Genomic DNA, 576,716 nt, shown 5'->3' with positions numbered 1-576,716 from the left:
CTTTGACAGGCTAAAGCTCCGTAATAGGGACTATCCCTGGAGTGTACAAGGTCAAATAATCATTTTGTTAGATGGCAGCAGGGTCTTTTTAATGTAATTAATATTTCATAGTGGTTTTTATGTATTTACCCTGTCCCATAGTTCGTGGAGTACAACGTTGTATTATATACAGTAGGGTATCTAATTTTTGAGGTTCATACCGTGAGGGGATGAAACCTAAGTTTTTTAACCAGATGACCTGTAACAGCCAGATTGTTGATTTGGGCCTCCTAATAAATGTTCTAGTTGGGCTAAATTGTTGCTAAGTATTTTTTAGGCATTTTTTTAAAGCATTTATTTGGAAGGTTTTTAGACCCTGTTCCCATTAAAAGTAATTGGGTAGAGATTCATTCATGCATAATTTTGTTCTTCAGGGAGCATGAGAGAACCTAACCTTTTGCCTTGATTGTTCTATGTACTGAGAATATCTGAAGGGTATATTTAAAAAAGCATAAACTATTTCTATCCTAGTCACATGCTAGTAAGTGTTGTATAATTATACCCATAGGGAACATGTATCCAAAATTTAAGAGTTTTATTATAGCCAGTGATGCCATTCATATTCCTGATTTAGTCCCTTTGTAACTGTCTCCATACCTATGATTAGAGAGCTCTCTTCTCTACGTAAGAGTAAGTCCAGATCTCCCCCCCGTTTTGGTATTTTAAGTTTTTTTATACCCACAAACGTAAAGGTCAAACAGTTACAATGATGCTGTCGAAAGTGTTCAACTAGAGATTGTCTAGTATCTGTTCCATGGATATTTCGGTAATGTTCTTGTATCCGTACTTTCAACGGTCTCTTCGAACTTCCAATGTAGTGTTGTCCACATGGGCATGTTATCAAATAAATCACATGAGTGCTTTCGGAGTTAATTAGATCTTTGATCTTGTAAGTGTGACCATTGATTAGGACCTCCTTTGTTCTCGATTTACCAAGTTTGCAGATTGAACAGTTCGTGCAAGTATAGAAACCAGATGTTTGCGGTGGAAAGGGTCTAGATTTTGGTTTATTGTCCAAGAAAGAAGGGCAGAGAATATCTCTTAGATTTTTGCTGCCTGAAAATCCCAGTTGGGGTTTATCTTGTAATGCATTAGACAAAGTGGGATTGTCCTTCAAAAGGTGCCAATGTTTTTGCAAAGTTTTGGGGATATATTGTTGTCCACTGTTATATTCAGTGTTGAAACGAATTGTTTGATTGCTTTCTCTCATTTGGTTATTATGTAGTAAGCTTTGTCTATCTGATGCTTTGTATTTGGTTAAAGCTTTGGTCAGTGGTTGTTCCTTGTAGCCTCTCTGTTTTAAACGTTGCGTTATGTTGTTTGAGTGTGTTTCATACTCTTCCATTGAGCTGCAATTCATGCCTGCTCGTCTATACTCTCCTCCTGGAATGTTTGTGATGGTATGGGCAGGATGACTGCTAGTGGCATGCAGGATAGAATTTGCAGAACTAAGTTTCCTATGGATTTTGGTGTGTAACTGATTGTCTGCAATGTAGATTGATAGATCCAAAAATTCTATTTCAGTTTTTGAGATGTTGTAGGTAATTTCAATTCCCCACTGGTTTGGTGACATAGACTTGATAAATGATCTGAGTTTGTTCTCTGTTCCTTGCCAGATCATTAAAATATTGTCTATGTAACGACCCCACATTATTATGTTGTCTGTGACATCTTCCAATCTTTCTTGCCAGAGCCAGTGTTGTTCCACTGCTCCCATCAGGAGGCAGGCATACGGGGGTGCACATTTTGCCCCCATAGCAGTCCCACAGAGTTGTAAATAGTATTTGCCATTAAAAAGAAAGTAATTATTGAATAGACAAAATTCCAAGAAATCAAGAACCATTTTGTTGCGTGCCGTTAGATGGACTGAACGGGTTTGCAAGTATTTTCTGGTAGCAGCTATACCGTCTGTGTGTTTTATTGAGGTGTATAGGCTGGTGATATCAATTGCAATTAGGAAAAAGTCTTCCTGCCATGTTATGTTCTCGAATTTTTGTAATACATGCTTAGTGTCCCTAATGTAGGATGGAAGGGATTTCATTAAGGGTTGCAGTTCTGCATCAATGAATGCTCCCAAGTTTGAACACACTGAGTCAATACCGGCAATGATGGGTCTGCCCTTATGTATTCTGCCTGGCTTGTGCACCTTGGGTAAGAGATACATTGTAGGTACAATAGGATTTTTTGTGTACAGAAGGTTTTTTTCTTCAATGCTTAGTAGGCCCTTTTCCTGCCATAGGTCTAGTAACACAGATAGCTTTTCTTGAATCTGTCGGGTGGGATTGCTATCTAAAATTTGATAGCATGTGCTGTCTTCCAATTGTCGTTGTGCTTCCAAGAGGTAGTCCGAGATGTTTAGGATGACAACGTTGCCCCCCTTGTCAGCTTCCTTGATTATCACATTCTCATTTTGTCGAAGTTCAGTCAATGCTAGTCTCTCTTTGGCAGTGGTGTTTTTTGGAATGTATTTCTGTTTAGTTTTATACTTGTCAAATTCTTTATTTAGATCTTCAGTTACTTTGTTGAAGAACATGTCAATCGAGTTGCCAGATGGTAGTGACAGTGTAAATCTTGATTTTTTCTTCAATGGGTTGGGTTTAGAGTGGAAAATATCAATGCCTAGTTCTTCTGCAGTTGTTGTTAATGATTCCAAGTCATCTGGTACCTCATCAGATGACAAATGTAATAGGAGATTACTGTTTTCCAAGTCTTGTGCAGACAAATCACTGATTTGGTTGTTGCAGTTTGTAGTGGTAGGCCTTCTTGGATTTTCAGAGAAAAAAGAGTGTAATTTGAGTTTCCTCGTGAATTTGAAAAGGTCGATTTTAGTTTTAACCAGATCCCATTGAGCAGTTGGACAGAAAGAAAGTCCTTTGTTTAGAATTTGGTTGTGCGTTTCAGTCAACGTGATTGTGGATAAATTGAGTACCAAATTATTGATTATGTTTTCATCAGATGTAGTTCCTTTTTCCTTGCTCTGGTTTGAACACCTGGCGTACTTGGTTTTGGCGTTCCCAGGTTTAGTGGTCGTGGTCGATTGTCTTGTATATTTCCTAGACGGTGTCGCTGAACTTCCTCCCGAAAATTTACCTGTGGTCGCAGGCTGGTGGATATAGTTAGATTCTCTACTGAACCAGCCTCTGATGATGAAGGAGTTTGATTGAGATCGCTAGCACTATTGCTTGTTGTTGAAGTGTTGATATTATCATATTTTTGTTTGTGATCTCACCCCAATTCGATTCCTCAATTCTTTTTGATAAAGTATCAACTTCTTTTTTGTTACTTTCATATTCTTCCTGGGCTATGTCGATTAATTGTCGAAGCATGTTGTTAGATGCTGTGCGAAGATTTTCCTCCCATAGTTGTAGTTTTTCTGGAGCCGTAGTTTCTATAGGGGGAAAGATCAAGATACGTAATCCACGAGGAATTAGATTATGTTCCAGATATTTTTTGAGAGATGCTACTTCCCACCATTTGGAAGTCTCCTTTTTTGCAACTTTTTCCAAGGCTTGAAAGGTACTTCTTGCCGACATTAGATTGGTGGTACTTGGTGTTCGACTTATTGTTGCACCTGTGGGGTCAAATGCTTCTTCCAGTCTGTTGTTACGTCTATCCCGTCTCGTGTTGTATGATGACATTGTGTATTTAGTTTTTTCGTACACTAATGGTACACTTCTTTGGTCCTGATTATATGATTAGCAAGGAATTTGTTGTTTTAGGCATTGGGAATGCATGTATTAAAGTGATCAACAAAACAGAAAGGTCCATAGATTCCCAAGTTTAAACAACGCTTATATAAGCTCCTTTTTAGGTGGTTGGAGATACACTTGAAGCTCTGGACCTCTTGAGCTTCATAAAAGAAGACAGGTTTAAGAAAAAAAGAGTGTGTACTCCAAAAGAGATCAACAAGTACTTATTTGGATTAATATCCGTTCTTTAAGGTTGTCATACAAGACCAGAACTCCTTTAGAATACAGTGCAACATCTTTATTGTTTGATGAGAAACATGGACAGCCGACACGTGTTTCGCCCCCTATTGGCGATTTGCGCCGGGGCTTCCTCAAGGCTGTGAAGAAAGACGGATAAATTATATTCGAGTGTATTGAGATGGCAGTTGACCCCAAACAAGAGAGAGAAGAGAAGGTAGCCACCTAGAGTGAGAGGTTGTTTAAATATTATGTAATATCTCAGCATTAAGGCACTCTTGTGTATTATATTCTACAGGGAACGTGAGGCTGAGATGTATCATGCCTCAGAGGCTTAGTCACAGGTTCTCTTGTGCTCAGAGGTAGTACAGGTGAAGGTAAGTGCAAGGAATTTAATAATAAGACGTGATATTAAAACTAGATAAAACCGTGCGCGTTCCCAATGTCTAAGGTTAACCGAGCATTAGGTGTACTCTAGTGATAGAGAAAGAGAAACAATAGTCCCCAAACAAACTAATAAGTTGGAAACAAGACAAAAATTGTGTATAAAGAGAACCAAGACAAAATCTAACTGTCATACCTATTTTCACATGTACAGCATATATTATTTCACGCCTGGTTCCAAATTAACAAGTTCCAAAATATCAGAGTTTAAATACTCAGGGATCAGAGTTCTTCTGTAAGGTAAAGAGGGGGCAAATATATATATATATCCACAGATTGTTTGTAGTCTAATGTTAAGCCTAAAAACTATTCAAACAGTACATGCTGTTCATCACATTCAGCATTTTTAAGGACCAAACATTTGATATGTGAAGTATGTGTAATATAAATTAGACAAATACTCATGTATAAAGATTCTGCAAAAGTCCTGATCTAGCACATCAAGAAACACATTGGTATAGACACATTAAAGCAAAATATAACATTCAATACTTCAAAGACCAAACAAATAATAACCTGTGGATTGGAGGGAACTGAAATAAGCCCCAAAGTCTGGATCCCCGTTTTTTAGGATATACATTTACTACAACGCTGCTTATATGAAGTGAAGAAGTTTTCAATTTGTACTAAGCATTTGAAGCCATGTAGGTAATGAGCCCAAGGTTTATAAATAGTTTTGTTTTTTATGGCTGTCTGTGTTCGATATCACGTGGACCTGGTTCTGATACATGTCTAGTATCATGTGCCTACCTGTTCCGTTATGACCACAATTGGGGGCTCTTAAAATAACCATGTGGTTACTGGCAAGGTATGCCAAAGCTAGATTTCGGCTAGTTGGAGGGAACGCAAGAGACCTTGCAAGGTCGCATGTAATGGCAAACATTAATATCGGGTTGCGTGTCTGGTTTTAATATCACGTCTTATTATTAAATTCCTTGCACTTACCTTCACCTGTACTACCTCTGAGCACAAGAGAACCTGTGACTAAGCCTCTGAGGCATGATACATCTCAGCCTCACGTTCCCTGTAGAATATAATACACAAGAGTGCCTTAATGCTGAGATATTACATAATATTTAAACAACCTCTCACTCTAGGTGGCTACCTTCTCTTCTCTCTCTTGTTTGGGGTCAACTGCCATCTCAATACACTCGAATATAATTTATCCGTCTTTCTTCACAGCCTTGAGGAAGCCCCGGCGCAAATCGCCAATAGGGGGCGAAACACGTGTCGGCTGTCCATGTTTCTCATCAAACAATAAAGATGTCGCACTGCATTCTAAAGGAGTTCTGGTCTTGTATGACAACCTTAAAGAACGGATATTAATCCAAATAAGTACTTGTTGATCTCTTTTGGAGTACACACTCTTCTTTTCTTAAACCTGTCTTTTTTTATGAAGCTCAAGAGGTCCAGAGCTTCGAGTGTGTCTCCAACCACCTAAAAAAGGAGTTTATATAAGCGTTGTTTAAACCTGGGAATCTATGGACCTTTCTGTTTTGTTGATCACTTTAATACATGCATTCCCAATGCCCAAAACAACAAATTCCTTGCTAATCATATAATCAGGACCAAAGAAGTGTACCATTAGTGTACGAAAAAACTAAATACACAATGTCATCATACAACACGAGACGGGATAGACGTAACAACAGACTGGAAGAAGCATTTGACCCCACAGGTGCAACAATAAGTCGAACACCAAGAACCACCAATCTAATGTCGGCAAGAAGTACCTTTCAAGCCTTGGAAAAAGTTGCAAAAAAGGAGACTTCCAAATGGTGGGAAGTAGCATCCCTCAAAAAATATCTGGAACATAATCTAATTTCTCGTGGATTACGTATCTTGATCTTTCCCCCTATAGAAACTACGGCTCCAGAAAAACTACAACTATGGGAGGAAAATCTTCGCACAGCATCTAACAACATGCTTCGACAATTAATCGACATAGCCCAGGAAGAATATGAAAGTAACAAAAAAGAAGTTGATACTTTATCAAAAAGAATTGAGGAATCGAATTGGGGTGAGATCACAACTAAAAACTATGAGATCCTAAATAAATTTCTGGACGAATTTGAGGAGGACATAATTCAAAGAAAGAATCGCAAATTCAGACGGGACCTCCATGACTATCAACAAGGAAGGGTGTATACATTTGCACAAAAATATGATAATATCAACACCTCAACACCAAGCAATAGTGCTAGCGATCTCAATCAAACTCCTTCATCATCAGAGGCTGGTTCAGTAGAGAATCTAACTAAATCCACCAGCCTGCGACCACAGGTAAATTTTCGGGAGGAAGTTCAGCGACACCGTCTAGGAAATATACAAGACAATCGACCACGACCACCAAACCTGGGAACACCAAAACCAAGTACGCCAGGTGTTCAAACCAGAGCAAGGATAAAGGAACTACATCTGATGAAAACATAATCAATAATTTGGTACTCAATTTATCCACAATCACGTTGACTGAAACGCACAACCAAATTCTAAACAAAGGACTTTCTTTCTGTCCAACTGCTCAATGGGATCTGGTTAAAACTAAAATAGACCTTTTCAAATTCACGAGGAAACTCAAATTACACTCTTTTTTCTCTGAAAATCCAAGAAGGCCTACCACTACAAACTGCAACAACCAAATCAGTGATTTGTCTGCACAAGACTTGGAAAACAGTAATCTCCTATTACATTTGTCATCTGATGAGGTACCGGATGACTTGGAATCATTAACAACAACTGCAGAAGAACTAGGCATTGATATTTTCCACTCTAAACCCAACCCATTGAAGAAAAAATCAAGATTTACACCGTCACTACCATCTGGCAACTCGATTGACATGTTCTTCAACAAAGTAACTGAAGATCTAAATAAAGAATTTGACAAGTATAAAACTAAACAGAAATACATTCCAAAAAACACCACTGCCAAAGAGAGACTAGCATTGACTGAACTTCGTCAAAATGAGAATGTGATAATCAAGGAAGCTGACAAGGGGGGCAACGTTGTCATCCTAAACATCTCGGACTACCTCTTGGAAGCACAACGACAATTGGAAGACAGCACATGCTATCAAATTTTAGATAGCAATCCCACCCGACAGATTCAAGAAAAGCTATCTGTGTTACTAGACCTATGGCAGGAAAAGGGCCTACTAAGCATTGAAGAAAAAAACCTTCTGTACACAAAAAATCCTATTGTACCTACAATGTATCTCTTACCCAAGGTGCACAAGCCAGGCAGAATACCTAAGGGCAGACCCATCATTGCCGGTATTGACTCAGTGTGTTCAAACTTGGGAGCATTAATTGATGCAGAACTGCAACCCTTAATGAAATCCCTTCCCTCCTACATTAGGGACACTAAGGATGTATTACAAAAACTTGAGAACATAACATGGCAGGAAGACTTTTTCCTAATTGCAATTAATATCACCCGCCTATACACCTCAATAAAACACACAGACGGTATAGCTGCTACCAGAAAATACTTGCAAACCCGTTCAGTCCATCTAACGGCACGCAACAAAATGGTTCTTGATTTCTTGGAATTTTCTCTATTCAGTAATTACTTTCTTTTCAATGGCAAATACTATTTACAACTCCGTGGGACTGCTATGGGGGAAAAATGTGCACCCCCGTATGCCTGCCTCCTGATGGGAGCAGTGGAACAACACTGGCTCTGGCAAGAAAGATTGGAAGATGTCACAGACAACATAATAATGTGGGGTTGTTACATAGACGATATTTTAATGATCTGGCAAGGAACAGAGAACAAACTCAGATCATTTATCAAGTCTATGTCACCAAACCAGTGGGGAATTGAAATTACCTACAACATCTCAAAAACTGAAATAGAATTTTTGGATCTATCAATCTACATTGCAGACAATCAGTTACACACCAAAATCCATAGTAAACTTAGTTCTGCAAATTCTATCCTGCATGCCACTAGCAGTCATCCTGCCCATACCATCACAAACATTCCAGGAGGAGAGTATAGACGAGCACGCATGAATTGCAGCTCAATGGAAGAGTATTAAACACACTCAAACAACATAACGCAACGTTTAAAACAGAGAGGCTACAAGGAACAACCACTGACCAAAGCTTTAACCAAATACAAAGCATCAGATAGACAAAGCTTACTACATAATAACTAAATGAGAGAAAGCAAACAAACAATTCGTTTCAACACTGAATATAACAGTGGACAACAATATATCCGCAAAACTTTGCAAAAACATTGGCACCTTTTGAAGGACAATCCCACTTTGTCTAATGCATTACAAGATAAACCCCAACTGGGATTTTCACGCAGCAAAAATCTAAGAGATATTCTCTGCCCTTCTTTCTTGGACAATAAACCAAAATCTAGATCCTTTCCACTGCAAACATCTGGTTTCTATACTTGCACGAACTGTTCAATCTGCAAACTTGGTAAATCGAGAACAAAGGAGGTCCTAATCATTGGTCACACTTACAAGATCAAAGATCTAATTAACTGCGAAAGCACTCATGTGATTTATGTGATAACATGCCCATGTGGACAACACTACATTGGAAGTTCGAACAGACCGTTGAAAGTACGGATAGAACATTACCGAAATATCCATGGAACAGATACTAGACAATCTCTAGTTGAACACTTTCGACAGCATCATTGTAACTGTTTGACCTTTACGTTTGTGGGTATAAAAAAACTTAAAATACCAAAACGGGTGGGAGATCTGGACTTACTCTTACGTAGAGAAGAGAGCTCTCTAATCATAGGTATGGAGACAGTTACAAAGGGACTAAATCAGGAATATGAATGGCATCACTGGCTATAATAAAACTCTTAAATTTTGGATACATGTTCCCTATGGGTATAATTATACAACACTTACTAGCATGTGGCAAGGATAGAAATAGTTTATGCTTTTTTAAATATACCCTTCAGATATTCTCAGTACATAGAACAATCAAGGCAAAAGGTTAGGTTCTCTCATGCTCTCTGAAGAACAAAATTATGCATGAATGAATCTCTACCCAATTACTTTTAATGGGAACAGTGTCTAAAAACCTTCCAAATAAATGCTTTAAAAAATGCCTAAAGAATACTTAGCAACAATTTAGCCCAACTAGAACATTTATTAGGAGGCCCAAATCAACAATCTGGCTTTTACAGGTCATCTGGTTAAAAAACTTAGGTTTCATCCCCTCACGGTATGAACCTCAAAAATTAGATAACCTACTGTATATAATACAACGTTGTAATCCACGAACTATGGGACAGGGTAAATACATAAAAACCACTATGAAATATTAATTACATGAAAAAGACCCTGCTGCCATCTAAAAAAATGATTATTTGACCTTGTACACTCCAGGGATAGTCCCTATTACGGAGCTTTAGCCTATCAAAGCCTAAATGATAACACCATTTACAAATGGCGGCACTTTTGCACCTCCGCGCCAGGGTTAATATACTGTCCAAGTTTTAAACTTCACTTGAAACTTATAAAAAAAACCCTCGTAAATAAACATTCTAACAAAATTAGCGCATTTCTTCTAACAGGGCTTTCTTTTCACCTACAAACGTAGCGAACTTCTTATCTGAACCATGACCTCCCGGGTTCATTTCCGGTCACTTGAGTACAACCGCCGGGTGGTTCTCACACTACGGGAATTCCGGGATTTAACCCATAGATCAATCTACAGTCCTAGAGCAACGAGCAGGGGTTACATCAGACCCAACAGCTCAAAAGTAAGTAATGCTGTAACTACGATAATCACTTATTTTCGTATCAATTTATACTCGCGGCTTGTTTGCATTATCTAACATGCCCACGGGACTGTGTCTCTTTTCGAGTTAAGAAATGCTGACACAACATTGCTTAAGATAATGCGGGCTCCCTGCGATCTTTTTTAACTTTTCTTAGCATCGACTTTTACTAAAAGACGGGCGCGCCTGTATAAAGACACGCGACCCGATATTAATGTTTGCCATTACATGCGACCTTGCAAGGTCTCTTGCGTTCCCTCCAACTAGCCGAAATCTAGCTTTGGCATACCTTGCCAGTAACCACATGGTTATTTTAAGAGCCCCCAATTGTGGTCATAACGGGACAGGTAGGCACATGATACTAGACATGTATCAGTACCAGGTCCACGTGATATCGAACACAGACAGCCATAAATAACAAAGCTATTTATAAACCTTGGGCTCATTACCTACATGGCTTCAAATGCTTAGTACAAATTGAAAACTTCCTCACTTCATATAAGCAGCGTTGTAGTAAATGTATATCCTAAAAAACGGGGATCCAGACTTTGGGGCTTATTTCAGTTCCCTCCAATCCACAGGTTATTATTTGTTTGGTCTTTGAAGTATTGAATGTTATATTTTGCTTTAATGTGTCTATACCAATGTGTTTCTTGATGTGCTAGATCAGGACTTTTGCAGAATCTTTATACATGAGTATTTGTCTAATTTATATTACACATACTTCACATATCAAATGTTTGGTCCTTAACACCTTAGCTGTGTGTAAACATTTCTCCCCAGTGCTGCGCTGTCCATTAGAACTAGTGCTGAATGGAAGTTCAATGGTCGTGCGCAGCACTGGGGAGGTAGCGCTGCTGACGACCATTGGCCGTCAGCAGCACTTAAGGGGTTAAAAATGCTGAATGTGATGAACAGCATGTACTGTTTGAATAGTTTCTAGGCTTAACATTAGACTACAAACAATCTGTGGATATATATATATATTTGCCCCCTCTTTACCTTACACAAGAACTCTGCTCCCTGAGTAATTAAACTCTGATATTTTGGAACTTGTTAATTTGGAACCAGGCGTGAAATAATATATGCTGTACATGTGAAAATAGGTATGACAGTTAGATTTTGTCTTGATTCTCTTTATACACAATTTTTGTCTTGTTTCCACCTTATTAGTTTGTTTGGGGACTATTGTTTCTCTTTCTGTATCACTAGAGTACACCTAATGCTCGGTTAACCTTAGACATTGGGAACGCGCACGGTTTTATCTGGTTTTAATATCACGTCTTATTATTAAATTCCTTGCACTTACCTTCACCTGTACTACCTCTGAGCACAAGAGAACCTGTGACTAAGCCTCTGAGGCATGATACATCTCAGCCTCACGTTCCCTGTAGAATATAATACACAAGAGTGCCTTAATGATGAGATATTACATAATATTTAAACAACCTCTCACTCTAGGTGGCTACCTTCTCTTCTCTCTCTTGTTTGGGGTCAACTGCCATCTCAATACACTCGAATATAATTTATCCGTCTTTCTTCACAGCCTTGAGGAAGCCCCAGCGCAAATCGCCAATAGGGGCGAAACACGTGTCGGCTGTCCATGTTTCTCATCAAACAATAAAGATGTCGCACTGCATTCTAAAGGAGTTCTGGTCTTGTATGACAACCTTAAAGAACGGATATTAATCCAAATAAGTACTTGTTGATCTCTTTTGGAGTACACACTCTTCTTTTCTTAACCCCTTCTGTGCTGATGACGAGCCTAGGCTCGTCATGCAGCACGGTGCTCGTGTGCTGGTGACGAGCCTAGGCTCGTCATGAGCCGTGGAACGCCCACACGCGGGGCTAATTTCCCCGCTGTGCTGAGCGTTCCATTGCGCGGGCGTGGTCATGACGAGCCCAGGCTCGTCACCAGCACACGAGCACCGTGCTGCATGACGAGCCTGGGCTCGTCATGAGCACAGCGGCGCCGTGCGCGGCCCCCCCCCCGCGCTGTGGGGAAATTAGCCCCGCAGCGAAGGGGTTAAACAGAAAAAATAGGTAGCCATCCACACTTTGAGGCCTGTTTGGGGTAAGGTGGCCGGCACTACTACTCTCACCATGCCCCCTGTTGCACACCTGAGCAGGATAGAGGCCTACCCCACCCAGGAGCATGTGTCAGCCATTGCACTGTTCACACTCACCTGACAGGTAGGTAGCCATCCACACTGTGAGGCCTGTTTGGGGAGGGGGGGCTGCACTACTACTCCTACCATGCCCTCTGTCCCACACCTGAGCAGGATAGAGGCCTCCCCCACCCAGGAGCATGTGTCAGCCATTGCACTGTTCACCCTCACCTGACAGGTAGGTAGCCATCCACACTGTGAGGCCTGTTTGGGGAGGGGGGCCTGCACTACTACTCCTACCATGCCCTCTGTCCCACACCTGAGCAGGATAGAGGCCTCCCCCACCCAGGAGCATGTGTCAGCCATTGCACTGTTCACCCTCACCTGACAGGTAGGTAGCCATCCACACTGTGAGGCCTGTTTGGGGAGGGGGGCCTGCACTACTACTCCTACCATGCCCCCTGCCCCACACCGGAGCAGGATAGAGGCCTCCCCCACCCATGAGCATATGTCAGCCATTGCACTGTTCACCCTCACAGAACAAATAGGTAGCCATCCACACTGTGAGGCCTGTTTGGGGTAAGGTGGCCTGCACTACTACTCTCACCATGCCTCTGTTGCACACCTGAGTAGGATAGAGGCCTCCCCCACCCAGGAGCATGTGTCAGCCATTGCACTGTTCACACTCACCTAACAGGTAGGTAGCCATCTTGCTTGGGAGGTATGATTGGGGGTGGGAGGGTTGTACCACGACTCCCTCCATGCCCTCTGTCCCACACCTGAGCAGGATAGAGGCCTCCCCCACCCAGGAGCATGTGTCAGCCATTGCACTGTTCACCCTCACCTAACAGGTAGGTAGCCATCCACATTGTGAGGCCTGTTTGGGGGGGGGGGGGGGTGGACTGCACTACTACTCTCACCATGCCCCCTGTCCCATACCTGAGCAGGATAGAGGCCTCCCCCACCCAGGAGCATGTGTCAGCCATTGCACTTTTCACCCTCACTTAACAGGTAGGTAGCCATCTTGATTGGGAGATATGTTTGTGGGTGGGAGGGTTGTACCACGACTCCCACCATGCCCCCTGTCCCACACCTGAGCAGGATAGGGCCCCCCCCCACCCAGGAGCATGTGTCAGCCATTGCACTTTTCATCCTCACCTAACAGGTAGGTAGCCATCCACACTGTGAGGCCTGTTTGGGGGATGGTGGCCTGCACTACTACTCCCACCATTCCCCCTGTCCCACACCCGAGCAGGATAGATGCCTCCCCCACCCAGGAGCATGTGTCAGCCATTGCACTGTTCATCCTAACCTAACAGGTAGGTAGGCACCTTGCTTGGGAGGTATGTTTTAGGGGTGGGAGGGTTGTACCACAACTCCTACCATGCCCCCTGTTCCACACCTGAGCAGGATAGAGGCCTCCCCCACCCAGGAGCATGTGTCAGTCATTGCACTGTTCACCCTCACCTGACAGGTAGGTAGCCATCCACACTGTGAGGCCTGTTTGGGGAGGGGGGCCTGCACTACTACTCCTACCATGCCCTCTGTCCCACACCTGAGCAGGATAGAGGCCTCCCCCACCCAGGAGCATGTGTCATCCATTGCATTGTTCACCCTCACCTAACAGGTAGGTAGCCATCCACACTGCGAGGGCTGTTTGGGGGAGGGTGGACTGCACTACTACTCTCACCATGCCCCCTGTCCCACACCTGAGCAGGATAGAGGCCTCCCCCACCCAGGAGCATGTGTCAGCCATTGCACTTTTCACCCTCACCTAACAGGTAGGTAGCCATCTTGATTGGGAGATATGTTTGGGGGTGGGAGGGTTGTACCACGACTCCCACCATGCCCCCTGTCCCACACCTGAGCAGGATAGAGGCCTCCCCCACCCAGGAGCATGTGTCAGCAATTGCACTGTTCATCCTCACCTAACAGGTAGGTAGCAATCCACACTGTGAGGCCTGTTTTGGGGAGGGTGGCCTACACCACTACTCCCATCATTCCCCCTGTCCCACACCTGAGCAGGATAGAGGCCTCCCCCACCCAGGAGCATGTGTCAGCCATTGCACTGTTCATCCTAACCTAACAGGTCGGTAGGCACCTTGCTTGGGAGGTACGTTTGGGGGTGGGAGGGTTGTACCACAACTCCTACCATGCCCCCTGTTCCACACCTGAGCAGGATAGATGCCTCCCCCACCCAGGAGCATGTGTCAGCCATTGCACGGTTCACCCTCACCTAACAAGTAGGTAGCCATCCACACTGTGAGGCCTGTTTGGGGAGGGTGGCCTGCACTACTACTCCCAGCATGCCCCCTGTCCCACACCCCAGCATCATGGAGCACTCCCTACCAGCCAGGAGCACCTGGAAGCCATTGCACTGTTTACCAAACAAACTTACAGGTAGGTAGCCATCTTCACTGGTCTGGCTCTTTGTGCGTGTGAGACCTGCATCACTACAAACTGCACCAATTGCATGCAATGCTTCGATACCTGACATGTATGAGTAATTGGTGTTCCTCTGCACCATGTAATAACACCCACTATTGCTCTTAACAATAATAGTGAAGTTATCTCAATTGTGTAGTGTACAGACAGGGGATGATATGCAGCTAACAGAATACTTGCACAGTGCCCAACACTTACCAATCCCCATCTAATCCACAGGTGATGAAGAACTCGCTGCAACAACGACCAGCAGAGCCAGTCTCCACCCGCGGTACATGGACTCTCGGATGTTGACTCCCAGGATAGTGTGGACGATGAGCTCCAGGCTTGCCCATCTGGTGTGCCAAGGACCAACAGGTCCCAGGACCCCATCCCAGAGTGCACTTGTGAGGTATCCCCCAGTTTGGGATGGAATGAGATTACAATAGGTCCTGAGTCTGAGTCTGTGTCTTGCGTCTGTACTGATAGATGTTGGTACATAACACTGTGTAACTGATCATTTACCCTTCTTTTCTCCCATACCTTCAGCTCAAGGTACACCAGCGTAAGGCCGTGTGGAGGGCCATTGCAGCAAGGGTGCGAGCCCTAGGGGTATCCAACCGACGACGCACCCACTGCCACAAGAGGTGGGACGACATCAGCCGGCTGGCAAAGAACGTGGCTGAGATGACGTTGGAGCTGCAACCGTGCACTGGGCGTGTGGTACGGCGCAACTTAACACCACTGATGGCCCGCATTTTGGCAGCAACTAATCCTGAGCTGGATGCACGTCTGAAGGAGCATCACCCGCAAGGCAGGGCTGAGTAGTTGGGGAGGGTGACTTTGCTGGGAGTGGATGCATGTGTACAGGGCCTGTGGCAGTGGTGGCCCACGTGAAGTTTGTGTGGTGGTGCTGTGCTATGTCATGTGAGTGGCTGCTGGGATGTGTGCTAGTGGCAGGCATTGGGACAAACTGGCCTTACAAAGCTGATCATCCCTGCTGTGCTTTCTCATAGCCAGATGTTTTAGTATCCACATGGTCTTTCAGCATTGGGATAGTGTGGGGAATCAATTAGGGGTTGAACAGCAGGGTCCACTATCTGAGTGCAAATTGTTGTATGCCTTCTTTGCAAGCACCATGAACGGTGAGGCCCACACATCTGACAACAAGGTGACCCAGAGTAACACATGGTGCTTGGTATGGCCTACTTGACATTGTGGACTGTCATGTCCTAATAGGTGTGTGTGTTGTCCCCTCCTCTTCCCTGATGGTCTGTCAGTGGCAATGAGTGTTGGGACATGATAGGTGTGGGCAGGGCAAGTTGTGTGTCTGTTACACTTCATCCACTGGCATGGTGTTATGCTGTGTGGCTTCAACATGGCTCAGTCATGGCAGATATTCAAGGTTACAGGCACTGTTGTGGTCTATGTAGTGTGTTGCTGCAATGTGATTGCAGGGTGTGACGGTCAGCATGTTGATTTGGGCATCCCCTGTACTGCATGGATTGCTTTGTCCAGATGATGACACTAACACAACCCTGCATCTGCCTCTCTTGAAGAATCGCCAGTGGACACGGAAAAACGGGAGCCGAAAACCAGTGGTGGCAAGAGTAGCACCACAGCTGCACCGGAGGCCAGTGACACCCGAGCCCAAGCTCATCTGAAGGGGACCGTAGTATGCAGGAGGAATCCGTGGCTGAGACACAGAGTACTACATCATCTGATGCCAGCGGTGATGCATCCATGTTGGCAGGAACTGGGGATGGGGAGTCTGCAACATCATCTACCACACAGCGGCCAGTGCCCAGCCTCCCATCCACTTCATCTGGTGCTGTTCGTGTCAGTGTGAGGGGACGAGTTACATTCACACCTGGCACCGCTGAGCCTGCACCTGTCCCCCCTGCTGCCCTCAGTGCTGAGTCTGTTGACCTCCGCGCCAGCTTTGTGTGGGCCAGCCCGCCGTGCTCAATGCCTTCAGTGACCATGATAAGAAATTAGGCCAGGTGGTTGCCTACATGGAGGGCATACACTCTGACGTGGGTGGGCTACACCGAACAGTCCAAGCTTTGTCATTCGCTGTGACGTCTGCCCTTCAACAATCACATGCTCCCATTCCTGCTCAGGTGCCTTTGTCCACCCCTCAGTCAGTGGCCACATCAGATGACAGTGACCAAGGTTTGCATGCGTCACAGACACGATACAGCACAAGGAGCACACAGCAGACATAACCCAAGCGGTCCCGCCCACAGACACCATCCCCACAGAAGAGCAGAGCCACCCCATAATGAAAGGAAAAGAGCCCGTCAGGGAAGAGCAAGGTCGAAAAAGCAATGAGGCTGACATCAGGCTCACATGCCTCAGAGGCATCACCAACAAAGGACTCTCCAGGCCCTAAAACGTCACGCAGAGCTAAGTGTGCAGTGTCTGTGACCACTGAGGAGGTGTTGTATAGCAAGGGTACACCTAAGAAGGGCACAGGGCCACATCCCCCAACCAATTCCAAGCCCAGTGAAGAAGGTGGAGGAAGGCACTGTAGGGGCCACCCCTGGCAAAGAGGCAAAGGAGGGCATTGTAGGTGGGACACGTGGCAAACAGGCAAAGGAGGGCACTGTAGGGTCCACCCCTGGCAAAGAGGCAAAAGAGGGCACTGTAGGTGGGACACCTGGCAAACAGGGAAAGGTGGTCCAGAGGTGTAGCCAAAGCGTTCCACAGGATCCAGCACATCACCAGAGGTAGTGCCAGTGTCTGCACCTGATGCGGGACTGTTTGTGTGTGTGCCTGTTCTGTAATCACCATTTCCCATTAACCCCAAGACAGGGAAGCCATATCGTATTCCCAACCTCTCCCACCCACACTGTGTTACAGGTCTGCATGACTCCACCTGGACGTGCCACTATGCCACCTGGTTCAAACAGCCCTCCAGCTTCACAGACAATAGATAGCCCTACATCACCTGTGCCTCTGTATCCCCAATAAAGTGTTCCTGCTGTCCTCGACACACAGCCTGCCTGACAGCCAAATGTGAGTGGCAGTCCCCATCATACACCTGTCTCGCATACAGGTGTGCTAGTCCTGCCCATTGGTTGCCACCTGGATGTGTTGCTGGTCATGGAAGGGTACAGTCAAACACACTCACTGTGCAGCTTCTCACGTCCTGATTCCTCATTTCTCCCTGGCCACTGATATTGACATTCACCGCTGTGGTGTACTTTCACCTGCGCCATGGACACTGGCCCTGTTGCTCTGCTGTGTTGTACTCTCACCTGTGCCATGGACACTGGCCTTTTTGCTTTGCTGTGTTGGACTCTCCCCTGTGCAGCCTCTCATGTACTTGCTGTGCCACCTGCCATGGACACTGGCCCTGTTGCTCTGCTGTGTTGTACTCTCACCTGTGAAATGGACACTGGCCCTGTTGCTCTGCTGTCTTGTACTCTCACCTGTGCCATGGACACTGGCCCTGTTGCTCTGCTGTGCTGTACTCTCCCCTGTGCAGCCTCTCATGTACTTGCTGTGCGACCTGCCATGGACACTGGCCCTGTTGCTCTGCTGTGTTGTACTCTCACCTGTGCCATGGACACTGGCTCTGTTGCTCTGCTGTGTTGTACTCTCACCTGTGCCATGGACACTGGCCCTGTTGCTCTGCTGTGTTGTACTCTCCCCTGTACCATGGACACTGGCCCTGTTGCTCTGCTGTGTTGGAGTCTCACCTGTGCCATGGACACTGGCCCTGTTGCTCTGCTGTGTTTGAGTCTCACCTATGCCATGGACACTGGCCCTGTTGCTCTGCTGTGTTGGACTCTCCCCTGTGCAGCCTCTCATGTACTTGCTGTGCCACCTGCCATGGACACTGGTCCTGTTGCTCTGCTGTGTTGTACTCTCACCTGTGCCATGGACACTGGCCCTGTTGCTCTGCTGTGTTGTACTCTCCAATACCACAGCTGGGTACGACCAGGAATGCAGGTGACTCTTGTCTGACAGAAGAAACTATCAGATCCTAACGAGTGACTCCTCTGAACCCCGACGTATCACGATAGGGGCCATGGTAGAGGAGGCCTTAGTACATGATTGGCTCACTAGAAAAGAGGCAGAATTCCTTACTCAGAAGGACCCTAGAACTCCCTACTTCTATAGCATACCAAAAGTACACAAAGAATCTTGCAAACCCATCTGGCAGACCAATTGTCTCGGGTATTATGTCAATCCTCGAACCGTTGTCAAAGTTTGCCGACGCTTTTCTGCGTCCACTAGTCCAGGCCACAGATACGTATCTGAAGGATACCAAAGCTGTCCTCCAGTTACTGAGGGACCACCCCATTTGATCCAGACTCTCAAATGCTACTTAGTTTAGATGTGGAGAGTCTTTATACCGGCTTGCCCCACAACGAGACTCTCCTCATCATAGAGGAAGTACTCCATTCGAAAACATGGAGATACCAAACTCCGCGAGGGGTCGTCATAGAATGCATTTCCACCGCATTGACCAAGAACTTTTTTGAATACGAGGGCACTCTCTAGCTCCAATGCCACGGGACCAGCATGGGCAGCACTTTCGCGCCAAGTCTGGCTGGACTGTATGTCCATCATCTAGAGTCCACCAGGATCCTCCATCCAGACAACCCCTTCATGGATAGTATAAAAACATGGAAAGGATATATAGATGATGGAATGGGGATAGTCAGACAGTTGTGGATTTTCTGACATGGCTGAATAATCAGAATGCGTACCTGAAGTTCACCCATTCTATGTCCAACGAATCATTGATCTTCCTGGACCTCAACATCTATCATGACTCAGGGTTCCTAAAAACAGAGTCACACTTTAAGCCAACGGCAAGGAATTGTCTGTTACGTTTTGACAGTTTCCACCCTCGCCACCTCAGAGAAAACCTACCACATGGGCAGTTCCTGCGCCTGCGCCGCAATTGCAGCGACATAGGCAAATACAAGGTACAAGCCCAAGATCTCAAGATAAAATTACAACAGAGACAATATCCCGACAAAGTAATAAACGCAGCAATGAAGAGGGCACAAAACAACAATCATGAGGCCCTCCTGGAAAACAAGGTACCCAAAGACAACATTCGAGAGAGGCCAGTGTGTGTTACCACGTATAGCACACACTCAAACCAGGTGTCAAAGATGATAAATAAACATTGGAGAATACTGACAAGCGGGGCTCCCGATCTAGAGAAACCACTTTTTGCCCACAGACGAGGAAAGAATCTCAAAGACATCCTGGTGCATACTAGACCGAAAACAACACCATGCCAACAGCCAAGGTTGCAGGGGATACAAGGGCACCATCCCTGTGGCAACTGCAACAACTGCCACCTCACGAAAAAGAGCCGGGACCTTACTTTCAGGAATGGCAGTAAGTGGGAACAACGCAATGTTATGAATTGCAACAGTAAAAACATAGTATACCTGTTGGACAGGCCCCAGAAACGGGCTCGCTCCCTCCCCGCATGACAGAGCTAGGGCACCGACCCTCCAGAAGCTACCCACAGAAGCCACCCGTGACCCGTCCCACACGGGACGCCTGCCCCCGAACATCTCTGTATCCCTGGCCCGGGCCACCACCAGCACCATTGCCCGGGCCCAGCCGCCATCTTGGACACGGCACCACGAGGCCGCGTGGCCTCAGCTCGACCCTAACCCTGGGCCTGGCCAGGCCCCGACATCCCGGCACCACCATCCACCCAGGAGGTGAACGGACCACTTGGCAGGTCAATGGGAGAGAGGAATGTCAATGGCTCTCCCCCGCCAGGTGCCGATCGCCCCCAGCCTCCCCGGGCACTGGCTCCACCCCCCTGCTGGGTGTCTGGACTCCCTCATCCCGGACCTCCCGACCTCCAAGTGCGAGGGTCCGGACATCAAAGGGCACCAGACCTATAACTGGGGCAGCTCCAGAGCAGGAAGGCAGTTGTATCCTGGAGTCGAGAGACACCTAGAAGAACTCATCCTTGACGGACTGCTGGCGCTGCCGCAGCCCTGCCTTGTGAACTGTCGTCCTGCCTGCTGGCGCTGCCGCGGCCTTCTGCAACCTTCATCCTCGTCGGGACCTGCTGGCGCTGCCGCGGCCCGTTACCATCTACGATCTCCTCGGGACCTGCTGGCGCTGCCGCGGCCCGTTGCAACCACCATCTTCGTCGGGACCTGCTGGCGCTGCCGCGGCCCGTTACCATCTACGATCTCCTCGGGACCTGCTGGCGCTGCCGCGGCCCGTTGCAACCACCATCTTCGTCGGGACCTGCTGGCGCTGCCGCGGCCCGACTTCCTAGAACGCCGAGCTCGAGGATTGTGAGCTAACCATCATTTCATCCACTACCAGTTCGGTAACAAGACTGTCCCGCTACCCCCTTTTCCTTCCAAGAGACTAGAATAGAGGGGACCCCTGTGTCCAGACCTCCTTGTACCATACTACCGTACTTCAAGATTGCTTATAAAGAACGTTGAACCTTATCTGTGTGTGGTGTCCATCTGTGGGGGGGGGAAGTTACTTGTCTGTACGATCGCTGGAGACGGCTCTCCCCGGAGACCTCTCCCCCTGTCCTCGGCCGACCCTCCAGGTCCCGTCTAACATTGGTGGTCAGCGGCGCGATCCGAACCAACGCGTACCGTACAGAGAGTAACTCACCCCACGACTAAACCACAATGTCAACCAAAGAGAGCGGATCCACAGAGAAATTCCAGATGGAGAAATTAGAAGAGTACAGCCATCGAGAGCTAAAACAATTTTGCATAGAACTAGGTATTGCTACCACTGGTCTGAGCACGAAAGACGACTTCAAACACGCCCTAGAATCTTGGGCAGAAACCGATGCCGTCAGACCCCGGGACCAAGACGTCGAAGCGCCAGAGACAAACACCACTTTTCCCGAAGAAAGGAGAGCGGGTCTCTCCCGGGAGGAGATCCAAGAACGAGAAAAAAACAGACTCCACGAATTAGAGTTGGCACGGCTCAAGTTGGACGGAGAGCTGAAACTAGCGGAACAAAAACTGAACTTAGAACACTTACGGCTCCGAGAAGAGCGGGAAGAAAAGCAAAGACAAAGAGAACTCGAAGAGAAAAGACTGGCATACGAACACGAGCGCAAGCTAGCTGAAATCGAACTGCGGAAACAAAACAAAGAACTAGGGGTGCCCGAGCAATCGCGCTCCCCGGGGGCTACCGAACCAAAAGTCCACATCCCTAAAGATGTCGTCCGAGAATACTATAGGAACGACGACATACAACAGTGGTTCAAGGCCTATGAGATCGCCATGACCTCCCACCGGATCGATCGAAGTGACTGGGGAGCCGGCCTGTGGGGGAGGTTCGTCAATGAAGGCCGCGATGCCCTGCTACAGCTCCCGGACCATCAGATGACGTCCTATGATCACATGAAGGCCGCCCTCCTCACTCGTTATGGGCTCACGCCCGAGATGTACCGCCAGAGGTTCCGCGACTGCACCCGGATCCCGGGTACAACTTGGGTGGAATATGTGAACTATTTCAGCCGAGCCTTCGAGGGATGGATCAAGGGTAGCCGCGTAACCACCTACGAGCAACTCTTCAACCTCATTGTATGGGAGCACCTCTCCAACAACTGCTTCGTCGAGCTCAGGCAGCACCTCCTCGACAGCAAATTGACTGACCCTCGGCAGCTCGCCGCTGAGGCTGACCGTTGGGAGAGCACCCGAGTGGCCCGGAGTGGGCCAAACGAGCAGAACCGAAACAACCAAGGTCACCATCGTCCCCGAGGAGGAGGAGGCCAGGGCCGGGGCAGAGATGCCGTCCCGGCAGCTCCCGCCAACAACACCCCACCCCCGGCGGGGCGGGGGAACACTCCGATGCGACCAGGGTTCCGAGCCAATGTCACTTGCCATCGGTGCCAGCGGGTCGGCCACTATGCCAGCGACCCGAACTGCCCAAAGAACCAGACTCCCGGGCCCCGCCAGGTCGCAGCCGCCGCCCTAGGAGCAGAACAAACTTCCGAAGAACCTGAAGAATACGAGCAAGAGCAGCCCGAGTGGGAACCTACCGCCATGGTCTTGGCTTGCCTAGGGGGAAGAGACATGATCCCGCGGATCCCCCTACCCGCGAACACCAGAAAATACAGCCAGTGGGTGAGCATAAATGGACGCAAGGCCGAAGCCCTGCGTGACACAGGGGCCAGCGTGACGGCCGTCCGCTGTCACCTGGTGACCCCAGAACAAATCCTGCCAAACGTCCTTTGCCCCGTCCGATCGGCCGACAACTCTGAGAGCCTGTGTCGGATGGCCTGTGTCCCCTTCGAATGGGGAGGAGTGTCCGGCATGCTAAAAGTGACTGTCCGCGACGATGCCCCTGTGGACTGCCTCCTGGGAAACGACCTCGAGAGTTCCCCGTGGGCGGCCGTTGAGAGAAGAGAACACCTGGGGATGTTGGGCCTCCCGGACTGGGCGTGCGTAACAACCCGGTCCATGGCCGCCCGTGCCATCCCCAGACCCGAAGAACCCGAATGGCCAGCACCTCCTCCCCCGATCACTCCAGAGGGAGACACCATCCATACTGACCCCCCAGAACAAGCCCAGGAGGGGCCCGCTCAGCCCCAGGACCTTCCAGACCTGGCTCAGTGGCGTCAAGAGGGGGGCCCACCCAAGAACAATTCCGGCAGGAGCAAAAGACCTGTCCCTCCCTCGAGGGACTCCGACAGCAAGCCCTCGCCCAGAGCGCGGGAGACACCGCAGGGGCGCACTGGATCTACTGGGACAATGACTTACTGTACAGCGAGCAGAGAATCGCAGAATTGGGGGCCAGTCGGGTGCTGGTGGTGCCCCTCCGCTTCAGAGGCTTCCTTTTGAACTTGGCACATGATGTCCCCCTGGCTGGGCACCTGGGGCAAGACAAAACCTACAACCGTCTGGTGACCCACTTTTACTGGCCAAAGATGCGAAATGACGTTTCCAACCACTGCCGGGCCTGCCCCACCTGCCAGGCCAGCGGAAAGAGCGGCCGAAAACTCAAGGCCCCCCTGCAACCATTCCCCGTCGTCACCACCCCGTTCGAACGGGTGGGAATAGACATTGTGGGGCCCCTGGACCCCTGAACAGCACAAGGACACCGATTCATCCTGGTCCTGGTGGACCACGCCACCCGCTATCCCGAGGCCATTCCCCTTCGAACAGTGACAGCACCAGTGGTAGGCCGAGCCTTGATGGGGATCTTCTCGCGAGTGGGCTTCCCCCGGGAGGTCGTCAGTGACCGGGGCACGAACTTTATTTCAAAATATATGAAATCCCTCTGGCAGCAGTGCGGAGTCACTTACCGATTCACAACCCCCTATCACCCGCAAGGAAACGGACTGGTCGAGCGGTTCAACCGCACCCTCAAGGGGATGATTATGGGGCTAGAGGAACCCCTACGCCGCCAGTGTGACGTGCTACTCCCGTGCCTCCTCTTCGCCTACCGAGAAGTCCCCCAGAAGTCCCTCGGTTTCAGCCCCTTCGAGCTCCTGTACGGGCACCCTGTCCGAGGGCCTCTCAGCCTAGTTAAAGAAGAATGGGAAATGGCCCCCCTGAAAACCCCTCCAGACGTCTATAAGTACCTCCTGACCCTCCGCAACCAGACCAGGCGATTCAGGGAGATCGCTAAAGCCAATCTTGAGGCCAGTCAGGAGGACATGAAGAAATGGTACGATCAACATGCCTCCTCCATTGAGTTCGAACCAGGTCAGCAGGTGTGGGTGATGTCCCTCACCGAACCTTGTGCTTTGCAAGATAAATGGACAGGACCCTTCAAGGTGGTCGAGCGCAAGGGCCCTGTCACCTATCTCATCGACATGGATTCCCCCCGAAACCCCCTCCGGGTCCTCCACGCCAACAGACTCAATCCGCACTTCGTGCGCTCGGAGCTCAGCCTACTGATGGCTACAGACAGTGGGGCGGAAGAAGACTCCGAGCCCCTCCCTGACCTACTGAGGACCCGGGAAAGAGATGGTTCCGTGGACGGGGTCAGACTCTCCGATGCCCTAACCCCGGAACAGCAGCAGGACTGTCGGACCCTCCTGCTGCAATTTGCAAACTTGTTTTCCCTCACCCCTGGGGTCACCCCCTGGTGCCTTCACGACGTGGACACCGGGGACAGTCCTCCTATCCGACACCGGGCGTACCGAGTCCCAGACCGGGTGCGTGCCTGCATCCAAGAAGAAGTCGCCAAAATGCTCACACTCGGAGTCATCGAGCCCTCAGACAGCCCCTGGGCCAGCCCAGTCGTACTGGTACCCAAAGCGGCTGCCCCGGGCACCACCCCCGAGCTCCGGTTCTGCGTCGACTATCGGGGTCTGAACGCTGTCACCCGAACCAACGCCCATCCTATCCCCCGAGCAGATGAACTGGTCGACCGCATGGGGGCTGCCCGCTACCTGAGCATCTTCGACCTGACAGCGGGCTACTGGCAGATCGGCCTCACCCCCAGGGCCCAAGAACGATCCGCTTTCTCCACCCCGGATGGGCACTACCAGTTCACAGTGATGCCCTTCGGTATGAAAAACGCTCCAGCCACTTTTCAACAACTTGTGAACCAGGTATTGGCGGGCCTCGAGGACTTCAGCGCCGCCTACCTGGACGATATCGCAGTCTACAGCCGCCACTGGTCAGACCGCCTCTGCCACCTCCGAGAGGTCCTGCAGGCCCTTCAACGAGCCGGTCTCACAATCAAGGCCAGCAAGTGCCAAACCGGCCAAGGGTCCGTGACCTACCTCGGACACCAAGTGGGGAGCGGACTAGTGGCCCCTCTCCAACTCAAGATCGCTGCCATCCAGTCCTGGCAGCCCCCCGTCACCCAAACCGAGGTACGAGCCTTCTTGGGGCTCACCGGATACTACCAGCGGTTTGTGAAGGACTATGGCAACATCGTGGGGCCCCTCACGGAACTCACATCCAAGAAGCATCCCAAAACGGTCAATTGGACCCCAGACTGTCAAGCGGCCTTCGAGAAACTGAAGGCCGCCATGTGCACCGCCCCGGTGCTCCAGGCCCCCGACTACAGCCGTGAGTTCATCGTCCAGACTGATGCCTCAGACCATGGCATTGGGGCCGTCCTCTCACAACTAAACCCCGAGGGAATCGACCAACCAGTGGCCTTCATCAGCCGCCGCCTGCTGGCCAGAGAACAGCGCTGGAGTACTATCGAGCGGGAGGCCTTCGCAGTAGTGTGGGCCCTCAAGAAGCTCCGACCCTACCTCTTCGGTACCCACTTTCGGGTACAAACAGATCATCGCCCCCTGCAATGGTTAATGCAGATGCGGGGGGAGAATCCCAAGCTGTTGCGATGGTCCATCTCCCTGCAGGGGATGGACTTCACTGTGGAGCATCGCCCTGGCCAAGACCACGCCAATGCGGATGGCCTGTCGCGCTTTTTCCGCCTCGACGAGGAGAGTCCCCAAGAGGATGGGTGACTCTCCCCGCCTTCAGCTGGGGGGGACGCATGTTGGACAGGCCCCAGAAACGGGCTCGCTCCCTCCCCGCATGACAGAGCTAGGGCACCGACCCTCCAGAAGCTACCCACCGAAGCCACCCGTGACCTGTCCCACAAGGGACGCCTGCCCCCGAACATCTCTGTATCCCTGGCCCGGGCCACCGCCAGCACCATTGCCCGGGCCCAGCCGCCATCTTGGACACGACACCATGAGGCCACGTGGCCTCAGCTCGACCCTAACCCTGGGCCTGGCCAGGCCCCGACATCCCGTCACCACCATCCACCCAGGAGGTGAACGGACCACTTGGCAGGTCAATGGGAGAGAGGAATGTCAATGGCTCTCCCCCGCCAGGTGCCGATCGCCCCCAGCCTCCCCGGGCACTGGCTCCACCCCCCTGCTGGGTGTCTGGACTCCCTCATCCCGGACCTCCCGACCTCCAAGTGCGAGGGTCCGGACATCAAAGGGCACCAGACCTATAACTGGGGCAGCTCCAGAGCAGGAAGGCAGTTGTATCCTGGAGTCGAGAGACACCTAGAAGAACTCATCCTTGACGGACTGCTGGCGCTGCCGCAGCCCTGCCTTGTGAACTGTCGTCCTGCCTGCTGGCGCTGCCGCGGCCTTCTACAACCTTCATCCTCGTCGGGACCTGCTGGCGCTGCCGCGGCCCGTTACCATCTACGATCTCCTCGGGACCTGCTGGCGCTGCCGCGGCCCGTTGCAACCACCATCTTCGTCGGGACCTGCTGGCGCTGCCGCGGCCCGTTACCATCTACGATCTCCTCGGGACCTGCTGGCGCTGCCGCAGCCCGTTGCAACCACCATCTTCGTCGGGACCTGCTGGCGCTGCCGCGGCCCGACCTCCTAGAACGCCGAGCTCGAGGATTGTGAGCTAACCATCATTTCATCCACTACCAGTTCGGTAACAAGACTGTCCCGCTACCCCCTTTTCCTTCCAAGAGACTAGAATAGAGGGGACCCCTGTGTCCAGACCTCCTTGTACCATACTACCGTACTTGAAGATTGCTTATAAAGAACGTTGAACCTTATCTTTGTGTGGTGTCCATCTGTGGTGGGGGAAGTTACTTGTCTGTACGATCGCTGGAGACGGCTCTCCCCGGAGACCTCTCCCCCTGTCCTCGGCCGACCCTCCAGGTCCCGTCTAACAATACCTAATTACCATGCAGTTTGGAATATGTGGGCATGACCACGAGGACTGTAAAAGTGAGAATTAACGAACACAAGAGCAATGTCAGGTGTAAAAAAACCACGACAAAGATGGCAGCCCATTACCTACAGGAGCAACACTGCGTCAATGACCTACAATGGACCATTATCGAGCAGTTACCATCAGAAGCAGGCCTCTTTGAAAAGGAGCAGAGATGGGTGTTCCGTTTAGGGACACACACAATAGGCCTCAATGATGCCATACCATGGGGCCAATTACGCTAAAAATAAAACTGCAAAATGCCCTAAGGAAGGCAATCAGAATCCATATCACAGTCTTAACATGCCCGTAGACATCAATTATGTACTAACCTATCTTAATGTTCAAGAGGGCATCAGGGAATTCTATTCGGCCATAATTTTATTCAGCCATAATCATTGTCAGATCCACAGTTAAAAAAGGACCACAGTAATCCTTCATTTTGTAAACCATCAAATCGATATCAATGTTCTAAACATTTTTCACACTGAGGGTGCCACATCAGTTTGCAGGATCCGTCCCAGTCTGATCGTGAACATCCCTACCGCATCTAGGAATGGACAGCTCTGACTGCTTAAAAAATACCCTAGCCAGTATTTTTCCCATGCCGCGCGTGCGCGGAATAACATTCCAGTCCGGCACATGCACTTTGTCACTTTCGCGGGGCATCGGTACTACGCATGCGCAGAACTGATAGAATGAGCACTTGCGCATTACTGGTAAACGAAGACATAAAGGTATCGAGCAGCCCTTGTTTGGGCATATATCCGCCTTCAATTTACCAGTCAATTGCCAAATTAGAATACATTGTGAAAGTATATAGGGGCACACCTCTCTCCACAGCGGCATTATCAGCGGGGCCGCGTTGAGGGGAAGAGGATAGATCGCATCCTGAATAACCGTGAGTTAACTAAAACCCTGAAAGAGGAGGGCAACAGAAGGACTCTGTAAGTAGGAGAACTCAAACAGACTTTTTTCACATTTTCAGATCGCTACAATTGGGCCAGATGGAAACCCCCCAATACACGTAATTGGCTCATGGAGCATTATAATCAATATCAAAAAGTAAGACAATCGCTTTCCTGTTTTTTTCCCTCCCCACATCACAGGAATGCAAAAAACGAATACGTGTGTTTGAAAAAAAGTGGGAAAAGGGGTTTTGAGCACAATTGCACCTATCCTGTATATTGCCTAGTTCTTTTTATGGTGCCACGGATCGGAGATTCTTTTCCCTAGACCTCCTAGAACAAAAGATTTGTTCTAACAAACAATTTTTGCAACAAATGATCCAGCACACAAATCAATGTATAGAAAATCTGTACAATAGTAGTCACTATGCATAAGTCAAAGAATGAAAAAAGTTCAGTAGCAGAATCTTTAGATGTTTTTTTGAAAGTTCAGTCTTTATTTGATTCTTCACACATGTAGCCAACGCGTTTCGTCCTCCACGAACTTCTACAGTGAAGTAGTGTTGCTCACTGGTTAGAGGCGGCAGACCCGAGAGGAGAGGACGGCCCGGGACCAGGGTTCGATTCCCGGCGCGGCAGGTTTCTGGACCAGGGTCAGCGGACTCGATAATTCTCTCGCCTCGGTGCCCACTCTGATCAGCGATCACACTCGGCAACTCTGGGCATTAGCTTGCCTCATCTTCACTAACGGCCCCACCAGACCGCCGGGGATGCCTGGTCTCACCCTGGAGATACCCATTAAGGGACCATCTCTCAGGGAAGCCAGGAAGGGTTTCGCAGCGGTCGAAGCGCCTTGGGACCCTACGGGTAAGTAGTGCGCTATATAAAATGCCAATACAAAATGCCAATTCATTCAGGGCAAATAGAATGAACTCTTCTTGATACTGAATAGATATATATTCTTCCATTCAGTCAAAAGGCAATGTTATTAACACCTATTCGTTTATTAGGTGAAAAAAAGACACTTCAATTTCATTAGGTAAGATGACTCGGGTCAGATAGCCCAGTGTGGCAGGAATTTGCAGGAGTAGATCAAGCCGGCTCCATCGCGTGGCGTCTTCTCCTGTGATGTCACTTGATTGCCTATACACTAACAACCTCTCACTGCACCCCTTTTAATGATACCAGCCGGGGGCTTAATAAAAGTTTATTTTTTCACCCCACGAGCCAGGTATTTTTTAACCATCACTTAATCCACCACTCACGTACATTCATTACCCCACACACATCCACACATAGTCCAATATTAGTGCGCCCACGTAGTCGTCGGTCGCAGCATGCCACATCCCGGAGAGGGGTGCGAAGACCCCGATGATGAAGCATGACACCAAGAGGCCTATTGGTGTGTGAGGGGTATTTTAACAACTCTGAGTGCTTCCCACGACAGTAGGGATCACCACCACCATCCACCACCACCATCCAAGTGGATTCCACTTTGTTTATGGTACTCTCCCCTGTGCCATGGACACTGGCCCTGTTGCTCTGCTGTGTTGTACTCTCCCCTGTGCCATGCCCACTGGCCTTCCTGCTTGTAGTTTACCTGTGCAGATTATCTTGCATATGGTCAGCATTTTGTGCCTTGCTCTTGTCCACTGTTGTTCTACTGTCACATCTGTGCAATATGTGAATAAAGACAGTTACTCCTGTTGTGTGTTTTTTCAGTGTCCTTGTTGATTAAAGTTCTTTTGGTGTGTGCATTTGGTTGCCTGTGCCCCTTGCTCTATGTGTCACTTAAACATTGCAAAGCTCTTTGCCTGCATCACATTTCTGAACAGGGGTGACAGGGTCATCAGTCCATTCAAACACTGATACTTGTGTTATCTGTGTTTGTTCTTTTACCTGTCATGCAGTTCTCTTTTTAGTGGTTTGCTATTGTTGGCTACGTTTTTGCCATGTCAGGCTGGGGTACACTGCCAGCACAGGGTGTGATGCTGTGCCCAGGTTTGCATGCAGGCTGGGCAATGTCATGATGTATGTGTGTTAGTCCTGTATATGTGCCCAGCTGTGTATGTGTGTGTTCATTTTGTGTTGGCCCTTAGGCCTGGTCCCCTGGCCTACATGAGATGTGTGCTCTTGGGTGGTGAAGAGGTGTGCAGTGTGAAGGGTGCGACTATGTAGTGGATGTGGGTGGGTGTGTGCCCCTGTATTGTGAAAGCCACACATGTGTCACCCAGGAGTTGTGTGCCTGTAATTTGGATTGATCTACACCATGTAAATGATTATATGCACTTGTGTGAGTTATCTGTTGTGCACTGTGCAGTGTGTTGGTGTGTCCATGCAGTTCTGTGTGACTCCTCCTTGTTGTTTTGGTCACTTATGAGTGTGCAAAGTGTGTAACTTCCACATCAGTGTTGTGTTTGTTTGATCATCAATGTGTCTTGAGTGTGTTCGGTTAGACTGTGTGTCCCTGCTGCTCCTCACTGGCATTGTGTTTGTGTTTGTCATGCATTGCAGGCACATGATACCTTTTCTTCTCCTGTATGGCATTTTGTGTCTGGTGTGATGCCTTCCCCTATGTGTGCCACTTGTGCCTAGCCATTGTGGGTCACTCCCTCTAGTTGTGTATGGTACACCCCTTACATGTCGACTACGGAAATGTAAGTCGGTTGACTTTGATGTCAGCTGTCCCCTTTGTTTACATGTATATGTGCCTCCCCATCACTTCATTTGTGAGACTGCGCCTTGGGGTGCAGTTCTTGGGTCAAGAGTGATGTTGCACTCTGGACATTGCCCCAATGGTTTATGTGTGATGTTCTTGAGCTATTTATCAGTGAGGATTGCTCATGTGCACTTGGACTGTGTGGGCTGCCAGTGCTCTGGTGTAGGTGGTTCTGCTCTTGTATCCCAGAGTGGTGCATCCTGTTGTTGTTGTGTTGGATGTCTGTGTGCTGGCTGTGGTATTGTTTCACTTCCTCGGTGTGCTGTTGTTTTTGTGCTGTGCTGATTTGTGGTGTGTGTGTTGAGGTTGTGTCAGTCATGTCTGTGTGTAGCTGTTGTCCTTGGTGTGCACACACTGCTTGTTGTGCATACAGTGCTGTATGTATGTGGGCTTGACATTGCCTGATGTGCATCCCCTGATGTCCAGTGGTGTTTGATGATTGTGCTTTCATGGGTATCTGTGGTTGATTGGATATGGCAGTGTAGGTCTGTGAAGGTGCACTTCTTGTGTGATTTGTGGTATGTTGAGTGTGTGTTTTCTTCTTGAGTGATGATGTTGTGCACTCATATTGTGTTTGTGCTCCCATTGCCTTTCCACAGTTTGGCTGACAGGGTATGTCTGTTTCTGTTGGGGTTCTGAGTGTGTTCCTGTAGTGTTTTGTGTTGTTTTGGGCAGGCATCTGTTCAGGCATCCCTGTGTGTGTGTTCTGTTTAAGGCTACACCCAGGGTGTGTGTTTGTTTGTGTGTATATGTGCTGGGAAGTATTGGCAGCCTTCAGTGTGTAAGGCACTGGTGTTGTGTGTTCCTTGTCAGACACTCCTGCAGAGGCTGTCTCTCTAGTTGTGTGTTGTGTGGTGCAGGGTGTGTATTGTGCTGGCTTGTTGCTGTGCTTGTTGCTTGTTGGTGTGCATGGGGGTGCACAGGATGGGCACCTGGCCTGTGACTTGATGGGGTGTGTTGATGTGTGTTTGGGGGTGGTGTGTCCCTGTGGTCTTTGTGCCCTGCCCATGCCTTGTAGTGGCCCTGCCTTCTGCCTTCTACATTGGGCGCATGTGTTGATGGTATTGGTGACGTGAACGGGACTTTGCTGCTAGTTCGCGGTAGGTGTGTGTCCCGAATGCAGAGGGGTGACTTGTTGGCAGGTGGGTAATGTGTGGGTGCCCGTGTGGATGTGTTGTGACCTCCAGCAGGGTCTCTGTGGTGGAATTGGACCCTGTGTCAGTCTGTGTGTTGTGTGTTGTATTTGTGTATTTGCGTACCTGCGGGGGCATCTGCGGCGGCCCATTTGATGGTAGTGCTGTAGCAGGTACATGACCGGATGCATATGTATACCTGGGTCCATGGCATTCATGACCGGGTGGAGAGGACCGGGTCTCTGCTATGGCACTCCGCTGTCAAGTTTCGTTCGTGTCTGGTTGGGTGGTGCCTCCATTGGCTCCCACCGCCGAAGTGGCTGGAGTACTTTGATGGCGGTGTGCGTTGCTCCGCGGCCGTCGGGAAATGACCTATGTTTTGCTATACTAATATGGTGGACGTGAGTACCGCAGCTCGCAGGTGGAAAAGGGCTTCTTTCCACCCCGCCAACACCGCGGTGGTGCCACCGCCCGACATCCTAATGTACCCCTATGTTCTTGACCTCCCCCTTCATACCTGGAACTCCCTCTGGTCAAAATTTCATACCTCCTTTCGTGCACCACACAGTCCTTAAACTACTTTTATAATAGATTATTTTTTACTCCTAGCGACCTCTATAGATTTGAATTATTGGATTCCCCCAAATGCTGGTCATGTCCCAATGAAAATGGGGATTTTTTAACATGATTTTCCATTGTCCTTTTGTTAAATCTTGTTGGTCTCGTATCTGGTTGAAATTAAAAAATATTTTATCTTCTAATGTCCCCTTCCATATTACACATGTTTTTCTGGGCAGCTTTTCTTCTGTCTTGGAAACTCACAGTAGTGCTGGTAACTTCATTAACTCATTTTTAGCCATCTCACTTCAGATCATTACCACTAACTGGAAGGACACTTCAAAAATGTCATACCATGCCTGGTGGAATTGATTGTGTCGCCATCACAGATTAGACCGAGCCTATGCTGCCTCTACTGCTCTGTTGATTAAAAAAGACTTGTTATGGTTGCCACTAATTTCCTTTCTTTCCAGATTGCAGAATTGATTCCGCTTGGCGTATACCAAAATGTTTTTACCATGTACTTCATCTTTTTGTAAACTGATTCTGTTTGCATTACTTATAGGACTCTTCTTTTCTTTCTTCTTCTCTCTCCTCCTCCTTTCTTCTCTTCTCTTTCTTTCTTCTTTTCTCTGTCCCCCTTGTTCCCTTTTCCTTTTCTTTTTCTTTCTTTCTTCTTCTTTTTCCCTTTTCTTCTTTTCCTTAAAATCTTTTAAAAATGCATTTACTCTTTGTACAGTTTTTATTTCTTGAGAATACAGTTGTGATATTGTTTTTCATATCATGCTTTGCTCTTACCCTTATCCTCTGGCTACATGACTTTGTACCTAAATAAAGCATTCTAAACTTTAAAAAAACAGCAATGTGCAATTTGCCTTGTTACCCAGTAGTTCTGAAAACAGACAGAATGCATTTCGCACTTATTCTATTACTGCAGGAACAAACCTTCATCAAATGATGCGCATTTCCTACAGTGAATAAATCACAACCACCAATCCGGTCATTAACTCGCACTCCCTGCCAGGCTGCTGTCACTGGGGGCCTGACAAGGGGGATAGGCAGGTTTTTGTCAGTAATCCTCAGACAACAATTTAGTCCTGGAATAATTGAGCTAACATTTCTGGAGAGTGACAGAGGTTTATGTTTGCTTGCTTTGTCTCAAATGCCCTTCTTTGTGAGAGATTATTCTCGGTGGTGCATGTCTGAAAAGGCATCATTCTCTCTTCTCGCAGATATCACATGGCAACAGCCCTCACCAGAGATTAGAAAGAAACACAGCTGTTTTTTAATGTTTTAATTTACACGCGTTTTATTTCCAGGACATATTCACAGTGCATCATCATCATTGAGCACTTAGTATTTAAAAGTATTGAATTGCATAATATTTAGAGGATCTACTAGTTATATTTAAAGAGAGACTAACTTCCATGTTACACAGATTGTACACAAGTGCAAACAAAAAACAGTAAATGCGCTTTTGTTTGTTGTCCTACTCTAGACCCATTTACATAAAGATGTTTGCCCCAGACCAGAAGCAATGAATCAAATATATTTCATGGGTTCCTTGGTGTACTTACGTTATATGTGAACTACATATGAGTGTAATACATTTGTGTCAAAGTCAATAGGGTTGTTCCTTTTTGTAACCGAAGTTCTGCCACTGCAGTAACCTGGCTGACCTTTGCAGCCAGTGCACGGGTTAAGTTTTTAGGTGTTGCCTGTCGTTGTGCTCCTAAGGGCTTTTCTCTATGTTTATAGCTGAAAAAGGAAGGTTTTATTCCATATGGCCGAGATACCCGCCACCCCCTCTCAACACAATCCCCAAAAGGAGGGAAACTGGAAACAGTTCTTGAAGTTTTTGGAAGTGGGATGGAGTGACCATCCCGGCCGTATTTATTAAAACAAAATTAAAACATTAAACGTTTCAAGTTATGTACAATTTCATTACCACATTGCGATGTTTGGCTAACCTTAACAGATTCTCTAATACAGAGGTTCTCCTAGCCGAACTAGCATCCTACAACACATTTTCTTGACATATTGAAATTGTACATCCTAACGTTTAAGGGCCAACGGCAAGGTCATAACCGGTGTCAAGATCCCTAACCAGACTTACCCCTCCCACTTGGGAGGGGCGACAGCACGGAGGCGTACCTCAAGTGCAACTACTACCAATTTCCCTTGACTTGACGGGGGCACCTAAAAACTCGACGCCAGTTAAAGGTCGTTCGAATACTCGTGTGAGGTATCTAGAAGGTATCGTAGACCTTATCCCAACCCCACACAACTTACCGCATCTGCCGTCGCAGATGTCACTGGCCCCGGGAAATTCCCCAGGAGGGGGCTGTAACCCCTCCTACAAAGGAAGGGGCCTTGACCGCCTTTCCTTTACTTCCGGCGACCCATCCTTAGAAGGGACCGCCTCCCCATTGAGGGGCCAATGGCCACCTCTCCCGAGCGCTCCCATCCGTGTTGGGTGACGCCCACTCATAGGGATCTACTAATTAGTGCTCACCGATCATGACCTTACCGCCTACCAAAATAAATACGACAGTGCTAACTAAACCTAAGAATACATTGGCCACTATGACCGAAAGAGCATGCTTAAAAAATCAACACTATATCTGAATCATTTCAATGGCAAAACGTACTCAAAACAGACCATTCTTTATTATACTCAACATCAACATGACACTACAACCTGCAAACGAAAGAGAAGCAGAGTTAATCAACTTTATTACAAACAACTGGCTGTCTTCAGGGGCTGGTGGGTGGGTCAAAATTGGCTCTTCGTTCTGTCCCGAGCTCACGTGCAGCGAGGAGGTGCAGCTTCAGAGCACAAGAACAAGAGGATGTCTTCTGGTCTTGCGTCCCTTTTTATCCGTCTTCAGGGCGGGCGTACACCCGCCCCTGCCTGCCCCGAGGGCGTGGCTGGCTGCGTCAGTGTCTAGGCCGGCCCACTCTAGGGCGGGAAAGGGCGCGCCCCAGCTACGCCGCTTCGGGCATACCAGCCGAGACGCGCCTCCCGCCCAAAATGGCTTCCCGGGGGGATCGAGGCACTCTGCCATACGTTCGGGGGGGACCGAGTGGTCGCCCCTTTCCATATGGCCGAGATACCCGCCACCCCCTCTCAACACAATCCCCAAAAGGAGGGAAACTGGAAACAGTTCTTGAAGTTTTTGGAAGTGGGATGGAGTGACCATCCCGGCCGTATTTATTAAAACAAAATTAAAACATTAAACGTTTCAAGTTATGTACAATTTCATTACCACATTGCGATGTTTGGCTAACCTTAACAGATTCTCTAATACAGAGGTTCTCCTAGCCGAACTAGCATCCTACAACACATTTTCTTGACATATTGAAATTGTACATCCTAACGTTTAAGGGCCAACGGCAAGGTCATAACCGGTGTCAAGATCCCTAACCAGACTTACCCCTCCCACTTGGGAGGGGCGACAGCACGGAGGCGTACCTCAAGTGCAACTACTACCAATTTCCCTTGACTTGACGGGGGCACCTAAAAACTCGACGCCAGTTAAAGGTCGTTCGAATACTCGTGTGAGGTATCTAGAAGGTATCGTAGACCTTATCCCAACCCCACACAACTTACCGCATCTGCCGTCGCAGATGTCACTGGCCCCGGGAAATTCCCCAGGAGGGGGCTGTAACCCCTCCTACAAAGGAAGGGGCCTTGACCGCCTTTCCTTTACTTCCGGCGACCCATCCTTAGAAGGGACCGCCTCCCCATTGAGGGGCCAATGGCCACCTCTCCCGAGTGCTCCCATCCGTGTTGGGTGACGCCCACTCATAGGGATCTACTAATTAGTGCTCACCGATCATGACCTTACCGCCACAGGCCGGATAGTTGACCGGCTATCCGGACCCCCCACAAAACTCCTACCTAAAGGTCATGTTTCAACATTTTTAACCATGGTAAGAAGTCTCCTATGAGTAACTCATTTCCCACCCGAGACAAATGCACACCATCCCCTAAATACATACTGTCATCATTAATACAACCATGCGAGATAGAATGCAATGTCTTGGAACGGAACAACCTACTCACTTTGTTATTAAGTTTTCTAACAGAATGGTTCAAAGCAGGAATCGATATAGCCCCCCGCCACACTTTTCGTGGGATCATATGAGACCACGCAATTATGCACCCCGGAACTTTCCTCGCCAACCAACTTACAGTGGAAAGCATTGCCTCTAGGAGAAGTCGTCTACCGGTGGTGACCAAATCATTACCCCCCAAATGTACTATGACTATAGACGGCGGTGACCTCGACCGCCCTAACAAACCCTCAAAAAATGCTTGAAACTGGTCAATACAGAGGCCGCCCCTTCCGTAGAAGGACACCCTGTACCCGTATTCCCAGGCTACGTGAATCATGTCACCTGCTTTGAATACGTCTGCGGCACGCCTCACGTATGAGTGGCCCACGACCCACACCTCCTTTTTCACAGCCGGTGATGTCTGACCGCTGGCCCGGTGTTGGGTCGACTGCATAGTCCGCCCTGCCTCGTAGGCTTGCGCAACTGAAAACCAAACAAAAACAAGAGGCGTGAGTACATCGTTACAGCTTTACAACATGTGCAACCGCACATACCTCTTATAACAATTGGAGGACCAACGCCCCACTCGTTTTACTTGTTCAACATTAAGACCCCTGGCTGTAGCTTCAGTGGCAGCCCCTATCCGAAAGGAATGGGTCCCGAACTCGCCCGGGTCCAAGCCCGCTGCGGTAATTGACATCGCAAGCACCCGCTGAAACTGAAACTTCGTCAGTGGGGTGGCGTCCGCGTGTCTCAACAATGTCCCCCCCCATGGTGCCACCCTTCGTGCTAGGTAATCTTCTAAACACTTTACCGGACACATGGAGGACCCAGGAATCCTGCGAATGATTATGCAGTCACCCATCCCATCTTGATCGGTCTTGGACCTGACAAAGGAGACAGTCATCGTCTCGCCCCTGATCTGAACGTGTTCCTGGCACAAACCCCCCACCACATCCTGTTTGTTCCTCGCTACTAATTCACTTATCCTCATCGCCCCGTGAAATGCAAGCGTAAAAGCAGCTCGGAACAACAACGTCTCAAACTGAGACGAGCATGTGGCAGGGTGTGCGGCCAGCAACTGGGACAACCTATCCAGACCTATCGGGCGCCTCTCATCTACTCTGCGACCCTCAAGGCGTTGCCACCCACGCAGCGCCCTTTGTACCACGAAAGATGCTGTCGGGTCCTGGATATTGTGTGCCCTGGCAGCAAAGGAAATGGCAGCACGATGCCTCTGGGCCGTAGCCACTGACTTCCCAGCCCTACGCAAGAACATCAGAAAATGTACTACCCATTCCTCATAGCCCCAAAGCCCCTCTCTCTCAGTCCCCAAAAAGGCTAAATAAGCCCTGAACGCCCCTTCATATGCCTTCCTCGTCCTTGGTGCTAGACTCTCTCCCACGAGGTGACGAAGTTCGGGGCACCGAGAGACCAGAGAGCTTCGGGAAAGGGTGCCGGCTCTGGGTCCGCTGAGGGAAGGAAACCCGAGAAAGCCTGCATTTGAAAACGAGACAGTGCATCAGCCGCCTGATTCAACACCCCTGGGACATGTTTTGCTCTGAATATTACGTTCAGACACATACACAGTAAGACAATTTCTTTGAGCAGCCTTAAAATCATTTTACAACGTGCTGCCTGACTATTGATGCATTCTACAACGGTCATATTGTCAGACCAAAATATGACAGAATGATCTTTGAACCCTTCGGGCCAGGTTCTGAGGGCCACCAAAATGGGAAACAGTTCAAGGAAAGCAATATTACTTGTCAGCCCCTCTTCATGCCACCATGTCGGCCATCTTTGTGCCGACCATTTTGTGCCGAAGATGGCGCCAAAGCCCATGCTTCCCGCTGAATCTGTCCATAGACCAAGCTCATCAGAGGACACGGCTGGTTTATTCCAGACGACTCGACCATTGAAGTCCGCCAAAAATGCTAACCAGATACGCATGTCCTGGCGGACCTCAGCCGATAGTCTCGTGCGATGATGACCCTCCTTTAGGCCAACCATCGCTTGAGCAATTGAACGGGAAAAGGGGCGGGCCATTGGGATCACCCTTAGGGCAAAATTCAACTTCCCCACCAGTTGCTGCAATTGATGCAGCGTAACTTTAGATGCATTTATACATACTTGCAGGGCTGCCCTGAATTTCGATACTTTAGCAGCTGGTAAACGAAAACAACCCTCACTAGAGTCCAACTCAATCCCCAGAAACTCGAGGCAAGTCGTGGGACCCACAGTTTTACCTGGTGCCAATGGCACGCCAAATTGACCCATTAACACACAAAAGTCAGCCAAGGCCCGGCCGCATTCGTCATCCCCGGCGGCCCCAAGGAACAAAAAGTCATCAAGGTAATGCATTACGTTCCGGAAACCCGTTTTCTTCGTGAAGACCCATTGCAGAAAATTACTGAAATTCTCGAAATATGCACAAGATATAGAGCACCCCATCGGCATACACTTATCCATGTAATACGAACCTTGAAACATGAATCCCAGAAGACGCTGGTCGTCTGGGTGTACCGGGAGCAATCGGAACGCTGACTCGATATCTGATTTCGCCATCAGCGTCCCGGGCCCCAGGCGATTCAAAATGGCTACGGCCTCATCGAATGATGCGTACCGCACCGAACATACCTCTGGATCAATTGCATCGTTTACAGAAAGACCATGAGGAGCAGATAAATTATGAATCAATCGAAACTCACCTGGGTCCTTCTTGGGGACCACCCCTAAAGGAGAACAGACAAAATTCTGTACCGGGGGTACACTAAACGGCCGGCGACCCGACCTCGGGCAACCTCTTTCCGGATCTTATCCTGCACTACGGTCGTATGCTGCAAGACGGAAAGTTGATTTTTGCACGTCCCGACACCCTGAAAGTCCCCTACCGGGATGCGGAAACCATATGAAAAACCGTTCCGCAGCACCCCAGCAGAAGTACGATCCGGGTATTCACTGAGCCAGGGAATCATCGCCAAGGTATCAATCGGGGTTGGTAAAGGCGCCCCTCGGACTACTTTAGACCTGTTTGGCGCCTCCTCTACCCCCATTCTCACCCGTTCTGGCTCTGCACGAGGACTCAGGATGGGGCAACCCGCACCCACTACATTCATGCTTGAACTTGCACGATCCCTGGGGCCTAGTACATTTACCTTTGTTAAAATTGAAACAGAAACCCCTTTTCCCTGTACTGCCGGGAGGTCTCGAGTAATCGTCGGTACCCGCCCCTGACCGAAAGGGCGTCCCTGCATATTGGCGGGAGGACTCGCCAACATTGCCCCCCACCAACGGTATTTTCAACATTCCTGATTCTTTCATCTTATCCCATGTTAACGAATCATAACAGTCCCAGGTTAAACTTTTGTTATGCTCCATCGCCTTCCTGAAAAGGTTATCATAACAGAACCACTGGTTACCTTGGTGCGATGTCGAGTACCCCATGATTCGTGACTGATAAACTGGAAACTCGGGAAGCAATTCAGGCCTACGTTCCCCCAAAATCGACGTAAAAATTCCCCATGCATTGCCCCAGTTGCCAATATTCTCATTCACTTTAAAGGCGGCCATTTTTGCGCGCCAAACACTCGGATGCATTAGATCCTTTTGACCCTTAACAGTTTCCACCTCATAATGATCGACAAGCAGGGAGAAAATATTCACATATTCCCCCGCCCAAATCTTTTCCTTTATTGCCAAAGGAACATGCTGCCCCAATTTTTCTCTACGGGAGGGTGCTGACTCGTCCCTTGCGATCGGCAATGGCCGCTTACCTGCACCGGACGCTGCTTCCGCCACTCGTGGCTTGTCTATCACGGCAGCCGGCGTGGGCACCTTGGCTGCACCTCGTTTCTCACGCAACTGTTTCATCAGCGCTTGTGCCTCGGCAGCCGTGGCGCCCTCGCTACTGTCGCCCAACCACGCTGCTAGCTGTGCCGCCAACTCGGGAGGCATATCCTCGGTGGATGTCGGGGTGACCACAACGGGAATCGGATTCCCCTCCCCCGGTACCGGGGCTGGCGCCTCGAGCGGGGCACTGGGAACCGGAACGTCCCCCCCGGCTGGTCCCCTTTTTGGCCTCTTGGGCTTCCCTCCAGGAACTGCTCCAGCCGATGGACGCCCCGATCCCTCCTCCCCGTCTCGCTCCCCCAACCGCTTCTTTATTTCGGACATCTCCTTCACGAGGACCCGAACCATTTGGTCAGTCGTCATTCTCTTCGCGCCTTTCTTAGGCATCTCTCGACAAAGTATCTGGAAGACAAAAAGAAAGATCAAAAACGCTCAAAATTGGCTCTTCGTTCTGTCCCGAGCTCACGTGCAGCGAGGAGGTGCAGCTTCAGAGCACAAGAACAAGAGGATGTCTTCTGGTCTTGCGTCCCTTTTTATCCGTCTTCAGGGCGGGCGTACACCCGCCCCTGCCTGCCCCGAGGGCGTGGCTGGCTGCGTCAGTGTCTAGGCCGGCCCACTCTAGGGCGGGAAAGGGCGCGCCCCAGCTACGCCGCTTCGGGCATACCAGCCGAGACGCGCCTCCCGCCCAAAATGGCTTCCCGGGGGGATCGAGGCACTCTGCCATACGTTCGGGGGGACCGAGTGGTCGCCCCTTTCCATTCTTCACTCTTACATTTCCCAAATACTGAATATTGAAGTAACGCAAGATTATGTTCCCCTCCCCTGCAGAATGTGATCAGCAGGCCCCAAGTCTCCAATCTCTCCCAAATATTTTCAGGTTTTGGGCTGAATAGGGGCCCCGTGAAAAGGATGGGCCTCCCCTACGCCTTAGGGGCCCCTGACTGAGGGGCTAAATTCTGAAGCCTGGGCTTCTCATAGTCATGTTTATTGTGCAGTTAATAAAAACCTGTACAAATTATACAGGTATAAAAATACTAAGAACTGTTAAAAAGGTTGTAATTAGCTTACAACAAAACAAATTAACCCCAGCCGTCTTCGCGTCGCTTGGAATCCCAAAGCTTAAATGCCTCGTGCAAGTTTGCGTAGCTCAATCCACGAGACGCAATGGAGGGGGTGGGGGGGAGGGGGGTGGGGAGTCAGCGAATATCTTGTTTATGTCAGGCCCGGATCTTTTCAGAATACTCAGGCAAGCCAGGATAAAGTGCTGTCAGGGTGGTGTGTCGTACTTAAGGGATGTTTTCACACAGTCCAATTCCAGAGAGTGAGTTGTGGGGCCGGATGACTAGTTCCATTGCTCCAGCCTTGCCCAGTGCATTCAGTTAGTGCATTATGAGTTTGTTGGTCCTAAGTGCATTCGCTTTAAGGTGCAATCAGTGCGTAAGATCCAAGAGCTAGCAGTGTTAAGCCATCAGTGGTTTTACTAGTCCCGGGCCTAACTAATCCATTGGCTCTAGGTCCAGGTACACGTTTCACCGGCTACTTGATGTACTTACTGAGCCTATTTTGGTGGCTGCTATCTTAAGAAATGTGATAGTTTGGGCTTCTCTGTACAGGCCCCGGGTCTGTGGCACAATCTTCTCTTAGCTTACATATTCAATCTAATGTATTCCAAGAACTTCAAAAACAGTGTGAAGTGCTGACTTCTTTCTCTCCCTCTAGTGGAGATGTTCTGCACCCTGGTGATGGAAGATAAGCCGCAATGTCTGACTTACGTTGTCTTCCATTCAGTGTCTCACGCAAGCTGGAAACGATGGGTAGGACTCTACTTCTAAAAGGCGCGTGACCTACAAAGAATCACCCAAACTATTTTCAAGAGTCGTGGCCTTTAAATAGGAGCAATACCAAATGCATGCAGCCTGGAATAATTTCTGGTTGTCATGATCCCCATCTTCCTGGTGGTCCTGATGTTCTAGTGGTTCTCCTCTGGAGATACGTGTCCTCCTGGTGGCAATCTTATTCCTCCTGTGGGTCTTTCTCCTTCCCTTCAGCATTTTGGTTCTGATCATTCTGGTGGTCATGTCCAGGTCCTTCCCAGTTCTAATGATCCTTGTAGCCATGTATACATCAGCCCTGGTCCTGGTCCTGCTCCAGTCAGAAAGGTACAGCCCGAACCTCCAGGGCAGACATATTTTGACACTCATCAAGCCCACAAAACCAAAAAATATAGACCTTTCAGACTGCTGTACTCTTTTAAGAAAACATGTATTTTCAGAGGGTCCATGCGTTGGACACCTACCTGCAGCTCATCACTTTCACCAAGGTAACCACATAGTCTGGGAGGCAGTGAAGTGCTGTATCAATCTCACTGCCGCACAGGCTAGGTGGTGTAATGTGTATTGTTTTGCCTAAGGTCTAGCAAGCAGATAAACCAATCGCCAATCAGATATAAAAAGGTGAAATATCCTACGCTGGAGGCAAAAATCCATGGATACAGGCCAGGGGACAATCACCATCCTTGGATAATCTCACACTGGAGAGGATTGTAGCTGTGGAAACACAGAACCCAATACATAGCTGGATTTGCTTTATGGCAACTAATCAGCTTCCAAGGTAATTTACACTTTTTATGAAAAGATTAAATAATCCACAGTCCTTGTCGATACCCACAGTCTCAAACTCTGCCACCATGCCTCATGGCACTCACAACACGAGAGAACGCAACCATCATCCCAAAGGTATATTCCACCTCTGTCTAGCATGATACACATAGAAGCCAGACAGTAACACATCACGTTATACAAGTGATGTCCATCGTGAGAGTCCAGGCGGAAGTTGAACTTCTTATGGCAATGCTACTCACAATGTAGCATAACCGCTAGCCAAACAAAATTTCACAAATTTTAAAGGCATCGGAGCAGACAATAAGTAACAGGCCACAATTTGCTATACAAGACTCTTTCAGTCCCCTGAAGTTATTTTCCTCTTTTGTAAAGGAATTATAGCGGTGATGAATTGCTCATCATGCCACAAAGGAGGAGTCCTCTAACTCAGGGTTCTCCAATGTCGGTCCCGGAGGGCCGGATCCATGCCAGATTTTTAAGATAACAACATTTATCTAAATGGGGATATGCTAAAAATCTGGAACGGATCCGGCCCTCCAGGACCAACTTTGGAGAACCCTGCTATAGCTCACTCCCTGTTTGTGGTAATGCCTGACATACATGCATTTAGGTAATGGATGCATATGTACATTGTGTAGCGTGTAGCATGTAGTCTGGAATAAACCTGCTAGGATTACAGCAGTAGGAGTAGGACAGCTAGCGACAAACATACAGAGGCTACAGAGATATTTATTAAGTTGCTTCTATGCATGAAAAACTTCAAATGTTGATAACTACAGGAGCTATTGATTAATTATTGCACAGGTTACCGATACAATGCACGTCACTCTTTCATGGCCAGTTATGAGTAATGTTCACTGCTTCGTTTGCTGTTGTCACTGTGTGAGAAATCGGGTTGTTGGTTGAGGGGGTAGGAGCCCTTCTGAAGCAACAGTCACAAGGGCAAACCACAAAAGTTACTAACTTAACCCATGCTTAACCCTCTGGTATCTTGGCACAAAAGCAGGCAGACTTAACTTAGAGGCAATGCATAAAGCATTTATGCAGTAGATAAACAGTAATAAAGTGAAAACACAACACAAGAAAAATCCCAAATCAATTTACAAAAATAGAGTAACGTGTAATCAATTATTTGACACCAAAACAACAAAATCCAATCAGTACAATAGGAGAGAGGCAATTTCAAAGATTTTAAGGTACATATGGCGCCTAATAGCGCAAAGTGCACTTCACAGTTATCTGGTCGTGCGAACCCCGGGTGGAAGTCACAAGTTCAGGCTGATCACTATGGAGCATGCACTGGATATAGAGATCAGGTTAGTCCCGCTTAAAAAGTTACCTGCGAGGGGCAGGGAGAGGGGCAGGGAGAGCACTGTGGATGGTTGTCACTGTAGCAGGACGAGCAAGACAGATGTCATGGATGGGTGTTGCTCTAGCGCACAGATCCTGTTGAGCACCACAAATGGTCATTACTGGAGATTGGCATTGCTGTCGATGCTGTAGCATGATGTGCAGATCTTGTGTTGCTGGTGGTTGCTGTAGTACAAAGAGACAGATTCACTGGAGATGGGAAGTTGCATAGAGGCCTCTGGAGCTTGTTATGTCACTGAAGCTTGGGACAGGAGGTCAGTCAGCTGACCCATAGAGTCACTTTGGCCTGGGATAAAGGGTCCAGGTCCAGTCTTCCTCCTCAACAAGCAGGGCAAGTGTGAAGAAGCAGGGCAGCAGGGTATCTTCTGTCGTATCCACTGGTCCAGGAGTGTACTCAAGAGTGGGTCTGAGGACCCCCTTTTTATATCTGGTGCCCACTTTGAAGTGAGAGAAGCTCCTGGAGTTTCCTCCCCCTGAGATGTCTGGAATTCCCTTCCCCCAGCCCTGTTCCCAGTCTATCGGTGGTTACAATATGCTAATTTGAAGTCCTTTGTGTGTGAGATGGGCCAGTGCCTTTGCAGTGGAATTGTGATAGGTGACAGCTCCACCAGTCCCCTCTTTCCTCATTAATCCAAGCTGGACCATACTGCCAACACCAAGATCCTCTATTGTCATGCTGTCTGGGCGGAACACAAAAAAGCCAATTGCAAAGTACACCTAGTCATGTGACTCAGGAACAAGCTGCTGGCACCAAATGGTTAGGCTAAGAAAATGTCAACTTTCCAAAAGTATAGCAACACAAAAAAATGATGGACAGAATGCTGAATATTGTCAAACATCCCCCCTATTCACAGATCTGGGTTAAATCCATTGTTTTTTTGTTCATCATGCCACTCCAGTTTGGACCCAGCCATATACAAATCAATGTTGACCCTGCTTCCCATGAGAACAGTCCAGCCCAAACTGCCAGTCCAGGTCCTCCCTGGACTAGAAACAAGCATCCTAGGTGCAGGGTCAAGACTGATTTGTGTATGGCTGGATCCAAGCTGGCATGGCATTGTGAGCAAATAAACAATCGATTTAGGCCCAGATTTTTGTACTGGGGTGAATGTTTGACATCGTTCAGCATTCCGTCCATCAACTTTCTAACGGTGGCATTTTAAGTATTGTGACTTAAAATCCAATATTACTATTAAAGCGGGTTTTTAAATTACAGTTCCTCATATAACAAACATGGCATTCCTACCTACTCCCAGGCAAACGTTTTCACTTATTTTTAAATGTAATAAAATAACCCATAGGTATTTGATGAGAGTGGTAGACTTTGCCATAGTGAAAAATGAATTTAAGAGCTTTTCACTACCAGGACATGCACAACTTAAATGCATATGTCCAATCTTTTAAATACAATGCACCCTGCCCTTTGGGCTGCTTAGTGGCTTACTGGGAAAAACCGAGTTAGTCCTCACTGGAGATAGCGCCAATCACTGGGGCCCCCACTATTGGCCATCAGATTTGGGTCAAGCCCCGACCCCCTCACCATCGGCAAAAACACTTGGGGTCACCGTGGACTGCGATCTTTCGCTAAAAGCACAAGTGGGTCAGGTGGTCTCTAAGTGCTTTTTCCAATTAAAAAAAATCCGGAAGGTTCGGCGTCTTTTAACCTTGGAGGCAGTTACCCAGGAAGTGATCGCCACTGTTCTGTCCCATCTGGACTACGCGAACTCCATTTATTTAGGTCTCCCCCTTTACTTGTCAAAACGTCTCCAGATGGTACAGAACTATGCCGCTAGACTGATTTTGAATCAACCTAGGTGGCACGCAGCCACTCCTTTACTCATGAAACTCCATTGGCTTCCAGTGACCCAACATTGTGCTTTTAAAACAGGATGTATGATTTTTAAATCCTTACATTGTAAAAGTCCCAAATTCATTAACCAACTTATCACAAAGTACGTACCATCTCGCAACCTCCGCTCATCCCATCTCGGCCTCCTTCAGATGCTCCGTTTCAAACTCAAGCGCTCTGGTGGTCTCAGGTTTGCAACAATGGCTCCTTGTCCGTGGAACACCTTCCCTCTCGAGATTCGGACCTGTCAGGACCTCCTCTCATTTCGGAAAGCTTTGAAGACCTGGCTTTACAGACAAGCATACCAATAACTCTCCATCCCACATCTACGATTATATTACTGTTGATCTCAGCTCCAAGAAACCAATCGGTGATGGTGCGCTTAACAAATGCCTTATTAACATAACATAACCCTAAGGGTGACATATATATATTGAAAAGAAAGGTATGGGCCTGGCCTGGCAAAAGGTTTATTTTTCCAGACCAAAATGGCAGTTTAAAACTGCACACACAGGCTGCAATGACAGGCCTGAGACATGTTTAAAGTGCTACTCGAGTGGGTGGCACAGTGAGTGCTACAGGTCTACTAGTAGCATTTAATTTACTGGCCTGGATACATGTAGTGGCACTTATGCCAATTTGACTAAAGCCAACACAAATTAATTCAGCAAAACAGGAGGAGAGAAGGCAAAACCTTTGGAGGTGACCCTGCAGAGACGTCCTACACACTGCTACTGCTGTACATGGGTCTGGCTGTAGGAGTGGCTTTACAATGTATCATGCAAGTATTCTAATTGATCACTCTAGCTTCTTTCTACTTTGTTGTCTGCTTCTATGCAGGGTTGGTGGGTGCTGCTTTAGGATTGGCATGTACCTACGTCTGCCAATTCCATTTCGCCTGGTGTTTATTCTTGTTTATAACTAATTTGTAGTGTGTATATATTGTCTGAAAAGTAATTCAATCTGTTGCCATTTTCCAAAGCAAGCAAGTGAGATGTAGCTGTGCAAACTCCCAGATGATGAGTAAAGCTTTTAGATAGATACCTTGTCACAATTGTCCATTTTTTAGGAATATGATTTATTTTCATTTATCATAACAGGACATTGGCTTTTATTAACTTGAATATTCAGATCGTTCTCTTTGACCTAATTCCTTTTGGTTTTAGCTACTTAACTCTCTAGTATGTTTACTCATATTTTACTGAGAGTTTATACAGCAATGCTATCTTTTCTCATTACATAGATTCGTAACTTTTTTTTTCTCTTCATGTAAGTTGAAATTTATCATAAAAACAGGAGTAGGTGACGATTGCCCTGCCCAGGTCCACTATGTGAGGAATGTCTGTCTCAGCAGGGACTTCAAACAATATAACTGAGAAGAGGCGGAACACAAAACGATGGGTTTCCCCACAGATTGTGAAGATGGGTTCCTGAGTCTCACATATCTCAGAGATTTTCATTGGCCTTGGTATGATTGGTGCCCTCTGAAGGGTTTCAGAGCCCCTGAAGGATTGAGATAGGGAGCTGAAGGAACCTGCCTTTTGCCCCTTGATCTGACACACAGGGAGAAAACAGCTTTTGCCTTCACACTGTTTATCCTCCAGAACTATCAGATACAGTGTTCCTCAAGGGTCTTCATTAAGTCCCACACTGTCTGTGTAGGTTCCGTCTTGCCCTGATTTGATCATGAGTTCACGTTCTGTGTCTCTGCCGATGATATCCCCCTTCTTATATTGGAAGGTATCAATGCAGACTCTATCTCTCTTTTTCTTAACTGTCACTTCTTTAAATATCAGAACAATTACTCAAGCTGAACTCCACTGTTGCAGAAGTTCTGGTCATAGCCCATATCCCACCATTTGCACCAATGGTCACTGGCAACAGATTGTAGGAAAATGATGTTTACGTTGAATAACACAATGTGGCATCCTATCCACAGAGCATTTATATAAAGGAAATACCCACAGATACTGGAGCTGGGAGTGGTATAACAAGCTGCAGGACATGAAATACCCATTTGTACTCACCCCACACCTTTTAGAAGAAACATGGGCAGGGCTTGAAGACCCTTCAATGGAGCAAGACCAATCGGCCTCAACCGTCCACCTCTGCAGCCGCTTCTAATAACCTCTCCGAGAGGGTGCTCCAGAAGCTGAGTCTGCGTGTGACACAAAGAATGTGGTGATAATATTTATGGAACAGCTCAATGCACTGTGATCCCCAGTACTATGAGGATCTTGCCTGCAACGATAAAGGAAGTCAAGAGCCCTGTCGGTCTGGGGCGTGCACACTGCCAACCTACTTCTCTATCCACGCCGCAACCATATGGGAAATGATACCCCTAGCCATGCTTGTCTAGTTTTAGGACATGATGTCCAATTGCGATGCCTTGTCAATTATGGCCATATAGGTTGTGCATCTTCTGCTTCCAATTACTATAGCTATAAAAAGATCTAACACACCTGACAGGACTTTTGATACAAACCACAAACTACTAAAGCAAACTACAGTCTGGTCATTAGGGTACACCTGTAGAACGATGGCTGCACTTGCAAAGTGACTGCACCTTATAACTACAACCACTGATGGAGAACCCAGGCAGTCAAGGAAGGTTAAACTGCTGCTAGAGGATCCTGAATTAACACCAAGTATTAATATTAACATTAGCATTGGAATTAATTAGCACCGTGCCAAGATGAGCAATTAAGAGTAGGCAATGCTATTAACAGTTCAATTTTCACTTGCACTGTGGTAGAGCTGCCGGGTGCATTTTCGGGTCATGTTTTCCTCATCGCCAACGCTGCTGTTCAGTTTTCACGCGGCAAAAAAACTACAGTTGCTCACAAGTTTTTTTCTTCACCTTATTCAAATGATTTAAAAAACAAATGTGTTCAAATTCCTTTTTGCCTCCAATTTTCAAGTTATTGTAAGTGATAATTTCAGAATAGGCTATAATGTAAGTCTCCTATTGACTGCATTTGGTTGCAAAGTATTTTTTTTTCAAAAGGAAATGATTCTGTAACAAGTAAATTAAACAGAAATAGAACGACGATGCAATGAGTAGGTTTTCCTGGAGTACAGAATGCCTTTGGTACAACAGAAGCTGTGTCTGCTTTTCACACCTTCAAAAGAAAACAAGCATTGACAAGGCCAAGTCTGGCGTTGGTAAGCTGGCATAATGATTATTTTTAAATGTGTTATTGCAAGCATTAACAGGAAAGTATAAAAAAGAAAAAAGATAAAAATGCCGCGCCTAAATCAGCTAGTTACATGCTTGCAATAAAAACAATAAATTAAAACAAAACCATTGCATACAATTTTATTCAGTCAACAAAGCTTTATTTCGATATGAAATATCTCAAAAGCATTTTTACAAATAAAAACACATTTGATAATAAATATGGTTAAAAAGGAGAATTACATTAGCAGCCATGGTTGCAATAAAATAGTAAAAATGTATTAAACTATAACAGCTTTGATAAAGGCTTAAAAATGAATAACCATTCAGATTCATCATAAAGCTTTCGATCTTATCAACCAAGCCCAACTTAAATATTTTCCACCCCGCAAGCTAAGGTTGTATTTGCATCTGCTTGGAGGATTCTGAGAGCAGTAGAATGATTCCCGATCTCAAGCTGTCGGCAAACAGGTTTTAACCCCTTCAGTCTAGGTTTGATGTAAGCTGGACATACAAAAAAAATGTGTGGAATATTTTCAACTACACCTACACAGTGTGGGCAGTCAGCAGACGTTTGATGGGGAGGCTTCCATTTACTTGTACGTTCATGGACAGGAAGAGTTCCCATTCTGAACTGGATAAAAAGGGCCCTATCTCTGGTTTTCTGAATGAAATCCAGGTAGGGCTCGAGACGAGGCACCAGCTTATGCTGGCCGAACTCGTCAGTCAGTCTGCCTAGATTGGGATCTCTATGCTCCTGGTTATCGATCCATGCCCAGAATGCTCTCTTGGTTTCTGCTTTGGACAACGAGACCCCTGACTCCCATACAGTATTTAGACCAGTGGCCAAGAGGAGCCTTTTTACATTTACTAGCCAACCAATCTTATAGGATCCCTGGAGGTTCATTACTTCTCTTAGGTCGTCGGCATATCTGGTTAACTCGGGGGTGCGCCATAGCCGACCCCAATAAAGGAGGGGGCGCAAAGTAATTAAATCCTTAATCGAGCAACGACCCAAGTCGCTCAGAAGTGGCTTAGTGGGGGTTCCCCTGGGAAGCGAGGCAAGCTCTCTGAAGAACTTATTTTCTGCTGTGACAAGCACGTCTACGCTACCGAAGCCCTACAGTTCAGCTCCAAATAATGCACAGCCCACGGCCTTTGCGGCGTAGATCTCCAAGGCAGGGGCAATAGGCCTAGAGGTTGAGGCACGGTGTTCCCTCCCTATCACCCCCACAACCCGCTTATGATTTAAGGCCATTTTTTCGATGTGTGGCTGCCATTTCAGTTTATCTGAGATTCTAATCCCCAGATAGTCAAAAACTTTGACACTCTCTAGGGGTGCCCCCTCAAGTACAAGGGTGGATTTGCCCGACCTACTAGGATTAAAATAAAGAAGCTTCGTTTTAGAGGTGTTAATTACTAAGCCTCTCAGTTTACAGAAGAGGCAGACCCAATCTAGTAGCTTCGGTAAATCCGCTGGGGTTTTTGATACCAGCAGTGTCGTCTGCGAAAAGTAAAGCGGGGACTTTGTCACCCGCCAGTACGGGAGCATCGGCATTAATTTCTGATAGAAAGGAAACAACCCCATTCACAAATAGAGTGAATAGGGTTGGAGCCAATAGGCATCCCTGGCGGACACCTCTATTCACGGGAATTGTACCTGTTTTTTGTTCATGGATGCCCCATCTGATACGGGCTTAGTTTCCATCGTGCATGCGGACCAGGAGATTTAAGATGGGCGGAGGGAGCCCCATCTCCTGCAAGACCAACCATAGGCGGTCTCGGGAACCAGGTCAAAGGCGGTCTCCAGATCGATAAATGCAAGATAAAGACCGCCCTTGCCAATGGTTACCACCTTCCAGTGTAGAAGTACCAGCCTTAAGGCCTGGTCTATTGTACTTGTGCATGCCCTAAATCCTGCCTGAAAATGAGAAATAATATTAGTCTCCTCAGCCCACGAAAGGATCCTCTCCAGGAGGACCCTGCCAACCACCTTCTGACCAGCATCAATAAGGCTTATAGGCCGATAGTTGGCAGGGTCCCCCCTGGACCCTTTCTTATAGATAGGGATTATTTCTGCCCCTTTCCAGGAGTTTGGGACTGGAGATCCTTCGAGCAGAACATTAATCAGGAATACAAAATATGCGGCCCATTGCTCGACATTAGCTCGAAATAGGTCACCCGGTATACCATCTTGTCCCAAGGCCTTAGCTGATACAATTTTGTTTATAGCCGCCACCACCTTATTTTTCCCTATGGGGTCAAAGGAGCCCAAGGGGATCGAAGTCAATACCATGAGGCTACTTAGGGACCCGCTTCTCCCCGTAATCTTGTCTCTTGCGTAGAGTCTCCTAAAATGGTCAAACCACTCCCCATCAGTAATATGGTTAGGGATTTGGTCTGGGTCATAACCATTAGATCTTCTTACCAAGGCCCAAAAAAGCTCACCATTCTTTAGTCTAGCCCAATGGGATTCCTCCCATGCCCTTTTCGCCTCTACGATGGCTCGTCTGTACTGAAGTCTTGCCAAACGTACCTTAACGGTATTGTGGGTTTTAATGGCAAGTATCATTGTGGTCTTTTTCCTCCTACAATCCTTGTTAAACCACTTCGCTGTTGGCTTACTACTCATGGAGCGCTTTTTATGGGACTGGGCCTCCAGAAAAAAGAACCCATCAGGTCAATTGTTTCAACATAAATTGCCTCCACCACTGGGGGCCCCACCACGTTCATACAGGCTACAGAAAGCCTAACAGTCTGATTTCTTAAGATCTCCCCTAAAGCTCTGGTTTTCTGTTCATTCAAAAGGAATTTTTGCCATTTGAGAAACCTTTTGCAATTAGATGGTATAATTGCCTTTGTTAACATCTTAGGTCTGGTGCTAGGATAATGCTCCGTATTTTGCCCCCATACAAAGGGATAGAGGGCTGTGATCACTTTCAATAGATGGTATAACAGACATGTCACTCACGTATTTCCATAGCCTCTCATCAACCAATATGTAATCAATTCTGCTCGGACATGAGACCCTATTGTATGTATTTGCTCCCAAGAGATCAGAGGGCGTATGCCCATTAACTGCTCTTAATCCAAGTTCCATCGTTAGGGCATTCAATTGAATGACCACCGGCGACCATTTCTTCATTGGCAAAATCGACAATAATGGTATGCCCCATCTGGCATCCTCTTCTTAAGTTCCCAGAATATCATCAGTCGCCAAAGGTTCAAATGAAAAATGTAGGTCGCCGGCGATCAAAATGAAATAATCAGAAGGGCAAGAGAGAAGCACTTCAGGCAGAATGGAAATAGTTGAGGATTTTGCCCCCCCTTGCGTACCTCTGGCGTAGATGTTAAAAAGTTCTAAGGTAATGTTGCCCGTTAAGTCCTTTATTGTTAGTCTCATCAAGTCTGGTGTTGTCAAGGATGGTGGATAGTTTTGCAAGTAAGCGCAGCATTGACCCAGACTATGAGCCCTCCTGATGGGCGTCCGCGTCCAGAGGAAATGGCCGGTGTGTGGAAGCATGAGTAACCGGGCTTATACAATGGCTCAAGACTCCATGTTTCCTGGAATACACACAAATCATAATCATCAATAAAAGTATTCCAGCCCAGAAGAGATAGCTTGTTACGTAAGCCCGCTATATTCCATGAGACAATTTTAAAATTCCCAGTAGAACCACTGCAGGAGGTCGGGCCACCTTGGGATGAATCGGGGCACCGTCCATTCTCTTTGTTACCCCCCAGAGTTACTGGAACAGAAGTTGGCAGCTCGGGACCTGGACACTGGGCTAGTCTAGGGAGACTAATAATACTGCTGCTTGGTGGGGCAATGGTGTTTATAAATACCCCTTCATGAGCCTGAAGTCAGTCAACGGACTCCAGACAGCTGAACAGATTTTGAGTAGGAGTTTGGCTCGGGACTGGTTGAGACCCAAGCCATCCCCCATTAATCAATCCCCTCCCATTCCGCTGTACTAATGTCCACCCATCAGCTATGGTTGAAAAATAATCGGGGGGATAAAAATATGACAATGGGAGGGATAGTATGGAGGCTCCTGGACTGTAGTGATTCCAGTTGCAGATGTACTCCACTGTCCTAGGATCTTTAAAATTGACAAGGACACAGTGCCCCCTGATATCCTTAGCCAATCAGCAACTTTATTCCTTAGGGCCATAAAAGATTCTTCGCCTGTCTTTTTCAGTACCTGAACCCCTGCTAAAACTACCAGGTACGGGCTTACTTCCGGGGGTAAGTCGATAGTATTGATTACCCCCCCCCCCCCCCCGGGAACCTGAGCTATAGGGTCCCCATCTCCCTCTTTCTGCTACTATTGCTGGTACCTTAGTTGGGGGAGCAGATAATGCCTGTGGAACTCTAGTCAGAGCTAACGAGATTGTCGAATCAATTGCAACGTTCCCTCCCCGGGGATCGTTTAAAGGAACAATGACCCTGGATTTAGTTACCTTTTTCAGGGAGTCAACTATTCCCAATGATGCAAGCTCAATCTTACTTAGTTGCTGTTCAATCTTGGATAATCTATCTTCTACTGGGCGATGAAGGAGTCTAAATAGATCACCCATTTTGACCAATAAAGGATCCTCCATCACCACCCTTCTCCCTAGGCTCCCTGGACTCCTACCCCCAGCCTCAGCCTGGGGTACCACTCTCATGGGTGTTGGATCTTCTGTAAGTGCGACTACAATTTGCTGGTGTGGTCGCAGTAGCCTGCTCCTTTGCGACAGTTGTTGCTCGATTATTTTTGGGCATCTTCCCTTTCTTTCCACCAATGTCATTAGCCTGCCCTTGCTTATGCTTTGGAATAGCCCCTTGGCGTCTTTCTCGTAGTTGCCTAGTATTGTGCTCCTTAACGGGACTAGCCACAATGGGTAACTTGAGGGGTGTCAACAGTAATGATTCAGAGACCGTACACAGTTGCTCACAAGTTTTTTTCTTCACCTTATTCAAATAATTTAAAAAAACAAATGTGTTCAAATTCCTTTTTGCCTTCAATTTTCAAGTTATTGTAATGATAATTTCAGAATAGGCTATAACGTAAGTCTCCCATTGACTGCATTTGGTTGCAAAGTATTTTTTTTCAAAAGGAAATGATTCTGTAACAAGTAAATCAAACAGAAATAGAACGACGATGCAATGAGTAGGTTTTCCTGGAGTACAGAATACCTTTGGGACAACAGAAGCTGTGTCTGCTTTTCACACCTTCAAAAGAAAACAAGCATTGACAAGGCCAGGTCTGGCGTTGGTAAGCTGGCATAATGATTATTTTTAAATGTGTTATTGCAAGCATTAACAGGAAAGTATAAATAAGAAAAAAGATTAAAATGCCGCGCCTAAATCAGCTAGTTACATGCTTGCAATAAAAAAAATACATTAAAACATAACCATTGCATACAATTTTAATGGAAGAGTGGTCGCACTTCATAAAACGCATGTGAACATGCAAGAGGTATATACACCCTTTTAGTTTAAATGCACATCACTGGAAAATATGATTCTTATTGGCAAAAATAAGGTTGCTATTAGTTTTGTATTCCTGAAAGCCAAACCATAGTTTAAAAAACAAGGATAACTACACAGGAGATAAAAAACGGAAAGAAGAAAGATTTAGGGCCATATGTATCAAGATACCAATTAGCGATTCTGTAATAGCGATTTTTAAGAAATCGCTATTTCAGAATCGTTAATTGGTATGTATCAAGAAAATCAAAATTTTTTTGCGATTTCTTGATATTCCTTAATTGCAAATTCGCAAATTGCGAATTTGCAATTAAGGAATACTTTCCCATTCATTTCTATGGGCCTCCTGGCCCATAGGAAGGAATGGGAAATTATTCTCAATTTGCGATTTGCAATTTGCTAATCGCAAATTGAGAATAATTTCAAGGGTGCAGGGGTGTCTAGAGGACACCCTGTTGCACCCCTGAAATATGCATGGGTGCACATGTGGCGCACACACATGCCCTAAGGGCATGTACGTGAGTCACGTGGCACTATAAAAAATGCTGAAATGTGCATTTTTCAAGGAAATCGCAACTTACCACCAACTAGAAAATGGTGGTAATTTGCGATACCTTAAGGGCATTTAGGAATTTATTTTTCGCTTCATACATTGCATTTAAGGAATCGCAAAATTTGCGATTCCTTAAATGCAATCGCAATATAAGGAATCGCAAATTTTGCGATTCCTTATTGTGCACCCAAATTCCTTCATACATACCATTTTGCGAAAATGAGTTCTCAATCTGCATTTGTGAACCCATTTGGCCTTGATACATATGGCCCTTAGAAAAGTATTTTTATTTCACACAAATATGCACTTGTGATGCAGCAAGATCACTTTAACCACAGTGCAAAATAGCCAGTGGCTGAAGTGGATTGACTCCTTTCCCCATGCTGTATATAGCAGTGGGTGGAGCAAAATGTGAATGACCGTTGAATAGACCAGTGGACGAAGAGTGAGTAAACAAAGCCCCTATACTTGCGTTTATTTTTACTTATTTTTATTTATGAGATTTTTAATACACAAGACTAACTAGACAGCGGAACCTGTCTCCTGGCATCAACTTAAATCCCCATTTGTATTTGAGTGCTTCAAGTTTACTTAAGAAGTATTATTGCATGAAAACTTTGGATAGAGATAACAGAGATTCAATTCATACTTCAATCTAAATGTTGTTTTTGATAAGCCGGAGATGGTGATGGGTGTGTGTGCGTGGTTGGTAACAGTGCAATGCTTTGTGGTGTGATTTATATTTATTTTATTTTTCTAGTTTTATATAGTTCAAACTTGACCCTGGGGTATCAGAACATTTTAGAGAGTTTGCATAAACATACAATTTACAAAGACAATACAGATAAATAGTAGACCTGCTGAATGTATGCACAAGGAAGTGAAGTGTTATTTTGGAATTCTTGACTTTATATAAAATATGTTAGTGAGAATATGTTCCATGTTGGCACAGATGGCACATACTATCATTCTTTTTGCCTTCTTATAAATAATGCAAGCTAATGTAATGGCAGATGACAACTATGTTATTCATTTATTGCATATTGTTTTGAAATGTAACTGAAATACAACACACAGAGGAAATTAGGATTAGATATCCAACTCATTGGTCCAAGGGGGCATGAGTCCTATTGATCTGATTGCTAATATAGTTCCAGCAGATTGTCAAATCCATCCTTGTTTGCCTGTTGACAGACAGTTTTTGAATTCTGTAAGATCTTTTGTCATCAATTCTTCAGAAATCGTGCATTAAGAATATTCACAGAGAGAGTGGGATTTGCATCAGATTCCTTAGCTACTGGCTTTAATGTTTCATTCATGGTCCTGTATTTGTTTTTATTGCTTGAGTGAGCTACCCATCAAGACCATTCCATTTTGATGATGGTTACATTGTAACATTTGTGTTTTTATTTGGATTTATGATGGGGTATGAATCAGTCCTTTTGTTAGACTGCAGATGCAACATGAAAATTAGGGGGCCATTGTTGATCTTTGATGCATTTACATTGCTGGCCTGACAACATTTTGATGCCAGATTTAAAGTTTTGTTGTTTATAAAATGAGAGCTGTTGGGATGCCTGAGCCTGTCAGAAGGACACAATGTTCATAACTAATTACCCTTGCACGTTCATTTGTTTAACTTTGCTGTCATGATAACATGTTGTTGAGAGTACAGTATTTTTGTTCACACATTACAGCGTTTGCACACACAGGATTTTTTAATGATGCCACATAAATATTGGCCTTCTGTGAATGGTCCTATCCCTTTGCCATTCAGCAAAGTAAAGATGACCATGAACAAAGGCTTTCTTAAAAATGCAACCTTAGTAGTTGCCTTCTGCCTGTGCTATGTTTAACAGCTATTGTCACTGTGCTATTAAACAGCCCATACAATTGTCTTAATTAATAACAATTAAATATTGATCAGTAGCAACTATCCTGCCTTAAACTATTTGTTTGGCACACATGCCTTGTACTTTTCACTGACGCTAACATTTTTAAAATGTACAAAAAACTATTCTCTACCCCAATTCCTTTCCACACATGCATTTATAGCAATGTACTGCTGTCCAATTACAACTAAAAGCCTGCACCCCTAGTTCATGCATACAAAATATATACAACTTTCAAATTGCAAAAATGCTAATATACGTGCATGCATACCAATGTGCCGTATCGTCTAATACTAGTATATATAATCATCGTATTTTATTCACTTTTTTTTTAAATAACATTTTCACCGTATAGTTTTTCATCAACAATACAAAATTTCTTCCACTGCTTGTATGCATTAGTTCAGGTGGAGGTCACATTGGATGGTACTTTGAACAAAACTGTATCTAATGTGTTACATTTTACTCTGTGTCTTTTAATTTTACCACCTAACGTAAACATCATCCACTGACTAACAGTCTCCTTTTAGCCATGGTCAGAGTAGGGGTGGGGGGGATTAGGGGAACTGTGGGCGGAGATTCACAGGGTGGAAATAACCAGAGGATTTGGTCACTGGTCAGAGTCAGAGATGTGGCTAGAAACAGCAAAACATCCCAATTCTTAGTATTTGTTTGGCATTTCAATGCCCACTTACAGCTTATAATATTATTTAATTCAAGGGATACATATGTTTGTTTAAGGTTTAACATGAGTTATTGACATTAAAATACATTCACAACATGGGATACGTTTCCCATCACACAATGTCTCAAATACGCTTAGAAGTGGAATCGTAAGCCATTTGTCTCCAAGCCATGCAGTTTCTGCCATCAACACTTCTCCTCCCTTTTTCCAACAATTTCTGAACATAAAATTCTGGTTGAAATTCTATGACAGGAGGCCACACGATTGTTATAAACCCTATAGAATACAGACAATAGCCTGATATTTTATTCCGAAGTGGTGTGAGCAAATCATTCATTACACTATAGCCCCGTTCACATTCTGCCGTGGCTGTACAAAAGTTGATCATAATGTGAACTAATGGTTTCAGGAATGCAATTTTTATTTTGTTTGTACTCTTTGAAACCAATGATGTACTGCTTAGTTTTAAATACACACAACCAGCTACAAAAGTCTTGTAATTCTCCCTCACCACATGAAATATCCACTGGATCTGACCAATAAACTGGTGGTAGGAGTTTCATTCCATGTACCAACTCTTTATATTCTTTTTTGTCTTTGCTTGTGGTTATGCTTCTACAAAGATTTGGTTCAGTAGTCATTGTCATCCTTTTTCACAGGTTATTTGCTAATCTCCTTAAGAACTGTACCCTGCTGATGCTAACACAGCCTTTGCTCTGTTGAAGTCTTACACCATAAAACTGCATTCAGCAGCATTCAATGCATTTGTAGCAAATCGCAGAGGTGAATCAACCATTGAGTCAAACACTAAAATCTGCATCTGTATTAAACGGTCAAACTCATATGGTCATATTACGCCACTGCAGCCTTGTGGATAGCTCTCCCAATTCTGTGAGAGAATCGTATAATATGCCCATATTTTTGACAAACACCAAAGAGGGTAATAAATGGTTTAAACCAGCATATTTGTTTCTACTCAATATCACTCCTCATGAAGTCTTTAGAAGATTACATGAAATGTTTACTTATTGCCCGATTACGAGTTTGATGGTGCAGCGGTGGGACCGCCCCACCACCGCACAGCCAAACCCACATGAGAACCGCCAGCCAAAGAGTTCCCATTCTGCGTGCTTTACATCCAAGCTTGCCATTGGAAAATAAGCGTCATGGAAACTGATTACATATAATTTACAATCATTCCCAAGACCAGCTGGGTGATCAATTTGATCCATACTCTCCACCGCATTTCCATGGAGGAGTAAGAGACTGTCTTTGGTGCCATGGTCATCTAACAAAACCCTTAATCTTCATCATCTACTCTTTGCGTCTTACCGGGCAGATTGCCATTTTCACTCATTTGCCTTTAAACACCCTGATTTGCGTTTGCCATTGAGCCTTCCAATCTTGAGCCTCACGACTTGTTTTTTCCGCCAGGTGTGGCCGGAGCATTTTTCTTCTGCAGCCACTGAAGCATCCACATAAGTAATTGTGGAAATACATACATCTTAAAATAAGCACTATGCGAAAACTCACAATTTATTTGAAATGCAGGCTGTGGATACAAATTGGATTTTCAACAACACAATTTAATAAAAAGCGCATGTCAGTTTTTCATACTACGGTTTACATTATATTGAATTTAACCATTTGATTGCGACACTACACTTAAGATATATACTTAATTTTTTTTATTTTTAAATGCATTTATGCAATGGGATAATGGGATGATAAAATGCTACATTGGTTGTATTAACGAGCAGGTCCCAATAGATTTGAGGGAATACAGTGGAGGGTCTCAGAACCTGGCTGTGACTCTTCACCTCTTTAAAACTTGATGTTGAATTGAAGAAAGATGAAGACTGCAATGCTTCTGGATTGGATTAGCAACAATTTAATGTGCATGCTGGAGGGGAGCTGGAGCTTTGGGCAGTGCCCCTACTTTCAGAGTTTCTGTGAAAACTGTGCTCCGTGGCCTCTGCAGTGGCACTGCTTTGTTTATGATCTATCAGTGCACCAGATTCCTCTTTTGGTTTTGCAGTACTGTGGTCTAATGATCAGGCCTGGGTGTAGTTCGCAGAGTTTTGCTACGTGCATGCCACAAAGTGACAAAAAAACCTCTGCGGAGTTCCGCAATTGGCAAAGTGCAGTGCAAACTGCCATTTGTGCTAATCTTCCTGCCGCTCAGGTTGAAATTCTACCCGAACGGCAACTCACGCTTGCCAACTTAAAGTAATTAAATAAAAAACAAAAATATTTAATTAAATTAATTTAATTAACAGTTTATTAACATACAACTAATTCATATAAAAAATAAAAATATATAATTAAATTACCAGTTTATTAACATGCAACTAATTCATAGAACAAGTAATCAATTAAATAATTAAATACATTACATATTCACTTAACTTTAACTATTAAATAAATATAATTAAAAAAATCAAGCCATTATAATTTAAATAACTGCCCTGCAAATGCAACAACCCGCTAGTCAATTATAAATTAGCAATTAAACTACCAAAAATTACAAATTAGACATTGACAGTCACAAAATATACATACTTAAATACACAATCAATGAAATAACCTGCATAATTAATCGCCACTTAAACAAGCAAATTACATAAACAATCATTTAAAATAGAAAAGCAATTATTTATCATTTAAAAACGCTCCCCGCCCTACTTCCCTACAAACCCATCAAACTGCCACAAAATTATAAATTACTAATTAAATGTACAAACTAATTACATATCAAAACTTACAAACTATTCAAAAATAATATAAACATTTATTATAATATTACGAATACCTAGAGCAGAGGGATGACCATGGTCTGCCTACGCCGATGACCCACGGTTCGTGGTGGCTCTTGCAAGCGACTCTAAGCAGGATGCTCTTAAGTTTCAGAGCGATCTTGTGGCTGAGTGGATGACCGCCAACTGTCTCCAACTAAATGCTAACAAGTCGGAGGTGTTGTTGGGGGGGAAAGACCATGGTCTCTGGAATGAGCTCTGGTGGCCCAAAAGCCTAGGCACTGGTTGTATGACCTTACAACGCATGCTTATACTACGCATGCCTTTACATTGCAAGTTTTACAACGCATGCTGTTACAACGCATAGTGTTGAGGGGTGCTGGATAGTGAATAGTTTTATTTACTATTCCAACTCCAGTCCCCGTGGATAGTAGGAAAGCTGTTGGATAGTAAATTAAATCTATTCCCTATCCTAGAGCGCCCCCCAGCGCAATGCGTTGTAACAGCATGCTTTGTAAAACCTGCGATGTAAAGGCATGCGTCGTAAAAGTTGTGTTGAAAAGGATGTTCCCCCTAGGCACTGCCCCCCTACTCCAAGCAAGCTGCAAAGAACTTAGGGGTTTGGATGGATGCATCCCTCAACTTCCATACCCAAACTAAAAGGGTCGCTGGAACCTGTTTTTGATTGCTGCGAGGACTCAAACCCATCCTGAGCTTCTTTGACGCCCCTACTAGGCAGATCATCATTCAGGTCTTGATTTTGTCTAGACTTGATTATGCAAGTTCACTGTATTTGGGTGCAAACAAGACCGAAATGCAGAGGCTACAGATGGTACAGAATGCAGCCGCAAGATCTCTCCTGGGTATGCGCAGAACCTGCTCAAAGACAAACGCCATTAGCCATCTTCACTGGCTGCCTGTGGCCAGGCGGATTGAGTTCAAGGCTCTCTGTATAGCCTTCAAAGCCCTTAAATATGCCTCCCCTCATATTTTGGCCAACCTGCTTGTACCCTATGTCCCCCCCCCGTCCCCTGATCCGTTTCATGGGACAACAACGGGTGGTGGTTCCCTGAGTTAGGAGGGTTCGCGCTGGAGATTGTTGTTTCCGGAACAGAGCGGCCACCCTTTGGAACACGATGCCTGTCCACATTCGTGGGCTTAACAATTACCTTGAATTTAGGAAAGCCATAAAAACGTTTCTCTTTCCCATTCTGTAGGCCTTCCCGGGGGCCCCTTGCTGATCCTGTGCACCTCATTGCTGTCAGCGCCGGGACGCCTCTTTGCCGGGGCAGCTGTCGCGCTTTACAAAGCCCACTAACATACCAAAACATTAAACTTATATTATAACTAATGTATATTAAATAAAATAAAACAAAACACAAGAAAACAGAGGCTTCCGTCGCGACTATCCTTGAACAATTGGAATATCAAGGTGTAATTGAAACATGTGTGTCACCGATGAATAACCCTCTTTTTACTTTACTGGGTCTTCCACTTGCATTCTCCTCTAGGTTAGCCAGAACTAATTGCTTGGGAATTATGCTAACCTAAATTCCCCAAAGCTTCAGGGGAATTGATGACATTGAAAATGGAGAATACAGGTGGGGTATCCAGCTGGAAGATATTGGCATGAAAATAGCTTTAGTTGTAGCCATGACAGCTTAAATGAGGTGCCATGCTGGAGGGTAGTAAAATTCATTTGTAATACTCCTTAGTTCATGAGAAATAGGCTGTGTATTAGCCCCCAGTGTTCCTATCATGTTGTCCTAATCTCTTTTCAGTAACCCTACATCTGGGCCCTTCTCCTGCCTCATTATCTATACCCTACTTGTTCAGCCTGTCTTCCCAATTTTTCTTTCCTTTTAGCCTCCCCTTGGCTAAACTTTAGACCGTCCTAGCCCATGTAAAATCCCTCTTCTGAGCTCAATAAATCAAAGAGGCTAGAGGTAGTGTGTTAAAACCCTGGTGACCTGGAGCCAGAGCTAGAACTGGTAACTGTGCTAGTGTAGAATTGGGATACTGTGATGCTAAACTAAACAGCAGAAAATGAGCCGGCTCAAAGCTTGAGGGTATACCTCAGTAGCCACCTTCTCCTCTCTTCAATTATGTCTGCTTTCTCGATACTTGTCAATACCTCTCCTTCATGTAGTTCAACAAGTAAGCTTGCTTTGGAGAAATGCCAGTAAGCGCTCAAAATGGCCTCAAATGTAAATCTCAGCAATGACAAGTAAGCCAGGATTGCTCCCTGGGCCTTCTTACATTGTCAACCTCCGCCTATTCCTTTGATCTCTCTCCCATGCCACTTTCAACTCGACCTCCCTTCTTTTCCTTTCTTCCATTCAAACATCCATTTTTCAATCCTTTCCTTCATCACAGCTTCCTGTCATTCATCCTCAAGTCCATCCTGCCACCATATCTTCCAGTTATGCATCCTTCAATCCTACTGTCATCAGATTCCTCCAATATATTACCAGTCCCTCCTGCCATTAAACCCTATTGCCATCCTTCCTTGAATCCCTCCTGCTATGACACTTCCAATCTATCCATCCTTCAGTCCTTCTTACCATTAAACTTTCCAATCATCTATTCAGTAAAATTGCCTTAGAAATGTTCTAATCATGAAACTGCTGGCCTCTTCCTGAATGGCATCTTTTAAACTTTGATTGGAGCAAAAAAGGAGTACCCACCACAACTAGAAGCAGCTTGAGGTCTTTAGAAAGCCATCAAATTACCTGTGTGAGATATCTATATATATATATATATATATATATATATATATATATATATATATATATATATATATATATATATATATATATATATCCCAAACAGTCCGATCCATTCCGCATGAGAGCGCTCACCAGCGTGTGCTTGACCTGAAGGCAGGATCACAGCCCCAAATCAATTATGTACAGAAAGGGCAGCACAACCGGATACTTTTTCAAAGTTAGTTTATTTCACAACACTCCACCGACGCGTTTCAGCCTCACGGCCTTTCTCACGGTCAGTGAGTCCTTTTTTGCTTTCACATTATATACTGCCCCACATTAGCCATTAAGTGGCATTGTGGGATATGTAGTTTTTAAGCAAAAAATTATTCAAACATAGAAGACAGACAAAAGGACTGGTGTGTTAACTTTGCTAGTATAGTACTTAGCGCCCTAAGTTATGTTCACTCAGGGAATGCTGTGTTTCATACCATTCAAAATAACTTGTCTTCTATGTTTGAATAATTTTTTGCTTAAAAACTACATATCCCACAATGCCACTTAATGGCTAATGTGGGGCAGTATATAATGTGAAAGCAAAAAAGGACTCACTGACCGTGAGAAAGGCCGTGAGGCTGAAACGCGTCGGTGGAGTGTTGTGAAATAAACTAACTTTGAAAAAGTATCCGGTTGTGCTGCCCTTTCTGTACATAATATATATATATATATATATATATTACGCTCGACTCTCCCAGAATCCAAAAGAAAGAGGCAGCACTCACGGATCAAGATCAAGCCAGGGTTTAATTAGAGGGAAAGGGAAAAGCACAGACGCGTTTCGGCGTGAGCCTTCGTCAGTGTGTATATATATAAAACAGTACCAAAGGTTACAGAGATGTTATAGTTAGGAAATAGAATTAAAAAAAAACTTAGACCTGCACTGAAAAATTCCACCACTTGGATTTTAGGAACTATTATACTTACCACTTGGATTGTATTTTATACGGAGGGAGCAAGACTCACTGGGGTCATTTTGGTATTCAAGTCCTGAAGTGTGCGGACTACCAATACTACAATGCATCACTGCTGACGCCCACTGGGGCGGGACCGTGCTTAATTGAATAAAGATGGCGATTAGGTACAAGACTGCTTCTTCCGTTTCTGTTGCATGCCAGTGATCAAGAGCCAATGCAGGCTCGAAACGCGTTTGGCTAAGTGCAAAGGGTTTGACGAGGGCATGCTGAGCTGCAGCTGCCGGAGGCTGTGTGCGCTAACCCTTCCACGTGTGATCTCTCCTACTGGGGCAACTCGTGTTTTCAATATATATATATATATATATATATATATATATATATATATATATATATATATATTACGCTCGACTCTCCCAGAATCCAAAAGAAAGAGGCAGCACTCGCGGATCAAGATCAAGCCAGGGTTTAATTAGAGGGAAAGGGAAAAGCACAGACGCGTTTCGGCGTGAGCCTTCGTCAGTGTGTATATATATAAAACAGTACCAAAGGTTACAGAGATGTTATAGTTAGGAAATAGAATTTAAAAAAACTTAGACCTTCACTGAAAAATTCTAGAGGTTACAGGGATGTTATAGTTCGGCTGACATTTCACCCATACAAAACCAGAGAAATTCAGCAGTTATAGTTACCTGAGCTAACTATAACTTATGCCCCCGCAATGCGCTGCTTATATGGCCTCACATATTACATCACTCATGCCATGGTCAGTGACATAACTGGTGACATCACTTATGACATCACTGATATCATCATTGATGACATTTGAGATGTTATCAGCGATGTCATTTGAGATCTCATCATCCACAGAACTACTGACACACCCACTTACACCCCATACAATATCTCATACATTCACTCCCACACAATCACTGACATACCCATTCACAGACCCATACAACCACTCAAACATCTACTCACTAATCCTTGTGCCATTCACCCATCAACTCACCCATACCGCCACTAACGCACTAACTCACATATACAGGCACTCATGCACCTACTCACTGACCAATATGCCCAATCACACATCCAGTCATTCAGACATACAGACACTTACCTATTCTACTCTCACACCCATAGTCTCTCACACAGTAAATCAGTCTTCCATTCAGCTACTCACACCCCTACCCACTTACTCATTTTGTCTCTCACGTAGCCACTCACTCATCCATACAGTTACACACACACCCACTCACTTACTCATACATATCCTAACACATGAACTTACTCACCTATAAAGCCACTGAGACAAGCACATTCTCTCCCATATACTACCTCACTCAGTCACCTACTCACCAAATCAGCACTCACACATCTGTATAAATCATCTTGGATTATTTCCACGCAATAATCAGAATATATAAATAAAATGCTCCCTCTTTCTGAAGATTTCAATGCTTCAGGTAAAGTGGGCGTATAACAGTAAGCAGTGAAGTGGGTGTCTCAGAACAGGAGGGTGAAAGCTGGCAGTACACCTGTTCACAATATGGCAGATGTATATAAATATATAGTAATATATCCATAGTAATATAATAAAGAGAGAGCCCAAACCTTTGAGGCCGGTAATCTCAGGAACCACAGCACTAATCACAACACCCAATACAGCGTTGGAAAGGGCAGTTGCAGCAGAAGGACATAGGCTATGCAGACGCCCACCATATACATTTAAAAGGTAAAAGAATCGTGCCAGCAAAGTAGTCCCTTGTGGGCGTGTCTGCGTTGTGCTGTGGGCGTGTGCTGGGGGAATGACAAATGCTGGGGTGTGGTACGTTTCGCCCTTCATGCCATGTCTCATATTGTGTGCTAATCCCACCCTGCTCCCTTTAAATACCCCTGCACCCCATAATCACAACCCACCCTTACTGCTTAAAATACCCCAACACCCTTAAACACTAACCCATCTTAACCCTATAAATATACCCTGTACCTCAAAACCCAAACCTACCCCTGAACCCTAAAAATACCCCTGTACCCCAAAACCCAAACCTAGCCCTGAACCCTAAAAATACCACTGTACCCCATAACCCAAACCTACCTCTTAACCCTAAAATACCCCTGTACCCCAAAACCCAAACCTAGCCCTGAACCCTTAAAATACCCCTGTACCCCAAAATCCAAACCTAGCCCTGAACGCTAAAAATAACCCTGTACCCCAAAACCCTAACCTACCCCTGAACCCTAAAATACCCCTTGTACACCAAAACCCAAACCTAGCCCTGAACCCTAAAAATACCCCTGTACCCTAAAACCCAAACATAGCCTTGAACCATTAAATTACCCCTGTACCCCAAAACCCACACCTATCCCTAAACCCTAAAACTACCCCTGTACCCCATAACCCAAAACTATATCTGAACCCTTAAAATACCCAAACAACCCAAACATATACCTCAGTACCCCAAAACATATACCCCTATTACCCAAATTTACCTTATCCAAACATTTAAAAAAAACATGCTTTTACCATTCATGCATTTACAACGAATTTCGTTGTAAATGTATGCGTGGTAAAAGCATATAAAATGTAATGCCATGCGTTATAATGGCATTGCGGAGTCATGGTACTTTCGTAATGAAAGTATGAGGAGGGATGGTATGCGGAGAGAAAGTTGCGGAATAATGGGTGTTTACCCTCCCCCGGTAAGTATATTGGTGCACGGCGGCCCACATCTCCAGCAACATACTCATATTTTTTCACCACCCATTTGAAAAATGCAAAGGTCTCGCTCATTGATGGCCAGCACCGACATACACTTTTAGACACACCTCCCGCCACAAGTTCTAGAATTGCGAACTTTAGAGCTGGGGAGCTACGTTTGACTCTCAGCATTAGCTCAACATCATGTGATTCCAGGCAAATCGCTTTGTCTCCCCGTGCCTACCACAAATGAATGTGTTCTTCTGTAATGTAAATTGTGTTCATGCCATGTTGTCGAATTCGCGCTATATAATATTGCAAGGAAAAATGAAGTAGGGAAACTCGAGTTCACACACTACTGAACGCGCACTCTAAAGTGCATCAGCAGTGCACTGTGAATCGGAGCGTTTCACAGGCCTGTCACAGATAAGAGATGCTATCAAAACGAAATCCTACAAAACAATATACTACTGGCCGGCAGCAATTCATACCCGGACAACGTCGGGACGGGCTGCTAGTAGTAATATATATACATAAATCAATGCTCCCTTTCTTTTGCTTAACCAAGAAATAGGCACTCACAGGGGTGGATGTAGTCATTTATTCACAACGTGCGTAGATGCACAACAGATGCATTTCGGCTGACGCCTTCATCAATGACAAAGGCATCAGCCGAAATGCGTCTATTGTGAGTCTGCATTGTGAATAAACTGTAGCGGGAATTCCGTTCTACAGAACTGTGCATAGAGACCTGGAACCTCGGTGAATTAGGATGGCCCAAAACTCACCTCAGTACTCAAAATCCCCTTACCGAGCTAGCTACAGTGTCTCATTGGTCATAACAAACTCCCAATGCTTAGACAGGCCAGAACATGAACTTAGATTACCTCTGGTATCATGGAACACATGAACACTCTTTCACTATATAATCATTGCAAACCGGAACGTGGAGTAAAGGAGGACACGTGCATATTTGAAATATTTATTTACTAATGCAGGGTTCTCAAACGCAGTATCTTGTACAATACTAGCAAACATATTATAAGCAACAAAGTTATCAGCGTAGTTATTAGTCCATAAAAGGCGAATGGTGACAGCATACTAAGATGCTGAAATGAATAGGAATTAACAACACCTAATTCACACCCTCCCTATTTACCATAGTATTTTATATCTATGAAGGTCTCATTTGGGTTTTAGCAGGGCGGGCCCATACCTCAAAATCTCAGTGGCAGAGGATCACATCATCTTCCACCAGCTCTCTGCATGCGAAGCACCATCAAGTGTGTTAAGTGTGTGTTCAGCACAACAATATAAAACCCGCCTAGAGCCAGATTTTGGCAGCAGCATGTGTGTTATGTCTATGGAAGTGCGAAAATCAGACCTCACAACAACATCGTGTCGAGTTATCCTTGGAGCCTTCAGCACTCACTGTGCAGACAGTGTACCGAGCAAAACTGATATCAGAGCAATAACATATTATTTCTCAAGTAAATCACGAAGCTCTTCTGGGTTGAAAGTTAAAACAACAATTATGTGTCATGTGCAAAATGAAGCAGAAAGGAAAAATGGCGTTTAAACATGTAATAAGCTCATGCTAACTTAACACAGTATATAGAAAAGAAGTAGCTATATGACAAAACAACGACTACATCCACCCCGTGAGTGCTTATTCCTTGGTTAAGCAAAGAAAGGGAGCATTGATTTAATTGTGCGGGTACACCCCCGCGATGACAGCACCCGTCCGCAAGTGTGCAGGCAAAGGTGGGCAGGAGCGTTGATTTATATATATATTTAAGCCTTTCCTGGAACCCTGCTGTGTCCCTCCAGTTCTTCATTGCAGGAATCATGTTGCTAATTCAAATGCGCGCTAAGCCCCGGGCACGCTGGAGGAGACCGTCTTTGAAGTGGCCAGAAGCATAAGGGCAGCTACCGCAATCTTTCAAGTTCCAAGGTATTGGAAGCATTCTGTGCGCACCGCATTCTCGAACAGCAAGGCATCCGCTGTGACTGAGCAGTCTGTGACTTCACGGAGGAGCCACAATTACTGCATCTATGGCTCCAGGGCATGCTGGAAGAGTTATCTGCTGTTGAGACGTCCTGGGGACCAGGGAAAATAATTTGTTTCAGCCCCAACATAGCCTTTTCCACTTACCTGCGACTGCATCAATCCAGTCCTCAGGAAGAGACACAGTGGCGCACGAAGGAGAAACCTACCTGACATTCTGAAAGTGATGAATGCTGGGAGTTGTGGTTCACCGATGCAGCCACAGCGTAGTTCCTCATGATCAACTTGGCCCATCTGGATTGCCACCAATGGCAAGAAGACTTGTATAATTTAAAAGTGGATTGGCAGAATGCACGTTGTAACAGGCATTTGAAAAAGACATTTCTGTCGAAACGCGTCATGCGCACATTGCCAAAATTAAAGCCTTTCCTGGAACCCCGCTGTGTCCCTCCGGTTCTTCATTGCAGGAATCGTGTTGTTTATTCAAATGCGCGCTAAGCCTCGGGCACCCTGGAGAAGACCCGTCTTTGAAGTGGCCAGTAGCATAAGAGCAACTACGGCAAACTTTCAAATTCCAAGGTATTGGAAGCATTCTGTGCCCACCGCATTCTCGAAAAGCAAGGCATCCGCTGTGACTGAGCAGTCTGTGACTTCACGGAGGAGCCACGATCACTGCATCTATGGTTCCAGGGCATGCTGGAAGAGTTATCAGTGGTTGAGACGTCCTGGGGACCCGGGAAAGGAATTTGTTTCAGCCACAACACAGCCTTTTCCACTTACCTGCATGTGCATCAATCCAGCCCTCAGGAAGAGACACAGTGCCGCAAGAAGGAGAAACCTACCTGACATTCCGAAAGTGAAGAATGCTGGGAGTTGTGGTTCGCGATGCAGCCACAGCGTAGTTCCTCATAATCAACTTGGCCCACCTGGATTGCCACCAATGGCAAGACGAAAAGACGAAGTGTATAATTTAAGTTGATTATTATGAGGAGCTATGCTGTGGCTGCATCGGCGAACAACGGCGTAGGTGTATATATATATATATATAAATATATATATAAATATATATATATATATATATATATATATATATATATATATATATACACACACACACGCAGGTATTACCTACTGGCGGTCGCCTGTAGGTAGTTATAGTAAGAACCTAGTTTCCATAGGTAAAGCGTTTCTTGAATTGCTAATAACTTTAGCGTCATTTGACAAATCTTTGCGAAATTCTCCAAAAAAAGGTCTATCCAGGTCAGCTCCTATCCTGGAATTTTGGGGGTGATTCGTCAAGCGGGGGCTGATAAAAAAGAGGGGTCCCAAAACGCGTTTTCCCCCATGTTGATTTCCATAGGGAATTTTGAGTCGGGCTACAGCCTGAACTGCTGAATGGAATTACCTCAAATTTGGCAAAAATGTAGAGCTTTGTTCAGAAAGCGATCTTCTTTTTAAATGGTGTAAATCTGTTTAGTAGTTGCTGAGAAATTAAAAAAATACAAGTTTCGATATCTAGGGACGCGGTGGAGTCGCGTCCCCTGCAGACCACGAGCTTCATTCTAATTGGCTGCCAGGACCACAAGCTTCATTCTAATTGGCTGTCAACACTCCAAACCAGGAAGTGTTGGCAGCCATCTTGTGACTCGATAGAACCGAGTCACAAGAAAACAGAAAAACTAAGGTGAAAAAAAGAAAAGGGGGCAGGGTAGAAACAACCTGACCCCCTAGGCCTGCTCAGGGGGTCCCACAAGGACCCCCAGGGCCGAAAAAGCATTTGTTTTTTAATCGGCTAAATTTGCGCTGGGGGTCGCAAATCCGTCCGAGAAAATAAAACAAAAAACAAAGCGAGGGCTCCCGCGCTTCGTTGTATTTAAGCCCCTGGGTGGGCCAGGCCCCCACGCTGTCCTGGGGACCTCCACCTCCCCAGGGCAAGATTTATGAGTTGCGGGGTGTGCAGTCCCCCGGCAGTCCCTGGGACCGCCAACTCCCGGGGCTCAGTTTAAATAAATAAAAACAAATGTGTGGGGAGGGCACAAGCCCTCCACATGCCCCGGGGACCACCACCTCCCGGGGCACTGTCTATTTAAATTTGAGGGTCGGTTACGGACCCTCAAGCCCCGACGACCCCCACCTCCCCGGGGCTTTGCACTACTAGGTAGTGGGGCCGCGTGGCCCCCATTGTGGAGCTCTTTATGGCCCTAGGGATCCCCACCCACCAGGGCCAGCTCCTGCAGTGTCCCGGGTTGCCCACCCCGGGACACTGCTGCTTGCTATGGCAGGGCGGGAGCCATGCGGCTTCCGCCCTGTCATAGCAAACATTGGTTTGGATTCCGTAAGCAAGCGCAGGTTTCCTGCTCTCGCTTAAAAACTCCAAACCTGATTGCTTTTCCACCAGGGGAGCTGCATGTCAGCAGCTCCCCGTGTGGAAAAGCAATGCCGGCTCTGCAGGAGGCGGGGAGCCAGCGGGACCGTAGGGGAATTGGGGTCCCTCCATGGTCCTGTATAAACAACAAAGGACTCCTCCTTAAAGACACACGTTTCTTTGTAGACGTGACATATTGGGGTATCCAATTTTCTCCCCTTTTATATGAACTTCATTTATTCATATATGTCACAGTGTCACATTTATAAACAAAAAACACATGTCAACTACCACTTACGAACCCCACTTTCCATGCAATGAAAAAATGTGAGGAAAGAGAGAGAGCACCTCACGGTAGAACAGCCACAAGGTGTTGCTGGTTGGCAATTCCCAGTTTACCCACTTATCATCATTGGTAGCTCTCTCTCAATCGTGAAAAGAAGAGAAAAGGAAAAAGTGAAATCAACAGATAATTTCACTGTTAGGGAGACACAAATGATAAATCCCACTCGTGCACAAGTAAACACACACACACCCCTCGTGAAAAATCAAAAGTGTAATTTTCACCACTAAAATTGAGAAGCTTGCTAGTCACTCCAACTTTTATTTTGGGCTGCAAACCTTTCAAACTAAAATTGGTTTCTATTGTACCAAACCTAATGTTGTATTGCCAACATTGTTCGTTGCTAGCTTGTGTCGCAACTACATCAGGGCCTACAGGGGTTCATCCTTTCACTCATTCCACTGTGTGTTTTATTTCAATACCTCGAGGTGGCGAAGTTACAACATACCCGCACACCTCCTGTCAGGATATCCGTGTCAGCTGATCACATATCCCTGCGAAACCCACCGTACTTCTGGGATTCGCTGCCGCGTCCCACCGGCGTTTAAGGTGCTCCTTTGTTGGTTCTTCCTGCACTTTTATTTGTCTTTCTGGACTTCTGTTGCCTCTTTCTGCATTTGTCTTGCTTCTGTCTGCGCTTTTCTTCCTCTTTCTTCACATGTCCTTTTCTAACTTTGTAGGCAAAGTTAGAAATTAGTATTTAAAAAAAACATTGAAATTCACTGAAAAAAACATAGGTTTCAGGCAAGTTATAGTCAGAAATTAGCATTTAAAAAACCATTAAAATTCACTGGAAAAACAACAGGTTTCAGGAAAGTTATAGTGAGTTGGACATTTCACCCATACAAAATCATAGAAATTCCGGCGTTATAGTTAGTTGAGCTAACTATAACTCGCGCAATGCACTGCTGATGACGTCACATATTACATCATTCATGACTTGGTCAGTGACATCACTGATGACAACTCAAATTACATCACTGATGGCATCATTGATGACATCATCCATGGGAAAATCTGATGCACCTCCTCACACCCTAATATAACTTTTGGTACACCCACTCTAATATACAGACTACCATTTTCGAAACCATAGACACACCAATATCAGTTACTACATACCCACTCACTGATTCCTAGGTCTACACACACATCCATTTAGTAACCCATAGAGTCACTCATATGTGCAGTCACTCATCAATACAGCACTATCATATGCACTCATACACCTATACAAACACTCACACACCTTCACTCATCCATATAGTTACTCAAACACCTAGTCAGTCATGCTAAGAATCAATCACACTCCCATTTACTCACCTATACAGTTATAGAGACACCACTTCACTTATTTATATGGATACTAACACATACATACTCTCTTCTACAATCACTGACACAAGCACACACTCATCCATACAGTCACTCTCACAATCACTCCCTCTCACATATAGTCATTTATATACTCCAACACTCACATATACTGCCTTTCACATATGTAGTTACTCACACATGTACCACTGAGACATCCATTCACTCACCAACACACCCGTACATAGACTCACCCACACATACAACCGTTCAGAAATGCACCCTTAGAACAAGGTTTTCTCCCTCGTAACAATTCATAAAGAGACACCTTGTTTGAGGAATGCGGTGTGGTACGATAGAAACACAACATGGATCTGACCGCATTTGGAACATGACAACTTTGAGCAATAGCCCATTGAACACAATTATTTAGGACCCTGTTCATGCGCTCCACTAAACCGTTTGTTTGAGGGTGATATAGGGCGCTCTTCAAATGATTGATCCCACTCTGGCACAAGAAAGAGTTAAACTCTTGGCTAACAAATTGAACACCATTATCGCTCACAATAGTGGAAGGGAAACCCTCCCGTAGAACAAGATCTTTTAAAAAGTCAATAACATTCTTGGAATTGGGCTCACCAACAAAACGAACCTCCGGCCATTTAGAATAATAGTCGACGGCGACAATGGCAAATCTTGAAGAGGAAGGGAGCAAATAAAAAGGGCCAACCAAATCAATCCCTATTTTCTCCCAGGGTCTGTCAGGAAGAACAATAGATTGTAAAGGAGGAGAGCGTACCTTCAAACTCTTTTCAGCACTTGAACAAATAACACACTCCTCAACAACTGTATCCATATCCTGATCCATCTGGGGACACCAGAAATGCTCCCTGACCCTCCTCTTAGTTAAAGTTTTACCAAGATGACCCTCGTGCGCACCTTTAACGATTCTGTTCCTGAGGTCACCAGGAGGGATCAATCTATCACCACGCATTAGCAACCCTCCTTCAATAGAGAGTTCATTGGAAACCTTCACAAATGTTTGCAGAGAATTACTCCAATAGGACTTTGAGGTAACTATATCCCTGGTAGCAAGAACACAAGAGCCGATTATTTTTCAAGGAATCCCATCCTCGTCTCCACGTTTTTCTGTAGTGATTTGGTCGTACACAGGATGAAGATGTGAAGTAGCTTTAATCACAAACAGGTGCTGCGCAGCAGCTCAGCTTAACAATCAGGAAAAACCAGTTACATCTTTTAAAACCACATTCTATTTTGAACATAGAGTGAGAACACATAGAGAGAATTCCAGAAAGACTAGAACATAACATTACAAACTCCTGCTTGGTCTGATCTAGTGACTGTTGTGGGCTGGGGAATTGAATGTGGTGATGCAGCCTCTGTACCATTGTATCAAGGAAAGTGTGGAAGAAGCGCAACAGTGCACTCTGAGAGACAATTCCTGCTGTGGCTATCACCCCTTGAAAACTCCCTGATGCCAGTAGGTGCAGTGAGCACAAGACCTGTACATGGGTGGGAATGGTGTGTGTCCTGCGGTGGGGTGTTCTAGTATGGGTTTGAGCTCCTCTATTAAATCCAGGATGCTGTCTGCGTCCAGCCTGTAGTTCACATGGATCTCCTCCACAGTCCGCTGGAACAGGGTGATGCGCGCTCTGAAGATCCTTTCCTGGCGTTTCCTTCTCTGTGCAGCAGCTCTGAATCACAGCCTCCTGGCTATCGCATACAGCCCAGCCATTGTGGAAAACCCCTGTGACATTGTGGGCCTGTTTAAATAGGTTGCACCTGGTTACCACCTGCTCAGAGTTGGTGGTAATTGCGATGTGCAAAATTGCAATTTTTGCAGAATCGCAATTTCCCATTTTTTTCCTGCATCTCATTTTCCTAATTCGCAATTTTCAAACACATTATTAGCGAATATCACAACTGACTGCGAGTTCACAAATGTATTTGCAGATTCCATGCCTCGCAAAATTGGTAATCGGTAAATTTGTGATTACCATTTTTGCGCACCGGAACACTTTCCTACATAGGAACACCCTGTTTTGTGATCGCAAACACCGTTTTTTGCGATTCGCAGTGTTTGCGATCACAAAACAGCTTCATACATATGGCCCCTAGTCTTGAAATGCGACATCTGCTAGCAGATGAAAGGTTCCACCATAACACGTGCAGTGCAGACACCGTTGTTAATAGCTGAGAAACCACTAGCGTGTGTTTACCTACCACTGCGGGCCCTTAAAAAGAGATGGGGCTAAAAAGTATATCATGGTAGCATGCTCCAAATTCTTATGGGTGTCACCCCAGCGCTCGGCTGACGCTCAAACTGTTGCAAAATATTTGCGAGTCATCATAGGGATATATGCAATTGGCACATTCTGACCAGGGCCCTGCGTTTACCTCTCAGGCTTACAAGGAGGCCATGCAAGGATTGGGTGTAGCATTGCAATACTCCTCTCCGTACCATCCCGAGGGTAGTTTGGTGGTGTAGAGGAAAAACCCAGACTTAAAGCAGTCATTAACAGCTAGAGTATTAGGCACGGGTGAGAGATGGGTAAAACATCCCTATGGAGTACAGTGGACTCTTAACAATAGGCCAAGAAGTTCTCTGGGGGGGGTCATTCCATATGAGGTCCTATTTGGGAATAGAATATGGGTACCTGATCTTGATTGTGAAGGAGCAGTGGCAGATGAAAAACCTTTTGACATCCATGATCGTTTGGATGTTTTACAGGATTTAAATGAATCCAGGAGACAACAAAGTAATGTTCACTTGAAGCAGACCGCCACTGGGGAAGTCAAATCAGTCACGGCAAGACATGTCTGATCCCAAAAGTCAGAGATCTGATCAGAGAGAAAATAGCGGACAAAAAACAATTTGGTCCATCCTACATAAAGCCTGTACTGGTCCTACCAGTGAAAGGAACAAGAACTGTACTTGTGCCGCCTCTTGCCGGAAAAAGGAGAAAAGATTTGTCTCAATTGACCTAATCAAACCACACTATGTGGCCGATACTGAGCAGTAGGCCACGTGGACTCCAAAGTAGCAGACACCCTCCTCTCGCTGCAATTCAAGCAGTTCAAATGGAAAGATTCATTGTGTTCGAGGAGTCACCTGTATGGAATGAAGGACTATGCAACAATGCTTTGGTACTCGTTCCCCTTGAACCAGAAGTTCAACTTCAAAGTCAAACTCAATATGAAAAACAAATTGCTATTTGACCAAATACAGATGTCTACATCAACATACCTCAACAAGAGCAAGCAACGATTTCTACAAATCCTAATGCAATGCCAACAATTGATCAAACTGCTTCTGACTACTTTATAAACTGTGATATGTTTTCTTCGGATCCAAGTGCTCCTGAAATGATGCCAGCCCAAAAATCACGCAAGCAGCTAGTTAAAGACTTTCTGGACTTTCTTAAAAAGACTTGGTATCACCATGGGTAGCACTGTGGGTAATAACAGGGATACTTTTCTTTCTATTCTGGGTAGCCTTAGTAATAGTTTTTAGCATGCCTGTTAAAGGCAAATACCTTCAACAAAGATCTGAAGCCCAAAAGGTGAATTTAATGTTGAAACCACATGATTCATCTCATCGAGAACAAAGAGACTTGTCATCAGTGAACATTACAGCAGTTCTTGTACCGGATACTATCGTTTGGGACAAGGTTGATTTTGATATATTTGGCCCGAAAGAAATTAAAAAAATTCCTTACTGATTTAAAATATTGTGAGTAATATCATTACCTCAAGTAAATTTTCCGCTGATTAGGACTTTGAAACTGTAAATAACATGTTGTTTGATTTAGAAAAATCTGCTGCATTTTCTAAAAGTGAAACATTGGAAGGCACACCAGATTTCAAAATGATGTATTGTTATCAGCATTATGGTCATCACTTTTTGCATAAATCTGCTAATCATAGAAATGTGTTCCCATACCATCAGTGGGAACATTGTCCAACACCGCCAAAAGGCAGTTACAAAACATTTGCACAAATGTTTCCATACTTTTCAGAGTTTAATATGTCTGATTCATCCTCATATTATTATACGGTTGCACCAACATCAGCACAGAAAAATGTTAACTAACACCAAACAGATTCACTCTGCATCCTTTATTGCCCAGTTGTCTGAACAAGGTTATGACTTATGGTAAGACACCTTCGACTTAAAATCAGTCTGGGGTACTAGAGAATGGCAAGTGCAGGGAATGTAAGCTTTAGTTAGAACATGTTTCTGAAAAAGACAGTGCAACAGACGTCTTGCCTTGGATTAGCCAAGTACAAATACTTGAACACACCTCCGCTACCAACACCATCACTGACAGAGGGTAACGAAACATCACAAAAAGAGGTTACATTAGATGACATCCTACAATACAATACATCAGACCCCGATTGGAAAAAATGGTTGATATGGCCCACAGACACCAATAGTTGTCAGGCAAGAATCATGGGTAAAACCGAAGGTTTCGCTATCCGCAGGCCAGATCCATGCTATGTATAGAGAGAACATCCAGGGGTTGTGGCATCCTACAGTGTTGGGAAGGTGTGCCTAGATTGGCCAAAAACCTTAACACTCACAGAGGTGAAACAACCCTTATCCTTACTTTTCACAGGATGTGGATCTTAAGGATCCACATCTGATGTGACCAGGAAGTCACATCTGATGTGGCCAGGAAGCCACATCAGAAACGTTTCATATATGCTGGCATTTATGCTGCATGCAATGAAATATGGAAACTATCTCAACAAGAGGTTGCAGAGAGATTACGGGAAATAGAATGTATAAATCTAGAAAAATCTCTAGCAGTGGGTTAACAACATTGACGTCCAGGATATATTCCTTAGGCAACATTGTATCTTCTGCGATAGACATAGTATCTTCTGCGATAGACATAGTAGAACAAGATTTGGCCATATTACAACACTGGCAATCTCAGTTATGTTCTATTATGTTACTAAGCTGGATGCTGAAATCTTTGTGTGCAGGCTATGTGCCTTCGCCTTTTATCAGCAGTAAGTCTCTGTTTTCTGAATACAATCTAACTGATAAACAGATAGAAATGTCACAAAGGGGAGCAAAATATACAATGCTGCATATCGAAAAACTGGATAGATTACCATTTACAGTTGCAGAATCACCATCCACAGAATGCTAATCCATGGCCACATAACTCTACCGGTCACTTCTTTTCAGTCTCAGTATTGCCTTGGAAAAAAGCAGGCAGGCAGATATGAAAAAATGGGTAAGGAATATATTAAGGAGCCTGTGGAATTTTAGTTTGCGAGCTAAACATCATCTGCGCCAGCTTGTCACCCACGTACAGCGTGCACGGCAGCCATTTTAGGTATCATGGTCTCCCTGTCCGTGATCAATCGCCAGCGCGCCCCTCTGATCCAGCAAGCATCCTTCGCGCACCCTGGTTCCCCCTCCCTCCCTCTCATGAGCATAACCCTTCTGCATGATCCTGTCCTTGGGAGTCACGCCTGCGCCTGACCAGCATCTCCTCTCCTCCCATGAATGCCCCTCTGTTGATAAACCTTTCCTCCGCGCTCGATTGTCCACGCGGCATGAATACCACTCCTTTGATGACCCCTTCCCCCGAGTCCGACTGTCCACACATGTCCGAGGCCATCGCCTAAGCCGGGAGATACCATTTACTGCCCCTTATTGTATGAAGTAGATCTTCTTCAAAGGACCCTCTATTGATCAAGACCTCCCCACCCCCTGGGATATGATCAGGCGCACACATCCTGAGACTCGGCAGAATACTCAGCTGCGTGATGACCCCCTCCTCTTATCAGCAGGTCGAGGACCTCTATTGTGGAAGTATATGAGGGTGGGATTGACACGAGGATTACGGGGATGTCTTTTTCCTTACTTCACAATGTTCTGATTGTAATAAAGAAAGGTCACATGCCATAAACCAGTGTATAAGAGGCCAGGCCTCCGAGAGGCTGTTAGAGCACCTCGAGACGATACCTTGTTGTCTGATCTGATGTGTTCTGCTCCGTCGGAATAAAACTTCTGTTTCCTGCCTTCTGGTCTCCGGCGCCTGCCTCATTGTTTGGTAATTTGAATGGTACAAAGGCGGTTAGCGCCGGGCAAATCTTGAAAAAGGTCATAGCCCTACCCTTTTTCCACAAGCCTTGGTAATTGCCATACAGATTTCGATGTCGGAGTGAGGATCGAGAAGTGTTTCTAAGCGGTACAAACTGTAAAAACGATTTTAGTGGATCGCTCATATGTCAGTATATAATGCTGCACGGGGCTTGTAATGGTTCTGTAGCTAACTTGTCCTGTCATCATAGGGGTGCCACAGCTGCCGTGATTACTACAGCATTCTGGCTACTTTCAAATGGAAGTTACTTGATGCTAAACAATCAAGGCTGCTGAGGAATGCTCCCGGGCATCGCATATCTGGAATCTGTGACCTCCAGGGTTACTTGTTATATGCACGTATTGTTTCCAACGACACATACAGTCAGGGAGGCGCCGTTATGGCCTTCACTGAATGCTTCTTTAATACAGTTTGATACCCTAAGCAGCTCAAGAGACGTTTGATCCCCATATCGCAAGGTCTTCAGCAGAGATACAGGCACTTATCCATAGAAACTGCCCTTTCGATTTCGTAGAAATGGTAAATCATATCTTTAACATGTTTGAGATGACTGGCATTGTCCACCTATTTAAGACCATAGGTTCCGGTCTTCTAGGCACCTTTCAGAGGGCACATGGAGTTTTACCATACTTTATACATTTCCGTATTCTGAAGCATCTTTGGAGGACTTCCGCTAATCCTGTTTCTAATAGCAGGTATCCTGATTGTCTTCTATCTGCTACGCAATGGACGTCCCAGTCACCAAGGAGATGTAAAAAGCGCTCCTAGTGCGGCAATACCGTGACCGCATGGTACAACATCTAGACATCCCTCGCCTAAGAGAACCAATCAATCAATCAGGAGTTTCTTAAAGCGCGACTGCTCACCCGTAAGGGTCTCAAGGCGCTAGGGGTGGGGGGGTACGGGGGGTGCAGGTTCCATTCCATCAAGGAGGTGGTCTGTCAAAGAGCCAGGTTTTGAGGTTTCTTGCGAAGATGGGGAGCGATGTTGTCTGTCTGAGGTGGAGCGGAAGGGCATTCCATGCTTTGGCCGCGAGGAAGGAGAAGGAGCGGCCTCCCGATCTGGTCTTTCTGGTGCGGGGGACCACGGCGTAGGAAAGCTGGGCTGATCGTAGGGTCCTTTGGGGTGCGTGGAATTTGAGTCGGCTGTTCAGGTATGCTGGTCTGGTGCCGTGGAGGGCCTTGTGTGCGTGGGTGAGCATCTTAAAGGTGATTCTCGCCTCGACGGGGAGCCAGTGGAGTGTGCGCAGGTGCTGGGAGATGTGGCAGTGTTTTGGCAGGTTGAGGACCAGTCTTGCGGCGGCGTTCTGGATGTTCTGTAGCTTGCGGATTAGGTTTTTCTTTATTCTGGCGTAGAGTGCGTTGCCTTAGTCGAGTCTGCTGGTGACCAGGGCGTGAGTGACTGTCTTTCGGTGTTCGAGGGGGATCCATTTGAAGGTCTTACGAAGGAGGCGGAGGGTATGGAAGCAGGAAGATGAGACAGAGTTGATCTGGCGGTCCATTTTGAGCTCAGAGTACAGAATGATTCCCAGGTTGCGTGCGTGGTCTGTGGGGGTTGGCGGGTTTCCAAGGGCGGTGGGCCACCAGGTGTCGCTTAAGGCATCGGGGTTGGGCCCATGATGGTGTTTAGTTGTAGGCAGCTGTTTTTCATCCATTTGGCGACGGCTTCCATGCCTTCTCGAAAGTTGCGTCTGGCGGTGTTGGGCTCGTTGGATAGGGAGAGGATAAGCTGGGTGTCGTCTGCGTATGACACGATGTTGAGTCCATAGGTTCTGACGATGGGGGCAAGTGGAGCCATGTAGACGTTGTAGAGCGTCGGGCTGAGGGAGGAGCCCTGGGGGCCTCTGCAGGTGGTAGGTGTGGGGTCCGAGAGGAAAGGGGGGAGTCTGACCCGCTGCGTCCTGCCGGAGAGGAAGGAGCAGATCCAGTCGAGGGCCTTGTCCTGGATTCCTGCTTCGTAGAGTCTGCGTATTAGGGTGCGGTGGGAGACTGTGTTGAAGGTCGAGGAGGATGAGGGCTACTGTTTCTCTAAGTTCATCTTGGTTCCTGTCATTTTGACCAGTCTGGATGGACTGCATCTTACCTGTCCACCGATGCCTGTTTTGCAGAGAAGAATGGGTGTTAGACCTTTGTTTGACACTCCCATCCTGTGCCCAACCGGACGTGAATGCTCTACTAGACCCGATAACGGCCCATGTTCTGCAATGCCCTCAGCGTATTCCAATATTGAGGGCGGCATTTCTTGAGCCACCGCAGGTAGTAACTGCACCTGTTGGTATGGACACTCCACTGACACCCAGGCTTTGGAGGGCGCACAGGCTGCTGCGACACTGGCTGCGGACAGCGTGGAACATCATTTGTGCTCAATTGATGTACTCTGCGAGGTGTTACAGGGGCCGTCTACTGCAGAAGCGAGCAACAAGAATGTTGCGTCTACCAGTCGGGACACATAAACAATTGACTCACTTGGCTCATCTTGTGCTGGAAGAAATTTGGAATTGAAAGACAAAATTGACATTCCCTTCATTTATTGGGCATTCATGGCATTCAAATGCTTATAGTGGTTCAGACTATAGCTACGGACACTTTTTTAGAGCTATGCTTTGCAAAAAAATGTAAACATTTGTAAGACTTTTAGAAATTTGTAGACGTTTTTAGACATTTTTAGCAAAAGAAATGTTTTAACACTTTGTGCGTACCAATGTCTAGTTTGAATCGTAGTAATAGGTTACATATATCGTCCAGTTGGAAGAGGAGTGGGTGTTATTATCCATATCGTTACCCTATATAGGCGCAATAACACTGCAACCTTTCACCTATATCCTTCCCTACATTGCATACATAACAGTTCATAGGGACTGACCTTTCACCTAGATATGACACTGCATTAAGAACGCACGTTTTTCCCTAGTTCGAAACTCATACATTATGTGTGAGGCTTCTTGGAAGCACAGCTGGAATGAGAGCACAATGAACATCTCCTGTTTAATATCTCTGTATAAAGTTCAGGCCCAAAGTCATCCTTTAGGCCGACACAGTAACATAGCAAGTAAGGACCCCAGGGGAGACCTTTGGGTATATATACATCCTGTCTTGCTTAGAAAGACAGAGGAGACCGTGACTTCCCGGCTGACACACTGACCAGAGATGCTGAGATTCCTGCATGCAGACACTCCAGCTCGCAGTGGTCTAACATCCCTCACGGGGTGTTCAACTCGAGACCAGGACGGGGTCCCCTATTCTCTCATTCTCAGGTAATGGGGGTGACTAGATCCTAGAGGGATTCTTGGCATAACACCTACACAGATGCTAGGTCCATTTTAGGTACATCTAGTTAGGGAGGCACTGTAGGAGTACGCATTTATTATCATGTGTTTTATGTACTTGTATATATTCATGATTACTGCAAAATGGTAGAACTGTGCCATCCCTTTACTTTCGTAGTACTGCTAATCATATATCTCTGCTACTATTTAATGGTTGTTACAACATATATATTTTACACTAGAATAACAACTGTTCAATAAATTCTTATTGAAATGCCCAGACTGTTTATTCTGTGAATCTCTGAGACAAGCTAAGTGAGCACGAGTGAATGAGCGACAGGTAGTATATTGTTTCCACCATCCTGGGGTATCAGGGTTGTCATGTTTTGAGGTTGCTAGAAACTATTCTCTCCCGATAAGAGGAGATTCTAGTGGCACTGTGAGCTAGCTAATACAAACAGGCTAACATATCCTGTGGGGTTGCTCGGAACCAGTCTGCCACCAAACACACAGTTTATGTTATCTGAACACGCAGATCCTGTATCGGGTATATAGGAACTACACAACAGGAGTTTCTATATTTATTGCATTTTCACTTTCATACATAAGTGCTTCTAAAAGAGCAAAATGATAGGAGCACACCTTCAAATTTAAAGCACAACACTAAACATGCTACACTATAAAATAACACTTTATCAATTATAAATCACTACTAAGTTAACCCCGCCCCCAGAAAGCACTTTGGGGCCCTTATGAGGAGTATGAAGTGCTTTAAAATGCTACAATAAAATACTATATAATACAGTACTTATGCCCTACTCTGTAAAAGTGAACCCTGTTGCTATATTAGAGGCAATGGTGTTGCCATTGAAATCTCCCAATTTAGTAGATGTTTTGAAACTAAGGTGCATTTCTGAGGGCAATATTGGGGAATGAAATTCAACATTAATGACTGCTTAGCATAAGGAATGACAGCGTCAGACAATAATTATGGATGAAATACCTAACTGGAAGACAATGGATGACTCCGCATACTGTTGAGATATGGATCAAATTTGCCAGGCATTAAATGATGTTACTTTTGCTTTATGTCCCAAATGAACATTGGCTTTTTTCATTCTTGAAATGATTGGTTACAGCAGTTGAGTTTGGCGCATTATTTCAGGGAACTAAGTGGCTAATACAAGTGGTATACGCAGTGATCACACTCAATATTGAGTTTACCATTTGGTAATCCCAGCAATATTTGTAATCGTATGCAGGGTGTGTACTCGTAGTAATCAATAAAGTTTTATCTGGTTGGTATTCAATTACCAGGACAACCACGTTGATTCACAGCCCAATTAAAACCGAGCATTAAGCAGTACGTAATCACGTTACGCATAGACACGTGACTCGATGATACGGGCTGTTATGGCGGCGTACTAAGAGGTGATTCATAGAGAGATCGAAAGGTACGTGTCAAAACGGGCAAACCGCGGGTCTTTTGAGAACACTATAGAGACATAGAGTAGCTGACTAAACAGCTGTATTTTATTTATTTTTCATTTAAGGTAGTGTCACCATTTTGATATAGCTACTACGTTTGGATCATACGGACGGTTGTGGCGGCGTACTATAAAGGCGTCCAATAGAGAGCTTGAAAGGTATGTGCTGAATAAGTAAAGTAAACCGCGGATTATTTAAATATCAGAGACATATGAGAAAGTTTAATAATAGCGGAAACCTTGTTTCATATTTAAGGCACCGTTACCGTTTGGATAAAAATAACGTGAGGCAGGATGTAGGAGTGAATTACGGATAAGGTATGCCTAATACAGAACCCAAAGTTATTTAGATAAGTGTTCAATGATGTGAAGTGTAAGTCACTTATGTGCCGTTTTTTATCTAGGTGAAGTGAGTTCGACCCTTATATCTCATCCAGCAAGCCATAGGGTTGTATTTAAACTGCTGACACTGGCTTATAAGTCTTGTGGCGGTTAATTGGATACGTCATTTGTTGATTAGAATTTTGGAAGACTCGAATTGAGTAGAGTGGTTCTATTGGAAGGTTGTTTTCTTCACTTTTTTAGAGTAAGTGCCTCTCATTCTTGAATGGTATCCTTTTTTCATGGTGATGATGGTTTCTTTATATATCTTGCAAATTTTCTTTCTCTGAGAACAACATGATTGATTTATTTTTAAAGAACTGCTGCTTGTTACTCTGTATTTATAAATGTATTGGATTGATGGATTGTTGTACATATTGAATTCCCATAAGCAAATAATCATTGTTTATTTATACTGTTTGTTTAAATTTCAGTGTTGCCCCTGACGGAGGGACAATGAAAAGTCCCGAAATGCATTGGGCTATCAACATCTACGTCATTTAGAGTGAAAAGAAAACCTTTATAATTAATTGCTTTCAAGACAATTTTTGTACTTGTGTTGAATATTATAAAAAGGTTTTTTGATTTATGAAAATTGTGACTTGATAAAATTGTTTCTTTATAATTTTGTAAAAATAAATTGAAACATTTGAAAACTTGTTTACACATTGTATGGTCAAACTTGAGTAAAGTAAAGTATATCAATTATAGTAGTGCGTACCTGAGTCTAGTAAGCTATCTGGCTACCTAGCCCCCACTTTCATTTACATTAGGAGTGTTTTAGGTACACTCATTCAGACACAGTATAATGATCGAAAAATAGATCCAAAAAACAGGGATTAACGTTTAAAACGTTTAAAAGCAAGGAGTGGATAGACCACCTCTTTTCATGTCCCAAATGAAGATTAGTTAGAATAAATGTGTGTCTTAGACCGTCAGACACCAATGGTAAGCAAACATATTAAGGTATTTCACCTAAATATAATTTCAAATATATTGTGCTACCATAATATTGTGGAAAAATATGGAGCTCCAAAATATTCACAAGGTATGACTATAGAGGCAAGTATAAGTTTGCTATACTTAACTCTACATGCATGTATGTATATCTATATATTCACTGAAAACTAAAGGTTACAGGGACATTTTAGTTGGGTTCAGAAGAGATACAATTCTATGGCAGGACGGAGGCTCCGATTATGCTTTTCTCTATTTCTTTACTGAAAAAGACAGCAGCCAATCAGCACACAGTAAAGAAACAAAACAACTACAATACCCATGACACCTGGGAAACCATAGAGTACACCCCACTATATAAGGTATCATAGAGGTTAGAACTTCCTCTTTCTTTGCTGCTGCCCTAACCAGTTAAGTGCACGTTTATTACTTATTCAATTTTAAATGTTGAATCAGTGTTAATGTGATTTACTTGCGCTTTGCCTGCTTTCTCGCCACGCATTCTGCTGTTTACTCTGTTCCGCTTTTTCAAGTTGTCGGTTTCGGCCGGTCCGCGTTGTGCATTGTACGGTTGTCTGTTGGGAGCGTGAGTTCACCTCGCGGTTACCGGTGCGCTCTTTGCTGCGCCGCTCTTTCAGTGGAGCGGGAGTTCTAAAGGCTGGGGGACCGCGTGCTTTGCTCGCGCATCCCTCTTCAGTGCAGGCATCTGTCAGTGCGCATGCGCGACAGTGTTTGTTGACGTTGGTTCCGTGTTCGTCACGGAGCATTCTTTTGTATAGCTGCGTTTCCTCACAGCTGCTGCCCATTGCCTGTCTCCTGTTTGCCTTCGCCCACGCCCCTTTTAAATAGATAATTGGGGTAGTAAAATTGTGCATAGGCTCTGCCTAGAGTGGGTTTCTCTGTGCAAGCCCTCCCTCCACATTTCAATTGAGTGTTTCGTCAGGTTTTCTTTACCTGCAGCATTTCTTGGTTTGCACTGGGGTTCCACTCCCCCTGAATTGGCCTTGGCTGTTGATATTTCTGTTTTCTTCCTCAAGTGGGCATTTTATAGGCAGACATTGTCGCCATGGGAGACTATTATGATGAGGAAGGTTACTACTATGATGAAGAGGAGCCCTCTGGCTCTGTGGATGATTTCATGGGTCAAGCTTAGTTTCAGGCCATTGCCCCTTTAAAACGACACTTGTCGGACTACGCTGCTCAGCAGGGCTGGTTGCCTCAGTCTGCTGGGCACACTAAGAAGTCTCCCAAGAATTCTCATCATTCTGATTTTGTGAAGCTGGCCTAAAATCTCTCTTCTGCACCTCCTTCTACGAAAGCCTCTAAGTCTGGGCGTTCCACCCCCAGTTCTTCTGATGGTGACACCTCTCCGTCGTCCTCCTCTGGTCCAGCGATTCCTCCTCCTTCTAAGAAGGCATGCAAGGAACATTTTGTTGATGCTCCTTCCAATCCCCAGTTGTTAACTTTCGACCCAACTGATATTATTCACCCTAATTCTTCTACCTGGTTGCCCTCTCCTGAGGTGGCGGAATATATTCCATGTCATATCCGCCGACCCTTTGAAAAAGATGTGCGGGCCAGTTTGCGCTCAGAATGCCCATGTCCGGATCTCGCTGATAAACTAGCTGAGACTCCTGAAGTGGACCCAACCATGGTCACTTACATGAAGAAATACGATAAGGACCCCAAAAAAGGGTTTGGACAGGTCCTAGCGGTCCTGCCAGGACAAGATGTTGGACCTCCTTGGACCCCTGACTAAAATTCTGGATTTGGGCTTTCGAGCCAAGGAGTCCGGCGCACTCATTGACCCAGATGAATTGGTGGGTTGGTCGTAGAGGGCCATTTGCATTTTAGGGAATGCCAATTGTGCTCTTTCTTGTGAGCGTCGGCGCTCAATTTTGCTTAAATTGGACCCCAAGCTCGCAGACTTGGCTCCTTCTGAGTCTGGGCCGCTGGCCCAGGGTTTGTTGTTTGGCTCACCCTTCTTGAAGGAACTCACCAAATTTGTAGCCACGTTTAGTGGCCTGGACAAGGCCCAGTCTAACCTACGTCTGGCTTTTCGCCCAGTTTTTGCAAAGGTCGGACGACGGGGACGCTCGTTCGGCCGTGGTTCCGACCAACCATCTCAGCGTGGTTTCAAGTCCCACAGGGGTGGTGGCCAAGATTACACCTCCGGCAAGTCAAACTTCTATCCCTCTCGGAAAGGACAAGGCCAGTACAAAAAAGGCGGTTACAACGGTAACCAGGGAGGACGATAGGATTCCTCAGCATCAGGTGAGCTTAATTCTCGCTTCAGAAGTGGTGTTGGGGGGCAGGTTGCAGTTTTTTCTCCCAAATTGGCAAGTGATCTCAGGCGATGCCTGGGTGTTGGAGACGGTGCAGGGTTACAAAATAGAATTTTACAGTCACCCTCACCAACATCATCTGCCTCTCCCACTTATTTTTTCCCAACAAGATCAGGAGCTCATTTCCGCGGAGGTCGCTTCTCTTCTGGCCAAAGGGGCCATCTTTCCTATGAGCCTTCATCCACAGGGGTTCGTCAGCAATGTTTTTCTGGTGGAGAAAAAGGGAGGCGGTGCACGTTTGGTCCTCAATCTAAGAGAATTTAATGGCGGAGTGGTTTACCATCATTTCAAGATGGAGGGCATCCATCTTCTGAGAGACCTTCTTCAGGAAGGGGACTGGATGGTCCGACTGGATCTGAAGGATGCTTATCTGTCGATACCGATTTACGGCCCTCATCGGCGCTTCCTTCAGTTTCAGTGGCTCGGGACTTGGTACGTGTACGCGGTCCTTCCATTCGGCCTCTCATCTGCTCCGTGGTGCTTCACGAAGCTTCTTCGTCCAGTGATGGAGTGTTTGCGGTCCCGCGGGGTTCGTCTTATAGTTTATCTCGACGATATTCTCATCCTGGCGCAATGCCCTCTTCTTTTACGAACTCATTTACATTGGTCCATAGATCTGTTACAATCTCTGGGTTTTCTTGTGAACCCTCAGAAATCCGACTTTGTTCCCTCTCAGTCGATGGACTTCCTTGGATTTCAGATAGACTCGGTCTCTTGTCAGCTCCTCTTGCCCGCTCAGAAGATCAGGTCCATCAAAAGGGACTTGAGGTTGGTCTTATCTCAACGGACTGTCTCACTGGGAACGGTGGCTCGAATAGTAGGTCTTCTGTCCTCCTCGATTCAAGCGATCTTTCCAGGCCTGTTGCATTACCGAGCGCTTCAGCGTCTCAAAATCAAACGCCTGCAGAAGGGTCTTCGGTATTCGGATCACGTTCCTCTGACGGAGGATGCCTGTGCATAGATGTTGTGGTGGTTAAACCACATGGAAGCTTGGAACGGCTGTGCGCAGTTCCGGAAGACGCCGGATGTGGTGATCGAATCTGATGCCAGCCTTTGGGGTTGGGGAGCCCGGTGCGGTCCGGTAACAACGGGGGCCATCGGTCCCAGGAGGAGTTGTTTCTCCACATCAATTGCTTGGAGCTTCTGGCGGGCTCCTTCGCAATTCGTTTTCTGTCCCCTCAACAGACGAATTGTTGCATCCTTCTCCGAATGGACATTATCTCGGCGGTGAGATATGTCAACAAACTGGGGAGTACCAGGTCCATACTTCTGGCGGAGATTGCGAAGGATTTCTGGCATCTTTGTCTGAAACGTCAGATCATTGTTATTGCAGAGTATCTGCCGGGTCGCGACAATCGAATTGCAGATTGGAACTCTCGCCATCTGAGAAATTACAGTGATTGGAGGCTTCATCCTCGGGTATTTCAGCTGTTGTCCCGGATTTCCTCCGTTTGTGATGATTCCCCGGGTTCTGGCCCGCGCAAGGCAGTTTCTCTCGGAGCTTATTCTGATCACTCCTCTTTGGAGGGATCAGGCTTGGTTTCCAGTTCTTCTGGAGATGAGCTGCTTGACGCCGCTCCTTCTTCCCCACAAATGGAACCTGTTGCTGGATCCTCTTTGCGCCCCACACCCCCTGGTTCTGTCGGATCAGCTCCGGCTGGTGGCGTGGAGGATTTCGGGGGACGCTGGAAAGTCTCAGGTCTATCTGACGTCACTGCCCGATTTATCAGTGAAGCTTGGGCCCCCAACACACACAAACGTTATGCGTCAGCTTGGAAATGATGGTGTGGTTGGTGCTCACAACGGTCGGTGGATCCCGCTTCAGCGGATCTCGCTCTGATTCTCAATTTTCTGGCTTCCATGGCCTTGTCAGGGCCAGCTTATAGAACTGTTAACAATTTTCGTTCGGCAACCTCCGCGGGTCATGTTTCCATTGATGGCAAACCAGCGGGTGAGCATCCCTTGATTTCCAATCTGCTGAGAGGCATTCGGATGGTAAAACCTCCTTGTCCTAAGTATGTTGCCTTATGGGATGTGTCGGTTGTTTTGCACTTTTTAGATTCCTGGCCATCAAATTCTTTATTGTCCCGCAAACAACTTTCAGCTAAGCTGACCATGTTATTATGTTTGATTTCCTGTAAACGGGTTTCTGATGTTCGGGCTTTAGACTTTGCAGGTCGCTCTTTTTCTCCAGAAGGCGTCACTTTTGTTATTTCTAAACGGACTAAATGTAACACGTTTTCTGTCACCTATCCTTCTTTTCCCCACAATCCTAAACTGTGTGTGGTTCTATGCATCAAGGATTACGAGGTAAGCACTGCATCTTTTCGACACAATTTACAAGGTCAATTATTGATTGCTTTGCAGAAACCTTTCAAGCCTGTCACTCCTGCTATGCTAGCACGGTGGTTGCGCTGGCTCATGCTGGAAGCTGGCATTGATGTTTCCCTCTTTGGTGCCCATTCGACAAGAGGGGCTATGGCTTCCAAAGCTTTTTCCATGGGTGTTAGTCTTCATGATATCATGAAGGCTGCTGATTGATCTTCTGAATCTGTGTTTAAGACTTTCTATTTTAAGCCTATTGTAGATGTTGCTTCAGTGGTGGTGGCTAAGCTTTGAACAAGCATAATCGGAGCCTCCGTCCTGCCATAGAATTAAAAATTTGCTAACATTCGTGGCAAGAATTTTCAATTCTATTAAGAACAGGAGGCGAGGATTATCCCACCCTTGTTTTTCTAACTGTTTATTGCATTTACTTCTATACAATTATGGTATGCCATGTTTTGTTTGTTCAATGCAATGTTCCCACCCTATTATGGTTTCTGTGTATTACTCCATTGAGGGTATGGGTATTACGTCTCTTTTTTACTCTTTTCAGGCTCAGATCTTAAATGAAATCTGGCTCAGCCTTTTCCAGTTGCTGGTCTATGGTTTGTTCCAGAGGACTTCGGATATTGCCTCTTCACCAGTTGATGTCCAGTCTTCATGACGTTCTGCAGTGATCTTTTGGTTTCGAGTTGACTTTTTACCTTATTGACTGTTATGGACAAAGAAAGAGGAAGTTATAACCTCTATGATACCTTATATAGTGGGGTGTACTCTATAGTTGCCCAGGTTTCATGGGTATTGTAGTTGTTTTGTTTCTTTACTGTGTGCTGAATGGCTGCTGTATTTTTCAGTAAAGAAATAGAGAAAAGCATAATCCTCGCCTCCTGTCCTTAATAGAATTGAAAATTCTTGGCACGAATGTTAGCAAATTTTTAACTCTCCTTGGGAAAAGCCTGGGCCAACTGTCCCTGGCAGGAATCTGGACTCCCCTGAGTTTCTAGCCTGCAGATTCCATCCATCATTGGCCAGGATATAACACATCCCCTATCGTTAATACATTGATATGTAAAAAGACATTCACAAAAATTACATATTGAATTTACAGAAACAGCACAAATACATTTTTCAAAAGTGAACAAACCTCCATGTTCAATGAAATACACAAACCAATAATATATGAACAATGTAACATAAATCAATAACAATTAGAAATCACAGTGTTCACACATGAATGTGTATATTCATGACCATAGCTTGTCAAATTATGACATGTCATAGTCTTTGCACCAGGCTGGATTCATTTTCAACCTTGTTCCTAGACCTTTATTTGACACATCTCTGCTTTCACAAGGTACAAGGATGTCCAAGATGGCGTGAAGATGGTGTTTTGTACAAGTCCTCTCTCGCTTTCTAATCTCCGAGCGCCGTCTTTCAAATGCGGGAGGATACCTCTACTTTGCAATTAATTTGCCACATTACTGGAATATTTTTGATAAGTCCACGCGAATTTCTGTAGACATCGGGCCTTGGTTTAATCGCAATGTGTGGCAGTGAAAGTCTATGAAGATATCCCCACGTAGTAACGATTTGGCTCTCTAAGGTACTGCATATATATTTTTTGCCCTCTTCAGACTGCGCATTTGAAGGGAGCTGTTGTGCCATTAATACAAAATAAATAGGAGATACCTGTTCTTAATTACAACTGCTTTTATTGTAATAAACGAGCTTGTGTGGACATCACGAGGTGCTGACATAAACTAGACCTACAACAGGAGCCTAATGGGAACCCAGGGGAACGTGGCGCGAGCCGGTGTCCCCCTGGGACGTTTCGCGCGGTGGAACAATCCACCACAGCCCGATTGGCGGAGGTAGCTTGGGGGGCAGGATTTAGGTAAGAATGTCCGGGAGGCGGGAAGGTTGGAGACGTCATTGTGAGGAGGCGGGAGGTTTGTGGCGGTTTGTTGGTCCCACCCACCCTCCCTCTTTTTTCCTTTGTTTCTATTGTTTTGTATATCTATATATAGGTATGTATAAAAAATAAAATATATATATATATACATATATATATATATGTATATGTATATATGTAGATAGATAAAAAAAAAATTTTTTTAAAAAATCACGTTGGGACAGTTGTTACAGTTAACCTTTATTAGTGCAGTTGGTTTTAGGCACTCTGTGGGGGGGTCGGGATAGTCTAGAGCGGGCTTATCCTTTCCCTCTGGGGGTGGGGGGAGGGTGGAGAAAAATGGTGAGGAAAGTGAACAAGGGGAAAAACAAGGATGGGGGTTTGTTGCACTATTTTGGGCAATGATTGGAAAATGGTTTGGAAATGTTTTGGAAGTTTACAGTATTTTATTGGAAATGTTTGGGGAAAAATGTATTTTGGTTTCTCATTCATAACAAGTACAAAAGATTGGACATCTGTTTTTGACTGTCCTAAATAACGGTGACCTTTTATGCTACAATTTATATATGGTGTGGATTGTTCTTATTGCGCGAAGGAGAAAGGTTCCAGCACCCCGTGTCTAACTTCGCCTGATTAATTCTAAACAGGTATAATACGCTCTATTTATCTATTTATTACTCTTGCACTCAATAGATGGTTGATGTCTGTTGTATAGATCCATGCTGCAGTTATAAATTAGTATAATGATACAATGGTTGGTCTTGTAGTTGGCTTGTTAAAATCATTAGCGGTGATTTGGTTCTGGATCTGGTCTTTGATTTAGATATAAATATATTGTGATCAAGTCCGGGTTCCCCGGACGAAACGCGTCATGCTGCTGCCCATTTTGCAATAAAAGCACTTCTTCACTCTTCGTTGTGGTCTGTACCTGTTTTTGTGCTGGTGTTCGTTGGAATCCCTGTGCTGCAGGACTGTGGACTTCAATATATATCTCTGTAAACTTTGCGCATTTATGTATCGATGGTCGATACAATATTCAATTTAATGCTTGTCTGCTTCTTTGTAAACCCATGTGGCCTGTTTCTTTAGGCGCTTGGGCTTTTAATCACCATTTATTTCACCGCCTACTCCTGACGCGTCATGTGACCAAGCTCCGTTCGCGGAGCGAAACGCGTCAGGGAGGGCACTTGCTCTTTCATTTTGCTAAATAAATATGCACTGCTGACACCTTATTCGGCGTGATGGCTTGATGATATTCAACTTGTGGAGTGTGGTCTGCGTCCATTTGAACTGGTACCAGGAGCGGTTGGGATTTTGCTTGTTCATCCATTCACCGGGATTGGTTTGCTTCCGGTTTCGTGGACCCGCCCATCTCTCGAGGCACGGCGTTTGCTGCAACCCAGAAACGTATCGGCGTTTGTATAATTGGACTGACCAAGTACTGCTTGCCGTGCCCCCCGCAACTCATGGATTGAGGCATTTTATCCATTTCGTGCAACCGGTGACCGAACCCGGGGAGGAGCTTCGGAGCTGGAGAGGTCGGTGGACTTCTAACGGCGTCAGGAGGCGGAATCCGGTAAGGCACCGAGTGTGCGTCCGGCCCTTTCATTATTGAGTTTAGCGGGTTTGGGCTCAACTCCAAATACTATCTTTGAACTGATTACAGCCACAACAGCAGTTTAGCGGCATACTTAAAAACCGCTTAATACACCTGCAAATATTTTTTCCAGCGACGCGTTGAGGCGTAGGGAAACGGCGGCGGAGGCTCTTTATGGAAACCTGCCTACTGCAACGTCTGAAACCACTCAGGAAAGCTGTACCATTAATACCAACAGCAGTACCAGGGAACTTTTAAAGACTTTGGAGAAATTACTCCGCAGTGAGTTATCCAAGTGGTGGGAGAAAAAATCACTAGAAAAATACATTGAGGCCAATCGTGTTCCCCGAGGCTTAAGAGTTATGATTGTTCCTACATATGAAAATTGGACCCCAAAATGCTTCAGGAATGGGCAGAGAATAATTTGCAATCATCGAGAAACATGTTACTGATTCTGATAAAATACGCCCACTCGGATAGGGAAGCATTACTGACTGAAATTGACAAGGTGAATGCTCTTCTGGAAGCGACGGGTGAAACTGAATTAATAGCGAACACCCGGAAGGAGATTGATCAAATACTTGCCAAGCTGGAACAAACCATTCAAGAGCACAAAATCCAAAAATTTGCGAGAGACAAACAAGACTATGCAACAGGGCGTATTTTTAAGTTTTCTCGTAAATATTACTCATACAAACGCAAAGCAATGTCTGTCCAGCAGAAACCAGGTGTGTCAACTGATTCAACTACTCCTTCAGTTGCTGCTGTAACTAATGATGATAATCTATCAGTAGCTTCATTCACCGGCTCTGAGGAGAGTTTACCTCCTACTGATGTAGGGGCCTCTGACCTTACAACTTTTTCAGTAGTCGCCGAATTACATTTTGTCAGATATTCTCTGCGCTCACGGAACAATCCTCCACAAGCAGGCAAAGTGGCAGCCAAAAACGTCGCCACAGGAAACGAATTGCCAAAAAGAGGTGGAGTGTGAGGCAGAACGCGCAGGAATTGGAACAAATAACGAGTATACAAGACAATACAGTAATCAACTTGACTGATATGACGCTTTCCAAAGCGGAGGAACAGCTCCTCTCCTTGGGACTTTCTTATTGTCCACCAAATAACTTCTCCTATGTTCAGGCACGTATTGATGTTTTTAAATTCATCAGGAAAATCAAATTACAAAAATACTTCCTGTTACATCCGGAAAATCCAAATACACGTGCTAATGAACTAGTGACATCAGCAGAAGAGGAGTCATTACAAGTTAGGAATTTACAAGGATTACAAACTTTGATTTCCCTAGCCAATGAAGAAAGTTCACAAACAGAACCGACAGTCAGTCAAATTGTTACTGTCAATCAATCACCAACCACGGCTTTTCGGGGCAAATCCACTTTTCTGCCTTTGATGCCTAAAGACGCTGTTGATGTCTTTAGTGACAGGGTTATTACAGAACTTAAGACACTTAATAGGTCGGTACTGGGCAAGAAAAAACAATGTGACTTCAAAAATGTGCAATATACCAAACTTGTTAAAAAATCCAGGGTAACAATCAAGGGTATGCACCTGTTACAACGCAATTTTTACAACGCACTACCACTACAACGCAGGCATTACAACGCATACCATTACAACGCATTGCCCTGGGGGGCGCTCTAGGATAAGAGGTAAGTTTAATTTACTATCCAACACCTTCCCTAGGGTCCACGGGGACTGGAGTTAGAATAGTAAATTATACTTACCACTATCCAGCACCCCAAAGCGCTATGCGTTGTAACGGTATGCGTTGTAAATACCGCGTTGTAATGGTATGCGGAGTAAAAGTATGCGTTGTAACGTCATACATCCCAATCAAGTAGTAGTGAAGAGTGCGGACAAGGGGGGGAACACGGTATTGTGGGCCAAAATTGATTATGTATCTGAGGTAGCCCGTCAATTAGGTGACCCCCTTTGCTATTCAAAGACTACCAAATTTGTGATGCTTAATAGCCACGAGAAAACCAGAAAAGACATCAATGTCTGGTATAGACGTGGCTTACTTACAAAAGAGGAAACAAAATTTCTAAACGTATCACATCCTATTACACCTTTGTTTTATCTGTTACCCAAGATTCACAAGTGCACTGTCCCCGTCCCAGGTCGCCCTATTATTTCAGCCCAAGGCAGCATGAATGAGAACATTTCAAAATATGTGGATTTTTTCTTACAGCCCCATATGATTTCTCTCCCTTCTTTTCTCAAGGATACCACTGATTTTTTGGTTAAGATTAGTCACATCACGTGGGGTCCTGATTTATGTTTCCTGGTGATGGACATTGAGGCACTTTACACCAGCATCAACCATCTACAGGGTCTGGAAGCTGTCCAGTAGTTCTTGGATTCTAGAGAGGCTACCATGAGGGACCATAATCTCATGTTACTTGATATGGTTCGTATCTGCCTTTTTAACAACTATTTCCAATTTGACAAGGATTTTTACCATCAGGAACACGGGGTGGCCATGGGTTCATGCTTCTCACCCAGCTATTCATGTCTCATTGTTGGCTGGTGGGAGGAGCATGTTCTGGGGGTCACTCACGCACGCTGGCTTCCTCACCTTGTTCATTATTGGAGATTCATTGACGATATTTTTATCGTCTGGAGGGGATCACAAGAAGTAGCAGCTGTGTTTGTCAATGAAATAAATGTAAACAATAGGAACCTTAAGTTCACTGCTAATATGACATCTAATACTGCTGAATTTTTGGACGTCCTGGTTTACATTGATAATAACACCATCCAGACAAAACTTTACAGGAAAAGCACTGCGGGTAATTCCATCTTGCATGCCCGCAGTGCCCACCCCCCACATACCATAAATAGCATACCCGTGGGTGAGTTTATCAGGATCAAATGCATTTGCAGCAGCCCAGATATCACCCAACAGTGCCTATTGGAATCTAGGGAAAGATTCCTCTGACGGGGCTATAATAGAGCTGTGTTAGATCGGGCTCTAAGTAAAGCACTAGCCCGTCCCCGTGAGGCTCTTTTGACTCCTAAAATCAAAATGATTTCTGATTCGGCTAGTCTGGGTACTGCTCGATTCATCACCAAGTACTGTTCCCAAACCTCAAAGGTAAGTGAGATCATCAGATCTGAGTGGCCTATAGTACTAACGGATGTAATTCTTGATCCATTCTTGCCTAAATCACCGGCCATCACTTTTAGGAGGGCTCCCTCTATGAAAGATTCCTTGGATCGAACCCAGCCAGAGCTCCAACCTAAAACTACTTGGCTTAACAAACCTGGCTTTTATAGGTGTACTTTGTGCCGTGCCTGCACTTTTGCAGTCAACGGCACGCATTATACATCTGCTTTCAATGAAAGAGTCATTCCGATAAAAGAACATCTCACATGTCGCAGTGATTTTGTAGTTTACCAACTAACCTGCACATGTTCCCTCTCCTATATTGGAAGCACTAAGCTGCAAGCACACCAACGAATTTTGCAACACATCCGGGCCATAGTCAATTCAGACATGAATTATCCTGTGGCCCGCCACTTTAAAGCAGTGCATGACAAAAAACTGAAAGATCTGCAGTATACTTTGTTGTGCTCTGTAGCTAATCCAGGCAGGGGTGGTGACCGTGAGAAGCTTCTACGCCAAAGAGAAGCTTTCTTTATTCTACTGCTTGATACCAGATCCCCCAATGGGTTAAATGCGTTTGATGAATTACACCACTTTTTGTAATGGATGTTGTTTTTCTTAACTTTGATTAATGAAATATGTTCCCTCTGATTATGATATATTCATCTATACACATCATTTTTACCCGTGTGATATATAATTCTCAGGATGATGATTTATTATTGCTAAATGGTATATATATGTGTATTTTTATATTGTTTTTGTAGGTTTTCACATGAGTTTCCTGTCGCCTATTATATTCCATGCATTTAACATCCTATTATATGGTCTATCTAAGCATTTGCACTTTAGCATTCAAGCATTTCTGAGATAAGGGATTTTGTATTAGGCCGATGATTTTGAATTTGTTTTAGGAACCTCAATTTGCACTAGCAATTGATACTTAATTTCCTATGGTATAGTCTCTCTGTTGTAATTATGGGAGATTGCAAAGGATTTATGTTGGGGTTTCCTAGCGTTAATGACGAGTTGGTTAAGTTTTACTTCTATCATAAAGGACTCGTTTTGCATTTGATTATTTGTACTTTTGACCACCTGGCCTTTTTCACCATATTAGAGCACTATGCTTTAATTTTGTCTCTGTATACTTTGCGCATTTATGTATCGATGGTCGATACGATATTCAATTTAATGCTTGTCTGCTTCTTTGTAAACCCATGCGGCCTGTTTCTTTAGGCGCTTGGGCTTTTAATCACCATTTATTTCACCGCCTACTCCTGACGCGTCATGTGACCAAGCTCCGTTCGCGGAGCGAAACGCGTCAGGGAGGGCACTTGCTCTTTCATTTTGCTAAATAAATATGCACTGCTGACATCTTATTCGGCGTGATGGCTTGATGATATTCAACTTGTGGAGTGTGGTCTGCGCCCATTTGAACTGCTACCAGGAGCGGTTGGGATTTTGCTTGTCCATATATATATATATATATATATATGCACATGATGTGTTTACCTAATTTTGTAATGATACAGTTGGGCGCATGTACACAAGAGTTTCTCTATATGTATATACTTTGTTTAGCATATACACTCTTTGTTTATTCATGTACATTACAAAATGGCTGCCACATCCAACCCATTTTCGATCACTGTATCACACGCTTAAACTCTATGGTTTTTGTATATAGTCCACTTTTTGTTTCTGTGATTTGCTTCAAATGAGCGTCACGGAGTTTATGCCGGCGACACTGAGGAAGGACTATTGTCCGAAACGCGTCTGTCATCTTCGTTACCCTGTGAAAAATAAAATTCCCTGTCAAACCTGGAGTGCTTTTATCCTCTTTTCCAAGACGGGAGGGAGACTTAGGAGCTTCTATATATATATATAGTTATTGGAACTGCTCAGGTGTGCCTACAGCATTAGGGGGAGGAGCAAGGAGTGCAGTTTGTATTTTACACAGGATGAGAGAAACGAGGAAAGGACACGGTTTTTGGGCGCTGAGGAAGGTCGTTGAGACCGAAATGCATTCGCCGCTGCTGGCATCACCCACAATAAAGCAATTTGTTCCTTCAGAACTCCCCTCCGGCCTCTTTCTTCTCTACTGCTAGGAAGAATTTCCGCCATATATATATATATATATATATATATATATATATATATATATATATATATATATATATATATATATATATATATATATATATATATATATATATATATATATATATATATATATATATGTATATATATATATATATATATATATGTATATATATATATATATATGTATATATATATATATATATATATTTTTTTTTTTTCACAAACAAACTGACACTGACGAAGCTAGAGTAGCGAAACGCGTCTGTCGGGGGTGAAGGGGGGTTTGCAAATAAAAATTTCTAACCGGATTTTAGTGTGCTCGCCTTTTTCTACTTGGACAAGTGGATAGTGTTGTGATATATATAAATATATATATATATATGACCCGGCTATGTTACTTGAATGGGGTGAGAGTAACCTAGCGGCTTCGATGAACCTTGTATGCATCCTAATTAAATATGCCGCTAGTGATCGTCTCAAACTTTTAGATCAAATAAAAGTATTGGAATTAGAAATCAACGCTCACCCTGATCAACAAGAAGGCAAAAAGCTTACTGACAACATGACCGAGCACCTGCGCAAACATGAAGAAAAAATAAAAGAACGCAAGGCCTCTAAATTTGCACGCGATGCAGAGGATTATAGCCAAGGCCGAATTTTCACATTTTCCAGGAAGTACAACAACGCCAAACGGCAGGCATACTCTAACAAAAATATCGGAAAATCCGAACAGCAGTGCCTTACCTGCTCCCAACCTACACACAGGCTCTGACAGTACTACAGCTTCTGAGACCGATGATAATAGTAACAACTCTACACCGTTGCAGAGTGACTACAGCAGCAATGCTCTATCCTCGTGTTCCTCCACGTCGGATTTAAACACAATAGGACTTGCCAAATTAAATCTACAGCAAGAAATGGATTTTGTGGTGGAGGAGAGGTTGCAGACTCTGCGATCATGGCAGCCAAATCCGCAAACAGACAAAAGCGGAACCAGCGCCGGAAAGCAAGGAGGCGCAAATGGAAACAACGCCGGATTGGGAAGCAGCCTGTGTTTGAAATAAAGGTTGTTACCTCACCTAACCACGGAGTGCGGCTTCATCTCTCGGCAACCTTTGGCAACAAATACTCACAGCGGCTCCAGGCCGTGGAAGCGACGCACCGCCTCTGCAATGAATGTGTCTGCGTGGGGGAGACTGTTTCCCCTTACTATCGGCGTGGGAAGGATTTTATTTGACAGGCTGCGTTTCAATCAGAGGCTCAATGGAGGGCTGCAGCATTGGTCCCTTTAAAGAACACGAGCAAATAACCCACCGGAGGGGTTAAAAGGTGCAAGAATGAACTGCAGGTCCCAGAACACATTGCGCAAGGTAATTAATTAAAAGGCACACCTGAGGCCAACTTGTAAAATTGCATTTGTGTGCGGAGGACAGTGCAGACGCACACAATGAAGCTGCTCGTGGTTGGTCTCTGAAGAAAGGGAAGGAATCCCTGAAACGCGTCAGACCAAGGGACAAAATTACAGATTGGGAAGCAGCCTGTGTTTGAAATAAAGGTTGTTACCTCACCTAACCACGGAGTGCGGCTTCATCTCTGGGCAACCTTTGGCAATATATATATATATATATATATATATATATATATATATATATATATATATATATATATATATATATATATATATATATATATATATATATATATATATATATATATATATATATATATATATATATATATATATATATATATATATATATATATATATATATATATATATATATATATATATTCACTGAAAAAACCATAGGTTAGAGACCATATATTGTTAGGAATTAGCATTTACAAAACCTTGAAAATTCACTGAAAAAACCATAGGTTATAGACCATATATAGTTAGGAATTAGCATTTACAAAACCTTGAAAATTCACTGAAAAAACCATAGGTTATAGACCATATATAGTTAGGGATTAGCATTTACAAAACCTTAATTTACTCGCACAAAACCATAGAAATTCGCATATATAGTTAGTTGCAATAACTATATATCGCGCACCCGCAATCCACTGCTAATGATGTCACATATTACATCATTCATGACATGGTCAGTGACATCACTGATGACATCACTGATGCTAATTCCTAACTATATATGGTCTCTAACCTATGGGTTTTTCAGTGAATTTCAATGGTTTTTTAATAGCAAATATCAAAAGCTGTCAAATGTCAAGTACGTGATAGGTAAAAACATTTTCGTGTTTATGCACGCTGATGTGCTTTGAACGCTGCCCCCCCCCCCACCCCTCCCCCCTCTTTTCTCTTAGGAGTACTCTCTCTTTGCAGAAAGTGAAGGGTAGTTAACGCAGGCCTTTGCCCCCGTTGTAATCCGTCGTGCCTGCTTCTCTCTCCATTTGATTGATTGTTATCCAAGCATTTACTGTTTTAGAATTGGTTCTCTTTGGTTCATTCTCTAATTACAAACAAGCACAGAGTTGCAATACTCTGTTTAGTCTTTGCAGATAGTGAAAAATCGTTTAAAAAAACAAAAGGAATCGAGCAAAATCAGTAGGCCACTAATGGGATCTCTTTCTGACCTCGCTAAAATAGAAACATTAACAACAACCCCTCATGAGAAATACGAAACTAGTGAAATGAACTGAGCTCCACACTATGATGGCTGCAAGACAGCTCGGCTCCGCCACCCACCCTACCCAAAATAACGACAAACCCTATGCAAATATTATAAATATATACAACACATCAGCAAAGTAACAGGGTAAAACATTTTATTAAATAACTATTTACATAACTATTTTATACTTTTTGTTGCCCGATCCGGCTAGCTCAATCGATCGAGCATGAGACTCATGCACTCTGATCTCCTTGGCCTCAGTCAAGCATCAATAGTAAGATTTTCATACATGAGTGTACGTTCATGGTTTTGGTCCCTGAGTTGCTTCGATGTCACTGCCTTGCACAAATGGCATAAGTCCTGGATGTTGGGTGCCATAGTTCAGAGTTCTGAGCAGCGCTTGTAACACTGTCTGAAGCTTATTTGCACCTGCTGCAGCTTCACTATTCTCAAAGTAAGTGGGGGCCGTTTGTGGACCTGACTGCATTTGAAAACAATGTGATGCGGTGCCTCCCTAAACCGCTTGACGGAGGCCCCCGAGGGGCAGTGTGATGGCGCGGACTCGGAGGGGGCGCTTGGCTCCGACCCCCTCCCCAAGTCTTGTTGCCCTGGTGTGGCCTGAGATCGCCCCGGACACAGGCGGCCGGCTCCCGGGGTCAAGCGGAACTTTTTGCCTTTTGGTGACCCTTTCATTCTGGACCTTGTCCCACAATCCGTTCGACCTGAAGACACGTCCTGCGGTGCCCTAGTCCGACCATCACATATTCCTGCACCAGGAAACGGCGTGGGATGCACTAGAAGGGAGAGGCGGGGCGAACGAGCCTCCCCCACCTCCCCAGGTGGAGGTTTTTCAGGTACACCCCAGCGCTTTACGCAACCAGCTGAGTTGCGCCCACTCTTGCGGCTACAGCGTCTCGCCCACCATCCACTTGAATTGCGCCCACTCTTGCAGTGCAGCGATAGGCGGCTGCCACAGGACTCTCAAAATGGCGGCCGGCTCTTCGGATTTAGGCCTGGCCCACTAAAATGGCCCTGGGACACCTTGGAACTCGGACGCTTGACTGCTAGGGCATGGACCCCATTCACAAAAGCGTCCCCTCAGCCTTGAAGATTCTACAAAAGTCACCGGGGCCCCCGACTCCCACAGACTTCCGGTGGTGAGCGACTGCCATGATTGCTCGCGGAATGGCCACGACGTAGCCACGGGGTGCTCTCATGCTGACGCCAGCTTCAATCCGAAACATCCAGAAACACTGTAGACTACCAATTCGATCAGTTCCGGTGGAGCCCCAACGTGACCCGGTAGAAAAGAACTTGCCCTACCCTTTTTTGAGTGATGGTTTTTGTTGCCTGTCCCTTCTGTTGTCATTTTACAGAACTTTTTGGACTACTGAAAGGGGTTGTGTTCCGACCGCTGGTTGGTGGAGACATTTTGACTATATTCTGGACCTACGTTGTCGCGTAATGCGTCATATGACGCGTCGCGTTAGAGCACCCGGAAGTGCTCCGGTGTGCGAGGCGCAGCTTCCCGGAAGCGATCCAGAGCGCGGCGCGTAAGGTAAGCATAACAGGTCATGTGACTTGTTAATAAAACTTTTCATTGGTTCATTTTACTTTTGTTATTCTAATGATGAAAGGCTTGGTCATATGACCTAAAAATAACGCTTTTCATTGCTTTCGAACATTTTTTTTCCCAAATGATGAAAGCCCCACCTTTTTTTTTCTCACTCTGACTTGTAAAGCAAAGGACCCAGATGCATTTACAGTTTATCACTAACAATGTTCCAGGCTAATATATTTTCCCGGGAAATTTACAACTGTCCTGCAAGTAAAATATTCCTTTTTCGAGAAAAAGGGCGTTTCTTCGTCCCATGAGGGAACCGTTGAGCAAAAGAGGCTCGGCCTGCTGTCTTAGTCGCTGATAGGCATGAATATCAGATTCTTATCGATCACTTTATGTTGCAGGAGTAGAAAACACAACAACCCTTGACCATTTATCTTTACTGCGTTCCTGCGTATTATACCTTTTAACAGTCATGTAATTGGACTGCTTTATTTCACTTGCCTTTTACTGATTCGAAAACAGTGGCTATTATTCAAAACTTTACCAATGTAAGTACTACTACCATGTTTTGTTTTAAAAACCTTTATTGTGAAAATGTCAGTATACAAATACGGGCCTATAACCACGTGGGCCGGCCACGGAGCAAACTGGAATCGTATATGATGAGGGGACATTTACACTGTAGAAGAACGTAACGGGCGGGCCATTAGGTTGCAAGAACTAAGGTGTCTAACAGTTGCGGAATCGATGGACGTACATTTTATAATTAAAATACGACAAGCCAGTTACAAACAAATTATCTAGATATACATTTGCGGGCAAGTACCATGGGTGACGTTAATTCGAACTTTCAATAGTACAGTAAACAATAACACATCAGAACTTAATATCAATAGGGATGTCGAAATGTTCAATCAATTCTCGTCCCCGCCCGCCATGTGCTTCAAAACTGCATACGTATCTCGTGATATCAAGGTTGGGCAACCAGTACACAACAAGGAGTTACGAGTACCATTTATACCGGCGCCATTTTGGGCGAAGCCGAGCAGGTCCAGGATATAGACAAAATGTCTCCACCAACCATCGACTATGATGATGTTCATAAGCTCTATTGATTAGACTAACACTCCTCTCTCCACATGAAATTAATTTGCCGCAAGTTAAACATGTCATTTTCATTTGTCCAAAGTTCTTCTGAAGATTTAGAACCATTTCCCTTGCCTCTGATGCTGTCACTGCCACTTCATTGGTGGATGTACTGGCAGGTCGGGGGTTATCCACCAAATCTCGAATTTGGGCAGCACTATAATTAATCGGGTGCCACCTCTCCATATGACGATGCATGGTATAATTACCATAACTATATTTTTTTTCGGTTCCTCTCGAGAGTACATCGTGGCAGATGAGGCAGGTAACGTACCGGGCATTTACCTTTTTTGCATGTGGAGGAAAGGAAAAAAATTCGAGCGTCCGAGTTCCAAGGTGTCCCAGGGCCATTTTAGTGGACCAGGCCCAAATCCAAAGAACAGGCCACCATTTTGAGAGTCCTGTTGCAGCCGCCTATCGCTGTAGCAGCAAGAGCGGGCGAAACTCAGCTAGACGGCGCCCCACTGCAGATGAAGTGCCTCCACCTGGAGAGGCGGGAGAGGCTCATTTGCGCCGCCGCCCCCCCCCCCGCAGCATTGTAGGATGGCCACACCAGTACGGCAACTTGCTGGACACCATCTCGGTGCCATCCAGATCTCGGCGCGTTGTGCTGCCTTCGGCCTACTGTAGCCGCAAGTGCGGACGCAACTCAGCTGGATAGCGAGTGAAACACCAAGGGGCGCCCCACTGCAGCCGAGGAGCCTCCATCTTGGGGGCAAGGCACCGCATCCCATTGCTTTCCAATGCAGTCAGATCCTCAAACAGCCCCCACTTACTGACGCCACCTCACAGGCCAACAGGGCACCCCACAGCGACTTTCGGCGCAGCATTGTAGGATGGACACACCAGTGCGGCAACTTGCTGGACACCACCTCGGTGCCATCCAGATCTCGGCCCGTTGTGCTGCCTTCGGCCTATTTGCACATCGGTCCGCTACTGACGCCGCCTCACGGGCCAACAGATTTTTTGGGCTTTTTATAGCCCAAAGCCGCATAACAGGTCATGTGACTTGTTTTTAAAACTTTTCATTGGTTCATTTTACTTTTGGTTTCCTAATGATGGAAGGCTTGATCATATGACCTAAAAATAACACTTTTCATTGGATTAAAACATTTTTTTTTCCCAAACGATGAAAGCCCCACCTTTCTTTTTCTCACTCGGCAAACCAAAAAGGTTCTGTTACATGACAACAGAGGGGACAGGCAACAAGAACCATCACTCAAAAAGGGGAGGGCAAGTTCTTCCCGACCGGGTCACGTTGGGGCTCCACCGGAACTCATCGAATTGATAGTCTACAGTGTTTCTGGATGTTTCAGACTGAAGCTGGCGTCAGCATGAGAGCACCACCATCTCGTAGCTCCGTCGTGGCCATTCCGCAAGCAATCATGACAGCCGCTCCCCACCGGAAGCCTGCGGGAGTCGGGGGCCCCCAAGACTTTTGTAGAATCTTCAAGGCTGGGGGGACGCTTTCGAGAATGGGGCCCAAGCCCTAGCAGACAAGCGTCCGAGTTCCAAGGTGTCCCAGGGCCATTTTAGTGGACCAGGCCCAAATCCGAAGAGCCTGCCGCCATTTTGAGAGTCCTGTGGCAGCCGCCTATCGCTGCACCGCAAGAGTGGGCGCAACTCAGCTGAATGGCGGATTTTGGCACAGTGTACCAAAAGCGGGCGGAATGGCAACTGAAACGGTAAAGGGGCGCCCCACTACAGCAGACGAGCCTCCACCTGGGGAGGCCCGTTCACGCCGCCTCCCCCCGGCCCCCTCCCCGGGGTGCCCCACGCCGTTTTTCGGAGCAGCATTGTAGGATACCAAAACCAGTGCGGCAACTAACTGGACATCACCTGGATGCCATCCACATCTCAGCGCGTTCTGCTGCCTTGGGACTATTCACACAACAGACCGTTGACGAGGCCTCCCCCCCCCCCCCGGGGCGCCCCACGCCGTTTTCCGGAGCAGCATTGTAGGATACCAAACACCAGTGCGGCACCCTGGTGACATCACCTGGGTGCCGTCCAGAACTCAGCACGTTGTGCTGCCTTGGGACTATTCGCACAAAAGACAGCTACTGACCATTGTTGCTTCTTTTTTCAAAAAATGTTTTAAATGTGTTTACTGTTTTTGTTGCGTTGTATATATTTATAAGCTATTAAAGTTTTATAATCCTACTACTTTGTTGGAGTGCTATATATATTTTTAATGTGACACATAATTGTAAAAACTTTGATGTACAAAGAGGCATCCCTGGAATATTCTGCTTCAGGCTCGGTCCCAAACACCCTCACAGTGAGAATCCCCTCCCCAATCACAATACAGGATGGTTATCAGATAGTTGGAACGCGTGTGCTGTGACGGATCTCATGAGGTGGAGGCCTTAATCTACTGTAACTCCTTTGAACAGGGGTGATTCTTTAAAGTTGGGGCCATAAACTACATCCGCACGGCTAGGTGATAGCCTAGGACCGGCCTGGACAATTAGACACAGAGGAAGAGGAGTGTCAGAGGGTGCGGTAGTGAATAGGGTGAAAGGGAGGTGTCGGGCGGGCACAGGGTGTGATTCTCAGGGAAGAACAGCGCAGATGGGGGGAGGTTTATGGCCCATGCATGAGAGAGAGAGCGGGGGTGACCAGTGCGTGGGGGAGATGCTTGCGAGGGTGGGGAGCCATGCTGAGGATCGGCGACGTACAGAGAGTGGGTCTGGTCAAGGCATCTAAAATGGCTGCCGTGCACGACAAAAGTGTGGCATTGGAAAAAAAGCAAGATGGCGCAGACAATGTTTATCAATACGGATTAATTTATAACAATTATTTTTAACAATATATTTACTCGCAGTGTCAAAATGGCGGTCAACACTTCCTGATTTCCTTCGATTCGAACGTTAACAGACGTCACGCAGCAAAAAAAAAAAAAAACGCCCACGCGCAGCCGCTGGAAGACATGTATCAACATATATGAGCCTCCTCAGCCACCCTCAGAAAACATAAAGGGTCAGGATACGTCTCCCGTACCCCCTTATACCCTGTAATTTAATTAAAACGAAATACAAAATGGCGAATTACCGTTTCGCTACCTGTTCGCGAACCGGGAAGCGCTTCTACCGTGAAAAATCTAATTTTTTTTTTCCCACGGGACCCTTTATTAACCCCAACATCATTCCTAGTGGGTCAAGAGGGGTCTACCTTGCCCCCTTTCATTAAATTCCCCCTTCGTTTTTCTCCTCCTCTTTTCTCTCGATCCTACCGAGAGACAAGATGGCGGCCGCTCCGGACTGTTTAGAATGTTGACAGCCAATGTGGAGAGCCAATCAGCTTCGCTTCGCAAAGCTCCGTTACGCGACAAGTTCGCGAACCGGAGCGCTACCCGGGACGCTGTCACAGATATATCTGTTTTTTAAAACGTGAATTTCTCAAAATCCACTGGAGCACATATATTGAGACCCAGCAACGGCACATCGGGCTAACAGTCCCTACAATTTTGCCAAGTTTCGTGCAAATCCATTCAGCCGTTCGAGCTAAAAGTGAGGCCAAATGCCCTATGGAAAACTCAATGTTAAAAATGCATCAGGGGCTGCTCAGAAACAAAATGTGCCATTTTCCTGAAAATTTCAGCCGATTCCGTCCACAAACGCCAAAGTTATTAGACATAGAATTTTCAAAAGTCCCATAGAGAAAAAAATCCTAACTATATATACCTACCGCCAGTAGGTAATATATATATGTGTGTATATATATGTGTGTGTATATATAAATTCACTGACAAAACCATAGGTTTCAGGGACGTTATAGTCAGTTGGACATTTCACTCATACACAACACGAATCCCCCCGAAACTTTCAGGGAAGGAGCGGAGCGCAGCGAGGCAAATTTAAGGAAAATTACAGGCAGATCCCTCAATCGGTGCTAAAGTTATTCCCAATAGAATGTTCGGAATTTCCTATGGTAACTAGGTTCTAACTATATATACCTACTGGCGGCTTTCAATAGCATTGTGTCCCGCTTACTCTTGATGGAGGGTGAGCATTGGATTTTGTATGTTTCCGGTTGGCTGAGACCGGTGGGGGCACGCACTCTCGGTCAGGAGCACCGCACCATTACAGCAAAACAAACTTGGACAGTACGAGGAGTACAAGGTGCGGCGCCCCCCCAGCGAAGACATTGCCCGCGGGTGATTGGTTGTCGCTATGGGGAGAGAGGAGGTGGCATTGCGCTACCCGATAGGATGAAAACGCGGGTGGTGATGGAACAACACTTTCCTGGCTGCATTGCTAGGTTGTATGGAGCAGTGCCAAGGGAAGGGAACATCCCGAGAGGTTGTTTGGAACTCCGCTATTAAGCAGGGAATCCACACTGGACTACACATCCCAAGATGCAATCCGCCAGGCACTACAAGCGCTAACACCTGCAGATGGGAGGAGGAGTCGTGAGACCGCCCTAGAGGGAGGGGTCCCCCCATTGAGGTGTAGGACTGTCCTAAAAGGAGTGGTCAGCGCTCCTAAGCCCACACGAATTGCCAGCAGCCTGTGACATCGGCACTGAAGACGGCCAATGACGGCCAGAAACGCGTCTGCCCACACAACAAGAAGCGCATCACGGACTGCAAAGGAAAGTGCTGTAGGTTTCAATAAAATTCCTACCTGATTTTGAATCCGGAGCTGTGTCCCGCTTACTCTTGATGGAGGGTGAGCATTGGATTTTGTATGTTTCCGGTTGGCTGAGACCGGTGGGGGCACGCACTCTCGGTCAGGAGCACCGCACCATTACAGCAAAACAAACTTGGACAGTACGAGGAGTACAAGGTGCGGCGCCCCCCCAGCGAAGACATTGCCCGCGGGTGATTGGTTGTCGCTATGGGGAGAGAGGAGGTGGCATTGCGCTACCCGATAGGATGAAAACGCGGGTGGTGATGGAACAACACTTTCCTGGCTGCATTGCTAGGATGTATGGAGCAGTGCCAAGGGAAGGGAACATCCCGAGAGGTTGTTTGGAACTCCGCTATTAAGCAGGGAATCCACACTGGACTACACATCCCAAGATGCAATCCGCCAGGCACTACAAGCGCTAACACCTGCAGATGGGAGGAGGAGTCGTGAGACCGCCCTAGAGGGAGGGGTCCCCCCATTGAGGTGTAGGACTGTCCTAAAAGGAGTGGTCAGCGCTCCTAAGCCCACACGAATTGCCAGCATCCTGTGACATCGGCACTGAAGACGGCCAATGACGGCCAGAAACGCGTCTGCCCACACAACAAGAAGCGCATCACGGACTGCAAAGGAAAGTGCTGTAGGTTTCAATAAAATTCCTACCTGATTTTGAATCCGGAGCTGTGTCCCGCTTACTCTTGATGGAGGGTGAGCATTGGATTTTGTATGTTTCCGGTTGGCTGAGACCGGTGGGGGCACGCACTCTCGGTCAGGAGCACCGCACCATTACAGCAAAACAAACTTGGACAGTACGAGGAGTACAAGGTGCGGCGCCCCCCCAGCGAAGACATTGCCCGCGGGTGATTGGTTGTCGCTATGGGGAGAGAGGAGGTGGCATTGCGCTACCCGATAGGATGAAAACGCGGGTGGTGATGGAACAACACTTTCCTGGCTGCATTGCTAGGATGTATGGAGCAGTGCCAAGGGAAGGGAACATCCCGAGAGGTTGTTTGGAACTCCGCTATTAAGCAGGGAATCCACACTGGACTACACATCCCAAGATGCAATCCGCCAGGCACTACAAGCGCTAACACCTGCAGATGGGAGGAGGAGTCGTGAGACCGCCCTAGAGGGAGGGGTCCCCCCATTGAGGTGTAGGACTGTCCTAAAAGGAGTGGTCAGCGCTCCTAAGCCCACACGAATTGCCAGCATCCTGTGACATCGGCACTGAAGACGGCCAATGACGGCCAGAAACGCGTCTGCCCACACAACAAGAAGCGCATCACGGACTGCAAAGGAAAGTGCTGTAGGTTTCAATAAAATTCCTACCTGATTTTGAATCCGGAGCTGTGTCCCGCTTACTCTTGATGGAGGGTGAGCATTGGATTTTGTATGTTTCCGGTTGGCTGAGACCGGTGGGGGCACGCACTCTCGGTCAGGAGCACCGCACCATTACAGCAAAACAAACTTGGACAGTACGAGGAGTACAAGGTGCGGCGCCCCCCCAGCGAAGACATTGCCCGCGGGTGATTGGTTGTCGCTATGGGGAGAGAGGAGGTGGCATTGCGCTACCCGATAGGATGAAAACGCGGGTGGTGATGGAACAACACTTTCCTGGCTGCATTGCTAGGATGTATGGAGCAGTGCCAAGGGAAGGGAACATCCCGAGAGGTTGTTTGGAACTCCGCTATTAAGCAGGGAATCCACACTGGACTACACATCCCAAGATGCAATCCGCCAGGCACTACAAGCGCTAACACCTGCAGATGGGAGGAGGAGTCGTGAGACCGCCCTAGAGGGAGGGGTCCCCCCATTGAGGTGTAGGACTGTCCTAAAAGGAGTGGTCAGCGCTCCTAAGCCCACACGAATTGACAGCAGCCTGTGACATCGGCACTGAAGACGGCCAATGACGGCCAGAAACGCGTCTGCCCACACAACAAGAAGCGCATCACGGACTGCAAAGGAAAGTGCTGTAGGTTTCAATAAAATTCCTACCTGATTTTGAATCCGGAGCTGTGTCCCGCTTACTCTTGATGGAGGGTGAGCATTGGATTTTATTTATATATATATATATATATATATATATATATATATATATATATATATATATATATATATATATATATATATATATATATATATATATATATATATATATATGTATATATATATATATATATATATAATTTTTTTACAGTCACGGAAATGATTGGAGCTGAATATCATATCGCCTCTTTTCACAAAAATGATGTAAGTAATCTGGTCTCTGATTACTATTCCTTTCTGATAACTTACCATCACCGAACAGGAGACTCATCCACTCCCTCTCTTTTAGATTCTTTTATGCATGGATATTTGCTGTGCTTGCCCTCCTTTATCTGATTGGAAGTAAGTGTAGCCTGTATTTCTAAAACGCTTATATGCATCTTGAGCCTTGGAAAGAATTGGCTGACTTCTTTTTCTTCCGTTTTGGTTGCACATTCACTGACTCGCTCTGTGCATGATTTAAATACAAAATAATTTTTGTTGTCACAAATGGGTTTGGTGAGGTAGTTTTTTCTCTCTTCCCCTTTTCTCTTTTTTGCAGTTTTAAGACAGCACACCTTCTCGAGACATATGATTTTCTTTATTTATCTCTGGCCCATTTTTAGGAATAAGGAGTTGAATAACTATACATATGTCATTTTTGTACTTTATAGATTGTGTGTTGGGATGCTCCGTTAAATTTTATATCCTGAAGATGACTGTGTATTAATAACAAAGGTCAAAACGGCGTTGACGCAATTGTTGACGCAATTAATGGAGGACACATTGTTTTGTTTGTTGAAGTTTCAGTGTTGTTCTGAAACTCCTTCTTCCATGTAACCTCTTTTTGTCTGCCACCTGTCTGGTTTTGTATGTTCATCAAATGTTATGTGTACCAGCTTACACCTCTGAGCTCCAGGATATTATATTATATATTTTTATTGAATACATTTTGTATGTTTTTCTAGATTTCTCCTTTGTGAGCCGTTTTTCTAATTTTTTTCACTCCCATGTGGCACTGTTGTATAAATTATTTTGTCTAAATTTATTGATTGTTGTTGATATTCGTCTGTGCATTTGAAATTTTTAACACACTTTGAACAATTGTTTGGATTAAATACTTTCACAAGGTACAACAGAGCACCCAGCAGCAGAGAGCATAAACATGGGCACCTCTCAGTGCTTTCTTCCCCTTTTCGCTCCCTGTGGGCTTCTGAATTCTCTGGCTCTGGGCAGAACTCCATATTTACACAACCTGACTTCCCTCAGTGAACCACAGTAAGTAGATGTAACATGGGCAAGAGAAAGAGATACCAATCTTATGGCTGAACTGCAGAATGTGGATCCACAGCGTCCCCGTTTCACCAAATAATGTGATTCTATCAGTGCTAGAAAGTAGGATGATGGTGCCTGATCCCGCATACCAGTTCCCCTCCTCTTCCGTCTCTCCCCTGGCTCCCTGTCTTACCCCTTTCCTTTGTCCCCATGTACAGCACTGCCTTCGACCCAACCCAGTCCTGATGAAGACCCCGATTAATGTGGATCGAAACGCCGTCCACCTTCCAGCGCGATCATAGGCGCGTCACACAAAGTGGTTCGCGAGCAATACTTCGAAACGAAAGTAGAAACAAACTCTTCAAGTATCCTGGAACCATATTGTGCCAATTATTCACTGTATATTTATGCACCAGTCACTATGCGCCTTCCACGCTGATCACATTGTCACCTGTGTCGCTACCTTGGTTTTCACTCACACACCTCGAGCACCAAGTGCAATTTGGGTTGTTTTCATTTGTTTTATTTGTATATTGCAGTGCTGCCACAACTGCTAATTGCCCCCTCTTTTCCTTTGCCTTGTCCTCAAATTGTTTACATAAATGATGCCCTGAGCACATGCTATAATCAAATAGAGTCTCCTTGCTTCCTTTCGGATAATGTTGTACTCATATCCTCACTAATTGCCGTTGAATAATATCAGTTGGGATACCATATGTTACTATCACATTCTCTACCCCAATCCCAACACGGTTGATGGGTTTTTGCTCCTGTTATTGATACAGGATGAATACCGGGCTTTGGTCACCGACCGTGCCAAACTATTGGGACAGGATAGGCTGGGACGGATATATGACTGGGGTGACAAGGCTGGCAAATTGCTCACATGGTTGGAAAGGAGGGAGCAGACCAGCAGGCTCGTGCCGGAAATCAAAAGTGCTGATGGGTCCCCTGTGACAGATCCCCAAGACATAGCTAGCCACTTTGCAGCTCCCTTCCAAACTGTATATAGCTCGGTGGCACCATACCCTGAAGCAGACTTTACATCTTATTAAAGACATCTCTCTCCGTCGAAGCTATCAGACTCAGACCACGCATTTGTGGATTGTGCACTGACTGCTGATGAAATAGCAACAGCAATAAGAAACGGTACACTCGAGAAAAAGCTGTGGGTCCAAACGGCATCCCAATTGAGCTTTACAAACTTCGACCAGATACATTGGCCCCCTACCTTAAATCCATGTTCGAGGACAGCCTTAAACAGGGCTCGCTGCCATATAGCCAGAGGATTGCCACTATAGTCACAATCCACAAGGAAGGGAAACCCAAAACGGAGTGCACCTCCTATTGACCTATATGGCTGCAGAATGCGGAACCCAAAATTCTAGCTAAGGAACTTGCCACTAGACTGATCAAAGTGACAGACGATGTAGTCCACCCAGATCAATCAGGGTTCATGCCTAAAAGAAACTGCTCTCAACCTGCGCAGACTACATGGGGTCTTGGGCAGAGTACCGACTATACGTCAGGATGCCGTTATAGTCTCTCTTGACGCCACAATGGCTTTCAATACACTGGAATGGCCTTACCTCTTTGCAGTACTTTCCAAACTGGGATTTGGGCCCAATTTTTGCCGCTGAGTACGACTGTTGTACAGCACGCCGATGGCTCAGGTAGTTGTGAATAACAGGAAGTCGGAGGTTTTTCTGCTCAGTCGAGGAACCCATCAGGGATGCCCCCTCTCTCCCTTACTGTTTGCCTTGGCCCTCGAGCCACTTGCAGCGTGGATCCATAAAGATGTAATGATCCGTGGCATTCGTTGGTCGGCGGACTGGGAGGACCGGATATCCTTATATGCGGATGACATTCTCCTTTATCTGACGTCTCCTAAGAGATCCCTAATAGCAGCTTTTGACATTAGATATTTTTGGAAGATACTCAGGGTTTCGAGTAAATAGGCAAAAATCATTTCTTTATGTCCCATGGAGTAGTTTTCCCCCTTTACCCTGTAATTGCCCGATTCCAGTAGTCTCAGAAGGCTTCAAATACTTGGGTATATTTATTTCTCTAGACCCATCAGTCCGATACGCCCGCAATCTACTCCCCCCAATGCAGCGGCTCAAAAGCAACATAACACACTGGAAGTCACTCCCGCTCTCACTATTTGGCAAAGCTGCATTATTTAAAATGATGTATTTGCCCCGGTTTCTGTACGTGTTGCAAAATTCGTCCGACCTCATCCCAAACTTGTATTTTAAATATCTCGAAGGGCTCCTGAGGGACCTCCTATGGGGAGGGAGACCACATATTGCTATGAAAAAGGTGAGATTTAGCTGTTATGATGGAGTATGTATGTATGTATGTATGTATGTTCTTATATAGCGCTCGATGACCCGAAGGGTATCTCGGCGCTTGCCTTGGGAACCCGTCCTAGCTTTTCCCTGTGAGATAGCCCCTACAGGGCATCCCGAAGGTGAAAGCCAGGCATCCCGCCGCGGGGGGCCATTGTGGAGATTAAGCAAGCTTAATGCCCAGAGTTGCAGAGTGAGAACCCATGATTAGAGCAGGCACCGAAGCGAGAATTATCAAGTCCGTGGACATTTGAGCTCAAGACCCTGCCGCGTCGGGAATTGAACCCTGGTCCCGGGTCTGACCTCTGCTTCAGGGTCTGCCTGCTCTACACCGTGAGCCACACTTCTCCACAGGAGGAATCGGATTGCCAGATAACAAAAAATACTATTGGGCTGTGCATCTAATAGCTATCAATCATTGCACATACGGCCATCCTGACAACCCTGGGTTCATTATGGACCGTTGGCTCTTACCCAACCGGACGTCTTCAAGGGCACTGTATTCAATGCCAAGCAAATACCCACTCACCGGCCCCACCGACCTTACTGTTAAAATATGGCACTCTGCTACAAAGTCACTCGGCTGGCATAATAAGTTGACTCTTGCCACACCTCTGTGGGGCTCTCAAAAACTTGGATATATGGGAAATACTAAAGGATTTGATAAGTGGGACCTAATAGGTATTTCCCATGTCAAGGACCTCTGGAACGCTGGGGTTGTGAAACCCTTTGATGTTCTCCAAACTCAGTATGCCCTGGTGAATATTATTGATACCTACAAATCAGGCACTCACTGCACACAGCACTTCCCACTGACTCGACTCCACCGGATGCCTCCCCACTAGAGGACAGACTGCTGGACTGCCACCTACCTGACAGGGCCATTTCCTTTACATATCGTAAGCTCATTAACAGCATCGACGGCCCCCTATTTAAACTGCAAGACAAGTGAACTGAGGACGGAATAGAATTAGATGATGAAACCTGGCAGGAAGCTGTCTCCTCTCCTAAAACGGTCGCTATCCCAGCGCGACTCAGACTGGTGCAACTAAAGATCCTTCATAGAGTTTACATAACTGATCCCTAGCTAGTGCACATGGGTGGACTGACGGACTGCTCTTGTAGGAGGGGATGTGTAGGATAAACAGGAGAAAACCCATAGACCGAGTTGGGATGGGTATATACTGTAAATAAGAACAATTCCCAACAGGTGTCAATTGGAAGACAATTTCAACAAGTGTATGCAATATGCATTACAAGGGAAAGAAATTAAGGAGTCACTGCAGTTTTTTGAAAAAAAGGCGGGTATTATTCACCACTTAAAGAGCCTGGCAGGTCTGTTGCAAAGTTATACAGTTAAACAACACTGTACACATCAAATGGGGTGACAACCCGGTGGCACTTGGTGAGGGTGATATATACATAAATATATACAGTGAATAGTGGTGATAGTGCAAGTGCTGGGGTGAAACAGCGTGGTCGGCGCGTAGTGACAATAGGTAGGTAGGACAATGGAGGCGGCCTCCATTGCCAGAAGCTGCCCTTCGCGTTAGCCGACCCGACGTCCTGATTTATTCAGACGCCGATCACCCCCGCTGCCTCAAGCCTTCCAAATCGCTATTCAGCATTGGATCTCACACACCAGCCCCTCCATCCGCATGAAATTGCCATTGGCGGACATCACTGTTCCCTCGACAACCCAGTCCGGATGATGATCCCGACTGACGGGGATCGAAACGCCGTCGACCACACAGCTTAATTTTATGGCGCCCTTCTTGTTTTGTACTCCTGGAAATTGACTCATTCTTGTTTTAAGTGATTACAACTTGATCCCTGGAGCCATTACTCTGTATATTTCACCTATTGTCACTACGCGCCGACCACGCTGTTTCACCCCAGCACTTGCACTATCACCACTATTCACTGTATATATTTATGTATATATCACCCTCACCAAGTGCCACCGGGTTGTCACCCCATTTGATGTGTACAGTGTTGTTTAACTGTATAACTTTGCAACAGACCTGCCATGCTCTTTAAGTGGTGAATAATACCCGCCTTTTTTTCAAAAAACTGCAGTGACTCCTTAATTTCTTTCCCTTGTAATGCATATTGCATACACTTGTTGAAATTGTCTTCCAATTGACACCTGTTGGGAATTGTTCTTATTTACACTTGTAGGAGGGGATGCACACAATTGGGCACATTCTTACATATACTGTGGCACTGTGAGCAAATTCAGGAATACTGGTGCAGCATCCACACGGTCATGAGTGAAGTGTTGGGGGTGGAAATTAGACCGGAAGTGCCCAGGAACCCATCGACCTCAACACTTATACTACGAAATGGGTCACGCTTGGCTGTATGGTTGCCAAGAGAAATTTAGCACAGCTCTGGGGAGCCCCACACCCGCCTAAGGTCATAGCTTGGGAGCGAGATCTTGACTGGTGTATGCTAAGAGAAAAAACTGTGTACGTGGCCTGGGGCTGCCCCCGCAAATGGTCCAAGATTTGGGCACCCTGGAATGCACACAAGGGCGATATGTGTACCCCTCCCCATGATGTCGATGACGATCCCCATCCCTGCGATTTCCAATGCATCATGCTGCTGTATGGTATGTAACCTGACTCCACTGTAACCCTCAACTAATTTTGTGAATTTGTACCTCATGTCGAGACTGTTTAAATAAAAGATTTATTTAAAAAAAATAAAGAAAGCAAGATTTATCTGCCTTTGTGAGTAATTACACAAATAGTGATATACAATGAACATACTCATTTTCTAATTTAATTATTTTATAGCGCTACTTATCCCAGTGTAGTGTGTCAGACACTCTACATCACACACATAGGGACAGTATATCATGCACATGTGTAAACAATGTACAGGAAGTCCTACATAAGGCAATGAGGGTTATAAGGTGTAGTAATCACCTAACCTATCATCCTTACATGTAGACTTTATTTGTAAAGAGTGAATGGTCAGAAAAAACACAAAGTCAGGATATAAAATGTAACATAGTGATTGTGGTGATCTGTACTAATGCGATGTTATACTTCCCAAAGGAAGCCTTCTTTGCAATCTTAGAATAACAGCAGATTGAGAAAAAATCGCTAAAAGCTCTAGACCTATGACTTAAAAGTTGCATGCAGCTCCTTGACGCCCATAAACATATCTGTGTGCTATATTAGAAGGCTTGCAACTTATGAACTTGAAGTAACAAAATGATCTCAGTGTCAAAAACAGTAACCCATTTAGCTCTATAAATGAAATAGAAATCTGTGATCTGCATGTTACAAAATGTGCAGGCATAATATCCCCTATGCTACTTTAGGAGTCAAACTGTGACTACCTCTAGATAAATCTTACCACCATTATGACACCCTCAGAACTGTTGGGCACACAATGATCTCTGCAGCAGATGTCTCAACCCTGTAAGCTATTTTAAAATGCAGCATCTTTGTATCCAATTAGCCAATCTAGAATAGATATATCGTGGAGGACTGGTTACTCCATCACAATGGTGACAGACTATGGGATTTTCATTTCGGTGGACAAGATATCCATCTCCATTGTGACAGAGTAACCTGTCCATCGAGATCTAAATCAGGCCCTTAGTTATATATTTCCTTGGTGGCATGTGGCGGCAGAAGAATTAGGCCTAGATGTATCAAGCATTTTGCGTTTAGTTAAGGCCGAAATTCTGCGAATTTCGGCCTTAACGAATCGCAAACTGACATTTTGCATCTTTTGAGATGTATGTGAAATTAGCAAAATAAGGAATCGCAAAAAATTGCGATTCCTTATTTTGCTTAAGCATTTAGGGAATCGCAAATTTGCGATTCCTTAAATGCCATGTATGAAGCTTTTTTATCTTGCGAATTCAGGTTAAGGAATCGCAAATTAACACGAACTTGAGGTTCGTGTTAATTTGCGAAATCCTTTAAAAAACCAAAATGTGGCAATTTTGAGTGTGGCATGTGACACACATACATGCCCATAGGGCATGTATGTGCGCCATATGCACACACATGTAAGTTTCAGGGGTGCAGCAGGGTGTCCATGAGACACCCCTGCACCCTTGCAATAATTCTCAAATTGCGATTAGCAAATAGCGAAATCGCAATTTGAGAATTTTTTCCAAATCATTCCTATGGGCCTCCTGGCCCATAGGAATGAATGGGAAATTATTCCTAATTTGCGAATTCGCAACGTGCGAATTCGCAAATTAGGAATCATAAGGAATCGCAAAAAAAAAAACGATTTTAAACATACATCCCATTTTGCTAATTCTTAATAGCGATTCGGTAAAAATCGCTATTAAGAATTCGCAAATGAGAACGATGATACATCTAGGCCTAAATGTACAAATCAACTGTCTGATTTTCAAGCACCGCTTTCCTCTGCTACACCTTGACCCTCAATTTATGGGTTCCTGATGTTTACCTAGCTCAGCACTGGATTCTATGCAAATTTGTATCACCTTCAAAAATGCGTTCAATGTGTGCACTGAACAAAATCTTCTTGTATGCAGATTTAATAGCCTATGCTGTTGCTTTATGTATAATAAGAATCTAGGGTACATAATGGGTGCACAAGACAACTGACTTGCCTCTTGATTTGTTCTGTGTGCATGAGACATGAATGCGTTTAAGTTCATTAAATAAATATCACTTTTAATAAATGTCTCACAGTGCACTGAGAGGTAAAATGTTTGAGACATGCTCTTTTTTCGAATTTTGAAAAGTTTTTATCATATTTCTATATGGCATTTGTTGCATTGTCCACATTACATCTAACATTTTCAAGGTCTGCGTTTGTGCGAATTGAGAGCAATAACTTTGCTCGGCTCAACTTAACTTAAAGGCTCATGCACTTCTGATTGTGCATCCACCAAACGGAGAGAGCCGCCTTTCTTTCTCTCAGAAGCCGTCCCACTTCAGTGTTCATCCCCTCTAACCATATTGCAGATCTTGCTCCCATCACAGGCACGGCGTGTCTGGCCCCCTTACCAGCATGGTTTCCTTATCTTCCTCAGAGTGCCGTCTAACAACAGACATGATGCCTTTCACATGTGCGCCATTTTAAAGACATGCATCTACACTGAAAAGCTCATTCATGGTTTTTGGAGTGGCCTGCGCTCTCCATAAAACACTCCGGGAGCTTCGAAGAAGCAGAGGGGCTTATTTACAATGCCCTTGCACCACCACTGCGCCACTTTTAATATGGGAAAAGTGCCATACCAGCGGCGCAAGGGGCTTGTACATAAGCACCCTATAGGGAACATTAATACTGTTTGAAACTCCTTTCAAACACAACATAGCAAATGTGGGTCATGGACCAAGACACAGATGTTGGTCGTAGACACCTCCGCGGTGCTGGCAGTGGCAGAAAACATCATTTTAGTTACTTCCGCTGCGGTCCTTGCGACCACCATATTACAATGGGCAAAGATAACCCTTTTTCCATCTGTCTCGTTTTTTCCGGATCCGCCAGAAATTTTGTTCTGCAATGGTGCCGGAGGGAGACAATAGGGAAAGCCTGCTGCGCTGAATGATGTTCCAACCGTCGGGCAGATCACGATGCGTGAATGCGGTGGAGAAACAGCTCTTCGGAGATGGCAGAAGCACAACTGTGGAGAAAGAAACTCGAGTCCAAGGCACCCCCACACGTTCCTGGCCATCATGATCTTGCTCTACAAGCCCTTTTTGCTGCTGTATGTGATCCACTACAGCAGGTAAGACACCAGCGAGGTCAACACCACAGGAAAGTTAAAAAATATCCCGCATACAATCCCTATTCAACAACAACACACAACTGTTGCGCTGAAATATATGTCCTGTGTACATCAGTCACCCTGGTGGAGACAGGAACATATACCATAGTCTAAGTAACCATGTCTTGCAAGAAAGTAAATTGTCACCTCAACATCGGGGCACCCATCTCCATAGAAATGATTGCATCATGCCCGGTCGTGGCAGTCATGTCAACCGCAGAGGTGAAGCCGCTGTTGCTTGCCTAGAATGTTGTAGGATACCAGCACATTGTCCCAGGCAAGCAAGATCATCATAACAAACTCCACACACATTTTTTCTATAAAAGAGGCACCACTCTGCACAACACATCTGCAGCAACGAGTCATGTGCAGGGACACTGTCCATAATGACATCTACTTGGGATCATCAGCAATTGTATAGCAACATGAGTGAGGGATGAGGCAAGAGTCCCTTCAAAAGGACTATCGTCATCATTGCAGCCAAATAAGGGTCAGTCCACACACAATGTGGAACAGAGGAGGGCAGAGAAACCAGGGTGTGTATGTGTATGTCACAGTAGTTCAACAAGGTGTTGGATGAGTCAGTGAGCCAAGGTAGAGGACATATGATTTGAGACACCACTGCCACATAATCATGGATTAGCACACTCCCCAAGCAGACATTGGTAGGCTCATCACATACAATGGCTGACTCAAACAGCAAACTCAAAGTAAGCACCAGTGTGCATTTGACTCACTTGTGTACTGTTGCACTAAATGACGCCATGAGTAAGTCCTGTACATCAACAACACTGACTCCACTGCGACTAGACAGACCACCGCCACACCAATACTCCAAATCAACAAAGGTAGCAACAACTATAAAGTATTGAATGAATGCCAAAGTGTCAGGAAGAGTCCATCTTGACAGCAGTAAGCTCTGACCTGAGACTCATGACAACCCTCCTCTTCCTCACACCTGCCTTCCACTCATGTGAATAAAAGTGAATAATTAAAGAAATAAAGAGTCGCTGTGCAGTTTAACAACCTTGGAAATGTTCAGGCTGCATTTTAAGTCCTTGATATAGCTCACACACTCTTACTCTGCCTCATACACAAACCATAAGTCAGCAGCACTGAATGATAACAAGTAAACTACTTTAAAGTGGAGGGCGCAGTGCAGGAAAAGCATGGAGAAATGACTGGTACCATATGTACATTACATTCAAGAGGTATCACATATGACACTACACTTAGGACATCAAATAATACATGGGTCGCACAGAGATTAAAATTGTATGAAAGTAAAATCTGTGCAGTGTCCCTGTGATACAGCAATGGAATGCATTGGTCCAAAATAAGACGAACTGTCATAAGCCTTACAGTGCCCAGACCCTCATCTTTATGAACTATCTCGACATGTGTAAGCCACCAACACAACACTCATGGCACATTCTCTGACTGACAAACTCAACTATGACCTTCACACATACCCTTTATCTACCCATCTTAAACCTTCACTGCTCTACACCTTGGACAAGCTCTGATAAAGGTGTAAATAAGGTCCTATGAGTTCCCTGCTACCCAATGCTACACCCTAGTGTGTATCTACAAATGTCTGAATTCCACTCAGGGATGTCTGATCCAATGCTAAACTCAAACCAATTGCCAAATGCATGTATCACAAACCACACCAAAAAAAGTCCAACAAGCATGGCCATGTTCAGCAAAAGAGTGGACAGGCAATGTGATCCTAGACCACCCTGGAATATATAACATTTCTCCTCTAGCCAACTCCATAGACAGCATCATCAAAACTAATCCAAAAATACATGAACAAATGTCAAATATAACCACAAACTATGTGCAAACAGATAAATCTGCGGAGACAGCCATAGACACTCCATCGGTTAAAAAGTGAGCATGGTGTCAATGTATTGCACAAGCATTCACATGCACAATCCTGACAAGTCACTGTTCAAATATAGGAGGTCATAGCACAATTGTGCACACAATACAAGCTAAGAAATAAGATTCTACATTGCCGCATGTGACATGCACACAATACATGCACAGTACAAATTCAACAGACATCTAAATGCATTCAAATACACAAACTCCTCACACACAATGTCATGCTAAAAAATACATTACAACACAGAACAAAGACTGTATCCCTCAACAACAGATTCATAACATATGCACATCCAAACACATCACATAGCAATCTCAGCTGGACATCAGGAGGACTCACACCTGGCAAGGACAATGCAACATCCACTGACAGCAGTGCATGCACAGTAAGCAGTTTGTGAACACCACTAAAACCAGTATCACACATATCTGATTTCATCACCATGTTATGTTATGTTATGTTATGTTATTATTATACTTCTATAGCGCACAGCCACTCCACGGAGTATCCCGGCGCTTTATCGAAGGAAACCCAAACCGAAGAAGGGAGAACATATCACTGAAAGGACAGGTAGATACAGGAAGCAACACCAAATTAAGGAAAAAGCCATGTCTTAAGGGCTTTTCGGAAGGGCAGCAGGCTAGAGGCCTGTCTCAAAGAAATTGGGAGGTCATTCCAAGCATGAGGAGCTAAGTAGCGAAAGGACCGTCCTCCTGCTCTAGCGCGCTTGATAATGGGAACACTCATTTTAGATAGGGACAAAGATCTGAGAGATCTGGAGGGGTGATACCTGAACAATCTTTTGGAAATGTATTTGGGGCCTATACTATGTAGGGCCTTAACAGTCGTGGTCAAAGTTTTAAACAGAATCCTTTTAGCAATAGGTAGCCAGTGTAGGGTTGAAAGAAGATCAGTGGCTCTGGCTTTTCTTGGAAGACCAAAGATGGCTCGGGCCACAGAATTCTGGGCGATTTGTAGACGCCTAACCAGATATTTGGGAAGTCCTAGATACAAAATATTCGCATAATCCAGCCTAGAGCCGACCAGTGCCTGGACAATGATTTTTCTGTGCTGGATGGAGACTAAAGGGAGAAATTTACGAAGCATCCGAAGGATGCCGAAACATTTCCCAGTAAGAGATGAAATATGCGGTCTGAAGGATAACTCATTGTCAATATTAACTCCCAAATTTTTGGCCTTCAAGGATGAGCTAGTGGGAGGGAACATATCCTGCGGCCACCAGGGTTTCCAATCAGGCTCAGGGGTACAACCAAAGAAGAGCAACTCCGACTTGTCGGAGTTGCACTTCAGTCCATGACGTCCAAACCACTCAAAAACCGCGCTCAAACAGCCCCTAACCTGGGCATCGTCAAACAGGCCATCCTTGTTGCTTACAAAGAGGAGCTGGGTGTCGTCAGCATAGGTGACAATCCGGGCGCCCAAAGACTCCGCCGTCACCGCCAGGGGGGCCATAAAGATGTTAAAAAGGAGGGGGCTCAGGATGGAACCTTGGGGAACCCCTACTTCTAGCGGTGACATCTCGGCGGAGTAGGGAGGCGCCCAGATTGTCTGTCGGCGGTCGGCTAAGAAGGATTTAAGCCAATTCCACACCGTTCCCCGCAGACCAAAGTCCCAGAGTCTGGAAAGGAGAAGTGCGTGGGGAACGGTGTCGAAAGCCGCCGACAGGTCAAGCATAATCAGTACAACTTTTCTTCCAACATCCAACTCCTCCCTGATGGCGTCTGTGACTTCAAGGAGCGCAGTCTCCGTGCTGAAATTTGCACGGAAGCCAGATTGAGTACTATGCAACAGACCCTTTTCCTCGATGAAATTAGAGATAGATCTGTGAACAAACCTCTCAGTCACTTTCGCCAGAGCAGGGAGTAGGGTAATGGGTCTGTAATTGGCATGGACTGAAGGGTCGAGTGCTGGTTTTTTAATGAGTGGCAGGATCATGGCGCTCTTCCAAGCCTTAGGAACTACCCCAGAAGAGAGCGACAGATTCAGGATGGGATTAACCAGGTCATATAGAACAGGTGCCATATTTGCTAGACACTTGGCAGGGCAAGGATCCTGTGGAGATCCGGATTTAAGACTTGCCAAGATGTCAAGAGAACTCTCATGATCTAATGGGGGGAAGTCACACAGGAAGGGACCATGGTCTGGCAAGGGACACCCCAGACTCACCGTATGCTGCTGAAAAGTGGACTGGAGAGATTCTTGAATAGTGGTAATTTTCTGTACAAAAAAGACAGCCAATTCCTTCAGCCAAGCTTCTGAATGAGCATGGATCGGAGTATAAGCAGATGAAGAAGTGAAATCTTTTACCACCCTGAAAATTTCCTTGCAAGAATGCTCCGCCTCATTTATTCTAAATTCCAAATAGGAGTTTTTACCTGCCCAAATTAATTTATGGTAGGTTCGGGTCAGCGCCTTAAAATTCAGCCTCTCAGAATGATCATAAGATCGCCTCCATGCTCTTTCAGCTTTCTTAAGATCTTGTCGTGCTTTTTTTAGATGAGGAGTAAACCATGGGGCAGATGTCCTCTTATCGGCAGAATTTTGTTTCTTGGTCGGAACCAAGCTCTCCAGACGATCTGTGAGCCAATTATGAAAGAGAGCAATATAATCCTCTACATTGTCAGAGGTAGGACAGGGAAAATTTGTTAAAGCATTTGATAGCATCTCTCTAGTAAGAAGATGGAGAGATTTAGAGAGATGCTTTAACGACCCAGCAGGTTTGGACCGTGATGAAGCCATAGCAGGGAAGGAGAAAGTAATGAGAAAATGGTCTGACCACAAAACTGGCATGGGAGGGTCAACACAGATGGGAAGAGTAGAAAAAATCTGATCCAACGTGTGGCCTTTATTATGAGACGGTCCTACCACATAAGGAGATAGTCCGAGCACGGAAGTAATATCCAGCAGTTTTTGAGTGTCCGGATCTAAACTATTATCCATATGAATATTTAGATCACCCAATAGAAGGCAATGATTGGACCTAAGGCATGGAGTCGATGGGGCTGCCTGCAGTTCTTCTAGAAACGGCCCCACCGAGCCTGGTGGTCTGTATACAAGAATACCTGTACAAGCCTGGGAAGATGAGAGCTGGAGAGTGAAGCCAAGGGCTTCACTGCCCTGTATATTATCTACAGGGAACATGCGGCATGCTATGTTCTTATTTACTATGATAGCCACTCCACCGCCTCTGCCAGATGGCCTATCTTTCCTAAATATATTGTAAGCGGAGGGTACAGCGTTTGCCAAATCGGGGGCAGAAGAGTCAGACAACCAAGTTTCCGTCAGGAACAAACAGGATACCTTCGAATCCTGCAACATATTCCAAATGTCTAAAGCGTGGCCAGGTAGGGATCTGGTATTAAGTAGTAAACATTGATGGTGGATGGGTGGGCTAACCTGTGTAAGGTATTTCCGACCAGGAAGGCGCCAACCACATGCGCTACACCCTTTCTTCAGAGCCCGCCCTCCTGGGAATACGTGATGGCAGCGACCACACGGAGGACGGAGAGAACGCAGCTCGGGGCTGGAATACGTGAGCATACTAAGTCGCAGTTTGCCACTAGCCCAGAAATAGGAAAAGTAGATAGCCGTCCGGCCCCGTCCGCTTCCGTGCCGCTGACTGGCGCAGACTGGCTACTCTTTGGCGCCTCTTCGAACTTTAACATCACAAATCATCACATCACACAGATCACTTCACACTCAGGATGGGTAGCAGTACCTCAGGAAACAGATACAGACTCTAGCTATCACCTAATGCTGCACAACTCAGGCTAACCCATATGCATGGAATCTGACTAGAGGACTGTGCTGGTAACTCATCTGTACTGTACATGAGCAACAATGACTGCCATCAAGTAGAATAAAATAGTACATAGCAAATTGTGAAACAGTGCTGAGGGGCACAATGGTTCTGGACACAGATCATAGTCCCACAGTATAGTGTCACTCTATGGAGTGGTGGGGAGTGTCAAACACTGGCAAGGCATGGAGTGGAACATATTTGACTGAAGTCATGTATACATTAGTATTGTACAGGTGAGGAATGCACAGAGCAAAAACACATAGAGGAGTAACTCACAATGTTTTAGCATCAAATGGTCTTCTTGGGGCTGGTATGACTTTGAATACCACACAGTGGAGTAAATAAAATGTAAATTGACATCAATGTATGTGAAAAGTCACATATAACGTTTGTTTGCCTGACCCATCAGCACAGTGAGAACACAGGTAAGCAAGAGGCATGGCTGATCCCAAAACTCACAACACAGACATTGCAGTGACACACTCTGCATAGTCACAAATTATGTGGACAACAAGTAGGTGTACCCAAGGACTGCAAGGTCACACCGACACACTGCACATTGCTCAGGAAACAACTCCTACATGTGCCAAAAACCTCCAGCAGGTGTCTGATCATGTCAACAAACAGGCACTCATCAACCAGATCATACATGTGTGAAAAGGTCATACTCAACGGTACATACACATCAATACTTCAGCTAATGACAGGACAATCACACTGTATGAGTTCTCAAGTGCACACATTGTAATGTACCCATGTGACAATTAAGCCATACCTACCCAAGATGATACACATCTACACTGGTGTGTACACATCAACATAGAACCCACAGATATGATGGACTCTGTCCTCCCCTGAAGTCATCATGTAAATAGAAATAGATGATGTTGCTGTAGAGCATCCAAATATGACATGAGTACAAAAGTAGAGCCCCAACAAAACAAAGAAGAGGACACGAATTGACCATTACAGACAAGCGTCATGGACCCATAAAGCCTTTGAGTCAATTAGCACAGCGACAAAGATCACAACATAAAAACAATGTATTACATAAACTCCATATCTGCCCCAAAAGTGCAAAACATCAAGGCCAACGGCCATTCCAAATTGTCAGTCCACACATGTGTGCATTACAACTTGCACACCAAACCTGCAACATACTCTACTGCCATTGGAATATCATCAGGATAGGGGCACCAAATGGGCAGTCCAGGCACCGCTCATGGAAGAATGGGGTGCGAAGGGGGACTTGGCTTCAACTTTGTGGAAAAGTGGAACTGGGAGGGTGATGACTGTCTGGGTCAGTCGGAGGACTGGACCTGGGAGGGAGAGACTTGGCTGAGGTTGAGGGATCAGTGGATGTGCTAGTCTGAGGGCTGGCTGGACCTGGTGGAGTAGTTGCACAGGGAGGCAGAGAAATGCTGGTGGTAGGCTCAGTGGCTGATGGTGCATGTTGAGGGCTGGGTCTCGCGGATTTTGCGGATTGCGAGTTCGCAAATTCGCAAAATTCGCGAACGCCAGATTCGCAAAATTCGCCCATGCTTAACAGCCACGTTAAGCTACATTGCATCAAACTTCCCCTGTCTAACCATCCCAGACATGTGCACAATTACCAAATGCAGATCAGCCAATGCATCAATGCAATAATCACCATCTACACCATGAGCACCTGTGTGCACTTGGTGTCACTGTTGTAGGGAATAACTTCATGTGATGCCATGCAGCAGATATTTGGCTAAATGTTTTGCAGTGATGCTGTCATCTGTATCATTTACAAAAACACAACTCCAACAGCTCGGCCTGGGATGACTCCTGGTGGCCAACCGTACTAGGAACAGCACCAACACCCACCGATCACGCACGCAACCTGGGGTTCATTTTCGACTCTACTCTCTCCATGACAAAGCAAGAAAGCAAGTCAACGCCATCTCGTCCTCCTGCTTCAACACCCTCTGCATGCTCCGCAAGAGCTACAGCTGTGTCACAAAACAGATGGTTCACTAACCTCTAAGCCGGATAAAGCAGGAGCGATGACTGAAGCTTAGTGACCTCTTTCTCGTTTCGGGCACCGCCTGTGAGTTTATATATATCACCTCCACAGAGTATGCCACAGCAGGGGAAAGGAAAAAAAGGGATACATGAAACAATAAAGTTGTTGCAACAAAATCACTCAATCGCGTGCCCTTTGGAGTTGTAATCTTCACTCCTACACTGGCCCGTGTTTCCTGCAGATAAGACACAACAACACAACACACCATACATGAGTGTTGCCCTCACCCTCCCTCATGCGTGTATATATATATATACATATATATATATATGCTATATGCCCAACTTACAAGTGAATGCTGACACACATGTTCCAAGAAAAAAGGCACAAAAGGCAAAAATTAAATAAAAGAAACAAAGAAGTCTTTGCTGTACCAAGAGTACTAGATCAAACTGAAAATAGTGGCCTAACCCTCTTGGTTAAGAAAAAATAATGGAGCCAAGGGTTAATGTACTTATCTGCAAGTAAAAGTACTGCAGAGGCATAAATCTCGAAGACAACACCTTGCGTTCTCTCCATTGGCTGCCGATTAAGCAGAGGATCCAATTTAAAGAACTGTGTGTCTTACAAAATCCTCAAGGGCTCTCCTGCCCTGATTCTTCTGAATCTTCTGTCTCCCTACACTCCGGTCCGCTCTTTAAGATCTTCTGACCTTGAACTTGCTGTAGTCCCTCACTTTAAACGCAGCCGTGCTGGCGGACGCTCATTCCGTGTACGCGCTGCGGTCTTGTGGAACTCTCTTCCCCCAGAGATACGTGCCCTCAGTGATTTGCTCTCTTTTCGTAGGGCTGTCAAGACCTTTTTGTTTTCTTAAAGCTGCTCCTTTTGCATTCTGTCTTTAAGTTGTGTTGTGTTGGTACCTTGTCGGGCGCCAGGACGCTCCTTTGCTGGAGCATCTGTGCGCATAATAAATGACCATAACATAACATAACAATCCAAATGAACACTGTCTCCTCAATGTTCTTTGATAGAATTGCATTCCTAGCTGGGTTTGCACTTGTTCTGGAATAATCCTCAAGGCAAATGACATCCGAGCCTCTCAACAGCTCACTGAATGTGGCAAGTAGGAAAAAGCAAAGAATATGCTTTGCGCCCCAGCGCGGTTATACCCGGCAGATCAAGCATCCAAAAATGAACGTCTTCGCGCTCCAGCGCGGTGAATACGGCGAGTCGAAGTCCATAAAAATCGGCTTCGCTTTCAAGAGTTTAGGCACTTCTAATTACGAGAGCGTATTCGGGAATACTCTTAAATAAACAAACAACCGGAACAGTTGTTTTGTTCTGTTCTATGATAATCCAAGGCAGCAGTTAACGCGGTAGCGCCCCAGCGCTACCACGTAAGCGTTCCGAATTTGGTGGCGAGTTCTCCTTGACAATACCACAAACCACAGCTTCCAGGACAAAGAGAACTGCTCCTCTCTGGCAATGATACCTTGAGACCAGGTGACAAGCACCAGGAAGTGGGAGAGAGATGTTTAGATTGGAAAAAGAGAGAGAGGTAGGAGAGGTCATCTATAGGGTTTCTGGGAGATGTAGTCCCACCAATACCACATGCATACCACCTATTGCCAAGTGACAAGTGACAAGGTGGATCCCACCGAAACAAGAAAAGCGGTCACCCAGGCCCTCGTCAGCAGCAGGTTGGACTACGGAAATGCTCTCTACGCAGGAGCCTCGGACAAACTCCTGAAATGACTACAATGCATACAGAACGCCTCAGCACCCTTGATCCTCAACATCCCTCGCCGCTGCCACATCACACCCCACCTGAGAGACCTTCACTGGCTTCCTGTCAACAAGAGAATCACCTTCAAGCTCCTCACCCATGCACACAAGGCACTGCACAACACTGGAACGGCATACCTCAACAGATGACTCACCTTCTATACCGCCAACCACGAGCTGCCGCTACCATCCCCCCGCATCCGAAGAGCGACCTCCGGCGGCAGATCGTTCTCCCACCTCGCGTGCAAGACCTGGAACACCCTCCCCATCCTCCTACGGCAGACCCAGGACTTACTAACCTTTAGGAAACTACTCAAGACCTAGCTATTCGAGAAGTATCAGAATGCCCTCCCCAGCACCTTGAGACCTTCACGGGTGAGTAGTGTGCTTTACAAATGCTCTGAATGATTGATTGATTGATTGATTGATTGATTGATTGAACCCATGGGACAGGTGTAATCTCTACTAAATCACTGCACCCTGAGTCCATATTCGTGCATGTTCCTAGTCACTTACACATCATCACATGAGCACACTGTTGTGGGAGCCACACAACACACACAAGGCTGACAAGTGTACTAGGCTACACACTTCACACAACGTCTTCTTCTGTGGAGGAATATCTCAGTTCAGACAACATTCACCAGATGGTAGATAAAAACATGTCAAAAATAATTGCTAAGACACCGTATTTCTCACATGAGAATCAAAACGTTGCACACATGCAGAACCTCTGCACTCGCCACTGAGGATACTTAGAAGACATTACATCACACTAGAGACATCACAGAGGTCCTGCCTTGCTCTGGACTGGGATCAAAGCAGTCACTCATGCGCAAAGTCACACTAAGCACAATACTCACCCCCAATTTGCTGCTGTTGGGTCCTCAAGCGTCCATCCAGCTCTGGCTGTGTGACTTCCAGGGTGCGGGACATCAGCGGGGTCATGGTCCTGTGCACCAACCTGCCACTTTGCGGGACCAGCCCCAGCGTCATCTCAACAACGTTTTTGCTGAGGCAGCAGATGTCATCCCAGCTTTTGTAGCAGTGTGAATGGAGTCAGTTTGAGACCCCCAGGGACCGCACCTTGCGGGCAATGTCCCTCCATATGGCCTTACGTTGATGGACCTTGAGCTGTAGACATGGGAGACAAGAAGAGAAATGTAATTAACACTGTGTTGTGTACCACTGTGTCCCAGCCAAGGAGAATGTAAACCCATAGCACATAGAAACATCAATGGACGGCAGAGGCCATAGACCATGTCACATAGTACACTTGGAGCAAGCCATCTTATTACAATGTTAACATCTTTCATGATGAACACACTACCTGCCCATCTCATGCACATGCAGAGTGCCAGTACAGAAATCAAGGTGAAACTGGGCCTCATCTGTGATGCACTATGTGAGTGAGCATGACATACAATATACTGTAAATGATGTGTAGTGGTCAGACTCACTGTGTCACACCCCTTAATGTCCTTGACCTTAAAATAGCTACACGTGTCATGGAGGTCTCAATTAGGAAATCTGATCTTACATTCTCACACTTTGTCACAAGGTGTAGGCCTGTCCTGTGTACTTCTAAGGCCTCTAATTGCTGCTTCATAAATAGGAGGGTGGACAGCATATATGTCTTTCTAAGTAATTTTATTGATGGGTCCCTGATGCATTTACTTGACTGGCCTGAGGGGTTTTCACTGAAGAAAACCGTGCTGCATTACAAAAACCACATGCATGTGCAATGAGAATGATGACACAGTGCATACACATGTGAGACTCTACACATAATGGAACCAAAAGAAAGATGACATGTCCACTGTACATGTAGCAGATGTGTGAGAGGTGAGTTGCCACCAACATAGACAGATACAGGCCTTGTACTCCTGTGCAGACTGGCCCTATCTCCATAGGGTCACTATCACAGCAGTACACACATTAATCAGTACCCTCTGTCCATTCTACATTTTGCATCTCACAAAAATAATGATATGCACACTTAGGGCCAGATGTAGGTAAATTTTATTCTCCGACCTCTTAAATACCGAGTCATACCGACTCGGTATTTCAGAGGTCGGAAAATAAAAGTACCGAGATGTAGGTAAATGCAGATGTGCAATTACCGAATCGGAAACAGTCGGTATTTTCCGATGCGGGAAATACCGACCAGTTAATGCCCATTCATTCCTATGGGCTTTGAAGCCCATAGGATTGATTGGGCATTTACCGGTCGGTATTTACCACATCGGAAAAAACCGACTGTCACAAGGGTGCAGGGGGTGTCACTTTGACACCCTCTGGCACCCCCAAAAGAGGCTCGGGTGCCATGTGGCAGGCATACCTGCCCTAAGGGCAGGTCTGCCTGTCATATGGCATAGGTGTGCATGCACACATGTGCATGCACACCAGAAACGGTATTTTACCATCAAGTAGTATTTGATGGTAAAATACCGATTTTGTACTGCTTGTGGGACTCAGAAGAGTCCCACCTACATACCAATTTACCGGAATCCGTAATGATACCGACTCGGTATTTTACATACTCGGTAAATTTACCTATCGGTAAATTTACTGAGTCTGTAAAATACAGGGACCTATATGTCAAATTGCTCTTACCGGTCGGTAACGGCCGAATTCGGCCGTTACCACCCGGTAAACGCCTACCTACATCTGGCCCTTAATGAACTATCACATTACATGGCACAGAGAATGTGTGTTCAGAGTTCGAGTTTCTCAAATCAGCAGTGTAACTGTACAACTGCTAAATCATGTTATGTCCATGTCACCATTGCATGCAGACATGGATCTGGGGGAATAAGGCTATACACCCCATTGACGTGAAGTCATTATGCTAGGCAGTGTATCACACATTTACATGACCCAATCTCAGAACATGTTTGACATTTGGCTTTCATAGAGCTGCACCAGTGTCTATGGTGCCGTCCTCCACATATACTCAAGTTTTAAACGGTGTTCGTCATGTTTGGCCCATGCTGATAGCAAAATCGGAATGCATTAAAATTGACTTGCACTCACAGGCACATCCTACTGTACAGTAACATAATGTGAACATTCCGAGCACTTACCAGTACCTCTGGAGCACCATATACCTGCCTGTACTGGCCAAAGACCTCGTCCACCAGGACCTCCAGCTCCTCTGTGGTTATGAGATGGGCCCTGAGGTTCTCATTATGAGCCATGACTGGGTCTAGAGATGATGTACAGCCCTAGCTGGTGGTGATGAAGGGCAGGCAGCAGTGTCTGAATGCAAGACACAGGTGTGGCTATCTCACAGACATTTATAGGCCCCTAGGGTTGTTCCAGTGGTACTCTGCTGATGCAATTGGTCCGCCTGCTTTGCATCTTTCAATTGTGGCCAATGCCTGTGATCGCAGTTGAACAGTACACCTACCGCGAGGTTCAAAACTGAAATGCTCTACCGCGATGGGGGGAACGTCGTTTACAACGCGGTGTTTACACCGCACGACCTTTTCCCCGCAGCTGTTACAACGCAAGTCGTTACTACGACTTGGGCTGGATGGCGCTGTGGGATAAGGAATGTTTTAATTTTATAGTCCAACACCTTCCCTACTGTTACGGGGACTGGTGTTGGAATATAAAATTAAAAAATCCCGAAATCCGCGCCCTCCAACGCAAGTCGTTGTAACGACTTGCGTTGTAAAACCTGCGATGTCAAGTACCTCGATCTAAAAGATCGCGTTGTACTGACATACATCCCCGCGATGGCGGTCCCCATTGGCTGCAATGTCAGTCACATATGCGATGTCACACCGTGGGGGCCAGGAGGTCTCTACTGCAATCCAGCATCATTCAATTGTGGCCAATGCCTGTGACCGCAGTTGCGGAGCATGCCTACCGCAAGGTTCAAAACTGAAATACACTACCGCGATGGCGGTCGCCATTGGCTGCAATGACATTTGCATATGCGGTGTCACATTGCGGGGGCCAGGAGGTCACTACCGCAATCCTGCATCATCCAATTGTGGTCAATGCCTGTGACTGCAGTTAGGGAGCATGTCAACCGCACCTGTAAACACACTGTGCATTAGCATTCTCGCTTTGCGAATTGCATCACTGATCACAATACATTTACCAAAAATTATTTCACCTCGTTGTAAAGTGAATTGAGAGTGTGACATTTAACTTAAGTATGCCCACACATGTCATGTCAGTACACGTGATTAAATGCATTGGTATGACCTTACTAACATGTCAAATTTCATCCATGTCGGCATGTATACAGATTTCATGTAAGATTGCTTATCATTTTTGTGAACATGCCAATGTGTGAAATGCAAACTGATTCCACAGTCATGATGGACTGACCAGGTGATGTGCATATATCTCTCTAGACAGTGCTGTATTTATATTGATAGTTGTCCAGCTTACACTCACTGGGCTAATTTTGTAAGGATGTTGTGCTAGAGTGACTAAAGCTTGAGGTTGTTCAGTGACAGCAGCTACATACAACTCAGCATTGATACTGTTAGTCACATGTGCTGTGTCAGCTATACACTGGGCTGGGGACACATGATGTAGCAGTGTACCATATACCATACACATAGTCTGATTTAGATTTTAAAGTAGTTAGTATGCATATCCTGGCTACATGAATGACTATAGGAGGTCAAGGTGTCTATGCATGTCACTTGTGTATTAAGCTGTTTTTACAGACCTGTAAATGTTGTGGTTGTGTTATTCATTATGTAAGATGTTATCCACATCTCCTCTCTTATTCATTTTTACATGTGTCCCCTGCCAGAATACGTAGGAGACAACCGCCTGAGAATTGGCCTTTCCCAGAGCTGGAGACAATGGAGGATACCGACATCATTAAGAAATTCCATCTAAACCGCCTTACCCTTCAAGAGCTATGTGCTCAGTTAGAGCCCCATTTGAGGCCTCACAGAACATATCTAACAGCTTTGACACCAACAGTAATTCTTTGCCACTGGTTCGTTTCAGACACAGTGGCCACCGCAGGTGGGATGTCTCAACCTATGTTCAGCATGGTGTTGCGTGATGTCCTGTCCGCGTTGTTGAGGGAATTTTATGACCATGGTCACACACCTAATGTTGTTGGAGCCATTGACTGCACACATAATGGCCTAGTTCCACCACAGGCACGTGAGCACTTCTTCAGTAACAGGAAGCATTCCCATTCAATAAATGCGCTCGTGGTATACCAAGCCTATGTGATTATCTCCCATGTATGTGCCAAATTTGCGGGTTCTGCACAATACTCCTACATTCTCGTAACAGCATCATCCCACAATTGATGGGAAATCTGCATCCGGAGCATGCGTGGCTTGATGGTGAGTGAACTGTGTCAAGTAGGGTGCTGCATGTGTGACATGCTGTTCTCCTCCACTATTTCTATTACATACTTGGTCTGTGATTCTGCATATCCAAACCGGCGTTGGTTTCTGAGCCCACTGAGGAATCCAAGAACCCTAGGGAAAGTCTGATTCAATGATGCCCATGGGAGGACATGTTGTGTAGTGGAGCGTGCTTTTGGACTTCTGAAGGCTAGATTTTGGTGTCTGGACAAAAGTGGTGGTGCACTACTCTATTCTCACCAAAAGGTGTGTCAGATCATAGTCGCATGCTGCATGCTCCACAACCTGGCCTTAAGAAAAGAGTTCTCTCTGGTTCTGGACGATGATGGATCAGCAGATGCCCCCTGCTGAAAATCAACACATGCCCAGTGAGGGTGATAGTGGAGAAGAGGAAGGTCTTGACCTGAGTCAACAGCTCATCACCAACTACTTCCCTTGAGTGTAAGTTACCATTGAGCAACTATGACAGTGTCTGTTTGCTTTGCTGTTAGTGCAGAAGCATAGATGATGTGTTTGGATGCTGGCTGTTGTTGGCACACTGCTAAGGGCTAATGTGTGTAGCACAGTGTTTTTGTTTCCACTTACCTCATGTCTATGTTAATGGTGTTGGTCAGTGTTATATGGGATGAATCTTGTATGGTGTAGACTAGTGGTGTATTGTTTATGTAATGCCATTGTATGACAACTCAATGTCATCCTGTTGTGTCTTTCTAGGTACCTCCGCCCCATCACAATCAAAGCTTGTGGTACATTGGAATCAGAGTTGACATTGCACATACTGTGATAAACATAGAACTGACACAAAAGGCATAGGTGTGTAAATTGTGTTTATTTTTATTGGATTCTGTTAAATTTAAAGTGAATGAAAAGTTAGTTGTGCATAGTGAGTGTATAAATTGTCAGTGATGGTAACAGAGACAAATAGAGCAGTCACCACAATAATGGAATCACACAGTTCAACAAACTCCTGCCATCAACATGGCAATGTGGGACTGGATATTCAACAAAGTCAATGTTCAGTGCAACACTGGCACCATCATGGCTGGCTCAGTGACTTAACTTTGGTTGGTGCTTTGCCACGTGATCCTCCTGTGCTCTTTCTCGGACGTCCACTCTTGGGTTTGGCAAGGGTGGACTCTGCTGCAGGCTCAGAGGTGTCTGAGGAGTCATTGTCTTGCAGATCACTCCTCTCTGTGGCCGTAGCTGAGGTGGTAGGAGCATCTTCAGGGTGGCCACTGGAGGTTGGGTGAGTCGTCATTTGAGCAGTATGTATGTCTCTCAGAACACCCACAAGCTGGCCCATGAGATCCACAAGTTGTCCCATTCCTGTGTCCATGGACCTCTGCAGTAGGCGGAGCTCACGCAGTTCTTCTACAACCTGGCCCATCTGTTTCTGGTTCTGTTGGTATGCACCAAGGACTCTTGCGGTGGTGGCCAGGGCTTCTGTCTCAGTGTCCTCATGAGATTGTCCCCAGGTTGCCCTCCCACCAGCCCTGCTGACACGGATCTGTGGTGTTAGGTGTCTAAGCACCAGCACACATCCTCGGCTTGGGTGGTGGTGATGATAACCACTGAGCCAGGGACAGTGTTGCAGGCAGCGGTGGTGAGGGTGGAGGTGGCTGCAGCACAGGTCATTGTAGCAGGGGTCAGAGTAGTTGTTGTCGCTGCTATGTTGATAGTGGTGGTGACAATGAGGCCCTGAGACGGAATGTCTCCTGGCAGTCCTAGGGGCCAGGTTGTTGCTCCTCATCCATGAAACATAGAGAATTAGCATCAGAGAGTTCACGTTCTGGGGGGTGGGGGAAGACTGGCTCTGCTGGCTGGTGGTGGTTTCACCAGCTGTTGCTTGTGACACTCCTGTTGAACAGAAGTTAGATTGTCAGTTAAGTACCCTCCATAACCTTGGTGACCTAGTTTTGGATGTTTTAGTAGATATGCCAAATTGTTTACATTGCAATCACTTGGTATTGGTAAAAGATTATCAGCATCATGACATGAGGTAGAGGTACACACTTTAGTTGTTATTAGTGTGACATGCAAATGTCAACCATTTGACATGTACAGATAGTGTGTTTACAAGGACAAGTAATCATCTACCAACTTGGTGCACATCCACTTTGGTTTACGCTTGGATATTGTAGAGTTTTCTGAGAATCTGTTTCAGCTATGTCAAAACGTCCCAATTTCATTAGTTAAAATTTAATTTAAAATCATGTGGTTTTGTTTGTTTGACACATTGTCCATGTGTTTGTTGTGTTCATATGAGCCTTCAAGCTTTGAAACAATGGGACTTATACATTGCATTGTGTGCTTTGCATGATTGGGCCCTGAATTTATTTAACATGGGACTTTGTAATTCAAAATGTAATTTATGTTAGATTTACATGTGGTTAGCTGTGTGCGCACTGCATGTGACATTTAGATCTGTACAGAGTTGGCTAACAAGTGAGGGATGTGGTGGTCATATGGCTCCATGCATTTTGAGAAGGATGACAGGGTGTATGAGCTGACTACCTACAGTGGAGGGAATTGGCTGCGACATGGTTCTGGGTGGGGGGAGTTTTCCATCCTTCTTAGGGGTGATGCAAGTGAGCATGAGAAGGCTACCTACCTGTAAGGCGAAGCAAAGTAATTAAATGGCTGCCACATGGTTCAGAGTGGGGGGAGTGTTCCATCCTGCTCAGGGGTGATGCAACTGAGCATGAGAAGGCTACCTACCTGTAAGGTGAAGCAGAGCAATGAAATGGTTAAAACATGGTTCAGTGTGGGGTGAGTGTTCCATGCTGCTCAGCTGTGAGACAAGGGTACCTGATGGGAGTTGTAGTGCTGGCTGCCTGTCCACACATCCCCTCCCTGTTGTGAAGGCTACCTCCCTGTGAAGTGGAGCAGAGGAAGGTAATAGGTTATACATGGCTTTTGGGTGGGGTGAGTGTTCCATCCTGATCAGCTGTGAGACAAGGGTGCGTGGTGGGAGTGGTGGTGCTGGCTACATTTAAAAATACCCCCATGGAAATATTGCTAGCTACCTTTGCAGTGAATCAGAGGAAGAAAATGGTAGATATGTGCGACATGTTTTGGGAAGAGTGTGTTGTGCATTTAGGTTTAGGAAGTGTAGCTTTATAGTTGTGCAAGACAGTACATGGCAGGGTAATAGGATACATTTGTTGGTACATACCAGTCTTCACTCCCCCAGCTATTCTTGTGAGACTCTGTGGATGCAGGATGGAAAGCACCTTCTCCTCCCATTCAGTGAATGTTAGTGGTGGAATGGCAGGGTCACCGCCAGTCCTCTGAGCCGCCTCATGGTTCCTGTTGGCAAGGTATTTCACCCTGGTCTTTAGGTTATGCCACCTCTTCTTGATGTGCGCAGGGTGTTCCCTACTGCATTGACTTTGTTGGCTATCCTTTCCCACATTTGATTTTTTCTGACTAGTGGGGTCTGTTGAACCATGCTTCCAAAGAAGTGTGGTTCTACTCTAAGTATCTCGTCCACTCATTATCTGTGAAGTTGGACATTTTTTTCTGTGACATGGTGTGTGATGTGCAAATAAGTGACACGTGCAGGTAGAAAAGGGGTGGTGGAGATTTGTGAGGTTTGTGTTGGAAGTGTTGGTGTGGGTGGTTGTGATGGTGTGATGTGTGATGCTTTGCCTCTCCTATCAGCTGTGGTGTATGGCCTTTCACTACTGGAGTTGGGCAAAGGATGATGGTCAGGGAAGGGGTGGGTTTTATTCTCATCTATGTGGGTGTGTTAAAATGAGGTATGCCTGTCAGGTGTGTCTTCCATGTTGAGCTGGGATATCATTGGTTTTCAATGCCGTGGGGGTGTATCATTGGGGTGTGTCAGATGTGTTTGAGGGCGGCAGAAAGAACAGGCACACTTGGAGGCCTTGTTGTGTAATTGCATTCGACCGCCATTCATCTTTTCGCGCAACCGCAGCAGTCGTAATGCAATGATCGTTCTGCCTGCTCAGTCATCTCATCATAATTTCATTTGCATTCATTCACTATCGGCCTTTTTGGTGCTTTCCTCAGCATTACCGTCTGCCGCGGTCAGATTTTCAGGTTTTCCAGACGTGGTGGACGGTTTATTGTGAAATCCGACCACCGCGGTTAGATTTTACCTTCATCGCATCGTAATGTCACTGCCGGTTTTGCCGCGGAACATATGGTAGTTTTTTTTCGGTAGAATGTCAGTCAGAGGGCTTTTCCATCCGCCATTGCAATGATCACCACAGTTTTATTTTTATATGATTTTGGGGTGTGGCTTTTGATCCATGCTATGCCCTGATACTCCCAAATATTGCTGCCATTCAACTATTGTGGTTAGGTGTGTGCAGCCCCTTTCATCAGTTTACAATGAGGTTACTCTACTGAATTACCAGAGATGATGTCACACATAAAACGTGTAAGTGATTTAATGCAAATGGATGCAGTCTTGTTCTGCAAAAATGACATTAGAAATTAGGACCTCTGACTCCTCCCCACTCTGGCCTTGCCATGTGCGTTCATCCCCATCCGCTTGCAGATCGTTTTTCTAAAACTAGCATGCAGGCAGTCTCCGAATGGATGATTTTAAACTCACTGAAGCTGAACAGAGAGAAAACCGAGGTCTTGATCTTTGGCAAAGATCAAGACATATGGTCCAGTGATTGGTGGCCCCCCTCTTTGGGATTATTTCCTCTGCCTGTAAAATCAGTCCGCAATTTGGGAGTGATTATTGATACATCACTGGCTATTACGCAGCAGGTTAACTGCACTGTATCCACCTGTTGGGGAGTCATTAAGATTCTCTGAAAAATAGCCCCCTATCTCTCCCCCCAAGCCCGTAAACAGACCGCGGTTGCCCTGGTGACACCACGGCTTGATTACTGTAACGCACTGTATGCGGAAATAAATAAGAGCCTCATCCTACGCCTTCAGTCCGTTCAGAAAGCGGCTGCTAAGTTCGTCCTGGGCGTTTCCTATACCTCCTCTGCCACCTCCGCCAGGAAGAGTCTGCACTGGCTCCCGATCCACTTTAGGATCACCTTCAAAATTCTATGCCTGGTTTTCAGTGCTTTATCGGGTGGAGGCTCTGAAGCCATTGGCTCCCTTCTTGTCCCTTACACCCCTAGCAGAAGCCTTCGCTCTGCCTCGAAGAATTTTCTATCTGTCCCTCGAATAAACAGAGTCAGATGGGGTGGAAGGGCTTTCTCTTTTATTGCCCCCAAACTATGGAATGACCTCCCTTCCGAGTTGAAAGCACAACCCTCTATGGCCCACTTTAAAAAAGCACTAAAAACGCGGCTCTTCATCGAAGCATATCAGTAGCATGCTCCCTGACTCTGAACTATGTTTGGTTAGGCGCCTTGACGCCCGTTGGGCAAAGTTTGCGCGTTATAAGTTGTGTTTCATTCATTCATTCATATTATGGTTGAAATAAACGAATGGAATTCACATGCAAGCTTTAATAAAAATTCAATGCTTCTGAAATATGTAAAAGATCCAATTAGCAGTCATATTTAAAATGACTAAAGCAATATTGTTTGACAAACATATTCACTAGTTTTTCTGAAGCACGTATAAATTGTTTAATTCTTGATGTTCAAATGCTCATTTTTTTAACAAATAATACATTTCGCATACCCATGTGATATGTTTCAAATTGCATAAAGAAGGCTGTACATGGATTAGAAATTGTTGTTTAATGAAGTAAAGGAAGCATAAAATGGAGCATTTAAATTTAACTTTACATTTTAACTCACTTGTTTGTTCTAATGAATGGGTTTCTGCCTAATATGTTTCAAGTTCTACATAGATCAAAGTAAATAAAATGAACAAGTTGATATTTTAGAAGGTTAGACATTTAATGTGGTAAGTGGAAAAGGAGTTTTGAAGGAGAAAATCTTCCACATAAATCTATAACTGATACATTTAGGTTAAAACTAATGTTGCTCCCTGTGAACTATGGTACTTGTGTGAGAAAAAGAGGAGTTATCCCATTCCAAGCAGAGCACCAAAAACTAATTGGATAGAGGAGAAGATGCATCATGTACTGCAACTTCATTTTCGACGGTCTAAAATAGTGTGTTCCTAGAGTAGGGTAACACCACCACTTCCACTTCCCATTTCTATTTTTCTGCGGTTGCTACTGCTTATGCATTTTTATTCTGCCTTATCCTCCATTGCCCAGAAACTCTATTAAGTTTCTCGAATGTCTCTTTATTAAGTTCTGCTTCGATCAATCATTGATTGATTAACTAATTTATGAAATCTATGCTTGATCTCTCACTGTCTCAAATTAGTACTTTTTATTGGTGCAGTCTAACGCCTTTTCTCACCTGATTCCCAGAATAGGGATTCTTTCCTTTACGGAGCGCTCTAAATGTATTTTATTCTGATTTATGATTAGCCAATTTGTGTAATATTGATTTCTGCTCATATTTTGATTATTGAGATATATAATAATAAAATGGATGACTTTGAATAAAGATGACCTTTAAAATATTGAATAACAAAACCTTTAAAACATACACCTAACTCTCATTATTTACGGAAGTAAAAATAGCAATTGTGATTTTAATTTGTATAATCTATGGCTCATGATCTTTTCTAACGCAATGACCAAGATCAATTTGCCACGGATAGCTAGAGACAAAGAAATACAGAGAGAGAGATTAGCAATCAGCCTGTGTGATGGTAAATAGAGAAACAAACTTACATTAGTGAACTGATTCCAACTCCAACACCCTTTTACAGGGAAAGAAGGAGTTTGCCTCAAGTATTCACACCAATGGAACTGTTGTTAAATTACGTGATTGGCATTGCCTCAGACGTCAACTTGAGAATGCCAGAAGATCCAGAATGTTGTTTCTGATATAAAGAGTACACATACATGGTTGTGTTGTGCAACCTAAAGGGAAAAAGCAACATATTCAGCAGCATTTTGGATTACCTAGAGTGGAGGTCTGGAGACAAAATTGTGGAAATTGAATTACTTCATTGGATTCTATTGAAGTGGGGGCGGGATGAGTTAAAAGGCAGAACGTTAAAAAAACATACTTTGTCATTTAAACATTGGGAGTCCCCTGCCTGAATTAGGAGTGCTTTCAGGTTTGGTCCTTCGAACCATGTATGGCAAGGAACATCTGCTAGGACAGCAAACAAGACTAAGAGTGGCCTGCATCTCTTCCTTTTGGGAGATATTCTGTCAACTTCAGAATCATGGAAGGAAATATCAAGAAGCTGGAACAGTTCAATCTCAAACTGCTACTTTACAAACATTATTTGTAAAGAAATCTCAACAGTGTGGACCACACAAAAAGGACAAGGAAGCACGTGGTTCACTGAACATCACAGTAGGACAATAGGAAATACATGTGATAACAAAATATTGCTTTCCTACTGATTTCCATTATTCATTCATTACAGGCACTGGCTTGTACACCTCAATTACTGGTGGTACCGGTAAAATACAAGACAGTTGGAAATCATTCAAATGCAACAAAATTCCATCAATAGACACAGGAACACCAGGATTGTAACCTCTAAGCTCAAATAATCACCAGTCAGCATTGATGGAGCAACAGTGGAGGCTGTACTGTTCTCTCTCCAGCAGTACAGAGTGGTCTCAGACTAGGGGATGGTCCATGTTATTAGAACAACTAGAGCTTAAGAGACTCCCTAACATCAGCCGCCAGAGCACCCAATGACCATTGAAAGCCCACTCTACAAGCCTCAGGCAGCATCTGATTCCCTTCCAGGTACATCAATGGACCCCACCTCCACTACCGCAGCAGGGAGCAACCGAACTAACCTTTCCAACTCCAGTAACTCAGACCTCGCAATTGCTAGCCACTAACAAAGCAAAACAGATCCTCACAGCATCAATGACCTCCTTGCTTTTCCACGGCTTTGCAAGTTTTAATACGAGTGAGGTGGTACTTCCAAAAACTATACACAATCAAATCCAGCCATAGATGCTGAAGATCTTGACTGACAACTAAACCGGTCAGAGGGTAGATAGACTAATATGAAGAGTTGTTGCGCTGGATGAGTTTGGGATGCATGAGAGCATCTCCATCAATATTACATGGCGTCAGCTCCATTTACCACATATGTGAAAGCTGACTGCTTCATGATATGTCATACATTTGAAACAATGGAAAGAACTTGATATATTACTCAATAAACAACAGCTAATTAGAGTTTAGAACATCTTGTAAGAGATTTTATTTTGAATTAGATATTATATCCCCTTTGATATGTTCAGCCTCATCTGTTTCCCTCCTTGTTCACACCACCCAGTTGTTACATGGTGTCTCAGCACGGCAGTGAATTTACATGTGGAATTAGAAAGGCACGGTGTTGACGGAGTTGCCTTCATCTGCCTAATTGGAACACATAAAACCAATGTGTTAATCACACTTTCTGTCTCTGCTGTGGATTATTTTCATTAGCAATACATATATATATATATATATATATATATATATATATATATATATATATATATATATATATATATATATATATATATATATATATATATATATATATATATATATATATATATATATATATATATTACCTACTGGCTATCGCCAGTAGGTATATATAGTTAGGATTAATTCCCTATGGGATTTTTGAAAATTCTATGTCTAATAACTTTGGCGTTTGTGGACGGAATCGGCTGAAATTTTCAGGAAAATGGCACATTTTGTTTCTGAGCAGCCCCTGAAAATTTGGTGGGGGTTCCTCAAGGGGGGGCTGAGAAAAAAGGGGGGTCCCAAAACGCGTTTTTTACATTGAGTTTTCCATAGGGCGGTTGGACTCACTTTTAGCTCGAACGGCTGAATGGATTTGCACGAAACTTGGCAAAATTGTAGGGACTGTTAGCCCGATGTGCCTTTGCTAGGTCTCAATATATGTGCTCCAGTAGTTTTTGAGAAATTAACGTTCAAATCAAGATATATATCTGTAACAGCGCTCCGGGCAGCGATCCGGTCCGCTTACTTTTCGCGTTTCGGAACTTTGCGCGCAGAAAGCTGATTGGCTCTCCGGTGTCTGTCAACATTCTAAACAGTCCGGAGCGGCCGCCATCTTATCTCTCGGTAGGATCGAGAGAGAAGAGGTGAAAAACGAAGGGGGAATTTATTGAAAGGGTGCAAGGTATACCCCTCTTGACCCCCTAGGATTGTTGTTGGGGTTATTAAAGGGTCCCGTGGGGAAAATAAAAAAAAAATTATTTTTCACGGTAGAAGCGTTTCCCGGGCCGCGAACTGGGCCGCAAACTGGTAGCGAAACGGGAATTCGCCATTTTGTGCTTCGTTTTAATTGTTTAGAGATAAAAATTATCGCCGCACATCGGCCACAATGCATGAATATCGTTGAAAAGTCAGCGATATTCATGCATTATCCAGCAAATGCTCTTAGCCGTGTTATCCACCTTCCATTGGATAACATGGCTAAAAACTGCTCTGTGCGTGAGCTTTTTTTTTTTTTTTTTTTTTTTGCTGCGTGACGTTTGTTAACGTTCGATTCGATGGAAATGAGGAAGTGTTGACCACCATTTTGTCACTGCGAGTAAATATTTTGTTATAAATGAATCCTTATTGATAAACATTGTCTGCGCCATCTTGCGTTTTGTCCAATGCCACAATTTTGTCGTGCACGGCAGCCATTTTAGATGCCTTGACCAGGGCCACTCTCTGCACGCCGCCGATTCTCAGCATGGCTCCCCACCCTCGCACGCATCTCCCCCACGCAATGGTCACCCCCGCTCTCTCTCTCATGCATGGGCTATATACTTCCCCCCATCTGCGCTGCTCTTCTCTGAGAATCACACCCTGTGCCCGCCCGACACCTCCCTTTCACCCTATTCACTACCGCACCCTCTGACACTCCTCTTCCTCTGTGTCCGATTGTCCAGGCCGGACCCAGGCTATCACCTAGCCCTGCGAATGTAGTTTATGGCCCCAGCTGTAGAGTATCCAGACATGCCAACCCTCCCGATTCAGGCGTGAGACTACTGATTTCAGTGCTAGTCTTTCGCTTCCCGATTCCTGCAAGGAAAAACCCGGGGGCATATTACCAACAACTAGCGGTAATTTTTGTCTCTAATTTGTTTAGAGACAAAAATTATCGCCGCACATCGGCGAATTTTATCGCACATAAACCTTGCTATTAGCAATGTTTATCGCAAATGCGATAAAAAACGGCCGCAATGCATGAATATCGTTGAAAAGTCAGTGATATTCATGCATTATCCAGCAAATGCTCTTAGCCATGTTATCCACTTCCCATTGAACAAGCGCATGGTCTTTTAAAGATTTGTGAAGTACTCGGGGCGGCGGTGTGTGTGTGCCCTCTTTCAGGAGCGGGCGGGAGGGCACTGCCAGCAATTTGCAGGCCAGGCAGTGTTCAACACGTGCATCACCCTTTCTCTGCCTGCTATTGCGCTCCATGCTTCGGAAAGGTAAGAAAAAGAACGTGTATTTGAGTTTGAAATGTCCGATCTTGTAGCAGTACTCTTGCAAAGCCCACACATGACAATAACCCGATTCAAGGCCCCATTCACCCGATTTTTTTAAAAAATATAGTACTCCAAGACAGTTACATTTTAAAACTTTATTAACATTTAAATATAACGAACGCAACAAAAACTGTAAATATATTTAACCATTTTTTGAAATTAAACAGAACTATAACGATAACAACAACAATAATATAACTTTAATGCCTAAATTACGCAAACATTTAGCTAATCTGCTAAAGGGGGGAGTCGCAATTTCTTTACAATAATCAATAATGAAAAATCCACATCAATAGGGTTGCCCGTTTTCTCGATGCAGCACTATAGTGCAATATACACAGCACCTGGGGTGTCAAGAGTGAACAGGTCTTTCTTTGTTCCTTAAGATGTTATCTCCGAGAATGCTGATGCATTGGTGTCTGTACACTTCTTTGTCAATTCTGTCAAGATGATAACTGCTTTATAAACAGACGATATCTTTGTTTAGTCATTAGTGTTAAGTGTGTCTGAAACTACAGTGCCCTTCTGTTTTTTTTTCTTCAGGCTCTACAGAGTTTTGTGTGTTGTTCTTTTGAGCGACAATTATTCCAGAGGTTTCAGGTTCACTTGTTTTGTCCTGCAGTGAGTTAACAGCTTTAGAGAGTTCATGTTTATTTGCTATGTCCTGCTGTTCGTCAACTGCTTCAGAGACGTCAGCCTCATTTTTTATGTTTCAGTAGATCCTGGACCTGCCCGGCCGCGCCCAAAATGTCGCCGGTGTAAATGGGACTCGTAACTGCTTGTTCTGTACTGGTTGCCCAACCTTGATATCACGAGATACATATGCAGTTTTGAAGCACATGGCGGAGGCTTGTCTGCTGTAGTGGGGCGCCCCTTTATCGTTTCAGTCGCCATTCCGCCCGCTTTTGCTACACTGTGCCTTTTCCGCCATTCAGCTGTTTAGCGCCCGCTCTTACGGCTACAGCGTCTCGCTCACCATGTAGTTGAGTTGCTCCCACTCTTGCGGTGCAGCGATAGGCGTCTGCCACAGGACTCTTAAAATGGCGGCCGGCTCTTCGGATTTGGGCCTGGTCCAGTAAAATGGCCCTGGGACACCTTGGAACTCGGACGCTTGTCTGCCAGGGCTTGGGTTCCATTCTCGAAAGCGTCCCCTCAGCCTTGAAGATTGTACAAAAGTCTTGGGGGCCCTCGACTCCTGCAGGCTTCCGGTGGGGAGCGGCTGCCATGATTGCTTGCGGAATGGCCACGACGGAGCTACGAGATGGTGGTGCTCTCATGGTGACGCCAGCTTCAGTCTGAATCATCCAGAAACAAGGTGGGGCTTTCATCGTTTGGGGAAAAAAAATGTTTTAATCCAATGAAAAGTGTTATTTTTAGATCACATGACCTAGTCTTACATAATTAGGAAAAGAAAAGTAAAATGAACCAATGAAAAGTTTTATTAACAAGTCACATGACCTGTTATGCTTACGTTACGCGCTGCGCGGCGCTCTGGATCGTTTCCGGGAAGCTGCGCCTTGCGCACCGGAGCACTTCCGGGTGCGCTAACGCGTCGCGTCATATGACGCATTACGCGACAATGCAGGTGCAGAATATAGTCAAAATGTCTCCACCAACCAGCGGTCGGAATACAACCGCTTTCAGCAGTCCAAAAAGTACGGTCAAATCTTAAGAGCGGGAGCAACTCAACTACATGGTGAGCGAGACGTTGTAGTCGCAAGAGCGAGCGGTAAACAGCTGAATGGCGGAAGAGGCACAGAGTACCAAAAGCGGGTGGAATGGCAACTAAAACGGTAAAGGGGCGCCCTACGACAGCGTGTCTTCAGGTGAAACGGATTGTGGGACAAGGTCTAGAATGAAAGATTCTTCAAAAGGGAAAAAATTCCGCCGGACCCCGGGAGCCGGCCGCCTATGCCGGGGGCGATCTCAGGCCTCACCAGGGCAACACGACTTGGGGAGGGGGCAGGAGCCAAGCGCCCCCTCTCAGTCCGCGCCATCTCACCGTCCCTCGGGGGCCTCCGTCAAGCGGTTTAGGGAGGCACCGTATCACATTGTTTTCCAATGCAGTCAGGTCCACAAATGGACCCCACTTACTTTGAATAGTGAAGCTGCAGCAGGTGCAAATAAGGTTTAAACAGTGTTACAAGAGCTGCTTAGAACTCTGAAGTATGGCATTCTACAACCAGGACTTATGCCATGTATGTAAGGCAGTGATATGGAAGCAAGTCAGGGACAAAAAGCATGAACGAACATTCACGTATGAAAATCTTATTTGGAGAAGGGGTAGAATCCAAACGCCCCCTGCCAGTTCGCGCCACTACACCGTATGTGGAAAATCTGAAGCCATCATTCTACAAACTCTCAACGCTTGTTATCAGTGCATGAGTTTCATGCTCGATCGATTGAGCTAGCCGGATCGGGCAATAAAAAGTATAAAATAGTTATGTAAATAGTTATTTAATAAAATGTTTTACTCTGTTTCTTTGCTGGTGTGTTGTGTATATTTATAATATTTGCATAGGGTTTGCCGTTATTTTGGGCGGTGTGGGTGGCGGAGTCGAGCTGTTTTGCAGCCCTCATGGTGTGGAGCTCAGTTCATTTCACTATTTTCGTATTTCTCATGAAGGGTTATTCCTAATGTTTGTATTTTACCGAGGTCAAAAAGAGATCGAATTAGTGGTCTACTGATTTTGCTCGATTACTTTTATTTTTTTACACGATTTTTCACTATCTGCAAAGACTAAACAGAGTATTGCGACTTTGTGCTTGTTTGTAAATAGAGAATGATCCAAAGAGAACCAATTGTAAAACAGTAAATGCTTGGATAATAATCAATCAAATGGAGAGACAAGCAGGTACGACGGATTACAACAGGGGTAAAGGCCTGAGTTAACTACCGTTCACTATCTGCAAAGAGAGAGTACTACTAAGACAAAAGAGGGGAGTGGGGGGGGGGGCAGCGTTCAAAGCACATCAGCGTGCATAAACACGAAAACGTTTTTACCTATCACGTTCTTGACATTTGACAGCTTTTGATATTTGCTATTAAAAAACCATTGAAATTCACAGAAAAAACCATAGGTTATACTCCATATATAGTTAGGAATTTGCATTTACAAAACCTTGAAAATTCAATGAAAAAACCATTGGTTGTAGGCCATATATAGTTAGGGATTTGCATTTAGAAAACCTTATTTTACTCGCATAAAACCATTGAAATTCCATATATAGTTATAAGCGCTAACTATATATCGCGCACCCGCAATCCACTGCTGATGATGTCACATATTACATCATTCATGACATGGTTAGTGACATCACTGATGACATCACTGATGACATCTCATTTGACATGACTGATCACATCACTGATGATATCATTCATGTGATAATACCATGAACCTCTTCAGACTCTAATATAACCTTAGATACAATCAGTGTAAACAGACAGTCACTCATCCATGGAGTTATTCACACACCTAGTCAGTTATGCCAAAAATTAATCACACCTCCATTTTCTCAACTATACAGTTATACACACCTTACTTATTCAAACATATACTAACACATATTTACTTTACTCTCTTATACAATCTCTGATACATCACTAGCTCTTATGCACAGTTATTTATAGATGTCAACTCTCACATGTACTGTGTTTTACATATGTACTTAATTTGACATGTAGCACTGAGATATCCATTCACTCACTAATACACTCATGCACAGTCAACCGCCCATACAGCTGTTTCCACATGCAGTTTTGAATCTATACATATAGTGAATCAACTACTCACACATCTATGTACAGAGTCACACACCTCCCAGCCACCCATACACACACACTCAGTTTCCCATACAAATACTTGGACAACCAATCAATAACCCATACAGTTACTCATATAGCTACTGATCAACATATGCAGCAGTTTGTAGAACAACAGATATAATGATGCACAAATTAAAACAGTTTAGTCACTAACCCATGCACTCAGTGAGACACATTTAATCACTCACTCAATCAGTCAGTCATGCACCTAGTAAATCCTTCATCCAGACACTTATACATGCACTCATTCTTCAATATGTAAAACATGTTTTAACTTTACAGAAACATACAGTCACTGGATGTTGTCATCAGTGATGTCATCAGTGATGTCATTTGAGATGTCATCAGTGATGTCATCAGTGATGTCACTAACCATGTCATGAATGATGTAATATGTGACATCATCAGCAGTGGATTGCGGGTGCGCGATATATAGTTAGCGCTTATAACTATATATGGAATTTCAATGGTTTTATGCGAGTAAAATAAGGTTTTCTAAATGCAAATCCCTAACTATATATGGCCTACAACCAATGGTTTTTTCATTGAATTTTCAAGGTTTTGTAAATGCAAATTCCTAACTATATATGGAGTATAACCTATGGTTTTTTCTGTGAATATATATATATATATATATTCACTGAAATAAACATAGGTTTCACACCAGTTATAGTTAGCTGGAAATGTTACTGACATAAAACCATTGAAATTGAAATTCCCACATTATAGTTAGTTGGACTCACTATAACTTGCGCACCTGCAATGCACTGCTGATGACGTCACATATTACATCACTCATGACATGGTCAGTGACATCACTCATGAAATCACTGATGACACCATCCAGTGAATGTGTGTCTTTCTGAAAAATAAATATGTTTTATATATGTATATGTAAAGGTCGATGGAAGAATAAATGTTTAAATAAGTGTCTAAATGGATTTTTCTTTTTTAAATGATTGGATAACTGGCTTATTAAGTGTATCTTAGTGAACACATATATTAGCGAATAATGTTTAAATATTTAAATATATGTATCAGTGTTTCACTTTGTGTATAAGTGGCTGCATGGGTTGGTGAGTAGCTACTTGTGTGTGTATATGGGTTATTAGATGTATTATTTAGTATCAGTATGAGTGTCTGTTTGGTTTGGTGGGGGTATTACTTAGCACATAGATGCATCAATGACTGACTCCCTGTTTGTATATGTTTTGAAGACAGCATATGTGCAGGCCTGTATGGGTGGATGAGTGTGTATATGCGTGTGTTAGTGAGTGAATGACTGTCTCACTAGTGTCTTTATCAGTAACTACATATGTTTTAATCTAGAATATGTGAGTATTGATGTATATAAGTGAGTATATGTGAGAGTGAGAGATTGTAAGAGTTCCTGTTTAAATAAGTATGTGTTTCTATAAGTGATTGTTTAAGAGAGTAAGTATGTGTAAGTTTCCTCAGAAGTAAGGTGGTAGTGTGTGTATAGCTGTATATGCAAATAAACGGATGTTCAATGGTTTATTTGCATGTTTGAGTATGTGTGTGAGTAACTTTTGGATGACTGTCGGTGTATAACAGGTAGGCCTGGGTGAAGCACTACGCTACGCTCGCGGAGTTTGCGAAGTTTGCGCAACTTCGCACTACGCGAGCTGCACGTAGCACAGTGCGAACACGCGTAGTGCAGCGTAGCGTAGTGCAGAGCTCATTTTTTGCTTGTTTGCGGTCCTGAACGTCTTGTTCGCGACCGCGAGCAAGCAAAATGACATCCCGGCAAGATTCTCAACGCGGGGAGGTAAGGTTTCTCATTGTGAGTGGTTGCACATGCTTGCGACCGCTCTCAATGAGAAACTACCAGTTTGCGTTGAGAAAGCTGCAGCTCGAGTAATAATCTACTCGAGCAGCAGAAAACTACAGCTCGCACTGTGCAAGATGCCGTTTTCAATGATTGCACAGTGCCGGATGCTTGTCCGCACTGTGCAATCATTGAAAACACTTCTTGCACAGTGCGAACATGCTACTACGCAGCTCGCGTCGTACTACGTGAAGTTTGCGTAGTGCGAAGTGCACTTCGTGTAGCGCTACTTCGCGAACTACCCCCACCCTTAGTAACAGGATGTATAGGTGTATCACTACATATGATGAGTGAGTATATGTATGAGTGACTATATAGAACTGTTGGTGAATGAGTGGATGTGTATATAGATGGTGGAATTACTGAATTGGTTGTTGTAACTGGTATGGGTATCTCCATTTTTTGGAAAATTTTAATTTCTATTTTTCAATATGTGTTTCATGGGTTACATTACAGTGAAAGGAGGTCTGTCACTCTGTCACAAGGATGGTGTCATCAGTGATGTCATGAGTGATGTCACTGACCATGTCATGAGTGATGTAATATGTGAAGTCATCAGCAGTGCATTGCACGCGCAAGTTATAGCGAGTCCAACTAACTATAACGTGGGAATTTCAATGGTTTTATGCGAGTAAAACTTCCTGCTAACTATAACTGGTGTGAAACCTATGTTTTTTTCAGCGAATTTAATAGGTTTTTTAAATGCTAATTCCTAACTATAACTGGTGTGAAACCTATGGTTTTTTCAGTGAATTTCATAGGTTTTTTAAATGCTAATTCCTAACTATAACTGGTGTGAAACCTATGTTTTTTTCAGTGAATTTCATAGGTTTTTTAAATGCTAATTCCTAACTATAACTGGTGTCAAACCTATGGTTTTTTCAGTGAATTTCAAAGGTTCTTTAATAGCAAATTTCTATACCTATGTAATGTAATATTTTTTAAAATGAGCCTATATTATATATTTATGTAATACTATTTTTTTACAACTACCTGAGATACATCTTTAAAGGATTTTCTCATTTATCTTCATCACCTTTCTATAAGGTAATTTGTTAATTTGTAAGGAGCACTTTAAGTTCATTTGTAAAAACGTTTTCTGACAGTTATTTACTGTCCCTCTGTTATAGTTACAGATTGAGACAGGCTTCTCTGTTATAGTTATAGATTGAGTTAGGCTTCTCTGGTATAATTATGAATTTTCCTAGGCTTCTTTACATACACTTTTTTATATTTCTACTTCCTGCCTCATACCATACACTGCCCAAAGATAACTTCACTGTTAAAAACTCACAAGTACCTGTCTGAACTTAAACCCAACAGTGCCCTATCTCTACAACAAAATGGAAGGAGAACAAAGCAAATTTAATATTTCATTCGAAACTTTGGTGCCGATTGAGGGATCTGCCTGTAATTTTCCTTAAATTTGCCTCGCTGTGCTCCGCTCCTTCCCTCAAAAGTTTCGGGGGGATTTTTCAAGCGGGGGCCGAGAAAAAAGGGGGTCCCAAAACATGTTTTCCCCATGTTGATTTCCATAGGGACATTCTGACAAGGCTACAGCTCGAATGGCTGAACGGAATTACACCAGATTTGGCAAAATGGTTGGGACTGGTATGCAGCAGTGCCTTTTGTATGTTTGGTGTAAATCCCTCCAGTAGTTCTTGGGAATATTAAATTTGACATTTTTCAAATGGCATTTTCTATGGGGCCTTTAGACACGACTACAGCCCGAACGACTGAACGGAATTACAACAAACTTGGCAAAATGGTAGGGACAGGTATGCAGTAGTGCCTTTTCTATATTTGGTGAAAATCCCTCCAGTAGTTGTTGAGAAAATTGATTTGAGCAAATTATATATCTATATGCGCTCAACATTCTATTGGGATTAACTTTGGCGCTGATTGAGGAATCTGTGTGTAATTTTCCAGAATTTTGGCCAGCTCCGCTCCGCTCCTTCCCTGAAAGTTTCGGGGGGATTCGTCAAGAGGGGGCCGAAAGGGGGGTCCCAAAACGTGTTTTCCCCATGTTAATTTCCATAGGGACCTTTAGACATGGCTACAGCCCGAACGACTGAATGAAATTACACCAAACTTGGCATAATGGTAGGGCCTGGTATGCAGATGTGCCTTTGCTATGTTTGGTGAAAATCCCTCCAGTAGTTGTTGAGAAAATTGATTTGAGCAAATTATATATCTATATGCGCTCAACATTCTATTGGGATTAACTTTGGCGCTGATTGAGGATTCTGTGTGTAATTTTCCAGAATTTTGGCCAGCTCCGCTCCGCTCCTTCCCTGAAAGTTTCGGGGGGATTCGTCAAGAGGGGGCCGAAAGGGGGGTCCCAAAACGTGTTTTCCCCATGTTAATTTCCATAGGGACCTTTAGACATGGCTACAGCCCGAACGACTGAATGAAATTACACCAAACTTGGCATAATGGTAGGGCCTGGTATGCAGATGTGCCTTTGCTATGTTTGGTGAAAATCCCTCCAGTAGTTCTTGAGAAAATTGAATTTGAAATATTTCAAATGGCATTTTCTATGGGACCTTTAGACACGGCTACAGCCCGAACGGCTGAACGGAATTACACCAAACTTGGCAAAATGGTAGGGACAGGTATGCAGTAGTGCCTGTTCTATATTTGGTGAAAATCCCTCCAGTAGTTGTTGAGAAAATTGAATTTGAGCAAATTATATATCTATATGCGCTCACCGTATGCGCACCGTACGCATACATGCGCGTGCCCTTACGTGCGCGAGCAAGTTTCTGATTGGCTGGCAGTCGACTGTCAACATTCCAAACTGTCCAAACCAGGAAGTGTTGGCCACCATCTTGTTTTGCAGGAGAACTGAGGCACAAGAGAGCCCAAAACAAGAGTGGAAAACACGAAAAGGGGGCAGGGTAGAGACCCCCAACCCTCTAGCCCTTCTCAGGGGGTCCCAAAAGGACCCCCAAGGGCAAAAAAAAAAAATATTTAAAAAAAATCGCGGGGTACGCGCACCGTACGGTACCGTGCGCATACCCCGTGATTTCAAAAAATCCTTCTGGGACCCCCTGAGAAGGGCTAGGGTGTCAGGGGGTCTCAACCCTGCCCCCTTTTCGCATTTTCCACTCTTGTTTTGTGCTCTCTTGTGCCTCACTTCTCCTGAGAAACAAGATGGCTGCTCTGGTGGTCCCAGAAGGATAATAACATATATAAACGTTATCCGCTAATAGAATTAGCATTTACAAAACCTTTGAAATTTATTGAAAAAAAATATAGGTTTCACGCCTGATATAGTTAGGAATTAGCATTTAAAAAACCTTGCAAATTCACTGAAAAAACCATAGGTTTCAAGCCGTATATAGTTGGGAATTAGCATTTAAAAAACCTTGCAAATTCACTTAAAAAACCATAGGTTTCAGGCCTTATATAGTTAGGAATTAGCATTTAAAAAACTTTGCAAATTCACTTAAAAAAACATAGGTTTCAGGCCTTATATAGTTAGGGATTAGCATTTTAAAAACCTTGCAAATTCAATTAAAAAACCATAGGTTTCAGGCCTTATATAGTTAGGAATTAGCATTTAAAAAACCATTGAAATTGCTCCTATACAGTTAGTTGTACTAACTATATTTCGCGCACCCGCAATCCACTGCTGATGATGTCACATATTACATCATTCATGACATGGTCAGTGACATCACTGATGACATCTCAAATGACATCACTGATGACATCTCATTTGACATCACTGATGACATCACTGATGACATCATCCAGTGACTGTGTGTTTCTGTAAAGTTTAAATATGTTTTACATATTGAAGAATGAGTGGATGTATAATTGTCTGGATGAAGAATTTAGTAGGTGCGTGACTGACTGTATTAGTGAGTGATTAAATGTGTCTTACTAAATGCATGGGTTAGTGATTAAACTGTCTGAATGTGTGCATCAGTATGTCTGTTGTTGTGTAAGCTACTGCATGTGTTGATCAGTAGCTATATTAGTGGCTATATGGGTTATTGATTGGTTGCCCAAGTATTTGAATGGGAGACTGAGTGTGTGTGTGGGTGGCTGGGAGGTGTGTGACTCTGTGCATAGATGTGTGAGCAGTTGATTCACTAGGTGTATGAGTTCAAGAGTGCATGTGGAAACAGCTATTTGGGCGGTTGACTGTGTGCATAGGTGTGTTGGTGAGTGAATGGATATCTCAGTGCTACATGTCCAAGTAAGTACATATGTAAAACACAGTGCATGTGAGAGTTGGCATATATAAATGACTATACATGAGAGCCAGTGAATGTGCAAGTGGCTGTATGGATCATTGTGTACTTGTATCAGTGATTGTATAAGAGAGTAAGTATGTGTTAGTATATGTTTGAATAAGTAAGGTGTTGTGTGTATTACTGTATAGTTGAGGAAATGGAAGTGTGATTGATTCTTTGCATGACTGACTAGGTGTGTGAGTAACTCCATGGATGAGTGGCAGTGTGTGAGTGTCTGTATAGGTGTATGAGTGCATATGATAGTGTTGAATTTATGAGTGACTGTATGTATGAGTGATTCTATGGCTGAATGAGTGAATGTGTGTGTAGACCTAGGAATCAGTGAGTGCGTATGTAGTAACTGGTATTGGTGTGTCAATGGTTTCAAGAATGGTAGTCTGTATTTAACACTGGGTGTATCAAAGGTTATATTAGAGTGTGAGGAGGTGCATCGTATTATTACATGAATGATATCATCAGTGATGTGATCAGTGATGTCAAATGAGCTGTCATCAGTGATGTCATTTGAGATGTCATCAGTGATGTCATCAGTGATGTCACTGACCATGTCATGAATGATGTAATATGTGACATCATCAGCAGTGGATTGTGGGTGAGCGAAATATAGTTAGTACAACTAACTATATAGGAGCAATTTCAATGGTTTTTTAAATGCTAATTCCTAACTATATAAGGCCTAAAATCTATGGTTTTTTAAGTGAATATAATGAGTCCTTCTTTCTGCGAGAGGGACTGTTTCCACAAGTAATTGCTGCGCCTGCCAGGGACGCAGAACAGAAGGCTCTGCAACACCAAATGGTCGAGGAAAAAATACTGGCACCAGACTGCTTGCAGCTGTTAGACGTCGAGGGATCGACAGTTCCTCAAGACCGCCAGTCACCACGGAACAATTTGGGGAGATTAAGGTATTTTACATGCTTGGAGCTAAGTCCGCATTGACAGCCCCTGCCCTGTCTGTTGTTCCATGAGGCTGGTTGTTGCAGTGTAAGGGGACCAAGGAAGTCGGCCGTGGCTGTTCGTCTGGATGGAATAACACACAGCCTACCTGCACCAGCGCGGACCTACCGTTCTGCCTCACTCCTCCACACCACCCACCCAGGCTGGACGGTACAGTGCCTTCTGGGAGCTGCAGTTTACTCATTGACACTGAACTACTGTGGGTGTGGCGACACCATTAGGGGGAGGAGCAGCGAGTGCTGGGAAGCATTTTTAACAGGTGGACTATTAGGTGTGCTCAGTGCTGGGCGCTGAAGAAGGCTGACTACGCCGAAATGCATTCGCCCGCTGCCACTGCCTAAAGATGAAATAAAGCGAGCTGGCTTCTCTGAAAACCCCTTCAGGCCTCTGAGTCCTTCTTTCTGCGAGAGGGACTGTTTCCACAAGTAATTGCTGCGCCTGCCAGGGACGCAGAACAGAAGGCTCTGCAACACCAAATGGTCGAGGAAAAAATACTGGCACCAGACTGCTTGCAGCTGTTAGACGTCAAGGGATCGACATTTCCTCAAGACCGCCAGTCACCACGGAACAATTTGGGGAGATTAAGGTATTTTACCTGCTTGGAGCTAAGTCCGCATTGACAGCCCCTGCCCTGTCTGTTGTTCCATGAGGCTGGTTGTTGCAGTGTAAGGGGACCAGGGAAGTCGGCCGTGGCTGTTCGTCTGGATGGAATAACACACAGCCTACCTGCACCAGCGCGGACCTGCCGTTCTGCCTCACTCCTCCACACCACCCACCCAGGCTGGACGGTACAGTGCCTTCTGGGAGCTGTAGTTTACTCATTGACACTGAACTACTGTGGGTGTGGCGACACCATTAGGGGGAGGAGCAGCGAGTGCTGGGAAGCATTTTTAACAGGTGGACTATTATGTGTGCTCAGTGCTGGGCGCTGAAGAAGGCTGACTACGCCGAAATGCATTCGCCCGCTGCCACTGCCTAAAGATGAAATAAAGCGAGCTGGCTTCTCTGAAAACCCCTTCAGGCCTCTGAGTCCTTCTTTCTGCGAGAGGGACTGTTTCCACATATATATATATATATATATATATATATATATATATATATATATATATATATATGCCAAGGTGTATTGAAGAATGAGTGGGTACATAAGTGTCTGAATGGATGATTTAGTAGGTGCGTGACTCACTGATTAAGTGAGTGATTAATCGTGCCTTACTGAATGCAGGGTTTAGTGAATGTCAATATTAGTCTGTCAGTTTGTGTGTAAGCGGCTACATGTGTTGGTGAGTAGCTATATGAGTGTGTATATGGGTTATTGATTGGTTGTCTGACAATCTGTATGGGTGCCTGAGTGTCTCTATGGGTGGGTGGGGGGGTGTGACTGCGCATAGATGTGTGAATAGGTGCTTCACTGGGTTTATGGGTTGAAGAGTGCATTTCTGAACGGTTGTATGTGTGGGTGAGTCTATGTACGGGTGTGTTGGTGAGTGAATGGATGTCTCAGTGGTACATGTGTGAGTAACTACATATGTGAAAGGCAGTATATGTGAGTGTTGGAGTATATAAATGACTATATATGAGAGTGAGTGATTGTGAGAGTGACTGTATGGATGAGTGTGTGCTTGTGTCAGTGATTGTAGAAGAGAGTATGTATGTGTTAGTATCCATATAAATAAGTGAAGTGGTGTGTCTATAACTGTATAGGTGAGTAAATGGGAGTGTGATTGATTCTTAGCATGACTGACTAGGTGTTTGAGTAACTATATGGATGAGTGACGGTGTGTGAGTGTTTGTATAGGTGTATGGGTGCATATGATAGTGCGGTTTTGATGAGTGACTGCACCTATGAGTGACTCTATGGGTGACTAAATGGATATGTGTGTAGACCTAGGAATCAGTGAGTGGGTATGTAGTAACTGATATTGTTGTGTCTATGGTTTCGAAAATGGTAGTCTGTATATTAGAGTGGGTGTACCAAAAGTTATATTAGGGAAATCAACATGGGGAAAAACGCGTTTTGGGACCCCTCTTTTTTCTCAGCCCCCGCTTGACGAATCACCCCCAAACTTTCAGGATAGGAGCTGACCTGGATAGACCTTTTTTTGGAGAATTTCGCAAAGATTTGTCAAATGACGCTAAAGTTATTAGCAATTCAAAAAACGCTTTACCTATGGAAACTAGGTGCTAACTATAACTACCTACAGGCGACCGCCAGTAGGTAATACGTGTGTGTGTGTGTGTGTGTGTGTATATGTATATATATATATATATATATACATATATATATATATATATATATATATATATATATATATATATATATATATATATATATATATATATATATATATATATACACCTACGCTGTGGTTCGCCGATGCAGCCACAGCATAGTTCCTCATAATAATCAACTTAAATTATACAATTCGTCTTGCCATTGGTGGCAATCCAGGTGGCCCAAGTTGATTATGAGGAACTACGCTGTGGCTGCATCGGCGAACCACAACTTCTTGCGCCACTGTGTCTCTTCCTGAGGGCTGGATTGATGCAGATGCAGGTAAGTGGAAAAGACTGTGTTGTGGCTGAAACAAATTCCTTTCCCGGGTCCCCAGGACGTCTCAACCGCAGATAACACTTCCAGCATGCCCTGGAGCAATAGATGAAGTGATCGTGGCTCGTCCGTGAAGTCACAGACTGCTCAGTCACAGCAGATGCCTTGCTGTTCGAGAATGCGTAGGGCACAGAATGCTTCCAATACCTTGGAACTTGAAAAATTGCCGTAGCTGCCCTTATGCTTCTGGCCACTTCAAAGACTGGTCTTCTCCAGCGCACCCGGGGCTTAGCGCGCATTTGAATAAACAACACGATTCCTGCAATGAAGAACCAGAGGGACACAGCGGGGTTCCAGGAAAGGCTTTAATTTTGGCAATGTGTGACATGATGCGTTTCAACAGAAATATCTTTTTCAAATGCCTGTTACAACGTGCATTCTGCCAATCCACTGTTAAATTATACAATTCGTCTTGCCATTGATGGCAATCCAGGTGGGCCAAGTTGATTATGAGGAACTACGCTGTGGCTGCATTGGCAAACCACAACTCCCAGCATTGATCACTTTCGGAATGTCAGGTAGGTTTCTCCTGCTTGCGCCACTGTGTCTCTTCCTGAGGGCTGGATTGATGCAGACGCAGGTAAAAGGAAAAGGCTGTGCTGTGGCTGAAACAAATTCCTTTCCCGGGTCCCCAGGACGTCTCAACCGCAAATAACTCTTCCAGCATGCCCTGGAGCCATAGATGCAGTGATCGTGGCTCCTCCGTGAAGTCGCAGACTGCTCAGTCACAGCGGATGCCTTGCTGTTCGAGAATGCGGTGGGCACAGAATGCTTCCAATACCTTGGAATTTGAAAGATTGCCGTAGCTGCCCTTATGCTTCTGGCCACTTCAAAGACGGGTCTTCTCCAGGGTGCCCAGAGCTTAGCGCGCATTTGAATAAACAACACGATTCCTGCAATGAAGAACCGGAGGGACACAGCGGGGTTCTAGGAAAGGCTTTAATTTTGGCAATGTGCGCATGACACGTTTCGACAGAAATGTCTTTTTCAAATGCCTGTTACAACGTGCATTCTGCCAATCAACTTTTAAATTATACAAGTCGTCTTGCCATTGGTGGCAATCCAGATGGGCCAAGTTGATAATGAGGAACTACGCTGTGGCTGCATCGGTGAACCACAACACCCGGCATTCATCACTTTCGGAATGTCAGGTAGGTTTCTCCTTCGTGCGCCACTGTGTTTCTTCCTGAGGGCTGGATTGATGCAGACGCAGGTAAGTGGAAAAGGCTGTGTTGGGGCTGAAACAAATTCCATTCCCTGGTCCCCAGGACGTCTCAACAGCAGATAACTCTTCCAGCATGCCCTGGAGCCATAGATGCAGTGATTGTGGCTCCTCTGTGAAGTGACAGACTGCTCAGTCACAGCGGATGCCTTGCTGTTCGAGAATGCGGTGGGCACAGAATGCTTCCAATACCTTGGAACTTGAAAGATTGCGGTAGCTGCCCTTATTCTTCTGGCCACTTCAAAGACGGGTCTCCTCCAGCGCGCCCGGGGCTTAGCGCGCATTTGAATTAGCAACACGATTCCTGCAATGAAGAACTGGAGGGACACAGCAGGTTCCAGGAAAGGCTTAAATATATATATAAATCAACGCTCCTGCCCACCTTTGCCTGTCATCGCGTGGGGGTACCCGCACAATTAAATCAATGCTCCCTTTCTTTGCTTAACCAAGGAATAAGCACTCACGGGGCGGATGTAGTCGCTGTTTTGTCATATAGCTAATTCTTTTCTATATACTGTGTTAAGTTAGCATGAGCTTATTAAATGTTTAAACGCCATTTTTCCTTTCTGCTTCATTTTGCACACGACACATAATTGTTGTTTTAGCTTTCAACCCAGAAGAGCTTTGTGATTTACTTGAGAAATAATATGTTATGGCTCTGATATCAGTTTTGCTCGGTACACTGTCTGCACAGTGAGTGCTGAAGGCTCCAAGGATAACTCAACAAGATGTTGTTGTGAGGTCTGATCTTCGCATTTCCATAGACATAACACACATGCTGCTGCCAAAATCTGGCTCTAGGCGGGTTTTATATTGTTGTGCTGAACACACACTTAACACACTTGATGGTGCTTCGCATGCAGAGAGCTGGTGGAAGATGATGTGATCCTCTGCCACTGAGATTTCGAGGTATGGGCCCGCCCTGCTAAAACCCAAATGAGACCTTCATAGATATAAAATACTATGCTAAATAGGGAGGGTGTGAAGTAGGTGTTGTTAATTCCTATTCATTTCAGCATCTTAGTATGCTGTCACCATTCGCCTTTTATGGACTAATAACTATGCTGATAACTTTGTTGCTTATAATGTGTTTGCTAGTATTGTACAAGATACTGCGTTTGAGAACCCTGCATTAGTAAATAAATATTTCAAATATGCATGTGTCCTCATTTACTCCACGTTCTGGTTTGCAATGATTATATAGCGAAAGAGTGTTCATGTGTTCCATGATACCTGAGGTAATCTAAGTTCATGTTCTGGTCTGTCTAAGCATTGGGAGTTTGTTATGACCAATGAGACACTGTAGCTAGCTCGGTAAGGGGATTTTGGGTACTGAGGTGAGTTTTGGGCCATCCTAATTCACCAAGGTTCCAGGTCTCTATGCACAGTTCTGTAGGAGAACGGAATTCCCGCTACATGGCGCCCATACGTTGTTGGCCTTATATCATGACACTCGAGTAGTATATCATTCAAACCTTAACCCCTTCACTGCCGTTTCATGAAAACGGTGGTGTCGGAAAAACCTACCTATTTTTAAAATAGGTCTTTTCAAGCTTGAATCTTAACTAAAACGGTTTCCTTGAATTACTACCCAGTTGTGCTACAAAGTTTACTTTGTTTTTTGTATTTCCTGTGCTGTCATGGCTGCTGTGGACATTCCGCAGCATAGTTGCATTGCGGTGCAAGATCATTTGCGGATGTTCAATGTGCCTTTGGAAGGCTGGGCTGTGATCATGGTGGTGAGTGCGGATGCTGCTTACCCTTACGAACTGTTTTATTCGTGGGTGACATTTCCGGAGGTGGACGCTAATTCTCGTGTGTTCCACACGTACACTCCCACGGCTGTACCTAATGAGTATACTCCGTACAGGGCACAGGAAGTTCCTATTGACGTTTGGCAGCATCGAGTTTGGTTTGGTGGCGCCCTACCCCATTCTTTAACCGCTCCGAGGTTAGGTCCGTTGTCCATTCCAGGCGCTAGTTGGCCTGTTTTGGCTGGATTTACTCCTCATCCTCTACACGGCAATTGTAACGTGGCTGAACTTAGACGACTACATGTAGTCACAATTGCCGTGATTTGAGCCTTAGTGCATTACATGGGCCGTAATCTTCCGGGTGGAGCCCCGGGGGGTGCGGCGCTTCCAGCCGGACAGGGTGGTTTGAAACTCAGTCCCGTCATGGTCAATGCTGTAATGGGCAAGAAGCCCCAGGATGAGGATGATTTTCCATTTTGGCTTGCCGAGAAATTTGACCAGCTGGAAGCTGTATTTCCTAATACGACTCCTGGTGAAAAACACCGGATTCTTACACTTAGTTTGTCGAAAGATTTGGCCCCTGAGCTCGTTGACTGTGAGACCTGGGGTAAGACTTTTGCAGCGGTCTATGCGAGGTGCTACGGCACCCCGTCTATGTCAGTGCTGTCTACGGTCCTTAAATGTGTTCAAGATGATCACGGACCGGAGTCTGCGGTTGAGTTGGGCATGCGCCTGTGTGGCACCTTTGATGTGGTTTGCGATCTCATACTTGCTAATGTCAAGGGGGATGCAGTGAACTTTCAGGTTGCTAACGCTTTGGCAGCGCTTCCCGATGTCGAGAAACCCCGACAGTTAGCGAAAATCATTGTGGCGGCTTATGAAACCGTGGGTCGCAATAGTAAGGGTCTTAAGCCTTTTTCTGTTAAGGAGAAAAAGCAGTCCCAGGGAAAAACTTCGGAAACGGAAGTTCAGCCCAAGTCCAAAAAACAAAATTGGCCTAAAAAACAGAAACAGGGAAAGCAACAGCAACAACAACAAACCCAGGCTTCTTGTCCTGCGTCTCCGTTGCCTGCGCAGTCGGTACGTGTTTATGACTTGTGCGATCGCGCGACGATTAAAACCCCTGATCGATTTCAGGCTTCTGACCAACGCTCTCCTCGTTCCTTTCAGGACTCATCGGCCCCGACAACCGGTGGTGGAGGGAGTGGCAGGGGGCGGGGTGGCCAGCAAGAATGTGACCAGCCCCGCTCGAGGAACGGTGCAGAAAAGCAGTAAGGCTCTACGCTTAAGAGACCGCAGTTTGCCAAGAAGAAAGTCGCAGCCTTAACAGCGCATCGATATGCCACAGATAGTGAGGACGCGGCTTCGGAATCTGACGTGGGCTCTGACCTTGCTGGACAGCGCGGCGGAGATTACAATAGTGAGAGAGGCCCTGCGTCCACTACTGAAGGTGACAGCGACTGATACTTATGTTGTGATTGAAACAGCTGATACAAGAGTTGCTCCCCCTGATAGACTTTTTGAAATTGTCCTGTTAATAGAGGGTGATATACAACGAACCACAAAAGGGGTATTTTGGGAAAATCTTTCGTCTACCTATGACATCTTGCTTTCGGAGACTGACTGGCCCCCACCTTTTGTTCTTGCAGCTCCGCGAGGGGAGGAGGTAATCCTCCCCAGTTTCGCGAACACAGTCTCGAAAGAGGATGCGCAGCATTTTGCAGAAGAGTGGGCTCTGGCTGTAGCGCCGGCTGTGTACCGCAATAAATGTGGTTGGGATAAATTGTCCCCATGCCACGAGGTTTCTTTACGGGCTCAGCCACAACCTCAACCTCAATATCCCATACCGCGTGAAGCTAAGGCTTCCGTCGCGGCTATCCTTGAACAATTGGAATATTAAGGTTTAATTGAAACATGTGTGTCACGGATGAATAACCCTCTTTTTACTGTAAACAAGCCAGACGGTTCATATCGTTTGGTATTGGATTACCGGCATTTAAACTCGCATTGCCGGAACTGTGCAGTACAGAATACCCACGGCTCTGCTCTAGTGAGTAGTCTTGTGCGTAAGCGGTTTAAAACCACGCTTGACATTTCCAATGGTTTTTATGCCCATCGAGTGGATGGTCTAAGTTCCCAATGGACCTCCTTTACTTGTGGCGGTGTCAATAAACAATTTCGGCTCTTTGCCTATGGGTTATAAGAATAGTCCTGGGATATTTATACTGCCGCATAGTCTCTCTTTTGGAGAGAATCGACCCGGATGATTGTTCGTATGTGGATGACATATATCTCACAGACGACGAAGTTTGGGAGCATCTGTGTCGAGTAAACGGGATAATTTGTACCTTTGCAAACTTGGGGTACAAATTTCCACTTTGCAAAATCGCACATTGCAGAGTACACAGTGTTGTTTCTGGGCTACGAGCTCAACAATGAGGGAAAGGGATTAGCTCCTCACTTCCTGGAGAAATGCGCACAACTGCGCGCTCCGACAACACTGAAAAAATTACAATCTTTACTGTGCTTCTTGAATTTCGGGAGAACATACATTGCGGAATATGCCCAGCGTATCAAGCCTTTGTATGCTTTGATACAACCATCTTTTTCCAAATCATGCTGGCTGCCTGAGCATTCGGCTATTCGGCAGTCATTGCAGGCTGATCTGCTCGCTTCTAAATTCTTACTGACTCGTGATAACCAGACCAACCTGGCGATAAGAATTATCCCTGGGACGGTAGGTTTCACGTACCTGACTTTTAATGAAGGAGACACAGTACCTATTGCTTACAAGTCACACTTGTACACTTCGGCTGAATTGCGCTTTTCCACTGTGGAGAAAGTTTTGACGGCTGTGCAGATGACAATTCTTAAGGAACGTGCCTTGTCACAGGGAAAGAGCATGTTGGTTGTTACCCCGTGTCCTGCTTTGGAGGCAGTCACGAAAGCCAGTGTACCAAATTCCAAAGCTTTGCACCCTCGGTGGATACAATGGGCTGCATCCTTGACATCCCAGGATGTCACGTTTGTTTTTGACGCCTCATTACGGTCGCAGGAGTACTTACAGTATGAATTCGTTCATCCGGCTCCTTTAGCAATGCGGCCCTTGGAGGATTTCCAGTGCATCATTTACACTGATGGTTCAGCACAGGTTGCTCATGGCTCTAAACATGCCTATGTTTCCGCATGCGCCATTGTGGTCGGTGCCATCGCGAACGATGAGTTCAAGTCCAGTGTCGTGCACACGCAGACACTAGGGGACTGCACCGCACAATTAGCAGAACTTTGTGCTCTGATGCTTGCATTGGAGTACGCTGATCCTAGTGTGACAACACTTATAGTAAGTGATTCTTACTACTGTGTCCAGTCTTACAATGAGAACGTGTTCTTTTGGATTCAGAAGGACTTTCGTGATTCCAAGGGTAGCACAATAAAACATAAAATGATCTGGGTCCGAGTGGCTGAGCTTAAAGAGCAGTTGCCACTTGTGTTTTTGATTCATACTCTCGGCCATCAGCGTGTTGGAGTTCACGCTGTCGGTAACTCGCTTGCTGATGAAGCGGCGAAATCTGCAGTATCAAAATATTTTGTTGCAGCAGTTACACGGTCCAAAAGTAAAATAGATGATGACATCTTGGCGGCAGTAGCTGCCACTGAGAAGGGAGGTAAATATCCTGCGGGGTTCCCTTCGAAGTACACATACCACTTAAGTCCCGATAAGGTTCCTTATGTGAAAATTCCTGATGTTGGGGAACGGTTGATTCCCAACTCGGATCGCTGAGCTACTTTGATTACAGCGGCGCATGAAAGTGTGGCGTCTGCGCATGCGGCCGTCTCGGCCACTGTAACTCAGTTACAACAACAGTTCTGGTGGCGGGGACTGTACAAACAGACGCGTGATTATGTCCTTCAATGTGACATTTGCCTGCAGATTAAGCCTTCAACTGCTGCGCGTCCGCCACAGACACAGTTGTACATATCTAATAACCCACTGGGTTGCGTTTATTTAGATCACTGCGGTCCTTTTTCTTCTGATACTGCGTATAAGTACATCTTAGTAGCAGTTGATTCATGCACATGCTTTTGTGGGTATGGCCCCATCGCAGCGCTGATTCACGGACTGTCATAAGAGATTTGCGTGTCTTCGTAGGGATTTTTTGCCTGTGGTACCTTCCATTTGGATCAGGGTCCTGCTTTCGCCTCTAAGGCGTATAAGGATGCTATGATTTCATTGGGGGTCCAAGCCAAGTCAAGTTTTCCTCTCCTACAGACCTGAGGGTAATAGTGTAGTGGAGCGAATGAACCGTGACAGCACAAGTTATAGGCACTGGCAGAAACTGGTTGGCTCATCTCAATGGCGTGCAGCGTGCTCTAAATAATCTCCATAGAAGGTCTCTGGGTGGGCAGACCCCGTACGAAATGCTCTTTGGTATCAAGATGTATGTCCCTGACCTCGACGGTCTAGACTGCGTGGCTCAAGCCACGGCCTTTGATGTAGATGAACATTGCAATGTTTTACAGGATCTACAAAAGACCAGAGACAGTCTTGCAAAGGAACATTTGCCCTCCACATCGGATGATGCGTTGCAGATCCCGGTAGTTGGCTGGCTACCCAAAGTTGGAGAACTGGTTCAAGAGAAGGTCGATAACAAGAAAGAATTTAGTCTTTCCTATCGAGCACCGGTTCCCGTTCTTGGAGTGAAGGGCACAAGAACAGTCATTTTACCACCACTTCCAGGTCGTAAGGAAAACAGGTTTATCTCTATTGACAATGTCAAGATACAAAGGGTGGCTGATTCTTCATAGTATGACACCGGCAGTCTCCTGTCCTTCGATTGTGAGAAATTCTGTTTTTGCCACTACCTCTAATGCTGAGCCAGGAGTGGCCCTCGAGATACCTGCTGTTTCCAATCCATTATTGAATACTTATCCCGTTAATAACATTGATGACCTAGACTATGCCTATCCTCCTGATTTGTCGATGCCTGATTTACAAACACGTTTGGCCACAGAATCCAGATTCTCCTTTGACTCTGTTTCAGTGACTTCGAAAAAACCCTCACGTTGTGCAATCTATGCCTCTTTATTTTAAAAACATTTTTTGATTCCCCCTTGGACATATATTTGGCTGGTGCTTTTTTCGGTTTACCTTTTTATGTCATTGGGTTTTGTGTTTTATTTTTTCCGTATCATTGATGGACACTATGTCGAGGAGAGAACATGCATTCGACATCTTAATGGAACTTTGGCCCCCTTTTCCTCATCACATTCAGCTCACAGACTGAAAAGAGACTTGAATTTTGTTAACATCACTGCTTGGCCGGTTCTTGATGGGATTGTGTGGGATGCAGTTAAATTTCAAATCCATTGCCCTACAGAAGTGGTTAATGTCCCTAATGTACTGAGAGTGAACATGGGGGATGTGGTGAAACAAAACATACGTTCTGATGATTGGGATGTTCAGGCTGTAGAATCATTATTCTCTGACTTAAAATATTATGCTGCCTTTGATGCTGAAGATTTATATTTAGAATCTGCTAATTATGGTGAATTATTTTGCTTCCAACATTTTGGTAACCATTATCTGCATAAAACGAGTTCTAGAAGGGGTACTGTAAATTACACACAGTGGGAACACTGCCCAGTACTATTACAAGGCAGCTCCAGTACATTTTTGAAAAAGTACACTTATTTTACCGACTTTAATCAATCAAGTCCTGAGTCCTTTTATTTTAAGATGACACAAAAGTCCATGTCCAAAGTTTGACTTACCGATACTAAATTGTTGTATTAGAAGTCCTTTCTAGACAAATTAGCTGTAGAGGGCTACGAGCTATGGAAGGAAACCATTGACCTTAAATAGGTTTGGGGTTCTAAAAGTTGGCAGGTACAAGGCACCGAGGCTTTGCACCGTGCATGTCTCATCCCAAATCATATGTTGTTTTTAAATTCTACCATTTTCCAAACAATATGCTTTGGATTGGCTACTTCAAAAAAGTTAAATACCCCTTCTATTCCTGATTTTGAAGAATGTTCCGGTTGGAATAATTTCACACAGTTTTCCACTCGAGAATTGCAAACATTAATGCACAATTCATCCTTTAATGTATCCAGTTTGGATCCGAAGGGTTGGCTGATGTGGCACAGAAGCTCTGATTCGTGCCAACGTCGCTTTTTGGGTTTAACTGAAGGTTTTACACAAGTCAGGCCTGATCCACGTTTTGATACTGACCATACTGTTACAACTTACTCAGTTGGCAAATTATGTCAGAATTGGCTACAACATTCTACATTAGCTGCTGTTAAATTACATCTATCCAAGCTGACTGATGATGTGGATTTAAATGATTTCATAAAGGGCCCGGCTAGTGGTAGATCTAAAAGATGGATTTATGCGATTTACAATGAAATCTGGACAACTTCACAGGTTGAGGCTGCTAAGCGCCTAAGGGCAATTGACCAAGCTAATTTGGAAAAGGTGCTTGCAGTTGTCGATAACAGTATTAACATGCTTTCTTCCCGCATTTATACTTTAAATAATATTGTATCTTCTGTTGTTGACATTGTACATGATGAAGTGTCTGTATTATACCATGGTCAAAATCAATTGCGTTCTATTAAGCAATTTGCATGGACCCTGCAGACGCTTAAGGCTGGTAGAGTGCCTTGGAGTTACACGAACGTGTCCTCCCTCTTTGCCCCATTTAATTTGACTGACAAACAGCGCATGCTTTCTATGCGTGATGCGTCCTTTTCCATGTTACACATTGAGAGGTTGGAGTCTTTACCGTTCTCTGTAGCTGAGGCCACTGCTGCAACGTGGCTTATCCACGGATTGATCACGTTACCTTTTGCAAGTTTACTAATTGTATGCGTTACATTGCGATAGGGAGATATGAACCATTAGGGAGCTCATTCCTCCACGAGGCATGGTCTCTTCCGTTCACTTATAGATGCCTGAAAGACGAGAAAGGAGTGTATCTTAATGGGGAAGAATGCACGGAGTCTCCTGACCATTCATTGATATGCAGGCACATCCAGTTACATGGTTCCTGTAATCAGGACCGGCCAAATTTGGCCTGTTTTTTAAAAGGAACCCCGGTTCCCGCAATAGTTCCCACATTCACATTACTGGCGAATGGTAGTTATTTACTGTTGAATAACGAAGAGTGTTGGGGTTTAATTAAAGGTGTCGCTTATGTGGTAACTGTATCAGAACGTGTCGCCTGTTGCAAAAATGTTCTGTATCCCCCTACGCATGGGAATTCCGCTGTATCCATCTGGCCACGCATCCCAACCTTGAAAGCAGAGTTCAATGGTATGAGTAGAATAAGAGGTGCAGGCGCTTTTAAATACTGATTTGCCGTTACATTTCAGCAAGCTGGTTCATCAAATCTTTAATGCCTCCTCCACCTCTGGCCTGGCTCACTTTTTAAATTAGTTAGCAGTGGTCTTGTGACTTCATTCGAGAAAATATTTGGAGTCATCCCTGGCTTTTTTCATTCTATATTTTCACGTCTGTTTGGTGGCTTCCCTGTTTTGCTGGCATTAGTTGCAGGCGTTTTGGTGATATTTTGTTTTATTATACATGGATGCCCGTCCTGCATTAGAAGCCGCAGAGCCCTTCCTACTGCTGTTTGGCAACCGGATGCTTGATTACTATGGCACTCTGCCGCTTGCAACTTTAAGCACGGTATTTGGATTATCGTTCCGATTTTCCTATTTCACATGTGTCCAGCCTGTGTTTCATTGCTTGAGCTGCGATTTCGAATGGGCCCTTGATTTGTGTCTCTGCTTGATGGTGTCTCCTGACGTCGATTTTAAACATCTGATGAGCCCCGTAGTTGATCACGAGTCGGTTTGTTCTGGCGAAAAGATTATGGCCTTGGCAGCGATGCATGGACTAATGGGTCATAGGGACATACTTGCAGCGGCGCATGAGTTCTTGGCAAAGAGCGTTCTTGAAAACCCACCGAGTTGTCCTCTGATGATGCTAGAGGATCCAGTGCTGGAGGAGCACGTATGTTCTTTTCCGCTGCATAATTGGATGGCTGAACTGTTTTCGGATGATGACAGTGATTTCATGTTGGAGGCTGTTGCTGCATATTTTGTGTATACAGTCCTATCCTGAGATGCCTTTGAGACGTTTTATTATTTGGGCATGTACACGTTTGTATTTTTGGAAGGTGCCCTTTTCTTACGATCAATTCTTTTTATACGCCCCTGGCCTATTGAATTAAACTGTAGTGGCCTTGTGTTGAAAAGTTTAGACCATTTCATTTGGCCACTGTAGGCCATCATGTATGCTTTTTAAGATTAGCTCATCTCATTATTATTGACTTTGCTTTCATGTTATGTCCCTGTTCTGGTTATCTCGCCTTGATTTTGTCCGTGCTCGGATCATTGGGGGGGGTGTCATATAGCTAATTCTTTTCTATATACTGTGTTAAGTTAGCATGAGCTTATTAAATGTTTAAACGCCATTCTTCCTTTCTGCTTCATTTTGCACACGACACATAATTGTTGTTTTAGCTTTCAACCCAGAAGAGCTTCGTGATTTACTTGAGAAATAATATATTATTGGTCTGATATCAGTTTTGCTTGGTACACTGTCTGCACAGTGAGTGCTCAAGGGTCCAAGGATAACTCAACACGATGTTGTTGTGAGGTCTGATTTTCGCACTTCCATAGACATAACACACATGCTGCTGCCAAAATCTAGCTCTAGGCGGGTATTACATTGTTGTGCTGAACACACACTTAACACACTTGATGGTGCTTCGCATGCAAAGATCTGGTGGAAGATGATGTGATCCTCTGCCACTGAGATTTTGAGGTATGGGCCCGCCCTGCTAAAACACAAATGAGACCTTCATAGATATAAAATACTATGCTAAATTGGGAGGGTGTGAATTAGGTGTTGTTAATTCCTATTCATTTCAGCATCTTAGTATGCTGTCACCATTCGCCTTTTATGGACTAATAACTACGCTGATAACTTTGTTGATTATAATATGTTTGCTAGTATTGTACAAGATACTGCGTTTGAGAACCCTGCATTAGTAAAAAAATATTTCAAATATGCACTTGTCCTCATTTACTCCACGTTCTGGTTTGCAATGATTATATAGCGAAAGAGTGTTCATGTGTTCCATGATACCTGAGGTAATCTAAGTTCATGTTCTGGTCTGTCTAAGCATTGAGAGTTTGTTATGACCAATGAGACACTGTAGCTAGCTCGGTAAGGGGATTTTTGGTAATGAGGTGAGTTTTGGGCCATCCTAATTCACCGAGGTTCCAGGTCTCTATGCACAGTTCTGTAGGAGAACGGAATTCCCGCTACAGTTTATTCACAATGCAGACTCACAATAGACGCATTTCGGCTGATGCCTTTGTCATTGATGAAGGAGTCAGCCGAAATGCATCTGTTGTGCATTTATGCACGTTGTGAATAAACGACTACATCCACCCCTGTGAGTGCCTATTTCTTGGTTAAGCAAAAGAAAGGGAGCATTGATTTAAGTATATATATTACTACTAGCAGCCCTTCCCGACTTTGTCCGGTTATGAATTGCTGCCGGACAGTAGTATATTGTTTTGTAGGATTTCGTTTTGATAGCATCTCTTATCTGTGACAGGCCTGTGAAACGCTCCGATTCACAGTGCACTGCTGATGCACTTTAGAGTGCGCGTTCAGTAGTGTGTGAACTCGAGTTTCCCTACTTTATTTTTCCTTGCAATATTATATAGCGCGAATTCGACAACATGGCATGAACACAATTTACATTACAGAAGAACACATTCATTTGTGGTAGGCACGGGGAGACAAAGCGATTTGCCTGGAATCACAGGATGTTGAGCTAATGCTGAGATTCAAACGTAGCTCCCCAAGTCTAAAGTTCGCAATTCTAGAACTTGTGGCACGAGGTGTGTCTAAAAGTGTATGTCGGTGCTGGCCATCAATGAGCGAGACCTGTGCATTTTTCGAATGGGTGGTGAAAAAATATGAGTATGTTGCTGGAGATGTGGGCCGCCGTGCATCAATGTACACCCATTATTCCGCAACTTTCTTTCCGCATACCATCACTCTGCATACTTTCATTACGAAAGTACCATGACTCCGCAATGCCATTATAACGCATGGCATTATATTTTATATGCTTTTACCACGCAAACATTTACAACAAAATTCGTTGTAAATGCATGAATGGTAAAAGCATGTTTTTTTTAATGTTTGGATAAGGTAAGTTTGGGTAATAGGGGTATATGTTTTGGGGTACTGAGGTATATGTTTTGGGTTGTTTGGGTATTTTAAGGGTTCAGATATAGTTTTGGGTTATGGGGTACAGGGGTAGTTTTAGGGTTCAGGGATAGGTATGGGTTTTGGGGTACAGGGGTATATTTAGGGTTCAGGGCTAGGTTTGGGTTTTGGGGAATAGGGGTATTTTTAGGGTTATGGGGTAGGTTTGGGTTTTTGGGTACAGGGATATTTTTAGGGTTCAGGGCTAGGTTTGGGTTTTGGGGTACAAGGGGTATTTTAGGGTTCAGGGGTAGGTTTGGGTTTTGGGGTACAGGGTTATTTTTAGCGTTCAGGGCTAGGTTTGGGTTTTGGGCTGCAGGGGTATTTTTAGGGTTCAGGGGTAGGTTTGGATTTTGGGGTACAGGGGTATTTTAAGGGTTCAGGGCTAGGTTTGGGTTTTGGGGTACAGGGGTATTTTTAGGGTTCAGGGGTAGGTTTGGGTTTTGAGGTACAGGGTATATTTATAGGGTTAAGATGGGTTAGTGTTTAAGGGTGTTGGGGTATTTTAAGCAGTACCGGTGGGTTATGATTATGGGGTGCAGGGGTATTTAAAGGGAGCAGGGTGGGATTAGCACACGATATGAGACATGGCATGAAGGGCGAAACGTACCACACGCCCCCAGCATTTGTCACTCCCCCAGCACAAGCCCACAGCACAACGCAGACACGCCCACAAGGGACTACTTTGCTGGCACGGTTCTTTTACCTTTTAAATGTATATGGTGGGCGTCTGCATAGCCTATGTCCTTCTACTGCAACTGCCCTTTCCAACGCTGTATTGGGTGTTGTGATTGGTGCTGTGGTTCCTGAGATTACCGGCCTCAAAGGTTTGGGCTCTCTCTTTCTTATATTACTATGGATATATTACTATATATTTATATACATCTGCCATATTGTGAACAGGTGCACTGCCAGCTTTCACCTTCCTGTTCAGAGACACCCACTTCACAACTTACTGTTATACGCCCACTTTACCTGCAGCATTGACATCTTCAGAAAGAGGGAGCATTTTATTTATATATTCTGATTATTGTGTGGAAATAATCCAAGATGATTTATACAGATGTGTGAGTGCTTTTCTGGTGAGTAGGTGACTGAGTGAGGTAGTATATGGGAGAGAATGTGCTTGTCTCAGTGGCTTTATAGGTGAGTAAGTTAATGTGTTAGGATGTATGAGTAAGTGAGTGGGTGTGCGTGTAACTGTATGGATGAGTGAGTGGGTACGTGAGAGACAAGATGAGTAAGTGGGTAGGGGTGTGAGTAGCTGAATGGAAGACTGATTTACTATGTGAGAGCCTATGGGTGTGAGAGTAGATAGGTAAGTGTCTGTATGTCTGAATGACTGGATGTGTGATTGGGCATATTGGTCAGTGAGTAGGTGCATGAGTGCCTGTATATGTGAGTTAGTGCGTTAGTGGCGGTATGGGTGAGTTGATGGGTGAATGGCACAAGGATTAGTGAGTAGATGTTTGAGTGGTTGTATGGGTCTGTGAATGGGTATGTCAGTGATTGTGTGGGAGTGAATGTATAAGATATTGTATGGGGTGTAAGTGGGTGTGTCAGTAGTTCTGTGGATGATGAGATCTCAAATGACATCGCTGATAACATCTCAAATGTAATCAATGATGACATCAGTGATGTCATAAGTGATGTCACCAGTTATGTCACTGACCATGGCATGAGTGATGTAATATGTGAGGCCATATAAGCAGCGCATTGCGGGGGCATAAGTTATAGTTTGCTCAGGTAACTATAACTGCTGAATTTCTCTGGTTTTGTATGAGTGAAATGTCAGCCGAACTATAACATTCCTGTAACCTCTAGAATCTTTCAGTGAAGGTCTAAGGATTTTTAAATTCTATTTCCTAACTATAACATCTCTGTAACCTTTGGTACTGTCAAAGAAAGAAAAAGAATATATATATATATATATATATATATACATATATATATATATATATATATATATATATATATATATATATATATATATATATATACATATATATATATCCACAAACAAAGGCAAAGACGCGGCACTCTTCTAGTCACGGTAGATTTATTAAGGTCTCAAGCAAAACTCCTACGCGTTTCGAACAAACGTTCTTGGTCACGGCAGTGTTCTACAAATGCCCCTTTTCTCTTTCCACATTATATACATACTCACTTCAAATTGCTCAGTGAGGGATTATGGGCCTTGTAGTTTTTACTTTGATTATGTGTTAAACAATAATTTTTAACATTATTCATATTTCATTTGAATGGGTCGTAAATGTGGGTAGCATTTCATAATGAAACTACTCAAAAATTGTATTTACTGACTGAAATAAACAATCTTATACAAAATTAATTCATAATGTCCTTTTGTGCTTATGGGTAGGCACCACTTACAGGACTATCAACAATTACTATTTCTTGTTTTTGTTGCTTTGTGTTTTACGGACTAAGTGCCGTGTGCCCCACATTTTGACCCCCTTATAAACATTTTTAGGCCATCAAATGTGATCACACAGGATTAATGTCAATGTCTTATTAAGTCATTATAGGTGTACGTGCATCTCCTCGTCTGCATTCAATCCTCTGGGCTGTTTGGTCTTAAATCTGATTATTAATTTGGACTCCAGTCGTCTCAATTTCAAAAGTCTATCAACCCCCTTTCCTGTGTGGGGATGGATGCTAGTCCCAAATACTTGATATCTTGCCATGTTTTTCCCATATGCGATTTCAAGTGTTTTGCCATGGCATATGCGGTGTCGTTGTTTTGTATAGCCCTTATGTGTTCTAAGATTCTTTTCTTTAGGGGGCATTTTGTACTCCCTATGTATTCTTTTCCACACTGGCATTTTAGCATATACACCACAAATGAAGATTCACAAGTAATTTTTGTTTTGATTATGAAGTCTTTTCCAGATGGATCTTGTAGGATTGTTGTGTTTTGTCCTATTTTACTCGCTTTGCACGTCATGCATTTGGTAAATCCATTGCTCCTTTTTTGAAGCCAATCTTTTTGTTTTTTCTGTGAAAAATGACTTTGTACCAAATGGTCTGAGAGGTTTGGCGCTCTTCGATATGAAATTAAAGGACCGGTTCCAATTTCAGTGCCTATATCTGGGTCTTTCATTAAGACATGCCAGTACTTTGAGAGAATTTTTTGGATTTTATAACTCTCTTTTTTGTGTGTTGCAATCATTCTTGGTCGTTCTTCCTTGTCTTCTGTTTGATTTTGATTTTCTGTTGCTGGCTGATCACTTTCCTGGTTCAGAGTTTCCAATCTCGTTTTTGCTTTTGCTTTATCTTCCCCTTTTGTTATATCCATATGTTTATAACCTCTTTCAAGGAAGCGATTTTTTGTCTCATTGAATTTTTTCTCCGTTTCCTGTTCGGTTGAACAATTTCTCCTCATACGGAGAAATTCACCATATGGTATGCTCTTCACCAATTTCTGGGGGTGGGAGCTGAGTCCATGGAGGATGCTATTTGTTGCAGTCTTTTTTCTGTGGGTGGTCGTTTCAATTTTGTTGTTTTGTATGAACACTTTGATATTTAGAAATTCTATTTCTTTTGGACTGATGTTGTAGGTGAATTTCAATCCCACATCATTTGTATTGAGGATATCAAAAAAGGCTTCAAATTCACTGGTGCTGCCTTTCCACAAAAGGAAAAAGTCATCTATAAACCGCACCCAAAGTGCTACTTTGGCCATATATTGGTCATTTTCTTCTCTCCAAGCTATGCTCCTCTCCCACCACCCCATCATGAGGTTCGCATAGCTTGGAGAGAAGGAAACTCCCAGGGCCGTTCCACACTTTTGTCGGTACATTTTTTGATTGAATAGAAACACGTTGTTGTGTAAACACATCCTTATCATGTCCGTTAACATTTTCGAATGCTCCCTTTCAGTTATTGGCCTCTGTCTCAAGAAGAATTCAGTAGCTTTGACTCCAAGATCATGGCTGATGGAGGTATAGAGTGACACCTCATCTTTTGTCACTAAGGAGTAGAACGGATGCCAGTCTGTGTTCATTAATGTTTTCAGAAAGTCCCCGGTGTCTTTTATGTAGGATGTTAAAGTCGGAACAAGGGGGGCAATAAAATAATCCACATAGTTTGCTACATTTTCATACAGACTGCCACAGCTGGATATTATGGGTCTCCCTGGGGGTTTGTTTAATGTCTTGTGTACTTTTGGTAAAAAGTACATTGTAGGTGTAATTGGGTTTTCCACCATTAGATATTTCTTTTCATTTTCAGTTAGTAGGCCTTTTTGTTTCCATTTTTCAAGATTATTTTCCAATTCTATTGTTAATTCCGGAATTGGATTTTTCTTTAACAGTTCGTAATTTTTTGTTTCAGTCAGTTGTCGTTGGGCCTCTTCTATGTAATGTTGTTTCTCCATTATGATGATATTTCCCCCCTTGTCTGCGGGTTTGATTTCAATTGTGGTGTTGTTTTTCAAAGTCTGTATTGCTGCTCTTTCTTTCTTTGTTAGATTTTCTTTTTTCTGAGAGTGATTGTTGGTCATTTTGTCTATGTCGCCTGTAACAAGGTCATAGAATAAGTCAATTTTGTTGCCTGGATGGAGAACAGGATAGAACCTAGATTTCGCTTTGAACAGAGTTTTTACATGTTTGTCCGTTGTTATTTCCATTTCATTTAATATTTGTGTTTCTGTTATTTGGGATCCTGTTACTTCATTTGCCAATTCATATGCAATGCGTAGATGAGGAACATCCTCAATGTTGTGTTCTTTATTTATATTTGTGTCTTCATGGCTCGGAAATGTGGTGTCTGCAATCTGATTAGTTTGATCAGTTGATGTTTCTTTTGGCGTTTTGCAGAAAAATTTCTTCAATTTTAATTTTCTCACATATTTATATATGTCTATTTTTGTATCCACTTCATCATGATGGGTTTCCGGGCAAAAGGATAAGCCCTTGTTGAGCAAACTAGTTTCGTCTTTGGAAAGGTTATATCTGGACAAATTTATTACCAGGTTTGGTGATGTTTTGATCTTCCGACCTAACTTCTCACTTGTCTGGACCTCAGATTGTATCTGTTTCTTGTGTTTTTGACTTCTTCTGGTTTTGCGTTTTGTCTTCCTGGGAAGTAAGTACCCCTTCCTCTTCCTCTTTGTCTCTGGGACCCTTGTCCGCGTCCACTTGGATTGTGTTGGGGCGTTTGTTGTTGGTGGTATAACAGTTCTAACTCCTCTAAAAAAGAAAACCTGCGTATGCCCGTTGCTCTTTGCTCCCCATCACTTATTTCTGATTCTGAGCCACTTATTTGTTCAGTTGTTCCCTTCTTCGTATCATCCCATTGTTTCTTTACAGAATCGAATTTACGTGCAAAAGTTAGTATTGTGCCGAATTTATAATCATCCTCATCTCGATGGAATTTGCGTTCTTTTCTTTTTTGGACTTCTTCATCATGTTTGTCCAGATTTTTGTTCATTTCTGCTCTCAATTTCTTTATTGTGGCGCTGTCATCTTTTAATGCGGTTATCTCTTTCTCAATATCAGTTATTTTTGTCAATAGTTCTTCCACTTCTTTCTTCGCATATTTGATTATTATTAACATCATTCTCTTAGAGCAGTCCATATTATTATTACCCCACTCCTCCAACATCTCTGGTTTGGTGTCTGGATGGTTGGGGAGAGTAAATATACGGAGACCCCTCGGTACCATATTACATTCCACGTATTTTTCGAGGGTCAGTATCTCCCATCCCCTCGATATTTCTTTTCTCATTAGTTTTTCCAGTTTAATGAACAGTTGTTTTGTCGTTATGCTACTCTGTTGCGATGTTTTGTCACCTCCTCCCTCTGCACTTGATACATTGGAATTCTCGCTGCGTTGGAACATGGTTTCTGCTTTTGCTATCCTTCGCGTTGTTCTCTCTTCCATTTTGGTAGTTTTTTGCACTTTTCTAATTGACTTTGATTTGACTTCTGTGTGATTAGTTTTTTTAGTGGTCAGTGGACAGGGAATATCCGGAACACTGGGTTCAAAAAGTCTTAGGGATTTCGGGATTTTGATTTCCCGGTTTGCGAGACCTTTCCGTGACAGATGGGTTCTGTGAGATTTATTTGCCCTCTCACTCGTATATGACTTAGTTAGCCTCTATATACTTCTAAACCCCACACGGCATCCGATTGTTATATATTTCACATTCCGCTCACATTACTCACCCCGGGAGACTCCCGACTGTGTTCGCGTCCTCTGACTGAGCACGTCGACGCTCGACCTGGGTGTTCGTGGGCTGTTGATGTTCCGGTTTGTTGCGTTTGATCCGCACAAATCCTCTTCGTATTCTCTGTGCTTCGTGCTTTTCTGGATGGCGGGTTCTCCTCTGTATGCAAATGTCTTTTACAAATGTTCCCATAGCAGAGGGAACTACTTGCGTTGGATGCCCGCGTTGGAGACCGGGAGCGTGTCTCCTAGTAATCCACAAACAAAGGCAAAGACGCGGCACTCTTCTAGTCACGGTAGATTTATTAAGGTCTCAAGCAAAACTCCTACGCGTTTCGAACAAACGTTCTTGGTCACGGCAGTGTTCTACAAATGCCCCTTTTCTCTTTCCACATTATATACATACTCACTTCAAATTGCTCAGTGAGGGATTATGGGCCTTGTAGTTTTTACTTTGATTATGTGTTAAACAATAATTTTTAACATTATTCATATTTCATTTGAATGGGTCGTAAATGTGGGTAGCATTTCATAATGAAACTACTCAAAAATTGTATTTACTGACTGAAATAAACAATCTTATACAAAATTAATTCATAATGTCCTTTTGTGCTTATGGGTAGGCACCACTTACAGGACTATCAACAATTACTATTTCTTGTTTTGGTTGCTTCGTGTTTTACGGAATAAGTGCCGTGTGCCCCACATTTTGACCCCCTTATAAACATTTTTAGGCCATCAAATTTGATCACACAGGATTAATGTCAATGTCTTATTAAGTCATGTTTATATATATATATATCCCACAGGTAATTTGATGGCTTTCTAAAGACCTCAAGCTGCTTCTAGTTGTGGTGGGTACTCCTTTTTTGCTCCAATCAAAGTTTAAAAGATGCCATTCAGGAAGAGGCCAGCAGTTTCATGATTAGAACATTTCTAAGGCAATTTTACTGAATAGATGATTGGAAAGTTTAATGGTAAGAAGGACTGAAGGATGGATAGATTGGAAGTGTCATAGCAGGAGGGATTCAAGGAAGGATGTCAATAGGGTTTAATGGCAGGAGGGACTGGTAATATATTGGAGGAATCTGATGACAGTAGTACTGAAGTATGCATAACTGGAAGATATGGAGGCAGGATGGACTTGAGGATGAATGACAGGAAGATATGATGAAGGAAAGGATTGAAAAATGGATGTTTGAATGGAAGAAAGGAAGAGAAGGGAGGTTGAGTTGAAAGTGGCATGGGAGAGAGATCAAAGGAATAGGCGGAGGTTGAAAATGTAAGAAGGCCCAGGGAGCAATCCTGGCTTACTTGTCATTGCTGAGATTTACATTTGAGGCCATTTTGAGCGCTTACTGGCATTTCTCCAAAGCAAGCTTACTTGTTGAACTACATGAAGGAGAGGTATTGACAAGCATCGAGAAAGCAGAAATAATTGAAGAGAGGAGAAGGTGGCTACTGAGGTCTACCCTCAAGCTTTGAACCGGCTCATTTTCTGCTGTTTAGTTTAGCATCACAGTATCCCAATTCTACACTAGCACAGTTACCAGTTCTAGCTCTGGCTCCAGGTCCCCAGGGGTTTAACACACTACCTCTAGCCTCTTTGATTTATTGAGCTCAGAAGAGGGATTTTACATGGGCTAGGACGGTCTAAAGTTTAGCCAAGGGGAGGCTAAAAGGAAAGAAAAATTGGGAAGACAGGCTGAACAAGTAGGGTATAGATAATGAGGCAGGAGAAGGGCCCAGATGTGAGGTTACTGAAAAGAGATTAGGACAACATGATAGGAACACTGAGGGCTAACACACAGCCTATGTCTCATAAACTAAGGAGTAATACAAATGAATTATACCACCCTCCAGCATGGCACCTCATTTAAGCTATCATGGCTACAACTAAAGCTATTTTCATGCCAATATCTTCCAGCTGCATACCCCACCTGTATTCTCCATTTTCAATGTCATCAATTCCCCTGAAGCTTTGGGGAATTTAGGTTAGCATAATTCCCAAGCAATTAGTTCTGGCTAACCTAGAGGAGATTGCGAGTGGAAGACCCTGCTGAAACATTGTGACCATTTTAGCAAGTGGTATTTAGAGCCCCTGAGGCACTTAATATTACATCTATGCCCAGAATCCCAGGTATAGCCACCAAAACCTACTATCAGAAGATGATCAATGAAATGTTGACCGGTAATTCTTTTGAGCTAACTACATTGACTAGGTACCCTGTCCAAAACAACAGGCACTTAGGGGGCCAGGATGCAATTGAGCTGCCAAAAAGTGGTAGATACTCCAGCTTTTAACCCTGTTGTTCACCCACCCCTTGTAAATGTGGACAAAGTGCAGGGTTTTGGCGGCACAGCATTAGCTAGCTCAGACGCTGGACTACTTTGAACGGCACTCTTCTGTGACAGGGCAATTGGATAACGTACTTCACATGGTGCACCCTATTTAGCACAGTTCTTTCGATACACATTTTTCCTGTTCGAGACCACCAGGAATACCTGATGATTCCAAATAGGAAAAAACTCAGATAACCCTCATGCTGAAAGAAAGTTCTGAGCATGTCAGAGGCAATAACAAACTACTGTCTTGAGAATGTTATTGTAAATCAAAAATATTTCAGGAGCTGGAGAAACATGTTTGTTGCCCTCTTTTCAAAGTTATCTTCCTTTAGTGCAACAACAACATTAAAAGCATTTAAGACTTTGGAGATGCTCTTTAACTATGATGGGCAGGAATTCTCCAGAGCACTGGAAGCTATATTCTCTGCTGTACTCTTGGACAAGTGGGCCATCTGTCACTCTCTAAATGCCTGTAAAAATCAAGGATGACCCACAATGTAATAAAGGCAAATACAAAAAAGTAAGAGAAAATGGTACACTCAAACTAAACAGCCCCAAGAGGGACAGCACAGCCCAAGAGCCAAAGGAGGAGAGAAGAGGCTGAGTAATAGAAGAACCAATAGGAGTTTCATCGGTTTCCTAAATTACTGTACACAGATCGCGAAAATGATAAAGTAAAATAATTAATCATTGTCAAATCAAGTGGAACATACGCAAAGGAAAGAAAGCCTTCAAAGTCTGGGCCCTGCCTCCTCCCCCATTGAACAGGTGCTTTATGTCAGATTGAAAGTGCCTTTTATGACTCACTGCATATGATTGCAGAAGAAGCATCAAAACCATTCCTGCTTGGGATCGGAAGCCCTGTTTCCAGATTACCCCCTAGAACTTGGTGTTCATAGGATGCTTTAATTCCTCTAAAATAACCACATCAGCTTTTTTACACCATAAACTTCTAATACTTACTACCTGATAACAGTGTCCCTCAGTGCTAAATTGATCTCTCTTCTCGACTTCAACATGACCCCCAACCCACTGCTGGGTTAATTTAGCCTTTGGGCTTACTTCTTTCAGCACATGGACCTCAGCTGACTTCCTGGACTGATTCAACATTTGCACTTATGTGTTCCAGTACATGGACTTGAACCCACTACCTGGGATGAGTCAGCCTTTGGCCTTACTTGTTCAATGCATGGGCCTCAACCTAGTGCCTGGATAGATTCAACATTTGGCCTTAATGGTTTCAATACATGGACTTCACCACACTGCCTGGATAGATTCAACATTTGGCCTTACTTGTTTTAATACATGGACCTCAGCCCTCTGCCTGGGTTGATTTGCCCTTTGGCCTTGTTTCAACACATGGACTTCAACCGACTGCCTGGGTTGAGTCAACATTTGGCTTTACTTGTTTCAACACATGAACCTCATCCGACTGCCTGGGTTCAGCCTTTCGCCGACCTTGTCTCATTAATGCAGATGGCACATAGAACATACGCAAGTTCAAGAACCTCAATTATGGCATGACAGCTAAGCTGCAGCCTTGTTTTCTAGCTATTAAATACTGGCGGACATCTATCTTAAGTTCCTTCTTCAGAAGTGAAAGGTGGGCAACCATGCAAACACACTTTTGATGGCCAAAGTTCCTCCAAAGTAAATACCAACAATAGGAAAACGTTGCAGCTGAGCTACTCCTAACGGTAAAACCCTGGAATCACAGTACCACAGCCCTCATAATAGCACTATCTACCAGGTCTCTCTGGTCACATTCAAAGCACCGTATATTAAACATCAAACACTGCAGAGAACAGGGCCAATATTCGTTCCCAAAAATATTTTTTACATACCGAACTGAAAGTGCCACATTTTAACAAAGGCGCTTTGGCAACTGCTCATTCTCAGTCAAAACCAGCAAACGTTGGAACACCCTTCAAATACAGATAGCGAAACTACAAAACCACATTGTTTTCCAGAACTCCATAAAAACATGGTCATCTTCAATCCACCCACAAGACAACACCTATCAACTACTTAAACATTGATATTCATTGGAAAGGACAGGATATCCCACCCACCAGGTGATTATTCATCTACCATTAACATAAGCATGCATACCATCTACTCTAAAATATGTATTCCAGCAGCAACATATTCAACACAACATACCCGCCACACATGTCAGCACCTCACTCAGCACACGCAACTCTTTCATTTAAAACATGCTACAATTCTACCCCTTTTCATGCAAACATACAGGTCCAACTCTAACTGGCTTGGGCAGTTGTCCACCAGCTGCAGTTGAACACTAAAGAATTGCCAGACAATGCAACATGATTATACATACAGGAGAATGAGCATAAATGTTGGGCTTCATTCATGGTTAAAACAGCTTGGTTTCTGAAAGATACTAGTCCGGGTTTGTTACGACAAAACATAATCTTGACTGTCATGTTACTAAATGTATTTCTAGTTTCCTCAAAGCTGGTAAAGATTATATCAAATGGTACCTCTTATTGATAGGATTTAACTGCAACTTTAGGACTTTGAATTTGGGGAACAGTGTGATAGATTGACCACATGTTTGGAGCTGCGAGCTCTGTTGGCTGGAATATCACTATCTTTTGGTTAAAATAGCAAATTACAAACCAATAGCATTCACTATATCAACTACCTCTATAATATCCAGGAAAGTATATATTTACTATTCTTAATTCTACATACACTTACTTTGAGGACACAGTGGTAATTGATATATCGGATGCAGAATTTTGTAAGTCAATAAATCGACCACAACATAATGGTAGAATACTCTCTGTGGGGCAGGTACTCTACTCCGTATAACGTCAGATCAGTTTTGCTCCGGACTTGTAGCCAGTTGAGCTATTTCACCAAGCACATCACATGCTATCTTAGTTCCAGGTTCAAAATAGTTCTGACGACCTTGTTTTGGGCCAACTAGAGTAGTTGAATATTCGTTCTAAGAAGAACATATAAGTAACTTTGCCAAAATCCAAATTCTTCAGAAGGTACAGCTATACAAACAGATTTTGGTCTTTTCTGAGGGTTTGGTGTCCACAATCAGATCCATGTTTGTGAAACGAAGCATTGGAGTGGACTGAAAAAGGGACGGGCATGGAGGGAGAAGGAGTTGCGTTTCATTTTTTTTTACTGCAGAAGAGGTTGATGGCATTGCACTTTTCTGTGAAGAGATGAATAGGTGGATCCGACATGGAGTAGATACAGTGCTTGAGTGCCTTTAAAAGCATTTTGCTTCTGTTGTTCTGCTTCTGATTGTGCTGGTATAGAACTTGCTTTAGTTGATGTGATGAGCTGTAGCATGGAGGGACTTCAGTATCACGATGCTATCTGGAGTTCTGCTTTCCTTCCATTGTCATACCTGAGGATGGATCATTTATTGTTAGCAAGGTGTTTAGAGTACCAGTTTACTAAAGGCTTTGGCATGCACTTTTGTGTTTTAATTGGGGTGTGGCTTTTAACATACTTTCTAATAATGTGTTGAAATTGTGTAGAATGGTATTGGTGTTAGACATGGAGTTTATTATGTCAGAGATGACTTTACCCATTAGGTTGGCTACGTAGAAGTTTTTGAATTATCTGAAGATTTGGTCTTCTCTTATGGGTTGACCTTTGTTTGTTGATAAAACGCTAAGCAAACAGATATGGATGGTGAATATATTTGGTACTACCACTGCTGAATAGGTTTGGTCCTACTACTGCTGAGCAGGAAAGGTTGCTAAGGCTATCTCATGTGTATGTTAATGGACAAACCATGGTTATCCATTGCTTGTGTGTTTCCAATCCCGAATTCCCATGGTTGAACCATGTTTCCAACAATTCATTTGACCAAAGTAAAGGGTCTCCCTTAGTGGGTCTCCTTTAGTGGGTATGGAGGACAAAAGCGCCTCTTTTATTTAGGGGTTAACATAATGACTTGCAGAAACATAAAATCAAGATTTGTAAGGAGACTGATGCACATGCAAACGATCTCCATGAAAAGCCTATCAATGTAAATTTGCACCATAATTATTCTATCTGTATGTCATGAATATCTGACTTTGATCTATTTTTAGGTGCACTGGTGAGTTTAGCCTCAATATATAGACAAGCTCCAAGATCATCACCTACAAATTGCCCCTACACCACTTCAAAACACTCATGTTGTAGTGTTCAAATACTAATTTAACATTAGCCTTTTCGGAGGGAGTGTCACACATGCGACGTTGGGATGCTGATTTCATTTTAGGTATCCCAGTTTGAGTATTCTTGCTTGTAAGCCTCAAGAAAGGCTTAGGCATGGGCGAATTTTGCGAATTCGCGATTCGCGAATTTGCGGATTTGCGAATTCGCGATCCGTAAAATTCACGAATTTGTGCGAATTTGCTGATTTTTGTTTTTTTGCGTGTTCGCTGGGTTTTTTGTGTGTTCGCGGGGTTTTTTGCGTGTTCGCGGGGATTTTTGCGTCTTCGCGAGTCGCTTGCATAGCGAAGTTACCCATGCAGTCGTTTATGGGAGAGGGAGAGAGAGGGTGATAGATAGATAGATAGATAGAAAGAGAGAGGAAGAGAGGGAAAGAGAGAGGGAGAGAGAGAACGAGAGAAAGAAAGAGAGGCCGGATCTCTGAAGGGCCAGATTCCTGAGTTGCCCCTACAGAACATACAGCTTTTTATTTTTAGCAAAATGCATATGAAAATTGTGCTGTAAAGGTCTCTTTTAGTTTAACCCCTCCTGACAACTCAAAATGTGTGTATTTGCCATCCTCTCCCTTCTTCCTGTTTTTTATATCTGTAAGTGCTTCCTGATGAGGTTTAATTCCTTGGACAGGTGCCTCGTTGCCTACTTGTAACTATTCTCTGACCCTGCTTCAAGGGTCAGAGCAAGGTCAGAGAATAGTTGCAAGTAGGCAACTAGGCGCCAGGTAGCAATTAGCAGCAGGTGTCCAAGTTGAAGTTAATTTGTTTGTAACCCTTTTGTAAAAGGTTCCAAAGAAATTAGGTTCAACTTTTGCACCTGCTGCTGTAACCCTTGCTTAGCTGAAAATTCGTCCCCGCGGATTCGCGGATTTTACTGCGATTTCCCGAGATTCACTGATCGCGAAATCGCGGAAAATCCGCAAATTCGCCCGCGAAACGGATTTTACGCCCACCCTTACTTGCAATTATTGGCAACAGATTGACAATTCACCATCATTGGTGCCAGTAGCTTTCACTGGGAAAGCATAGAAGGCCTGCCTGTAAACTGACCATTAGGCATCCGCGTGTTTTCCAATGTTTCCCGTTCTGGTCCAGTTCAGTTCAGTTCAGTTCCTCACAGCTATTTGCCAGGTTAGAGTAGTGGCTAGAGAGAGGAGTGAGCAACAGAATATATTACAGCATTTAATTAACAACTGACCAAAACACAACAAGCACTAGAAGCTTACTCTGGGCTTCACAGAGTAGGGTGCTACCCATCGGCAAAGTGCTCTTAATGTGTCATCAGGGGGAGTAAACACTATCTAAATTCACTATACAGTACATTACAAAATAAGTAAGGACTAATTAAACAAGCGGACCACACATCTGCACTTTCATCCTTTGCAATTTGTTTGTTTATAAAGCATAAACATGACCAGAACATAGTAGAGTGCTCTAAAGTACAAGATAAGATAAAGATTTAGAGATGGGTTAAAATTAGGTTACAATTTGTACAGGTAGTCCAAAATAGAGAGATTTACAGGTATGTTAGCAGGGTGACCAACAAAAGATTACATCAAAGCAAGTTATATTAAACGGTTTATCACTAATATTTAAGAATTGGCATTGATGTAGTCAAATTTCACTTAAAAATCAGATTATTCATTGCTTTAAGTATCTTTTGAAAAGTAGATATTTCACACTCTTCTTTAAAATCAGAGAGGAGGGCTTTGTGAAATCCTTGGTGGTACAGACTTCTATATCCTGGGTGCACTACCAGTGAAGGAGCGAGAGTAGATGCTCCCTTTTGCAATCTGGGCAGGTATAAGAGTAGAGAGTTTGAGTGTCTCAGTGAACGCCTGTCGCCGGTCAAGGTGATTTTCTGGATCGGGTATTTTGGGATTCCATGGGATAGCGCTTTATGTGTGATACAAGATATCTTTAAGATAAAACATGCTTCGACATGTATCCACATGAATGCCATCACAGATGGAGTGATGTGATTGTAGCATCTAGTTCAGGTTAGTAATCTTGCTGGCACGTTGAGTGCAGTCCTTAGTCGAGCTAGTTGAGATTTTGGTGTACCAGTAAACACTGCATTATCATAGTCTAGCCTAGAGATTACCAATGCTTGCAACACATTTTTTAAGTCGGGCAAAGGGATGAAAGACATAATTCTCCTAAGTAACCTGAGTTGTTACAGTGCGCCTTTGTTGGTGGAGTTAATATGGGGACCCATAAGACTCTAAGGAGGATTTTGTATAGGTGCATTAGTTTAATTGGTATGTATGAGTTGATGAAAAGCAGAATTATACTGGACTTTATTTGAGGATTCAAGCAAGTGCTGAAACAGCAATGGAAGGCTTTATCCAGTTTTGATTGAAATATGAGACTCTATTGGTTGTTCTAAGTCAAGTATGTAAGCAGACACTTCTTCCAATACTAATATTTGGTGGTGCAACGATTGCCCTAGAAAACAAGAAGAAACTATACTGGATGCTGAGCAACCTTGATTAGCATTGTGCTGACACTATAACTAGCTAATTAAGAGGGTTAGTGTGCAAGATCAGGACAGGCAGAGTCTTTTTAAAGCTTAGTGAGTCTTCATAAGACTTAGTACAACGGTAATAAACAAACCTCTGTGAGATAAAATTCCAGGTTGAGACCTATTGGGATTATTGAAAAGTATGATCATTGCAGAAATAAAAAAAGTAATTAGTTAATCAATTAGGAATTAGCATAAACAAACAATCAAAGTATAACTCTGCAAGAGGACTTACACAATGTCCACCTCTGTAGAATACCCAAGAAAACACTAAATACAATGTACAGTAAACAGACTGACATGGAGTCTGCTCTATTAGCAGTTGCCAAAACCTAAGTAAAATCAAACAGACAGGCTGACATATATTCTGTTCCCAAAGAAGGTCCAGAAACAGCAGGCTGTGCTCCAAAATAATGCAGCTTTTATAGTGTTGCAGAGTACAGAAACTACACAGATCGCATGGTAGGATATGACATAACAGGGTTGGGCTAGTAATGTTGAAAACACATAAACAAATCATTATTCTTCTATACAAGATGCTTCTAGAGACACCTACCTCCTAATGCTTCTCATTGGTTAGTTTTGTTTGCATAACTAATCAAGGAAGCACATTGTAATTGTATGTAACACACTAACAGTGTCGTGTTTGGCTAATGAATGACCAACACAGGACAACGGCATGCAACATTGGAAAGTTACACAATAAAGGAACATCCTGAGATGACACAAATATTGCATTTCATACTTGTTCAGACACTGACACTGAGGCTTGATTTTCAGTGATTTTCCGGAAGTGGAAAAACATTAACAACAGACCGCGAAGAAGGCTCACTCACATCAAATAAAGGTGCACTGTTCTGCAAATATGAATAGCTGCAAATGCAAGCTGACTGCGGCAAAGCCATGCTAACTGAAACACATTTAAATCAGGTATTATTTTCTAATATGAAAAAACGTGCCCAAAACAGTTGGAGTATAGAGAATTACGTTTTTGATTATCTTCTAAGTAATACTGTATCATCTATAGCTGCTACATGCCTGAATTACATTTTTATTTGCAAGCACTTCTTAGTGAAAATGTTAAAAAGTAAGATTTTTAATTTACTTAAAAAATGTTATTTGAATTGAGATGTGGACAGGTTTAGGGTTAGAGCACATAATACGGCCGATAAACGCATTTAAAAATAGTGTCAAAGGAAACGTTTTTAATGGTGATTGACAGTATTATGATAGCAACAAGTCCTTAAACTTTCATTTTATGCATAAGACCACATTTGGAATGGAAAGTACTGTGCATACATTGGTAATACTTATTAGATATTTGATTAGATAACTCTTATTTAATGGTAACGAGACGTGGCCTAATACTGAAAGCACAAAATAGTCAACACAATATACATGTACATGTAATGTATATGAACATATAATTTCAAATATCAATTTACAATCTCTAATTTAAAGCCGAGATGTCCTTCAACCTCGGGGAAACAAAGAAAATATCGAAGATCTTTTTACAAACAGGCCAATATTAGGACTACTGAAAATGCTTTTAAAAATGTAAACATGCTTTGTTTAACCTGACATCCTTGTTGTGGTTCTCCCTCAAACATTGTAACTACACTCTTTCTAATTTGCTGAAAAAAAAATTTTACTCTAAGACTCTGCACACTTTACCACTGTTAACACGTGCTAAAGTGCTCGCTCTCAGTCCTACAAACATGGTAAAATTTACTTATACCGAATTGGCATATTTAATTTACTTGTAAATCCCTAGTAAAGTGGTATACAGTATTCTCAGCACAGCTAAATAAAATGCTACTAATGAACCTGCAGCACAAATTGTGCTACTCACGTAAGTAGCCCTTTAAAACCTGTCTTAGGCCTGCTATTACAGCCTGTGTGTGAAGTTTGAAACTGCCATTTCAACCTGGCAAAACAAAACTTTTGCCAGACCTGAACCTTCCTATTTAATACAAATGTTACTCCTACCGTAGACTATAAACATCCCTGTGGGCACCAAAAAAATTATTTTGGGTGCTAATTAATTTGCTTGTTTTTGAGTTTCTGCATATGTATGTTAAGTGGGTTTTGTGAATTGTTTATATATTTTTTGTATTAGTTATGTTTTTTTGTAATAGACAGATTTCAAACTGATATGAAAAATGTGTAAAAGAAGATTTGATAATCACTATTATTAAAAAGAGTGTTCACATAAAATTGAGTGTGGTATTTTTTGGTGTTATAGAGTTTTAGGGGACCTAGCCTTACTGATTTATTAGGGCCCATTCCTGGTTGTTGGTACAGCTTTGTGCGGGTAGTAACCCGCAAAGGATTGTTAGGGAGCAAGTAAATAGCCCATAGAACAGCAATAGTTGTGGATATGCTCATGAGTGGGTCAGTTGTGTGGTTGACCCAAAGTTAGTGAGAGGTTGAGATATGTCCGAGCAAGACACATTGTTTCAAAAGTAGATTTCTGCTCCATTGTTGTTCACTTCGGAGACCCTGAGTTCATCAGCGAGACAACATAATGAATCGGATAAACTTCTCAGATTAAAAAAGAAACAGATCAGAACAGAGTTGCATGGCCATTTCCTGCTGTTGCATTTAAAAGCAGGATCCATACCATGGGGACTACAAATAAAAAATATTCTGGTGATCTATATCAAAGACACTGAATATAAAAAGGGATATAGCTGCTTTGATACCAAATGAAGCAGAGATTTAATGGTCTGCACCATTGAAACAGCCCAAAGACTCTCAAAAAGCAGTTAGAGGAGTTTCTTGAATTAAAACAAACTATCAAAGACAATCTAACTATTTCTGATGCTAAAGCCTGGCTAGATAAAATACAACACAATCTACAAGCAAATAAATAAAACACTATAATCAGGGAAATAGTACTAAACTTGGTAAATGTATCTCCTAGTTATAAGATCTTGGCATTGTTAGGTTGCACAGCCCATTGATGTAGGAATAGATAAGTTATAATAATTGATGTTAACCTATGAGTCGCTCTGTTTGGGCAAGTAATTTCCAGCAGAGTAAATGTTCTTGTACTGTCAGAATTGAACTGCATGTTTATAAAACAATTTTTTGGGTGCTAATTAATTTGCTTGTTTTTTTAGTTTCTGCACAAGTATGTTGGGTGGGTTTTATAAATAATTTATGTATGATTTTTTGCAATATGCTTCTGTATACAACATATTTTCAAACTGATATGAAAAATGAGTAAAAGAAGATTTGATGATCACTATTATTAAAGAGAGTACTCATATAAAATTAAGTGTGGTAAAGAATAGTCAATATTGGCAGTTTTTTGGTGTTCTAGACTTTTAGAAAGTTGCCATTTGGTGCCAGTAGCCTGTTTCCTGGGTCAAATTATTAGGTGTTGTTGGTGTCACTAACAGACTCCTTAGTAGAATGACATAATCAAAGTGTCCGGGTGTGGTTAACAAAGTTCATTACACAGTACATACATCAAAGGTTTACTCTCCGAAGAATGTAGGCATGTACAGACCTCCGTGTGTGGCATGACATTTACATGCTCCCGGGCTGGGGAGAACGATACAATTGGCGATGAGATAGGCGATCTGTAACCCGAAGAATCGAGAGTGCTCTTCCAGAGAGTTTGCTGGGGTACAGCAAACTGCTCTGGCATGCAACATATGCCTCTGTCGAAGTGAAAATCGACAGTTAGCATTTGTGGAGTCAAAGTGCCAGTGCAAGGCTTTCGGAGAAGATGAAGGCCTACAGAATAGCTCACTCATCGTTGGCCAGGAACCTGCTGGTACTGCAGGGAAAAGAGGTACTACGACACAACATGACACAGAGCCATCATACATACAAGAAACACCAAAGGCGGTGACAGCCGGGTACACAGAGGCACTAAACACAGCAATAGGTGCAAGGAAGCAACAGAAAAGGAATAGTTAGACACAGAGAAACGCTAAAGGTAGTGACAACCAGGTACAGAGAGTACTATTGTACTTACCCAAGCCAGGCTAAAGAGAGCCCCCTGACTTCAACATCGGGCGCAGCAGCCTAAGTGAACCCACAGGGGTTGTGCTTATGGAGCTGTTGGTACCTGAAGCGGAAAACTGCCAAAGTTGCCGGGTGCTCATAGCACATCTCAAAAGGTCTTCAAGAATTTGAAGGGCTCCAATCACTATTGAAAACAAGGTTAAATATAGCCTTGCGCCTTCTCAAACCCCCCACTTCCATTGAATGCTGCCAGAAAGCACAATTTTGACACCAGATGGACTGCCTGGATCAAAACATTTGATGATTTGATCAATGCGCTGGACGAAGCAGATGACAAAAAGATCATTAAATATCTAAAGAATTTAGCAGGTGAAGAAGTAAAAGAAGTAAGAATTAGTAAGGAGTAAAAGAAGTAAAATCCAATGCCGAATGTTGACTATAAAAGGTACATTTTAAATCCAATGCCCAATGTTGACTATAAAAGGTAAATTTTCAATCAGGAAAGACAGACGGCTAGTGAAACAATGGATGAGTTTGTTGAAAGTCTTGATTCACTCACACACTGCAAGTTTAACTAATTAAATGTCTCAGAGTCATCAATGGGTGCCTCTCCAACTCATTCAGACGACAAGTACTGAGAGAGATGCTCAGTCTATGGAGAGTACTCATGGCTTCCAGAGCAGAGGAACGGGATGATTGACATGCTGCTGATATGGATGCCGGAACAGCCCAGAATGAATCAGCGCTGAGTATGAAAAGTAAGAGGAGGAGAAGACACAAGGTGGAAGGCCCTAAAGTGATGTCCCAGAAAAAAAGGAAACCGTGTTTTCAATGTGGATTTTCTTTTCTACATGATAGTAAATGTCCCGCCATTGGGCAGTCATGCAAAGAGTGCCAGAAAGAGAACCATTTTAAAACGGTTTGCAGAGTGATTGAAAAACTAAGTTTATCACATCGAGAAGAGAAAATAGGCACCAGAAAGTTCCAGAAATGTTGTAACTACGCCCACAATGCCAAACTGCAATATCAGTAGAGGGAAATGGAAACTGAACGAGGTCGACTTTCGTCAAACTCCTCAGCTAGAGGTTTTTCAATATCATTGTTGAGCATCAAGATGGATGAGTGATGTTGGTCACCAAAAGACGTGCGCATGTATGTTTGGCCGCTTGAAAGGAGGAATGTAATTCAGAGAGGGATCGCCAAGTAAAATCATACAATTCATTTGGAAACTGTCTTAAAATCACAGTACAGGTGAATTGTAGCCTCATACCTTTTATCATAGACAGTGGTGCATCGATACACATCATGCCAGCAGATAAGTACAATAACCTGTCTCCAGTGCCACGTCTCACACCATCAACAACTAAGGTGTAGCAATGGATGCTTTGACATCATACAGATTCAAGAATTGTTTATAGCTCTACAGATCAGCCATGCTCTCAAAACAGCAATACCGGGCGGTGGTCCACGCTAGAAGACAGGCTAATACTCGACCGCATGACCAAGAAGGCCATATGTCTAGCGTATAAAAAATTGATTATTAACCGACCTGCTCTTTTAACACACTAATACCAGTGCTGGAAGGCAGATCTGGGTGCACTTGATTAAGATGATTAGTGAGACGCTCTGGCCTCCCCCAGGGAAATAGCCATTGTCATGAGACTCCGGCTTGTCCAACTCAAAATTCTGCACCGCGTTTATCTTGCCACAGGAGGTTTGGTCAAATGGGCAAGAGGGCCGATCCTTATTGCCTTAGACTATGCCACCAGGAGGGAACTTTCTTTCACACAGTCTGGGAGTGTCCAGTCACCCAAACATACTGGAAAGCAGTTGCAGAACAAATGGAGAGAGCTTGGGGGAAAAACTGATGGCTACTCCAAAACTATGCTTACTAAATATATGGGAGGCCACGGATCTTACCCAGACTGAGAAATTATGGGTTTCATTGGGATGGGCCCTTGCAAAGCGAAATATCGCATAAAAGTGGGGTGTGGGGTGTGGGTGAAATACCAACAATCAGAGATTGGGTTGCAGACATGGATAGAGCCATGATTGTGGAGAACAATGTTTTTAAACACAGAGGATGCCCCAAAAAATGGAATTGTAAGTGGGCTGCCTGGAATATACAAAGGGGTGAAATATGCATGTCTCCCACTGTGGAGCTACTCTGCAGTTAACTAAGAATGCATGGCCCATTAGATATTGAGGGGGATATACTGGGATGAAGAATCATTTTTTGAATAATATATTGGGAGCACTCTGTAAATATAATGTACCTGAATATATGTTATTGATGATCTACATTGCTGTGCTCTTTGTTATGTTGCCTAATAAAAACAGTTTAAAAAAAATTGTTTATAGCAACCAAGAGAAACAAGAAGATAAAAGTAAATGCACCAATCCTTGTCCTTCAAGGTACATAGTTGAGTGCACATTTACTCAGTTTGAGTACTGATGCTGACATGGGGCTGATCTCGGTAAACTCCTTTATAAATGCGTATATTGAGATAGTGTGCCAGTACCCACCATTGTATCATGGACTGGAACACTTGACACAATGAAAGTGCAACTTCATATTAATGGGGACATTCCTGTTACTCGACAACATCGTCAAATTGCATTACATCTACAGGAGACTATTGAGAAAGAGATAGAGACTCTATTAAAAAATGATGTCATTGGGCTCTCTGCTAGTCCGATGCATAGGTTTCACCCATAGAGGTAGTGCCGAAAAAGAACAGTAGAGGGGCCTTGCGCATTTGTGTTGATGTGCTCCAGGATAACAAGGCAATCGAGAGAGTATGACATCCAGGTTCACACATTGCAGACATGATTACACAGCTGAATGGTGCCAACGTTTTTTCCCGCCTTAATTTGAACAAAGGGTATCATCATCTCAAACTGGAAGAAAATTGCAGGTACATTACTACCTTTTCAAACTATGTTGGTTTGTTCAGATATAAAAGATTACATTTCGGAGTGTCATCTGAGACAGAACTCTTTCAAGATGTAATTTGCTGCATAATACAGCCTGTCATGCATGCTTTCAATTACAGTGATGATATATTGGTCTACGGGTCCACACAAAAGGAACACGACAAAGCTCCTACACAAGTATGTTTGCTTGCTGATGCAGGTCTCACGTTAAATGCAGAAAAGTGTGGGTGCCACAAAACAGAGGGGGTCATTATAATGGTGGGTAGACCGCCACGTTAGGCCATCGGCTGCAGTCCGCCCGACATCCTGGGCATCGGTCCAACCGCCGGATTACAATACCGGTGGCCAGAGCACAGAGGTCGAAGGGTAGGTCCGCCACCTCCAAGATCCGGTCATGGCAGCTGTCAGGCTCCTATCCCTACAATGGAGGTGATGCCTGTGCAGGCCCCGCTGTAGGGATTTGGATGCCCCTTTCTGACTGCCTTTTCATGGCGGTCCCACTGCCATGAAAAAGCAGGGCCCAGTCCCACATAGGCCACTATTCAGTAAGCCGGTCGGACAAACACAGTGCCCCCCCACACATTCATGCACTGTGTGCCAGGCACCACATGGTGCATGGCACACGGTGCATGGATGTGCACAAAGTGACTTTTTCTACTGCTGCTTGTGCTGCAGTCTTTTTCCTTGCAGGAAAGGGGGAATAAGCAGACGGGGAGCACACATTTTTCCCCCCCTGCATACATCCCATGGCCCTGAGGCAACAGGGGGCCCTGTAGACCCCCCTTTGTTTTCTCACCACCACAATTTTCATGGCGGCCTCACTGACATGAAAACTATGGAGGTGAGGAAACTCCAAATATGCTTGGTGGTGCTGCAGTGGCACTGCCAATCATATTGGAGCCTCTGACTGCTGCAACACTTGCAGGGATTGTGGTTCCCTGACAGTTCTAGCAGTTTCTAAGGCAGTTTGACCACCATGGTTGTAAGACAGTGATTGGACCGCTGGTGCGGTGGTCCCCGTCCACCACCGTACCTCTAGTCTGATGGACCCCCAAACTCGTAATTAATTAGACCCAGAGTCATTGCAAGTTTAGATGGTATTTTGTTCCTTTTATATTGAAGTTTGATAATGCCCAACCTTTAACAGCCGAGATTTTCTCACCCAGTTGAATGTCAAGCAACAGAAAAGCACACCTCTCTGGCCAATTGCAAATTACATTGTTGAAGGCTTCATGGGCAACCTCAAAAGGGCCATTCAGCGCACTGTGCTGGAAAAGCTTGAACTTAAATCAGTTTTTCATTCTGACTTTCATGCCTACTGCCTCATTCCACAACGGGTGAAAGCCCTACCACCCTGATCTTTGGGAGAGCCATGGGAAGTCAATTTCAGCAATAGACCACCAGCAGATCGATTGACATCAATAGGATTTTCATCACTGATTCATCTCACAAGCACACAATGAAGACCTAGGCGAATAAGCACTGATGTGTTTGGGACACTGTTTTTGAGAAGGGAGGCCTAGTCCTTGTCAAGCAGAACTGGAAATGCAAGTCTGATGATCCATTCAATGCTGAGTCTCTGAGAGTGACTAGCAAAGGACACATGGTAACTGCTCAACGTCCTGGAAAGTCCATAATGAGAGACTTCACATTTTGAGGGCCTGCCTCGGTGATCATTGGTTTAAGATGTCAGGAGTGAGACTATACCACCTGAGAGTACTGAAAGCCCAAGTGACGCATCTGTGTCTGTCTCACCAGTGCCTACTGTGGACGTCTCTCCTGTGTCTCCTCAAGCTTGCACAACGAGATCTCGAAAATTGATTTGCACACCTCTGCGACTCATTGAAGAGTTATGATGTATTTATGTATTATTTAAGATTTAATGATTGTGATTAGCGATAGCAGGACCCCAGTGGTACCCTAATGGACTATGTGGTAGAATGACCTTATCAATGGTGTGTGTCTGGTAGTGGATATTGAAGTTTGTTACACAGTTAACAATTACAAACTGAATAATAAAGATGTGTAATACAGAGCTCAGTGTGTGGCGTGATCATTTACATGATCCCAGGCTGGGGAGGATGCTATAGTTGGCAGTTGACCGTTGTATATTCCTCCCAGAAAGCCACACAATAGAGGGTCTAGCTGTTGGCAGGATGGACTATCCTGACTTGTTAAAGTGGGCAGAGCTGTCACCTGTCACATTTGCACTTCAAAGACAATGCCATAGCTCACACACAAAGGGCTTCACACTAGCATATTGTGCCTGTAGACCGACTGGGACTAGAGCAAGAGTGTTGGGAATTTCAGAAACCTCGGTAGGGGAAAGTCTCTAGACGCTTCTCCCACTTCAAAGTGGGCAACAGGTATAAAAAAGGGATCCTCAGACCCACTCTTCAGTATACTCCTGGACCTGTCGCTAATACAGGACTACCCTGCTGCCAGAACACTGCCCATCTGCTTGAGATCTGTCCTGCTGTCTGAGAAGAAAGAGTGTGCATGCACCTAGCATCGCAGGCTAAAGTGCCTCCAATGGTCAGCTGACTGGCCTGTTCAGGGCCTCCCTCCAACTGTCCAGCTGACCTGCTGCATTGGACCTGCAACTGGACCTTCCTGAGCCATGCTGGAGTGTGTTCCTGATCCCCCATCACAGGTCCTGGACCTTTGGACTGTGCAACACCTCACCTGCTCTTCGCGGTACATCGAATCCCATCTGTGACGTTCTCCATGCTCCTCGCTGCCTCCTTCACCACGGAACTCTTCAAACTGGAATTTAGTAGGCAACTTTTTTCCAGGACTAACCTGTTCCCAGTATTCGACCAGCGGTTCAGCTTGAACTTGTAACTTTCACCTGGTCTTGCACAACCAGATAATTGCGAGTTGCGCTTGGGGCTTTTATGAGCTATACTTACCTTAAATATTTGAAATTGCATATCTCCAATTCTATTGATTGGAATTTTGATGGCTCAGTCTCAAATAATGTATTAAGCTCCACTTTATTTTTCTAAATTGGTGTGGAATTTTTCTTGTGTTGTGTTTTCATTTTATTACAGTTGAAGTGCGGCAATAATACTTTACACATTGCCTCTAAGTTAAGCCTAACTGCTTTTGTGCCAAGCTACCTCAATTTTAAGTGCAGGTGAATTCAGTGACTTTTTGTGGTTCACACTGACCAGGATTGTAGCTGCAGCTTGAGAAGGGCTCTCACCCCCCTCAACTAACAACTCAATTTCTAACTTGCTTGATTCCAAAAATAGTGGTTTAGGCATTGCATTGTTTTTGAAAAGTATTTATGTTTAGTTGTTTGTGAATTATAAACTTTGTTAATCTAATTCTTTTAATCTTTATTCAGTTTAACTGTCTTTTGTAAAGGCTTTTAACAAACTACACAGTAAATAAATATTGACTATATTCTGCCTATATTGGTTTCCTTCAGAGTGTATGTGTAAAGGATGGATGGTTAGTGTGATAGGTGCCCAGGTGGCTGTGTTTTTCTGAACACCTCAAGTTTTAGTTAGAGCCATAATGTTCACATAGTACAGAACAAGCTTTGAATGAAATTAAAGGTGGTCATTATAGATGGATGTTTTTATTGAAGAATAGACATGTGCTCCACAGACTACTCTATTTACTCTTAGCTTTCCATTGTCCTCTAGCTAATAGTGTTCTTAATATGTACTAATGTGTTTTTCCAATCAGTGATGGTATTGCACACCCCACCAAGCGCTGGCAGGCTCTTGTGAGCAACTTAGCTTATTCAGGCTCCATTCAACTTCAATCCACAGGACCAACAGATACCATACATCACCCTCCTCACATACATGGAGCATTAGAAGAATATCACAACAAAACTACAATATACTAAATAGCGCCTCACTGACACAATCACAATAAAAGAAATACAACTGAAAATTATGTACATCACAGATCATAAAGTTGAGTAAACCTACTCTTTCTTGGAGTGGTGTAAGACTCTTACACAACTCTAACCCATGGCACACAGTGTTCCATCCAGTTCATATAGGAAGACTACACATATACTGCAGGATATCACACTCCCTTACATAATTCATGGTATCTTTGAACCCATGACACAAGAGAGAATCTTACAACTGGTACACATACACAACTATACACAACAGTGTTACAACCCATCAACAACCAAGAGTATCTTCCAAGTTATGACACAACAGGAGATCCTAGTGAGAGGTACCCAACCCATACATAGGAGGCCAGCATCAGACACCGCTGCAATCCTTACATTACCCTCCAGTGCATTACCCACTGTGCCTCACTGTTCATACTTAAGGTCTACACTGGGTACATTCCATCCCATGAAGGTCAGCCACTTACACACCAACAGGTCTGATCCAGCAAGCTGTAATCACCAAAAACTGTAATAACAGAATGTCACAGTTAAAGTCACAATATCCCATAAATTCATGATAAATGTTCATAGTATCTAACAAATGTATCAAAAGTGTTTTGCTAACCTAAATGCAATGGTAAGACCCCCGCCAAAGATAAACACATGTATTTAATCACTCCCACCAAGAAAAGCAAAGTCTTCAACCTATAAAAATTTAGAAAAAATAAACATCATCTTCTTTGGACCAAACCTCAAAGTCTTCAAAACACTGTGCAAATAAAATCTTTTCTTTATAAGTAAAGTGCAATGTAAAGCACACATGAACATTGCACACTAGAAAGCACACTGATGAAGGAAGCACATTGCCAAAAACAAGATAAAATTGCCACACCACAACTATTTGGAAGCAAGCCTCATGCTCACATAGGTCTGTATGCATACCCTGCAAACAGATGTAAGTACTGGTGCCAGCCGCAGCATCCCCAACTCTAACACAAAAACCGTGGACTGTGTGGGTGAGCAGCAACTCCACCTGGTGCTCATCTTACTGCAAGACTGATTGATTGATTGATTGATTGAGAAGTTTGTAGAGTGCAACGGTTACCCTAAAAAACAGTGTCCCGATGCTCAGTACATCTAACAAAGATGGAGATTAACCAGAACTTGAAGGTTGATACAAAGACTAGCACGCCGTTATTACCCAGGTAGAGAATGTCTACTGAGATTGAGGTTTACCAACATTATCATGCACCTCCTGCTTTGCCTGGTCACGCGGCTCATGTCCCCCCTGAAATAGGGGACTGCACACCATGTCATGTAAGATACCCTGGTTCACTTCAGACTCTCAGCAGATTCCAGTGTCAGCAGAGATGACAGGACAGCACAACCTTCTGTTCCCAGACTTGAGAGCAAACCATAGGTCCATATAGTTTATAGGCATCACTGCAGGTATGGACACGGGCACTTCTGCAGCATCTGTGGCTTCGCTCGTGCTGAACCTAACTAATGCACCAGCATGAACTCATCATGGCACGAGTAATGTCTCTGTATGAAGGCAACAACCCAGATACGGGAACTGTGTCCAACCAGTGAGTTGCCCCTGCAGCCACATGCAAGTCTGTGCCCTAATGCGCTGCTCCTGACTCCCATGACTCTCTTCTTGCCATGCCGTCGGCTACTGGGCTGAAGGTAATGGCTGATGATGCGCTTCCACAGCTCAGCCACCGGGGGGCAGAGTAACTACAACAGCTCATGAATCCTCAAACAATGTCAAAAGTATGAGCCAATGCGGCTGGCAGACGATAGCTAATATATTGATAAAGGAATCAGTCCGAGCCAAGTTCTGTCAGTTTACCCTGGGGGAACGATGAGTGTCTTCCTCACGGGCCTCAATGACACAGCCAACCTCTTCCAAGTCCAAACTGGTCATTTATCCTTTCATATGTGCACATGTTTTTTCTTGCAGGTGTTTTTTGTAGTCACAGCCTGCCTCGCAATTTACAACCATGCATGATGGAAACATGAACTTCAGTAGCAGAGATTTATAGCACGTTTCTTGTTAGAATGGGTTTCTTTAAACTCCTTCACACTGTAATTTACTTTATAGAGAATTAATAAGCTCTTTCAAATTACACAGTAATAATGAACAGATTTGCTGGTGTTTTATGATAGTGTTTTCGAAATATGAAAAATGTGTGAAATTGTGTGCAAATTATTTCACATAATTAGTTTTTTTATAATGCATAGAGCTGTAACTGATGAATTAATGATGTTGCAACTAAATTGAGTTACCCAAGTCATTTAGAAGGGTAGATAATGAGACAAATAGTTAGGCCACATTTTCATTTAAGATGCTGTTATTTCTGATATGTTTGAAGTTTCTGATGTTCTGTTCAACCTGCTACTGCTCATTCCCCCCTCCCATCAGTGTACCGCTGCAAACCATCTCTCCCCTTGTCTCCACGGAACATCAAGTGAATGACCTACATGTAATAGTGATGTAAAACATTATTAGCAAAGTCTGTATTGTGAATGAAGCTTCAATCAAACAGTAAATTTATAGAGCGCGCTACTCACAGCCAGGTCTTGAGTTGTTTCCTGAAGGCGAGATGGTCCCGGGTCAGCCGTAGGTGGGTGGGGAGGGAGTTCCATGTCTTCGCTGCCAGGTAGGAGAAGGATCTTCCTCCGACGGTGGATTTCCGAAAACGTGGGATGGAAGCGAGGGTGAGGCTGGCGGATCGGAGCTGGCTGGTGGGTGTGTAGAATGTGAGGCGGCTGTTGAGGTACTTCGGGCCCGCGTCGTGGAGAGCCTTGTGTGCGTGGGTGAGGAGTCTGAACGTGATCCTCTTGCTGACTGGGAGCTAGTGAAGGTCTTTCAGGTGGGTAGTGATGTGGCTGCGGCGAGGGATGTCCAGGATGAGTCATGCTGAGGCGTTCTGGATGCGCTGAAGTCTTTTCTGGATTTTGGCTGTGGTTCCAGCGTAGAGGGTGTTCCCGTAGTCCAGGTGGCTGGTGACGAGGGCCTGGGTGACCGTCTTCCTGGTTTCGGTGGGGATCCACCGGAAGATCTTTCGGAGCATGCGTAGGGTGTTGAAAAAGGATGATGAGACGGCGTTGACTTGCTTGGTCATCGTGAGGGAGGAGTCCAGGATGAAGCCCAGGTTGCGTGCGTGGTCCGTAGGTTTGGGTGCGCTGTCCAGGGCAGGGGGCCACCAGGAGTCGTCCCAGGAGGAGGGAGATGGTCCGAGGATGAGGACTTCCATCTTGTCTGAGTTCAGTTTCAGACGACTGATCTTCATCCGTTCTGTGACGTCTCTCATTCCTTCTTGGAGGTTGGCTCTGGTGGTGGCGGGGTCGTTGGTGAGAGAGAGGATCAGTTGGGTGTCGTCGGAGTAGGAGATGATGTTGAGGTTGTGTTGGCGGGCGATGGCTGCGAGGGGTCTCACGTAGATTTTGAAGAGGGTCGGGCTGAGAGAGGATCCTTGCGGGATGCCGCAGATTACTTCAGTGGCTGCGGATCGGAACGGGGGGAGGCGGACTCGCTGGGTTCTTCTGGCGAGGAACAAGATGATCCACTCCATTGCCGCTCCTTGGATTCCGGTGTTGCTGAGGCGTTGTATCAGGGTGCTGTGGCATACCGTCTCGAAGGCTGCTGAGAGGTCAAGTAGGATGATGGCAGCCGTTTCCCCATTGTCGAGCAGGGACCTGATGTCGTCAGTGGCTGCGATGAGGGCGGTCTCGATGCTGTGGTTTGCTCGGAACTGGACTGTGAGGGGTCGAGGGATCCGTTGGTCTCGAGGAAGGTGGAGAGTTGTCTGTTGACGGTCTTCTCGATGACTTTGGCTGGAAAGGGGAGGAGCGAGATGGGGCGGAAGTTCCTCAGGTCTGTGGGGTCCGCGGTGGGTTTCTTGAGGAGGGCGCTCAGCTCGGCAGGTTTCCAGATCTCCGGGAAGGTGGTGGATGTGAAGGAGCTGTTGATGATGTTCCGGAGCTGGGGTGCGATGATGGAGTCGGCTTTGTTGAAGATGTGGTGTGGGCAGGGGTCGGTTGGGGAGCCGGAGTGGATGGTATTCATCATGTGGGTGGTGTCTTCGGTGCTGACAGGGGTCCAGGTGCAGAGGGTGGTGGTGGGGGGCGCTGGTTCAGTGGTTGGGTGCATGGTGGGTGTGCCGAAGCTGTTGTGTATGTAGGCGATCTTGCTGTGAAAGAACGAGTCGCAGAGGTCTTGCGAGGGTGTGATGTCGTTGTTGCAGGCGCTGGGGTTGGAGAGCTCTTTGATGATGCTGAAGAGTTCCTTGCTGTTGTGGGTGTTGTTGTCCAGTCGTTCTCTGAATGTTGTCTTCTTGGTGGTGCGGATCAGCTGGTGGTGTTTGCGGGTGGCGTTCTTGAGGGCTGTCATGTTCTCTGCTGTCTGGTCGTGGCGCCAGGCTTTCTCGAGGGTACGGCAGGTTTTCTTTGAATTTTTGAGGTCGTTGGTAAACCATGAGGCTTTCCTGCTGCCGGGTCTGCTGGGAGGATTCTTCAGTGGTGCGAGTTTGTCGGCGCATTCGGTGAGCCACTGTGTGAAGTTGCGGGCTGCTTCGTCTGGGTCCGTCGTGTTGGTGGGCAGGTTCTGGCTGAGGGGGGTGGTGAGCTGGTCGGCGGTGATCTTGCTCCATCTTCTGCGGGGAACCTGTTGCGGGTGGTGGTGGGTCGTGGTTCTCCTGATGTTGCAGTGGACGCAGCTGTGATCTGTCCAGTGTAGTCCGGTGGAGTGGCTGAAGGAGATGTGCTTGCTGGAGAAGACTGGGTCTAGCGTGTGTCTGGTGTAGTGGGTGGGGGTGTTCACCAGTTGCTTGAGTCCGAGGTTGGCGAGGTTGTCCAGCAGGGCGGTGGTGTTGCCGTCCTTGTTGTTCTCCAGGTGGAAGTTGAGGTCCCCCGGGAGGATGTAGTCTGTGGAGGTGAGGGCGTGTGGGCTGACAAAGTCTGCGATGGCTTCGCTGAATTGTGTGCGTGGTCCCAGGGGTCTGTAGATGAGGGTGCCTCTGAGGGTGGTCTTGGGGTCTGTGTGGATCTGGAAGTGAAGGTGTTCGGCGGTGGTGAGGGTGTCGTCGGAGTTGGTCGTGATGCGGATGGTGTTTCTGTGGACGATGGCGATGCCTCCTCCGGTTTGGTTGATGCGGTCCCTCCGGGTGATCTTGTAGCCATCCGGTATGGCTATGGCGATGTCGGGGGCTGAGGAGGCGTTCATCCAGGTTTCCGTGAGGAAGGCGACGTCTGGTGAGGTTGTGTCGAGGAGGTTCCAAAGTTCGACGGCCTGCCTGTGGACGGAGCGGGTGTTGAGCAGGATGTACTTGAGGTGGTTGTTGCTGGTGCTTGGGTTGGCGGTTGCGGTGCAGGTTCAGAGGCAGGTGAATTGGCAGGCTTGGCAGGTGAAGGGTCCGTGGGTGCGTTTCGGGGTGGCGCAGTAGCAAGCGGGGTTCCGGCCGGCATTGAGTGCGTGGAGGGTGGCGGCGTCGTAGGTCCGTCGGGTGCGCTGGCATCGTCGAGGACCAGGGGTCCTGGCGCTGGGCGCGGTCCAGGTGCGAACGGGCCATGTACGAAATAGAGTCATGGATCAATATGACAAGGGTTTTATTCAGGCCAAGATAAGCCCAAAAACACAGCGTAGACGAGCGTAGCAAAATGGTCTTCTGGTTGGAACCAGAAGACCATTTTGCTACGCTCGTCTATGCAGTGTTTTTGGGCTTATCTTGGCCTGAATAAAACCCTTGTCATATTGATCCATGACTCTATTTCGTATTACCAATACTGCCTAATGAGAAAGAACAACTTTATAAATTCTATCTACAACTGGACATTAAATATGCATCACATATGAACCTGAAAATAATACGTCCTATTCAGCCCTGAAGAAGTCTGGTGGCCATCAGCGATTTTTTAATGAAAATGAAAAACTGCATAAAGGACAGAAAACTGAAGACACAGAGTCTCTTGCCTATGTATTTGTTGGGAAAACAATTGTGATACTGTCACATGTGATTTAACAAATGTTGAGATATCACTTTGCTATCTGTCCTAAATTGTGTATTTAATCCTGAAGGGTGCTGTCCATTTTTAAAGTCTAGCTGTTCAAGTTTTGTCTGCTTTTAGTTATTGAACATGCTTGGGTTATGTGAGGTTTTGCAGCTGTCATTAAAACTGCTAATACTGGAGACTTTATTTTCTATGTCCAATTGACTTAGACTCTCTATACTCTTTATGAGTCTGACATAATACGTTCTCAAATTCTGTTAACTAGAGACTAATATGTTCTATAATTTTGCATTTCTGTGTTGTGATCCAGTATGGCGTTTCAAGCATCTTTTCTCTGTGCCACATTAAAAATTTTCTGTATTAAAAATCCACTTTTTGCCTTATTTTTGGTCTAGAACCCAGTTGTTAACTCTTCCAATAGTTATTTCTGTTGAATTCTGCAAATTGTGTTATTCTGATGAGGAGTGTATTCTCTAACTCCTAGATTGATTGGAAAAGTTGGAGCCAAATTATTTAGGTAATATTTCTGGGTATCCAAATATTGGGGTTCTGAAGATTATTGGGGTTTACCACACAGAGGTTCTTTTCGCTAACTGATTACATTGCTATGATAGTATAAATATTACTACAAGTGAGTGTCTCAACTCCCAATATATACTCGAATTTTTTGATTGCTTCGAAATTGTAATTGACTAGTACTTGGAGAATAAAGAAAGAACTGCTGCAATTCTTCTATGCAGGAACAATGAATAATATCTGTTTGTTTTGTACATTCTGATAAATCACTCTCATTATCAATCTAATTCTGCCTCAAATGAATGCATACCTTGAATAACTACTCAAGGAGGGGGTAATTTGGCAGCTGTTACCAAAACAGCATCAATAGGCAAAAATGTAGCAGAGGAGAGTGACACTAGCTTGTTGAATATGTCATTGACACCTACACTGGTAAGGGCCACACAGGACCATATGATGTTGCATGCAAGCACAGAGAGTATTGTACACCAATAAAAGACACAAATATATTTTCAAAAATATCAAGTTGCAAGAATATCATGTCAAAAATATTGTGAAATCGAAACTATTGTATATATTAGCATTTACATTAATGCAGTTGTACTAAATCTTGTGTTTTGTTTTATTTTATTTAATATACATTAGTTATATTATAAGTTTAATGTTTCGGTATGTTATTGGGCTTCGTAAAGCGTGACAGCTGCCCGGCAAAGAGGCGTCCCGGCGCTGACAGCAATGAGGTGGACAGGATCAGCAAGGGGCCCCCGGGAGGCCTACAGAATGGGAAAGAGAAACTTTTTTATGGCTTTCCTAAATTCAAGGTAATTGTTAAGCCCACAAATGTGGACAGGCAGCGTGTTCCAAAGGATGGCCGCTCTGTTCCGGAAACAACAATCTCCAGCGCGAACCCTCCTAACTCAGGGAACCACCACCCGTTGTTGTCCCATGAAACGGATCTGGCGGGGGGGAACGTGGGGTACAAGCAGGTTGGCCAAAATACGAGGAGAGGCATATTTCAGGGCTTTGAAGGCTATACAGAGAGCCTTGAACTCAATCCGCCTGGCCACAGGCAGCCAGTGAAGACGGCTAATGGCGTTTGTCTTTGAGCAGGTTCTGCGCAGACCGAGGAGAGATCTTGCGGCTGCATTCTGTACCATCTGTAGCCTCTGTATTTCGGTCTTGTTTGCACCCAAATACAGTGAACTTGCATAATCAAGTCTAGACAAAATCAAGACCTGAATGTTGATCTGCCTAGTAGGGGCATCAAAGAAGCTCAGGATGGGTTTGAGTCCTCGCAGCAATCCAAAACAGGTTCCAGCGACCCTTTTAGTTTGGGTCTGGAAGTTGAGGGATGCATCCATCCAAACCCCTAAGTTCTTCGCAGCTTGCTTGGAGGAGGGGGGCAGTGCCTAGGGGGAACATCCTTTTCAATGCAACTTTTACGACGCATGCCTTTACATCGCAAGTTTTACAAAGCATGCTGTTACAACGCATTGCGCTGGGGGGCGCTCTAGGATAGGGAATAGATTTAATGTACTATCCAACACCTTTCCTACTATCCACGGGGACTGGAGTTGGAATAGTAAATAAAACTATTCACTATCCAGCACCCCTCAACACTATGCGTTGTAACAGCATGCGTTGTAAAACTTGCGATGTAAAGGCATGCGTAGTATAAGCATGCGTTGTAATGTCATACAACCAGTGCCTAGGCTTTTGGGCCACCAGAGCTCATTCCAGAGACCATGGTCTTTCCCCCCCAACAACACCTCCGACTTGTTAGCATTTAGTTGGAGACAGTTGGCGGTCATCCACTCAGCCACCGCCACAAGATCGCTCTGAAACTTATGAGCATCCTGCTTAGAGTCGCTTGCAAGAGCCACCACGATCCGTGGGTCATCGGCGTAGGGAGACCATGGTCATCCCTCTGCTCTAGGTATTCGTATTATTATAATAAATGTTTATATTATTTTTGAATAGTTTGTAAGTTTTGATATGTAATTAGTGTGCACATTTAATTAGTAATTTATAATTTTGTAGCAGTTTGATGGGTTTGTAGGGAAGTAGGGCGGGAGCGTTTTTAAATGATAAATAACTGCTTTTCTATTTTAAATAATTGTTTATGTAATTTGCATGTTTAAGTGGTGATTAATTATGCAGGTTATTTCATTGATTGTGTATTTTTAGTATGTATATTTTGTGACTGTCAATGTCTAATTTGTAATTTTTGGTAGTTTGATTGCTAATTTATAATTGAGTAACGGGTTGTTGCATTTGTAGGGGAGTTAATTAAATTATAATGGCTTGATTTTTTTTATTATATTTATTTAATAGTTAAAGTTAAGTGAATATGTAATGTATTTAATTATTTAATTGATTACTTGTTCTATGAATTAGTTGCATGTTAATAAACTGGTAATTTATTTATATATTTTTATTTTTTATATGAATTAGTTGTATGTTAATAAACTGTTTATTAAATTAATTTAATTAAATATTTTTGTTTTTTATTTAATTACTGTTTTATCTTCCCTTTATTTATATTTTATTTTAAAAATGTTGGGGCTTTTTTATGTAGGGAAGTGCATTTATTTTACATTGATTTCTTTTGTTTTATATTTATCTATTATTTTTTTTTTTACATTTCATTTAATCTTATTATTTATAATCCATGTAATCTTTATTCTAAACTTGTTTTAATATGTTTATGCTGTAAGGAATGTAAAAGTTTTTTTTTTAAATGATTAGGAATATTTACTACTATAGCTTAGATTGGAGAACGAATGTTAAATCAAATCACCTCCACAGTCCAACACTTTCCGTACTTTTGGTTACATTGGAGTTGAATAGTAAATCTAACCATCTAATGTCCAACACTTTCCCTACTGTTGCTTAGACTGGAAAGTGAATAGTAGACTAACCCTTCCAAAGTCCAAGAGTTTTCCTGCTTTTGCGTTCTTTGATATTGGAATAAGAATTCTAACGACGCCTCCAGAGATTAATACTTTCTCCACATTTGCTTAAATTGCAGTTAGAAGAATCTTAATTTTGACTTCCTTGACTTGAAGTCCAATTTTGCTAGTGTTGTTTATTTTCTAAAAAAGAACTGTAATTTGCATTTTAGTTTTATACTAATAATTGTTTTAATTAAGTGTGACATACATTTTTGCTAATATATGCTAGATAATTTTAACTTTTGATAGTCGTTAATACTTGTTATATGTTTTCTAAAAGCATAACTTCTTTTGACGATATTCTGATTTGATGTCTTGCTGTTTGCATACAAAGTATGTAAACTATGTTTTTGTGGACACCATTTTTGACCTGATATTCTGGTGTCACAATATTGTTGTTCTCTATATTCTATCATACAACCCTGCACACTATCTGTTTACAAGTGATACAACATCTCCATCCAAACCCATGTCTCCTCCCACACACCCACTCACACACATTATAACCTGAAAATGGACAGAAGAAGAGGAAGTGCTATATGCATTGACAGAGCATTGCTCAGACCACCAGGAACAGGCATTGCATAAAATGCGCATGGAGTAGGGTTCCGGTCACAGCCAGGCAAATTGCATAAATCATTTTGAAAATGTAATTTAAGAATTCTCCCTTAACGAATTAAATTATATATGACCCTCCCCAATCTAATACACCTTTTTGTCTAACATCCAAACTGTCAGATCTTTAATTGATACTAGCCACATTTCCAATGCAAACGATAAAGAATACTCTTTTGTGTTTGCTTAATACGTCCTCTTCAAAAATAGCAAACTAAAAGTGCCTGTATTTTTGCCAGCAAATCTTTATTTCTAATCTAATACATCTGAAATTGGTGCTATAGTTATATTGGATCATTCTCCTTTGGTCGCCTAATTTGGTTCAATCATTACTGCCAAACAAAACAAGTTGTTTACAAACAATAATTTCTATTCAGAGTTCATTACTTTTATGGAAACACATTTTACTTTGAATGATCCTAACAATACTTCAATATTAATTAATTTAAACACTTATAAAGCTTCTCTTAGAGCTTTTGTTATTTCCTATGTGGCAAAACACCTCTTAAAAACAGAGTTATTACATCAAATTCAATTATTAGGGAATGCCTATTAAAGCAGTAAGGCTGTACCTGTACTCCCTCCATTAGTTAAAACCAGAATAGAGCGTAGTAAACTTGCTGCTGTCAATGCTTGTAACTTATTACAGAAATGTAAACCAAACTGATATGAGATAGAATAAACAACTATTTGAAAATTAAAACATAAAGGAAAATAATTTAAGTATTATAAGCAAAGATAATAGGTCAATTGCAGTATATGACAAAGACATATTGAGGGCTTTTCTGCAATTTGTTTAAACACTAGATACTAAGGAACTCCCTCTATTGCCTCCAGAACTTAATGAATACTTTAACAATATTTCGAGATAATATTGATGTAGATTTTTAGGGATCTATTAGCATGGCGGTCGGAAAACCACCCGACCGCCATGGAAGTGTAAAACAACCGCCCGCCAGCACCGTGGAAAAACCGGCGGTCAAATTAGGATCATCCGCCAAAAAAACACAGACCACGGCAGAACCGGGCCAAGAAAAACAGCCCGTAGCGGGCGGTAATGTCAAAAATCCATCCGCGGAGGTCAGATACGCTGCGGAAGCCACCAACCCGCCGCAGACATAGTGGAGACACCGCACTGGAAATTAGGATATCCCAGATGGTCCCGCGGTACGTTCCGCTGTTTCCGACCGCCGCGGTTGCACACTGGAATGAATGGGAAAGCCAGAGGAAGAGCTGCAGCATTGCCACCACTGCGGAAGAACCGTGAAAAACATGGCAGACGAAGCAAAAACCCCACAATAAGGCCAAACAGTGCACAAAGCAAAGTAGCCATGCCCCCCCCCCCCCAAATACACAAAACACATCACAATGACACAAACACATGGGAAAACGAAAAATAAAATTCCCAGGACAACACACGCAACACACCTGACAGGAACACTCCATTTGGACACACCCACATAGCAGAGTATAAAACCAGAACCTTCACTGACCACAATCCTTTGCAATTTTCCAAAACTGAAGGCCACCAACCCTCACAGGCAAGGATAGGCAAAGCGACACACCAGCAATACCCAAACCTCACAAAGCACCACTACCACTGCCACATCTGCACCACCAACACCCCAGCACATTACACACCATACACATCACTACTACACCCACCACTCACACCCCTGCACCCACAAACACCTTGCACACCACACACCATGTCAACACAGAAAATGCCCAAATTCACAGAGATGTGAATTGACAGTCATGGTAAATGAAATAGTCAGAGTGGAACCACAACTATTTGGTTGCCTGGTTCAACAGACACCATTAGCCACAAGGACACAAATGTGGGAAAGGATAGTGCAAAGGGTCAATGCAGTAGGGACCACCCCGCAATCCAAAAAGGAGATCATGAAGCGGTGGCATGAGCTGAAGAGGGTTGTCAAAGAGAAGAGAAGCAAGAACCGGGAGCTGGCTGAGAGGACTGGCAGTGGCCCTCCCATTCCACCAAAAACATTCACACCATGGGGGGAGAAGGTGCTTGCCATACTGCATCCAGTGAGTCTCACAGGAGTAGCCGGAGGAGTGGAGGCTGGTAAGTACAAACAAATGACTACTACCACACTGATATGTACTGTCTTGCTCAATCACAAAGCCACACCACCTAGGACAAATCCCATTCACTGGCACCACACACTCACAAAAACATGTCTCACAGATCCAACATTCACCCACCCCTATTCACCCCAAATGTAAAAGGAAATCAATGCCACACAATCTCGCTTCTATGATGTAAAAATCAATATGGCTGCTAACGCGCCTAAGGAAATTTTTAAAATAGCTAAGTCTTTAATTTCTCCACCCCCGGAGCGTCCATCATCTGACGGCGCGCAAACCCGGTGCAACAATCTTGCCACTTTTTTCTCCCAGAAAATCCAGGCTATCTATTCTTCATTCACCACTGGTGATGGCAACACTGACCCTATCTCCCCCCCGGTCCCTGATTCCCCCACCCCCTGTATACTCGAAAAATTTCCACTTCTTGACCCCACCTCATTAGATAGGCTGATCCCTAAGATCATCTCGGGATCTCCTAATGACCATGCACCTCCCCAGACTCTCATTAAGGTCATAGACGTTATCCGTCCGGTCATCTTAGATGTCCTTAATGCCTCCATCGCCTCTAAAACCGTTCCGCCCTCTTGGAAGTGTGCGATGGTCAAAGCTTTGTTGAAAAAGCCTACTTTGGACCAGAACAACCTGGCCAACTTCCGACCCATCTCCTTACTTCCATGGATGAGCAAGCTACTTGAGAGGCACGTTAACAACATCTTAGTGGACTATTTCGAGTCCAATGGCCTGCTCCGTGCCTCTCAGACAGGGTTCCGCCCTCAGCACGGAACCGAAACCGCACTCCTGGCGGTAACGGAAGAAGCTAGAGCTGTGTTGGACCAGGGAGGCAAGGCTGCCATCATACTACTTGACCTCAGCGCCGCGTTCGACACGGTCAACCCCTCCACACTATTACATCGGCTGATTGGTTTGGGCGTGTCGGGCGCGGCCCTGGAATGGCTTACCTCCTTCCTGGACAATAGATTCTTCCAGGTGTTTGAGGGTGAGTCGGTCTCCCCTAAACATCCTCTCAGCTGTGGAGTACCCCAGGGCTCCTCCCTGAGCCCTACCCTTTTTAACACCTATATGGAGCCTCTAGAGAGGATAGTCCTTCCCTTTGGTGTGCGTATTGTCACCTATGCAGACGACACCCAACTGGTGGTCTCTCTTGCCCACTCCGCGGGATCATCTTCCACCTTAGATCCCTGTCTAGAGGCAGTTGCCAGATGGATGCAATCCTCATACCTCAAGCTTAATGGGGAGAAAACAGATATTATGCTGTTGGGCAATTCACCTCCATCCGCCCTAGCATCCATCTGGCCTCCATCTCTCGGTCCGCCTCCTCCCCTCAAACCCCAGATCAAGAGCCTGGGAGTCTGGCTGGACAAGGCGCTTGATTTTTCAGCCCAAGCTACAAAAACTGCCTCCACTTGCATTGGGATGATGAAAATGCTTCGTAAGGTGCTTCTCCTGCTCCCATTCCAGGCTAGGAGGATCATGGTCCAGGCCCTGATCCTCTCCCGCCTGGATTATGGGAATGCCCTCTATATGGGAGCCTCAGCAGCAGTGACCCATAGGCTTCAGGTCACACAAAACTGTGCTGCCCGCTTACTGTACAACATTCCCCGTTGGCAGTCAGCCAAGAAAGCTCTTAACCCCTTCGAGGCTGATGACGAGCTGGGCTCGTCATGGTGTAGCCTCCTCAAACACTGATGACGAGCCCAGCTCGTCATGAACAATGGGAAAAGGAAAAGGACAGCACAGGAGGAAAATAACACTAGCATCGATGGTGTTAAAGAGCTTCATTGTCCTTCCAGTAGCGGCAAGAGTGCAGTTCAAGGCCATGTGCATTGTGCACAAATCTTTTCACCGCACTGGCCCAGCAATCCTGCACCCTATAGCTACACCTTACGTACCGTCCAGAGCCTTACGCTGTAGTTCCTTGCAACTGGTAACCACCACCAAAATTAACAAAGCCCTCTGGGGTGGCCGACCCTTCTCTCATACCGTGGCCAGGCTTTGGAACTCCCTCCCCCTTTCCCTTCGGGAAATCAACAACCTCCTGTCCTTCAGAGAGGCTTTAAAAACGTACCTGTTTGCAAAGATGTGCTGATCTCCCATGAGCTCGCCACCTGTTTTCAGTCTAAAGCGCTGCGAGGCCTCCGGGTAGTTACGCGCTATATAAGTGCAATTTCCATTCCATTCCATTCCATGTAGCCACCAACATTACCATGGGGGCATATGTACAGGCAGCCAGCACTACAACTCCCACCATGCCCCCTGTCCCACACCCCAGCAGGATGTAGCACTCCCCCACCCCATCCAGAAGCATGTGTCAGCCATCACATTACCATCATCAAACTAACTACTAGGTAGCCATCTTCCCTGGGAGGGCTTTTTGGGGGTGGGAGGCCTGCACTACAACTCCCACCAGGCACCCCTGTCCCACCCCTGAGCAGGATGGAGCTCACCCCCCTCTCAGAAGCATGTGACAGCCATTGTAGTACAACAACCAAACTCACAGGTAGGTATCCATCTGTATAACCGGCTTTTTGGGGACCCCTCCCCCACTAGGAGAGTCAAAGCCAGCGGTGTAGGGGACACCTAGAATCTACGGGTCCTTCTTGCTTAAATCATACATTACCAAAGAGACCAGGGCAACCAGCCGTGGAGGGAAGTAAGTTATTTATTAGCTCGAGCTAAGGAGAGGGTCCCAGAATGGTACAAAGACAATTCTACAGAGACTGCTGCTTCAATCCGCAGCGCACACATACTTATAGTATTAGCCACGCCCATTTGCACAATACATAGTTCCACATTTTGATAAGTTCCTCATCTGACAAGTTCTTTGTCAGTTTTGTGGTGCAATCGTGGCCAGGGGACATCTGTCTCTGATTGCACAATGTACACAGCCTCGTGCTTCCTTGCTCAATTGTGTGGTCACAGGGCACAGCCTCGTGCTTCCTTGACCAGATGGTGTGGTCACAGGGCACAGGAGTTGGTCGTGACAGGCTGAGTTACCAACAATGGACAGGATGTGGCTAAGTCTCTGACACAACTGGGGCGGTGAAGCACACAGGCAGCTTCTCGGACTCGGCTCGACCACAAGGAGGAAGGAGGGTTGTGCAAGTTTCAACTGGGACGTGGTAAGCAATTCTTCACCAGGTTGCCGAGAGCATGGCAACACAAAATGGAGTCTTGTGGGTCATTTTAATTACAGTTCAACAGTCCCTCCTTTTGCCATGCAGAGGCAACTATCAGTTGTCATCCAGGTCAATGTCCATCATCTCCTGGACCTCTTTCTCGATCATCATCATGGCATTGTGATGGTGGGAATTCACTTGTTTGTGTGCCAAAGAGGTGGCACAGAGCCCACACAGAGCGGACATGCATTGAACACAGAGGCAGCAAGAGAACAACGCGGCTGCAAGGAATGCAGTGAAAATCATTATCTTCCATCCCCACTGAGATACAATGCTCCAAAACCAGCCTATTAGGGACCATGAACCCTCATCCTGATGGATGTCGGAAGCAATCTTATGGAGCTTCAGGACTGCTTGATAAACTGTCTGTGCATTATCAGGGATGCAAATGCAGCAACTTGTTTTGATCAATGTGCAGACTCCTCCACGATCCCCCAGTATTATGTCAAGCGCCATTCTGTTCTGTAAAGTCATGAAGCGGTCCGCTTGCAGTTCAGCCGTGATGTTACTGAGGGCACCGGCAGTTGCGTTGATGGTGGCCTCTACCACCCTGGTGAGATGTCGGAGATTGCGACTATTGACCTTATGGCCCCAAAAGGGGAGGAACTCTTTAGCAAAGTCACCAAATTCTTGGCCAGCTGTGTCTTCAGTGTCAACCACACCTCTCTTCTGGATGTGGTGTTTTGCATCGGCTGTGTAGGTGGGGGGAGCAACCAAGCAATGTAACAGGTGCCTGCTCAAGACTTGGGCAGCCAGGTGTAGGCCTTGTTCCCACACACAAAGTACGTATTCAGTAAGGACACCAGAGCTGGGAGAGTCGAACCATTGAGCTGAAGTGTGTAGGCACAGTCACTTTCTCCCATCCCTACCTGTTCCACTGCTCTTCTTGCAGTATTTTCCAGGATGTGGGTAGGCAGGGAGATCCCTGAGAGGTGGCAGTCTATTCTTTCCCCCACCATTGTAGATGTTTGATGGATAAAAGGACCCATGATTGTGCTCATATTCGTTCTTTTCTGCTGAATCTTTATCCATGCTTGGCCACTCCGCAGCCATGATGTGGCGGAAGGCTTGTCTGCTACTGATCTTCCCCAGGGATCTTGTGGATGTATCACCTGAATAGAATGCATCAAAGAACACAATGTACCAGCCGTAGGCCGAACCAGCTCGAGAGAAAGGAGCAGGAATCAGGGACATTCCGGTGCTTGCAGTGTGGGGCAGCAGCCCACATACCCAACAGTTTGTCGTGTTCACCACAAGCTGGTGCTGGTGTAACATTTGAATGAAAGTGTTGTTAAATAAACCTGTCCTTCTGTTCTTCTCATGGGTGGGTAATGACACATGTTGATGAGGTGATTCTGTAGAGATAGGAGGCTCAGGTGCTGCAAAGGCAGCGTGTATTACCCATCCGAGGCAGGCCAGTCCAGTGAAATAGTCATTACTACGATTAGACAGATCGAGTACCGGCCACGTATAGTCTTTATGTACTCTTGTTTCTTTATTTCTTTGCTCTTAACCCCTTCAGCGCGGCGTGAATTTTCGCGCTGTGCTGAAGGTTCTAATGAGCCTATCGTCTCATGACGGAACGGTTCCGTCATGAGCACAGCTCAACCGACGCTTATGACGGAACCGTTCCGTCATGAGCATGGAAGGGGCTAAAGCTTTCAGTGTTCATTTTGTTCATCGTCCGCTTCACTTGGTCTTCCCTAGTTGCTGCCTGTGATTGGTGGTTGCTTTACCGGTCAGTGATTTCGGCAGACCTATTGGCACGTTCCGGTCCTCTGTACCGGCTCCAGTCAAAAATGCGCCGGTGTATCACTGCCCTGCAGCGATTCGTCGGACCATGTCAAGCAGAGGGCAGAGACCTTTGTCTCTTCAGGCCTTTTTTCTAGGTCGGAGGTTGTACCGAGTGGACCTGGGCGTTGTTTGATCAGGAAACAAAGGCTCTGGCTGTTGAGTGTCCCGCAACCTCAGATGCGGAGGAACAGCAGATTGCAGGATGTCGTCATCCTCTCATTCATATGAAGCCCAGGCAATGTTGGCGTCACTGAAGGGTACAAAGCGCGGGACTTTCTCACATTCGTCGTCTCCCAGGCCTTCCTTGACCCACCGGTCGTATGGTAGTGGTAGAGGCACCTTCTTGCAGTGCACTCAGTGGACCCAGTTTTTTTTATCCTGCCACCTTCACTGCAGACCTGTTAGCCAGCAACACTTGCTGGGGCGGCTTCCACCTTGGCTCCAAGTTCTTTGTTCTCTGGAAATTTCGGATGCAGACCCAGTCACCTGGCTGGATGGTGTGACCAGGGCCCTCGGGTTTGGGTGGCAGGATATCTTGTACCTGACGATGAATGAGATGTAGGTTAGTGGTCAATTCATGTAATTAATCAATCAACAATGGGTATTCAATGTCGGAATATTTGTTTGGGCGGGGTACTCCGCAAACATTTGCTGGCCGACCAAACACTATCTCATAGGGGGATAGTCCGGTACGGGAATGTGCAGTGGCTCTAGTTGATAGGAGGGCAAGGGGCAGGGCGTCTGGCCAAGACAGTCCTGTGTCAACCTGGATCTTTGCCATTTTTTATTTCAGTGTTCCATTATGGCGCTCAACCAAACCTGCTGACTGGGGGTGATTGGCAGCATGGAATTTCTGTCTGATCCCCATCCCTACACAAACTATCTTCATTATTTCCCCTGTAAAGTGGCTTCCGTTGTCGCTCCAGATAATTCTGGGCATTTCAAATCTGGCGAAAAATTCCTTTAACAGTATTTTGGCAGTGCTGATAGCAGTGTTGTCCGTAAGGGGGTATGCCTCAATCCACTTACTAAAGGCACACACAACTACCAGGACATACTGGAGATTGTTGCATCTTTCCATCTGTATGTAATCTATTTGGAGCACCTCGAAGGGGCAAGATGGCGCAAAGTTCCCAGCAGGGGTTGGTGTACCCTTACCTGGGTTATGCATCAAACAGATCATGCAATTCTTGACTATCCTCTCAGCATATTTTGGGTTGTGCTTGTTTTGCCAGACCGGAGCTAGCAATTTGCAAATACCTTTTGCACTTATGTGAGTTGGGCGATGAGCCATAGTGACCACTGGTAAAACATAGGCATTGGGTAACAACTATCGCTGTTGTTCAGACAGATCCGTCCAACAGCCATTCTCATTCAATAGGCCTGTTTGCTCTTCCCAGTAGCCTTTTCCTCTCTAGTCGCCTCTGCCTGTATTTCCTTCACATTCTCAATAGTATCCTCGTGCATCCCTTTCTCCGGTACCCAGTTTGAGGGGCCAGCTACATACATACAGGCAGAGACATCTTTAGCTGTTATTTTCTTGAGGGTGCTACATTTGACCACAGCTATCTTTGAAGGAAAAGTCAATGCTTCTAACAGCCTGCTGACCAGATGACCATGCTGTATCTTAGTACCATGAGAAGTAAAAAATCCCCTCTCAGCCCATAGTCGCCCAAAATTATGGGCCAATCAATCAATCAATCAATCAAAGCATTTATAACGCGCACGAGGGTCCCAAGGCGCTAGGGGAAGGGGGGTCCGCTACTGCTCGAACAGCCAGGTCTTGAGCTGCTTCCTGAAGGCAAGGTGGTCCTGGGTCAGGCGGAGGTGGGTCGGGAGAGAGTTCCAGGTCTTGGCGGCCAGGTAGGAGAAGGACCTTCCTCCTGTGGTGGCTCTTCGGATGCGGGGGACGGCGGCGAGGGCGTGGCAGGTCGATCGAAGCTGGCGTGTGGGAGCGTAGAAGTTGAGGCGACTGTTGAGGTATCCTGGGCCTTGGTTGTGTAGGGCTTTGTGTGAGTGGGTGAGGAGACGGAAGGTGATTCTCTTGTTGACCGGGAGCCAGTGCAGATCTCTCAGGTGTCCGGAGATGTTGCTGCGACGGGGGATGTCCAGAATGAGTCGTGCTGAGGCGTTCTGAATCCTCTGGAGTCTCTTCTGGAGTTTGGCGGTGGTTCCGGCGTAGAGGGAGTTGCCGTAGTCCAGACGGCTGGTGACGAGGGCCTGGGTGACCATCTTCCTGGTCTCAGTGTGGATCCACCGGATGTTGAAGCACGACGAGGAGACGGCGTTGACTTGTCTGGTCATGGAGAGGGAGGAGTCCAGGATGAAGCCCTGGTTGCGTGCGTGGTCTGTTGGTTTGGGTGCGCTGCCCAGGGCGGGGGGCCACCAGGAGTCATCCCAGGCGGAGGGTGAAGATCCCTGGATGAGGACTTCCGTCTTGTCCGAGTTCAGTTTCAGGCGGCTGTTCATCATCCACTTGGCTACGTCTGTCCTCCCTTCGTGTAGGTTGGCTCTGGCGGTGGCGCGGTCGTTGGTAAGGGAGCGGATCAGCTGGGTGTCGTCGGAGTAGGAGATGATATTTAGGTTGTGTTGGCGTGCGATGGCTGCAAGGGGGCTCATGTAGACGTTGAAGAGGGTTGGGCTGAGCGAGGAGCCTTGAGGAACGCCGCAGATGACTTCGGTGGCTTCTGATCTGAACGGGGGGAGGCGGACTCTCTGTGTCCTTCCGGCGAGGAACGAGATGATCCATTCCAGTGCCTTCTCCTGGATTCCAACGTTGCTGAGGCGCCGCACTAGGGTGCGGTGGCAGACAGTGTCGAAGGCCGCGGAGAGGTCTAGGAGGATGAGGGCCGCTGTTTCTCCGTTGTCAAGCAGGGCTCGGATGTCATCGGTGGCTGCGATCAGGGCAGTCTCGGTGCTGTGGTTGGCCCGGAAGCCAGACTGCGAGAGGTCGAGGGATCTGTTTGTCTCGAGGAAGGCGGCCAGCTGCTTGTTGACGGTCTTTTTGATGACTTTTGCAGGAAACGGGAGCAGCGAGATGGGGCGGTAGTTCTTGAGGTCGGTGGGGTCGGCTGATGGCTTCTTTAGTAGAGCGGTGAGTTTGGCGTGCTTCCAGCTCTCCGGGAAGGTAGCGGTGTCGAAGGAGGTGTTGATGATGTCCCGCAGGTGGGGTGTGATGACAGAGTTGGCCTTGCTGAAGACGTGGTGAGGGCAGGGGTCGGCCGGAGATCCGGAGTGGATGGAGTTCATCGTGCGGATGGTGTCTTCAGTGCTGATCGGGGTCCAGGCGCAGAGGGTGGTGGAGGGGGGCGGTGGTTCAGTTGTGGCGTGCGTTGGTTGAGTGCTGAAGCTGTTGCGTATGTCAGTGATCTTGTTGTGGAAGTAGGAGGCGAGGGAGTTGCAGAGGTCTTGCGAAGGGGTGATGTCGTTGTTTCCTGCGTTGGGGTTGGAGAGCTCTTTAACGATGTTGAAGAGTTCCTTGCTGTTGTGTGCGTTGTTGTCCAGTCGTTCCTTGAATGCAGTTTTCTTGGTGGCGTGGATCAGTTGGTGGTGTTTTCGGGTGGCGAGCTTGAGGGCAGTCATGTTGTTCGGTGTTGGGTCACTGCGCCAGGCTTTCTCGAGTGCTCGGCAGTTCTTCTTGGAGCTCTTGAGTTCGTCGGTGAATCATGGGGCTTTCTTGCTGCCGGGTCTGCTGGGCGGGGTCTTCAGAGGGGCGAGGTCGTCTGCGCAGTTGCTGATCCACTTGGCGAGGTTGGTGGCCGCCTGGCTTGGGTTCGTTGCGCTGGTGGGAGGGTTCATGCTCAGGGAAGTCGCGAGCTGGTCGGCTGTGATCTTGTTCCAGTTTCTGCATGCAACCTGTTGCTGGTGATGGTGGATCGTGGTCCTACTGAAGCTGAAGTGGACGCAGCTGTGGTCCGTCCAGTGGAGTCCGGTGGCATGGCTGACGGAGAGGTTCTTGCTGGATGAGAAGACGGGGTCGAGTGTGTGTCCGGCGTAGTGGGTGGGGGTGGTCATCAGCTGCTTGAGACCGAGGTTGGCGAGGTTGTCCAGCAGGGTGGTGGTGTTGCGATCGTTGTTGTTCTCCAGGTGGAAGTTGAGGTCCCCGAGGAGGATGTAGTCAGTGGAGGGGAGGGGTTGCAGGCTGATGAAGTCGGCGATGTCTTCGCTGAATTGTGTGCCTGGTCCCGGGGGTCTGTAGATGAGGGTGTGCGTGGTCCCAGGGGTCTGTAGATGAGTGGGGAGATGTAGATGAGCCACGCCGAAGGCGTACTGGCTGTCAGTGTAGATGTTGACGGCCATCCCCGTACACAGTTCACAAGTTCTAATTGGTGCCACTAACTCAGCAGCCTGAGCTGATTGCTAAGGTATTCTCTCACTCTCCAATACTGTCTGTAACGTGGTGATGGCATAGGCAGCAATTGTGCTACCATCAGGAAGTTTGAAGCAAGAACCATCCACATACAGGGTACCATCAGGGTCAGTGAGGGGTGTGTCAGTCAAATCCACATGGCCTTTAGTCTCTTCCTCCGTCCGGAGAACACAATCATGTGGATCAGAACTAGTGTCACTATCAACAAAGGGTAGCAATGTGGATGGATTTAGCGTAATACAGCGTCAGATGGTGATATGACTGGCTAAGAGAGTCAATTCATATCCGGACAAAAGTGCACTAGTAAGGTGTTGAGTTTTTGTTCTATTTATTAAAGTGTCAACTGCGTGAGTAACCATAACTGTAAGTGCAGTATCAAGGACCAGGCCAGCAGATTGGTGAATGGATATGGCAGCTCCAGCTGCTGCTCTCAAGCAACTGGGTAGTGCCCGGGCTACGGGATCTAGAACTGCAGAAAAATATGCACAGGGGCGTTATCTGTCACCAAAACACTGTGTTAGCACTGACAATGCGCAACCATTATGCTTGTGTACAAAAAGAGTAAAGGGTTATTGATAACTAGGGGTGACTAGCACCGGGGCCGAACACAAGGCTGTTTTCAGTTTTTCAAATGCATGCTGGCACTCATTTGTCCAAGGGAGTGGGTGGGGAACATCTTTAAGTGGGAAGCTCAATAAAGGTTTAATGAGTAAAGAAAAATTGGGTATCCACTGGCAGCAGTAGGAGGTGATACCAATAAAAGCACATACCTCTTTCTGCATTTTTGGTGGGGGCATCTTACTGATTGTTTGTTTTCGTTCAGGGGTGTGGCGTCCCTCCTTCGACAGGAGATGACCTAAGTAGGTCACCTCATGTTGACAATATTGGAGTTTGGAGAGGGAAACTTTGTGATTGAACTGTGCCAGATGCAGGAGCAATTTCATTTTAACTTCTTTACATAACCCCTCGGTGTCTGCCGCTATAAGCAAATCATCAACGTACTGGAGTAGTGCGGTACCTTGGGATAGGGTCAGGGAATCAAGTTGGCCATTAAGAGCCTAAACTGTAAATTGAGGGGCTCTCTGTATATCCTTGTGGTGCTCTTCATGTTGTTTGGAAACTGGTAAGCGCCTGTTCCCCACTCGCGAAATGACCTCACTGTGATTTATGAACATCCCTCATATAGAAATTCCCGCCCCCCCTCTCTGACATACTTAGTTACGATCTTTTAATATGATAGGACCTCCTCCTTACTGTGCTGTCCCTAGTGATTGAAAGATGTTATGCTTATGAATGAATGGAATAAATTGTCTTTACTGGATTTCTGCCCGCCCGCCTCTATGGTCCATTAGTGTTGACCATTTGTTCTTACCCAATGAGGAAGAACCTATATGCTTTTGAGTGACTATATGATATCAGAGCCTTAACACACATATTGCTGAAGTAAACATGATGTATTTTCTGGAATTGTTTATCAAATGTATCTCTTTATAACCATATGAAATTTTTATGAATTTTATTTTATCTACAGTGTGTGAGTCCCGGCCCCCTGGTCATCACCGCCCTGATGCATTAATAGGCTCAACACCGAAACGCACGTCGGCGTGATCGTTGTGGATGGCGACAGTCTAGTCATTGTCAACTATCTTTTTTCTATCCACTTGCCTCCACAACCTGACCTTTGTCCATGCAGCCGCATGATATTCTTTCTGCAGGCCTTGATGCACCGTGATGAATGTTATAAATAGATGTATGTGACCGTGAATATCTGTATGTGGTGAGTCTGAAAGTGATTGTTAGTTTAGTGGATGTGTATGGGAGTGTGTGGGACGTGTATATATATTTTATGAACTCCTCTTGGTTCAATCAATGTTTTGTGAAAAAAACGTCTATTTTTTCCTATTATAGATGATATGTAGAGTTAAATGTAACACATGTCAATCTAAATGACCTAGATGAACTTTTCATACCAATTTAATAAATAAATCCAAAAAAAGCTAAATGAACCTTGTATGATGTGTATTTGGCTCTGATACATATTTTATGTCACCATCTATTGATATTTAAGGATCCTTTAGGGGACCACAAAATATACCCTGGCAGGGTAGTTGCTGATTCTATTGTATTGCATTTTCCCCCTCTTTACCTGCCAGCATCTTAAATCCCCTTGGGGAACCCCCTTCTATTCTGCTATTTAATAAAGTGTCAACTGCGTGAGGACCCATAACTGTAAGTGCAGTATCAAGGACCAGGCCAGCAGATTGGCGAATGGATGTGGCAGCTGCAGCTGCTGCTCTCAAGCAACTAGGTAATGCCCGGGCTACGGGATCTAGAACTGCAGAAAAATATGCACAGGGGCGTTATCTGTCACCAAAACACTGTGTTAGCACTGACAATGCGCAACCATTATGCTTGTGTACAAAAAGAGTGAAGGGTTATTGATAACTAGGGGTGCCTAGCACCGGGGCCGAACACAAGGCTGTTTTCAGTTCTTCAAATGCATGCTGGCACTCATTTGTCCAAGGGAGGGGGTGGGGGACATCTTTAAGTGTGAGGGTCAATAAAGGTTTAATGAGTAAAGAAAAATTGGGTATCCACTGGCGGCAGTAGGAGGTGATACCAATAAAAGCACGTACCTCTGTCTGCGTTTTTGGTGGGGGAATCTTACTGATTGTTTGTATTCGTTCAGGGGTGAGGCGGCATCCCTCCTTCGACAGGAGATGACCTAAGTAGGTCACCTCATGTCGGCAATGTTGGAGTTTGGAGAGGGAAACTTTGTGTTTGAACTGTGCCAGATGCAGGAGCAATTTCATTGTAGCTTCTTTACATAACGCCTCGGTGTCTGCTGCTATAAGCAAAACATCAACGTACCAGAGTAGTGCGGTACCTTGGGGTAGGGTCAGGAAATCAAGTTGGCCCTTGTGGGCCTAAACTGTAAATTGAGGTGCTCTCAGTATATTCTTGTTGTGCTCTGCAGAACCGGAAACTCCGTCCTGCCAATGAGAATTCCAAAAGGTCCCTACTCTGTTCATCAACGGGTATACTAAAGAAGGCATTTTTGTAAGTCAATGACAGAGAAGAAACATGCAGACAGGGGAACCATAGTCAGTAGAGTGGTGATATCTGGGACCATAGGAAACTGGGGTACTACTATTTTGTTTATCTCGCGCAAATCAATGACAAAACGATTAACAGGGGGCTTGGAAGAATCGGTGCGTTTTGGGACAGGCAAAATTGGGCTATTGCACACATTTCCTCTTGTCTCTTCAACCAAACCCTTGTCAACAAGTTCAGAAATGATCTGGAGTAATGCCCTTTCCCCTTCTTTGGGTATTTTGTATTGGGGAAGTCGGGGAGTGCGAGCATTTTCCTTCAGGGTAACAGAAAAGGGGGATATGGACAAAAGGCCGACATCAGTATCACCTTGGGCCCAAAGAGCAGGAGGGACATTCTGAAGTTCTTTGGGAATGGGATTTGTGAAATCTAAATCTACTGGGTGTGTGGTAGGGGGACCCATAGTGATGTAAACCCCATCAGGAGAACAGTATATGGTTGCACCAGGGTCGACCAAGAATTTTTCCGTAGAGCCCAATGTTGTAACATGGGCATACGGTCCCTTTTGGTCAACAGGAATAGGCAAGGGTCCCTTCTCTCGTCCTTGGCAATCGTTTGGGACAAGAACCCCGTCCCTTCTTCAGGCTCATAATCCTCAGTAAAATAATTGCGGTCCTCATAATTAGCGGTATCAAATCTATTCTCTTGCATAAGGGGGCGTCTGTCCTGTAACTGCGTTCTAGGTCTGCCTCGCCCTCGTCCTCTCCGGGGACGTTGTCCTGTGAAGCGGTCAGCGGGGGCAGAGTTGTTCTGGGCTATCAAGGGACACTTGTCGCGCCAATGACCCTCCTGGCGACAATAAGCGCACTGGTTGGGTCCCAGCGGTGGGGACGAGTCACAGGGGCAGGTCTCTGAGCTATTCATTGAAACTTAGGGGCACCTCTGTTTTGGGTGTGGGTCGGGTATGCTTGTTGGAGTAATACCTTTGTCTTTAAGTCTTTAGTATTTTTATCCGTTCTATCTCGCTCTTCATTCTCCCTATTCTCATAGTACTGGGTCATTGTCAAAATACCAGACGGGGTGGAGATGGGCCATGCACTTTCTGACATTTTTAGCTTAGTCCCAAGCTCTGGTAACAGATTGGACACAAATTTATCCCCAAACAGTCGCTGTCCCCCTTCTAAAGTCATGTCCTGTCCACTATAGTCGGTGAATGTGCTTTCGAATCGTTTGAAAAAGTCAGAGACACTTTCATCTTTCTTCTGCTTGCAAGCAGATAATCTGTCCCAATTGATACGGTGAGGTGTCAACATCTTTTTCATGGCAGTAAGTATCTGGGCCGTAAGGGCTAAGATCATGCTTCCTCAAATTCCTTCCACGTACGGCCAAATTCTGTCTGATCATTATGGCGTATTTTGGACCATACTTCAGTCGGTACTACCTGTCCCATTAACATATCTATATCTGCTAAAGTCATTACACAAGATTGGAGTGTCTGAGTCAATTCCTTAGATTTTTACGCGGGTCAGGCAATTGGCTTTTAAGTTGGAGGAATTCAGACCTTTTCCAAGGGACATGGACCCACATTTGTCTAAAACCTGCCGGTGTGTCAGGGTTGCCATCTATGCCAACAACGCGTTCTCTCCAAACAGGCTGTACCTCCCTCATTGGAAAACCCTTATTTAACATAACACCAGATAAGGAGTCTCTATAGGCTACCAATGTGATTAGATCGCATAATAGTGCTGGGCCCTGAATATCCCCTTTTTCAACCTTATGGCGAAGGTCAGACAGACCTGTGGGTGGACCTGATTCTACAAAATCCTCCCACATTTGGATCAGTATGTCACACATTTCACAAAAAATTTTAATCTGTTTAATGCATGTCCACTGATCCATTGTCATCCATATATCCTGAGCGGTGTACATAGTGTTATTTTCCATCCACACACAAGCTTGTTGACTCATAGCGAGTTGTTCCTGTGTACTACCTATCAGTCTGCGCAAGGTGCGTCGTGTGGGAGTGGGTGGTCTATGTGGAGTTATATAAGGGATATAATCACGGACCACTGACCATGCATTTGCTAATAGCCCTGCACTGGGGGAAGATGTCGGATGACTGTCAACAAGAAATGGGTTGGTTGCAACAGGAGTTGAAGGCATATTAGGTTGGACAGGTACGGGACCAGTGGAAGGTGCAACAAGAGGAAAAGAGCGGTGGACTTGCATTGGTACAGTGGCCTGAACAGTCGGGCGTTAGGAACAAGTGGCTGAGGAATCGGACAAACCAGGGCATGGGCAGGGGCAATGGCTGGAGCAGTAGTGGGGGTCAATTGGGTGGGATCAAGGGCCGGATACATGGAGGGAGTATAGGGTGGAGGGGTGTTCAACATGGAGGTCATGAGAGGGTCATCCTCCTTGTCCCGGGCCTTTTCAGGGACCTTCTTTTTAATGTAACATCCATCTACCTGCATTCTATTTAATCTATCCTCTATTACCATACCCTCTTCTATTTTCTGATTATCATGATTCTGGGCTTTCTGAATCACACTCATACGCATTATTTTAGCTTCGTTCTTTTTAAGTTTGATTTCTTTCTGTGTGGACTCCTTGCGCCAAACCCAAAAGGAATCAAACATCGCAGTTCTAGCTTTTCTTTGAAACAACTTTTCCTCTAAATTATCTAATACAGGAGGTTCAAAACTACCGTATATTGGCCATTGTAATTCAGCACTACCCTTTGTATATTTGTGCCAAAGTGAGGAAAACATAATCGGCCAACACCATGTTTAGCATAGACTTCATGATTAGGGGTCCCCAAAGGAGGAATCGGACAAGATTCCTCCAATGCGGAGTCCTGTGTACAATAACAAAAACACCATTTCCGAAACTTACTAAATCTAGGTATCTTAGACGTGTATCCTGGTTCCAAACATCAAAGGGTAAAATCTAATATTTACAGCATACAACTGTACTTACCCTCTGGCTTCGGCTTTTGCAAAAGTCGAACAATACCCAAAACCAAAATACAATTCACCAAAGAAGTGGGCCAATCCCACTCTTACCTGACCCTTAATCTTCGATAACATGGCAAGTGTCACAAAGGTCTCGCTCTCCAAAAACTAGGAGCCAGAACTGGGGCGTCAGTCAGGGCCGCAGTCGGGTAGCCCACTGGAGGGAGGAATCATGCAATCGGAGACCTCGGGCCAAAAAAGGCAATTTTCAGCCGATGTAGTGGCGCGCCTCCCTTGGAATTCGATCACGGACCCCTCACGACCACCAGGCTCGATGACGACCATCAAAGATGCCCCACGTGGGGCGCAAAATTGTAGAACCAGGTTTTTGGAGACCCCTTCCCCACTAGGAGAGTCAAAGCCAGCAGTGCAGGGGACACCTAGAATCTACGGGTTCTTCTTGCTTAAATCATACATTACCAATGAGACCAGGACAACCAGCCGTGGAGGGAAGCAAGTTATTTATTAGCTCGAGCTAAGGACAGGGTCCCTGAATGGTACAGAGACAATTCTACGGAGACTGCTGCTTCAATCCGCAGCGCACACATACTTATAGTACTAGCCACGCCCATTTGCACACTACATAGTTCCACATTTTGATAAGTTCCTCATCTGACAAGTTCTTTGTCAGTCTTGTGGTGCAATCGTGGCCAGGGGACATCTATCTCTGATTGCGCAATGTACACAGTCTTGTGCTTCCTTGCTCAATTGTGTGCTCACAGCCTCGTGCTTCCTTGACCAGATGGTGTGTTCACAGGGCACAGGAGTTGGTCGTGACGGGCTGAGTTACCAACAATGGACAGGATTTGGCTAAGTCTCTACCTCAACTGGGGGGGTGAGGCACACAGGCAGCTTCTCGGAATTGGCTTGACCACAAGGAGGAAGGAGGGTTGTGCAAGTTTCAACAGGGATGTGGAAAGCAGTTCTTCACCAGGTTGCCGAGAGCATGGCAACACAAAATGGAGTCTTGTGGGTCATTTTAATTACAGTTTAACACATCTTCCCTGGGCGGGCTGTTTGGGGTGGGAGGCCTGTTCCACTACTCCCACCATGCCCCCTGTCTCATACCTCAGCAGGATGGAGCACTCCCCCAAAGGAGCAGTCAGAAGCCATTGTATAACTACAAACAAGCTTACAGGTAGGTAGCCAGCCATCTTCCCCGGAAGGGCTGTTTGGGGTGGGAGGCCTGCACTACAACTCCCACCAGGTACCCCTGTCTCACCCCTGAGCAGGATGGAGCTCACCCCCACCCAAAAGCATGTGGCAGTCACTGTAGTACAACAATCAAACTCACAGGTAGGTAGCCATCTTCCCTGGGAGGGCTGTTTGGGGGTGGGAGGCCTGTTCCACTACTCCCACCATGCCCCCTGTCTCACACCTCAGCAGGATGGAGCACTCCCCCACCCAGGAGCAGTCGGAAGCCATTGTATCACTACAAAAAAACTTACAGGTAGGTAGCCATCTTCCCTGGGAGGGCTGTTTGGGGGTGGGAGGCATGCTCTACTACTCCCACCATGCCCCCTGTCCCACAGCACCATCAACTTGGAGCACATCCCCCACCTAACCCACAAACTGATGTAAGCTATTGCAGCACACCAAACAAACTAACAGGTAGTCAAGTCAAGTCAAAATATATGTTTATTGTGACCATAGTCTTTAAACAATACAGTGAACATAACGCAGAATGGAGTATGCACCATAAATTCATACACTTATTTTTAAAAACTTGTCCATTAAAAAGATCATACACACCATTATCAAAAGTACAAAAGTCAGTAAAAATTACAATTATCTTAAAACTTATTTTGTATATTAAAACCTATTCACATTCTTACCACTCCAAACAATTTCATTCCGCTAAAATCCATACAGTACTACATGTTATTCTTTGGCTCTCAATGCACTCAGGGCCACCTTTGTGAATTTCCCGAGGGCAATTGCAATATCGATGTAGGGGATTTCTGTTAAGAGGCTGGCCGCCTGCGACCTTGTTTTTACATCATATTTTATAAAAACTGGGCGCAACCAAAGTTTTCTATGTTCTAGGAGTGTCAGACAATTTAACAGGATATGCAGCAGGTCTCCCTTAGTTCCCAGATTACACCTGCAGCGACCTTCCTGATCTAACATTTTTATTTTAAGGTCTCTGTTTATTAGCCATGGGTTGATCCCAATTCGAAGCCTCAGGATCTCTTGCCTGAATCCACGATTGGGTAATCTATCAAGGTAGGGGAACCAGTTTTCATGGGACCAAGCATTTAACATATGCGCCACTGATTTTTTCTTTGTTAAATAGCCTATATCAAGCAATTTGGAAACTTCTTTCCCCCTTTGCTTCAGATCACCTTTGGTACTAGGGATTTGATATGTTCCCAGGTCCAAGTCGATCTCTAATGAATTACAGATTCCCTTCAATTTTTCCCTACTGGCCTTCGCCCATTTTAGCTCGCTTTTCTGAATTTCTTTGCGACACCAGTATGCTACTTTTTTACTTTCCGGGTCTTCTAATCTCTTCCAGAATCTGATCACAGCCATCTGGGTTAATATCACCCAGGACTTTGTGCCTATTTCTGTTCTGATGGCTTGTATCATAGCAGATTGGGGAAGTGATAGGAGCCTTTTTATGCAATTCCCCTCTATCACGTCCCAAGATCCCTTACCGCTCAAATAAAGGATCTCTGCACCATATAAAACTTGGGGGGGATCATTGCATCAAAGGCTCTAAGCATTGGTCGGTGTGACATTTCACCATAGTCCCCATTAAACCTTTTTAGGCCACATATGGAAGAGAGTGCCTTTGCTTTTTGAGTTTCCAAATGGGTATTCCAATTTAAAGTCCTATCGAACCATATACCCAAATATCGGTACTCATTAACTGTCTCCAATTTGAGATCACCTAACAGGTAGGTGACAAATCATTCTGTCTCATTACACCATTGAGCAGGATGTAAGCCTACACCACGCACACAGATGTGTCACATTACAAGCCCAAATGTCAGCACATGACAGGTAAGTAGCCAGTACGTGTACACACACATTTGTCACAAACAATATGGTGCCATATGACAACACAAGTCCTCTCATTCAACTGATATGCACACTGACACCATTACCACGCACAGTATGCACACAGGTAAGCAAAGGAAACTGTCACAGCTACCAAAGTGTGATACACCAATGCACATGTAGAAGAAAGTCTGGTCAAAATCATGCACAACACCGATTGACATGTGCATCACCATGGGGCCAGAGCAACAAGGACCATTCAACATTTAACTAAGCAGGTGTTGTTGAATGAAACAAGATATGCACTGACAGGACAAATGTATGCTGGAGAAGACAATGGCCAGTCCAATGCCAGATGTGACGTCTGCCAGGTCAGACAAATCTACAAAGAGTCCTCAATGAAAAACATGTGGTGCCAATCCCTAGATGGCAACAGGTCCCTGTAATCATAAATTATGCATGGGTCGCATGGTATGCATTAACAGCTCACACCATGGGCAAGTAATGCATGCACCACTGCATCATGTCAGGAGGCACAGTAGTGTGCATACAAACAATGTGATGATTAGTCAATTGTGTAGTGTACAAACAGTGGATGACACACAGCTAACACAAAGCATGTGGGGTACACTACAATGACCATTTCGCATCTAATCCACAGGTGACCAGGAACTCACCACAGAGGACAACACCAGCAGCCTGCACAGCCAGTCTCTCCCCCTTTACATGGACTCTCAGATGTTGACTCCCAGGATCCTCTGGACGATGAGCTCAAGGCCGGCCCATCTGGTGTGCTAGGGAGCAACAGGTCCCAGGACCCCATCCTCCCCACCATCACATCTGCTGCAACAACATCACCGCAGACCCCTGCTGTCATGGCCTGTGTGTCCACCACCACCAGTGCTACCTGCAACACCCTCCCTGTCCAAGAGGATGAACACCCCACACCACCGACTGAGGATGGCAGGGAGAGGATGCGGGTGCCCACTGTGGTGAGGCAACAGGTCCATGGCAGCAGGGTAGGTGGGAGGGCAAGGGTCCCCCACAGACACCAGGTGGCTAGGACCGAATCCCTGGACCACATCAACAGAGTCCTTGGCGCATATGAACAGGCCCAGGGACAAAGTGGTCGGTCGGACGACCTGTTACGCGAGCTCATCCTGCTGATGAGGTCCATCGATGCCCGCATTGGACAAATGGTGGACCTCATGGGCCAGCAAGTGGCATTACTGAGGGACAGGCCTGTACCACAACCAAAACCTCCACCTCTCTCTGGTGGGCCGCAGGATGACAGTTCACCATCCTCCCCTGCGGCCACAGAGAGGGGTGAGTCCTTAGATGCCACTGGCCCTGCAGCAGGGCCCACCCCTGCCAAGCAACCAAGGGGCCGTCTGAAGAAGAGCCTGGGAGTATCTGGAGGCATAACACCTGCAAAACACCAGTCACAGAGCAAGCCCTGATGGCAACCATCTTCACCAATGCAATGACCATTTGGATTGTCCTTCCTCACACTGCCTTGGGAATAGCAAATGTTTGTGGGTCACCACATCAATGTGGTGACTACTCTACTCTCTCATTTTGCATGACTGTCAACTCACTGATCCACCACCACCTCAATAGAAATATACACCCCCTCACATGTCAACATTAAAAATTAAAAAACCTTACACACATGTTGTTGTGTCAGCTTCGTCTTAATTGCAGGATGTACAGTCTTCGACATGTCCATAATGTATCAGGAGAATGTACTGTAAGTAGGCAGGATACGTTGAAGGCACCTAGGGAAACACAACAGAACAACACTAGCTGGTGTGGGTGTGGCATCACAGACATCACACAACACCTACCATCTACATGAGCCAGCATGCAGATATCACAATGGGCAACAAGTGTCAACATACACGTCCCGTATACCTTCCAAAATTACATATTGTAGAAACATTGCTACCCACTGCTGAGTCTACGTATGGCTGTTGTTACAATTCCCACATACCCCTTCACAACAACAGCAATATCATCAGACAATGGGTATGTTGTACATTGTCACCCACCTTCAAGTGAAACAGTGATGAGTGGGTGACGCATGTCACCACCTTCCTCCTCTCCACTGTCCTCATCCCTGGACTCAGGTTGGTGTGCAGGCGGGGACCTTGGGTCCTCATCATCATCCAGGAGCTGGGGAATCTCCTTGCGAATGGTTATGTTGCAGAGCATGCAGCATGCCACTACGATCTGACACACCTTCCTGGGGGAGTATGCCAGTGCACCTCTGATCTTGTCCAGGCAGAGGAAACGTGACTTCAGCAGACCAAAAGTACACTCCACCACACAACGTGTCCTCCCATGGGCCACATTGTAGCAGACTTCAGCTGGGGTCCTGGGATTCCGCAGTGGGCTCAGCAACCAGGGACGGTTGGGATATGCAGAGTCACACAAATATACATTGCAATGTTGCAGAGGTAGAGTGCAGCAGGTCACACACCCAGCATGCCGTAGACTAGCCATACTCACCCGTAATCCATGCACGCTCTGGAAGCAGATTAGCCATCAGCTGGGGCACAATGCTGTTCCGCTGGATATAGGAGTCATGGGCTGAGCCTGGGAATCTGTCACACACATGGGAGATGATCATATTACTAGGGGTACTTAAGACCTATACATTAGTATGGTATTGAGGTGCAAGCCCTGCAACCAAATCTGGGACAATCCTGTGTCCTTAGAAGACACCATCAGTGCAACTCGAAACTTGGGCATAAAATTCGACGACATGCTATCCTTTAAACAACCAACTAAAGAAGTAGCTGCCGTCTGTTTCAACATCATAAAAGGCCTACGCAAATTCTTTGATTACCTGCCTCTGTCTGCCCGCCGCACAGTAGCAATTGCTTTAACCACATCAAGAATTGACTACTGTAATAGTCTGTATGCAGGGGTGGCAAAATCTACCCTGCATAAATTACAGATGGTTCAAAATGCGGCGGCTCGGCTGGTTCTAAGATGGCCTAGAAAATCATCAGCGACAGCCGCCTTATACATGTTGCACTGGCTTCCCATCCAGAAACGTATATTATTCAAAATCCTCGTGATTACATTCAGATGTTATCACAAGCGCGGCCCAAAATATCTGTCCAACAAATTTCACAGATACCACCCAATTAGAGAACTCAGGTCAGCCACGGCCAATTTGATGACTGTCCCCAAGTTCAGACTTGCCACCAAGGGCGGAAAATCATTGGCAGTTCTAGGAGCCCAAGCCTGGAACACACTCCCTGCTCACCTTCGCTTAATCACATCAGAACAGATCTTCAAAAAATCCTTAAAACCTGGATTTATGGATTGGCCGAATCAAAGTGCAAAACCCTTGTTTAAACTGTATACAACCGCTATAGTTCAGCCATAACATCTGATAATCTATTAGCAATGAAGTTGCAGCGCCAGGATACTCCCTGGAGTGACAGTGCGCTATATAAAAACCCCTAAACATCACACATCAAACATCAAACACCCCTCACTCACCAACCTAGTTGGTGACATGCTTCATCATCGGGGTCCCACCCGGATAGCTGAATGCCATCCAGGTGTGCTGCGACACCTGATTACAGTGGAGCTGGTTATTTTGATTATATGTGATAAGGGTAGATCAAAGTGTGGTTAAAAGCTGTCACAACGCTACCCTCTCAGATACTTTATTCTGGAGTGGTTGAACAACCAATAAAAATAATTACATGTGGCACCTTTGCCTAATTAGGAAGGCTGTGGTGTCATATAGAAGTAGAATAGTGGTGATTAGGTTTAAGAAATAGGTCTACATGTTTCAACCTTCGTGTGACTATAGAGGTTTTCTTCAGGACCAGTGTGAGGTAGGCTGGGAGGTCTACTCACGCTAAGGTGTATCCTGCCCTCGCCTACTTGTGATAGTGAAAGCACAAATCGGTGATTTCTTTATAAAGTGTTTTTCTCCGTGATGATCGGAAAAAACCTGTGGAAATAAAGCAGGAAAAAAGAGGGTGCGGCGAGGGCGATGTACTAGTGTACAATGTGCATAGTGTACTCTGTGAGGCTGAATGCCCGTGGGCGCGTCTGGCGCAGCCGTGACTGACACTGGTATGTGTGCTGTCGTGAAAACAGACGTTTACTGCCATCATGGTATTCCACAACATACAAACCAGTGTAGTATCGTGAGCCAATTGAATTGGATCGCAGCTGTTCCAGTGCGTGTCAAAGCGACATAAATGGGTAAATCCCATGAACTGTGAAAAGTACAGGTGCCTATGCCCTGAACTGGGAGCGTGCCGTAATAGGAAATGAATAATGCGGCGCGAAAAAAGATCTTAAGTGCAAGTGATTTAAGTTTTGGTTTTTAAAAAACAAGCACTCGTAACACTAGCATACAAACGAGGGCAGCACAAACAGTCATACACATGGGGAAATAAAGGGATTCATTCTTACTCAAAGCACGCTGATTCAGGGCTTCATGAGATCCCCCGGCCCTGCGTTACCGTTCAGCCACCATCTAGGAGGGAAAGCGGTGAGGATATGTGAAGGTATAAATGGTTCAGTCGAACCTGGGTTCGTGGGGTCCGGTAGTTTAAGGACTTACTCGTGGCATGAGGAAGTTTGGCAGATTAGCCTAGCAGCAGGTCGGTAGGGAGCTCCGTTGGAGTGAATCACGAGCTCTACCGCGATGCTGAAGTATACTTCCGTGTTTGCCGGTGGGGGGCAGGCGGAGTCACGTGAGGCCCGGTTGCTAGGGCAACATGGGCTTGAGTCAGACACCAGGCTTACGCAGCCTCAGATGGCTGGGCTACATCAAGTGGCGTTGTGAGCCTGGGTTAGAAATGGGAAAAGGGGTTAAACGACCGCATGTGTGCTGCTCGTTATTCTGAAAAGTGCTCATCAGCGTAAAAGTGGACCTGGACAGGGTGCATATATTAGTAAGGTCCAAGGCTGATCAGATCACATAACCACGGTGTTAGTATAGGATGCCACCGTAATCACTAGCTTATTAAAACCTATTAAAAGGGGGGGTCTAGAAATGGATTAGCCATCAGGGGGTTGGAGTGGTCACGGGATTATGATAGGAGAGATCTCAGCCCATGGGCTCTACCTGGAGAGCACAGTGTTCCAGGGAATGTTATCGTTCAACCCTGTGCTCTGGGTGGACAGTCTATATATCCAACGCTGTGCTTTCTCATTTAGTCGTTGAGATAGTCTGTCACCAGGATTCAGCTGTTCTATGACCGTCCATGTCATGTCGTTGGGTGTGTGGTTTAAGGTGAGGTAGTGTTCAGTCAGTTTTGTCAAGGATTTTTTGCACCGGATCATGCTCCTATGTTCACAAATCCGCTGCTTCACCTTCCTGCTGGTCATGCCTATGTAGCGAACTTTGCAAGGACAAATGATAAGGTAAACTACGTTTGTGCTGTTACCTTTGGTGTGTGACCTGATGGTCCACGTTTTTCCTGGTTCCAAAGATAGGGTTTTAGTATTCTCCGTCAAGTGGCACACGCTGCAGTTACCACATTTGTAGTGGCCAGTGACGTTTGGGAGATCCCAGGCGTTGAGGACTGTTGATGATTTTGTTCCTATAATTCTAGGTCTTGTGTTCACAACTGCGTCCCTTATGTTCCTGGCATGTTTAAAAGAGAAAAGGGGTTTCTCCCATTTCAAACTGCCTGTGTTCAATATTTGCCAGTGTTTATTGATGGCCTTAGTCACACACATTGTTTGATGCTGGACTATAGGTAGTCACACAGGTCAGTGGAATTTCATCGTTGATCTTTGTGACATCTTCCAGTAGTGTCTCAAGTTGCTGGTTTCAGGCTCTTTTCTGACATTTGTTCAGAATTTTGGTTGGGTAGCCCCTTGTCTCTAATTTCGAGGTAAGGTCTCTTGCTTGTTCACGATAGTCATTCAAATTACTGCAGTTCCTGCGTATTCTCAAGAATTGCCCGTAAGGCAGGTTTTCCCTCAATGGGGGGGGGGTACGTTACTTATCGAATATCCAGGTTTTTAGTTGTTTTCTGAAGGAGAGGTGGTTCAGTGTAAGGCGGAGGTGGGTCGGGAGAGAATTCCAGGTTTTGGTCGCTAAGTAGGAGAAGGATCTTCCCCCCATGGTGGATCTTTGGATGCATGGAATCGTGGCGAGGGCTTGATTGGACGATCGTAGTTGGCGGGTGGGGGTGTAAAAGGTCAGGCGCGTGTTGAGGTATTCGGGTCCTAGGTCGTAAAGGGCTTTGTGTGCGTGGGTGAGGAGACAGAACGTTATTCTCTTGTTGACGGGGAGCCAGTGGAGGTCTTTCAGGTGACCGGAAATGTGAGCTTGGCGGGGGATGTCTAGGATGAGTCTGGCTGAGGGGTTCTGGATGCGTTGGAGTTTATTCTGTAGTTTGGCTGTGGTTCCGGCGTAAAGGGTGTTTCCGTAGTCCAGTCGGCTTGTGACTAGTGCATGGGTGACCGTCTTTCTTGTTTCGGTGGGGATCCAACGGAAGATTTTTTTGAGCATACGTAGGATGTTGAAGCATGATGATGAGACAGCATTGACTTGTCTGGTCATCGAGAGGGAGGAGTCCAGGATGAAGCCCAGGTTACGTGCGTGGTCCGTTGGTTTGGGTGTGTTTCCCAGGGCCGGTGGCCACCATGAGTCATCCCAAGCGGAGGGGGATGATCCTAAGATGAGGACTTCCGTTTTGTCCGAGTTCAGTTTTAAACGGCTGTTCTTCATCCACTCGGCCACTTCTTTCATCCCGTCGTGTAGGTTGGTTTTGGTGGAGTTTGGGTCTTTGGTGAGGAAGAGGATCAGCTGGGTGTCGTCTGCGTAGGAGATGATGTTGAGGTTGTCTTGGCGCGCAATGGATGCGAGGGGGCTCATGTATACGTTGAAGAGGGTGGGACTGAGGGATGATCCTTGTGGAACGCCGCAGATGACTTCAGTGGCTTCCGATTTGAAAGGGGGGAGGAGGACTCTCTGGGTTCTTCCAGCGAGGTACGAGATGATCCAGTCCAATGCTTTTCCTTGTATTCCGACGTTGCTGAGGCGTTGTATAAGGGTACTATGACAGACTCTGTCGAAGGCTGCGGAGAGGTCAAGTAGGATGAGGGCAGCTGTTTCTCCGTTGTCCAGTAGAGTTCGAATGTTATCTGTTGCTGCGATGAGGGCGGTCTCGGTGCTGTGTTTGGCTCGGAAGCCGGACTGTGATGGGTCGAGGGAGCCGTTGGATTCGAGGAAGGCGGCAAGCTGACTGTTGACGGTTTTCTCAATGACTTTGGCAGGGAAAGGGAGGAGCAAAATGGGGCGGTAGTTCTTAAGTTCAGTGGGGTCTGCTGTGTGTTTCTTCAGGAGGGCGCTGAGTTCGGCATGTTTCCAGCTTTCCGGGAAGGTAGCGGAATTGAGGGAGCAGTTGATGACATCTCGGAGATGGGGTGCAATAATGGAGTCTGCCTTGTTGAAAATGTGGTGGGGGCATGGGTCGGTTGGCGATCCTGAGAGGATAGAAATCATCAAGCGGATGGTGTCTTCAGTGGTGTTTGGGTTCCAGGCTCAAATGTAGTTAGTGGGGGGTTTTTGTTCGGAGGTAGGTGGGGTGGACTGGTCGCCAAAGCTGTTATGTATGTCAGCGATCTTGTTGTGAAAGAACGAGGCTAGAGAGTCGCAGAGGTCTTGAGAGGGAGTGATGTCGTTAGTGCCGACAGTGGGGTTGGTAAACTCTTTGACGATGTTGAATAGTTCCTTGCTGTTGTGGGCGTTGTTGTCGAGTCGATCCTTGAATGCTGATTTCTTGGTGGTTCTGATCAGTTGGTGGTGTTTGCGGGTGGCGTTCTTGAAGGTGGCCAAGTTGTCAGTGGTTGGGTTTTTTCGCCATGCTTTCTCGAGGGTGCGACAGATCTTTTCTTAAGGTCATCATTGAACCAGGGGGCTTTTTTGATACCTTGTATAATTTGATGGTTTTTCAAGGGTGCTAATTCGTCAGCGCTGTGGGTGATCCATTGTGTGAGGTTGATGGCTGCTTGGTTAGGGTCCAATGATTTGGTAGGAGGGTTTTGGTGAAGCGATGTGAAGAGCTGGTCGGTGGTAATTTTATTCCAGTTTCTGCAGGGGATTGGTTGTGGGTGGTTGTGGGTCGTGGTCTTTTTGTAGTTGAAGTGAACGCAGCTGTGGTCCGTCCAATGGAGTCCTGTGGCGTGGTTGAAAGAGATGTGCTTGCTAGAGGAGAAGATTGGGTTGAGCGTGTGCCCGGCATAGTGGGTGTGGGTGTCTACAAGTTATTTGAGTCCGAGATTGGCGAGGTTGTCCAGAAGGGTGGTGGTGTTGCTGTTGTTGTGCTTTTCCAGGTGTAAGTTGAGGTCTCTCAGTAGAATGTAGTCCTCGGGGGGGAGGGCGTGTCTTCGCTGAATTGTGTGCGGGAGCCAGGTGGTCTGTAGATGAGGGTGCCTCTGAGTGTGGTCTTGGGGTCGATGTGAATCTGGAAGTGAAGGTGTTCGGCAGCTGCGAGGGTGTCGTCAGAACTGGTCGTGATGCGGATGGTGTTCTTATGGACGATGGCGATGCCTCCACCTGTTTGGTTGATGCGGTCCTTTCGGATGATCTTGTAGCCGTCCGGGATGGCTATGGTGATGTCGGGCGCTGATGAGGCGTTCATCCAGGTTTCTGTAAGAAAGGCGACGTCCGGCGATGTGGTGTCTAGTAGGTTCCAAAGTTCAGTTGCGTGTTTGTGAGCCGAGTGGGTATTGAGCAGGATACACTTCAGGTGGTTAGTTACGGAGCTCTGTTTAGAGTTTGTGAATTTGGTGTGGGTACTGATGCTGTCGAACTTGCAGGAGTGGCAATTGAAGGGTCCATGGGTGTGTCCTGGGGCGGCTTGGTAGCAGTCTGGGAGATGGCCGGGGTTTAGTGCTGAGAGGGTGGTGGCGTCGTACGTTATGCGGGTGGAGCGGATTTTGCAGGGGCCAGGGGGTTTGGCACTGGGCGCGGTCCAGGCGCGGACGGGCGTAGACGGGCTTACCTTTGGCGGACCTTCGGCACGCATGGGGCGCGCCCGCTGCACGTGAACGCTGCGCGTATGTTGCTCTGATATAAGTGGATAGTGGGGGGGGGGCGGAGCGAGGGAGGAGCAGCTGGGAGGCGGGAGCGAGGTGGAGAGCCGGGCTGGGAGGCACAACAACAAACAACAAAATGGCAGCAAAACCAAAAGCGAAACAGGACGAGATTGGGGCACAACCTTAATAATTGCTATTAAATGGGCAGTGGCACCGGCACAATCAGGCACAAATAATGAAAGCAGGCAAAGCGAGCAATGCACTGTTGAATAATAATTGAAGAGCAGTCTAGCAGTAAAACGCTACGATATCGATATAGTCAGGTACAATTAATTGCAGTAAGCAGTGCGCAATTGAATTCAATGGCAATGAGCAGTCTGGCAGTAAGCGTTACGATACCAATTATTGAGAAGGGAGCAGCGTGAGGAGCGACCGCTTCTGAGCAAGTCAGGACGATCACAGCGCTTGAACGAGCGGGTAGAGCCTTAACTTTCAGTGGGAGGGAGGAGCAGCTGGGAGGCGGGAGCGGGGTGGAGAGCCGGGCTGGGAGGCACAACAACAAACAACAAAATGGCAGCAAAACCAAAAGCAAAACAGGACGAGATTGGGGCACAACCTTAATAATCGCTATTAAATGGGCAGTGGCACCGGCACAATCAGGCACAAATAATTAAAGCAGGCAAAGCAAGCAATGCACAGTTGAATAATAATTGAAGAGCAGTCTAGCAGTAAAGCGCTACGATATCGATATAATCAGGCACAATTAATTGCAGTAAGCAGTGCGCAATTGAATTCAATGGCAATGAGCAGTCTGTCGAACCTAAGCAGGTTGTTCTTTGCTGTAGGTTTATAATGGGTTCTCGTGTGTAGTTGTCCATTTACCTTGTTGATGACTAGGTCCAGGAAGACCATGGTTGTGGGGTCTTTTGTGTAGGTGAACCTCGAGTTTTTGTCCCGGGTATTGAGCCAATTGAAAAAGGAGATCAAGGTAGCCTCAGGTCCCTGCCAGATGACAAAGATGTCATCTATGTAATATTTCCAAAACGTTATATATGTTCCAAAGGGGTTGTTGTCGTTAAGGATGAACTGTTCCTCAAAATCATACACATATAGTCCAGCTATACTTGGGGCAAAAGTGCTGCCCATAGAAGTACCCCCTGTTTGGAGGTACAGTGCTCCTTCAAATTCAAAAAAGTTCTTTTGAAGAGCCAGTCTGGCGCACTCTAAAATGAAATTCTTAGTTGTCCTATGCGTCCATTCCTCTTTGTTGAGTACCTTTTCCAGAACTTTTAGGGTGTCGTCCTGGGGTATGCTCGTGTAGAGGCTCTCTATGTCAAAACTCACGAGCATGGTATTTTCGTTGACCTCAATCTGGTAGAGCAGTTGCAGAAGGTTCTTAGCATCCCGAAGGTACGTTGTCGTTTTTTGTACCAATGGTTTCAGGAATATATCGCAGAAGCGGGATAGTGGCTCAAGTAATGAACCTATACCCGAAACTATGGGTCTTCCCGGGGGAGGGTGTTTGTTTTTGTGCATTTTTGGGAGGGTATAGAAGTACGGTGTTTTTCCCTCATTGGTACACAGAAAGTTGGCCTCTTGTTTCGAGATGAAACCCATAGTTTCCCCATGCTCCATGAGGGATTTTATTTCCTGCTTTAGATCCTGTGTGGGGTCATTGGGTAGTTTGCGATCGTTCCGTTCATCTGCTAGTAATCGCAGACATTCATTTTGGTACATTATCTTGTCCTGTATAACCACTCCTCCACCCTTGTCAGCCGGTTTTATTATAATTGTAGTACAGTTTCTCAAGTCCTCCAAAGCTTTTCGCTCGTTTTTATTGAGGTTGGTAACCGGTTTAGGTGGTTGTAGTTTCTCAATATCATTGAACACTGCTTGTTCGAAAGCTGATAGCTTCACTGGAGTGGTGTGAGGAGGTGGTAAGAAAGTCGATTTGACTCGCAGTCCAGTCTCATTTGGATCGTCGTTTATGACGGGATTGTCCCCTTTCTTCTCAAAAAAACTTTGAGCATCAATTTCCGAAAAAAGCTTGCTAGTTCGCAATGTAATAGAAATTTCTCCAATCTGGGTGTCGGGACAAATCCCAGTCCTTTATTCAGGACTTTAGCTTCGGTGGGGGATAGTGGTCTAGTGGCCAAGTTGGTTACTAGGTCTTGCTGCTGCTCGGGCCTGGTTGTTGGTTCTTGCTCCATGTGTGGTTCCCTACTGGGTCCTCTACAGACCAATGGACCTGGTTGGGTGTTTTTTGTCATCCCCTTCCCCTTCTGCCCTTGCCTAAAAAAGGCGGCCGGTAGTTATTTGGTGGAAAAAAGGGTTGTTGGAAGGGGGGTTGCCAACCATACAATTGTGGGGGGTGGGCGAATGGGTCCTGGAATCCTTGCATCATTGAGGGGTTGTAAGGCATCCAGTTGTTTTGTGTTCTGTTTCGCCCCCTGCCTTTTCCTCGCCCTCTTTGTTTCATACTCCTAGTGCTCGAGTTGCTTGATAACGAGTCATTGCTGGAGGCATCAGAATCATTATCTGCTTTGGCAGGAGTGGTATACTCTGGATCGGAGTAGGGATACGTTTTTCAGATCTTTCTGAAATTTTTGTGCCTTTTGTTGGGTCAGATTTTCTTTATACTAGGTCATTTCTTTGTTTATCTAATCGAGTCTCTTCTTGTAGCCTGTGATGGTAGTTTTTATATGCCCCTCTGCAAGTTGTATCTCCACTTGGATTTTCTCGGAGAGGCGGACCACCGTCTTGAGGATAAGCACTATCCAGTCGTGCGTGCAATGCCACGCAATCAGTGACCAATCCTTTCTAAATGTTGCATCCTGCAAGAATATTCGGGGGGCATTAGTCACAAGTAGGCCTTTGGGTGCCATGTTGTTGTTGAGGTATTCTTTCAGGATGGTACCATGTAAAATAGTTCTTATTCTGTTCTGTTTGAGTTCTGTTAGATTCTCCCATTCTGTTGTTTGTTGTTGTTGTTGTTCTTCTTCTTTTTTGGGTGTAATTCAAAAAACTTGTTCAATTTTAACTTGCGGGTGAATCTGTATATGTCCATCCTTGTAAATGTAAATGTGTAAATGTGGGTGTACTTGTAAAGCGCACTGTGACTCCAAGGAGTATCCTGGCGCTGAAGACCGCTGGGGAACCTGTCCTGGTTTTCCCTGTGAGATGGTCCCTTTCTGGGTATCTCCAAGGTGAAACCAGGCATCCCCGGCGTCTGTGGGGGGCCGTTGTAGAGATGAGGCAAGCTTAATGCCCAGAGTTGCCGAGTGTGTTCCCTGGTTAGAGTAGGCACAGAGGCGAGAATTATCGAGTCCGTTTGACCCTGGTCCACGACCATGCCGCGTCAGGAATTGAACCCTGGTCCCGGGCCGTTCTCTGCTTACGGGTCTGCTGCCTCTAACCAGTGAGTCACACCACTCCACTCCACATCCTTTTGTCTGCATAGTTCATATTGCAAGGTGGGCAGTATGATAGCCCTAAGTTCAGGACAGCAGTTTCCCCGGTAGTTAGCTTCATTGTAGAGTCCTTAACAACGCTGTCCTGCCTCATCAACCATCAAATTCATAATTGACATGTGAGGGAGTACATGACAATCCACAACACACATACACAAACATGGCTTGTGGACTAACCAGGGGAGTCAATGGAACATTGGCATTGTGTGCACAGTGATGTGCCATTGACCATGTGGCCACTGTGCACTATTGATGTGTGCCACATGGCCATTGCCATTGTATGACACCCAAATCACGGTAGCTACCGTCTGTCCCCAGCAGTGTGTCACCAGCACTCCCCATTCACACAGGTTTGGTAGCCATTGGTTATGGAGACATGCCCAAATGGCGGTGGGCATGCTCCGTCACCCAACTCCCTGTAGCTACCGCATGGCCCCAGCGGTGTGTCACCAGCACCCCCCATTCACACAGGTGCGGTAGTCATTGGTATGGAGATATGCCCAAATGGCGGTGGGCCTGCTCCGCTACCCAAATCTCGGTGCCTCATGTGATTGTATGGCACCCAAATCATGGTAGCTACCGCCTGGCCCCAGCGGTGTGTCACCAGCACCCCCATTCACACAGGTGCGGTAGTCATTGGCATGGAGACAAGCCCAAATGGCGGTGGGCATGTTCCGCCACCCAAATTGTGGTAGCTACCGCCTGGCCCCAGTGGTGTGTTACCAGCACCCCCCATTCACACAGGTGCAGTAGTCATCGGTATGGAGACATGCCCAACTGGAGGTGGGCATGCTCCGCCACCCAAATGGCAAGGCCTCATGTGATTGCATGGCACCCAAATGGCGGTAGCTACCGCCTGGTCCCAGCGGTGTGTCACCAGCACCCCACATTCACACCGGTGCGGTAGTCATTGCCATGGAGACATGCCCAAATGGCGGTGGGCATGCTCCGCCACCCAAATCTCTGTACTTACCGCCTGGCCCCAGTGGTGTGTCACTAGCACCCCCCCATTCACACAGGTGCGGTAGTCATTGGCATGGAGACATGCCCAAATGGCGGTGGGCATGCTCCGCCACACAAATCACGGATCTACTGCCTGACCCCAGCGGTGTGTCACCTCCATGGAGCATGCCCTAGGGCCAATGGGAATGATGGTTGAGGTGGCATGATGCAATTTTGAAAATCGTGGTAGGCGTGCTCCGCCACCGCGGAGGCGGTCATTGGATGCATTTGAATGATGCACCATCGCAGTAGTGCACACTGGGCCCCAGCGGTGTGTGATCACCATGGAGCATGCCCTAGGGCCAATGGGAATGATGATTGCTGTGGCATGATGCAATTTTGAAAATCACAGTAGGCATGCTATGCCACCGCTTAGGCAGTCCTTGGATGCATTTGAATGATGCACCATCGCGGTAGCGAATGCCGGGCCCCAGCGGTGTGTCTCGATGGAGCATGCCCTAGGGCTAATGGGAACGATGACTGCTGTGGCATGATGCAATTTTGAAAATTGTGGTAGGCGTGCTATGCCGCCGTGGAGGCGGTCATTGGATGTATTTGAAAGAGGTAGATCTGGACCACTAATTGCTGCAGCTTGGCACCTTTGAAACGACCCCAGGGGGCTATATATGTGTGGGAGGGAGCCTCACATTTCCACTGCTCCCAGAGCCTGCTGCCTGGGACCCCTGACCTGCTGCTGCTGCCTCCAGGGACTGCTGCCGGAGACCCCTCATCTGCTGCTGCCTCCAGGGACTGCTGCCTGAGACCCCTGACCTACTTCTGCTGCCTCCAGGGACTGCTGCCTGAGCCCCTTCATCTGCTGCTGCCTCCAGGGACTTCTGCCTGAGACCCCTGACCTGCTGCCTCCAGGGACTGCTGCCTGAGACCCCTCATCTGTTGCTGCCTCCAGGGACTGCTGCCCAAGACCCCTGACCTGCTGCCTCCAGGGACTGCTGCCCGAGTCCCCTGACCTGCTGCTGCTGCCTCCAGGGACTACTGCCTGAGACCCCTCATCTGCTGCTGCCTCCAGGGACTGCCCACTGAGACTCCTGACCTGCTGCTGCTGCCTCTAGGGACTGCTGACTGAGACCCCTCATCTGCTGCTGCCTCCAGGGACTGCTGCCTGAAACCCCTCATCACCCAGTTCCACCACAGTTGTTCCATGTCCACAGGGATGGCAAGGACAGAGAAGATCTGTGAAAGTCAATTCACAAGCGAGGAGCTGGAGGTCCTGGTGGATGAGGTGCCCACACAGTACCCAAGGCTGTATGGTGCCCCAACTGTTGTGGTAAGTCATCAAAAGTGGAGGTGTACGGCAGGGGGGACCCACATGTAGTTGGACTGGTGAAGTATATGGCTAAGGGTGTGGGGTTGTGTCATGCACTGACAAACATGCTGTCTCCAGGGGGAAGAAGTGTGTGTTCCAATGTCACAGGTTTCCCTGCATGCAGTTGTAGGTATGAGTGAAGTGTGTTGCATTGTCAGCCATATAGTGACGCAGTTAGTTGGTCATGCAGGTGCCAGGACAGTGATTGCTTGGCTGAATGGCTGTGTGTGCCCCTGTTGTCCACCTAAGTGTGAGCCCAGATGGTCAGCACAGTGCCCGCCCACCAAGACGAGGTCACATCACTTCACTTACTGTGTGTTTTTTTCTCATGGCACTCCAGCAATGCCCCATCTCAGCCCTGTGAATTGCACACAACCGGACTTGTGTTGAGGTCTTTTTTGTTTGTGATTCCTTGTCCCTCAATGCCACACACATGACCTACTCATCGATTCAAAGGGCAGGGACATTGAGGCTTGCACAGTCTTGGACACAGTGCGTCCACCCCCAGATACAGGTTGATATGTGAGGTATGTGTTGCCCAGACATGCAAAGGACTGGAGATGTGTGCAAGCCACATAGGGGTTTCAGTGCTGCCATTCTGAATGTGTGTGAGATGTGCAGGGGCTGTGTTCCCCCTCACAACTGCATGCAATCACATCAGGTAATCCCATGCAGATGTCCCATGTGAGAAGTACCCTAGTGTAGGATGGACATATAGTAGAATTTGTAATGAGTTTGCATCTTGCTCTTATACTGGTAGATGTCGGTACATATCACTGTGTCACTGATCATTTCCCCCTCTTGTCTCCCATGCCTGCAGCTCAAGGAACACCAGCGTAAGGCCGTGTGGAGGGCCATTGCAGAAAAGGTGCGAGCACTGGGGGTCTCTAACACACGGCGCACCCACTGCCACAAGAGGTGGGACGACATCAGCCGGCTGGCAAAGAATGTGGCAGAGATGACTTTGGGGCTGCTTCCTCGCACTGGGTGGTTGGCACGGCACAGCATAACACCACTGATGGGCCGCATCTTGATGGTGACTCAGCCTGAGCTGGATGCACATCTGAAGGAGCATCAGCAGCAAGCCAGGGGTGAGTATTTGGGGAGGGTGACTTTGGCAGGGGGCGGCTGCATGTGTACAGGCCCTGTGCCAGCGCTGGCCTATGTGATGTTAGTGGAGTGATACAATGTCATGTAAGTGGCTGCTGGGATGGGTGCCAGTGTCATGCATTTGCCCAAAATGTTCTTACAAAGGTAATTCTCCATGCTGCGCATTCCCATTGCAGTCTGAGTTGTGCTCTTCAGCTCGTCATGAGCACACGAGCACCGTGCCTCATGACGAGCTGAGCTCGTCATGAGCTCCGAAGGGGCTAGACATCTGACAACAATGTGCACCAGTCTTTGGGCCCCAGAGTACAACATTGTGGTTGGCATGGGCACTCTCCTTTTTATTTTTTATTTTTAACTTGCCTAGCCCTATTTCCTCAATATGCCGTTTCTCTGACATCGCCAACTCCAAAATGAGCTTCTCTACTATATTTCTATTCTCATTCCTTAACCTGGCAGAACAGCTAATCGTTTCCCCCCTTAAGGAGGCCTTGAAGGCTTCCCACACCCCATTACGGGATGAGCTATATCTGTTGGCGTCAAAGAACTCTTTCGCCCATTCTTTAAGGTGTCTTACAAACCTATCATCATTTAACAGTTTTCGAATGTCCACCTTGTTGCTTTCCTCGAGATATTGTCCACTTGGTATAGTAGTATCAAGGGATTATGGTCAGATACTGTTCTGGGTAGCTTGGCAACTTTAACATTACATAGCTCCCCTACCGAGACAAAAAAGTAATCCAACTTAGAGTATTTCTGGCAAGGATGCGAGAAATAAGTAAAGCCTGGATCAGCGGGCTCTTTCCCCCCCCAAACATCAGCTAGCCCATGCGACTTCAGTAAGGAACCTAATGCCCGAAATACCTTGGGTTTACATCCTGTATATTTAACTCCCTGCCTCCAATCGACCGAGATATTCATATCTCCACACATAACAATGGGGGTCCCCCAATCTACCAACTCCTCCTCCAGAACATCAAATACTGTTGGATCATCCTCATTCGAGCCATAAACCACACATAATGTAATACCTACATTCAGTTCTACTAGAACCCATCTGCCAGTCCCGTAAGACTTGGTGCGTCTCACACCCCCCACATTCCATTTCCCCATGATGGCGACCCCCCTTGTCATTGACGATTGCGACAAACAACCTAATAGGGCATACCCATTCATATTCAATAAATTCCTTTTTGCCCAAGGCAGATGGGTCTCCTGTATACACAATATATCTATATTATTAAACTTAGCGAAATGGCTCGATCTCTGCCGTTTCTTCCAGTCATTTAGCCCCCCTGCATTAATAGAACAGATCTTAATGTGTGACATCGCTGGTGTTACTGCTGCATCCAATCTGCCTGCTCTTATCCATTATTCTGCTAAATACCGACTCCTTGCCCATTACCATCTCAATTCTTTTTGCTTTTCTCCCCCCTCTCCTTCCCTCCTTCCCCCCTTCCCCCCCCCCGCCCCCCTCCCCTTCCCTCCCTTCACCCCCTCTGACCTCTCCAGCCCCCCCCCACCCCCTCTTGTCAGAGGCGCTCAGACCTGCTGGTCTGTGCACGTGATGGTTCGCAGTTGAGACCGAGGAGATTTCCGATAACCTACAAAGAGAAAAACAAAACCTAACCCTTTTATGTTAGAACCCCCATTTGCTGCGCCCATGTCCCCACCACCCTACACACCACACACCACTCCTGATAACCATCCCCCTCTTTTTTTCCCCCCTTTTCCCCCCACAATCATTGTCCATCAAAAAGTCATCTTTAGTCCTCTTTAAATTATTTCCCTTTTTTTTTTAAAACCAGTTTCCTTATTCTAGTCTATCAACACGTTGGGCTTCGAACTCATCTTTAACCATTAGATCCCTGGTCACCTCTGCTCTTCAGCGTGTTGCTAAACTCTTTGTGCGTCCAAATACTCCTTGGCTTTAACCTCAGAAGAGAAGTACAAGGTTCTACCACCGTTAATTATTTTTAGCTGAGCTGGGTTGATCAGATATGCCTGGAAGGGTTTTATCATCTGCCTTAGTCTCCAGCGTCTCTCCGCGGTAACGTGGCAGAAATCCGGACGAACAAAAAAAAGTGAAGCCATTCACATCCTTTTTCGAGTCCGGTCTTGCCCTTTCTGATATTGCCTGCCTCAGATTATAGTTACCCAGAAAGATAAGAATTGCTCTGGGCTTATCCCCCTCCTTGGTTTTTTAATGGATTTTGAAAGGGGTGCGATGGGCCCTTTGGATCTTCCTTGCCCAGTGCCATCCCTTCAGCTCCGTGAAGGCATGCTCGAACAGTTTGGTCACAAAAGCTCTCATGTCCGACCGCTCTGATTCCTCCGGAATCCCCAGTAAGCGTAGATTATTCTGTCGAGACCTGTTCTCCAAAGCCTCTAGCTTCCATTGTACATCTGTCATCTGTTCACCCTGGAGATCTACTCTGCTTGAGGTGGCCGCTGTTTCCGCTTCGATCGATACCACTCTCTCCTCCAAATTTGTAACCCGATCTCCCAGATTCACACATACTTTAGTCAGTTTCCTCACCACCCCTTGCATTTTTCTCACCGCCGCCTGTGATTTGCGACTCTCTTGGCGAGCCTCTTCCCTGTGCGCGATTATCTCCTGGTGTATCACCTCCAGAAGTGACATCTGTGCCGCTTCCCCTCCCGGGCTCTCGAGTAGGGGGTTAGTTGTCGGATAATCCCATCTGCGTCCCTGTGTTTTTGCTCCTGTAGTGGACTTCACCGCTATTGTTGGGGGGTTGAAATCCTCCTGGTCCAGGTCACTATCCGTAACCGAGCCACTGGCTTCTTGCTCCAGGCTGTCGTCTTCCTCAGACCATTCCCCCCCCTCCGAGACGAGAAAAAGATCTCGCTTGGAGCTTCCTTCTTATCGCCCGCCTCCTCCTCCAACACTGGGGGGCCTGAGTCTATGTCCTGGGTCACCGGGGTATTATTATCAGCTTCCCCCAGGAGGCCAACATTCTCTTGCGAGTTCGTTAGAACACTTGACTGAACTGGGGTGTCAACTATATCTTCCCGGGCCCCTGCACAGTCTTTCGGACAACTATCCACCTCAGACACTTCAGCTGCGGCCTCATTTTTGGGATCTTTTTCCTTAGTCACTTTTATAAAGATATCGGAAATAGGGGTAGTACCTTGTTTGCCCTTGATTGCTGCTTGTTGCTGCACCGTCTTCCTCGCGGGGGACGTTTGTTTTTTATTTTTATTGCCTTCATGTTCCTTCTCCTGGGCTGTTTCCGACAACTCTGCAGCAGCTTTCATTCTTGAAGCTGCCGTAGCACTTGCACTCGCTTTGGAGGCCATAATCTCCCTTCTCCGATCTTTATCACCAAATTGCTCACCGGAATCCAGTTGAGTATTGCCCCTCTTCTTTTCCGCCTCCGCAGACTCCAGAATGCTCCGTGTCTTTTGCCGCTGGTGTGCCTGCTGAAGCTGCTGATGCTTCCTGAGCCGCACCTCCGCCCGACTCCGTGAACTCCGCAAACTCCGCTCCACTAGCAGGCCTGCTCCGAGGACGTCTCCTGACGTGAGCGACTTCAGTGCCTGCATCAATACCAGAAGGAGCCGCTTGAGCGACCGGCGGCAGGTAAGAAACACCATAGGGCAGTTACTCGGTTTGTTGACTACTCTGCCGTATTACAAATTATTTTCCGACACCTTTCTCAATCCTCGTTGGTGTGATTTGGTGTGTGTATGGCCGGCAGCGCCCTGATTCCCTGTCTCAGAGCCAGAACCGCATCTCCTCGGCCTCTCTGCTTCCCGGCCTCCTAAGCGGCCGCCATCTTGCCCCCGAGCGACCTCGCATGGGCTCTCTCCATTGTGTCTGTCATGTTGTAGTCTGTATCTATGTTGTCCCCTCCTGTTCCATCCAGGTCTGTCAGTGGCAACAAGTGGTGTGCCCCCATCATGTCCCTAGGTGTGCGCAGAGGTAGTTGTGTGTCTGATAGACTACAGTCAGAGGCAGGTTGTTGTGCTGTGTGGCCATCACATGGCTTACTCATGACAGAAAATCAGGGTTACATGCTGTTGGACAGGCCACATGAAGGGCTCGCTCCCTCCCCGCATGACAGAGCCCGGACATCAGCTTTTCAGGTGCTACCCACAGAAGCAACCCACACTCCGTCCCATACGGGACTCCTACTCCCGGACATCTCTGTATCCCGGGCCCGGGCCACCGTCAGCACCATTGCCCAGCCCGGCCGCCATCTTGGACACTGCACCACGAGGCCGCACAGCCTCAGCTCGACCCCAACCCTGGGCCTGGCCAGGCCCCGACATCCCGGCACCACCATCCACCCAGGAGGTGAACGGACCACTTGGCAGGTCAATGGGAGAGAGAAGTGTTGATGGCTCTCCCCCGCCAGGTGCCGATCGCCCCCAGCCTCCCCGGGCGCTGGCTCCACCCCCCTGCTGGGTGTCTGGACTCCCTCATCCCGGACCTCCCGACCTCCAAGTGCGAGGGTCCGGACATCAAAGGCCGCCAGACCTATAACTGGGGCAGCTCCAGAGCAGGAAGGCAGTTGTATCCTGGAGTCGAGAGACACCGTGAAGAACTCATCCTTGACGGACTGCTGGCGCTGCCGCAGCCCTGCCTTGTGAACTGTCGTCCTGCCTGCTGGCGCTGCCGCAGCCTTCTGCAACCTTCATCCTCGTCGGGACCTGCTGGCGCTGCCGCGGACCGTTGTAACTACCACCTTCGTCGGGACCTGCTGGCGCTGCCGCGGACCGTTGCTACCTACGATCATCACGGGACCTGCTGGCGCTGCCGCGGCCCGTCCTTCAAGAACGCCGAGCTCGAGGATTGTGAGCTACCCATCATCTCATCGCAACTACCGGATTGGTAATAAGACTGTCCCGCTACCCCCATTCCCATCCAAGAGACTAGAATCGAGGGGACCCCTGAGTCCAGACCTCCTAGTACCATTCTACCGTACCTCAAGATTGCTTATAAAGAACGTTAAATCTTATCCTTGTGTGGTGTCTATCTGTGGGGGGGAAGTTACTTGTCTGTACGATCGCTGGAGACGGCTCTCCCCGGAGACCTCTCCCCTTGTCCTCGGCCGACCCTCCAGGTCCCGTCTAACACATGCACAATTGGGTTCTATGTAGTGAGTTTCCGTAATGTGATTGCAGGGTGTGGTGTGCAACATGTCGATTTTGTCCTCTTTTGTACTGCATTTATTGCATTGGTTTGTTCTGTTGCTGCCACAAACCTGACACTGCATCTCTCTCTCCTGCAGATTCACCAGTGGTCACGGAGGGACAGGAGCCGGGCACCAGTGGGGGTGAGACTAGCACTACAGCTGCACAGGAGCCAAGTGACACAGATGTCACCAGCGCCTCAGAAGGGTACCGGAGTCTGCAGGAAGAATCCCAGCCTGAGACGCAACGTACCACATCATCTGAGGCCAGCGGTGATGCATCCATGTTGGCAGACACAGGAAATGGAGACTCTGCATCATCTTCAACCACATAGCGGCCAGTGCTCACCCTCCCAGCCACTTCCTCCTGTGCTGCCTATGTCCGGGTCAGTAAGAGGGGACCCTGTTGCCCTCAGTGCTGAGTCTGTGGAACTTTTGTACCAGCTGTGTGTGGACCAGACAGCTCTCCTCAATACCTTCATTGACCATGACAAAAAATTAGCCCAGGTGGTTGCTTACATGGAGGGCATACATTCCGACATGGGTGGGCTGCACCGTACTGTCCTCCACAGTGACGTCTGTCCTTCAACAGGCACATACTCCCATTCCTGCTCCTGGGCCATTGTCCACCCCCCAGGTAGTGGCCATGTCTGATGATAGTGACCACGGTTCACATATGTCACAGTCACGATACAGCACACGGAGCACACAGCAGAAACAACCCAAGCGGTCCCGCCCGCAGACACCATCCCACAGAAGAGCAAATCCACCCAAGAATGCAAAGACAAAAGTCTGACAGGCAAAACCAAGGCCCAAAGGGCAAAGAAGCAGACCTCAGGCTCACATGCCTCAGAGGCATCCCCAGCTAAGGACTCCCCTGTCCCTAAAGCATCTTGCAAAGAGAGGCATGCCGTTTCGGTGTCCACTGAGGAGGTGGTGCATGACAAGGGTACACCTAAGAAGGGCTCCAAGGCAGATTCCCCCACCACCTCGACTCCCATTCCAAGCCCAGTGAAGCAGGGGAAGGAGGGCACTGTAGGGGGTACACCAGGCAAACAGGTAAAGGAGGGTCAAAGGCGAAGCCAGGCAAAGCGTTCCGCTGGATCCAGCATGTCCCCAGAGGGAGTGCCAGTGTCTGCACCTGATGCAGCTTTGTTGGTGTGTGTCTGTTGTGTCCACACCAACTCTAATTGATCCCAAGTCAGGGAAGCCATTTCGAATCCCCAAGAAGTGGAAAAGCACACCGCCACAATCTCCCAGCCACACTGTGTCTCAGGTCTGCATGACTTCACCTCCACATGCTACTACACCACCTGGTCCAAGCGGCCCTTCGGCTTGCCAAGCCACTGATAGCACTACCTCACCTGGGGCACTCTCTCCCCAGTCAAGTGCTGCAACTGTCCCACACACAGCAAGCTCCCAGTCTGCCTGACAGCCAAGTCTGAGTGCAAGTCCCCCTCACGCACCAGCCTCTCACACAGGTGGGCCAGCACTGCCCATTGTTATCCCCCTGACTGAGTTGCTGCCCATGGAAGGGTACGATCGCCCACACTCCCTGTGCAAATTCTCATGTACTCACTCTGCACTTTGCCCTGCCCACTGGGTTTCCTGTTTTGCCCTTGCCTGTGCAGCCTCTCGTGTACTCACCCTGCACTTTGCCCTGGACACTGGCCTTGTTGCTCTTTGCTGTGTTGGACTAGTCCCTGTGCACCCTCTCATGTACTCGCTCTGAACTTTGCCCTGGACACTGGCCTTGTTGCTCTTTGCTGTGTTGGACTATTCCCTGTGCAGCCTCTCATGTACTTGCTCTGCACTTTGCCCTGGACACTGGGCTTACTGTTTTGCCCTTGCCTGTGCATATTCTCATGGATATGCTGTGCACCCTGAACTGCCCACTGGCCTTCCTGTTTTGCCCTTGCCGGTGCAGATTCTCATGGATATGCTCTGCATTTTGTGCCTTGCTCTTCTCTACTGTTGGTGCCTATCTGTGCAATATGTGAATAAAGACAATTACTCCTGTTGTCTGTTTTGTCAGTGTCCTTACTGAATAAAGTTATTTTGGTGTGTGAATATGGTTTATGTGCCCCATGCTCTGTGTGCCACTTCAACATTGCCAATGCCTTTGCTCGGCTACTCTTTTTTCACAGGGGTGACAGGGACTTCAGTTCTTTATAACACAGATACCTGTATTGTCTAGGATGTCAATTTTACCTGTAATACAGTTGTCATTTTCATGGTTTGTAAATGTTGGCTACATTCTTCATATGTCAGGTTGGGAGACACTGCCAGCACAGGTGGAGAAGTGTGGCTCACTGGTTAGAGGAGGCATACCCTGAAGCAGAGGTCAGACCCGGGACCAGGGTTCAATTCCCGACGCCGCAGGGTCTTGAGCCCAATTGTCCACGGACTCGATAATTCTCGCTTCGGTGCCCACTCTAGTCACGGGTTCACACTCTGCATCTCTGGGCATTAGCTTGCTTAATCTCCACAATGGCCCCCCGTGGCGGGATGCCTGGCTTTCACCTTGGGATGCCCAGTACGGGTTATCTCATAGGGAAAAAGCCAGAACGGGTTCCCAAGGCAAGCGCCGAGATGCCCTAGGGTAAGTCGAGTGCTATATAAGAACACACATACATACATAGTGTGATTCTGTGCACAGGTTTGCAGGGAGGCTGGCCGGGGTCATCATGTATGTGTGTGCTTCCTTCATGTGTGCCCAGCAGTGTATGTGTGTGGTCATCTTGTGATGGGCAGTCATCCTAGTCCCATGGCTTACTTTAGATGTGTGCTCTTGGGTCGTCAAGAAGTGTGCAGTGTGGAGGAGGAGCCAAGCTTGACATCGTGATGGCCCCACGGTAGCTCGGCTCCGCCGGCCTCCCTGCCCAAACTCATCTATCCTGCCGCCCATCCTGCCCAAAAACGATAACATTTTATAGATGAAGGTCTGCTGATACTTACCACCCGTCCTGGTGGCTCTGGCGTTCAGTGGGTCCGCAGCGGCGTCCTCCCAGGAAGTGCGGCCTCCGTGGGGTGGAGACCGGGGCCTTGCCTTCAGCGAGTAGCCGGCGAGACTGTGTCGGTGGCGGCCTCGGGTGGAGGATGGAGGCCGGCCGGAAGAGGCCGTTGTGCGAAAAAGCCGGAGGCAACTGAACGCGCCTGGGACTACCGTCCGGTGATCCAGAGGTGAGGTGCGGCAAGTTGTGTTTGGGGGACGCCGTGTTGGTGGCTCTCCCCCTTGTTGCCTTGCCCGGCCATTCCGAACTTCATCGCTCGGTGGCGGAGAGTGGCTCCAGCGGAGCGGTGGCGCCGGTGGGTCCCCCTCTTTTGGTGGCCCTCATTTCTGCATCGAGGTTGCGGTTTGGATGCTTGAGGGGGATCCCGCGGGGGCCCTGCTTGTGAGCCCGCCCCAGGAGTTGGTTCCGAAAAGACGGCGCTGTAATCGCAAAATGGCGGCTAATGCCGTATGCTGTGGAACGCCCCGGGATGTCGATGCTGTACCTCTGTACTGTGCTGGGGCCTGCACCGGGGAGCGTGAACCCACGATTGGCGACGTCCTACGAGCACTGAAGATTTGGCAAGTGACCTTGGCCCGGGATTCTTGTGTGTAAGACAATGTGGTGACCGCCATTGCTCCCGGGCCGTCCCTCAGAGATGCGGATGGGCCCGAGGTGGTTGCTGTTTGTTTCCCGCATTTTGGTGGGGGTAGCGATGTCTTGGTTCGCATGCGGGAAGATTTGCTGGTGATCATTGACACTGGTGTACATGACTGCCGTAAACAGCTTTTGCATTATCGTCGGCGGAGGAGATCCCATGGGTTGCTTTCATTGGCCGTTCGGCGGCTGCTCCACGGCCTTTTCTCTCCGCTTTGTTTTATGCCCGCTACTTCGACATACATCGTGGCGATAGCTAAGAAAGGACTGGGGTGAGCCCGGTTCTTAACCCGGAGGACTGCTGTTCGGTGCACGGAGTTATGGACTGCCCCAAATTGAGATAATTTGTCGAATCCTTAATATGTATGGCTACCGGAAAACATGCCAGTTTCGTTTTGGGCTGCACTAATTGTTTGTATGGGCAGGGGGTGGGGGCCGTGCGCCTTGTTACATGGTATCCTCCCCCCTGGCTTTCCTTTTTCCCATTTTTATCTGTTTTCTTTCTTTTTCCCTATACTATCTCATTCTATATTTCGGGTTCATGTTTAGGGCGACAGGCACGCTGCTGGGAGGGGTAGGCCATATCCTTCTGCAGGGGTGCAGGGTGGGGCGGGTGGATTGGGGTCTATTAGATAGTTATTTGTTTCTATGGCTCTTTTGTGTCCTTTTCTTGGGTCTCCATGACTGTGCGTGATTCCCGCGGGGTGAGTGCCTGGGGGGGGAGGATTGGGTATTCTTATATAATATGGTACTTTCGGGTTCTGCTTATCCTGACTTAGCCGCCCCGCCCCTAAGAATGTTTGCTGTCTGGATTGTTGATCGCCATTTGTCGCCGTGGGGCGGGTACAGTAAAGTGGAGTCCCCTTTTCCTTTTTTCTAGTATTTTCGTTTTCTTTTACTCTCCGGGTTGGGCTGTATAGTGATTGCAACTTTGTCCGTCTCACTGATAATTTGACTACTATGAGAGTGATGTTCTGCTTGTCTTTGAGCACATGAGGTTGCGGGTGGACACTGACCGAAGAAGAATTGCAAGGGCATCTATGGCTTGAACGCTTTGGACTATTCTGATGACAGATCTATGGATTCCCTATTATAATGTTGTTGGTTCTATTCCCCGCCATGTGCACCAGGACGCTTACTATACAACCGATCCTTTATTCTTTTAACATAAAATTAACCTTCTGTGATCCTGTGCCGGGTGGTTACACTCAGTTAGCATTATGGACTCGCAGCATTGTGTAGTATTGAGTAACCACTCCATACTTTTTATTGATATTGGTGCTTTCCAGTTTGTTCTGTGGCCGGCCTCTGGGTTGTAGGCCCGTATTTGTATGCAACCATCTACACAAATAAAGGTTTTCAAAAAATTAAAAAAAAAAAAAGTGTGCAGTGTGAAGGGGGTGACTTTGTAGGGAGTGTTGATGTGTGTGTGCCCCTGCATTGTCAACCACACACATGTCACCCAGGAGTTCTGTGCCTGTTGTTTGAATTGTTCAGCCCTGTGGATGTGGTTGTATGCACATGTGTGAGTTGTATGTTGTGCACTGTGCAGGGTGTTGGTGTGTCCATGCAGTTCTGTCTGACTCCTACTTGTTGTTTTTGTCACTTGTGAGTATGCAGGGTGTGTGACTGGCACGTCAGTGTTGTCTTTGGTTGATCATCCACGTGTCTTGATTCTGTTTGGGTAGACTGTGCAGACCTGCTGTTCCACACTGCCATTGTGGTTATGTTTACTCATGCATTGCTGGCACATGGTGCCTTTTTGCCTCCATTATGGCATGTTGTGTGTGGTGTCATGCCATCCCCTATGTGTGCTTCTAATGCCTACCCATTGTGGGTCTGGACTCCCTCTGTTTGTGTTTGGTGCATTCCTGTCATGCCCGCTACTGTAGTGCAGTACACTTCACTTAGATGTCAGCTGTCCCCTTGGTTTATATGTGTGTGTGTGCCTCCTCATAACTTCATTTGTGACATTGTGGTATGTGGTGCAGTTCTTTGGCCAGGAGCTAAGTGCCACTCAGGATATTTCCCCAATTGTTTATTTGTGATGTTCTTGTGCTGTTTGGCAGTCATGGATGCTCATCTGCTGTTCAGCTGTGTGTGCTGCCCAGTCCTCTGGTCAAATTGATTCCACCTTTGTATCCCAGATTTGTGCATCTGTTGTTGTTGTGTTGGATATATGTGTGTTGGCTGTGGTATTGCTTCACTTCCTGGGTGTGCTGTTGTGTTTGTGCTGTGCTGATTTGTGTTGTGTGGGTTGATGTTGTGTCACTCATGTCTGTGTGCGAGTGGTATGCTTGGTGTGCACACACTGCTTGTTGTGCGTACAGTGCTGTGTGTATGCTGCCTTGTCATTGCTTGGTGTGCATCCCCTGATGTCCTGCAGTGTTTGTTAGTGTGTTGTTCTGTGATGGTGCATTTCTTGTGTGTGTTGTGGTATGATGTCTGTGTATTTTTCCTGAGTGATGAGGTTTTGCACTCCTGTTGTGTCTGTGCTCCCATTGCCTTGCCACAGTTTGGCTGCACAGGGCATGTCTGTTTTTGTTGCGGTTCTGTGTGTGTTTCAGTTGTGTCATGTGTTTGTGTGTTGTTATTATGCAGACATTTGTTCTGGTATCCCTGTGTGTGTGTGTGATGTTTGTGGCTACACCCAGGGTGTGTCTTTGTTTGTGTGTGTGTAGACTGGCAAGCATTGGCAGCTTTCAGTATGTTTGGCATTGGTGTTGTGTGCTGCTGGTAAGAGGGGGGTATGTGTGTATATTCCTCCTGGTGTTTGGCAGTCATGGAATGTGTCAATGGGCCCTGTATGTTGTGCTGCTGGTGTATTCATGTGAGGTGGTTGTATGCACGTGTGGCTGTTCCCAGTTTGACTTCTGGGCTTTCCTTTCATCCTTGTGCATATATCTGGTTTGCCTTGCTGTTTCCCTGTGTTGTTGCACTGTGGTGTCTGTGGTTTGACTTCACTGACTGTACCAGACATGTGTTGTTTGATGGTCTGAGGGGGGTGCACATGCTTGTTGTGTATCTCCATGGCCTTCCATTTGTGTGCATCCCACTTTGGCTTTCCTATTTGTTGTGCTCCATTGCTGTTGCCATTTGGGGTGTGTATGTGTCTGTGTGTCAGTGTGTGGTATGTATGTGTGACTATGCAGGCTGTGTATCCATTTGTATGTTTGTTCCTTGTATGTGTTCATTTGGTGCTTGTTCTCATGTTTGTTTCCATGAGTGTGGTTGTGTTGTGGTGTGTGTGTTTCCCTGGCCCTGTGCTATTGTGCTGTGTGTTGTGTGTTCCTGTGCAGCCACTCCTGCTGTGGCTGTCTCCCTGGTTGTTTGTTGTGTGGTGCAGGGTGTGGTTTGACCTGGCTTATTGTTGTGCACGGGAGTGCACGCGATGGGCACATGTCATGTCCCCTGATGGGGTGTGCTAATGTGTGGTGGGAGACGGTGTGGGCCTGAGGTCTTTGTGCTCTGCCCATGACTTGGACTGGCCCTGCCTTCTGCATCTGCGCATGTATTCCCTTGTGTTCTCTGCTGCGGTGACGTGACCGGGACATTGCTGCAAGATCGCGGTAGATGTGTGTCCAGGTTGCAGAGGGGTGACTTGGTGGCAGTTGGGTCATGTGTGGGTGCCCTTGTGGATGTGTTCCTGTCCCCAGCAGGGTGTCTGATGTGGATTTGGACCCTGTGTCAGCCCATGTGTTGTGTGTTGTGTAGTTGCGTACCTGTGGCGGCGTCTGCGGCGGTCCATGAGTTACTGGTGATGTAGCAGGTACAGCACTGGAAAAACATGGAGAGTTGGATGCATGGCGGTCGTGATCGGGTGGAGAGGACCGGGACTCTGGTTTTGCGCTCCGCTGTCGAGCTTTTCGCTGTCTCTGATTGTGCGGTTTCTCCGCTGCGGTGCGTCTGCTTGTTTCGGGCATCCTCATTTGTGGAGCGGGGCGGACGTCATTCCGCACGGCGGTGAATCTCCATTGGCTCTCACGGTGGCGGGCGCACTTTGATGGCGGAGCACGGCGCACCGCGGTGGACGGGAAATGGGCTATGTTTGGCCATACTAATATGGCGGATGTGAGTTCCGCTGCTCGCGGGCGGAAAAATGCTTTTTTCCGCACCGCGTTGCCACCGACCGACATCCTAATGGACCCCTAAGATGTTAGAGAGCGGCCAAATTTCCAATTTTGGTCAAAAATTTTCCCCACTGTTTCGCACACCCTCCTTTCAAATATACTCCTTCCCCCTTTGGTTGACATCATGAATAGGGCGATGAAGGAGGGCATTTTTCCTCAGCAGTGGAAAAATGCTATGGTAAAACCTCTGCTCAAGAAGCCCTCTCTTGACCCAGGGGTATTAAAAAACTTTCGCCCCATCTCACTGCTCCCGGCTCCCGCGAAGATGTTAGAAGCCCATCTAAATAAACATCTTGCTGCATTCGTGGAGAGTTCGGGCTGTTTGGATCTTTCCCAGCACGGATTTAGGAGGGAACATAGCACCGAGTCTGCCCTCACCATAGTGCTTGATAACATCCGCACACGGGTAGATGGGGGACGGACCTCCCTCCTGATCCTTTTAGACCTCACGGCTGCCTTCGATACCCTATCTCCCTCGGTATTAACATCTCGACTGAAGGAGATCGGGGTCCGGGGGACGGCCCTGGGACTCCTTTCCTCTTTTCTCGATCACAGAGAGCAAAGGGTGATGCTGGGTCAGTTTCTATCTCCATCCCTGTCTGTGCAATGTGGGGTCCCTCAAGGGTCAGCGCTTAGTCCTACCCTTTTTAACATCTATGTGACCCCCCTTGCCAGACTTAATAGATCTTTTGGGATGGAGGTAGTCTCCTATGCGGATGACACCCAGATCCTCGTCTCTCTCTCCCAGTCAGTTACGTCGACTGCCGCCAACTTTAGATCTTGCATGGAGGCAGTCGGCCAATGGATGATTCATAATTCATTGAAACTGAACGGGGAGAAGACTGAGGTGATGGTGTTTGGAGGAAAGGAAGAGATCTGGTCAGCTGAGTGGTGGCCGGATTCATTGGGTGCCTGCCCTGATCCTACCTCCTCAGCCAAAAACCTGGGGGTTATGATCGATCCTACCCTTAGCATGTGCCAACAGGTCAACAGGACTGTATCGACCTGTTGGGGTATCATCCATATACTAAGGAAAATCAGGCACTATCTCTCTTTACAGGCAAGAAAGCAATTGGCCGTTGCCCTCCTGGGCTCTCGTCTGGACTATTGCAATGCGCTGTATGCTGGACTGAATAAAAGTCAGCTACAGCGCTTGCAGGTGGTCCAGAACGCAGCAGCCAGATTTGTTCTCGATCTACCCCGACGTGCCTCTGCCACCGCTGCCCGGAAGCAGCTTCATTGGCTTCCCGTTGTGGACCGTATCCTTTTTAAGTCCATGTGTATGGTCTATAAGGCTTTAGCTAAAACCAGCCCTACTGGCATTGGATCTATTTTGTCCCACTATAATCCTGGCAGGAACCTTCGTTCCTTAAACAGACTTCTTCTTTCTGTTCCTCGCGTCCGGAAGACCAGATGGGGGGGTAAGGCTTTTTCCAATCTGGCCCCTAAATGGTGGAATGCTCTCCCTCTTGAAGTAAGGTCTCTCCCCACTCTCCAAGCTTTTAGATCTGCCCTAAAGACCCACCTCTTTGTACGCGCGTACCTGTAGTGGTGCTTTGCAATTCTGACCTTTTTTGATAGGTGCCTTGACACCTTCGGGTTTAGTTGCGCGATACAAATTGCATAATAAATAAATAAATAAATACTGCTTTCTCCGCCAACATACACCAGTCCATATCGCTCTTCCAATCTCGAAGTGTGGGCAGGGGTAGCTCCCTAGTGGCGAGCTATTTTTGTTTTGCCAACATAAGAGCCAGGGTTACCCAGGTTTGGTCTGCTCATTCCAGGTTTGTATCTTCCCAAACGTTTAAGAGGCACCATTTAGGCGAAAGTGTAAGCTCTTCTCCCACCACCCGACATGCTTGACAGTGTTGCCTGCCAATAGTCCTGAATCACCTGACACGTCCATATTATATGGTAAAACGACACCCACCCCACCTCCCCATTTCCTAATACAGGTTGCGTCAGCCCTATGTCCCATTTTCACAAGTGTCGTGCAAGAGATATACGCTCTATAATATTGTTTATTTTCAAATATCTATGGCTACAAACTAACTTTCAACATGGACGAAGTTCACTCACCTAAAAAATATTGTTTACAACATAAGTATGAAAACTCACACGAAATAAAATACATATGAACTTGGTTTAAAAAAGATAATAAATACATTAAAAAGAATAATTTATCAGTTCTTACAGAAAAGATAAATCATTATAAAGGTATTTGGTCTCAGTTCTATTTATTTTTATGGGGGAGACTGAACTCAATAAAAATGATGTTACTGCCTATCATATTATTTATATTGTCTGTTGTTCCTGTTAAATTACCCACATTTGTATGTACTGCTTTAGACAGGATATTATCTACATTTTTATGGAATACAAGTATTCTTATTTAGTGCATAGTAGTATGAAGAGAAATTAATCTGTTGAGACTGCCCAGGGGTAGTGTGGTATGGTTTTCACTTATCCAATGGTATAAAGAAAGAGTTCGAGTTGCTTATAATGAAAGTAATGATATTTTGGTGGGGAATCCAAATCACAGACACGTGTGCATTGTGCCCCCTCACGATTGCATAAAGTTTGGAAACAACTCTAGTTGAAATAAGAGACCCTCACAGGAACACATGCCCCACCCTGTCTGTAAAATGCTCTAGCCTTGTTGTCACGAGACTGAAATCTCGTGAGAACCAGCTGCCATCTTGAGCGAAGCTGGCTATAAAAGCCATGCCTGCATCTGTACTCACCTGAAGGAGGAACATCGCCGATCTCAGCTCAAGCTCAGAAATCCTGCGCAACGCGAAAGTCCGGCTTCGCCTTCTCCTGTGATGGTCAAGTCCCTGCTGATCAAGCCCAACACCAGTCACCTAAGAAAAAAGAAAGACAAGGAGTCAACAAGAGAGGACTGCTCTCATCCAGTGACACATGTGCTCGTAGTGCAATAACAAAGCGATACCTTCCTATGGGTAGACTATCTAAGGGAGACTTCCTAAGTCGACTGTGCAGTCGCTAGAGGTTCAAGAGAAAAGAACAATGTTAAAGCACTTTGATTGAACAAACTTTTGAGCATCTGGCTCAACTGTGTACAAGAACAGTATTAATACAAAGATTCAGCATGAACAGATGCATTGTCATTGATGTGAACATTTGTCATTGATACGAAAATCTGTCTTCGATTTAATTGGTCAGTTGTTTATGATCATTTGGAAAAACAACCTTATTGAACTTTTTCATCTCAACATCAAGAAGTCTAATGTTCTAAAGGAATCAACCCAATTCCTGGATGGCGAACAACATTGGTAATCAAGAAGGAAATCCTGGAACATAGGGTCCTGGTTAAGGGTAGAAGGAAGGTAGTCCAACATAGCTAACAATATCCACTTGTTTATCTCTTCACGTACAAAGCATTGTGACACCACTATCCTCATAAAACATCACTTCATGGGGAAAATGTTAGGAGAAAAATATATAAATTAGGAAGGTGTGGTCTAGGATCTTTAGAGCTCATACACATATTAGTGTCTGGTTTTTATACACACAGTGGTTACGTCCTGACAAAGACAAGTTCAGACAGTGTAACACTCAGTAACAGAAGGGAAGTCCTATCAGGGCCAGATCAGCAGTTGGAAGGCCTGCTAATGAAGACATTATTCTCTATCTCTCTCTCTCTCTCTCTCATTCCCCTTTACCTGGTGAGGCTGGATTATTTTTCAAGTGGCTAGACAGCCGTACAGGGAAGTTGGGAACCAGCATCTGCGAATTCACCTCGCTCCCACAGGAATGCATGCAGTAAGCAGGTTAGTGCTCAGACCACTGACACTGATGGTGATCAGATGGAGGTGTCAGATCCTTGGACTTTAAATTATAGAATATTTGTTTTTGTACAAAACAAGGTGGTTTTTGATTACATGAGTCAGGTAGTCCTGTTCTGCACCTCCCACTTTTGTAATAACATCATGCTGTACACGGATGACTTGGTAATCTACACATCAGGCCCTGTCCAGACCATCTCTAGGTTGTAGAGTCTGGTGGCTGAGTTTGGGGCTCAATCAGGATATCTAGTGAACAACTCTAAGTCAGAAGTAATATGTTGGAATGTGGAAGGCTGGACAGGGACGGTACAGGCAGAGATTAAATATCTGAGCATTGTTTTGTCGCAATACCACTGCACAACCTGGGAAATGTGTGAAGGAGGTGGATGTATTACTCACTAGATGGAAGAATCTATCATTGACAATTTATGGGTAAATGAATCTGATCACGCTGTTGATTCTCCACAAATGTATGTATCTTTTAAACTGTATCCCTCTCACATTTCCAAGATCGGCTATTAATAAGATTCAGAGGAAAATAATTAGCTTCATACAGGCTTCAGGCGGGGCAAGGCTTGCTTGGAAGAAGTTGAGCGTAGGTTAGAGAAGGGTGGCCTCTCTCTGCCGGACCTGAATCTGTATTGTATAGTTTAAAAACTGTAGGATGCTTCTGGGCAAGCCGGATTGCTCAACCTCAGGGGTTTTACTAGCAGAAATAATCAGGTAGTCAGAATCCACTGGGTTCTTATATGAGTTCGGGCCCCCGAAATGTTTTGAAAAAGTATGACTGAAGGTCTTAAAGGCAACACAAAGTGTTTGGTTTTGAGCCAGGAAGATCTTGGGTATTGGCTACTATTCCAATTTTGCACCCATCTGGAATTCCCCGGGTACCCCAGAGTGCTTGAGGGATGGGTTGAGTCTTCCACTAAGGAGAGTTTGGATAGATACCTGAGGGGAGCTGATGGCAGTGCAGGGGGTATTACCCTCGGCAGCCTTAAGTGCCAAGACTGGGGGCTGCCGATCAAGGTTCAAATGCATGCAGTTGTCTTCCTGACTCGCAAGTGTATCTCAGGAGAGCGGGGTCTGTGAATTTGAGTCAACACTCCAGGATGTGAGGCCTCAAAGTGAGGAGGTTGCCAATTGATATTGGAAGTTTCTGGATGCCGCGGATAGGAAAATGGTGGCACCATATTCAGTATGGTAAGGTATCATTCAGGGACAGAGCTGTAACTAGGCATCACTATTAACAATAAACTCACACTTAATTCTCACATCAAGAACTCTGCAAAAAGTGGTCTCTTCACTCTCCGCCATCTCAAACAAATTAAACCTTTTATCCCAGCTGATGACTTCAAATTAATTATCCAGTCTCCTGTTCTATCCAAAATAGATTATGCTAATGCCCTTCTCTATGGCACCCCCAAAATCCTCCTGGCCCCCTTCAAATCCGTTCTCAACCTACCCGCCAGGCTAACAACAAACTGTAAACACTTCGACCATATCTCCCCTGCCCTCAAGTCCCTCAAGTGGCTCCCCATTGAAGGCAGATCCTCCTACAAAATTGCCTGCATTACTCACAAAGCCCTTTACCAGAAGACCCCATCCTACCTCTCCAACAAACTTAGAAAAGCGAGCTGTGCCCGAACACTGAGAAGCTCCAACACTCTCCTTCTCATTCCCCCCCTACTCAAAAAAGCTGCTTCCAAATCCCACTCCTTCTCAGGTAAGGCCCCAACCATTTGGAATGCCCTACCCAAAGACCTTCGATGCAACTCCTCCTACCCCAGATTAAAAAAAGACCTGAAAATTCATCTACTCACCACATTCTGGGGAAACTAAATCCCCGATCTCCTTCCTGACAACCTCTCCTCCTCCCTCCTTAGACTTCTCCCCATTCCCTCATTTCACCCCTTCCATTTTCCTTTTGTCACCTCCCTTTACCTCCCCCTACCTACTATGTCCTCTGAGTCCTCCCTGACACTCTATAAATATTCCTATCCACAATTACATTCTGGTTCCTGCAACTTGCTAGTCTATCCCTACCTACATGTGCATTCAATCATTATTGTCTTTACCTATGTTATTACCTGTATTTTGTATTGGTTCTAACATCTGTATAACTCGTATGTTGTTCAATTACTATGATTGTTTACTATTGTGTAATGCCATTGCTGATGTAAAGCGCTCTGATACCCTCGGGTGGAGCTATCTCTATATAAAACCTTCAAAATAACTAATATGGCAATCCTCCTTGAAGTTAGCATATTCAGTGGTATACCAGATAATGATAAACAAAATCACTTTTTTACCTTGAAAAAATGCCCGGCTCATGTCCATTAAAGCTAGGTGGGTCGCAAAGGTTTGTTATTCTAAAAATTGGTTTGTGGTCGCAACATATTTGGCAAGCACTGGACTAAAGCACATTTTATAGTTTGGTGGGTGGCCTATCATCTGCTAGGGTGGCAGAGATAATTACCTCAACCGGGGGGCGGAGCTTGCAAGCTGCAAGATGGCCGCTTGAGCTCTCGGCTCCGTGAAACCGTCACGATATTTGTCATTTATCCTGTGCTTGCTGCAGCTGGCAGACCCACGTTCTTGCTGTACGGGGTCAGAAAACGCCCGGCAGAAGATAGCGCACTTCCTGAGGCCACAACTCCTCCCCTACAATAGCTGGTGAGCGGCGAGGCACTGCGGCCTGTGCTCAAGCTGGAGCACCGACCTGTGGTGTGAAGAGGTGAGCGTGAGGCAGAGGTATGCCCGCGTCCGGTCTGCTGAGTTCCCCCCGCTGCCTGAGGAGCTGGGATCAGCGGTACAAAAGCGAGCGCCATTCAGAGCCTGCCTGGTGGGAGGCTACTGGAGATAAAGAGGACCCCCCTCAAACTACCTTGGGTGTGCATAGATAGCTGACTGCCATGCAGTAACCACGGAGCTAGCACGATATGCGTCACAGTTGAACCGAGCGCCACTACGCTCCGGCATTTAAGATTCCAGTGGAGGCAGTGTGGCGCACAAGGGCTCACTAACCCTCTGCTGGATTGGCACTTTCTGAGATCTGCTCGGGAGTGCCGGACTAGCGGTGCTACTTGGAGGGGTCTGGTGCTGGGCACCGGTCATTTTGTGCCTGCAGGCGGGGAGGACAGAGAAGAATTGAGGAGTCGGGCACCGGACTGCAGAATTCATACCCGCCTGGAGGAGACGTGTATGTATGAGCTGGCTGCAAGCTTGGAATTGCACTTCTGATTAACTAGGGAATATTGAGGCGCAGATCAGTGACTGGCTTGCACGATCTGGCAGCTTCTGGGCACCTCACCTGTGGAATAACTGCGACACTGCAGGCCTGGTGGAGCTCTGGTGGACCGTCTGAAGAGCTGGTTCTGGCGGGATTGGAGGCCTGAAAACTAGAACGTCCCCTAAAAGTGTTGTGCTGCGATTAAGTTGGAGCAGAGTTGTGAGCCTCTGTAGGTAACAGTAAAGGGGTGCTGCAGCGAAACTCCGGCAGCCCAGCTACCACTCTGCTGACTAGGCGGATTCAGGTGCGCGTATTGATGCCCGAGACACGGCGTACAGACCAGCGCAGAATGGGTAGAGTGGACAAAAATCAACCCAAGATCACGTTTGACCACAGAAAGTCAAAAGCATGGGACAATTCTGCCAAATAGGGGGATCCTGCGACAGACCAGCCATCTGAGGAACTAGATGGTGATAGCCGCTCTATGTTGGTTGTGATGGAGATAAACTTACATGGTAGCCTGGCAGGGTTGGGCATTAAAATTGACGTACTCTCATATCGCACGGATAGGATGTCTGAGAGATTAGACAAGCATGCAGAGTGTCTGGACATGTCGGCGCGTAGGGTTACAGAGGTGGAGGAGTCCAAGACGTTGATGGACTCTGACCACAAACAAATGGGCAAGGTCCTCCAAATACTGCAGGATAAAGCTGAAGATTTGGAAGCGTGGTCGCGCCACAACAACATACAAATCACGGAAGTCCCTGAAACGACACCAACAGGCAACATGGAGAAGTTAGTTGAGAAGCTTCTGATCACACTTCTGTGCAATGAGACGTTGTCTAATATGTTCGCGGTGGAGAGGGCACACCGCTCGTTGGGGCCTCGCCCTCGCCCTGGGGCACCTCCAAGACCCATAATTGCGAGGCTGCTGAACTATAGGGACAGAGACTCGGCGTTGGCAGTGGCTAGGACCAAGCAGTCACTACAATGGGAGGGGTCCAACATCTCCCTATAACCCGGACTTCACGGCTCGTGTCCAGGAAGCGCGCAGACAGTTTTCCCCGTTAAAGCGCCAGATGAGGGACCAGAACATAGACTATGCCATACTCTACCCTGCCAGACTGCGTGTTAACAGGAACGGCCACTTGTGGATTTTTACAGGGCCTAAGATATTGCAAAAAGCTTTGAAGGAATGGGTAAAGGAGAAACGTGCTAGTCTGGAGAGGGAAGACCTGGAAGGAGCTGTCGGAGGCAGCCTGGATGATCAAGACTGAGACTTATCTTAGCTGGGGTACCAGGCGATTGTTCACATGGTATAGTGTGCTAGGATTAGGTTGAAAGTAAGGCGGGGATCTTATTTCTGAGAAGTTCTGTTATTGCATGGTAGTTTACATATTACCGTGGCTTTCTGCTACAGCAAAAAGTTATCATGACTACTTTCTGGGGGAGGAGGCAAACTCGAAGGCACTGTTGCATTGCATATCAGATTTAATTGTGGGGGTAGCGTCTGCCACAGAGATAAGTTTGTTCTGGGCGGTGGAACGGAGTTGGTGCTGTGATTAGCTGCAACACATGCACTTACCTGGCTTGCAACATCTGCCCTCGTGTGAATCACACTGTTTGAGTTCAGTATGGGGAGGGTTGGGAACCTGAGGTTTGCATAGTTGAATTTAGATATGTGACAATGTTAATTGTTGAGGGAGGGCAGGGGGTGGCTTGTAGTTCAGCCGATGGGCGCTGACTGGCGTGGGTGGGGGGTGGGAAGGTAATGAGACTTGCACTGTGTGTAGCCACATGATACACTTGCAATTCGAAGATAGTGAGGGACGTTCTGCGGACTGGTACTGGTAGGTACTGCAGGGACTCAGGCCTTGATACAGTAAGCACGCTCACATGGAACGTGCGCGGCCTTAATGACCACAGAAAAATACACAAGGTCTTAAGTTATTTGACAAGGCAAAACATCGACATCGCACTCTGGATAGCCCTATGCTACGTATAAGGGGGCTCCATGGCAACATTCATGCAGCGGGATTTACCACCCATGCACGGGGCGTTTAACGTGGGAAAATCCCAAGGCGGCTCTGACATTCGAACCTTTAGAGACGGATGTGTCAGGCAGGTTTGTCATCACTAGGTGCAGAGGGAAGGGTTTGGATTTCCTATTGGTTAATGTTTATAGCCCAAAAGATGGCTGAGACTGTAGGACTGCGAGCAGGTGGCCAGCAGCTCTGGGGCGGAGACTTTAATTTAGTTAGAGACCCAATACTGGACAGATCAGGGGGCCCTGAAAGGTGCCCTTTGGCTGCAGCTAAAGCAATGGAAAGCGTTCTGGTACGTTTTGACTTGTGCGATGTATGGCGCCACCGTTATTCAGCCAAAGGGGGTTCACGCATTACTCCGCATATTATGATATACACACTAAAATTGATTATTGGTTTGCTGCTAGGCGACTGACTGCACACATTCCTGAATGTAAGATTCTCACTCGTACATACTCAGACCATTCCCTGCTGCTGCTGGTTATTGACGCCCCAAAACCATGTATCCCTCCTTTTACTTGGAGATTTCCGCCTTATTCATTGTTAGATGCTTTATTCAAGGAATAAATGGCCGAAGCAATCAAAACATTTTTTAACGAGAACGTGGGGTTGGTGGACAGCTTTCAAACTGTATGGGAAGCGTTTAAGGTCTCTATAAGAGAGGTCGCCATGTCCAAGCACGCAAGTGTACTTAGGTCGATTCGCACATGTCTAGCTGACTTAAAGAAGAAGCTTGTGTCCCTAGAATCGGCCCCACAGACCGGGAAGGACAAGACTGTCACACATGAGATCAAGCAAACACTGGACGAGTATCATGAAAAGCGGCTGACACTGAGGTCAAACACCTGGGCAAGTATGCCACGGCCCGAGTGTATGGTGAGGGGGAGTGACCGGGGGCAGTTCTAGCTCAACTACTCAAGCAGCATGGGGCTAAGTCGGTAGTACCTGGGCTCACAGCTACAGGCGGGGGTACACTTTGAAGGAATTTGACATAGCGGACAGATTCAGACAATATTACTCTGACCTATATGCTTCAGAAGAGCACATACTAAATTATCTTGAGCATATAAAACTGCCATGGCTGACTAACACTCATTGAGTATTTCTAATGCGCCCCATTGAAAGACAGGAAATACTTCTTGCTGTATCGAAAATGAGACCGGGAAGCGCTCCTAGGGGGGATGGGCTGACGATGACCTTCTATAAGACTTTTCAGAGCTACTACTGCCACATTTGACAGCTCTCATTGAGGAAATGTGTGCCACTGGTAAGATGCCGCCCTCTGCAAGAGAAGCAATTATAGTAGCAATCCTAAAATCGGGTAAACCACCTGAAGATTGTGCATTGTACCGCCCTCTCTTCCTGTTGAATGTAGACACAAAAATATTTGCAAAAATATTAGCGAACCGATTGATCCTGTTGGTGCCCACTTTAGTGGCGCCGGAGCAAGAGGGTTTTGTACCGGGCAGAAACCTGACTTATAATCTCAGAACAGTATTTGCGGCCTTACAACATACCAGGCCTGAGGTTCCCGCTGCCGCAGTTTTTTTAGATATGGAAAAGGCGTTTGGCTCAGTTGAATGGCCCTTTCTCAGACAAGTACTTCTTAGGATGGGTGTTGGGCCAGTTTTTATGCAGTTGATTGGGGTTTTGTATAACTCACCCACGGCCAGAATCAAAATTAGCGACTTGGTTACGGAACCATATACACATCTCCAGGGGTACGAGACAGGGTTGCCCCCTGTCACCTATTCTATATGCCCTGGTTTCTGAGCCCCTGGCCTGTACGCTTAGAGAATACCATTGCCACAGAGGTATTCTGTTCACAGGCTAAGAGCTGATAGTATCCACCTACGCGGATGACACGTTACTGTATGTCCGACATCCTGATAGCAACCTTTCCCCAGTGCAACGGGAGCTGGTACTCTTTGGATCTATGTCTGGATTGTGCATTAACTGGTCTAGGTCTATTATCTTTCTCCTAACGCCGGCTATGGTGGCCTTTGAACCTGATTACCCACTGCAATGGTCCACGGAGGTGGTGAGATATTTGTGAATTAGGCTGCACACCGACTCAGAAGTTGTGTTCCGGGAAAATTATGGGGTTGCGATTAGCAAACTAGAGGACGATATAACCAGATGGATCCAACTTCCATTATCCTTGAAGGCTAGGGTATCCATCATGAAAATGGTTATTCTACCACAATTCCTGTTCCTCTTCCTAAATATTCCCATGGTCTTGCCCCGGGTATTCTTCCAGAGACTCACGTTCCTTATGGTCCAATTGGCATGGGCGGGTAAACAGGCGTGTGTCAAATGGCTGATCCTTACACTACCGTATGCTATGGGAGGCCTTGGCGCCCCTGATTTTGAATTGTATTATAGAGCCACACAAGGAGAACAGGCATATTATTGGATTCATGGCCCCTTTGACATTCCACAGGCTGCTCCCCACACTGCTTACTGCTGCTTATCTTGTGCTAATTGTTGTGCCACAGTTGTTTTTGCCTTTCTCTCCCATGTTACACTATCGTTCAACTTGTTTTTCTTTTTCTCCGTTACCCCGCTGTGTCCGCTCCCGTCGCTTTTTCCCTCTGCTGACTCCCCTGTGGCCCCGCCCCCTCAGCGCCTATTTGCCGCCCTGCTCCCACCTCCCAGCAGCTCCTCCCTTCCTACTCCCCTTATATGGAGGCCGCGCAGCGGCCGCACAGCTTGCGCCCCAAAGTCGCGCCTAAGGCAAGCCCGTCTGCGCCTGTCTGTGCCTGAACCGCACCCAGCACCAAAATACCTGGCCCCCGCGGCCACCATGACACCCGACACCGCTACGACTCCAGCACCCCCCACGCACTCAACGCCAGACGATCACACACTTGCTGCCTGGCCACCTTGAAGCTCACCCAAGGACCCTTCTCCTGCTGGAACTGCAGCTTCACCAGCATCCGGCCCACGCACTAACCCACCTCCCAAAGAATCCAACTACCTCAGATGCATCCTCCTCAACACCCGCTCTGCACGCAAACACGCGGTTGAATTCTGGGACCTATTCAACTCCAACACCCTAAAGTCGCCTTCCTGACGGAGACCTGGTTGAACCCCTCTTCGGCACCCGATATCGCCATAGCCATCCCGGAAGGATATAAGATCACCCGCAAGAAAAAGAACCAACCGAGTGGGAGGAGAAATCGCCATCGTCCACAGGAAAACTCTCATAGTCTCAACCAACACTGACAACACCCTCAGCACCGCAGAACACCAGCACTTCCAGATTCACACCGATCCCAAGACCACCCTCAGAGGAACCCTGGTCTACAGACCCCCCGAACCCCAAGCACGGTTCATTAACTCCATCACTGACCTCGTCAGCACACACGCCCTCGCCTCCACGGACAACATCCTCCTCGGGGACCTGAACTTCCACCTCGAGAACAATAACGACACCAACTCCACCACCCTGATCGACAATGTCGCCAACCTCGGACTCAGATAACTCGTCACTACACCCACCCACTCCATCGGCCACACGCTCGAACCCATCTTCTCCGCAAGCTCCCACATCTCCTTCAACCACACCACCGAGCTCCACTGGACCGATCACCGCTGCATCCACTTCCCCATCCAGAAACCCACCATGCACCACCGCACCCAACGGATGCCCCGCCGCTGCTGGAGCACAGTCACCGAAGACCAGCTTTCCACCACCCTCGCCCAGAGCCCACCCACAGACCCGACCGACCCCGCCGCCGCCGCTCACAACCTCAGACAGTGGATCACCGACTGCGCCAACACCCTCACCCCGCTCAAGAAGCCCTCCAACACCCACACCAGCAAGAAAGCCAGCAGGTTCATCAAAGACCTCCAGTCCTCCAAGCACACCTGCCAAAAACAAAAAAAAACTGGACCCGTGAACGAACACCGGAAAGCTACACAGCCACAAGAATACCACCTCATCAGATCCGCCAAAAGGACCTCCTTCAAAGAACGCCTAGATAACAACGCATACAACAGGAAAGAGCTCTTCAACATCGTGAAGGAACTCTCCAACCCCAGCTCCATGACCACCGACATCCCACCCTCACAAGACCTGTGCGACTCACCGGGCACCTTCTTCCATCGCAAGATCAGAGACATCCACAACAGCTTCAACGCCGCGTCCACCCCGGCAACCACTGAGACCCCCGCTCTCATGACCACCACCTGCAACAACCGCCTGCTCTCCTGGACCAACATCAACGACGACGACACAATCAAGATCATGAACACTGTCCACTCCGGATCCCTGTCAGACCCCTGCCCACACCACATCTTCAACAAAGGCAGCAGCACCATTGCACCCCATCTCCCGAAAGCCATCAGCATCTCCTTCGAGACAGCGACCTTTCCGGAGAGCTGGAAGCACGCAGAGGTCAACGCCTTTCTCAAGGAACTCAAAGTGGACCCTAAGGACCTCAAGAATTTCCAACCCATCTCCCTACTCCCATTACCGACGAAGGTCATCGAGAAGGCCGTCAACAAACAACTGACCAACTTCCTCGAGGAGAACAGCATCCAGTATTTGCAGCAACCGCAGCACTGAAAAAGCGCTCATCGCCGCCACGATGACATCAGGATCCTGATAGACAACAGAGAAACCACGGCCCTCATCCTCCTGGACCTGTCAACCACCTTCGACACGGTCTGCCACCGCACACTACAAACACGCCTCTATGACACCGGAATCCAAGAGAAGGCCCTGAACTGGACCACCTCCTTCCTCTCCGTCAGAACACAGAGCGTTCGCCTCCCCCCTTCCGCTCCGAAGCCACTGAGATCATCTGAGGCATACCTCAAGGCTCATCCCTCAGCCCAACATTGTTCAACGTCTACATGGCACCGCTCGCCCACGTCGCACGATGGCACGACCTCAACATCGTTTCCTACGCCGACGACACCCAGCTGATACTCTTCCTCACCAAGGACCCCACACCGCCAAAATCAACCACCACGAAGGAATGAAGGCCATCCCCAACTGGATATGGAACAGCCGACTAAAACTGAACTCGGACAAGACAGAGGTCCACCTCCTCGGATCTACACCCTCGGCCTGGGACGACTCCTGGTGGCCGACTGATCTAGGAACACCCCCGACACCCACCGACCACACACGCAACCTAGGGGTCATCCTCCACTCTACCCTCTCCATGACGAAGCAGGTCAACGCCGTCTCCTCCTCCTGCTTCGACACCCTCCGCATGCTCAGCAGTATCTTCAAGTGGATCCCACCGAAACGAGAAGGACGGTCACCCAGGCCCTCGTCAGCAGTAGACTGGACAACGGGAATGCCCTCTACACAGAAGCCCCGGCCAAACTCCTGAAACGGCTCCAACGGTCCAGAGCGCCTCCGCACTCTTGATCCTCGACATTCCTCGCCGCAGCCACGTCACACCTCACCTGAGAGACCTGCACTGGCTCCCTGTCAACAAGAGGATAACCTTCAAGCTCCTTACCCACGCACAGGCACTCCACAACACCAGACCAGCGTACCTCAACAGCCGACTCAGCCTCTACACCCCCACCCGCCAGCTCTGCTCCACAGACCACGCACTCGCCATTGTCCCCCGCAGCCGAGGAGTGACCGCTGGCGGCAGATCGTTCTACCACCTTGCCGCAAAGACATGGAACACCCTCCCCATCCGCCTACGGCAGACCGAAGACCTTTTAACCTTCAGAAGACTTCTCAAGACCTGGCTCTTCGAACAGTAGCAGCTTCTCCCCCCTAGCGCCTTGAGACCCTCAAGGGTATGTAGTGCACTCTACAAGTGTTATGATTGATTGATTGATCTCTGCATAGAAACGGTTATGGCTGCATCTCTTGCGCTGCCGGTTTTCAGGTTCACACCCCCTGATAGACGCACAGGGATTCTAGATTCATTTAACTCTATCACTCACGCTTGGCATTCTTTATTACAACAGCAGGGCGGAGCTATTCTGTATTCTGTATTCGCCCGTTGCCCAGCTAGAATTGTGCCAGTGGTTACCGCCGTGCAAAGATAAAGGGATCATGATGGTGCTGAAAACTCTTGGGGCACAAACAATAGGGGACCTCTTCACTGATGGCGTGGCTAAGAGCTGGGGGGACATGGGATCTGGAGATGTGACACCGACACTGTTAACACAATTCCAATTTCATACGGTTCGGCATGCACTCCTTGAGGTCCTAGGAGAAGACATGTCAGAGCCCCCGGAGCTTCCGGTTTGTACCAGCCTTATTACAGCAATGTCACCCCTCAAGGTTGTATCCAGGGTTTACCAGGTTACGATGTCTGTTAGATGTCATCATTACACTAAGGCGTGTTTGGCTTGGCAGCACGACTTGCAAAGGGACATAACGGATGACATATGGACATGTTGCTGCACTAGCACAAAGCGCATATCCCTAAATGGGAGACATGGATTAATACATTTAAAATTTTTGAACAGGGTTTATTACACACCGGAGCGCCTGCATAGGTATGGACTGAGAGATGAGTCGACATGCGACAGGTGTAATGCACAGTCCGCAGATTTTTTCCATCTGACCTGGACTTGTCCGGGGATATCCAGTTTTTAAGTCCTAGTCTTTACAGACTGAGACGAGTAACAGAGCTGTCGCTGATGCCAGAGCCTCTGCTCGCATTGCTAGGCTACTCTAGACACATACCAAAGGGGGTTGGGCGACTGATTGAAATTTGTATGTTGTTGGCTTAACGGTATGTTGCGATCTGCTGGTCACGAGGACCTCCCCCCACAATAACCCAGTGGTCACGAGATATGTTATATTGTAGTACACAAACCAAAAACTACAGTGACCTACTACCACCATGTAATAGACCGTATAACTTCTGGGAGCTGTAAAAAACATATGTGGTGAGCAAAGGGGCGGATATGGCGGAAACTGGGGGTAGGGAGAAGGAGGCAGTACAGTCCACGACCCTGGTGGATGAGTAACAGGGGGACAATAAAGTTTGTACTCTATGGTGTTATGTAATGATGTAGGGGTCGATTTTTTGCAATGATTAGGAGGGTGGGGATGCAACAGGTGTGTATGTTATATGACAAGTCTAATGTTTTGCTGTTGAACGCTCTGCACAGAAATATATTTTTTTATATGAGCTAAGTGCTGTCGTGAGGGTATGGATACTGTATGAGTCTCATGTTTTTGCTTGCATGAAATTAATGAACATATAAAAAACAAAAAGATAATTACCTCAACCACCCTGGCAGAATATTGCCTTCCATCTTTAGCAATCTCAACTTGCCTGGCAGAGACAAGTTTGCATTCAAAGGAGCAGGCACCACAGGAACTCCTCTAAAAGCACTGAGGGCCATATTTATGACTCGGGCAGTGTCGGTCCTGCATTACACAATGTGGTGCAAGACCAACACAAATATTAAGTCATATTTTTGAAGCCACACAAAGCTACTTTGCATAGCTCCAAAAATATGAGTTAATGCAATGCAGCACAAATCACTGCGTTATGTTACTCTGCCTTGGGTAGGCATTCCATGGGTGTTGTGTGGATGTTCCAACCCACTCCCATGGTTTTTGCCACATTGCCAGCTTTATAAGACCTTATCAAATGCGTAAAAATACATGGAAATTGTGTGGAAACACCCATGCAATGTCCGTGAAATGCCTCCACAGGGCAGAGTAATGTAACACAGTGATTTGCCCTGCACTGTGTTGCGTTACTCCCAATTGTTGGAGCCACAGAAAGTGGCTTTGCATGGCTTCAAAAATCTGAATTAAGGTTTGTGTTACTCTTGCACCATGTTGGCCCTTACTTTCCAGCGCAAAACTTTTTTTTTGCACTAGAAAATCACTTGAAAAGAACGCAAAGAAGCGCATGGCACTTCTTTGCATCACTTAGCTCCAAGGGAGTGTTCCTTGGATGGTGCATGGGTATTCCCATACAACCACCAGTTTTTTTTATGCAAAACCCTATTTAATAAAAGAAGTAGACAGCGCCCATTTCAAACAGGCGCTATCATGGGAAAATGCTTTCATTTCTTCTAACTTTTCCCACTTTGCATGTGTGCTGCACTGTACAGCACACATGCAAAGTGAGAAAACTTTTAAAGTTAGTCTAAGCATAGTATTTTGTACTGAAAGGGAATCCTACCGGTAAAAAACCCTAGGCTCATGCAAACACCCTCGGACTATGGTGCAAAAGTGTGTGTGTGGCGCACAGCAGCAAAGTTTAGAACCGGTGCGAGGAATAGGGAATGAGAGTGCCAGTGTAAAAGTACATCGGACTGCCAGCTCTGAAAAGGGAATATGATACAGTACTTACACTCACGGTCCTACGTCATTTGGGCAATCAGTGTAAGGTTTCTGCCAGCAGAGCTAGCACGGGCACTGCTGGCAGAAACATGAAGATCCGCTCAAACCTCAATAGAGCTGGCAGACCATCAGCTTGGCGTACAGGTGACTTTACCAAATCTGGGGTGGTAAACTCTGCCTGCAAACTCTAAGTCCCAAAAACGAAATCTTAACTGGGCAAAGGCATGAAAAGTACTGATGATTGGACTTCAGCGGTTACTGAATTTGAATTGTCCCTCTCGGAGATTCCCCACCAACAAAACAGCTTCAGTGGGACCTCAGCAAAGAAGACTTTGTCGGGCACAGCCCTCAACATTGCCTCACAAGAAGATTGCAAGTTCCAGAAGATAACTTCACTGACCAGGTCTTCACCCTAGGCTCAGCCGGCCTCTGGTGTATCATTGTCAGCCTCAATATGAGCTACACACTCTGGGAGAAGACATGGCTCTCATTTAAAGAAACCAGTCTTTGAAAAAAAGTGTCAAACTTAGGAAGCCCCGTAACCTGATGCGGTTGCCAGGCTTCTTGGGTGGCAAAGCCGTTGCCTCTGCTACACAAGCCGCTCTCCGCCCAGCAAATTGGTGCTTTCCCACTGTGTCACTGGAGTTTTCTGTGATAGGAGGTTTCAGATGCCAGAAGTGTTTCTCTGCCTCTTACTTGGGCAGGGCCACTGAGAGGTTGGTGGACCTGGCATTATGGGCAACCTCTAAATAATGCTCTTAGTATACTGAAACGCGTACAATTTTCAGTAAGCTGGTACGAGAACAGTACTTTCCAGACGTCAACTGTGTGAAGTTGCTTCTGCAGCATACCCCCAAGGAGAGCCATCTTACAGATGCCCACAAAACATTTGGGACTTTCTTCCTCTTACCCTTGGCCGCCCTGTGATTAAGCACCCATATTCAACACCCATGTTTGGGTACAGAAATGCAAAGAAAAAACACAGCATGGGTACATTGTGTTACCTGGCATTCCAGATTTGCTGCACTTATCTGTTTCGATATTACCTTACTTTGTGTGAATATGGTAAAATAGCGCTAAACAATTTGCATATGATGTTACACCTACTTATCCATCATGACACCCCACGTGAAAAGTACACTTCTGCACATTCACTAATTAGCTGTTAAGCGTGAGATGTTGCTGAAATTGACGTTCAAACGTAGTTGCCAAAAATTAATTAATCACACTGTTTAAAATATCAGGCCAGGGTCTTGAATACACGTTCATGCTTCTTTGTGTTTGACAGTTACTACAGGACTTTCTTGTAACCACGGAGACCTGTCATTTCTATCAGCATTACTGATCGACACCCACCACCCACCACATACCATCCACAACCACTTGAGTTTTTAAGGCAGAAGAGGAAATTGATCAAATTCACACACAGCGGCTCCAAAACATTAGTAAGGATGAAATGTAGGACTCCTGTGTACAGCACATCACTTTCCCCTATCAAGAGTCTTTGCAAATGTAAATAATGAAAGAGTTAAAATGTGCTTATTTCAGTCACTGAAAGACAAAGAGCTATTTCTGCATGCCACTGCAAATTTGATAATTTTAAGGAATTTACATTAGACTCCATGGGAATGTGCTGATGTCATAAATTTTCAGGCACATGTCTACGTCCCCATTCATAATCCAGCTGCTGTCTGTGGGTAGACACTCAGGAGGTATGAACAGTCGTGGCCGGCATCACTCGCGGGGGAAGGGGAGAGAGGTCGCGCGGGGGTTTACTTACCTTTGCCGGTCCGGACCCGCGTTGTCTCTGTCTCTCTGCTCCTCACAGAAAGCAGGCAGCCTCCCTCCCCTAAGCCAATCACAATGCTGCAATGGCAGCGTTTTGATTGGGACCTAGGACCTGGGACCTAGGACCTGAATGCCTCAACACGCGACTGTCCTTCTACACACCCAACCGCCAACTACGATCTTCCAATCAAGCCCTCGCCGCAATCCCGCGCATCCATAGGTCCACCATGGGAGGAAGATCCTTCTCCTACTTAGCGGCCAAGACCTGGAATTCCACTCACCTCCGCCTCACACAGAACCACCTCTCCTTCAGAAAGCAGCTAAAAACCTGGCTATTCGATAAGTGATGCACCTACCCCCCCCCCCCCCATCAAGCGCCTTGAGACCCTCTGGGTGAGTAGTGCGCTATGCAAATTCTTGAACTTGAACTTGAACTTGTTGGGACGCCAACCACACAAGCGTCTATGGGGAGGCCATTTTCATCATGTAGGCTGCATGCAGTCTACATGGAGAAAATGCAGAGTGCGTATGACTGGTCTGGTCGGCCCTAGAGCAGGACCACCCACCTGCCCGTCCCCAACCAAACCCTTCTGCTGTCTCGCAGTGCGAGAAGCAGAAACATAAAATGGTATTTATAATACCATTTTATGTTTCTGCTTCTCACACTGCGAAAAAGCAGTGGGGCAACACTCCTCCGCCCACATGGAGGAGCCGCCCCTGGGTTTGAAGTTAAGGGAAATGTGCTTTAGGAAATCCAGAGGGCAGGCTCGGGGGGAGTGATGTCCCAATCTGGACATGCGCGGTCACCTGGGTCTCACTGATGTATGTGAATAAACAGAAAAAATGAAAACCAAGAAACCATAAATGTTGAAACGGAGTCACTCTGACAGGATGGTACATGGGTACGTTTATTTTCTTATACACAGGAGCAGCCACAGACATGCACTGAAGTTCTCCAAGAAAAGGAGGTAATCCAGTGGCACTTCACATTGATGACTATATTCTCGAAGCAAATCATCAACTTGTGGATGGAACATGCTATCAACTTCTGTCATAAGATCCAACACCTGAGATCCTCAAGTCGATCAGTGAAAAAATTGAGAAGTGGTATAGATCGGAGCTAATATCCCTTGCTGAAAATGCATTTCTTTACATTGCACACCCGACGATGCCCGCATTTTACCTCCTCTCGAAAATACACAAAGGCAGATACCCGCCGCCAGGTAAACCTAGCATAGCGGGCATCAATTCACCATGCTCAAGACTGGGAGAATATGTTGATAAAAAACTACAAGTGCTAATGAAAGAGATTCCATCGTTCATTCAAGATACCAAAGACATCCTTCTTAAACAACAGGATATTACACGGAAACCAGATTTTGTACTAGTGTGCATTGACATTGTGAGTCTTTATACCTTAATTAAACAATAAGATGGAATAAAGGCAGCACAACAATCACTCTGGACACAATCGGCCAACTTCTTGGAGACCAATAAAATGATCCTAGAGATGCTAGAATTTGGCTTGGATAACAACGTTTTCAGATTCAATGGCAAAATATACAAGCAAACACACGGAACTGCTGTGGGGGCCAAATTTGCTCCACCCTATGCATGCCTCTTTATGAGCTAAGTTGAAAAATTCTGGCTGTGGGACCCTCATTTTGCTGACTTCACCACTCACATAATACTGTGACGAAGGTATATTGATGATATTCTCTAACCCTGGGCGAAGCACTACACTGCGCTCGCGTAGTTTGCGAAGTTTGCGCAACTTCGCACTACGCGAGCTGCACGTAGCACAGTGCGAACACGCGTAGTGCAGCGTAGCGTAGTGCAGCGGTCATTTTTTGCTTGTTCGCCGTCCTCAACGTCATGTTTGCGACCGCGAGCAAGCAAAATGACATCCCGGCGAGATTCTCAAAGCAGGGAGGTCAGGTTTCTCATTGCGAGTGGTTGGGCATGCTTGCGACCGCTCGCAATGAGAAACTACCAGTTCGCGTTGAGAAAGCTGCCTCTCGAGTAAAAATCTACTCGAGAAGCAGAAAACTACAGCTCCCACTGTGCAAGATGCCGTTTTCAATGATTGCACAGTGCCGGATGCTTGTCCGCACTGTGCAATCATTGAAAACGCATCTTGCACAGTGCGAACATGCTACTACGCAGCTCACGTAGTGCTACGTGAAGTTCGGGTAGTGCGAAGTGCACTTCGCGTAGCTTCGCGTATCGCTACTTTGCAAACTACGCCCACCCTTAATATTCTCTGCATATGGAAGGGAGACATAACCCTGCTACGACGATTTCTTGAAACTCTGGATACAATTTCCTGGGGCATCAAAACCACCCACATTTCTATCAGAAGGAGATCAATTTCCTGGACCTGACACTATATGTCAAAGACAACACTCTGCACAGCAAACTACACAGGAAAGAAACAGCAGCCAATTCGATTCTTAGGGCTGACAGCTGCCACCCTAAACACAAAAAGGAACATCCCAAAGGGGTAATTCATGAGAACTCATAGGAATTGCTGTGAGGACCAGATATTCATGGAAAAGGAAACCATATCGAGACTGGAACAGCGAGGATATGATCACAATATACTGACTAACACCTTAACCACAGTTTCTAAAATAGAGCTGAAGAACACCCTTAAATCCAAGAAGAAACACAAGGGAAATACTGTGACCTGCTTCATCACTGACTACCATATTGGCCATCACCATATAAGACAAACACTTAAATGACACTGTCATCTTCTACAAAATACCCTAAGTCCGAATGGCTTTCTTAAAAACTATCCAGAAATGACCTTCCGAAGAGCTCCAAATTTAAAAAGAATATTGTGCAGATCTGAATTCGAAGATAATAGAAAACAAATCACTACCTTTCTGGACAGGCCACCAGGCTTTCACAAGTGCCGCAACGGCAGTGTATGCAAACTCAGTATAAGTAAAACAACGAGGGTACCTATACCACAAGAAAAACAATTCACCATCACAGAATGGTTAGATTGTAACAGCAAATTTGCTATCTATGTGATCTTCTGCCCCTGTAATAGACCATACATTGGAGGCACAATCTTGCCACTTCGGATTCGTATACAGGAACATTATAGAAAAAAACCATAAGTACATACTGGTCATCCCCTTACAGAACATTTTCATCTAACACATCCACACAAAAAAGACTTCACCTTCTTTGGTCTGAAAGTGGTACGTCCAGCCAAAAGCGGGAGAGAACGTGAACTGAAACTGAGAGGAAGTGAAAGCAAACTCATCCTTAGGGTCAATACAGTGACACTGGGACTTAACAAAGATGTTGAAATGCTTGTCTGGTTGGGAGAAGATTAAATCTTGCTCCCTTAGTGCTCTGTATTTGATGTATAGTTTTTCTATGTACAACCAGGACATAAGCTCTCTTATGCCCATTAGATAAGGAGGCTTCTGTATGGTATCGCAGTAGGTTTCTCTCCCCACTGTGCATATAGGGAGATTACGATACATAAACCTGTCTTATTGACCATCATCACTTTTCACTACTCGAACCACGACTTACCAGGGCTTTACTGTGCCAACATAACTGACACTCGACCATAACCACCGAGGATGGCCTCGGAACTCGCCCCCTCAGTGACATTTCCGTACACAGTGACTGAGAACCAACAGTCCTACACATGCATGAAAGTAGGACATCCAAGTAGGGGGCCCCTGCCTATACAATCACAAAACAATTTATACCCCGGAGACCAGTCGCCAAGTAAAAGGGGCAAAACAAGTGTTGGCTGTTACTACTCTTTTGAGAATTGACTCGTAGCCCTTGAAGCGAGTCACAAACACATAAAAATAAAAATCACTATCTTGCATACCTTGTATTGGAATTTTCTCTGTGTAAAAAGACAATTCTCGGCTTGTCCTCACTCTTTTTTGGAATACTCTCGTGGCTAGAGGGCGAGGGGTCTCCCCCTGTCAAGGACAAGCACCATCTCCATATTTTTCTCAATTAAATACGGCCAGTAAGGGATTGGGACCAATCACCCATCCTCACTTTGAAATGCAATGGAGGTCTTTATTGCATAATAACCATCTCTCATAGAACCTCCACAACCTTCCATTACTGACATTCCACCCACATCTTTCTACCTGCATCCTGGCCCTCCCAGGTTCCAAGACGCAGAGAACGACACACCTTCCCTATTTGGCAAAAACAAAAACTGACCCACATAGCCACAATATAATTCCTAAGACTTAATGAAAACATAACATATAGATATATATGTACACATACGCAATCTATAGATTTTGAGAGAAATAAACACAAATAACTAATACAGTATTCACCCAGAAATAGCACAAGAAAGTTAATATTTAATATAATCTGAAAACTTTTCTTAGAAACATTTGGTTCTTGAACTTCTTCTTAACACGTCATCAACTCCCATAGTAAAATATCTATTAATAGGCACATTTTATATTTCCCTTGGAACCATACCACCATCACGAATTGGCACATCCATAAAAACATTACTTTCTTCCACAAGAAATTGCTCAACCTCTGTGATGACCAGGGCAGAGATGCCGGACACTAAGACCCTGTGGGTCACAGGGCGGTGACCAGGTCACCGGACACCACTTCCTGTGGGTGGACAGGAAAGGGGCATTATGCTGCAGGACGAGGACGAGGGCAGATGTGTGATGGCAGACTGAGAAGCAATTGTAATAAAGAAGAATCTGTTCACATACCCCATCGTGTCCTGAGTGATTATTGATCGTCGGGGATCTGACAACTGGCGACGAAGGCGGATCCGGTCCCTGCGTGCAGAAACACAGAAGTCGCGATTTTAAAGCCAGGAGCCCACCCTGGATCGCGTTGCAGCCAAGAAGAAGAGGGAAGAGTGAAGCGCCGTCCAGCATTCAGCGGCGACGTGGGAGCCCACCCCAACCGCCGCAAAAGAAACGAGCAAGAAAGCTGGTAAGCGCTAAGCGCTAGCGCGAAGAGCGCGCGAAGTTTAAAGGAGCCCAGAGCCAGCGCGAGCTCTCGCGAGAGTCTCGGCGGCCATATTGGGGCCAGGCGCAGGAGCCAATCAAACGAAGACTCAGAGCGGCGGCCATTTTGAAGTCAGGCGGCGCCCGGATTGGCCTAGAAGTCTCGCGAGAGTCTCGGCGGCCATCTTAAAGTCAGGCGCGAGAGCCAATAAGAACGCAGGAAAGTTTGGGCGGCCATTTTGAAGGCAGGAAAAATCGAAAAACCGAAGGAGAAGTGCCGAATACAAAGAAAAGAAGGAATAAACGCAGACAAAGGCAATAACAAAGGGAACAAACACAAATAAAGTAAAAAAAAAAAAAGAAAGAAAGACTGTCTGAAATCGAAAGTAATAAAGAAAAGGAAACAATAACAAGGGGGACAAAGTATCACCCCACAAAGAAGAATAATAAAGAAGGAACATACGAGATATCAAACAAATCAATAAGTGACAAAAGAGTCAACATGCCAGACACGAAATCGCAGAGTCAGAGTGCACAATTCCGCAGACCAGTGCCTTTCGTTGTATCGGAGCCACAGGTGGGCATCCGGTGGGAAAAGTGGATCATAAAATTTGAACGATACCTGAAGGCGACTGATGTTGTACCTGAGAAGAAGCTGGATCTACTGCTAAACTTAGTGGGGGATGAGGTGGAAGACCTCCTCATAACACTCCCACAAAGTGAATTAGAAACTTATGACAAGTTGAAAAAGTGTCTAACGGCTAAGTTTGACCCGCAAAGAAATGTTGATTTCGAGAGATATTCGGTCCACATGGCATACCAGCAGCCAGAAGAGTCAATGGATGATTTCGCAACGAGGCTAAGAAAGCTGGTAGCATATTGCGAATTTGAAAAGTATGACAATGAACAGGCACTTCGTCTCAAAATGATAGAAGGCTGCAGAGACACGGAATTTCGCACAAGATTACTGAAAGAACCGATCACCTTGGAGAAAATACTTGACCTAGCGAGGGCAGAAGCAAGAGCGATAGTACAAGCGAAACAGATGGATCGAAAGGGCGAACAGATACATCGAATGACAGACACAGGCAGAAAAGGGAACTGGAAAGGAGGACACAAGGAACAGGCGCCGAAGAAACAAAGTTCCCAATGCTATAGATGCGGCCTGGAATTTCCCCACAGAGGACCATGCCCAGCATTTGGCCAAACATGCAGAAAATGTAACAGAAGCAACCACTTTGCCACCATGTGCCAAGGTGGCCAATCCAAAAGTGAACGTGGCAGGCCAGGAAAACCAAGACAATCAACAACAAAACATGTAAGACACATGGACGCGACGGAGAGGAGCTCGTCGGGGGGATCAGAAGAAGAGGAGGAAGAGATAACAAGCAAAGTAGAACGCCTATATCTCATGACCACGGATGAAGGGCATGGAGAAGAACATATCAGGCTAATAGACAGGAAGTCAATAAAGAAGACAGATTGGGTGACAATTGATGTAGGGCCACACCAAACAAAGTTTGTACTAGACAGCGGAGCTACGTGCAACATCATGTGTGCCTCTGAATATGACAAGATGAAGAAGAAGCCGCCGCTACAACCATCAAGTGTAAGAGTATTCACATGGGGCGCACAACATCCTGTAACCAACATGGGAAAGTTCACGGACACCATGACACACAACGGCAAAACTGTCGTAGAAGAAATACACGTGTTACGAGGAGACATTCCAGCACCATGCCTAATAAGCAACGTAACAGCAAAAGTAATGGGACTACTGAAAATGATGTATCACATGTCGGAAAAAGAGAGCATACTACAGGAGTTCCCGAAGCTAACAGACGGCCTAGGAAAACTTGAAGGAAAACAAATAACACTACACATAAACGAGGCTGTCAGGCCAGTTGCACAGCACCACCGAAGGGTGCCAATACATTTACAACCCCAAGTAGAGGAAGAAATAAAGGCGCTACTGGCCCAAGACATCATCGAGCCGGCAGAAGGACCAACGCCATGGGTGTCCCCAATAGTGGCTGTACCAAAGAAAGACACTACACAGATAAGGATCTGTGTGGACATGAGAATACCGAATACAGCCATCGAGAGAGAAAGGCACCCAGGGCCACATCTGGATGACATGATAAGCTGCCTGACAGGGATGAGAACATTTTCAAAACTAGACCTGTGCAAGGGATATCACCAACTGGAACTAGATGAGCAATCAAGATACATAACGACCTTCTCAACGCACCTTGGACTGTTTCGTTACAAAAGACTGAGTTTTGGAATATCCTCAGCAGCAGAAATATTCCAAGAAACGATCAGGCAGATAATAAGACCGATAACGAACAGTCTAAATTACAGCGACGACATCCTGGTCTTTGGGAAGTCGGACGGGGAACATGACACGGCACTGAGGGCAGTATGTTCATGGCTGGTAGAGGTGGGCCTGACAGTAAACGAGAAGAAATGCGAGCTGGGGAGAGAAGAACTGGTGTTCTTTGGACACATATTCTCACAAAAAGGAATGAGACCTGACAAGAGTAAAATTGACACGCTCGAAAAAGCGAGTGAACCTAAAGATGTTGCTGACGTGCGCTCGTTCCTTGGCCTTGCCAGCTACTGCGCGAGGTACATAAAGGACTTTGCAACGGTGAGCGCACCCTTGAGAGAACTGACAAAACAAGGGCAGCCATTTGAATGGACCACAGAGTGCACAAAAGCGTTTGAAGAGATAAGAGCGTCAGTGACAGCAGTCGACCACTTAGCATATTTTGACCCGAACTTATGCACAGAACTAACAGTAGACGCCAGCCCAGTAGGTTTGGGTGCAATACTAGCACAACACAAACCAGGAAAAGACTCACCTCGACAAGTAGTAGCATACGGAAGCAAAAGCTTGTCAGATGTTGAGAGAGCCTACTCTCAACCAGAGAAAGAGAGCCTGGCGGTGGTATGGGCATGTGAGCACTACCACATGTTCGTATATGGAAAACCATTCACAATAGTGACAGACCACCAAGCGCTAGTGACCATCTATGGCAACCCAAAAGCGAAAATACCGCTGAGAATAGAAAGGTGGGGAATAAGGTTGATGGACTACAACTTTAAGATAATACACAAGCCAGGCAAAGATCAAAATCCAGCAGACTATATGTCGCGACACCCGCTCCCGCACCGGAGTAATAGCACCACAATGGCAGAAGAATACCTCAACTTCATAGTGAAACAAAGCACCCCAGCGTCAATAACAAGTGAAGAACTGGAACTGGAGACAAAAAGAGATCCGACAATGAAGGCAATAGGAACAATAGTGAGGCTTCAAAGATGGAGACACATTAATAACAACACCATCACAGAAGAAGGAGTTGATAAAGAAGAACTATTGGCGTTCAAAAAGATAGGCGAAGAATTGTCGGAGACAGAAAACGGAGTTCTGATGAGAGGTTCAAGGGTTGTAATACCACTTCGCCTAAGAAAAAGAACAGTCAAAATAGCACATGAGTCACACAGAGGAATAGTAGCGACAAGGAAGATGCTGAGAGAAAGAGTGTGGTTCCCAGGACTAGACAGCATGGTAGAGGAAGAAGTGGCACAGTGCTACACCTGTCAAATAACGGGACCATCCAGCAAGCCTACACCGCTGAGGATGTCGGAATTACCATTGGCAGTATGGACTGAATTAGCGGCAGACTTCTATGGGCCACTAGAGACTGGAAGATACCTGCTGGTAGTCATTGACGAGTTTTCAAGATTCCCAGTAGTAAGGGAAGTGGCATCGACATCAGCAAATGCCACCTTACCAGTGCTGGACGACATATTTGCTGCCTGGGGCTCACCACAAACACTGAAAACAGACAATGGCCCTCCATTTTCAGGAGAAGAATTCCGCAGGTTCATGGAATACCTGGGGATCAAACACAGGAAAATAACACCACTGTGGCCCCAAGCCAACGGAATGGCAGAAAGATTCATGGGGACCATCAAAAGGGCCATCCAAAGAGCAAAAGTGACACAGATCTCCATTGGACAAGCGCTGTGTCAGGTGCTACGAGACTATAGGAACACCCCCCACAGCACCACGGGCAAATGCCCAGCAGAACTGGTGTTAGGAAGAACAAGCAAGACGAGGTTACCACAGAGAGAAGCAACAGCAGACACCAACAGACAAGAAATCGCAAAAAGAGACAGCAAAGAGAAGAAAAAAATGAAAGAATACGCTGACAAAAAGAGACATGCAGCGGAACACCAACTAAAAGAAGGGGACATAGTAATAGTGAAACAAACCCAGCACAGAAAATCAGACAGCCCTTTTTCAAAAGAGCCGTTGGTAATAACTGGAGTAAAAGGGTCAATGGTGATCGCGGCCTCAGACAATCGGATTGTAACAAGAAACAGCTCGCATTTCAAGGAGCTAAAAATGGAAAAAGAAGAAAGAGCAATAACAACGGCGGAAGTGGAGGAAAGAGAACAAGGAACAAACGGAGAAGTGACAACACACAAAGAAGAAGGTGGAGGACCAGAGCAGAGCGGAGAACAAAGACCAAGAAGAGAATGCAAAAAGACAAAGAGATTATTAGAAGAAATGTAGAGAGTCTATCTATCTCTCTCTCTCTCTCTCTCTCTCTCTCTCTCTCTCTCTTCCTCTCTCTCTCTCTCTCTCTCTCTCTCTCTTTCTCTCTCTATATCTATATCTCTCTCCCGAACCGCAGCACAGGCAGTTGCAGTGTGGGAAAGGATTTGTACATGGGGAAAAGCATTTGTTGTAACAAAGGGGGAGATGTGATGACCAGGGCAGAGATGCCGGACACTAAGACCCTGTGGGTCACAGGGCGGTGACCAGGTCACCGGACACCACTTCCTGTGGGTGGACAGGAAAGGGGCATTATGCTGCAGGACGAGGACGAGGGCAGATGTGTGATGGCAGACTGAGAAGCAATTGTAATAAAGAAGAATCTGTTCACATACCCCATCGTGTCCAGAGTGATTATTGATCGTCGGGGATCTGACAACCTCCTTCAGCCCAGCACACATGGGACTTCTGCAAACAGAAACCCTACTCACATACCACATTTTCCCTCCTTAAAATATTTACAGCTTAATCATAAACTTGCACTACCTTGACGGAATCCTACCATTTGGGAAACTCCTTCCAGCTTACTATCAATTTCCTTACCTGAACCCAGACAAATTCTAACACCAGAAGACTTCCCTCTGACCTTATTCATAACCTTCCAGCCGCGGCCACTGCAGGTAGGAGTGGTGGGGCAGTGGGGCCTGCCGGGGGGATTTCGAGAGACGAACACAAGGGAAAATTAAATAAATAACTGATTTTCCCTCGTGGCCGTCTCTCGAAATCCCCCCTGCCGGCCCCACCGCTCTTACCTGCAGCAGCTGCGGCTGTAACCTTCTTCATTTTCCCCTGATAGATTTCCACATGCACCCAGATTTTCTTAGTCAATGCACACCTCTGACTATCCTCTATAATCCTTCAACCATCACAGAGCCAGCATGGATCCCAGCTTCCTGCCACGCAGTAGTTCAAATGGCGAACACCCTGTAACAGATTTCGGCATAGTGCGATATGACAGTAATGTGGCCTGCAACGCCTTTCTCCAAGCCAAACCTCCTTTACTTGCCAACTGAATGCACTCTCTAAGCATGCAGTTAATTTCCCTTGGTCTGAACATTGGACTGAGGATAATAGTTGACAGTTCTCTCATGTCTCACACCACACCTTGACAAATAATTTTCAAAAGCCTTACTGACAAACTGGGGCCCATTGTCAGAAACCTTCTCTTCCGGTAGCCCTTCCCTGCAAAAGAAATCCTCCAAAAATTCAATGATGACTTCTGAAGTTATTTTCTCGGTCATCTTAACTTCAGGCCATTTTGAAAAACAATCAGCTAGGACGATGACAAAAGCTTCTTTCCTCGGAACTGTATAAAAAAGGACCCAAAATGTCTCCATGGCACAGGAGCAAATTCAACAGAAGATTCAGTAACACATGGTTTTACCATTTTGTAACTACTGGCACACAAATTGCATTCTCTCATGAAAATTCTCCACTATGCCATCCACACCAGGCCACCAGTAGAATTACCGAATGCATCTCTCGGAGGCAGACATTCCAATATGTCCTTCATGCCCCATCAAAAAAAACAAATCTTCGTTAATCCTAATGGTAGGACAAATTTATCACCACAAAACAAACAAAACCCATCATACATCAATTTGTTCCTTATCTTAAAAAATACTGCTGTTACCCCACACAACCTCTACTCATCTTGCCAACCTTTAATGCATGTATTCATATACCAAAATAATTTCAACATCCTTTCTTAATTGATTCTCCCAGACTTCCTTAGAAATCACTTCCACTTCATCACTTGAGTGATCCCAACCATTGATGACCTACATAGTACATTTTACTTCACATTCATCCCGTTTAATTATTAGCTGACTTTGCATTTAATAGTAACTATGAGAAAACATCAGCATGAACATTCAACCTACCCAGCACATATTCAATCTCAAAATGATAAGATTGCAATTTCGCAGCCAATCATTATTGCCTAGCTGTCAAACACCTGCCTTCTCCTGTCGAAAGAAGATAAACCAGTGGTTTGTGATTGATCAGTTCTTATCAAAAACAGGGTTCCCCACAGAAACTTCCTGAAATAGTCTACTGTCCAAGTGCATACCAATGACTCCTTTTGCTTTGGAAAGCAAGCGGAATATCCGCTGGCTAGGGAAATTAAAGCAAAAAATACGCAACATGCAAACCAGGGTTTGATCAGCAGTGGAGACTGTGGGACTGAACAAAAAAACATCAGCAACTTGCTTGGTCTATAAAAAGTCAACAAAGGGACAAAGAGTGGTTACATACATTCTCACTTATGGGTAAACGCAGTAAGGCTGACCTATGGAGATACATTAAAAACAAAATGTGCAAGGAAACCACTAGAAATAACGCAATTGACGAAACTTTGTGGAAAAAGCATGTCAAAAAGTTGCATGTAGCAGAAACATCCTGTGTCTCTTTGCCAAACACATTATGTACCCCAGATGACTCCTCAGACAAGGAACCCATGTTCAAGAATAACACTATTCAAAGAATTCTGAGTAAAACGAGAGCAACAGGAGCTCCTGGCCCAAACGGGATCCCAGCCCAAGTTTTCAAAGATTACATTGACCTGTGGTCTACAATACTCTTCTCCCTGTACCACACATGCTCAGTGACCAGTCAGGTACCAGAGAGCTGTAGGGTCTCAATTTTGCATCCAATATTCTAGAAGGGAGACAGACAGAATCCAGGCAACTATTGGCTGATCACCCCCTGCTATTTAATCTCTACATTGCGGACATGTCAGCTGCCCTAAACTATGATAATCTAATCCAGCAAAAAAAATAATGGAGATGTTAAGATCAATTGAAAGGATTTCGAACCAGGAGTACTTACATGGCCCCAACAAGCCATAAAACACTAGACTTGTTTGAGACAATGGTTAAGCAAGACTTGAGTAAGATTAAATTTGAAAAAAAGATCAAAAGAAACTTGACCAACAAGGAAATGAGCATTTTAAAGAGACTCGCCAACAATGAAGACATCATCTGCACAAAAGCATGTAAAGGAGGAGGTCATGTGATAATGGATACCGCAATGTATCAACAAAAAGTCAAAGAGCACTTAGCGGACACTAACACCTATGCTGCTTTAAATCACAATCCCACCCAAGAATATGCAAACAAACTGGCAGAAATTGTTGGGAGAGCAAAAGAAAACGGAGTAATAACGGAGAGAACCAGAAATTTTCTAACCAAAACTAATCCAAAAAGTCCAATATTCTATATGATGCCAAAAGTGCATAAGGATATGTTTAATCCACCATTACGTCCTATTGTCTCGACAAAAAACAGCATACATTTACCAACTGGTCAACTGATAGACAGATACATGCAACCCATGGTACAGAAAATGGCTACCTATATCAAAGATTCCACCGATTTTCTGATGAGATTGGATATGTTAGAGATAGCAACCAATGAACAATTGTTACTGTGTACGGCTGATGTAAAATCTTTGTATACTGCAATACCTCATGGAGCAGGAATAGAAGCTATGGAAGAAGCTATTCTATCTACGGATTATGATCAACCTATGCAAGTGTTCCTTATGGAACTCATAGTCTTCACACTTTATCATAGCTATTTCAAAATGGATGACACATGGTATCAACAATTGGTAGGTACTTCGATGGGCAACTGTGCCGCCCCAGTGTATGCAAATATATATTGGAAAGCATTCGAAGAACAACTAATATTGAGCAACCCCACATGGACAGACAATTTAAAGATGATAGTACGCTACATTGATGACATTTTTATCCTATGGAACAACACTGAAGATACTTTGCAGAAGGCATTGTTGGAATTAAATACCAAAAATGAGAGAATACAACTCACTTGGGAGATATCAAAAACCTCCATCACTTTTTTGGATGCTCGAGTCAACTTACATCAAGGGAAAATAGAAACAGAAATGCATCGAAACAGACAGACAGGAACAATACCCTCCATTTCCATAGTTTTCATCAGGAGCCATTAAGAGTACATCTACCCACATCTCAGTTGATGAGAGCTAAAAGAATTACCTCAAACGAGGACAAGGTAGAAAGTACATTGAAAATCATGGGAGAAAGATTTCGCAAAAGAGGATATCCAGACAATCTAATAAAACAATCCATAGAGAATGTGAGCCGCATACCCAGAAAAGATCTATTGAAAACACGACCTAAGGCGAAAGAAGAAAGGATGACAATTGTAACCAAATACTCTACTACGAGTTATAAATTCATAAAGATGATTCTAAATCATTGGAACATTTTACGAGCGGAACATGCCTTCGAACAACAACCTATTTTTGCCTTTACCAGGGGCAAAACTTTAGGGGAATTATTGAAACAAAAAAGGCCAAAAGAGACTTGTTTTCGAGGAACAAGACCTTGCCTACAATGTGGGCACTGTAATAACATCATGAGGGAGAATACAGTGACGCATCCGATGAAAGGACACACCGTTAAGTTGCATGTAAACGCCACCTGTGATACAGCAAATACGATATATATGTGAAAATGTCCCTGTGGGAAAGTGTATGTGGGGAAGACCACACGTAAGATAAAAATAAGACTGAATGAGCACAAGTCAAACTTTAGGACCGGAAATGTCAAATCGACAGTGGCCACACATTTCAAAGAAGAGAAGCATAACGTGTCGCAACTGCAATTTTTGATTTTGGAAACAATAAATAAAATAGAAGGACGTGATAACAATCGTTTTCTCCTCCAAAGTGAAAACAATTGGATATATCTTTTGAACTCCCACAAGCTATTCGGGCTCAATGATAGTACCAAATTTACTTGTTACCTTCAAATACACATGATTTCTTGAATGGTTCAAACATTTCTGTTGTCACACGATAAAAGCACTCTGTTGCTTAGCCTTGCCTACGCGTATGGATGTCCGGACATTTACCCAGTTTTACCCAGTGGTTTATTATGCATGTCCTCATTAACGCTATGATTTGATTTCTTCAAAAGCTCATATTGTTTTTTTATTGACTCATTCTAAAAGCTATCGCAATTATCCTTATTGTTTTTCAATGACTTGAGACGCAGAAATGTTATTGTTGACAAAGCGAAGTGTCAGATTGAACAGCATATATAGTAGCCTCCTCATTGGCCAGTTTTCCGATCATGTGACCGGAGTACAAGCCAATCAGAACTTATCATCCTATTTGAGGCCACACTGTTGTTATGAAATGTAACGCTATTGGTCAGATGCCCTGCTAATGCCGGCAACATTCAGAATGAGTAAAGGAAGATTGCTGAAGGCGTTTTTCGTCTGAGATGTAAGTTAAAAGTACTGCGATAACGTCGTCTTTTTAAACAGCATACTGATCTAAGAGTTTCATGTAAAGCAAGCCGCTCTATGTCATTTTTCTTTTCAGTTATGTCGTACTTTTCAGTTGTGCGTTATTGAAGAACTGATGAACATGAGCACATGTGGGTGCCTAGTTGGCATTATTTTTGATATTCACGTTACACAGCACCTATGCACTGGGGTAATCACGTTTGAACACGATTTTTGATCACAATGTTTGTTTAGTAAGATGTATGTAAATGGCAATTTGACCATTATTGATTGACACTAGCATTTTTATACCTTGTTTCAGATGATTGTCCCTGATGAAGGTCAACAATGACCGAAATGCATTGGACTAATGGATTGAAAGTGATTATAATCTTATAGAACGCAATTTATGAATGAAACATGAACTTTTGAAAAGCTTATGAATGAAATAAATTCGTAAAAAGTTAAACATGGTTTTTGGATTGAAATTTGGAGGAACTCTGGGATAGCCTGAAGGATTCACAAGCTGTGCAACAGGGGATGCTCTCACGGTTTGGTGGGAAGCACTACATTGTAAAGATCACTATACTGCAATATGCTGGAGACATCATCCTGCTGGACCATTCTAAAAAGACGATTCAGAAAGCCCTAAATGTCCTCAATAAGTACAACGAGGCAAATAAAATGATGGCAAATGAGTCCAAAACAAAAGTCATAACCTTGGGGAGGACGACCAAGAAATCAAACTACTGCTGGACTATGGCCCACTAAATATCACTGGGGCAAAATCATACAATTGCTTGGGTGTGTGGCTTTCCACAAACGGTGGCACTAAAACCCACTTGAGTTACCTCAAAGCAAAGGCTGCACTAATCACTACTAGACTTTGCCAGCTTCACACTGTAATAGAAAGTTCATCTTCAGTCCCAATAAGAAGGGTGCTCAGGGCCACCCTACTACCTGTGATCACTTGCGGCCATGAAGCTTTCCCGGGGCAACTTACTGAAATCATGGAACAGCTCCATCCAAAAGCAGACTAGAGAGTCTGAGGGCTGGTCCAATTTATAAGAGGTTGTCTGATTAGACTTGAATTCGGGTTGGAGACTAGTGTCAAACAAGGCCACATATGAGCGTCTTTTTAAAATACTTATATAGATGTATTACGGCCATGCCTAACACCTTGAATTTTCCAGAATATATTTAAAATGAAGAGTAGCTCTTGGTCACTTATCTAAATGAGCAAGCTGATACTCTCCAAATAGACCTGTCCTCACTGAACACACTCCGGCTTTTGTACACAGCATTTCAAACTATTCTGAAAAAGCAGATAAAATCACTGTCAAAGTTAAGTGACATGGACAAACTAAAGAACACACCAATATTAGAAGCACTGGCAACTTTGTACGCTAATAATTACCCACCCTGTTTGATGCTGCATCAATACCTTCAGTGCTCAATTGGGAAAACATGTCTTAAATAAATATTGGCTGCAAGGTTGATGAACCTTCCAATTAAAGACATCAACCCAAACTAGCCCTCCCTTTCCAAGATTGTGAAGTGCAGGCTGTATGGCTATAAAGGAGAATCTTTTAACCACTTATTATGCTGCTGCCTGGTGCTGCTCCCTGCCAGGCGTACTCTGTTAAAACCACTCTTCCTAAGCCACAGCATAGGAACCTGCAATGCGGCTAGGAATGTTGTTTTTACTTCAATGGAGTCAATTGAATTTACTAAATTGGGTAAATACATTAGAGTGGTACATGACCTCCTGAAAGACCTCAACAAGACTACCCAAACTGGAAAAGATAAAACCCATCTGCAGAAAGCTTGGAGTGGCATGCAGGTTATGGTGTTTACCGTGTGTAAGACTACTCAGTTTATCTGAACTCTGTTTAGCACTTTGCAATACAATAAACAGCATTTGAACTATTGTTTTCCTTGCATTTCAACAACCTCCACACATGACATCATTGATGTCATGCCCAATCTCGCTGTTAAGGACTTTTTTCAAGACATTTTGCACATTACAGCTATTTCCTCTATCAAATCAAACCAAATCAAATCAAATATTTCTTTATTCGGTTTTTGTCTTGGTAAAAACCATAAAAGCATTTTCATAAAATAATTTACATTTTGCATTTTACATTGATACAATATAGTGCCTCCTAAAGCAATTCATAAAAACATGTTTGATAAAAAGAGCAAACAAGTTAACTATTAAGTGCTCTGTCATTTATATAGTATTAAAAAACAGCATCATGATATGTACATACTAGCTTGTGGAGGGACAACTTCATCTTATTGAATACATAATTAGGATTGTCGATTCACAAAGTTATGAGACGGTTTTTCTATTTTCAATAGATATCGAAAGATGTATTTCAAAAACTTGACAATACACCTCGATGTCCACTCTTCACCCAGATACTGTAAGGCTAACTAGGCCGGGCGGCATCTTCTGATGCCCATAAGTTTTAATAGCAGGATTATCCAAATCTTTCTATACTCCCTGTAATATTTACAGAAAAAGAAAGTATGGATGGTTGCCTGGATTGAGGTCGCATCACACGAGCATCGAGGTAAAACTAAGTCCCAGTTATTTCTTGATGGAAATGCAACCAGACGATGTAACATATTTAACCTAAACCTAATTAAGAGGAATCTTTCAAAGGTGGTAAAATCATAGGTTAAACATGGCTGTATAATAAAGGTAGTTTGAACGGCCATGCAATGTTGGACAGATGGTTTAGAGGCTTCGTTGGCAGTCCGTAATTCTTCAAGATGAGTAAGGGACAACACTTGTAATGCCTTCCTGGTTAAAGACCGAATTGAGGTTGAAACCAGGTAGTATTTTTCCAATCCTAGGTCATTTAAAAAAGATTTTATGTAAGATAACCAGCCAATTTTGCATGAGAGGTCCAAACCCATACAGTCTAAAATGATTTTCTGTGTGAATATGTTTTTGTCTGACGACCATATACGGTGCCAGAGAAAAAGTGGTTGTATTCTAGCTAAGTCCGAAATGTGGGAATCCCCAATTCCATGTGGCACGAGAAAGTAGATGCACTCTTTGGTAGCGTTAAAGAAATCTCAGGAAGGCATTCTCTGCCACTTGTAGATTGTTTGTATTTGCGTACCCCCACACTCCAGCCTCGTAGAGCGCCACAGATTGACATTTTGATTTGTAAATCTTTAGAAGCTCCACTGGTGGCCTCTTTCCTAATTTGTTTGAGAAATTTACAAGGGCCTTGGTAGTTCTCATAAAATGGAATTTTCTGGACTCAATAGCTGTGTCCCAGTTAAGTTTATGGTCCATGATAATCCCCAAATATGGGTATTGTGTTGTAGTTGCCAGTTTCTCCTGATTTAAATATATATCCTTTGTCCTTTTTTCCTCTATCATGAAGCACTTTATTATTGATTGCTACCTCTAGGTCTTTTACTTTACTTCAATACTGCTAATATTATTTTTCTATGCTCTTTCTAAATATGGTGCTATATGTACTATGGTGATTTTTGCTGCTATGGTCTTACTACCTCACTTTTAATAACCTCGGCACCCACAGATATTTTAGTAACTACTGAGCTATCTTGTGGCTGCTGCTAATCTTAAATACTTCTTAGTGTATTAAATGTAACCTGATAAATACTGTTTTAAAAGTCTTTTATGGCATTTTAACACTCTTTTATGTGCTTGTGTTACTCAGATATTGCTTTCTTATCCATGCCTCAGGTATTGCTTTTGTTTAGAGAATTTGCACTGACGTAAAGATTTTTAATAATCATACAATACAAACATAATTGACATGGACAACTCTTTTTCTGTTAGTGAGTAGTTTCTTTTGGATTCCCTCAATACTCTGCTCAGAAAGCATACGACACCACATACTCCTCAGACTTCTCTCTCTGTAGCAGAGTGGCCCCCAATCCATAATTGCTGGCATTCACAGCAACTATACACTCCCTATCTATTTCAAATGACTTAAGAAAAGGGGCGTTGGTCAGCTCTTTTTTTAGATCCACAAAGGAATTGTACTGCTCTACCGTCCACAAAAATTATTTCTTTTTTTACAATTTGACTAGACACTCACTCTTGGCAGCATAGTTGTCGATAAATCTAGAGTAAAACTCTGTGAGACTCAAAAACGATAGCAATTGTTCCTTTATTTTTGGGACAAGGGAATCCTCTACAGCCTTAACATGATCTTGCTTAGATTTAATACAATTTTTAGAGATACAGTGACTAAGATATTCCACCTCCTCACATTCCAATCTACATTTGGATTAATTTAAAGTCAGACCGTTCTGACAGAGGCGTTGAAGAACTCTTCTTAGATTAAATACATGTTCTTCCTCATTCCTACCATACATCAAAATATCATCTTGGAATGCTATGGCCCCCTGGATACATTCCAATATTCCTCCATTAATCGCTGGAATACAGATGCTGCACTGGCCAAACCAAAAAGCATTCTGCAGAACTGAAACATTCCTTCTGGTGTAACAAATGCAGTTAAATGTCGCGACGCTTCTTGTAACTTATTCTGATGGTAAGCACTAGGTGGAGAAAACTGTTGCCCTAGTAAGTGTAGAAACTATGTAAATTTGGTGAAGGATGTCTATCAATCCATAGTTCGCTGTTTCGACTACTAAGGTCCACACATAATCAGAGATCTCCTGAATGATTCACGCCCGTAACCTCTCAGGAAACCCATGGTGATGATTCTAGGGGCTGAATCACTTCCTTGCTGCACAAATCCTGAAGAATTTCTTTATATTTCACTCTGTATGTAGAGGAAATATTATGAACCTTATGTTATGTGTGACTGGCACCACATGATCTAGCAAAATGATTTTGCGTTTTGAACCTGACAAATGTACCCAATTTATCACAAAAAACCTTGGGAAATTCGATCTTTACATCATTCACACATAGTTCATGTTTTACAATTCCCACAACATAAACAAGTGGAACAGTATTGGGATATATTTTCAAATTCAATTGTTGCTAATGAGGCCATTCCAAAATGGAATCACCTTTGGCAGCCACATACATTTTCCCTAACAAACATTAGCCCAGAAAAAAACAAGCAGATCAATCTTTTGACCACTATAGCCCCCAGAATGCACATGTTTTCACTCTACCAATTCGATTCCCATAAAGCTTTACTGATGACGCTATACCACACACAAGAATCCACCATGAACTCTACACTTTTCCTATTCATATCAATCAATCAATCAATCAATCAATCAGGGGTTGGTGAAATGCAGCTACTCACCAGCAAGGGTCTCAAGGCGCTGGGGGTGGGCAGCTCTGTTGAGTGCTGGGGTCATCTGCAGAGCCAGGTCATGAGGTCCTTCCTGAACTGGAGCAGAGTAGGTGTTTGTCGGAGGTGGAGGGGGGTCATTCCAGGCCTTGCCTACATGATAGGCAAAAGACTTTCCTCCTGTTCTGGACTTGAAGATGCGCGGGATGGTGGCCAGAGGGAGGTCAGCTGATCAGAGGTGTCTCTTGGGTGCGTGGAAGGAGGGACGTTTTTTTAGGTATGCTGGTCCAATGTTGTGGAGAGCTGTGTATGCATGAGCGAGGAGCTTAAAGGTTCTTCTTCTGCCAGTGGAGAGCTCGTAGGTATTGAGTAATGGATGCAGTGGTGGTCTGTCCAGAGGAGTTCTGTGGTGTGGATGAAGGAGATGCTGTTTCCTTCTGTCAAGAGGGGGTCAAGTGTGTGTCATGCTGTGTGCGTGGGGGTGGGGACGAGTTGCTTCAGTCCCCTGTTGGCGAGGTTCTCTACGAGGATGGTGGTGTTGGGGTAGTCGTCGTTGTCCAGGTAGAAGTTTAGGTCTCTGAGTAGAATGTAGTCTATGAAGGCTAGGGTGAGTGGTGCGATGAGGTCGGAGATGGTGTCAGTAAAAGGAGCACGGGAGCCAGGCGACCTGTAGATGAGTGTTCCGTGGAGAGTCGTTTTAGGGTTGGTCTGGATCAGGAAGTGGAGATGCTCCATGAGAGTCGTAGCATCACCAGGGCCAGTGGTTGTCTGCGGAGGGTGTTTTTGTGGACGATGGTGATGCTTCCTCCTGGGTGGATAGGGTGGTCTTTCTGCAGGATCTTGTATCTGTCGGAAATGGTGGTGGAGTTGTCGGTTGCGGGGTTGGCGTTGGTCCAGGTTTCTTTGAGGAAAGCGACGTTTGGCATGTGGGTGTTGAGGATGTCCCAGATTTGTAAGGCATGCTTGTATAGGAAGCGCATGTTGAGGAGGATGCAGTTGAGTGGTTTGAGAGCGATAGTGTTGGGTAGGCTGGGGGCTGCTGCAGGGGTCTGGAGGTGGGTGAAGGTGCAGTGGCAGTGTCGACAGGAGATAGGGCTTTGGGTGTTGCTCTGTGTCGACAGCTAGCAGTTTTGTCCGGGGTTGAGCGCGTGGAGGGTGCTGGAGTCATAGTCGAGGCGGTTCGGAGGACCAGGGTCCCTGGCACTGGTTGGTTCGCAAACAGGCATGGATGGGCTTGCCTTTGGTGCCCCGGTGCGGCCACCATCAAGTAGGGGTCAGGGGGAGGGCAGTCAGCTGGGAGGCAGGAGCGAGGAATGAGAACACTAGAGGGGGAGGGGCTGCGGGCGGCAGCGGTTGGGGAGAGTGAGAGGTGAGAGAAAGAATACAGAAAGAGAGGCAAACAGGAAAAAAAAAGGAAAAAGAGAGCAGAGAGAAAACAGGACACGGAAAAAGCAGAGAGGAAAACAGGGCACAGAAAAAGCAAAGAGAGGCAGAACAGCAGAACACCAGAACAGCAGAAGAGCAGAGTGCTCTCCCACTGGACCACCAGGGATGAGGCACAAGCAGGATCCTGCGGGTGAGGAGGACCTCGAACACCTACCTGTCATGGAGGCTCAGAGGGCAGAACTTCAACAGTGGAGCTGCGTGTGGGAAGAGCAGCCACACTAACCAGGTCAGTGGTCTTGCTCTTCTTGCAGCGTAGTGGCCGATATTAAGTAGGGGCCAGGTGGGAGGTGGTCAGCTGGGAGGCGGGAAGATCAACGCTGGAGGGGGAGGGGCCGTGGGGCAGCAACAGAGAGGTAGCGGTCAGCTGGGAGGCAGGAGAGAGAAATGAGAATGCTAGAGGGGGGAGGGGCTGTGGGCAGCAGCGGTGGGGGAGCCTGAGGGGTGAGAGAAAGAATAAAGAAAAAGAGGCAAACAGGCAAAAAAGGGAAAATAGAGCAGAGAGAAAACAGGGCATAGAAAAAGCAGTGTTTTTTAATCTTATATTGTAATGATTTTAAGGAATCACACACTACATTATTCATATTCATTAATTTATTCACAGAAAAAGCAGTGATGCAGAACAGCAGAAGAGCAAAGTGCTCTTCCACTGGACCACCAGGAATGAGGCGCAGGCAGTAGTCTGCGGGTGGAGGAGGGCCGGAGCCTTTGTGGGCAGTACTTCAACGGTGGAGCTGTGCAGAGGTAGAACAGTCACACTGACCACTACACACTTTGGAAAGCTAGTTACCTCTCCATCATGTGGAGAAGTGTGGCTCACTGGTTAGAGGAGGCAGACCTGGAAGCAGAGGTCAGCCCGGGACCAGGGTTCAATTCCCAGCTCGGCGGGGTCTTGAGTCCTAAAATGTCCATGGACTCGACAATTCTCGCTTCGGTGCCTACTCGATTCACGGGTTCACACTCTGCGACTCTGGGCAATAGCTTGCTTAATCTCCACAACGGCCCCTCGCAGTGGGATGCCTGGCTTTCACCTTGCGGATACCCTGCTGGGGTTATCTCACTGGGAAATACCAGGACGGGTTCCCTAAGCAAGCGCTTAGAAACCGCTCGGTGATTTGCGCTATATAAATTCCTGTACATTTACATCACTAACAAATAATATTATGTTGGGATTCAACTCTTCCTGATCATCCTCATTCACTAAACAGTTGACACTTGTTTCAGGTTTGCTTTTACACACTCTCCCAAAATGCCCCTTTTTCCTACAACAATTACAAGACTTGTCAACTGCAGGACAACCTTCAAAATGTCCAAGGTAAAAACTACTGCTACATCTTGTAGACACTTTCTTTTTAATGGCAACACCCTTTTTCCCTTGCCACTTTTAATAGCATTGACGTTTGAACCATGCTCAGGTTTCATCCAGTTCCCACTACCATTGCCATTGCATCCTATAATTTATTGCACAAATTTCTCCGGCTGCTTGATGCTGTTTGCGATACTGATAGTGGTATTCAGAGTCATGTCAGTTCCCAACCAAAGTTTTTCTTACACCTTCTTACTTTTCGTTCTCATTGTGACCTGATCTCTTAAAATATGCCCATACATTATGGTCTCAAACTCACATGATGGTGCTAAAGCTACATACTCTTTTTGCACTCTTGAATAAAACTTGGACCTTTCCATTATGGTGTTATTTTTTCTATATATATTGCACAAATGTTTCACAGCATAGTCAAACACATCTAAATCAACTGGATTTTCCACAGGAGGTAACATTTTAAAATTCTCTGAGACCCATTACACCTAAAGTATGCTTTAATAACTCTAGTTTTCTTTGAGGACTACAGTCCTCCCCTTCCAAAATATCTACATAAGCCAAAAACCCAGGAAATCATAGTTCCCATTCCATTGGTGGATCAGCCTTCGATTGTAAAAACTAAGGTGGTGGAGCAATGCTAGACATTTTTTAATTAAATAGAAAATGTTCACTCAAAATAGGTAGCAAGTACCCTGTTGGTGCTAGAATAGAATGGTCCATACTCACTCAGCATATAGCAATAATAATCTGATAGTTTCACAACCAATACAATGAATTAACACCTCTCCATGCTGATTATAGATTTGCTTTCATAAGAATATGTGGCTGCACAACAGTACAATGGTGAGCGTAGTAGCGTGGACACGCTCCTGTGTGGAAGAATATAATGGTGATCGTATCACGGAAAATATTATGGGGCATATTAACAACACGTAGCGATAATTATCACGAAACGTGCTTAGTGTGTTTTTTCCTATCGCCGGCTATCGCTGGATTTTATCGCCATGATACGCTGTATTAACAACGCTTTGCGCATTGGCGATATAAAATCCAGCAATAGCGGCGAAAAGCATGACTATCGCAGGAAATCAAGCGATATGACATCAGCGATAGGGAAATCCTTGCTGATAGGCCATGCTGGACTTAGCCCATCAATCCAACTCCCATGGAAGAGATGGCTAAATCAGAAATTTTACAGGACTTAAATCCTGTAATAAAGGGGGCTTAGCGCGCTTTTTCCTCTCGCATCGCGGGTCAGGGGCAGCCTTGTTAATAAGGCGATGCAGAGTTAGCGAGTGTTTTCCATTTAGTTTTGTTAAGGTACACCCACTTTGCATGTCATTAGCAATAATAATCGCTGACATACAAAGTGGAGTAAAAAGGGCTGTTAACTCAAGGAAACACGTGTTAGCGTGTCCTTGATAATTGAGCGGGAAAAAAAGTCGGCGCTTTTCGGACGAAAACGTCCGCTAAAGCGGCAAAATTGGGCTTGATAATATGCCCATATGTCGTATAAATCAATTTACTGGTGAGTGTATCACAGTAGATAAGCTCTAATATGGTGATTCATGTTGTGATGAGTGTGTGCTCTGTGCACTTCAATTTAATGGTGAGCATATCACCAGAGATATGCTCTGAAGTGGTGAGCATATCACTGTGCAACTGCTCATGAACAATACGCTGTTTTCATTAGTGGTGAGTGTCACACCAGTTTGGGCCCAAATCAAAATGGCCACTGCACGTCTCCCGCTGCTGTGTGCCTTTCTACTGGGCATCTTTTGAATGTGAAGACGACGGACCTCACAGGCAACGGTCCTAGTGCAAAGCAGCGCATGAAGGCAACATATCAAGGCAGGCACTCAAGACGCACATGCATCGAACTTCGAGCTAGTCGCTCCCAAAAAGTTCTCAAACACGGCTCCTGTGCGATCCACAGTCAGGCCGATCACACCCCAGTAAGCCAAAAGTCCCCGCAAGCAAAAGCAGAATGGCACAGCGCAGCAAAACCTGGCGATGTCCAGTTCCGCTGCTCCAGCGGTCCCCACACAAGCAGCTGGACACAGAAGACCGTCTGGCTGTTCCTGCTCCCCAGTCGTCAGCAATATGTAAAGACTGCGGGCCATATTATCAAGAAAGGGCGATACATTATTGCCGCTTTTATCGGCCGGAATAGGCTTGATAATATGCCCTTATAAATTCTCATAGAAGCCCAGGTTCTGGTGTTAACCTGGGCTTCTATGGGAATTCACAAGGGCATATTATCAAGCTCATTATCGCCGCTTTAGCGGCAGTTTCCTACCGATAAAAGCGGCGATAATGTAGCGCCCTTTCTTGATAATACGGCCCTGAGTCACTCTGACAGGATGGTTGACAGGTTAATTTATTTCCTCACAAACAGTAGCAGCCACAACTACAGCCAGCAACGTAGGTTTCTATCGCATTAAAACCGCCTCTTCTAGAACCTCCACAACTTTCTGTTACTGACATTCCACCCGCACCCTTCTACCCACATGCTGCCCCCCCCCCACCCTCCCCAGGTTCCAAGACAAAGAACACATTAATATTGGAGGAAAGCCAGTTGTCAGGAAAGGCAGCTTTCATAAAATGAAAATCAATTGAAAATTAAAGGAAACATTTTAAAAGAAAGATAATTTTAAGGAAAATTCCAAAATTACATTAAACATGGGTGGAGTTTAGGACTGGTAAGGGGTTTTGGATTTCTGAATGGCTAATGTTTAGGGCTTTACAGAGGTTTTTAGGTTTAAAGAATGGGTAGAGTTTAGGAGTGATGAGGAATTTTTAGGGTTCACGAAAGAGTGGAAGGGTGTGAGGTGTCTTTAGGACTCAGGGTTGGGTGGAGTGTTTAGGTGTTGAGGGGCTTTAATGTTATGTTATGTTATGTTATGTTATGTGGTTTTTATTTGGCGCACAGATGCTCCAGCTAAGGAGCGTCCTGGCGCCCGACAAGGCAGCTACACAACACAACTAGAAAAAACAACACACGCAAATAACTAAGGAAATAAAAACGTTTTCAAAGCGCGACGAAAAGAAAGCAAATCGCTCATAGCGCGAATTGCCGGGGGTAAGGAGTTCCACAAAGCAGCGGCCCGCACTCGGAATGAGCGTCCACCGGCCCTGCTTCGCTTAAAGCGCGGTACCACGGCCAATTCGAGGTCTGCCGATCTCAAGGGTCGTGCTGGGATGTAATTGGCCATGAGGGTCGTAAGGATCGTTGCCGGGGACCCCTTCAAGATCTTATAGGCGACGCAGAGGACCTTAAACTGAATCCGCTGAGCCACCGGAAGCCAGTGCAGCGCTCGTATGGTGCTGGAGGTAGGACAGAATCTTGGGAGGCCTACCACCGCTCTCGCTGCGGCGTTCTGGATCCTTTGCAGGCGCCCGATCTCAGCTACGTTTAGCCCGGCCAGCAGGGAACTCGCATAATCCAGCCTGGAGATGACGGTAGCTTGGATCATGAGTTGCCGAGTGGGGGCATCGAAGAACTTTAGCACAGGACGGAGCCCACGTAAGATGCCGAAGCAACATGCAGCCGTGCGTTTAGTGTGGCATGCAAACGTAAGGGAAGGGTCCAGCCAGACCCCGAGGTTCTTAAGCTCGGCGACTGGGATGGGAGCAGAACCCAACTCCTCCGGCCATCATCTCTCTCCCCACCGTTCCGGCTGTCTACCAAATACCATGACCTCGGTCTTACTAGCGTTTAGCTGGAGACAATTACACGTCATCCAGCTGGCGACCGCCCTCAGTCCTTGTTGAAACCTGGGAGCGTCGACTTCAGCATCCCCGCTGATCGTGACCGCTAGCTGGGTGTCATCGGCATATGACACCATGGTCATACCCCATTGTTTGACAACCTCAGCTAGCGGCCTTACGTAAAGATTAAACAGCGTAGGACTCAGCGAGGAGCCTTGGGGGACGCCCAGGTTCAACGGATGGAATTTGGACTGATAAGGCGGGACGGTCACGCTAAAGGCCCGGTTGGTTAAGAACGACCGGAACCACTCGAGAGCAGTGCCGGTAACACCAGCCTCCTCTAAACGCAGCAGAAGGATAGGGTGCGAGACGGTGTCAAAGGCAGCGCTTAGATCTAGTAGCACCAGCGCTGCCGTTTGTCCCGCGTCAAGCACGGAGTGAAGGTGCTCCACCATATAAAGCAGAGCCGTCTCCGTGCTATGACCTGCCCTAAACCCATTCTGCGTGGCGTCGAGTATATCAGCTCGACGGAGATGTTCAGAGAGAACAGCATTTACGTGTGCCTCCATCACCTTAGCTGGCCACGGCAAGAGTGAAATAGGCCGATAGCTCTCCGGCTTGCTCCCATCCAGGCTAGGTTTCTTCAGGATAGGACGAACCATGGCTCGCTTCCACTTCAGTGGAACTTCGCCAGATGTAAGTGACAAATTGACCAAGGAACAAAGCGGTGTCATGTACCGCCAGGTCCTTGAACACTTCGGGGCAAAGTGGATCCTCTGGGGACCCAGACTTCACTCTGCGAGCCAAAGTGCCTAGGCTATCAGAGGTTAACAAAGGTAGAGAATATAGTCCCTCAGATGGTGGTGGCTTAGAAGATGGATTAGCCGAGGGAGCGACCACAGGAAAGGCTCGATAGATGGCATTCACCTTTTCCAAGAAAAACTCTGCCAACTTTTCACAGTGCTCCACAGAGCTCTGATGTGAAGTTGTGACTTTTTTGGCAGTAAGGTCTTTCATTACCTTAAAGATAGCCTTTGCCGGGTTCGAACTATTCCTGAATTCTGTCGCATAAAAAGCGGCACGAGTTCTACATACCGCCCGATGGTACACCTTCACTGTTGACCGATACATAGCTTTCTTAGAGTTGGAATAGGCTTTGCGCCATGCCCGCTCTGCACGCCTACAAGAGACCTTCAGAGCCCGCAGTGAGTCATCGTACCAGGGGCTGGCCTTGCCAGTTCTAGTTTTACAGGTCGCCAAGGGGATAAGGGTGTCCAAGGCCCTAGAGAGTTCATGGATGAATCGAGTTTAGGGCTGGTGAGGGTTGTTAAGTCTCAGTGACGGGTAGAGGTTAGTGCTGGTGAAGATTTTATAGGCTAGGACTGGGTGGAGTTTAGGGTGCTGATGGGTTTTAGGGATTCAGAGATGGGTGAAGTTTAGAAGTAGAAAGGGGTTTTTAGTGTTCACGTATTGGTGGAGTTAAGGGGTAGTGAGGGTTTTTAGGTATCAGGAATGGGTGGAGTTTAGGGATGGGTTTTTAGGGTTCACAGAAGAGTAGAGTTTAGGGGGATGAGCAGAGTTTAGGGGTGTGAGGAGCTATTAGGGCTCAGGGATGGGTGGAGAGCAGGGATGTTGAGGGGTTTTAGGGTTCATGGTTGGGTGGAGTGGAGTCGGGCAGATAAGCGTTTTTTAAGGTTCAGTAATGGGTAGAGGTCAAGGGTGGTGAAGAGGTTTTAGGGTTCAGCATTGAGTAGAGCCCATCATAGAAAAGTCCCTGGCTTGATATACGTTATATGTAATCAGTCATGTAATAGGGATTGTATAGCCTGTGAGAGTACAGCTGCCTAAGTCCTCACATTCTTAGATCTTTGTGATCTGAGTGACAGCTCTGCTGTGTCAGGATTGTACCTGTGAGATAGCCAAGCTACCCCAGGTAGAAACTTCCACCTTCTGAGTCAGTGACTGGAGGTATCATCAGATGCCTGACAGTGACCCTGCAGATTCTGTGCAGACCGGGGACCGTTTGATATTTGACATCTGAGCCTTTAGGTTCTGTGGAACTTGAGGGAAAGTTCTTCTTTCTCCAGCAAACACTTGTGAGATCTGTGTAACTTGAGAGAAATCTCTGCTGTCTATTGCAAACCTGTGCAAGTTTTGTGATTTTGGAGATGTTGGTCCTCTATATAAAGGTTATTTCCTGTAAAATAAGTGTAAGCTTAGTAACAGCTGTTCTCACCTGTAAGATCTGGGTAACCTGAGCGATATCTCTGCCATCTATTGTAAATCCACGAAGGCTTAGTGATTTTACAGCAGTAGCTCTTCTATACACAAGTAGTTTTCTTCTCTAAGATAAGTGTACGCTGAGCGATAGCTGTTCTGTGTGACACTATCACCTGTACATTATGTGTACACTGAGGGAAGTCCCCGCTGCATGAGCCTTGAACCAGTCAGTTCTGGATCTTCTGTGGGGTAGTTCTGCTGTCTAACATCAGAGCCTGTTGATGAGCCGCTGAGGCCTTCGAAAATTGACTTACAACCATGCTTCAAGGCCTGTGCAAATAGATAGACTGCTCTGAATCCCAAGGCCTGCGCCTTTGAGATGGGTCTACTCTATGAGGCCTGACGTTCTACTGCATGTTCAAAGTGAATGATAGCTTTGCTATTTAAGGCCTGAAACTATACATTTTGTACAGCCTGGGATACCACTGCTAACTCTTACCTATAAAGCAAACACTTCTAAAGTCTCTGCAAGCTGAGACAGTTTTTTTGTCTAACGAGAGCTAGCTCTGCTGTCGTAAGCAAACATCTGTAGGCCATCTGTAACCTAAGAAGTAGTTATCGTGTATAAATCCAAATCTTACGTTTCTGTGTCACTTGAAGCTTTGATCATGTGTTCCTGCCCTGAGTTTGTAATGTTTTTGAATCCTGAGATATAGCTCTGCTGTTCTACTAGAGTCTATGAGTTTTGTATCATCCTATCCTTTCAATTATTTGATTTGGGGGTAAGGGAGTGAGGTAGGGATATCAATATCCCCTTTAAAAGTCAGTAATGCTGCTTCCTTCGATATCAGAACACCACTCCCTTTTATATCAGAATACAACTCTCTATGATATCAGAATACCGCTCCCTTCAATATCAGAATACCGCTTCCTTCAATATCAGAATATCACTCCTTCTATATCAGAATATCACTCCTTCCATATCAGAACACCATTCCCTTCGACATCAGAATACCAGTCCCTTAGATATCAGAATACCGCTCCTTCAATATCAGTATGCCACTACCTTCGATTTCAAAATACCACTCCTTCAATATCAGAATACAACTCTCTTCTACATCAATATCATACCATTCCGTCAATATCAGAATATAACGGTTCGATATCAGAATACCACTTCATTCAATATCAGAATACCACTCCTTCGATATCAGAATATCACTCCCATATATATCAGAATACCACTCCTTCGATGTGAGAAAACCACTCTCTTTGATATCAGAATACCATTCCTTAAATATCAGAATACCATTCCCTTCGATATCAGAATACCACTCCCTTAGATATCAGAATACCACTCCTTTAATATCAGAATATCACTCCCTACGATATCATAATACCACACTTTCAAATTTTCAGAATACAACTCTCTTCGATATCGATATCAGAATACCACTCATTTGATATCAGAATACCACTCCCTTAGATATAAGAATGCCTTTCCATCACTATCAGAATATAATGGTTCAATATCAGATTACCACTCTCTTCAATATCAGAATACCATTCCTTCCATATCAGAAAACCACTCCTTCGATATGAAAAAAACAATTCCTTGGATATCAGAATACCATTCCTTCGATATCAGAATACTGTTCCCTTTGATATCAGAATACCGCTCCCTTAGATAACAGAATACTACTCCTTCAATATCAGAATACCACTCCCTTCGATATCAAAATACCACTCATTCGATTTTAGAATATAACTCCCTTCGAAATCGATATCAGAATACCATTCCCTTAGATATCAGAATGCCATTCCGTCGCTATCAGAATATAACTGGTGCTGTTAGATTTATCTGGTGCCTTCGACACGATGTCACATGACATTTTGGTCAGTCGTCTGAAGAGGGTAGGGATAGGCGGAATGGCTCTTTCATGGTTAAAGAGTTTTATCACTGGCCGCTCACAGGGTGTTCGATTGGGCTCCCATATGTCTATCTCTAGGGAGCTCACCAAGGGGGTTCCACAGGGCTCATGCCTAAGCCCCACATTGTTTAATGTGTATATGGCCCCCTTGGCTGGAATTGTGAGGGAATATGGGTTCACACCTATATCCTATGCTTTTGTTCCCTTTCCAGACCATGACGCCAGCAGTTAAAAGCTCCTTTGCCACAGGAATGAGAGCCATATCCAACTGGATGACCTCCAATTACCTACAGTGCAATGTGGGCAAGACCGAGGTTATGCTTTTCGGAGACGCCCCGCTCCTTTGGTCACCTGAGTGGTGGCCTCCCAAATTAGGCTCTGCTCCCTGTCCAAAGGAGACAGTGAAAAACTTGGGGGTCAAGCTTGATCGTTCCTTGATACTCAAGGACCATGCTACCCAGGTAACAGGATCCTGTATGAGGGCCATTGGACTATTGAGGAGAGTGTTCCCATATTTAGCAGATAGTCACAGGAAAACTCTAGTGCAGGCATTGGTAATCAGCAGGTTAGATTACTGTAATGGGCTGCTTATTTCCGCTAATGAAGAACAGTTAGGCAGGCTACAAGTAGCCCAGAACACAGCCGCCAGATTAATTCTAAATGTACCAGCCAGGTCTTCATCTCGCCCCCTATTAAACAAGTTACACTGGCTGCCTGTTCATCAGAGGGTGAAATTCAAGATCTGTTGTATTATTCATAAATGCCTGTTTGGTGTTGGTCCTAAATACCTAGCCGAAATATTCAGACCTTATGAACCAGGCCGCTCCTTCCGCTCTAAGAATCAAGCTCTACTTCAGATACCTAGGATCAAAAAAGAGAGACAGGGAGGCTGAGCTTTATCGTATAAAGGCCCCACCCTCTGGAACTCCCTGCCCCTCACCCTCAGGCTAAACCCCAATCTGACTGCATTTAAGAAATGCCTAAAGACCCATCTGTTTCTAACCTGGTAATTTCCCACCATTCCGGCCTGATTGTCTTTATGCTAACCAGCTTGTGGTAAGAACACAAGCGCGGAGATAACACTTCGGGGGTCGAATTCCTGCGCTATATAAGAAACTAAATAAATAAATAAATATCAGAATACCACTCCCTTCAATATTAGAATACCAATTCGATATCAGAATATCACTCCCTTCAATATCAGAATACCATTCCTACGATATCAGAATACCACTCCTTCGATATGAGAAAACCACTCCCTTTGATTTCAGAATACCATTCCTTCAATATAAGAATACCACTCCTTCAATATCAGAATACCACTCCTTCGATATCAGAATACCACTCCCTTAGATATCAGAATGTCATTCCGTCGCTATCAGAATATAACGGTTCAATATCAGAATACCACTCCCTTCAATATTAGAATACCAATCCTTCGTTTTCAGAATAACACTCCCTTCAATATCAAAATATCATTCCTTCGATATCAGAATACCACTCCTTCGATATGAGAAAACCACTCCCTTTGATATCAGAATACCATTCCTTCAATATCAGAATACCACTCCTTCAATATCAGAATACCACTCCTTCGATATGAGAAAACCACTCCCTTTGATATCAGAATACCATTCCTTCAATATCAGAATACCACTCCTTCAATATCAGAATACCACTTCTTCGATATCAGATACCACCAGCCCCCATTTGAACTCTCTACCTTCTCCATCGTGTAGTGATATTTGTCTACATCAACATACTGAATGGTAAATTCTGGAATAATTTGTGAAACAGATTACTCCGATTTTACTACAGAACTGAAAGCAAGCAAGGTTAAATGTGCCTTACACCCGCCACTCTGCATATGGCAGAAGTGCTTGGTGTGTAAAAGTGCACCTGACATGGGAGGCACCTGACTTGAACAGGTTGAAAACCAGTGCTACCACCGCTGATGTGTCACTCCAGAAAGATGCTGATGTCATAGGTGCCCTTTGAAGAACATTGCATTCTGTATCTTTTAATTTCTATGCTCCCAGTCGAAGGATGGGTGTAAAACCATCATGCAGGGCCCTCATGGCTAAAAGGCCTGTGCTGGTTGCCCCTATTATACATGCATAAATAGGTGTTTTCACTCCTGGGTTATTTCTATTCCCTCTGCTACTTGCAGACCCACCTGTTAGATTACAAATATGAGATTGTAAATCTGAGAATTTGAAAGTAAAACAGAATTAGATGGTGAAGAACCGGGTTTTAGAACCCAGCGGCGCCAGGGATAACGCCCAATGTCTTCGGATTCCCCTGCCTCGGCAAACAGAGACACGGGACACTTCTTGATGACGTCAAAGACCAAATGTATTGGCTGCAACCAGGAACTGAGATCTACGAAGCACAACATGGGTGGTTCGCTAGGGACTGCACAAATTCATAGAGAGGAGTATCGTCTTTTATGCCAAAAATCACATTCCTGGCTAGTATCAATTACATACAAACTGACCAATGAAACTGTGACATTTCAAACATATCGCATGACGACAATCCCACTTTCCGTTGTCCAGCCCACCAGAAATGACCAAGCAAATTCCAACATTCCTGTTCGATCAGGCCGGACAAACCCATCATAAAGACCTCAACCCAAATAAGTGATTAACCGATAACGGAAGGAACAGAATTAGATGAGAAACAAGATAGAAGGGTGTGTGCATGTACCATAAACTCAGCAATGTCCTGCTCTTTGATCTCTTTCTGACCAGCTGCTTATCAAGGAACTGGCTCAGCGAGGTCAGCCTCGGGCAAGGGAGTCAGTTCGGCCAGGTCACACAAAAGTCAGCTAAGGTGTACGTGTCCCAAGGACTCGTTCGGCCATAGTCATTGGCCTATGTGAGAGCAACCACACAAAATGGCTGCCGCACACAAAATGGAACCCGAGGGTTCAAACGAAATCCCTGAATACGCAGTGTTCTCATTGATCGATTATGACGAAAACACTCGTACATACCGCACTCGTCATTTGTGGTCCGCTGATACCAAAATCGTCTATATCCGACGACCTTCATTGAACGGGTTCAGAATCTACGAACCACAGACCCTCAGAATAACAGAACCACAGACCCTCCTTTTGCCCTTACATAGGCAATAAACCCAAACCCATGTCAGTCTGAATCCAGGTCTATATTCATCAGATCATCAAGATGTTGCTGTAGCATCATCCTAGTACTTAGCAACTCTCTCTGCTCAGGTCTCCTCGCACACGAAGTAGCACTAAGGCCACATATAGCAGGAGCACACTGTACACAGAGACAGAACAGGAAAAGGATAGCTAAAACCATCCTAATGACCAGCAGAATCTTCCATCCCCACGTGGATATCAATCCCCAAAACCATCCCATCAACGACCAATCTCCCTCGTCTATATGTACAGACTCGGAGATCTTATGTAGCTTGGAAATGGCCTGGAAGATTGTCGGAGCGTTGTCTGGAATGAAAACGCAGCAGCTCAATTGAATCAGGCTACACACTCCACCTCTATCTGAAAGTATGACATCAAGAGCAACTCTATTCTGAAGTGTCATAAGTCGATCCGACTGGAGCTCAGCAGTCAGATTACTAAGGGCACTGGCAGTTTCGACTATGGTGGACTCAACCACTCTCGTCAACTGGCGAATGTTCCTGCTGTTAGCCATAGGCCCCCAGAACGGCAGAAAACCCTTAAAGAAATCTCCCAATTCTTGAACTGCAGTATCTTCCTTACTGAAGACACCTCTAGAAACTCCCGTCTTATGGTAATCTGCCGCAGCTGTAAAAGTGGGAGGCAACAGGAAAGAAACAAAACATGTGCCCGAAAAATCAGGGGGCAACCATGTGTACGCTTTATCGTAACAGATGAAGTAGGTACCCTTAGCTGCTAGGAACGCTGGGGAAGTCTGAGACGCAAATACATAAGTCTCAGTGCAGACACTCTTCCCTAACTGAGCTCCCGGATTCTTGCCATTACCCTGCAAACAATAATGACCCTGATGGGGCACTATCCAAATCGGTGGAGAACTTTTCACTCGCTGGTTAACACTCAGACTAACTCCATATCCAGTAACGTTCCAACCATTGTATGCTTGTGTCGCATCTCTCGGGATAGTCTCATATGAACTAATTCCTCTAATCATGTTGACTATACCCTTGACCAAAGCACTAGTCTTTGGACTATCTTTCACAGAAAGTTGGGGATGGACACTATGGGCCCGATTCACAGAATGAACTTAAGACTAAATCCTAAACTTACTACTATTTGGTATTCACAGAATGCACTTACTACTTTTGGGATTCAGAGAGTGAACTTACTACTTTCGGGATTCACAGAATGAACTTACTACTTTCGGTATTCACAGAATAGATTTAAGACTACTAACTTTACGTCCGCACTCGGGCCGTAAATTCCGGCCCGGAGGCGGAGTTTCCAGCTTGGGGGCGGAGCTTATGACCCGGAGGCAGAGCTTCCGGGCCGGAGGCGGAGCTTGCGGCTTGGAGGTGGAGCTTCTGGCCCAGAGGTGGAGATTTCAGCCAAGGCTAAATACCCACCTCCGAGCCGGAAGCTCCGCCTCCAAGTCGCAAGCTCTGCCTCCGGGCCGGAAGCTCCGCCTCCGGGCCGTAAGCTCCACCCCAAGCCTGAAACTCCACCTCCGGGCCGAAATTTACAGCCCGAGTGCGGACGTAAAGTTAGTAGTCTTAAATCTATTCTGTGAATACCGAAAGTAGTAAGTTCATCCTGTGAATCCCGAAAGTAGTAAGTTCACTCTGTGAATCCCAAAAGTAGTAAGTGCATTCTGTGAATACCAAATAGTAGTAAGTTTAGGATTTAGTCTTAAGTTCATTCTGTGAATCGGGCCCTCAGAGCATAAATGAACATCGTCCTGTATGCCCAAATAGAACCATTGTAGCTGAAAGGCAAAACCAGGGAAGGAATACCTTTATCGGTCGTATGGGGCATAAGGCCACAAACCCAACAGTTTGTCGTGTTCATAACTAGCTGGTGTTGGTGCAGGAGTTGAACAAAGGAATTATTAGCAAATTCCAGTCTTCTAACGATTTCATGTTCGGGCAGAGGGTGAAAAGAATGAGAAGAAATAGTAGGAGGAGAAATAGGTTGCATAGTGGCCATGAACGTCACTTGAAAAGAGAATGTCACATATCCAATTAAAAACATCATTAAGCTAAGCAACATAAATAAACACAATATTAAAAATCTTTTCCGGGTCATCAGTTTACAGATTTTACTCTTAAAGCTTATTCTTTCAACAGGTCTCTCCATCTCGAAAAACTCCAACCTCTCTAATTGCTGCTCGCGTTGGTAGGGTGTTCTATGCTAAGGAATGCTTCTGTCAGCCCAGGGCAACTCCCTTAGGCCAACCAGAACCGTCGACCTAACGTCTTCGGCTTGCACTCCAAAGACTTCGGCAACCGCGACCCTACAGCTGAACCTGGATGGCAGTTCGAAAAACAAAAATCAAAGTAGTTCCTCGGAGGAGAGTTAACCTGCAAAAATCATAAAAAGAAAACTAGATATTTTTATTTGTCCCGTGACTCTCGGTCGCAAATTATAACGCTCTTTGCCAGGCAATGTCTGTTCACGGAAAAGTAGCTCAGGTTCAACAGTGTTCAAACAGTTCAATGGAGGCACAGCTTCTTGGAGAAGATCGTCACTTTCTTGCTCAGTGTTCGTTCCAATCAAACGGGCATCGCTGAAAGGCAGAAAACAAGGCACGGTCTCAGTCTCAGAATCAGGAAGTCCTTTCTGGACCCACCGGTCATACGGCAGAGGCAAAGGAGCTCTTTTGCAATGTACGCCGTGGATCCAGTTCTTTTTACCATGCACTCGTACTGCAGAACGGGTAGATAACAACACCATGTAGGGTCCTGTCCAGCGGGGCTGCTCAGTCTTAGTTAACTGAAAATTCTTCACGAGCACCCAGGCTCCGGGTTCAATGTCGTGCCCTGGATCTTCAGAAGCCTGTGGCAATGAATCGTGAACCTGTTGATGCAAAACACGCAATTTAGCCGTCAATTCGTACAGGTAGTCAAGCAACACAGGATGCTCTATTTCACTAAATTTTGTCGGCCTCGGCACTCCCCAAATGTTTGCCGGGCGACCAAACACTACCTCGTATGGACTCAAACCCATTCGTGAATGCACAGTCATTCTAGTGGACAGAAGGGCTAGAGGCAAGGCATCTGGCCATTGTAAACCAGAGCTCGCTTGAATTTTGGCCAACTTCAATTTTAGAGTGCCATTATAGCACTCAACTAGACCAGCTGATTGGGGGTGATTTGCACCGTGGAATTTCTGCCGGATACCTAACCCATCACATACTCTCTTCATCACTTGACCCACAAATTCACTCCCATTGTCACTCCAGATCATTCTCGGCAATCCAAACCTAGGGAAGAACTCTTTAATAAGGGCTTTCGCTGTGGATAAGGCAGTATTGTCTTTCAAAGGGTAGGCTTCCACCCATCTAGAAAAAGAGCAAACAACCACTAACACATACTTTAGGTTGTTGCACCTCTCCATGTGGATGAAATCTAGCTGCAAAGCCTCAAACGGATACGTTGGAGGAGCAAAATGACCAGCTGGAGTTGGAATTCCCTTACCAGGATTGTACGTCAAACACACCATACAGTTCTTAACCAGATTCTCTGCACACTTAGGAATTCCAGCATTCTGCCAAACCGGAGCCATCAGCTTGCAAATCCCTTTCACGCTGATATGCCAATCCATGAGCCATTGTAACTACTGGAAGCACATACGCATCGGGCAACAACCATCTCTGATGCTCTGACAAATCAATCCAACAACCATTCGAATCCAATTTACCCTTGCTCTCTCTCCATTCATTCAACTCTTTCTCTGTAGCTTCAGCTTGGATGGATTTCACACTCTCAACCGTATCTTCACACATACTTCCATCTGGAACCCATCTCGCTGGACCCGCAACATACATTCGACTCATCACATTTCTCGCAGTTTCTTTCGCGACTTCATCTGCAAACGCATTACCACGACCAACGTTATCCGTAACTTTCTTATGCGCACTGCATTTCACAATCGCTACTTGCAATGGCAAAGTAAGTGATTCAAGGAGTTCATTCACCAACTGACCATGCTGGATCTTTGTCCCATGCGACGTCAGGAACCCACGCTCTCTCCACAAACGTCCAAAACTATGAGCCACACCGAATGCATACTGGCTGTCAGTATACACAGTCACTCGTTTACCTTTCGCTAACACACACGCTCTCGTTAATGCAATCAACTCTGCTGCTTGCGCTGAATTATGTGGGATACGTGCAGCTTCAACAATCGTATGCAAAGTCGTAACAGCATTTGCCGCAGTCGTATCACCATTCGGAAGCTTGAAGCACGGACCATCAACCCATAAAGTACCATCACGCTCTGGAAGAGGAGTGTCCCTAAGGTCTATCCTCCCTTTCGTTTCTTCCTCAGTCCTAAGGAAACAATCATGCTGTTCGGCATTATCTGTCTCAGCTGAAATCGGCAACAACGTGGCTGGATTCAACGTGTTGCATCTCTTAATATGCACATGACTCGCTAACAAGGTCAATTCGTAACCCGACAACCGAGCACTAGTTAAGTGCTGTGTCTTGGTACGATTCAACAAGGTATCCACTGCATGTGGAACCATCACAATCAGTGTATTGTCCATTACCAAACCAGCAGACTGCCGAATTGAAACAGCCGCTGCCGCTGTAGCTCTCAGACAACTCGGCAATGCTCTAGCTACCGGATCCAAAGTCGACGAAAAATAAGCACATGGACGCTGCTTATCGCCAAATTGTTGAGTCAAAACTGACAATGCACATCCCTCTCTCTCGTGGACATACAATGTGAAAGGCTTACTGTAGTCGGGGGTACCCAACACAGGAGCCGAACACAACGCATCACGTAATTCTGAAAAGCTCTTCTGACATTCGTCAGTCCAAGGAATAGGATTTGGAGTATCCTTAACAGTAAGAGCTATCAAAGGTTTCGCTAGCAACGAAAAATTAGGGATCCACTGTCTACAGTACTATGTAATACCTAAGAAAGCACGTTCTTCTCTCTGTGTCGTAGGCACACTCATTTTCGCAATCGCTTGAATTCTTTCTGGGGTCAGTTTCCTTCCCTCCTTCGATAAGAGGTGACCTAAATAGGTAACTTCTTGTCGACAATATTGCAACTTCGAAAGAGAAACCTTATGATGGAAATCAAACAAATGGCGTAACAACGACAAAGTAGCCTCTCTACAAATCACTTCATTGTCAGCAGCAACTAACAGATCGTCGACGTATTGAATAAGAGCAGCACCATCAGGTAAAACCAACAAATCAAGTTGTGTCTTCAAAGCTTGACTATAGATCGATGGACTCTCGCAATAGCCTTGGGGAGCGCGCTTAAAGCGGAACCTCGTCCTCCTAAAGAGAAGCCAAAGATATCTCTACTTTCCGCGGCAATCGGGATGCTGAAGAAGGCATTCTTCAAGTCAATCACCGAAAACCACGTGGCTGTAGCCGGGATCAAAGTCAGTAAAGCGGTGATATCAGGCACAACAGGAAATTGCGGAACAACTATCTTATTCACCTCGCGGAGACCGATCACAAACCTATATACAGGAGGCTGTGAAGAATCAGTCCTTTTCAGAACAGGCAAAACCGGACTATTGCACATGTTACCTCTCGTTTCCTCAATCACACCTTTCTCAATCAGATCATAGATGATCGCCAAAAGTGCTCTTTCACCATCACTAGAAATCCTGTATTGCGGAATGCGTGGCAATCTCGCATTTGCTTTCAACGTCACAACATATGGCGGAATCTCTAAAAGACCTACATCATTGGGACCAGTAGCCCAAAGAGAATCAGGGAGAGAAGACAATTTAGGTGGAAGTCGATCTTTGGACAAATACATCGGAGAGATCACTCTCTTACCCAACGTAAGATGTACTCCCGAAGGAGAACAATATAGCGTTGCATACAATCCCTTTAACAAGTCCAATCCCAACAAGTTCTCACCACAACCAGTCGTCAGAATGAGGGATGCTTTGAATTCACAAGGTCCAACAGAAATAGACAACGGACTAGAAATCGGATTCGTAACCGGGGCGCCAGAAAAACCTACTGAAACATTCTTTAAGCCAGACAAAGGTGCGCCAGGGAGTTTAGAGTGTATGATAGAACTCTTCGCAGCACCAGTATCCAACAGAAAAGGCTCTGACACACCTGATGCAATCACTTCAACATAGGGTCCACTCTGATCTACTGGAACTGAAACAACTCCCTCTCTTTGTCTATGGCTGTCCTAGCAATCATCACCATCTACATTTTCACCTTCGACATAGTAATCATCCGCATAGTACTGCCAGACGTACCATTCTGCTAATCAAAGCTATTCATAGAATTCTGTGGAGGCAAAGAATGCGCATTTTAACCACGACCTCACCCTCTAGGAGCTTGTTGAACACCTCGACCTCTTACACCAGAAGCACTATTCATGCGCTGTAACAGAACCGGACAACTACTCTTGAAATGACCCTCTTCTTTGCAATACGCACACTGATTAGGGCCTACGGGAAAACGCTGTTGAGAAGACTCGAACCTTTGCGAGTTTCTCTGATATTGCTGAGGTTGCTGATAATCACGCTGATTATTACGAGGCGGATAAGCTTGCTGTAGAAGAACTTTAGTCTTCAATTCCTTAGTCTTCCTATCCGCTTTCTCGATCTCATCTTTATTCCTATTTTCATAGTACTGGGCAGTAGCTAAAATCTGCGCTGACGTAGAAACAGCCCAAGCACTTTCAGAATCCTTCAACTTATAACAAAGTTCTGGAAGCAAATTATGAACAAATTTGTCAACAAACAACCGTTGACCACCTTCTGTACTCATATCCTGACCACTGTGGTCTACAAAGGTCTCTTCGAATCGTGTGAAAAAGTCGGACACAGTTTCGTCTTTCTTCTGCTTGCATGCAGACAACTTGTCCCAATTAACCATCACTTCAGGCATTAGAGTCTTCATATAATCAATAATCCTACCAGGGAGATCAGCAATCAAATCCTCTGGTTTAGCACCACCTACTTGTCTATTATCTGCATCTCTAAGATTATTCCATGTATCACCTAATTCTTGCGCATGATCCGTATGACGAATCTTACCCCAGATAGGCTGTGGAACAAAATTCCCAAACAACATGTCTATATCGGCCAGATTCATAATACATGAACCCGCAGTTTGAGATAACTCTTTATAAAACCCTGTCAGATTTTTACGCGGATCAGGCAAAGTCTGCTTAAGAGCTAAGACTTCAGCACGCTTCCACGGGACATGTACCCACACACGCTGAACGTGTGGCAGAATAATTGGAACAGCATTGGCATCACCAGGTCTCCAAACTGGAGGAACCTCACGCATCGGGTATTGACGCCCCTTCCTCCTAACCGACGAATCAGGCTCAAACATTTGCTGAGAAGAAGACGCACTCCTAAATGACAACAACGTCTCAACTGCTTTCTCAACCTCGAGACCCACAATGGTCCCTTTCGCAAACTCAGAACGTATACGGTACAACTCAGGCGGAGTTTGTCCTACCTCACTATCTTCCCATTGTTCACGAAGGAAAGAACACATCATATCAAAAACATATCGCTGTTTTGGTGCTTCCCATTGATGGAAAACATCCATAACACTCTCAAGATCATAGTGCGAAGGATACGTAATCCATTTACGCGCTAAGTGATTTAACACAGTCCGTTCATTAGCATCAGGCAATTGGTTATGCAATTGCTTACTCTCGACAACAGGAGACATACCCAAGGAACCCAACAGAGGAGAAAAGATACTAGCAACCGCATCAGTCATTCTCTGTCGAGCAGAAGGAGAAGTTGACAAAAGAACAGGAGACGGAGCGGAATGAGAAGAAACCGGAGGCGGAACAGTAACAGGAGGAGTATACAAGACAGGCGTAGGAGTAGCAGATGAAGGAGGTAGCAAAGTTTGCGGCCCTTGAAAAGGATGCACCAAAGGAATAGGAGCCAGTGGAAGAAGAGCTGGCTGTTGAGGAATCGCAGGTGGCAAAGCAACCGGAGGTTGTGCAAATACAACTGCTGGCGGAGGTGCCGTAGCATTCTGCGCATAAGGGGGTGGTGAACTCAATAGATGCGACATTAAAGGGTCTTTCACAATATCCTTCTTCTCTTCTTGTTGTTGAGGTGGCAAAGCTGGATAGCACTTGTCTACCGCTAGTTTACGCTGCCTAAGCATCTGTTCGCTCTCTTGTTCTTCTTCATTATCCCTAAACTGTATAGCAGCTTGCACCATTGACATACCTCGTTCGCGTTTATTTTTCTTCACTAGCTTAATTTCTTTCTGTTTGGCTTCCTTTCACCATAAGCGGAAAGAGTCAAACATCGCCGGCCGGGCTTTCTCCTGGAACAGTTTAACTTCGAGATTGTCTAAAATCTCTGTTTCAAAGCTACCATAACGGGCCACTTTAGGACAACGTCTTTCCTGGTATATTTAACCCATATTTCATTATACGCGAAGGGGGCCCACTCCATGTTTTACGTAGAGCTCATAGGTCGGAGTTCCAATCGGAGGAACCGGACACAAATCCTCCAATCAGGAATCCCGAGTACAACCAAAACCAAATATCTTTCCAAGTCTGCTAAGACCAGGCATCTTCGCTCACTAGTCTAGCTTCAAACTTCAAGGGAAATCTCAAAACGATAGTCTCGTGAATACACAAGTCCCTCGGCTTTGGGGCCTGCAGGTACCAAATCAAAGCGATCCCGAAGGATACTCAAACAAAACTAAGGACTGGGAGACTCTCCACTCGTACTTAACTGAAATGTCGATGGCGTCACCAGAAGACCCGTCTATTGTCTCGCTCTACACATCGTCTAATGGCTCCAAGATAGGGCGACAGTCAGGGCAGCAGTCCTTCGTAGCCGTCGGAAAGCGGGGAACCTCGCAGCAAAGACTTTCGGACCACAACGACATACAGGGGTCGATGAAGTGGCAGGCCTTCCTCCAGAATTTCCACACAAAGCTCCTCACGATCTTCAGGCTTGGACCGGTACCTCTGAAGTCGCCCCACGTTGGGCGCCAACTGAAGAACCGGGTTTTAGAACCCAGCGGCGCCAGGGATAACCCCCGATGTCTTCGGATTCCCCTGCCTCGGCAAACAGAGACACGGACACTTCTTGATGACGTCAAAGACCAAATTTATTGGCTGCAACCAGGAACAGAGATCTACGAAGCACAACACGGGTGGTTCGCTAGAGACTGCACAAATTCATAGAGCGAAGTATCGTCTTTTATGCCAAAAATCACATTCCTGGCTAGTATCAATTACATACAAACTGACCAATGAAACGGTGACATTCAAACATATTGCATGACGACAATCCCACTTTTCGTTGTCAAGCCCACCAGAAATGACCAAGCAAATTCCAACATTCCTGTTCGATCAGGCCGGACAAACCCATCATAAAGACCTCAACCCAAATCAGTGATTAAGCCATAAAGGAAGGAACAGAAGCAGATGAGAAGCAAGATAGAAGGGTGTGTGCATGTACCATAAACTCAGCAATGTCCTGCTCTTTGATCTCTTTCTGACCAGCTGCTTATCAAGGAACTGGCTCAGCGAGGTCAGCCTCGGGCAAGGGAGTCAGTTCGGCCAGGTCACACAAAAGTCAGCTAAGGTGTACGTGTCCCAAGGACTCGTTCGGCCATAGTCATTGGCCTATGTGAGAGCAACCACACAAAATGGCTGCCGCACACAAAATGGAACCCGAGGGTTCAAACGAAATCCCTGAATACGCAGTGTTCTCATTGATCGATTATGACGAAAACACTCGTACATACCGCACTCGTCATTTGTGGTCCGCTGATACCAAAATCGTCTATATCCGACGACCTTCATTGAACGGGTTCAGAATCTCCGAACCACAGACCCTCAGAGTTACAGAACCACAGAACCACAATGGTCTGCTTGCGCCTGCCATGTGACAAACCGAGACTCCAGTAAACTCCACCGCAGAACCACAAATAAGTTACCCAGCAGAAAAATAATGGAATGCAGAACATTTTACAAAGTCTTCAGCACAGTAGAAATGTAAACATTTGCAGCAAAGAATATTAGATGCAAAACATAAGTTTTGAGTCTTTCTATGAGAACACAAAGCAGCACTATCCAGTGCTTTAAATGGGCAGGTGCTGCCCGGTACTGAGGACTGGCAGTTCTTTAATTCAATAGGGCGAGTCTGCACTTCTCAGCACTGCTACAATATGTTTAATGGGGGAGTGCTGGCACTTCTCTAGAGCAAACAGGTACTTTAAATGGTGCGTACCTGCACTTCTCAGCACTGCTGCAATACATTTAATAGGAGAGTACCAGCACTTCCCAGGAGCAATCATGTACTCCAATAGGGAGTACCTGCACTTCTCAGCACTGCCCCCCGCCCACACCCCAAGTGCCTTGAGACCCTCACGGGTGAGTAGCGCGCTCTACAAATGCTGATTGATTGATTGATTTCTGCAATACATTTAATAGGAGAGTACCTGCACTTCTCAGCACTGCTGCAATACATTTAATAGGAGAGTCCTGGCACTTCTCAGGAGCAATCATGTACTCTAATAGTGAGTACCTGAGCCTCTATATTTCCATTTAAAGCACCGAGGTTAGTGCAAAAAGACAAACTCCAAACCAGCAGAAAAAATGAGTGAAGGGAAAGGCGCTAAATGAAACACCTGACCTCGGCCCAGAACTTCAAGCCTTGAATAAGTTTGAGGTTAGCCATACCACGAGTCACCCCAAAACTCAGATGATTCAAGATGGGGGTGATTTGGTTCACAAAGCACTAATGCTGCCTCTCCTCCGCACACAAAATAAACATGTGAGTGTATTTAAGTTCTTTCACTGATATGGCAACAGACAAATTCACCAATAATATGATTTTCTATGTAAAAAATAGGTTTCACTCACAAGCTTTATCATGTCGACATGCATGTTGTCTTTTACTGCCAGTGGACCCTACAGGTATGTAGAGCAGAGTGACCAACTCCCTGAAAACTATTTCTAGTCCTGGACTTTTATGTGACAACCTAATGCATTCTGGGAGTTGTAGTCTTGTTTTGTTTTAATTTACTTCATTAGACTGACATCACCTAAAATCAATGGTTTGTAGGTGAAATGTTCAGGACTTGACACTGTGTTCGTGGTACTTAGAGTCAGAGGGCCACTCTAATGTAAAGTGTATTTATAGCTGTAAAGTCTGGCCTTGTCAGGAAAGTGTACCTTTGATAACGATAGGTGACGTTTTTCGACTTTATCCGAGGAGTTTTTTATGAGCACCTGACTGCAGTTCTTAGAGGCTGGCGTCCTGCCAAGGAAGGGTTACACTTCTGGCCGCAGGAAGGGACGTAACTTCCATCGGTGCAGCCGGTGCAGTGGCACCGGGGCTGTGAAGCCTGGGGAGGCACTGAACTCTGTTGCAGTATTTCACAGTTCTTACCTTGCACTCGGGCCTTTAGCACACTTCTACGTCACTGGCTGCATGGCACTAGCTGCCCAGTAGGGCGGGGTTCTCCCCTCCCCTAGCGCTGCCTCTGCAGCAGTGGACAGCCCAGTTGAGTTTTTTAAAGTTGCCTCAACTTACACGTGCTTGTTTGTGCAGTGTCACATGAAATGGTGATGTCATGCTGCAGTGGTGCCTGGCAGGAAAGCAGTGCGAGGCTCATGGGGCTGGGGTGATATTGCAACAGACAAGACTCCCTGTCTGTGACATGCAACAAACCTAGACATTTTGGGGGATATGTTCAAGGAAGTGGCAGAGTGAGGCGTTGCCACTTCAGAAACGCAGGGCTGCACCATATTTACAAGGATATGGTGCAGCCCTGTGTTTCCCCCTGCATTGGCTCTATACTTAGCAATGTAGAGCCAACGCAGGCACCTTGTACCATAGAGCAAGGGTGTCTGCGTGAGGGGAAAGATTGTTTATGTGCAGGAAGGTCCCCCTTCATGTTCATAAACAATCCTTATATGCGTTTTTGACACTTCTATGTGTGCTGCTGGATGCAGCAAACATGGAAGTCACAAAATGTCATTGTTTTAATGATTGTTTATGTACAGGATGGGGGACCTTCCTGTACATAAAAAATCCAAGGCATTTTGCTTTTTCCATGTGTGCTGCACAAGGCAACACACATGGAAAAAGCAAAAACGAGGAGAAACAATGCATTTCTCCTTATTTCGCCAACTAAAGAGCAGGTTCTAACTGGTCTCTTTTCGCACTGCCTCCATTTTTTGGCCGTCCTTGTAAATAGGGGGCAGCTTCAAAATCAATGGGTGTTCCAGTGAAACACCCACCGCAACACCCACTGCCTATCCCTTTCATGCTAAGTATAGCATGAAAGGAGGCCTTATTTACAAGGCAGCGTTAAGCCACAATACGTGACTCAACGCTGGCTTGTAAATAAGACCTTGGGGCAGATTTATGTTGGGAATGCGCCACATTTGCGTCACGTAACTGCGGCGTAAACATGGCGCATCCCTACGACCCATTTACAACGTGGCACATCTAGGCAGATGCGTCACGTTGTAAAGCCCTGCGCCACTTGTGGGCGTTCCGGCGCAGGGTGGGCGTTCCGGGGCAGGTGCGCCTCGCAAAAGTGGCTGAGTGAAATCTATAAGATTTCACTCAGCCACTTTCAGGCCAATGCTGCGTCAAAACCCTGCGCCTGCTTGAAGCAGGCGTAAGGCTTGACGTAGCATTGGACAGATAGGGCACCCCCGAGCCTTGCTGGAGATACGTCGCGCTTGCGACGCAACTCCAGCAATGCGGCACCTTTACGGCACAGATGCGTCACGCATCTGTGCTGTTTTTGTCCCATGGTGCGCCGCATTGTAAATGCGGCGCACCATGGGTGGCGGAGCTGCGGCGCACAATAACTAGTGCATCCCTGGGGATGCGCCAGTTATCATAAATCTGCCCCTAAGTCCCTACAGCCACCACAACGTTGTTAAAAGTGGCTTTGTGGTGGCAATAGGGGCTTATACATATGCACCTTTGTGTTTTAAGTCGAAGGATTTTTTAAAGCCACTGTTTAAAGCAGGGCCCTTCACCTGGCAGGCCTCTTTGGTTACTCGGCTTGGAATGCTGATGTTTTCACTTCCAGCAGGCAGTGTTTGTGCAGCTGGCACACACCTGCCCTTCCCAGGACACCCACAGGGAGCAGAGCCCTGAAGCCCACCGCTGAAAGATGCACAAAACCCCGCCATTTAAAGGCCGGAGTCAGCACGGGGCCGGCCGCAGAGACTGTCCGGAGCCCCAGGGCGCCTGATTAGCCGGCCTGCTCCCAAACTGCTGACACCTTCCCTTTCGCGGAGATAGAAAGACTCATCACTTCTGTTGTCAGTCGGTGTCAGCAGGCCTGTGCCAGGCTGCATGATTGCTTCTTCTGCAGGAAGTATAAAAAGAACACTTTCTTCCATGAGAGGTGTCATCTCCCTCTGTCAATGACAGCACTTCAAGGCCCCTCCCCGCCTCTCCCCGGCGCCGCAGTCAAAGCCTGCGTGCCTGCAGCGGAGGGGCGCCGCCGCTGACGGGTGCTGCGACACCCTTCTAATTACCCAACCCTTGGGTGGAACCCCCAGAGGCGGGGAGAAGGGAATGACGGCAGCCACTCGTCAGCCGTCAGTCCCGCCACACTTCTCTTGAAGGCCTTCAGAGCAAATCTGTGCATCAGCAAGTGATAGAAGTGTGGCAGGCCACCTAAAGGAACCATCCGGTGCAGTGGAGAATATACAGTAAAAAGGCAATGCCTGCCTCGCTTGGACGAGATGAGATCATGTTTCAAACATAGCGCTAGTTGAGTTTATGAATGCGGCATCAGCGCTATGCCCTTGAAGACCACCCTCCCGGCACAGCAGCCAGTAAGGCTCACCAGACCCCAGTGCTGCTTCAACAAGGTTTACAGTGGGGCTATGTAGGGATTAAACAGTGGGGCTGCTTTGTTCTGGTTCCCTCCGTGGGGGTAGGTCAATGTGTGTGTTCTATTGTCGGCAGGTGGACTGACTGCAAATAAACTCCCCGGCTTGGCTGATCGCTGTCGAGCTTCTGTTCAGTGGCGATGAGCACGGGCAATAACTTCACCTACCTAAAGGCACGGGGGCTATTTGACAGTCTGCCAAACACGATCAATGTGGCCTGAAGAGAAACATCTGAGGGGTTGCACAGCGCGCTTCACTGTGCTTGTGAAGTCTCTTGTGTTCAATGGGTCTTACAAGGGGGCTCTGGTCAGTTCCCAAAGGCCGAATCAATGTGTTCATTCACTGTTGTGTGGAGCTTATTTTATTAACTTCCTCTGGCTGCACCATTTACAATACTTCTACTAAAGCTGTTGACACTGTTTAAGCCCTGTTCACTGTCAAGATAAGATCTCGTCCCACAGAAAAGGCAGACAGCTTCTAACAATATGCTGGAATGCTTGCTTTGTATTACTTAGTTGTGTAAAGCAGATGCTTTAGCCTTAGAACCTTTGTGGCATTCCCTATACATGCCTCGGTACCTTTCTTTGCACTTTGTAGGCATTATCGGTTAGATTTTTTAAACGTAATCTCTTTGGTCATTATGATCAAATTCTAAATGTTGTAATAAACATTGCACATTAAAAATAAAGTTAATATACAAGAGCTATGCTATATTGTACAACTAAACAGGCAACCACAAGTGCAGTTACCTTTCAGACAACAGGGTCATGATTTCAATGGTGCAACAGGTGCATTAGCACCGGACCCAAAAGCTATCAGATCTCCTCTTAAAACATAAAATTGCAATATTTGACTATAAACAGGCAGTCACAATTGCAGTTACCGTGCAATTAAAAGGGACTTAATTTGAATGGTGCAGCAGGTGCAGTGGCACTGGGCCCAACATCTCTAGGGACCCCACTAAACCAAGATTATTGCTACATGTGACTACTAAAAAAGACAGTCACAAGAGCATTTATCTAGCTGACAGTAGCATCAGGAAAAACAGCTCTAGTCTCCTCTCTAAACACCAAATACTGCAATATTTTACGACTAAACAAGAGGTCACAAGTGCAGTTACCTTACAGGAAATAGAGTCATGATTTGAATGGTGCAGCAGGTGCAGTGGCACAAGGGACAAAAGTTGTCATAACTCCTCTAAAGACATAATATTTCTATTACATCAATTCATTCTATTATTCCCCTAATTTATTTTTCAAAAGTTTTCTATTATTTACCCCCACTATACAAGTAGTAATAGCACAATATGTTGCCTTTTTGTACATAGACAAGTCATAACACTTTAAAAGATTTTCTGTATCTTATATTGTACAACTAGTCAGCAAGCTACAACTTTCAATAAAAAACTGCTTATTGGGGAGGAGCTACGCTGCCAACCAAGATGGCCGCGTGAGCTCGGAGCTCCGAAGACCTCCCGATCCTCCGCAATAATCCTGTGATCCATCCTGTCCCACGATTGTGGGAATCGGTTGCTAAGCCGGTCCTGAGGCGGCACTCGCTTTCGGAATGAAAATCGGACATTCCTAGACTCAGTTAGCTCGACGGATCCCGGAGGCTCCGCCCGCACCGCTGGCGACCGTGGTGGGGTACAACAGTATCTCCACATGGTACCTCCCTGCCTGCGCTTCGTCTTCCCGATGGGTGCTTCGGACCCTTGAGCGCCTTGCTGTGCGGCCTCAACACAGGACTTTGGAGCTATTGTCGTGTGCATTGGGTATACTACACTGGACCCTTTCGCCCCTGGTGTCCCCCCGTCCCGAGAGTGCCAATATGGCGGGCAAGGGTGGCTCGGACGCAGGCAAATCTCAGCGGCTCAACAGGAAACCGTCCCAGTCCCAGTCCACCATTCCGGAGCGATTCTCCCAGTCTAGGGGATCACCGGTACTGGCGGGTCGTACTAAAGACTCGAGAAGGGATGAGTCACCGGACGACTCCGAGATAACACTTCGGGACGTCATGGGAGCGATAACGGGGGTGAAGACGGAGATGCACACACTCCGCGAGGAACTGTCCAGCAAGGTTGACTCCCTGAAGATTGAGTTAAACCTCATCAGGACCGACCTCGGGAAAACTAATGACCGGGTGAAATCGCTGGACCTCAAGACTTCCAGCCTGGTCACTGATGTGTCTGATATACAGTTGGAGGTGCGCGACCTGAAAATGGCTAATGGACTGCTGGCGCGTCGACTGGACGAATTCGAGGGTCGCGCGCAGCGCCAAAACGTTCGCATCACCGGAGTACCGGAAAAGGCCGAGGAGGACTCGACTGAGCTCTTTGTGGAAGAACTGGTGGTTAAGAACTTGGCACCGGGGGGGCCTGAGTAAGTTCTTTTCGGTGGAACGGGCCCACAGGATCCCGGGTGGGCCGCCGAAATCGGGTGCCTCCCCTCGCCCCATCATCGCGAGGCTGTTCAACTACAGGGACAGAGACGCTATCCTGCAAGCATCGAGGACCGCGGGCCCTCTCCGCTTCCAGAACTCTGAAGTGAACTTCTTCCCGGATTTCACCCAGGCTGTCCAGAAAAAGCGTCAGAGCTTTACGGGGGTGAAACGGAGACTGAGGGAAATGGGCCTGCGTTACTCCATGCTCTATCCCGCCAAGCTTCGCATCGAGCGTGACCACCGGACCTTCTTCTTTGACTTCCCGGATGAGGTGGGACACTGGCTTGATACCCTGCCCCAGGAACAACATGAGCCGACCGACCTGACGGAGGAGACCACCGGAGGCGCGGAAGCACAGGAATGATTGTTTGGTTACTTGCCTTCCGAGAGCTGGGTTGCCGTGAGGGGCTTCGGCTTTTGACATTGCTGCTGTTATTTTGACTCGTTTTGTAATTAATATGGGGGATGACGGGGGGGGGTGGGATGCCTCCTTTCTCCTCTGTGGACTTCTTGTAGGTTAGTTAAGGGGCGACAGGCACACTGCTAGTTGGGGTGGATTATAGTCTAATGCAGGGGTGCAGGGTGGTGGGTAGTTGGGGTGTGTTTTTTCGTACTCTTTCTTTGTTTCACTCTTTGTTCCGGCTGAGGAACTACTGGACTGAAATGTTATTGCTGTGGGCGCCGTGGTGGGTGGGGGAGGGGGCGCGGATCATCCTTGATGATGGGGGGTAAATCTCTTAATTTGTTGAGCTGGAATGTGAACGGGTTGGGGGACCGTATTAAGAGGGGTATTGTGTTGCAGATGCTCAAGCGCTGCTCGCCTGACGTGGTTTTTCTACAAGAGACCCACTTGGTGGGGCATGCCTGTAAGGCCTTGAATAGACGTGGATACAAAATGGTGGCACATTCAGGGTTCTCCTCGGGTTCCAGAGGGGTGGGCATTATGGTGCGCACGTCCCTCCCGTTGGAGGTGGAGTCTGTACTTGCTGATGAAAGAGGCAGATATGTGGCGTTGGTGGGCAAGTGGGAGGGCCGCACGCTAGTTTTGGTTTCGGTTTATGTTCCCCCGGGGCTGCAGGAGACTACTTTCAGGGACCTGGGAGGCGCCATTTTGGGCCTCCCCGAGGGATTGTTGCTGGTGGGTGGGGACTTCAACTCTGTAGTCGCCGGGGACTTGGACCGCTTTCCATCCAGGGATCTCCGCCCTTCCCAGTCTTGGCTGCCTGATTTTTTGAGTTCCATGGGGATGGTAGATTGCTGGCGATTATTACATCCTACCCAGCGGCAGTACACTTTCCTCTCGGGTGCCCACGGTAGCCTTTCTAGAATAGACTACGTCCTCACCCCGGCTGCCCAGGCACAGTCTGTGTCCACCGCGCGTCTCTTAGCTAGGGGCATTTCGGATCATTCCCCGGTCTGGGTCTCTTTTGATTTCCAGATACCCGCGTCTTCGCGAGTGGCTCCCATTAACCCGTGGTATTTTCGCGACTCGAAGACCAGGGCCCTCCTGACTAAAGCCATGGACCGGTACTTCGCCGAAAATACTGGTTCCGTTGACTCCGCAGTCTCCCTTTGGGAGGCCTTTAAAACTGTGCTTCGTGGCGAGGCCTTCTCCCTGATTGCGGAGGCTCGCCGCCGCCGGGATGCGGACGTGGTGCGGCTGGAATCCGATCTCGCTGACCTGAGCGCCCAACTGGAGCTGGACCCGTCTCCCGACTTGATTCACGCTCTCTCCCTTAAACAGTCCGAACTCCGGGCGACCACCACTGACGCAGCGAAGGCCTTGAGCAGGGAACAGCAGGGCAGGATATACGACTCGGGTGATAAGGCGGGCAAGCTCTTGGCGTGGCTGGATAGACGGGAGCTGGCGTCCCGGGTGGTCCCAGAACTGGTGGGTGAGGATGGTTTATCCCTGACGGACCCGGCGGCTATAGTTGGGTCCTTCGCTGAGTACTTCGAGGGGGTCTATACCTCCGCGAATCCTCTCCCAGAGTCTGTCTCGGCCTCCTTTCTGGAGGACATCGACCTTCCCTGCCTCTCGGATCTTGACCGAGAAGACATGGATCGAGCCCTGTCTGTGGACGAAGTGGCCCTGGCGATCCGCTCGCTGCGCTCCGGCAAAGCACCGGGACCCAACGGTATCCCGGTCGAGCTTTATAAACTCAAGGCCGACGCGCTGGCTACACCACTGCTCAATATGTTCCTTGAAGCCCGCGAGGCGGGAGAACTCCCCCTCGACCAGAGACTCGCCACCATTGTGGTGATCCACAAGGAAGGAAAACCACGTGATTTGTGCCGGTCCTATAGACCCATCTCACTTCTGAACGCCGAACCCAAGATCCTGGCCAAATTGTTGGCCAACAGGCTGGTGGGTGTGATCACGGACTTGGTCCACCCGGACCAGTCCGGCTTCATACCGCACCGGAACACGGCGCTCAACTTGAGGCGGCTCCACGCGGTCATGGCACGTGCTCACCTGCTTCGTGAGCCTGCTGTTCTCGCCTCTCTTGACGCCACTATGGCTTTCGACTCGCTGGAGTGGAGTTACCTGTGGGCAGTCCTAGCCAAATTGGGGTTTGGGCCCACTTACATCGGATGGGTCCGGTTGCTGTATTCCGCACCGTTGGCTAATGTGGCCGTCAATGGTCGGCTGTCGGCCTCCTTTGCGCTGCACAGGGGCACCAGGCAAGGTTGTCCGCTCTCGCCGCTCCTGTTCGCCCTGGCACTGGAGCCCCTGGCGGCCTGGATCAGGACACACCCTGATGTATCCGGGATTACGTGGTCACCTGGCTTTGAGGACCGAGTGTCGCTTTACGCGGACGACATCCTCTTGTATCTCACCTCTCCTTGCCGCTCGCTTATTGTGGTTTTCGACCTGCTGGGTACCTTCGGGACACATTCTGGCTTGGTGATCAACTGGTCTAAATCATCACTATACACGTTGTGTGGAGACACTCTGCGCCTCCCCCGTGGGTGCTCAATACAGATAGCCCAGCAGGGCTTTCGATACCTGGGCATTTACGTGTCGCGCGACCCCCGAGCCCGTTACTCACACAACCTTCTACCACCGCTGGCGCGTTTACGCAGGGATGTCGAGGGATGGAAGAAGCTACCGATCTCCCTAATGGGCAGAGCCGCTTTATTCAAAATGATGGCGTTACCTCGCTTCCTCTACGCTTTACAGAACACCCAGGATCCGGTCCCGGCCAAATACTTTGGAGAGATCGAATCCCTGCAGCGAGCACTGTTGTGGGATGGGAGGCCACGAATCTCGTTGCTCAAGCTGACCATCCCGTGCTACGACGGGGGTATCGCCCTGCCGGATATGCGACGCTATTACTGGGCGTCCCAGCTTGTGGCCATCAACCATGGCCTCTATGGCCCAGCGGCCAGCCCGGGCTACGCCATGGATCGGTGGCTCGTGAACGACGGGAACTATTATAGAGCCTTATACTCCAGGTCCTTGGACCGGAAGCTGACGTGCCCCACAAAAACGATGGTGCATATATGGCGCGCGGTCACTGACACCCTGGGCTGGAAAGATAGGATTACCTTGGCCACCCCCCTATATGACTCGGACATACTGGGAAAGCTGTGGAAAACTAAGGGCTTCGACCGGTGGGACACCATTGGGATATCTAAGGTTGGGGACATGATGGCGAGGGGGAGGATCAAGTCGTTTGACATGCTACAGTCTGAGTTCCAACTGGCGTCGACGGAATATTTCCGACACGCCCAGCTTAGTCATGCCCTCTCCTCTCACATATCGGAAGGAGATGCGATCCCTGAGTCATCACCCCTGGAGGATCGGGTGCTGGACGGCCACATGCCGGACAGCGCTATCTCCCTGACGTACAAAAAACTCATCAACGTGAGAGTGGATTTGCTTGAACGATTGCGGCTGCACTGGGTGAATGATGGTATAGAGATGGACGACGAGGAGTGGCAATCAGCGGTCTCCTCCCCTAGGGAGGTGGCCATATCAGCGCGACTCCGCCTGGTTCAGTTGAAAATACTACACAGGGTGTATGTCACTGGCCCTAGACTCATACATATGGGACTTTCCACGGACGGCCTGTGTCGTAGGCGTTGTGGTATGCTTGCTACTTTCCTGCACATCATATGGGAGTGTCCTGGGGTTGCCCGGTATTGGACGCGAGTGCATGAGGTGATGGAAGAAGTGACTGGAGTGGCCCTACCGGCTGAGGCCCGGCGATGCCTCCTCAATGTTTGGTGTCCGAATGATTACAGTGTAGCCCAGACCCGTTGGGTCACCCTGGGTAATATGGTGGCCAAGAGGGACATCGCCCAGAAATGGGGTGCGCCTGCTCCTCCCTCCCTCAGTTTATGGGAAACCAACATGGACTGGTGCATGCTGCGTGAAAAGACGGTGTACGTGGCCAGGGGCAAGCCTAAAATGTGGAGGTCTGTGTGGGGAGCCTGGAACTCCTATAGAGGTGATATTTGCGACCCCCCAATAGAGATTGACTCTGAAGTCCAACCTTCCCCGTAGAGCCCCTTCCCGCAATTCCAGATGGGTTATCCTGGTGTGTTACCCCCCACATGCCTTACTGTTGTCACTGTTCCTGTGTGCTGTCTTGGGTGTGCGGCCCTCGACCCCCTCCCACTGCGCAACTCCACTGCTTCTGTACTGTCCTCAGCCACTCTTTTCTTTCTTTGACTCTCTTTCGTGCCTAGCACGCACCTCTTTCCTCTAGCCTTATTGAGGCCTTCTTCTTCTTGGTTTATTTATTCTAAGTTTGATGCTATTGAAAATTAAACCTGATTGCTTCTGTGTACAGTATTGTGCACGATCTTGCCTGCTACCTCAATGCTGCCTGGCCTCTGGGATGTATGGCTGAATAGCGGTGTACTTTTTTCTACAAATAAAGGTTTTCCAAAAAAAAAACAAAAAAAAAACTGCTTATTATTAATCACATAGGCGAAAGATAATGCCTTTACCAATGCTTGTTGTTCAAGTTCCCTCCAAACTCCTTCACATTTTATGCAGGGACAAACTTCAAGGGGTGCTTGGGGTGCATCACCCTCCAAATAAATGCTGGTAGTTGGATCAAGGAGCCCTGAGTCAGGTCTGCCATGTCTGTGCCGGTTTTACTTGTGGGCCAAGAATAAAAGACAAAACAGCGACTTTTGCTGCAAAACTGTAAACAAAGACAGAGATAGATACCTGGTGGCCTAATTCTAAAATGTGAAACCAGGTAACCTGAAATCAATACTGGCTTCACTGCTTGTCAATAAATCAAATCAAGTTTACTTTTCGGTTAATAAAAAGCATTATGACATAGATAATAGAACGCATTATAAACACCCTACGTCAATAGAGCACATATATTTAGTATTAAAATGACAACTACTGAAGTATCTAAATAAGCTATTAAAATAAACTAAAATTGTCACTTATCAAAAATCAAGAGCCTGTAACTATTATACCCATTATTCCAAAACAGCATTCCTCATTATTAATATAATTTGGACAAGGTGCCCCACAAGACTAAGGAGCACAAAATAGACATTACATGTTCTAAAGTGCATTTATTAATGAGTATTAGAGCAACTATGGCCAAAAAGCCTAAAGCTGCTATATGTGCTAGGAAAAACAGGAGGACTAATAACTTGGGGCCAGATGTAGGTAATTCTATTTTACCGATTCATAAATACCGAATTTTACTGATTCGGTATTTATGAATCGGTAAAATAGAAGGTGGGAGATGTAGGTAAAATATAATTTTCAATTACCGAATCGGTAACATTCGGTATTTAATACCGAATCCTGCAAGGGTGCAGGGGGTGTCACTTTGGCACCCTCTAGCACCCCAAATACCGGCATGTGTGTGTGTCACATGGCACAGGTGTGCATGCACAGATGTACATGCACACCTGCATTCGGTATTTTACCACCCAATAGGATTGGGTGGTAAAATACCGACTCTAAAGGGCCTGTGGCACTCTCAGGAGTGCCACCTACATGTGAAATTACCGAATCGGTAAAATTACCGATTCAGTATTTTACAGAATCGGTAAATTTACTGAATCGGTAAATTTACTGATTCTGTAAAATACTGGCCCCTACATGCCGATTCCTAAATACCGGTCGGTAACGCCGGAATTCGGCCGTTATCGACCGGTATTTCCTCTCCTACATCTGGCCCTAAGTGCTTTCTGCGTCATTAGGACTCAAAGTTTAATACTAGATTAGGCCTAACTGGACTTTGTTGCTTCCCAACTAAGATCACTAATAACTTGGTACTTCCTGAGTCATTAGGATTCAAGGTTTAATACTAGATTAGGTGTAACTGGACTTTGTTGCTTCCCAACTAAGATCACTAATAACTCAGTACTTCCTGAGTCATTAGGATTCAAGGTTTAATACTAGATTAGGCCTAAGTGGACTTTGTTGCTTCCCAACTAAGATCACTAATAACTCAGTACTTCCTGAGTCATTTGGATTCAAGGTTTAATACTAGATTAGGCCTAAGTGGACTTTGTTGCTTCCCAACTAAGATCACTAATAACTCAGTACTTCCTGAGTCATTAGGATTCAAGGTTTAATACTTGATTAGGTGTAACTGGACTTTGTTGCTTCCCAACTAAGATCACTAATAACTTAGTACTTCCTGAGTCTTTAGGATTCAAGGTTTAATACTAGATTAGGCCCAACTGGACTTTGTTGCTTCCCACCTAAGATTACTAATAACGTAGTACTTCCTGAGTCTTTAGGATTCAAGGTTTAATACTAGATTAGGCCTAACTGGACTTTGTTGCTTCCCAACTAAGATCACTAATAACTTAGTACTTCCCGAGTCTTTAGGATTCAAGGTTTAATACTAGATTAGGCCTAACTGGACTTTGTTGCTTCCCAACTAAGATCACTAATAACTTAGTACTTCCCGAGTCTTTAGGATTCAAGGTTTAATACTAGATTAGGCCTAACTGGACTTTCTTGCTTCCCAACTAAGATCACTAATAACTTAGTACTTCCTGAGTCTTTAGGATTCAAGGTTTAATACTAGATTAGGCCTAACTGGACTTTCTTGCTTCCCAACTAAGATCACTAATAACTTAGTACTTCCTGAGTCTTTAGGATTCAAGGTTTAATACTAGATTAGGCCTAACTGGACTTTGTTGCTTCCCAACTAAGATCACTAATAACTTAGTACTTCCTGAGTCTTTAGGATTCAAGGTTTAATACTAGATTAGGCCTAACTGGACTTTGTTGCTTCCCAACTAAGATCACTAATAAGTTAGTACTTCCTGAGTCTTTAGGATTCAAGGTTTAATACTAGATTAGGCCTAACTGGACTTTGTTGCTTCCCAACTAAGATCACTAATAACTTAGTACTTCCTGAGTCTTTAGGATTCAAGGTTTAATACTAGATTAGGCCTAACTGGACTTTGTTGCTTCCCAACTAAGATCACTAATAACTTAGTACTTCCTGAGTCTTTAGGATTCAAGGTTTAATACTAGATTAGGCCTAACTGGACTTTGTTGCTTCCCAACTAAGATCACTAATAACTTAGTACTTCCTGAGTCTTTAGGATTCAAGGGTTATTACTAGATTAGGCCTAACTGGACTTTGTTGCTTCTCAACTAAGATCACTAATTACTCAGTACTTCCTGAGTCATTAGGATTCATGGTTTAATACTAGATTAGGCCTAAGTGGACTTTGCGGCTACCCAACTAAAACCACTATTAACTTAGTACTTCCTGAGTCTTTAGGATTCAAGGTTTAATACTAGATTAGGCCTAACTGGACTTTGTTGCTTCCCAACTAAGATCACTAATAACTTAGTACTTCCTGAGTCTTTAGGATTCAAGGTTTAATACTAGATTAGGCCTAACTGGACTTTGTTGCTTCCCAACTAAGATCACTAATAACTTAGTACTTCCTGAGTCTTTAGGATTCAAGGGTTATTACTAGATTAGGCCTAACTGGACTTTGTTGCTTCTCAACTAAGATCACTAATTACTCAGTACTTCCTGAGTCATTAGGATTCATGGTTTAATACTAGATTAGGCCTAAGTGGACTTTGCGGCTACCCAACTAAAACCACTATTAACTTAGTACTTCCTGGGTTATTAGGACTCAAAGTTTAATACTAGATTATGCCTACTTGGTCTTTGTTGCTTCCCATACCTTAAAATGCATTGTTAAAGTGTGTTAGTGCTGCATCAGCCAATGTGTCTAAAAGCGTAATAAAGGAGACTGGGCGCATGGTTGGTGCTTATCAATTAGTGAGCTTTGGGGAGCATTAAGGGCAATGCTTTAAGACTACGTTAGCCAATAGGTAATGAGATGATATTGATGGCCCAATAAGTCGAACAGCAATTTCCCCATCTGGAGTTGTCCACTCTTCTTAATATGCTGAATTGAGAAATGCTGTTCTGAGGGCTGGTCGCGTCTTCCTCATTCTAAAAGTCATTCTATTTCATATTTCCATTGATGAAGGGCTTTTAGACAAGAGGAATCATGGATTACTATTGATTCTTTCTGAAGGTCGTTCACTGCTAGATCCAGATACTTTAAGAGACGGCTTGTACATCATACCCCTGCAAGCTCCCATGGTAGCTGCCTCCATTGATCTTGCACCAAACCTGTTCAAACACGGGTGCGAGTACTTTCTTCTTATAATCAAGAAGCATGGACATAAACATTTTATACTTGACAGCGAGTCCACCTGATAGCCACATTCACAACAGCATTCACAGTCAGAGGGGTTCTACCAATGATCTAACAAGTTGAGAGGAAGTGACAAAAACCTTATTCAAATAAATGTAATTCTTACAAATTGTTTCATATTTTGCAAAAATCATGACTGAGGAAACAGATTCATGTGAAGATGGTAATAAAGTGGCTCCGGACAGTTTTCTAAAAGACTAAAGGTTTTTCTTATATGGATGCACCCTTAGCGCTAAATTAACATGAGCTTTGACGTAGCTGTAATCTATCCCTTCTCCCCTATGTTTCATTTGCTCTAGACCTTTCAAGATCTTGGTTAGATTTTGAATTCCATTGCTTGTGTAGATCTTAGCATGTTTTTGCTGCTCCTTCCAAACAAAGTTTTTAAAGGATTTTTTGTGCACTTTTTAGTGAGAAGCAATTCTTAATAAATCAAGTATCTGCTTGGATGGATAAATTAACTATACCAAATTCCATTCTGAGTTGGTAGACCAGAGAACGTTTAGGTAGCCCAAATACTACCCTTGTGACACCCGAATAGATCTTGTCTATTTCATTATGCAAATTAGACCCCCACGTTTTGGACCAGTAGAATGATGCTGGTGCCACTTTAGCTTTCATTATTTTTAATATTCTCATCCCGGTCGGACTCGTTGAGCTGCTGCTCCCTATTCGAAGTTGATTTTGGAGATAACAGGGACAGATATGAAAAGTTTAAAATGACTTTTATACATTACTAGCAGCCCGCCCCAGCGTTGCCTGGGGCAGAAAGGGGCTGGGGGCAGTACACCTGCTCCCACCCCGACCCCCTCCCGTCCCGCCCCCCTCCCCCCCCCCCGACTCCCTCCCGCCCCGGCTCCTCCCGCCTGTCCCTCTGTGCACACCCGCCTCCCGCTGCCTGCCACCCGCCGCCCACCTCCCGCCTCCTGCCTCGACTCGATTTCAATGACCATAATGACCATTTACTTTACCTGAGCTGCTGCTCCTTCCCGCGATCTGCTCCTCTTCGCCATGACGCGCCCGCGCTCCTCACTTCTCCGCAGCTCCATGTCTCTCCTTCTCGTCATCACGCACGTCCTCATCACGCACGTCGCGGCCAGCGCTACGTCGCGGCCAGAGCAGCGTCGCGGCCGGCGCTACTTCCAGGGCACTACTTTTTTTTAAAAGTTATATTTTTAAATGTACGTTTTTTTTTTATTTTTTATAGCCTATGTCCATCTGCACACCCTGACAATTTCTACAATGTATCGGGTGTGTGGATTGGCGCTGTGGTTCCCGAGTTTACCTGGCTCAAATGTGCGTGTTCTCTCTTTATAATAGTAGTATAGATTTGTGAATCTATCCATACTCCAACGTACAGATATCATTCCGTAGGGGATATACCATGGCCATTTATCCTCCATGTGTACTTAGAATTGGATATTATTTGTGTTTTTGCTCATTTTTATTTCAATTCATTCAGATCATTGTATTGTAAGAGACCATTTAACAGCCTCTGAAGGCTAATTGCAGTCTGGTCTAATAGAGCAGTATCCTCTGCTGACTGCAAAAGTGGCAAATACTATATCCCAATTTTGGGGCATACGTTTTTTAAATGGTCAGTGCTGGCAATAAATCTGGAGTGTGGAAATTAAAAGGGACTGGTGCCAACACACAACACTGTTTCAGCAACCTGTTCTTTGGAATCTTTTTAGAAACAGTCAAACTGTTAACTAATGTTATCGCTAACCCATGTGTCAGTGTGCATGAGTCTGAAGGAAGTGAAACATTTGTCTGGAATATTCCATGCCTTAAATGTTTCCCACAGTATGCCCAATGTACTTTGTCAAAGGCTAAGCTATAATCTAAAAAGCATACATATATAAGAAAGATTTCTCTTCAATTGCTTTCTTTTCTAAAAGGTTACTCACTGTGATGTTATCCAATGTCTCGCTATCTTTCCTGAAGCCTGTCTAAAGCATAGGCTGGATGTTAATCCTGTTAATCCAATCTTCCAGGGTGACCAGGACTAATCTGGCAAAGACTTTTACTTCTGTTTCCAGGAAAGCAATGGTTCTGCGATTCTGTGGATTGGTGGTATCTCCTTTTCTGTGGATGGGATGCAATATGGATCCTTTCCAGTTGTCTGGTATTGGTTAAGAGGCAGGACATTTTTGTACCATGTTCATAATGGCACACTCCAAGTATCCAAGTTGTCTGTGAAAATTGCCAGCAAGACTCCACTGGGACCTGGGCCCCTCCGAATTTAAATACAGATGTTTTCACTATCTTTGTTTTTTATAAACCAAATGTTCATCGCCGATAGACAGCTGGTCCTATCTCAATTGACCTATACTCTCTATAATTCTAGGGCCTTTTTCAAATGGGTCCCTCGATGATGTTGATGGCCCGCGGAGCACGTTTCTATTGGTTGGCCCACTTGAGTTTATTCTTCTGGAACTCCACATTGTTGAGTTGGTGAAAGGCTGCTTTTGGTATCTCGGTCTTGCTCCTTCATTAATGATTCATCGCAATAGATTGAGTTACATACTTCTCCAAGCATTCCTCCTCAGTGCTGTTTCTTTTAAATTCTGCCTCCTCTAGCTAATGAACGAGTTTCCAAAAGTCCCTGGTGTGCTTTGTTTTGGCCCATCTGCTGATATCATGCTACATCCTGGTTTCAAATGTGGACTTCGTGCCAACGACACCCTTTGATATCTTTGTCTAAGACTTTTTCATAGTTATTCGATCTTCTTCTCTGCCATGTTTTTCTATTCATCTGTTGGTTTTGAATATTTTCTTTCTTAATTTCCTTAATTCCTCTTTATACTAGGTCTCATCATCCAGATGGTTACAGGAAGCCTTTGGGGTTGATGATTGTTTCCCACTTAGGATGAAAATGGCCCACCAATGAAGTCATAATTGTGTCACAGACTGAATTAATGGATACTTCCCCATCTTGCTTCCTCAGTGCCTCTAGCTAGATTTTTCCATGAGCTAATTCCAGTGTCTATACCTATCTTTTGAGTACGGATTCCTTCTTATTTTTCGCAGTTTGGCCTCCTCATCCTCCAATGAAATTACCCTAAGTGACACATTATAATTTATTTCCCAGTTAATGCTTATCACATGCTGATAATGATCACTTGTATCAATCACAAAACACTATCTGAAAAGCAGCAATTTGTTCCAGGAGACGAATGTCTGACTAAATATCGAAATCAAAAATATCGACATACAAAAATATCGGAGTCAAAAATATCGGAATCCTATCCCTAACAAGGTAAGTACAAAAATATCGAAAAAATAATATCGTAGTACAAAAATATCGAAATTAAAAATATCGTTTTTTTAAATGTATTAATAATAATGTTAAAATAATTATAACATACATATAATATTACAAATATTAAATACAAATATTAAAACATAATTAAAAAATTAAAACGAATACATATACATTTAAAATAAATTTAAAACTTAATAATTTAATGTAATTTTATATTTTGTAATTTCATTTAATTGATTTAATTTAAATTTATTTAATTTTTACCCTGTACGACTGTACCCCAAAAACCCAAAACTGACCCAGAACCCTAAAAATACCCCTTTACCCATGAACTGAAAACTGACCCTGAACCCTAAAAATACCCCTTTACCCAAAAACTGAAAACTGATCCTGAACCCTAAAAATACCCCTTTACCCAAAAACTGAAAACTGACCCTGAACCCTAAAAATACCCCTTTACCCAAAAACTGAAAACTGACCCTGAACCCTAAAAATACCCCTTTACCCAAAAACTGAAAACTGACCCTGAACCCTAAAAATACCCCTTTACCCATGAACTGAAAACTGACCCTGAACCCTAAAAATACCCCTTTACCCATGAACTGAAAACTGACCCTGAACCCTAAAAATACCCCTGTACCCATGAACTGAAAACTGACCCTGAACCCTAAAAATACCCCTTTACCCAAAAACTGAAAACTGACCCTGAACCCTAAAAATACCCCTTTACCCATGAACTGAAAACTGACCCTGAACCCTAAAAATACCCCTTTACCCATGAACTGAAAACTGACCCTGAACCCTAAAAATACCCCTGTACCCATGAACTGAAAACTGACCCTGAACCCTAAAAATACCCCTGTACCCAAAGTTAATTAATATTATTTAATTACCAATTAATTATTAATTAACAATAACAATAAAGTAAATATATTAGCACATTTGCTGTAATTAATTTAATTTAAAAATTAATATTATTTTGCACAATTAATTAATTAAGAATAACAATAAATTATATATAAAAATTACTATAATTAATTTAATTAAATAATTAATAATAATTAATTACCAACTAATTAATCATTATAAATATGAAAAAATTATAATAATTAATTAAGTAATTAATAGAAATTAATTACCAATTAATTATTAATTAAAATATGTACAAACATATATCAATTAATTAATTATTATTAAATTACTTCCCACCCTATTCCCCTATAAACCCATAACCCGCTACAGAACATATTTATCAATTAATAAATTAATTAAAAATAATTTAAAATTAATTCTCAATTAATTAATTAATAATTCCTAATAATTAATAATTAATTTAACATAATTAAATTACTTCCCACCCTATTCCCCTATAAACCCACAACCCGCTACAGTAGTAAAAGACAATATTTAATAAAATAACATTAAAAATAAATAATAAAACATAATAAATACAATATAATATACACTAAATTTATTTAAAAATTGATATTAGTAACATCAAAGTTATTAATTTCGATATTATTAACATCGATATTTACAACTTCGATATTACTGATATCATACCAATATCGATATTTAGACTGTCGATATTACTTACCTTCGATATTTTTGTATATCGATATTTAAACTTCGATATTTTTGCATATCGATATTTAAAAATCGATATTTTGTCTGTGTACCCCAGGAGACAGTGTCCCCTCTTGTACTATTTGTGTGATCCTGGGCAAACATTTATTTAAAAGCCTCCTCATATTGTATTAGCACATATCAGAGCACTTTTAAATACTCCAGTTCAGGATGTGTGCTGTACAAGCACCTCTAATGATTCACTTAATAGACTGTATCATTGCTCCATCTACAATAAGAATCTAGGCCACATTTAGTGTTTACATGAACACTTTAGGGTTTACATGAAGGGCCTTGGGACTATTCACAGACTGTATTTGTAGTACATTTTGTAGTACTATAGTATCAATACAAACATACTACAAAATGCTATTCGCAAACTGCACTGCTAAAGTAGGACTGTTTTTTGCAGTTGTACTTTAAAAGTGCAGTTTGTGAAAAATATTTTATAGTACATTTGTAGTACTATGATAGTTCTACAAATTGTACTACAACATGCAGTTTGTGAATAACCCCCAAGCCCTTCCACTTGGTGGAGAGATGTAAGTTACATTTTGGAGTAAATTTACACTTGGATTTTTTGAATAGCTTGCCGGAAAACAGATTATTGATAGGGGTAAGTATGCAACTACCACTAGTAATAAGTCCACCAACTCGGTATAGGGTCCAGTAAAGGTCTCAGAAAATTAGCCCATTGCTCAACTCTTGGTAGCTGACAACAAGCAGTGATGCCTTACTTAGGAGACAGAAGCATAAAGCATTTAAAAACACCAATACATCAAATAAGTAAGACATACCACGCAATAAAAATCCCACACCAATTTATAAAAATAGTAAATATTTTTATGAACAAATAGACATCCAAACGAGGAAAATCCAACATTAGGAACTGGAGATATGACATTTTAAAGATTAACCACTTTATAGTGCTTAAAAATGTATAGCGCCACTCTGGGACGTCTAGTCGCGCTTGACCGGGACAGAGTCAAAGTTTCAGTCCGACCGTGTTGGAGCCCTGGTCGGATACACTAAGCGGGAGTCCCTGGTCAAAATATCACCTTCACACTTAGAATCTTTTCTGGAGCTTTTTTGTCCGACTGCACTCAACCCTCCTCATTATGCCAGAGTTGAGAGGGTTTGACGGTTTGACTTTCTGCGAGGCCCCGGTTCAATCCTCGAAGTCTGGAGCTCCGGAGCTTTCAGCTGGACGAACCTAAAATCTTGGCCGGGTCGTGGTTAAAGGTAGTTGACTTGAATCTCACATTCGGGTCAGTTACCTTATGGATCTTTTTCCCAAAAGTACTCCAAAGTTCAGGAGGTACTTCCTGAAGGTATCCTTATAGGTTCAAAGTGTCCAAAACACAGATCCAAAGATCTGGAATTTCCTGGATGGTCTCTGGAAGGTCTGGACTACAATTCCCACAGTGCACCTAGCTAAATTCTTTAAAGTTCACTGGATGCACTCAAGGATGGAAACTCTTGGTGGAGAGGATGCAAGTAGGTGCTGTTAACCTGTAGCTGTAGGGAGTCCACTCCTTAATCCTTCTTGAAGCATGGCACAGTCCCCAGAGCGGTAGTACCAAGGTTTGCAGCAGGCGCATTTATCCGGAGTGTAGGTCTTTCGGAGTAGATTCAGATTCCTACAGGACAGTCCTTTTTTTCCTTGTAGTTTAAGGTAGCAGAACGAATAGGCTAAGCACCCCTCACATATTTCTTCCCAGCTTCTGGCCACCAAGAGGGAGGAACTGCTGACCAATGAGATGCAGGGTGCCATCCAAGTGCATGACTACTTCCTCCAAAGTGTGGCATCTTCTTGTACCAGAAAACACTATTCCTCCAAAATCCATTATGGCTGAAATCTCAGCAGAGAAGCAAAAGCTAGCTGAAGCAACTCACACTATGGCTCATTTCCATAGCTCTGCCCCCCACCCTGACATCTGCAAAATTCCTTTCTTAAGCCTGGTACCTGGCTGGGGACACGGGTGGCGGGGCAGGTAGGCCTGTCATTCCCTGCCTGTCCTGTTCTCCTATGAAGCCTTAATCAATAAATCCATCGCCGTGAGGGTCCCAAGGCCCTGGGGGGAGGGGAGGTAGGGAGTAAGCAGCTCTGTTCAGTCCAGCCTCATGGTTTATGACCCCTCCCCCTGCCCTGGCATTCCTATCTAGCTGTAGAGCTCTCTCCAGCAGAGAGCTTCTTCCCTGGATAGCCACATGTCCCCTAATTAAGACAGCCTGGCTAAGCTTGTTAGCACTGACCAATCAGCGGAGACCTGCAGTAGGCCGGATTTTGGCTTACTGAAAGAAAAGTTTTATAACTTCTTTTTCTGTGCCAGTTATGATAAATTCAACAATGGCAAGTTGTTGGATTTATCAATACCAATCTTTTAAGACTTTGAAAGATATTTATTCCCTTCCTAGCAATATGTATGTGTGCATAAAATATTGCATTGTTAGCCTATGGGTTAAGTTTCTACAAAGGTGAACAAATTAAAATGGGCTGCTTTTCCTCACCGGGGTTGATAAAACAACTTTTATAAGTACCCTGCATATAGTTACATGACCCTTCAACCCTGGGACATCTAGGGGAGACGTTGAGGGTACCTCATATATAAATCACAATATAGATTATCACTTCTAAAGTACCTATAGTACCAAAGTCCAGTTTGCTGTTAATTTACGTTTAAAAGCAGTGCTGCAGAGCAGGGATGCTTTTAATATGACCTCAGGCAGAGAGCAGTGCACGCAAGCAAGTGCAAAAAAGGCTGCTGGCCTCTAAACTTCCATGCCCTATTTATTATATACTAGGGTCTTATAGGTAGTTTCAATCCCCCTGCCCTATTATCTACTAGGGACTTATAGGGTAGGTCATGCCAATTGTATGAATCTACTTTTAAAGGCAGCCTACAAGGCAAGGCTGCTTTTAAAATGACAGACACTCAGCAGTATACACATGACTAGTGCATAAAATCTGCTGGGCTTCTAAACATCCAGCCCTCTTATCTACTAGGGGCTTATAGGTACATTAATTCCCCTTGGCCTATTACCTACTAGGGGTGCATAGGGTCTGTTGGGGCAACTGTAAGTGCACCCTAACCCATAGTGTACCCTATACACGTGTTATGTTTTAAACATAGCACTAGCCTGGTCCTGCCACTGCCAGCAGAGCCCTGGGCACAGGCAGTCGGTTACCACCAAAACAATGGGGGTGGACAGGGCAAAAAGATGACTTTCTAACATAGCAAAAAAGTAGTAAATGTACTAAAAAGTGCAAATTACTCACAAGTGTACTTTAAATTTGTGAGTCAGGCCCATATAGGGACCGGTTTACCCAAAAACAAAAAGGAAATCTACACCCATGGCAGTTCTTCTTGAATGGGTGAAACTGAACTACTTTTTGAAATTCACTGACAATGGCAGTAGTAGACTTGGAAATGTGTGCCAGTCTCAGGCTTCCAGGCATAATACTGGCAATCAAACACCCAAAAGGTGATGGAATGAATATTTGCAAATAATCTAACAGGTGGCAATCACACAGGGCAGCATTCCAACCTATTGCTTCTCGCCCACTATGCCACTCGAGACAGAGGCCCACCTCATGCAACTCAGTAATGTTGCTCTGGGTCATGGAATCAGTGCATCCCGAACCCTGATCCTCTCACACCTCTGCCCTGCAGCCCACTGTTTTTTGAGTTGGGAAATTTGAGATTCACAACCCCTGAATATCACTGACTAAGCTATGCCCCTGTTTGTACCTGGGTGCTTCAGCATCTCCTGTGCCGCTAGTTCCAGCTTCACTGCCCAACCACATGATGTGCCAGGCACCCAGGCGCCATTTATGTAGGTCCTGCTGCAAAGAACAAATGTAGGAAACAGGTCCAGCGTGCCAGAAGAATATTAGGACACTGTAGAGGATGTTTTATTGAATTAGTGAATATCTGCACTGATGCAGTTTCAGACATTTTGTGAGACATTCATAAGATACATCTATCTAGGCCTTTAAGTGGGTCAGGTCCTTTAGGGCCTCAACCCCGATAGTAATTAAAACAGATGTTAAAATGGGTCCCTTTCAGGCCCTATAGTCAGGTCCTTAATTTTACTGGCAAAAACACTGATTGATTTCTGAACAATGAATGTGAAAAAGGATAAGGTAATCCATGTCAGCAATTTAGTTCCTGTTTATATTTCAATTGTTTACTTAATTCTCCATTCCCTGAGAGTGTTCGCTATTTCAAAGATGTTCTTTCATGTTGCAAATGACTCTTGTATAGAAAATACTTTGAAGTCAGTCGCCTCCGGGTGTTTATAATGGGGGACGATTGAGAACTCCGAAGTTGAGGCTGAAGGCAGTGCGAGTTTCTCACAGTGCCTGTCAGTGGGTCAAAAAGGTGTTTGCAATACATCATCTCTTTTCAGAGAGCACAGAGCAATGGTCATGTAGTCCTGTTGCAATTTAGATTTTGTGTAAATTTATCTGAAGGAGGAAGACCGTTGTCAGAATATTGACAAGGCAAAAGTGAAAGAAAATCAAGTGATTAGAGGTGAGTGCGTTGTGTGTTTGGAGAGGGTGACGTCAAAAAAGATGCGAGGAAGTCTATTCAGGAGAGAAAGAAAAGAGAGTGCTGAGGAGGAAAGAGATGCAGATGGGTGAGACATAGAGAGCAAAGGGGTATACATGTCTAACAGAGTGAACATAGCGGAGTGAGCGAGACACTCCAAAGACCACTACTCCTTCCACAGGCCTCCCACTGTTTAGTTTACAGTCTCAAATGTCAGAATTGAAACATTCTCAATTTATGTACAACATAAACTTGCTGTTACCTAATTATCTTAAACAGCTAACAACCAATGACAAAGCCAATAGTGTTGCCTGGCTTTAGATGTTTGTTATTCGTGATATAGATATATATATATATATATATATATATATATATATATATATATATATATATATATATATATATATATATATATATATATATATATATATCTGTAATAACATAGAGGTATCAAAATAACCCTTTTTAAGACCCTACTTTTTTCATCCCACTTAAAGCTCTGGAAACACCTGAACTGCACTGAAGTCAAGCAGCAGTTGTGTGTCCTGGACACACACCTAGATTGTGGCCTCGCTTCAATTCTCAGACCAATTTAAAGCCTCATGCATTGAATCAAAGCGCTAGGACGAGAATGGTATCAAGTATTCTGCAGTGACATAGTCATCAGCTCATCATGGGATATGCTGACATCTTCTCCACATCTACCACACTCTTACTCACGTGCAATATTATATCATTGTGGGCTACTATTGCATGTGAGTAAAAGATGAGTGGCCATTTGTGAATAACCTGCACCCTAAATTTGAGTCATTTGGACTTTAAAGTCAATTTTACAATGACTAACGGATCTGTGTTTGCGAAGTCAGTCTTTTCTTCGCCTAAAGGCCTAATTAAAGGTCACCCATTATTTTACGATCTCTGCGCAAACATGTGTTTGTGCGGGATCACAATTACAAGGGGCACACACAGGGGCGACTCCTCCAATGGAGCGAAGGAGCGTCGCCCCCCCTTAAAATACCCCCTAAGTGCCAGGGATGAAAAATAAAATGAGAATTACCAGTTTAATTTTTAACCCCCGTCCCGAACAGTGTCAGGGAGGGGCGAGGCCTGCTGAGTGACAGCAGGAGGGAGGAGGGCTGTATGTGCACTGTTTAAAGTGTGCATGTCTTTTTGGCTGGCCGTCTTGGGAAGGCCAGCCACACATGTGCACTTTAAACATGTCTAACCCAGCTGTTTTAGAGCAAGTGCAGGCCTCCAGGGCGCAGTGGGGCGCCAAGTGAGGCCGCTTCCTCCAATCAGGGCATTGCTCTCATGCTGATTGATCAGCACCAGGATTGGTCAAGGGAGTCTCCTGGTAGCCAGGCTGCAGGTGAAGAAAGAAGAGGTTATAAACAGACAATAATCCGGCCCTCCATTCAGTAATACAAATGTTCTAAAGGAGACATTTTTCAGAAACAAATCAGCAGGTCGTTGTATAACTTCTTTATTCAAAATTCTTCTTTATAAATGACACGAAGTAGCTTTGTGTCATTTCTAAAGAAGAATTTTGAATAAATAAGTTCTACAACGATCTGCTCAATCAATCAATCATTGAATTTATATAGCGCACTACTTACCCAGAGGGTCTCAAGGCGCTGGGGGGTGGGGGGGTGGGGGGGGGGGGATTCTGCTACTGCTCGAACAACCAGGTCTTGAATTGCTTCCTGAAGGCGAGGTGGTCCTGGGTCAGGCGGAGGTGGGTGGGGAGGGAGTTCCAAGTCTTGGCGGCGAGGTAGGAGAAGGACCGTCCCCCTGTGGTGGTTCTACGGATGCGGGGGACGGCGGCGAGGGCGTGGCTGGTCGAACGAAGCTGGCATTTGGGAGCGTAGATGTTGAGGCGGCTGTTGAGGTATCCTGGGCCTTGGCTGTGTAGGGCTTTGTGTGCGTGGGTGAGGAGACGGAAGGTGATTCTCTTGTTGACCGGGAGCCAGTGCAGATCTCTCAGGTGTCCGGAGATGTGGCTGCAACGGGGGATGTCCAGGGTGAGTCGTGCTGAGGCGTTCTGGATCCGCTGGAGTCTCTTCTGGAGTTTGGCGGTGGTTCCGGCGTAGAGGGTGTTGCCGTAGTCCAGACGGCTGGTGACGAGGGCCTGGGTGACTGTCTTCCTGGTCTCGGTGGGGATCCACCGGAAGATCTTGCGTAGCATGCGCAGGATGTTGAAGCACGACGAGGAGACGGCGTTGACTTGTCTGGTCATGGAGAGGGAGGAGTCCAGGATGAAGCCCAGGTTGCGTGCGTGGTCTGTTGGTTTGGGTGCGCTGCCTAGGGCGGGGGGCCACCAGGAGTCGTCCCACACGGCGCGTGAGGATCCCAGGATGAGGACTTCCGTCTTGTCGGAGTTCAGTTTCAGGCGGCTGTTCTTCATCCATTCGGCTACCTCTTTCATCCCTTCGTGAAGGTTGGCTCTGGCGGTGTCGTTGGTAAGGGAGAGGATCAGCTGGGTGTCGTCGGCGTAGGAGATGATGTTGAGGTTGTGCTGGCGTGCGATGTCTGCGAGTGGGCTCATGTAGATGTTGAAGAGGGTTGGGCTGAGCGAGGAGCCTTGAGGGACGCCGCAGATGACTTCGGTGGCTTCAGATCTGAACGGGGGGAGGCGGACTCTCTGTGTCCTCCCGGCGAGGAAGGAGATGATCCACTCCAGTGCCTTCTCCTGGACTCCGACGTTGCTGAGGCGTTGTACTAGGGTATGATGGCAGACAGTGTCGAAGGCCGCGGAGAGGTCGAGGAGGATGAGGGCCGCTGTTTCTCCGTTGTCGAGCAGCGCTCGGATGTCATCGGTGACTGCGATCAGGGCGGTCTCAGTGCTGTGGTTGGCCCGGAAGCCAGACTGCGAGGGGTCAAGGGATCTGTTCGTCTCGAGGAAGGCGGCCAGCTGCTTGTTGACGGTCTTCTCGATGACTTTTGCAGGAAACGTGAGCAGCGAGATGGGGCGGTAGTTCTTGAGGTCGGTGGGGTCAGCCGATGGTTTCTTGAGTAGAGCGCTGAGTTCGGCGTGCTTCCAGCTCTCCGGGAAGGTAGCGGTGTCAAAGGAGGTGTTGATGATGTCCCACAGGTGGGGTGCGATGACAGCGTCGGCCTTGTTGAAGACGTGGTGAGGGCAGGGGTCGGTCGGAGATCCGGAGTGGATGGAGTTCATCGTGCGGACGGTGTCTTCGGTGCTGATCGGGGTCCAGGCGCGGAGGGTGGTGGTGGGGGGTGGTGGTTCAGTCGAGGCGTGCGTCGGTTGAGTGCTGAAGCTGTTGTGTATGTCCGTGATCTTGTTGTGGAAGTAGGAGGCGAGGGAGTTGCAGAGGTCTTGCGAAGGGGTGATGTCGTTGTTTCCAGCGTTGGGGTTGGAGAGCTCTTTGACGATGTTGAAGAGTTCTTTGCTGTTGTGTGCGTTGTTGTCCAGTCGTTCCTTGAATGCAGTTTTCTTGGTGGCGCGGATGAGTTGGTGGTGTTTTCGGGTGGCGAGCTTGAGGGCAGTCATGTTGTCCGGAGTTGGGTCTCTGCGCCAGGTTCTCTCGAGAGCTCCGCAGTTCTTCTTGGAGCTCTTGAGTTCGTCGGTGAACCATGGGGCTTTCTTGCTGCCGGGTCTGCTGGGCGGGGTCCTCAGGGGGGCGAGCTCGTCCGTGCAGTCGCTGATCCACTTTGTGAGGTTGTTGGCCGCCTGGCTAGGGTTCGTTGTACTGGTGGGAGGGTTCATGCTCAGGGAGGATGCGAGCTGGTCGGCTGTGATCTTGTTCCAGTTCTTGCGTTCAGCCTGTTGCTGGTGGTGGTGGATCGTGGTCCTTGCGAAGCTGAAGTGGACGCAGCTGTGGTCCGTCCAGTGGAGTCCGGTGGCGTGGCTGAAGGCGATGTCCTTGCTGGATGTGAAGACGGGGTCGAGTGTGTGCCCGGCGTAGTGGGTGGGGGTGGTCACTAGTTGCTTGAGTCCCAGGTTGGCGAGGTTGTCCAGCAGGGTGGTGGTGTTGCGGTCGTTGTTGTTCTCCAGGTGGAAGTTGAGGTCCCCTAGGAGGATGTAGTCAGCGGAGCAGAGGGCGTGTAGGCTGATGAAGTCGGCGATGTCTTCGCTGAATTGTGTGCGTTGTCCTGGTGGTCTGTAGATGAGGGTGCCTCTGAGGGTGGTCTTGGGGTTGATGTGGACTTGGAAGTGCAGATCCTCGGCGGTTGTGAGGGTGTCGTCGGTGTTGGTCGTGATGCGGATGGAGTTCCTGTGGACGATGGCGATGCCTCCTCTGGTGTGGTTGATGCGGTCCCTTCGGATGATCTTGTAGCGTCTGGGATGGCGATGGCGATGTCAGGCTGCTGATTTGTTTCTGAAAAATGTGTCCTTTAGAACATTTGTATTACTGAATGGAGGGCAGAATTATTGTCTGTTTATAATTGTTTCTGTGGAGTGTTCCATAGGGGACGTAGGGGTATTGCGTCTCATGTCCGTGGCACCCAAAAACATTACTTTAACCCAATTAGAGGATAGGTGCAGTCATATTTGCCCCATACCCTGTGGGTTTTAGCACTATCATGAAGAAAGAAGAGGTCCAGTGCCGAGAACTCTGTTTAATTTAATGTATATATTTTATTTTATTTGCGCTCACGCGCACCTGCTCACCCCTTCCCCTTGGATGCCAGCCACCCACCAATGGGCGCAGTGTATTCCACCCAGTAATTACCAGGCGCGATAAAGTTTGCTTCCTACTATAAACTTGCCAGGACTTAAGTCCTGGTGTTTACAGGGACATTTGGAAATCTGTATGTTACTCCTCAAAAAGCCAAATTTAGTGATAAATATTACACACGATAATAAATTCCGAACACCTCAGTAAAAGAATTTATTGGCGGGATAATGATCGCATTTGATGTCTTATATTCAGGTCCTGCGTGTTAGAAGTGGTATTAACTACTCCCTATAACCACAATGTATAACGAAACTAGCTGCAGGTGACAAACAAGCAGCAAATACTTACGTACAAAAAATAACGATATACCAAAAACAATGTTAACGGTTTTGTGATCCTGTGCCCTGGATACGTTTTATAATTTCCTATATGTGCAGTAACTTCTGTTGGTACATATTGGAACTAGATACTTTACAGTTTTTTTCTCCATTGGTACATAAAGGTGTGATACAAACTGCATCCCCAGTTACATTTTAGCAAGTCAAGTTATATCAAATGTAAATGGAGAAAAAGGCTCTGAAAATACCGGGTGCCGCCGATTTTGAGTTGTAAGCGTGAAACACCACTCGTTACTCCCCATTTTAGGGAAACAACTCACAGTAGGGCTGTTTATAGCACCCGATAAATGATGTACCCTACACCGTCATTATTTCACCGGTTTGATTAATGTAGCGCCAAACACTGGTCCGCCGTAATGAGGGGCTAGAAGATGCGTCCGCCGAGTTCGTACCTCGCAATAGATTGGTGTCCCTCCGCCTTCCGCCCCGAGCTCGGCGCTGGTTGGCAGCATTCACGCTCTGCGAAGCCCCGGCTCTATTCTGTATATTTTTAGGATAAAAACTGGTATTAATTTCCCCTGGGACGAGCGTCTCCTTTGCCTGCTGAAAACCAGAATAGAACATGGCACAGATCCTGCAATTGTTTTCCTTTTGAATTTCTGATTCCTGAAATGTCCGCATGTCAGATTAAAATTAAAAAAGTCTTGTCAAATCTGTCATTCAAAAGTAGGTGATTCTTAATTCTTAATGATGCCGGCGCGCTTTACCCGTACAGTGTCTACCAATATTAATCAAAGTGGCAGCCGCAACACTGACACCACTTGATGGGCAGCGGCATGTTAATTAGTCCCCGCTGATTGGACCCTCAGGGAGGGATTCTTTAAGGGATTGCATTATAATTGACTATTACTCATACAGGACTGCTCCGGATGAGACGAGGCTGCCCCAGAAAAGAGGGTGGGGGTTACTTACCTGCAATTGTGTACGTACACCCCTTGTTATTCATTAATAAGCGTGCTCCGTGCCGCGTGACTACGCGAGCGCTGCACCTCCGCCTACTCTTACGTGGCGCGCCAATCAAACCATGGATGTAGCTGTACATTTGAAATGGTCCACACGCACTTTCCGCTATACAACGAATTTCCACCATTATAAACAATTATGTTTAAATTGATGAACCGTGTGCAAAACTTGAGGAGACGATCTACAAATACAATGGGAGCTCCTGAATGCATGGGAGGGTCTGGGGGAAATGGTGTATCATGGTCTACTTTGAGGTGACATCTGTTGTTCTATGTCAAGATGATAAGCAGGGCTCGAGTCGGGGGTACACACAGGTACACAGCGTATCCCCACTCTTTTCACAGGGTGGACGCTGTCCATCCTGCCAAGAAGTTGGGCCCCACAGAAATATGCTAAACTTATATCGGTGTAATTTTCAGACACCGGACACGTTCAGCCGCTCCTGCACGCTGTCTGCTTTCCATTCCCAGCAGCAATGAGCAGGCAGGGAGAGGGCTTTGTTTCACCTCCAGCTGTGACAAGTTAAGGGGCCATCCGGCCTCCTTTTATTTGGATAGGCTCACTGGGGGCCGCCTGGAACCTTACATTTAAGGGGCCGATTGCGCTACGGGTCGGAAGGGCACCGAACGCGATCCGGCCGGAAAAACTACGAGCCATACGCGTGTTTTCCGCCCAACTCGTACAGCTGTACAAGCGAGCAAGTGCGATGCGAGCTACGTGATATTCACCGACCGAGTTGTTTCCGGGTCCGAACCGCTCCGTACGCAAAAGTCCGGAAAGTTGCCTTTGGGGGTCCGCGTTTTACCCCCTGTCAACCACATCCCTACAACTCGGACACAGGGGAAGACCCAAGGGTCTCCCCAACACAGGCATGTACGGTGCGGATGGCACTGACGCGTACCCACTGTAGGGGGCGCCCTTGTGCAAGACACACCCATTAGTCAATGGGAGCCCATGTACGCGTCCTACGATCGGCTCCCATTGACTTTTATGGGAGTCCGACCGAACCGAGTCCGGCAGCATACGGCCGCATCGTACTCGCTCAGTCGTACTGCAGGACTCCGGCTCGGTCGGAAAACACTCCGGATCCGGCTCGGTCAGAGAGCTTTCCGACTCGGATCAGAATCGGCCCCTAAATGTAAATGCCATAGAGGGAAACAAAGGCACACAGCTTGCCTTCTCTTCACAGGTACTTGAGATGCATGCTTTTGCCTTTGTTCTGTCCCTGTATATAAATGCAGATATTTGATATTTTTTGATATTTTGAGGGGGTATTTCTAAAGCGCAGCGTTCGCTCCGGAGGGAGCATCATGGCGCTGAGAATCCTGAAAGCCCGGTCCAGGAGGCGCGAAGGAAGGCTAGATGGCGGCTCTGGTCCAGTCGTCGGGAAGGTTAAAAATCCAAGTTTTAAGAAGTTTTCTGAAAGGCTTCTCTAGGGTCTGTTGTCTCAAGTGTTTGGCAAGCAGACACTGTAAGACTGTCAGATGGGTTAGTCTGTCCCAGTATTTGCACAAATAATTTAAGTAGCACTATTTTATTCTTTTATAGCGCTGAGTCGTGAAGTCATGGGGTAATTTGCACATTGTCTTACTTGGTCAGTCCCTCCCTTCTTTGTATAGGACTTGTGCCCTGATGATGTGCTGTACCTACTCATGGTCTATCGACTGTTGTGTTACTATATAAGTTGAAAAACACAATAACATTTGATTAAAAAAAAAACTTTACAAATGATGCTCCTTCGTCTACCCACAGGAGCTAAAAGTTAAACTTTAGTGTAACTACTTGCTTGCAATTTTGTAGTAACATTCCTTTAGCAGTCAGTGCCATTTCAGTATCCAGTGCTTAATTTGAGCTGGTGCAAAACAGAGCTTTGCACAGGCAATTAATTGCCATAACCAGCACTTATAACATCTGCCACATGGTGGCGTTGTTTATGTAAATTAAATTTGCACATTGTCTTACTTGGTCAGTCCCTCCCTTCTTTGTATTGGACTTGTGCCCTGATGATGTGCTGTACCTACTCATGGTCTATCGACTGTTGTGTTACTATATAAGTTGAAAAACACAATAAAATTTGATTAAAAAAAAACTTTACAAATGATGCTCCTTCGTGTACCCACAGGAGCTAAAAGTTAAACTTTAGTGTAACTACTTGCTTGCAATTTGGTAGTAACATTCCTTTAGCATTCAGTGCCATTTCAGTATCCAGTGCTTAATTTGAGCTGGTGCAAAGGCATTCAATTGCCATAACCAGCACTTATAACATCTGCCACATGGTGGCGTTGTTTATGTAAATTAAAGATGATAAAAAAACAGGTGTTTCTTAATTCAAAATACATTAAAAACAACTAATACCTGCCACCAAAGCCATTCTTAAAGCTTTGGCGGCATTGAACATTCTGAATTGTCCCACTGGTAGCAGTGTGATGGGTACCAGTGTGGTGCAAACTGTGGTGGTCTCCTGATGAGGGCCTAGCACTTTTTAACAAAGTAAGCACTGGCAGTATCTCAAGCTTGACACCTAGAGAGTAGCACACACAGCACTCTTAAAATGTGAATTTAGCTCTAAGACACACATTAATTTATTTAGCAGTCACAGCTGCTGTACATAGCAAATGTTGTGGTACATAGGTAGAAAGTGTATTACACCTAGATAGACCTAGTCATTAGTACATTTGATTAGACAGTGCCATTGTATGGTAGGCTGAAACAAATGCATATCGACTGCCTGGATAACAGCCAGAAACAAACCATGGCTCTACCAGATAACTGCGCATATACCCCATGGCCATCTACATGCTTGCTGAGCTGTGGCAGGCTCATTTTATAGAATCTACAGCCTCCTTTCTTGAATCCACCTTTTATTGTAGTGCTTCCTGCAAGCCAATGGTCTACATGTGAAGAGGGTAGGTTTGCATGACCTTTTACCCCATCAGGCTCACAACACTCACAGTAGAGTCTCATCAGGTGTCCTACACTATCTGATGATCTTCGAAATGAGGAGGGGAATGTCAGGGTATCTTCAACAGGAATTACACCAGTTACATGTCTTTGCAGTGGGTCTTCCAGGGGACTACTAGTACCTGCATACAGAATCTACCCCCTCCTGGGGTCCATGGAATGGCTGCACCACCATTGTTGTGCATCCCTCTTTTTTTGTTAAATGTCAGTGCTCCACGACACCTTGCTCTTCTGCCGGGTGGGTGGTCGACTACGCTCCAGTATCCAGGCTGTAGACCAAGGGGACAAAGAGAACGAAACTCCTTGTGGCACAACCTTAAATAGTCCTGCTAAGTTTAATTTCTTCTGAGTTTTGTTTCTCCGACTTCCCAATGATGACACCCAAGCCTACTCCCTTTTTAGTCCAGGGGTCCCGGAGGAGGCTCAGCCCTGTGGCGCTACTAAGGGCACCCCTCTCCTAGGCGCGGGGAGCGCCTGTCATAGTTTGCGCACAATGTGACATTCTCTTGTCCCCGAATTCCGTCACCTTACCCCCACTAAACCCAAGAACTCTCAGAGTCAAGGTATGTTGTCCACGGCGTAGCTTTATATTCACATCTATCCAAGGAATCAACCACAGACCATCCCTAAGGAAAGTATCCTTCTAGGCTATATAAGAATTATTCATAGCATCACACTTTAGCTGCATCAACCTGTTAACAGCAGTAACGAAATACGGTATGACATTACATTTTAATTTTTAACTCTGCCGTACACAAGAACAACTTGGCCGTACATTTGAACTGTACTCTTTCACTTTGTAGCCTGGCCGTACACTAGAACTTGGCCGTACATTTGAACTTGGCCGTCGCTGCTACCAATGTCCCACTCTGCTGGGCACACTGTGCCGGCAGGCCCCAAGGCGCTACAGCCAACAGTTGCACTACTTGACATCCAGGGCATCGCATAACGCACCGGCCCACCGGGTACCTGCACAGAGGTAGCCTCCCCAAAATTCTTCTCAGTCCATATACGTTGTGGATTAGGACAGTAGAGCCTAGGACTTTCGGCTGGTCAGTCTCTCCTCCCCGTCGACCCACTGCACACGTGGAATCTACCCCATCCAGGGGTCCATGGAATGGCTGCACCTCCATTGTTGTGCATCCCTCTTTGTTGTTAACTGTCAGCGCTCCGCCACAAGGGGAGAAGCTTCCCGGCGCACTCACCCTCCCAGACGCTGACAATGCTCCACAACACCTAGCTTTTTTTTTTCTTTGCCTACAGATGCCCTTTCATAAGTGGAGAACCTAGTACTTGAAACGTCTGCTGAGCGCAGTATACCGGCAGGCCCTGCCTTGCAACAGCCTTTCCCAGGGTCCCATCCAGACACCCTCGCCCGTTTACTATACCATTTCCAGAACATCCCACACATATTAATGTGTGCTGTTATAGCCCTATGCCCATCAAGGGGAGGAACAATATTACATTCAGAACACCTTATAGTGTGCTGGAAAATGAAGCACATGTGCTTCGCAAGGCATGTGGATTATATGCGCAACATGGTTATCGCATTTCGGAGCAGCAATAAATTACAGACCCAACCACATTTAAAATGATCCAAATGAACAGGCGCCTCCAGCAACCCCGCCCTCGACCACGGTTGTCGGCGCGGCACAACCAGGCTTCCCCGCCTGCCTCCACACTTAAGCAACAGCGACAACTGCTTCATTTACATGTACTAGCAGTTAACCACCTCACGGGTGCCCCTTCATAATGGAACCCAAAGTAACAGTCATCGCAAAACAAGTACAATACGATAATACCGCAAAATACAATACGAACCGAATCAACACTACGCCACGGCCCCCCCGACCCAACCCACCACATTCCATCCGTCACTGACCAGACACCGCTCTCCATGTCGACAACGCTCCTATGGCCCTGCTGTGGTCCAAGGAGATAAAGAGAATGAAACTCCCAGAGCCCCCCCTTAAATAACCTGCTAAGTTTCGTTTCTTTATGACAACATCAATTGGGCCAGCCCTTCTTTATCCAGACCCTCTTCTCAGGGCCATACCCCGGAGGAGGCTCAGTCCTGTGGTGCTACTAAGGGTGCCCCTCCGCTAGTCGCGGGGGGCGCCTGCTCATTAGTGTACCTTGTGAATGCTACTGAAGCAACGCTGGGCTGGCATCAGTAGTCTTGTGAGAGATGCAGTGGGATTAAAATTAGATTCTCTTGTGTCCCAGAATCCAGTAAAGTATGAGAACGTGTTTTCCTCTACACTCACAATTCACATCAACTGATTCAATTAGAAGGTGCTGTATCACCAACAGTTGATAATCATTCCTGGTAAAAAAAAAAAACGTTATTACCCAGCAAAGCACATTCTTTCCATCTGATAAGCTTTCAACCAAAGATTGCCACTCGGTTGGCCTGTGTTAGAAATGTGATTCCTGGTTGACTGAGGTATGCATCCAGGCTAGGCAAGAACCCCCACTCTAGTCAGAGTAAGGTAAATATACACTAAAAGATAATGTGGGCTCAACCTCTGGTATCTTGGTACAGAACAGTCAGGTTTTTCTAAAGAGGCAATGTGTAAAGTAGATGTGCAACACAGACACACAGTAACACAATGAGTACCCTACAAAAAGACTCCACACAGGTTTAGAAAAATAGAGATTATTTATCGGAGCAAAACAAGCCCAAAACAACAAAAATCCAATCAGGAGAAGTTGAGATATGAATTTGTAAAGATTACATGCAAAAACAGTACTTAAAAGTCATTAGTGGTCAAAAGGTTACTTGAGGTTGTGAGGGACCGGTGCAAATCCAACGTTCAGGCCGACCGCGATGGAGGGCAGGCGGGCTACAAGACCGATGCAGGGTCCGCTGAGAAAGTACCTTGGATGGGGCAAAGCATCGACGCTGAGGGCTAGATGTGTCGATCTTTTCCACGCAGTTGGGTCACTGCATCATCGTCGAGGTTCCCTGAGATGAAGGCAATGCGTTGTTGTCAGGCTTTGGAACCGCTGTCGTCGAACAGTTTCTGCCTCAGTGTCTAAGGGCAATGTGTTGTTTCTGACCGGTACAGTGGTGACAATGCTCCGGTTGCATAGCAAAACAGCTGCAGAACCCACTTCTGAGGCCTAGAAGTTAGAGAGGGCATCTCAGGCAAGTTTAGGACTCAGAGATAGAAAGCAGAGTCTAGCAGCACCAGAGGCATTTCAGGAAGCCTTTTGAGTCCCTGAGACTTCAGAAAGCAGGAGGCAAGCCAGGAAGCCCTTGGAGATCACTTGGAGGGAAGGCTAAGTCCAGCTCTCCTTCTAGCAGAGTCCGGGAGCAGCAGGCAGCAGGATAGAAAAGTAATCCTTCCAGAAAAGCAGTCCAGTTGAGTCCTTTTAGCAGCATAGCAGTCCTTCCGACAGAGGTTCAGTTTATGCTCCAGAAGTGATTTTTTTAGGCGGTCAGAGACCGAGTACGTATACCCAAAAGTGCTTTTGATGTAGGGGTGACTTCAAAGCAGGTCTGTGAAATTCACAAGGATCCATTTCAATCCAGTCTTGACTGCCAGGCTATCTGTGGGTAGTAAATCAGTGCTTTGTGTGTGGCCAGGACAATAGCTATTGAAGTGTAAGGGTAGGCCCTTCCTATTCCTCCCTGCCCATGAAGACCCATCAAAATGCTGATGAGTGCTCAGAATGCATATGAATCTCACCTTCAGGTTTTTGTGGCTGTCTATAGGGAACGCACAAAGTATTACTTTCACCCATCCCAGATGTATATTGAAGACAGGGTGTCAGCAGTAATTTCAGAGAAATGTCCACTTTGATTTTAAAAACATTACATAATAAAATATGTTTTCACAATCATAGTGGTTTAATACATTTCAGCCATGACTCTATCGACCACAGGTTGTTGTGCCAATACTTAGTGGACTCATGGTATCGATGGTGTCAGTATGATTGAATTCAAATGTATGTGATCTGAAGTAGAAGTGTGAATTATAAGTTCAGAGATAAAAAATATTTCTCCCAGAGGATGTTTTTTGCAAAAATGTTCTTGTTTGAACCCTAGTCCTTTGGGTGACCAAGGGTCCCTCTCTCTCTTTATATATTCGCCTGTAATGATCACGCAGCGAGTCAGTGGTGCCTAAATTAAGAGCCAACCAGCATTGACAGTGGACAAGCGTGGGAAGTGTAAATGCTGTATGTAAGGTGATATGTGAGCACTCAAAAGTCAATATTAGTGCGTAGCCTGCTGAAATCCTGCACTGGTGATACTGTCAGTAAGGTTCGCAGTACGTGCTTTGCTGCTTCACTATATATGCACTATATATGCAGGTAGTGCAGTAGCAAATCACCCGCTACTCTTACCCCATGTCTGCATTGAATACATGAGAAGAAAAATTATAATTGTGACTGCCACCCCATCACACTATCCTCACTGAACACTACTGAGCATTAAAAACCAGGCACAATATTAAGGCAGGCAGGTGAAGAACAATCAGGAACAATCAAAATTAACATTTGACGTCAGAAAGCCGAGTAGCCCATCTGACTGCGAAAATAATGAACACAGTGAAACAATCAAACCGGCACATGATAACAAGGCCCTGCTCCAGGAGAAGAAATACAGCTAGACCACTATTGATGGCAAAATAGAATTCCTAACACTGCGGGTAAACCAAATGCAAGAGAGAATGCTGGACCAACAATACAGGCAAGATGGAAGCGTACGCAAAGACCTAATTAATTGACTTATTCGGCAGATCAGTCATTTCAGAAGTTTGTATAGTAGAATGAGCACACAGGTCCCTTGCTCAGCACCTGCCTCCAGGTGCTCCTTCTGACCCATAATTGCAAGGGTTCTCAATTACTGCAATAGAGACCATACCTTAATCCTTGCCCAGGAAAAAAGCGATTTGTCACATCAAGGGTCCTCACTGACTATTCCCTGACTTCGCTCTGTTAGTGCAGGTGGCCAGACGTGCTTTTATCCAGATCAAGAAGAAGCTGCTGCAAGCCAACATTACATATGTGTAAGAAATTGGGTTGTTGGTTGCCTGGGGTGTGAGCCCTGGTCAAGCAGCAACCACAATCCTTGTCAGAGTAAGGCACAAGCCAACCCCAAATTAACCTGTGCTCAACCCTCTTTTAGCTTGGCACATAGCAGTCAGGCTTAACTTAAAGGCAACATGCAAAGTATTTGTGCAACACTTCAAACAGAAACACAATGAAAATACACCACAAAAGGATACCACACAGTTTTTGAAAATAGAGCAATTTTCAGTAACTAATGCAAGATCAAAACGACAAAAACCTAATCAGTAGAACAGGAGGTATTCAATTTAAAAGATTTTAGTAAAAATAGTCCCTGAAAGCAAATAGTACCAAACGCGGATATATGGTTGCACTGGACTGGGACCAAGTCACAAGTTTAGGTGGATCGCAATGGATTCCCGGTAAGTTACAGGAACCCAGTCAGGCCCTCTCAACAGAGTACCTTAAATCTTGGTTTGCAGAACTTTGCGAGGATCTGCATCAAAGATGCTTCACGCAGCTGGAGCAATGTGTCAGTTCTGAGATAGTGCAAGGCTGTGATGCGAGGTCCTGCATCATCGTCGACGATCCCGTTGATGGGAGATTTTGATCAGCGTCAACAAAATGTCACACAGATGAGGTGATTCGTCGGTTCTGAGGAGCTACGAGGTTGAGATGCGGAGTCCATTGTCGTTGTCTAGGCTGCCACTGAGGAGTGATGCAAGGGCCAGTACAGAGGATGCCTCGCGCAGCTGCAGTTCTGAAGAAGCTGCGGAGGCGATGCGTGTCTTTGTGACTGTTTCAATCCACGCAGCAGTGGTGATGAGTTCGTTCTACTCGAGGTTGCACTATGCAACAGAGGAGATGAGTCTGTTCAGCTGGATCCACAAAGAGTGACAGAGCGCCTTAAGCCCACTTCCAATGGCCCAGGACTGAGGTGGGACCACTTGGCAGAGTAGACTCACAGATGGCCGAGTCCAGGTGCAGGTGCAAGGTTGTTGGAAGTCTGTTGTGTTGCTGAGTTTTCAGATCAGGAAGCCAGCCAACTATCCCTTGGAAATACTGTGGGGTTCTGGGTTCAATAGATGCAGGTCCAGTTGGTCTGATCCTGGCAAGAAGGCAGCAGGTCAGCACAACAGGCCAGCAGTCGAAGAGTGCAGTCCTTTCAGCAGCAGTCCTTTCAGCAGCACAGCAGACCTTCTTTCTCGAACAGTATCCACAGGTCCTGAAGTGTACTGAAGGTTGATGTCTGAGGTCCAATATGTATGCCCAGTTTTGCCTCTGAAGCGGGAGAGAAGCTTCTAGACGCTTCCCTCTGAAGTGCATAGGTGCCCTGCCTTCCCTGCCCTGGCTCCAGACTATCTACAGCAGGGATGCAGCCCTTTGTGTTGATGCAGGACACATCCTCTTCAAGTATAACTAGTGCTGTGTCCAGCTCCTCCCTCCCATCCTGCCAATGATGGCACATCCATGCGCACTTAAGATCTTTATTGTGTGTGGCTGTCTATGAGGACTACACAAAGCCCAACTGTCAGCTACAGCTAGTCATGTGACCCAGAGATTGGCTGCAGGCACTAAATGGCTAAATCAGTAAAATGCCAACTTTCTAAAAGTGTTTATTTTAAAAACTGTAATTCAAAATCTGACTTCACCATGAGTAAGGATTTCTCTACAATTCCAAAGAAACTAAACATGGACTATGTGATATGCTGCATCTCACTTTTCTCTATACCCTTTGTATAGTCCTGTTCATAGTTATCCTTTGTCTCTGTCTACTGCATTATCTGCTGCTGCAGAGAATTCCATATGAAATGTATATATATTCTTCTTTCATCTTTTTCTGTCACGCGTCCTTTCAACAGTGCTTTGGTGGCTCACGCAAAATTCTTCTGTGTACTCCGCATCTTGATTTATTGGACATCCGCTTCGAGTTGTCACGAAGTTCTGGGATTTGTCAGTGTGAGAGGGAAACCTTCTATTTAACTTCCGGCAAGTGTTATTACCTGCACTTTGAATCTTCACAGTGATTTAAAGGGGACTACAAGACATTTATTGCAATAAAATGTATTTCCTGCTGGGTATTATTTAATGTGAGGTTTTGTATTTTAATGCTTCTTTTTTAACTTTTGATCTTTGTTCTCACTTCATATTTTAAAATATATATATTTTTCTTTCTCTTTTCTCCTTATTTTCCATTTATCTCTTTTGATTCTCCCCTCTCTTGTTCTCTCTGCTCTTTTATTCTTTCCCTCTTTTTATCTACTGTCCTTACAGGTGGTTGCGGATACCATATCGGGTATTGGTGTACATTTTTTAAATGTTTTTTGTGGTTGGTGTTTTCATTCAACTGTAACTTATACCATGCAACACATTACTCCTCCACCTTTTTCCTTCCCTCTCCAGGTGATCCACCATTATTATGGTCTAAGTGGATACAAGTATTCCTCAATTATGTAAAGATTACAAGACCTAATTTGTCTTTCAAAAGGAAAACATCTTTATTAATTCATTGTTTAGGAGCTGACGGTCAAGAGGTATATGAGAACATGCCTGAATTGGTTGGGGAAGGTGATGATTTGAGTGAATTTCAAGTCAAGTCAAGTTTGAATTTATATAGCGCACTACTCACCCAGAGGGTCTCAAGGCGCTTGAGGGAGGGGGGGAGCTTTACTTATCAAATATCCAAGTTTTAAGTTGTTTCCTGAAGGAGAGGTGGTTCTGTGTGAGGCGGAGGTGGGTGGGGAGGGAATTCCAGGTCTTGGCCGCTAAGTAGGAGAAGGATCTTCCTCCTATGGTGGATCTTTGGATGCGTGGAATTGCGGCGAGGGCTTGATTGGACGATCGAAGTTGGCGGGTGGGAGTGTAGAAGGACAGGCGCGTTTTGAGGTATTTGGGTCCTAGGTCGTAGAGGGCTTTGTGTGTGTGGGTGAGGAGGCAGAAGGTTATTCTCTTGTTGACGGGGAGCCAGTGGAGGTCTCTCAGGTGACCGGAAATGTGAGCTTGGCGGGGGATGTCTAGGATGAGTCTGGCTGAGGCGTTTTGGATGCGTTGGAGTTTTTTCTGTAGTTTGGCTGTGGTTCCGGGGTAAAGGGTGTTTCCGTAGTCTAGTCGGCTTGTAACCAGTGCATGGGTGACCGTCTTTCTTGTTTCGGTGGGGATCCAACGAAAGATTTTGTTGAGCATCCGTAGGATGTTGAAGCATGATGATGAGACGGCGTTGACTTGTCTGGTCATCGAGAGGGAGGAGTCTAGGATGAAGCCCAGGTTACGTGCGTGGTCTGTTGGTATGGGTGCGGTTCCTAGGGCCGGTGGCCACCATGAGTCGTCCCAGGCGGCCCCTGATCCTAAGATGAGGACTTCCGTTTTGTCTGAGTTAAGTTTTAGACGGCTGTTCTTCATCCACTCGGCTACTTCTTTCATCCCTCCGTGTAGGTTGGTTTTGGTGGTGTTTGGGTCTTTGGTGAGGGATAGGATCAGCTGAGTGTCGTCTGCGTAGGAGATAATGTTGAGGTTATGTTGGCGCGCGATAGATGCGAGGGGACTCATGTATACGTTGAAGAGGGTGGGACTGAGTGAGGATCCTTGGGGTACGCCGCAGATGACTTCGGTGGCCTCTGATCTGAAAGGGGGAAGGCGGACTCTCTGGGTTCTTCCGGCGAGGAACGAGATTATCCAGTCTAATGCTTTTCCTTGTATTCCGACGTTGCTGAGGCGCTGTATGAGGGTGCTATGACAGACCGTGTCGAAGGCTGCGGAGAGGTCGAGTAGGATGAGGGCAGCAGTTTCTCAGTTGTCCAGTAGAGTTCGAATGTCGTCTGTTGCTGCGATGAGGGCGGTCTCGGTGCTGTGTTTGGCTCGGAAGCCAGACTGTGAAGGGTCGAGGGATTTGTTGGATTCGAGGAAGGCGGCGAGTTGACTGTTGACGGCTTTCTCAATGACTTTGGCAGGGAAAGGGAAAAGCGAAATGGGGGGGTAGTTTTTAAGTTCGGTGGTGTCCGCTGTAGGTTTCTTCAAGAGGGCGCTGAGTTCGGCGTGTTTCCAGCTTTCCGGGAAGGTGGCAGAGTTAAGGGAGCAATTGATGACGTCTCGGAGATGGGGTGCGATAATGGAGTCTGCTTTGTTGAAAATGTGGTGGGGACATGGGTCGGTTGGCGATCCTGAGTGAATGGTGTTCATCATGCGGATGGTGTCTTCAGTGGTGATTGGGTTCCAGGCGTAAAGGTTATTGGAGGGGGGTTTTGGTTCGGAGGTTGGTGGGGTGGGCTGGTCTCCAAAGCTGTTATGTATGTCAGCGATTTTGTTGTGGAAGAACGAGGCAAGAGAGTTGCAGAGGTCTTGGGATGGAGTGATGCTGTTGGTGCCGGCGGAGGGGTTGGTAAACTCTTTGACGATGTTGAATAGTTCTTTGCTGTTGTGGGCGTTGTTGTCGAGTCGATTCTTGAATGCTGATTTCTTGGTGGATCGGATCAGTTGGTGGTGTTTGCGGGTGGCATTCTTGAAGGTGGTCAGGTTGTCAGTGGTTGGGTTTTTACGCCAGGCTTTCTCGAGGGGGCGACTGATCTTCTTGGATTTCTTAAGGGCATCATTAAACCAGGGGGCTTTTTTTGCTGCCTTGTTTGATTTGATGGTTTTTCAGGGGTGCTAATTCGTCAGCGCTGTGGGTGATCCATTGTGTGAGGTTGGTGGCTGCTTGGTTTGGGTTCGATGATTTTGCAGGAGGGTTTTGGTGAAGCGATGTGAAGAGCTGTTCGGTGGTAATTTTATTCCAGTTTCTCCGGGGAATAGGTCGTGGGTGATTGTGGGCCGTGATCTTTTTGTAGTTGAAGTGAACGCAGCTGTGGTCCGTCCAATGTCAAGTCAAGTCAAGTCATAACATTTATATAGCGCACTACATACCCAGAGGGTTTCAAGGCGCTTAGGAAGGGGAGGTGGATTATTTGTCAAATATCCACGTTTTAAGCTGCTTTCTGAACGCTAGGTGATTCTGGGTGAGGCGAAGGTAAGCGGGGAGTGAGTTCCATGTTTTGGCAGCCAGGTATGAGAAGGATCTGCCTCCCATGGTGGTCTTGTTGATGCGAGGTACAGTGGCGAAGGCTTGGCTGGAAGAGCGAAGTTGGCGGGAGGGGGTGTAGAAGGATAGTCGAGAGTTGAGGCAATCTGGTCCGATGTCGTAGAGTGATTTGTGTGCGTGGGTAAGCAGTCGGAAAGTGATCCTCTTATTGACGGGTAGCCAGTGGAGGTCTTTAAGGTGACCAGAGATGTGTTCGTTGCGTGGGATGTCTAATATGAGCCTGGCTGAGGCGTTTTGGATTCGTTGTAGTTTCTTCTGGAGTTTAGCGGTGGTACCTGCGTAGAGGGTGTTTCCGTAGTCCAGTCGGCTCGTGACCAGAGCGTGGGTGACTGTTTTCCTTGTTTCGGAGGGGATCCAGCGAAATGTTTTTCTGAGCATGCGAAGAATGTTAAAGCAGGAAGAGGATATGGCGCTGACTTGTCTGTTCAATGGAGAGCTGTGGTGTGATTAAAGGAGATGTGCTTGCTGGAGGTGAAGATTGGGTCGAGCGTGTGCCCGGCAAGGTTGGTGGGGGTGTCGACAAGTTGTTTGAGTCCGAGATTGGCAAGGTTGTCTAGAAGGGTGGTGGTGTTGCTGTCGTTGTTCTTTTCCAGGTGGAAGTTGAGGTCTCCCAGTAAGATGTAGTCCTCGGAGGGGAGGGCGTGAAGGCTGATGAAGTCAGTGATGTCTTCGCTGAATTGTGTGCGGGGTTCGGGTGGTCTATAGATGAGGGTGCCTCTGAGTGTGGTCTTAGGGTTGGTGTGAATCTGGAAGTGAAGGTGTTCGTCGGTTGTGAGGTTGTCATCGGAACTGGTCGTGATGCGGATGGTGTTCTTATGGACGATGGCGATGCCTCCTCCTGTTTGGTTGATGCGGTCCTTTCGGATGATCTTGTAACCGTCCGGACAAAAAATTGGACAAACATTATCTACCTATGGCTTCTATAATTTTACAAAGATTTCATTTTGGTAAAAGGAAACAAATTGATGGTGAATCCGTTGAGGACTTTGTCGCGGCTCTCAGAAAGCTAGCTACGCTTTGCAATTTTGAGTAAAGCACTGAGGAGAGAATTTGTGATCAATTCATGTTGGAATGTAATCGTGACAAAGTAAGGCAGGAATTAATGGGGAAAGGTGATCCAACCTTACGGAGGTGCTCACTATTGCTAAGCAAATTGAACATTCCATGGAATGTATAGGTGTTCTGCAAAAGACGAAGAATGAAGTCATGAAGAAAACGAAAGCGGAAGCATCTCTAGTCAGTGTTCTGGGCTGCTCCAAAATTAGATCAAATGTTTCTTCCAGGTTCAAATGCAGCTGTTATAGGTGTGGCAACCCTTATCACATGGCTAACTCAAAGGATTGTCCTGCAGTTCGTGTGGTGTGTCGGATTTGTGGGAAAAAATGATATTTTGCCAAGTTTCCTAATGCCAGTAAAGAGAAAGTCAATGTTGTGGGTGAGTTTGAGCATGATATAGTGTTGCAAATTTCCAATGTCAGTGTCAATGATTTACACAAAACATCTTGCATGCATCCCTCGGATGTTGTGAGTGTGGATGGTGTGATGTTGTACACGCTCTAGTACTTGGGATGGGAGGAGTTTCGGGGTTGGAGGAAGAGGAGGGGCAGGTACAGGAAAGGGGCAGATAGAGTAGGGACAGGGACAGTAACAGACGTGTTGAAATAAAGCTAAGTACATAGCAAGTACCTCACGAGTCTGTCATCATTTATGTCACGACATGACAACTGGCGGCGAGGGTGGGATTGAGGGAACCTGCCACATCCTGCAATCCCTGCTGAATATTGAGAACTGCCCTGTCCCGGGCACCAGCAAAGACGTGGTCGCTGTTGCGCCGTCTGTGCCCCATGAAGCCGCCGCCAACAGCCCTAGGCCAGCGGTGGATGAGCCACTCCACGATCGGGCGATCGTGTAGAGCCCCTCCAGTGCAGCGTGATTGAAGCGCCGCCTCTCCGGCACCAGACGCGATCCTTCGCGCCAAAGAAAAGTCTTGAGTGTGCCCCGAAAGCTGTGGTGATAAAGAAGGAACTGGGGAGCCCACCCCAGTCCTCCTAAGGCGCTCTGAAAGATTGGGGAGTGTCTGGTAAAGCAAGTGACTCCCGCGGAGGCGCCAGAAGAAAAGCGCCAATCCTGTCGCCATCAGGTCTCACCCCCGATGCGTGAGAAACGACACGCGGCGGACGGGAGAAACCGGAGCTTGTCCCTGGCCTACCTGGATGGTGAAAGTGGCTGGAAGTGAAAGCTGGGCCGCGCAAATCCTGTTGTCCGGAGAAGAGATCCTCGGTGAGTGTCCAATGAGACCGAGTGAACTGAAGAATGAATGAAGATTCAAGCCTCGTGGGTGATGTGTGGCCGCCATCTTAGAGTCAGGCGGTTGTGAAGGACACCCCTGTGAAATGCATGAGCGGCCATTTTGAAGTCAGGCATCCCAAGTTTGAGGCTGAAACAAGCATTGAAAAGGCAAAAACAAGCATTGATAGATGTGCACAAAAGAAATGTGAACTACGAGAGGTACGTGTTTCATCAGGCACGTCAGGACAAAGATGAAATGATGAGCACTTTTATATCGCGACTGCATCGGCTGTCGCAGTACTGCAATTTTGACTCATTCTCAACAGAGGATGCCATCCGATTGAGAGTCATTGAGGGCTGTCATTCAGAGACGCTCCGAAGGCGACTGCTAAGAAAGAGCCATGACCTCGACGAGATTGAGGAAATGACGAGAGTATATGACCAGGCAGAAGAACACCCGAAAACCATGGAGACAGGGCGGGCGAGAAAAAGGAGCAAGCATACTGGACTCAAAGCTCCGGCACTCAGAGAAGATCAAGTGACCGTCAGAGAAGATCTTGTCCAGCGTCCAGACACACACAAGGAAGTCATCGACGCTACGAATCGAGAAGGAGAGAAAAGAGATCGAGTTACACCAAGAAGCCAGAACGTCCACGGAAGTGCTATCGATGTGGGTACAACTTCCCACACACAGACACCTGTCAAGCAATAGGCCAACAGTGCCGGAAATGTGGGCACGTGAACCACTTCGAAGCCATGTGTGGAGTGTGCAGCATGGAGAGAAGGAGTGAGAAATCCAGATCTCGACCAGATGAAAAGCGAAACCACGCAAAGGCTGTGCAAGACAGGGCACTGTCGTCTTCTGGCTCGTTACATTCCAGCAAGGAATCACACAGATCTCAATGGATCCGAAGGTCACCGTCGAGGGAATCGAGGTCGACCTCTCAGGGACAACATTCACAGATGAGTACATATGTATGGTGGCTGACCCGGACCAGCTGAAAAAGTATCCTCCGCTAGATATCAAAGTGGGGACTCATGCCACCAAATTTGTGCTTGACAGTGGGGCCTCATTAAACTACATGCCTGTGACCGAATATCACAAGATGAAACCACCGCCTGTCCTGAGTCCTGCACATGTCAGAGTGTTTACCTGGATGGTGAAGAAACCGCTTCCCTGTCTGGGCAAGTTTGCTACGACGCTCAAGCACGAGTCCACAGCAGTACCAGCTTACATCTACGTCATTGAGGGACCGGAGGCTGATTGCCTTCTCAGTCTGCCCACGGCAGAGAGACTCAGACTGGTTGAGATTCTATACCGAGTCCATGACAATCCAGACATTGTCCGAAAATTTCCCAAGTTGTTCAGTGGACTCGGCAAAATGAACAAGTGTCTGATTCGCCTCCACATCAACGACCAAGTGCGCCCTGTTGCTCAGCACCCGAGGCGAGTGCCTTTCCACCTTCAGCAAGCAGTTGAGGATGAGATTCAGGAACTACTTCAAGCGGACATTATCGAAAAAACGGAGAAAGTACGGTTGTGTGTGGACATGAGGCTTCCCAACACAGCCATAGAACGGGAGCGGCATCCAGGGCCTCACCTGAGAGACATGATAGCGGCACTGAGTGGAGCCAGGGTATTCTCAAAGCTAGATCTCAACAAGGGATACCATCAGCTGGAGTTGCACGAAAAATCAAGATACATTACAACATTTGCCACCCATCTGGGCCTGTTTCGTTACAAAAGACTGAGTTTCGGCATATCTTCCGCAGCGGAAATATTTCAAGAGGTGATACGCCAAACCATCAGGCATATCCCGAATTCCCTAAACTACAGTGATGCCATATTGGTGTATGGATCAAACACACAAGAACACGACAAAGCCCTGGATCGAGTATGTCATGCTCTCCTGGAAGCGAATTTAACTTTAAACAAGGAAAAGTGTGAATTCCATCAGTCCACTCTCAAGTTTTTCGGTCACGTGTTTTCGGGGGCCGGAATGAAGCCCGACCCCGAGAAGGTAACTGCGCTCAACACGACCACGAGCCCTCAAGATGTCAGTGATGTCAGATCATTCCTGGGCATGGCCAGCTATTGCTCCAGATACATCAAGGACTATGCAACGATCAGTCACCCCCTTCGTGCCCTTACGAAACAAGGACAACCGTTTGTGTGGAGCCCTCAGTGTGAGCGGGCTTTCCAAGAAATTAAGCAAGCGGTGGAATCAGCGAACAATCTGGCCTATTTCAACACCAAAAGGAAGACGGAAATAACGGTGGACGCCAGTCCAGTGGGTTTGGGTGCCATTTTAGCTCAATATGACAGTGACACTGAGCGGCGTCACATTGTGGCATACGCCAGCCGCAGCCTCTCCGACACTGAGATGACCTATTCTCAGACCGAGAAAGAGAGCCTGGCGGTCGTGTGGGCTTGTGAACATTTCCATGTGTTCATCTTCGGCAAACATTTCACCATGATCACGGATCACCAGGCCCTTGTCACCATTTTCGGCAATCCCAAAGACAAGATGCCGCCCCGCATCGAAAGATGGGATCTGCGATTGCAGGAATACACATTCACCATTATTCACAAACCCGGGAAAGGTGAGAATCCGGCGGACTACATGTCCAGACACCCACAAGCATCCCATGAATCACATCCATCGATGGCTGTGGAATATATACACTTTGTGGTAGGTGTAGCCCGACCACCGGCAGTCCCATTAGAAGCGATCAAGGATGCTACGGCACAGGACAATATTCTTCAGAAGGTAGTGCGCCGACAGTGCACACATCGCTGGAGACATGATAGCGAGGACGAAACGAGTGACTCACAAATACGTCAGGAAATACAAGCTTTCCGACATGTCAGTGACGAGTTGTCAACCACCTCAGAGGGGCTCCTGCTGAGGGACCATCGGATTGTCATCCAGAGGCAGCTACGTCAAGGAGTGGTCAACCTCGCGCATGAAGGTCACCGGGGAGTATTTGCCACCAAGAGAGCTTTAAGGGAGAGAGTCCGGTTCCTGCAACTCGAACAAATGGTTGAGCTCACCTTGAAAGACTGTCCCCAATGTCAACTGGTGAAGTCGGGAGAGCCTCCAGCTCCTCTTCAAATGACTCCACTGCCCAAAGGGGTATGGCAGGAACTCGCCATGGACTTCTATGGACCCCTCCAATCAGGCCGGTACGTGGTGGCTATCATGGACGAATACTCAAGATTCCCCATAGCTCAGTTTGTGTCGTCCACCAACGCCTCCAGCACAATTGCCGTGTTGGACGAAGTATTTGCTGCATGGGGCGTTCCCCAGGAACTCAAAACAGACAATGGTCCTCCTTTCAATGGCCATGAATTCAGTGAATTTGCAAAGCATCTAAACTTTCGACATAGAAAGATTACACCGCTGTGGCCCCAAGCCAATGGCACCATTGAGAGGTTCATGGCCACCCTGAAAAAGACCTTGCAAAAGCCGCATTGGAAAAGAAAGACTTACAAATAGCATTGAACGAAGTACTAAGAGCGTATCGGACTACTCCGCACGCCACCACCGGAAAATGTCCTGCCACACTCATGCTAGGGCGACCCATCAGGACAAGGATCCCGACGTGGGAAGGGGCTCTGGCACCGGTGTCCCCAACACGCACCCATCGAGAAACAGCAAGGGCTGACCAAGCGGAGAAGAGCAGGATGAAAACATATGCGGACACCAGACGGCACACCAAGTCTCCCTCCCTTCAGACAGGAGATTGGGTAGTGGTCAAACAAGAGCAGGCCAAGAAAACGGATTGTCAGTTCAAGGAAGAACCTTTGATTGTTACTCAGCATAAAGGCACCATGATCACCGCCGAGTCTGAGCAGAGAAGAATTACCTGAAATGTGTCTCATTTTCAGAAATGTACACCAGGCATGAAAGAGACACTTGAGAGGGACACAGCCCAACGAGATGTTGGCGGACTGAGTCAACCAAGTCCGACCCTGAGACATGACAGGCCACAGGAAGATGCGCCTACAGATGTTGGAACGCGTCTCCGACCACGAAGAGACATACTCAAGCCAAAGAGACTGATTGAAGAAATGGATTAGGAATAGCTAAAGTTCTTTTGTTAACAAAGGGGGAGATGTGATGTTGTACACGCTCTAGTAGTTGGGATGGGAGGAGTTTCGGGGTTGGAGGAAGAGGAGGGGCAGTAACAGAAAAGGGGCAGATAGAGTAGGGACAGGGACAGTAACAGACGTGTTGAAATAAAGCTAAGTACATAGCAAGTACCTCACGAGTCTGTCATCATTTATGTCACCACATGACAGATGCTATGGATGCTGTGATGATGATGGACTCTGGTGCTCAACTGTCCCTCATATCTGATTTTGAGAGTCTTCAAGGGAAGAGTCACTCTGGTTTCTCCTGACATTACCCCATACAGATATGATGGGAAGCCTATAGAGTTGATGGGATATTTTGAGGAAGACATTCAGTTTCGAGGCAATCAAGCTAAGTTGTATGTACCTGTGAGAGATGACTCCATTTTGAGTTGGCAGCAACAGAAGATGCTGGGTATCATTTTCGATCCCAATCTCGATCCCCCTGTCCAGGTCAGGAAAGCTGATAATTTCCTTGTGTTTTTTCAGACAAAGTGGGATGTGTGACGAGTTATGTACATTACGTTAGGATCCGGGATGGAGCAACTCCTGTTGTGGGCAAGGTTAGGAATGCACACCAGAGCCTTTGTACAGCGGTACAGGAAGAGTTAAAAAGGCTTGAGGTTGAAAGAATTATTGAACCTGTTAACTCTTTCCGTGCTGATGACGGAACCGCTTCGCATCAGCCGCGGTAGCGCTGTGCTGATTACGGAGCGGTTCCGCCATGGCCCGCCCGACGCGCCTGCGCGCCACTGATTTTGCGCCTGCGCGGCGCGTTCTATTGAGAGGGCAGGGCCATGATGGAACCGCTCCGTCATCAGCACAGCTCAACCGAGGCTGGTGACGGAGCGGTTCTGTCACCAGCATGGGCGTGCCGTGCGCCCCCTGCCCCCTTAGCGCTGCGACGGAATAGCTGCCTCAGTGAAGAGGTTAAAGCCTCAGAATGGGTGGCACTAGTTGTGGTTTGACCAAGAGCTCGGGTGAGATTTGTCTCTGTGTGGACCTGCCTCATCTCAATAAAGAAGTCGCAGAGGATACATTTTCTCTACAAACATTCAGGAAATGGTTACTTTGGTAGGAAATGCTAAGTATTTCACCACGTTGGATCTGATGTCTGCTTATCACCATGTCAGATTGAGAAGTAACTCTAAAAATCTGGCTGCATTCCTAACACCCTTTGGAGTTTTTCCATAATAATTGCATGCCTTTAGGACTATTTTCAGCTGCTACTGTATTTCAGAGGCGGATATCTGATTTATTGAAGGGTTTGGAGGGTGTCAAGTTCTTTCAAGATGATGTGTTGATATTTTGTGACAATTTGTTAGATCATGTTAATAAAGTTAAAATGGTTTTAAGCACCTTTTAGCAAAGGTGCATCACTTTGAAGTTGGGTAAGTGTAAGTCTGGTTTGAACAAATCGCTTATTCGGATCATGTCATCCCGGGTGATGGTGTCAACCCCCAAACCTGAGCTGGTACGAGCTATTTTGGAGTTGTCTCAACCGTCCAAGAAAAATGTTCAAACCCTTTTAAGGATGGTGGAGTTTTATGCACGTTTTGTTCCTAATTTGGCAAGCCGGACAGCTGTGATAAGAGATCTGCTCAAGAAAGGTGTAAGTTTTGGGTGGTCTGAGGAATGTGACGTTTCCTGATCTAAATCATGCCCTAAACAGATCAATTCTTGAAGAGCTTTGTACCTGGGATGCTGTGTGTTCTGTACACTGATGTCAGTGAAAAGTGGCTTGGTGCTATGTATAGCAGATGCAGGGTGAGCGTGAAGTCACAATTGTGTTCGCTTCCAGGTCATTGATGTGCTCTGAGGAGAGTTACTCCACTATTGAAAGGGAAGCTCTTGCACTATTTTGGGTGAATCGTAAGTTCAGGTAGTTTTTGTGGGGAGTGAAGTTTACTGTGTGTACCCACCACAAGCCCTTACAAGATGTGTTTGTGAAGAAAGGTTTGGACTATTTTTCCACTAGGATTTGCAAATGGGTGGTCGCACTGCAGGACTATCAGTTTAGGGTTGTTCTATTTGCCGGGTGTTGATAATAAGGGTGCTGATTGTCTCTGCAGGTTAGCATCCAGTTCATGCAAAGATGAGGAAGTGTGTAGTTGGTGGAAAGATGATGTCAGAGTTTGTAGTATAACAGGCGGAAGTGTGTCAGAAGAGAAGTTGAGTCAATATGTGGAGAAAGATGATGTGGTGAAAGAGATGATTAAGAATGTCATGTCTGGTGATGGTGCTTGGAAAAACATGGAGAAGTTCTCTGGCTTTGTCAAGGTCTCTGAGGAGTTGTCCGTCAACAATGATGTCCCGATGAGAGTCGTTGGGTATCGGAGAACGATTGCTACACCTATCTCATGGGGTCATCAGGGCATTTATAAGACTAATTCCAATGTAAATAAGTGTTAGGCACAAATTCAAATGCAATGACATAGTGAAGCAAATAGGCCTTTAGATAACCAGAAGAAATTGTTGATATGGTCTAAATTATTTTTCTGTTGGCCCCACCTCCCTATGGAGTAACACATTAAGAGTCCATGATAATCGACTAGACCAAATTCAGACTAAAGTTTTGCTCTAGTTAAAGGACAAATGTGCAGGTTTAGAAACAGGTTTAGGGGTCATGTATGGATTTCTATGCATCCCCAATGCCAATCATAAACCAGCCCTGGAATAAGATGGGTAGGAATTAGGGTCCTTTACTTCTAGGGTCAGTGACTTAATAGAAAAGTACTCCATTTACAGCCTACCTTTGTTAGGCCTCAAGCGAGGCATGGTCTAATAGATCCTATTGATGTTTCAGAAGCAAAGGCTTGACCTGTGAGGAACATTATTGCAGTCAATTCCACTGCAGTCAAACAGTCCAATCAGAGTCATTCCTGGTACTACCACAATATCAAGGGCATGGCTTGACTGCCACTGCACAAGCCTCAACAGGAAGCAGGCCAAGCATGACCTGCAACTGTCTCTTCCCAAGCACTACTGGTCTTTCAGATCTACTTGTCAGAGATATGAATGCTTATGCCACCACCCTATGAGGGGTGCTAGATTATCCATTGCTGAGCCATGCAAGTCCACCTCTGTGGCAACACTAGAGTTGGGCTCTCCTTTAACCCCTTCGACGCTGATGACGAGCTGGGCTCGTCATGGTGTAGCCCGCTCGCACGCTGATGACGAGCCCAGCTCGTCACGTAACATGCGCTTTTGAAAATCTCAGCGTAGGAGCAAAATTCCGCTAGCGCGCATGTGGTTAAGATGCATAATTAATTTGATCTGGTGCCTCAAAAATGGGGGTCAGGCATGAGAAGATCCAATTCCCCACCTACCACTGGCAACGTCTGCCGCTATTATCTCTTAGTCAAAAACCAGGTATGGACAAAGAGGCTCACAAACTGCTGAAGTCTCCTTCCAAAGATCCACCAATATTTCTTTGCTTCCATACATTATAATGCTGACAAAGCACTTTACACTGTGTGTTAGAGAAGCCCTGTGCAGATATAGTTCAAGTTTGGTACACTGTGGTTAGTGAAGGAGGAGTACTGCAGAGTTAGTCTACAGTAGGCTCTATGAAGCATAAGTGTTGTTCTGGAAGTGAGTAAAAAACTAAAGAAGAAGCAATGGCCAGACAGAGAACAGGGAGAGATAGTGAAGTTCATTTTTTAAAAGAGAATGAGGAGGGAGAAGGCCATTGCAGTCATTGAGCTGGGTAAACGCAGCAGACAGTGAATGGGGGCAAGTGCTGTGCATATAGCGGGCTGTGTAGAATGGCTGAACAGTGAGCTGAAGAGAATGTCTGTACAGACAGTGAGTTGGGCAATTTGTAAAGAGAAAGTAGGGTAAATGGGCAGACAGTTCCCCTTCCTTCCCCATGACATTTCATTTCTCACAAGAGCCTAGGACAGTATCTCACGGTACCAATTACTAAATAGACCATGGTATAATTCTAACCTACACTGGTTGCTGGAAATTCCATTATTTATTGCACGACTTGCTAAGAGTCGACTATGTTGTTACTGCCTTTTTAAAAAGTAATGACCTTGAGGGGGGAGGGGTTGTGTAGCGTCTGCATACTGCAGTTAGCCAGGAACCACCAAAGGATTACGTGGTGAAAAATGCACTGACATTTTGTAATTCTGCAGCTTCTGTATTTGTGCATAACTATGAATTGACTGCAGCTGTCACATAACCCATTATATGTTGTACAATTTCTAGATTGCAACAGAATTAAAGTTATGTTTCTAGTTCTAAGAGATCAAAAGTTACTTAAAAATGTACTACACGTGGAGCTGCCTATATGTTATCTCGTCACATTTCAGTTTATGATTGCAGCTTTCAAATGTTACGCTGGTAGTAATTGAGTGAAACTTTTCCCCATCCAGTACGTCTGTTAAAATGACTAGCGTGTAATAAACCTGCCACAAAATGTGCCATGTTGTATTGCATAAAATGCCTTTTTTCTTGCCAAATATTCAATTCTACCGCATAATCTCGTCAACCCTTTCCGCATAATTGCAGTGGTACAGACCAGAAGTTTCACACTCAAATCCGGACGGCAAGTAATGCTCGCACCACTGTACCACCCAATGGTACCAAAGTCTCACTATTGTCTGGCTTCACTTGCCCCGTTGACTTTAAGGGGTAACACACATTTAAATCAAGATACTCATTCGTAATATTAACTTTTGGTCAAACCCCCTGAAACGTCACCTCAGTAAAATCTTGGAACACATGCTCTTTAACTCTACCCACGCCCACTAATGGTCCAAAAGGCAAATGTACTTATGATTGTCCCGTCAAAGCTTACAGAAATCCCCACCCCCTCATCCCATAGGCACTTACAGGATGCCGGAACAAGATGTGCAAACGAAGGAACCCACAGTCATGTTGGCATAGGTGGGTCCACACTGGTCACAATCAAAGCAGTTGCGGTTGTGCGGGAGGCTCGTCATCTCCCGTAGCAGCTTTAAGTGCTTTTCCTCTTGCTTGCACTTGGCGCTGGAGGCCATGGCGGGAGTGAAGGTGGGCTTTGTGCCGGTTCTGCAAATACAAGGAGTGCATGTACTGACGCGTGACACCTACAGGAAAGAGGCACCAGCCCAGCAGCAGACAAGCAACGGCCTCCGCTCTAACCTCGAGCCCAGCGGCCGCTGCCCTGGGGGCCAGTACAGGAGGCAGTCGGGCAGGGCGAGCGCCATAGACAGAGAAAAGGGACACATTTTTATGCTAAGAGAAGCATAGAAAACGGACAAGGACGCAGAGCTCAGGTGAACCTAGCAATTTTTGTACTGATCTTTTTGTATTCCCTACAAAATAATTACTTCGCTTGTTAAAAGAAATATGTTTCAAAGTGTCAGAGTTAAATTAAATATATCCTCACCTTCATCTGCAATACAGCCTGTGATTTTAGAGTTTGTTACTTATACATACAGATATATTTATACTTGAGTAATATTTTAAATATGAAAACGGGGCAACATTGTTGCACAATAATGTTTTTAAAATATTGCCTGAGCGCAATGACAGAAGAAACACACTGATACATAAATATGGCGATCAAAGTTATCATAAAGTGTGGCTGGGCTTTACATAATCGTCCCTTTTTAGTTTCAATTTCTGGCACGTTTAGAGGAGGGAGGCGGAGGGGATAGAGTAGACGAACTGGAACTCACCTTTACGAACGAATGCTGAAAGGATGTTGAGAAAAGGAGGAGAGGTGGCAAGACAGAGGTTGTACACCCCATTACAGTCTTTTGCAGCAATCGGCATCCTCTGCTGTCCAAGGAAAAGGTTTCAGAGGAGTTGTTAAACTAGAGGGAGCCAATCTGTTTCAACTAATTTCTAAAATAATAAAACATGCAACTTATGGCCCTAGACCTAGATTAGAGAATAATATTTATACACATCATACACGCTAATAATACATAGTGGTTCTGTGTAACAACTTAATTTAGTATCAACTTTTTGGTCAACAAAACGGCGTTCAAAGACTCACTTGTGTGGGCACTTTTTACCATTAAAGTTAAAAGGGCTGATATGATGGATCGGTACTAAGTGTGAGTCCCAAAAGACGAGCGCTCTTAATATAAAAGGAAATCTAGAGAACCCACATAGGCAAATTCAACAAGCGGCAAGATCACTATTGTAAACCAGTGGTGTGCGTGCACCACAAAGGAGTGGGGGAAGGAAGCCCGGCAGTGGCAGCGATGCGAGCGGCCACTGCTGCGCGTGCTGTCCACCAGTGGGAATGGGTGGAGCAAAGGTGGGACATGGGCCCGCCTTTGCCCAATCGCGTGCCGTTTTTTATTTTTTAAAAACACGCGAAGCCCAATGGCAGCCAGCGATAGCAAAACCACACGCACGAGCGTGTGGTTAGCTTTCAATGCCCCTTACAAGAGGTCTCGCGCTGCGCGACAATGCTGCGCACTGCAACGCTAGACGCAAGACCTAAAAACTGATGGGACTTATACATTTTGTGCATAGAAATGTGACTAATAAAGATCTATGCAGCATTTACATATTAGTATTCTAAAAACAAATCAAACCTTAGACGTGCCTCATTGTGAAGCTAATGAAATAAAGTGTATGTGTAGCCTCATGTTTAAGCATTTACAAATGTAATAAGAAATGATGTTCATATTGGTGTATTTGAAATGATAGTCGCGCAATCTTTTTGCAATGTATTCATGTGTTAATAAACCGCATTTGCTAAGTGTTTAGAAATGTGCTAATATTTATAACCCTCAGCACAATAAAGTTGACATGATTTTTGGGCCTCTAGAATTGTTTCAGTACAAGTTCACGTTTAAAGTCTAACATGTAATTCGTATTTAACCTTCAATAAAGAATCAATTTTTTGGTATTTTTTATTTCTACTGCCGGTGAGGACAAAGCCTTATTAGTTAGAAAAGAAGTGTTTTTTTAGATAGCAAGGTATGAGAAGATGGATCTTGTCAAGAAGAAACGCAGTAACGAGTAAGGAGGCGAGTTCCATGGAGGAGGAGAAGAATGGCCAAGGACGAATGAAGTAGCAACTTATCGATGTGTGAAAGGTGGTGTCTGTAACCAATTTGCACTGGAACTGTGAAAAGTTACTGGAAACAAACATGTGACTTACCATGAGTGCAACTAATGTATTATTTTGTAACTTAGTGAGAGTCAGAAAGACATTGTAGGACTTCATGAGGTTTTGACCTCTGCTTTTGCTTGCATGGATTCATGCTACTTTCTAAGATTATTTTAGATCAATCTATTTTTGAATTTATAATTAAACCTTACTAATCTCAGAGTGGTTTATTGAGTGACTAAATTGGTTAAACTGTGTTGAAATTTAAATTGTGACTGTTTCCTACCTTCTTACCTCTCAAACAGCTGGTTCAGTAGGGATATTTAAGTGGGCCCGAGCTCTGTCAGTTGGTAACAGAGTAGATTGATTTACTATTGAATTCAGGGAGATAGAATCTAATGTAGAACAGTCTTGACTCAACTCAGTGACCCTAGTCCAGAGTCCAGGATCGAGATATGGAGAATAGATGTTGTTCCAGCAGCGCGCATTGAAACAGAGACAGCAGAGGAGTGAGTATTAGTAGGGTTGTGTGCATGAGGATCATGCTTAGCTTTCGGTGAAATAGTAATTGTGTGATATTGCGAGAGTTGTGTGAATGTAGTATTAAGTTATTGAAGTTGAAGTTGTTATCGGGTCCGATGTGACTCAAGATCCTGGGATATATAATAAATGTGCAGAGGACACTGTGCTATAATTGTCTGCTAAAGTTTTGTCTGGTTTGTTGTGAGACATCGGTGGCGGCCCAATTAAGATAGGGAACGTTTGTGTATAAGACAGAGTTGTGATTAGTGTGGTGGAACTTTCTGCACAGTAGAGAAGCTATACTGATTGAAATGATTCCTTGCTGATCGAGGTTTCATTTGTGAATGTGTATTTTCTTTGGGTATTTGAATTCTGTAGATTCTTTCAGAGGAGAAGACGATTATTTGTTGTTTTTTGTACGATTAAAGTGAACGAGAGAGAGCAAGGAGTTGTAAAGGAAGGTGAACTGCTGGGAGGAGTGACAGCAAAGTCACGCTGGGATAGGTCAGTTGGTGTAAAGCCGCAATGGAATTGGTTCTGCTTGTCATTGGGTACTGCACTGTTACTGGTGATCACATTGTTACAGAACTTGAAATTATTGAGTTTGAAATTGATTTGCAATTGTTCAGATAAAGGTTTGAAAATGAGATGCTTCGGAGCAAAGGGCTATAATACGAGGAGATGAGGATGTATCTACTAGAGTGGGTGAAGAGGCACCACCAAAAGATAAACCAGCTCATTACATGGCAACAAAGGTAGGGCTCCACACTATTATTTGGCTTAAAAATTGGCACAGGATCACAGAGAAGGAAGGTGCATTCACATTTGCATGCTATGATACATGTCATTTAAGGATCATTGACAATCTGAGAGGAATATTGTTTGCAATGAAACCATTACCTAGACCATGGGTACTCACAAACTTTCTCTCAGGGGCCAAATTTACAGTGTGGTTTGTGGCCGAGGGCTGCACCAGTGGGGGCGGGGTCAGTGGGAGAGGGGGGCGGGGCTAGAGCAACAAATAAAACTGTGACCATGAGGTTGAACACAGGCCCCCCGCAGCGGACGCCTTCATCCACTGAGCCACTAGACCTGGCATCCTCCCTCTGTCTCTTTCCCTCTGTCTCCTCTATCTATCTCCCTCCCTCCCTCTGTCTCCCCCCCCTCTGTCGCCCTCCTCCCTCGGTCTGCCTCCCTCGGTCTGTCACAATCTGTCTGTCACCCTCTCTCGGTCTTCCTCTGTCTTCATCCCTCTGTCTCCCTCTCTCTCTGTCTCCCTCTCTCGCTGTCTCCCTCTTTCTGTCTCCCTCTCCCTCCCTCTGTCTCCCCTGGACTGCCTCCCTCTGTCTCCCTCCCTCTGTCTCCATCTCTCTCTGTCTCCCTCTCTCTCTGTCTCCCTCTATCTCCCTCTGTTTTCCTCTCTCTCTGTCTCCCTCCCTCTCCCTCCCTCTGTTTGTCTCTGTCTGTCTCCCTCCATCTGTCTCCCTCAATCTGTCTCCCTCCCTCTGTCTGTCTCCCTCCCTCTGTCTGTCTCCCTCCCTCTGTCTGTCGCCCTCTGTCCTTCTGTTTCCCTCCCTCTGTCTCCCTCTGTCTCCCTCCTTCTCTCTCTCCCTCTGTCTCCCTCTGTCTGTCTCCCTCTCCGTCTCCCTCTCTCTCTGTCTCTCTCTCTCCCTCTTTCTCTGTCTCCCTCTGTCTGTCTCGGTCTCCCTCCCTGTCTCCTCCCCTCTGTTTCCCTCCCTCTGTCTCCCTCCCTCTGTCTTCCTCCCTCTGTCTGTCTCCTTCTGTCTGTCACCCTCTGTCTGTCACCCTCTGACTGTCATCCTCTGTCACCTCACCCCAGCTTCCCGGGCACACACACAGCCACACCTGAATACTTCACAGGTCTTTAAAAGACCATTTACTTGTTAATGAGGCTTTGTTGTGAATCACTCGGCCCCCATAAAGCAGAGTGTCTCGGAGTCTGCGCTACTGCGGCGATGTTTCCTGACACTGTTTACATTTTCTATTTTAAAAACACAGGCACAATGTCTGCAAGGTCCGCAGTCTGCCAAGGAAGGCTTGCCGGGCGGCTGGCGGCCCACAGGCCGTACTACGAGTACCCGTGACCTAGACCTACACAGTTTGAAGTGCTTAATGCGTGGCTTCATGCAGCGCATGCAAAACAAAGAGACAAATATAATGGGAGAATGAATAAAACGATGCATGCATATGGTGACGCGAGATGGGATGAACAATAAAGGAGGTGAAGGGTAGACATGATTGAGGGAGTGAAAATATACCCCGACAGAATGAGTGAGGGAAGCGATACTGGACAAGAAAGAAAAAGTAGGGAAAAGAATAATATGGGAGATGGGCATGTAGACAGTAATAGTGACACAAGTGACAGTCTTTTGGATGGACTGTTAGCAGAACAGCCACACCCTATAATCAGTCACATTTTCGAGATAGGAGAGAAGTAGATGTTACTAACAGTTCTGGGGGTGCTTAACCTCCGGTAGCTTCAGGCTTTGGTGTTGTTAGGTTCATATCAGCAGGCATGACACAAGCTGTTGTGGGAGGGAATATGGGAGCATGTGCACCTGGTCCTTCTATAACATGTGATTCCAATTTGGCTTCAAGGATTCCTGATGCTCCTACAGTACTGGTTACCATTGGTCATATAGTCCCCATGTATGGCCCTAGTGTGGTTTAAAATGAAAGTCAGAAAAGCACTACCCCAAAAAGAACTTCTGCTGGCCAACATATATTTGATGTTGAAGATTTAAAACAATAGTTGAAGGCGCACAATAATAATTAAAAAAACGAGAGTCAGAGGACAGGCAATGGAACTATAAAATTGGCTGTAAGGTGGATTTGATTGATGAAGTCAAATTAAAAAACAGAACTAGATGAGATGATCAGTGGGAGTCTAGAGCTCAATCTAATAGATACTTACCAACAAAATAAATTGTTATTCATGAATAAACATGTCACTAGGAGAGCAAGACAGGCTTAGGAGATATTATCTGAATTTGCTCAAAGATATGATGTTAACATAGAATGAACAACGGCTTTACAGAAGAACCACAGACTTGCATCAGCAATCAAGACGTAAAAAACCCGAGATTACCAGGATTGAAGACCAAAATCCCAAAATGTATTTTGAACATTCGGATTTGGAGCACATTGGACAAATGGGAAGATAAATGGGCTAAAAGAAATTATTCTAAAAAAGCAGAAGGAGAGCCACCCCCCTTAGGGGAAAGGGAAACAGATGTCCGGACATTCCCTTTGTGGGAAGTAACAAGTGGATGCTATGTGCATGTATCTTGGAGTAGAGGTGATCTTGCGGCATTTACCAATGATTTACCGAGATTGAGAGAGAAGCCTGTAGAATGGTACAAACAGGTCGATCGATTTGTGAAAATTTAGAAGGTGCTATAGATTCATTTAAATACACTGTTCGAGATTGTAGTTCTATTGATTTGTGGTCTGCATGGAAAATAGCTACAGAATGGCTTGAAGGTGAGCCAGAGAGAGATCCAGTAACACATAGTCCGTCACCTATAGTGATGTAGAAATGTGATCAGGTGATTACTTGGTTGAACGCTATGGTGTCCCCATAGACATTGATTGGGTGACGGTTTACAGGACGACTCAAGAACCTAAAACGGCGATTCATGCATTTTATGGGAAGTTATTGCAGGCTTTCAAACAGTATAGTGAGGTAATATAAATTTTGTGATCAATTGTGTCCCCTATCTTAGACCCCAACGACTCCGTGTACACGCTACAAGTACATGTATGTTCCCTCCCCTTCAAGCTATGAAGACGCAAATACATTTGCGTCCAACGTTAACATGTCCTCTTTCAGATCCACCATGAATGGGTCAAATAGTCCGTTCCTAAATATGCCATGCCAACGTCTTTATGTAATGTACTTTACACGTTTTTTAGCTCTGGCGAAGTAGGCCCTGAATTTCTGCCATCGAGCCTTTTCCTGCCTTCTTACTCTGAATCTCAAACCTGGGCTTTGCATCTGTACCCGTGACCTCTGCCTCACTCCCTGTGTGGCTAACGGTGCTTGGCTCAGCCTGTTGCCTGCCAAGACTGTATTCAACCTTCGAATTATCTGCTCCACTCCTCAAAAATACATTCCTGTCTAGTAGTTTCATGTCAACATCCTTCCAGCTGCAGAGCAAAGGGCTTGGCCTCACTGTCTCTATGCAAGTAATTCATGCCTCTGTTTCCATGGTAGGCCCATGCCCTCCCTCGCACCCCTCGCATCTCATGCAGACACGTAGACGCTCATACACGCACTCACAGTCAGTATAGAATAGCCTCTTGTCCGAGAGACCTTTTCCTTCCAGATAATACAGTTCCTTAAACATGAGATATTAGATACGATTTGGGATTAGGTTGATCTGACATCCAGACATCTGTCTCCACTTGAGGGCTAAATGTCAAGTTCCCCTTCACCCCTCAAGTTACACGTACATTACACGTCATACTGCTGCGCGCGTATCTCTGCCATGTATTTTTGCTGACACTGCCGGATTCACTCATGGATCCGCCTACTTGTGACATCATGCTAAATGACGTTCTTGTTCACGCCTTCATGCACGCCTATTGTAACGCCTTTTTGTATTACGTACATGTACTCTTATCTCTCTTCTCAGCTGTTACGCCTCCTGCATATGCCTTTACTGTAATGCATTGACTATATATATGAATGCCTGTCAATAATGTATTGTCGCATACTTGCATACCCGCATATTACCATTGACTCTGTCAGTCTGTCCCTTCCCGAACCTATGTGGTGACGGAACGGTATGCCACCTTGGCTCGAGCCAATATGCTAATCACCCAATTCCTTTTATAGGAATAAAACCCTTTTTGAGAAACCTCAAATATCACGGATTTTGCCTCTTATTTATTATGAGTTATTCTTATTGATTTTACCGCATAGAAATTCAGTACCAGGTAATTAATTTTACCACAATAGTGGGATGGATAATCTAGAACATGGGTACTCACAAACTTTCTCTCGGGGGCCAAATTTACAGTGTGGTTTGTGTCCGAGGGCCGCAACGGTGGGGGCGGGGTCAGTGAGGAAAGGGGCGGGACTAGAGCAAAAAAAGCCTGTGACCTTGAGCTTGATCACAGGTCCCTGCAGCGGACGCCTTCGTCTATTGAGCCACCAGATCTCTCTCTCTCTCTCTCTCTCTCCCTCCCTCTGTCTCTTTCTCCCTCTCCCTCCCTCTCTCTCTCCCTCTCTCTCTCTCCCTCTCTCTCCCTCTCTCTCTCCATCTCTCTGTCTCCCTCTGTCTCACTCACTCTGACTGTCTCACTCCCTCTCTTCCTCTGTCTCACTCACCCTGACTGTCTCACTCTCTCTCGGTCTCCCTCTCTCTCGGTTTCCTTCTCCCTCACTCTATTGCCCTCTCCCTCACTCTATTTCCCTCTCCCTCACTCTATTTCCCTCTCTCTCCTTCCCTCTCCCTCCTTCCCTCTGTCTCCCCCTCTCTCCTTCCCTCTCCCTCATTCCCTCTGTCTCCCTCTCTCTGTTTCCTTCTCCCTCACTCTATTTCCCTCTCCCTCACTCTATTTCCCTCTCCCTCACCTAATTTCCCTCTCCCTCACTCTATTTCCCTCTCCCTCACTCTATTTCCCTCTCCCTCACTCTATTTCCCTCTCTCTCCTTCCCTCTCCCTCCTCCCCTTTGTCTCCCTCTCTCTCCTTCCCTCTCCCTCATTCCCTCTGTCTCCCTCACTCTGTTTCCTTCTCCCTCACTCTATTTCCCTCTCCCTCACTCTATTTCCCTCTCCCTCACTCTATTTCCCTCTCCCTCACTCTATTTCCCTCTCATTCACTCTATTTTCCTCTCCCTCACTCTATTTCCCTCTCCTTCACTCTATTTCCCTCTCCTTCACTCTATTTCCCTCTACTTCACTCTATTTCCCTCTCTCTCCTTCCCTCTCCCTCCTTTCCTCTGTCTCCCTCTCTCTCCTTCCCTCTCCCTCACTCTGAGGTCTCCCTCACTCTGAGGTCTTCCTCACTCGGAGGTCTCCCTCACTCTCCTTCCCTCCCCCTCACTCTGAGCTCTCCCTCTCTCTGAAGTCTCCCTCTCTCTCCTTCCCTCTCCCTCACTCTGAGGTCTCCCTCCCTCTGTCTCCCCCCCTCTGTCTCCCTTACTCTGAGGTCTCCCTTTCTCTCCTTCCCTCTGTCTCCCTCTCTCTGAGGTCTCCCTCTCTCTCCTTCTGTCTCCCTCCCTCTGTCTCCCTTGTTCTGTCTCCCTCGTTCTGTCTCCCTCGCTCTCCCTCCCTCGCTCTCCCTCCCTCGCTTGCTCTCCCTCCCTCCCTCTCTCTCCCTCGCTCTCCCTCCCTCCCTTGCTCTCTCTTCCTCGCTCCCCCTCCCTCTCTCTCCCTCCCTCGTGCTCCCTCTCCCTTGCTCTCCCTTGCTCCCTCTCCCGCGCTCCCTCGCTTGCTCTCCCTCCCTCCCCCTCCCTCGCTCTCCCTCGCTCTCCCTCCCTCACTCTCCCTCCCTCCCTCACTCTCCCTTCCTCACTCTCCCTCCCTCGCTCTACCTCCCTCCCTCACTCTCCCTCCCTCGCTCTCCTTCCCTCGTTCTCCCTCCCTCCCTCACTCCCTCGCTCTCCCTCGCTTGTCCTCCCTTCCTCACTCTCCCTCGCTCCCTCGCTTGCACTCCCTCCCTCCCTCGCTCTCCCTCCTCACCCTGCCTGTGTGTGCCTGGGCTGTGACAGCTTCCAGGCGCGCACACACAGGCACCCAAGCACTTGACAGGTCTTTAAAAGACCAGTGGCATGTTAATGAGGCTTTGTTCACCTCTCAGAGCCCCTGCAGCCCCACTCTGACTATGACGGGAATGCCCGGCCGGCCCCCACAGAGCAGCAGAGTCTGAGTTGCGCTTAGGTTGAAGACACTTGAAAAAAAAAAAACTCGGGTACGATGTTTGCAAGGTCCGCGGGCCGCCAGGGAAGGCTTGCCGGGCCGCCACCGGCCCGCGGGCCGTACTATGTGTACCCCTGCTTTAGAACCTAAGGATATGTGACAATCTGTGTCCGCATTCATGACCGGGTTTAAGCCTGAAATTATTGTGATGAACATTTGATTTGCTGGCAGAATACATCAGTCGACAAAATTCTGTGTTATGCTAAATATTTTTGGGATGAGATTGAGATGAAGCACAAGAAGTTGAAGGAAAAGTTGATGATGGAGCAGGTTAAGGCTGCTCAAAGAGGAGATCAAATTCAGTCTTATGTAGGGAATACTGTGCCTATGCAGGGAGTCTACCAGGCAGGAGTTCCAGTGAAACAAGGTGTAGGATTTCAGGGGCAGGGAACGGGAAGAAGTGCTCCTATAAATCCAAGGCCTGGAGTTGATGTTGTCACCTTAAAGGAGCCTAGTACATGTCATTTTTTAAATACATTGTGGCATTGGAAGAGTGAATGTTGCCTTAATCCAGCAAATCAAGAGCAGAATGGAGGGTTTAATCAATTGCAGGGTAATGTTATGCAACTACAGAATGCATCCAGACCGAGATCTCAGAATTCAGTTGGTGCCCGAGGTCCTGTATGCAAGTACCACAACCCCCGATGCTGCAGCAAGCTGTAAATAACATTCAATTTCACCAGAACACAGACGTGAGTGGGAATCAAATATGGTCCATGGTAACAATCCATTCCAACAGTTCCCCATTTTTGAGACTCCTGATGGATATGGTTCAGATCAGTCCTTATGACTGTGCCTTCAGATAGAGGAAGACTTTACACTTAGCACAGTCTTAGAGGTAGATCAGAGTGAACCATACGTTGATACTGATGTAGATGGCCACAATGTCACTTTCTTGATCCACACTGGTACTACCTGCTCTACTGTGAGAACAGCAGAGGTTCCAAACCTACCCCTCTCAGGAAAAATAATCCAAGTTGTAGGAGTTGCAAATAAAATAATATCAACCCCCTGTCTGAAGAAGTACATGTGAAGATAGGGACATTTGAAGATAATCATCGATTTGTGGTGTGTGATTCTAGTCATGTTTGTCTTTTAGGATGTGATCTGTTGTGCAAGTTAAAATGCACAATCTATTGCACACCAAAGGGTATTGAGCTTCAAATAAACAATGAGGATATTGCCTTCAAGCTGGCATATCAAAATGTGCATGTCTCATTGCCCATTGTAGGAAAGTAGGATCTGCTTCTTATGGTTACCCCCACTTTTTGCTTGATGTTTCACTGTTTTTACTAGTCTGACTGGGATCCTGCTAATCAGAACCCCAGTCTATCTGCTTTCTTTTAAATTGTCATACATGTACTTTGGCACACTCCAGGATGGATCCTGGGCTACCCTTATAAGTTCTTAGTATATGGTACCCATGTACCCAGGGCATAGGTACCCCAGAGGCCTCCCATGGGCTGAAGAATGTATAATGTCACCATGAGAGGCCATGCAAAATGGAACTGTAGGTCTGCTACTGCAACCTGTGTAAGCTGGTGCTTACAACACTTACTTTAGATATAGGTTCACTATATCTATAGATCCCTACACTGTGCTGGGTTTTAGGTGAGAGGGTGCCCCTGCATGAGCAGAGCCTCTCTGCAGCATTCGGAGACCCTTCTCTAGGGTTGCCTGTGGCACAGCAAGACATACAGGTAGAGGTGCATTATAACCTTGCAGTAAATGCTATCTCGAAACCGGCTGCATTGAAACATGTTGTGTTTGGTATCAAACACCTTGGAATCATACCTCCACAGCAGTAACCAGTGTGGGGAGGTATGATTCCACCCTTCATAAGCACGCTTTATGGGGTTACTGGTCTATCCGGTGTCAGCCTTCCCGACCCGGACATCACAAAATGGAATGCTACCGACCAGAGACACATTTCTGCTAGCCAAGCTCGAGCAGAGGAAGGCAGCACAATAGGCATCCTGTCACAGGGAGGTGTGACCACCTCTTAGACAGGATTTAGTGTATTGGGGCTGGGTGGGCGCACTCTGAGAGTGCCTGAAACTCTGCACCTGGCGCACATTTTGTGTGCCTGTGCATAGTCCAGCTCAAACCATTTCTGGGAGCCATTGGCTCTTGCTCTGGTGCCAAACTGGACAAAGTACATGGGAGTAGCCTCCCCTCTGTCCTGCCCCTCCCCTAGGTTGGTCCCCTGAATCTGTCCAACCCTCTCCTGTGGGTATAATAAGGCTTACCTGACTGTAGCTCTTTGGGATTTTACGTGGACAAGATTCTGCAAGAAGAAGCCAGTTACCTTTGCCAGTCTGGAGACGCTGGACTTCACTGGACTTCGACTGGGCCCGACTTTGTCTCCCTCGCCGTCCAAAGCTCCATCTGTGGCCTTGATCCATAGAGGCTCCATGCAGGACCTGTGGTGCACTAAAGACAACTGAAGAATCTCCCTTGGGGTGAAGGAATCACTCCCCTGCATTTGCAGGCACCTCATCGCAACTGACCAGTCTGCTGCTCCTGAGCTCCTGTGGACTCCAAAGACTTCAGCAACATAGGAGGTGGGTTACGAAAGCCCCTGAGGTTGATCTTCCCTCTCAGCAAGTTTGAGGCCAGAATCCCTTGTGGGGACTGCATAACCTGAACCCCTGTGCACTAAGTCCATCTGCAGGTGCATATGCTTGTTGGCAATTTTCAGAGCTTGTGTATTAGACTCCATGTAGTCCTGACCCTGAGCGGTATTTGCTCCAAAGAACTCTGGCCTCCCCATACCGAGTACTCCGTGGGCTGGTACTTTGCATTCTTGCTCGAGATCCCCTTGCGACTCCTGGTTCTTCAGCCTGTGGGTCCTCCTGGGGGTCATCTTGATTTCTATTGGGCTTTCCTGGTTGCTCCAACAAAGAGGAATGGTTACACAATGAAATGGAATAAAATATAGCCTGTGGTATTTTTGGAAACCCTTGTTAGAAAAAAGTATCAAGACTTTGAAATATGCCTCTCTGAAAATGATGACGATATTCTGGTCATTGAGGCTTTTCGTAAAATCTCTGAGGAAATTCATAATCTCCTGACCGGTTCTCTGAAAAAATGTGAACCTAGGGCCCAAGGATGGTTCGACCGGGATTGCAGCAAGGCCCATGCTGACTTGCTGCTGGCACTTAAAAGTGTACCAAGAAATATGATCGATATAAGACATGCCAGAACCGTATATAAAACTATAATAAAAAAACGCAAAGATCAGCTAAAGCAGGAGGCTTGGCAGACTTTACACCGAGCCTGTCTGTCTAAAGATAACATAAGGTTCTGGAAGGCAGTGAACGCCTCCTTTTTTTCTGATAATAAAATCAATATAATGGAAGTGGCTATAACTGAAGACAAATGGGTGAACTATTTTACTGAACTTTACCGTAGAGATGATTTGATTGAGGAAATCTGTATAGACCAAAGCAGCGGTGAGGAAACTATGTCCTGTGGGTTGTTCCCAATTAACATCAAATTTTCATTGTTGGAAGTTGAAACTGCCATCAATGAAAGTGCACTAGGGAAAGCCCTAGGACCGGATGGGGTGCTGGTTGACATATATAAATCCAACAATGAGCTATGGGCACCACTTTTAACTAATGTGTTAAATAGGTGCAATAAACATGGGTTTCCATCTACATGGCAAGAGGCTATTGTGATCCCGATTTTCAAGAAGGGAGACCGCAACGAACCTAAATGTTATCGTCCAATATCGTTATTGGATTCACTGATGAAGGTTGCTGGCAGGGTAATACTCAACAAACTACATCTGTGGGCGGAAGATACAAACATTCTTTCTAAATTCCAATATGGTTTTAGATCAGGATTAGGCACCGTTGAACAAGGCTTGAATCTAGCCTTGATCATAGCTAAATAAGTGGTTGCAAAAAAAGAAAAATTCTTTTTAACATTCTTTGACTTGAGTTCGGCGTTAGACTGGTGAACCATGATAAATTATGGACCATACTACTGCCATTAGGTGTAGACTTAAATCTGCTGAATTTTATTCAAGAGTTATATCGGGGGGCTGGGGCAAGGGTTCGGTTCGGAAATGGTGGTGATTGTACAAATAAATTCCCCATAAAAAAAGGAGTAAGGCAGGGATGTATACTCGCTCCATTTCTATTTAATCTATACATAAATAGTGTGGCTTCCCACCTCATTCAGGATAATCAGGACTACCCACAAATACAGAATGCACCAGTCCCCATCTTATTATATGCAGATGATGCAGTAATTATGGCACGGACCCAAGTAGGTCTTCAAAGATCTCTTACTAACTTTTCAGACTATATGAATGCCAGGGGTCTCAAAATTAATATAAGCAAGACATTTACCATGTGTTGCTCCACAAAGAGAAATCTTATATGTAATACTTTTCTCTCAAACTCAAAAACTAGAAATGACGAATACCTTTTCTTATTTGGGTATTAACTTCGATAAGAGGGGATCTTGGTCTCCGGTAGTCCAGGCAAGGAATTTGGCTTTTTCACGCTCAGTTGGAGCGGTGAGAAATTTTGCAAACAAATAGGGGGGGGGGGGACCTGTGCCAGTGCTAGTGGACATATATAAGTGTGTGTCCACTGCAACCTATGGCGCAGGAATATGGGTGGTAGCGGATTCCCACAATATACAACTGTGTGAGAACGCATTCCTCTGTAATCTATTACTGGTTCCGGGGTCTACCTCCACTTTCGTATGCCACAAAAATTAGGCCTGAACTATATTCCGGACCTTATTAAAGTAAATACAGTCTTTTTGTGGCATAAGGTCTGGTCTACTGTTGAGACCGGTTTTAACTGAAAAATAATTATGGATTGTCTTAAACTTGATGGAGCAACTAAAATTCAATGGTTAATGTACGTCAAGAACTTTTTAACGGATATAGGGCATTCAGAATATTTTGACTCTCCGACCTGTTTAGAGACAATATCAAGGAAGAAGTTAAAAGAAATTTGTCTCCAATCCCTAGAGAACAATCGTTGGTTGATGGAGAAAAGCAAGGCCTCTGTCATGAATAACCATTTGATTCTTGGGGGGGGGGGCGCTAGAGGGTGCCGGGCAAGATGGCCGCACGTATGAGAGGCTCCGCCAAGACCGTGTAAAATCCTTCATTTATCCTGAGAATCCTGCTGCTATACCTTCCCAGCCCGATGGGAATTGATAGCTACAGCGGTGTAGTAAGCGGTGAGGAGTTGCTCTGCTGCCGAGCAGGACGCTGGACCAGCTTTTTTGAAGAGTGCAGTGCTACGCCGGGGCCGGCTCTGGAGGTGGGCGGCCCGATAGCTTGAGGCCGGCGGCCGTCTCGCTGAAGTGCGTAGTTCCCCTTATTCGGTGGAGGCGAACGTTGTATCAACAACGAGATCTGGTGGTGTGGACAGCGAGCCCCGACTAGAAGCAGGAGGCGAGGACCTCGAGGCCCAGAGTTCGGCCCCGCTGCGAGCGGTGAGTGCGGTGTGGTTCTACGCGAGCCCAGGGCTGCGGAGGTGGCGCTGGGCCGCACTGGGCCGCGCCGAGCGAGCTGTGACTGGCGTGGGGGAGGGAGGAGCGGCTGCTCTAGCTGAGTGAGAGCTCGGGGAGTCACTGCCTGTGGGGTCGGCTACTGGCTGCGCTGCTGCACGGCCTGGGAGAAAGGCCTCGGCCGGTGTGGATCGGCGCTTTGGATCTTTACTTTGGAGGCGGCAGGGGGGATCTGACGTGTTCCGGCTTTACTGCTTCTTGTAAGTTGGGGGCCCTGCGCAACAGGGAGCATTGGGGGACCGCCCTTGGACCACTGCGGACTGGTTGGTCGGAGGACCTAGAGACTCGAGATGGGCAGGCCTGAACGAAACCAGCCCAAGCTAACCTTTGACGCTAAAAAGACCGCGCTGTCCTCCTCACAGGGCCCTACGGACACTGATCCCCCTGGGGCGGTCGGTGGCACCCCTAACTTGGAAGCTACTTTAATGGCGATGCAAAAGACACTTCAATCCATAGAGGGCACCATGGAATCGGTTAATCATAGACTGGACCACATGGCGACGCAGTTTGACCGGCAAAATGAACGCATGGGTGAAGTGGAGCAACGGGTGTCTGCCACAGAGGACGGGCTGGCCACGGTGTCCACGAAAGTGTTCAATATGGAGCGAGTTTTAGCGGTCATACAGGCAAAGAATGAGGAGTTGGAAGGGAGGTCCAGACGCAATAACATCCGCGTCACGGGCCTGCCGGAATCCACGAATGTGGGTAAAATGGAGGATTTTATGGAGCGCATGCTGCTGGACATTTTTGGGTCTGAACAACTATCGAATGTGTTTATTGTGGAACGTGCACATCGCTCTTTGGTGAAGAGGCCGGTGCCGGGAGTGCGGCCTCGCCCTATCATCGCCCGTATTCTCAACCATAGAGACCGGGATGTTATCTTGCGCCTTGCCCGGGAAAAGGGGACTGTGAAGTATCAAGGAAATAAACTTGAATTTTATCCGGACTTCACAGTTGCGGTGCAAACGGCACGTAAAGAATTTGCCTCAGTGAAACAGCTTCTTCTCGCCGAAAATGTTCCGTACGCCATGTTGTATCCGGATAGGCTACGGATTGGGCCTCCCTCAGATAACAAAATATTCTACTCCCCTAAGGCAGCCATGGACTATGCTAAAAAACAGAAAAAGCGTAAAAGAGATTCCAATATGGCGCAAGACGACGAAGACGTTCTACAGGAGGCGCCGGATTAGGTGATTTCACGATTGGTCTTCGCGAAGGACGAACTATCATTGCTACTGGACAGGCCTGTTTCTCGACTTGTGAGACCACTGAACAAGCTAACCTTTCCTTTCTTTGTGGTCACTACTGCATATTATGAAAACTAACTTTACTGAGACTCATTGATTGCGTGCTTAATACGTTTCATTGCCAATTGATCAGGTCACATAGGTCACTTTGCACTGGGGGGTGGCTGTGTCGGGGTGGGCCTGTATTGGACTGGTATATCTACAGCTGGACTGTACGACGGCTATCGAACACTGTATTGAGGCGAAATGTTTCTGACATGTGTTACGAGGGGTGGGGAGGTGCTCTTGCGGCTCCCCTTCCACCAGTTGCTGAGGGCTGTTCCACACTGCTTTTTTGTTTTTTTTCTTTGACTACTGTAGGGCTGGGGTGGGAGCAGGGGATGTACACATGGTTCACGGTCTGCTCTTCGTTAGTTCGCTGACGAGAGCTGGGCGACTCTGCGCCCCCGTCATATTGGAGATCCCCACGCATTAATGGTTGTCTGGTTGGGGTTTTGGGGTCTGTGGGGGTGGGCACAGCTTTGGCAGGTTTGGGGTGCTGAAGTGGGTGGAGGGGGGTTGTTTGGGATTTGGGGCTTGAGGATCTGGGAGGTTTGTGCTCAGTGTTCGGGTTTGGGGTTGGATCGGGCGGGTAAGAAATTGGGTCGATGTTGGTTGCTGGGAGTCGATACATATGCAACGGCACCTACTGTCTGTATTTTACTTGCTTATCCTCTGCTATGCACTGTGTGGGGGGTACTGCACCTTTTCAAATGCTCACAGGATGTACTTAAGTTTTGGTTCAATGAACAGGGGGGGTGAACTGACTTGTATTTCCTGGAATGTGAGAGGATTGAATCGTCCACAGAAATCTAGACAAATGCTTGCCTTCCTGAACAGGCACGGCGCACATGTGGCTTTCATACAGGAGAATCACTTACGGGGGAGAGCGGCTGAAACTGTGGGGAAACAGTGGGCGGGTACTCGGCTAGCCTCGAGTTATTCCGCCTATGCACGGGGTGTTATGATTCTGATCAAGAAAACTGTACCATTTGTCTCGATGCATGAAGATATAGATGAGAACGGTTGTTATATTATTTTGCATGGTAAGCTTTGCGGTACGCTGGTTACGCTCATAAACGTTTATGGCCCCGATGCGGACGATCCCGATTTCTATGTCGATCTTTGGAACAAGGTCTACCTATTGCCCCCATCGACTATAATCTGTGGAGGGGATTTGAATGTCACTCTGGATGGTGTACTGGACAGGAAGCAGGATAGGCCATCAGCGCGAAAGAGAGCAGCTGACGCGGTGCTAGATGGCATGGGAGGGCTTGGAATGGTGGATGCATGGCGGTTGAAACACCCTGGGCGGAGGGAGGGCACGTGTTACACTTCAGCTCACGACACGTGGTCCCGGCTGGATTATTGGTTGGTGACCCGAGATGTCAGCGGATGGATGTTGGATGTTGCGCATCTTCCCCGAACCCTTTCTGATCATGCACCAGTGTGTATGAAGGTAGGCTTGCCGTCGCATGCACCAGCCCCTTTTGCCTGGAGACTTCCGCTGGGCACTCTGACTGATTTGGTATTGCGTGAGCGTCTGAGGACGATTATTGAGGAGTTCTTTGACAAGAATGTTGGGTCTGTTGACAGTATGTGCACGGTGTGGGAAGCATTCAAGGTGACGGTGAGGGGAGCTTGTATAGGTTTGCAATCGAGTGTGCTTAAGTCATTGAGAGACACGATGACCAGGTTGGAGGGCGAGTTGATGCTGTTGGAAAGGCAGTTAGAAGAGCACCCTGAGGAGACTTTTCTAGCTGATATTCGTGTGAAAGTAACTGAGTACAATGATCTGGCGGACCAGGAGGTGAGATTTCTGTCCAAACAGACCAGAGCACGCTACTATGGTGAGGGGGGTAGACCTGGGCGGGGTTTGGCGGACCGTATTAGGGAACCTTGGGCTAGACACTGCGCGGTGCAGGAGATAGAGGACGGGGGTGCCATTGTCACTAATGCAACTGACATTCTGAATTGCTTTACCAAATACTATGAACAAATGTATGAATATAAGGAAACGGCGGGAGAGGATGAGATTGCACAGTATCTTGAGGATATTGCGCTGGTCTGGCTCTCGAGGGGTCAGCAGGAGTTCCTCATGCACCATATTACGGAGGGGGAGTTTCAGGATGCCATTGTGTCTTTACCGAATGGCAAGGCAGCGGGCACTGATGGGTTGCCATCCGAATTTTATAAGGAATATGTGGATCTCTTGCTCCCACATTTGGCAATGGTTCTGGAGGAGGCGGTGGAACGGGGACAATTTCCGGCCACAATGAGAGAGGCACTGTTGGTTGCCCTTCCGAAGCCGGGTAAGCCGCCAAACAAATGCGAATCCTATCGACCACTGTCCCTTATGAACACTAACGTTAAAATTATAGCGAAAGTGTTGGCGACCAGGCTACGTCTTCTTCTCCCGGACATGGTTTTGCCAGATCAGTCTGGTTTTATTCCTCTCTGGTCCACCACCCATAATTTGAGAGCTATCTTTGCGGTGCTGCATCTTCTCAAACCAGACCTGGCTGCGGTGGCTGTCATGCTCGACGCTGCAAAGGCCTTCGACTCGGTCGCATGGATTTATATGATAGCAATATTGCATCGTATGGGAGTGCCGTTTTTTTTTACATCACTGGTGACTTTACTGTATACGAACCCCATGGCACGAGTTAGAGTGAATGGCCATGCCTCGGCTCCGTTTTCTGTATGTCGAGGGACTAGGCAGGGCTGTCCCTTGTCGCCTTTACTATTCGCGCTTGTGATGGAGCCCCTGGCATGTGTCCTGCGGCAGCAATATGCGGAAGCTGCCCTGAGGTTTCCTCTTTGGTCTCTGGCGGTGTCCATGTACGCCGATGATATGGTCCTCTATGTGCGGGAACCAGTGCGGTATCTTGAGCCTGTCTTGCGCGAGTTTATTCGGTTCGGCCATCACTCAGGGCTCTCCATTAATTGGGAGAAGTCTGTTATATTGCCACTCACTGACACTGCGGCTCCCTTCCCACTGGAATTCCCCTTGGAATGGGCCGAGGAGCCGGTGCGTTACCTTGGAATCTTGATACACAGGGACAGTCAGCAAGTCATTGGGGCTAATTATGGGGTGGCTATTGCTAAGCTGGAAGACCAGGTGGCGCGCTGGCTTCGCCTCCCGTTCACGTTTGCTGACCGTGTATCTCTCATTAAAATGGTAGTACTGCCGAAGTTTTTATATTTCTTTGTTAATATTCCTATCCCGCATAAATCAGATTTTTTTGCTAGATTACAGTCCTTACTAATAACGCTAGTGTGGGCCGGGAAGAAACCGAGAGTGAAATGGGACGTGCTGACTAAACCATACGCTTTGGGGGGCTTCGCCATCCCGGATATGAAGCTCTACTACTTGTGCGCTCAGGCGCAGTTTGCTGCTTATTGGTTGTCAGCCCCGCCGTACACGCCACATGTAGCACTCGAGGCCAGTGCGGTACTGCCTATCCCATTGAAAGCGATGATCGTTAACTCACACTCTGTGTTTGAGAAGGGGGAAGTAGACACGGTGCAATCCACTGCTAACGCCTGGCGGGAACTAGGTAGGCGGGTGAGCCGGCTGCCGCTATACGCCCCAGATATGCCACTACTATATCACACGGACATCTCGGTCTCCAGTGAAATTGGGGCTTTACAGCTCCTTCAGGGCGTGGGCCTCCACACGATGGGGGACCTTTACCCAGGTGCCTCTTTTCTCTCACTGCGGGATATGACGGATCGTTCTCCGAACGTGGTTATGTCCACTTTTATCTATGCCCGACTCAGAGCGGCCATACACACCTTATATCCTACATATCCGGAGGAACCATCATCGCTGGGCGCTCTACAGTTGCTATACACCGCGCCGGATAAAGTTAAACTGCTCTCCAGACTCTATAAAGCTTCGCAGGAGGACGAAGGGGGGGGGGTGCAGTGACGGCAAAGGCTAGGTGGGATGCTTGCCTGCCCGAACCGCTGACAGACGATGAATGGGCTGAGTGTTGTTCTATGACTGGGGGGTTTGCCGCCAACGGCAACTTTCGCCTTCTCCATTACAAGTTCCTGCATCAATGGTACTACACCCCTGTACAGTTAGTGAGATATGGTCTTCGTGAGACATCTCAATGTGTTCGATGTGGGGCAGATGGAGCGGACTTTGTACACTTGGCCTGGGGTTGTGCGCGTGTGTATGATTTTTGGGTCGCTGTGACTGATGCATTATCTACAATGACGTCGGTTGAGGTTACGATGGATATTCGCTTATGCCTGTTGGGCATGGCCTCTGGAGTGCCTGCAAGTGTGAGACGATTGATATTATTGGCGTTACAGATTGCTAAACGTAGAGTGGCTATGGCCTGGGGAGGGAGGCGAGCAACTGAGGTACGAATGTGGCTGCAGGACGTGGCGTACTGCAGGGATCAACTGGTCTGCTACCACGAGGGGCTTCCTGCAAACTCCCGCCCGCGCAATATTTGGGACCCGTTTACGGTGTATATGCTCTCTTTGGACGCAGATGGAAGCACTAGCGGTGTGCATGATGGCTCCCTGGTTAGGGAGGAGGATCGGGGTAATTAGATGCAGGGGGGGTTCACTACTAAGGAGTGCTGGATGCTTGTCGTGCTTTCTCTACTTTACAGATTATCTTCGGCTGCCCTCCTGTAGAGCCGTGTGGGCTAGTTGAATGTGAAATGCCGCCATGCTCAGTGTGCAGTTGTCAATATTCAAGAGCATTTGAGGTGCGTTTTCCTGATGTTCTATACAGCTGTATGATGTTTGCTGCTAGATCTACAACCTAAACCACTGTGTACAACTATCAAGACCTGACTCATGGGGTGTGGGGTGGTGGGAAGTTGGGGCATTGAATTGTTAATTATATAATGTACAAAATGAGACCATAATTCCAGTGTACAGTGCTATTGTAAGATGCAAGTGCACCTGGGGAGCGGAGGGAGACTGCCTTTATGATTCTAGTACGTGTTGATATCTATGACTGGCTATGTGTTTCTCCTTGTTGCTGCCAATTTGATCGCGGCCGGCCCTACCAATGGGTTGTAGGCCTGTTGCCGTGTACTTGTACTCTTTGCAATAAAGGTCTACCAAAAAAAAAAAAAAAAAACATTTGATTCTTCATGGACAAGGGATTCAACCATATTTGATTCTCATACAAAGTAGTTGGGCACGTATGCTACTTACACGATTTAGGGGCGGGGAGTTTCTTAAGATTAGTTACCTTCCCTGAAGTAAACTCTTGGTCAAAAAACCTGATATTATGCTCTTGTGACGATACATCTGTACAATCGACATTACATTGTTTATTGTTTTGCAAATTCTATGCCTTACCAAGGAAAAGATTGTTATTACCTATGTTAAGACAATGGGGCATGAAACAATGCAGACCGGCATTTATTAGATTACAAATGTTAGAAGACGAAATGACCATGTATTTAGTGTCAATGATTTTAAAAAACATAATTAGATACAGGAATACAATGAACTGATTTTAACCTTCAAGATAACGATTATAGTTTATATGATGATCAAGTGACTTTTAAATTGATATTTTATTCTGTGCTTTTGTGATTTTTATATGCAAAATCGAATAAAGCTGTTTTTTTATTTGATTTGATTTGACATCTTGGCTGCAGAGTCAAGCATCCCTTCTTCGCACCTGAAGCACCCAACATCTGTGGGGATTTGTCTATCGAGCCCCTGGTCACTCTGAAGTGACCCAGACTCTGTCCCCTCTGCTTTCGGGTTCCTTCCTTCCAGAAGACAGGCTTGGATTCCACCGGACCCTTTTCACCTTCATGGCAGCAGTGGAGAAGTGTGGCTCAATGGTTAGAGCGGCAGACCCTGATGCAGAGGTCTAGCCCGGGACCAGGGTTCAATTCCCTGCCTCGGCGGGTCTTGGGCTCAAAATTCCACGGACCTGATCATTCTTGCCTCGGTGCCTATTCTAATCATAGAATCCCACTCTGCAAATCTGGGCAATAGCTTGCTTAATCTCCACAACGGCCCCCACAGTGCTAAGGATGCCTGGCCTCCACCCTGGGGGTGCCCAGGAGTGGACGCCTCACAGGGAAAGCCAGGACGGGTTCCACAGCGGTATTCGTACAAGTGCCTTGAGACCCTTGCTGGTGAGTAGTGCGCTATACAAGTATCAATTTACATTTACATTTACATTACTTCTTTACAGCCCTCCTTTGAGAACGACTGTGGTTTCTGACACCAGTCCAGACCTATGCACCCGGCTTCCCTGTGGTAGGTAACTTGGGTACTACAGTATCCATGGGCGGGGTGGCTCTCTAACCTCTTAAGTTCCAAAGGGTTTGCTCGAAGTCCTCCCAGAAGGTTCCTTAAACTTCAAAAAGCCAATCACGACTTTCCAATATATTTGTACAGAGCACGCGGTCGTGTTTCCTCACTGCGCCCGTCCACTGTGGGGTCCCTGTGTCATCACCTTGGGTGGTTCTTGGGGTTCTAGCGATTCTACATGCACTAGGCACTGTCTCTAGTCAAGTCGTGATTGATATACCACTATTTTAGTATATGGTTTGGTCTCCATTGGAGCCCACTGTGTATTGTGCTACTTACAACTGTTCTATTTATCTCATTTTGTGTGCTTTGTGTTCCACCCTCGTTTAGGGGTTAGTAGAGAGTATTATATTAATAAATACATATTTTTATATAACTACTCTGTGGTTCTCCTTTTATTTGCTCAATTCAGGAGGTGATATTCTGGTAAAAAAAAGTTGCTTTACATTCCTTCAAGACTATGCCTGAAGGCTGCTCTCCACAGCTACCACTAGGATAGCTTTCTAAAGGTTATCTTTGACTTCATACATCATAAGAGTTGTTTGGACTGGTGCAAGGGGTCCACTTTAATTAGTGGACATCATAAACCAGGTCAACTTCTCACACCCATGTTGAATGTATAGGACTTACCTTTGGATCTCAGAGACACAGTGAGAAATCCAGGCCATGATTATGATGTTGTGCGGTCGGACCACTGACAGGCCATCGGTGGCGGTCTGACCGCCAACATTCCTTCGGTCCGTCTGCCGTATTATGATACTGGTTGTCGACCCCTAATCTGTAAGATGCAAGACTGCTAGCTCTGCCAGGATCAGAGATACCGCTGGTGAGTCATATCAGAGCAGCGTCTTACAATGGCGGAGGTGCCGAGGCAGGCACAGCCATTGGGATTATGATATCCCTTTTTGACGCCCTTTCCATGGTGGGAGCCCAGACATGAAAAGGTTGTCAGAAAGGGATATGGTGGCCCAAAACAGGGTTCCCTGCCATCGTACGCCACTGAAAAGTCACCCTAGGGACACTTGTAGGGCCCCACTCACCCTTGTGCACTGTCTGCCTTGCACAACATGGTGCATGGCACAGGGTGCACGGACGTGCAGAAGGCCCTGCGCCGCAGCGGCATCTGCAGTAGGCCCTTTTAAAGAGCAAGCCATGCTGCAGCAGTGGGACCACCGACTTTCTGACCGCCAGCCCGGTGGTTATATCCTAATTTCCAGGGTCAGACCACCGCATGTCTCCCTACTGCGCCATAGCGGCCGGTGGTCCAACCTCCAGGCATCGTAATGATACCCTTAGCTTAGAACTTTTCATGAAAGGTCATTGGACTCAGATGAGTTGAGCCAGTCCGTATCCAAGTTAAGCTAAATGCTGAATACCTGAGAATCCCACAGTATAACCTGATGCCTGAGACAGTTTCTGGAATAACACCTGTAATCGAGACTATGATTGAGCAAGGTATTCTGAAAGAGATCCTGGGGAGTCCATGTTACTCACCTATTATGGGCTTGCAGAAGCCAAGCAGTAAGTACAGCATTGTACAGGATCTCTGTAAAATTAACATAGTAGTTCCTTGTTGTCCAGTGGTACTGAATCTTTCTGTAATATTGTTTCAGATTCCATGTGGAGAGAATGGTTTACTGTAATTGATGTTTGCCAGGTATTTTTTTCCATTCACTACACAAAGATAGCCAGTTTTTATTTGCTTTTCGGCAGGGGAATCATGATTTAACATGGTGCTGTGTCCCCCAATGGTATACGGAAAGTCCTTCCATTTTTAACCAGATCTTGCAGAAGAATCTGGAGTCTCTGATCATGCCCTCCAATTCTGTTCTAGTTCAGTACATAGACGACCTCTTGATACCATTGCCTTGTTGAACCTTTTGGCTGAGAATGGACAGAAAGTGTCTCCAAGCAAGTTGCAGTACTGTTTGACAAAAATCCTCCACTTAGGACATCACATTGTGAAAGGTGCGAGAAAGGTATCACAAGAAAGATTATTGGTGATCATTCAAATGAATCCGCCTAGTGTGCAGAAGGAAGTCAGGATGTTTCTGGGAATGGCGGGCTTCTGTCGCCAGCAGATCAGCTTTTCCCTAGTGGCCAAATCTCTGCAGAGGATGAGTCCGATCCGGTGCCCTGAGACAATGATTGTTTAAATGCATTCTTGGAGTTGAGAGAGAGTCTCTGTCGTGTTCCTGCACTGGGAATGCCTGACTACAATAAAGCGTTTTCGCTTTTCTGCAATGCAATTGAAGGTTGTGCTCTTTCAGTGTTGACTCAGAACCATGAAGGTGCCCGTAGACCAGTTGTCTACTTCTCAGCTACTCTAGACCTAGTAGTGTCAGTGTTGTCCAGATGTCTCAAATCCATTGCGGCAACAGGTGCCAGCATAGAGAGATTACAGAGCATCATAATGGGCCCTTTTTTGACTGTTTATGTGCCACACTATGTTGAAATACTGTTGACTGGAATACGTACTCAGCATTTGACAAATAGGCTCACTAGGTATGAGTAAACTTTCTTGGCTGCAGAGAATGTAACACTGGAGAAATGTTTAGTTCTGAACCCTGCCACTTTACTTCCATTAGCAGGTTGTGATACGGATGAGATCGACATAGAACATGACTGTCTCACTGTCAATGAACTGTGCACCAAGCCACATCCTGACATAATGGAATGAGCCATTGCCTACATTTGATTACACCCCACTTGTGGATGGCTCCTGTCTAAAGAACAATGAGGGAAATCTGAGGGTTGCCTATTCTGCCTGTATCATTACAGGAGTGGTGGGTGCTGCCTGGCTTCAAGGAGTATTCTCTGCGTAGGTGGCTGAATTGATTGCCCTCATACAAGCATGCAGTGCTTCATACCAGTTGAGGGTGACAATATTCACCGATAGCCAGTACGGCTTAGGTGTTATTCACAACTTTGGACACTTATGGTCTCAGAGGGGATTCACGACCTCCTCAGGGTCCCCCGTCTGCAATGGAGAAAATGTGAGAAACCTGTTAGAGGCTTTACAAATGCCTAAAGAGATTGCTTTTGTCAAAGGTTCTGCCCACATTAAGGGAAACTATTTTCTTACAGTTGGAACATCAGGCCGCACATTACTGTTCCCAAAATGTTTGTACTTTCAATGGTGAATACACAAATTTGGGAGCAGATGAAACCAATTTTAACCTTCTGATGATCATTACTGATACATGGAATGAAATGAAGAGATTGCAAGAGGAAGTTACTGAGGAAGAGCAGCAGGGTTGGATGTGTGAAACAAGATGACATTTGGGTTTCAGGAGATGGGGGACCAGTACTGCCCAATAGTTTGTGGCTGCAGATGGCGAGGCACTACCAAGGGGCAACACATGTAGGAACGGATGCAACGTTGAGGCAGTTTAGGCAAACCTGTTTTAACCCAAAGTTTCAAGTAATGGCTGAGGCATTGTGTAATAGATGTGTGACTTGTCAACAAATGAATGTGGGGAAAAAGACTGCTGTTACATTGAGCCATATAGGGAGATCTGGAGGTCCTTTCAAAAGGATGTAGTTGGATTTTGTTGAGATGCCAGTATGCAATATATTGAGGTACATCTTATTAGTGATGTGCATTTTCTCACGTTGGGTAGGAGCCTATCCAACTAAGAGACGTGATAGCCTCATGGTAGCTAAGCTGTTATTGAGGGAACTCATTCAGAGATTTGAATTTCCAACCTCTTTACAATCAGACCAATAAACGTATTTTTATTGTGAGGTTCTGAGAATGCTATGTGCAGCACTGCAAGTGGAGCAGAGATTGCAATGCAGTTATCGGCCAGAAGCTTCAGGCATCCCTGAACAGGTCAATGGCACTCTGAAATCCAGGTTTGCTAAAGTGTGTGCTTTGACGTCTCTGAAATGTCCTGACGCTTTGCCTCTTGTTCTGATGAGTTTTCACAGTGTACTGATTGAAGGACAGGATTGACGTCCCATGAGATCATCATGGGAAGGGTTATTCGATTGTCTGCTGTGCCTGCAAATATACTTATAAACATCACAGATGATATTCTGCTCGATTATTGTAAAGGATTGGGTAACATGGTTCGTTCTGTATCTCACCAGGTTAAAGTGGCTACATCCGCCCCTCCTCTTCAGGAGCAGTGTCATGACCTTAGTCCCAGCGACTGGGTCGTCGTAAAAAATCATATGAGAAAGAACTGTCTAGAGCCCCGTTGGTGTGGTCCATACCAGGTGATCTTGGTCACTACCATTGCTGTGAAGTGTGGTAGCCTTCCTAATTGGGTGCAAGCATCCACACATAGGGTCCTGTGTCCCCTCGATGAAGTAACAGCACCTCTCCCAAAAGAGATGCCAGCTGTGGTCAAGAGATCACAGGAAAAGGTCCCCCAGTTGCAGAGGACCAGACAGAGCCTGAGACAGTACTAGAGCAGTCAGAGGGGGTCCAAACGAATCAGAAGTTGAAGCTGACTCGGAGGAAGCTTATACTGTGGTGGTGAATGAGTCAGATCATGACCCCAATGAAAGAAATGGTGCTGTCGGACACCAGTGGTAGTGGATGAATTTTGGCCAAGATATCAAGTGAGGAGAAGTCTATAGTTGTCTCCTGAAAGAACACTTGCACCCATAGATGAATCTGAGCTGAGTGGAGATGAAAGTGAAGAGCCAGAGCTTAGAAAGTCCAAGAGATGGAGGGTTCAGATTTTCTTCTCCTGAGTGGACTTTTCGTGCTATGTGTGAGCAGCTGGCCTGGCATATGATGTCCACTAATGTAAGTGGGCCCCTCGCACCTTTCCAGACAACCCTTATGGTGATTTAAGAGGTCTTAGACAACATTAGAAAGGTCTATAATTGGTAGCAGTGGAAAGCAGCCTTCAGGCTTGGTCCAGAAGGACTGTAAAGCAGCTTGTTTTACCAGAATGCAATCTTATAGTATAGATTAAGTGAAAAGAACCACACCAACTTTTTATAAAAATATGTATCTATACTAAAACAATAAAGAGAGAGCCCAAACCTTTGAGGCGGGTAATCTCAGTAACAACAGCAACAATCACAACACCCAAAACAGCGTTGGAAAGGGCAATTGCAGCAGAAGGACATAGGCTATGCAGACGTCCACCATATACATTTAAAAGGTAAAAGAACTGTGCCAGCAAAGTAGTCCCTTGTGGGCGTGTCTGCGTTGTGCTGTGGGCGTGTGCTGGGGGCGTGACAAACGCTGGGGGCGTGTGGTACGTTTCGCCCTTCATGCCATGTCTCATATCGTGTGCTGTGGGCGTGTGCTGGGGGCGTGGGCGTGTGCGGGACGCAGGATTACGGGAAAAAAAAGACCGTTGTGCCCAATATTTCATTGTTTTTTCTTCCCAGTTTCTGTACATTCCAGCTCCGGGTGTGCTTGCCCCGCGCTCCCAGTGATGTGCACCTGCTTTACTGTGTGGAGGTCAGGCATGGCGCTATTCCCAAGGGTCGGAAGGAGCGCAAACAGGGGCCATTGTGCAGGAAATGTAATCTCGCCTTAACTTCCGGTGACGCCTGAAGCGCACACTGGAGATTTTCCACTTCTGTTGCACACAGGCTTCGCGCCACGCACATCCGGACACAAGGCCCGCCTCCACGGAAATAGCAAGAAAGGGACTATCCCTCCCCCGGGAATATGTGATGATATTCCGCAAACCAACATCCCGCATACCATCACTCCGCAATTTTCATAACGCAGGATTATTACTCCGCAAAGACATAATTTCTAAAACTTTTACAACGCATATGACTTTATCACGCATGCCATTACAACGCAAATGCATGTGTGGTAAAGTCATGTACATTGTAAAAGTACATTATTAAAACATCAAATATATGTTTGGATATATGTGTATTTATATATATATATATATATATATATACATACATATATCCACATTTTTTTTAAATTTAATTAAAACATTTATTCTTTTAAATTGAATTATTTATATTATTATTATTTATTTTTTTATTTTATTACCCTTTACACCCTAAAAACTAATCACACCCTGCTCCCTTTAAATACCCCTGTACCCCATAATCATAACCCACCCTTACTCCTTAAAATACCCCAACACCCTTAAACACTAACCCATCTTAACCCTATAAATATACCCTGTACCCCAAAACCCAAACCTATCCCTAAACCCTAAAAATACCCCTGTACCCCAAAACCCAAACCTAGCCCTGAACCCTAAAAATACCACTGTACCCCAAAACCCAAACCTACCCCTGAACCCTAAAATACCCCTGTACCCCAAAACCCAAACCTAGCCCTGAACCCTAAAAATACCCCTGTACCCCAAAACCCAAACCTAGCCCTGAACCCTAAAACTACCCCTGTACCCCAAAACCCAAACCTACCCCTGAACCCTAAAAGTACCCATGTACCCCACAACCCATACCTATCCCTAAACCCTAAAACTACCCCTGTACCCTATAACCCTAAACTATATCTGAACCCTTAAAATACCCAAACACCCCAAAACATATACCTCAGTACCCCAAAACATATACCCCTATACCCATACTTACCTTATCCAAACATTTAAAAAAAAACTGCTTTTACCATTCATGCATTTACAACGGATTTCGTTGTAAATGTATGCGTGGTAAAAGCATATAAAATATAATGCCATGCGTTATAATCGCATTGCGGAGTCATGGTACTTTCGTAATGAAAGTATGCGGAGTGATGGTATGCGGAAAGAAAGTTGCAGAATAATGGGTGTTTACCCTCCCCCGGTAAGTACATTGGTGGCACGGCGGCCCACATCTCCAGCAACATACTCATAGTTTTTTCACCACCCATTTGAAAAATGCACAGGTCTCTCTCATTGATGGCCAGCACCGACATACACTTTTAGACACACCTCCCGCCACAAGTTCTAGAATTGCGAACTTTAGAGCTGGGGAGCCACGTTCGAATCTCGGCATCAGCTCAACATCCTGTGATTCCAGGCAAATCGCTTTGTCTCCCCGTGCCTACCAGAAATTAATGTGTTCTTCTGTAATGTAAATTGTGCTCATGCCATGTTGCCGAGTTCGCGCTATATAATATTGCAGGGAAAAATAAAGTAGGGAAACTCGAGTTCATACACTACTGAACGCACACTCTTAAGTGCATCAGAAGTGCACTGTGAATCGGAGCGTTTCACAGGCCTGTCACAGATAAGAAATGCTATCAAAACGAAATCCTACAAAACAATATACTACTGGCCGGCAGCAATTCATACCCGGACAACGTCGGGACGGGCTGTTAGTTTATTATATAATACTCTTGAGTATGTTTCAATATCTCCAGCACAGAGATAACACAATGCACACAATACTTTAGCAAAGAAAACACAGTAAATAGCACAAAACACACAGTGGACCCGGGGGGGGGGGACCATATACTAAGAAAGTGGTATAAAAACAACGACTTGGATCAAGACAGGGTCGAAAGGACGTAGAAGTGTTGGGACTGCTAGTAACCACCCAAGGTAAGTAGATAGGGACCCCATGGAGAGCGTGTGCAGTGGGAAAATACGACGGCATGCTGTGTACAACTCTATGTGCAAGTCGCAGTTGGGCTTTTAAAGATTAAGGACCCTTCCCAGTGGACCCTGAAGAAACCCAGTGGAAGGCAGAAGGTTGGAGAGCCAACCCACTCATGGATAGCCTAGTACCCACGTTACCTACACCAGGGAAGCCGGGTGCATATGTGTGAAGTGGTGTCGGAAACTGCTGTCAAACCCAATGGAGGACTTCAGGAAAGTGCCGCTGTTGCAGAATGAGAAAATGTCAAGTGGAATCCAAAAGGTGGATTCTAGATGAGCGGTACCTGCAAGAAGAGGGGACAGAGTCTATGTCACTCAAGAGTGACCAGGAGACTTAGAAGAGAAATGCCCTCCGATGTCAGGTGTTGCAGGATGGATGACTAGGACCTTGACTCTGCAGCTGCGAGGACCAGGAAATGCTGAGGAGGGCCTGGAGCCGTGCATGAGCTGTTGCACAAAAGATGTAGAGTGCTGAGGGTTCGTGCCTGGCAGGAGCACCAACCAGCCTTGGCAAATGCATGCGGTACTCAAAGGAGGAGCAACGTTTGGACCAGCAAGGTGCAGGGGACTCACCAACAGCAGGGAAGTCATGGAAGGCCCTGAGCAATCAGGGGAGCCCAAAAGGAAAAAGTGTGACCCTCAAGTGGACCCACAGGCGGGAGGCACTGGAGTCATGAGAGAACCTCAAGCAGCTCACCAAAAGATGCAGGACATGATGTACACAATGCGGTGTCGCAGAAGATTCTGGTCACTGGAAGTGCTCGAGGTTAGGGCTACTTGGAGCCCGAAGAGCTCTTTGGAAAGTAGTCAACAAGCCTTTGCAACTGCAAGTTGATGCGCTACACAGGGGTTTGGTTACTGTAACCCCCACAAGGGATACTGGCTTCAAACTTGGTGAAAGGGCAGAGCAGTCCTCTGGAGCTGTGGAGAACCACCACCTGTGTTGCAGAGCCTTTGGAGTCCGGAGGAGCTCAGGATCAGCACACCAGTTGACTTAGTTGCGATGCCTGCGAATGCAGTGGAGTGACTCCTTCACTCCAAGGGAGATTCCTTCAAGTGTCTTTGATGCTTCACAGGCCTTGGAAGGTTCCTGTATGATGCACAAGTACAGACAATGCAACAGACTTGAAGGGAGACGAAGTCAGGCCCAAACACAGTCCAGCAAAGTCTAGGGTGCCCAGATGGTAGAAGTAGAAGTGGTGTCTGATCTGAATCTTATCCCAAAACGAATCTAGGACCTACACCTAGGTAAGCCCTTAAGTACCATAGGGATAGGGTTGGGAAGATTCAAGGGGGGGTAAATCCCATGTCCTTTGTTCAGTTTCGTGCCAGATTCTCAGATGACTCCCAGAACTGGTTTCAACTGGACTATGCACAGGGATACCAAGTTTGCCCCTCATGCGGACTTTCTGGCACTGGCAAGCGCACCCACCCAGCCCCAACACACTAAATCCTGTCTGGGAGGTGGTCACACCTTCCTGTGATAGAGTGCCAGTTGTTCCACCTTCCTCTGCTTGAGCTTGGCTCAGCAACAGGAGGGCAGAAATGTGTCTCCGGTCAGCACCAACCATTTTGTAGTGTCCGGGTCTAGAAGGTTGGCAGGAGGAACACTGAGAGCCTAACGGAGGGCTCTTCCAGTGCTTGGAATCAAGTGGGGGTAAAAAAAAATAAATAAATAAATAAATAAATTCAAACAACAAGAGAGCAAGGGTTTCAAGAACCACTCTTTTACCCCTTCCAGATAGATATATAATAATCAACGTAAGAGTGTCGGATGATACAATTTTTTTGAAAGTGCATCGTCTACACCCTTACTATGGAGGCTTCAGGCCTGTCGTTTTCCAGAGAGGAGGCAGATGCTATACTAAGTGATCCCTCGTTGTTTGCGGACCCTTTGGTAGCTCAAACCATATCACAAACGTCCGATTGGGACAAGTTGGGGGAACTAAAGAAGAGCCACATTAGAGCTATCCTACATGGGACAATGATGAAGGAATACCTTACCAACAAAATGGCCCCAAAGGGTCTATTGGTTACTAATGCCCCACGAATATTTCTAGAGGATAGCGTGTTCAGGAAAGAATGGGCCCAAATTGCCTGGCATTGTACGCATGATTGGGCCCTTTTAATCATAAAAACAGCAATGCGTTTGTCAGAAGCCCTACTGATTGACATACAGGCCACAGAAACTCATATTAAGACGACAATCACAGGTTTCAAAAAGAAACTAGAGGAGTTTAATAAGGAACTCAATGAATACAAAGAAAATCTTGCACAATCTAAAATAACCAAGTTCCAAAAAGATCTTAAGAGGTGGTCGTTTGATAAAACTTACCCCTATGCTAGTCAAGATTACACTACGCCAGACCGCACTAACCATGATCTTAACACCTCGGATGACTCAGATTCCAGCAATTCAAGCATTGGTAGTAGAGGGAATAGACAACGCGGTAGGGGGAGAGGTAGACAGCATCATAATCAGTACAACCCACATTGGTTCCCTTATCCAGGCCATTCAAAATCAGGCAGCCAGTCTCATCTTTCACCTCCCTAAATCCTCCCACATCACGCCCGTACTCAAGTCCCTACACTGGCTCCCTGTGCATTTTAGATCTCTTTTTAAATTGGCCTGCCTAACTTTTCGGGCTCTCACCCATTCTACCCCCCTCTATATTGGCACTTTGATTGTTCCCTACACCCCGGTCCGCACTCTCCGCTCTTCATCTCTCTCCTTACTCCAAGTCCCCCGTTTCCGCAAATCCAGAACCGGGGGCACCCGATTCTCGGTTCTTGCCCCCCAGCTCTGGAACAGTCTCCCTCTTCCTATTCGCTCCATTCCTACTTACTCTTCTTTTCGCAAAGCCCTGAAAACCTTTCTTTTTGCTCAGGCCTTCCCTGACTAGCCCCGTCGGATCATTTGCAGAGCTAGGCATCAGATTTTCAGCGCCAGGAAGCCGCTTGGCCACAGTGCGCTTTAGCAAGTCCCTTTTTACATTACATTACATTACATTATCCACAACAAGGACAGGGTGTTTATCAACCTAACCCCTTTAACCAACCTCCATTTCCACCTCAATTCGGTTGGAACCCACATTTTGCCCCCCCCACCACAACATTTTCAGCAAAACATGTATCTGCAGCCTTTTTTAGGGTTTGGCCGGAGAGGCAGGGGGAAGAGGAGAACAGGGAATCAAGTACACTGGGGGTCAACAGAATCCATAGGGGACAACACGCGGAGCAAAACACAAGGACAGAGAGCTGGACCGAGCAACCCAAAAGTTTAATAACAAACTTATCAAAAATTGCCCTGACCCCAGATGAAATCTCAGTCTTAGAAAAGGGTCTCGGTTTTATACCCACCCCTCGACTGGACCGCTTTAAACTAAAATGTGAACTTGGTGAGTTCTTTAGAAAACTCAGGTTAAAGACCTTTTTTGAACAACAAGAACATACCACCCAAGCTTCCTCTAGTGACACCACCTTCAAAAAAAAGTCAAACTTTAATCCACCTACACACCTGATACTAGCAGATATCATAGCTTTTGAACAAGCTGTGTCCCTTGAAGTTGAGGCCCTGACAGAACCCACCCCTTTTAAGAACCTTAAAGCAGGGGAGTACAAAGCCATTCAATCCTTACAGAAGAACACAGAGATTGTGATCAAGAGTGCGGACAAGGGGGGTGGTATAGTCATCCAGGATGCCATTGCCTATGACAATGAATGTAAACGTCTCCTGGGTGACACTACTAGCTATACCATCCTTCAACAAGATCCCTCTCCTTTCCTGAAAGATGAAATTTTGGATTTAGTCAGTACCGCAGAAAGGGATGGCTATATCAGCAAACAGGAAGCGGATTTTTTGACTAGTTCAGAAGACAAAATCCCCTATTTCTACACCCTTCCGAAAACCCATAAAAATCGGGTTCCACCTCCGGGAAGACCTATTGTGTCGGGGATTGGTTCCCAGTTGGAGCCACTCTCCAAATATTGTGATTTTTTCTTCAAACCCTTGGTACAATGCACCAGTACCTATATCAAGGACACTAAAAGTCTCCTTTCAATGCTGCTAACTGTGCAACTACCAGATGAGCCTTGCTATTTGGTCTCCCTAGACATCGAAAGTTTATATACATGCATCCCGCAGGATGCAACTTTGAAGGTCCTCGCGGATGTATTGGAACAGACGACATGGACATATACCACCTCCAAGGCCTTCATCATTGACTGTGCTACTCTAGCACTTAAACGCAATTTTTTCCAGTACCAAGATACTATTTATTTGCAAAAGACTGGCACTTCAATGGGCAGTACTTTTGCCCCCTGCATTGCTGGGTTGTACGTTTACAATTTTGAGAAGACGCATATCCTGACCGCTAACAACCCTTACACTCTCAATGTTATCCTGTGGCAGAGGTACATTGATGATGTGCTTTTAATTTGGAAAGGATCCGAGGATAGTCTTCAAGCGTTCTTTGATTGGGTGAATACCTGTGATCCCCATCTCAGATTCACTCATCAATACAACCCTGACTCCATCGTTTTCCTGGATGTGACTCTAACTAGAGTAGGTGACCACCTTGTGAGTAAAACTTATTACAAAACCACGAGTACTAACAACCTTCTCCATTTCTCCAGTTTTCACCCGCGCCCCTTACGGGAAAACCTCCCTTTTGGCCAATATCTACGAGTACGTAGAAATTGTAGAAGTCTCAGAGATTTCAACATCCAAGCTGATGACCTAACTGTGAAGTTATCACAGAGGGGCTACCCTAAGAAAATATTACAAAAAAGCCGTAAGAGAGCGAGAAACAACAATAGGGAGGCCCTTTTGGAAGATCATGAAAAAGAGACAGAAACTGAAGTCCCATTAACTTGTGTGACGACTTACAGCAACATCTCTAATGCTGTTAGTCGCTGCATTGGGAAGCATTGGAGAATACTGACAAGCAATGGCAGGAATTGGCAAAAACCGCTATTTTCCTACAGAAGAGAAAGAAGCTTGCGTGATGTTCTTGTACACACCCGCCCTAGAACTGACCAGACTACACACGAACAGTCTGTACTTAATGCTTAGGGCTTACCGCCTATCACGGGTCACTTCCCCTGCGGAGAATGTAGTGTTTGCCACCTTACCACCACAACCAAAGTCTTACATCTGGAAGAGGGAAAAGAATGGCAATTGAGAGGTCACACTAATTGTAACTCAAGTAATGTCATCTACTTGATTACATGTCCCTGCAACTTGAGGTATGTGGGAATGACCACCAGGAGGATAAAAACGCGGATTGGAGAACACCGCAGTAATGTGAGATGCGCTAGGAACACCACTAAATTAACCACCCATTTTCTGGAACATGGCCATGGTCCCAATGACGTCAAATGGGTGATAATAGAGCAAATAAACTCGAGTAATGAAGGCACCCTTTTTGAAAAGGAGCAAAGGTGGATATATCGCCTTTCAACACACCTTCATGGTCTTAACGACGATATCCCGTGGGGGTCGGTCATGCGGAGATAATTGTGTTGTTCTATCATTATAGACATTGTATGTTCCTTCTCTGACAACCTTACTTTGAAGTAATATAAACACAGTCCAAAAGGAATCTACCTTACTGAGCAGTTTCCTCATAACCAGCTACCGCATAGCTTTGCCTTCTTCAAGTTTTTATTTAGCATAAGGCTGTTCCATGTTCCTGTAACTTTGATTACACCCTCCTAATTAATGTGCACATTAATGGGGCTTGGTTGATAACACCACAAGTAGCCTGTCAAGCATAAATACTTTGTTTGTATTTTATAAAACATTACTCGATGATTGGTGTTGTTTTTTATAAAACATTACTCGATGATTGGTGTTGTGCTTTATTCCCTTAATGGCATAAAGTAAATAGTGAAGTCCCACTTAGTAGCTGCAAGGGGCTATTTTTTATCCCGGAGATAGATACTGTTCCCGGTTTAATCAATAAGTAAATAGCGAGGCCCCTTTAAACGTGGGTAGAAGTTGCGTGACCACGTGATCATCGGTCACGTTGGCCGCGCCCTCCCCGTACGTTTCATTTTCCTTCCCTTTCTAAATAAACCCGCCACCGACGTGTTCCTGTGCTGTGTCGGGAGGCGGATGTGGCTGCAGTAGGTCTATCGGCGGGGAGTCGCTCAGGAGCTAGTAAGTTTCTTTGCGGTTTCAAATAATCCCCGTAACTACAAACTGTGCCGAAACCTTGGCTATGTGTAGGCGGAGAATACATATAATGACAATCTCCCTTTTGACAATAGATTGTCTGGGCGTGAAGATATTCCCCCTGCCGCCAGCCCATGGAGTTTCTTCACGGACAGTTACGAGTGAGTTTCTCCTCTCTGGCGCGATCGGTTTACTGATTCCTCTTTGCTGTATGGGGGTATTTTAATCTACTAAATTCCAGCTTTGATTTGGTTATAAATTTTTGACGAGCACTTTTGGCGAATGGGTATTTATCCTTTAAACAACGTGTATACACAATGTTTTTTGACATGTTGATGAAAGGCTGACAACAGTGGATACTGTTTGTAAATTCATAAAGAGTGAGACAGCCATCAATGATCCTGGTTAGTGCACATTGGCTTTAACCATACCAGAAAAATTCATGGAGATTTACAAAATGGAATATACGTGCATGGATGTGTTGACAAATTAAATTTATGTTTGGATACGCATAATAACAGCATACAAGTCATATTTGTTTATCTTTTTATATTTCAGATTTTTAGTCTCCCTTAATGAGGCGAGGCTTTTTGGATAAAATTCTCCATGTGAACTTTTACCGAATCAGGTTGTATTAGTTCTTTTCTCTACACCATAGGTCAGGATACTTTAGTGAGTGTCCACCGGGAAGTGAGAATGAATGTTCTGGTCCTGATGAATGCTGAGCTGACCCTGGGCTCTAAAGCAGAAACATGTTGACCAATTTTGTTTATCTGTCACTACTGTGAGGACTTATTGGTTCAAACTAACTCAACCAATTATTAGTCCATTTTTTTCACTGATTTTAATAGAGTTCGAGCTACCCTCTTAATAAAACGAATTGCTTGATGAGTAGCCCACACTCTTTTTAAGGCACTTTTCTAATAACTATTTCATGTTCCTTTCAACTATCTGGGGCCCAATGAAGACAACTGGCTACCAACTTTTAGTTGGGGCCTGAGGGTCCTTTTAGTTCACACCGAGCACGTGCACTCTATTTCCTTACTAATTGGGAACTGCTAGTCGGTGCAAACCATCTTACTGACCGCCTGAAAAAGTGGGGGTAACCATGCAGAAGGATCCTACCTTCCTACACTATGGATGACAGTGAGGACAAATGTTGGAAATTCTGGAATAATAGTGAAGATTCATCTGAAGTTTTCGGAACTTGATCTGAACTTTCTTCTTACTTTTGAACTGCCTTACCCGGCAAGACTGAGTGCATTGAGACACCTAGAACTGAATGAAGCTGAATGTCCCTATCTGGATTCAGGGGGATTTTCGGTGCCTGTTGATGAACTGAAAATAATGATATTAGAAATGGTCTTTAAAGAACTTGGTCCCTTTATCATTAGAGAAGTTGAATAAACTTTGTCAAGTTGCTAAAGAACAATTACCTTGGCCCGAGTGGAAGAATACGTTTAGGATTTCAATCTAAAAGAATACAGAGTAGGGCTAGGGAAGCCTCACAAAGATTGTACATACATTTGTAAATAAAGTTGAAACAATTAAGGACTGATTTTGCTGTTTGCACAGGCGAGAACAACAGAGAAGATTTTGTTACTGCTATTTCTCTATCCACTTAGTCTGAGTCTAAATTGTATGGAAACTAAAAATTCTAACCATAGATGTAGGTACATACTGGGTGCAATAACAACAATGATAGTGTTGGGTTTAATAATAGTGCTTATAGGATTATATTCAGATTCCACTAGTGCTGTGGAAGGGAAGCAGGCACCTGAGCAGAAATCATCACACAAAGTAGATGGAGGTTTAAACTCATTACGAGAGCAGAACTTGCATGTAGATTTATCTAGAGTTGATTATACATTAAACGCTTACACTAGGTTGGTCTAGGAGTATGTTGATACTATAGAAGCCAAAGATTGCTATGTTTGTACAAATTTAGCTGCTTCAGTAGCCTAAGGTGTTACTTACCATCATATATCCCTGACAAATGGTACCACTTGTAGTTTAATGTTCAGTATTTTCTATGTAAAGAGTCATTTCCATTACTACTATTCCAATAATGAGAGAGATATCAGAGAGTCTGTCCTAAATTTCATGACTGCAGATATTGCTGAAGGGTTATTGCTTGAGTTCAAATACCTTAAAAAACAGAAGACAAGAGGCGTTTGGCAAAACAGTAACAGTTTGTTTAATTAAACAATTCGGCCTGGAGAACAGCTACAAGCGTACGGTCTGAGGACTGTCTCAATTTTTATTGGGTTTGTGTTGTTCTTTTATACAATTTCTCATCAAGCCATAAACACATCCGGAATCCCATATAAGGTGAGGAAGGTTGGTTGCTACCTTAGAGTAGGCCTGGGCGGTAAATTCGTTTTCGCTTGCGGAATTTGGGTAATTTCGCGTTCCACGGAGAATGCGGAATTGCCAAAAATTCTGCAATAATAATAATACAGAGTTTTATAAAGCGCATACAGTTACCTCAACCGGAGGTGTCCCGGCGCTATGTGAGCAGCGACGTGAGAAGGTAAGTAGCACCTATGGTTCATATCTATTGAACAAAGAGCCAGGTTTTTAGTAGTTTCCTAAATGCAGTTTCTGATGTTGCCGACTGTATAGCAGGCGGGAGAGCATTCCACAACTTTGCCGTATTGGCAGAGAAAGTCCTGCCTCCGAGACGCACCCTTCTGACTCGCCGAGCGAGTAATTGAAGCAAGGAGTTGGAACGTAGGAGTCTCACCTGTCCATACCTGGGGAGTCGGGCTTTAAGGTAGTTGGGGCAGGTCCCATGAAGGGCTCTGTAGGCCAGAGTTAGAGCCTTGAATTTGATTCTGCTTGCCACTGGAAGCCAGTGCAGATCGCGCAGATGCGGAGAGACATGCTGTTTAAACGGGATATGTTTTATCAGCCTCGCAGCCGCATTTTGCGCGGTCTGCAAAGGTTGAATCAAATATTTTGGTAGGCCCAAGTAGAGGCGTTTGCGTAATCTAGCCTAGAGGTAATGGTCGCATGGATTACCATTTTTCGACAATCCTTCGGTAGAAGCAGCAGGAATTAACGCAAATTCCTCAATTTGCTTAAACACCCTGCTACAACCTGCTGGATGTGGGAGGAGAAGGACAGGCTGTCGTCCCACCTCACCCCCAGATTTTTTGCCTTTGTGCTGGGCAGAGGCGCGGGGCCCATCACAGAAGGCCACCATAGATCCGAGGAGGGATGAGCACCTTTCCCGAAAAAGATCACCTCCGTCTTGCCCGCGTTCAGTTTTAATTTGTTCGTATTCATCCAGCAGGCTACATCACGGAGACACCCCTTAAATTTAGAAAAAGCTGCCTCTGACACTTCTAAGTGCGAGAAGACAAGCTGGGTGTCATCAGTGTGTGAAATTGCTGTGACCCCCATTTAGCGATCAGGGTGAAAAGTGGGGCTAAATAGATATTAAAAAGCAGCGGGCTGAGTGCCGATCCCTGCGGAGTCCCACACCCCAGCCGCTTCAGTTTAGAGGAGAAAGAGCCCAATGCCACTTTCTGTGATCTATTAGTCAGTTAAGACTGAAGCCACCCAAGTGCTTTATCCTGAAGGCCAATATCCTCCAGCTGCTGTAGGAGTCTGCCGTGATCGACAGTATCGAAAGCGGCAGATAGATCCAGAAGCACCAGCATAGCTGATGCTCCTTAATCTAACGCCCACCTAAATTACTCCGCCACCTCAATCAGGGCGGTCTCGGTACTGAAGCCGGCCCTAAACCCCGATTGAGTTTCATGCAAGATCTTATTCTCCTCCGTGAAACTGTTCAATTGGTGCTGAATCAGTTTTTCCATCATTTTACCTGGAGCAGCCAGAAGGGAAATTGGTCGGAGATTACGGAGATCCTCCGCATCCCCATTTGATTTCTTTTTCAGAGGGAGGAGTGTAGCGTGTCTCCAACACACCCGTTGTAATGGACCTGTTTCATATATGCCAGAGAGTGGACACAATGGATTCCGCCATCAAGTTCCAAAGCTTCGGGGGCAAGGGTCGTCTGGCAACTCTCTTTATTTCCTACAAAGCCTCCAAAAACGAAATCGGGTGGAATTGGCTTAGGTATGCAGTGGGCGCGCTAGTATCAGCAATATCTGCCATTACAGTGGGACTAGGGCAGGAGAAAGTGCCATACACTTTCTTAATTTTATCATCAAAAGAATTCGAAATATTTTCACAGAGAGTCTCAGATGGAATGACATCTGTTTCGATAATTCTAGGCTTAAAAAAGGACTGCACTATTTTAAAAACTTCTTTGCTGGAATGTTCCGCTTGTTGGATGGAGGTAGCCATGAAGAGTTTTTTTGCTTTTTTTATTGACTTTTGCAGCTTATGGATTGCTGTTTTATAACAAACCTTAGCTGATTCGCAGTAATTCACCCTCCATGCACGCTCCAGCCTCTTACAGGCTGACTTTTCTGCCCTCAACTCCGTTGAGAACCAAGGTGCCGAGGGGGATTGCCTACGTGACACAGCACGTTTTGCTGGAGCGATGGTCTCCACCATATTGTCTATCCATCGATTCATAGCCAACGCATCAGTGTTTGGATCTGAGGTCAATGCAAGAGGGTTCAGTGCCAGTGCCGGGCCGATGGTGTCAGGTCGAAGTTTTTCCATTGCCTCTGCAGAAAGGAGTGTCTACCGGCAGCCTGGCCCCCCCAGGGTAATGAGACAGCAAAGGAGATCAAGAAATGATCCGACCATAGCAGCAGCTGTAGCGCCTCTGCTGTCGTGTCCCGGATGTTGGAAAAAAATCAGATCAAGCGTATGACCTGCTCTGTGCGTGGGGCCAGTAATGATTTGAGTTAGGTTGGCCGCACTCAGAGTGGAGATTAATTGAGCCGCCATGGGACAGATGGACCTATCAACATGAATATTAAAATCCCCCACTACTATAAAATGGGGATTAAGGAGGGAGCTTTGGACTATAGTGTCCAAAAGTTCACCTGAACTAGCCTCATTGCAGTCAGGGGGTCGATAGATGACTACACCGGCCAATGAATGTTGGGGATTAACTTGTAGGCAGAAATGTAGCCCTTCAATCCCTGAGATAATAGTCGGCAGAGATGATGTAAGCCTGTATTTCTCCTTAAAGAAAAGAGCCACCCCCCACCCCTTCTGTCACCTTCCCGGTTCGAAAAACACATTTTAAAGCCCAGAGGAACAGCTAAGGCGATAGCGGTCATGTTGTTATCGTTCAGCCAAGTTTCAGTCAGGAACAAGGCATCCCACTCCGAGTCCACCAACAGTAGCCAGATATCCTCTGCATGCCTAGCAAGGGATCTGCAATTCAGTAGGCCCGCTCTAAAATCAAGTATGGGGGGACGCACTGCAGAATTAGACTTATGCTTACCAATCAAGCTACGTGATGAGTAATCCTCGCAAAAACCCTTGCCACAGTGCAAACATACCTGCGGTAGTTCGGTGTTAGCTAGGTCGACCCTTTTTTCCTTACAAAGCTGTTCTGTATTCAACGCAAATAGATCCACCCTGGACCAGGGGATCCGCTTGCTGTCCCTCCCCCCACTGACAGCGTTTCTGGCGCTGGTGCGATACGGTCGCAGACGGGCTTGCCTTTGGCACGCCATCTGCGCACGTCCGCTGCGCGGCCGCGTACCCATCTCCCTTTAGGGGAGGGGAAACCGGAAGGGAGGTGACAGAGGGGGAGGAGTTGCGTCCCTCCGTTCAAGCGGCACCAACAGCCGTGAAGGACCGGGGACCGACAAAGATCAGGGTCAGTGCAGGGGGATGTGCAAAGTTCAGCCAATATTCACACACACAATTCAAATGTTTAAGAAATAGGTCACAGGTAATTTAAAAGACAGCGGTTCTTGACTCAACCCGTCTTTAGCCTGCTAAAAAGCCTCTCACCACCAGCGCCTAGCTCGCGCTGCTTACACCAGCGCGGCCGATCTCACTGGTGCTTTTACTGGCAATGAGGGGGAAGATTCGAGTCCCTCCGTTCAAGCGGCACCAACAGCCGTGACGGCCCGGGGACCGATAGAGATCAGGGTCAGTGCAGGGGGATGTGCAAAGTTCAGCCAATATTCACCCTCACAATTCAAATGTTTACAAAATATGTCACATGTAATTTAAAAGACAGTGGTTCTTGACTCAACCTGTCTTTAGCCTGCTAAAAAGCCTCTCACCACCAGCGTCTAGCTCGCGCTGCTCACACCGCTGAATTTTTCGCTTATTCGCGCTTTCAAAATGCTTGTTCGCAAGATATTTCCCCACAAGCATGCAAACAGCTTTCACGAACAGGAAAAAAGCATTGAGAAAGGGCGGAACAAGCAATTCCATGTGTTCGCGGAACTATGCGTGCTTACGGAGATTTTTTACTGTTTCACGGAGCTTTGCGTAGCGCGACTATGCGAATTCCGCGCTCTCCTACCTTAGAGTCATAAATAAATGGTCCAATATATTACTCCAGGTGGGTCTCGACCTTGCGAAGCCACAGTGTGGCCAGTGGCGAATGTATCCAGATGTCCAGCATGGGGAGCGCGTGATTACGAAGTGTGCTAACTCATGTGGCATCTGACTTTATGGTGATTTTTGAAGCGCCTCCTCGGGACATGTTTGCTTTATTGGGAGCAATATCCCCCGACCATTGTGATGTCGCTGCGCCTATCTGTGGGATTGATCGAGTTTCCTGCCCGCGTGTTTGCCTGCCAGCTACGCATGCTCCCACCTTTGACCTATCGGTCAATGATCCTGGGACTAGGTTGCAGGGCCTGCCTGACTACATACTTGCTGGTCGAGGTGGATGTGGAGTTCAGGATAGGGATTCCATTATTAAGGATGATAGTTCTTTTTTGCCGACAAACGCATCAATATCCATATTTACAGGGTAATTACATTACGATTTTAATTATTTTTATTTGATCGATTTTTTTAGCACAAGACCAGTATAAGAAAGCTGAATACTCCAAACTGAACATCAGACGGAAAAATAATGTATTTCTTACTTAGTGTTTTATACCACATTTGTGCTACTTAAAAGATCTTTAAATAACAGGTGCTACAATTACCCGTTTTGGTGATAATTGCCCCAACCTCTCAAAGGCTTAGTTTGTTTTTCTGGTGTGTCAACTTGTGAAGTAAAGATCTCAGCAGAGGTCAACAGCAGCTAAAAGACACCAGAAATATATTGAAAGATACTCACGATTGACACTGATGTATGAATTGCAGAAAGCAATTACTGAGAAATTCGATCTTGTAAGAGAAGACTTCAAGGTTGATGATGACTTACGTAGCAACAAAGAAGCATTCAAACAAGAATGTTTTAACTAAAAAATAAAATGACCAATGCACCATGAAAATGAAGGAGGACCCTCTCCCAGATTCTTGGTGTATTTGGCTGAAAGGCTTGAATCCTGGCCTTGGATGTCTTCAAGTGATTACCTCGAACACACAAAGTTGTCAATAAAAATTGGAAGATTTGTCCTGGAAATTAACATTTTCCTTTTTAAATGAAAGAATTATTTACAACAGAGTAGCACTGTCCTGGGCACAGCATTTGCACTGTGCTATGCCAATCTGTTGAAGGTCTACTTTCAAAAGACACACACATGGACCCCGTATTTATTAATTCAACTATAAAACACAGCTATGGATCAGTTATATTGACGATCGATGCCTGAATGGAGTGGCTGTGAAGAGAAACTGTACCAATATATTAATTTACTAAATCAGAAACCACATGATCTAAAATTCATGAGTGTCATACCACAAAAATGTATTGATTTAAGTTTTAAACTTCACAGTCAATATGTCCTTTTCGTGAACGAGACGGCGCCACATTTTGAGCTCCAGTCCGTCGAGGTGGGGAGTACTGAACGCCTGCAAACTTGGGTTTGATGGAGGAGTGTTTCTTGAATGTTTTGGGCCTCCTTCTTTCATGGGCCTCTCAATAGAGCTTGGGGTGAAGTCTGTGCTTAGGGCTGGATTTAAAGTACCAGTTTTAAGGAAAATAGGAAACTGTGCATTTTGTATCCATTTTAACAGACAGACACCTATATCAAGCTGATATGTACAGAGAGGTGAATGCAGGGCAGTGTCTCTACCCCTACCCAGTTCCTAGCCTTTGAATGCCTCGGTATTAGGTATCGTTTGCTAGAAACAAAAAGGAAGACTCCTAACAGAGGGTGGCCTACGTCTGCGTTTCCTGAGGATGCAACGATCTGAGTACAAGACCAGCTGAGAGCTCTAGAATCCTGCTGGAGACCCTGTGGGTTCCTTCATCTCTCTGGTAGCCAGGGATCCTCTCACACTGAGTGACCCTCCTTTTCATTATTGCAGGGCCCAGGCCCAGTCGCCCTCCATTTGTTATGCTTCGGTTGCCCTGCCTGTTGAAAGAGGGCGACAGTGTGAACCAGTGGGTGCATGCGATCCTTAAGTTTGCTCCCCGGCATGCCCTGAGTTATTGACTGTTATAAGTGATGGAACGAATGAGCTACTGATTGACTAACTGGAGGCTGAGTAATGACTGTGGTGAAGATGGCATTGGGTGTTGAATGACAATGTGTGGCTCCGGCTTCACACACAGAGGTAGGGCTGGCCATACTTGGAAGGTTCTCGCCTTGGGCAGTGCTGCTGGGCAGCTACGATGACAAAACATGTTGCGTGTGGGTCGTAGAAAAACAGTACATTTTGCAGGAGACGTGTGGTTAAGTTAAAGCTCGAGTCTGAGTACTGGTCACTTTCATGGTTTTTTTGCCCCTACCTAGGGTATTATGCCCTTCACTCACTTTGAATGACACATATATATTTGCACATTCTCAGTAGGTCGGGATTCCCCTTTTAAAGGTGAAACCTATTTGCTTAGCCAATTTATGTTGCCATAACAACTGAATTTTCCCTTTGGGCCCACTCCTCTTCCCCTGTCCAGGAAAGCTTGGAGTGGAAACTCTGCAATAAATGGCCGGTACGTATTTTACCAATATTTTCACTTTCTTTTTCCCTCAACATCTTTATCATTTATCAATTTTAGTTCTCTGAAGTACATTTACTTATACGAATTACATCTTCTCAATTCTTCCCTTAGTTTTTGAAATGTTGTTCCAAACATGTTGTCCCGGTTTCCTATTGTAAATGGCACACTCCGACTCTTCTCCGCTCACACTGTATTTTATTGTATTGCAGCATTTATATAGGGTTCACTACCCCTATGTGGAGCATTTAAGCGCTTACATACATGTGGAGCAAGTTAAACCATGTAGGGTGTGTGGTTGAAAAGGTGTCTTTGTTTTTGGAATCCTACGTGGTAGTGTTTCCATGTCGTAAGTGAGGACCACAAAACGAGGTGCAGTTATCATGTTACCAAACGCAACGCGTAGCAGTGTGATAAATGATTAACCCCTTCCATGCGCCTGTCCGCCAATGGCCATTGCGAGCACTACCTCCGTAGTGCGGCACATGTGCGTTGGCCGACGCGGCCCCACCCACTCAATTTAACGCCCTCACCGCGGCGGAATTGCCCCTGAGGTGAGACAGATGCACAGTTTTATGGTTTTCAGTATGCCGGTAGCTTTGAACAGCTCTGTGGGCCCCTACATAAGAGTTTCATATGAAACAGTGTCCTTAGCTGGGTACTGCGCTGGGTTGTCCAATCTGAGATTTTGTGTGTAGTTGTGGTCCAGAGGTGAAATTGTTGGAGGGGGAGAGAAGTGGAGAGATATGCTGGGATGGGCATTTTTATCATCCCATATCTGAGTGTCTTTGTGAGATGTACAGAAGCGGTCAGATTGTGATTGGGGCTGCAGCGGTGGACTAGATCAGAGTCCTCTGAATTATCCAGCAGTGTGTGACAGATCTCTTCAGTTGTTCCACTTCTTGTTCATCTGGTGATGTTTGGATTTTGGCTGTACAGTACTGGTGATGGGCAACCCTCATGGAGGATATGTCTTATGGAAATGCAAGAGGTAGAAGTTACAAATGGCTGCTGACCTCGGAGTATTGTGGCCTTAGTATTATTATGGGACATCATTGTTATACATGACATTACATAACTATATACTATCCAGGGGAACAATAGGTCAGCCCTTCTTAGCTTACCTGGAAAGTGAAAGCAGTTTTCTGGTTGGGTTGTTTCAAATCTGTGGGTTGCAGAATGAATCTTACATTCCTCCCGTCATGTCAGCAGCGCGGAGGGGGCTTCTCGTTCACTGACACTGTCAAGGTGGAACCAGATGCCTGGGCCCCCGAGATCTATTATGGAGGAAACAATATTTAGGAAGCAGCTGGTAACCTATGTATTCAGGCTTTAGAGACAGGAGGACTCCCGCTGATCCCTGCGCTGGAACTTTCCTGGAGTAGTCGTGTGCTATATAAGATCCCCTTATTCGTATTCATCACACCATTTTGCATTATCTCTTCTTCTGGCAGTTTTCGTCCATTTTCTTCTTTCCCAAATGCTTCAGTTCCAAATCACAGTTCAGCCTCTGCTGTGCCCTCTCTTAGGTTACTACGCAAGGTCGTTAAAGTAAGGTCATTGTGCCACTTTGCCACCAGGACACGGACTTTCTATCCTCAGATTTCCTTTTGCAAATCAACATGTAATATAACAGCCCAATGAAACAATTCAACTCAACCGAACGAGGACTACGCGTCCCAGAATGCACTCGTGTGGCAAATGAAAGCTAGGTTTTAGCACCAAGATGTCGTCACATTGCGTCACAAGGTAGTTCTAGTTGAAGGTTTGGACTCAGTAACACATGTACTTCAGTGCCCAATTTGAGAAAATAGTAAAATAATTCAATCAAATGTTCCTTAGAAAATGAAAACACGGGCGGAACAATGGGTCTGTTGCAATAAAGTGCGCAGTTAAACAGGAGCCAAGCGAGCCCTAATCCCGCAGGCGGAAACACACGGAATGAGTTTCAGTTCATAATACATTATTCAGCTGGAACTTCGCCCCCTTCTAGCACCGTTTATGCATCATTTATGTCGAACCGTCGGACGGTAATGCGGAATCCATTTGCTATGGTATTTTTCCTGTTTGTAATAACCTTGTCAGACAGATTCTGTATGACAGGACAGACGCTAACGTAATTTCATCCGTTGTTATTGTATTACGATAAAAATTAATTGCAGCTCAAAGGCTTTTAGCGAGGCAAGTTTCAATCTTCCATAAAAATAATCAAAGCGGCTGCCTGTAATTGGAAAAGTGCCGCGCGCGCCGGGGCTCCTCGGGCGGAAGGTTCTGGAGGGAGGGCGGGGATGCAGAGCAGGCCTTCTCCACTCTCGCAGGATGAAGGGGTAATAGAGCGAGAAGGCACTTCTGAGGTCACAGGATGCTCGGATACTCCCAAGTCACCTTCCCTACTTGTCCCAATACTTACTACTTGAGCAAATGTACGCATTCACTTGATCACGCTCGCCACTGCCAAGCTGTTCTCCTTTTCTATTACCTGCTGGGAAGACCCGCCCATAAATCCCTTCCCATCCGGACTCAATGATCAGACTGGGGGTGCTGTCAGTCTTGCCTCTCTGAAGTCATAGGGAAGCCTCACACACAGAGAACAGTAGCAACCGAGCCACGCCCGTTCAGCAGGAGAGGGGGAAGGGTGTGCTATTTAGTTTGAGGTGCATTTTGGTCCACACAGTTGCAAATATATTGCTGAAGCACAGTGTAGTAGTGCACAGTTGGTTTTCATTGAAATGACCACAACGGCCTAGTTTTACTGATAAAACTATACAGAAAACTAATAATGTGTGGACATCTGGTTTCAGCGTATATTGTTATTATGGGCACATCACCGAGTAGCAGGTCTGGATTTGTTTTGATGCTCTTAAAATATTTGTTTCCATCACAGTTCAGAATGCTAAAGGAAAGTTCTTCATTTGTGTTTGCAAACTGCTGGGATATGTTGAAATGTCAGGAAGACTCAAGTGCCAGAAAACACATCAAACATCATAAAGCCTTTCCTTTCACACTCAGCAAGATTGTCAAATGGTTCACATGACTGAATCCTCCCACTGTGCTGGCGGAGAAAGAAGAGGCGGCAGAGGCGGCTGCCAGGCTGCTTTGCCAGGTCCCCAAGACAGCCTCCATTTCAGGCTTTCTTCGTAACCTTCAATGGCCAATTGTACGAGGCTCAGCCTTTCTGGCTGGCCCCTGACCCAATGGTTCTTCCACTGGGGACTCTTTCCCCCTCTCACCCCTCAAACTGGACTTCTGCACCCTGCACCTAGCAGTGGCACTGCCAGACACCAGAACTGACGGAGGCCTGACTACAGACACTCCCAGCCCACCTAAAACGGGAAGAACCACCTCGAAGGAGGGTCCAACAGGACAGATAAGGCTCCCTCCCTGGTGTTCCCTCATGGAACCAACCAGTCCTGGAGACTGAGATTGGGGTTCGGAATACGACCCCTCTCACGCCCGCTGCAGCCAGTTTGGGCATGAGGCACAACCTCCTCACAACAAGGGTACCTAGCTGGGTTACTCTGAACCATCTCTGCCACAAGGGTGGTAGAGATACCTGCACCATTCTTCTAGGGTCACTCCCCAATACAAACTCCAGAGACTCAAAAGAACTCACACACTCCAACAGGTGTTGGCACGACTCCGGAAGCAATTACTGGGCCGGTTCTTCTCTGACAAAACAGATTGAAGAGCCCTTTATCACCATTCACCATGCTAACCAAGTCACCAAAACGTCCAGTGCATCACTACAGTCATCCACACTCCCTCCACAAGACTGGTGAGACAGCATCTTACTGCCCCCGATAATCTCAAACTGTCCCCCTCTTCACCGGGAACCAGGTACCATAGTCTGGGAACTGGGAATGGGACTTCCTGCACTGAACTACATATTGCTGCCATCACTGGATCCCACCCTACTGGGGATACCAGAAAACTAAAACTGCACTTAGGGGATAATCTACCCTCCCAAGCCAGTTACTCCATGCCAATTAAACAAGCATTTACAATGCAATGGTCTCGTCTTTGTTAAAGTTAGAGCTATTGACATTGCAAATGTCATTTTTTTCATTTATTGTTTTTTTTTAAACCGATAAATATATGGTATTGTCATTTACAATGGCAATAGGTAAGCATTAGAGAGTAGTAGAGAGTAATAACTTAATCTCTAGCAAATGCGAGACCTATTGCATTTGCACCCACACACACACACACACCCAGAACCCCACACACAGAGACCCGCACACACAAAGAGCCCCGCAAACACACAGAGCCCCACACACACACAGAGCCCTGCACACACACAGAGCCCCCCCCCACACACAGAGCCCCCCCACACACAGAGCCCCACACACACACAGAGCGCCACACACACACAGAGCCACACACACACACACACACAGAGCCACACACACACACAGAAACACAGAGCCACACACACACAGAGCCCCACACACACACAGAGCCCTGCACACACACAGAGCCCCCCCCCACACACAGAGCCCCCCCACACACAGAGCCCCACACACACACAGAGCGCCACACACACACAGAGCCACACACACACACACACACAGAGCCACACACACACACAGAAACACAGAGCCACACACACACAGAGCCACACACACACAGAGCCACACACAGACCTACACAAACACAGAGCTACACACACAGCCACACACACACACACACACACACAGAGCCACACACAGAGCCACACACACACAGAGCTACACACACACACAGAGCTACACACATAGCCACACACACACAAACAGAGCCACACACACACAGAGCCAGACACACGCACACACAACACCAAACCACCACCTTTCTTTGACGGTGACTGTTGCATTCTAATTTTCTGGTGGAAGGGCTATCTCGAACAGTGATCTAGCCACGCTTGACTTTTATTTCCAGAAACGAAGTTCTGGTTAGATTCTGTGGCAGGGCTTGTGTGGAGCGTCACTGCGCGACAATGGAGGGTGCAGCATTCTACGTGAAGTAAATACAGGGCTAGGCAGTCTACGCGGATATTGCCCCCTAATAAACAAGTCAATTCGGATAAGGAGTGTTGATAGTGCAACAGATCATTGTGGTGCTGTTTTTACAGAATATCAAATGGTGTTAAATTAGACAACCAACTCAAATTGTGTGCGCCATTCTGCGCAGAAGTGATATACATGTGTAGCTAGCAGCACCTGATGACCTGCCGCCACTGGTGAGCACAGCGGCAGTGGTAAACACAAACATAAACTATGAGACCCCCTCAGTGTTCAAAAGAGACCCCCAGAAGGAGAGATTGTCAGACCCTCTCCAGGTGCAGCTGAAACACCCCTTACCAGGGGAGAGTGTCAAAAGTACTGTTGCACTCGATGAGACCCCCTCAGTGTTTAAAAGAGACCCCTTCAGAAGGAGAGAGTGTCAGACCCTCTCCAGGTGCAGCTGAGACACCCCTTACAATGGGAGAGTGTCAAAAGTACTGTTGCACTCTATGAGACCCCCTCGGTGTTCAAAAGAGACCCCTTCAGAAGGAGAGAGTGTAAGACACTCTCCAGGTGCACCCGAGACACGCCTTATCATGGGAGAGTGTCAAAAGAACTGGTGGACTCTATGAGACCCCCTCAGTGTTCAGAAGGAGAGAGTGTCAGATCCATTCCAGGTGCATTAGAGACACCTTCCCAGAAGAACTACTAGACTCCGTGAGACCACTCAGTGTGCAGCAGAGATCCCTTCAGAGGGAGAGAGTGTCAGATGGTTCTACAACTTATGAGACCCCATCAGTGTGCATCCTTTCAGAACGAGAGTGTGTCAAATGGTGCTACAACTTATGAAACCTCCCCAGAGTGCAGCACAGACACCCCTCACCGCTGCAGAGTCTCTGGAGTTCTACCGGAACGCATGAGATCCTCTCCAGGGGCTGCCGAGACGCCCCGTCCCCATACAATACTCCTACCCCAGAGAAGAGACCGCCCCTCATGCTGAGGGGTATTTTAGATATGCCCTCCCCCCCTCTCTGTGGCCCCCATTTGCCTCGCGGACCCCCGCGCCCGTGCCGGCTCAGCCCAGGCTTCTGTCATGTTTATGCAGCTCATCCATAAATTCCTGCCCCGTTTAGGTTCAGTGACGGCGATGTGTGATAAGCCACTCCAAGGGTCCTGGGGGGAAGAGGGGGAAGTCAATTTAAGAGTGAGCGAGAGAGAAGGGGGGGAATGAAGGAAAGTGAACTGGGGAAGAGGGGACAAATTAAAAAGAAAAAGAAACTAACCTGGAAGGAGAAGAAAACACGGCAGGAATTAAAGCAAGATATGCGTATGGAAGAGAGGCGGGGTTCGGCAGGGGGCGGGAGCCTTTTTGCAAACATTTGGCAGGAGAGGTTTCTTGCACCTCCGTGTAAATTCTTGAGTCTGTAGTGTACAAGGGATCGCGTTTCCCTTGTGCTGTTTGCGACTTTAAGGGATACCCAAAAGCACTGCCTTTTTAAATCCCCCCGATGACTGAGGTTCCTGAATAGTGCCCCCTTCCGACTGACGGGCATCTAGGCGCTTAAAGGGCATTAGGGGACAGGTGAAAACTGCAGGGTTAAAAGAGCCAAAGACTTGTTCACTCAGAAGTGCGGGGCTACTCGAACTGCCCACCTGTGGGCGCTCCACTGACTGGGTTATGAGAATGCAGACTCAATGCACATTCATTCATTGGCCTCTCTGCCAGCAGAAATCAGAAGTGCCAAATATATGTACATTCTATAATATTCTGACAATATGGACAAGAACATTCATTAACAATAAAATGGTAGTCTACGAATCAAATCTTAAGCTTAAGCAATTCTGTTTGTAATTAGGTCGCCTTTAGTTTTGCTTTTAGTAGTGTTTTTTTAAACGTGTATGTACATACCATGCATATGAATATGAAATTGTGGAAAAATATTACATATATTTTCCACACGTATATATCCTTTCTCCTCGTTCTAAGGTGTGTTTTTAAACCTTATGTGGGACGGTTTTAGGATCTCCGAGTGGATATTAATTTGTGTAAACTGTTAAAAAATGGCCACCGGTAAACCACACTAAACAGGATCTATCCAATGTTCGCTTTAATTGGGAGCTTGGGCTCTTCCTGTGTCAGCACACAGCATGTGGCCTCATTGTAATGCACAACAGATCAGTGGCGCCTCCGGGTAGTTGCCCCTGACCTCCTCTCAACGTCCTCCTCCTGATTCTACTGTGCGGCAGCAGAGGGCCTGCTGCTGCGGCGGGGTGCTACGACCGGTGGTAGGGACTGGCTGCTGTGGCTTGATGTTGCCTCACTGGTGTCGTCTGCCCCCCCCCTGCCTGGCCATGGCCAGTAGCCTGCATGCCCTGCATGGCTGTTGCTATGTTCTCCAGGGCTGTCGCGACGTCCTGGCAGCACTGGACCATTTGGACCGGCATGGCCAGGGAGCGTCGCGAGAGCTGGGAGGTGGTGTTCCCAATAATATGATTGGACCGTGTGTACACCGACAGGCGGGTCAACAGTTGGCAGTGTCTGCGGCGATTGACATCCCACTGCCTGGACATTGCCTGTGTGTTGGCCTCCTCTGCTGCTGTCATATGTGCCACATTATGTGCCGTCTTGTCCAGTTGGAGGTGGATGGCGGCTAGATGTCGGGTCTGTGTCTGGTGCACACTCAGCATCCTGCGCTCAATGGAGAGCCCACCTGCATGCACAATTCTGCCCCTGCCAGCGCGGGATGTGTTGGTGCGCGGCTCCCTGACCAGACCGCTTGTCTGGCTCCTCACAGCCGCAGGGCGGCGGGTTGGTTGGTGACCTGCTGCTGGTGTTGCAGGCCCCACTGGTGGCTGTGTGCTGCATGGTGCTACAGCAGCGCCTGTTGTCACGGGGGTGGTGGGATGACCGCTGTTGTGGCAGCTTGGCCTGATGGTCCGGGCTGTGGGGTATGTTGTGTATCCCCCTCCGTGTCCTCCGTGTTCTCCTCAATCACCATGGCCACGCTGTCTGTGCTGGGGACATCAGCGCCACCTGTGATGTAAAGTGGACGTTGATTAGTGACATGTTCCGTACACAGTTAGGCTTGCTACATGCATGCAGTCTACCATTCCCTGACTCGCTGCAGGATTGACTCTCACTGGACATGTCAGGCTCAATGGTACAGGATGGTAATTGTGGGCAGACTACATGTCCCACAATGCAATTGCGCTATGGAGCTCTACTTTGGCTGCATGATTGGGGTTTGTTATGGGATGCACTGGAGTCATGGACATTGTTAGGGGACAGGGGGTTGCAGTCGCATGGCACTTACCTGGTGTGTCTTGGGTGGGTCGGGAGGAGTCAAGCCGGGTCTCACCCACGCAGGCCTGTGGGTTGATGGTCTCCTCCACTTGGTCCTCCAGTGGTGTGTTTGGTGGGACAGTGGGCTCCCCTCCACCTGTCGCCACTTGCTCCCCCAACCTCGCAGCAATATTTTCTTTTGCCCGCCCTCTTAAGTCATACCAGAGCTTTATCAGCTCGTCCACCGAGCGCTGGGTCACCCCCAAGGCGTTCACTTTGGCGCGGATGCGCAGCCATATGCGCCTTTTGTCGGCCTCTGGTACCCTTCGGGAGTCTTCGCCAAATAGGCGGTTGTGGTCCCTGGAAACTCCTTCGATGAGGTGTTCGAGCTCCTGCTCAGAAAACTAAATTTTGCGCATTCTCCCACTGGTGGGGGCTCCTGCTGCATCCTGTGACATGCTTGCCACTGTGGTGTCTCCTGCTGTACTCCTGTGGAAACACTGGAGTGGAGCTCTGCAACTGATGCCTGGACTTCAGCCTCTCACTGCTGAATGAGGGTGGAACCTGCCTACTTCCTGGTTGTGATGTCATCACTGTGCTCGGGATTCGACTTCCCGTTTTTGCGATCTCGCAGTTAGCGAGATCGCTATTTGCGATATCGGTAATTGCGAAATCGCAATTTCAACAGGGGCATCGGCGGATTCTGCGATTTTTTACCGAATTCTGGGGTCTCGCAATCGGCGATTGCGGCCGGTTGCGAATCGCTTTTTTAAATCGCAAATGTTCATGAATGCCGTTCTGCGATTTCTAAATTGCGATTCGCATTTTCTCGCAATTTAGAGATCGCAGAATTTGACATTGATGAATCTGGCTGTTAGTCTCTGCCACTCCTGTATGATGTCACTACAGGATTCTCAATCACTCTCTCTCTTCGTTTCAGGATTTCGATTAGCTGATGGTATCAATCTCTATGCACCAGCCTTTGGACCAACTTTTTCTGTCTACTCCACACGCTGCTCTCTCTCTCCTCTCTACTTGCTCCTTGATAATATAGAGCTCACTTTCTCTATGGAAAATTCCGGTATTAGGCTGACTCCCACCGAATTCCTGTACCAGTCCCCGGCTCCCTTCGCCTTCCACAGGGGCCACCTGCGTACTGCGTCTATAGCCGGGGAGACAAACACATTCCTTCGATAAGGGCCAGTCTTGACCGGTTTCTCTCTAGCGAACAACAGGATGAATTTTAAACACTACCTTTACCCTGCAAGCGCCTCAGATAGTCGAGGCAGAAATACGAAAATGGCTTCTCTCTAGGTTTCGGGCCTGTAGGCCCAAGAAAACGGAAAAAGGCACTAAACCCTGTCAAAGCGCATAGTTAAGCCCAACAAATGAACGCAAATGCAACTAGGACTAAAATGGTAGTGGATTATAGTCACCACCAGTCTGAAAATAGACTAAAATTACCCTGTTGCTACAATATAGTATGGCTGGACATATCTAATTGTATAATGATTCCACCTATCAAGTACCCTTCATCACTTCCTAGGTCCATTATTCAGTGTGGTTTAAAGTGTCTGATATGGACCACCCATAGATGGTGGATATCCACGTGCACATCAGCATCTATTCTCACACTTCATTCACTTACCTATGCGTAGGTGCCTCTATACGCTTGCTACAACACAATTTGAGGAACCTCTGTCATACATATACACCCTCATAATCCTTCCCACATACGCCACACTACACTCACACTAGCAAAAAAGAGGGGTGCAATTCCTTAAGGGGAGAGAGAAAGTGGGGACAGGAATGACCACACATGGGTTTATCTGTAGAAATGACCAGAAGGAGCCGGGGGGATCCATGTGATCAGATCGGAATTCCCTCAAACACCCAGGAGGCGTTCCTGGTTGAGCTGGTGCTGCAATGCTTGGCGGGCCCCTCAGTTGGGGCTCTTTGGCGGAGATCTTTTGATCTAGCTGTATGGGGAGTGCAAGGTGTAGGGTGGTGCTCAGGTGTGTAAAAGAGTCTAAGAGAGACAAGAGAAGAGTTTAATGCGACGGGCCCCTTGTCATTGTAAAAACAAAGGGGCTATCTGCCATAATAATGTACTCAGATAGCTTTATCAACTGTGAGAGAAGGTTGACATGTTTTATGACTAGGTGTCAATGTAATTTCTTCAGTACCGGGTAATTGCACCTACTCTACTATGGATTGGAACCAGGGAAAAATTGCAGGTATCCAATCCAAAACAGTTCTCCCGCACCTGGTGTGGTGCAAGAAGGAATATCCAACCCTTTAGTAGAGTTAAAGACACCCCTTAGGTAAGGCCGAGGGCCACGCCTAGCTGCGGGTAGACAAATGAACCACTCGGTTATGAGCCGGTACCTACCCTCCTCTGTCGACCTATACCTACAGACAGAACTGTTTGAACCAGCAGGAACCTGGTTCCCAAGGAGTCTCTGCCTTAAGGTAGGACAGACAAGTCCTCTGAGATAAGCCTGCATAACAAATGAGAGCAGTGAGCAGAAAACCGGCATGAAGACCCAACTCCACCATCGACAGGGCCTAGGAATAGGAAAAAAAATGGCTTATTATGCAGCATGTTGAGGACATGAAGCAGGAAACCCCCGCATGAGTGAGTGATGATGCCCACCTCTAAGAAATAGGAATGGACTGGTGAACTTTACAAAATCTTCAGAGTGATCTCCACACTTTGGAACTCCCTCCCAAGAAAACATGCTCACACAGGGTATGGTACTTCATTTTAGCAATGGTGGGCCAGTTACACTCCATGGAACTCAACGAAGCAAAATATTTTCTAGCAAAAGTACATCAAAAATTGTCAGATTGGGGAAGTAAAGCAGGGTGTTGACTATCTGTGATAGTCAGGGAAAATAGGCCCAACCTTACACAGCACCCAGGATATGGAACAGCCTCTCTGTATCCATCAGACTGTCCCAACCTTCTTCTATTTACAAAAAAGCTGTGGGCGTACCTCTTTAAAGAACACTACATCATGATGCAGTGACAGTCCACTTTAGCGTTTAGAACTAAGCTACTCCTCTATTTACACGTTGACTGTGCTTTTGTCTTGGACCATGTACAGTGCTTCACTGCCTTTCACAATGAAAATGCCACAAACGTAGCGCATACATACATAGTAATTATCAACAAGAAAGACAATAATGGGGGCATGGCCAAGATGGCCGACATGACGGACGCATTTTAGCACAGCTCTGCATTGAACCCCTGTTATCTGGCACTGACCCGGGTAAGTGCCTGCGATCCTGCCCTTACCAGACTTCTTCACTTACAGGTACGCTGATTGCTGCCCTCACTGTTATGTTATGTTATGTTAAAATTATTTCTTAAGCGCACTTACACCAAGTGGTTTCATGGCGGTTTCATTGGTGTGCTGTGGCCGCAATACCGCTGTGGGCCCGTGCTGTGGCCTGGGGGTGAGTGAGCGAGCCCTGCAATGAGGTTGGCAAATAGATCGGACCCGGACGCCAGGCCCCTGAGGGTACGGTGATTTGGGACATGGAGGTGCAGTGGTGTTACACCCCTGTCGACGAGGCACACTCAGGCCCAGGGACTTCAACTGTGGCCTCCCGTCTGCACTCCAGGATCAATCAATCAATCATCGCATTTGTAAAGCGCACTACTTAACTGTGAGGGTCTAAAGGCTCTGGGGGGTAGGGAATGTTGCTACTGCTCGAAAAGCCAGGTCTTGAGGAGTCTTCTGAAGGTCAGTAGGTCTTGGGTCTGCCATAGTTGGATGGGGAGGGTGTTCCAGGTCTTGGCGGCGAGGTAGGAGAACGATATGCTGCCGGAGGTCATTCTTCAGATGCGGGGGACTGTGGTGAGGGCGAGGTCGTGGAATGGAGCTGGCGGGTGGGGGTGTAGAATCTGAGTCGTCTGTTGAGGTATGCTGGTCCGGTGTTGTGGATTGCCTTGTGTGCATGGGTGAGGAGCTTGAAGGTTATCCTCTTGTTGACGGGGAGCCAGTGCAGGTCTCTCAGGTGGGGTGTGATGTGGCTGCGGCGAGGGATATGGAGGATCAGGCGCGCAGAGGCGTTCTAAATGCAATGAAGCCAGTTCAGAAGTTTGTCTGAGGCTCCTGCATAGATGGCGTTTCCGTAATCTAGCCTGCTGCTGACGAGGGCCTGGGTGACCGTTCTTCTCGTTTTGGTGGGGATCCACTTGTAGATTCTGCAGAGCATGCGGAGGGTGTTGAAGCAGGAGGAAGAGACGGCGTTGACCTGCTTAGTCATGGAGAGTGTGGAGTCGAGGATGACCCCTAGGTTGCGTGCGTGGTCAGTTAGTGTCGGAGTTGCTCCCAGTGCGGTCGCCCACCAGGAGTCGTCCCAGGCCGAAGGGGTGGATCCGAGAATAACAACCTCCATCTTGTCCGAGTTCAGCTTCAGTCGGCTGCTCCTCATCCATTCGGCGACGGCCTTCATTTCTTAGTGGAGGTTGGTTTTGGCGGTTTGGGGGTCCTTGGTGTGGGAGAGGATCAGCTGGGTGTCATCGCCGTAAGAGATGATGTTGAGGTCATGCAGTCGGGCAACGTGGGTGAGCGGTGCCATGTAGATGTTAAACAGCGTTGGGCTGAGGGATGAGCCCTGGGGTACGTCACAGATGATCTCAGTGGTTTCGGAGAGGAAGGGGCGGAGGTGGACACTCTGTGTTCTGCCAGAGAGGAAGGAGTTGGTCTAGTCCAAGGCCTTCTCTTGAATCCCGGCATCATGGAGGTGTGTGCATAGTGTGTGGTGGCAGACCGTGTCGAAGGCAGCTGACAGGTCCAAGAGGATGAGGGCCGCGGTTTCTCCGTTGTCTAGCAGGGTCCTGATGTCATCGTGGCGGCGATGAGGGCAGTTTCAGTGGTGTGGTTGCTGCGGACCCGGACTGGGACGGGTCCAGGAGGCTGTACTCCTCAAGGTAGCGGGTCAGTTGTTTGTTGACAGTCCTCTCGATGACCTTCGTCCGGAAAGGGAGCAGGGTGATGGGCCGAAAGTTCTTGAGATCCTTGGGGTCTGCCTTGGGTTTCTTGAGTAAGGCGTTGATCTTGGCGTGCTTCAAGCTCTCCGGGAAGGTTGCTGTCTCGAAGGAGGTGTTTATGGCTTTCCCGAGATGGGGTGCGGTGGTGGTGCTGGCTTTATTGAAGATGTGGTTTGGGCATGGGTCTGACTGGGATCCTGAGTGGATGGTGTTCATGATCTTGATGGTGTTGTCTTCGTTAATGTTGGTCCAGGAGAGCAGGCGGTCGGTGCGGATGGTGGTCGTGGAGGCGAAGGTCTCAGTGGTTGTCGCAGCGGTCGTGGCATTGAAGCTGTCGTGAATGTCTGCGATCTTGCGATGGAAGAAGGTGGCCAGCGAGTCGCACAGGTCTTGTGAAGGGGTCATGTCGTTGGTGTTGGAGCTGGAGTTGGAGAGTTCCTTCACCATGTTGAAGAGCTCTTTGCTGTTGTGTGTGTTGTTGTCTAGGCGGTCTTTGAAGGAGGCCCTTTTGGCGCATCTGATGAGGGGATGGTGTCTGCGGGTGGCGTTCTTGTGGGCTGCGTAACTGTCCGGTGTTCGCTCACGGAGCCAGTTCTTCTCTAGTTTTCAGCAGGTTTGCTTGGAGGCGTGGAGGTCTTCAGTGAACCAGCTGGCTTTCTTGCTGGTGTGGCTGTTGGAAGGTTTCTTGAGCGGGGCGAGGGTGTTGGCGCAGTCGACGATCCACTGTCTGAGGTTGCGGGTGGCGGAGTCGGGGTCGGTGGGGTTGTCGGGTGGGCTCTGAGCGAGGGTGATGGTTAGCTGGTCTTCAGTGACTTTAATCCAGCAGCGACGGACATCTGTTGGGTGCAGTGGTGTGTGGTGGGTTTCCAGAAGGTGAAGTGGATGCAGTGATGGTCGGTCCAGTGGATTTCAGTGGTGTGGTTGAAGGAGAAGTGGGGGCTTGCGGAGAAGATGGGGTCAAGCGTGTGGCCGGCGGAGTGGGAGGGTGTTGTGATGAGCTGTCTGAGTCCGAGGTTGGCTAGTTTGTCGATCAGGGTGGTGGAGTTGGTGTCGTTGTTGTTCTCGAGGTGGAAGTTCAGGTCCCCGAGGAGGATGTAGTCCGTGGAGGCCAAGACGTGTGTGCTGACGAAGTCAGCGATGGAGTCGCTGAACTTTGGTCAGGGTCCGGGGGGGGTCTGTAGATGAGGGTTCCTCTGAGGGAGGTGTTGGAGTTGGTGTGGATCTGGAAGTGCAGGTGTTCGGCGGTGCTGAGGGTGTCATCGGTATTGGTAAAGACTCTGAGAGTGTTCCTGTGGACGATGGCGATTCCTCCTCCTACTCCGCTGGTGCGGTCCCTGCGGGTGATCTTGTAGCCTTCCGGAATTGCTATGGCAATGTCAGGTGCCACGGAGGGGTTCAGCCAGGTCTCTGTCAGGAAGGCGACGTCTGGGGTGATTGAGTTGAGTAGGTCCCAGAGTTCAACAGTTGAGAAGAATGCATCTGAGGTAGTTGGCTTCTTTCCTGGTCGGTGAGTTGGCGGGCCAGATGCTGATGAAGCTGCAGTTCCGGCAGGGGAAGGGTCCTTGGGTGCGCTTTGGGGCGGCCCGGAAGTAGTTTTGTGATCGTCCAGTGTTGAGTGCGTGGAGGGTGCTGGCATTGTGGCGGTGTCTGGTGCCGTGGCAGTCGCAGGGGCCAGGGGTTCTGGCCCTGGGCACAGTCCGGGCGCAGACAGGCTTGCCTTAGGCTTGTCTTCAGTGCACCATCGGTGCGGGCGCACAGCGGCCGGCATATATGGGGAGGTGGGAGGGATGGAGCAGCTGGGAGGGGGGAGCGGGGTAGCGAATGGGCGAGCGGGCCGCAGTAGCAGGAATAAACTGGTGAGGAGAGGTGGGGGAAGTAGAGGGCAATGATGCACAGAAACACAGGGGGGAAAGGAAAAAACAGGCAAGGCTAAAAACGGGGCAAAAAAACACTAAACAGGGCGCAGAATTCACAGGCGATAATAGAAAAATACAGGTGGCAAAAACACAAGACAAACAAACCAAGTGCAGTGAGATGAGCCTCGAACTTGCGACTGGCAGTAGTAGCGGGCTGGGGGGGGCGCTCACACCAGGTGGAGCTGTTGCGGAGGGGAGCGACCTGCCTAGGAGCAGGGATAAGGTCGCTGAATCAGCTGATGTCTGTGCCTGGGCCGAAGGCTCCTTTGATGCTGCACCGGGAGCAGCCTCCAACCCACACCCAACTCCCACGTTGGATGCTTCTGACCTGCATCCGGGACCCTGTGTCCGCTGGACCTGAGACCCTGCAGGGCCATCTCCTCTTCCGACCCGCTCCTCTGCTCTGGGCCTGGAGCGCACTGCACTTTACCATTATACATGTGGGCTTGGAATGTGCCGCACAGAAGCTGTGGTTGGCCAAAGAGGCCAGGGCAGGGATGCGTTGTCGCGCCAGGCAGTTGTGCTGGTCATCCAAAGATGTAAGGATGCGTGGAACCGATGAGCTAGAGTTCTGCTGCTGCCAAGAATCTGAGCACCCACCTGGGTACCACCAGCTGTGTGTTATTACTAGATGGCTGATGCTAGAATATAGGGTCATCACCCTTCGGGTCAGATCAAATGCACTCTACTATAACCATTGAAAGGTGACAGTTTTAAGAATGTGGTTACAAAGTGCAAACTCATTTGGCAACTCTTCCAGGAACATATCCGTTAGGTCTGTCACTCACATAAAATTAGAGCTCCACAAATTGAGGCAACATAACCCTTGGCCAATGTAGCATGTCCCATTTGAATGATTATAGGAGCTGCCATCTGCTGCTGGCTCTTCCTCTTTACTGCAGCAGGCTGCCACAGTCTGTTTTCCTTTCTGTTGTTGCAGTTGTTTATTCACTCAATCTGTTTCTCACTCCTCCCATGTTGGATCCAGGCGAGAAATCGCAGCCATCTTGGAAGCATAGTGGGAGCGTGTATTTTGAATACTTTAGACTATGACTTGAATCCAATCGAAGCACCATTTAATTCAATTAATCACAGATAACGAAGTTGAAAAAATACAAAGCACGGCCACTGAAACTCCAAACGAGCATTGGCAAAGCCAGTAGATCTCAGCAATGCCCGAGCTATTGGTGTTTTTTGGCCATGTTGTATAGCAGCGCATCTGTTGTTCAGGGCGAAGATGTGGCCAGCGCTGGCAACAGCATACCACTTTTGTCTTCTTACTTTCAGCCATAGTGCACAGCAGCAGCACTGCTGTACAACATGGTAAGTCAGGAGTAGCACCCTTGCTGCTGACAGAGTCGGATTTTAGAAACAAAAATCATGCTGATGCAACTCAATCAACATCAGCAGTCGTGTCCTTTTCTAATGCTTGCAGCAATCCCCAGATATTGCTTCAAGTTCCAAGCTAATAACAGAAGCATCAAACTGCAGCTAACACTTGCCTGGAATGACCACACACTCAGTGGCAGCTGGCATCTACGAGGGGGATGGGCAAACACACTTGCAAAATAAAATAACATTAATTAAAACTTACCAAACACAATGTCCTCCGGTCTGGTCCTTTTCTTTCCACAGGAACTGGATGCAACAACTCCTGTGACCAAACCTGGCACTTCTCTAATGCTGCTTGAGAGCAGAGCTCTGATTGGAGGAAGCGACCTCACATGGAGCTTCATAGCACTCTGGAGGCCTGCTCTTGCTGTAACCCAGCTGTTTTATGAGTTTTAGAGATGTTTAAAGTGCATATGTGTGGCTGGCCGTCACAAGATGGCTAGCCAAAAAAGACATAGGGCCAGATGTATCAAGATACACTTTTGCGATTCTCAAATAGCGATTTTTAAGGAATCGCTATTTGAGAATTGCAAAATGGTATGTATGTAGAAATTCTCTATTTTTTAGCGATTTCTTAAAATTCCTTAATTGCGATTAGCAAATTGCTAATCGCAATTAAGGAATAATTTCCCATTCATCATGGGGGATGCCCAAGGGTAACCAGGCGCGATATAAAACTCAGTAATAATAATAATAATAATAATAATAATTTCTATGGGCCAGGAAGCCCAGAGGAATGAATGTGAAATTATTTTCAATTTGCGATTTGCAATTTGCTAATCACAAATTGAGAATAATTTCAAGGGTGAAGGGGTGTCAATCAATCAATCAATCAATCATGGACATTTGTAAAGTGCGCTACTCACCCGGAAGGGTCCCAAGGCGCTGAGGGTGGGGGTCTGCTACTGCTCGAAGAGCCAGGTCTTGAGGAGCTTCTTGAAGGAGAGATGATCCTGGGTCAGCCAGAGGTGGATCGGGAGGGAGTTTCATGTCTTGGCTGCCAGGTAGGAGAAGGATCTTCCTCCGGCGGTGGCTTTGCGGATGCGTGGAACGGCGGCGAGGGCGAGGCTGGTCAAACGTATCTGGCGGGTGGGCGCATAGAAGGTCAGACGGTTGTTGAGGTACTTGGGGCCCAGGTTGTGGAGGGCCTTGTGTGCGTGGGTGAAGAGCCTGAACGTGATCCTCTTGCTGACGGGAAGCCAGTGCAGGTCTCTCAGGTGGCTGGAGATGTGGCTGTGTCAGGGGATGTCCAGGACGTGTCGTGCGGAGGCGTTCTGGATGCGCTGGAGTCTTTTCTGAAGTTTGGCTGTGGTTCCGGCGTAGAGGGTGTTTCCGTAGTCCAGTCGGCTGGTGACGAGTGCCTGGGTGATCGTCTTCCTGGTTTCGGTGGGGATCCACTGGAAGATCTTACGAAGCATGCGCAGGGTGTTGAAGCATGATGACGAGATGGCGTTGACTTGTCTGGTCATCGAGAGGGAGGAGTCCAGGATGAAGCCCAGGTTGTGTGCGTGGTCCGTTGGTTTGGGGGTGGTGCCCAGGGCAGGGGGCCACCAGGAGTCGTCCCAGGCAGAGGGCGATGATCTCAGGATGAGGACTTCAGTCTTGTCTGAGTTCAATTTCAGGCGGCTGTTCTTCATCCATTCGGCGACGTCTTTCATCCCTTCGTGTAGGCTGGTTCTGGCGGTGGCGGGGTCGTTGGTGAGGGAGAGGATTAGCTGGGTGTCACCCTGCTGCACCCCTGAAATAAGCATGGGTGCACATTTGTGCATGTATGTGCATCACATGGCACTTTTAAAAATGCAAAAATGGGCATTTTTCAAGAAATTAGCAAATTACCACCAACTTGAAGTTGGTGGTAATTTGCGATTCCTTAAGGACAATTAGCAATTTTTTTTTGCTTCATACATTGCATTTAAGGAATCGCAAATTTTGAGATTCCTTAAACACAATCGCAAAATAAGGAATCGCAAATTTGTGATTCCTTATTTTGCACTGAAATTTGCTACATACATACCATTTTGCTCAAATGAGTTCGCAAACGCCGAAATTCTGAGAATTTAGGCGTTTGCGAACCCATTTCAGCTTCATACATCTGGCCCATAATCTCTTTACAGATTGCATAGACAGCCAACCATCCTTCCTGCTGCTGTCAATCAGCAGTGCCCTGTCCCTGTCCTGACATTCTGTTGGAGACCGGGATGAAAAATAAAATGGTAATAGATTACCATTTTATTTTTCATCTCTGGGGTTTTGGGGATACAATGTACAGCTTAAGGAACAGAATTAAAACAAAATCGGGCAGTCAAAAATCGCTTTACATTATAAAGGCAGTCATCATCATCAAATACATGTATTCAAATTGAATTCATAAAAGTATAAAAACATACATACATGATGTAATCTCAGAACAATTCAGCGAAATATGATAGCGATTAGAATATATGATTAGGTAACATCTTAATACTTTGATCTTAAAACACCTGATAAAAAAACAATTTAAAGGAAAACATACATTGGGAGTAGATAAAGATTGTAAGAACAATAAAGCTGGACCCACTTGTCTAAGGTTCAATGGTAGCAAAAGGGGCTGAACATATTTTAGTGAAAGATATTGAACATAGGGCAAATCATAAAAATGTGCAATGTATCGAGGGTAGAAATATTGTCAATGGCAAATGTGGGAAGCTCAGAGGCTTTATACCATCCATCAATACCAAGCAGTATTTGGGAGAATCATGTTCAATCTAAATAGAGCCAACAACCTTCTATGGTAGCCAGACATATCAAGGGTCAGAAACAATTCCAGACCACTCATTTGATTTAACCAAAAAATAATGGGTCATCAAGCGATTGGACAGCACAAGAGCCGCCCTCTCTGAGCCCACCTTGTCGTCAAAGGCCTGCTTGACCCACTCAGTATCTGCTTTGGTGATGTGGTCTGGGTCAGAAAAGAGAGCGGGTCTGCTGAAGTCTCTCATAGTGCTCATGATATATTGCAGCCAAGGGATATGAATCCTATGATCCAGGCCCATACAGTCCCTTAAGAATAGTTTATTAAATCTAAGCTCTTCTTTTAGCCAGACGGAAAGCCACAGAAGCAGGGAGTGGGGGCAAACAAAATCTGAGATGTATCCCTGATTTACTTCTTCATGGGTAATCTCAGAAGGGATACATTGCAGGACCTTTAAAAGATTTCTCAAGCACTATTTTCCACATTCTGAATAGAGTTCATAGTAGTGTGTCGCCAAATCTCACATGCATACCTAACTGTAGGAACGCATTTGGCTTTAAAAATATCAGGGACATGACTACGCCCCAAATGCAGAGAGAAATTGCCTTTGCTATGAATGACCCTATCAAAAGACAATACATTATTTTGGATCAATGGTTGCAAATTAAGCTGGGCATCCAATCACTCGCCTAAATAATGAAAATTGCCAACCCTGCTAATGTGATGACCTTATGCCATGTAATTTCTGGATTTGGTACTCTTTATACCCCAAAGATCCAGTCTTGTCTTACTTCATGCCCTCGTCTTGTAGATTGCCACATCAGAGAGAAAAATGGATATTTCTTCAATATACTCCATTTTCATCAGGCATCAAAGTGCATAAGCAACAATGGGTGTAATCTTAGGACAAACTTTATTTTAGTGTCTACTTCACCCAGAATTTCATACTATTTTCCCATAACACTGCCCTTCAACCAACTCATCAGTAGTAGCCTGAACTTATATCTTCTGACAGACAGGTCTGTAGCATACATTTTGGATTTGGTACTCTTGGGTCCAAGCACCATAGTATAAGATTTTGTAAAACTTGTGTAAAGGTCCAAACTATCCATGAAATTATTAAAATGATCTAAAAGTTGCTGCAGGGCTTTAGCAGCAGTCATTTTGTTGTGTAAAGAACATTTATGCTGCTGTCTCTGTTTACGCTATCTGTTTCTGGGATGCTCACACAGTTGTCTGTACTGTATGTATTCTGTGCATGTAAGGGAGGGCTGCCCTGCTACTATTCACGATGGACGTGCACTCCCTGGGAGCATCTTAAACGGAAATGAGTGTGTTAACAAATCCGTAATAAATGACAGCGCTATGCTGACAAAATTGAGATTGTTCACAAGCTGGCGATGTTTGTTCGCTTTTTTAACTGAAACCTAAATCCTCCCAAAGCCTTCTGAACAAGCTACATCGGCTGGCAAATAAAGTCAAGAAAAAAAAAGCCGCTTGAATGTGAGGGCGATACGGCTGGTTGGAATGGGGCGGGTGGGAGGGGGAAAGAGGCAGCAGGAGACAAAGGATGGAGCACGTGAAAACATGAGCAGTCTTGTGGAGTGCTCAGGCACATAGAAACAAGTAGCTCCTAAAACAGGAGAGGTGGATGGAAACAAGTACTTGGTCCATGCTCTGAAGAGGCAGGATGCAGGTTTATTATGGACAAATGGAGACAAAGGATATGAGGGCAACGATGAAGCGAGCAAAGGTAAGCCTATGAGCGGGCCAAAGCCCACAGATTGAACACAACATGTCTTTTCATGCACTGACTATGCTGAGACCTGAAAATGAATTGCACTCTTTTCTCTTCCTTTTACGGTGTGTTGGTGCAAAGCACTAAGACCCTCGTTACAATCCCTGTGGTACTCGTGATTCAGGTACAAGGAGCGTGTCCACATCGGGTTTCCATTGAGGGCAGTAATGCTGTATTTTTTATCTGACAGGTAAAATCTTTTGCAACATGATTAATACGCACACCTCAGAGCATTAAAAAAAGTATTCACTCGTCTCCCACAAGCTGAGGTGTGGAGATCTGAATGATGCTGTAATCTCGAACCCCATAACGACCACAGCTGGCAGGTCCAGGGCTTGCTGGGAGCGAGATTACTGCAGCAAGTCCTCGTCGCGGTCGTTGGAGTCCCTTGGGGGTCTGCTTTGCGGTACAGTTGCTATCCGCTACCACTGATATAACTACAGCCAAATGTCAGAAGTGGCTGCTACTGTCTCACTGTTTTAATACTGCGGCTCAGCCCCTACTCACAAGGACCATGTAACAAGAGACAATCTCAACTCCTCAAATACATTTATGTATACCTTCTACACAGAGAAATAAAGCGTGGGTTCAAATATATATGCAGACCGATCAAGAGCAATGTTCTATTTGTTACCAATTTTGAAGGCTGGATATTTTGACCCATTCACGGCACTTACATTAGTGAGCCATGGCTCCTACCCAAACGCTACAAGCATTAGCAAAGTCGAAAGGTCTCACTATTATCAAAGAAGCAATGGAATTAATTCAGGCTTGGTGTGGTACGTTAGGCATGGTCGAGGTGTGATAAGTTATTTATGGTAGGTATGGAAGGTATTGTGGGTCAGTTATGGTTAGGCAAAATAGGTTAAATATGCTAGGAGTCATAGGTAGGTATGCTACATACATCATGGAGTAAGGTGAGGCTACGTATGTAGGGAGGTATGGTAGTTTGATGTAGTAAATTAGGTATGGTAGGTCGGTAGGGATTAAAAATATGGTAAGCTAGTCATGGTAGGTAAAGTAGGTTAACTAGTGAAATAATATTAGGTAGGTATGTTAAGTATTGTAGATAGGTAGGTAGGTATGATAGTTATGTATATGCTGCTAGGTATAGTAGATAGATATGGCAGTTGTAGAATTCATATATATTCTGCCAGGTATGGTATGTAGGTGTGATCGTTATCCATTTTATGCTAGTTATGTTCGTTAGGTATCCACTGTAAGTAAGTAGGACACATCATATCCACACATCTGGTATCCTTAAATCATGGTAAGACTCTTGTCTCACACCCCATTGACTGCCATTCCCATTTAGATTTCTCATTAAGCTAGAGGTCATGCCTGGTGTCTGGTGGCTCCTCATATTCTTCTGTCAGCCTCCATTCAAAATTTCCTTGAAGTCCATCCACTCTCCCTAATTTTTATTTGTCCTTCTGCAGGTCGCCAAGTGATTCATTTACTGGAATTTAGAACAACATGCGGTGGAAGAGTCTCAGTGCCCACTGCTCCAAACTAGGTGGGTCCTCCTTCCACCAGGCTTTGGATATGTCTTGCTTTGCAACTGCGAGTCCAGATGTAGCCCTACCACTTATCGGTTTTCATCTAGATCGGAGGGTATGTGAAGAAGGGCAAGTCTGGCATCATCCTCGAGTCATCACCCTATGACCTCCCCAAGTGTGTGCATCCCAGAAAGGCCTAATCTGAAGACATCTTCTTATGGTGTGCAGGAAGTCCCACCGCTGCTCGTCACATCTCAAACAAATGGAGGTGTCAGCCCTTCCAAAAACACCCTAATCTAAGACTTGTGATCAACACCAGATGGAAATATTTAAGCTGATAATCCATAATGGGGTGGTTATGGCTACTTGTTTCTGCACCATGCTGGCATCTTGCCATTCTTCATCAGAACACACATCCCACTCCCAATTTATGTCTGAGGTGTGGAACACCAGCGAGTAGTACAATGTGGACATCTTCTTGCATCCCATGTCTACCATGGAGTACAGCTAAGTGTTTGATATAAGGGAGTGAGGTATTGTGGTAAATAAAGTAATTACCCTGTCGGAATCTCTATACATTAACAAGGATCATACATATAATGAGAGGCAGAGTCCGTGGTGTCCGATTCAAAAGGGCTTTAATTCAGTAACTCGAGTTAAGGGAGAATCGGGTTCCATCTCCACTAGGGATCAGGAAGGATCGTCATCTGATCTTTATTCACAGAGTACATTATTTATACTTAAAACATACATTAACTTGCATAGAGAAGGCGGAGCACTCCAGGCTGAGCAAGCGAAGGAGAGAGATAAGAGCACATGGGCGTGAAAAGGGTGTGTAAGAAGGCGTACACGTGAGTGTTCACTTGATGAGTCATAGGAGTGTCATAGGTGGGTGGATACATGGAGGGGGTCTGCATGGTCAGCAGGAACCTTTACCCTACTTGTGTGTGCAAACTTGGTCATGACGTGGAATTGACGTGTATCTGGGGGAAGCTGGGGGGAACTGACTTTCGTGCTAGTAGAGGAGTCTTGGATGTCAGGACGACCTGCACGTCTGGTATTATCTGATATCTTGAGTTTGGAGGATGTATTATCTGACTTAAAGGTCGCTCGAGCAAAGGCTGCTCATCACTAAGAGCTAGTGTGTTCATATATTTCTTCGTGCATTGCGTGGGGCCATGGGCCTTCTATGGATGCGAGTTCTGTAAATCACTTGAAAGGAGACAGAAAGGCTAGGCCCTATCGTCTGCAGGCGGAATATGTTTACCCTTTTCATTAAGCAGGAATGTGTTTCTGTGGAGCCGGGCAGATAACTGTAAGCAAAATACTGTCTTGGCAGTCCGGGCTGGGCACCTCTCGGCTGAGCAGGAAGTATGTGAGAGGTCAGGGATACATAACTAAACTGCAGTTTTCAGAGTGTCAGGAGGCATGGAGCCTGAATTCGGGTCCTGGCTCAGCTGAGCCACAAAAACGAGTACATCTCGACTTTTAAACGTGCATCATGTAAATGCATTGGCAACATAGGCCTCAGTGCAGAATTAACGTTTCTTTCATGGAGGGCCTAGTAACTGACATGCTAACATTGGACGGAAATGCAGGGACATTATTATTACAGGCATGAGAAGGGAATTGCATGGTGACATGGACATACATAGGGTACATGTAGGGGACACACTGACCACTTAAAATTTCTATTTCCTCATTCCCTCCTTGTCCCCTACTGTGCCCTTCAGGACACATCTATATTCATGATACCATATATCTGATCATACAGCATCATTTGCTCGTCTTTTTTCTTTTGTATACGTGGATGGGGAATACAGGCAGTGGCACACAAGCCGCAAATCGCTGGGCCACATTGCAGACAGAGACAACAACTGAATATAACTAGCAGTATCATTCCTAGGAACGACAATACTTTCCATCCCCATGCTGATATTACACTCCAGAGCCAACCGGACCAAGTCCATGTGCCTGGGTTCTGATGTATCTCGTGAGCTATCTTATGAAGCCGTGTTATTGCTGCATACACAGAAGGCGCGTTATTAGGAATAAACATGCAACAACTGGAGCCGATCACTCTACAAGCCCCGCCCCTATCCGCCAGGATGACGTCAAGAACAAGGCGGTTCTGAAGAACAACAAGTCTCATCGCAGACTGCTCCTCCGTCAAGTTCGCCAGAGCAGATGCAGTCTCATTTACTACTGCTTCAAGAGTTCTTGTTAACCTGCGTATTAATTTACTGTTTTGGACGGGACCTATGAAGAAAAAGAATCCTTTATTGAAATCTGTATATTGCTCCAGAGCTGTCTCAGTCTGATCAATCACTGGGGAATCAGTCTCCCTCCTGTTTCTAACATGTACTAGTCGGGAATCTCGATGATAATGGGATGGGGCTAGAAAAACGGGTGGCAGCAGGAACGCTATATAGCACGTCCCACCCCAATCTAAGGGCAGACGTACATAGGCTGTCTGACCGCAAATGAAATAGGAATGGCGGGAAGCTTTGAAAGTAGACTTTCCTTTATCATTGAACTCGACCACAGTATTACAATCACTGTGTCCTAAATGCACTGACCCTTTCTTTCTAACGCATAATTCACCTTTTACTGGTAAGACTGTTATGAACGGTGGACCTGTATTTTTCTCGGACTGGACATTCAGAATCATAAAGTTAAGGGAAGCATTTCCTTGTTTGTACACTTCATTCTCTAGATCGGTCCCTTTCCTCTGGGGAAGACCATCTTCGTCTGGAAAATATGCCTTATTCATTACTGTATTCAAGTCTCCCCAGATCCAATCGCTCTGGGAATCTGTGAACTTTCTATCTTGTGATGACATTAAAGCAAACCATGCTCCGCACGAACCATTGTGCGAGAACGGGAAAGGAAAAAGGGGCAGAACTCCCTTCGTTTTCTGATAAGGTGGGAGTCGGCCACATACCCAGCAATTCGTTACATTGCTGGTCTGGTGAGAATGGTGCAACATTCGAATAAAAGTATTGTTGCGCAGTGCTAGTCGGTATGACAGTTCATGGGGTGGCAGGTCACTGAATGTGTGCTCTACAGTGTCATTAAAGGAAGAATGTATATGTGAAGCAATAGGAGGAAAGAAAACATGTAGTGTCAAGCTAATACATATAATCGATATACTTAGAAGAAACATAATAATTAGAGTTACTATACATCTGCTGCGTAATGTCTTGCAGTACTTTTCTTTCTTATCTTTCTTTCTGCTATTCTGGTCTACGATCTTATACATGTCAGGAACCTGTCTAACCGATTCACCACAGGGTGGACTTAAACAATTAAACGCTGTCTGACTTACTAGACCGTAATTTGGACCTATACTCCTGTTGCGGAGTCTTTTCTAGCAAAGGGGGCTTTGAGTAATTTTTGTCATCGGGGCAGTCTTTAGTTTCGGTCAAAGTTCCGGTTTTTCCATGGAATTTCTTAATATGCTGGGCGTGGATCCACCCTTTTCTTCCCTCGACCTTGACGGCAGTCCTCGTGGTAAGCAGTACCAGCTTCGGCGTTCGCCAGCGGGGCTCGAGAGGACTTGAGCAATCAAAATTCCGGACCAACACTACATCCCCCGGAACAATGGCATGTTCTTTAACTTGGGTGTTGTCGGGGAAGGCGGCAGCAACCTATGAACGACAAGAGAGGAGTGCAGACATCAAGGAAGCCAGGTAATCTGTCAGCATATTACTGTCAACATCAGTAATTTTCTTTGGCATAGGCGTACCCCACATATTCGGTGGTCTACCAAAAACCACTTCTTAAGGGGACAGGCCTGTTCTGGAATGAGCTACCATACGCATGTAAAAGAGGGCAACCGGCAAGGCTACCATCCAATCCACGCCTTTTTCTGCACAGACTTTCGCTAATTTCGTCTTAAGTGTCTGGTTATGACGCTCAACAAGTCCGGCTGCCTCTGGGTGTCGTACACAATGAAACTTCCACTGGTACCCTAACAGAAGAGATACTTGTTTCATTAATTCAGAGGAGAATGGCTGACCGTTATCTGAGTACACGATACGGGGCAATCCGTACCGTGGGAAAAACTCAAGCACCAGTTGCCTGGCGATGGTCACAGCGGTGTAATCTGGGACTGGGTATGCTTCTGTCCATCTAGATAGTGCACATACAACTACTAGGACATATTTGTATCCTCCACATCTGTCCATCTGGATATAATCCATCTGGAGGACTTCAAAAGGTTGGCCAGGGGGATGAAATCCACCTTGTTCCACTGGAATGCCTTTGCCTGGATTGAACTGGCAACAGATCATGCAGGTGCGTACTTTCTGTTTTGCTGCTGCACGCAGGTGCTTGTTGAACCAAATATTCTGTAAACTGTCTAGCATTGCCTTTTCTCCTAAGTGTGCTGGACTATGTGCTGTGTTTATGATGACTTGTACCATAGAGTCTGGGAGGAACCATGTAGCTTTGCCCTTAGTCATCCAACCCTGGTCAGTCTGGACCCCTCCTTGTTCAGTCCATTTCTTTATTTCGTCTGTAGTAACATGTGTCTGTATGTCGAGTACATCTTGTGAAGGATCCCTGACTGTCATGCTGTTTGTCAGTGATGGTACTTTTGTCTTTGTCGTGTCTGTTGGTGTCTGGGCTGTAAGTTTAGCTGTTTGGTCTGCCAGGTCGTTACCCTGGGAAATGGTGTCTGTTACTTTCGTATGTGCTTTGCATTTCAGGATGGCTATGGCTGTAGGCAAATGTATTGCTTCTAACAGAGCCTGAATAAGGGGACCATGCTGAATTTTGGCCCCATGGGAGGTCAGGAAACCTCTCTCTTTCCATAGCACTCCGAAGTCATGAACGACCCCGAAGGCATACTGTGAATCTGTATATATGTTTACTTTCAAGTTCTTGGCTCGTATGCAGGCTTGGGTCAGAGCGATGAGCTCTGCTGCTTGTGCTGACAGTGTGTCTATTCTTTGTGTCTCTATGACTTCAGTATCAGTGGTCACGGCATATGCGGCCACTAACTCTCCTGTGCTTGTTCTCATGCATGAACCGTCTACATAAAGTGTCAGGTCAGGGTCTGGCAGTGCAATGTCTGTCAGGTCTTGTCTTGGTTTCGTCACTGTATTAATTACTTCCACACAGTAATGTGGTGCAGTGTCCACTGTGCTTGAGGGCAAAAGTGTAGCAGGGTTCAGAATGTTGCATCGTCTGATCTCTATGTGTGGCTGAAATAATGTCAGTTCATATCCAGTCAGTCTTGCTACAGTCAGATGTTGTGTCTGTGTCCTGTTCAAGAGAACTTCCACTGCATGTGGGACTTGTACTGTCAGGGGGTGTCCTAACACTATGGAATCACTCTGTCTTATAGCTAGGGCTGTTGCTGCAACTGATTTCAGGCACGCAGGCAGAGCCTGGGCCACTGGATCCAATGTACTAGAAAAATAAGCACAAGGCTTGTGTTTTCCTGCTTGGTCTTGTGTAAGGACAGATAATGCTGTTCCATCTCGTTCAGTGACAAAAAGCGTAAAAGGCTTGCGGTAACAAGGAGTCGCTAAAACTGGTGCTTGACATAAGGCTTTTTTCAATTCTTCAAATGCAAGAGTATGTTCTTGTGTCCAAGGGAGGACAGTCGAAGACGCTGCCTCCTGTGTTGTAAGCTGTATGAGTGGTTTGGCTAGATATGCATACTGGGGAATCCATTGTCTGCAGTAAGAAGTGAGGCCAATTTAGGCCCGTTCTTCCTTTTGTGTCTTGGGCTGTGAAAGGTTGACAATTAACTGAATACGGTCTTTTGTCAGCTGTCTACACCTCTTGGACAGCAAGTGTCCAAGGTACACCACTTGCTGTGCACAGAATTGCAACTTTGAAGGGGACACCTTGTGCCCCTTGTCTGCCAGAAAGTATAAGACTGTCAGTGATGCATGTTCGCAGTCTAGTTCTGTTCGTGCTGTGATCAGGATATCGTCTACATATTGGAGCAGTGCGGTGTTGGCAGGCATGTGAATACTGTCCAGTTGTCTTTTTAATGCTTGGCTGTAAATACTAGGGCTTTCTGTGAATCCTTGAGGAGCTCTCGTAAATTTAAAGCTATGTCCATTTAAACAGAATCCGAAGAGGTATTGGCTCTCTGGATGGATTGGGACACTGAAGAAGGCGTTCTTTAAGTCAATTACAGTGAACGTCGCCTCGGAATCAATTGCAGTCAGTGATGAAGAAATGTCTGGGACCACTGGGTATTGGGGTATTATACATTTGTTCAGTTCTTGAAGGTCAATCACTAGTCTGTAGACTGGTGTTGCATTAGGGTCTGTTCGTTTAAGAATAGGGATGACAGGTGAATTACATACATTCGAGTCAGTTTCTACTACCACTCCTTGTGCAATAAGTTCATCAACAATTTTCAGTAAGGCTACTACGGCATCAGGTGGTAACTTGTATTGTCGGATGCGTGGCAGTACTACTCCCGGTTTGAGAGTGACACGGTGTGGCGTAATGTGCATGTAACCTACGTCAGGTGAACCTTGTGCCCATAAATGCTGTGGTACATTCTGAAGTCTGGGATCGAAATCTTTCAACACATAATGTCCTTTAAAATCACGTAAAAACAATCGTACTCCTTCTGGAGAACAACAAATAACTGCTCCTAGTTCTTTCAATGTCTTTATACCAAGCAAATTTTCTGGACATGACTTAGTAAGTAACAAGTCTGTGGTACGGGACAACGGACCGACTCCTAGGGAGACTGGCTTTGACACTTCGTTAACAATAGGCTTTCCTGAAAATCCCAGGGAAACATTCTGTGAGCCTGAGAGGGGTGCCCCAGGAACCTCGTCATGGCTGATGGTAGTTCTGCATGCCCCTCTGTCAATCAGAAATTTTCTGTCTTTTCCCAATACACGACTATGTACATAGGGACCTTCTTGATCTACAGGAACCTCAATAAGGGGCAAGCCAACTTCCCTCTCTAGGCTGTTTCATGAGAACTGTTGGTATTCTGGATAGTCCGACTGTGTGTACTGGTACATTTGTTGGGTGACTTGTTGTGTGGCAACGGATGGTGGGGGTGGAAAATTCGCTACTGTCTGTTGCGTGTTTTGTGGGGTGTTATTCTGTCTGGAAGGATGCGGTCGTTCTTTTGTCTTGCCTGTAGCTATATTGTGTTTCAGGACAGCACATTCATTTACATAGTGACCTGGTTGCTTGCAATAATTACAGTTCCCTTCAACAGGTGTCGTACCCTTTTTATTTGCATTATCTGGTACCGACTGTGCAACCAGTACTTTCATTTTCGTATCTTTCATGCGTCTCTTTTCATGCTCCTGTTCCTCTCTAATTCTGTTCTGGTGATATTGTAACATTTGCAACATTTGGGAAGGGCTATTTGCTTGCCAGGTACTCTCAACCTTCAGTACTCTATTCTTGATCGGTAGCAAGGAATTCTCTACTAATTTGCTCACAAAAAGATGTGGATATGATTTGCTACTTGGCTTAAGGCCACTATTAATAGAAAAACATTTCTCGAATCTAGAATAAAAATCACTTGTGACCTCGTCTGGTTTCTGTTTACAGGCTGAAATAGCATCCCAATCTTCCTTTTTGGTAGTCAATAATCTCGGCAAAACCTGTATCAAGAGTTCAGGTAGATCCTTAGCTTTGTCCCTAAGACCAACACCAGGGTGCCGGCCTTTATCCTCGTCTTCCAATTCTGCCCAACTCAACTTTTTCTCTCCCACCTCCCAGTCTTTTTCTTTAAGCTTTTCGTAAATACCAGCAGGTAACAATACTTTCAATAATTTAATAATGTCAGCATATGTGTAATCCCCTATGCGGAGAATGTCTTTCAATTCACAGTGGAACCCCCCGGGTCTTTATCATGGCAGGGCAACATCTTTTTCATTTCCAGTATTTCTAGTTTCGTCAAGGGTGTGTAAACGTACACTCGCTGAAAGTTACCCGCCGCATTTTTGACTGGATGTACCTCTTGTAGGGGGTTCTGTCTGTCTATGTGTAAACTCTTTCTGTCGTGGTGAGGGGCAGGAATTATGCATGTGGTCAAGAAGTCAAGTACTTATGTCGTTGATCCAGAATGACATTAATTAATTCAGTACCTAGGCCTATCCATCTCTCTAGAAGTATATCGTCTAGTAATTTATACAAGGGACCGGGATCAGAATATTGACTCTCGTACAACGTTATCAAATGTTGAACCATGTAAATACCAGCCAAACGCTGTTCGTTCGGAGGAAGGCTCAAAAAGGTCTGAGCCACTACGTCACTGTTATATATGTTGGAATTAGACACCCATTGAACGGCTGACCGGGCTAATTCCTGTTCGTGTAGGGTGTGGGGTCTATCGCACTCTACTCGTCTTTGCAGTGCGTTCTCAGTAGCTTGGAATAGATTTTCAAGGGAATATCTTTCTTTTATAGGAGGTCCCTGTTTGCGGTAGTCGAGGCACTTGGGCCTGTCAAACTGCCGTGCTTTGCCTACGTAATTCATTTTATCCACTTCCTCTGTTTCGTGCTCAGCATCTTCTGATGCTGAATCCTCTTTCTCGTCAGACTCTTTCCTGTGTAACTTTAAAATTTCGTTCGTGTTGCTGGGGGTGTTCGTGGCGTGTTTGATGGCCCCCCTCCCATTGCCCCTTGTCCTATGTCGTCTTTCACGGTCTGCGGAGGCCGCATTTGTAGAAGCAGATCCTGTGATGGGGGCGGAGGGAAGGAAGAATTGTTGACAGGAGGGACAGGAGGAGGGAATTCTGCGTTTACATAATCCGGAGCGGGCTCTTCTAGATAGGAGGAAATAAAAGCCTCAGCTTCTGTCTGTTTATGTCTACGTACTTTAGTGGGTATTAGTGGTGGTGACAATTTACTGGGTACTTCTGAGGGGGTCACTTTGGCTAGTCCTTCCGTGAGGACGGGATAAATACCTGCAATGAGGGCATTTCTTTCTCTATCTGCTTGTTCTGCCTTGACCCGTTCCCCCTCTTCCAGCAGTTCTTTTTCTCTGGCTTTTTCTGCTGCCTCTTTACTTCTCTCTGCTTTGTGGAATTCTTTCTCTGCTCTCCTATGCGCTTCTTTACGCCATAACTCAATGGCATCTTTCTGGGACGGTCTCACTTTCTTTTTCCATAGTGCTTCCTCTACTTTCATAATGCATTCAGCATCCCATGTTCCTGAGGCAGGCCATCTATACTTTTCTTCTAGATCCTTCGTGTAATCTACCCATAAGTCTACAAATAGTATGGCATCTAGCCCATGCTTCTGATACATAAAATGACCAGGTGTGTCTCTAGGCGGAACGGGAACTGACTCTTCGAGTATCCCTTTCCTGGTCCCTATCTGACGTAATTTCGAAAACAGTGGCATGTTGGAACTAATTTAACGAATACACAATATACACAAGAATAGACTGAAAACAACCATTCACACTACAACATTAAAACATTAAAAACAGATACATCCTAACTAGTACATAGGAAAAAAACATGAACCTGAAAAACTGTTTACTTTATGTACTGCAAAACAGTACAACCATACCGGTCTCGAAAAGAGACACGTCTTTACCGCGTCCACCGAAATGGACACGTCTCTACCGTGCCTGTTTACCCAGACACGTATTTACCGGGCTCAAATAAATGAACCCGTCTCTAAGCGTTCCCAATAACGGTACTCACCGGGAACCAGAACCTGAAGGCCTCGGAAACTCGATACTGCGTAACTGCTACTGCTGATGCTGCGCATGCGCCTCGGAACAGGTGGGCTTCGGGATACCTCGGACCTTGCTCTCTCTCGGCTTTGGGCTCTGGTTGGGATGGTCCGCAATCCTCACCGCCTCGTGTGGATGCCTGGTCGCAGTCTCCGTCTCCTCCGTGGGCCTGAGGGAGTAGGCAGGAAGTCCCGCTGTCGTGTACACTTGAAGTCCGTCACGGCTGTAGAAGGGGGCAGGGGGCTGGGCCTACATCTCCGGTGCGTGGGGAAGGGGACTGGTTCCTGTTCGGGCGCCAGATTATGTGGTAAATAAAATAATTACCCTGTCGGAATTTCTATACATTAACAAGGATCATACAAATAATGAGAGGCAGAGTCCGTGGTGTCCGATTCAAAAGGGCTTTAATTCAGTAACTCGAGTTAAGGGAGAATGAGTTTGGAGGATGTATTATCTGACTTAAAGGTCGCTCGAGCAAATGCTGCTCATCACTAAGAGCTAGTGTGTGCATATATTTCTTCGTGCATTGCGTGGGGCCATGGGCCTTCTATGGATGCGAGTTCTGTAAATCACTTGAATGGAGACAGAAAGGCTAGGCGCTATCTTCTGCAGGCAGAATATGTTTACCCTTTTCATTAAGCAGGAATGTGTTTCTGTGGAGCCGGGCAGATAACTGTAAGCAAAATACTGTCTTGGCAGGCCAGGCTGGGCACCTCTCGGCTGAGCAGGAAGTATGTGAGAAGTCAGGGATACATAACTAAACTGCAGTTTTCAGAGTGTCAGGAGGCATGGAGCCTGAATTCGGGTCCTGGCTCAGCTGAGCCACAAAAACGAGTACATCTCGACTTTTAAACGTGCATCATGTAAATGCATTGGCAACATAGGCCTCAGTGCAGAATTAACGTTTCTTTCATGGAGGGCCTAGTAACTGACATGCTAACATTGGACGGAAATGCAGGGACATTATTATTACAGGCATGAGAAGGGAATTGCATGGTGACATGGACATACACAGGGTACATGTAGGGGACACACTGACCACGTAAAATTTCTATTTCCTCAGTATGGGGAGTGAGGAATGTCTCCGTTGGAGGTATTAGAAAAATCGATTTTTGTGCATGTCATAATTGTCTTGGAGGTCTGCAGATGAGCACATGGTTTTACCTGTCATCGCGTCACCCAATTTAGAAATCCCAATGTTATAGCACCTGTGAAAGTCTTTTAAGGCATGAACTTGATTGATCATTTTGTCCATCCATAATGGAGTTTCTTTTGTCAGTTTCTTGTGACAGCTGGTACTCAACACAGTATCATGCCTCTAATAATTGAAATTAATGAATTAAAAATTATTTCAGAATTTTATATGGATCATTTTGGAATTGGTTTAGGAGGCGTGGTTGTAAGGCCATTTTTAAATGGCAGCTTCCCCATCAGATATTGTGGGAAGGAAAACCCAAAGGCACATTTGCTAAGTAAACTATTAAATTGCATTTCCAGTCACGGGCTTTTTCTCTAGTCACATAGATTCCTAAATATCGAAATCCTCCTGTGGCAATCGTACGAAAGAACACTGCAGATCTAGCCACCCAGCACCTATTGGATAGACCACTGATGGAGACCGGTTTAGCTATAAGTTACAATATTTGCTTAATATCTGGAGGGCTCTGGGTCCAGTCTCTCTAGGATTTTGAAGGTACATAGACAGGTGTTGGTAATTCGCCTTTACTGCAGGGTCACCCCAGATTTTTGCCTTGTGTTGCTGAACCTGTTTTATGTTGGCCACAGGACTCTTTGCCCGTTAGCCCTGCTAACCACTGGTAATGTGCTCTCCTCTCTAAACATGTTAAAATAGATATTACCTGATTGCCAATTTTAGTTCACTGGTAAGTCCCTAGTATATGGTCCTACATGTACCTAGAGTTTGTAAATTAAATGTAACTAGTGGACCGCAGCACTCACTGTGCCACCCTCTAAAGAAGTATGGTAACCCATGTCCCAGTGCCTGCCCTGGCAGCCTGTGTGTGCAGTTTTGAACTGTCATCCATCCTGGCAAAATAAAACCTTTTCCAGTCCTAAACCTTCCTTTTCAGCAGAACTCTAAAGTAGAACGAAAATGCAGTAGGGCAAAGTGCATAGTATTTAGAAAAGAAGGAAATGTTTATTTAATGTTTTACATGACATTACAGTGAAAACCTCCAAAGTTGTTCTGGCAAGGCTGGTTCCCCCAGAGGAAAACACTGGGTTATACTATAACAACGTATAGTGCTTAGTTTCAGTTTGTCACCAAAACCAAACAACAGGCATTTTACCCATATACCCAGTTGAGATCTGGGTGATTAAAGTTTATAACAAATAACAGTGTCTACAAAGAAATTATTTAAAGGACCGTTACATAAAGCATACACAAAAACTGCTCAAGAAGAGGAGGCAGGGAGGCTTGAGTGGTAGTTTGAGTAATGCAAGGAGAAAACTGTATTTTTAGAGCAGATCATGAAAAAAGGGCAGTTGCAGCACTATTTACAACTAATGCGAAAGTAACCAGTAACAAAACCTTGGGCACGTATGTGCTCATGAAAAGAGGAACAGCGCAGGTGACAAGTGAAGCAGCGAAGTGTGGCGAAGGATATACAATAATAACAATATATACAAGAAGGAACTTTTTTTTTAAATTTCTGTTTATTGTTTTCATTCACAACTTTGGCAAGAACATCAGGCTGAACAGCATCATATGTTACAGTAGTCATATACCTCATCCCTCCCTCCACATTTCCAAAGCTTGTACGACATCTGTTAATTGCGACTTCCACATCAGGCCACTCTGCACATCCACCCCCTACCTCTACATTATTCCTCGTCATCCCGGCTGTCATCTTCCCACTCAGGCGGTGGCTCACATATATCCCCCTTATATTTGTTCCATGGACCCCATATCTTGTGCAATTTCCGATTTATGAACACTGCTTTTTCGGCCAGCATAGCCATATCCATGTCCTTGCACCAAGTGGTTAGTGACGACCCCTCCACTGCCCCCCATTTCTGTGCTATGTTGCGCTTAGCCAACATGAAGCCCATAGTTGCCCATGTTTGCGCTGGGCGGGTTAGGTCACTGGGCTCCCACACATTCAGGAGACACATGCGTGGGTTCAGGAACTAGCGATACTCCCACCGTTTGTGACACTGTTCTTAGGATCATTTTCCAATAGTCGATTATCTTGGGGCAATCCCACAATGATTGATAAAAGGTACCTTCCTCTCCACAGCCTCTCAGACAATATGGATCCTGCGCACTATTCATTTTATGCAAATTGTATCTGGTATGATATGTGCGGTGTAATATCTTGAGCTGCACCAGCCAAAGGAGTGAGGGTATGCCCACCTCCTTGGGAGAGGACAATGCCTCCTGCCACTTTGTGTCGTCCAACTCCCCCACGTCCGTTGCCCACCTCCCTCTGAGGACTACTGTCGGATCCGGCAAGTTATTAATCAGTTTGCGGTATGTGAAGGCAAGAAGGAACTTTTTGGTTCAAAATGGTTTGTTACAGAAATTAGAGAAGGTTTGACAATTCGATGAACTGTAGAGTTGCTCCAAGAATTGTGCTGGAGGGTTTCAGTTTGGGGCAGCTAGATACATGATTTGGGGACTCACTTTAATAGGAATGTAAAACCCAACCTAATGGTAAAGTATATTTTATATACAAAATATAAAAATGACACTTTAAGAAAATGTTCATTTTCCAGCCTAAGCCAAATGTCTAGTGTCACTGGTGAATGTCTCCCTTCTGGTGAGATATGGATTGCTCCCAGACAGAAGACAAAATGTTTAGGTGTGGAGATGTGCTTTTCCTCCTTGAGTAGGAGGGCCTGGAGGTGCTGCGCCCAGCTCCTCCCTGAACTCCAAAGTGTGTCTATCCTGTCACTGGCAGGTGTAGCTCACACTTAGGCCTACCTCCCTTTGTCTTCCTAGTCAGTTTGGGCCCATACCCAAAGGCATAAGGGAGCTGCCCAAGACCTGCGTGACCACAAGAAAGGGTTTGCCCATCTTATAGCCACAACTTTGGGTGAGAGGGATACTAGGGGATAAAACACACAGAAAATGCTGTATACGTGGGTAGGGTCACCTCTTTGAACTTCTACCCCATTAGTTATGGAATTAGCAGGAGTTTCCCTCAACCACAGGCTGGCACTTGTTATAAATGTAGCAACCCCAGTACCCTCCATAGAACACTCTTGGACTTGTGAAGAATCAGAAGAAGGGTTGCATTCCTGAAGGAAGCCTGGACCTGCTGGCCTTGAACCTTGGACCCCGAAGTGACTCCAGGGTCAGTTGGCTGATTGAGCTGCAGAGAAACCAAAAGCTTCCAGAGGCCATCCCTGCTATTGCCCAAGTGACCAGTTCCAACTGGATCTGTCCTGGACCCTACTGCTGGTCTCTGCTAAAGTGAGTCTTGACCTTCAAGTACTGCCCCAAGGTCCTGGACCTTTGGCTGGTATCAAAATGTACTCCTCCTAAAGTTTCCCAGAGAAATATGGGACGCAAAAACTTTTTGCCAATGTTTTGCTCTGAGAACTGATGGGGGACTGGGGCCAACTTGCTATGACAATCTGATGAAGGTACATTGCCAATAGGCCAAATATTCATGTTTCTCCTGCTACATTCTTCTCCACAGCAACATATCTGAATTAGCGAGCCTTCGCGTAGAAGGTGTCTGGCCTTAGGGAGCACTCTAGCTACAGCATGAAGCCTTGCCCTGCTGGAGGAATCCGAGCTCGAAAAAAGTGATAAGGTCTGAAGGTAGAAATCTTCACTGGGCGTAGGTGCAAAAAGTATCTGGCAGGCATGAGAATCCAAGTATCCTAGGATGGGTTTTTGGGTATCACCCTAAGTGGCCAAGGGTATGCCCAGACGTGGGTCCCTTGCTTGCTGTGCCACTGGATTCGAGCTAGCCTTGCTGATGAAGGGTGCTAACCCGAAACAGGTCCCAGAATGCTTGTTTCCGGTCCAGGGAGGTCCTGGCCTGGCAATTCAGGCTGGACTGGACCAGGTTAAAAAATGATTTGCACATGGCTGCGTCGAAATTGGGGTGGCATGGTGAGAAAAATAATGCATGATTTAACCCAGGTCTCTTGACTGTGGTGAGTGTTTGAAAAGTTTCAGCACTCCGTCCATCATCTTTTTTTTAATTTTTTTATTAAACAAGCCGTAGGAGAAACATTGGTACATTAAATACTTCATAATTAGACAAAGATTTCCAGACAATATACAAGAGACAAAAAAAAACAAAAACAAAAAAAAAACTATACCAACTGCTATAGCATATGACTAAACATTTTTCCTTTCATAAAGTGCTAGAACAAAGACGTACTCAGTTGAGAAATACAACAACTACTGGTCTGGAGCAAACATCAAGATTACAATATGATTTATAAAGTGCTAGTGCTATGAGGAATAAGAGCCGCAAATTTAAACCAGCAAGAGTATTATTGTACATATTTTTTTTTTTCCTCTTTCTCCTTCCTCCTTTCCCCTTAAGTGCTAGTGCAATAACGTACAAAGTTAGCATATATAAAGTGACTAGTGCATTAAAGTGCGAAATCTGTCCATATATACCAGCAGGAGTATTATTATATTTCTTTAAAGTACAAATGCAGAATCGCGCAGAATTAACAAATATATATACGATGAGGTGCACATACTGCTGATATACTATAACAGATCAAATATATACTTACAGATATTTAAAATGTAGAAGCGAAACCATCTAAAAATTAACTTAAATAAAACAATCAACTACATTTTATCGATTCAAGCATCTCAAAATATTTCCAGTTCCTTTCAAATCTTGCTATCGCTCCCACTCTACCTGCATAGGCTCTCTCAAAGTTACATGTTCTTCTCATTTTGTTAATCCATTTTAATTGACATGGAGCTATCATAGATTTCCAATTTTGAAGGTTCAAAGACCGTGCTACAGCCGTAGAGATACAAAATAAACACTTCTTCTGATTTATTAAACCTATTCCTTTCTTTGCAGATACCGAAAAGGGCCACCTCTGCCTCTGGAAGTAGAATTTTCCCAACTGCCATCCCCAAGTCTGTAAAAATCCCCTTCCAGAAGGATTCTAGCTTTGGACAAGAGAAGAAGATATGGTACCAGCCACCCTGAGACCTAGTTTTACATCTGAAACATTTATTTTCATAATCAGGAAAAATTTTCTGCAAGGCCTCAGGGGTATAGTATAACAGCCAACGAGAAAAAAAGGACATACGTTTGTAATTAGCTGCTCGAAGTGCTTTGTTTCCTAAATGACATATAACTTCCCAGTCTTTGTCTGTAAAAACACACTGGGTCGTAAGGCTTATTTTTTCCAAGTGACTAGTAATTATAGGAGATGATCCAGAAGGGAAGAGCTTTTTATACCAAAATCCAATACCCGTATGTTTCTCCCCATATAAAGCTGATAATAAAACATTGGGTGTTGTGTCTAACCCTATTTCTTTTTTTATAAAATTGACCATTTGTACATATTCAAAAAATCTAATACGTCTAGGATGTGCTCTATCTAATACCATTTGCCAACCAATTACAGTATTTTGAATTAGTAAGTGCCTTATTTCCCCAAATCCAGCAGATTCCCATTCTAACAGGTGGTTCAATGATATCTTAAGACCCATCTTTGCACATTCTACCAATTTCAAATAAATAGATCCATCTGAGCCATGTTTTTTAAATAAAAGCCGTAATCTTGATGAGTATCCTATCAGTGTCTTATATCTCGTTCTTTTAGGAAGCTTTGCAGTTTTTAAAAAGAAAAACATTTGAGAGCCTGATTCTTCAAGCATTTTATCCCAAAAAAAATTGTCCCTTGCCTGTCTATTCCTTAATAATCCCGCCATTATGTCAAAAAAAGCTGCTTCATAATAAGTTTTAAAATGGGGCAGGGCGAGTCCACCTAGGTTTACAGAAAGTTGTACCACCGAGAGCTTAGTTCTTGAGGCTTTTTTATTCCAGATAAATCTTTTTAACATGGATTCAAGTTCCTTAAAAAATGCCATGTTGACTTTAATTGGAATATTGCTAAACAAGAATAAAAGCAAAGGCAGTACATTCATCTTTATCAAAGCCGCTCTGCCAATCAAAGACAAGGGCAACAAGTCCCATTGTTCAAGAAAGCTCTTGATTTTGTTCTTCGTTTTTAAATAATTCAAACGAAAAAGTTCTTGATACTCCCTGGTCACATAGATCCCTAGGTATCTTATTGGATCCCGTTTTTCTGCCTGGGGCTGGAGTTCTAACGGAAGGAAATCTAAATTTGAGCTTAGAACAAGAACTTCTGTTTTTTTCTCATTGATCTTATACCCCCCAATCTTTTCATATTCTTTAAGATCTTTCATAAGATGTAAAATGTTTTCTTTATCGGGAGCCATATATAAGATAATATCGTCCGCGAACAATTTTAGCTTTGACATTCCAGCGATTGGCGGAGATATTGCTGCATTATTCCTTAGTTTTATTACTAGAGGTTCGATAAAAAAGGTAAAAAGCAAGGGAGATAAGGGGCACCCCTGTCTAGTGCCTCGATTTATTTTTATCTTCCCTGCTTGCCTAGCGTTAATTATCACCTGGGCTGATGCCCCTTCATAGATATTCTGTAGCATATTAATAATTGGGGCAGGGATCCAAAATAACCCAGGGAAGTAAATAAAACTGACCAGTTAACTAAATCAAATGCTTTTTCTGCATCAATCATTAAGATGCATGCAGGGATTGAATTAGTATTAAAAAAATCTAGCGCCTGTATCAAATATTCTGTGTTAGCTGCCATATATCGACCGGCTATAAACCCCGTCTGGTCTTGATGTATTACCTCCTGGGCAGCGAACACAAATCTTTAAGCCCAGATTTTCATAAAGACCTTGTAGTCCGAGTTCAATAGACTAATTGGTCTAAAGGAATTCACATTCTCAGGATTCTTATCTTTCTTAACGAAACTAATAATTGTGGACTCCTTGAACTCGGAAGGAACCGTACCGCCAAGTCTAATATAATTAAATACATTTTTCAAGGGGTCTTCTAATTCCTTCGAGAACACCTTATAAAATTCAATCGGGAACCCATCTATACCTGAAGCTTTCGCTCCCGCTGTTTCTTTTATACTATTTTGAATTTCCAAGGGGCTTATTTCGCTGTTTATTTGATTGCGCCTAGAGTCAGAGATTTTGGGTATATCCAGATTGCCAAAGTATTCCCCGATCAGTATTTCTTCCACTTGAATATCTGGAGAGTAAATTTTCTTATAATGATCAAGGAATATTTCCGCAATCCCCTCACTCCGAGTCTCTGTGCCACCGAGGGGATCCTGAATTTTCAAAATAATAGAAGACTCTTGTTTTTTTCGGATCGAGTTAGCCAGAAGCTTCCCCATCAGTTGGCTATCTTCATACAGTTTTTGCTGGAAGGCCTTTGAGCAGTTTATCTCTTCCAAAATAAAGAAGTCCCTAAGCGATGCTTTGGCTTGTTCCCAATTATTAGGCATTTGATGCAATTTTAGTGCGTACTCTTTCTCTGCAGAACACTGAAGGGCAGATATTTTTCCCTTTCGGGCATTTGCCTTGTTGCTAGAAAATGCTATTATCTGCCCCCGGGCTGCTGCTTTAAATGCGCCCCATACTGCAAAAGGCTCTGCTGAATCCTTGTTAACTGTAAAAAAATCTTTTATCCATTCTTTAAAACTCTCTACCCATAAAGTATTCTGTAGAAGGGTGCGATCCAGCTGCCACCTGGGACGCCCCCCGTCTATCCCCTCCAGAATCAATTCAATTTCAATCCTCCCGTGGTCTGAGAACGGATTACAGCCTATCAATGCATTGGAGATTTGAAGTGATCTGGAGGTTAAAAAAAAGTCTATTCTGGAGGCTGTATGAAATCTATTAGAATAGCATGTGTAGGACTCAGTATTGGGATTCAGGGAGCGCCAAGAGTCCCGCAGTTGGTATTCCAACATAAAGGCCTCCAGCACCCTTTTCGTTTTTGGTTTTAATTGCTTCTTGTTCTTGTTAGAGGTGTCCCTCTTTAAATCCTGAATGTAATTAAAATCACCTCCTATTATAATTTGCCCCAGAGTACCCCTCAACATTTCACTAATTTCGATCAGGGCCGAGGTGTCATAAAAAATTGGGCCGTAGTAATTTATAAAATTGAATGTCTTTCCCAGGAGTTTTACTATAACCCAAAGCCATCTACCTTTAGAATCTCTTTGCACCTGTACAATTTCCCAAGGTAGATTTCTTGAAAAATATATTGCGACACCCCTCTGTGCAACCCCTGCTGAGGAAAAGAACCCATGGGAGAAATAACTTGGCAGAAACAACTTTGGAGAATGTGTTTTCAGGTGTGTCTCCTGAAGGAAGACCACCTGGGGCTTAAGAGCTGTAATCCATTTTAAAAGAGCACCGTATTTCTGTTTGTTGAGCAGCCCATCTGCATTTATGGACAGGATTTTGCATGGATCAGATCCCATCAATAAAATAGAAAATTCTTAAACATATTCTGTACCAACTATTTTCGATAATAACAAACCTACTGTGCTTGTATTTTTTTACTGCATTTACCCCCCCCCCACCCTACACTCCCCCAGTGACGTGGGAGTCCCCCCTCCGTCCACGCAACCCACATCTCTCCCTCCATTAGCTTCTTCAGGTGTCTTCTTGTTACACCTGATGTGACCCATTAACCCGGGCACCTGCCTTTGATTGTTCCCCCTTTTTTTTTTTCCCCCTTTTTTAAAAAAGTTTTTAAGCTTTTAAGCCTAAACCTTTGTGGATATCTCATTGAGAAGAGTCTGGGCCTCCTCTATATCGGTAAACAGAAAGAATTTTCCCTTTACCAGAACCTTCAGCTTTGATTGCTGAGCAATCGAAGCCTGGGCACCATTGGCTTTAAACAGCTGTAGCAATTTTACAAATTCTTTCCTTCTTTTGGCCGCAGCTGCTGTCATGTCCGAGAATATCCTACATTTAACAGTTTCTGAGATAGCAAACTGACGTTGTTGATAGGCTTTCGAAAGAATCCGCTCCTTGATCCTGAAATCCGCAAAATTCAGTAAGATGGTTCTTGGAAATGGGGAATTCGCGAAACGCTGAGCCGGTACTCTGTGTGCCCTTGTTATTGTTAAGTCGCCCTCAAAGTCTGGTAGGACTACCTTCTGGATGAAGGAGTTAACCCATTGTACTGTGTCGGATCCTTCTGTTCCTTCGGGAACCCCCACGACCCTCAGGTTTGATCTGCGAGAATGATTCTCCAACTCTTCGAGTTTATTTTCCATGGAGATCCTCTTCTTTGTAGCCTACTTGGTTGCTCCTGAGACCCTATTCATTTGATCTTCCAAACTTGTTATCCTCGATTCAGCTTCCTGAACCCTAATAGGGAGTGCTAATGTTAATTCCTCCAGTTTATCTATTCTGGCATGGATGGCAGCTAGCTCTGTTCGCTGATTATTTTTAATTTCGCGGATTTCGTCGAGGATTAGGTTGAGCATCTCGCGAATGTCTAGCTGGAATTTCGCTTCAGATCTCCCTTCAGAGTCCAGTAAACTTAGGTCGAGCCCTGTTGCTCCTTCTTTCCTGGGAGTTATAGCTTGTATGATTTCCCCATCACTTATTTCCTCATTTGCTGTTGGAAGCTGGGTTTGGGGTGCAGATACTGTCTTGTCGGGGCCTTTAGATAAGGCACTAGGGGCTGGTATATCCTCAGTATCCACCGTGATAGAAACCACAAGGGGCTGTGAAGAAAGAGGGAGGGCCGTTTTTGGAGTTGTTCTTTTTGCAAAAAGTGGAAAGTCCTTCACTTCTTTACCTCCAGTTCCACTCTTTCCATTCTTTCCATACTCCTCTTCTGTCTGGGCTGCTGGTATAGCCAAAGTTGGGGAAGGATTAGGAGTTTGAGGATGAACTACCACCTCTAATTGAAGAGAAGAATCTACAGTATTAACATCAATCCTGTTGTCCTCATTTATTACTGCTTTTCGGTGTTCTTCATTCTGTTGGGGGGTGGAGGGGAGAGGTGATTCATCATCTGAAGATTCGGGTGTTGTGTCGTCAGGCACAGGGTTTCCCTCCCTGTTGTCTTCCTCCCTTTTATCCTTAGCAGCTTTGCGTGCCGCCTTTCTAGCCAGAGCGAGGCGAGTTTTAGCCTTCTGTCGGGCAGCCGCTTCCACTTTGCTGAGTTTGACTGCATCCTCGCACTCTTTCTGCGGTTTGCCCATTTTTAGAAGCGCAACCTCACCTTCCTTTTTTTTTTTTTTTGTGAAGTATTTTTGGGGCTTTAGCTGTACAAGACTGTGCAAATCTATTACGGATTTTGTGTGTCTATCAAGAGTTTTTTTTTCACTATTTATTACTTGCCAGTCTTTACAAGTTCCAGATGCTAATAGACCCCGCTGATATTTTACTGCCGCGCCAGATTCTTCATTAATCGCCTATCTGCAAGCCAATTCAATGAAATGGCTGTAATGGGCGTTTTATTCAGCCTCCATGAGTGAGTGAGTCTAATTGCCTTCTTTTATTTTCCCCCTCCACTTTTGCCCCAGTCTTTCACCTTCACAGTTTTATTCACTATAACTCCGTTTTAGGGAGTGCTCACCTCAGACACTGGTTAGGGTATGGTTAGGGTGTGCTCACCTCGGGCAGCCCGGGAGCGTTACGGCGTTGCTGCAATTGAGAGTCAAACCAGACTCGCGGGACAGAGTTTAAAACGGCTCCTCCGTTTCAGTTTTCTTCTGAAGTCGCCGCCGCTTCGTTCACGTTTTCGAGCACCCGCATTTCCTCTCTTCGTGGCACTTCACAGCATCCAAGCGGTCCGGGAAAACAGCTAGCGTCCGTGGGAAAAGCAGCTAGCATCCCAGTAGCTCGAACGCCATTCCGGAGGCAGGGCTGAGTCACGAGTCACGGGAGACTACGCAGAGGCGTGGATCTCTGCAGTCTCCGTCATCCTCCACTCCGTCCATCATCTTGTTATGTTTAAAATTTAAGGAGCTATGACATGTTCCTCCAAGCGAGTCAGCAGGCCTCCGCACCTCTAGGTTTTTGGATATATTTAGGATTGCTGGATTTCAATTCAAGGGAGATCTTTCATGTACTTTCTCCTTTACTACCAAGCCTGGTTATGTACCTGGGTGTGATTGCAATTCTTTTCTGTCCCCTCTAACGTCTTCTGCTTCCAGTGCTTCCCCTTTTGTATTCTAGGTTTAGTCATTTCTGTGTGGGCCCGGTCAGGCACGTCTTCACTAACTTGGTGGCTACCCACTGGGGGCACCCTGCAGGAGGTTTCTATGTTAGCACTCTGCACAAGTGTTCCCGGATGAGACGAGAAAAAAGGTCTGAGTCTGGGATTCAGGACTTGAACCATTCAGGTAGAAAAAGTTCTGGTTGTACTCCCCCTACTCCTTCCAGAATGACCACCAGTGGTGCATTGTTCCAAAAGGCGCTGCTTTGTGTCTTCCATGGTGTCCGACTTTTAATTTTAGTTGTAGTTGCCCTTGCGGGTGAGTAGTGCGCTATACAAGTATCAATTTTAGTTGACAGTTTGGTGACATCTGCTTTCAGATCTTCAGTCATGTCATCCATCTCAAACACCCATCACTTTGCCTCCATAATCCTCTCACCAGTGTTTCTGAAGTCCTGATGCATAAGTACAACATCTGACTCTATTTCATGTATATGCATTTACTGCACCTTGCAAGTGATGTCAATCACAGTGGTGTCTGTATTCCATGCTACTTCTTTCCATTCAAGAGTTGATCCACCGCAACAGAAAGTTTAGCCAATTAGTCTATTTTAGGTTGCTGCGACCCTTGGGTAGTGGTATCTTTCACCAGTGTGCCCAGATTGAGCTTTCTGTGAGCAGTTGACTGTTGCTTTCAGATTAAGTGTAATCTTTGCTCGTTTAAGGGCAGTAGACTGTTGTATGATAAAATATCGTTAACAAAATTATTGGCAACAAAAATATCAATAACAAAATATGGAGTTCTGTAAACAACATTACATAACTTATATGCAAGTAAAATATATTGACAGCAAAAATAGAGACGATCACAGTATGATCAAAACATAGCTAGCATGTTGAGCTTTAACTATTACACACTATATTAAATGTAAAATATATATTAACTTAAAAAACAATATTATGTTATTAAAATATGTACTTATAATATAAACATATATAAGGGATGTATACCTTAAAAACATAAAATTAAAATGTACACTTTAAAATAAATGCAAAAAAAATACTAAACATATGTAAAAAATAAAATTATTATTTAAACCAATAATAAAAAACGAATAAAAATGAAATATAATTACAAACACTAGATATAAAAATATTATAAAATACAATTAAAATAAAGAAATAACTTAATAAAAAATATAATTCATGGGATTTTGCAATCCCAGTATAAAAACCTGTCTCTACTTTCTTTGTGATACACCTAGTCACCTACTATAAAGAAATAATATTAGATCTCAACTGTAAGAACTTATTACAGTTGGCATTCAATGTCACAATGCCTGCTGCCAGAACTAGTAACTGCGGAGAAAGGCAGGTAAGGACATAGTACAATATTAAATCAGCTGTTTAAGGAACAAAAGTGAAACGTTGCTTTTGTTCCTTCTTTTCTGTTTCTCCTGCTGTATAGTGACAAGCAGAAAAGGGGTCTTTATGGCAACATGTATATATTTTGCACTCCTTAGACAATTATAGAAAAGTTAAAATCTTTCTGCATGTTTCTACACATTCCAAGTTACTTCATCTTTTTTTTAAAGACTGACTTGCATTAAACTGATTCTAATATCTGTTTTCAACAAATATTTAACAGATTTAATCTGTTTAACTTTAATTATAGATGCTATTTTTATTCTTCAAAACTACAAACATGCTCTCTTTCATTTGAAATAGCTATTCACGAAGGATGTAGGTGGTTGTGGGAAAAGTGATGGTGTCCATGTATTATAAGGAGTAAAGTACCTTCTGCTGTACATGATAAGGATATTGAAAGTCACCTTAGAGTTCCATAACCTTATAAAGGAACTCAGCCTTCAGCCTCATTCCTCTATGGGGTCATGGAAAAGTGGCGTGCAATATCCTTATAATGTACAGCAGGGGGTACTTTATCCCATATATTCCAACAAAAATATAAATAGTGAAAAACTAATAGTAGGAGAAAGTGTTGGACTTTGGTGGAATCTGCTTCTCTGTTCCCACTCTAATGTAAGCAACAGTAGGGAAAGTGTTGGAGGTTTGAGGGGTATATTTACTATTCTAAGGCACAATACAAAAATTGCTTCAACCCCTCGTGGGGTCCTGAGGCCCATGGTTACACACACATTAGAGCCAATTCACAAAACCTTATGGTTTTCCAAAGTGGTACTTAAGTGCACCAAAAAGGAAATTTGTGACTGTACATTTTACAGCCTAAATGTGCACTTATATGTTGTAGTTCAAAGATTTTCATTACTGGTCGGCAGGAGTGCCATGAAGTGAATCTTACTCACCTCCAAAGAGACTGTGATATTTAATTGTAACATAAATCACAACATCCCTTAAAGAGGGCGAAAGGAAAATGGGAAGAGAGAAACACTGATCTTTGGAGTCTGCTTATGGAAGTCTGCAATTAAACAATACCAGATTATATAAAGAAGGTAGCACCATTTAAACCATATACAAATCTTTTACCTAATTACATCAAGTAACAAGTCCTCTAACTTAGCCCTTTCTACTCTAAAATTAGCAAAATGCAATTTTCTTAATGTGTAGTCTTATTGCCTTTTTGAAAGTTCAACCCATTTAAGTTCAAAATGAACTTCAGGCTTGAACATTCAGGGAAAAAACTAATGATATGTACAGTTTTAATGATAAAAGAGGAGAAACGCAATGCACAAAATAACAATGTAAACAAACCTGATAGGGTATAGTGCACACACAAAATAGGTACAAATATTCCAGTCCTTGAAAATGGCAAGGATTGTGAAAATGATCTGAGTACAGGACAGTGCAAAAAGTAGGAAGTCAAAAGTTACAATCCGACGGACCTATCGCTAAACACTGGCTCCACGATGATCCTCCGATGACTGCCAAACACAAAGTGTTTTGGGAAACAATAAGACTCTGACTTAACTCTTTTATGTAATCTAAATCCAAGATGGCCGCTGTATCCGAAATCCTGCATCGCCCAAGATACCAGTTGGGTTAGATTTGGTCGCAGCGTTCACCGCCACGCATGCTAGCTTTCCTCCAAATCTGCATATCCTTATGGTAGCTAATCATTTCACAAACACCATTTGGACTTATTATCTCTAAGTCAGCAATTATTAACACCACTATATTGTATAATCATGAATTTAAGGGGGGGAAACTTCTCCAGTTTGACATATTTTTCCCCATCATAGATTTCTGGTTAAGGGCAGTGGAAGAGGTGTTTCAGGGATGACCACAGGAGTTGGTGAACGCCCATAAAATTACAAGTGCGGATACCGGCAGCAGGTCCATTGTTTAACAAAAAATGGTGGTGGCCCTCTGGCAAATGCAGTGAGAGACTCATGAGTCCCCCATATCTCACAGATATTCATAGGCCTTGGGAAGAATGGGACCCTCCTGCGTGACAGGGGCCTGCATCCTGTCCCTGTAGCAGGGTGTTTTCCAGCCTGCAGAGACACACATACTCCAGTGACAGGCAGAAATAAGTGGTTTTCCATGCTTTAAAAGTGATGGTAACCTCCCATCTTAAATATTGCCTATATCCAGTCTAGTGTGTCAGTCATTATGCATGTTCTGGTGAGGTTATTGTCGGCACATCGGAATCCACCAAGGGTGTTATTTTGCTTTGTAAGGCACCCTATAACAAGTATTTTTTATCATCCCAGCACACAATGTTTTGATAATCCAAGAAAAAGAATCAAAACATATTATTCTTGTAATTTAGAACTGGACTAACACAGGAGAAAAACTAGTGATGCACGAAATAGCACACCAGATAGGACTTCAGTTGTACATTTGTATCTAGGCAACCGAACGTGATTGATAGAAATACTTGAACCAATCATAACCTCCGAGAATGATGGTGGGCAGTTGATGTCTGCTGTCACAAAATAGAACCAACCAGATACAAAGGAGCACCCAAGCATGAACTGCTAGGCCACACCCTCTCTGACCACAACCACAAGCAGCCTGAAGCATGCTTAGCCTTGTTGGTTGTCATCAGTCAGGTGCAGCTTTTTTCCCTATGTGGTAAAGCCAGGACCCTCATCTAGTGATGTCATGTCATCTACTGATATGCATGTCAAGTCATCTAGTGATATGCATGTCATGTCGTCTACGGATACACATGTCATGTCATCTACTGATACACATGTCAAGTCATCTAGTGATATGCATGTCATGTCGTCTACGGATACGCATGTCATCTAGTGATACTCATGTCGTCAAGTGATATGCATGTCATGTCAGCAAGTGATACACATGTCATGTGGTCTAGGGATTTGCATGCCATGTCGTCTAGTGATGTGCATGGCATGTCCTCTAGTGATGCGCATGTCATGTCTTCTAGTGATGTGCATGTCATGGTATCTACTGATACGCATGTCATGTTGTCTAGTGATACACATTTCATCAAGTGATACACATTTCGTCAAGTGATACACGTGTAATGTTGTCTAGTGATTTGAATATCATGTTGTCTAGTTATTTATCATGTCATGTTGTCTAGTGATCAGCATGTCATGTATTTTGTTACGCATGTCGTCTAGTAATATGCATGTAGTCAAGAGATATGCATGTCATGTCGTCTAGTGATACACATGTCACCAAGTGATATGCATGTCATGTCGTCTAGTGATACGCATGTCATGTCGTCAAGTGATACGTATGGCATGTCATCAAGTGATATGCATGTTATGTCGTCAAGTGATACGCATGTCATGTCTAGTGATATGCATGTCATGTTGTCTAGTGAAACTCATGTCATGTCGTCAAGTGATACGCATGTCATGTCGTCAAGTAATATGCATGTCATTTTGTCAAGTAATACGCATGTCATGTCATCAAGTGATGCACATGTCATGTCTTCTAGTGATGTGCATATCATGTTGTCTACTGATAGGCATGTCATGTCGTCTAGTGATACTGATTTTTTCAAGTGATACGCATTTCGTCAAGTGATGCACATCATATCGTCTAGTTATTTGCATGTCATGTTGTCTAGTGATACGCATGTCATGTCTAGTGATACGCGTGTCATGTCGTGTCGTCTAGTGAAACTCATGTCATGTCGTCAAGTGATACGCATGTCATGTCGTCAAGTAATATGCATGTCATTTTGTCAAGTGATACGCATGTCATGTCATCAAGTGATGCGCATGTCATGTCTTCTAGTGATGTGCATATCATGTTGTCTACTGATAGGCATGTCATGTCGTCTAGTGATACTCATTTTTTCAAGTGATACGCATTTCGTCAAGTGATGCACATCATATCGTCTAGTTATTTGCATGTCATGTTGTCAAGTGATACGCATGTCATGTCTAGTGATACGCGTGTCATGTCGTCTAGTAATATGCATGTAGTCAAGTGATACGCATGTCATGTCATCTAGTGATACACGTCACCAAGTGATACGCATGTTATGTCTAGTGATGTGCATGTCATGTCGTCTAGTCATGCGCATGTCATGTCGTCAAGTGATATGCATGTCATGTTGTCAACTGAAATGCATGTCATGCCATCAAGTGATATGCATGTCATGTCTAGTGATATTCAAGTCATGTCATTTAGTGAAACTTATGTCATGTCGGCAAGTGATACGCATGTCATGTCGTCAAGTGATACGCATGTCATGTTGTCAAGTGATACGCATGTCATGTTGTCTAGTGATTCACATGTCGCCCAGTGATATGCATGTCATGTCTAGTGATACGCATGCCATGTCTAGTGATATGCATGTCATGTCGTCAAGTGATACGCATGTCATGTCATGTTGTCTACTGATAGGCGTCAGGTTGTCTAGTGATATGCATTTCGTCAAGTAAAACACGTCATGTCATCAAGTGATTCGCATGTCATGTCATCTAGTGATTCGCATGTCATGTTGTCTAGTGATATGCATGCATGTCTAGTGAAACGCTTGTCATGTCGTCTAGTAATATGCATGAAGTGAAATGATATGCATGTCATGTCGTCTAGTGATACGCATGTCACCAAGTGATATGCATGTCATTGTGTCAAGAGATATGCATGTCATGTCTAGTGATGCGCATACCATGTCTAGTGATACGCATGTCATGTCGTCAAGTGATACGCATGCCATGTCGTCATGTGATATGCATGTCATGTTGTCAAGTGATATGCATGTCATGTGGTCAAGTGATATGCATGCCATGTCTAGTGATATTCAATACAAATGAGGGAGAATGGGCGCATATAGGTCCAGCATACAGGCCCCAATAAATACAATGTAGCACCTCACCTATACGGCTTGGGAAAAAGATCTCGGACAAAGAGCCCCTCATAGGGTGCCCGTCAGGCATTGCATCACCGGCCTGGCGAGGAGCAAGCCCTATAATGGAGCATGACACCCAAATGGGTGTGTCAGAGCCCCATTTCTCAAATTGGGAGACATCCACACTCCACAACTGAGTAAGGGTGTTGATTAACCTAGCCTCCTTCTCTTCTGTCCCCATCCTACAGGAACTGCATACTTCGGTGCTACAATGTCTCGTGATATGCATGTCATGTTTTCATGTTGTCTAGTGAAACTCATGTAATGCCGTCAAATGTAACGCAAGTCTTGTCGTCAAGTGATACACATGTCATGTTGTCAAGTGATACGCATGTCATGTTGTCAAGTGATACGCATGTCATGTCGTCTAGTGATACTCAGCACTTGTAGAGGGCTATGTAGACGGGAAGCAGAGTGAGGGATGGAAATGCCTGAATCAATCATTACCAGTGCAAATGCACACGGAGGACATTCCATTTCATAATTTTCCAGCTTAACTTCACCATCACTGCTGGGGAGCAACCACAAGCAAATCAGCCTCCCTCTTGCCCCATTAGAAAAAGTCCACTTAAAACTGCATGCTAAAATACTTCATAATTTGGCTAGCCTTACACTAACGCTGCTTAAGGAGAAGTGATTGTTGACTCAATGACTCACTTGCTAGCCACACACGTTTTCAACTGCACCTTCATTTTACACTAATATTTTTTGCCGGCGTCAGTCCGAGCAACCGAAGTAATTAGTAAAGCAGACTTCTTTATGGAATGCAAATGTATTTATATGAGCAAAAATAAGTGGAATTCAATTAAAAGCTCTCCCTCTTTATACCTAGTTTAGAAAACGAGCATATTCTAATGCTGAAGAGGTAGTAAAAAACGGTTTTGTAAAATAGTTGTTCGAGTACAAACATATCTAGCAGGACCCTGTGTAGCTGATGCATGCCTTCGCTGCATGTACTGCGCTAGTAACATTCACTTTGTACTTTAGACACTTCATGGATAATGGAAAGGGGCCACCACTCGGTCCCCCCGAACGTATGGTGGAGTACCCCGAGCCCCCCGGGAAACCATTTTGGGCGGGAGGCGTGTCCCGGCTGGTATGCCCGAAGCGGCGTAGCTGGGGCGTGCCTTTTTCCCGCCCAAGAGAGGGTTGTCCTAGACACCGACACCGCCAGCCACGCCCGGGAGGCGGATTGGAGGAGGGTCTACGCCCGCCCGAAGAAGGATAAAAGGAGCGACAAGCCAAGGAAGCATCCTCTTGTTCCTGTGGTCTGAAGCTGCACCTCCTCGTTACACGTGAGCTCGAGACGGAACGAAGAGCCAATTTTGACCCACCCACCAGCCCCTGTTGACAGCGATTTGTTTGAATAAAGTTGAGTGACGTGATATGGTTTCTCTTACAGGTTGTTTTGAATAAAAGTTGGTAATGTGGTATGTAATAAAGTGATAATTTTCGTTTCAACATGTTTTTTCAGCAGAAATGGTTGCAATTGAACTAAACAGTGATGCTCAGTAGAGTTTATACTTTGAATTGCTTAAATGTGATTGTTTTTCCTTTTCGGTAGCTTAGATTTAGATTGTCGTATTTATTTTTGGTCGGGCGGTAAGGTCATGATCGGTGAGCAGTAATTGGAAGATCCCTAGAGGTTTGGGCGTCACCCATTATGGATGGGAGCGCCCGGGGGGAGGCGGCCATTGGCCCCTCAAACGGAGATGCCGCAAAAGCACCTTGTCCTTTTGTTTCCCCGCAGGCTCCCGTGGGTCAACCAGGATCGGGCGTTGGTACGGCGGGGTCTACAGTTACGACGGAAGGTTCAGGTAAGCAGCCATTGCCGATGGTGGGGGAAGGATCGATACCTTCGAGGAGGGAAAAAATTGTTCAGCATATCCCGATCGAGGTGAAAGAGAGGATATGGGCAGACAAATATGTGAACATGTTTTCCTTGTTGACCGATCACTACGAGATCGAGCATGTAAAAAATCAAAAAGAGTTTCTACATCCTAGTGTATGGCGAGCCAGGATGGCCGGTTTCAGAGTTGATGAATCAATAGGCAATTGGGGCAGAGCGTTTGGAATGTTCATTGCAATTATGGGCGAACGTAGGCCCGAATTGTTGGGAGAATTGGCCGTGTACCAGACACGTATCATGGAATTTTATGAAACTTATGGGGGTAATCAATGGTTTTCGTATGATAATGTATTTCGTAAATCCAAGGAGCACGATTCATCCCTGACGTGGGATTGTTTTGACTCCATTTCATGGCAAAAAATGGAAAAACCTGGCGTGGGGAAGTCGCCATCGTTGGGGGGTGATGGGGTTGAGTATTCCCGCCATTTGTCAGGGACGCCCTTTCGGACAGGTTCCAGTAATGACCGGAACTCAAAGAATAGTGGCAGCTCAGGTAAGAAAGGGGTCTGCTGGAGCTTCAACAGAGGAAAATGTACTAAGCCACAGGGTTCTTGTAAGTTCAGGCACGAATGTTCGGGGTGTGGGCAGTCCTCGCACTCTGAGATTACGTGCAGAACCAAGGCTAGTGATACGGGGAGTAGAGGAGGCACCAAGCAGGTCTGAAAGAGTCCAAGGGGCGCCTCTACCTACCCCGGTTGATATCATGGCACTGATCCCTTGGCTGAACGAATACCCAGATCATATCTCCGCTGGGGTGTTGCGAGATGGTTTCTCATATGGTTTCCGCATCCCGGCGGGGGATTTTCAGGGTGAAGCACAATGTAAGAACCAACTATCGGTGCAGCAGAATGCGGCGGTGATACAAGCAAAGATTGGTAAGGAGGTGGCCCGAGGTCGGGTTGCTGGACCATATGACACCCCGCCAGTTGCTAATTTTGTTTGTTCACCCCTGGGTGTAGTCCCCAAAAAAGATCCGGGGGAATTCAGGTTGATACATAATTTGTCAGCTCCAAGGGGTCTTTCGGTGAACGATGCGATCGACCCGGGAGTTTGTTCGGTGCGGTACGCATCTTTCGATGAGGCCGTCGCCATTTTGAATCGCCTAGGGCCCGGGGCGCTGATGGCTAAATAAGATATCGAGTCAGCGTTCCGGTTGCTCCCGGTACACCCAGATGATCAGCGTCTTCTTGGTTTCATGTTTCAGGGTCGCTATTACATTGATAAATGTATGCCAATGGGTTGCTCCATTTCTTGTGTGTATTTCGAGAAATTCAGTTGTTTTTTGCAATGGGCTTTCACAAGAACGACAGGGTTTACACATGTTATGCATTATCTTGATGATTTTCTATTCCTGGGGGCAGCCGGGGACACAGAGTGTGCACAAGCTTTGAATGAATTTTGTGATCTCATGAGACGCTTTGGCGTGCCATTGGCACCCGGTAAGACAGTGGGGCCGTCTACTTCGCTCGAGTTTCTTGGGATAGAGCTCGATTCCGAAGAAGGGTGCTTCCGTTTGCCTAAAGAAAAGGTGACGAAATTTAAGGCATCGCTTGAAACATGTATTAGCGAGACAAAAGTAAGATTGCATCTGTTACAGCGGGTGGTGGGTCAACTCAATTTTGCCCTTAGAGTAATGCCAATGGCGCGCCCATTTTCCCGCTCCATTGCTCAGGCCATGGTTGGCCTTAAGGAAGGCCACCACCGCACAAGGCTCTCGGCAGAGGTCCGCCAGGACATGCGCATATGGTTGGCATTCCTAGCGGATTTCAACGGTCGGGTCGTATGGAGTAAACCCGCGGTTTCCTCTGAGGAGCTGGGGTTGTGGACGGACTCGGCAGGGAGTGTTGGATTTGGCGCAATTTTTGGTAATCATTGGTCAGCTCAAATCTGGCCGGCAGAGTGGCACGAGAGTGGGCTCACAGGTAACATTGGGTTTCTCGAGCTGTTCCCTATTCTGGTGGCCCTGAAAACATGGCCTGAGGGGTTTCGTGACCACTCTGTGGTGTTCTGGTCTGATAATATGACCGTTGTGGAGTGTATCAATAGTCAGGCTGCCCGCTGCAGATGGATCTTGAGATTGCTGAAGGAAATTGTTCTGCTGTGTATGAGGCTAAACGTCCACTTTAGGGCAAGACATGTGCCAGGGGTGTTAAATCAGGCAGCTGATGCGCTTTCTCGTTCCCGTATGCAGGCCTTCTGGGGTTTCCTACCCTCAGCGGACCCGGTGGCGGCACCATTTCCCGAAGCTCTCTGGTCTCTCGGTGCCCCGGACTACAAGACCTCGTGGGAGAGAGTTTAGCACCCAGGACAAGGAAGGCGTACGAAGGGGCGTTCCGTTCCTATTGGTCCTTTTTTGGTTCTGCTGGGGGGGAGCTTTGGGGCCAAGAGGAGTATGCCCTGAAGTTTCTGTTATCCTTACATCAGGCAGGGAAATCAGTGGCCACGGCACAGAGGCACCGGGCCGCCATTTCTTTCATGGCACGGGCTCATGGTATCCAGGACCCCACAGCATCTTTTGTGGTACAGAAGGCGCTGCGAGGGTGGCAACGCCTTGAGGGTCGCAGAGTGGACAAAAGGCACCCGATAGGTCTGGAAAGGTTGGCCCTGTTAATGTCCGTACTCCCTGCAACATGTTCGTCTCAATCAGAGACAGTACTATTTCGAGCCGCTTTTTCATTAGCATTCCATGGGGCTATGCGGGTAAGCGAGCTGGTAGCACGAAACAAGCAGGATACGGGGGGGGTCTGTGCCGAGAGCACATCCAAATTAGGGGGGAAACAATGGTAGTCTCATTTGCCAGGTCCAAGACCGACCAGGGAGCGATCGGGGACAGTGTAGTAGTCCAGCGGATTCCCGGATCTCCCATGTGCCCGGTTGCATGCGTTGAGGAATATTTGGCGCAGAGGGGGGCATCATGGGGGGGAAGCTTGCTGAGGCACGCCGACGCCACCCCACTGACGAGGTTTCAGTTCCAACGGGTGCTTGCGATGGCAATTGCAGCCGCGGGCTTGAACCCGTGCGAGTTTGGGACCCATTCCTTCCGGATAGGGGCTGCTACTGAGGCCACAGCCAGGGGTCTGAGTGTCGAAAAAGGGAAACAGTTGGGGCGTTGGTCCTCGAATTGTTATAAACGGTACGTGCGGTTGCACATGTTGTGAAGCTAATGTCATGCACTCACGCTTCTTGTTTTTGTTTGGTTTACAGTTTCGCAAGCTTACGAGGCGGGGCAGACTGTGCAGTTGACCCGACACCTGGGGACCAGCGGTCAAAGATCACCGCCTGACGAAAGAGTGGTGCGGGTCGTGGGACACTCATACATGAGGCGTGCCGCAGACGTATTCAAAGCAGGTGACATGATTCACGTGGCTGGGGAATACGGGTACAGGGTGACCTTCTACGGAAGGGGCGGGCTCTGTATTGACCAGTTTCAAAATTTTATGGAGGGTTTGTTAGGGCGGACGAGGTCACCGCCATCTATAATCATAGTGCATCTTGGGGGCAATGATTTGGTGACCATTGGTCGACGAGTACTTCTCGAGGTGATACTATCCACTGTAAGTTGGTTGGCGAGAAGGGTCCCGGGGTGCACAATTGCATGGTCCCACATGATCCCACGGAAGGTTTGGCGGGGGGCTAATTCTGTGTCTGCTTTAAATCACTCTGTGAAGAAAGTGAATAACAAACTTGGTAGATTGTTTCGTACGAGTACATTGCATTCTATTCCGCATGGATGTATCAGGGGGGATCAGATGTATCTGGAGGACGGGATTCATTTGTCCCGGGTGGGGAATGCTTTACTCATAGGAGACTTCGTAGCTTGGTTAAGGAATTTGCAGCCATGACCTTTAAGTAGGAGTTTTTGTGGGGGGTCCGGATAGCCGGTCAACTATCCGGGCCTGTGGCGGTAAGGTCATGATCGGTGAGCAGTAATTGGAAGATCCCTAGAGGTTTGGGCGTCACCCATTATGGATGGGAGCGCCCAGGGGGAGGCGGCCATTGGCCCCTCAAACGGGGAGGCGGTCCCCTCTAAGGATGGGGACGCCGAAAGGGAAGGCGGCCATAGGCCCCTCCCTGGGGAGGAGGGGCTACGGACCCCTCCTCGGAATTTCCCGGGGCCCGGACATCTGCGACGGCAGATGTGGTAAGTTGTGTGGGGTGGGAGGGGGGTCTACGCTACCTTCTAGACACCTCACACGAGTCCTCGGACGACCACTAAGATGGCGTCGAGTTAACAGGGGGCCCCCGCTAAGACAAGGGAAATTGGAAGTAGGCACAGAGGTACAGTCCGCTGTGCGACCGCCCCTCACAAGTGAGGGGGGAATTCTGGTATTGGGGATCTGACACCGGTTACGACCTTGCCGTTGGCCCGTAACGTTAGGATGTACAATTTCAATGTTCAGAAATGCATTTGCAGGATGTTTAGTATCGGCTAGGAGAACCTTTGTATTAGAGATGTGTTAAGGTCAGCCAAGAACATCGTAATGTGTAAATGAAATTGTACATGATGTGAAACTGTTATTTTACTGTTTTAATTTTGTTTCATATTTTAATAAATATGGCCGGGAGGGTAACTCCCTCCCGCCTTCCAAAAGTTCAGAACCGTTTCCGTCTTCCCATCCTTGGGGATTTTGTGTTGAGAGGGGGTGGCGGGTATCTCAGCCATATGGAAAGGGGCGACCACTCGGTCCCCCCGAACGTATGGTGGAGTACCCCGAGCCCCCCGGGAAACCATTTTGGGCGGGAGGCGTGTCCCGGCTGGTATGCCCGAAGCGGCGTAGCTGGGGCGCACCTTTTTCCCGCCCAAGAGAGGGTTGTCCTAGACACCGACACCGCCAGCCACGCCCGGGAGGCGGATTGGAGGAGGGTCTACGCCCGCCCGAAGAAGGATAAAAGGAGCGACAAGCCAAGGAAGCATCCTCTTGTTCCTGTGCTCTGAAGCTGCACCTCCTCGTTACACGTGAGCTCGAGACGGAACGAAGAGCCAATTTTGACCCACCCACCAGCCCCTGTTGACAGCGATTTGTTTGAATAAAGTTGAGTGATGTGATATGGTTTCTCTTACAGGTTGTTTTGAATAAAAGTTGGTAATGTGGTATGTAATAAAGTGATAATTTTCGTTTCAACATGTTTTTTCAGCAGAAATGGTTGCAATTGAACTAAACAGTGATGCTCAGTAGAGTTTATACTTTGAATTGCTTAAATGTGATTGTTTTTCCTTTTCGGTAGCTTAGATTTAGATTGTCGTATTTATTTTTGGTCGGGCGGTAAGGTCATGATCGGTGAGCAGTAATTGGAAGATCCCTAGAGGTTTGGGCGTCACCCATTATGGATGGGAGCGCCCGGGGGGAGGCGGCCATTGGCCCCCCAAACGGGGAGGCGGTCCCCTCTAAGGATGGGGACGCCTAAAGGGAAGGCGGCCATAGGCCCCTCCCTGGGGAGGAGGGGCTACGGACCCCTCCTCGGAATTTCCCGGGGCCCGGACATCTGCGACGGCAGATGTGGTAAGTTGTGTGGGGTGGGAGGGGGGTCTACGCTACCTTCTAGACACCTCACACGAGTCCTCGGACGACCACTAAGATGGCGTCGAGTTAACAGGGGGCCCCCGCTAAGACAAGGGAAATTGGAAGTAGGCACAGAGGTACAGTCCGCTGTGCGACCGCCCCTCACAAGTGAGGGGGGAATTCTGGTATTGGGGATCTGACACCGGTTACGACCTTGCCGTTGGCCTGTAACGTTAGGATGTACAATTTCAATGTTCAGAAATGCATTTGCAGGATGTTTAGTATCGGCTAGGAGAACCTTTGTATTAGAGATGTGTTAAGGTCAGCCAAGAACATCGTAATGTGTAAATGAAATTGTACATGATATGAAACTGTTATTTTAATGATTTAATTTTGTTTCATATTTTAATAAATACGGCCAGGAGGGTAACTCCCTCCCGCCTTCCAAAAGTTCAGAACCGTTTCCGTCTTCCCATCCTTGGGGATTTTGTGTTGAGAGGGGGTGGCGGGTATCTCAGCCATATGCATTGAGCAAGAATCTTACGTGACTTTTTATATGCCAGAGCATACCTCTGTACAATTGTCACTGAGAAAACTTCCAAGCGTAATTTTAATGAAAATAATGGACAGAAAGATGATGCAATGTTTGATGAGCATCATGCATGCACGTGACTGACTGCCTCAGGGTTTTTAGGTCTGCCCTATACAGCGCATGCTCAGTGCTGTGAAATGTATTGTTTACAACTCATTGGGCTTACAACCTGCAAACAGCATAACATTAGTTGTTTTCGTTGTAACTCTCATTTGCAGTCTTTCGATTGCTTAGCTCCAGTAGGCTTTCTTTCTTTCTTGTGGTAACTTGTCCCTGTAGCATGGAGCAAGTACACGTGTTCCTCTTTGTTTTTGTTCTTCCTCATACACTGTTTTTTTATTCTATGCATGTTTCAGTATCCTTCCTGGAAGTGCAATGTGCTTTACTACATTTAACACATGTGGCTTCGAATCCACCCAACTCTATGTTACTCCACTCTACGCCACTCAACTCTATGCCACTCTACTCTGCTCTATGCCACTCCACTCTATGCCACTCTACTCTGCTCTATGCCACTCCACTCTCTACTACCATTCTACTAAAAGGCAGTCTACTCTGCACCACTCTAAGCCTCTCCACTCTATGCCATTCCACTCCATGCCATTCTACTCTACTCCATCCCACTATATGCCATCCTGCTCTATGCCACCCTCCTGTTCCCCACCCAACGACACTCTACTCCACACCATTCTGTGCCATCCCCCTCTACCCCAATTAATTCCACTCTGCTCTAGTCTACTGCACTCAACTCTACAACATTCTACTCCACGGCACCCCAGTCTACATCACTCTACACCACTGCACTTCACTTCACTCCACTCCAATTTACGCTACACTAAGCCACTCCACTCTAGGCCACTTTAGTATACTCTATGCCGTTTAGACATGCTGAACAGCAGTCATGCAGCTGTACTATGTTTAAAGACATTGGCAAAACCAATATCTCTTGCAAAGGAGAGACAGTTTGGGTTTGCCAATGCTTGTTTTTAAATGGTAGCACTCAAAAAACAAAGACCTGATTATAGCCGAACACACCAATTTTTTGATCTTTCTTTTCTCATTAAATGAGTATCATGTCCTACTTCTTAGTGAGGCAATGCTGGCTCTCTAGTCATGCCCACCGATATGTGTTAATCAGATTTAAAAATTAATCAACCACCGATGACAGGTCCATGTTTAAAAAATGTGAGGTGGGTCAGAAAGTGCCTCACGTAAGCACCAGCCATGGAGCTGGTTGGTACTCACCAGTTGGCTCACTCTGTCACCATTGGCACTTTCCTGACAGAAAAGAATGTGACCTAACTCTAGACTAATATAGAAAATGGTAAATAAAGGAGTGAGGTATTTAAATGAAGGTGATATCTATTTACCAAAATAATTCCAACAACAAGAGAGTAAGGGTCAGAAAAAACACTCTCATGCCCCTTATAAATTCATATATCAAACAACAAGAGAGTGTTAATACAAACATCAGACACAGTAGGCAAGCAAGATTCTGTTCAAAGCACTACTGAACCTTAGAAGAGACTGTTATTTCAGTAGGAAAATAGAGTGCACGTGCTCAGAGATCTAGCTAAAAGGACCCTCAGGCCCCAGTGGAACACTGGTAGCCAGTTGTCTTCATCGGGTCCTCCTTAGTTGCTAGGAAAAGTGAAAGTGAGTTAAAAAGAGTATGGACTACTCCTCAGAATTATTTTAATAAGAGGGTAGCTCTAACTCTATTAAAACCAGTGTTTGAAAAACGTGATTATTTTTCAGGACTACTGAGAGGTTGTGCAACTTTGAACCAATGAGTCCCTTAATTAAGTGAAAGAAGAAAATTAATAAAATACGGTCAACATGTTTCTGCTTTATGAGCAATAAATCAGCTCAGCATTCGTCAGGACCAAGAGTAGAATACAATGCCACTCACTGGTCGGAGCACGCTAAAGCGCTCAGACCTAAAGAGTGGTTACACGGAACAATACGACCTGCAGTTGTCGAAGCTCCTTTTAGGAAATTCTTCCCCAATTTCAATTAACTCCTTGTTATAGGAGAAACGATAAAAATCTGTAAGAATAAACAAAAAACACAAAGGCGTCCACATTACGAACCCTTAAAAAAATATACATCTACGTTGGTAGACTCTAATCATGTGCACACGTTTACTGGGATCATGTTATAAGCAAGTTGAAAAAATATTTCTTTTTTAATTAGGAAAAAAACATGCTAGTAATATATCTATTATTCATTCAGTATTTCAAACAACATCTTGGCATTGTCCGTTGTGCATTGGATACCTACACAGAGTAAGTGATTGCATAAAAACAGTGCTCGATAAACCATCTGTATGGTTTGGAAACTAAAGTGATAACACCAGAAGACACCTTTGCAAAAAGCATACAGAGCACAGTGCACTCCAAAAAGAGGAAAAATCGGCCAGACACTTACATGATATCATAGGATAGTGAATCCCATGGGCATAGCGGCAGGAGGAAATCTTCACGTTTGGGTCTAACGTGAAAACAACGGAAATGAATTATTAAACGTTCTCAGTACCGCTATTAAAAGATTAATGGACTCTCGTTGGGACTGAAGAGAGACTTACTTATTTCCAAACGGCTCCCCGCTGGAAAACCTACAACGGCCACATCCGCCGCCCGTATCAACAACCGCGGTAATGGAGCCGTGGGTGATTTAAGCACAGAAAATGCGGAATGCGTATGAGGCGGTGCTGCCGATCACGTGTCTAACGTGATCGCGTCACGGTCTTAAAGGCGCCGATTTATTTCCAGCGGGGAGCCGTTTGGAAATAAGTAAGTCTCTCTTCAGTCCCAACGAGAGTCCATTAATCTTTTAATAGCGGTACTGAGAACGTTTAATAATTAATTTCCGTTGTTTTCACGTTAGACCCAAACGTGAAGATTTCCTCCTGCCGCTATGCCCATGGGGTTCACTATCCTATGATATCATGTAAGTGTCTGGCCGATTTTTCCTCTTTTTGGAGTGCACTGTGCTCTGCATGCTTTTTGCAAAGGTGTCTTCTGGTGTTATCACTTTAGTTTCCAAACCATACAGATGGTTTATCGAGCACTGTTATTATGCAATCACTTACTCTGTGTAGGTATCCAATGCACAACGGACAATGCCAAGACGTTGTTTGAAATACTGAATGAATAATAGATATATTACTAGCATGTTTTTTTCCTAATTAAAAAAGAAATATTCTTTCAACTTGCTTATAACATGATCCCAGTAAACGTGTGCACATGATTAGAGTCTACCAACGTAGATGTATATTTTTTTAAGGGTTCGTAATGTGGACGCCTTTGTGTTTTTTGTTTATTCTTACAGATTTTTATCGTTTCTCCTATAACAAGGAGTTAATTGAAATTGGGGAAGAATTTCCTAAAAGGAGCTTCGACAACTGCAGGTCGTATTGTTCCGTGTAACCACTCTTTAGGTCTGAGCGCTTTAGCGTGCTCCGACCAGTGAGTGGCATTGTATTCTACTCTTGGTCCTGACGAATGCTGAGCTGATTTATTGCTCATAAAGCAGAAACATGTTGACCGTATTTTATTAATTTTCTTCTTTCACTTAATTAAGGGACTCATTGGTTCAAACTTGCACAACCTCTCAGTAGTCCTGAAAAATAATCACGTTTTTCAAACACTGGTTTTAATAGAGTTAGAGCTACCCTCTTATTAAAATAATTCTGAGGAGTAGTCCATACTCTTTTTAACTCACTTTCACTTTTCCTAGCAACTAAGGAGGACCAGATGAAGACAACTGGCTACCAGTGTTCCACTGGGGCCTGAGGGTCCTTTTAGCTAGATCTCTGAGCACGTGCACTCTATTTTCCTACTGAAATAACAGTCTCTTCTAAGGTTCAGTAGTGCTTTGAACAGAATCTTGCTTGCCTACTGTGTCTGATGTTTGTATTAACACTCTCTTGTTGTTTGATATATGATATCTATTTACCATCTCTACCCCGTAATGTGAAGAGATAAACTGACACCCCATAAGTTAAAATTTAGGTGGGGACATCCATCACACAACACACATTCTTTAGTTTTACATAGTGTTCACATTCAGTTAAAAATAATGGCATGCTTAGACCATTTTAACCTGAACGGATGGCACCCAATGGTTGTTTTTAACTGGTGGCACCCAATGGCAGCAGGCCTGTGACTTAACCCACAAGGAAACAACTTTGGCTCTTTTGCACCTGCAACATCTTGTTGCAGGTTAATTACAGATGTTAGCTCTGTGCATTTCGTGATGTCAGGAGTGAAAAACCAGTGCCAACACAAGACCCACAATCAGCTCCATTTGTGAACAGCGCACAGAGATCATCCCTTGGACCGTTGTGGTGCACACACAGTGTTGTACTGCAAACGTACTGCACAGAGATTATCCCTTGCATCAGTGGGGTGCACACACGATGGGGTACTGCTGACACGCTGCTTCACATAGATTAGCTCTTGCACCACGCTGGTTTACAAACAGTGGTGTACTGCAGACACACTGCACAGAGATTATCCCTTGCAGCAGTGTGGTGTACACACGGTGGTGAGCTGCAGACACACTGCACAGAGATCATCTCTTGCATCAGTGTGGTGCAAACACAGTGGTGAACTGCAGCCACACTGCACAGATGATCTCTTGCACCAGTATGGTGCACACAGGGTGGTGAACTGCAGCCACCCTGCGGAGATGATCCATTGCACCAGAATGGTGCACACACAGTGGTGAACTGCAGCCACAATGCACAGAGATTATCCCTTGCACCAGTGTGGTGCACACACGGTGGTGTACTGCAGCCACACTGCACAGAGATTATCCCTTGCACCAATATGGTGTCATCACGGTGGTAAACTGCAGCTACACTGCACAGATGATCCCTTGCACCAGTGTGGGGAACACACAGTGGTGAGCTGCACCTACACTGTACAGATTATCCCTTGCACCAGTGTGGTGCACACACAGTGGTGAGCTGCAGTGACTCTGCACAGAGATGATCCCTTACTCCAGTGTGGTGCACACATGGCGGTGAGCTGCAGCCACACCTCACAGAGATCATCCCTTGCAGCAGTGTGGTGCACACACGGTGGTGTACTGCAGCCGCACCTCACAGAGATGATCCCTTACATCAGTGTGGTGCATACACACGGTAAACTGCAGCCACCCTTGCATCAGTGTGGTGCACGCAGGGTGGTGTACTGCAGCCACACTGCTGAGATGATCCCTTGCACCAGTGTGGTGCACACACAGTGGTGAGCTGCAGCTACACTGCACAGAGATTATCCCTTGCACCAGTATGGTGCAGTCATGATTTTGTACTGCAGACACACTGCACAGACATCATCCCTTGCACCAGTGTGCTGCACACGTGGTGGTGAACTGCAGCCACACTGCAGATATGATCCCTTGCACTAGTATGTTGCACACACAGTGGAGAACTGCACCCACACCTCACAGAGATCCTGCCTTGATCAAGTGTGGTGCACAAACTGTGGTGAACTGCAGCCACGCCTCACTGAGATCATCCCTCCCCCTGTCTGGTACTCACACAGTGGTGAGCTGCAGACACACTGCACAGACACCATACCTTGCACCAGTGTGGTGCACAAATGGTGGTGAGCTGCAGCTACACTGCACATAGATGATTCCTTGCACCAGTGTAGTGCACACACTGTGGTGAACTGCAGCCATCCCAAACCGAAATCATCTCCAGCACCAGTGTTGTGCACACAGGGTGGTGAACTGCAGCCATCCCAAACCGAAATCATCTCCTGCACCAGTGTTGTGCACACAGGGTGGTGAACTGCAGCCACACTGCACAGAGATCATCCCTTGCAGCAATGTGGTGCACACATGATGGGGAACTGTTGATACACTTCACATAGCTCATTCCTTGCACCACTGTGGTGCAGATACGGTGGTGTACTGTGGACACACCGCACAGACATCAAACCTTGCACCAGTGTGGTGTGCTCACTATGGTATACTGCAGGCACACCATACAAATATCATTCCTTGAACCGTTGTTGTGCACACATAGTGTTGTACTGCAGATGCACTGCACAGAGATTATCCCTTGCATCAGTATGGTGGAAACATGATGCAGTCCTGCTGACACGCTTCACATAGATCATCCCTTGCACCAGTGTGGTGCAAACACGGTGGTGAGCTGCAGACACACTGCACATACATCTTCCCTTGCACCAGTGTGCTGCACACATGGTGGTTAACTGCAGCCAGAATGCACAGAGATTATCCCTTGCACCAGTGTGGTGCACACACAGTGGTGAACTGCAGCCACACCTCACAGAGATCCTCCATTGCACCAGTGTGGTGCACAAACCGTGGTGAGCTGCAGCCACACCTCACTGAGATCATCCCTTCCACCTTTCTGGTGCACACACAGTGGTGAGCTGCAGACACACCACACAGACACCATACCTTGTACCAGTGTGGTGCACTCACTGTGGTATACTGCAGGCACACCGCACAGAGATCATCCCTTGGACCGTTGTGGTGCACACACAGTGTTGTACTGCAAACGCACTGCACAGAGATTATCCTTGCATCAGTTTGGTGCAGCCACACTGCACAGAGATTATCCCGTGCATCAGTGTGGTGCACACCCAAGGTGAACGGCAGCCACCCTTTCATCAGTGTGGTGCACGCAGGGTGTGTTCTGCAGGTGAGGGTTACAGATTTGCTCGCATCTGCTCTTTTTCCCGAGGCGCAGCTCCGGGTCACACAAACCTCTGCCGTCGTCTCACATTAGCTCGGAGAGTAATGACCGCGCACTTCACGGCACATCCCCTCAAGGACGCCAGGTCTGCACTTCAAGCTCAGCGGGGCCCATTCCGGTGCAGCCAGCCGCGGAGAATGGACAGTAAGAGGAGGCAGACAGATAGTTCCTGGGTGATTCGGCTTCTAAGCATTATTTCAGATTTGCCCTCTAGACAGAGCTTCCGGTGTCCCGTTCAGAGAGTCACAGGTCTTCTGACGCTGAAGAGACACCTGCAGCGCTCAGAGGCAGACCTCGGCTCATCTTGAGGCAGGTCACGCTCGACGGAATCTGTCCCATGGGGTCTGGTGGTGAGCTGGCTCCTTCAGAGCTGCAGAAATACAAGGTAGTGACCTGATAAACACACTCTCCTACTATTGTCGAACATTTTGTGTGAAGTGGTGTTACCACATAACTTCTCGGGAGTTCAGTGACAGGTTACCACCAGCAGACTAGTAATCAAGTGCAAATAAAATCATCTAGTCACACATGGTAAGGTATGGAATGATATGGCATGGTATGGTATGGCATGGCATGGTTTGGAATAGTAAGGCATGGCATTGTATGGTATGGAATTGTAAGGAATAGCAATGTATGGTATGGCATGGTATGGTATGGCATGGCATGGCATGGCATGGTATGGTATGGTATGGTATGACATGGTATGGTATGAAATGGCATGGTGTGGTATGGTATGGTATGGCATGGTATGGTATGGAATAGTAAGGCATGGCATTGTATGGTATGGCATGGTATGGTATGGCATGGCATGGTGTGGTATGGCATGGTATGGTATGGCATGGTATGGTATGGCATGGTATGGTATGGTATGGTATGGTATGGTATGGTATGGAATGCTATGGCATTGGATGGTATGTCATGGTATGGAATGGTATGGCACGAAGTGGTATACTATGACATTACATGGTATGGTTATGTAGTGAGAAGCAGAAAGGTATGTGGTTCCTAGAGAACACTTATAGGTCGACGTGCAGTGGGTGTGTTATGGGTCACACACTTGGAGGCAGGAGGAAAATATCCTCCTTTCAGAAAAGAGACCCTCACACACCCCCCAACAGTGGGGTGTCTTGCTTCATCATCGGGTCTGCTCCTAATCGGGTCGGCGCTGCAATACCCGATCGACGCCCTTGCGGGGCCTTTTGACTGAGATCTTTATTTCCTTTTGCCGTAAGGTGCAGCGCGTGCGATGGCCCTAGTGAGTGTAGATGTGGGGAGTGTAGAAGTGAGGTTAAAACAGGAAGTAATGGTCCACCCAGAACTATTTTAATGATTGTGGCCACTATCCTAAATAAAGACGTGAAAAGTTAGCGCACCCCTGTTAACGAGGTCACAGGATTGTGCGCATTTATGGTCAACATGTTTCTTGCCACTACTTCAATTAGAAGGCAATTCTTCAGGACCTAAAAAGAGATCTATCCACACTTTTTGGTGGTGGTACACATTTAATAAATATTGTGACCACCATTACAGCACCCTAAAAAGTGGTACCTGTAGATCAAATTAAGTCAACCAAATCGAGTCATGGGGATTTTACATCAGTGGCCGGTGGGCTCAACCACTGAATTAGTTCAATGTCTAGGATTTCCTAGACAGACTGCAGACGGCCACGCTTACGTCTGCAGTCTGTACAATTACACCATGGTGGAAATCTCCACCACTGCGATGTAGATGGGAAAGAACAAGGAAAATCATTACATTGTTTTCATTATTAAAGATATATTTTATTGTAAAATATAAAAATATAAACACGTTTTGGTGGTGGTACACAATTAATAAATATAGTGACCACCCTTACAGCACCCTAAAAAGTGGTACCTGTAGATCAAATGAATTCAACCCAATCGGAGTCACAGGGATGTTGCATTGGTGGCCGGTGGGCTCAACCACTGAATAGTTCAGTGTCTAGGAAATCACACTTTTTAGGGTGCTGTAAGGATGGTCACTATATTTATTAAATGTGTACCATCACCAAAAAGTGTTTATATTTTACAATAAAATATTTATTTAATAATGAAAAATATTTAATGATTTTCCTTGTTCTTTCCCATCTACATCGCAGTAGTGGAGATTTCCACCACAGTGGCGGAGATCTCCACCATGGTGGCAGGGATCTTGAGCTACATGTAAAAAGCTGTAAGTAGTAACTTTACACTCATAAGGGAGTGTGGCCTGGCAAGATGGTCTAGCAAACATGTTCAGTCTCACCACCCATGACCCTCATTATAATGTAACAGAATCCCTCAGCCACAATGATGAAGATGCAGAAAACATGGGGATTGGGCCGGGCCAGGATAAGGGTCCTCAGATGGCGGGCGCTGCTCCATCCGGGTTGAACACAATGCGCAAGAGATGAGGTCTGGATGCCCCCTGGAAGCAAAGTAAATGCTGAGGGGCCACGTCCGAGCCCCAGGGAACAGAAGTGGGCCTGTTAACTGGCAGCAATTGTGGGCCAGTCAGTGGCAGGACTAAAAAGCACGGTGAAGGTCCCCGGTGGATGCTGCAGTGATTGCAGAAGCTGAAATCGTATACCCCAGGGAAGTAGAGCCTCCAGTCTGAAAATGTGATACTGGTGGGCATTGCACATCACCTCTGGTGACCAGCACCACAAAAGACGCGGGCCAGGGGAAGGGTGGCAGCTTGTTCCTTCCCCACACCAGGGTTGCTGTGCCTAGCTAGGAGACCTGTTCAGAGCGGGATGTTGGGTGCTGCCTGCCATGTCTCCCTGGTGCCTGAGGTTGGGAGGCTTTGCTGCCCTAGCACATCCTGAAGGGGAGCCAGAGCATCAAAGATGCAGTGCTCTGGGAAGCGAGGTGGATCAGGGGGCCGCACCTGATCCCCCAGGAACAAAGTGCTTGAAAGTCCATTGAGTCCAGCGAGTGCTGCTCCCCTGAGGAGGTTGTCGTGCCCGGCTGAGAGGACGGAGTGAAGACATTCAGTGGGTGCTGCTTGTAGCATCTTTCTGGTGCTGGGCCAACTCTGAGTAGATCCTGTGAGAAGACCATGGGCTGGTGGGGGTGGCCGCCTCCACTGATGGAGGTGGGATGCCACCGTGGCATGCTGGAAGAAGAATGGTTGGAGACAGAAATGGACACCAGATGTGGGGAATATGGTTGCAAGGTGTGTAGCCCCTCGAGCCAACAAACATAAGATGGGTGCTCACTCCAGAGGCACAAACACAGGAGGAGTCACAAGGAAGGCCCGCTATAAAATGGGTCCACACTAGGGGAGTTTTGCCCACTTTGCGCCCTGCTTGGTGCGCGAGTTCGGCAAAAACTCTACTAACTGCCGTGTGGCAGATTTTTTTTCTTACGTGGCTCGCCAACATTATGTTGGCGATATTTCCTAATGCAGGGGGTCGCAGCAGGTCGCTACGGCTTGCTGTGAGAAATTTGCAGATTGTGTTGTATGAGCTGCTGCGCGAGTAGAACATCTACTTGAGAAGTAGATGGAAGCAGTGCCCTCTGGCGCACCACGTGGTGCTGTTTGTGCTGATTTTACAGCACAGGGCAAGCTCCCGGTGCTAAAAATCAGCTGGAATTCTGCCGCTCGCAAAACTCCACAATTCTCCAAGAGGTTTTTAGGTAACTCCACAGAAATCCGCGGAGTAAAACTCTGCACGTTCTGCTCCCACCCCATGCCAACACACATAGGATGCAGGCGTAAAGCCCCAGCCTGATGCTGGATGATACGTATCCCACTTTGGACCGATTGGAGACTGTTGAGAAGATGGGACAACACACTGTGACAGATCTGCTTTTCTTCCCCCAAGCATGGCTCACCCAACCTAAAGGAGCTGCAATATGGGGAGAGACAATTCCTCCAGACATCACAATAAATAAGAATTGAACAATATGCTGCAGGGCCCAAAAATGCTGGATGCAGATGGACGTAGGGAGCACCCAGGTTTCACAGTAGTCAAAAAGGTTTGGGATGAGCCAGAGAGAGGAGGAATGGGAAAAGGGTGAGAGGAGGGTTTTTTTTACGTATAAAAACCTGAGATTAACTTTTACACACACAGATGCACATGCCACTTGGTAAGGTTTTATTGGCTGGAGAAAATCCCTCTATATAAATATCCACACGTGCACAGAAGCAGTTGTATTTACATGGTCCCATATGCACGTTTAAGTTGTTGTGATGTATGCAAAAAAATGGTGGCCCTTCTTAAGGATTTAGGGCCCTATTAGAACGTTGGAATGTTGGGAGCTCCATTGCAGACAATGGAGTGCTCCCTGCTTCTACGGGCCGGTAAAGGCCCGCAGAGCAACATTCCAATGTTCTACAAAGGCTTCTCGAAGCTCGAGGGGATTTATATCCCCTCGAGCTTTGAGAACCCTTTGTTTAATTTGTTATAACATTCTGCCCTCTAGTGGCAGAATGTTCTAATAGCCTTATAGCCCTTCGTAGCAGGGCTATACTGGCAATTAAAGTCCCGCTGTCTCGTTAAAGTCCCTCGCCTTCGGCTCGGGCCTTTAACGATTCAGCTGGCCTTTAATCGCCGGTATAGCCTGCTACGGCGGGCTATAAGGCTATATTACGAGTTTGGCTGTCTGACCACCGCCACACTGCAGGCCCGCTTGCAGTATTAACAGCGCGGTGGTCAGACCGCCACTAGACCACGGTGACTGCCACATATCAAGTATCCTGCCACTGTCTTGCAGCTATCAGAGGCTGAAATATTCTGTTGGTGCTGCAGCGCCACCACCAAGCATATTTCGAGTTGCCCCGTTTTCATCATGTTAAAGTGGTAAAAACTGTCTTATTTAACCGATGAGCCACATTAGAGTTTTGAAGCACCATATATGAGGCAAAGTAATACATGTATAAAATAAATAAAGGCAGTGGCGGCTCACCGAGGGAGTGCTGCGGGCGGTGGGGCGAGGCGGGGGAGGGGCAGGATGGGGGGTAGTGGACTCGGAGATATGACGGACAGGACTAAGGTAAGTAATTAAATAAATAAAACTATTTACCTTGCGCTCGCTGCATCGTAGAGTTGACGATGCAGCGAGCGCAAGGTAAATAGTTTTATTTATTTAATTACTTACCTTACTCCTGTTCGTCGTATGTCTGAGTCCACTACCCCCCACCCTGCCCCCCCCCCGCCTTGCCCCACTGCCCTGCAGCACTCCCTCGGCAAGCCGTCACTGAGTAAAGGCAACACAGGTATGTGAATAGGTCATGTCAATGTCTAAAAAAATGTAAAAAAGAGGTCTACACAGATGTGAAGACAGAGGGCCCGATTCACAGAACTAACTTAAGACTAAATCCTAAACTTACTCCTTTTGGTATTCACAGAAGTTAGGATTTTGTCTTAAGACAAACTTAAGACAGACTTAAGTTAGGATTTTGTCTTAAGTCTGTCTTAAGTTTGTCTTAAGACAAACTTAAGACAAAATCCTAACTTCTGTGAATACCAAAAGGAGTAAGTTTAGGATTTTGTCTTAAATTAGTTCTGTGAATCGGCTCCTATATGAATAATGGAAAACAGGCATGTTTATGTACAGTGACAGTGAATGGTGCCTGCGATATCTTTTATATTTGGGTAAAAGGACAGAGGGTCGAGTTTAGGATTAAGCATGGGCGAATTTTGCGAATCTGGCGTTCGCGAATTTTGCGAATTTGCGAACTCGCAATCCGCAAAATCCGCGAATTCTCGCGAATTTGCGGATTTTTTTTCTTTGTGTGTTCGCAAGTATTTCTGCCAGTTCGCAAGGATTTCTGCCAGTTCGCGAGGGTTTTGTACCAATTCTCAATTGCGAACTTACATGTCGGCTCGCAACGGTCACAATTATGTTGTTTCTACGTCTGGTTCATCATCACAGGTTCCCAGAACCCTCTGTTTCACCCCTGCCACCCTCTGTTTTACACATGCCATCCTCTGGTGCATCAATGCCACCCTCTGGTTCATCATCACTGTAGATTATGGGGGGGGGAAAGCAAGCACACCTGCCTGCTTCAACTGACATGAATTAATTTGGGGTTGATTTATTAATGTGTCACTGTTTTAAAATTCCAGTCTGGCACCTGCTTCCTTATCTGTAATTTGCTTTCTGTTGCAGTGCAATTTTTTTTTCCAGGACCTTTGTGGCCTACTTGTAGCTATTCTATGAGCCTGCTGTGAGGGTCAGAGCAGGGTCATATCATTGTTGCAACTAGCAACTGAACTCTGGAGGGGCCCTTTTCAGGAAGCACTACAGGGAATGGTTACTAATGATGAGTTTGAACTTTTGAACCTGCTGAATGCTTTTTTTGTGTTCGCAAGGATTTCTGCCAGTTTGCAAGGATTTCTGCCAGTTCGCGAGGGTTTTGTACCAGTTCGCAATTGCGAACTTACATGTCGGCATGCAACGGTCACGATTATGTTGTTTCTACGTCTGGTTCATCATCACAGGTTCCCAGAACCCTCTGTTTCACCCCTGCCACCCTCTGTTTTACCCATGCCATCCTCTGGTGCATCAATGTCACCCTCTGGTTCATCATCACTGTAGATTATGGGGGGCGAAAGCCAGCACACCTGCCTGCTTCAACTGACATGAATTAATTTGAGGTTGATTTATTAATGTGTCACTGTTTTAAAATTCCAGTCTGGCACCTGCTTCCTTATCTGTAATTTGCTTTCTGTTGCAGTGCAATTTTTTTTTCCAGGACCTTTGTGGCCTACTTGTAGCTATTCTATGAGCCTGCTGTGAGGGTCAGAGCAGGGTCATATAATTGTTGCAACTAGCAACTGAACTCTGGAGGGGCCCTTGTCAGGAAGCACTACAGGTAATGGTTACTAATGATGAGTTTGAACTTTTGAACCTGCTGAATGCTTTTTTTGTGTTCGCAAGGATTTCTGCCAGTTCGCAAGGATTTCTGCCAGTTCGCGAGGGTTTTGTACCAGTTCGCAATTGCGAACTTACATGTCGGCTCGCAACGGTCACGATTATGTTGTTTCTACGTCTGGTTCATCATCACAGGTTCCCAGAACCCTCTGTTTCACCCCTGCCACCCTCGGTTTTACCCATGCCATCCTCTGGTGCATCAATGCCACCCTCTGGTTCATCATCACTGTAGATTATGGGGGGGGGGAAAGCAAGCACACCTGCCTGCTTCAACTGACATGAATTAATTTGGCGTTGATTTATTAATGTGTCACTGTTTTAAAATTCCAGTCTGGCACCTGCTTCCTTATCTGTAATTTGCTTTCTGTTGCAGTGCAATTTTTTTTTCCAGGACCTTTGTGGCCTACTTGTAGCTATTCTATGAGCCTGCTGTGAGGGTCAGAGCAGGGTCATATAATTGTTGCAACTAGCAACTGAACTCTGGAGGGGCCCTTGTCAGGGAGCACTACAGGGAATGGTTACTAATGATGCGTTTGAACTTTTGAACCTGCTGAATGCTTTTTTTGTGTTCGCAAGCATTTCTGCCAGTTCGCAAGGATTTCTGCCAGTTCGCGAGGGTTTTGTACCAGTTCGAACTTACACCACACGCAGCGAAAAATCCGCTGCGTGCGAATTTGCAGATTTTGCGGGAAATTCGCGGATCTCGCGGATTGCGAATTTACCGAAAATCCGCAAAATCCGCGAGCGTAACGGATTTTCCGCCCATGCTTATTTAGGATAGGCACCATATTCAAACAATGAAACATGATCTTAGAGGCTCGAGTTGCTAAGGATAACCATTCAACAGTAGAATTAGGTCCTGTGGTGCATGCATCACCTTGCCAGATCCATTTCTTTTCTCCAACAGTGAGCAGTGTATCGATGTTATGGCTTCGACAGATCATCTCACAGTTGTAAGCAACCACATTCTCATCTGACTGTGGGAGCGTTCCAAGGTTTTAAAGTGTTCAACCAATGGTGTGTCTCCACCTTAGAGCAAATCTTTGTTTGATGCGTTAACATCTTGCAATGAATTTCCTAAGTTAGCTTGCCAATGTAGTGGAGTCCACCGGGGCATTCAATGCAGTAAATCACATTCTTAGTAACACAGTTAGAGAGATGTGTAAGTTACCATTTTGGTCCAGTGATTGTACAGAATGTCATGTTGGAGGTATAGAAACATACAAGGCGCTTGCCACAGGTATAATGGCCCGCCCGGGTTGTAGACCCCACATGCTGGTTATAGTAGGTTTGGTAGGCCCTTTATAGGCCTTAACTAATCGGTCTCTATTATTTCAGCTGCTTTTAAATAAAAAATATGGTTTGTTAAGTATGAAGTCCTCAGATTTTAGGAGGTTTCAATTCTTTAGGATTATCTTTTAAATTCTGTGGGATTCAGCCCCAAACGTAGTGGTGCATGCAAGGTCAATATTTTGCAATATTTCCTTCGTTTTGAGAACACAGTCACAATCATAGTAACAAAGTAAGAAACTGCTTTACCAAAAGGTCAGGGTAATCTTTCGCTGTCAATTTGTTTTTAAGAATTTTTTCTTCTTTGAAATAGTCAGCTTTTTTTTTAACAGATTCTACAAATATGTAAGACCAAATAGTAGGTTATCTTTCATATTGCAAGGGTGGTGACTGGCATATTTCAATAAAGTGTTACTGTTGTGTAGTTCCCACTAATCTGTAGGACCTGCACATTTTCTTGGACAACAAAAAGTTTGGGTGAGGTGCCTAGGTTGATTACGGGAACCCCGGAGGATATGTTGGCCTATAGACCAGCTAGCTCACAGTGCCACTGTAAGCCCCTCAAACCTTACCAGGGAGAGAATGGTTTCTGGCAAGCACTGAACATAGCAACCCTGAAACTCAGGGATCGTGGAAACAGATCAGAACCTTTCGCTCAGTAACATAACATAAGTACTTGAAAAGCGCACGTTCACCTGGAGGTATCTTGGTGCTGAATAACATATGTTCATTGTTACCCAACCCAATTGATACTCATTTTATCAACTTCAGATGGATGAAAGGCTGAGTGGACCCACTGGGATTTGAATCTGTGACCATGAGGTCAAACACAGGCTCTTGTAGTGGATGCATTAGTCCACAGAGCCACGAGATCCTGCTCGCTAGTGCTCCGAGATGTTTTCAATATATTTATTAAACCAATGTTATTCTTGTAAAAAAGACAGGTGCTTTGAGAATCAGTAGACAGAAGTAGATGAAAGTGATTACAAGCACTGAAAGCGTAAATAGTAGATACAGTTCTACCATGGTGCTAAAACAGTGCATATATGCAGGCATATAAACAGGGTAGTAATCAGACGTACTCCTACTATGCAGACCCTACTCTAAGTGTACCTAGCATGTGTGTAGGTGTACAGCCAAGAATCCCCCAAAGGGATTATGCAACCCCATTACCGGGAGCCCTTCCTGATCACGAACTGGACACCCCCTCACGGAGATGTCAGACCGCTGCGTGGTGAAGTCTCAGCATGCAAGGACCCTCAGTGTCAGCTGAAGTGCCTCCTCTGCTAATCTAGCGGGATGCTCATTATGTATATTGGAAAGCAGCCTTGCGATGTACCTTGTAGATTACCAATGTTATTGGCATGTAGATAGCTGTGTCGCCCCGTGGATGAAGATAGAATAACATTTGTACATAGTGCGTAAAGAGGCCTTGTACATGATATTCAAGGCATCATGATAATGTTGTGCGAAGCTCGATGTGTAAACAAAGTAGTTTCAGAGAAACTAACCCAACATTGTCGTGCATGCAAATATGGGCAAAAGTTCACTGCAGAAATGTTATTGCGAAAAGAGGACAATGTAAGAAATGAGCAGCTTCGCTACATGGGCCTCATCTCGGGACATAACATTATGTCTATGTTTGGTATGTAGACCAGTGTAAGGTATACCTGATTCTTAAGGATACATTGTTCCCCTTTTTTTTTTTTGTTTTATTGGTTTTATTGCGCAACATAACATGCACTATTACTGAGGGTGATCATCACAACAGTATAACATCAGTATAGTTTGTTGCTCCATAATAGGTCCTCAAAGCAAATGGAAAACAACAAGAGAAACAGTGGAGTCGATGGAGGTTCCTAGTCTCACAAGGAAGCAACCAACAGCATGCTATTCAAAGAGTCCAATGATGGGGAGGTCAGATCTAAAACAGGAAGTACGTATGCACAGCAGGCAATGACGTCCATATACTGCCCTTCCCCCCATTCCTTGTATGGGCCACAATGTGGCAGAGGGAGAATCCAGTAGAAGAGGCAGGGGGGCGATCAGTTTTAGAGGGGGGATTTCTGTGTCTCTTCTGTATCCTACCATGGGTTCTACTCTTACCGAGGCCTTGGAGGTCCCTATTGTGTGTAGGGGCCAGTCAGAACACAGAGACCAGGGGGGCGTCCAGCTGCGTGAGGAGCGGCCGTTACTTCCAGCAGTAACGGCCGCTCCTCACGCAGCTCCCCGCCTCCAAGTGGTATCGTTAGCGCTTTCTAAGACCACCGCTGCCTGCCTGCTCGCCTAGCTGCTGCCGCTGCTGCCGTTGCCAGAGATCGTGCAATACATAATATTGTGTGGCGCTAGGTTGCCTGACTGCTTGCATGAGCATGATCATCTATATGCGCGAGACTGCCTGGGTGCGCTGTAGACCTGTCCTCAATTGTGCCTGATTGTACTAGATTGTATTGTGCTCATTGATTCTCCCTGATTGTGCCGTGCCGCTACCTGTGCCCCAACCCTGTGGCGATTTTGGCTCGCTGCCATTTTGTGTGATCTGTTGTTGTTGTTGGTACCTCCCTACCCGGATCTCCGCCCCGCTTCCCGCCTCCCAGCTGACCCTCCCTCGCCCCTCCCCTTCCACTATCCACATATGACAGATGCAGTCGCGCGCAGCGTTCACGCGCAGCGGACGCGCCCCATGCGCGCCGAAGGTGCGCCAAAGGTAAGCCCGTCTACGCCCGTCCGCGCCTGGACCGCGCCCAGCGCCAGACCCCCTGGCCCCCGCAAACCGCACTCCTCCCGCGTAACGTTTGACGCCGCCACCCTCCTAGCCCTTAACCCCGGACGCACACCACAATGCTACGAAGCTGCCCCAGGACGTACCCAAGGTCCCTTCGCCTGCCACTCCTGCAAATTTACCAGCATCAAGACCCACACCAAATCCACGACCTCCAAACACAGCTCCGACTCTAACCACCTGAAATGCATCCTGCTAAACACCCGCTCGATCCACAAACACGCCACAGAACTCTGGGACCTATTCAACACTGCGTCACCGGACATCGCCTTCCTTTCAGAAACCTGGATGAACGCATCATCAGCACCCGACATCGCCATAGCCATCCCGGATGCGTACAAGATCATCCGAAAAGACCGTACCAACCAAACAGGAGGAGGCATCGCCATTGTTCATAAAAACACCATCAGAATCACGACCAGCTTCGACGACTACCTTGCAACCGCCGAACACCTCCACTTCCAGATCCACACCGACCCCAGGACCACACTTAGAGGCACCCTCATCTACAGACCACCAGGAACCCGTAAACAATTCTGCGAAGACATCACTGACTTCATCAGCCCACATGCCCTCCCCTCCGAGAACTACATTCTACTGAGAGACTTCAACTTCCACCTGGAAAAGAAAAACGACCACAACACCACCACCCTTCTGGACAACATGGCCAATCTCGGACTCAAACAACTTGTTGACACCCCCACCCACTTAGCCGGACACACGCTCGACCCTATCTTCACCTCCAGTAAACACATCTCCTTCAATCATACCACAGCTCTCCATTGGACGGACCACAGCTGTGTTCACTTCAGCTACAAAACTACCACGACTCACAACCCCCCACAACCCATTCCTCGAAGAAACTGGAACAAAATCACCACCGACCAACTCATCACATCGCTCAACCAAAACCCTCCAGCCCTTTCATCAGACCCAAACGAAGCTGCCACCAAACTCAAACAATGGATCACTCACAGCGCTGACAAATTAGCACCCCTAAGAAACCACCAGATCAAACAAGATAGCAAAAAGGCCCCCTGGTTCAACGATGACCTTAAGAACTCCAAGAAACGATGCCGTACTCTAGAAAAAACATGGAGAAAAAACCCAACCACTGACAACCTGACCACCTTCAAGGCAGCCCCCCGCAAACACCACCAATTGATCCCCGCCACCAAGAAATCAGCACTCAAGGATCGACTGAACAACAACGCCCATAACAACAAGGAACTATTCAACATCGTCAAAGAATTTACCAACCCCACCGCAGCCTCAAACGACATTACTCCCTCCCAAGACCTCTGCGACTCATTATCCTCTTTCTTCTACAACAAAATCGCCGACATACATAACAGCTTTAAGAGCACTTCGAAAGAACAGCCCACCCACCCACCTCCAAAACCAAACCGATCTCTAACAACCTTAACGCCTGGAACCCAATCACCACTGAAGACACCATCCGCCTGATGAACTCCATCCACTCAGGATCACCAACCAACCCCTGTCCCCACCACATCTTCAACAAAGCAGACTCCATCATCCCACCCCATCTCCGTGATGTCATCAACTGCTCCTTCAACTCCGCTACCTTCCCAGAAAGCTGGAAACACGCCGAACTCACTGCCCTCCTGAAGAAGCACACAGCTGACCCCTCTGAACTTAAGAACTACCGCCCCATCTCCCTCCTCGCTTTCCCAGCCAAAGTCATTGAGAAAGCCGCCAATAGGCAGCTCGCTGCGTTCCTTGAATCCAACAACTCCCTCAACCCCTCACAGTCCGGCTTTCGAGCCAAACACAGCACCGAAACCGCCCTCATTGCAGCGACAGATGACATCCGAATGCTACTGGATAACGGAGAAACAGCTGCCCTCATCCTACTCGACCTCTCCGCCGCCTTCGACACAGTCTGTCATAGCACCCTCATACAACGCCTCAGCAACGTCGGAATACAAGGAAAAGCATTGGATTGGATCATCTCGTTCCTCGCCGGGAGAACCCAGAGAGTCCGACTCCCCCCTTTCAAATCAGAGGCCACCGAAGTCATCTGCGGAGTCCCACAAGGATCATCACTCAGTCCCACCCTCTTCAACGTGTACATGAGTCCCCTCGCATCCATCGCGCGACAACACAACCTCAACATCATCTCATACGCTGACGACACCCAGCTGATCCTTTCCCTCACCAAAGACCCTAACACCGCCAAAACCAATCTTCATGAAGGCATGAAAGAAGTAGCCGAATGGATGAAAAAGAGCCGCCTAAAACTTAACTCAGACAAAACGGAAGTTCTCATCCTAGGATCTTCACCCTCTGCATGGGATGACTCTTGGTGGCCATCGGCCCTGGGCAAAGCACCCATACCCACAGACCATGCACGCAACCTGGGCTTCATCCTAGACTCCTCCCTCTCGATGACCAGACAAGTTAACGCCGTCTCATCCTCTTGCTTCAACGTACTCCGTATGCTCAAAAAAATCTTCCGTTGGATCCCCACAGAAACAAGAAAGACGGTCACCCACTCACTGGTCACTAGCCGACTGGACTATGGAAACACCCTCTACGCCGGAACCACAGCCAAATTACAGAAAAAACTCCAACGCATCCAAAATGCGTCGGCCAGACTCATATTGGACATCCCTCGCCAAGATCACATTACCGGCCACCTGAAAGACCTCCACTGGCTCCCCGTCAACAAGAGAATAACGTTCCGTCTCCTCACCCACGCTCAGAAGGCCCTCTACAAACTAGGACCCGAATGCCTCAACACACGACTGTCCTTCTACACACCCACCCGCCAACTAAGATCCTCCAACCAAGCGCTTGCCGCAGTTCCGCGCATCCACAGATCCACCATGGGAGGAAGATCCTTCTCCTACCTGGCGGCCAAGACCTGGAACTCTCTCCCCACTCACCTCCGCCTCACACAGAACCACATTTCCTTCAGAAAGGAATTTAAAACCTGGCTATTCGATAAATAATGCTCCCCCTCCCACAAGCGCCTTGAAACCCTATGGGTGAGTAGTGCGCTATACAAATCTCTGAACTTGAACTTGAACTTAAACTTGAACTTGTGCCATTAGATTTGTAAACAGGCAATTACTCCAAAAGCTTATGCCTCCAGGAGACAGGCGTTTTGAGGAGAAATGTTTTTATTTCTTTAAATTTTTCCTACTTCACATGCGTGCTTCATTACACAGCACATATCCAAGGAGACACACTGTTAAAGGCTAGTTTTTGGACTGGAAGGGTTCCCTTTCCAGTAAAAAAACCGATTCCTACAAAATGCACACGCCCTTGCTCTATTGCGCAAGGGGGGAATGCGGGCTCAGGGCAGCCTAAAGCGCAGATTGGCTCTCCTTCCAGCAAGCATAGCTCACCCAAACTAAAAGAGCTGCAGTATGGGGAGAGCCAATTCCTCCAGGGCATCACAACAAACAGCAATTGAACATTATGCCTAAGGACCCTAAAAATGCTGGATGCAGAGGGACGTAGGGAGCACCCAGGTTTCACAGTAGTCAGAACGGTTTTGTAAGAGCCAGAGAGAGGAGGAATGAGAAAAGGGTCAGAGGAGGGTTCTTTTTTATATATTAAAAAATCTGAAATTAACTTGTACACACACAGATGCACATGGCACTTGGTAAGACGAAAATAGCACCATATGTTGGTAGGTATGGTGCTGTTGTGCTCTCTCCCTTACACACAACACAGCACTGCATGATTTTCTTTTATAAATCTGGGCCTTTCTTTGGGGGTTATTTTCTTGCCTTGGGTAAGATTGAGCGATAGGTTGTAGTTAAGATAGGGCTCCTGGGTTTTAGATTGTGTAATGAGACCTGCCACCATCCTACAGAGATCTTGTGAGTTAGGAGTCCTGGTAGAGGTGCATGATAGTATTTTGTGGACTTCGTTATTAGGGTATTTTGACTGGGATGTTTTGTATTCTTTAGCTTTTTAAGAGTTGATTTGTAGGGCCTATAAAGTCTTTGAGTTATGCCTTGTCTGGTGGACTTCTTGATGTGCACCACTGGGACTAAAGGGCGGATAGTTGTGTTTTTATATTCTTTATTTTGTCACTGATCCATTCCTTTATTATTTTGGATGAATGGTTTTTAAAAAGTTTATTTAGTTAATAGATTGGTTGGCTCAATTGTGCAACTGATTTATCATGCTAATATGTGTGTTCTAGCTGTTGAATGTGACAGGTTTTGACATGATGGGCATCTTGTGAAGTTGGTGTGTGCTGTGGTGATCTGTTGTGGTGGATTACAGGTAAGAAAAGATAGGGTTTGGCAGGGTGAGTTACCTTGAACTCTTTCTTTCCTTTGCTGTCTCTGGTTTGTGGATTATATTTCTTTTTGGGGTGGTCTGAAGTGATTAGAAGATGCTTTGAGCGCCTCTTCCACATGTACGTCAGTCCAACCGGAACATTCCTGCCCACAGTGTCAATGCAGGTCCACTCCAGACCGGATGAGAAACAACCCCAGATCAGACTCAGCCTCGCTAGGCCTGCTCAGTGAGGTACAGCTTGAGTCCTGAGGCACAGCTGGCAGAAGACCCATGCCTGAGCAGGCCAATCACACCTGGTGTGTGAGTTTGCTTACTGCAGAAAACAAGAAAGTGATAGAAGGAGTCCTTGAATTAATCTCAGCCTTTAGGGATCACTTGGGCCCACATACCGGTCCAATGTTTGTCACCCACAGTTGTACTCAGACAGCAACTAGGTACATACTAATCAGCCTTGGTCCAAGGGATGGACTGGGAACCCAAAGCAGCCCTGGCAATTTTGTTGGACCGACAACCACACTGAGAGGGGTTTGTGGGGAGTGCAAGCGTGAAGCGCTGCTGCTGGACGAAACCGGCCCCTACCACTACTGCTTTTGTTACTGGGGGCTGACATTGTTGCAAAACCGTCCACCAGTAACAACGCGGCCCCACCCTGCCAACCTCCCGGGCAAACACCCGATGCCTGCTCCACCCAGTCTGGCCCTGCTTGGTCCTGCTCCAAAAGGAACAGTCTGACCCAAACTGCCCAGTCTTTCACACATACAATGAAACACGAGCAACCCCAGGCCAGTTTTGGCTTACGTAGACCGAGTCAGTGCGGTACAGTGAGCCTGGGACCCACAGCTGGCCTTGCGTCAACGTACGCAGGGAATCACCTGCTTGTTAGTGCTTGTAAATAGCCAACATCTAGTACCTCTGCATCTTACACTACACAGAGTAACTCAGCACTCGGAATGTGCATTGTTGCTTCTCTGATATACCACTTCACACCATCTCTAATACCAAAACACATGACAAACCACCTCCATGCGCCAGACTCCAGCAACCAGAAGAAACCCCTCATCACCTGCAGCCAACACAGAGGACAAACCTGTAGACTCATGCTCAGCAAGGGCCTAGCAGTCCAGCACACAGCAGAGATAGCTGGCTCCATCACAGCTACTCATCTTGGATCTCCTTTCGTTCATCCTGAGCACCACTTACTCATTGGACAGCCCAGTCCCACAAACGTACAGCATGCAGCAAATCAAGATGGCAGCTGGAACAAGAGGAGTGTCACAGTCACCCACCTGTCTCGAGCTCTGCAGCAAACACCCGTGCTCTGCACTTTCAGGCTCCCAGCTCATTCGCTTCCCAGTCAAAAGCTGGCAGTTTCAGAGACAAATGGTGTGATTTAAACTCTTAAAAATAACCTTCGCTGATAAGATCCTGTTCCAGTCTTTTTCTTTCAAAACAAAAAAAAGGTCGTTTGGTCAAAGAGTCGCTGCTCTAACAATCAGTTGTGTCTCAGTGTAAACAAACAACGTCATTTTCCATTAGTCCTTTATTTTATTGTTTTAATGATGGTTCGTTGAATAAAATTGCAAAGTAAGGACAGGTATTTTCCAAAACTGCGGGGCTTATTTACAAGGGGATTGTGCCATTGGAACTTCACTTTTTCAGACGTTCCGGTGGCGCAATCCCTGCCCCATATTTAAAAGTGCATATATATATATATTTTTTTTTTTTAGTTTTATGTAGCGCGAACCAGACTCGAGGATATCAGGTATTAGAGTGCTTTACATGAGCACCTGTTTCGTTACAGATGGACACATTCATTTTTTGTTAGGCACAGGGAGATTAAGTGATTTGCCCAGAATCACAGGATGTTGAGCATCGTTGACGAGACACAAACCTGGTTCCCCCGCTTTGAGGTTGACCGCTCTGGCTGTAAGGCTACATCCGCTCCCCTGGCACTGCGCCACCAGAGCATCTTGTTTTTTGCTGTTCCGGCGCCGCAAAGCCCTGCTCATATTTACAAAGCGCTGTTAAGCCACTTTGCGTGGCTTGACGCCACTTTGTAAACATGGTACACACAAAATTGCGTGAAAGGGGCGTGCAATGGGTGTTGCTGTGGACGTTCCACCGCAACACCCATTGCTTTTTAATGCTGCCCCAGATTTAAAAGGATCTATGAATCTGCGGCAGCACCAAACACTAATGCCACTGAATAACAGGTGTAAGATTCGTGCAACAAGGAGAAATGCTTTTATTTCTCCTCGTTGTTTGCTCTTTGCAGCACACATGGAAAGAGCAAACCACCATTAATGATTGTTTATGTGCAGGAAGGTACACCTTCCTGCACATAAACAATCATCTCTGCAACACAGGCACCCTTACACTATGGTGTAATGGTGTCTATGTTGGTGCTATAGAAAAAATTGCCAACAAGGGAATTCATTTGAAAATATCTAAGTAACAGGAGGTTGATCAATCTGTACTATGAAAACTTAGGACCAACTTAATTCAATTAAAACCTGTTATTCATCTAATTTGTCACTTTCAATTTTAACACAGTGGTAAATACTCACATAAGAAAAAAGCTACACAGGAAATAGATATTATAGAAATGTCCTTTTATGTAAAGTTTTCATCTTAAAGGGTACAATTTTAAAACCAGTGAAAATCAATCAACAATATTCAAGTGGGCAAGAAGTAGATTAGTTGTTCTTAAAATCCACTTTTGTTGCACTCCACTCTTTATAAATAGATGACAACGAATCTTACTGGCTGTACGCAAATATATCGCTGTATAGAATTAATCTAAGGAGAAAGATGTGGACTAATAAGTCGACGTTTCGGCCTTATAATTGTAAAATCCTTAAGGCCATCTTCAGGACCTTCAATCTTTTGTGTAATATGACCCCCTGAATATCCACTTGATCGTCACCGACCGCATGGTTCGTGTGGAACTTTCAATTTCAAATAATCCTTTTTGTATTGAGGCTCGATCGCGAGAAATAAGGTTGTTGTAGCGTGCTTTGTCTGCGTCAAGAGGAAATGTTTCGATACAGAGCAAGACTTCGTCCGGCGTGGCGTAGTCCCACAGGATAGTTAGTCATGTTTTATTAGTGCCATCACAAAGGAACCAAAGGGGTGTTCCGTATTCTTGTAAACATGGCTCTTCCCTCCAGTTTTTAAATGACACAGTGCAGTGCTGCAGAATTGCTCGCAGCTCCACGCTGCACCATTTCCTAGTAAATATACCCTGTGTTTCTGTCCTGGTGCCTGCAGGTCCGTGTTCATATTGCTCCACGCATTCCTCTGTTTCCCTTCACCACCTAGGGCCATATGTAGGTAAACCATGAATACCGATTCCTTAATACCGAATATTATCGATTCGGTATTAAGGAATCGGAAAATACGATGTATGTAAAAAATTGGTAAAATTTACTGATTCGCTAAAATTCGGTAAAAAATACTGATTCGGAAGGAATCGGTAAAAAAATAAACCAAAACACCAATACCGAATCGGAATTACCGAATCCATTACCGAATCGGTAAATACAGATTCGGTGATTCAAAAATGTGTTATTTGATGAATCTGCCAATCCTGTGTCATCCAATTACCTCCCAAACAGGAAGTGACCACACCCAGGCAGCTGCACTGAACCTGGAGCTGACTGTGAGGCAAGCAGGTGAGCTGAGGATCCAGGAGCAACAGAGCATCAAAGCTACAAACCCAAAATAAAAAAACATTGGAAATGGCAAGACAGGAGAGAGAGAAGGAGGGAACTGAAAGCAAAAGGAAGCTGAAGTTCAGTGAGAAGGAGCTGGAGGTAATAATACAAGATGTGAGCCAGGACCATGACCAGCTTTTTGGAAAGCAGTCCCTCCATGTGCCTGAGTCTCAGAAGAGACAGATCTGGACTGGGATCCAGACCAAAATTAATGCAATTTATGTCACCCAGCGTTCCATAGAGGACATCAAGAAGAGGTGGTACGACCTCAGGAAGACGGCGAAGGCAAGGATGGCACAGAGGCAGAGGCAGGCTGGCAAAACTGGTAGAGGGAAGAGCACAGCACCTGCACCAGCACCACTGGAACTGATTGTAGAGTCCACTCTCCAGCCAGAGAGTGTGAGTGGCGTGGGAGATGCAGGCAGCTCTGCCAGAGCTGCAAGGAAACAAGGTAAGATGCATGCCCAGCATGCTGTGCTACCCCCTCCCCAACCCCAATCCCCATAGTGGCATAGGAGCTCCCACTCCACTCCATGTCTTACTCATTACCTGCTATGCATGGTGGGAGATGTAGTTCCAGGGAACTGATGTACAGGACAGTCAGCCTAGCAAACACAATAGCATGTGAAAGTAATTGGCAAGCTCAGGACAGTCACTGTGATCTGTAGGCATGATGTTTAATGCAATGCAAATGCAGACAGAAAAGTGAGTATATCTACATTCTGTCATTACAGGCGAGACATCTCGCAGTGCTGCCGAGGGGAGCAGACCAAAGACAGCCAGGCAACATGATGAAGAGAGTTTGCCTGCAGGGCACACAAGCTCCGCACAACCACCACCACCAACTACTCCTTCACAGACATCACCACAGCGCCAGGGAACGCAGCCATTTCCTCATAGTCAATCCCCACTGCAACAATCAACACCAGCACCACCACCACAGTCAGGCAGGAGGCATGCCGTGGCCACCCTCCAGCAGATGGAGGAGTCGGAGGAGGAGGGCACAAGGGCCAAGAGTCTCCAGTCCATGAGGAGGGCAACATAGTGAGGGCTGGTACTCCATCTGAGGGCGCCCACACTTCATCAAGATGCCGCAGGGCAAGGCCAGACAGTCCTCACGGCTCCGAACAGGGCGAAAGTGTCTTTGCTGGACTGGAAGGCAACATGCTCAAGCTCCAGCGCCTGCAATGGAGGGAAATGTGATCATTGCACAGAGAGGTGGACCACATAAACAAACACATGTAAAGGATTGAAAAGGGCATTAGTACAATGGGCGACAACATGTCTGAGGGATTGAGGGAAATTGCAACCTCTGTGGACAACCTCTGCAGCCAGTTGGAGCAGGACCGTCTTTGTAGGCGCAGGGAGAGGCAGAGACTACAGGCCAATACCAAGGCAGTAAACGGTTGGCCACTGCTACCTCCCTAATGTGTCGAAGGTCTATCACCATCCAGGAGGAGATGGCGCATTGTAGCAGGGACGTGGCCGGGGGCATGGTCTCAATGACCTCTGCATTGGAACTGATGCAGAATGTGAAGGCGGCCACAATGGAAGGGGGGAGACAGTGAGGAGGCTACCAGCCGTGGAAGCAATACGCCCTCTCCCACCGAGTGCAGGAGGCGCAGCGAACGCCACAGCGCTGCCCAGGAACATTCTGACACTACAGACAGTGTTGCCAGGGAACGTGGACATGCTGCACGTGGGAGCAGAAAATAGGTCCTACTGCTATTTGGCAATCATTAGATGGGTGATGTAACCCATGTGTGTATGGACACTGCTTTCAATCCTGGTGGTATGCTGATTAAACACCATTACACAAAAACTGTTACTGGCTCTGTCTTGTTACTCACTCAGAAATAGTTGGCCATTATCTCTGCCCGTGTGTGTCTCCCATCATGTTCTACTGTAACACCAGCTGCGCAGGGCTCGGGCTGGGGATTGTCCTCGCCCTCGTCCTCAGAGTCCGTTAGTTCCACTGCTGTTCCTTTTTGTGTGGCTAGATTATGTAGCATTGCACATGTTGCAATTATTTTTCAACATTTGATGGGGCTGTACTGACGTGCACCTCCACTTTTGTGGAGGCAAATCTGATTGCTAAGTCAGCCGATTCACATTTTCGCCGACTCCTGCCCCGGTCCGCCGCGTCCATTCTGGGCGTTTGATGCGGAGGGTGAGGAGGAGCCTAGCACTTCCGGGCTCCGGGCTGCCAGGTCAGCGTTCTAGTTGCCCCTACTGCCTATAAATGTGTGTTGGCCATGACCGCGCAGCGGACGCGTGCAGCGGACGCGCCGGAAGCGCGCCGAAGTCGAGCCAAAGTCCAGCCCGTCTGCGCCCGTCCGCGGCCGGACGGGGCGCGGGGCCATACACCCTGGTCAACCGAAGCCCCTACACATACGGTATGATAAACAACCCCTGTTGAAATTTCGACCCGCTATAACCCCACCATGTTTACACTCTATGGAGGCCCTATCAATACACAATTGTCCTATATGTCCTTTTACTCCAGACACTGGCTCAATGAAAGAACCCTCTAAAAGCCAGATAAAAGCTGCGCTTCTAAATTGCAGATCCCTCAGTAAACACTGCATCCAAATTTATCACCTACTCGAGGATGAAGCACTCGATATTTTGCTATTAACTGAAACCTGGCTTGGCGAACAGTCAGACCCAGACATTATAGAGGCGCTGCCTCCTGGCTATTCCCTCTCCAGACTTGACAGGCAGGACGGTAGGGGCGGAGGGATAGCTATCGCTGTTAGAGCTCCGCTGGAATGCTCCATGTCTCCCCTGACAATTGACCACTGTGAAGCTGCTTCCTTCACTATCCTACTTGGGCCTCAACACTCCCTATCAGGTATTCTTATATACAGACCCCCAGGCAGACTGTTTGATTTTACGGCTAGCCTAGTAGAAGCTGCAGCACACCTCGCCCTGAGGAAATCTAGACTCTTAGTGCTTGGCGACATGAACATTCATTTTGACGATGTCCTTGACAAAGATGCCTCCTTCATAAAAGCAGAATTACTTTCCCTGCAGCTAGCTCTTAAAAATCAGGACCCCACTCACAGACAAGGTCACTTGCTCGACCCCGTATTTGGTAATTGGAATGGAGTGGAAGCGCTTCCTCCAATACCTGTCCCCTGGTCTGATCACTTTGTAATTCCTTTACAGATATGGGTGTCTGAGTCTGAAATTAGGAAAGATAGCACGAAGATCTACCAATGTCGAAAATGGAAAAACTTTTGTTTAGATACTTTCATCGAAAAACTTGAAGCAACAGGACCTCCAGGAGGGTCAGATTGCGAGACTGCCTATACCTGTCTAAAAAACTGTGTTCTAACTGCCTTAGACAGTACCGCTCCCGTTCGTAAGTCGGTAACCAACAAGAAGATGAGAAAACCCTCCCCGTGGTTTACATCGGAACTTCAGACTGCCAAATCTGCCTGCAAAAAACTGGAACGTGAATGGCGCACCAACTTTTGCCCAACAGCTAAAAACCTTTATAAAAAAGCGCAAATGAATTACAACAAACTAATTCGCTCCGCTAAAGCACTTCATTATAAGGCCCGTATTGGAGAGGCTGAGAACTCTTCAAAAGAGCTTTTTAAAATTTTTAAAGAAATCTCTGTGGTAACTAATGATAACATCTCCCAGAATGACTCTGTTGAAACGTGCAATGATATTGCTAAATACTTTGCCGGTAAAATTACCAACATCTACGCAAACTTCTCTAATGATCTGCCCTCAGGCTCTGACTTTATAGAGAACTTGGAGATCACTCATGCAGAGACATGTCTAAATTGCTTTTCAGTCCCTTCTACTACAACTTTAACAAGCATCTGTAAAAGCATCAAATCAGGCTCCCCTCGGGATCCTGCCCCCCCCAAGATACTAGCAGCTAGCCTTAAAGTCTTAGAACCATACTTCAGACACATTCTACAACTTTCCTTTGCCACGGCCACCCTCCCTGCGGAGTGGAAGAAAGCCATTGTACTTCCGATAAAGAAAAAACCGAACGTAAGTCAGGACATCTTAGAAAACTTGCGGCCCATCTCGCTGTTGCCTTATCTGGCGAAGGTGGCCGAAAAAATAGCAAACAGTCAACTCATGGCCCATCTAGAGTCCAATAATGCCTTCCACAGTTCACAATCAGGGTTCAGGTCGGGATACTCCACTGAGACCGCCCTTCTGAGAGAGACCGAAACGTTACGGGCAGGCGCTGATGAGGGCCAGACCATGGCACCGATTATGCTTGACCTTAGTGCCGCGTTCGACACTGTAGCACATTCCATCTTGCTGCAGTGTCTGAACAAAGCCGGGGTCACCAAGGAAGCACTGGGCTGGCTGAAAGCATTTCTTACCAACCGTTGCTTCCAGGTCCAGAGAGGCATGCACCTCTCTGACAGCATAGCCTTAGAACAGGGGGTACCTCAGGGCTCTGCCCTGAGCCCCACCCTGTTCAATCTTTACATGGCCCCTCTGGCTGAAGTGGTTCAATCGTTCGGCATTGAATTCGTTTCTTATGCCGACGATACCCAACTTCTCATCTCCCTGTCCCAAGCCCCCTCCATTGCTGCGGACAACTTTAAAACTCTTACTGGCTCTGTCTTGTTACTCACTCAGAAATAGTTGGCCATTATCTCTGCCCGTGTGTGTCTCCCATCATGTTCTACTGTAACACCAGCTGCGCAGGGCTCGGGCTGGGGATTGTCCTCGCCCTCGTCCTCAGAGTCCGTTAGTTCCACTGCTGTTCCTTTTTGTGTGGCTAGATTATGTAGCATTGCACATGTTGCAATTATTTGTCAACATTTGATGGGGCTGTACTGACGTGCACCTCCACTTTTGTGGAGGCAAATCTGATTGCTAAGTCAGCCGATTCACATTTTCGCCGACTCCCGCCCCGGTCCGCCGCGTCCATTCTGGGCGTTTGATGCGGAGGGTGAGGAGGAGCCTAGCACTTCCGGGCTCCGGGCTGCCAGGTCAGCGTTCTAGTTGCCCCTACTGCCTATAAATGTGTGTTGGCCATGACCGCGCAGCGGACGCGTGCAGCGGACGCGCCGGAAGCGCGCCGAAGTCGAGCCAAAGTCCAGCCCGTCTGCGCCCGTCCGCGGCCGGACGGGGCGCGGGGCCATACACCCTGGTCAACCGAAGCCCCTACACATACGGTATGATAAACAACCCATGTTGAAATTTCGACCCGCTATAACCCCACCATGTTTACACTCTATGGAGGCCCTATCAATACACAATTGTCCTATATGTCCTTTTACTCCAGACACTGGCTCAATGAAAGAACCCTCTAAAAGCCAGATAAAAGCTGCGCTTCTAAATTGCAGATCCCTCAGTAAACACTGCATCCAAATTTATCACCTACTCGAGGATGAAGCACTCGATATTTTGCTATTAACTGAAACCTGGCTTGGCGAACAGTCAGACCCAGACATTATAGAGGCGCTGCCTCCTGGCTATTCCCTCTCCAGACTTGACAGGCAGGACGGTAGGGGCGGAGGGATAGCTATCGCTGTTAGAGCTCCGCTGGAATGCTCCATGTCTCCCCTGACAATTGACCACTGTGAAGCTGCTTCCTTCACTATCCTACTTGGGCCTCAACACTCCCTATCAGGTATTCTTATATACAGACCCCCAGGCAGACTGTTTGATTTTACGGCTAGCCTAGTAGAAGCTGCAGCACACCTCGCCCTGAGGAAATCTAGACTCTTAGTGCTTGGCGACATGAACATTCATTTTGACGATGTCCTTGACAAAGATGCCTCCTTCATAAAAGCAGAATTACTTTCCCTGCAGCTAGCTCTTAAAAATCAGGACCCCACTCACAGACAAGGTCACTTGCTCGACCCCGTATTTGGTAATTGGAATGGAGTGGAAGCGCTTCCTCCAATACCTGTCCCCTGGTCTGATCACTTTGTAATTCCTTTACAGATATGGGTGTCTGAGTCTGAAATTAGGAAAGATAGCACGAAGATCTACCAATGTCGAAAATGGAAAAACTTTTGTTTAGATACTTTCATCGACAAACTTGAAGCAACAGGACCTCCAGGAGGGTCAGATTGCGAGACTGCCTATACCTGTCTAAAAAACTGTGTTCTAACTGCCTTAGACAGTACCGCTCCCGTTCGTAAGTCGGTAACCAACAAGAAGATGAGAAAACCCTCCCCGTGGTTTACATCGGAACTTCAGACTGCCAAATCTGCCTGCAAAAAACTGGAACGTGAATGGCGCACCAACTTTTGCCCAACAGCTAAAAACCTTTATAAAAAAGCGCAAATGAATTACAACAAACTAATTCGCTCCGCTAAAGCACTTCATTATAAGGCCCGTATTGGAGAGGCTGAGAACTCTTCAAAAGAGCTTTTTAAAATTTTTAAAGAAATCTCTGTGGTAACTAATGATAACATCTCCCAGAATGACTCTGTTGAAACGTGCAATGATATTGCTAAATACTTTGCCGGTAAAATTACCAACATCTACGCAAACTTCTCTAATGATCTGCCCTCAGGCTCTGACTTTATAGAGAACTTGGAGATCACTCATGCAGAGACATGTCTAAATTGCTTTTCAGTCCCTTCTACTACAACTTTAACAAGCATCTGTAAAAGCATCAAATCAGGCTCCCCTCGGGATCCTGCCCCCCCCAAGATACTAGCAGCTAGCCTTAAAGTCTTAGAACCATACTTCAGACACATTCTACAACTTTCCTTTGCCACGGCCACCCTCCCTGCGGAGTGGAAGAAAGCCATTGTACTTCCGATAAAGAAAAAACCGAACGTAAGTCAGGACATCTTAGAAAACTTGCGGCCCATCTCGCTGTTGCCTTATCTGGCGAAGGTGGCCGAAAAAATAGCAAACAGTCAACTCATGGCCCATCTAGAGTCCAATAATGCCTTCCACAGTTCACAATCAGGGTTCAGGTCGGGATATTCCACTGAGACCGCCCTTCTGAGAGAGACCGAAACGTTACGGGCAGGCGCTGATGAGGGCCAGACCATGGCACTGATTATGCTTGACCTTAGTGCCGCGTTCGACACTGTAGCACATTCCATCTTGCTGCAGTGTCTGAACAAAGCCGGGGTCACCAAGGAAGCACTGGGCTCAGTGGCGGTGCGTCCATTGGGGGCGTTGGGGCGTTGCCCCACTAGCCATGGACGCCCGCCGCTGGTGCCAGCAACATATTTACAGTATGAGTATTTTTATTTAAAGTTCCTTTTGTGTTTACAATAAATCAGAGCGCACAGCGCTACAGGGCCGGGACGAGCAGAATCGGGCATTGCGTATGGAAGTGGGCCGTGGGGGGCGGGGCTGCGGCAGAGAGTGATTGTGATTGACAGCGCACACAGGCAGGCAGCCAGAGCGTAAGCACCTGCAGCGGGGTCAGGGTGACTAGCTACGCATGTAACAGCCAGGAGTGCTCATAATTGAGACTGGCCTGCGCATGCGTAGTACCGAATAAACCTCGCCCCCCCCCCCCTGTAGCACTGAGAGACATGGCAGGGACCCGGGGCCCCGGTTTCAATATGGGCAGTTTTTCTCCTGCTCGTAGTCCAATCCTGGCGCAGTGGCGCTGTTAAGCCTGCGCCAGGATTGGCTGAGTAGAGCAGGGGTCAGGATCATGGGGTGCCGCGCCTGGGTGTTTGCTGCTAGTTCAGTAATGGCCAATCACATATGGCTATATCAAGCCAAGTTGAGGTGATTGGCCATAAGCTACAGTGACGTGACCGCGCGTGAGCAACTGAAAGTCGAAGGAAGGTTCTAGAAGACGACGTTGAACTCCAGACTAGGTGACCACTGAGACAGACCAGTTGATCCAAGTGCGTGACGGTGACTGACTCCTGTCCTGACTCACTCGTCGTATCGTATGGCAAATTAATGTAAGTGCAACATTATTATCTTATTACAGTACTACTTGTATGTACACTGTACAACCACCCCAGAATTCACATTTTACACTCTAGTTGCACTTGTCTCAATGTCTCCCCCCTTTTCGCACTTTTCTCCCACGTTTGTAGTCCTGGGACTAATTTGTGAAAAAAACAATGTTCTATATGTCCTGCACGACGGCGGCAGGCTAAGTGTTCGCTGCTGACATCAGCTGTGACCTGCACATCCTGTCAAGGACCACCCAGCCAGGCCTCTACCCTTCAGACATCCTTACATGGATTCATTCTCTAGGTGTACATTCGGGCACAGAGCACCTTGGCGCAGATGGCAGCCTCCGTCACTGAGGGTGTCTTTGGAATCCAATGTACAGGCTGCCGGAAATAAGGGGGTGGGGGCGTCATAGGCACACATGTTTGCGCGCCCGTTTTGTGTGTGCTAATACCCAACTTTTCAATTACTTTTTCTGCGTAATTACTATCTAAGCACTGGCGAGGAGTGCCCGGGTAAAACAGAGCGGACCAATTTAATACCAAATGGTCAAAATGTACACAGATAAACTACTTGCTGTCACGCGCTCAGGGTTTCAGGGAGGCTGCGTGGGCTTTGCTGGGCTGTGCAATGTAACAAAAGGGGGGATGCATAAAAGAAACCTCTCTCCTGTCCGACCTGTCGCCCTGCAGTGCAGGCCCATTTAGTGCAGCAGGCCTCAGGCATAGCATGTGTGTGGGTATCCAAAGCACTATTAAAAAAAACACTAGAAAATAGGCCCCGGCCACCGTGCTCTCAAAACGTTTGCGCCGTGCACTGTCTGATGGCCGCACGAAGGATCAGTGCACTGAATGTCGTGCTCTCTGAGGGCTGTGAAGAACATTGTCAGTGGAACACACTGCGGGCTACATACACATTCTCAGTGCACCAAAGCAAAGCGAGGCCTACATTTATTTATTTATTTATTCGATTTTATATAGCGCGAACTTTACCCGAAGGTGTCAGATTCTCAGAATGAATGTGCCTGTCTTCTGCCGACAGTGTTAAGTAAAGGTTGAAGGCAACGTGCGTGCAAACTACCGGCTGCTTTTTTCTTTCGGAAAGTCATCTGTATAATGCCGCATATTAGCACTAGAATTTTGCCAGCCGCAATTTGATAATTTGATAATTTGAGCATTGTACATGAAATAATTTTGATAGCAATAAAGGCTTGTTTTTTTGAAGCTGTGATCAGTTGGATTTCATTGTAATGTGCATTTGGGGGTTCCAAAAACAAAGTTGCTGCAGCAGAAGACATGTGATCAGTTACTTTTTAACAGAGGGCAAACGCATAACTAGGCATGCATATAAACGTACAAACAGTACATGAGGCTGAGATGGAAGGGAGAGGTGGGCCGCACATCAGTGGGTGAGGGGTATTCATGGATTAAAGACTAATACTAGTATTCTGGGATGGGCCCATCGAGCATTCATGTGTATAGTACGGGTCTGATGCCATTTGCACAGCTACTAGAGGAGTCCTTCTCAACCAGAAGACTGTCTGAATGATCCTGTCTATCTCCAGAACTATTAGATGCCAAAGGTGGATGTACACACCTGTGTATCCTGTAACATGAAATGTTTGGGGATTTAGCCCCATGTTGGCAAATTGGAACAGTCCAATATTAGTGTGTTGGGGGCTATTAGAACTGGGCTAGCCAGCAATTCATGGGGTCGAGCCTAGCCATTAGTGTGGCCTGACTTCTAAGAGCTAAAACAACGAGTCTCGCCATCAAAGGTTTTAGCATGTAAATGACAGCAAATATCATGTAAAAATATACTATTTCAAATTGTTTTTTTTATTTTTGAATGCTTCTGTTTTACATTCGTTTGTCCTCCCGGCATTAACAAATATTAAAATTAAGCTTTTAAACATGGGCCCCCATGCCCTGACATTATGCTTTGAGTGAGCCTAGATATGTCAGCTCTTCATGTACAGTATACACAAGCCAATGTTGTGCTAAGTGGAGCAACCTTGTTGTTTAGTAATTGATACGCAAGAGTGTTTTTTCTATTTAGAGCACATCCCAAACTGAATTTATCCAAGGTGCACTTTAATCTAACAATCAATCAAAATAATGCTCAGTGTATTAAAATGCTTTGGATAGGATCCCAGAATTTGGTCAAGTGGGGAGATTTCACAGTCGCTGGCAAGTTTTGAAAATGGCCACATTAGGCGACAGTCATACAAGTGGGGTTAGTTGGCTCGTAGCAGCATGTTTCTGCAGAAGGGACTGAACTACAAGTGTGGATTTGCAAAAGGTGCTGTACCAGTGGTATTAAGGTGGCACCATTTTTTCACTATTTTTTCAAAATTTTCTCGGTGCAGTATGCTGCCGAGTTTCTGCCCCACCACTTTCAAATGTCACCAGCCGCCACTGACTGGGCTGGCTGAAAGCATTTCTTACCAACCGTTGCTTCCAGGTCCAGAGAGGCATGCACCTCTCTGACAGCATAGCCTTAGAACAGGGGGTACCTCAGGGCTCTGCCCTGAGCCCCACCCTGTTCAATCTTTACATGGCCCCTCTGGCTGAAGTGGTTCAATCGTTCGGCATTGAATTCGTTTCTTATGCCGACGATACCCAACTTCTCATCTCCCTGTCCCAAGCCCCCTCCATTGCTGCGGACAACTTTAAAACTTGCATGCAGGCTCTTGCAGGTTGGATGACCCAACACTGTCTGAAGCTAAATGGATCAAAAATGGAGGTTCTGGTAATTGGAGGCAGGGATACGAGATGGACCAAGGAGTGGTGGCCATCATGTCTGGGGCCGTTACCCACTCCCTGCAAAGCAGCCAAGAACCTGGGGATCTGGGTTGATCCCAGACTCTCTTATGACAGCCATGTGCACAAAGTGGTAGGGAAATGCTTCGGGGTTATGAAGACCCTTAATCGCACCCTAGACCTCCTCCCTCTTGAAGCCAGGCGCACTATGACCCAAGCTCTAGTGACCTCGAGAATAGACTATGGCAACGTGCTTCTCCTCGGAACAACGCAAAAAAACATCAGGAGATTCCAAGTACTCCAAAACACGGCAGCACGCCTAGTCCTTAGACTCCCAAAAAGAGCAGCCTCTAAACCTGCCCTAGCCACTCTGCATTTGTTACCCATAAAAAAGAGGGTCCTATTTAAAGCACTTCTCATGTGCTACAGGATCGTCTCGCACAAAGCTCCCCCCTACATGACCGATCTGGCTATCCCCTATGAGCCTAACAGAACTCTTCGCTCTGGAGGAACAGGACTGCTTAAAATTCCCCGCATCAAGAAAGCCAGAATGGGTGGCCACTCTTTTCGTGTAGTGGCTGCCAAAGAATGGAACTCTCTCCCCATGAGCATCAAACTAGCGGATACAGAGACTATGTTTAGAAAACGTCTGAAAACCCACCTGTTTTCTTTATAATCTCTTACATCTGGCCCTGACCCTTCTCCTCAGCGCGGGGACACGCCGGGATGGCGTCACCATGCGCTTTACAAACCCCTTTTATTATTATAACAGTCCAAAGGTGCACTCCACCACGTTGCGCGGGCTCTTATGTGCCACATTGTATCTCTGAAGGACTGGGTTATTTAGAACCCAGCGGTGCCAGGGCACAACACCTGAAACCTTCGTGGGTAACCTGCTCCGGCGTACGAATCACAGAGACACGGGACACTTCCTTCGGCGTCAAAGATTCAAGGTTTATTTGCTGCAGGGAAACACAGAGATCACGGAAGTACAACCAGTGTAGTTCAGTGTGTCTGCTTCAAATTGGTTCTGCGGATCGCTCCTTTTATACATGGTTTTCCCATAGAGTTACATTGAACACAAAAGTTTATGACCCGGTTCCCACAATTATCCCCCAGAGGGGCCGCTTCGGTCACTTTGATACACACAAGGCCCGGAACATAAGTGCGGAAACATTTGGCGGTTCCCAACTGTAAAAACCCATCTTCCCAACATTAGTGCATTCCAATTGGTAATAAACAGATCGAAATAGGAACAAGAACAGGTGTAGAGGAAGACGGAGACAGTGGGGAAATCGGAAAGGGTGTAAAAGGGGAGGTATCGAGAAACACGAGATACAGGCATCAAAGGGACGTGCCTAATGAGATGCACGGCTAAGACAATAAACCGGCACGGCGAGATGAGCCTCGAGCGGGGCCATCTGCCTTACAGTATCATCCCCCTCATCATAAAGACACTTACAAAAGACATGTGTCTTCCGCAAATATCTTGGGAGTCCCAGGGTCGCGAAGCGGACAGCGTCCGTTCGCTGGCTACTTGAGGGCAAGAGACAAAATGGATGCCGTATCTAAGATGGAACCCGTGGGTACAGATAGAAATACCCACGTAACAAACGAACGGTTTAGGTTAGCGCAGCGAAACTACGTACACCCACTAAACTCGTCATTTGCGGTTCATAGATACCAGACTCGACCATATTCGTGCGAGTCGAAAACACCACTTACAATTGTCACGGAACCTCAGACGCTCCTTTTGCCCTCATGTAGGCAAGCACTAGTCGGAATCATACTCAATATTCATCAGACCATCTAGATGTTGCTGTAGCATAGCTCTGTCCAACCGAGTCCCCTTGGTAACAGGAGGCTGTCTCATACACGTTGTAGCACAGAGGCCACATAAGGCAGGACCGCACTGCACACAAAGGCAACACGTGAACAGGAACGCCACAACGACTCCGATGATCATCAGAATCTTCCAACCCCAAGTTGACATCAGGCCCCAAAACCACCCAAGTAACGTCCAATCCCCTACATCCACGTGTATGGATTCGGAGATCTTATGCAACTTCGAGATGGCTTGATAAACGGTCGGAGCATTATCAGGAATGAAAATACAGCAGCTCGAATGGATCACCTTACATACCCCACCACGATCTGTTAAGATCACGTCTAAAACCATACGGTTTTGTAACGTCATAAGTCTATCCGCCTGAAGTTCTGTGGTGATATTACCAAGGGCACTGGCAGTAATGTTAGCTGTCGATTCCACCACTCGAGTCAACTGTCTCAGGTTCCTACTATTAACCATAGGTCCCCAAAACGGGAGGAAACCCTTGAAAAAGTCTCCTGCCTCTTGACCGGCAGTGTCCTCTTCGCTAATTACGCCTCTCACAACTCTAGTCTTGTGATAATCTGCATCTACGGTAAACGTCGGAGGCAACAAATTTGCGATAAAACATGAGCCCATAAAGTCAGAGGGCAACCATGCGTACGCACGATCATGGCAGATAAAGTATGTACCCTTGGCAGCCAGAAACACAGGGGACGAGACCATCGGCAGAATGTAATTTTCAGTGCAAGCACTCTCTCCAAGTCGGGCTTTCGATCTTCGGCCACGACCTATGAGACAAAAATTACCAATGTGGGGTACGACCCATATCGGAGGTGAGCTTTTGAGCTGTTTTTCACTAGTGAACACACTATACTCGCCTCTACTCAGGACCCTATAGGCTTGTACCTCTTCTTCAGGAATAAGCGATGGATCATAGATATCACTATCTAAATCCTCTATTGCTATAGACAAAGGTTTTTGATACGAGGTAGGACCAGAGTAGGGGGAACGTGGTTCTCGAATGGGGTGGAAACCTAGTGCGCTTCGAAACATTGTTTGAAATGCTCGAGCAGACCCTTGGGAACTATACGGCAACACCAGATATGGGATTCCCTTATCCGTAGTATGAGGCATCAACCCACACACCCAACAATTAGTAGTGTTAACCACTAACTGATGCTGATGGAGGAGCTGAATAAAGGAATTGTTGCGGAATTCTGCACGTCTAGCCTGCTCGTGTTCAGGTAAGATATGAAAAGAATGAGGGGAAGCAGTGGAGGTAAGTTTAGGGTCAGGGGTAGGAGTAGGTATAGCAGAAGGTAAGAAGTAAGACATCGTGTAAAACACCCCACCCGCCATTAATGCAGAAACAGTCAAAAACAATACGAATACTTGAAACATAAAACATTTGGTACGACTAAGTTGCTGCAGCTTGAATCTTTGAGCTTGAGCTTCTTCCAAATCCATCAACTTCGAAAATGCCATTCCCTACGACCGTCCGCAACGTTTCTTGACGCACTTCGTTCTGCGTAGCAGTAGTCAATCCCTAGGAGTTCCCAGGAGCCGACGGTCTTTAACCTAACGTCAAGACCTACTAAGCAGAAGGAAGTACGCGCGCGGCCCTACGGCCTTTATTTCACAAATATATATATATGAAAACAATGTTTCTCAGCTGTGGAAGCAAAAGGTGTAAGGAACGAAACTCAATGAATATATACAAAAATAATCACAATAATACAAATGTTCAAACTGATCACGGAAAGCGGGATAATACAATTGTCAAGGAACAGAACAGGATCTTTTATTAGTCTCTGGTGCTAGATCGCAAAAAGTATCGGGTTTTCCCAGGACGTGTCTGTTCGTCAAACAAAGGATCCTTTGATGAGACAACGTCCTGCTGATCAGTTGAGTGTTCTGGTCTTGAGTCTTTTGATGACAAATGTCCAACAGTGTCTTTCTGCTGCACTGAGGATTCTCCAACAGGTTGTGCGTCGCTAAAAGGTACAAACGCCGGCAATCCTTCGGTTTCAGTTGATGCAATGCCTCTCCTCACCCACGGGTCTGCCGGCAAAGGGATAGGGACCTTTTTGGTGTGGGTGGCGTGCACCCAGTTTTTCCATCCCTCAAGACGAACAGCAGTCCTCGTGGCCAGGAGAACCTGGTAGGGTCCAGTGAACCTCGGATCCAAATTGTTCTTGCGCGAAAAGTTGCGCGTCACCACCCAATCTCCGGGCTGGAGCTGGTGGCCTGGACCCTCCGTCTGCGTCGGCAGTGCTTCGTAAACCTGTTGGTGAATTAACCTCAGTTTAGCAGTCAAGTCATGAAGATAATCGATCAACATTGGATACTCAAGATCACAGAACACACCTGGCCTAGGAACCCCCCAGACATTCGCAGGACGACCGAACACTATTTCATAGGGACTAAGCCCTACTCGGGAGTGTACAGTCGCCCTAGTTGACAGTAATGCTAAGGGTAAAGCATCAGGCCACGAGAGACCAGTCGTAGCCTGAATCTTTGCTAGTTTTAGTTTAAGGGTGCCGTTATACCCTTCAACCAAACCAGCTGACTGGGGATGATTGGCACTATGGAATTTCTGATTAATTCCAAGGCCCTTACACACACTCTTCATCACACTTCCCACAAACTCACTTCCGTTATCTGACCACACGACTCTAGGCATTCCGTACCGAGGAAAGTATTCCTTCAGTAGGATTTTCGCAGTAGACAAAGCAGTATTGTCTTTGAGAGGATAGGCCTCGATCCATCGGGAGAATGCGCAAACCACAACTAAAACGTATTTCAGGTTATTGCATCGCTCCATATGGATGAAGTCCAATTGAATCACCTCAAAGGGACACGAAGGGGGAGCAAAACTGCCAGGAGGAGTTGGGGTTCCCTTGCCAGGATTGTATAACATGCACACCATACAATTCTTAACCAAGCGTTCAGCACATTTCGCGATACCATCATTCCTCCACACCGGAGACAACAACTTACAAATACCTTTCGCGCTAATATGAGCTAACCCATGTGCCATTGTCACAACGGCCAGTACATACGCATCAGGCAACAACCATCTTTTCTGATCCGACAAATCAATCCAACAACCATTCGCATCCAACTTTCCCGTACTTTCTTTCCACTTCGTCTTCTCAGTCTCGGTGGCCTCTTTCTGAATTTCTTTCACACTCTCAATAGTGTCTTCACACATACCCGACTCTGCAGGCCACCTAACCGGACTCGTCACATACATTCGAGTGCTAAGGTTCCGGGCAGTCTCCTTAGCAATCTCATCCGCAAACGCATTACCACGACCAACATCATCCGTCACCTTATGATGCGCACTGCATTTAACAATCGCTACCTGCTTAGGCAACGTAAGTGCATCTAAGAGATCATTCACAAGCTGGCCATGCTGAATCTTTGTACCATGCGAGGTCAGAAAACCTCTCTCTCTCCACAATCGTCCAAAGCTATGGGCGACGCCAAACGCATATTGGCTGTCGGTAAACACATTCACACGTTTCCCTTTCGCTAACACACACGCTCTGGTAAGAGCGATCAGTTCTGCAGCTTGGGCAGAATTCTGATTCAATCTTGCAGTCTCAACAACAGTATTTAACGTTACAACAGCATAAGCAGTAGTCACATCACCATTCGGCAACTTAAAACACGAACCATCCACATACAGCGTTCCATCTGGGTCTTCCAATGGGGTGTTTTTGAGGTCCACTCGACCTTTTGTTTCCTCTTCTGTCCTCAAATAACAATCATGTTCTGTTATTTCATCTGACTCTGAGCTAATTGGTCACAAAGTCGCCGGATTCAGAATATTGCAACGTTTTATTTGGATATGACTTGCCAGCAACGTCAATTCGTACCCAGACAATCTCGCACTCGTCAAGTGCTGAGTTTTCGTACGATTCAGAAGAGTGTCAACTGCATGCGGAACCATCACCGTAAGCATATTATCCATGACCAATCCTGCTGATTGTCGGATGGAGACCGCAGCTGCCGCTGTTGCTCTCAAGCAACTCGGCAATGCTCTAGCTACTGGGTCCAAGGTCGAGGAAAAATATGCACATGGACGTTGCTTACCACCAAAAGGTTGCGTTAAGACACTCAACGCACAACCTTCTCTTTCATGAACATATAATGTAAACGGCTTGCTATAGTCAGGAGTACCTAACACAGGAGCCGAACACAATGAATCTCGTAATTCAGAAAAACTTTTCTGACATTCTTCCGTCCATGGTAAAGGAGTCGAAACATCCTTACACGTAAGAGCCACTAATGGTTTCGCTAGCAATGAAAAGTTAGGAATCCATTGCCTGCAGTACGATGTGATACCTAGAAAGGCACGCACATCTCTTTGGGTTTTTGGCACAGCCATTCGTGCAATTGCTGCAATTCTCTCTGGGGTCAACCGCCTTCCCTCCTTTGACAATAAGTGACCTAGATAGGTTACTTCTTGACAACAATATTGGAGTTTAGAAGGTGACACCTTGTGATTTAACTCGCAGAGATGTTGCAGCAACGACACCGTAGCAATTTTGCAAATGTCCTGAGTATCTGCAGCCACCAATAGGTCATCGACGTATTGGATTAAGGCCGCACCAGCCGGCAACGTAAACGCATCCAGCTGACCCTTCAAGGCTTGACTGTAAATCGATGGACTCTCACAGTAGCCCTGAGGAGCACGTTTGAACCGGAAGCTGCGTCCACCGAGAGAGAAACCGAAAAGGTCCCTGCTCTCCTCTGCAATCGGGATGCTGAAGAACGCATTCTTCAAGTCAATCACCGAAAACCACGATGCAGAAGCTGGAATCAGAGTCAGTAGCGCCGTAATGTCAGGCACAACGGGGAACTGAGGAATCACAATTTTATTCACCTCCCGTAAATCGATAACAAAACGATAAACAGGTGGTTTCGAAGGATCAGTACGTTTTAAAATGGGCAGTACAGGGCTGTTGCACACGTTTCCCCGAGTCTCTTCAATAACGTCTTTCTCGATTAAATCATAGATGATCGCTAACAATGCTCGTTCACCATCAAGAGAGATCCGATACTGGGGAATACGCGGCAATCGCACATTCGATTTCAACTGAACAACATAAGGGGAGATGTCAAGCAGGCCCACATCATTGGGACCTGTTGCCCACAAAGACGCAGGAAGAGAACTCAATACCGGTGGAAGCTTATCGAGGGACAAATACATAAGTGAGACAACTCTCTCTCCCAACGTAAGCCTTACGCCCGCGGGAGAACAATACAAAGTTGCATACAAACGTTTAAGCAAATCCAGGCCCAAAAGATTTTCGCCACAACCAGTAGTCAAAATCAACGGAGCTTCTAGCTCACGAGGCCCAATTGTAAGGGGCAAAGGGCGAGAAACTGGATTGCTAACGGGGGCGCCAGAGAATCCAACGGAAACATTTGTTAAGCCAGACAAAGGTGCGCCAGGGAGTTTCGAATGCATAATAGAACTTTTCGCTGCACCAGTGTCCAACAGAAAAGGCTCAACGACGCCCGATGTAGCAACTGCGATGTAAGGCCCTCTCTGATCAACCGGAACTGATACCACTCCCTCTCCTTGTCTTTGGCTATCCTAGTAATTACTGTCGTCAGTTCCCTGATCGACGTAATAATCGTCTACATTGTACTGCGCAGATCGTCCTTGCGATGATCCACGTTGATCAAAACAGTTATTAGAGTTTGATGAGTTGTCTGAACGATCATTTTGAACACCGCGACCCCTACCACGTGGTGCCTGCTGTGAACCACCACGACCTCCTCTAGACGAATTACCAATATTTCGATCGCTCAGAACGGGACAATTGAATTTAATATGACCCTCCTGTCTACAATAGGCACATTGATTGTACCCTAACGAGGATCTTTGGAAAGAGGAGTCATTACGAGGTTGCGATCGGTTCGATTGCGACTGCGATCTATTCTGTTGGGGCGCATTCTGATTCGATCGTGGAGGAAACGCTTGCTGAAGCAACACTTTAGTTTTAAGCTCTTTCGTCTTTTTATCAGCGCGGTCGCTCTCTTCTTTCTCTCTGTTCTCATAATATTGTGCCGTGGCCAATATCTGAGCTGAAGTAGAAACGGCCCACGCACTCTCTGAATTCTTTAATTTATTGCTCAAATCGGGCAATAAGTTGGAAACAAATTTATCCACGAACAACCTTTGACCACCCTCAGTGCTCATATCCTGACCACTATGATCAATGAATGCCTCCTCAAACCTCGTAAAGAAGTCGGAGACACTCTCGTCCTTCTTCTGTTTACAAGCCGACAATTTGTCCCAGTTCACCCTCATAGCTGGCATAAGAGTTTTCATTAACGTTATTATTCTTTGAGGAAGATCGGCAATCAACTGTTCGGGTTTAGCACCACCAGTTTGTCGGGCATCCGCCGCTACAATGGCAGCCCAAGCACCACCTAGTTCATTCGGATGATTCTCCTGACGAATCTTAGCCCACACCGGTTGCGGTACGACATTTCCGAACAGCATATCAATATCGGCAAGATTCATTATCGTAGCATCTACGAGCTGCGATAATTCTTTGTAATACCCTGTAGGATTTTTGCGAGGGTCAGGCAATGATTGCTTCACCTGTAACACTTCTGAGCGTTTCCATGGCAAATGTATCCACACTCTCTGGAAATGTGCCAATACCGGGGGGTTCGCCCCAGGATTAGCTGGCATCCATACTGGTGGAACTTCACGCATAGGAAACTGACCAGACTCATCTGGCTGTCTTTCAACATCCTCAACAAACAAGGCTTGGGGTATAGGAGTGGGACGAAAAGATAGCAACCGCTCAACAGCACGTCGAACGTTGGTATCCACTATCAGTCCAGTTGAGAACTGAAGCTGTAGATCAGATAAAGCGGTCAGCACCTCGTCAGGTGCATCGGCCGATATCTGATCGCGAAGGACCTTACACATTTCTTCGAACACAAATCTCTGGGTTGGTATATTAAATTGACAAAATGTGTCGAGTACGACACGTGGTGGATTTCGAAGAGGGTGTGTCGTCCAACCCATCGCCATATTATATAGCGAAGCACGTTCTCTGTTACCAGGAAGCTGACTACGTCTCTGAGGACCATCGGAACCAGCGGACCCAAGAACAGGTCCGAGAGAATGAAAAAAACTAGCCGCAAGAGGAGAATTACGACTACGAGTAGAGGGAGAAGTATAGGACACAGGACTAACAAGTGAAGGAGTAGAAACAGAAGCAACAACAGGAGTTAACAGAGCAGGTGCAGTAGCGGGAGCAGGAGTATGTGGAAGCGGAGGAGCAGTAGGGATAGCGACAGGCAAAGGAGCAGGAACAGTCGGAAGAACGGGTGCAGGTTGAGGAACAGGCAAAGGAAGAATAGGTGCAGGGACAGGTACAGGGGGAAGTACAGGGGCTGTGGTACCCTGCACATACGGAGGTGGCGACTTCATAAGATAGGACATTAAAGGATCCTCAACTGGTTCTTCCTTCTTATCCGACTCCGTAGGTAAAGCAGGATAGCATTTATCTATGGACATACGCTGTAGCCTATCAAACACTTCCTTTTCCTTAACCTCCTTATCACGCTGAAACTGCTCTGCTTTCTTTACAATGGTAGCAACATTATCTCGCTGATTTCGTTTAGTCTGTCTGATTTCTTTCTGTTTGGCTTCTTTACGCCACAACCGAAAGGCATCAAACATGGCCGGCCTTGACTTTTTCGCAAATAATTTAGCCTCTAGATTATCTAAGATTGGAGTCTCAAAACTACCATGAGGTGGCCAACTAAGGACACCGTCCTTTTTCGTATAACAGATCCAATAATCATTAAAAGTAATCGGGCCTAGCCCGTGCTTACTGTACAGTTCATAAGTCGGAGTTCCAACCGGAGGTATCGGACACGAGTCCTCCAGTCGGGAATCCATACCACAAGGTCTAAAACAACTAAACAAAGTACTGCGACTAGGCATCTTGCACACTAGCCGAGTTTCACAAACTTCAAGGGTTACGGGATTTACCAAGTCCCAGCAAAGAGCGAAAACCCTCGGTTTTTGGCGGCTGCAGTCGTCAAACAATACAACAAAGGACCAAGAACTACAAATGCAATGGAACCATGCAACCACTAGGCAACCACAACCAAGAACTCTGGGAGCGACCCACAAATACTTAACTCAAAGATCGATGGCGTCACCAGGAAGGCCCGTCAATCGTCTCGCTCTACCAAGGTCTACGCCAGGCGCCAAAACAGGTCTACAGTCAGGGCAGCAGTCCGTCGCAGCCGTCCGGAGGCGGGAATCTTCGCGGGAAAAGTCTTCGGGCCACTTATTTCGACAACAGGATCGATGAAGCGGAGTGCACCTTCCCTCGGAGATTTCACACGAAGTTCCTCACGATCGTCGGGCTTGGACCGGTACCACTGATGCAGCCCTACGTTGGGCGCCAACTGAAGGACTGGGTTATTTAGAACCCAGCGGTGCCAGGGCACAACACCTGAAACCTTCGTGGGTAACCTGCTCCGGCGTACGAATCACAGAGACACGGGACACTTCCTTCGGCGTCAAAGATTCAAGGTTTATTTGCTGCAGGGAAACACAGAGATCACGGAAGTACAACCAGTGTAGTTCAGAGTGTCTGCTTCAAATTGGTTCTGCGGATCGCTCCTTTTATACATGGTTTTCCCATAGAGTTACATTGAACACAAAAGTTTATGACCCGGTTCCCACAATTATCCCCCAGAGGGGCCGCTTCGGTCACTTTGATACACACAAGGCCCGGAACATAAGTGCGGAAACATTTGGCGGTTCCCAACTGTAAAAACCCATCTTCCCAACATTAGTGCATTCCAATCGGTAATAAACAGAACGAAATAGGAACAAGAACAGGTGTAGAGGAAGACGGAGACAGTGGGGAAATCGGAAAGGGTGTAAAAGGGGAGGTATCGAGAAACACGAGATACAGGCATCAAAGGGACGTGCCTAATGAGATGCACGGCTAAGACAATAAACCGGCACGGCGAGATGAGCCTCAAGCGGGGCCATCTGCCTTACAGTATCATCCCCCTCATCATAAAGACACTTACAAAAGACATGTGTCTTCCGCAAATATCTTGGGAGTCCCAGGGTCGCGAAGCGGACAGCGTCCGTTCGCTGGCTACTTGAGGGCAAGAGACAAAATGGATGCCGTATCTAAGATGGAACCCGTGGGTACAGATAGAAATACCCACGTAACAAACGAACGGTTTAGGTTAGCGCAGCGAAACTACGTACACCCACTAAACTCGTCATTTGCGGTTCATAGATACCAGACTCGACCATATTCGTGCGAGTCGAAAACACCACTTACAATTGTCACGGAACCTCATCTCCTCTCCCTTGGGGTGGATGGGTTGAGATATGGTGTGAGTAGGTAAGACCGTAGGGCATATGCGCTGTCACCTAAATGCAAAAGAAAGTGCCATTAATTTGTGTCACCAATAGGTTGAGCCAAGGTATACATCAGGGTGTGTCACATTGATTTACCTAGTAGGCATCCTTCTCCGAATTCACCAGCAGCCAGCTATGTATGGATACCACTGTTCCTGAATATGTACGAGTCGTGTGTACTCCCTGGAAATTTGGCCACAATGTCAGTTATGATGAACTTAGCATCACATATCACCTGCACATTTATAGAGTGGGTGGATTTGCGGTTGCAGTAAATGTATTCTGTTGCTGCAGGCGGGCAGATTGGTATGTGGGTCCCATCGAGGCAGCCAATGACGTGTGGGAACTGCGCCAGTTGGTAGAAATCCAGCTTGGTCTTCTGCAGCTCCGCCTGTGTACTGGGAAAGGTAATGTAATGATGCATTCGGCCCATCATGGCATCCAGGAAGGTGTTGAAAAAACGGGATAGACAGCATCTGTGACACACCACCTGCTATGGCTATCACACCCTGGTAACTTCCTGATGCCAGGAGGTGCAGGCAACAGAGCACCTGTACATGGGTGGGTATTGCGTGCGCTCTTGGTGTCTGATGCTCAAGATATGGCTTCAGGTCCGGTATGAGGTCAAGGATGGTGTGTGGGTACAGCCTGTACCTCTCATGGATTTCTGGTTCAGTCAATTGGAACAATGTGATGCGCAGTCTGTACACCCGCTCTTCACATCTCCAAATCCTCACTCCTGCTGGGCTCAAACGTAGCCGCCTTGCTGTGAGGTAGAGGCCCGCCATTGTGTTCACACTGTTGCATTTTGGGGCTGTTTTTAAGCACTGCACCTGATTACCACCTGCTCAGGATCAGTGGTAAATACTGAACCGTTAGTACCGAATTTGGTCAAATTTGGTATTACCGATTTTTGCAACATCGCATTTTGGGATTTTCACCGATTCGGTATTTACCGATTCGGTATTGTTTGTTTCAGTGTTCACTGATCGGTAAATAAGGAATCGGTAATGATTTACCGATTCGTTATTACCGATGGCATTCGGTAATACGTACATCCCACAGGGCTAAATACCGGTCGGTAAAGCCGAAATTTACCAAATTTCGGCTTTACCGATCGGTATTTGGCCACCGACATATGGCATGCTATGTGTAATCGAGAAGCACACCTCTTTTCTTTAATTTAAACTCAATTTTAACCTGAATCTTTTTGATGTACTTTAAAAAGCGTGCTACAGTGGTAGCACGTTTGTCTTACTCCGTGCCTACCTCTGAACCTTCCTACCTCGAGTGAAATCACACTTGACCACTGTGCACTGTTACTGGAAAAACTTTCCAATTTTTTTATTTTTCAAACAAAAATCTTTAATCTTTTTATCTTTTTTCAAAACGAATCTTTCATACAGAAACTTGCTTTAAATTAATACAATTACTATTTTAAATATACACTTTTTCATTGATTCATTTCTCATTGTTGTATTTATCATAAACAGCCATCAAACAGCAGTTGAATTCACATAGCAATAAATTTCACAATGATGAGCATTTTATCCAGATTCCATTGAATTAAAGTTTAAATATGCCTTTCGTTTGTTTAGATATCATGGCCCTTGAAGAAGGGCCAATCTCGGCCCGAAATGCATTGGGCATTCAATGAAATCAGGCACAGCACCAAAACAGCTTCCACATTGAAGTAGCTTTCTCTTTTTTCCGGTTCTTTCTCTTGTGGATAGTTTTTTCGGGTTTATATTTTCAGTATTCCTAATGAATGAATTACCATGATTGGAATATAAATGAAATCCCTGCTTGACTAGAAGTGTGTTTATAAATGTTTTAGTTATGCCACAATTCCCTGATAAATACCAATTCAGAGAAAATGGATGCCATCTCTGTCACTCACTCCTGCACAGTGGCAGTTAAACTGAGGCCATTTCAGTTTTTTTTCCATTGCTGTATTGTTTTGCTCACATTTAGCTTTCTATGGTGCAGATATTAGATACGAGGGAAAGTCTTGTTTTCATGTTTGTTCGAACATCTCTGGATGACATTAGCATAGATGATGTAGAATATTTTGTTTAAAGAATTGGGATGGTGCTTATGTGTTAAGGTAATCATGTGCATTAGTCTTGTGTTCTGATTCACTAAAGAAATAATACTTCTGCTCACACCATGGTGATTTTGCAAAATTACTAATTTTATATGCAAGAATTGTGTATAATTACTTCTTAAAATTGGGGGTGAATCAGAGATGTTTCTGATCTTTCTCATACTGCAAGGGACGCCCAATATTGTAATTATGTTTTCTATCAACTGGGACTTGGAATATTTTCTGATTTTACTTACTCTGTATAACTTTGCATCTGAGACCCTTCATGGCATTGACTCTGTGGCGCCTATTTTGAATGCATGTATTAAAACTCTTTAACTTTTCATTGAGCTAGAACTCAATATTTAGATGATCCCTGTTACTTATTGACCTGTTTTACTCTGATAATTTAATTTTCTGGGAGGTGCCTCAAATTTGCACTATGGTTTTGCTCCCACACTCTCCCCCCTGCCCATGATGGCCAAAGTCCAAACAATCTACTTCTAAAAGAAGTTTTGTCTTCTCTATCTTGACCTGTTCCTTGGCTATCAAAAGATTCAAAACGACATTTTATATTTAAAAAGTTTTAGGTTTAATGTAATGATGGTTTCCTTTGAGTTTTAAGTTGCAGACTTTGCCTTGGACTTTTTTTTATAAACTTATATTTAGGTGCATATTTAAGTATACTAATAAAGTGTTTTTCCTACAACTCTGTAATTTCTTTGGTTTATTTCCACAGTCTTTTAGACTGTAGGTATTTTTCATGCGACCTTTTCACATGCTACCCAAATGGCTTTCCATGGACAACAAAATACAGGAATCCCAAATCATGCCTTCCACCGATAGTTCCTATCTTTGATATCCACAATCTTCAAACTTTTCGTCACATAATAATACTCTTTACACTCATTGTACTCAAACATTACAGTTGACATAGTGTTATTATCATTTTGTTTTTTTATTTTTCCACTGCAGAGGAGAGCTCTAGAAGAGTTTGATCTCAGGTGGGAATGAGCCTAACTCCAGGGACTTGTTGAGTTGGCATCTGGCTACCACACCTGCACCGGTGTAGCAAAGGATTTCTTTAAAGATTCTTGGCAGTGCTGGGTCTGATGATGATTCTGATGGCCTGGCTGCAATTAAAGTATTGAGGTAAGCAAATGGATGGTTATTGGTGTCTCTGTCTCTTGTGACCGTGGAGTTTCTTTGTTTGGGCACTTTGGATTGTGGAAGGGCTATCTGCTTCAGGTATGCACGTGGAGTAGTGGTGTCTTTTTGTGGTTCTGATGGCTCTTTTGTAGAGTGCTTTTGTCTGTTTCATCTCCTGATTTTCTCTATTTGGGCTGGAAATTGGTTTACTGGTTGAGGGTGGTAAAATTCTAGTCAAGCAGAACAGCAACTCTTGTCAGAGTGAAACACAAGCAAACCCCAAAAGTAACCTGTGCTCAACCTCCTGGTAGCTTGGCTGAAAGCAGTGAGACTTAACTTAGACGCAATGTGTAAAGGATGTATGCAGCACTTTAAACAGTAATAAAGTGAAAACTAAACACAAGGAAAACATTTAGAAAAATAGTGTAAAATTTTGAAATTTATTTGAGACCAAAGCACCAAAAATCCAATCAGTTGAATCAAAGACATGCAATTTTAAAGATATCAGTGAAAGCAGTGCTCAGAAACACAAAGCACCAACTGTGGTTATATCGTCGTGCCGGACAGGAACAAAGTCACAAGTTCAGACCGACCGCTATGGAAGGTGGGCGGGATGCAGGGATCATGTTAGGCTTACTGAACAAAGGGGTAGATGTATCAAGATTCCATTTTGCGATTTCTAAATAGCGATTTATAAGGAATCACTATTTAGAAATCGCAAAATTCAATGTATGTAGAAAATCACTATTTTTTAGCGATTTCTTAGTCTTCCTTATTTGCGAATTCGCAATTTGTGAATTCGCAATTAAGGAATAATTACCATGCATTCCTATGGGCCAGGAGGCCCATAGGAATGATTGTGAAATGTTTCTTAATTTGCGAATCGCATTTTGCAAATTCGCAAATTGAGAATAATTTCAAGGGTGCAGGGGTGTCTCAAAGACACCCTGCTGCACCCCTAAAATTTACATGTGTGTGCATATGGCGCACACACATGCCCTATGGGCATGTATGTCCGTCACATGCCACCTTCACAAATGCAAAATAGGGCATTATTGAATGAAATCGCAAATTACCATCAACTACAAGTTGGTGGTAATTTGCGATTTCTTAACACAAATTCGCAATTTCTAGAACCCACATACATCGCATTTAAGGAATCGCAAAATTTGCGATTCCTTAAATGCTTAAGCAAAATAAGGAATCGCAAATTTTTGCGATTCCTTATTTTGCGATTTTGTGATAAATTTCAAAAAATGCAAAAAAGTATTTTGCGAGTCGCAAATGTCACGACCGCGTATCCTCAGGATCAGGGTGCTGCTATATAGGGGTCCACCTCCAGACTGCCCTATACTCTGAAATCAGAATCAACAGAGCATAAGGAAATTAGGTGAGGGAAAAAAGACCAGGAAAGGACTGGAACGGGACGGGAGGCTGTAAAGAGAAAAAAAACCAAGAGAACAAACATTCATTAGTACACAATACTACTAACTACTCTCAGTTATTCTCGCTAGGACACCACCTATCACGGGCACTAGCTATACTTTCATCTTCTCCCTCCCGGTAGGTAGTGTAGAAACCTTCTTCCGTTTTAACACACAAATCTGGAAAGTAATGAACAAGGTCAGCATTCAATAATTCACTTCGCACCCCAAACACTCCTCCAATGCTGTGTTTACCCACACACACCTTCCAGCCTTCCTGGGTTTGCACCAAACTATTTTTTCCCTAAAACCCTTTGTGAATCCAAAAGAAAAGATAAAGTGTTCCAAAAATAACTTGAATAGTCTTTGACAGTCTCTCGAATGAAACTAGGCAAAACACAGTCTTGCATCCACTGTCCTATAATCCAGGTTTTCCAATATAGTTCCAAGATTAGAAACGCTATAGCCCAGGTTGCAGCAAACAAAATCCCAGATGCTTGACTGCGTCTTTCTAATTAACGCGCTAGCGCTCACAAGTTCATGTTATTTACACAACTCACGGATCCGTGGGATTCAACAGAAGTCCAATCCATTTACTTCTCACAAGGGCTCCAGAACACCAGCCGGTGCTAGAACCGCGTTCAGCAGCCGCTGAACGCACTAAAGGGGAGCCGCTACTCCCCGCTCGTCAGTTCTCTCGGCCGAGAGAACTAGGACCTGTAGGTAAGGGCCGCCACAGGATTCAGCTGCGATTCCCCGCCTTTCACGCCGGAAACTTTCCAGCCGGACATACCGGGAAATCCAAACCAGCAACAACGCTGAGGTACACGGCAGCCTCCGCACGCCCTTTCTTCTCGTTTAGAGAACTCCGCCCAAGACTGCTTACAGCCAACGCGGGAATCCACAAGGTTCCAAACTCCGGGTATCAAAACAAAATCACGTACACAGCGCCTCAGGAGGCAGGCAACTATATAGACTATGACACAGAACAGATAGTGGCTGGGTAACTTTTGCGCAACTATAACTAGATTAGTATTCTCCTTATATGAAGGCTCAAGGGAACAGGGGAAAGCGGCCACTTGCATCCCCAAAGGAGTCCTCTGCAACCAGAGAATTCAGTAATAAAAGGTAAGTTGTCCCCGAGCACATATATGCCAATTCTTATGTTATTCCAAGAGAAAAGGTAACCACAATCAAATGAATGTCCTTTCACAGTTCATCAGATTAAATTCCTTTAATTTCCATTTCTTTTCTCTTCAAAACATCAAATCTCTTCATAGTCTTCATCTAGTTCAAACAGAGGTAGGCTACCTCTGTTTGAACTAGATGAAGACTATGAAGAGATTTGATGTTTTGAAGAGAAAAGAAATGGAAATTAAAGGAATTTAATCTGATGAACTGTGAAAGGACATTCATTTGATTGTGGTTACCTTTTCTCTTGGAATAATATATAGACTATGACTCCTCCCTCCTGCTAAGCCTTCTGGTAGTTGTAGTTCTTATTATAGGTATACTCCAGCAGAGGTGGCAACCCCTCCGTAGTCCCGCTCATGACAGCAAAGGCCGAAATTCGCCGAATTTCGGCCTTTGCGAAACGCAAAAGGCTTGATACATCTACCCCAAAGTACCTTAAATCTGGGTTGAGGAGCGTTGCAAGATCTCGCATTGAGGTTTGCGCACTGGCGGTTGTGAGGTCCTGGGTCGAGGATGCGTCATATTTGCGTCACACAGAGGTGGTTCCGAAGAGCCTCGGAACTGCGATTCAAAGTCCTGCATCCAGGATGCATTGTGCAACAGCAGTTCCGAGGCGTTGTGGGGCTGCAGTGCGAGGACCTACGTCCAAGATGCATTTTCAGCAGTGGTTCTGAGGAGTAGTAGGGTCCTACATTGGGGGTGCGTCTCACTTTAGTGGTTCCGACGTGAGTCCATTACTTATAGCTGATGCCATAGGTTTCCACCCCAGAGGTGTTTGGCATTTCCTGCCTCACTGCCTTGGTCCTAGATTGTCTGGGGACACAAAAACTAGGGTCAAACTCTTTGTGAGTGTGCTCAGGCAGAGCCTTTGAGATGTGCAAGTGTGGTATGTGATAGCTCCTCTCCTCGTCAAGTCAGAGATCACCCATCCTGCCAACATCTATTTCCCCTTTGTATCAATGTCTGGGAGCAATATGCAAAGACCACCTGCCAGTTACACCTAGTCATGTGATCCAGAATGCAGGCTGCAGGCACCAAATGTTTAAGACAAGAAAATGGCAATTTTCAAAATGTGGCATTTTTAGGATTGTGACTTAAAATCCAACTTTACCATTAAAGATGGTTTTCAATTACAATTCTTTAGACACCATACTCAATATTTCTACCTGCTCCCAATTTAAATGTATCACATGTGTGTGGAAGCCCATTACTGTAGCTGGGTGTGAGAGTGCGCATTTTAATATCTCAGTTAATCCCAATTTTTCTTTATCGGGATTATTAATTTATAGGCCACCTGGCCCTGAGGGCTCCTTTTGCCATAGTCTCTTAGAGGTTGTTTCCTCTTTGATTTTGAAATCATCCAACTTTACGATAATCGGCGACCTGAATTTACACATGGACGCCCCCCTTTCTAACTCGGTCTCCAACTTGTTGGCTGATCTTGAAGCCTTTCAAATAAATCAACTGGTGCAATCACCGACCCATATAGGTGGGCATTTGTTAGATCCTGTTCTGACGAATCTTACCACTAATATTCTTGTGCTTTCGCCTAAGCCTATGGCTTGGACTGATCACTGTTTGATAGAAGCCAATGTCACCATCCCTAATCCCTCCTACAATAATAATACCCCGGGTCTTTTTAAGCGCCCTTGGAGAAAACTTGATTCGGAACATTTCCATCAGTTGTTGATGGAACATCATCCTCAACCTCCATCGGAGGTCTCTCTTGGGTACGACAACTTCTGCGAGTGGCTTAATCACTCCCTTGATGTGTTAATACCAGCTAGGTGGAGCAAGACTAGATCCAGCCCTTCCAGCCCATGGTATGATGAATCCCTTAGACTGCTCAAATCTACCTGTAAAAAAGCTGAACGTGCATGGCGTAAAACTTACGACGCGGATCTTAAGTCCGCCTACAGGGCCTGCACGAGGGTCTATCATCGGGCCATCTGCTCTGCCAGAGCAGCCTTTTACTCTCGGGAGATAAAAAATAGTTCCAATCCAACAAAAGTAATTTTTAAGGTCTGCAAAGACCTTACAAGTAAACAAAATCAATCTGCCACTCTGGCAGCCTCCCTAGAGCACTGTGAAGATCTGGCGTCATTCTTCATTGAAAAAGTCGAGGCCATTTATAGGTCATTCTCCCAGTCTATCATCCAGGAGAATAACACAACACCTAAGGCTTCCATACCACTGCTGACTATTCCCAGCCCTACGCTAGAGGAATTTAAAGCCTTGACAACGAAGGTTAAATCCGGCTCACCTGATGACCCCATGAGACCCATTCAATTCCAGGAAATTGCTGAGTGCTGCTACCCGGCCATGCACAGTCTCATTGAGCTGTCTTTTAACACCGGCTGTGTGCCTAGTGCTTGGAAGCAGGCTACCATCATTCCCATTCTAAAAAAACCGGCCCTCGACCCCACTAAATCGGAACATTATCGGCCGATTTCCCTGCTTCCTTGGCTAGCGAAATTAGCAGAATCTCATGCTAACCGCATCCTGTCACTCCATCTGCAGGAAGCGAAAATACTGGATAAATCGCAGAACGGGTTCCGTGCGGGTCATAGCACCGAAACGGCTCTTCTAGCAGTGGTGGAGAACATCAGGAAGATGCTGGACCAAGGTCAAACGGCGGCACTGATCCTATTGGATCTTAGTGCCGCGTTTGACACGGTGTCCCATCAGATCCTCCTCCATCGCCTTGAGGAGGCCGGAGTTGGAGAGAGAGCACTCGAGTGGTTTCGATCTTTTCTTACTGATCGAACTTTTAAAGTATCCACTCCCCCTTTTGTTTCTGCTCCTCGTCCGGTCCTGCAGGGCGTCCCGCAGGGGTCGGCCCTAAGCCCTACCTTATTTAATTTGTATGTCCAACCGTTGGCTCAGGTCGCCCATAGTTTTGGTCTCTCCATGGTGTCATACGCCGATGACACGCAGCTGGCGGTGGCACTTAATGGAGAGACCAACATGGATGCTGCCTCTTTTCAGACCGCGTTAAAAGCTGTGGCGGGCTGGATGGCGAACAATCGCCTCCAACTGAATGCCTCTAAAACCGAGGTTATTATTTTTGGTAGGGAAAGTGAGCTTTGGGGCGATCAGTGGTGGCCATCTGAATTAGGCCCTGCTCCCACCCCAGTGGCTGAAGTTAGGAACCTTGGGGTGTGGTTGGATGATAAACTTTCATTCACCGCCCACACTAAACGGGTTGCCGGAACTTGTTTTGGTGCCCTGAGGTGTTTGCGACCCATTTTTAAGTTTTTTGATGCTGACACGAGACAGATCATTGTCCAGGCCACAGTCTTGGCTAGATTAGATTACGCCAGCTCTTTGTTCTTAGGCGTTAATCAAGCAGAACTAGTTCGCCTCCAGCGGGTGCAAAATGCGGCCGCCAGGATGTTGGTTGGTCTTCCGAAGTTTGTTTCTGTGCGTCGTACTATTCAGGATCTTCACTGGCTGCCTGTGGGGCAAAGAATCAAATTTAAAACCCTTTGTCTAACTTTTAAAATCTTGAAGTTGGCTTCTCCCCCTATTTTGTCTCAATTAATCTGTCATTATGAGCCATCCAGAGCTCTCCGATCCTCAGGGACTAACCTTGCTGTAGTGCCACGTTTTAAAAGAGCAAGGATGGGCGGACGCTCTTTTGCTGTGATGGCAGCAGCTCTCTGGAATTCCCTGCCTGCCTCTCTCCGCTCCATTCCTGATCTGCTCCCGTTCAGAAAAGCCTTGAAGACCTTTTTATTTTCCACTGTTTAGTCTTTTCTGGTCACTAGTTTCCGTGTTGTGTTTTTTACCTTCTCCTAAGCGCCGGGACGCCTCTTGGCTGCGGCATCCGTTGCGCTTTATAAAATAAAATAACATAACATAACATAACATAACATAACTTAATAAATGTAATAAGGTAACCCAATGTTATCTTATGGGAGAGGTAAGTCTTGCAGTAGTGAAAGACAAATGTAAGGGGTTTTTACCATTAGGACATGTAAAAGTTAAAAGTACATGCCCAACCTTTTAAATACACTGTGCCCTGTGCTCCTCCCTCGCTCCGCCCCCCTCCACTATCCACTTATGACAGATGCATCTGCGCGCAGCGTTCACGCGCAGCGGACGCGCCCCATGCGCGCCGAAGTTGCCCCGAAGGTAAGCCCGTCTACGCCCGTCCGTACCAGGACCGCACCCAGCGCCAGACCCCCTGCCCCCTGTAAAACCCACTCCACCCGCATAACGTACATCGCCGCAACCCTCTCGACACTTAACCCCGGCCGACTCCCAAACTGCTACCAAGCCGCCCCAGGACACACCCATGGACCCTTCACCTGCCACTCCTGCAAGTTCGACTGCATCAGGACTGTTGGACCCGGCCTCGTGGCGTGGTCCTCTCTGATGCCCGCAACCCCAGAACTACGGGTGGAACTGATTCCCGTCCACCCAGAACTGTACATGACACCCCTACACCGGACCTGAGACAATCTCCAGACCGCGTGCCTGCACCCGTGCACGTGACCATCAGACTCCATGTTTGGCCACCCCGGCCGGCCGGCCGCCTTCTTCCCTTTCGGCAGCCCCTGGCCGCTCCTGGCTCCAGCTAGGCGTGCGCGTCCGGCGCGCCCAGACCCGCCCGGGGGGTGAACGACTCACCAAGTGACCGAAACCAAGACTTTCTTCACACCTCCAGCCCCCTTCTGAGGAACTGGTTCCCCTCACACCTCTGAACTATCTCTGGGGGCTGGTTTCGATCACACCTTTGGCCTCCTAGCGAGCTGGCTCCAGACCTTGATGGGCGTCTGGGATCCCCTGGACGCACGGTCCAAAGCATCAAAGAACCAGCCGCCCAGACAATCGGCCGCCTGGCCCTCGGACCACCGGCCTCCTGCCTCTGAGAGTCCGGACATCAAAGGGCTCCTGGACTATAAGACAGCCTGCCTCCCATCTAGCCGGCAGTTGTATCCTGGACAAGAAAGCCCTGTTGATCTGATCGCGGCTGACCTTGAGGAGAACAGACTCTGACCCACCGAGCCCTGCTGACGTCGTCGCGGCTCATCCTCAAAGCTACGGAACTGAACCACCGAGCCCTGCTGACGCTGTCGTGGCTACCTCTCGAAGAGTAAGACTTGAACCATCGGAGCCCTGCTGACCTCGTCGCGGCCCACTCTTGAGGACGAGAGACTCTTGCTACCATCCTGAGCCCTGCGGACGCTGTCGCTGCTCCACCTGCCTACGAGTACTGCGGAGTACTCCCGATCAAGCCCTGATGACCTCGTCGCGGCTTAAAGAACCCTCTGGTCCGGCTGGACCATCGACGCTACCCTCACGACAATCTTGAACCGAAGTGAGTAGGACAGCAAGTACCATCGCCAGCCCCCATACCCCCCAGTTTGAGGATTGAGAACTGTGCGCAGGGTACGCGGTCTACCGACTGGCCCTCTAAGACTGTCCCGCTTCCCTGTTCCCTTGTTCACGAGACTTTCGCGATCCCTCGATCGCTGTGTATTGCTACCTATTTTACTTTGATAAAGCTCATACTTGATAAAGATTCAAGGTGTGGTGTCCGTTCGTAAGTGTGGTGTGCCAACAGTGTGTACGATCAGTCCTCCCCGGCGAGGACCTTCCCTCGATAAGACTCAGCAGGAATTGTGGGAGAGGAGGGTCTCGGGTGGTTAAGAGAGTAGTCTTGACCCCTGGGGTCACCGCCTTCCAACAAGGACCCACACCAAATCCACAAACTCCAAACAGAGCTCCGACACTAACCAACTGAAGTGCATCCTGCTCAACACCCGCTCGGTCCACAGACACACCATTGAACTTTGGAACCTACTCGACACCACATCGTCGGACGTCGCCTTTCTTACAGAAACCTGGATGAACTCCTCATCAGCACCCGACATCGCCATAGCCATCCCGGACGGCTACAAGATCATCCGAAAGGACCGCATCAACCAAACAGGAGGAGGCATCGCCATCGTCCATAAGAACACCATCCGCATCACGACCAGTTCCGATGATAACCTCGCAGCCGCCGAACACCTTCACTTCCAGATTCACACCGACCCCAAGACCACACTCAGAGGCACCCTCATCTACAGGCCACCAGGACCCCGCACACAATTCAGCGAAGACATCACTGACTTCATCAGCCCACACGCCCTCCCCTCCGAGGACTACATTCTACTGGGAGACCTCAACTTCCACCTGGAAAGGAACAACGACAGCAACACCACCACCCTTCTGGACAACCTCGCCAATCTCGGGCTCAAACAACTTGTTGACACCCCCACCCACTATGCCGGGCACTCACTCGACCCAATCTTCACCTCCAGCAAGCACATCTCCTTTAATCACACCACAGCTCTCCATTGGACGGACCACAGCAGCGTTCACTTCAACTACAAAAAGATTACGACCCACAACCACCCACAACCAATTCCCAGCAGAAACTGGAACAAAATCACCACCGACCAGCTCTTCTCATCTCTTCACCAAAACCCTCCTGCCAAATCATCGGACCCAAACCAAGGAGCCACCAACCTCACACAATGGATCACCCACAGCGCTGACGAATTAGCACCCTTGAAAAACCATCAAATCAAGCAAAGTAGCAAAAAAGCCCCCTGTTTCAACGATGACCTTAAGAAATCCAAGAATATCTGTCGCACCCTTGAGAAAGTCTGGAGAAAAACCCAACCACTGACAACCTGACCACCTTCAAGAACGCCTCCCGCAAACACCACCAGCTGATCCGATCCACCAAGAAATCAGCATTCAAGGATCGACTCGACAACAACGCCCACAACAGCACGGAACTATTCAACATCGTCAAAGAATTTACCAACCCCACCGCTGGCACCAACGACATCACTCCCTTCCAAGACCTCTGCGACTCTCTAGCCTCGTTCTTCCACAACAAAATCGCTGACATACATAACAGCTTTGGAGACCAGTCCACCCCACCCACCTCCGAACTTAAACCCCCCTCCAACAACCTTTGCGTCTGGAACCCAATCACCACTGAAGACACCATCCGCCTGATGAACTCCATCCACTCAGGATCGCCAACCGACCCATGTCCCCACCACATTTTCAACAAAGCAGACTCCATTATCGCACCCCATCTCCGAGACGTCATCAACTGCTCCCTCAACTCCGCTACCTTTCAGGAAAGCTGGAAACATGCCGAACTCAGCGCCCCGCTGAAGAAACCCTAAGCAGACCCCACTGAACTCAAGAACTACCGCCCCACTTCGCTCCTCCCATCCCTGCCAAAGTCATTGAGAAAGCCATCAACAGTCAGCTCGCCGCCTTCCTCGAAGCCAACAAATCCCTCGACCCTTCACAGTCCAGCTTCCGAGCCAAACACAGCACCGAGACTGCCCTCATCGCAGCAACAGACGACATTCGAACTCTACTGGACAATGGAGAAACAGCTGCCCTCATCCTACTTGACCTCTCCGCAGCCTTCGACAGTCTGTCACAGTACCCTTACACAACGCCTCAGCAACGTCGGAATACAAGGAAAAGCACTGGACTGGATCATCTCATTCCTCGCCGGAAGAACCCAGAGAGTCCGCCTCCCCCCTTTTAGATCATAGGCCTCCGAAGTCATCTGCAGCGTACCACAAGGATCATCACTCAGTCCCACCCTCTTCAACGTATACATGAGCCCCCTCGCATCCATCGCGCATCAACACAACCTCAACATCATCTCCTACGCAGACGACACCCAGCTGATCCTCTCCCTCACCAAACACCCAAACACCTCCAAAACCAACCTACACAAAGAGATGAAAGAAGTAGCCGAGTGGATGAAGAACAGCCGTTTAAAACTGAACTCGGACAAAACGGAAGTCCTCATCTTAGGATCATCCCCCTCCGCATGGGACGACTCATGGTGGCCACCGGCCCTGGGAACCTCAGCCATACCAACGGACCACGCACGTTACCTGGGCTTAATCCTGGACTCCTCCCTCTCGATGACCAGACAAGTCAACGCCGTGTCATCATCATGCTTCAACATCCTACGTATGCTCAAATAAATCTTCCGTTGGATCCCCACCGAAACAAGAAAGACGGTCACACATGCACTGGTCACAAGCCGACTGGACTACGGAAACACCCTTTACGCCGGAACCTCAGCCAAACTACAGAAAAAACTCCAACGCATCCAAAACGCCTCAGCCAGACTAATCCTAGACATCCCCCGCCAAGCTCACATTTTCGGTCACCTGAAAGACCTCCACTGGCTCCCTGTCAACAAGAGAATAATGTTCCGTCTCCTCACCCACGCACACAAAGCCCTGTATGACCTAGGACCCGAATACCTCAACACGCGCCTGTCCTTTTACACCCCCACCCGCCAACTACGATCGTCCAATCAAGCCCTCGCCACAATTCCATGCATCCAAAGATCCACCATGGGGGGAAGATCCTTCTCCTACTTAGCTGCCAAGACCTAGAATTCTCTCCCCACCCACCTCCGCCTTATACAGAACCACCTCTCCTTCAGTAAACAACTAAAAACTTGGATATTCGATAAGTAAAGTAACCCCCAACCTCCCTCAAGCGCCTTGAGACCCTCTGGGTGAGTAGTGCGCTATACAAATTTTAAACTTGAACTTAGTAGAGTGTAAAGGAAGAGGGATTAAGAGGGAAGAGGGATAAAGAGAGAGAGGGAGGGAGAGAAAGAGCGCTAGAGAGAGAAAGAGAGAGAGGGGGAGAGAGAGAGTGAGAAAGAGAAAGGGAGAGAGATAGAAATAGGGGGGAGAGAAAGAGGAGAAATACAGAGAGAGAGAGAGAGTGGGAGGGAAGAAGAGAAAGAGCAAGAGAGAGTAGGAGAGACTGAGAAAGAGAGAGAGGAGAGAGATAGAGAGGGGGAGGAGAGATAGAGATAGAGGGAGAGAGAGAAAGAAAGAGGGAGGGAGAGAGAGAAAGAGAGAGGAGAGCATAGAGAAAGGGAAAGAGTGAGAAAGAGAGAGAGAGGGAGAGAGATAGAGAGAGCAGGAGGGAGAAGTGTGGCTCAAGTGGTTGGAGCGGCAGACCCTGATGCAGAGGTCTAGCCCGGGACCAGGGTTCAATTCCCCGCCTCGGCGGGTTTTGGACTCAATTTCCCCGGACCTGATAATTCTCGCCTCTGTGCCTATTCCAATCATGGAGTCCCACTCTGTAACTCTGGGCAATAGCTTGCTTAATCTCCACAACGGCCCCTCGCAGCGGGATGCCTGGCTTTCACCTTGGGGATGCCCAGTAATGGGTTATCTCGCAGGGGAATACCAGGATGGGTTCCCTAAGCAAGCGCTGGGACGCTTTCGGGCAGCAATGCGCTCTACAAATCAAATTTCATTTCATTTCATATCGAAATGATTCCCACTTCCAAATGAATACAGTAAGGCCGTGAGAAATGTGGGGCAGAGAGGTTATTATTTCACCATCCTCACACTGTGTTTCAGGTCTCTTGTGGGTGATATTTAGAGGTAGAGGATTTGGGGCTGCGGTCAGAGCTGCAGTTAAAAATGTTATGCTGCAACTCCTGCTTTGTAAAATTAGGATAAAAGCAAACTTGGCACCCTCGCTGCTGTCCAAAGTATCATCGTTTTGAATTTAACAAGGATCAGAGATCACTTGAGACAAGAGAAGCTGTTTAAATGCAGACAAACATAGATGAGCGACAGCTCCAAAACAACTTTCCAGCGCCTTTGAATGTTATGTACCTGGTATCAGACTGGTCTTTCTTTCCTGGCCCAAAATAACCGACTGCAAACTAACAGCCTGATTCATGTAGCTAAATTGCACTCGCAAAGGGCCAGATTCTCAGAATCTGGCCCTTTGCGAGCGCAATTTTTGCATTTGGTATTCATGATACCAAATGCAAAAATCGCTATTTAAGAATTCGCATATTTGCGTGGAATGGCATTTAAGGAATCTCTAATAGAGATTCCTTAAATGCTATTCATGACACACAACAAAATAGCGATTTTGGACTTTTGGGGCCGCTATTTACCGACAGGTCAGACCTGTCGGTAAATAGCAAAAACTCAGAAAAATGCTTTTAAAAGCATTTTTCAAAGTTGCATGTAGCACACACACATGTCCTTTGGACATGTGTGTGCGCAACACCTATCCAAAAGTGCATTTTAGGGGTGCTACAGGGCGTCCTTTGGACACCCCTGTCACCCTTAAAATCGCTATCTCAGTTGCGAGTAGCAAATTGCTACAGAGGACCGAGGGAATCCTCTGACAATGGGGAAGGAGTCAGGGCCCGCCCGCTATGACAGAATCGGGTTCAGGTGTGAGGCCCAGAGAAGGCTGAGAGGGCTTTGGGCACTTGTAGAGTGGGTTATTTAGAACCCAGCGGTGCCAGGGCACAACACCTGAAACCTTCGTGGGTAACCTGCTCCGGCGTACGAATCACAGAGACACGGGACACTTCCTTCGGCGTCAAAGATTCAAGGTTTATTTGCTGCAGGGAAACACAGAGATCACGGAAGTACAACCAGTGTAGTTCAGAGTGTCTGCTTCAAATTGGTTCTGCGGATCGCTCCTTTTATACATGGTTTTCCCATAGAGTTACATTGAACACAAAAGTTTATGACCCGGTTCCCACAATTATCCCCCAGAGGGGCCGCTTCGGTCACTTTGATACACACAAGGCCCGGAACATAAGTGCGGAAACATTTGGCGGTTCCCAACTGTAAAAACCCATCTTCCCAACATTAGTGCATTCCAATCGGTAATAAACAGAACGAAATAGGAACAAGAACAGGTGTAGAGGAAGACGGAGACAGTGGGGAAATCGGAAAGGGTGTAAAAGGGGAGGTATCGAGAAACACGAGATACAGGCATCAAAGGGACGTGCCTAATGAGATGCACGGCTAAGACAATAAACCGGCACGGCGAGATGAGCCTCAAGCGGGGCCATCTGCCTTACAGTATCATCCCCCTCATCATAAAGACACTTACAAAAGACATGTGTCTTCCGCAAATATCTTGGGAGTCCCAGGGTCGCGAAGCGGACAGCGTCCGTTCGCTGGCTACTTGAGGGCAAGAGACAAAATGGATGCCGTATCTAAGATGGAACCCGTGGGTACAGATAGAAATACCCACGTAACAAACGAACGGTTTAGGTTAGCGCAGCGAAACTACGTACACCCACTAAACTCGTCATTTGCGGTTCATAGATACCAGACTCGACCATATTCGTGCGAGTCGAAAACACCACTTACAATTGTCACGGAACCTCATCTCCTCTCCCTTGGGGTGGATGGGTTGAGATATGGTGTGAGTAGGTAAGACCGTAGGGCATATGCGCTGTCACCTAAATGCAAAAGAAAGTGCCATTAATTTGTGTCACCAATAGGTTGAGCCAAGGTATACATCAGGGTGTGTCACATTGATTTACCTAGTAGGCATCCTTCTCCGAATTCACCAGCAGCCAGCTATGTATGGATACCACTGTTCCTGAATATGTACGAGTCGTGTGTACTCCCTGGAAATTTGGCCACAATGTCAGTTATGATGAACTTAGCATCACATATCACCTGCACATTTATAGAGTGGGTGGATTTGCGGTTGCAGTAAATGTATTCTGTTGCTGCAGGCGGGCAGATTGGTATGTGGGTCCCATCGAGGCAGCCAATGACGTGTGGGAACTGCGCCAGTTGGTAGAAATCCAGCTTGGTCTTCTGCAGCTCCGCCTGTGTACTGGGAAAGGTAATGTAATGATGCATTCGGCCCATCATGGCATCCAGGAAGGTGTTGAAAAAACGGGATAGACAGCATCTGTGACACACCACCTGCTATGGCTATCACACCCTGGTAACTTCCTGATGCCAGGAGGTGCAGGCAACAGAGCACCTGTACATGGGTGGGTATTGCGTGCGCTCTTGGTGTCTGATGCTCAAGATATGGCTTCAGGTCCGGTATGAGGTCAAGGATGGTGTGTGGGTACAGCCTGTACCTCTCATGGATTTCTGGTTCAGTCAATTGGAACAATGTGATGCGCAGTCTGTACACCCGCTCTTCACATCTCCAAATCCTCACTCCTGCTGGGCTCAAACGTAGCCGCCTTGCTGTGAGGTAGAGGCCCGCCATTGTGTTCACACTGTTGCATTTTGGGGCTGTTTTTAAGCACTGCACCTGATTACCACCTGCTCAGGATCAGTGGTAAATACTGAACCGTTAGTACCGAATTTGGTCAAATTTGGTATTACCGATTTTTGCAACATCGCATTTTGGGATTTTCACCGATTCGGTATTTACCGATTCGGTATTGTTTGTTTCAGTGTTCACTGATCGGTAAATAAGGAATCGGTAATGATTTACCGATTCGTTATTACCGATGGCATTCGGTAATACGTACATCCCACAGGGCTAAATACCGGTCGGTAAAGCCGAAATTTACCAAATTTCGGCTTTACCGATCGGTATTTGGCCACCGACATATGGCATGCTATGTGTAATCGAGAAGCACACCTCTTTTCTTTAATTTAAACTCAATTTTAACCTGAATCTTTTTGATGTACTTTAAAAAGCGTGCTACAGTGGTAGCACGTTTGTCTTACTCCGTGCCTACCTCTGAACCTTCCTACCTCGAGTGAAATCACACTTGACCACTGTGCACTGTTACTGGAAAAACTTTCCAATTTTTTTATTTTTCAAACAAAAATCTTTAATCTTTTTATCTTTTTTCAAAACGAATCTTTCATACAGAAACTTGCTTTAAATTAATACAATTACTATTTTAAATATACACTTTTTCATTGATTCATTTCTCATTGTTGTATTTATCATAAACAGCCATCAAACAGCAGTTGAATTCACATAGCAATAAATTTCACAATGATGAGCATTTTATCCAGATTCCATTGAATTAAAGTTTAAATATGCCTTTCGTTTGTTTAGATATCATGGCCCTTGAAGAAGGGCCAATCTCGGCCCGAAATGCATTGGGCATTCAATGAAATCAGGCACAGCACCAAAACAGCTTCCACATTGAAGTAGCTTTCTCTTTTTTCCGGTTCTTTCTCTTGTGGATAGTTTTTTCGGGTTTATATTTTCAGTATTCCTAATGAATGAATTACCATGATTGGAATATAAATGAAATCCCTGCTTGACTAGAAGTGTGTTTATAAATGTTTTAGTTATGCCACAATTCCCTGATAAATACCAATTCAGAGAAAATGGATGCCATCTCTGTCACTCACTCCTGCACAGTGGCAGTTAAACTGAGGCCATTTCAGTTTTTTTTCCATTGCTGTATTGTTTTGCTCACATTTAGCTTTCTATGGTGCAGATATTAGATACGAGGGAAAGTCTTGTTTTCATGTTTGTTCGAACATCTCTGGATGACATTAGCATAGATGATGTAGAATATTTTGTTTAAAGAATTGGGATGGTGCTTATGTGTTAAGGTAATCATGTGCATTAGTCTTGTGTTCTGATTCACTAAAGAAATAATACTTCTGCTCACACCATGGTGATTTTGCAAAATTACTAATTTTATATGCAAGAATTGTGTATAATTACTTCTTAAAATTGGGGGTGAATCAGAGATGTTTCTGATCTTTCTCATACTGCAAGGGACGCCCAATATTGTAATTATGTTTTCTATCAACTGGGACTTGGAATATTTTCTGATTTTACTTACTCTGTATAACTTTGCATCTGAGACCCTTCATGGCATTGACTCTGTGGCGCCTATTTTGAATGCATGTATTAAAACTCTTTAACTTTTCATTGAGCTAGAACTCAATATTTAGATGATCCCTGTTACTTATTGACCTGTTTTACTCTGATAATTTAATTTTCTGGGAGGTGCCTCAAATTTGCACTATGGTTTTGCTCCCACACTCTCCCCCCTGCCCATGATGGCCAAAGTCCAAACAATCTACTTCTAAAAGAAGTTTTGTCTTCTCTATCTTGACCTGTTCCTTGGCTATCAAAAGATTCAAAACGACATTTTATATTTAAAAAGTTTTAGGTTTAATGTAATGATGGTTTCCTTTGAGTTTTAAGTTGCAGACTTTGCCTTGGACTTTTTTTTATAAACTTATATTTAGGTGCATATTTAAGTATACTAATAAAGTGTTTTTCCTACAACTCTGTAATTTCTTTGGTTTATTTCCACAGTCTTTTAGACTGTAGGTATTTTTCATGCGACCTTTTCACATGCTACCCAAATGGCTTTCCATGGACAACAAAATACAGGAATCCCAAATCATGCCTTCCACCGATAGTTCCTATCTTTGATATCCACAATCTTCAAACTTTTCGTCACATAATAATACTCTTTACACTCATTGTACTCAAACATTACAGTTGACATAGTGTTATTATCATTTTGTTTTTTTATTTTTCCACTGCAGAGGAGAGCTCTAGAAGAGTTTGATCTCAGGTGGGAATGAGCCTAACTCCAGGGACTTGTTGAGTTGGCATCTGGCTACCACACCTGCACCGGTGTAGCAAAGGATTTCTTTAAAGATTCTTGGCAGTGCTGGGTCTGATGATGATTCTGATGGCCTGGCTGCAATTAAAGTATTGAGGTAAGCAAATGGATGGTTATTGGTGTCTCTGTCTCTTGTGACCGTGGAGTTTCTTTGTTTGGGCACTTTGGATTGTGGAAGGGCTATCTGCTTCAGGTATGCACGTGGAGTAGTGGTGTCTTTTTGTGGTTCTGATGGCTCTTTTGTAGAGTGCTTTTGTCTGTTTCATCTCCTGATTTTCTCTATTTGGGCTGGAAATTGGTTTACTGGTTGAGGGTGGTAAAATTCTAGTCAAGCAGAACAGCAACTCTTGTCAGAGTGAAACACAAGCAAACCCCAAAAGTAACCTGTGCTCAACCTCCTGGTAGCTTGGCTGAAAGCAGTGAGACTTAACTTAGACGCAATGTGTAAAGGATGTATGCAGCACTTTAAACAGTAATAAAGTGAAAACTAAACACAAGGAAAACATTTAGAAAAATAGTGTAAAATTTTGAAATTTATTTGAGACCAAAGCACCAAAAATCCAATCAGTTGAATCAAAGACATGCAATTTTAAAGATATCAGTGAAAGCAGTGCTCAGAAACACAAAGCACCAACTGTGGTTATATCGTCGTGCCGGACAGGAACAAAGTCACAAGTTCAGACCGACCGCTATGGAAGGTGGGCGGGATGCAGGGATCATGTTAGGCTTACTGAACAAAGGGGTAGATGTATCAAGATTCCATTTTGCGATTTCTAAATAGCGATTTATAAGGAATCACTATTTAGAAATCGCAAAATTCAATGTATGTAGAAAATCACTATTTTTTAGCGATTTCTTAGTCTTCCTTATTTGCGAATTCGCAATTTGTGAATTCGCAATTAAGGAATAATTACCATGCATTCCTATGGGCCAGGAGGCCCATAGGAATGATTGTGAAATGTTTCTTAATTTGCGAATCGCATTTTGCAAATTCGCAAATTGAGAATAATTTCAAGGGTGCAGGGGTGTCTCAAAGACACCCTGCTGCACCCCTAAAATTTACATGTGTGTGCATATGGCGCACACACATGCCCTATGGGCATGTATGTCCGTCACATGCCACCTTCACAAATGCAAAATAGGGCATTATTGAATGAAATCGCAAATTACCATCAACTACAAGTTGGTGGTAATTTGCGATTTCTTAACACAAATTCGCAATTTCTAGAACCCACATACATCGCATTTAAGGAATCGCAAAATTTGCGATTCCTTAAATGCTTAAGCAAAATAAGGAATCGCAAATTTTTGCGATTCCTTATTTTGCGATTTTGTGATAAATTTCAAAAAATGCAAAAAAGTATTTTGCGAGTCGCAAATGTCACGACCGCGTATCCTCAGGATCAGGGTGCTGCTATATAGGGGTCCACCTCCAGACTGCCCTATACTCTGAAATCAGAATCAACAGAGCATAAGGAAATTAGGTGAGGGAAAAAAGACCAGGAAAGGACTGGAACGGGACGGGAGGCTGTAAAGAGAAAAAAAACCAAGAGAACAAACATTCATTAGTACACAATACTACTAACTACTCTCAGTTATTCTCGCTAGGACACCACCTATCACGGGCACTAGCTATACTTTCATCTTCTCCCTCCCGGTAGGTAGTGTAGAAACCTTCTTCCGTTTTAACACACAAATCTGGAAAGTAATGAACAAGGTCAGCATTCAATAATTCACTTCGCACCCCAAACACTCCTCCAATGCTGTGTTTACCCACACACACCTTCCAGCCTTCCTGGGTTTGCACCAAACTATTTTTTCCCTAAAACCCTTTGTGAATCCAAAAGAAAAGATAAAGTGTTCCAAAAATAACTTGAATAGTCTTTGACAGTCTCTCGAATGAAACTAGGCAAAACACAGTCTTGCATCCACTGTCCTATAATCCAGGTTTTCCAATATAGTTCCAAGATTAGAAACGCTATAGCCCAGGTTGCAGCAAACAAAATCCCAGATGCTTGACTGCGTCTTTCTAATTAACGCGCTAGCGCTCACAAGTTCATGTTATTTACACAACTCACGGATCCGTGGGATTCAACAGAAGTCCAATCCATTTACTTCTCACAAGGGCTCCAGAACACCAGCCGGTGCTAGAACCGCGTTCAGCAGCCGCTGAACGCACTAAAGGGGAGCCGCTACTCCCCGCTCGTCAGTTCTCTCGGCCGAGAGAACTAGGACCTGTAGGTAAGGGCCGCCACAGGATTCAGCTGCGATTCCCCGCCTTTCACGCCGGAAACTTTCCAGCCGGACATACCTGGAAATCCAAACCAGCAACAACGCCGAGGTACACGGCAGCCTCCGCACGCCCTTTCTTCTCGTTTAGAGAACTCCGCCCAAGACTGCTTACAGCCAACGCGGGAATCCACAAGGTTCCAAACTCCGGGTATCAAAACAAAATCACGTACACAGCGCCTCAGGAGGCAGGCAACTATATAGACTATGACACAGAACAGATAGTGGCTGGGTAACTTTTGCGCAACTATAACTAGATTAGTATTCTCCTTATATGAAGGCTCAAGGGAACAGGGGAAAGCGGCCACTTGCATCCCCAAAGGAGTCCTCTGCAACCAGAGAATTCAGTAATAAAAGGTAAGTTGTCCCCGAGCACATATATGCCAATTCTTATGTTATTCCAAGAGAAAAGGTAACCACAATCAAATGAATGTCCTTTCACAGTTCATCAGATTAAATTCCTTTAATTTCCATTTCTTTTCTCTTCAAAACATCAAATCTCTTCATAGTCTTCATCTAGTTCAAACAGAGGTAGGCTACCTCTGTTTGAACTAGATGAAGACTATGAAGAGATTTGATGTTTTGAAGAGAAAAGAAATGGAAATTAAAGGAATTTAATCTGATGAACTGTGAAAGGACATTCATTTGATTGTGGTTACCTTTTCTCTTGGAATAATATATAGACTATGACTCCTCCCTCCTGCTAAGCCTTCTGGTAGTTGTAGTTCTTATTATAGGTATACTCCAGCAGAGGTGGCAACCCCTCCGTAGTCCCGCTCATGACAGCAAAGGCCGAAATTCGCCGAATTTCGGCCTTTGCGAAACGCAAAAGGCTTGATACATCTACCCCAAAGTACCTTAAATCTGGGTTGAGGAGCGTTGCAAGATCTCGCATTGAGGTTTGCGCACTGGCGGTTGTGAGGTCCTGGGTCGAGGATGCGTCATATTTGCGTCACACAGAGGTGGTTCCGAAGAGCCTCGGAACTGCGATTCAAAGTCCTGCATCCAGGATGCATTGTGCAACAGCAGTTCCGAGGCGTTGTGGGGCTGCAGTGCGAGGACCTACGTCCAAGATGCATTTTCAGCAGTGGTTCTGAGGAGTAGTAGGGTCCTACATTGGGGGTGCGTCTCACTTTAGTGGTTCCGACGTGAGTCCATTACTTATAGCTGATGCCATAGGTTTCCACCCCAGAGGTGTTTGGCATTTCCTGCCTCACTGCCTTGGTCCTAGATTGTCTGGGGACACAAAAACTAGGGTCAAACTCTTTGTGAGTGTGCTCAGGCAGAGCCTTTGAGATGTGCAAGTGTGGTATGTGATAGCTCCTCTCCTCGTCAAGTCAGAGATCACCCATCCTGCCAACATCTATTTCCCCTTTGTATCAATGTCTGGGAGCAATATGCAAAGACCACCTGCCAGTTACACCTAGTCATGTGATCCAGAATGCAGGCTGCAGGCACCAAATGTTTAAGACAAGAAAATGGCAATTTTCAAAATGTGGCATTTTTAGGATTGTGACTTAAAATCCAACTTTACCATTAAAGATGGTTTTCAATTACAATTCTTTAGACACCATACTCAATATTTCTACCTGCTCCCAATTTAAATGTATCACATGTGTGTGGAAGCCCATTACTGTAGCTGGGTGTGAGAGTGCGCATTTTAATATCTCAGTTAATCCCAATTTTTCTTTATCGGGATTATTAATTTATAGGCCACCTGGCCCTGAGGGCTCCTTTTGCCATAGTCTCTTAGAGGTTGTTTCCTCTTTGATTTTGAAATCATCCAACTTTACGATAATCGGCGACCTGAATTTACACATGGACGCCCCCCTTTCTAACTCGGTCTCCAACTTGTTGGCTGATCTTGAAGCCTTTCAAATAAATCAACTGGTGCAATCACCGACCCATATAGGTGGGCATTTGTTAGATCCTGTTCTGACGAATCTTACCACTAATATTCTTGTGCTTTCGCCTAAGCCTATGGCTTGGACTGATCACTGTTTGATAGAAGCCAATGTCACCATCCCTAATCCCTCCTACAATAATAATACCCCGGGTCTTTTTAAGCGCCCTTGGAGAAAACTTGATTCGGAACATTTCCATCAGTTGTTGATGGAACATCATCCTCAACCTCCATCGGAGGTCTCTCTTGGGTACGACAACTTCTGCGAGTGGCTTAATCACTCCCTTGATGTGTTAATACCAGCTAGGTGGAGCAAGACTAGATCCAGCCCTTCCAGCCCATGGTATGATGAATCCCTTAGACTGCTCAAATCTACCTGTAAAAAAGCTGAACGTGCATGGCGTAAAACTTACGACGCGGATCTTAAGTCCGCCTACAGGGCCTGCACGAGGGTCTATCATCGGGCCATCTGCTCTGCCAGAGCAGCCTTTTACTCTCGGGAGATAAAAAATAGTTCCAATCCAACAAAAGTAATTTTTAAGGTCTGCAAAGACCTTACAAGTAAACAAAATCAATCTGCCACTCTGGCAGCCTCCCTAGAGCACTGTGAAGATCTGGCGTCATTCTTCATTGAAAAAGTCGAGGCCATTTATAGGTCATTCTCCCAGTCTATCATCCAGGAGAATAACACAACACCTAAGGCTTCCATACCACTGCTGACTATTCCCAGCCCTACGCTAGAGGAATTTAAAGCCTTGACAACGAAGGTTAAATCCGGCTCACCTGATGACCCCATGAGACCCATTCAATTCCAGGAAATTGCTGAGTGCTGCTACCCGGCCATGCACAGTCTCATTGAGCTGTCTTTTAACACCGGCTGTGTGCCTAGTGCTTGGAAGCAGGCTACCATCATTCCCATTCTAAAAAAACCGGCCCTCGACCCCACTAAATCGGAACATTATCGGCCGATTTCCCTGCTTCCTTGGCTAGCGAAATTAGCAGAATCTCATGCTAACCGCATCCTGTCACTCCATCTGCAGGAAGCGAAAATACTGGATAAATCGCAGAACGGGTTCCGTGCGGGTCATAGCACCGAAACGGCTCTTCTAGCAGTGGTGGAGAACATCAGGAAGATGCTGGACCAAGGTCAAACGGCGGCACTGATCCTATTGGATCTTAGTGCCGCGTTTGACACGGTGTCCCATCAGATCCTCCTCCATCGCCTTGAGGAGGCCGGAGTTGGAGAGAGAGCACTCGAGTGGTTTCGATCTTTTCTTACTGATCGAACTTTTAAAGTATCCACTCCCCCTTTTGTTTCTGCTCCTCGTCCGATCCTGCAGGGCGTCCCGCAGGGGTCGGCCCTAAGCCCTACCTTATTTAATTTGTATGTCCAACCGTTGGCTCAGGTCGCCCATAGTTTTGGTCTCTCCATGGTGTCATACGCCGATGACACGCAGCTGGCGGTGGCACTTAATGGAGAGACCAACATGGATGCTGCCTCTTTTCAGACCGCGTTAAAAGCTGTGGCGGGCTGGATGGCGAACAATCGCCTCCAACTGAATGCCTCTAAAACCGAGGTTATTATTTTTGGTAGGGAAAGTGAGCTTTGGGGCGATCAGTGGTGGCCATCTGAATTAGGCCCTGCTCCCACCCCAGTGGCTGAAGTTAGGAACCTTGGGGTGTGGTTGGATGATAAACTTTCATTCACCGCCCACACTAAACGGGTTGCCGGAACTTGTTTTGGTGCCCTGAGGTGTTTGCGACCCATTTTTAAGTTTTTTGATGCTGACACGAGACAGATCATTGTCCAGGCCACAGTCTTGGCTAGATTAGATTACGCCAGCTCTTTGTTCTTAGGCGTTAATCAAGCAGAACTAGTTCGCCTCCAGCGGGTGCAAAATGCGGCCGCCAGGATGTTGGTTGGTCTTCCGAAGTTTGTTTCTGTGCGTCGTACTATTCAGGATCTTCACTGGCTGCCTGTGGGGCAAAGAATCAAATTTAAAACCCTTTGTCTAACTTTTAAAATCTTGAAGTTGGCTTCTCCCCCTATTTTGTCTCAATTAATCTGTCATTATGAGCCATCCAGAGCTCTCCGATCCTCAGGGACTAACCTTGCTGTAGTGCCACGTTTTAAAAGAGCAAGGATGGGCGGACGCTCTTTTGCTGTGATGGCAGCAGCTCTCTGGAATTCCCTGCCTGCCTCTCTCCGCTCCATTCCTGATCTGCTCCCGTTCAGAAAAGCCTTGAAGACCTTTTTATTTTCCACTGTTTAGTCTTTTCTGGTCACTAGTTTCCGTGTTGTGTTTTTTACCTTCTCCTAAGCGCCGGGACGCCTCTTGGCTGCGGCATCCGTTGCGCTTTATAAAATAAAATAACATAACATAACATAACATAACATAACTTAATAAATGTAATAAGGTAACCCAATGTTATCTTATGGGAGAGGTAAGTCTTGCAGTAGTGAAAGACAAATGTAAGGGGTTTTTACCATTAGGACATGTAAAAGTTAAAAGTACATGCCCAACCTTTTAAATACACTGTGCCCTGTGCTCCTCCCTCGCTCCGCCCCCCTCCACTATCCACTTATGACAGATGCATCTGCGCGCAGCGTTCACGCGCAGCGGACGCGCCCCATGCGCGCCGAAGTTGCCCCGAAGGTAAGCCCGTCTACGCCCGTCCGTACCAGGACCGCACCCAGCGCCAGACCCCCTGCCCCCTGTAAAACCCACTCCACCCGCATAACGTACATCGCCGCAACCCTCTCGACACTTAACCCCGGCCGACTCCCAAACTGCTACCAAGCCGCCCCAGGACACACCCATGGACCCTTCACCTGCCACTCCTGCAAGTTCGACTGCATCAGGACTGTTGGACCCGGCCTCGTGGCGTGGTCCTCTCTGATGCCCGCAACCCCAGAACTACGGGTGGAACTGATTCCCGTCCACCCAGAACTGTACATGACACCCCTACACCGGACCTGAGACAATCTCCAGACCGCGTGCCTGCACCCGTGCACGTGACCATCAGACTCCATGTTTGGCCACCCCGGCCGGCCGGCCGCCTTCTTCCCTTTCGGCAGCCCCTGGCCGCTCCTGGCTCCAGCTAGGCGTGCGCGTCCGGCGCGCCCAGACCCGCCCGGGGGGTGAACGACTCACCAAGTGACCGAAACCAAGACTTTCTTCACACCTCCAGCCCCCTTCTGAGGAACTGGTTCCCCTCACACCTCTGAACTATCTCTGGGGGCTGGTTTCGATCACACCTTTGGCCTCCTAGCGAGCTGGCTCCAGACCTTGATGGGCGTCTGGGATCCCCTGGACGCACGGTCCAAAGCATCAAAGAACCAGCCGCCCAGACAATCGGCCGCCTGGCCCTCGGACCACCGGCCTCCTGCCTCTGAGAGTCCGGACATCAAAGGGCTCCTGGACTATAAGACAGCCTGCCTCCCATCTAGCCGGCAGTTGTATCCTGGACAAGAAAGCCCTGTTGATCTGATCGCGGCTGACCTTGAGGAGAACAGACTCTGACCCACCGAGCCCTGCTGACGTCGTCGCGGCTCATCCTCAAAGCTACGGAACTGAACCACCGAGCCCTGCTGACGCTGTCGTGGCTACCTCTCGAAGAGTAAGACTTGAACCATCGGAGCCCTGCTGACCTCGTCGCGGCCCACTCTTGAGGACGAGAGACTCTTGCTACCATCCTGAGCCCTGCGGACGCTGTCGCTGCTCCACCTGCCTACGAGTACTGCGGAGTACTCCCGATCAAGCCCTGATGACCTCGTCGCGGCTTAAAGAACCCTCTGGTCCGGCTGGACCATCGACGCTACCCTCACGACAATCTTGAACCGAAGTGAGTAGGACAGCAAGTACCATCGCCAGCCCCCATACCCCCCAGTTTGAGGATTGAGAACTGTGCGCAGGGTACGCGGTCTACCGACTGGCCCTCTAAGACTGTCCCGCTTCCCTGTTCCCTTGTTCACGAGACTTTCGCGATCCCTCGATCGCTGTGTATTGCTACCTATTTTACTTTGATAAAGCTCATACTTGATAAAGATTCAAGGTGTGGTGTCCGTTCGTAAGTGTGGTGTGCCAACAGTGTGTACGATCAGTCCTCCCCGGCGAGGACCTTCCCTCGATAAGACTCAGCAGGAATTGTGGGAGAGGAGGGTCTCGGGTGGTTAAGAGAGTAGTCTTGACCCCTGGGGTCACCGCCTTCCAACAAGGACCCACACCAAATCCACAAACTCCAAACAGAGCTCCGACACTAACCAACTGAAGTGCATCCTGCTCAACACCCGCTCGGTCCACAGACACACCATTGAACTTTGGAACCTACTCGACACCACATCGTCGGACGTCGCCTTTCTTACAGAAACCTGGATGAACTCCTCATCAGCACCCGACATCGCCATAGCCATCCCGGACGGCTACAAGATCATCCGAAAGGACCGCATCAACCAAACAGGAGGAGGCATCGCCATCGTCCATAAGAACACCATCCGCATCACGACCAGTTCCGATGATAACCTCGCAGCCGCCGAACACCTTCACTTCCAGATTCACACCGACCCCAAGACCACACTCAGAGGCACCCTCATCTACAGGCCACCAGGACCCCGCACACAATTCAGCATAGACATCACTGACTTCATCAGCCCACACGCCCTCCCCTCCGAGGACTACATTCTACTGGGAGACCTCAACTTCCACCTGGAAAGGAACAGCGACAGCAACACCACCACCCTTCTGGACAACCTCGCCAATCTCGGGCTCAAACAACTTGTTGACACCCCCACCCACTATGCCGGGCACTCACTCGACCCAATCTTCACCTCCAGCAAGCACATCTCCTTTAATCACACCACAGCTCTCCATTGGACGGACCACAGCAGCGTTCACTTCAACTACAAAAAGATTACGACCCACAACCACCCACAACCAATTCCCAGCAGAAACTGGAACAAAATCACCACCGACCAGCTCTTCTCATCTCTTCACCAAAACCCTCCTGCCAAATCATCGGACCCAAACCAAGGAGCCACCAACCTCACACAATGGATCACCCACAGCGCTGACGAATTAGCACCCTTGAAAAACCATCAAATCAAGCAAAGTAGCAAAAAAGCCCCCTGTTTCAACGATGACCTTAAGAAATCCAAGAATATCTGTCGCACCCTTGAGAAAGTCTGGAGAAAAAACCCAACCACTGACAACCTGACCACCTTCAAGAACGCCTCCCGCAAACACCACCAGCTGATCCGATCCACCAAGAAATCAGCATTCAAGGATCGACTCGACAACAACGCCCACAACAGCACGGAACTATTCAACATCGTCAAAGAATTTACCAACCCCACCGCTGGCACCAACGACATCACTCCCTTCCAAGACCTCTGCGACTCTCTAGCCTCGTTCTTCCACAACAAAATCGCTGACATACATAACAGCTTTGGAGACCAGTCCACCCCACCCACCTCCGAACTTAAACCCCCCTCCAACAACCTTTGCGTCTGGAACCCAATCACCACTGAAGACACCATCCGCCTGATGAACTCCATCCACTCAGGATCGCCAACCGACCCATGTCCCCACCACATTTTCAACAAAGCAGACTCCATTATCGCACCCCATCTCCGAGACGTCATCAACTGCTCCCTCAACTCCGCTACCTTTCAGGAAAGCTGGAAACATGCCGAACTCAGCGCCCCGCTGAAGAAACCCTAAGCAGACCCCACTGAACTCAAGAACTACCGCCCCATTTCGCTCCTCCCATCCCTGCCAAAGTCATTGAGAAAGCCATCAACAGTCAGCTCGCCGCCTTCCTCGAAGCCAACAAATCCCTCGACCCTTCACAGTCCAGCTTCCGAGCCAAACACAGCACCGAGACCGCCCTCATCGCAGCAACAGACGACATTCGAACTCTACTGGACAATGGAGAAACAGCTGCCCTCATCCTACTTGACCTCTCCGCAGCCTTCGACAGTCTGTCACAGTACCCTTACACAACGCCTCAGCAACGTCGGAATACAAGGAAAAGCACTGGACTGGATCATCTCATGCCTCGCCGGAAGAACCCAGAGAGTCCGCCTCCCCCCTTTTAGATCATAGGCCTCCGAAGTCATCTGCAGCGTACCACAAGGATCATCACTCAGTCCCACCCTCTTCAACGTATACATGAGCCCCCTCGCATCCATCGCGCATCAACACAACCTCAACATCATCTCCTACGCAGACGACACCCAGCTGATCCTCTCCCTCACCAAACACCCAAACACCTCCAAAACCAACCTACACAAAGAGATGAAAGAAGTAGCCGAGTGGATGAAGAACAGCCGTTTAAAACTGAACTCGGACAAAACGGAAGTCCTCATCTTAGGATCATCCCCCTCCGCATGGGACGACTCATGGTGGCCACCGGCCCTGGGAACCTCAGCCATACCAACGGACCACGCACGTTACCTGGGCTTAATCCTGGACTCCTCCCTCTCGATGACCAGACAAGTCAACGCCGTGTCATCATCATGCTTCAACATCCTACGTATGCTCAAATAAATCTTCCGTTGGATCCCCACCGAAACAAGAAAGACGGTCACACATGCACTGGTCACAAGCCGACTGGACTACGGAAACACCCTTTACGCCGGAACCTCAGCCAAACTACAGAAAAAACTCCAACGCATCCAAAACGCCTCAGCCAGACTAATCCTAGACATCCCCCGCCAAGCTCACATTTTCGGTCACCTGAAAGACCTCCACTGGCTCCCTGTCAACAAGAGAATAATGTTCCGTCTCCTCACCCACGCACACAAAGCCCTGTATGACCTAGGACCCGAATACCTCAACACGCGCCTGTCCTTTTACACCCCCACCCGCCAACTACGATCGTCCAATCAAGCCCTCGCCACAATTCCATGCATCCAAAGATCCACCATGGGGGGAAGATCCTTCTCCTACTTAGCTGCCAAGACCTAGAATTCTCTCCCCACCCACCTCCGCCTTATACAGAACCACCTCTCCTTCAGTAAACAACTAAAAACTTGGATATTCGATAAGTAAAGTAACCCCCAACCTCCCTCAAGCGCCTTGAGACCCTCTGGGTGAGTAGTGCGCTATACAAATTTTAAACTTGAACTTAGTAGAGTGTAAAGGAAGAGGGATTAAGAGGGAAGAGGGATAAAGAGAGAGAGGGAGGGAGAGAAAGAGCGCTAGAGAGAGAAAGAGAGAGAGGGGGAGAGAGAGAGTGAGAAAGAGAAAGGGAGAGAGATAGAAATAGGGGGGAGAGAAAGAGGAGAAATACAGAGAGAGAGAGAGAGTGGGAGGGAAGAAGAGAAAGAGCAAGAGAGAGTAGGAGAGACTGAGAAAGAGAGAGAGGAGAGAGATAGAGAGGGGGAGGAGAGATAGAGATAGAGGGAGAGAGAGAAAGAAAGAGGGAGGGAGAGAGAGAAAGAGAGAGGAGAGCATAGAGAAAGGGAAAGAGTGAGAAAGAGAGAGAGAGGGAGAGAGATAGAGAGAGCAGGAGGGAGAAGTGTGGCTCAAGTGGTTGGAGCGGCAGACCCTGATGCAGAGGTCTAGCCCGGGACCAGGGTTCAATTCCCCGCCTCGGCGGGTTTTGGACTCAATTTCCCCGGACCTGATAATTCTCGCCTCTGTGCCTATTCCAATCATGGAGTCCCACTCTGTAACTCTGGGCAATAGCTTGCTTAATCTCCACAACGGCCCCTCGCAGCGGGATGCCTGGCTTTCACCTTGGGGATGCCCAGTAATGGGTTATCTCGCAGGGGAATACCAGGATGGGTTCCCTAAGCAAGCGCTGGGACGCTTTCGGGCAGCAATGCGCTCTACAAATCAAATTTCATTTCATTTCATATCGAAATGATTCCCACTTCCAAATGAATACAGTAAGGCCGTGAGAAATGTGGGGCAGAGAGGTTATTATTTCACCATCCTCACACTGTGTTTCAGGTCTCTTGTGGGTGATATTTAGAGGTAGAGGATTTGGGGCTGCGGTCAGAGCTGCAGTTAAAAATGTTATGCTGCAACTCCTGCTTTGTAAAATTAGGATAAAAGCAAACTTGGCACCCTCGCTGCTGTCCAAAGTATCATCGTTTTGAATTTAACAAGGATCAGAGATCACTTGAGACAAGAGAAGCTGTTTAAATGCAGACAAACATAGATGAGCGACAGCTCCAAAACAACTTTCCAGCGCCTTTGAATGTTATGTACCTGGTATCAGACTGGTCTTTCTTTCCTGGCCCAAAATAACCGACTGCAAACTAACAGCCTGATTCATGTAGCTAAATTGCACTCGCAAAGGGCCAGATTCTCAGAATCTGGCCCTTTGCGAGCGCAATTTTTGCATTTGGTATTCATGATACCAAATGCAAAAATCGCTATTTAAGAATTCGCATATTTGCGTGGAATGGCATTTAAGGAATCTCTAATAGAGATTCCTTAAATGCTATTCATGACACACAACAAAATAGCGATTTTGGACTTTTGGGGCCGCTATTTACCGACAGGTCAGACCTGTCGGTAAATAGCAAAAACTCAGAAAAATGCTTTTAAAAGCATTTTTCAAAGTTGCATGTAGCACACACACATGTCCTTTGGACATGTGTGTGCGCAACACCTATCCAAAAGTGCATTTTAGGGGTGCTACAGGGCGTCCTTTGGACACCCCTGTCACCCTTAAAATCGCTATCTCAGTTGCGAGTAGCAAATTGCTACTCGCAAATCCCCATTCATTCCAATGGGCCTCTTGGCCCATAGGAATGAATGGGGAGTATTTGCGAGTAGCAAATTGCTACTCGCAAATAAAGAACATGTAGGAATCGCTATTTAAGTAGCAATTCCTACATGAATGCCGTTTTGCGTGTCCTCAATAGCGAATCGCTATGATTCGCTATTAGGGACACGCAAAACGGCCCGTACATGAATCAGGCTGTAAGTGAAATGTCGACATTATTATGGATACAAAAAAAGATGACATCATTCTGATAGATACTTATCCACCTTTAGAGGCGCGAAGGGCTTTTGACCTGCTGAGTGGACTCAAAGTGCGCGCTGCACCTTAAACAAAGACTGCTGAAGCAGGGACACCCACTTCTAAGCGCTGTGCTTCAGGTTTTGTTCTGCGAATGATTGCAAAGTACGAATTTGTAGCACAATATTATGGAGCCCTTTTGACGTTAGGGTATATATGCATTTTATTAATCTAGCGGATGGCACAGGTTATGTGGTCCAAATAAATGTTTTCTATGCTTGTGCTATCTCATACGGCATCTTTTCAAAGGAACCTGCTGCTGTGACATTCTGGCCTGAAATAAATAACGTTACTGCATGTATTAATACCTGAGCTTGAACAATGGCCACTGAGAATCACTAAGGAAATAACTTAAGCCAATGAAAAACATTCTCTAGAAGGCCATGTCAAATGTTATTTGATACAAAGCAAGAAGTGCAACGAAAGGCCTGAGACCCCATCTGAGCGTCTGCTAATGCCACACGTCGGCTGGTATCTACAACAAGCAGAGAGCAAACAGAGGCGACCCGAAAAACACTCCTGTTCCTGCAGACCCAGCAGAAGGCTTGAGAAGCTGCAACACAAACATCAAAAAAGGATGTTTTCAAAAACGGGTGACTGTTCACCACCAAAGCTTTCCAGTTTGAAAGTTACACAAAAAATAAGGACGGAAAGCTCTGCAGTAACTGCCCATGTCATTGACATCATTTTAAGCCAGAAGTTATTCACTACACGTGCACCCCCAAAATAATACTTATTACCGAACATTTTTAGTTTGTCCAGGAAATTAAGAACACCCAGAACTGGATGCCTGGAAGAGAGGGAAATACATGGGGGAGAGAGAGAGGTGCAGATAGAAAGAAAATCAGGGACAGAAATTAGGAAATCCAGATAAGGGAAAAAGTGAAAGATAGGAAGAAAACAAGTCAATGGCTTGTTCTTTTTTGTTTGCTTTTATTAAAGAAGAATTATTATGCAGTATTCAAAAGGCATGCACGTTGCTTTATTAAGTCAGGCTCTAACCAAAGCACCTCTCCGACCCGTGGAAATGGAAAGAGCCCTGCCCGCAGCTCCAGTCAAGTTTATGATGCCCAATTAAGGGTAATTTACATGCAGATGATAAATTAACAGCGAAAGATTGGCTCTCCTTCCCTGCCCATAGCCTCTCGGTGCCAACGCAACTTATACAACCAGGAGGGCAGCTTTGCACTCTTGAGGTCAAGCGATGGTTATAAATACTAGGCAGGGCCGGCGCTAGGCATGGGCAGCGTGGGCAGCTGCCCAGGGCCTCGCACCAGCATGGGGCCTCACACTGGTGATGTGTCCTGTCGGTTCCCTGGCGATCTATTTCAAAGAAAGGTGTCACCTTTCTTTGAAATGGAGGGGCCCCCCTCCCTTGGCCTCTCAGGGATGGTATCTGGATACATAAGGGAGGGAGACGCGCCCTTCAATTGAAAGGAGACCCATTCACAGACACTGTGGGAGGTCCAATGTCCATCATTTTGGCGCCCCCATAGTTTTAGCGGACTGAAGGTGTGAGAAATGCTTGTGGGCTCAAAGTTAAAACTGTGGGGGGCGACAAAAAGATGGACAATGGGCCTCCCACAGTGTCTGTGAATGGTCTCCTTGCAAGGGGCCACTTATCGACATTAGAGGGGCCTCGCACATTTTCTTTTAGCCCAGGTACTCGCAAATCCTAGAACCGGCCCTGATACTAGGAAACAAAGCACTGTGAAAGTTTAAAACACCCAAAAAGTGCCTAGTTGATGAAAAAGGAAGAGGGGGGATAGGGCCTGTGCGTATAAGTGTATTTTAATGTGGAATTAAGGTGCCTGGTGACGGGGCACTGGCCTGCACAGCAGTGAAATAAGCAGTTTAATAGGGAAAAGTAGCTGCTAATTCTGTGAGCCCCAGCTTTTTGTGCGTGCTGCAGAGAGCTTGCAGCAAGCAAATGAGCCAGCTAGTGCACGTGGCCTGGGGGAATACAGTTCGTGATGCAGAATATGAGGTCATATGTAGAGGAGAGTGAGGGAGCAAGTGCCTAGAAGGGAGAGATGCAGAAGTGTGTTATTGAGAATAACACACTGCCAATTGGTTGGCCTTTGATTCTGTGATGGATTTAGGTGTGTGCATAAGAGTTTGGTTAGATTAGTCTGGGACTGGGTATGGGGCATGCAGATAGTGCAAGGGTTCTGAGTGGGCTTTTGACATGGGATGACTTTGACACTGTGAAGGATGAAAGGGGAAGGACCTGGACGTATGTGTTTTAGTAGGAGTTGAGGAATGTAGTTTTGAAGATTAGGTGACCGTCTGATATCAGCGGCCTTATGGGCAAGAATTAGGTACTCCGACGAGCGGGAGAGAAATGCTGGCCAGAGTAGTAGGACAGGTTGGACAGAGGACCGAGGGAATCCTCTGACAATGGGGAAGGAGTCAGGGCCCGCCCGCTATGACAGAATCGGGTTCAGGTGTGAGGCCCAGAGAAGGCTGAGAGGGCTTTGGGCACTTGTAGAGTGCACAGAGCGCTGTACAAGAGACATGGCCGGAAGAATAGAAACCAATGGGGGAGGGGATTGGAATAACCCTGGTTTGTGTACAGTGGGAGGAGAGAGGTATTTATTGCTCAGCTCTGAAATGCATCTGACCGTAGCACAGGTTTCTCCTGTGAGTGGCGGGTGGCACCAGCAGTTCCAGTGGGGGCTCTGCTCAGTTAATGTTATTACATCAGCAGTTGTATGGGGCTGTAAACCACAGCATCAAAGCACACATGGCTGCACGGAAGCCAGATGTTACCATCAGCAGATGGATCCCAAGCACGCCATAGGACCTCATGGAAGCAGCGAGCCAGGAGGCAGGTATGAAAAAAGATCACAGGCAAGAGAGGTTAGGGATAGACACCCAGTGAAAACCCACAGCAGAGGCGCAAGCTGGCATCAGTGAAACACTGAGGGCTGTCGAGGTGTGGATTGTGAAAGACAACTGTTAACAGGGAAGCCTTTAGCATCAAATTCAGTCATATCGTTCTTTGAAACATGTCCAGGGCGCACTCCTGATGCTGTAAAATGGAATGGGATCAGTGAGTTCAGGGACAGGCGGACAGAAAGGGGCTTTATTCACACCAGTGTGGGGCACTTCCAGACGTGATAAGTGATGGGCGAGATCAGTGCCAATAGCCCAGGGCATCAGAGCATTGTGCTGTGTGTTCCATGGCAGCAATCGCCGCCTAAACCAAACAAAACAAGCAATGAAAAGTGGCTGGTCAGATGAAACAAGGGTGTGTATTCACCCCCGTGTGGAGCAATGACAAACGGGCACACGCCGAGTGTTTGTGATTGTGCAGCACGACCCCCTGTCACTTCAGCGCGCGCTGGTTCTTAACATGTATTGTGTGAGCCTGTCACTTCCAGCGGGAGACAGATGCAGGTGATGGGAGGGAGTGGGAGGTGGTGGGCGTGTAGGGAGGCTAGGTGTGAGTAGGAGGGTGGGGGCAGGAGGCGACATACTTCCCACACAGCACACTCCAGGGGCGTCTGGTGGCGAAGGTAGGCTATGTCTACTCACTAACAATAATTTAAAATGCTAAATTCACGAACGTCAAATAAAATGTGCACACTGGGGCTGCAGGTACCAGAGAGCCGTGAGAATGGAAGAGAATTTACCAGAGCAAGAGATCATGACGGCTCTGCAGACTCACAGAGTCAAAGGGGCTGGGGTAGGTGCACAGATACATTCTATAATAAACAAGCATTGGCGGCGCGGCCGTGAAAGGCACAGGGCCGCGCAGCAGTGAAAGTGATCAGTGGACGTCATGCGCGCACTTGTGCGCGTAACGTGTTTAAATGGCAATAACAGTTTCCCTTCCCCTATAAAATGTGGTCACAGAAGCACAACAAAGTAAACACAGTGCATCAAAATACAAACTCGCTCACTGAGTCAATCCACGAATCAGTTTTCTGACACAATTATGGGATAGTGCAGGCTGTTCAGTTCTTTGAATTAAAGCCCTACCATTCGGGACGACTTACAGGCCAACCCAGCCACAGAAATGGAAGCACATGGCAAGCGAAACACATGCCACATGTGCAGCAAATATTAACGGTATTTGATCACTGATTTTAGTTTGAAACAAAAAGTACAATCAGAAATAGATTCTTTACAATCCTCTTTCCCCCTCACGAGATATGCAACAAGCACTGGGGGAAGAGAGCAGGGAAGTAGAAGGGAGGCACGGCCTGCGGCTGTGAATAAGTGACGGCGGGGGCGAGGCAGCGAAGCCTTTGATGTGCCAAATGCTGCTGGCAGGGGGAAGGATCGGGCAAGCTCGTCCACGAGCTCGTGAACTGTTGGGAATCCTCCTTGAGGACAGCCAATCAGCTGCCTGAAGAGAGCCTTTGGGGAAAGAAGCAGATCAGCGACATAAGGGCTCCCCCTGTTCTATTTCTGCAAAATAGAAAAGGGACGAGCCCTAAAAATGAAGGTCTAGGGCAGGCAAACAGTTTATTTAGCCAGGTCAATATGTCAGTTTAAAACTGCTCACACAGGCTGCAATGCTAAAGAGAAGGGTTCACCCAAATAAGTCACTGGGACCTGGGTAATGTAAGTACTGAGGAAAGGGGTCCCAGTAATAAAGTAGGAAAATTTGAAAATAGTTAGATAATAATAAAGAAAAAGCTTAATGGGCCTGCATTGTTATTTATTCACAATGTAGGTTGTAGGTTAATTATCATCAATTTCAATACAAAATCACACAGTTCATCATAGTGCCCCTGGCAAGGAGGGAAGTGATATAGTGCAGGGTGGTGTGGGTATGGGATAGTGAAAATAAAAAACAGCCAAAAAGGGCCTCACTGTACTATGTTTCCAAGTTCACACATAGACAAAACAAAAGACCATTGGTTCAATACATCATTGTATATTAATCATGCTCCACATATCACACTGAATAAGCCGTTCTTGGGGTGAAGCTGAATGAACACAGAAAGCTTACGCCCCGGAGGCGGAGCTTCTGGGCCAGAGGCGGAGCTTGCAGCTTAGAGGCGGGGCTTCCGGCTCGGAGGTGGGTATTTAGCCACGGCTGAAATCTCCACCTCTGGGCCAGAAGCTCCACCTCCAAGCTGTAAGCCCCGCCTCTGGCCCGGAAGCTCTGCCTCCGGGCCGTAAGCTCCGCCTCCAAGCCGGAAACTCCGCCTCCGGGTCGGAATTTCCAGCCTGGGTGCGGACGTAAAGTTAGTAATCTTAAATCTATTCTGTGAATACCGAAAGTAGTAAGTTCATTCTGTGAATCCCGAAAGTAGTAAGTTCACTCTGTGAATCCCGAAAGTAGTAAGTGCATTCTGTGAATACCAAATAGTAGTAAGTTTAGGATTTAGTCTTAAGTTCATTCTGTGAATCGGGCCCCAGGACTCTCAGAAGAAGAGCCCAAGCACTAGAAGGTGAAATCTTTGATGGGCCTGCGACTTCTTAAAAGGAGGCAAGCATACACAAACCCTTGGAGAACCTTTGAAGCAGGATGTAGAAAGTAAAGTCCAGTCCTTTCACTCCCAGGACAGAAGCAGCAAGCAGCAGGCCAGCACAACAAAGCAACCGGCAGAGTGTCAGTTCCTATTATAGCATCCAGCTCTTCCTCCTGGCAGAATGTCCTTTATCCAGAAGTGTTCTGATCTTGGGGTGTCAGAGGTCCAATACGTATACCCCTTTCTGCCTTGAAATAAGCAAACTTCAGAGGAAAGTCTTTGTAGTGCACAAGACCCTGCCTTTCCCTGATCTGGCTACAGACACACTACAGGGAGGTGGAGACAGCTTTGTGTGAAGACAGGCCCTATTCAGGCATCAGTATCAGACATCAGTAATAACTCCTCCCACCACTCTAGCTCAGGAAGGCCTATCAGCCTGGTGATCTGAAAATCTGGAGCTCATCCATGATAAGAAATGCCTTACCAGTTTCTCTGTTCCTCACACTACAACCTTAACTAGTATCTGTAAAAGCATTAAATCTGGATCGCCCCGGGACCCTGCCCCCCCCAAGATACTAGCAGCTAGCCTGAAGATCCTAGAACGACACTTCAGGCACATCCTCCAACTTTCCTTTTCCACAGCTACCCTCCCTATGGAATGGAAGAAAGCCATCGTATTGCCTATAAAGAAAAAACCTAACATCAGTCAAGACATCCTGGAAAACCTACGGCCCATCTCGCTACTACCTTATTTGGCGAAGGTGGCTGAGAAAATAGCTAACAGCCAACTCATGGCCCATCTAGAGTCTAACAATGCCTTCCACAACTCCCAATCAGGGTTTAGGTCAGGTTACTCCACCGAAACCACCCTTTTGAGAGCGACCGAAACCCTACGGGCAGGTGCAGATGAAGGACAGACTATGGCATTAATAATGCTGGACCTTAGTGCTGCGTTCGACACTGTGGCACACTCCATCTTGCTACAGTGTCTGAACAAAGCCGGGGTCACCCAGGAATGTAAATGTACATGTATTTATATAGCGCAAATCGCCCACATCGCAGGCATCTATGCGCTTGCTTAGGGAATCCGTCCTGGTATTCCCCTGTGAGATACCCCGGCAGGGTATCCACAAGGTGAAAGCCAGGCATCCCGCCGCGAGGGGCCGTTGTGGAGATTAAGCAAGCTATTGCCCAGAGTCGCAGAGTGTGAACCCGTGAGTCGAGTAGGCACCGGAGCGAGAATTATCGAGTCCGTGGAATTATTGAGCCCAACCCCCGTCGGGGCGGGGAATTGAACCCTGGTCCAGGGCCGATCTCAGCTTCCGGGTCTGCCGCCTCTAACCCCTGAGCCACACTTCTCCACTTGGGAAGCATTGGGCTGGTTGAAAGCCTTCCTCACCAATCGCTGCTTCCAGGTTCAGAGAGGCACTTATCTCTCTGAAAGCATTGTCTTAGAACAGGGGGTACCTCAGGGCTCGGCCCTGAGCCCTACCCTGTTCAACTTGTACATGGCCCCTTTGGCTGAAGTGGTCCAATCGTTCGGCATTGAATTAGTTTCATATGCCGACTATACCCAACTTCTCATCTCCCTATCCCAAGCCCCCTCCATCTCTGCAAACAACTTTAAATCCTGCATGCAGGCTCTGGCAGGTTGGATGACCCAACACTGCCTGAAGCTCAATGGCTCAAAAACAGAGGTTCTGGTAATTGGAGGCAGGGATACGAGCTGGACCAAGGAGTGGTGGCCTTCTTGTCTGGGGCCGTTACCCACCCCCTGTAAAGCGGCCAAGAATCTGGGGATCTGGGTTGACCCCAAACTCTCCTATGACTGCCACGTGAACAAAGTGGTCGGAAAATGCTTTGGGGTCATGAAGACCCTGAACCGCACCCTTGATCTCCTTCCTCTTGAAGCCAGGCGCACTATGACACAAGCTCTAGTGACCTCGAGAATAGATTATGGAAATGTGCTTCTGCTCGGAACAACGCAAAACAACATCAGGAGACTTCAAGTACTCCAAAATACTGCAGCACGCCTAGTCCTCAGACTTCCCAAGAGAGCACCATCCAAACCTGCTCTAGACACCCTTCACTGGCTACCTATAAAAAAAGAGTTCTCTTTAAAGCACTCTTAATGTGCTATAGGATCATTTCCCAAAAAGCTCCTCCTTACATGAATGACCTAGCTATTCCCTATGAGCCCAACAGAACTCTTCGCTCTGGGGGAACTGGCCTGCTCAAAATTCCCCGTATCAGGAAAGCCAGAATGGGTGGTCGTTCCTTCCGGGTAATGGCCGCCAGGGAATGGAACGCTCTCCCTATGGGTATCAGACTAGCGGACTCTGAGACCACCTTCAGGAAAAGCTTAAAAACCCATCTGTTTTCCCTGTAACCCTCTATTGGCCCTGACTTTTCTCCACAGCGCGGGGACACGCCGTGATGGCGTCACCAGGCGCTTTACAAGCCCCTTTGTTTGTTTTGTTTATGGCCAATCAGGATATGCAAGGCACACCTCTCTGTGACTGTCCAGAGTGAATGCACAAGAGTCCAACTGTCAACCTAACCTAGACATGAATTTTACAGACAGGCAGAGGCACAGAATGGTTAAGCAATAAAATACCCACTTTCTAAAAGTGGCATTTTCAAACCTGCAACTTAAAAAACAACTTCGCCAAAAGATGTACTTTTCAATTGTGAGTTCAGAGACCCCAAACTGCAAATCTCTATCAGCTCCCTGTCGGAGATTACACTTAAAGATATTTCACAGCAATCCCCCTGTTACCCTGTGGGAAAAATGAATTTAGCAGTATTTCACTATTAGGACATGTACAACACACCAGTACATGTCCTACCTTTTAAATACACTGTATCCTGCCCATAGGGCTTCCTTGGGACTAACTTTGGGGTGCCTTACATGCAGTAAAAGGGGAGGTTTGGATTTGGTAAATGGGTGCACTTGCCAGGCCGAAATAGCAGGTCTGAGACATGTTCGCAGGGCTACTCATGTGGTTGGCACAATCAGTGCTGCAGTCCCTCTAGTAGCATTTGATTTACAGGCCCTGGGCACGCATGGTGTACTAGGGACGTGCTAGTGACTAAAATATGCCAATCATGGATAAACCAATCACCAATACAATTTACACAAAATGAATAAGCTCTTTAGCACTGGTTAGTAATGGCAAAGTGCTCAGACTCCTAAAACGAACAAAAATAGGTCAGAAAAAAATAGGAGGATGGTAAAAGATTTGGGGATAACCCTGCAAAAAGGGCCAGGTCAAACACAGTCCAATGACTGTGTTTGACCTCTTCAGAAATTGATACAGAAATGTGAGGGGGAAAAAATCAAAGCACCTCACTCCAATAAATTTTATTTCCCAAAATCCTCCCAGTACACAAGCAGTACCTACTCAGATTCCGAAGTTCATTAACCCCTTCGATGCTCAGTGGAGCTGTGCTGATGACGAGCTGAGCTCGTCATGAACAATGGGATTTGAAAAATTTCAGCGTCCATGTAGAATTACCTCAGCATTGATGTGGTTAAATCATCATGGACTCTATTGGAGGCTCTGGCCAGATGGTAGAGAAGTGAAATGGGGTAACCAAACTGAACAGGATACCTATTAATCTCTTTGTATTGTGCGAAGACCTACTACCTCAGCCAACACTGCAAGGCCTCGGCTGGATGTTTTCAACTGAAGTATGAGGAGAAAGCTACCTGAAGAGAGAGAGAGAGAGTTGGGTACCAAAACAGACACAAGGATATCAGCTTTCAGGAAACCATCCTACCCAGTGTGTGGTGTGACACCACCCAAGTTATTTGGGCTAGCACCTCCAGCAGGCTCAGTTCCTTCTGGCCCGAGAAGATCTTTCTCAAGATGCCCAGAATACCAAATCAGTTCAGGATACCGGAGAGCAGCAAAATACGTCAAACGAAGCCTGCAGGACGAGCACGAGAACACCATCAAACAAAAGATTCTATCTAAGTTAGAAAATTGCAATAAAATCAACGAATTTCTGTCCTGGATGCGCCATAATGATTGAGGCGATCTAACTCCAGTCAGTGTAACTCATATGGTTCAGAGAGAGGACCCCAAACTACCCTAACGTCCACAAAAACTCATTTCAGGAAGAGAGTCCCCCAAGAGTCCTCATGCTCCAGTGTCCAAAGCTGTTCCTCCCTACTCCACAAGTCTACAACGCAGACAGAAGACAGACGTAGAATTGTCAATATAAAGGAGGTTAGGAATGAGGAAGAGAAGCAGAACAAGAAGGTCTTTGACTCTATGTGCAAAAGAAAGCTTACATGCTCACTATTAAAAATAGGATCATCTAGAAACAAACTGAGTTTCGAACTAACACTCAAACAACTTTCCACCAGGAAGAAATATGCCCTCGGGGATACATTTTAGGCATGGTTCCACTCCAAGGTCAGCCAGTCAGCCAGGGTGTAACCATGCATCAGAGAATGGAAGAGCCTAGAGTTAGCAGGATGGCTAGTTGACTTGCAGGCCTCTGGTCTGAGGGTTGTGGAGGAGCTCTGACGGGGTTTGACACTGAATAAAAGTCTAGGCTGTATGAACTCACCTAAAGAAAGTGTTCTGGATTTATTCAAGGAGCAAACAACTAGTCAGCAGAGAGTCATGCCACAAAATCACATCTTGTAAAATGGGCAGAACTCAGCTATTTAAGGAAAATACCTGTGCTAGCACATGTGCCCAAGTTCTGTTACGTTTTACAGAATACTCAAGTCCCACCCTGTAACTGGCAGGAGATTGTACCCTGGTATCTTCCACCTGGTGAGATATTCGAGCTTCTATGTTTGTTTAATGAGTCAGGGTCAGACATTCCCAGCACACAGAGGCTCAGCCCTACTCAATGGGGAAAGGTCAAGAAAGGTGCAAGGTGAGTGTTGGACCCGCCCTGTTGGGCAGGTTCACCCCTAGACTTTTTGCTTTTTCCTAGCCTGTTTCTGGAACCTGGTTGCGGTGATTTTAGGCCTCTGCGCACTTTTTCACTGTGGTACAGTGTAAAGTGCTTGAGCTCTCTGTGAATGAGTGGTGAGTGACCTGCCCTCCCATAGGAATGAATGGGGAATATGTATGCCCATGGTAGTTCCTGATGTGGGGGGAGTGCAGGGGCGAGTTTGGTATGAGCGAACTCGTGAGACTGAATGCTGCGAAATGGTATTTGCAGCAGGATTGTGTCTAGTCTAGAAGTGCCACTTTTAGAAGTTGGCATATTTGTGTAATTTGTGTCTGGCGTGTGATTGGCTGGTGAGCCTGGCCCAGAGTGCCTGGGCCTGCTTGTGGATTAACTGTCTGGTTTGAGGGTGACAGGGGCTGGAGAGCCCAGGAGGTTGTCTGAGTCAGCCCATGGATGAAAGGCAGCATCTGCTGCCAGGGAAGTGGGAGGAGATGGCACCTGATAGTGAAGGGCTGTGCCTGCCTAACTAAAAGGTGGCTCCACCTCCCGCTGGGCGACTGTCACCTCTGTCCCTAATACAGAAGGGACTTCCCTGTAACCAGGTCTGGCTGGTTCTCACACTGCCTGCTTCAAAGGACTTCAAAGGACTTCAAAGACTTTTCTGTGTATAAGAAGGGGCTGTGTCCCCTTCCAAATTTTTCTTGTTTCTAACTTGAATCTGCCAGGGACATGCTGCTGCTGGGGCTCAGGGGAATCCCTGGGCCCTGCCCAGCTCCTGGACACTTGATGGACTGCTGGGGGACTCTTCCTGGCTGTCCCCCTGCCTGGCTGCATCTTTGAGGACTTTTGCTGGACTTTGTTTTGCCTGGAGACCTTAACCTGTGATGCTGGGACCCTTCTTGATGCAGGGGTCGTTCCTGGGGGCTTGTCTATGCCCCTAGCGCCTTGAGAGCGCTTTATTTTGCACCTGTAGCGAGCGTGTCGCTATCACACATTTTGCGTGAGGTTTTGCAGGTGCCACCCTGCTTTATGCCCGGTTATTTACTTATTTTTGCGAGTGCCCACCTCGCGTCTTTATTTTATACTTTCCACGATGGAGCCCACTCCTCGGGAAACTTTGCCTGCCCGCCTGCCTGTCTAGAGAGGGCCGCCGCGCTGCCCGCGGCGACCCGGAAGTGCTCGGCCGGCCGGCCGGCCGGCCGGCCAATTGCAGCGCGGCCGGCCGGAAGTCCCGCCCCCGCAGCCCGGGTGCCGAGGAATGGCGACCGCGAGGCGAGGGGAGAGAGAAAGGAGGCAGCATGGCGGCCAGATCGCAGGGCTCCCGTGATGCGAGGGAGCCCTACTGCAGGAGGGAGCCCCGAGAGAGTGAAGCCAGGGACGTTTCCTTCCGGTCTCCCGTGAGGCGAGGGAGACCGGAGATGCCGGCCGCCGAGAGGAGAGCGGCAGAGAGCAGCTGAGCTTGCAGGCGGGGCTCCGTGGTGGAAGAGGAGCCCCGCGCTGCCCAGAAGACGAAGCCGCCGCCCGGAGGAGCCCCGCACAGGAGAGCCCGGTGAGTTGAATGGCTGGGGGGCTCCGTGTGGGCCACTGTGGGTGCCTGCTGAAGGCACAGTGACGGCGAAGAGCGGCCCCACTTGGCAGCGGGCCGCTCCAGCATCTGGGGGCATTTTTGAGAAGTTAGAATCCCCCGTAGGGGACTCCACCGTGAGTGGGGCAGAAGAGAGGAGGGGCGCCGGGACACGTTGTCGGTGTCCGCCCCTCCAGCAGTGCGAGCTCGCGCTCCTTGTTCGTGGGAAGCCACGAAGGCTTCAAGGGCGGCCCCAGCTGGCAGTGGGTCGCCCCAACATGTATGAGCCCAGAAAGGCTCAGAGGGGCCCTAATTTGTTTGAGAGCCTGTTTGGCTCCAGAAAGGGCCACATTAGATAGAGGGGGCGTCGGGGCATATTGCCGGTGCCCGCCCCCTCCTGCCTCAGAGTGGGAGGGTTAGAGTCCGGTGAGGCTCATGGGGGCACCATTGTTTTTAGAGCCTGAGAGCTCCAACGTTTGGCTATTTACAGTAGCAGAGCCTGTGTGGCTCCAGCGAGTGGGTGCAGTTTGCGCCTGGGGGCTAGTGACCGCCCCTGTCGCAGTTTGTCCCCAACTGCCCAGCACTTTGTGGGCAGCTGCCATGTTTAGGCTTTTTGTACTCTGAGACTGGCGCTGCATGGCAGCGCACCCTGACTTTGGACTCAGGGCATCTTTGCCCCACAAGGCCAGTTGGCCTAGGGAATGCCACAGGTGGTGGCTTATGTAAGTTATGCGCAATGTGATTCCTATGTTTTTAATAGTAATTGCCTGCTGTGTGGTTTTGCGCTATTGTGTTGTTTTGGCACCTCTGAATGTTTTTAGGCATCATGTGTCTTCCTTTCCATGCGCTGCACCTCTGAATGTTTAGTCATCATGTGTCTTCTTGCGCTGCACCCCTGAATGTATTTTATTGCATCATGTGCTCTATTCTTAACACCTCTGAATGTATTTTATGGCATCATGTGTTTCTCTTTATTACTCCTCTGAATGTGGTTCATGCATCATGGGTAATGTGTTCTGGTGTACCCCTAAATGTGGTTATTCTTAGGTGGTTGTCTTTTCTACTCTTCTGAATGTAGGTTTATTGCATCATGAGTAATGTATTCTTTCTTAGACCCCTAAATGCTGTGTGATACTTAGGTGGTTCTTCTTTTTTTTTTAGTACAGGTGGTCCTAGTAAGGTCCGGGTTCCTGTTACCAGTGGTTACTGGTTGTTATCTTTGATTATTATTTTATGTTACATTTATACTTGAAGTGATTTTATATTCTACATTTTATCTAGAAGTACTATATCTGATTCTGACAGGCGCCCGTGTGGCCCTGTCTTGTGTACATAATCCCATGTGAATATTACCCGTGCCAGTTGGCACCATGTATATGTGTGATTTTATCTGATGTGTTTTTACAATACAAAAGTTATTTTTATAATAACCTTGTGTGGAGTCTCTTTTGTGGTGGGCCTAGTATGTTGTTGCTGTTGTGCGCTGGCGCAAATGCTTTACACATTGCCTCCGAGTTTAGCCTTACTGCTTGTGCCAAGCTACCAAGGGGGTGAGCAGGGGTTATCTTGGCGTGTGACTTCCTTGCCCTGACTAGAATGGTGGTTTCTGCCTGGCTTTGGCGTCATCCTTAGCCTACCAGAAATAGCCAGCTCTAACAGTGAGCATGATAACTAAAGCTGGGAAACCTCCACCAAAGAAGTTTAAAGTCTCCAGGAGTTAAGTCATATGACCTGCCCCCCATCATTTAAAGGTATGGGCGACCTGAAGAAGGCCCTGGACACGACCAAAAGGGACAGGGAAAGATCAAAGGGCCAGCAACACGTTTCCCCACAACTTACCTGGAAGGGGGAAGCTCCCCCACTGGTACAGGCAGGACTACCAAAGAAGAATTTTCATTGATGCTCCCAGCATGTCAATAAGAGCAAGTTATTCACCATTCACCAACGATTCCTAATCCTTTTACAACTGATCTTTTTCTATACTATTTTGTTATCATTTCTTTTCAAACCTTTATGCAAAGGCCACCGCCTCGTCAACCACCAAGAACAAATTCATATTTTTAATTTGTTGTTGACAGTCTGTGTTCATTGAGTGGTGGGAATGTATGAATGTTATCAGAGTAATATTAGCTTAATTCACGCTTGAATTATATAATAATTATCATGGTAAATACACCATCCCAACTGGAGCAGATTCATTCATTTGATTGGACACTTCTATCTTTGCATTCCTACTTTCAAGGCCTACATAAAATGTCTTGTTAATGAAATATATGTTTGAAATGTAACTCAACCGTGAAATTAAACGTTGGTATTGTTTTCCGATAAGTAATTTAAAAAAGATGCTCATAATTTATATTCAATACATATCTTCACTGTTTTGACCTACAAGAGCTCAACCTAGTGAGAGAATAGCACCACTGCTGAATCGTCCTGTCCCACAGAAGCTATGATCACCATTCCTCCAGAGACTGAAAGTCCACCACGCGGCCAGCACACCGCCTCCACACTGGGAGACCCAACGAATGTTTCCTCTGCTGCAGCGATGCAACACTGTCCCTTGCGATGTTATAAAGAGGAAGAAAGGCTTCAAGGCACATTGCAAGGTCCAGGATCAGAGACGTCTGGGAAACTCTTCTACTCCAGCACAATCCCATGCAATGGAGCGATCAATGCTGAACATTCAAAGAAGCGGCACAGCACTGCGCTGACTCTGAACTGATGGTGAGGCCGCCATGATGGATAAGGCTTTGAGAGAGCGCAATTTGAATGGAATGTATATCGTAGTCATATTTAGAAGTATATCGTATAAACGTAGGAATGAAATGTATATCGAACGTGAAGTTGACGCTTATAGCATAAAGTTAACAGACGTAACCAAAGTAATAAGAAATAAATGTAACTGTATTCACTTTAGGATGTATTAGATTTAAAAGCTCGTATATGTAATGGGCTAATGTAGAAATGTGTAGAAATGCTCATGAACAGAAGAACGTGCAAAGTAGAATTCATGTACGTGTGTAATATTAAATGTAGAAACGGCGAGAAATGTAACATGGAGAAATGTGCAAGGAGCATACACACAACGATGTAACCAATGAGAATATAACTTTATATTCTGTGTGAATTATATTCTGTGTATTAAGGTTCATATTCTACGTAATTGTATTCTATGTAAAATGTATTCACACATGAGCAAAGTATTTGCTAAAAGCATTCAC

General features: G+C 46.1%; 1 long non-coding RNA gene across 1 annotated transcript; it reads right to left on the bottom strand.

The window, feature by feature from the left end:
• Positions 1-130,810: 130,810 nt before the first annotated feature.
• LOC147706760 (uncharacterized) lies at positions 130,811-376,383 on the bottom strand. The gene is made up of 4 exons (XR_015296423.1): positions 376,077-376,383; positions 260,910-261,029; positions 230,957-231,062; positions 130,811-131,053 (listed from the first exon to the last, which is right to left on the bottom strand). It is a non-coding gene; the product is annotated as an uncharacterized LOC147706760 (long non-coding RNA).
• Between the last annotated feature and the right edge of the window lie 200,333 nt (positions 376,384-576,716).

The sequence above is a fragment of the Lissotriton vulgaris genome, chromosome 6, assembly GCF_964263255.1.
Source record: "Lissotriton vulgaris chromosome 6, aLisVul1.2, whole genome shotgun sequence".
Taxonomy (NCBI): domain Eukaryota; kingdom Metazoa; phylum Chordata; class Amphibia; order Caudata; family Salamandridae; genus Lissotriton; species Lissotriton vulgaris.
The sequence above is the reverse complement of the archived record's forward strand: the minus strand, read 5'-3'. Positions and strand labels throughout refer to the sequence as shown.